This window comes from Mustela putorius, unplaced genomic scaffold (assembly GCF_011764305.1).
Source record: "Mustela putorius furo isolate JIRA1106 unplaced genomic scaffold, ASM1176430v1.1 tig00000275_pilon_pilon_pilon, whole genome shotgun sequence".
NCBI lineage: Eukaryota > Metazoa > Chordata > Mammalia > Carnivora > Mustelidae > Mustela > Mustela putorius.
In genome coordinates, this window is record NW_025421341.1 from 28,360,959 (window position 1) to 28,937,674 (window position 576,716).

Below are 576,716 nucleotides of genomic sequence, written 5' to 3' on the forward strand. Positions count from 1 at the left end.
GAAGAAAAACAGTGTATTAAGGGAATGGTGGGAAGTTCTGTGTTGGTGGAAAACAATGTAGGTGTGGTAGGGGAGAGGAGGAGACACAGGAGAATTTGGTTGGAATGGCATCCTTACCTTAAACTGGAAGCAAGTCATGCAAAACTTTTAATGTCATGGTAAGGAGTTTGTATCTATCCCATCAGCACAAAGAAACAATGGAGATTTTGATTGTTTATTTTTTTTAAAAGCAAAACAATTCGTTAGGCAGATTTAAAGACCTAGAAAATTATCCTGGCAGCAGTGTGCAGAATAAATAGAAATGAGAGGATGAGACCACAGAGCCCAACTGAGGGTCCCCATGAAAATTTAGTGAGGAAAGAATTAGAATCAGTTAATAAGGCAATGGAAGGGCAGTGGGAGGAAATGAGAGATCTGGAAATCTTGTCTGGTGGGTAAATTGATAGGGCTGTGATCAGTTGAAGATGGGAGAGGCAGAGAAGTAAGACAAATAGGCATTTGGGAAAGACAGTAGGGGACTGGTTTGATGGTAATTTTAGAAGTTGCCCATTTTTGTTATTGAAATTACTATCCTACTGAGACTATTTTATCCTGGAGTATTTTTCACGACACTCAGAAGAACAATCAGAGCTCTTCTTGGCTTTTCGCTGGCCTGCAATTCTCATAGGGATAGAATAGAATGAGGAGGAAAGAGGGAAAAGACTGCATGGCTGAGGATTTGAGCATGTCTCATTTCCTATTGCCAGTGTCTTGACCTCTGCTTACTAATTTCCTGGCCCACTTCAGTGGAGGTTGGGAGAGGCTGAGCTTCAATGGTGCAGGGGCACTAGCTATGGCGGCTGCTGACTAGTAATTTTCTGCTTACTGCAGAGATGAAACAGTTGTTTTTTAAGGCATTTGTCAGAGATAGTGAAGATCTGTTGCCCTCCAAAGGGGAAAATTGTGCATATGGTTCTTCACATACTTACATTTTGTCTTGACATTTTGCAAAAGATGGTTGCCAAATGGATTGTAACTGAATGAGTTGCATAAGTGTTAGTTTAAAAGCTGGATCTTACATTAACTTGAGTTCAGGATAATTTACAGCTACATTTTTAACCTGTTTAATTCTGAGAACACCAAGGTGATTTACTCTCCTTGGAATCTTCATTAATTGGTTTAGATAGTGAAGTTTGCATGTGACTATAATTTTTTTTTTCCAGACAGAGATATTCAATGCTACTTTTAGTCTGCAGTAATTTTAAATATGTTTCCTGATTCTCAAATATAAGAACTCAAAAAGGAAACTCTGACAAATGTCTAACTATCTAGCTAGTTAGCTATATAAAGAATTAACCAAAGAATAGGAATTTGGATAAGTTTTTAGATTTTTTGAAATTATGAGAAATACTATACTATTTATATGTACAACTGTAAAAAAAATAAGTGTAAGGAAACCTGAAAAAAATAAAGAGCAGTTTTTTAAAACAAAAAAAAGTAAGTATATAAAATGTACACAGAATAAAATGAAGAAAAGAAAACACCAAAATATTAATAGCATTTAATTGTAATTCAATTTAAATGATAGAATTCTGGATGACAGTCTTCCCCTCTTTTCCTCTAATTTTGTTTTCCTAATAATTCTTATTACTTCTGGAATATAAACAAAATGGAAATATATAGAGACCAAATTAACCAACCAAAAGACAAATAAGAACAATTTTCAGTGATTGCATAACCTTAGATGCCATTTATTAACAATCATGAATATGATGAGAAAGAAGAGAGGGGGAGGAAGATGTGAATGAGGGGTGGATATATAATATTTACTCACATTTACTATATGCCAACATTGTATTTATGCTTTCATGATTTACCTCACTTTACAACACTATGTGTAAGAATTTTTGTCATTCTTATTTTAGACAAAGCTATAACTTTATCGTGGTGATGGTGAAGGAGACAATTTGTTGTTATGTTTTATAGCTATAATTTTATCAAGTATTTGTAGGCTAGCCAATGCAGACTGAATAAATCATGATTCTTTTGTTTTGTTTTGTTTTAGATTTTATTTATTTATTTGTCATAGAGAGAGAAGCGAGAGTGAGCACAGGCAGACAGAGTGGCAGGCAGAGGCAGAGGGAGAAGCAGCTCCCTGACAAGCAAGGAGCCCGATGTAGGACTCCATCCCAGGACACTGGGATCATGACCTGAGCCAAAGGCAGCCGCTTAACCAACTGAGCCACCCAGGCGTCCCAAGCATAATTCTTATCCTAGAAATCTTTTTTCTTTTCTTTTCTCTTTTTTCCTTTTCTTTTTTTTTTTTTTTGAGGAAATAGGAAAAATTAAAAAAAAAAAACCTGCTATTTTCTTTTCATTTTGCTTTTCAATGCATCATTCCATCCTTCCTTTTTTAAATAGATCTTTTTACATTCCATACTTAATTAAGTAAGTCATGGTAATACTGAGTGATTGTATACTGATTCCTGCTTTTCCTACAATATTATGTAGTCCTGAGTCATTATAAATGATCCTTTGTGCCTTAAGGCTAATAAAGAGCCAGCCATGGCTAATGTGTACTGAGAGACCATGTTGTATGTCACTTACCCACTCATTCACTCATCCGTGATAGAGACCCACTTTTATTTCGTATCCCTTGAAACACTTAACCTAGTGGTGTGGTCACCCTATAGTGGACATTTGCCTCTTTTTTAGAAGACCAGCATTGGTTATCCCTCTTTAGGTAGGAACAATATGAGTTTTGGTAAAAATTACCTGCTTCCAATTTCTGGTGATATGTTTTAGATAGGATTCCACCCCAGACTCCAGAAAGGGAAATGAAAGGGCTAATCGTGAGCCTTAAATACCCCTCTCTTTCACAATAGGTTCAGAGGGTGTTTAAGACTACAGGGTCCAAATTAGCCAACTAGAATGACTGCTAGAGCTGAAACCCGACTTGTCTAAAGAGACTTATTCTGCTGTTTAACTTGTGCTTGGGATAATGTTAGCCTGGAATTGAAAAGGGTCCCAAATAATAGGATCTAGAATGAAGCCAGCACAACAGAAAACAGAGCCAAGAGATGAAGAGAAACCAAGCCCTGGTGACATCATTAAGCCACCCATTGACTTAGTCTTATCTCAAGAATATTTCAGTTACATGACTCAGGAAGTTTGCTCTTTTCCTCAGTTTAGTTTCTTTTGGGTTTCTATCACTTGCAACAGAAAATAAAGTGACATCCCACTCACAAGCTCACTCTTCCTCTATCTTACTCCTCTAGGATTCAAAATAGAGTTAAGATGATTTGAAGAAATTGGATAGACCATAATATCATAAAATACCCTGCAAATTGGAAGCTTGTGATAATGTTCCAATTCAACTTCCAGGCAGAGAAGGCCAGAGAGTCTGGTTTAATTAGTCTGAGGGAGGGCTTGGGCATTGAGTTGTAACTAAGCTCCCCAGGTGACTTTAATGGGTTGAGAACAACTGCTTTAAAAAGATGGATGTAGAGTAAGAAAAAGCTGCAGATGAGGTGTTCACAGTGATTATTCATATACCAAAAACACCTCTTCAGGAATCCAAGACTTCATAAATCTGCAAAAAATCCTTTCCTAATGATTAACAGCATGGCCACCATGTTCCTTTTAAATGAATGGTAATTGTGTATTTAAGAGGCAGGATTAGTGAGAGAGAGAGCAACAATCCAAAGGTCAAATTTAATACTCAACGGGACAAATTGGCCTGCCCTGGCCTTTCAAAAGAGCATTTAACCAAATAGGCTGGAGAGGTACTCTCCATATTAATAAAGCAATATTTAAAAAGTTGGTCGAAATCCTTGGTCTGTAACTTCTACTTGAACAGTGCTTTCAAGTCAGAGTGCTAAGCAATGAACTTCTCTAATAAAGTTAGGAAACTTTAAACATTGATCTTGGTAACTGCTGGAGAAGAGCTCAGAGGTGGACCTATTAGGAAGCCATAATAGTTAGAAGAGCTGACTTTTTATATAATTGTCAAAGCAAAATGACTTAGGTGAATCTAACCAAGCCTATCTTGTCAGCTGGGTGTTGAATGAAGCTAACATGTGCGAAAAAATCATTTTAATTGGTCTTTGAATTCTTAGAGACTGCAGGAATGACAGGAGGAAGCTCGCTCACCTGTAACTATCTTGATAATTTTGTCCTTTTAAGATGCTGGCCAGAAGCAACCTAACACCTAATTTTCTGTACTCTATTTCCTCCATAGGGTCTTCTGTTGGGTCTTCTGTACTCTGTTTCCTCCATAGGGTCTCCATCTGTTGTTTATTTGTATTACACTTATAGTATGAGTTATAGCAAAGTGTAGGTATGAAGTCAGGATTTCTAAATTTGTGTCCTCTGTTAATAACTTAAGACTCACAATGATAACCATGTCAAAAAAAATAGAATCATTGCATGATAAATGCATTGTGTGTATTTATAAGGGGCTAAGTTTATCCGGTGATTGATTTAAGGAGTTAAAAATTGCTATTGTTTATGGAAACTTTTAAAAAATTTAAATAATACGACACAATTTACGTAACACAGTCTTTCAAAGTCTTCTCATATATAGAACAGACCAGCATGGGCTTTCCTAGAAACTCCACTTTCCTGGTCTAACCAGACACCTCCAGGGCCCTCTCCTCCTTCCCCTCCTCCTTCTTCTTCTTCTTCTTCTTCTTCTCCTCCTCCTCCTCCTCCTCCTCCTCCTTCTTCTCCTCCTTCTCCTTCTCCTCCTCCTCCTCCTCCTTCTTCTTCTTCCTCTTCTTCTTCTCCTCCTCCTTCTCCTTCTTCCTCTTTTTCCTCTTCCTCTTCTTCCTCTTCCTCCTCCTCCTTCTCCTTCTTCTCTTCTTCTTCTTTTTTAAGATTTTTATTTATTTGAGACAGAGAGAGAGAGAGAGACAGAGCACAAGCAAGGAGAACAGCAGACAGAGGGAGAAGCAGAGTGCCTGCTGAACAATGAGTCTGATGCGGGACTGGATCCCAGAATCCTGGGACCATGACCTGAGCCAAAGGCAGATGCTTAACTGACTGAGCCATCTAGGCGTTCTATCCAGGGCCCTTCTATGCATACATTTACAGTCCTATACCTCACTGAAAACACCTTCCTACTGTATCAAGTCCAAATGCCTTGCAATTAGCTTCTAAAACATCTTGCCATTTTAGTTACCTGACAATATTCCTTATTCTCCTTCAGACTACTCATACAAATAGCCCAATATGTTTCTTCTAATCTCCTTTTTTCATGTTATTATTTTTACTTGTAATAATATTCCATAACCAAGTCTTTCTATGTAAAATCTATTCATTCTTGAAAGTTGCTTTAAGTCCTATCTCCTTAATGGAACCTCCCAGGATTTACTTCTATCTTTTGGCTTTTAATCCCCTGCTACTTGTATTTAATGATTATATTCTGCCTATAATATCCACTGTAGTTTCATATGTATTCCTTTTAGACATGAAAACTCTTTGCTTCTTGAGTAGGGATTTTGTTTCATGTCTTTGTGCCCCATAAGGCCTCATGCAATGCCCAAACTTGAGAAGGCCTTGATAATTACTTGAGTAATAAATGTAAATCATATCAACAAGGAAGAAAACTCTGAAATTTTTCAAATCCATTGAATATAGTACTAAATATATTGATCATGTTAGGGCTATCTATATTTTTTATTATTCCATAGTTTCTTATATAAAACATTCATATGGTCCAAATGATTTGCCATTTTCAAATAAAATATTTTTTACATATATAAAAAAGTGCTCTCCACAGTCAGTAATGATTAATGAACATTCTGGATACAAACCTTGGTCTGTTGTAAAATATCTTGAAGTTTATATTAATAATACAGTGTCAATTCATTAATTATAAATGCAGAGCCATTTGTTGGTGAAAGGAAAACAGGATGTTAAGGGTAAATGAAGAATTCATTGGTGAAATAGTATCTTTGACAGGAACTTCTATTTGTCTAATGCTCTATGTAACTTTAATAGTACTCAGCAGTTGGTGGTCTATAGTGGTTCTAGGCAATGAGTGGATTGCCTTTCCTTTGTTTGCTTTGTAACTGAAGGATGTTTGCAATACATACATACACACCATAACAAAACACCTGCCCCAAGGATACCATATGGCAGGGGTCCTGCACCTGAAACCCAAACAAAGCCAATAACAACAGATTCAGTGTTTGTCTTTGGCTGAGAATTTGAGCTAACATCAATTATACTTTTGAGCCTAGACTGAATTCAGTGTCAGCTTGTCAGTTGGCACTTTAGAAGAATGAATTAAGCTAAGCCTGTGTTTCCTTATCACTGAGTAAACGAGCCAAACTGTTTTGTGCCTGCTTTTCACATTTTATTTGGAGGAACTAGGGGCACTTTTTTCGAAGTTCTTCTAGAACAGGTAAACAAAAATGCATATTGTTTCCTGGGTATATGATTCGGATAGCTCAAAGCATTTTGCCAAGAGATCAGTGCTACATAATGAAGATCAGCTAGGAAAAAAAAAAAGAAAGAAAGAAAGAAAGAAAAAGGCTATAAAAACTTCAGTTAACCATTTAGAATTACAAATATTTTTGTGGCTGTTTTGTTTTATTTTTGTTTTGTTTTAAATTAGGTCCAAAAGTATTTTAGGAAACAGTTGGATAAGCTATTTTGCCAAATTTAGAATAACCACAGGCTTACAGACATTTTTTTTAATGAAATTAAATTTTAGAATATTATGGTAAATTGGTTAAATTGGTTCTCAACTAAATATCCACTTCAGCTTTATAAGATGACTTTCGGATACATTTCTAATTGTTAACTAACTCTTTACAAATTTACAAAGCCAGCAACATATATTTTTAAATTAATGACAACAAAATCAGCAGTAATATTGGGTATTTTTATAAATATTGAGGAGGTAAAACTTCATTCAAATACTCATTTATTGACCACCATAATTGTAATCATTTCTAATATTTAATCTCTTCCTCTAGCTAAGTCATGTTTGAAATTCCTATTGTGAAAGAAAATTATTCTTTGAAAAGTTTTGAAATTGTGAACCAATAAATTTATTGTAAGCATATATAGTTTCTTTCCATTTTGTCACTATTAGTGATAAAACAGTTTTTAAAATTCATGAACAATTTTTTTTTCCAAAATGCCATATTTGTCACTACATGTGACAGAATTGTTGGCCAACTATTGATTTTGCTGATGATGAAGAAATAAACATTGGTGGTATTGGTCCCCATTTCAACTCAAAGCATTCCTAATGTTTGTATTACTTAGTCATAATCTTCTAAAAAGAAGAGTGTAAAATAATATCCTTGTTTGAGAAGTAAACTCTGAGGTGCTGAATAGGTTGTGTGAGTTCTCACAAAGTCTCATGAAAGATTAAGGGATAAAATAAATGTACAGATACATGAACATAGAAGATATATCATCTCAAAAGTAAATGTCTTATCTTAATTATACGGGAACAATATACATGTTGAATAGTTTCAGATTTATCTAAAATAACTAGCATTGTTATGCATACTATAACTTATCTGAAATCCTGATCATAGACCAAAACAAAACAAAACAAAATTATTGGGTACCAATGATGAGCCATGGTTGGTTCCACCACTTAACCCTGGACTTCCCAGGGACAATAAATTAATATAGTTCATCAAATGTTTTGAAATTTAGCTTCCTTTCTGTGCTTTTCCATAGTCAATTTTTTCAATCACAACTGTGAATCAGAAATACAACTTCTCTCTTAATCTCTATAATTCTACCTCCCATCCCTACTCAATTTCATGTGGTTAGATATACCAAGAAAATGGAGGTTAACACATTTTTAAATTAGTATGTTGGAAGGAATCTGTATTGTTTTGGAAGAACTGATGGTTAACATCTCTAGCCAAATCTGCAATTAGTGATATCACATTGGCGGCTGGAAATCATCCACAATGAGAGCAATTACATCATGGAAATCTGCAAATGCTACAGATCTGAGCACCCCACTTTTGATATCTGACTTTTAAGCATTAATAAGAAAATATTAGTGACTTTGAAGTTATGGAGAAACTTCCTACAAGCAACAGATCTACTTTTCTACTGTGCTTCTTTACTCTGTCTGCCAAAGGTACCTCCAGTGGTTTTGGCAGAAATCCTGAGTGAAAGATAACGTAAAGACAACAATCAGGAAATGCCAAATCATAAAAATTATTACTAGGTCTCTTTTAGCAAGTGGTGTGACAAATGGAGAGAGATATAAAAATTTATTTCTATTAACCCAGGAATCGAGGTGGTGAAGGTTCATGTTAACTTTATGATCAAGATTTTAGCATAATGTGGCAGATCAAACAAGGACTCCCAATCACCTATGTATTTAGCTGTTACCTATGGAGCCACTTTGTGTATATATATATATATATAAAGATTAACATAAACCCACAATAGCTAATTGGTACCCACCAGGCATTAATGAAAATCTTAAGATAGACTTCATCATTGTGCGTGCCAAAAACAGGTTTGTGAGGGCAAGAAGCAAAATGAACATGGAGATACACATCCTTGGTTTGAATGGCTAATGTATAGATCGATTTCATTAAACAGAATCCTATAATTTCCTTAAAAATCTCTGTCTTACCCTAATCTTGCAGAATTAGATGGAAAGACATACTTATTTTTATAATCAATGATATAATGCAAAGTATGTTTTAGTAACCTTAGTCTTTGATTGTCTCCAGCATGTCTGGCTTATACATATTAGGAATATCTTTTTTTTTTTAAGATTTTATTTATTTATTTGACAGAGAGAAATCACAAGTAAGCAGAGAGGCAGGCAAAGAGAGGAGGAAGCAGGCTCCCCGCGGAGCAGGGAGCCTGATGCGGGGCTCGATCCCAGGACCCTGGGATCATGATCTGAGCCGAAGGCAGAGGCTTTGACCCCCTGAGCCACCCAGGTGCCCCCATACTAGGAATATCTAAAAACTTACAATAGAGTTGCTTGGGTGGTTTAGTCAGGTAAGCATCTGCCTTCAGCTCAGGTCATGGTCTCAGGGTCCTGAGATCGATCCCTGTGTCAGGCTAACCACTCATAGGGGAATCTGCTTGTCCCTCTCCATTTGACTCCAACCCCACACCACACTCAGTTTCTCTCTCTCTTAAGTAAGTAAATAAATAAATAAATTCTTTAAAGTGAAAACTTAAAATAAAGCCCAACTTCTATATTATTGGTTATTACAAAACTTCCACAGATGAAGATACTGATAATCAAGAGAACAACTATTATATTAATACATCAGTTTACCTCTATGCTGAAGCACACAAAAGTGCATCTTGCAGAATGAGCAATTGGATGTCATTACACATTCATGTACAACAGCTGATTTCAAAGATACAGTATATGATTGGAGACATTACAGGGAAGAGTCATGTAACCTGGTGGCCCTGATACTTTCCTGGGATATTTGTGAGCCCTGACTCTGCTTAAAGCAGTTCGCTAATGCTGGCCACAGTTTAAGGAGAACACATTGTGTGCTGGTATGTTATAGTCCACTAACCAGAAATAACTATAAAATTTAAAATAATTCACATTATCATTAGAAACTGAAAACAGGTTTAACTTTTATGTTATTTACACCCTTGTTCTGATTTGTAAGAAATGGAAATCATGTGCTTAAATTTATAAAATTGTAATAACAGTTTACATGTTAAAATTATTCATATTTTTCTATATCATCTTAATACAGACCAAGTTTTGTTTTGGACTCTGTGACGAACTTTGCAGTAGAAAAAAAATCACAGGAATAAATCAGAGCTGTCCTAGATGTAGCATTTTTCATATGCAAGAGATACAGGACTACAGAAATTTATTTAACGAAACTACTCAAGCCACCAAATGGATCTTAGTGGACTCAGAATTATCACTGGATCCCAGATTGGTTAAATTTTTCAAACTGGTCAAAATCTTGCCAAGTAAAAACAGGAATTACAGTGATCTCTTTTGAGAATCAGCCTTATTTTAAAATATTGTATAATTATACTTGAAGCTTAAGGATATTAAAAGTAGACATTGAAAGACAAGAGGAACAAAAATCTAAAGAATTTCTCCCATAGGAATAAATGCATCAATATCTAAGAATATACTTAGGAAGATCTCCATTTAAGCATCGTTTGAAGTGACTAAAGCTGGAAATAATCTAAATACTTATCGATAAGGAATAGTTGACAGGATTTTCAACACATCCATTTGGTGAAATAGCATTCAGCTATCAAAAAGAATGAGTTAGACCTAAGCTATTCTTCTGGAAAAATAGCAATTACATGTCATTAAGACAAGCAAGTTGCTTATAAAGATATATTGGATGATTTTATTTATATAAAGTGGATGACAAAAAAAAACATACATGAAGCTTATCCATTCCCTCCATAAAATAAGCAAATGGCACATGGATTGCTCCCAGAAAGTTGATTCCTATATAATCTTAGCCATATCATCCTGTTCCTACCTTAAAATATTCACTTGCTAAGGGTCAGTTGTGTTTGTTACTAAACTCCTTTGCACCATGTGTTATTCCTAGTGCAACTTTGACATTTAATAAAATGTTACATAAAGTGCTTATAATTATGTCATAAAAGGGGCACCTGGATGGCTCAGTCAGTTAAGGATCTTCCTTCAGCTCAGGTCATGATCCTGGTGTCCAGGGATCCAGCCCCACCTGGATCCTGGGGACTCAGTGAGCAATCTGCTTCTCCCTCTTCCTTTGCCCATGCCCCCTCCTTGTGTGTGTCTCTCTCTCTTTTTCTTTTGCTCTAAAAAAATATCTTTAATAAGAAAAATTATTTTAAATTTTTAAAAATAAATAAATAAATAAATGTCATAAAAAAGAGTTGTTGCTTCGTGAAGACAAACTTAAAAATTTTGAAAAAGCTCCATCAATAAAAGCCTTTGAAAATGAGAATTCAGGTGTGGGCAAGAACACCGTGAAAAGAGTAGAGAAGAAAATTATAAAAATATAGAAAAATCACATATTAAATTGCTCAGCAAGTATCTTCAAAAGCTTGATTCACTGTAGAGAAAATCAAATTGGAAGTCTGGGTGTGATTTATGCAAGAGAATTTAAAATCAGCTGACTCCACATACTGAAAAGTATCTATAAGGTATAAAGTGTATAAATGTGTTTAAATGTATATGTATAATGTGTTTAAAAGTATATAATTAAGAAAATATTCAAGTTATGCATCAATCAGTTTTTGCTCTCCACTCACTAACCATTTACCAGTTCTGAGTAATGAGATAGAAGATCTTTGACCAGGGCGCCTGGGTGGCTCAGTGGGTTAAAGCCTCTGCCTTTCGGCTCAGGTCATGATCTCAGGGTCCTGGGATCCAGCCCTGAGTCAGGCTCTCTGCTCCGCAGAGAGTCCGCATCCTTCTCTCTCTGCCTGCCTTTCTGCCTACTTGTGATTTCTTTCTGTCGAATAAATAAATAAAATCTTAAAAAAAAACTTTGTCATGTATGTTTGTATGTATTAACTATTCAAGAAGATGTGAGGGGATATATGTCAATCTGTTACTATTGGGTGCCATGAGTGGAAGGCTAAAGAATGATAAAGAAAAGAACAGAAAGGAGACCAAAAAAAAAAAAAAAAGGAATATTATGGCAAAATAGCAATATGGATGGAGTTATACACAGAATAGCATTCTATCTAGAGTTTTGTTACTTACATATAAAAATAGAAATTGCATGTAGACAATTTCATGGGGCACCATGAATAAAGACATTGATTTATTACTGACGGAACAGTGGGTAATTTTTTTTTCTGGCTTTTAGTTATTCTCGTGCAGGGTTCTGACTCAAGTAAAAGAAGTTAAATTTTCTTTAAAATGAAAGTGGAAATAATAAAATGTACACGTCTGTATGTTTATTTCACTAGAGATTTTGGAGATTATATTTTTATATGATACAAATTTTACTTTAAGGAGCAGTACACCACCATTTTTAAGACATATAACTGGGCAGTAGTGGGGGAAGGAACCTATTTTAAAATTTCTTGAGAAGGAGTACCTGGATGGCTCAGTTGATTAATGTCTGCTTCCAGCTCAGGTCATGATCTTGGGGTCCTGGGATAAGTCTCCCAAGTTGGGCAATCAGCTCAGTGGAGAGTCTGCTTGTCTCTCTCCTTCTGCCCCTCCCCCCATTCATGCTCTTTCTCTCAACTAAAATCTTCAAAATAAATAAATAAATATGTAAATTTAAAAAATTTCTTCAGGAAACAAATTAACTAGTAAGGAATTAAAAATACTACCTATATAAAAAAACACCACCTATATGTATTTCTATTTTCCTGCTTCAGAGCTAATGATATCAATGGACCAAGAAAGGTGACAATGTCAGTTGCTCAATGAGAACTGGTTGCTGAAATTAGTAAATGAGTTGGTGATATATATGTATTCACTTTTCCTTTAAAACTTCCTTTAAAACTAAAATGAAGAAATGAATAATTTAGTCTCCAATAACCTAGATCTAGAGAGTAGATATTAGGCTGGGAAGCCTTCCCTTTGACACTTGTTTACAAAATTTATTTCATGGTGGAGTCCTGAGAGATTTTCAAATACAATTTTGATCAAAACAAAAAGAATTTTTGATGTTGATCTATTAAAATGGATAAGGAGTTGTTCATACAGAAAAATTGTTGAATCTAATATTTCATACTGAAAAATAACTTGCATATGGTTCTTAATTGTTCCTTTGTGAGATGTTAAAAGCAGTCCTTCCATTTCTTTGCTCCTAAACTCTTTGATTCTTAGAAAACAAACAACAAAATAGAACAACCTTCTTCTCATCCTTTCATTAAAAGTGAATTATTCACTGTGGAATTCAACATTTTAATAACTTTTTTTATGTAATTACAAACACAGAAAAAGTCATAGCAATCAGATAAGAGCTCACAAGATGTTCCTTACCTAAGTTTGTGAGTGTTTGACACTTGACATCAGTTACTTTACAGTAACTTTAGCCCTCTATCTCTCTCACCTTCCTCATCTATTCTATATCTATATTTCAGAATTATTGGGGAGAAAACTGTAGATACCAAATCACCAGTGAGGGTGTCTGATGAACAAGGCCCTGCTCCTACATAACCACAGTACCATTATCAAAAACAGAAAATTAAACATTGCTTCTATACTGTCATCTAATCTGTAATCTATGTTCAGATTTTGCCATTAGTCTCCTTAATTTTTGTTTTTTTTAAAATTGAGGTATAATTGATATGTCATATTCTCTTAGTTTCAAGGCTACAACACAATGATGCAATATGTGTATATATTGTGAAATATGTGCATATATTGTGCAATATGTGTATATATTGTGCAATATGTGTATATATTGTGAAGTGATCACAATAATTCTACTGAACATCTGTGGGGTTCAGTAAGTTGTTGTGTTTTGTTATTGTCATTTGGAGATTAACACTCTCACATAATGTGCTTTCCCACAAATTTTCCCCTGGGTTCAAAATCCAGTCCAGTATCCTATGTTGCACTCAGTTATCAAATTACCTTTGTTCCTTTAAATCTAGAATGATTCTCAGACTTACTTTATCTTTTATTGCCTTAATATTTTTGAAGAGAACAGGCTCCCTATTTTGTAGGCTGTACCTCAATTTAAGTTACTCTGATGTTTCTTCATGATTAGATGATTCAAGCAATGCATGTTCTCCCCTGCAGTACCTCAGGGATGATTCTCAGTGTATCATATCAACAGGCCCTTGATGTCTGTCCATTTCATTACTAGTGATGTTAGTGTTGGTTACTTGCCCAGGTAATCATCTGGTACTGGCCCCGGAAGGAAAAGAAAGAGAAAAAGATACCCGCTTACTGATATTGATGGATTTTTTTTTTTTTTTAGATGAGTTCTCTCAGTTGAAAAACATGGGCCAATGAGCTAACAGCCACCATCAGATTTTCTCACTTCATTGACCAAGAGGATGGAGGAAGAAAGAACCTAAGAATATGTACAAGAAACCTCTCCTTCCCATAAAAACTGTCCTTTTCATAGGAAGAGTTTAGTTCCTCCCACCGGACTGTGATACCAAGTTTTACCTCAGGAGCAGGGTCGTTTTCTTGATTAACAACACTGCTGGTCCTTGATCTTACTCCCATAAAATCCCAAACTCCAGTCTCATAGGTTACAAATCTTATTCCCTTTGTTCCCATTTCTCCAGCCTCTGTTCCACTTCTAGAATCTGGCAAACTGACTGGAAGGAAATTCCTTGACTTTTAATTTCGATAGAACCCACTTTCTAGGAATCCCTTTTCCGTTCTTTTTTAAAGGAATTTTTTTTTTAAGATTATATTTATTTATTTGACAGAGATCACAAGTAGGCAGAGGCAGGCAGAGAGAGAGGAGAAAGCAGGCTCCCCGCTGATCATGACCTGAGCCAAAGGCAGAGGCCTTAACCCAGTGAGCCACCTAGGCGCCCCCTTTTCGGTTCTTAACCCCCTCTCCTAACCCTGCATTTGCTGTATACCTTATCTTTAAAATGTGGGTCTTGTCCTGTCCTTGGAAGACATTTTTCCCTAAACCTTCTCCACCCCCACCCACTAAACCCCACCAACCTTGGCTCACTCTTTCTTTTCTTTTAGGAATTATCAGCTTATTCCATCAGAGCAGTTCCATATTACTGTGAGTGACTTGTGGAAATCAATGTTATCATCATTAAACCACCATTACCACTATCATTAAAGTACAAAGAACTTAATCCCTATGCCCAAGGACCTCAACTAGCACTCAAAAAAAAAAAAAAATACTGACAAAACAAAGCCTTACACAATTAATTGATAAATTAGCTATGTAAACTCCATGTTCTGTAGTAATTCAGAGAGGAATGGAAGTTCGTAGAAATTTTAATCAGCCAGAGGAGATTATATGAAGAAATTGGGGTTTTTAAATTGACCCCCAAGTAAAATATTTGATTTGCAGATATATAGAGGTGTCAGACAAAGAATCGCAAACAGTGTGAGCAAGCAAGTCTTTTGTACCCAGGACTAATATGAATAAACAATGATTAAGGGAGATCAAGTGGGAATTACACCTGCTGCTAATTCAAAGAGGCCCACTCTAAAATTGGGGAGAAGGGAGAAGTCAGCCAGAGACTTAGAATGATTCAGGAAAAGGAGTATTAAGGTGTTGTACTTTGCTGTGTAAATGCAAAGGATTATGTGAATATACAACAACTTAAGGGAAAAAAATCAATCAGTCTTAGTGACTGGATAGATACAGGAAATGAAGGAAAACCATGATTCAAAACGACCCTGGCATGTTGAGCTGAGGAAGTTGAGAACATGGTAATAGCCTCTGACAAAAGACAGCAGTTTGGGTGGAGAGGTTTTTGGGAATCAACATCTGCAGAGGGTTCAGTTGTGGACATGGTGCTTTCAAAGAATCTAAATAAAAGTACCATTTTTAAGCATTTTGAATTTTTTTATTTTTTTAAAAGACTTCTTAAATGTATTCCTTTGACACACAGGGATCCCAAGTAGGCAGAGAGGCAGGCAAAGAGAGAGGGGGAAGCAAGCTCCCTGCTGGGCAGAGAGCCCGATGCGGGGCTCCTTCCCAAGACTCTGGGATCATGACCTGAGCCGAAGGCAGAGGCTTTAACCCACTGAGCTACCCAGGCACCCCAAGCATTTTTAATTCTTGACACTTGAGCGGAAGAACCACATTTGAGATGGGGATTTGTAGTCTCCATAAAGGTGTTAGATGAAGAGATGAGAAGGATGGACTAGAAAAGGAATGAGATTTGATGATTCAGGCAGTTACCAGTAATAAACCACTACATGATCAATTACCAGGAAATAAATGAGGGGTGAAGTTTTAACAATTTTTAGCAATCCTTTCTGACTATTGTTAGTTATACTGTATCATTCTTCCAAGTTGTTAAGAGAGTACATCTTAAGAGTAAGAGTTCTTATCACAAGGAAAATATTTTTTGTAACTGTGTGTGGTGCTAGATGTTAAGTAGACATTGTGGTGTGTGCCATGCAATATATACAAATAGTGAATCAGTATGTTATACATCTGAAATTGATAAAAGTTACATGCAAATTATAGCTTAATTAGACAAACACACACACACAATCCCTCCTGGTTTCAGATAAAGATTAATCCTAAGGGTTAGTCCCAAGTATGAAGGTCTAGTTTGGGAATCCTTTGGATCACTCAATTTTCTGTACTGAGCCCTTAAGGTATAATCTGGATTAATTTTAGAACCTCAAATTGTGGTAGCCAAGTAGCTGTATGTCCTTTGCATCTTTTTGTTTTTTCTCTCCTCTGATCCTTTATTTCTTTCTCTAGAATTATTATATAATTTGAAGTTATTTGGCCTGTTTTTACTTTGTTATGATTTTACATTTACCTCTTTTACAACCTATTATATATTTTTTTGTCTTGTGGGAAAGGATGAAAGCAAGCAAATCATAAAACACATACATTTTCAATGACTTACTTAGGAATAATGTAATACATTTTAAAGTAGCTTTTATGTAGTTATAATGGACTAAAAGAAAAAGGCCCTGTGGAACAGTAGTTCTTTGAAAACAACTCAGTCACTCTCTCCAAGCCTAACACTCCTCTAGTATCATAACCTGTTTGACAACTATTTTGAGGCAAGATGAAGGATAAAGGAACACTGTCAATAGCCCTCCTGCACAGACTAGAGCTAAAGCATAACAAAGAAGCAATCCTCCCAGATAGAGAATGAAGGCAACAACTACATGTTTTGTCTGCATTTTGGGTAATTGAATGCAGCTGTTGTATTTTTAAATGTTGTATCTCAATAAAGCATGCACGTTATGTAATATTTGATTCAGACTCTTAAAAGCTTAGCTTTCAAAGCCTTTTTTTTTTTCTTTTTTTTTCTTTTATGTTGGCTGGGGGAAATAATTTAACTGAGTTTTGTAAAGTCAAGTCCAGTGCTCAATGATCAATCAAGAGAGGAGTGAGAATGCTGGTCGTGGCTATTATGTGACATAAAGTCCACAGGTGTGGACAGGGAATTATTTTTTATCAGCCTCACCCAGATATAACACACATAATACAAGTCACCCATTTAAAAGGCACTTTCTTGGGTATATCCATAGAGTTGTATCACTGCAGTCAGTTTTAGAACATTTTTGTCACCTCAAAAATAAATCTTATCCCTGTTCCTTAGTCATTATCCCCCCCTTAACCCACATCTACCTTGTCCCATGTGGGAATGCCATACAATAAATAATGAATGTTTCTTCTCTAAAACTCTCCAAGTTTCTTATTAAAGTTAACTACTAAAAGAAGAAAAAGCCCTAAACATGTTTTTAACTTTAATGCACTGGCTCTTATCAAAAGAATAGTATACTATTTCTCTTGTGTATACAGTGATTTTTTTTTTTTTAATTCCAAAAGGCGTTGTTTTCATCGTTTTCCCCCTAGAATTATTCCTGCTCTATGCAGGAGTGTTGAACCAGCAGCTGAATTATAAAGTGATGTCATGGGCAATCCCATCAGCACCTTAGTGCCAGCTCAGAGGTACAAGAGTAAAGTTCACTGGAAAATTTCTGGCAGGAACAGATCTCCTTTATGTAGTCACAGATTCATCTTGGAATTGATTACTGTCTCTTACTCTGAGAGCCCCTGATGGTCAGGGCTTCTGTAGGAACTTCAGTACCTTTGTGATATTCTGAAGTTGCCAGAGCAGTGCTCTCCATGCATACTGGGGCTCAATAAAGGTTACCGCCTGAGTGACAGTCTTTCCCTGGATGCCCAGACAGAAAGATTTGCAACGTGTTTGAGTTTGTAGCTGTCACAGTGATCAAAAGATAGAGAAGGACAGTTTTTTTTTTTTCTTTGAGGTCAGCTTTCAGCTGCTATAAATTAGTCATGGATCACAATAGGAAAGATAAACAGACTTCTATGTATTGAGAAAGTGGGGAAGGTCCAAGGATTCTATATATTCCTCATGACTGGTATCTTCTTGGTTATGTTTTATCCAACAGATTAAATCAATGGGAAGTGCCAATGTAACAGACAACACTGTCATCCGTTAGTATAGATAAATCTGGGACTAGACTTGTAGTCATAATTAATAGAAGCATTTAGCTAAAACTTGTTTTGTGGCCAACACTGGGAAATTAAATATCCTTTATAGTGTATAATCATTTTGTTCTCTATATTATTTTGAGTAACTATAATTAAACCATTGTTAAGTATCAGAAATACCCAAGGAAAGGGGAACTGATAATATGGTTGGGAGATGGCCTAAGACAGATGAATAATGAAGCTTGGCAGATAAGAAGTAATCACGTCTCTTTCACTTTTTTATTACTGTTTTTGCATGGACAGAAAATTCACCTCTCATACCATATTCTCTGGGAATTACAATGGTAATTGAAATTCTGATTGATAAAGGAGACTTGTGAACGTGGTTTCTTAGATTTCTATGAACGAAATGAAACATCATGCATTTCATTTCTAAAATGGTTTGGTTGCCAAAATACTGTAAAAATTTCTGGGTGGAGAAGTTAATACAAATTACACCTGGAAAATGTAATAAAAAAAGATTGTTCAGATTTTTTTTAGCTGCTTTCTTTCAGAAATAAGGCTTTCCTATAATTTCTTGATTATAGAGTTTTAATAAAAAATGCCACATCACTCCTTATTTTACAATTATGTTAATAGCAATACCAATTTTAAAAACAATTTAGAGCATTTGCTGAAGAATCTGATGCCATCTTGCAAGGTCTCCTTTCATTTCCTTACGTGTATTACTCTTAATTTTATTAGCTCTGATATTTTTGAACTAAGCCTCCCAACTCCCATCATTGTAACCTTTATTGCACATCAAAGCTGGAAATTTATAAATCATAATTCTAAGGTTTTCTGGAGGGCAGAATCATGCAAGCTCCTCACTTAAGTCTGTCCCATCCAATGGCCCTAACATACATGGAATATTTCCACATTACTTCCAATAGCATTCCAAGGTTTCACACTGATAAGACTAGGTGGTAAAACTGATTAGCTTTGTGAAATGAATACATGAATGCAAGCGTGTCAACATTAAAAAAAAAAAAAAGTATCTAGGTCAAACCTAAGGAAACTACAAATAATGAGATTTTTTTTTTTTTTTACTCCCCAAATTTACCTAGGACCCAAACTATGGAATTCCACTGCCTTTTATTTTTCTAATTTTCTTAACAGTTATGACATTTGTAATGATCTGTCTAATGCCACCCTTGTCTGAGAGAACATGACAGGATATAAATCCCACAAGGGCAGAAAACACATTGGTCTTATCTATCTGGCCTTCAGAGGTATCTGCCACCTAACATAGGGCCAGGCACAGAGACTATGGGCTCAAGGAACATAGGAGTGGGATTGCCTTTCTATCTTGCTGTGACAGGCTTAATGTACAAAGAGGGAGGGTGATGTCTTACTAGAAAGTAAACCTCTATGAGGCAGGGAGATTTAATGCACTGGGTGTGTTCAGTGCCTAAATCTTTGTGAATGCTCAATAAAAATTGACAACAGCAGGTTGTAAGCCTTAGGGGAATGGTGAACAGCTGTCAGTAAAATGGATAATGGTCATATATTTAATCAATTTACATTACAAGTGGTTTAACTGAAGATCCATTCATTCATTGAGCAAATGTACCTCTAAAATTTAATATATTGATGGCATTGAGCTCAGCCCATTAGTGAGTGTAAAGCCTTGTTAACTTTTTTACTTTCTTCTCAGGAGTAAAGAAACAAAACATGTTCTCACATATTAAGTTAAAAAAAAAAGTTTTGAAGTTTTTAAAATACTTTCTTGAGGTCACTGTAATTCTTTTTATCTCATCTGTATTCAGATGTTTGCTAATATATAAAAAAGGGAACTGTTTCTCAGGTTTTAACTTTAATTAACTGCAAAATTGTGTGTCATCATAGTAATTATCATGTTAATTAGATTTACTGGGGTAGGAAAGTATATTGAAATGAGTTAGAAATGCTTTTTTAATAACAAAGCTTGGAATTCTAACAAAGACTGTTAGTGATTTCCAAAATCACTAGAAAACTGGGCAAATATATTAGATAAATATAAATATATAACTAGGCATATGTTAATTAGCAAGGCTTTTAAAAAGTCTTGTTAAGTATAACATAACTAGAAAATTAAAGAAAAGTAGATACTATCCTGAGCATTTAAGCCACTCCTGTTTTTACCATATAATACCTCATTTTGGAGGAAAATGAACTTTATGTAATGACAATAAACTTCTCAGGGTGGGGGTGCCTGGGTGGCTCAGTGGGGTAAGGTCTCTGCCTTCGGCTCAGGTCATGATCCCAGGGTCCTCGGATTGAGCCCCACATCAGGCTCTCTGCTCAGCGGGGAGCCTGCTTCTCTCTCCCTCTCTCTCTCTCTGCCTGCCTCTCTGCCTACTTGTGATCTCTCTCTCTCTCTGTCAAATAAATAAATAAAATCTTAAAAAAAAATAAAAAATAAATAATAAATAAACTTCTCAGGGATGGAGGAGAAATCAATAGCAGAATTCAGATACCCATCTGTATTTTGTGGTATTTCTGCTTGCATGCTTGCTCTCTACAACTGAAGAAGGTAAGTACTGTTGGAATGGCTTGAAAGGCATAAATACCGAAACTGGATTGAAATTTCCTCAGGCATCAGTCCAGTGATCAATACTGACATAAACTGACCATGTTAATTCCCAACTTGAAATTCTAGGCTGTTTCCAACTCTACCCAATTGCCTAGAGAGTAAACTTCAAACCCTTCACAAGATATTCCTGATGCAATCTTTTTTTAAAAATTTAATTTAATTTTAGTTTTTCCTTTAATTTTTTAAAAAATTTTTATTAACATATAATGTATTATTAGCCCCAGAGGTACAGGTCTGTGAATCACCAGGTTTACACACTTCACAGCATTCACCATAGCACACACCTTCCCCAATGTCCATAACCCAACCACCCTCTCCCTACCCACCTCCCTCCTGATCCTATCTTGTTAGTTTTCTCTTCTGCCATTCCCACTTGTCCTCATTTACTCTGATCACACAAACCAATTCCCCAGCCTTAGAGAATGCCTCATTCCAAATATCCTTGCACACATACATGGGTCCTTTCCACTAGTTTCTTCCCATGCTCCATTTCTCAAATTCTTACTGAAAAACTCAATTAAAATATCTTCTCTGAGTTTCTTCCATACCACCCAGTTCACTCTCTCATCTATGCCTCTTGGTTCATCTGACACTTCTTATTTTGGTTTAAAGCAGATTGGACTTCCGTGTCTCTAATACAGTGTGGACTCCCTAAAATCAGGGTTAATGTCATAGAAGTTTTGCAGATACTCCAGTGCCAAGCACAGCGCCCATTAGTTCTTCAGTCCCTACTAGATATGATAATTATTAACTTTTGACCATCTAGTGGTTCCAAGGGGGAAGGAGCTCAGAGAGTGTTCCTGAACTGATATAGAGTCGCATTCCTAATGCTGACCTCAAGGAATTAAAAAAATTAGTTTGCTCACCCCATTGCTTCTGATATTCTGACTAAATTCTTTGATCTTCCACCTGAAATATAATAGTGAGAATGTCCTATCTCATGTTTTCCCAATACTGCTACCTTCTACTCCCATTTGGACCTTTTACGGCAGAGACCGACACATCTGCTCTCTTACATGGGCAGTTGTTTCAAAAAGAAGATTGACTTTGCTGTCATTATGGTAACACAGGGTTTTTGTTTAACATCATTATTAAGTGTCTGAAAGAAATATGTTAATTAAACTCTGTAATGATGCTAAATTGGATAGTTTTGAATTCACAAGTGAAGGTGAAAAGACAAAATAATATGATCTAAAGAGGTTGGAAATATGGCCAGAAAAGAAAACAAACAAACAAACATGGAAATATAAAAACTAATATCAGGGGGCAAAATAAGCAGAAACTCAGTTGTTCTGTGTTGGTAAAAATGGAGTATAAGTTTGTAACTCTCTAAGGTACTATGTAAATATCAAGGCATTAATTTTCAACAAAGTAACAATGTTTTCTATTAATGCAGGATTTTTTATAGCCAGATCTCAGAACATATAATGTATCCTGAGACATCATTGTCTGAGGTCAGTAAATAGAAATGGTATTAACTCTGTTTTATGGACTGGGAAAATTTTTAAAGAACTATACAATTTGTTCAAGGTCACTGGTCGAGCTACTGACTCCTACTCTTAACAGATAATTACTAAGATTGAGTTTAAATATATCCACTAATTGCAATTGCACATTTGCCTGCCTGGTTTACTTCTTCCATTTACCTGGCATTCTATTTAGATACTAGGGATATCTTTGTCTAAGATCTAATTAAAATTTAGCATCACTACAGCTTAATCTACTCTTTCTAACTTGTTTGCTGGACATTCCTAAACTGGCAATCCATTTCATGGAGTCATGGAGACAAAGGAATTAAAGGGAAGTCTAGGTTTGAGATACTGGCATTAGAGACTATATCATGTCCTTATTCATAAAAAGTACTAGTAGTTCCTGGTGAGGGAAGAGCACCCTGTCATTACATACTATTTAAGGTCATTGGACTATTCAGAAATGCTTAAATGCAAAGGGATATGGTTAGAAAGAAATGTGGGTCTGAGATACCTCACATACACACACACCTGCCTTGTATAAAACTGGCCTCTGGGAACAGCATATGGGAAACACATCTAAGCCAACTGACACCATGGTATCAGTTCATGGATACCAATGAACAAGCCAAGCCAAAGAGGAGTAGGAAAGAGTTTGGCCATGAGCATAGCTAAAATGGGAAAGTAGGAAGGCTCTAGATTTTTCCTCAAGAGGAAGGGAGATGTAATGAATCAAAGTCTTTGGAGTAGAGAAACAGCTGAGAATTGAATAAAACAGGTGAAGCTGAGCCGTTCAGGAAACTCAGTCCACAGACCTTTAGGATGTGTCCGAGGGAGAGGTATAATGGAAAGAAGAGAGCACGTTCTTCTTGTGAAATCTTCCAGAGTTTGTATAATTTCCAAAAGAAAAATATCCTATGTGTTAGACAGAAAGGGATTAAATTTAGTCATGCACAACTATTTTCTATTTCCAGAATTTTCTAGAGACCATGAGGGTGCTACCTTCATCTTTTCTGATCTCACAAGTTAGAGCACACTATCATCCTCCCACTATCTCTATTAGACATTTCATAGTACTTTATTTTTCCCATAATGCCTCTCACAACCTATACTGGGATTGTTCACTCATTCCTTTGTTTTTTGCCTTCCTCAATTAAAACAGAATGTAATTCCTACTAAACTAGAGTGCTCAGCCATGTGTTCATTACTGTATTTCCAGTGACTATCATGGAAATACATATATATATATATATATATATATATATATATATATATATATATATATCCCTGTGACGGCTGGGTCCTTCTACCCTTATCCTCTCACCCTAGCCTACTTTGCCTTTTTTCCTTTACACCACCAAAGAGGGAGATGTTAAGGCATAAATGATGGCCGACCTACTCTGACATATTTGGAGCAGGAGAAATCTCTCCACTATTGATTATATTATTTCTTGCTTTTTCCCCAGGAGTGTTTTTGGCTTGTTTTGTTTCTATGAGGTGACCCAGAATTTCAAAGTAACTATCTTAAAATATGGCCTGTGAGCATTTATGTCACGTCTTGGTTTTGAAACAATCCATGCTATGAGGTTAAAATAAGAGAAGTTAACCATTCATTCACTCATTCATTCAACACATGATCTTCTCTAAGAGCCAGGCACTGTTCTAGACATCGAAGATGTAATGAGCTCATGTTGCAAAAATAAAACAGAATTTCAGGTTAAAAAGAGAACCACTAAATTATGAGAAGCTTCCCTAAAAAGGTGACATGTGAAGTGAGGGGTCAAGATCTTGCGGTCAGGGCATTCTGAATGGTTGCTTCCACAAAAGTCTGAAGTAGAATCAAGTGCAAAGCATAGGAAGAAGAGGTGTGGTTGGAAGCAGGAGGAGATGCTCAATATTGAGATTGCTTAGATACTCATAACTTGAGAGCTTAGCTAGTGAAAGTCTAGTGAGTTCCAATTTGTCCTATTACTGATACAAAGGTAGTTGATCTTATGCCTATCCAACCTATTATGCAGAATATTCAGCCTAATAGAGACACACATGGTTTCACAATGAATTACTTCAAGAGACTACTTTGTTCCAGTACTTTATGCTTTTAATATTACCAGTGTTTTTTCATTTAGGCTTTTTTTTTCAATTAAGTCTTTCTCTTTACTCCCTGTTAGTAGTGTGATGATATATTTATAGTAGCTATTTGCAGGAGTACTATTAACAAGTATTACAATGTGGGTTCACAGGAAATAAAAACTTTATTAATAAAATAAGAGATTTTACAAATTCAACAAACCAAACTCCCTTTCTATATATTTTGCCAACTATTATAACAACCCCCTTGAGCATATTAATTCTTTGTATCTCTCTAGGGACTCACCCGCATATACCTCTGTCTGTGGAGTAAAGATTCACAAGCAATGGTATGCCATTAGAAGGAAAGAATGTCTTTGTGATATAAGGGTACTAATTTCTCTGTGCCTAAGTTACCTTTTTCCAGATAAAGCATAAGCAAGAGCTCATTCTTCCCACGGGAAGCTGTGTTAAAGAAGCCAGTGCTTTTGAGGCTGGGACTGCACTGTGCCCAGAATACAAGGTTCCATTATTTCCTTACATGTGTTTATAGAGTTTTATTCATAGTCATGCGAGGCTAATAGCAAGACCATGAAGCTCAGGTAACTCACCTATTCAAGGAAGGTGGGTGTGGTGGGTAGAAAATGAACATTAAATCACACCTACACCCCCAGCAATACCATGCCAGTTTCACAGCTGACACAGGTGCTGAGTGGGGACTTGTCCAGGGTCACTCAGCTAGTCATTGTTGGAGTCAAGATTGCAATCAGCCAGAATATCGTGTTATGTATTCTATATCTTCGGAATATACTCCTTCTGCTAAGTGTGTTGCCATTTTTATCCTAGAATAGGAAGTGCTTGCGAATGATATTATTTAACAATTGAACATTTAAAAATTCTTTAAATACTCTTCCCGGACAAAGAATTCAGGACCTTGACATCCTGAGGGCCAGTTTGAAGAAACATGAATATTACCTTTCCTTATGGGACTTCTGGTCCCCATTCTTTATCCTATTCTTCTCCTTTCCTCCATCCAGCTCTGAAAAAAACCTGATGCTAGTACTTTGTTTATATTTATGTCACTCCACTGTTGTCGCAACAGCATTTGTGTTTCAGTCTTGTCTTTAAGGACGAATAAGAGGCTTTGAATCTTTCAATGGATTTCTATACTGCTTTGCTAAGTTTGTGGGCTTCTTTCACTTTTAATATTACGCCATACTGGTAAGGATAATAAAAACCTCTTTGAATTGAATTTAATTAAAAAAAAAACTTCACAAATGCTATTTCATCATCAAAAATTTATGTGATATTATAATCACTGGCTTTACTTATCAGATCAAAGCACTGGGGGAAGATCATGTATTTAAATAAAAAGAAACAAACAAACCCTAAACCTCAAATTAAGAGGCTTTACATTCAGGATGTATTCTTGGATCTTCATTCATTCAGCATTAATTGTTCAGACATGCACTGAACAGCCACCATCTCCAGAGCTCTAGGGATTTATCCTAAGACACGCTGCTTGCACCAGTGGAGCTTGCCATCCAGAGGGAGATGCTGTCATGTAAACATAATTATTATGTGATGTGTTAAGGACACATAAGTATAATAACAAAATATGGATAAGTATAATAACAAAATATGGATACCCATTGTTTTTTACATGTAGGCTTCCCAGACATTGCATTTTGTCTGGGAAATTGTCAGGAGAGAGTTATCAGAGATTTTAGTACATGGATATCTTAAGAAGCCAGAATCAACCACTTCTTCAATTTCCAAGTAGATTATAGTACAGATTTTATCAATATGTGGGTAGAACCAAAAAAATTTTTTTAAATGAAGACTGTTTTCCTTCACTAAGTGTGGGTTTTTCCTTCATCAGAGATGGGAACATTGAAAGGGAAAAGACGTTGAAATTATTATCCAGGCAATACCAAGGACTAAAATTGGCCTTAGTTGAGGAATGAGCCCTGAGGGGAGGATTTATATTCCTAGATTTTTATTTTTCCTTTAGTGGGCAGTCAATAATTCAGGGTTCACCATTTTTTTTAAAGCATATACATAACCATTCTAGTCATTGGCACTTCGCTAAGATAACTCAGAACATCTGCTGTTTGATTTTTTTGGGGGATTCAAAAATTTGCTTCGGTAATTGCTGCTCTAATAAAATGCTTTATAATAAGAATTTCAGGGTTGAAATTAATATTTTGATTTTATCTCTCCTCAATGAAAGATAGCTGAAATGTACTGATTTTATACACTTCAATGGTCACTGAATTCATATACCCTAGGAATATCAAGACCATTTAATTCATAAGGTTTCACAGACTTCTCTTTAAATTTGAAAAGAAACTTCAAAAACATCACATCCAGACTCTTCATTTTTCAGATCAGAGAACTGAACCCCAAAGAATCAGAATGAATTGCCACAGACATTGGCGAAAAATCCAGAAATACAACTTTGTTGTATTCCAGTCCAATATTCCTTTCTCTATGAATACTACCTCATTTGTAGCTTTTCATGGGTAATTTTGGATTACTTACTTATGTTTTGAATTTCTGGATTCGTTGTCAGCGTCCAAAATAATGTGTGAAATAAAAAGCTAACCAAATCTTCCACAATAAAGCAACTGAATTTATTTTGAAATGCCATTCAGTAAAGCCAAGTCTCAAAGGGTTTTCAAGACTACCGCATTCCAAGTTATTTTTAGACAAGAAGAGAATAGAATCCTGGAAACATGGACTTTCTTATTAAACAATTTGATACCAGTCTCCCCAGAAACCAATTTAGGTTGTGAAGTTGATTCTCCAAGGACATATTAAGAGTGCCAGTTTTGTCTTTCCTCGTGACCTTTAGAATTAACCTTCCCTTCTATCACCCCCCAAAAATACCAGATTGGAACTCTGTCTTCTATCTGGACATTTTTTAAGAGAAAATAAATATGAAAACATGAGAGTTTTAGACACTATAGACACAAATCTCGAGGGAAGAAATGTTATGCTACTTTTATTTTCTTAAAATTTAAACATAAAATTTTGTAAGAATTTACTTAAACGATCATTGAAATAGGTATGTTAGATACATCTTTATTTGAAAATCATTATTCTACTTTCTTAAGAACACCTAAAACTAGTATTACAGTGTATGTTAACTAGAATTTAAATAAAAATGTAAAAATAAGTAAAAATAAAAATTTAAAAAAGAATTCCTTTTTCTTATTTTATGTGTTCTGTTACTAAACATATAATAACACGTGCTTATATTAGGGGATCATTCATAAGGCTACCACCCAGAAAGGGCTTCCATTAATCATTTGGTATACTTTACATCTGGTATTTATTTCAGTGCATCTATCCATGTATCCGTTTGTTTCTCCCTCTCTCTTAATAAAATTTGTACCACCTTCCTTATATAATTTTCATGTTGTTTTACTCCAACATTTGCCTTTTTTTTTTAATGTCCTTAAATATCATTCAAATATTTGAGTTTAATTTTGGAATAGTGATCTCCTTGAAGGTATCATAATTAAATCAGCCAATTCTTTTTTTTTTTTTTTTGATAATCAGATGATTTTTTTTGTTGGGCAATTTTAATGTAACAAAAATTAGCATCTGTTAAGCACTTACTATGAGAGAAATGTGATACTAAGTTTTCTATATATATAGTTTTATATATATAAATATATATTCATATAAATTATATGCATAATTTATATAGTTTTACATATAATTTTAATATTTATAAATACATACATATAAACTATACATATAATTTTATATAGTTTTATATATATGTATGTGTGTGTATATATATAATTTTATTAACTCGCCAAAACACTTTATGATATAAGTACAAGTCCTAAAGTGCAGAGAAAGCTTAAGGGGATTTTAGGAGATAAATATCTTGCCCATGGTCACACTATTAGTAAATGGAGGAATCTGAGTTTGATCTAAAGTGAGAAGTCCATATCCTTTTTTTTAAAGATTTTATTTATTTATTTGACAGAGATCACAAGTAGGCAGAGAGGCAGGCATAGAGAGAGGGGGAAGCAGGCTCCCCGCTCAGCAGAAAGCCCGATGTGGGGCTCCATCCCAGAACCCTGAGATCATGACCTTAGCCGAAGGCAGAGGCTTAACACACTGAGCCACCCAGGTGCCCCAAAATCCATATTCTTAATCATGCTATAATGCTATGACATGGAGATTTCTTTTTCAATACTATCAAGTTGTTTACCTACTTTTTAACTGATGCAATAATCTTGCTTATTCGCTTAGTAAGAATACTACAGATTTCATACTGCTTTTCTCTTTGATTAGCCATAACATCTTTTTTTTTTTTTTTTACTAAATCCAGAGCACGTTGACTAGATTTTTAATTTGTCAATATTTTGATAATTATAGTTTAGTTTAATATCAGTGAAGCCAGATTGTCCCCCTGCTTTTTTTTTTTTTTCCCCAACACCTTGGGCTGTTTTCACCCATTTAGATGCATTAGAGGTTTATTTTGTTACGTCTCAAATCATGTCCAGCTAGGAACTGCATCAGCCCTAGCAGTTAACTGGAGAAGAGTGAGTATACTCACCTTCACTCAGCCACCGGATACTGAGGGATTCCTACCATGTGCCATGCACTGCTCCCTGAGTCTTCTCTCCAACAGTGAGCAGTACAGATAAAAATCCCAGCAATCACAGTCAAGTTGGGAGATACTGAAAACAAACCAGTAAGCAGCTAAAATGTCTGGTTTGTCGGGAGGTAATGAGTCTTATTGGCAAGAGCTAGTGGTAGGGTACAACCTCTGAAACATTGTCCACTGTTTCAGATCCTTTTGACTCTTATGAAATCTATTTTTATACTGAAATCTATTTATTTTTATACCGAAACCTTGAAATTCTATTCTTAGATGCTTTTATTACTATTAAAAATAGGATCTTTTATATTATGACAGTTAATCCAAAAATATATTCATTCATTTAAATGTACTTTGTTTCTGGCTGTGTTACTACTTGCTCTTATTGAACTGTGATTCCATTTATTCCCCAAGAGTTCAAATTATTCTGTCATCTGGAAATAATACTTTTATTTCTCTTCTCTGGTAAGTATATTTATTTGTACATTTCTTGTCTTCAATTACTGTCTAAATTCTAGAATCTAAAAAAAGAAAAAAAAAAGTTGGCAAATGATTGTCTAGGGCCAAATCCAGTCTTTGACTTGTTTTCATAAAATGTTTTATTGGAATATAGTCACACCCACTTGTTTAAAAATTATGTGTCTGTTTAGTACTATATTGGCAGAGTTGAATAGTTGTGATATAGACCACATGCCTGCATAGACTTTGCTTACTCCTTTTCTGGACTATTATCTAGAACTAACTTCAAATAGGCATTAGAGGGGCTCCTGGGTGGCTCAGTTAAGTGGCTGACTCTTGACTTTGGCTCAGGTCATGATCTCGGGAACCTGGGATCGAGCCCCGAGTCAGGCTCCATGTTCAGTGTGGAGTCTGTATATCCCTCATCATTCCCCCCTGCCCCTCCACTCCTGGCCTTCCCATCTCTCTCAAATAAAGATATAAAAAAAATACAAACACGCATCAGAATCACCTACAGGGTTTCTTAACACACAAAGTGCTGCCTCCACACACTCTCTCAATTATTTGCATTTCTAAGATGTTCCCAGGAGATGCTGATACCACTGGCTCTTGGAACACATCTTGAGAACCATCGGTCTAAAAGTTCTAAGAGAAAATTAAGTAGTAGTGACTGTGGGTATTCGTATCTCGTATCTGACTTTATTAACGTCTCTTGTTAAAGCTTAAGAGAATGTTCATTGTTGTTCAAAGAGATGTTTTAATTGTGGGAAGAAGTACTGTATTCTACTTCTATTTTACGCAGTGTTTTTTCTGTTTGTTTTGATTGGTATTGGAAAATCAAGAATGGGCATTTCATTTTTATCAAGAATTTTAGGGCATTTATCAAACAATTTTGGATTATATTTCTATATTAATGTTTTCAAATCATCAACAACCACTGAATTTGTGGAATAAAACCTATTTATGTAGAGTGTATCATCCTTCATATACATACACATACACTGTAGGGGGGGTGTGTTTATGTGTGTGTGTGGGCATGTGTTGTCTTAGATGACCTTAATTTTTGCCTCAGCTTGATTAATTCAAACAGTATTTTTTTTCCTGACTGTGCATCCCTGACCACCCTGTTTTTACACACTAACATTAGAAAAGTTGCAATTATAAATTTTTCTCTACTGTTTTTCTTGCCAGAGTTGCAACCCAAGAATGTCTTTCTCAAGGGCCCATGAACCATCTCTTTGAAATACAGTCATCAAGCAAGATAATGCTCCAGTCTCCCAAACTCTGGGGGAGAGCAGGAACCTAACTTTGGTAAGTGCTAATTACCAACACGGATGACCCGATCACACTGACCTACAATTGCCTCTGCCCCACATGTCTTCTGGCACCATTTCACTAGGTCATTCCAGCTCTTAAACTCTCCCACCATTTGTTTCAATGGAGTCCTCTCTCTCTCTGCTGTTGCAATAGTCTTGAATAAAGTCTTCCCTGCCTGCTTAATTCTGTCCATAGTTTTTTGGCAATATGCACATATGTAAGTTTTAACATGTGTTTTTCACTTTGGTATTTATGCATCAAGCTACATTGGCAAGAATACCCTAATGCCATTTTTATGGTATAGTTCTCAAGTTAAAATATTAGGTCTTTGGGGTGCCTGGGTGGCTCAGTGGGTTAAGGCCTCTGCCTTCGGCTCAGGTCATGATCTCAGGGTCCTGGGATCAAGCCCCATATCGGGCTCTCTGCTCAGGGGGAGCCTGCTTCCCTTACTCTCTCTCTCTGCCTGCCTCTCTGCCTACTTGTGATCTCTGTCAAATAAATAAAATCTTAAAAATATATATATTATTAGGTTTTTGATATCCTCATCATAGGAAGTGGGAAATTTTGAATTTTTTAATTGTATTCTTTTCTTTTTAAGACTTATTTTATTTGTCAGAGAGAGAGATAGCTCAATCAAGAGGAGTGGCAGGCAGAGGGAGAAGTGGGCTCCCCACTGAGCAAGGAGCCTAATGCTGGACTCAATCCCAGGGTCCCAGGATCATGATCTGAACCAAAGGCAGATGCTTAACTGACTGAGCCATCCAGACATCCCTTCTTATTGCATTCTGATCTGGGTTATATGATACAGAAACAAGTTTCTTTTAAAAGCTTAGGAAATTTCACCTGAAAATACATGTGCTTCCCAACTTTAATGGAGAACAATCCTTTATAAAATTAAAAAATGAATCTAAGGGTATAAATCTCTTTAATTTTTTCCTAGCATTTGGCATAGACATCAATTTTGATAATTTAAAATTTCCCCAGATGTGCATTATTTTATTAGAATAGTAACCATTATTTACTTAGAGGACTTAAAAATGGTTTCTTCCTATTTTAACCCAAATTGTATATGTATGTATTTCTTATCTTTGCAATTTTTTTGGACATGACACAGGGTTATCTAATTGATTACACTGTGTGTTTATTAGCTCCCTCCTCTTTTGCAAAGAACCAGCATTTATTTTTCCTAATACATTATTTTTTGTACCTACTTTATTTCTTCATTTTCCTCTATTTTTTATTTATTTTCACGGATCATCTTTAAGTTGACAATGTTTGAGTACATTTTAAAAAGGATCGGATTTATTTGGCTTTTACTGGGATGCAGCCATAACTCACAGAGATTTACAAGATGTTCTTTTAATCACTTTACACCAAGAATGCTATTTTCATTTTGTAAATCTGTACAATCCAATAGAAATTTGAAACAGGCTTTTTTCTTCAGATGTTACTATTATTTATAGAATGACTACTATAACCTTGTATGCTTAACGGAAACTATATACTTTGCTTTTTCAACATGTAGCCTATATTTTGCACCATTTTGAAGTAATTTTACACGGAGCAATTCATATTTAAACACTTTGCAGGCTAGAATGCATTAATTTCACAAGAGTTGCCTGAATTTTGAAACTTCATAATATTGCACCTCAAGCTACAATAGATGCTGTTAGAAGCCAGAATGGAGAAGTAGGAGTAATTTGCCTGTTTCAGCTAATGTTTCAAAGAGTATATTTGCTAATAAACAATGCCCCAAACTGGGAGAAATATGGCCTCCCCTTATTTCCTCTCCATTTTTTTTTCTCCCCACTTCAGTGTGACAATTACTACAGTTATCTTCATTATTAGTCTTTAACTTTTACTTCTTTAGGCTACCAGGGAAATTAAGGGCAATAAGAAAACAAATGTCTTCTTTAATGAGAGTGAGCCAATTTGCAGGGAACTTTCATTATGAAGTCTATTTTCTGAGTCCCATTTGAAGCTAATAGGCATGTTCTAGCGCTCAAGGAAGAGCAAGCTTAATTTGTGGCACAAGTACTTCTCCTCTTGGGTTCAACTGCACTTATCCCCTACTCTTAGGGGAACAAAAACAGGACTGAAATCCTGTGAAGAAGAACAATAGGTAACTACCACCTCCTTCCCATTTGCTTAAATCATTTTGTTATGTTTGGGAAAATGTGTGCTTCCTATATTACTCTGTTTCATGACGTTCCCAAGTGAGGCTCTTTTTACTGTGAAGTCATTTGAATTGGAAGGAATTCCTTGTTACCAGCTTGCCTTTCACTCAGGAGGAAGGGGGGGAGGATGTCCCTTATCCCTAAACTGTGGTTAATCAATAACCCTGTGACAGAACTTAACTGATGGCAAATGTACCATTCCCGAGGGATATTTGATGTAGCACCTCAGAGGTAGATCAAGTTTATATTTTCGAGCTAGTCAAATGTGATTTTGTCTCCATGCCCCACTGACACGAAGGATCCTTGGCATGAGCCTTTCTCCTGGCATTGTAGAAGTTGATATAATACCAGCAACTCTTGAAAGATCACAACTGCCTGCTAATTAAATCAAACACAATGTATATTACAATTCACATTCCAAAAGTATCAGGTCATACAGTACTCCTTATTTTCTGTGGATTGGAGCATAATTACTAAAATTCTGAAACAAAAAAATTCATGAGTAGACCCCAACTTACATAAACTAAAGCAGCCTTTATGAAAACATTAAACAGAGTCATGTGTTATCCTGCTAGCTCTTTCAGGCCTATAAGCATCTAAATTATATTACTCACTTTTGCATTGCAACATAGCATCCGTACCTCTACATACTTGATATTTTAGCAAAAACTGGCTGGTTTATGTACATATAAATGTACATAAAAAATCACATCTTTAGTACTTCTTTAAGTTGAAACTACCATAATTTGGCACATATAGTTGTCAATGGTACAGCTGAAGATAAGGAGACCACAAAAATATTATGGACTGTTAGCTAGGTCCTGGTGCTCACTTAAGGTTCTGAGTGAAGCTAGTTCTCCTTCATTAAAAGTGAATGTTAGAAATATATACCAGGTCCAAATTCAGGTTCTTCTGGCTACTTAATGAGAAAGCATGTAGAGAATACTTTTTAGGCCCACGGAGATTCACCTAGCACTACCAATAGTAGAGAAGCACTGATTAGGTGCAATCCTTTGAGTGTTGTCAGAAAGAAGAGGGCAAAAGCTGTTGATTGGCACATCCCACTGCTGGAGAGAAAGAAAAAAAAATGAGTGAACAAGGATGCCTGGGTGGCTCAGTTGGTTAAGCAGCTGCCTTCAGCTCAGGTCATGATCCCAGCGTCCTGGGATCAAGTCTCCCGTCAGGCTCCTTGCTCAGGAGGGAGCCTGCTTCTTCCTCTGCCTCTGCCTACCTCTCTGTCTGCCTGTGCTCACTCTCTCTGACAAATAAATAAATAAAATCTTAAAAAAAAAATGAGTGAACAAACCTGGACCTAAGTCACATGGTTAATAGGTAAGCAATAGCAGATTAGCACTGGGATAAGGTTGATTGTAATAAACTATAATGCCTCTTAGGAGGGTTAAAAGAACATGTCGATAAGTACAGCACTTGCTTTCACTCTCCTATATGAAATAGCCACTTGCAGTTTTGAAGACAATAATGAAGTAAGCAGTGGCATCATAATTTCTACCACAGAGAAAATAAACATGTATAATGAATCAGTTTGTTCGTATTATATCAGGAAGATCATGACATTGAAAAGTGGCCAACGAGGAGATACTTGTTTTAGTCTTCCCAAATTTGCAGGGAACTTCTTTATCAATGTCTGTTTTCCCTCATCAAATAAGGACATCTCAGTTTCCTTTGGGATATTACTGCTCAACACTCAGTCCACATGGAACAGGCAGGGCTAACCCTAGTCCTGGATCCAGGACTAAATGTGGACAATCAGAACATTACACAGGCACTCCCCATCACATAGTCTACACTGGAATTGTGTATACTGGCACAAAAACTGGCTCACCTGGACTTCTGCTGGCCCAATCAGGAAAACAGGATCTCTTTCCATGAGGGTCAGGGATAGCCAGCCCCAGTCATCCTACAACTGCTGGATCACCACATAGAGGGAACTTTCCAGGAGCAAGGTGAACATGGGGAGGAGGTGGTGGCTCAGTTGGTTAAGCATCTGCCTTCGACTCAGGTCGTTATCTCAGGATCCTGGGACCCAGTCCTGCACTGGGTTCCTTTTTTGGTGGAGTGTCTGCCTCTCCCCTTGCCTCTCCCCTGATTGTGCTTCCTCTCTCTCTTTCTCTCTCTCTCTCAAATAGCTATAGAAGCCAAAATATCTTTCCTTTGCTCATGCTGCTTTGAGTCGGGATTTTGTCACTTGCAAGCAAAATACTCCTGAGTTATTGGGAAATATTGACAAAAGTTTGAGAGGATTGTGATATACTTAGTAGCACTTCTATCTCCTCCTAGACTTCAGTCATTCATTCACTGGCTTGAGCCATGTTGTCACTCTTTCTCTTTCTCATGCATTTATTATTCCTCTCTCTCTCTCTCTCTCTCTTTAAAAATTAACCCATTAATTTACTTTTTATAGAAACCAGGTATCACACATTGTGTTTATGTTTTGAGCCCCGAAAACATAGTTTAATAAGACATGAGTTTGCCCTCCTGCAGTTCAAAATTTAGTGAAAAAACAGAAATATAAACATGTAATTAGGAAAAAGAGAGGTAAACAAAATACTCTGAGAGCGTGCAAGAAAGCGTGCCCATGCCCAGAAGAGTCAGGCAGGTTTTGTAGAGGTGAATGTGATGGAGAGGAGAGAAGAGGAGTCTCCCTCATGAAGAAAGATTTTCAGGGTGTGGTAGAGGCAGCGGATAACAGATGCAAAGATCAGAAAGAGACGAGGTCCTGAGAGTGGCGTGGTGAGAGATAGGGTAGTGCAGGTGTGCAGAAGCATAGGGTGTACAATGGGCCTAGAGAAGGAGTTGGACAGCTCTGGCATCTCTCCAAAAGAGCTGTGCTAGGGGTGCCTGGGTGGCTCAATCTGTTAAGAGTCTAACTCTTGGTTTCAGCTCAGGTCATGATCTCAGGATGCTGAGACTGAGCCCTGAGTTGGGCTCCATGGTCAGCAGGAAGTCTGCTTCTCCCTCTCCTTCTGCCCCACTCCTGGCTTGTGCTCTTTCTCTTGCCCCCCCCCTCAAATAAATAGAAAGAGAAAGAGAGAGAGAGAGATGTACCAATTTCCACCTTTTTTTACTTTAGATCACTTCATTTTTTTTCCCAAGTGAAATTTTTGTCTATGTTGTTGGTCATATGGGTCTACTATTCTTTTCCTTTCAAGGTCTACCTCCTGTGTAAACTGATGATCATTCTCTCATTCTGCACTGTTCTCTCCCCCAGATGAATTCCTTCCTGGGTCCTCATCCATGAACACATGCAGGTTTAGGCAGGCACCCAGGTATCATCAGTGCAGTACCTGCTGTGATAATGACAACCAATGAATCAGCTTCTGTTCCAGATGCCCTCTGACTGACAGTGAAATAAGCACAGTTAAGAATGGACTTTCTTCATCCAGGCTTGGGGGTGGTATCATGCAAAAAAGAGAGCCTTTGTAAACCTGGAAACTGGACAGGAGCAGAAGAGTTTCACCTGTTGGCTGATGTGAACTCAAAAATGTTCTTCTTGTCAGAGGGGCACCTGGGTCACTCAGTCAGTTAAGTGGCTGACTTAATTTTTGGCTCAGGTCATGATCTCAGGATCCTGGAATCAAGTCCCTCACCAGGCTCCCTGCTAGGTGTGGAGTCTGTTCAAGGATTCGCTTTCTGCCCCTCTCTTCGCTTGCCCTCACTCACCCTTTCTCTTTTAAAAAATAAATAAATAAATAAGGGAAACCTCCTAGCCATATGTCTATTGAGTACTTAAAATGTGGCTAGTGTGATAAAGGGATTAATTTCCATTTTCCATTAATGAATTTAATTTTAATGAATTCTATATAAATGTAAATAGCCCCACCTGGTTATGACTACCATATTGTTAGAATTTAATGATGTTATTAGGAATGAATGAAAATAGATTTGCCTCAAATAGCCCTCCTTCCAACTGACGTTGTTTAAATATATATGTTTAGGCAGATGTAACCACCTGAAACCATTTTAGGAGTATGCGTTAGTTAGGATTCTCCAGAGAAACAGAACCAATAAGATGCAGATGAAAGTATTTGTCATAAAGAATAGCCTCACACAATGACAGAGGCTGAGAAGTCCCAAGATCTACAGTCAGCAAGCTAGAGACTCAGAACTGCGGGTGTGTAGTTCCAGCCCGAGTCCAAAGGCTCAGGAAAGCTGATGGTGTGAATTCTAGTCTAAAGCCCAGCTGACTGGAGACCCAGGAAGAGCTGATGTTTTCGTGGGAGTCTGAAGGCTGGGAAAGAACTATGTTCTAGTTCAACAGTCAGGCAGAAAGAATTACTCAGTGTTTACGTTCTTTTCGTCTTCAAGTGAGTGCGTGAGGCCCACCCACGTTAGAAAGGGCAATTTGCTTTACTCATTTCATTGATTCGAATGTTAATCTCATCCAGGAACACCCTCTCATATATGTCCTCAGAATAATGTTTAGCCAAACTAAATAATAATGTTCACAACCTGCAGCTCAGTCAAGTGAACACAAAATTATCCACCACAGAATATTTCTAATTTAACCTGACAGAAACAGCTTACTCTGGGAAACTGAGGCAATAGGCAAGGCAACAAGTTAAAATGCATTTCCACTTCCTGACTCTATACATGGAAAGCAGGGTAGAGAGATTACACACAGATCAGATCATGCTTTCTCATCATTCAGGCTTTCTCGTCTTTTCGTTTCTTACTTTATTAACCCTTCACCCAACCACCCCTTATTTTGTTGACCTGGAAAAAATGGCTAAGACCTTATACATTTGTACCACTTAGAAACAAAATATTTTCCCAGAGATTTATTATTTACAATTATGTACTTTCCTGAAAGATTTATTTCATCCACTTTCCCATTTCAGCACGGCGTCAATTAAACATTACCTCTAATATTCCATACAGTCCTGTCTCTGCATGGGAAATGGTAGTTAAAAAAAAAAATATATATATATATATATATATATGTGTGTGTGTGTGTCTGTGTGTGTGTGTGTGTGTGTGTGTGATTGAGGGTGACAGCAATTTACATTTAGTATCTCAAAACCATTAAGTGTGTGGGGGTAGAGTTTCATTTTATTTTTGAGAGTTTCATTATTAATTCATGGCAAACTATCTTAAAATTCCACTTTGTGCATCTCTACCAAGATCAACATCCACATGTAATACAGTTGCTTCTTATAAAACTATCTTGCCCATTCCCAAAGCCCAGCCATGCAGGCCCTCTTCAGGACCGGCCCACTCCTTTTTTCTCCCTCTGTCTTTGACATGGTTTATGCAAGAGAGTCTGTGACCACCAGTAGTGGCCAATCAGATGTCTCTGCACTAATTTGCTTGTTTATCTATATATATATATATATAGATATAGATATCTATATCTCTTATATAGATATATATAGGTATCTATATATATAGATATATATATCTCTCTATATAGAGATATAGATATCTCTATATCTATATATAACCAGGGACTGGTCAACAGATTGTGAGGAGTGCCTCCTGGAAAATTTTTCTTGCTTTTTAAAATCACAGGTAGATGCATCATCCTGCCTTTTTCGCTAGGATTGTCATATGTTTATGCTTCTAGAACTTGTTGGAGGAAGTCTTCAAGAGCATCTGAGTGCCATTTAACTTAAAAGCCAGATCCAGGAAATGGGAGGTTCACCGTCCCCTTCCCTGCCCTGGTAACGTACATTCTGTTCACCATTCCCACAATGGGAACCATTCTCACATACATAGCCTTGAGGGAATCAAGTGTTGTTGAGACCATCTGGAAAGTATATGTGCCTGAACCCAGTTAAGGTCTCTGTATATGTATAAACTTTGAAGATTCGGGTGGGCACTTATGGAATTCTACTTGCCCTGCAGCTGCTCAAGACAAGCCTTGTCTGAATGTTCCCTTGCTAATTAAAACTGCTGCCTCCTAACCTGGAGCAGCCTCATTCTTCCATCTCCTCTTCTCCTCACTGTGTGGGGCCAGATTGCTAAGCAACACTCCCATAGCCGTTTCACTACGAGCCTGAGATTGGAGCCAACTCACAGAAGAGGGCAATGCAAGATGAATCACAGAGCAGGGTTAGGGTCCTGGTGCATGCGTGAAGTCTACCTCATCATGAGTCTTTTTTTTTTTTTTTTTTTGGAGAGAGAGAGAGAGCATGCACATGTAAGTAGGGAGAAGGGCAGAAGGAGAGATTCTTTAAGCAAACTCTCTGCTGGATGCAGGGCTGAATCTCTGGACACTGAGATCATGACCTTAGCTGAAAACCAAGTGGGAGTTTTAACTGATGGAACCACACAGGGACCCCAACCCTATCGTTTTCTTGTTATATGATTGTCAGGGTCTGAGAAGCATCTGAAAACTTACTCCTCTTGCAAGTCAACAAGTTGTTCTGCCAGTTCCATGGATGTTGGCAGAAGACATGAGACTCTTGGGTAGGGAACAGAGGATGATTTGTGGCAGCAAGGGTATCAGCATGGACTCTGGTTCTCTTTATAAGGAGAAGAGCTTATGGCTGGGTAAAAAAAAAAAAAAAAAAAAATGGAATGGGGAAAATAAAAGTAATACCTAGTTTATTTTCCTTAACTTGATTCAAACTTTGCCAGATATTTCTATGTCAAAATGAAATGGGGGGACAAAACTTTGAGCTGATTATATCAATTCACTCAACCAAGTTTTGTTTTTCATTTTTCTTTTTAAGCAAATGATGCTCTTTAGTTCTTTGCAGTGAAAAAAACAATGAAGTCCCAGTTCTCACAAAACTTATCTTCTGAAGATGAACATCCAACAACTCAAATCCAAAGTGCCATTCAAGTTTTTTTTTTTGATGCAGTCCCTTAAAATAAAAATCACCTTCATGAATTGGTAAATGAAACATCATGGCGATCACTTGAGATATGAGATATTGATATATTTCCTTTCCTCTACTTCTTGGACAACCTGACATGCAAAAAGAAAACCTGAAAACATCAACACTCACTTCTCTAAAATTCTTTAAATCATCTTTATAACCTGAAAACATCAACACTCACTTCTCTAAAATTCTTTAAATCTTCTTTTCTCTCCCCCAAATTTATACTATCTACCTGACCCCCCCAGATTCACACCAAGTTGCAAAAGAAGAGACTTGATTTTTTGAGTTTTGCCTTGGCAGGGAAGAAATTACTCTTCCCTGCAGTAACCAGACTGGCTAAACTTCCTGTCTTTGATGACAGAGAACAACCAGAACTCTGGGTCAATCTGGAAGATCTGCTAGAGGGTTGAGGTTGAGAATCTCTTATGGGCTCTACCTTGGTATTAGGGAAGGCAAAGACAGGTTATGTGAGTGGCATGCTTAGGGAGGAGAGAGTTTCACCATGGGCTTGTATGTAGACCATAGATGTGACTGGGGAATATTTTATGTTTCGTTATCCTCCCAAAGACGTTGATGACAGAGACCCCTCTCAGAGGCTATGAATTAGATTACGGGGAAGCGGCCAGTTCTCTGCAGTTTCAGCCAGCTACTGTGGAGAAGGCTATTTGGACACCCAAGACCCTTCAATCTGTCAAAATACAGAAGTAGCAAACATCAGAGATAATTTGAGAGAGCTACAACAGGACAAGAGTAGCTAGACCAGCCAGCATCATGAGGACTCTAATAGTAGATGTGGGCAAAGAAGAGCTATGCAGAACCAAACGTGGACCCTCTTGACCCCGAGACAATCACACAAGCAGAAAATCAGTCCCTCCTTTACTTGCTAGAAAAGGGTCCCATGAAAGTTATGTTTCATTACAAGCTGAACCAGAGGAACAGGGAGAGATCTTTGCCAGTTGGGAGAAGTGCCCAGGTGCTAGAGATACAGTAACATCATTTGACCACCCACATTATTCAGTTGCATAGAGCTTGCCAGAGTGGTCTAGAATAAACTGTCATTAAACATACTTGGAGGAGAGGTGTTGGACTATATTAATTCTGGCTAATAAACCCCACCAGGTGCAGCAACACCCACCTATGACTCTATGGGTCACCTGGAAAGGGTCTGCATGTCGGCTGGACTTGTTCCAGTTGGTTCTCCCACACGTGAGAAGAGGCAGTAGTTTTCTGGGGTCTGTTTTATTCATGTCCTTCTTAAGAGTGTATAAAGACAAGCCAAATTGCATGTTTTTATTTAATTTTCTGCTCTCATCACATCTGTTCACTGTCCAAAGGTCAAATAGGTCCCAAAGCACAAACGGAAAGTCCCTGGGACAGGGAAGTACTGCACCTCAGTGGAAGAGTGGGGACTGAACACTGAACATTTCTTGACAGTTGCAGACCATTCAGAACCCAATCCTCCCATATTTAATGATTAAATGCCATTTTAAACACAATTATATTTATTTATGTTTATACCTGTTTCACATGTCTTATATCTACTCTTATCCATTTTTACGAATTTACTATGGTATGCCTCCCTCAATAGTCTGGTGGCTCTCTGCTTTCAACTTCTTGGGGAAAATTTTGTTGTACACTGCAGATTCATCAGAATGCAGTTTTATCTTAATTAGGAGGCATGTAGCTGTCAATGGGTGCTAGGGAAAAAGGCTAATGAAACACTGATAGACTGTTAACTATAGTCCTGCTTATGAGTGGTATAAAGTGCTTTTTAAGATTTTAAAATTTTCTTTTTTAATTTTAAAGGTAAATTTGTACTCCAAATCTTTGATATGGTTATGATAGCTTTAGAATTGTGCTAATAGACAAATGATTACAGAAGGGACTTAAAAGTCTACTATTTTTTTTACTGCTCTTCCCAAAGTGGTAAGCAAAGCCTTAAAATGTATGTTCTTCATTTGGTGAAGAATACCCATTCTCGTTTTTATTTTAAGATATCTCGGTGTACTTATAATAAGAATTTTAATGATAAAAAAATAGATTAGAGCTGCTTGCTAACTGTACTTCCACCACTCAGAATAGGTCAGAGATCTTTCACACACTATTTTAGGAGAGCATTTCAGTAAAGCTTACTGAAAGTATTACTGTTATGCTGAGCTCCCAATCATCCCTACCATTGCTCAATCAGGCCCTGGGCTTTGTCAGAAAACCATGTGCTTCCTTCTCTCCAAGTGTGCTGGCCACCGAGGTAGGGAATCTTGGATGTTTGCAATGTAGCTTTGCAAAGTTTCCTAGGAGTCTGAAAGCTGAAATCTCTTGGTTTCAGGTCATGAACCAAAGCGCAAACATTTTTGGAAATAGTTGTATTGTGAAATGTTTGTTTTTAAAAAAATAGAAGTGGTTAATACCATGGACTTAGGCTTTTTTGTTTCTGGTTTCCCATGCTGCTTCTCCCCATTTACATAATGGTGTGGTGCTGGACAACCGAATTCGTTGCCTGCACAATTGGGATGGCTCAAAGCTACTCTTCAGAGTTGTTTGAGATTTGAGAAGATGCACATAAAATATTTCACACAAGTCTTGGCACATTATAAATGCTCGATGTATTACAATCATTATTGGTAGAGGGCCACTTCCCCCATTAATCTGGTAATAAATCTCTCCCCAAACTCTGATTCATTAGCATTGCAATTGTAAGATTGGACACGTGAGGATTTTGACAGGCCAGGCTTGTGAAAATGCATCATTAAGCATTTTTATGGTATGTTTGAATTGTAACAGAGCCAATTCTACCCTCGAGTACAGACAACCTTGCTTTCTCCTTGAAGGTGATTTTGATATGCATATTAATTTCAACTCCACTCTGTCTACAGGGCTCTGCTGTCTTTGCTAGAATGTGTAATAAAAATCACGTAGGCTCCTGTTTGGTATCTTGAATCAGAGCTGCGCGGGCTGCAAAGTCATTGTTATAACTAAACTTTCTTTTTCATTGTTATTTAAATTCAATTAGCCAACATATAGTTCATCATTAATTTCAGATGTAGATTTCAGTTATTCATCGTTGCTGATAATACCCAGTGCTCATCATACCTAAACTCTCTGTTCGCTAATTGCATCCCTGTTTTGTAAGGCATAGACATAGGCCTCTGGATTAAAAACATAGTCCTTATCTACCCATGACTTCTGTCCAACTTCCCAGAAGAGAAAAATAGGAAGCAGAATTAGCATGTGTATATTCTTCTAAAGAAAATTAAATTGATCTGAAGTAGTTTAAGAAAGCGTTATCACTAGAGATGAGTGAGAATTTAAAGCTCCAATTACCCAATAGCAATGGCTCTTAGAGAACAGTGTATCCAAGAATAGAAACACTCCATTAACTGAAAACTTTTTCATTTATTTTTTTGTTGTTCTGCAGAAGTTCTCAAAACTTTTAAAATCTTTGTGTGCATTTGGGCCCGTGACCCATTTGTTAAGAAGCTTGTTTTGTTTTTTTTTTTGTTTTTTTTTTTTTTTTGTGTTTGTTTTGTTTTTGTTTCTTTGTTTTCTTGTCTCCTGTGTCTATTTCAACCATCCCTCACCCACCATCTCTCATCTTTACTGGGTCAATGTCACTTCGGGAAACACTGAGTTCCTGGGTATAGTCCAGAAAATGCTCATAATCTAACTTCTCCTTCTCTCTTCAACCACATATCAAGATATGACTCACTCTTCTTGCTTCGCTAATGTCCTGAGCTGCACTTTCCCCAAGCAGCCTAGCATCTCTCCTGTTTTGCTTCTTTGTATTTATTGCCAGTTATGTCGGGAGATGACATTTTAGGAACCATCAACATGATGACACCATGAAACCTCTTTAGCAGTGAAGTTCTCTCTTGAAGCTTTAGATCCTCTATGAAGTTTGTCTGATCATCTTATATGATCTTGTGGCCTCAGCTACCCCCTAAGGTAATTTTGTGACAGCACCTTTCCAAACTTTAATTTTGTGACATAAACTTCTTTGTGCCTGTCAACTTTCTGAGGTTTGGCTCACTCTGGATTTCTAGTCTCAAGCTCAGCAGTGAGCACAGTATTAGTGGCCATTAAACATTCCATGTTTGGTTGAATAAATTAAGAAATGGAATTAACAAAATAATGTAAGCTATAGATGTTTTCTTCTAGTTTTCTCCCCAGGGAGCTGAGATAGCCAGCAGGGCCTAGGGAATGCCTGATTCAAATCCTTGTCTTCCCTGCTCTAGCAAAAACTTTAAACAAGCTATAAAACCTAAAAGTCTCTTTTCTTCATCTTTAAAACCTGATTAATTAAAGTCCCTATCCTCACAGAACTATAGTACAGACGACATGGGGAAACACTTGAAAATAGCTGAGTGTTCTTGGTTCTCTGAATGGTGCACTGAGGTGCCCTGAGTGTTGTTGCAAACTCCAAAGGGGGATTTTTTTTAGTTTTTAAGAGAGAATGGACATCACAAAAACTGCTTGCCTTCTGGTTTCCACATCAGGTTGCATTTCATTACTTTTGATGGTTTCATATCTTTGCAAAGAGGGGTCTGATGGTGGCTGTGAAAAAAGCAGCTCTCATGCAGAAATCCATGTGGAACCAAAAAGGAGGGTGGAGATTCTGAAACCAGTTTTAAGTGTTGAGAAATTACATGCTGCCCAACAGCTGCATGTGACATGTTAGTAAATAGTTGTGCATCTTTTAGAATGAAGTACAAATGCTATCTTTTGTTTAATATATGTATCAATTTTCCAAATCACTGGTAAGTTGTTACAATGTAAATAGTTATTTAGGTGTTCAGACTTAACCATTTAATAAATGGAACTCTTAGGGTTTTTTGGTTTGGGTTTCGGTTTTGGCCTGTAGGTACCATGAAAAAGTTACCAAAAGATTCCACGAGTGAGAAAGTGTGAGGACTTTTGCTTTGCATAGTGACCGTTTTGACAACTCAGTGACTACTAGCTTTCTTGAAGGGGCAATATATTGAGATATTAATTTTTGTTTCATACGTCCTGTATTTTTTCCTCTTATATCATTCCGTTTCCAAGAATGTATCCTGCACCTGGCGTTTTATTACTCTGGGGAAACTGCATAGCAGAGGGAAAAGCTTTTATGCAGAGGACTTCCTTGCATGGCTTTGAAGGTCCAAGCTTATTATGCCAGCTTTCTCAGAGAGAAGAGACAGATATGCCCTTTGAGGGACAAGGTATAGGGAGGATTGCCACAATCATAGAACAAAGATGGAAATCTACTGGTCCCTTGAATAGCAGGACCTATCCTTCCCTCCCGCAGTGCTCCAGAGAGGTCAGTATGAGAGTGGATAATCTTTCTGAACCTATTAAAAGTCAACTAGTGTTTCTCGGGTTAAGTGAAACTCAAGGAATAATAATAGCTCAGAAGAATAGAATATTAGCAATTGAACTATCCCTGTTCTCTGTATACCTGCATACACCCATTTATTTTAAAGAGAGATCTCTACAAATCTTTAGCAAATAACAAATACCATGTATTAAGCTCATCTCTCACTCCAAGCACTTGGAAAAGACATGCACTGCCTCACATGATGCTAACAAAACTGTGAGTTAAGGGGCCATTACTAGGCTCATTTTGAAAACAAAGAACCTGAAGCTCAGAGAAGGTATATAACTTGCCCTATGTCACACAGCTGATTTATGGCAGAAAGCAGATGCAAATTCCAAAACTCACGCTCATGTTGAATACTGGTGGGGAACCTTCTCATTCCAAATGGCAGAAACCCAATTCAAATTAATTTAAATTTAAAACACACTCAAAAAAAATCTATCTAAAGTTTGGAGATAGTGTGTCTGTTCCAGCTGGACCCAGTTGTTCAAATGAGGCAGTTGGCAATCTATCTTGTATCTTTTGGCTCTGTATCCTTCTGTGCTCCTTCTGTCTGAGGAACTTATGTCCACAGGAGGCAAGGTGGTCACCGACCACCTCTGGTGGACCCCCAGCAGACTAAGCCCAGGAGAGAGAGAGTTGCTCTTTCCCAAACATTGCAAAAGGAGACCCAGAATTAATCTCATTCTCCTGTCCTTGTCACATGCCTACTGCTGAGCCAATCTCAGGGAAAAGAAATGTGCCAGTTGGCTAGTTCTGGGTCACCTGTTTATTTTAGCATCAGTGTGGATTTAGTCCCATCTGAACTACCTGGATTAGAGTGAGGGCAAGGTAGCTTCTCAAAAGAAGATAGGGCCGTATAAATCATTAAAAAAACAGAAGGGGTTCTGGCAGGCAAAGCATAGCATCTACCCAATGAGAAGTATGTACATTTTTGTTTTTTAGCAAAAGAAGAACCTTGAGCTAGCCAGCCCATTCTAGAGGTTAGTTAAGTCCATTTACATTTCTAGAATCATCTGGGGTTGGCACCAGCTGCTGCTGTGGATTTCCCACTGTTGCTGCCACTTTCTGAAGTGCATGCCTGTTTTTTTTTTTTTTTTTTTTTTTTACATCCTTTCACAATGAAAAAAAGGGACTAGGCATTTATCAAACAAAACACCCTTCACTGGTATAGGAGTGAGGCTCTGTGCAGGGAAGCAAAAACCATATCCCCATCTTGAATTCCATTCAATTCCCCCAAGAAGAAAATGTCCTGAGGCAACAGGTGGGTGTTTACCTGCTTGTGGTCTAGGTGCCGCCTCAGCGGGGCAGCTTCTGAAGCACTTGTAATAACTCCTCTGCGTGGTAACGAACTCCACTAGGATTCAGTTGCCATGCAACTGCGTGGTATTTCTCCATAATACTGCCTTTCCTATGATTACAGAGTGAGGAGCTTTTATAGTCATAATAATACCTTACACTCGTGCCAGCCCTTTTACATAAGAGGATCCCGATAGGGTGAATAGAGGGGCTCTTTATGTAAGTCCTTTCACCAAGCACTAAAAATACCCTTGCTTCCAATTTAGCTATGTGGCAGCCATCCTCTTCCAGTTAAAATACACAATAGCTATTTTGGCAGGAGGTGATACGGAGGATTACACATCAGATTTAAAATGTGAACGATATTTAGGTGGACATAATAGAAACATCTCCGCAGAGAGTATCTTGGGCGACACGTCAGGGATGTTCCTAGACTGAGCTATTTTGGGGGTCTCTCTGATTTGGGTAGCTGGGAAACGTTTGATCCTTTTTCTATGGAACAAGAGGAGCAATTGAAAAGTGCATGGGGTCAGACTCCACGGAGTGACTCAGCTTCTCCCAGGTCTGAAATAACTTCTTAGAACAGAACAGTCAGTGTGCCTTCACTGGAGGGCCATTTACCACTTTTTTTTTTTTTTTTTTTTTTTTTGGAGAAAATTACTCTACGTCTCTAAGGTCCTACTTTTCATCGAGTGAGTAGTTACTCACCTGGCAGGATCCAGCACATTATTTTTAATCCCCTCATCAGAAGCTTTCAGAAATTTAGGTGTTATCAAGGAAACAATATTGTCCCTGGAAACAAACAGGTCATTGAGTTCCCAGACAAACATACCCATTAACCTTTTAAATGAGACTACTGTAACACACCAGAGGAAACCAAACCAAACTAGCTCCGTCTTAACTTTAGATGGCTCACAGTGTGATGAAAATAATTTGACAGCAAGACCTTCATTTGCAGTAAGAAATAATTTTTTTTTTAAGAATGCCTTCAAAAATCCCCTGCCTTTTTTGGGAGAACACCCACTTTTGGTCCATCTCTGTTTCTACCTCAGTTACATTGCCTGCACAATATGTGTATTATTTTACTGCATCTTCTCTGCCATGATGGTTCAGTGTGAGTTGTCCTCCAGTATTTATACCATTCTTTTCCCTTTAATATATTCCTTAAAATTTATATGGACACATGGCTTCCTTGGTTAAGACATGTTTTTCCTGTCTTTCTCACAGCTAAGTTTGGGGGTGAATATAAATCCTGACTTGTAGGATATGAGTACAAGTGATTTGTGCATCTTTCTGGTCATGCCCTTAGAGGGAAGAGGTCAGTCCTCTTCTCTACCCCACTCCTGCCCTTCTTTCGTGGAATTTCAAATATGGATCATTACTCTTGGTGTTAAGAACTGGGGACTGAGTCTTGGGAGGTGTTGGCAGCCAATTTCCTCTACTATGTAGGAAAGTCCAGTTGATAGTTGAAAAACTCAAGCCAAGACACAGGGGAAAGAAAGAGAAAAGGAGAAATAGAGAGAGAGAGAGAGAGAGAGAGAGAGAGACTCTTCTTTAAACATTGGATCCTGTGTGTCTCTCTCTTTCTAATGCTCAGCCATTCTTAGTCCTCTCACCATTGGTCATTCAGATCCTCAGTGGGGATGGAATATACCATACTATTTTCCCAATAGCTGTCTTCTTCTTTTTTTTTTTTTTCCAGGTTAATTTAAGTGTGGTTTCCGTTTCAAAAAAAAAAACAATGATTCATAAAGCAAGACAGACTCTCCTGTATTGTTCTCTAAATTTACCTAAAAAGAAAGACATCAATGCGTTTAAGAGATACACATTTTTCGTATATGCAAAATCTCCTAATCAGTTAAGTACTTGTTTAGGCTGTATAAATTATTTACTGTGTACAATGACCAATTACAGTTTTTAGGTCCTGCGTGTAAAGAGAGTAACTGTAGCTTATAATCAGTGTAAGACAACATTCCTACAGTGCAATGTTTCCATTAAAAACATATAACTAATTTTATTTTATTTTCTAAAGATTTTTTTAAAAAAATTATTCATTCAAGAGAGAGAGTGAGCAGGAGGGAGGGTCAAATGGAGAGGGAGAAAGCAGACTCCTCGCTGAGCAGGGAGGTCTGGGCTCAACCCCAGGACCCTGAGATCATGACCTGAGCCAAAGACTGATACTTAACTGGCTAAGCTACCCAGGTACCCCAACATAAAACTAATTTTAAATATACAACTAATTTAAATGGCTGGGAAACAGACAAGCTCAAGATATTCTAAGTAGTTAAAAAAAATTTTTTTGATAATTTTAGATGACTCTACATGTATTTCTTTAAAAATAAAATAAATGCTAAGGCTCATTTAATATTTCACAAAGGACTCAAATTAAAACAGACCATGAGTATTCACTGCCTCAGGTTTTGGTTTTGCTTTACTATAGCACCCCTTTAGTTGTGTATTTTCTCTTACCATAAATAGATAATTTAATTTAATCATTATAGATAATGCTCTGAATATTTTAAATGGGATAAGAGTCTCCATTCAAAATAAACATGCTACTAAAAACCACTGGTAATTACCCCGGACTTTTACTACCTTTTAATGGTGTAGCCAGACTCAACAATTTCTCCTACTCTAATTCTATTTAATTAAATACAATTTAGAAAATCTACTAAAATCTAATTTATGTCAAATCCTTTACCTTGTAATTATTAAAATTTTATGATAACATTCAAACAGGTAGAATTTAAAACTATGGCAGTACATTGACTTTAAGAAATATATATGAGATTTCCTATATATTTCGTATTTATAAATCATATATTTCATATATATGAGATTTTGTAAATATATGATATATACATAAATATTTACACATTGTACTTAAGAGTTTACTAAAATTAGATCTTTTCAATATACATTTTTATATTCTTCTGACTTTTGTTTTTCTTCTATTGCTTTTAACAAGGTCAAAAAGTTGAAAAAAATCATGATGCTATGTCAATAAGCAGAAATTCAAGGGAACAAAAATGCTACAAAATTTATTTTCCCTCATATCCGTTACATATACTTTTCAGTGAGCTGTTCACTACATGATTTCCCAGGTGCATTCACCTGAGAAATACACCTGAGCATAAAATATTATTTCCTAGATGAAGAATTATAAGTCTGGTCACATTTACTCCAGATCGTCCATCTAGGTCTTCTCTCTGGGGAAGAGAGCACTGAACTGGGAGACAAAATATTAGTTTATTTTTATTAGCTATGTTATTACTAATTTTTGGAGCTGTATTGAAGTATGATCGACAAAAATTGCATACATTTAGATTGTGAATTTTTAATGTACACAATGTAACGATTTAATATATATATACACACAAAACGAAATAATTACCACAACGAAGTTAATTAACACATCCATTACTTCACATATTTTTTGTTGTGGTGAGAATATTTATGATCTATTTTCAGAAAATTTCAAGCACACAATACTCTATTGTTAATTATAGTCATCTTGCTGTGCATTAGATATTCAGAACTTACTCATAACGAAGTTTATATCCTTTGACCAAAGTCTCCCTTTTCCTTCTCCATTCAGTCTCTGGCAACCACTATTATATTATACTCTGCTTCTGTGATGTTGACTTTTTAAAATTCTACATGTAAGTGGAATATACATATACGTATATGTATATATATATATAACATTGTCTTTATCTATTCATTCATTGACAGACAACTTAGGTGGTTTCCATATTTTTCTTGGTTATTCTGAATAATGCTGCAGTGAACATGGAAGTGAAGATTTATCTTTAAGATCCTTATTTCATTTCCTTTAGATGTATACCCAGAAGTGGGATTGTTGAGTCATATGGTAGATCTATTTTTAATTTATGAGGAAACTTGATATTTTCCATAATGATTGTACCAGAACATTAGATTGTACCACAGATTTATCATTGTTGGGCCTTGCACAAATCATACATTTTTCTGGCTATATGTTCTTAATTTATTAAATAAAGGTTTTGGAGAAAATGAATTTTATCTAACTATTTTATACTATATGGTTTAATTTAATATGGTTTTCTTATAATAACATCCTATAATTTTGATATGGTTGCATTTTGTTTTATAGACAAGATAGTTATAAATCTTATTTTATTATCAAGGAATAAAAACAGTTTACTGAAATGACTCATCTAAACATAAGCATGTAAGTGAAAATTTAATAGAGATCTCTGGATTATACCAGACTCTAATTTAAACTCTAAAATAAATGGACCATGCTGTTATTCCCTTCTGACTTTTACATTCTTTCCCCTCCCTATCTCAAAACTTCTTCATTAGCTGCTCAAGTAGAATTCATTCACAAACATTTTAAATTAATTGTTTACTTAATTAATTGTTTACTTATTAATTGTAAATGTTTGTATACTTAAAACCATTCTTGATACCCATGGGAAATATAATAGTGACAGTGATAAAGAAGGTGGAGGAGGAGAAGGAGGAGGAAAGGCAAGTTAGAACTTGTTCATCGTGCTCTTTCTATATAGTCATTTTTCAATGAGTAGCATTTATTGGGTGCCTGTTGAATATAGTCCCTGGGTTAGGGAGCATTTGGGTATCTAAGTCATCAAAAGTTTTTCACTTCTAAAATTAGCTATCTACATTTTCTTAACTCTGGTGATTTTGTGTGGCTGGTCTGGTTCTCTGTAGTTCCTTCGAGTATTTTTGTTAATCTCTTTTTTTTTTCCCCAAAGATTTTATTTATTTATTTGACAGAGAGGGATCACAAGTAGGCAGAGAGGCAGGCAGAGAGAGAGGAAGGGAAGCAGGCTCCCTGCTGAGCAGAGAGCCCGATGCGGGACTCGATCCCAGGACCCTGAGATCATGACCCGAGCCGAAGGCAGCGGCTTAACCCACTGAGCCACCCAGGCGCCCATTTTTGTTAATCTCTTAAGCCTTAGATCAAATGTGATGTAAACTTGGGAAGTAATTGGTTTACTTTAATTCTTCACTTTTTTTTTTTTTTCTAAACCTAGTGTATTTCATTTCCCAAGGCATGGTTTTCTGTAGATTCTTTTGTTACCTGAAATTCTATTCATTCATTTCCCCTTGACCCAAGAATGAAGAGAAAACTAAAATGTAAAGAAATTCATAAAAATATGAAGATTTAATAACAACAAATTGATGAACTGAAATGCTCTGTGTTTCATTTCTATCATTTAGTCAGTATTGTCACCTCTTTATTTTCAAAAGCATTGGCCAAAATAATTAGAGGATTATGAGCACAAGTGTTCCTTTTGTTGTCAGAGGCCTATTTATGATGAGAAAAAAATATTAAACTAGGTGATAACCCCCAAATTAGAACGCACTTGTATGTGAACACAAATTCCTCAGAGTGGGTATTTGGGAATCTTTAGATAAAGGCAAAATTTAAGTGGAAAAACAAAGAATAGAATTGCAGAAATAATTGTGGTTCACTTGGGAAAATCATTTGGAAAAGGGACTTCTCTCAATGCTCACAGGTGACTCATGGAGACAGAATTGGAGCCACCAGTCCATGGGTGCCCTTCACGACCCTCTTTATGAAGCTTGAAACACTGTCATTCAGAGCAGAGCTTCATTCAGTGGTTAGAAATAAGCCTGAGACTAGAGGAGCCCAAGGCCATACACTGAGGTGTCCCCAAATGTGAACAACTACCTGCTACTTAACAAAATGTTTATTTATTAAGAACCATCTGTTCTCCAAGAAACTTTCCAAAAACTTGGGATGTGAGATGAAAAAGAAAATCATTCCCTCTTCTAGAATTTTTTTTACAACAGTAGAGACAAATAATAAATAAATGAGTTAATAAGTTAATATATTATTAAGATAATAACATATAATAAAAACACATGCAAGGAAATAAAATAGGGCAATCAGAGTTACTGTTTTGCATTTTGCAAATGGGAAGTCATTTCATCATCACAACTCTTTTTGACGTGGGTCCTGTTACCATTTTTTTCAATGAGAAAGTTGAACTACCTGGAAGTTAAATATTCTTTGTGATATCTAATGAACTAAGACTAAAGCTGAACTGCAAACTCAAGAGAGCTCCAAAGCCAACCAGGGGGCATCTTAATAACTGAGAGAGGTTATTCCGGAAGGAGGTTAGAGGGGTTACCAACAAAGGCCATGTAGGTATCTGGGAAAGGGCTTTTTAAGTTGAGTGAAGCAAGCATGCAAATTGGAGCTAAGAGCAGGTTCTCTCTTCAGTGAAGTTTTCAGGAGTCAGGGAGAGTGCAGTAGGCTCTTGGTTGAGGGTGCAGAAAGAGATGGGGTGGGGAAAGATGAAGGGGATTCCTGAGATCACCAGGGCCTGCTGATATTTCTCAGATCCCTGTGGATATTTCATTGTCTTACTTCACCACTCTACCAACTTTGTTTTACTCCTGGATTGCATTTGAAATATGTGACTTTATTCTTCCTAAGTTCCAAGGTAATGAGCTAAAATAAAATTAAAAAAATTAAAAAATATATGAATGAAAATAAAGTGCTATAAGCCAGAAAGAGAACTGCCTAGTCCTGAACAGCCGAAGAAGCAGCTACCTTTTCTTGGCTACTCTGTTTAACATTCTGCCTTCAATTTCCTGATCTGTTTAATGAAGGGATTACACTGGTTTGTGAACAAGGTTCTATTTCAGTATTTAAATTTGACCTCAGAAAAATGACCAGCCACCCAGAGAGTGAACTACAGCACAATTAAGTCAAAACTTTATCCCCAGCACCTTAAATTTAATTCATAGTTCATCTAGAGTTAGAAGATCAAATGTTGAGGAATGAGAACATTGAATTTATCATTCTCGTGGATTATTATGTTTTGAAGGGATGTAGGTACATCGTGCCTTACTTTAGTGATCAATTTCCCTGTTCTCCTTTATCTGCCTTAAAATTCCCTCAAAGAACTTTATTTGGATTAACTAAATGAGGTGAAGAAATAGGCTTGGAGGAGAATATATTGTAGGCTACAGCTTTCATTTGTTTCTTCCACTGTTCTCGCTAATTACTGATGGGTATTTTCAAATACTTATTAACTCTGTGTGAGCTTAAATAAGACTACAATGTCTCCATTCAGGAAATACTGTAGCATTTTAAGTGGCAGAAGCTGAAAAAGAGGGCCAGGCTTGTCTCAGTGTCAACTAAAGCAGTCACAGATAACCAACTGACCCCCAATCCTGAAGGACACAATCTTCTTAACCCTGTTTTAAATATTTTCATTAGACAGGTTGTTTCCACCTGCAATTCCTTCTTGCTTTATAATATAACCCTTCCCTAAATCCTATTGGCCAATACACTACTCATACCTACTTTTGAATTTTTATCTCCTGGTTGCAGATATTGCCCACTTGGTAATGCATTGGCCACATTTCCATTTCACAAATCCTCCTGACCCAGGCTTCTCATTTTAAAAATAAATGGAAACTCACAGATTCCAAAGGCTTCTCTTTCAGGGGGAACTTTGTGAAGATAGAATTTTACATTTTCCTCAAAATTACCATATAAAATTATTATATAAATAGCATATGCTTATTTGAGAAAACTAAGCAACACATATATCTACTTTCTAAAGAGTAAAAAAAAAATCATTATCTAGATATGAACACAATAATGCTATTTTTTCTGTACTAGAAATTTCCCTCTGAATATAATAATTGTGTAGCCTTAGATAAATCCTTTCAACTCTGCCTCAATATTCTAATTTAAAATGAGGAATATTTTCTTGTTCTTAAGATTGATGTGGTGATTGAATGGTTGAATTAATTTAAGTTGAGCACATAATAAACATCATGTATGTGTTTACTGTTACTGTTGTTATTATATTGTGTTTATGTATGAGTATTATTATATGTGTTCATGTATCATGGTATATTATGTTATTTTCTATGCAGTATAACTATTTAATAAGTTTTAGTTCAGAATGTCCTATACCTGAACCACTTCTTTATTTGCTGGGACCCAGAGATGAGGCACATTGAAGGTACTTTCTCGTAAGGCTTGTATCTTAGTAAGAAAAAACTGGCAAAATAAAAACAGTAGCAAAAATATATCCAATATATGCATGTGTGTATACATGTATGCATCAAAAAGATAATATCAAATGGAGACAAGTATTTGCAGAGAAAGTGGTCTGATTGACGGGATGATGAGTGACTGGTTGGTTTTCTTTTATAGATTGGGGATCAGGAAAAAAAAAAAAAGGAAGTCTGGGGCATTCCAATGTTCAGAACCTAGCAGAGGAGGACCAGCAAAGGAGACAAGGGAGAATTCCCCCAAATAAGAGGGAAAATAGAAGAATATAGTGTCATGGAAGATAAGAAAATAATTCTGCAAGTGGGATGGTGAAGAGAATGGCCACTGGATTTGAAAACATGAGTGAACTGGTTTCAGGCGTAGTATTGGTTATCTTTCCAAGCACTGTATACTATATTGTGATTACAACTAAGGGTAGCTAGAATTTGTTGGTGCACACTAAATCCTAGACACAGGTTTTTATTTTACACAGACTTTTACATGGACTACTTGACTCTTCACAATAAATTTATGACTTACACTAATATTATTGTCACTTCAGAACAATACACTGAGATAGAGAAAAGTTACATAACTTGCCCACTGCCATGCAGTTAAGATGTAGGGTAAGCAATATACCAACCTGACAATTCCTGCCCAGAAACAGTGCCATTGCCCTCCTTACAGTACTCGTTCACATCAATGAGTATAGATCTAGATCATAATTGTAATACTTGCCTAATAATTTATTTTTCAATTTCCTATTGTTGAATATGCAGGGAATTTTCAAATTTCTGTTATTACTAACTGTAAGTGGCCTCAAACATACAGTTTTGTATGCTTATCATGTCCCTAAAGTAGAATTATTACTTCAAAGACTGTGTGCTCATTAAAAAAAAAATTAAAACACTATCAGATTTCCCTTCATTTGGTTGCATACATCTATAGAACTATCGATTTCTCCACATACTTGCCAGCATGAGAAAATTTTTAAAAAATGAACTATTTGTGAATTTATTTACATTTTATTACTACTGGGGTTGAACTTTTGAAAAAAACAAACTGAGGGTTGCTGGGGGAAGGGGATTTGGGAGAAGGGGGTGGGATTATGGACATTGGGGAGGGTATGTGCTTTGGTGAGTGCTGTGAAGTGTGTAAACCTGGGGATTCACACACCTGTACCCCTGGGGATAAAAATATATGTTTATAAAAAATAAAAAATTAATTTAAAAAAATTTATTTTTTCAAATTCTTATTTTATGAATATCTCACTCCTATCTTTTGTCCTTGTTTAGTACTATGGTGTTTCGTTCTTGCTCATTTATAAGAATTTTTCTTTTTGTTAATAACACAGGACTGTATAAATGCTTAGCTCTCATATATGTTGCAAATAATTTTGCACTTTTATGTTTAAGTAACTTTATCATCTTTTCCCATTTAAATATTTTGCGCTTTATGTATTCAATTTTCTTGTGTCTCACTTAGTTGGTTTCAGCTTTTGTTGTTATCTTCTTTAGATGGCCATCTCTACCCCAAATCATATTAAAGTTTCTTTCAGTAGATTTCTTTTTATGCACGAGTATTTCAAAGAAAGGTTTGGAGCTGCGTTGTCCAATAAGACAGTACTATCTATATGTAAATTTTAAATTAGAATTAATTAAAATAAATTAAAATGTAAAATTTACTTCCTTATTTTCACTGACCACAATTCAAGTGCTCAACAGCACTTAACAGTGTGTCAAGTGACTATCATTTTCAACAGTGAAGATATTGACCATTACCATCACCACTTGAATTGTCATTGGATAGTGTTTCTTGAATGTTACTACAAACACCACTCGCTGAGGCATATGCTAAATTGTAGTTCCTTACTCAGATGGTCTGAGGGGACACTGAGCTTCCCATACTAAACAAGACCCCAGATGATGCTGATGCTGAAGCTTCTTGGACCACACTTTGAGTAGCAAACCTCTAGATTTATTTTTATGCAAGGAATTGTAAAAATCCTGTATTTGTATTTTTGTATATTTCAGTTCACTTGTATTACTTATTGATATGCAATAGCATATCTGTCACGTGTTAAATACCCATATAGGTTGTTCCTGGACTGAATTCTTCTATTGATTGACAGTCAACTGTCCTATGCTACTGGAAAATCACTTCAGCTTTGCAACATGCTTTAGTATTTAGTCAAGACAATATCTATCAATAGCTTTTCAAGTTCTACCAAAAGTCAGATTTTATGTAAATCAAAAATATGTTCACCTTGAAGCCAACTTAGTAAGAAGGGATCATTTCCAAAATTGATTCTTTCTATTCCAGAAGAAGGCTTTTTTAAAAAATTTTCTCCTATCTTATTTTATGTCTCTGTTATGTACTGAATGTTTGTCTCCCCCAACATACAATGTTTGTATATTGAAATTCTACCCCCAATGTGATGATAATTGGAGGTGGGGTCTTTGGGAAGTACTTAGATTTTGATGTAATCAGGAATGTCTTAATCACCATGATGAGAGTAGGATCTTTTAAGAAGAGGTAAAGAGACCAGAGCTTCCTCTCTCGATCCTGTAAGGACTCAGCAAGAAGGCTGAAAACCAAGAGAGGAACTTCACTAGAAACTGAATCCACCAGCACCTTGATTTTGGACTTTCCAGGCTCTGAAACTGTGAAAAATACCTGTCTGTTTTTTAAGCCACCTAGTTCATGGTATTTTGTTATGGTAGTGTGAGCTCCAAGACAGTGTCTCTGAGAAAAAAAAAAAAAAAAAAAAAAGTATTATTTTCTCTAAACATGATCTCAAATTTTGTGTATTCAGTTGATCTTCCTGTGGCATTCTGATCATTTCTAGTCCGTATAAAACTGATTGTTTTGGATTTTTCATGTGGAAAATATGAGGTCCTTTTGGAAAGTTTTTTCCCCCTTCAAATGTTTGAGTTTGAAGGAGCATTTTTAATCCTGATTTAGAATTTCATTTTTTAAAATATATGAGTCTTTTTGAGAGCCTGGGTGGCTCAGTGAGTTAAGCCTCTGCCTTTGGCACAGGTCATGATCTCAGGGTCCTGGGATCAAGCTCCACATCAGGTTATCTGCTCAGCAGGGAGCCTGCTTTCCCCCCCATCTCTGCCTGTCTCTCCGCCTACTTGTTCTCTCTCTCTCTCTCTATCAAATAAATAAATAAGTAAATAAAATCTTTAAAAAAATATATGAGGCTTTTTGAATTTTCTACTTGGCCAGGCCATGTCATTAACTGAGATCTGGAGTCATGCATTCTTTCAACAAATCCCTGCCACTGGCAGGGTGCAAACTATATGCTGGGGCCCTGGGAATAGACAGAAAAGATCCTACTTTTTCAGGAGTCTTCACACTTGGAGGATGAAATAGGTGTGCTAGGAAGAGAATGAAAAAGCTCTCAAGAATTTATCCTTAAAAAAAAAAAAAGAATTTATCCTTTACTGGTGGCAGAGTTACTGATGGGGTAGTTCATAATACAGAGAATACATACCAAGGCTTGACAGTGGTAACTCAGGACAGACAACCAGGGTAAAGTATCCCTGATTATAAACTCGAGTAGACATCATCCATTCAAAGAAGGGAGATTTGTTGAAGTGCTAGTATCTTGTTTGCTAGAACACACGATTGTTTTGTAACAATATTTTTATTACTTTTGAGTATAGAGACAAATATAATTTTATTATAAATGTAAACTTTTCTGAAACATTCATGAGGAAATATCTGCTGGACAAAAGAAAAGAGGGATCAATTCTTATGTTTGGGTCGATTGGTATGTTTCCTGTCTTGAAATATTCCATTTATTGCCAGTTTGCTCTCTTGAGAGTAAAAATTTAGCTTTCGTGTATATTATCAGACTATAAACCTCCCCCTCCCCCCAGTTTCTCTGTATTCTGGATCCTGGAGCACTGTATCATTATCCATTGCTTGACAGTCCTTGAGTCATGCACAACTGTCAACATCTACATTGTTGTATAGGCAAAAATCATGAGGAACATATGGTTCCCATTCTACCAAGACTTTGATTTCATGCTGTTACCAGAATGCTTAGAAATCCTGATTGGATGGGAAGATTAGCTTTTTCCCTAGTGGAATAATTTCATTATAACAGAGGTGTCATCTCCCTAAGCTAAAAGTGGAAAGAATAATAGAAAGATTACAGATCATGAAAAAAAAAAAACTAGAAAGGCTTTATTATAAATTATGACATGACTTCAGAGAGTACATCTTGATATATTTGAATAAACCCCTTAAGTTTAGGTAACTAGATTACTTTGTTTCAATTCTCATTTTCTCCTTTGCATCACTTATACAGAAAGCACTCCTCGCCATCTGGCTGATTTATAGGCTAAGAAGAACTTTCAAGGCTTCAGTGCCCCTTGTCTATCTGAGTTCATGGAAGGGACCTACTTAACCCCAAGAACATCAACTCTGTTAGTATAGCACAACAGAAAGCCCAACTTTATCTTGACTTCAGAACTTTGAAAGAGATAAGTCATGAGGTATTTCAATGACTGGTTTCTATGACATCAGAAACACCTGTGTATTTTATAAAGATGTTCAAGAAATAAACCAAACATATAGTTATAATCTGAGCTTTGCTGGTATCTATATTCCTTTATTCTTAATATAAAAAAAATTCAACTTTAATTTTGCACTTTGAATTTTTTCTCTGAATATTAATGAAATTATTAGAGATGAATTCTACATTTGGTTCTAAGTTTATTTGAAAGTACGGGACTTTTTCTGTTTCATTCAGTGAGACCTAAAGAACTAGTTCTGGGGACCTTCTAGACACTAATCCCCAAAGGTGCCATAAGCTTCTAGACACTAATATATCTGCAGAGAAGACATTGTTTAATCAGTGTATACTGTGGTTTGGAATAAGAAGGGCATGGGGTTGAAAAGATAAGGTTGATACAATGTGATGGCTCCCAAACTCTATTCTGTGAAAAGAAGAGAAAAAAGTAAGGAATAACAAAAGAAAGAAACATAATAATCATAAATTTTCCTGAAGCTGAAAATATGAAATGTAAAGAACTACATGTTATGCTTTCCCTCTTCTCCTTTTTACTCGAGATTTTGGTTGGGGGAGAGGATAATGGTGTTTTTGTCTTTGTGCGTGTTTTGTTTTTGTTTTGTTTTGTTTTATCTCAATCGTTAACAACCTCACTTTGTTTGAAATTATCCTAATGCATATGAATGTGACTGAGAACCACTGTGTTTTCAAGGGTGATGAGAGCACAGCAGCCCAGTGACCTCTCATCCTTATCCCAATGAGCCTATGAGTGAGTCCTGAAGCAAGTCAGTATGCTTCTCTGGATATTAATTTTCTCCTATGTAGAAATGGACTTTATAGTAGTGTTTATTCACCTTCTCTATAGTTAAAACATGTAGTTCCTCCAAACCTGATAGAGTTATCAGTCATGATTAAATTATTTCCACTTTCTAAAGTATCTGTCACAGAATATCTTTAGGAGAAATTTTTCCTGGTTTTGGTCACATACTGAAAGATAACTCCTATGAGAACACTTGACCACCAAAAATAACCTCTTGATGACAGTGTGGTGACTGTTACTAGTTTCTAAGTGGTACTTGAAGCACCTTTTCCCCCCACACTCTTTGAGAAAGTGGGGGCAGAATTGTAAAGAGAGGGAAAGAGAGAAATGTGACCTCTTCTCTTTCCTAATTAAATTCCCCTTCCTTCTTTCTTCTATCTAATCTTCCACAGTGTATGAAACAGATGTTCCGTTCTATCCAAAAAGTAGAAATAAGTGATATATGTGATTTGTTTTAGGAATGCACATTTGGATATATGAAAACTGAAACTCTTATAGCAATGCACAATGTTAATTTTATTTCTCCCCGGATATTCCAAATTAAAAAAAAATTGCAAGACTGTAGTACAGTTTCAGATAGCATTAAGAATCAGGAAGATAAACTTAAGTTTATTATTTTTAGGGTCTGTTGGTGCATGAAAAATTACATTCAGATATCATATTGTTCTAAGAAATTAGTTATGAATTTAGACTTTGGGGACAATCCTTGGGAAAAATCAGTTTGTAAGTGAAAGTAATTAACAAAAAGAGTTACTGGGAAAAAAATGTAGTGAAAAAAATCTACTGGTCACTATTGGATAAAATAATAAAGTCATTCCCCCACCAAAAGCTTGTTTCCTCCCTTATTTGAGTCCCATTTAAGCAGAAACTCCTTTGTATTGTTACAATTGCCATAATACCAACTTACACAATAAAACATCCATATTATACTTCACTATACTTCTTACTCTGAGGAAAAATAGGTCAGATAAAAACTTAGAGCTTATGCGTGTATGTATAGAAACACATATTTTTGCATACATATATAAATATATTCATATAAGTTATATTATATAACATGGCATATACGCATATATTCAGCAGGCTTTTAAGAATGGAATGAGGAGAGTCCTCAGTAAATGTAGGAAATAGGATGACTTTAAATAATTTCAACAGTGTGTCTATAGGAGTCAGTGAGACACACACCAGAGTTAATCCACATCTTATTTTTATTTAAAAAAAAAAAATAGCTCCCTCTCCGCCTGCAATCTTTATTCAACATACGTGTGTGCCATGCATGTTCTTTCTAAGTGGGTTAGTTTTGTTCTCATGCCATGGGAGCAGGTGGCATGAAGCTGTTTTGATGAGGTTAAAAGGCTCCTCCCCTCTTTCCCCAAGCAGCAGCCCGAAGTACGTCAGCAGTAATTGTGTGCCTGGCTCAGCTATGCAGGGAGGGTGGAGGCAAAATTGATATCAAATAAGGGTATCAAACTGAGATCCCGATGTTCCATTTAAGTTGTTGCTCATTTTTATTAGCCATGCCAGGGGTGAAAAGCTTATCACTGAAACACCCTCTGTAGTAGGAACATTTATTTTGGATGGATTTCTATTTTTCTTCTCCATAAAGATTGAATTTGTGTTGTAGTGGATATCAATGAAGGGGTTTCTTTATCCTTTTTTTGTTTTATTATTTACTAATCAGGCTTCAGTTCAGACAGATAAAAGAGAGAGATTCTGTTGCCTTAGATGTGAGGACTTTAATGAGGATGGGAGGCCCCAGGGAGGCGAAATCCGAAGTAGAACGATGCTGCTTTCGGGTTTCTTGTCATTTCTTCAGTTCCTTCTTCTCCTCCCGTTTCCAATGGGCCTAGTGAGCAGGAACTATCCAAGGTGCTAGAATGCTGGCAGCTTTGCCGTTCAATGCAGACGGATTGCAGAAACAGAGAAGAAAGATTACTGCTTATTTCAGAAGGTAGGTTCTTTGTTTCAGAATCCCTGATTAATCAGCAGCAGCATCAACAGACTAAGGCAGCTGGAGAGGAGAGAGAGAAGCAGGAAGGGAGGGAGTCAGGGGCAGGGAGGGAGGGAGGGAGGGGAAAGAGAGAGAATGAGAGAGAGAGCTGGTTGTCACGGGGGAGGGACGATGCCACAAGCTAGGCTGCTCCAAACCTTCTGTATGTAAGTGGCAATGAGAAAGAGCATCTTTTTGGCTGAAAGGAGACATTTAGAGAGGATGCTTCTGATTTTTTGTTTTCATTTATTTTTGTCTTCACAGAATATAATCAAATGAGGCACCTTAGCCAGCCTGGGTGATTGCTTCGAGTCTTGTAATCATCTGTGTAGCAAAGTGGGTAAAATCATTCAATTTCTTTCCTGCTGGACCTGGAAGGAGAGGGGCTGTGTATTCATCCCCACCCATTAGCTATGCCCTCTTTTCTCTGAATGTCGATTTAAGGAAGCAAGCACCTGTCTTCTGCCACCGTATCTTCCTAGCAAACTTTAAAGGCCATTTTATCTGATAGGAAGAACATCAAGAATGATCTGATCTCTAGTGATGAAGAATCTGGGAATGGACACTTTTCCCATCCAGATACAATGCACTTTAATTGAAGAAAAACTGAGCTGAACTACAAGTCTGTTTCTTATGGTGCTGGATTACTCCTACAGAACTGCCCTGAGATCAACCGCGAGAGAGGGCTCTGACAGACACAAGTCACCTTCTGATTATTGCACTTAGCTCTCCCTGGAGACTTAAATTTTGGTATGTATCTCATTTTTCAGATTCTCTAAGCATGCTAATTGAATCCAGCACTAAATAGACCAAGCAATCTAGCTATGAAATGGAATGAATTTTATCTGGGGATACTTAATGCTGAAGTTTGCATGTCTTATTAGGTGGAACAGAAATAAAGCCACAGCGAAGGCATCCAAGGCTTTAATAAGCCTCAGGCTATTTTGTACCCTCTTACTCACTTAGTTACATTATCACAGAAATGGTTAAACTAAATTTTCATTGGTAAAATAAGCCATGTTAAATTATTAAATGCATTGAAAATATTTTCCAGGTTGTTAATTGGTATTCACGTTGTGCATGCTAGCTATTTATCTGCTATTCCATACCATAAATATTTTATAACAGTCTCTCAGCACATTTGTGTCAGTCTAATTTTGCATTTTAAACAAACAAACAAACAAACAAACAAACAAAAAACCCAACTATCAGACATACACCAAAGCTTCTTCCTAACTGAGTAGACATAAACCTCTTTGAGAAACATGTATTTTAATATCACTCGATATCAGGAAGGTTTCCTTAGTCTCATCACAACAAATATTTTCTGTAGAACTTTAAGAAGACTTGTTTCACTTGGGACACACACTTATTTTGTTGGGTGTCTCCATTTTAATTTTTCCAAGAACCAGAAATATTTTAAATACAAGAAATTTGTCTTCCCTAGCTGGAAGAACTATTACATGAAATAATGTTTTCCTTCTTATTAGTAAATTCTAAAGTTGTTTTGGTACCATAGGACTATATCTTTTTTTTTAAACATAGCCCCCAAAAAAGGAATCCAGTGTAAGAAGTTACACAGTGTAGTCTTAGTCATTTTAACATGCAAAAATTTATAACCAAGTAGTATGAAAGAATTACTTTAGAGCAAGAGTGAAAATTAACTCCTGTCTTAATTCTTCACATGTTAAATAATGTTCCAAGTTCTTTTCTATATTGTCAATTGGTAAACAGATTAACATGAGAATACATGAGCCAGAAATACCAAAATTATTTTACTTCTCTGTGGAAATTGCACCATATGTTTGCCAACTCAGCAAAGAAGGGGACTCTGAAGGACATTGACAGTTTAGGAAATCAGTGAAAACTGACCTGAAAGAAAATACCATAACTTCACAAGGAACTATTGAGAAGCCCAAGGACTTGAGGCATTTGCAAAGTTTAGAAAGAGAAGTGCAAAAATCCTAAAGAAAAGAAGGCTGCCTATTGTTACCAAAAAAAAAAAAAAAAAAAAAAAAAAAAAGTCATAACCTCTCAATTCAATTAGATGGTTTCCATTGCAGCTCCAGTCAGCAATTTATCATACTGACTATATCTACTTTGCAAATACTGCCTTGTAAGCGTCTGGAAACATTTGGCCAAAGGCTCAGAAAAGTACCTCAGCCATTGACATTTTGTATGAGTCCTTAATATTACTGGAAATGTGCTATCTCTTTAGAACACAGACAAATAGCACCATGACAACCTGGGAGTTGGGGGCCAGTGTCCGATTTATAATGCTACTCCATTAACATAATCTATGCCTATTTTACTCATTTTGGGAAGGGAGAGAGTCGAGAAAAACTCAACAAAGTAATCTGCTTTCTGAGAAAAAAGCAATCAGTGTCTTTGTAGTCACTTGAACAAGCTCTCGTGGTTTTAACTCTAACATTTCCCATTTTGGGCAGAACAGCTGCATTTTGATGAAAGTGAGAATAAGAAAATGAGTGTGACCATTTGTGGGGTTGAGCGTAGGATTTTAAGCATAATCAAAGTGAAATGATTATTTATTTTTGACACATTATCAGAAGAAACAATTGTGATGGGGTTTGCACAGGTTACGAATTATAACCAGGCAATCTTGTGTTGATTTGATCCTATGTGAAGTCAGCAAATTTTAGAAATTAATTTGCATACATATTTTACATATGCATATGAAGCCTGATTATTTAAATACTTATATTTTGTCACAATGTGTTTTCAAATTGGTCTGAGTACATGCAGAAAATGGAAGAGATCTTTTTCCTCCTCTTGAACAACAACAGCAAAATAGTTCAAATTTCCTTGGGAAACTTACCTGAATAAGTTGATCCTGCTGGACAAAATAGAATTCTCTAACTTGGGGAAGATGCAATGTCTGGAGTAGAAGGGAAAATCAAATTTTAATAGTTCCAATTCTAATAACTTCCTCACAGCGTTGAGACAGGTGTGGTGTGAAAAACCTCAGAAATAACTAAAGAAAGGAGCCTGGAACAGTTTTCCTTGTGCAAATGAAATGAAATACATAAATGTGAAAAGAAAGTAAAATGCCTAATCTATCTACCAGAAAATTTATTCCCTTATATGTATTTTTTCAGTCAAAAAAAACCCCCACAATTATAATAATAACAAAAGATAAACATTACATTATTCTAGCTATAACATTATCTTATAGGGTTAACTGTTACCTAAAATGTAAGCTTCTTAACTTCAAGAACTGGAGAACAGTTCTATCCCAAACAGCTGCTTTTTCTTCCTCTATCAGTCAGTAGATATGGCCAATATATGGATTAAAGGAGTTTTCACAACTTTAAATCTTAGAAAACCAAAGTTTTAGATGGAAAACAGTTCTATCTCAGGAATTCTGAATAAACAGTTTAAGAAGAGAAAGAGGAGGCACACACAAGGGCCAGTGGGCTAATTCATTCAGATGATACTAACAGAGTAGAACCCTACTTTTGGTAAATGGTGGCCAATGATCCATCAGAAAGCTCTGCCTGGTAAGTAAGTGAACACACCCACTTGAGCCAGTCCTTGTAGAATCAGAGTGACCGATGTCTCAGCACATGAAGTTACACTAAAAAAGGAATTTGTTTGGGGATTTTAAGAAAAGAGAAATACTTTAGCATGTATAATAAGATGGCATGCTTAATTTTTATCTGACCCTTCAACAACAGCCTATAATTAATTAAATACCTTCTATACCATGGGAACCCAATCTTAACACCAGTCAGTATAGTGTCACATTAAATATCTTCTGGTAAACTGAGGCTACAAAAAAATTGATTCCTTAATTTACAAGGTAAATCTACATAAATACATGTTCTTAAAGTTTTTGCAAACACTTAATTCTCAAAAATGTGCTCTATTTTTTTTTTTTTTCACTTTAACGTTGAAAGTCATGTAGTGTCTCAGCTTCTTGGGTTCCTTGGATGCAAGTAATGGTGACAGAAAGAAAAAAAAAGAAGTGGGTTTTTATGTTTCTATGGATTCCATTTGGATACCTTTGTATGTGTAATATATAGTTTTATTTCAGTGGAAACATTGTAAAGAAGTGTAATGCTATTTTCAGCTCTGGGCTCAGCATGGATAAGGTACAGTGATGGTTTTACACAAAAGAAAATAAAGACATGGTTAATTCAATACAAAGTGAAATGCTTGTATTTTAAATATGGACCACAATCTCACCAGTTTAAATTGGTTCATCTTAGCTGAATAGAGTGAAATTTTAGGAAACATCACAATATTATATAAAATAGTCTTTGTGAAGGGTGTGGTCTACAGGGAATAAGTTACAAGAGTGAAAGAATAAAATAAAGATGAACAATTAACTATCCAGTTGTTTTTAAGCCAACATCTGTAGCTTTTATTAGAATGGCAATGATTTTAAATATAGTAATCAAAAAATCAAACAAAAGGAGGGTTTTATGAATGCACAATACAGCAGTAGAAGAAAGACATAAAGTGAAGATGTGAAGATGTGAAGCTGTCTGATTTGTATGGGGATTCTGATTTCAGGTCATTTTAAGTGCTTTCCCAGGACAGTCCTAACACAGATTTTCAATATTAGCCACAACTTCCAAGAGAAAGAACACACATACAAATCTTACACTCTTTGAGTCCATCTCATACATTCTTATTAAAACCTATCTACCTTGTAAATGAAGACCAAATATGTCAGTTTTCAACTAATGCTCTAAATTGTTAGGAGCAAAAATGGCTGTAGACATATACTAATTCAAATAAAGGGGATAACTAGAAAAATGCAAAACCAAAAGCTCCCTTCAACCTTGGTCACTTTGTTGTCACAAATGTACCATGCAGTCATTTGAGGTCTAATAAGAATCTCTTACTTATCACAGTAGGGCTACATATGCTACCTAAAGGAGAAGTGCTCTTTTGCTTTTTAACTGTGGTCTCCCTAAGATGCCAACATTAGGAATTAGGTGCTCAAGACAAGCCTTTACAAAATACTTGCATACAGGATTGTCGTTCAGGGACCAGAAATGAATTTGATTTAATACCCAGCAGTCAAAATGAAGCCAAGTTTTTAGTGGTATAGAGCATACCTTATTCAATATCTATCTTAGCCATAACTATAAATTTCTGAAAGACAAACAGATTTATGATCATACCTGACTGTGGGTTCTCACTACACAGAAATTGTAGCAGGTGCAATAAGACAGACACTTCACATCAAGTTCCCTTTTCTTTAGTGAGGCCTAACCTTCCTTTAGTGAGGAGTGAAAGAATGAATCCCTTCATTCAGAGTTCAGGGGACTGAGAAACATCCTTTGGCTTGGAAGGGTGGAGACAGAGTGCTCGAGCTTCATGTTTCTTCTGTGCCAATTCCCTTATTTCCTAGGTGTAGAAAATGGGACAAAATGGATAAGCCATCTGTTTGCACGCATTTCGGTAGAGGCAAGTCTATGAATGACTTCCATGACTCCATTTGCACATCTGTGACTAAGAACATTGAACTGCACTGAACATTCTATTCACTTATGTTCCAAAGTAAAAAAAAAAAAAAAAAAAAAAAATTGTTTATCAAGGAATCAAGGAGTGATTACTAAACATCATCTTGGTCATGGTTAAGAATTGTAAAAACTATCTAATAGCAATGTTAGGTACTAATGATTATGCTCACATTTCTTGAATGTGAATTTTCTGACTTAAATTCCAACAGTGTAAGTATCATTCCAACCACCATTGCAGAAACATGGAAACTAAAGCTTTAGAGGATTTCATTAAATTACACAAAGTCAGAGACCTAGGGTTCCTTTCATTGGGATTTTCAGGACATACTGCTCAGTTATGTTATGCTCTTCAGGACTACCTAACTGTCCTCTGCCCTGCCCCCTATTACAAACTACCTTTTGGACAAGAGAGCAGAAAAGTGTGATGCTTAAATAGGAGTAGGGTTCAAGCCCATTGTTTATATTTATTTTTGAAGGCTAGATATAATTGTCATATGATTGTCAAAAAATGTTCTGTGTTCATCCTCAAAAATGGTGACCATAAATCATGATGAACCAATGAAAGCTACCACTGCCATCTGAATCAGTGCCCTTGTCACACTGCATTGTGATTTTTTATTTATCATGCTTACGTACTGCAATGTGATTGTCTAGAAGGACACAGTTTTGCCATATCAATGCCTGGTTCATAATAGCTGCTCAAGAAATATTTGAATAGGGGTGCCTGGATGGCTCAGTCAGTTAAGGGTCTGCCTTTGGCTCATGGCATGATCCCAGAGTCCTGGGGTCCAGCACCCCACACTGAGCAAGGAGCCCAGAGGAGAGTCTTCATCTCCCTCTGCCTTCCATTCCCCCTGTACGTGCTCTTTCTCTCTCTCTCAAATAAATAAATAAAATAAAATTTTATTTTATTTTACTTGAATAAGTGAACAATTGTAAAGTCAAATCCTTCCCTAGAACTAGATGACAAACATGATTATCATATTCATCGGGTTTCATCATCTGTAAGTTTTACTAGGTTTTATGGTTGATTTTTGTTCCTTAAATTTTTACCTCAACTTTAAAAAAATATCTTATGGTACAACTTTCCATAGTATAAATATTTTATGATATTATTGTTTAAAACTGTCTTGGAATAAACACAACTTAAACTCTAGCTGATTGGAAAAGACCACTTAGAGAAATAATTAATTTTCGAAAGGACCCAATTAACCTTGTTAATATTTGGAATACATAAGCTGTATAAAGAATGTCTGGTGTCATTTGTATGGGAGGAACATTTAAGGGAAGAAACACGAATTTGGGGGTAGTACCTGTCATAATGAGATATATTCAGTTTTGCTCAAGGGCAAAGTGGGAATGTTCCTCTTCCACCCTGAGGCATTATCTCTGGAATCCTTGTAAGACTGACTTGGCTCACTTAACTATGATAGAATTAATTGCCATAAAGTTATACAGATCTTTTTTTTTTTTTTTAAACCCAGGTACCCCTAGTGCTGAAGTCTTTGGTAGAAATAAATTCTCAATAATGGTAACACTTCAGCCTTCTGAGAGTCATGCCCCTTTATTATTTTTTTTCCAGAAAATTGTAGTTGTTTGTCACAGTAATTTCTTATTTCTATATATGTCCACCACGTGAGCATCTACACTCATGGACTGATATTATAATACAATTCAATTATGCTAGATAATTGGAATTATAAGATCATTTCATTTGCCATCCCATTATGGCTTAAAACCAAACCAAACATAATAAAACCTAACATAACAAAAAGGAAATCATGAGTCAACAAACAACTCCTATCTTCTAGTTTCAACAATTTCTTACAGATTGGATAATAAATCTTTAAATTCAGAGTGGGACTCAAATAACATATGAATTGACTGACAGCTGAAATGCTAATAAACTCTGATAAGAATTAAAGTTTCTATAGCTACCATCCAGGTATGGAACATGATTATACTTGTGAAAAAATCAAAATGAAAATGAATTATAATGGCAAAAATGAAAGTCTAGGATATTTACTTTAGATAGTTTGGCTGATATTTTAAAAATGTCTTTCTGAGCCTTTTAAAGAAGATAAAAGATATAAATGTAATTTATAATTTTAAATGGCCGACATTTTTTCTTTTTGCTTTTGATTTTACAATCTGACACAATTATACAAGTTTTTTATACAACAGTGAAGATGCAATTGAGGACAGTAAGCCTTATCAAGCTAAAAGGGTAAAGTACTTATCTTGTATGCAATTAATTAATTGAACTTCAGTTCTATTTTTGATTGATTAAGACACCATTTCTTTATCCCCTGGTTTCATTGATTTCTATGATTCATTGGATTCTTCTACTTCAGGGCACCCTGATTTTCATTGCCTGATGGTTTTCCATCACCCATCTATCTATGCACATACACACATTTGACATTACCACTGCTGCCAATCTTCTACCTGTACTTTTATCATGATAATGTTAACTAACATTATTATATGCTTATTGTTATTAAACTCTACACTGATTTTTTTTATAGCATCACCTCTCTAAATCATTCCATCAGCAGGAGGTAGAAGTTATTATTTCCATCATTTTGTAAGGGAGCATCATATATGTGTTGGTTGGAATTCTTATGCTTTGTTGTATTTTGATATGATTTTGGTTTTTCAGTAATTTGTCCTATGGTTTGGGTTTTTAAACCTTCATGCAGCAGTGATAATTGTAGTTGTCACTGCTTGAATTACCAGACTGGTGAGAATTAATGTGATCTTGGTGACCTATGATATTTGAGTTATTAAGTAAGAAGTCATGATGGAGCACCATTTTGGGAAATACTGTTGGATCACAAAGGGATTATTTCCAAAACATATTATATTAGAAATGTGTATTTCCTTGATTGCTGCTTATGTTTTGCACAAATGGATTAGGTTTGTAGATCTTAATTTAAAATTATAAGGAAAACACACACAATAAGAAAGTTCATTTCAAATAATTCTATCGTTCTATTTGAAATTGAGCAGAGAAGTCTTTATAGCAATTAGAAATAAATGAAGCTTGGATCTGATATATCTTATTGATATAAGAACACATTTCTGAGAAACAAAATCATGACGCTAAATACATAAACCAAGCATTGATGTTGGCACACTGTATTTGTATGCTCATATTACCTTTGAGAGATTTGGCTTTTGATGTGCTAATTTTATTGGTTTGAGGAGAGTATTTACTACTCCACCAATATTCATTTAATATTTACTTCAAATACACTTGTTGGTTTGTAATTTCTAATGAGACATTTTCTCTAAATGGATTCTACCATAATTATTGGAGCTTTGGACTGACAAGATATTAGGATGAATATATAGTGCCTTGATTTTTATCTTCACCTTTGATAAAGGTAAAATGTGTTCTCATCTTACAGGAAGTGTTCCTTTTTACATGATACCCTCCAAGATGATGAGTTCTAATCCTGAGGAAGACCCTTTGGACACATTTCTCCAATATATTGAGGATATGGGGATGAAGGCCTATGATGGCTTGGTTATTCAGAATGCATCAGACATTGCTCGAGAGAATGACCGCTTGAGAAATGAAACCAACCTGGCCTACTTGAAGGAGAAGAATGAAAAACGCCAAAGACAAGAAGAAGCAATAAAACGGTAAATATAAACAAAATATTCTGAATCTTGCATACACAAGGAAATCGGTCAGTTCTGCAAAGCCTATGATATTGTCACCTGGTCAGGAAGTGTATTTACCACAATTAGGCTGGGTGAGACCATGAAATTGGCACCTGAACTATAACAGAAACACAATTCACCCGACTCACAGGACTCTTGCCTTAGTTAACAAAAGTTATTTACTGGTGTGCTGTGCATATGGAAGTACATCTGGGACTGGGAAAGAATTCAGTTTTCTTTAATATAAGCTCATACAAAACAACCTCTTGATAAAAGCCCAAGGGAACATATAAACATTTTCAGAGTCGATGTTCGATGAAAGACTCCACCTTAGTTAATGGTCTTTGTTTATAGTTCTTACTTTATAATAGTACATTTTCTTAGATTATAAAAAGACTCATCGATAATTAGAATCAAATGAGTCTCTGAAGGCAGGGGGAACCCTCAGTGTGCTCTCTATGCAGTTTTATGACTATTACATATCTTTTCTGGTACCAAGTGCCCCAGGTTTGTTGAAATGCAATGACTTTTATACTGCAAAACCTACAGCTACAAGCAAATAAGTGCCAGATTACAGCTTCCAAATTGAGGCTAAATTTCCTGGGGCACTGAAACCCAAAGAAGGATATACATCTTTTGATTTTCCAAAGAACGTCATAGTGTTTCTGGCATATGTGTTTGTGTGTGTGTGTTTGTGTGTGTGTGTGTGTGCACACGCTCAATAGGGGGACTGGTAGAGGCATATTGTGTTATACAAAGTCTTATTTCTTCAGTAATGTCTATTTACTAAATGTGATGATTCAAAATTTGGAAAATTAATCCATATTAATTAGCTGGATACTAAATAATATTAGTTAAGCTATTTGGATATTTGGTGGATTTTTCATCTAATCAGACATTAATACTTTGCTTACTCCTGTGAACAAACAATATGATATTTGGGAAAACAAATTATTATTTTAATGAACTATTTATTCTTATAATGAAACTAGAGAAGGATGCACTACTTTAATCATTTAATGACAAATAACTTTATATGAGAGGTTTGAGAGAGAGAGAGAATTGGAAACCCAAAAAGGAATTGTTATAGACAATTATTTTGAAAGAGTGTTATCTTTTTATTTTGGACTATTAAAATGGAAATCTATGCATCACCAGGTATAAAGAGGTTTGTGAAGTTACATATTTGATAAACATTGTCATGACTGCATACATTTAAGCCAATACATTGTTGGCGACTATGTTATTTTTTTATTTCTATCCAATTTTATTTGGTATCGATGATTCCCCTCTAGAATATACTAAATACCCTTTCTTCAGGAAAATTTTTCCCCTTGGGAAGTAATTCAGATGGACTTCTGTGTGTATGCAAGCATTTTGCTTTTATGAGACTGGGTTTTCTAAAATTCTTAACAAAAATGATAACCTACATTGTCTTCTAAAACTCAATCATTCATTCTTTCCTTTAAACTTAAAAATAGAATTATCTGCAGAAGTTTCATTAGACTTTTCAAAGTACTTAAGTGTGCTTATCACTGTGCTATTAACTTCTGTCTTTCATCAACAACCTTTAGAAGGGTTCTATCTAAAGATATTAAGACAGTGGACTGATCTTCAAATTGAATTCTGACTCCTCCCTGAAATAAGGATTAGACAAAGAGATTTAATCCTGGTCATAAGAAATGACACTGATCCTGGTCAGATAGATAGGACTCCTCACATCTGAGGTCAAGATGATTCAAGGCCAGAGGCAAACAATGAATGTAATAGGCACCATGACTCCTGATATCCAAACTACAGTGTAAGTTTCATGAGCAGAATGATCCCATTTTTCTATACAGTTCTTCTAGCAGGATCTAAAGCAGGTCTATTTTTCAATAAACATTTGCTCTTAAGTGTATTAATTGATTGGAGAAATACATCTTAAAATTTTGCTAAGTGCCAGGCAGTGTTCAAGACCTTGAGGAGACAGCAATGAATAGAACAAAGTTCCTGATATAAGGAAGCTACATTCTAAGAGAAGCGACAACACTAAACATAATTATATATAAATAAATATAAAAGGTGGTAAAACAAACTTGGTAAAGGAGATAAAAAAGAGCCCAGGGAAGGCTCCTTAAATGATGTTTGAGACATTGGAAAAGTGCTGCCAAAAATGTGAGGTATATGGCTATTGGCAGGAAGAGAATTCTAGGCAGAGGGAATAGCAAGTTTGATGTGCTCCAAGCAGAGGACAGGGTGTCACACAGTGACCAAGGCAAGGAGTGGGGGGATGTAAGTCTAGACTGGTAGAAAGCCACCAGATAATGGAAAGCTTTATAAGCTTTTGTGTTTTATTCTGAAGTAGAAAACAAAATTTGCTGAAGATTTTTGAGCAGAGGTGTGACCTGTTTTAACTGAGCATTTTTATTGGGGTTACTCTTGCTTCTGTGTTGAATAGATGTTTGGGGTATGGCTAAGTGTAGGAAGTCCAGAGAGACAGCCTTTGCAGTAAAGTAATTCAGGTGAGAAATGATGGTGACTTTGACTTGGGTGGTTATAGAAAAGGTGGCATAAAATGATCAAATTATCAGCACCGTCAAAATTTTCTAATTGATGAGATAGAAGAGTTAAGTTAAGAGAAAAATAAAAACAAACAAAAAGATGGCTTTCAACTTTGTTTTGCTGTTGTTTTATGTGCATGTGTGCATATGTGTTTTGCTTTGTCTTTTGCCTGAAACATGAGAAGAATGATGTTTTCATTCAATGAAATGGCAAAGACAAGATGAGAAGTTTGAGCTAACTGTTGAAGGAATAAAAGCTCAGCTTTGGTATCCCAGTTTTGTGAGCCTTTTTGGATGCTCAAGTGGAGAATCTGGATCCAGGATTTATGGTAAGATCGAAGCTAGAGGTATAAATATGAGGGTCATCATAGTCTATAGATTTCAAGGCATGAGTCTAGTTGAGTACACTTAGAATCTAAAATTAGGGAGGGTTGGAAGAAGCACCCCTGACCCTTCCCTGGGGCACCTGACTGCTTACATGATAGGAACAGTAGAAGAATCCAGGAAGAACAGCCATGAGAGAGGGCGGAAACCATGAAGGAAGGTGATAACTCAGAGTGAAGTCAGAAAGGTGGTTAAAGAAGATAGATTTTTATGAATGGATCAGCTAAGTTCAAATCTGAGAGATGATGCCTCTTCCCACATTGGTGTTATTGATAAGAACAGTTTTGGTGAAGGGCTAGGGACAAAACCCAATGAGATTATATTCATGAGAGAGTGGGAAGAAAGGAAGTGAAGCAAAATATAGAGAACTATTTTGAGGGCTTTAAAGCCTAAAGAAATTCAAAAATATGGAGAGTGGTTGCAGTGGAAAGTGGGGTCTTTGGTACTTTGTTTTTCTATATATTTCCTTTAAGAAGAGAGAAAACTAGCTTATTTAAACGGCTCATATGAATGGTTACAATAGAACGGGAGATGCTAATGGCTTAGGAACAAAAAGGAAAAATTACTGTGATTATGGACTTGAGTAGGCAGGAAGGGTTAGGATGTAAGGCATCTTAGAAAAAAACAGACTGTTCAGCCATCATAGGAGAAAAGATGGCCCAAGGTAAGGATGGCTGAATGAGACTGAATGAATGACTAACCATCAGGACACGGTCCTGAACCTGGTTCATCTTATTCCGAACACTGCTGTGTTACTGCTTCTCTAGCTGTTCATGTGATAGGATTTGAAGATGTGTTATGTGTCCCTCTATCGGTAACTCTACGCACTCTTTCCCAGGCCCACGCTTCCACATGTTTTTCTGGAATCCTAATTTAAAGTGTAAATATCTTTGGAAGGACAAAATGCTAGCAAAACCTCCTAAATTGTTAAGACTTCTAAATGTCTTTCTTCCCCAAAAGCATGGCCCATGTACAACATGAGGATATACAGATCTCTGGATATTGTTGGGGGTTGGGGTTTGAGAGACAAATAGCAGAGCCAAAAATTCAATGATCAGACAGGAAGAGGGGCCCAAAGATCTCACATGACTCTGTGCCAGGGCTGACTGTGGGTCTCTTAAGTTATCCCCTCTCAGTGTCCATTGTAATATCTAATCAACCTTATTTTGTTCATATGGTGACCAGTATTTTGGGATTCTGACAATTGAAAGCACAGTGATCTTTTACTTTTCTTGTAGTACATTTTTGGAATTACTTCAATTTTCTTAATAGAAAATATGCTTTTAATATTTTTTAAAACCTCCTAGCAAGATTCTGGTCATGCAAGCATTTTGGGGTTTCAGGGTTGGCAGCAAAAGCAAAATACTCACATCTAAATTTAACACATATTTTAATATTTTTAACATGTAATTTATGTCTAGTTGTAAACAAAATTCTATATGACATTAGTTAACACAGCTTAATCAATTAAAATTCTTTAACATGTCTGCTGAATGACTTCTTAAATATATGCTATGATTTAATATATGGGATATAAATGCTGAAAATCTAAAGATGGGGCATGTTTGACCTTGAAAAGGCATTGATGATAATTCTCTGTGAAATATGCCAGTTGCAATTTCAGAAATGTGCAGACTGCCAAGGATTGCTTAAAAAATGGAAATAGGATTTCATATGATTGACCTTCTGGATCACATATGTGCCGAAATGCCTTTTGTGCTGAAGCTGGGAGGCTTAAAACACTGAGCTCTCAGAAAAAGAATATCCTCATCACTTTCTCAGTGTTGTAAGTCACTTAAGCTTTCTGAGTCCAATTCCTTATTTTTAAACTAGCTTGAGCCCCCTGTCACTCTTAACTTTCTGGTATCTTTACTTCCGTTTCTCAAATGGGATTTTATTAAAAGGCTTGTGGGGAAAATTCTAAATAAATAAAAACAGTGATCCTGTTAGTGCATTTTTTTTTTTTTTAGCAGCCCCAAATAACATTTGATGAGAAAGAATGGGAAAGAAAGACCGAAAGGAGAAAAGTTAATGGAGAATGAAAAAATTATTTCAGTAGCTCATCGTTTCTGCTATTTTAAATCCTAATGGCTTTGTGCAGGCACTGTTAAATGAGATTTACTTTTTATTAAAAAGCCTGTAAGAAAACAAACACTCAAACCCTACAGCTTCCAACAAGTGAGCTCACTTGAGGGGGGTTACAGAAATCTAGTGTGTCATGTGCAGGGGTGAAAAGAGATGTTTAAGAAACAGGGATGATGGGGATGTTGAACCGCTGATGCAGCACAGGACCAGACATTAAGGGAGGCAACTTACCAAAGAGAACAGAATCTGGCCACAGACATGTTGGAAAGGCAGTGCCTGAGTGTGCCTGTGAACATAAGGCCAGTTTCGGAAGTTCACTATGTATAGGTAAAGACTTATTTAGGATTCACTGAGGAGGAGAGGCGATCAAAAGAGCATCTGGTATACCAAGACCACATTGAGGTTTGAGGCTTCCTTTCAAGTGAATTTTTCTCTCTGGATTCTGGAGCTTGTCCCAACACTGTCTACTTTTACTATTAGCCACAGAATTTTGAAAACAATATAGACAACCTCCTTTTAATAAAAAGCAACAAGAAAATGTGTTCTCAGTACGTGTTTCTCTGAGTGTGTTTTCTGTTATCCGACTGGGTTGGATTTCTTTTATTTTTTTTTCCTCTAATGAAACAAATGTTACATTAGTGAAATTCTCCCAAACATTGCAAGTCTGGAAGACAGCTCTCCACTAGAGCAAAGTGATTCTGTCACAAAGGACTACTTAGGCTGATTAGGAACATCTCTGTTCCCTGTGGATGCCCTCAAGGGACCTATACGAGGTTATATTTCCTCTTTAAAAGTGACAGTAAGAAATGGAATTAGATTACTTAGAGCTCCTTTAAAAAAAATCCATGCAATTGCATATTAGTATGTATACATGGAAGCTATTTATATTTGAAGGTTTCAGTATTTCTGTTAGTCAAAGAGAAACAAAAGGCCTTTAAACCATGGAGGAAAAACAAATAAAAATAAAAATAAAGAAAGTATTTATTCTTCTTTTTTAAAAACATTGTTATCTAAAAGCAAATGATTCTAATACCAGGGTTTTGAATTGCTTAATATTTTAAATGATTAATCAAGACATAATTACTCTTACTATAAGTGAAATGTTAACATTACATAAATCCTCTCTAGGTAGTTATGGCTTCTGAAATCATACTCATGATTTGTGGCAAGACTATATGGAAGTAGAGAGCATTTGCTGAAGTGCATTTTTGTGAGTGATCTATCCATTCATTGCCATATGAATACCTACTTTGGTCATGAATAGATAATCTCATTGGGTTTATTTAAATTGGAGGCATGTAGAAAAATGAAATACCCTCTTTGTATATCAAAACAGAGGTTGAAACACCATTGCTCAGGTGAGTTAAGGACAGTTAGATGAACCAGGGTTCAGAAACCGAACTATGTCAACTCTTAAAAAGACTAAATGTAAAATATTCTACATCTAGCCTTAAAATATTTAGAAAGACTCTATAGCTAGTGTAGAAATACTCTACAGTTAGCGAAAGCTCCTATGCTTAGAGCCCAGGAAACAAACTCAAAAAGTCCTCAGCCATAATCCTATCTAGAATGAAATTCAAATCTGCAGCATGACAGGGTCTTGCTGGACTGTGTCAGCTGATCTGATCTGATTTGAATTTCTGACCTAATTTTGCTGTAGGACTCAGTGCTCAGGCAGAGAAAACAAGGCTAATGTGTTGATAAGGGGGTGAGATTAAACAGCAGACAGTATCTTAATAACCCTCTCTAATTTCAGCTTCCTCTTGTGCTTGTGATTAATTCCAATCACTTTTGTATTAATCATTTCAAGAAACCTCAAGCTGCTTTGGCTTGTTTTTATGTTAAAATCATGCATCCAGATTTTCTCTCTCTCTCTCTTTTTTTTCAAAGATAAACAAGATATCCAGATAATGGAGTAATTTTGGTTAAACACCAAATGTATGGGGAGATTTTTATTCATTGAACCATACAACCAGAAGACAGAATTCAATAATTCGCCTTCTCCACCCCTCACTGGTTGCTCTTTATTGAGCCAGAAGTCAAATCTACAAGGCTGATCCTAAAGAAATTGATTTATTGAAAGTGTTCCATGTTTTGTTTTGTTTTGTTTTTCAGTGCTGGTGGGGAAAGTTAATATTAATGAGCTTATATCTAGGGACAACACTTATGCCCATTAATATTAACTCTCTCCCCTTAGCCTAAGGACATTGGTCCATTCTGGCCCTTGTGCCTGTTCACTGTGTCAATCAAAGTGCTATCTGTTCTTCTAGCCTGCCATCTTCAGGAAGGGTCACCACAGTCCTAATATGATTAACACAAATATTAGTAGCATTCATCTATTTACAATTTATATTGCCTCCATATTTGTAATGAAGACGATTTTAAGTTTTTCATTCAGTCACCTGCTGAGACAGATTAGAAGCCACAGAAAGAGGGGCCTTTTATGGCGCATTTAAGATAAGCCTCCTTCTCCTCCTCACCTATCTTCTTGGGAGCTATTTATGCTTGTGGTTGTTTCCGTCTGAATTAGATTCCGGACCTGGCGCTGACTGTAGATTTTAAGAATCTTAGTATGTATTCTGTATCTGAAATAAATAGACAGATGTTGGCAAAAGGAGGGCTTTCAGAACATAACCCCACATGGGCCAGTTGGCATGAGGATTAAGCTTTCCTAATGCTGAGGAAATTGCAGCAAAGAGTAGACCTTCCAAACATCCAAACCTACGGCCACCCGAATGATCGAAAAGATACCGTTTGGAAAATTTCAGGTAATCTTTTTTTTTAGAAGTAATGCTAAATATTTAGAGATGGTTATAGATTAATTAGGCAATAGCTTTCAGCCCAGGGCTGTTTTTTTATACTCTTCTGGCCCTCAGAGGATAGTCTCAATCTTTAACTAAACATGGCCTTTGTGAAATGTTCAAAAACCCAGATAAGGGAAAGAAATTATTACAGAGCAAGGCTATGAGTCAGAGGATTTTTTAGCTACTAAAAATGCATTATGGCTAAGAGAACATGTCTAATGTAGCAAATGAAACTGCTAGAGACTGAGTATGCTAATAAAATAGCTCCAAGGCTCTGTCCAACTCTGACTTAGCCTGAAGAAAACATCTTCATTATGAATTTATAGGTCACCTTGAAATTAATTTTAATCATGATTTGATAGAAGGAAAATCAAGCCCCCCTCCCAAAATGGATTTTCACTTCAAATACATGTCTCTAGTTAAAAGCTGTTCTCAATAACGCTTATATTTAGAAATACATGAGAAATATCCATGTCCGTCCTAGAATATGACTATAACTAGCCAGCCAGGAAGCAGGGCGGGGGGGGGGAAGCAGACTACTTTTTTTTTTTTAAGACACCACTTTCAATAGGATATACAAGGAAGATGCTTTAAATATAAAGACCAGCATTTAAAATTCATTATTTTAATTAGTAAATTGCATTTTAGTCTTTGATTTGAGGCTAAGTATACCACTCAGCATAACGTGATGGTTGAATAAGAAATGAGGTTGTTCAGCAATGAAGAGCATTACCAAGGAGACGTCTTAATTTCCTATCAGGGTGACGTGTATGTGTGTTGCTTAGCTATTTTGTTTCCACGGGAATTTTTTTGAAAAGCATTTATTGAACATCTATTTCATGGCATGCATTGTTCTAGATGCTTGGGATAAAGCGGCGAAGTCATAAAAATATTTGCCTTTGTGGGATTTACAATCTTGTGGGGGTAGAATGAGGGAGATAGACAATAAGCTAATGAAGTATAGAGTAACTTAAAATGTGATGTGTCTATGAAGAAAAGTAAATCAGGGCATTGGAGGCCAGGGGTCTGGGGAGAAGGCAATTTTACAGATTGGCCAGGGAAAGGCTCACAGAGCAAGTCACATTTGAGGGAAAAAGCTGTGTTCTAGGATGAGGAAACACCCAGAGAAGATGTCTTGGGTGGGAGCCTTTCTGGCACATTGGAGGAACTGACCGGAGGTGAGTGTGATTGGAACGGGGCAAGTGAGGTCAAAAGGAATGAGGTTGGATCTCGACAGAATATGGATGTCACTGTCAGGACTCTGGTTTTTACTTAAATGAAGTGAGATGAGAAATCATAGCGTTTTGGGAGGAAAAATGCCCTATCTGACTTCTGTAATTAAAAGGAGGGTCATGCTAGAGGCAGAAGCTGGAGCATCAGTTGGGAGGCTATGAAAACAGAACATTTATGAGGAGGGAGATGTTGGTGTGGACCAGATGTGGTGGAGATGTGGTGGAATTGGACATACATTGTGAAGGCAGAGTGGATGGAATGTGGTGACAGGTTCCATGTGGGGTTGAGAACCAGGTGGAAGCATGGCATTCCCATGAACTAGGGTGGAAGGAGAGCAGATGAAGGGTTTTGGTGAGAAGGATTTGGGATGTACTGAGTTTAGTATGTCCATTAGGCTTCCAATGATTTGTTGATTTTGTATGAATTAATGTTTCCTTTTGGATCATTTGTAGGTGAGAGATAGCATAATTTTATAGAAGTTTGAAATACTTTTATAAGACTCTAAAAGTTATACAGACACAAGCATTTAAGTTTGAGGACAGATTTTTTTTTTTTTTTTTTTTTTAGTGTTTATTCAGAGGAGAGCAAGTGCCACAGATTAACCACAGTGAATGAACAATTGCCTTGAGGTCTCTCTATTGTGCAGTTAGTGGAGTTAGTGATCTTGATTCTGAGAGCGACATGATCCACTCTCGGACACTTTGCAGTTTAGTGCAGAGTTAACAAGCTCTAGTCCTATCATTTAAGAATCAAAACAAAAAGCATGTAGGTGTAGGCCTGCCTAATACTTGGTAATTTGAAAGAGAAAAAAAATGCCCCGAGGATGGGTTGATTCAATTATTAACATTGGTAATATCCACTTACTACCTTACTACAATGACAGAGACATAGATAATTAGTTTGTTAAGTGATGCACACTAGGCACTTTTTCTGTTCTTGGGTATGACAACAAACCAGCAGATGGTTATCTCATTGTAAAAAGACAAATTAGAGTAACACTGTGTTTGGGGGTGGGGTATAGGGGAGCATAATTGAGTAGTGGAAAAATCCTGGGACATAGACAAAAGTGGGAGGGGTAACTATCTTTCCCAGCTTCAGTGAGACCCGTAAGAAAGTTCCTTAATTCTCTTCTTTTCTTTCTTTTTTTCTTTATTTTTTTTAAAGTTTTTTTTATTTGAGAGAAAGAGAGAGTGAGAGAGAGCATGAGAAGGGAGAAGGTCTGAGGGAGAAGCAGACTCCCTGTGGCGCTGAGAGCCCAATGTGGGACTCGATCCCTAGACTCCAGAATCAGGACCTGAGCTGAAAGCAGTCGCTTAAACCACTGAACCACCCAGGTGCCCAAAAAAGTCCCTTAACTCTTAAGGTTAAGTTTATTCATTTGGTAATTAGAAATAACAACATTCATCTTTTTGTATTGATCAGAGGAGTAAAGATACAATACACATGAAGCAGCTAGTGGAGTAGCCAACATATTTTTGCTGCTTAGAACTGATAATTGATATTGTAAGGGCCTATTTAGCCAGAGCAGCCCCACCCCGTTGAACTGCCATTTTGTTGTAAAACTTAAATTGACTCTGCCCCCTACCCCCAGGGGAACTTAATAAAAACAAGTCCAGGAAACCAGTCCCAGGTAACAAAGTCCAAATACAAGGGTGGGTCAGGCCAGGTGGAGGTATTCAATCAGTTGGGGGCACACACGGTCTCCTAGCTACCAAGGAGTATGGGCCCCGCCCTTTGGGATCCTTTTGGCACCAATCCTAACCAAGGTGTGATAGGCTAAATCAAATGTCTACTAGGGTAAATTGTAATTCAATTGGTCACCTAGTATCACTGTAGAGTTTCCTGTGTGTGTTACAATTTCATTGGCCGCCTCTGTGTGGCCAGGCCCAACCACATGGCCTTTGCTCTATGAAAGTTAGTCTGGAAAGCAGGGAGGAGTCGTCCTCTGTTAGGGGCAGCCCCGACTGGTTTGTCTGACGGTCGGTCTGATTCTTGATGCTTGGCGTGAAATAAAGCTTTGCTTGACCTTCGCTTTGTATCAGTCTCACTCCTTTAATCACAGACCCATTATTGGGGCCCCATTTTTGGGAGGACCTAACAATATTGTTGTTAGAATTAGTATTATTATTACTATTACTGCTTTTACCATCATCATTATCACCTTCATCTTTATTACATAATATGCTTATATTAATAGTGACATGACATCATGTCCAAAAAGGTTCTGCCTCCCTTTAGGGTAGAAAGCAAAACAGGGAAAGAAACAAGTTAGCTTTGTTGTTAGCTTTGAGAAAGTTGTTAGCTTTGAGCATTTGCAAATGACAAGTGTACTCAGGCCCCCAAATGTGAATTTCCTACTTTATCAATCTGTTTCATCTTCTTGATGTGCACACATTTTTGTTCTTTCTCCTAAAGTTGTTAAAGTTATATGAGGGCTGATAGAATTTTGACATTCAAATAGATTCAAAAGGTTGCAATAACTGGTGATTTTAGTTTTAATTATTAAACCGGCTTCTAAGAGCAGAGAAACTGTCCCTTGAGCATAGCAGGTTTTGAAACATTTGTAAATCAAATTGCTTTGAACTCACTTGGTGTGCTGACAATGGATTTCCCAAGGGAATAGTAAATAAACTGGTATAGCATGTTAGTTTTTTAAAGTAATTGACTAATGAATTTCCAGATATTTTCAGGGAACTACCCTCAAAGTTTTTTCTCTTGGCAAAGGAGCTACTACATTTTTACTCTTTTCATGGAAATGCACTCTTTCTGCGAAACTGCCATAACTTTTAGTTTAAAGGTAAACGGAAAAAGAAATCATGAATCATGAAGATAAAATGATAACTACTTGATGTCAACAAGAGCTACATTCTAAAATATTTTTTGTTCTTTTTGTTATTGTTCTAAGATGGTTTGATTTCTTCTCTAGAGAACAATCTTACTTTCGACATTGCATTTACATGCTAAAAGGTTTCAGCTTCTTATTGGTTTGAGGATTCTGGGGAAGGTTAGCCCAACAATAGTGCTTAACTGCCCTATGCATAGAGAAAGAGCTCTTCTTTTCATGCTAGTTGACGTGGTAATTATAACTCTGATCTCTCCAGCTCTTTTTGAAGAGAACCAGGATTGCATCGAGAGACGTGAGACTTTAAGAATTTTCTTACTGGGATTCTTGACCCCCTAGGATGCTTGTTGTTACATTGTCACATATAATTTTTTAAAATGCCTGTTCTGATGCACAACTGAAATAGTATTTGTTTTGGGGAGAAATGACAAACAGAACTAAAAATGACTTGTCAAGTTATTTTATAGATCTTTTTTAAGGAAATGTTGCTTTTCCAGCAGCTGGTATTTTATTTTATTTTGGGAAGAGATGTCATTTTGTGATTAACAAAAAAATGAACAGTGATGGGGGTTGTTGGTTTGTTTGTTTTTTTTTTTTTTTTAGTGATGGGGAGATATCTTTATAGTGATCAGAGTACCTACAGAGTCTTCCCTCAAGAGATAGGGGACGGCTTCCTTTTTTATCATTCTTCCATACTTGGTATGAAATTATATAGAAGGCAAAGGTATGAAATTGTGGAGAAGGCAAACTCTAAAGTGTTTTAGAAAAAATTCATTGCAATTAGTGTAATTTATTCTCCTCTGCCTACTAGACTCTGGATAATGAAACAAAGGGTTAAGAGATGAGTAGATTGTGACTTTTCTCTGGATTTTTATTGAGCTTTGTTTGAATCCCAAAACCTCAGCAGCGCCCAACCCTCAGCTTACAGAGATCAATACAAATATCACGTCTTATTTAGGAAGAAATTCCATGCGCTTTAAACCCCAGTTAATGCAGACACATTCATTTCTAGAAACCAGTTCTTCGAAATACCAAGTTTTATTCTCAGATTCTTTTTTCCCATATAATTTTCCTTATATTTATTCTTAGTAACTTCTTAGGATTTAGATTTATCTCCTTACTTCCTGTGTTTCATAATACTTTTCAATTCTAATCTGGTTTGTATATGTGTATATGTGTGTACTCTGTTCGGTTTGCGCACCATTATTTAAAAAGCCTAGGTGTTTCAAATAAAAGTAGAGAGGAGAAACAGTTTCAAAACATGGTACATGGTTCAACAGATTAAATGGGATAAAGAGAGATGGGGGAGGAGCAGAAAATGACTGCCCAGTAAAAGCCTTTTTAGCAAATCATGCTGAATCTCATTAATAAAGAATACGTCCACTAAAGCTGTACAATCAATCTGCCATGTGCATTAGTGATGTCTAGTCCAATTCAGGTAGATAAATTGTTCTCTAAGTGTTGGTCGGCTGCCACTCAAATCACAATACCAATAATACATTCCATGCTGAATTTCTCCTGACTCATGACGAATATTTTCCACAGGGTTAGACTAGACTAAACAGGTGAAGGAGAAGAATGATGTCTGTCCGAATGAACACCACCACCCACAGGGGAAAAGGACAGACAACTAGAGAGATAAGCAATAGACAACTATACTGCCAACCCATCTACCAAAAACCAGCAGGGAGCAAGCCAACTAAACCCCATTGCCAAAAGTGTCAGCTAAAAATACTACCAGGAAGGGATAGTCAATACAGAGTTTGCAAAGTCAGATGAGGACATTAGTGTAGCACAGACATATCCGTCATGGGAAAACAGGCACAAGACAAAGAGGATAAAAAGGAAGGGAAAACGGAGTAACTAAATACCTCCAGGAATATTTTAATTCCAGCATCTTAGTCTGGGTTCCACCCATGAACAATTCTATTTAATGATAGCTACCATGACTAATATCCTTCCCCATGGCTCACTATCAGAAGCCTTCATCATTATCAACAGATACTTTTTTTTTTATTGCATTTCTTTTTTTTTTAATTAAATGTATTTATTTTCAGCATAACAGTATTCATTATTTTTGCACCACACCCAGTGCTCCATGCAATCTGTGCCCTCTATAATACCCACCACCTGGTACTCCAACCTCCCACCCCCCCACCACTTCATTCCCCTCAGATTGTTTTTCAGAGTCCATACTTTTTAAAGGCACGATATAGTATGTCTTCGTGAGGTTCTTTGGTTTGAGCCGACATTACATAATTATTCTGAAGAAGTCCATTGGCTTCTTATGCAGCCTGAAAATAAAAGCACCTGCTTTTGAATCCATAGTGTAAGGGAAAACATTCTACCCACTTCTTACAAGATTAAAAGTCTCTGAGGACATACCATGCATGGAAGGGAGCATTTTGAAACGAAGTGGAAATCCTAAGCCTGAGCTGTTGTCTGATTACAGTAAGGTGGAGAAATGAAAGACTATGATGGTATTGGGTTTTAGAGAAGAAGGTCGCTTGTGGATTTATCATTAATTCTGTGACCCTATCTGCCCAGGCCTTTCTGTTTCAATGTGACTTAGAATTCTAAAAGGAAGTCAGCTTCCACAGTCCCCCATGTAAGTTGCCTTCAACAAAGAACCTCTATCCTTAATTTAACACAATTGGCAATCTTGATTTGGAACAGACTGTAGTTTAGTTAACATGAAAACAGACTAACCTCTGTCACCCCAGAGTTGAATGAGAAACTCAGTTCAGGTTTGATGACATGTGTGAGCTCTTGGAAGATAAGCTAGGGGAAAAACCGAAATGGCCTCAGTGAACATGTAGAGGATTGGTAAAATCCCTCATATCCTGGCCAGATTTTCTCCTAGACAAATGCATGCATGTTTATTTTTTAATGATGTTCTTTAATAATTCTGCATGTTATATGACCCCAGTCACACAGATGAACCCCTATTTTAATGAACAGGCTCGAAATGGTCAACCTGATGCAATAAAAACTATTTCCATGTGCCAACTAGCATAATTTGTTAGTTCCTTTTGAAAGCATGCTTGGGGGGGTGGGGTGTGGAGGGAGAAAGAGAACTTTAAGCAAGCTTCATTTCCAGCTCGGGCCAGAGATAGGGCTTGATCTCACAACCCTGAGATGATGACCTGAGCTGAAACCAAGAGTGAGATGCTTAAACAACTGAGCCACTCAGGCACCCCTGTTAGTTCCTGAAAAGGATGCAATGTATTCTGCAATCTATTCATACAAGAAATAGTATGTAGAAGATACACCTGCTAACTTCCAGCACCTTGAACAGTCAAATGTATTTAAGATCAGACCTGATAGATCTCAAAATCAACATTTCTTTTTCATTTTTGTTTGCATTCATATCTGAACTTTGGAGAAAAAGAGTTTCCTTCACCCTTTTCAAATTCATTAGGAGTGACTGAAGAAATGAACTAAGGAAATGTTACTTTGTATTAAACAATGAAAGGGAGACAATGAACTAATTAAAGTTTTCATTAAATTATTTTTTCTCAAGTATAAGTACTTCAGATTAATCAAACATCCCATTTGTATACTTTCCCTAAACGTTCTCAGCCTCAATTTGTATTATTCAAACCCTAATTATAATTCCTGGGCAAAGCAAATAACCACATAAATAACACAACTCAAATTCATGTAGACAGTAGGAAGAGTCCTCTGTTGTACATGGCTTATATATTAGCATATGAAGATTTTAAATTTTTGAATAATGACCTTTGAGAACAAGAGTTATGCTCGCCTGATATTTTATTAGAAACATAGAATAAATATAAAATGAGGCCAAAAAAAAGGAGGAAATCATAATTTGAGGGAATTCTAAAGCCCTCAGGTTTGACTTTTATAGTTTAGACAGGTAAATATAAATAATTGCATTGACTACCATTGCACTAATGATATTTATACTGCATATATTTATATGTGGCCAGGTCAGGACTTGGTCTTTCTAAAACCAAAGCATTAGGTAGAAATAAATTAGATATAAAGTAAGGACAAAAATGAAAGGGAGAGTAGAGGTCAACAAAATTTTAGCCAAGTCACTGAAATGCCAGACTTTTTTTCCTTCTTCTTCAGTCTCTCAATTTATAAGTAAGTTTGCAAAATGCTTAAGAGTCATTTAAATAATCCTTGCAGTTTTTAATAAAATAAACCAAAAACAATTGGAAGCTATTTCCATCATACGACAAGTTGCTTGTCTCACTGGCACTTAATTGGTATGGTAACATTGCTTTTCTAGAAACCAAACTTTTGGCAACGTCAACAATAGTTTTCATGGAGAAAACTTTCATGAAAGGGAGAGAGAAACACACAGGTGCTTGGCAAGTTCATGTCAATGGAGTGACCATGTTCCTCCCACTATGGAGACAATGAAGCAGAACCCTACGCAGTCTTAGGAGGAGGCAACAGGTGCATTCATACTAATGCACATCTCCCCAGTGGTTTATTTCCAGCTAGTCAGTTTGGCATATCGGAATTTTTTTTTTATTTTAGTTGTTTCCTTGTCTGTGAATATGGTGCTTGTGAAGGTATGTGCTTCATCTACTGATGTTTTGATGGATTATGCACTGAGCATTTCTCATCAGGAATTTATCCAGCAAGTAAGGGCACTTTGCTTATTAAATTGAGGTCTCATGTTAGAGGCCATTAAGCAAATTATTTAGTGCCTTCTGCTTTGGAAGGCAAGGGCACAAGTACAGTATTTTATAACTGGTTAATTTCATGCTGCAATTAAATTCTTGACACACAGTTGGAATGGCAAACTTAATGTGAAGGGGAAATTAAAAAGGGTTTCCATCATCAAGTTTCTGTTTGAAACGGATGTTTAAAAAGAATTCTTTCTAATACATTTAAGAATTTGCATCTTTTGTGTTGTGGTAGGATGGAAACTACCTGTTAGGTAGAGAATAATCTGAGCAGAACTAAATTTTGGGTTTTAAGTTTTTTTTTTTTTTGGATTGTATACAACCAATAGGAGTTGTATTATAACCTATTTTACCTTAATGAAGGCAATTTTGGATGATAAAACTGGACTAAATCAATATGCATGTTATATAAATGTCTAATTTTCAATTTGATGACTAGATTAAGAGAAAGTGGAATTATTTGTGCGTGTGTGTGAGAGAGAGAGGGAGACAATATTGAAATGCAAACTCAAGTTTATATTCATTATAGTGGGAAGCATACAGATAAAGAAAAAAAGAGGTAATTTGTCACAAATAAATTCTTGATAATTGAAGTCAAAAGAAAATTGTAATGTGTTAGTTCCACATTATACCTACCTGCTGGCTTTTTTTTTTCTTTTCCTTTTTTTTTTTTTAAACTTATTTAGTATTTTCATTTGAATCCATTGTAAGGTTAGCAGTTAACAGTGTAATCTACAATGTCAGACTTTCTTCCAGGCCATATTTTGTCCCTAACTTCTGGCTGTGTGATCATGGACGAATTATTCAAACTCTCTGGGCTACAGTTCTCTCCAGGATAAAGGGGGGAGTGATAATAATAGTACCTATAGCTTAGGATGTTATGAAAGAAATCAATGACATCAGGCACTCACAGTAAGCACTAACTGAGTGTTAACTTTTATTCACTAAAATATACACAACACAAGGCAAGGGCTTTGCTTTGCTTAGTACTACATTCTTAGCCCCTATAACAATAGATGCTCAATAAGTATATTTGAATGATTGATTGAATGAATGTTTGATATTATGAGACCTTACTCACGAATTAATAGGAAGTTAATAATATCCTGTCATTTCAGGGGATGCTAATTTAACCCTTATCCTGTGAAAATACTTCCTTCGATATAACCATAAATCTCAAAATTATAAAAAATTTTTTTGGCTTCCATGTTGGCTCACTCTTTATAAAGTAAATGAAGAGAGAACACATTAGTATAGTCATACTAGTATCAGTCAATTTTGCTTTTCTTTGAATGATTTATTACATCCATTCTCAATAAAAGACTTTGTGCTTTCGGTGGGTCTCTATGATTATTTCAAGACTAAGTTCAAGAGTCATCTCTCTGAAAACTTCTCTTGTCTTCACATACATTAGTTGTTTCCTCTTATTTTCTCTAAAGTACTCTATAATTCTATTCTAATATAGTACTCTATAATTCTATTACATCTCCTTTTAAGGGGATACCTAAGTGAAATAGAGATGTGAACTGAATGTGGGAATAAGCTGGCAACAAACCCCTATTTTACATTTTTTCCTTAGATTTTGATTAATATGTAACATCATCTAGCAGGAAAGTGGGTATCCTGGAGTCATATAGCAATGTTGCTGAATTTAGATTGAGAAACAAGACAAGTTTCCTGTAAAACTGGCCAAAATTATTTCATTTAGTTTAGATTTTAGATAGAAAACAGTTGGGCCATAAAATGTGGAATCTTAGGATTAAATAGTTAAAAAATCTGTTAAAGATCTTGAAACAGAAAGGTTGTCTCTCATCCCTAAGATTCTCTCCACAAAACTCTAAAAAACGTAGATGAATATTAAAGAATATCCAGACTGTCTGCATTTTTAGTGTTGCCCAGATAATCACCATTCAGTAATTAACACCTAGGAAACTGCTAACAAATGGATCATTTTTTATACAATACTAATGGGCTACAAATAATGGCACTCCATCAAACTGTGTAATTTTTGTCAAATCTATTTATCCTCAAAGCATCTTAGTGTCCTCATCCATGAAAGTCACAATCACAATGCCCACCTTGCCAGATGGTAGTGAGGGTTCAATGGAATGTCAGTATTTCTAGAGGGGCCACTATTCTTCAACTATAGAGGACGTGTGTTTCCCCTCAAGTCCTGCCCCAGCTCAGGCATGTGTATTTCACACCATTTATGACTTTGTGCTTTTGGTGGGTCTCTATGATTATTTCAAGACTAAGTTCAAGAGTCATCTCTCTGAAAACTTCTCTTGTCTTCACATACATTAGTTGTTTCCTCTTATTTTCTCTAAAGTACTCTATAATTCTATTCTAAGCTTTAATGCATCTTCTATAATGATATCTATACGTAAAATTAAAAGTGAGTAAAAAATGGCCATATGTGGGGCACCTGGGTGGCTAAGTCTGTTAAGTGGCTGCCTTTGGCTGGGGTTATGATCCCGGGGTCCTGGGATTGAGTCTCATGTTGGGCTTCCTGCTCAGAGGGGAGTCTGCTTCTACTTCTCCCTCTGCCCTTCACTCCTCACCACCCTAACTTGTGTGCTCTTTCCCTCTCACAAATAAGTAAAATTAAAAAAAAAAAATACTCTGACACAGAATGGCATTCAAACCAAAAAAAGGGGAAAAACCTGGAATATTTGTAAATTGATCTATACTTTTGCTGGACTGTCTCAAATAGCCAAAGGGTTGTTTCATCCTGGAAACCAGTGACTCTTCTTCTTACCTATAAACAACTAATAGACCCCATACCATGCAATCCAGTTTCTCCTCTCTCTACTCTCTTCTCTGACTTTAAACTCTTAATTGCATAGATCATCTAACTGTCAGGATTTGGGGGATCCGGCAGGGAAGCAAGAGAGGTTGATTTCTTCTCCTTCAGTCATTGGACAGTACCTGAATCCTGCATAAGAGAGCAGGTCCCTGGGCTGGGGTATAGCATTCTTCTTCCTTGTGAAGTGAAAAAAAGAACAATGTACACAATCATTTATAATTTAAAATCTTCATTTTTCTCCCATCCAGAGTTGCCTGTTCCTTTCTCTTTAGTGTTAGATAGATTCCTTCTCCATATAGGTGTCAAGATGGAGCTTGGAATAATAAATAGGAGTTCTGAAGATAATTTGGGAGCTCTGTTTCTTTTTAAGAACCTCCTCCCTTTGTCTGTACTTCCCCAATCAGATACCCTTTGGTCTACATTTGTAGGTCATGGTTTGTGGACCATAAACACATGGTGGCAACCACTCAACTTTGGTATTGTAGCATGAAAGCAACTTAACAGTATTTAAACTATGAACATTAAAGTGTTCTAATAAAACTTTATTTTTTAAAAAAAAAGTTTAGTTATTTATTTGAGAGAGAGAGAACATGAGTGGAGAGGAAAGTCAGAGGGAGAGAATCTGAAACAGACTCCCAATGAGTGTGGGGCCTGACCTGGGGCTTGATCTCACAACCCATGTGATCCTGTGTTGTGATCTAAGCTAAGCTAAGCTGAGCTAAAACCAAGAGTTGGATGCTCAACCAACTGAGCCACCCAGGCACCCCAATAAAACTTTATTTATAAAAACAGGAGGAAGGACAGATTTAGCCCATGGGCCATAGCTTTCCAAGTCTTGTTACTCTGTTTACTGGTTTTGTTGATCTGATTGTCACCTTCCAAGTCAATTCTTCCAAAGGGAACTTCACTGGTATTCTGTCCTCCCCAAACATGAGATTTGAAAGCATCAAGAAATGGAAATTAGAATTGTACTCTCTGTGGAATTCTCTAGCTGGATTATTGATCCAGATGCATACTAAAACTTCAGTAGAACACCGAGAGCATTTTTGAAGTTCTAGAATAGCTAGTTTTCAAGAATGTGCTTAACATAAACAATAAAGATGTATATAATTTTAAAGAAATGGTAATAGCTGCTGACATTGGTTTTGTGTTTATTTCATACCAGGTCCTGTCTTTTTTACATGCTATGTCCAGCTATCCAGATTATATTCCTATGAGTTAGATCCTATCATTTACTCCATTTTATAGATGAAGAGGCTGAGTCTCAAACACCGGGGAATTTCCCAAGATCACATGGTGAGTGGCCGAATTGGGGTAGAGCTCAGGTATACTTGATTTCAAAGAATAGTTCTGGAAAAGAAGAGAATAAGGAGGGTCGGAAATTACGCATTATCCTGGGAAGGGGATTAGAGATGAGAAATTGTCTTCCTATCAGTTGATTCTACTTGAGCCAATCTGGCAGGTCACCTGGGTGATGTCAGCTGGATTCCAAATCCATCATCCGACTAAGCTTGCCTTTTACATGGTGATACTGTGGAGAGTCAAGAGTACCTCTGAGCACTCAAGAGGGACCCTGGAGTCTCCAAAGCCATTATCTAGTTCTCAGGGCAGCTGTTACATAAAATTTGTAACAATGTTTTCAGATTTTTCACAAGTTTCAACACACCTGGAATTTCTTGCAGTGTCTGTGACATTTTGAAGAACAACAAAAGGAATCCTTTTCTTTTGAAATGAACGTAATCAAGGAGCTACAGATTCCTCTATAATATAAGCCTCAACATAGGAAAAGAGGAAACTGATCTATGGTTAATATATGTTTTTGAATTGTATGCTGATAATCCATTGACCATTTCATGATAAACTCTTCACATTTGAGAACAAATAATAAATGAGGCAGCACATTTGCTTACAGAATTTAGTGTAAGTGCTGAATGTTTAACCAAAGCCTCTTAAATCTTCCTCATCCAGTGATTTTTCTTATAGAATTAATTTGAATTCTGGTGTATCTATGCTAGAGCAGCATATCAGAAAGAAAGGGAAAAAAAAAAAAAAACCTCCATTGCACGCTATGTACTTACCATGGCAACCCCAGCATCACATGGTGCACATGCTAGTCTGAAGGCAGAGAGCTTCACAGGCTCTTGGGCAGACACACACACCAGCCTCTCAGCCATGTGACTTTGCCTACAGTCAGCAGCCTTTGCCAAGAAAATGTGTCAGCATAAACTGATAAACTCCGGGTTATTCTGACTCCTGCAATTCTCTTGCCTTCTTTAGATCTGCTCACTCATCTTCTCTCTTTTTCTTCTTCCCTCCCTCCCTCTTCTCTTCCTTCCTTTTGCTTATCTTCAGTGCAGAATGCAACCGTTAAATATTTATTTACCATCTTAGATTTTTTCCAAATAATTCTTTGCATTGAAATCTCTGTGATTGGACAAAAAATATTTGCTGTGTGCAGGACCTTACTAATGTTCCCATCAGTGTCTTTGAAATTGAATAACATACAACCTTTCCAAAGACGGAGAAAAAAAAAAACCCAGAAATGTCCATAGCAGAAATGATTGAAATTGGCACAAACTAGTGAAATTCTCTTCTTCAGTTGAATGAAGGAATATTATTTGCTTCACCGTTATTAGCATCAACGTTATTTATTAAGTAAAAAGTGATTTGTTCATTTGATTAAAACCAAAACCAAGACTAAAACAAGGTTAAGTAGAAAAAAACGAAGTAAACAAAACAAAATTTTAGACCATGTGATGGATTTCACTTCTATGTCTTGAAAACCGTGATGGATATATGGGCTCAACCTTTTTCAAAAATTATTTGAAATCCCAGGAGACCACTTTAACCCACCTGGATTAAACACATCATAGTTACACGCTCTCCATATGCTACTGCCAGAGAAGAATCAAACCACCAGCAAACTTTTATACTTTTATACTTTTTTATACTATTTTTTATACTTTTATACATTTATACAGCTAACTGTATACTCTTGACATCCTTTCAGAGTTCCAGTTTATATAGTGACTTAATTAACAAAATTCTATGTTTTAATTCCTTGCTGAGACTCTGCCTCTCTAGTTTAGCTTCAAGAACCTGAAGACAGCAGATTTTACAAACAGACAACTCCCAAGATCCTATGTACGGTAGTTAATGAATCTTGTGATTTGTGGTAAAGCTTTTGAACTGCAAAGGAGTCCATTTTCAGTTTCCAATGCCAGTCAATCAGACTCCAATGCTATTTCCTAAGTAATCACGTTTATGAGCAAATGTTTTTAGTTAACAGCCATTGAATAATTGTCTGCCTCTAAGCTCTCTCTCTCTTTCTCTCTCTCTCTTAAAAATGAGCTTGTTTGCTTGTGACCATTTTGGAAATGATCCAGAACAAAATATCATTAGCATGTTCCAGGAACTCATTTGCAAATGCATTTATGCATTAAAAGCAGGGCCATGTTGCATCTTCTGTGAAAACAGAAAGGGGTTGAGGAATTGAATATAGGAAGGGTTGACCAAAAGTTTCCACCAATGAGAAAAATCTCATGTTCATTAAAATTAACAAACAAAAAAAAGAATCTAATGTAAGACAGTCATAAACGATATTTCCAGCTAAAATACATACTGCAAAGATGCATGCAGGGCCATATAAAATTTATGATGATAATAGTTTTTAAAGGTCTTATCTGCAGAGGCTGATCATTGATCTTGTACACACATATTTGTACTTGCTATGCATATATATTCACGTTTGGTTAATAAGAAAGATAATATAACATCATCTTGATACCTATGTTAAGGTATCTTTTTATGTTGGGCTGCCTGGGTGGCTCAGTGGGTTATAGCCTCTGCTTTTGGCTCAGGTCATGATCCCAGGGTCCTGGGATTGAGCCCCCACATCAGGTTCTCTGCTTGGTGGGGAGCCTGCTTCCCCCTCTCTCTCTGTCTGCCGCTCTGCCTACTTGTAATTTCTTTTTCTCTCTGTGTCAAATAAATAAATAAAATCTTTTAAAAAAAGATATCTCTCTATATCTATATCTGTATCTTTATCTATATCTGTCTCTTCTCTACCAGACCATCTTTTTTTTTTTTTTTTTTTTTTTAAGAGAGAGAGAGAGAGCGAGTGAGCACAGGTAGGCAGAGGGAGAGAGAGAGAGAAGCAGGCTCTCCAATGAGCAGGGAGCCTGATGTGGGGTTCGATCCCAGGATGCTGGGATCATGACCAGAGCCAAAGGCAGTCGCTTAACTGACTGAGCCATCCAGGTGCCCTTCTATCAGACCATCTTCTTGAGAGCTGAGCCACCTCTGATTCAGTCCTGCTTCTTCCAAAACCCTACTTCACCAGTTCATCTTTTTTTTTTTTCATTTATTTTATTTTAAATTTTTAATTTTTTATAAACATATATTTTTATCCCCAGGGTACAGGTCTGTGAATCGCCAGGTTTACACACTTCACAGCACTCACCAAAGCACATACCCTCCCCAATGTCCATAATCCCAAAACCCTTCTCCCAACCCCCCTTCCCCCAGCAACCCTCAGTTTGTTTTGTGAGATTAAGAGTCACTTATGGTTTGTCTCCCTCCCAATCCCATCTTGTTTCATGATCTCCCTGATATGAGGAAGTGGTGATGCAACATGGGGGCTTAAGTGGGTAGGAGAAGAATAAATGAACCAGTTCATCTTTTTAAACAAAGAATGAAGTAGCCTTGATTTAAGTAAGGTAGAAGACTATTTCCCTCCCATATTATCTTTTTGAGAATCCAAGCGTAAATAGTCTGGGGCTCATATGACATCTCCACCATGTTTTATTTCTAGACTTCTTCATGTTTTTGTGGTTTGTTCATCTTTCTTCTCCTTGCAAATTCCTTCTTGTGATCTAAGACCCGTATCTACTCCATCTTGCCCTGCCATTTTGCATTTTAACCACCAGAAAGGGAAAAGGGTAGTCAGATTCCTTTACTTAAAGCATGACCCAAAATTGCACACTGTACTCATTACCCATGACCTAGTCCCATAATGACACCTACATGCTACAAGGCATGCAAGGAAGTGTAGTTTTTAGCTGAGCAAGAAAACACACACTGAGGGAGCATACTGGAGTTTCAACCACAGCCATATTCTGAGGTAAGCATTTTGTACAGAGTGCATAGAACATGTAAGTTACTTAAGGCCTAATGAATATTTGAAATTTTAAAAAGCTTATTGGCCCCAAAATATCAAAAAAAAAAAGGCAAACCCACTACAAAATATAATTTAATGAATATCTGGTAACATATTTATGATCTCTAATTAGACCAAATTCATCAAGTGTTTAATTCAGTATTCATAAAAGGCCATTTATTTTAAAATAATATTTACATTAAATTGCCTTCTTCTGCCAAAACTTTAGAATATACACACTTGTTGAAAAATTATAGTCAATCGTAAATTAAATAAGAAATGTATGGCCAAATATTTTCAAAGAGGAATTTTTTAAATATTCAAAAATTTTATAGCAAACGTTATATGAAATGTAGTATGTGTATACATTTTAGTTTGTTCCAGAAAAGCTGATTAGGAAGGTCCCAAAGGAAGTGACTTCATGGTCTTCAAGTCGTTTTTCAAATGGTCCTCAATAAATGATTTTTTTAAAATGTTACAGTCAAACTGTATAAGTCATAAAATGTCGGCTGTTTCATTAAACTGCATTTTATGGGATACAGAACTGGCTGCAAATAAAATGAGTGAGAATAATATGTCTCTCTGTAATTATCAAACCATGGTCTAATATAATATTTTAATAAAAGAATAACTATCATCCAACCACCTGTGAGTTTCTCCTGTTCCGTGGAAAGGGAGGGTCTTTGTGAATACTGAAGAGAAGCCCTCTTTGTGCCACCTTCAGAAAAAAGGAGGAGAATGTGGTCAGGTCTTCTGTGATATGAAGGATGCTACAAAAAGGCAGATAAGTATCCTGTCAGGATGCTGTAAGGGATGGCATGGGCAACAGCTTGAGTCGCCTTAGGGACTGCTGTCACTTTACCCTCTGCAACTTTACCCTCTGGACCTTTGTAGGAGGCTTGAAATCTGCTTAGGAATTTCTATCCACCGACAGCCACCAGAGCACCAATCCTTCCACACATAAATTAGGGGAGTAAACCTATTTCTTTCTTGGAATTCTAGCAGAACTTTGAGTATTTGGGAGCAAGAAGGGGCTGTTCATTGAGTTAGCAAGTGTGCTATTGTGTAATTACAAGGAGAGATTTAGGGGAAAATATAATGCTTTAGATTCCCATGATGGGAGAAGCAATTCCTTTATTTGGAAAATGTTCATGCATTCAACCGATACTGATTGATTGATCACTTTGCACCTGCGTTACTAAGCATTGAAATGTACAACATGAACTTGGAGGTGCTCTATTAAACCAGCTGCTACTTCCTGATGATGAATTTTCTTTGTAAACTTTCTCCTCTGAAAACTGCATATCATGTCATTTCATAATTGAGAAATATATGGATAGTTCCATTGTTAAAGATGGGTACAGCTATATATTATAATTTCACATATTTGTTATGTTTTCTAAACCAAAACGCTACTCTCTCTCTCTCTGTGTGTGTGTGTGTGTGTGTGTGTGTGTGTGTGTACTGATACTGGTATGACTAAGCAACTTAAGACCCTTCCAATATGATCAGACTTCCCTATCTATCCCAGACATCAAGGTTGAATGAACCTTCTTTGGGCGGAACACTATTGTTCTCCAGAGCCTTTGTACTACTGGCTGACAATGTTTTCTGAGGGAAGCCTGAAAAGTATTGTAGAATACGAAAAGGGTCTGTTATCTCATGATATTGCCATAGCTGCATCCTGACCCACGGTTTGTGACTTCTTTAGTAGCCTTTTATGTGCAAGATATTTCTTGTTTCTCTCTCTCTTTTTAATTTTTTTGTGACTTTTTCCTCTGAATATATAGTCCTGAGAATGGATATGTGCCCTCAGATCTCCAGTAATCAAGTAAACATTGAAAGTAAATGAAACAGACACATTATAGAGCGAAGGTATTGTTTTATTTCCCATATACTGTCCAAATATATGACAGTAAAGGATTAGGGAAGAAAGGGAAAGTGATTTATGTAAGGAGATAAGAAAACAGAAGTCTACTGAAATTCAATGGTACTGGTATTATAAATACAAATAAGGGTGAATTAAGGTAGAGACAAGATGAGAGTTGAATGATGTGCTATGCATCAGTTCAAGCACCAACCCTAACAGTCAAATTGGAAGTTAAGCGAGCTTAATTTTTTAATTTGATTGGACTGGTCAAATACTCAAATCTCAAATCTCCTTATGCCCATAGCTACAATCTGCCTATTGATTTAGTTTTATGTCAGCAGAATAAATTTTATATCATTCCCAATTATTAAAATGCTTAGAAGTTTCTACACATTGGTATTCCTTTACTAATTAATTTCCCTGTGAAGTATCCACTTCAGTTAGTCAAAGGGATGAATTTATATTATGGTAGTTATCCTTCTTGGCTTTATTTCTTAGTCATTGTTATGCACATGCATACAAACACAAGCATATACACACATTCTTTTAGTTATTAACCGTAGTGTGATTATAGGGCTATATACCATAGTGGTAAAGAATTTGGATGCTGGAAATAGAACTGGGTTTAATTTTTGGCTCTACCATTCATTCCCTTTGAGTGTGAGTTTACTCATTTGTAAAAGGGAGGTACTGATACCATTTCTCTCATGGGATAGTCGTGACAGTTCAGTGAGGCGATGCAGGTGATGTGCCAGGTATTACATACTAATAAATGTAAGATGTCATTATTTATTGATCACCTACTAGGTGCCAGGCAATGTGATTTGCAGTTGTGCTGTGCACATCTCACCGAACTCCCGGTCTTTACCTCCTATACCCCGCATTTAGTCAATTTAACACGTGACGACGAAGTTAATTGTTCAGATTGTTTCTTTCCTGATATTTTCTGTGCTTTCCTTTGGCTCTAAAATTAAGACCAAACAATCATTTGTCCAACATTCAAAATATATTCGTTTCCTTGGCGGCTGTAACAAACTACCATAGACAGAGTGGCTTAAAAAACAGAAATGTAATGCTCCAGTTCTGGAGACTAAAGTTCAAGGTCAAGATATTGCTGTGGATTTTTCCTTCTGAGGCTGTGATGGGGCAATCTGTCCCAGGCCTCTCCCTTGCTTCTGCTGGGTTTACTGACCATCTTTGGACTCATTTGCATAGAAGCATCACTCCAATCTATGTCTTTATCTTCACATGGTGTTCTCCCTGCGTGTGTGCCTATGTCCAGTGCCCCCCCTTTTTTTGTTAAAGATTTATTTATTTATTTGACAGAGAGAGATCACAAGTAGGCAGAGAGGCAGGCAGAGAGAGAGAGGAGGAAGCAGGCTCCCTGCTGAGCAGAGAGCCCGATGCGGGACTCGATCCCAGGACCCTGAGATCATGACCCGAGCCGAAGGCAGCGGCTTAACCCACTGAGCCACCCAGGCGCCCCAGTGCCCCCCCTTTTTAAAGATCTTATTTATTTGAGAGAGAGAAAGAGAGAGAGAACACAAGCAGGAGGAGGGGCAAAGGGAGAGGGAGAAGCAGACTCCCCACTGAGCAGGAAGCCTGAGGTGGGACTCCATCCCAGGATCCTAAGATCATGACCTGAGCTGAAGGCAGGTACTTAACTGACTGAACCACCCAGGTGCTCCCCGTTTTCCCCTTTGGAAAAGGAACCCCACTCATACTGGATTAGGAGGCCATCTGACTCCAATATTCACCCATCTTAACTAATTACATCTGCTAAGACCCTATAACATTTGAATTTGGAGGGAGGACAAAAATGATTTAATGTATAACATAAAATATGCCATAATCTAGCCTAAACCTGACTCTCTAACCTAACTCTAATTGTCTCCCTACAAACTGAGAAAGAAAGAAAAAAAGGAAGGAAGGAAGGAAGGAAGGAAAGAAAGAAAGAAAAAGGAAAGGAAAATAAGGAAAGAAGAAGAAGAAAAAAAGAACAGCAAAAATATGCTTGCTGGCCTCTACATGTAATATACCTTCTGTATGTCTGCCTTGATAGGCATGGCGGAGTGCCCTTTCCTGTACTCTTAGTTCTCAGGTCAAATTCTGCCAGCTTTGTGTGCATTCTTTGCCTTTTCTGCACTACCTCTGCCTTTCCTGCCATCTTCTTCCTGCTTAACAGACTCTTCTTCTTTGAGCTTCTGCCTTATTAGACCCTCCTTCCGTCTGCTGGGGTCTGGTGCTGGACCTTAGGGAGCAGATACCCACAGGGGCAACAGATGGCTTGAGTAACCACCGAAGCTACCCTAATGAATTATCAAAATGGCTCTACAGAGGAAGAGATGAGCTGAGCTATGAAATGGAAAATAGAATTCGGCTAGCTCTGTTGCACCCAAGGAATATAAATTAGAATAATCTTATTATTTGGTGTCTCGCTTTTAAAGCCAAGCATCTGTGACTTCTGAAAAGGTGCTATGCTGTGCTGGAACATGAGTTTTCATGTGTCCTCCCCCGAAGCTACTTGGAACGATTTAATGACAATCACAAAGTTTTTTTATGTTTACAGAGGTCAGTATGGGACAAGTGCCAAAATATTTCCTGCCCCTTTGTGTTCTAATCATCTAAAGATAAGGGCGTGTATAAAACACCATTATTGCCGTATTTTGGAGTAGGTTTGTGTCAGCGTAAGCTAAAAGGCAGACAGGCTGTGCCTCTCTACTAGTAAAGATCATCACATCTGGCTCTAACACCTGGTGTTACTAGGTTCTCTGCTCTCAGAATACACTACTAGTAGATCACAACTGTTATAGTTTTCCCCTTCGTCTTGCTAAATAGAACAAAGTTAATGCTATTTGGATAATGCTGTTGGGGCTTCTCTCAGGAAAGAAGGGCACTTCTCCACTATGTTAAATAAACTCAAGTCAACATGTCTGCAAGTCTAAATGAGGTCTTCCTTACTGGACACAGATGCTGGGTTGTATACTTCATACACATCAGCAGATTTAATCAACCTTTCAGAAGAGGCTTAGCAAGGTTAAGAAAGGGGCCCAATGCCACTGAGCTAATAGAAATTCTACCACATCTAGACCTGTCTTTCTCCAAAGCCTGCTTTTAATAATTGCAGTGCCCTAGCTGTCTCTCTACAACTAATTTAAGGATGAAGATTTCAATTCAAACTGCCACAGATGAAATGGTGGTGATTCTTTTTCTTTCTTTCTCTTAACTACTGTGGAACATACATAGAGTTGAAATAAGCAGCTTAGCCCATAACTGTTTCCTTGCTATTATTTGTGCACCTCGTTAGATCTTGAGTATGCTTCTAATCGCAAATCTCACACCAACTCTTAGGGCATGCTTCCTACACCCTTTGCTAGGCCAACTCCAGTACTGAGTACCTGGTAGTTGTGTCCACTCTCTATTGGTTGGTTCTGAACATTCAGCTTTATTAAGGGTAAGTGAATTTAATTGGGTATAGATGAGTTTCATCTGAAAACCACCACATTAAATAATGTGTTGGCTAAACATGAGTACATAGGCAGTGTTGTTACAATGGTTTTAAGAGCCCGCTACAGAACAAAAGAGTCTGGCTTTATCAAAGGCAGACACATGCTCTCATTCTTCACTGTGCACCACCTCTGTTATGGCACTACAGTGACAGTCTTGTCTACCAAGCTCTGCTATGGGAATTCAAGACCCTATTTAACAAATATTGCAAAGTCATTGACAAATGCCTGATGCTTTTATATGGGCCTTTTCATTGATTTAATTTCTAGAGATAAATATATCAAGATGTTTCAGTAGATAATAATTCACATATTTTTCTCTATCTCCAAATTTAAAAAAATGAAGAATTTAAGGTGTTGGGTATCTTTAAAATCATATCATTATAAGGCCAAGGGTAAAAAAGGAAGACTATCTAAATGATTTGTCCATTCATTTGCTCATTCACTCAACACCTATTTATATAACACTGACCATTTTATTATTTTGGCACTGAGAGTTCTAATAGAGGATGCACTTGTGTTGGAAGTACATAGCCTTCACACCCAAGCCAGAATTTAAGCATCAGGTAAGCTTCCTAGGGGAAGGAATAAGTGAGTGAAGACCTATATAATGAATAGAAGTTAACCAGGGTAAGACAAGGAAAAAGCTATTTTAGGACAAAAAGAGAAACAAGTTAAGAACTCCCAAGCATAATGGGCTTAAGAAACTCGAAATAGTTCAGTGTGACTGAAAGTAAATGTACTGGGCGGCGTATGCTGGAGAAGCAGAGGCAGGTGATATGTGGGTGGGTCTGAGTGAATCCATGTGTTGGAGGGAGGGGGAAGAGAGGGTAAAACCCTGAGATTAGGTTGGAGATCACGGACATGTAATGTCAACGAATTTCCCCATGGGTAATCAGTTTTCTAATAATGCCCAGGATCTGGAACCAGGTTAAGGAGGAGACAAATCTATATGAGTTGGGTTTTTGCAAGTTGGATTTGAAGGATATACTTGGGACAAGGAAGTTGAAGATGCAGGAAAAGAGTATAATTAAAGAGCTAGATTGTGGAATCTGAGCCAAATAGGGAAGAACATTAAATCAGGAATGGTCTCATAATTAGAGAGAAAGTAGAAAGGCTAAAATTTGGATTTTCTCCAAGGTTAAAGCAAAAAGGAGTAGAACATGACTAAGAGAAAGAATAATAGAGAGAACTGAAATGATGGAAAGTGTGATCACAGAATAGGTGTCTGGATTTATTATTTTGGTGGTGGAGATTTCTGGTGGTTCATAACAAATTGTCAGCTGCAGCCATGGAGGTGGATTCTGAAGTTAAATAGAAATTAAAATTTGCTGGAAATGAGGACACCAAGGAAATGAGAAACAAGGAAGAGTCAGTTTTGGTTGGATATTGAAGAATCAGAATGATGGCAAGACACAAAGTAGATAAGGACACAGTGACCTATGGGCCACGGCAATTAATGTGGAAGAGTGAGGAGGACACAGTGACCCATGGGCCATATCAATTAATGTGGAAGAGTGAGTAAAAAGGAGGAAAACATAAGCAAATAATACAAAACTCAAGGAACCAGTGACTTCTTACAAGAAGATTACAGGCTAAATGTCCGGAAACAGCACTGTGCCCACAGAGGGCTATTGGTTCCATCAGGATTCATACTGGTTCCATTGACTAGTTTCCATACTGGTTCTATCTACTGGTTCCATGGGGCCCATCAGGTGGAATGCATGAAGAGGTCCCATTTGACACTAATAGTTGATAAGATATTGAGAAAATGACACTCTTAGCTGATAACTTCAGGCAATGCTACAAAATACAGTTTGGACCACATGATGTAAGTTTAAGTATGTGGACTCATGGACATGAAGATTTTGGATCAAATCTCAGAATAAAGAAACAAAACAAAAATACTCATCCAGCTTCCTCCAAGAAGAGCTATTGTTCTTTTCAGCTAAGAAACAATAAGAAACACTCAGAAAAGACTTCTTAATGCATAGAGAATTTTATCAATGTGGAGCATGGGTTACAGAGTATAGGGTAGAATGACTCCCAATCTGTAAGAATGTTGAGTAGCTAGGACAAGATCAAGTAGAGAGTGGTGAGGGAGGCCAAGATGCATGATGTAAGACACAGGCTTAATAAGAGACAAAAAGTTTGGAAAATAGGAGGGAAAAGATTATGACTGAGGAAAATGTCAGATCTGGGGCAGTGTCTGAGGGTAACAGCTATAAGGCATACTAGGTAGATTTTATCTGACCTCAATTTTCCAAAAGATTTACTTCTCCTGGTGGATAGAGACAAACTTGCCTAGAATTCTAAGAACGCTCAACTTGGGTGAATTGTATTTCTGATAGATAAGAGATTCCTTATGTGTAAAATAATGGGAAATTCCCATTTTCCATTGTTTTATACATCAACCTATGGAATTTGGTTAACTGGAGTCCATCATTAAGGAACAATTCCTACTCCTTGTGCACAAACAGATCAAGTGCTGAGTCTGGAAGGCTGGGAGTGTGCCGCAGGGACACACGGCACCCAAGTATGTAGGGAGTAGCAAAGGAAGGGTTTGAATTGCAGCTACATTACCAGTACTTGAGCGTCACTTGAAGCCTAAGCTTCAAGCCAAAAAGCTGGATTTGCTTACTGGAGAGAGCTGGATACAGAGGATTCTTGCATTGTGACTGTGGGGGATTTACCAGACACTACCATGCCTCCTCATGAGCATGTGTCTGAGCAATCGGCAGGATTTCTGGGATGATACCTGTCTAGGTTGTTATGTGTTCACCAGGAATTTTCAGCTTTGAAATACCTACAGATGTAATCTATATGAACGTAGAGATGTACCCGGCTTTTGCAGTAATGTTTAGGTTAAAAATATAAGTGGTTGATGCTTATGACTTTATATACTGTAAGATGCCTTTCCCCATGGCCTGTTTCCTGTCTCTGTTCAAATTGGCATGAGAGTGGGTTATTCCTGACAGGGAGGCAGTTAAAAGAGAAACAATAATTTGTTTGAGTAGGTTTAAGTCAGTGTCCTTCTGAAAAGGGTAATATTATGTCACACAGATGCTTAGCATCATACAGAGGGACGAGGTTTATATTCAAAAGGCAATCCTTGTAGAAGGTATTTAATTCTTCCTTAAGACCAGGACTGCACCTCCAGCAGCTGCCACAGGTAAATAATGCCATGTCCTAATAATTGATGTAATTGCTTTTTCTCAGACATGGTAATTTAAAAGTACCTATAGCTTTTATAGTACATATTAATTTTAATAGATAAACAATTTAAATATTCCATTTACTGATAAAATACTAAATTCTGATGAAAATACCTCAATTAGTGAAAGTTATAAAAAGCACGTACATGATGTCCATGTAAAGATTATGTGACATGTGGATTAAAGGCACAGGACGGGGGCTAGGATCAGAAAATAAAGCTAAGGTTAAAAATGGAGTAGGGAATGAATAGGGAGCTAGGAGGACTAGCCAGAGCTGATCAGAAATCCAGGCAGAGTATGTCAAAAGTCATCTCAGGCCAAGAGATTGAAGAAAGGGAGCCCTTCATAACCTAGGTCAAACAAGATGATTGTTTGATATAGGTAAGAATCCAAAAGACACAAATATTAAGAAGCATCAGAATAAATTTTAGAAAAATTTAGAAATTAGATTATAGAAATTAGAAATAGATTACTATTTAGAAAAATAGTCAGGAACCAGGAAGTAAAGGGCATCAAAGGGCAGGATTGGAACAAAGAAACTTAAATGACAGTAAGTCACCTTAAACCAGGACTGCGATTTCAATGGGAAAGCTGGGTAGTTTTGTACACCTATAGGAAGTCCATGAATCAAGGAACAAATTATGAAGACTGGCTAAGGCAAAAAATTAACATGAAGGAACTCAGAACCCAAGAAGGAAAGGAACAAGCTTACACAGTGAGGCAAGTGAGCACCAGGCAGAAGAATATAGGCTAGTGACTGCGTTACAGAGACACATAGTGATAATATGGTTTATACTGACCCAAGGGCAGTGGAAACCTAGGATGTCCAGTGTCATATCTTCTCCATAAAAGAATTTACATAGGTCTAGTCTCTCAAAGAGGTTCACCTGAATGATGCACCAAGAAAAGATGGCATTTCCCAAAGTGTGTTCTGTAGGGCACTAGCCTTTTGGAGATGCTCCTTGCTTATAAAGTTTTCTGATTTTATAGTTGGGATTGTGGTAGATACTCTCCCATTTTTTTTTTGTATACATAATGCACAGTCTCATATTAGGCATTCTGACAAAATGTACAGGAAACCAATCTTCTATTTTTATTCTGCATTCCTAGTATGCCCCATACTTAACTGATGGAGCCCATGGTGGCCAACAAGCATCCCAACATTGCCGCTTCTAGAAAGTCTTCAGAGACAGAAGAGCTAGGTCTCAAATCACACGTCTGTCACTGAACCTAGGCAAATCACTAATTTGGGGGGTTTAGTTTCTATACCCCTTATGAAACAGGGGTAATTCCCAATCTGACAGAGTTTAGTAGGCTTAAATGAAAAAACAAATTGGAGTCTCTGCCAAGCATACTTAAATATTAGTTCTTCCCCTTCCTGTCTTTCCTAATGCATTCTCAGACAGCATTTTAAGACCCCAGACACACAGCTCTGGGAGTAGAGATAAGTGCCAAGTAAAGGTCACTCTGATATTCATGCAAATAGATTTCTTTAAACATCACTTCCTTCTTGAGCAGAACCAATCCCTGAATGTGGTATAAAATGATGGTTCTGATACATATATGATTCCATGGCAAAAAAAAAAAAAAAAGAGAGAGATGGAAATATAGCATATTCACATTAAAAATAGAACCACATCACTTGGGTGTCTCAGTCAGTTCAGCAGCTGACTCTTGATTTCAGCTCAGGTCATGATCAGAGGTTAGGGGATTGAGCCCTGTTTTCACACTCAGGAGGGTGTCTGCTTGAGATTCTCTCCTTCTCCCTCTCACTCTGCCAGTCCCCTTTCACTCTATCAAATAAATAAATAAATCTTAAGAAAAAAAAAATAGAACTACACCTGTAAGAAACTGCCTGTAAAATAAGAAAAAAGCCCAATAATCACTAAACCAACTATTTTTTTCTTAGAATTATATGCAAATATTATGCACAGAATTTTGAGTTTTCTTTTAAGGAATAGATACATAGTAATTGTCCCACACAGCTTTGATCCCTTTCACTTTGGACTAATTATGTATCTTTAGGATAAAGTATCTTTAGGAGATACAGGCTCAGACTGAAAAACAATACTCACAGACCATCAATTCTAGTGAGTTAACAAATTTTTACAAACATTATTGGCCTTGTGTGAGCTATCAGCTCTCAAGAAGTTTTACACATTCCTTTGTATGATCTTGTGCCAAGCCAAGATGGCAGCTGCTGGCTGGGTTCGGATTATCTTAATGGGTAGTTCCATACTGAATGAGTGAAGCATTTAGTAGTAATCATGTGCTCATGTCACAATTTTTTCAAATAAACTCGGAATTATTTTAAAAGGCTGAAACTATATATATTCAAATGACAGCCAGCTACTCAGGAGGAATTACTGTGCAAGTTACTGATAACCAGAGAGCTTTGTTTCCTCTCTTTATAATGGTACAGACACTTCCTATAGAAATTCAACATGTGTGATCTAATATATTCTCTACCAACACAACCAGAACCAATATGAATTAAATTATGTGCACTGGTAACTATGTCTTCCTTGAGTTCAGTATTTCTTTCTCCTAGCACACATGCCATCTGTGTCCCATGCCATCTGTGGTATTTTAAAGTGATGTGAACATACGTGAATATAAAATTGTGATACAGAGGGAAATGGTTCTAAAAAGTGAAATCTTACCAAAAAGATTTATATAGAAACCTACACACACCTGAGTTATTTGATTTATTGGTTCTATACACACACACACACACACACACACACACGGGAACACGGGATATGGCAATGTACGATGTAGGAATCAAAATTAAGAGAGTAGTAAATGTTCAAGTAATTTACTTGGAGTAAACTTCTTGAGGGATGTGATTTGTTGTTTTGGTAATAAAGAATCTATAGAATTTATTTTGTGATGAGGAAGGGAAAGTGGATTTTCGAGTTGGCTCCAATCATCATTGGGCAGGTGTTACTGGAACAATATCACCTTCCCATCATTTTATTGCCAACTTACTATGCCATACTGAAACAACAAGGAGTTTTAGAAACACTGAAAATTTTCCAGTCTACTTTGGAAATGTTAATAATATACATAATAACATATTAGAAGATGATACTGCTTATGTTATTCATCTGCTTTTTTCATAAATTGCCGAAAGAAATACTGAAAATCTGGTACCTTTTCCTCCTCTCTCCCCTTACCAGCAGGAAACACATGGAATGAAAAAGTTAGTCCATGTTTTTTGTTATTGACCTGTTAAGTACATGGCACTTTAATTATGTTTATTTACTCTAATTTATAAAAACTGTTGTATTTTGCAAAAGAAATGTTGTACAGGTATATCGCTGACATTTTCTGTTGCAAACATTATGAACATGTTTGGGTTACTCATAACATCTTCAAATGTTTCAACTACTCTAACTAGAAAATGTTGACTTACTTTCTGTACACAGTTTTGCCAAAATACTACCTTCCTTGGATTGCTAAAGGGCATCAAAATTTTGTTCTTTTAATATTTGAAAAAATAATAAAAACTGTATCAATTGAGCATAAAATCACTCTCAGAATGCCTGGGTGGCTCAGTCATTTAAGTGTCCCACTCTTGATCTCAGCGCAGGTTTTAATCTCAGGGTCGTGGGATCTAGCCCTGAGTCAGGCTTTCTGCTGGGCATGGAACCTGTCTGAGATTCTCTCTCCTCCTCCCTCTGCGCCTCCTTCCATGTCTCCCTCTTTAAAAAAAAAAAAAAAGAAAAGAAAAAAGAAAAAAAATCACTCTCATTCCCTGATATTTCTGGTGCTTAATTTGAGTTTGAATTTCTGTGAAGCGAATAAGCAGATCTTAGAAACATAGAATAACAAAGTTTTCAGGGCACCATCTGGAAAAGACAGTGTTTCCCTTACTTCACCACATTCTGACGTTGGATGTACATATATTTATAAACTTTAATCTACTGAGTCATGTGTATATTGGGATTTGCTCTAATTGAGTTCTCATGTGAATGGCCAAAAGATGATTTATATGACCTGTGATAACTTTTGAGATGGTACTTTAAATATATATATACAAGACTTAAAATCTGAGCAATTTAGTACTATACTACAACAAAAATGAAGTAGACTAAAAATGTTATATTACAAAGAAGATATTAAGGATAGGGTGTTTTAATTAAAGAAGTCTATGAAATATGAATGCAAGTCAAAAAAAATTTCCCTAGTTTTTTTTATAAAATATTTTGTTTACTTTTTTATTAGTGATAACATTCAGTCTTATCTTGGGCTAATCACATTTCTTGTTCATTCATTCATTCAATTACACTCTGCTGAATCTGGGAAACAGAAATAAATGATTCTCTCCAATGTGAATAACTAATTACACTGTGTAGGCAGAGATGTGAAAAAAAATTACATCACCAATTAAGTTAAGAGAAAATATGAAGTTACACAGTACAGATGAAGGAAGTCACAACTAAAAAGGGGCCAGAAATGAGAAGACCCAAAACTGTGGTACCTACAAGTATGAACAATGTGTAATGGTTAACCATTCACTGTGAGATCCAATTATGTAATATTGATTTATTAAAAACAGTATATACTGCAAGGCAATTGAAATCTCCATGCTAAGTGGTAAAGCAGTTCATACACAGCAGCCTGATGATTAACAAGGCCACCAGGATTGCTACTACAGCTGTTACATTTGGCCGGTAAAGAGACAATGATTCTGACAGTTTATCACTTACACACAGAAGGCAAAGTCGAGGTCGGTGTGGTGTTTTCTCTCCAGGTCCCTGGTCCAACAGGATGACTGTGAACTGAAGAGGCCATATGAGGATCAGCATGAGCAGGGTCTCTTGCATTGAGAAGCCAACACTGCACTGTAGCCAACCAGTTTTGCCGACTTACATGGAACTCTGCATTTCCAGCCTGAGGTGAGGGGTGAGGCAGCCACTCGCTAGCCTGCTTACCTCCACTGGCTGCAACAGAAATAGCAGGGAGATGTGCCAAGGCTCCAGGAAGACTGTGCTCGAGCCTAGTGCATGTAGCCTAGATCTAGGGAGGCATGCAATGCCTCCTGTTACAACTGTTCCTTTCACCTGAGTTTGGACCCCATTGTTCCTTCATTTCCATAACAGATCATTTAACCTCCCTCAGGTTTGACTAAAAACATGTTTGTTTGTCACTGTAATTTCTATTTATAAAACTGTATATTAAAACTATTAATCTTGGGGCACCTGGGTGGCTAAGTCGGTTAAGTGTCCAACTCTTGATTTTGGCTCAGGTCATGATCATAGGGTCAGGAGATCTAGGCCAAGTTGGGCTCTGCTTCTCTCTCTCTTTCCTTCTTCTGTCCCCCCCCCCGCCCCGCTTGTGCTTTGTCTCCCTAAAATCAATCAATCAATCAATCTTTAAAAAACAAAATAAAACCTGTTAGTCTTAAAATATCCTAACATATTTGATACCAGTATCAAATAAAGGCCAAACTCTATTACACAGACCTTGAGAGTGTGATATTAAAACAATATACATTGTCTATGAATAAAATAAATTTGAGTCACAACCCCGATAACTGGGGTAAGATGCTAGCCCTTAAGAGATACTATAAATAAGAAAATATAAGAATACATTGAGTACATTCTAAACTTGAATCTACAAAAATTCTTTAATATAGAATGGATGAAAGAATCAGACAAAATGATTAGATAAAAGAGGTTGAAAGATCAAATACAATAAATCTATGAAACTCAGAGCACTAAACTGGAAGGAACTTGGAAATGGCCAGGGAATGGTAAAATCGATGTCTTCTACATTCCACTGCATCATTTATGCTTAATTCAATATTAGCCATTTGAACTTGTAGCTCTCTGACCAAGAGATTAGAAAAGAGTCTGAATACACTCAGGGCAGTTCCAAACAGCTGTTCAAACAAATGTAATTTCTATGAATGTTCCTGTTGTTCTTGGGTCTGATCTGTAGTTTAGCAAGAACTCAGGTGGGGATTCCATTTGAAGTGGAATTCAGGAAGACTAAACTTGTGATGGAAAAGCAAATGAACCTGGGAAGCTGTCCCAGTTTGTTGCCACCTGAGATCAGCCTTTTCAGCTTTGCTGGCAAAATACAAACATGGGGCTATGTCTGGTTAGTGACCGATCCAGCTCTGTGGAAGCAGAGTAAAAAAAAAAGCATTTTGGTAGAAAAGCAAAAAAGAGAGAGAGAGCAGGCCACGTGGAGGAGTTGGAATCTTTTCAGGCAATTAACACTCCACCTCCTGCTTTTGAGGACACAAGCTGCAATCCAGCAACAGTCATCAATAATCGTTGAAGATCAGAAGACAGTGACATGGCTCTGATGGTGGAGCATGAAGGAAAGCAGAGGAATTGTGGGAACAGAGGGAAATAAATTTACAAGTGAATATATAGAAGCCAAAATATTCAGGGGACAAGGTGGTGGAGAGGATGCTAGGTTACTTAAGTGAATGCCTCTCTTTAAATGAAATCCTTGAATTAATGTGCCCATTCTTTACTTACCAGCTTATTTTCTTTAAAGATTTATTTACTTATTTTAGAGAGTGGGGAGGGGCAGAAGGAAAAGGAGAAGGAGAGAGAGTGACTCTCAAGTGGACTTTACACTGACCTGGGGTTCAATCTCATACTCTGAGATCACGACCTAAGACGCAACCAAGAGTTGGATGTTGAACTGATGGAGCCACCCAGGTGCCCTATTTCCTTACCAGTTTAAAAAAGAAGTATAAGAATGAATTAGCCCTTAAAGAAAACCTCTTTGACTAAAGTTATGAGTCATGAATGCTTCTGAATTATTGATTCCTGGAACTCAGTTAATTTATGTGCTTATGATTCTTGTCGATGCACCTCGATGCAGCCAGTTCTACATCCCAGTGTGCCAGTTGTCCTCCCCTCTGAGAGAGAACTCACGCTTTAAGTTACATCTTCCAAGCTTTGAAATTATCATCACTATTTAGAAACACTGAATGGGGCAAGTCCTCATCTTTGCTGTGCTCCAGAATCAAAATCAGCCAGCAATTTCAGCCAGCAGGAATTCAATGAGCAATTTCTAAGGTTAGGTTGTTAACTTTAAAGTTAGTTTGCAAACTGTGAGCTTGGTTTCCAGTCATTGTCCTTGTGGTTAGTATACGTTGAGATCTGCACCAACTCTGGTGAGTCAAAAGGACACATATGTGTTTATAATAGGTCACTTCCGTACAGACTGACTGCTGAATTCATTGGGGACCATAGAAATGTCTGTGATAGCATCTCATTATGTCTTGTAGTATTCAACATAACACACTAAATATTCTTAAAGATTTAAGAATAGGGGCGCCTGAGTAGCTCTGTGGGTTAAGCCTCTGCCTTCAGCTCAGGTCATGGTCTCAGCATCCTGGGATCGAGACCCACGTCTCTGCTGAGCAGAGAACCTGCTTCCCCACCGCCCCTCCGCCTGCCTCTCTGCCTATTTGTGATCTCTCTCTCTCTCTCAAATAAATAAAATCTTAAAAAAAAAAAAAGAATGAAGAAAGATAAGAGCCAGTGAAACAAATACATATTTGTTGAGCACTAACTATGTGATAGCTACTTTGCTGGCCACAAAATAATGAAATAGAAGAATAGAATGAATTCAGGTATATGTGTAAGGGTTTACATTATAATGGTAGATGTCCACACACTGGCAGTCATGTATCCTTGAATCTAATATTCCTTGAATATATTAGAAAAGTGATAGTACTGACCTCACAATGTTGTTGTGAGGATCAGATGGAACAATAGTCTACCTAGTGTAAACACTAGCATGTTCTGCAAATATGAAGAACTCTTGCAATGCTGTAGAGGTGAGCTGTAGTCCACTAAGAAGAAAGATTTATCTAATTTTTGAGGACATGAGAATTGATTCTTGATAGAGCAAAAACTTTGCAGTAATTACAATATTACCAGATCATTAGATGTATATAATGCAAAAGCAAAATAAAAGTTAGAATAGTTCATTATAAAATGCATTTGCATTTTAACATGCCCAATACATATTCCCTACACCAAGCACATATTTGTTAGGTACGAATGTTGTAGGATTTTCCTGGAAGAATCAAGAGAAAAATAATACATGGTCTTGGCTTTTACCTTAAGGACATACATTTTATATGGGAGAAAAATGATAGAGATGTGAGAAGAATCAAAAAAATTCAATAGTGTTAAGGAGATAACCAGCAACTCTACCTTGATGAGTTTTATAAGTGTAAAGTAGGGAGCAGTCCTGTAGACTAGAGCAGGCAAGGAAGGGCTTCATGCTCAAAATGGGACTGAGTCAAAAACACTCAGCTAGAAAGAATAGATTCAGTGGAGTATTTCCAAAGTTGGTAAATAGGAAGAGGGACACTCATAAGACATTTGGTTTCGAAGAGATGGGCCTGGATTTTTGCAGTGATGGCAAACCCAAGTCAAAGTCTCTTAGTGGGATTTTCTAAGTTCAGTGAAATAAAATCCACATCGATCCAACTGGCTTCAACTCAGATATGGTGCCTGAAGAGGCTAGAGAAGGTAGTGGTTAAAGTGGGCCACCTTCTCAGATCCAAACCCTGGCTCTGCGTCTCGACAACTGTGTGTTCTTCGGCACCCCTAGAAAATGTACCTCAGTTTCCTTGACTGTAAAATGAGAATATGATTGTTGCAACAACAAAATGATGTATTTTACACGTGTGTAGTGCTCAGAACAATGCCTGCCGCATTGTAAATGCTTCACAAGTGTTAATCTTGTATTAGGACTCTGTCTATAGATTTCTGTTACCTCTCAGGAACAATGGGGTGTCTAAAACCTTCCAGTTAAAGACGAGTAGAAAGAGCATGCCTTCTTCCAGGTCCTTTAAGGATTGTTACCCTTAAACTATCACAATGGCCAGAAGATACCTGAACGCTTTGTACGAGAATATCCTTGGAATAGGTGAGAAAATACCATGTAAAGGAGGGGAGGGGAAGTCCAAAAAAGCAAAATAGGGAGGATGACTAACCATGAGGTAGAAAAGCAATAGATTGCTTTTCCAAATGCTAAAGGAAATAATGAAATTAATTAGGTAAATTAAAAAGGAAGGTTGGAAACAGGTGATGGAAGGATATGACTTTTTAGCATTGGAGAGAATGGGGGAGCAAAATGAGGAAACATGAGAGACAGAAAATCTAACCACAACTGCCAGTCACCAGAAAGATAGTCATTGGGATCCATTTGGAACTCTTCTCACCATCTGTTTCTTTCCATGGTGACTAAGAAAAGCCTTTATTTTTCTTCAAATGCCCTAGATCTTACAATATTAACAGTTTCCCTCTTTTAATAATTACGTATATAGAAACATAAAATGTACCTGTTTTTATAGAGAGGCTTCACTGCACTTAAATGAAGCTGAGGGTTTTTGTGTGTGTGTGTGTGTTTTAATACTATGAAGATTTAGATCTGGCAAAACTCCATCAGTGTCTGTAAGAGTAATTTAAAGACTGGAAATTATTGCTTTGCCTTTTTTTAAATTATAATACAGGGTGAATGCATTTACCAGACTGAACAGATGATGTAGACTTTAAGGAAACCATTACCAAGACTGTAATTTAAAGTAACAGGTGGAACACTTTATAGCTGATAGGAACTGCTGGCTAATTCTAGTTCAAATTGATTACAAAACCTCACACAACCCACATTTCTCATTTTACTCAGCTGCAAATTTCTGTGGCATTTAATAAATGTAACATAAAATAATGTAATTTTTTGCTTTGGTTTCAAATTCTGTTTCATGATACATTATATATGGAAAGTTTATTCATTTGTATATTCACTCAACAAACATTTTGTGAATTCCTTCCAGACCACCTGTTTTTGAGTTGTTTTTCATGAACCTGTTTAATCCTCTCCATCACTGTGCAGTAGGTAGGCCAACCCCCCACTTTCTCAGATATCTATTATCTGTATCTATAGATACACATATACACACCTATGTTGACAAATCATGTTTAGAAATATTAAATGATTTACTCATGTCAAATAACTTGGAAGCAGTAAAATATAAAGTGTCATTCTTAAAAGTTAGAGTAAGAATAATCCTGTGCTTTTTTTTAGCACAACTTAGCAAGAAGGATTGTTCTGGTTGAGGGACAAGGAGGGTTCAAGTCTGGGCCACTCCATTCTAAGTATCTATATCTGAGGGACTCAGATTCAAATTCTGTCCCTGCCACTCATGACTTGCACAATTTAGATGAAGTCCTTTCACTTCTCTGGGCTTCCATTTAAAATTGGGGAAACAGTGACACGCATCTAAGGGATTTGTGAGTAAGCAAACTGAGGTTGTAAGTTGCATCCGCCTTGTGCCAGACTCTTAGAAAGGGCACAATAAATGTTAGCCATTGATATTAATCACCCAAAGGAAACTGAAATCCCTTCTGCAGTGCTCATTTCAAAGTCTCATTCTGCCTAAAACAAAACACCTTCGCCAGAAGATAATTCACTGGGTCCCAAGGCGGTCTATCTCATCCTTGGACAGCTTTCTTGGGTCGTTGGAAAATTATTTCTTTTCTTTTCTTTTTTTTTTTTTTTAAGGTTTTTATTTATTTATTTGACAGAAAGACATGGTGGGAGAGAAAACACAGCAGGTCACGTGGGACGGGGAGAACATCCCCCGCACACCCCACACCCCCACACCCCCCCTCCCCTGGTGAGCAGGAAGCCTGATGATGCAGGGCTCAATCCCAGGACCCTGGGATCATGACCGAGCCGAAGGCAGCCACTTAACGACTGAGCCACCCCAGCGTCCCTAGGAAATTATTTCTTAAGATGAATGAAATCCTTCTTCCTGTAACTTCTTCACATTGGTCCCTGTTTTACCCCGAGGGCTTTACCATACATTTCTCATCCCTCTTTCATTTGACAGCTTCTCAGATATGTAAGGACAACATCAGAGTTTCCTACTGAATTTGATTTGTTCTCCAAAAAGCAGCCAAAGAGGGCCTGGGGTGTTAAGTTGATTAATCTTTTGTTATTGTTTATTTTGATTTGTTTCCTTTCCAAATCAGATTTAAAGGACAAGAAAAGCTATGAATACGCACACATGCACACACAGCACAAACACTCAGTTTTAGCTTCAGCTTCAGTGTTCTGCTAAAATCTACTGTAGTCTTGGTTCTATCCTTAGCCTTTGGAAGGTGAAGTTAGCAGATACCTGTTTCAATGTAATTCCCAGAATTTTAAAATTCATGTGTAATCAACCTGAGACTTTGTAGGATACCTTCAGTGATAAAACAAGGCCTACCATTCAACTCTCTGGTATACCTAACTCTGAACAGTCACCTTTAGATATAGGTGAGCATTCTAGATGTAACTTAGATTATTAGTCCTCTCTGTCTCTAGAGATTGAAAATTGTATCAATGATGTGAAGTAGAAATGTTTATTTTTTATTGTACAAATAAAACTATGATTATAAAAGCTGTTAATTTTATGCACAAAATATTAATGAAAGCCTTTTAAATAGTTAAGTAAATAGGGAAACATACTGGCAACTAATGTAAATGTTTACATTAAATAAGAGACTCTGCTATAGCAGTGCTATTCATACTTCAATCTGCTTGCAGATCAGCCAGGGATCTTGTAAACATTTAGATTCTGATTCACTTGGGTAGGCCCTAACATTCTGTTACTTCTAGAAAGTTTCCACATGAAGCCTGTCTTGAAGAATACTAAATCCTACTTGTGATAATTACTGCTTATAACAATAAATACAAATGTGTTATAGAAAAACCAAGTGAGATATCATAATTCCAAGAGAAGTATTTTAACATTAGAGCCAATAAAATAACTTTTAATTACTGTTTTAGAATTTTAGGTATGTAATTTCTTTCAGGTCACAGAAGACACTTTCCAGGAAAAGTGCCAATCTGTTAATTTTTTTAAACAAAGAAATGGATGCTTTTGTGTTATAATGTAAAACTTTAAAATTTTTGCCAGTGGACTTTTAGAAATAAATCTCAATAATTTTTTTTCATAAAATTACAGATTTTTTTTTCCTAATGCCCAGGTGTTAAATTTCAGCGGTGATGTTGGCTCAAACTTCTGCATGGCAGGCAGAATAATGGCTCCCCAAAGAAGTCCATGTCTTAATCACAGGGATCTGTAAATATGTTATATTATATAGCAAAATGGAATTGAGGTTACTGGTAGAACTAGGGTTGCTAACAGCTGATTGTAAAATAAAGAGATTGTCCTGGATTATCTGGATAAGCACAATGCAATCACAGGGTCCTTTAATGGAGAAGAGGGAGGCAGAAGAGTGAGAGGGATGGGGTCTAGGCAAAACTCCAACTGTCTGTTGATGGCTTTGGAGATAGAGGAAAGGGCCTTATATGAAGTAATATGGACAGGTGGAGAAGTTGGAAAGAGTGAAAAAGCAGGTTCTTCCCTCAAGCTTCTAAAGACTTGCAGATACCTCAATTTTGACGAGCAAGACCTATTTCACAGTTCTGAATCCCAGAAGGAAAGAAAATAAATTTGGGTTGTTTTAGCCATTAAGTTGGTGGGCATTGGTTATAGGAGCCATAGGTTACTGATACACTTGTCTTTGCTGCAGAAGTATTTTAATACTTGGCCATGCAGTGCACATCCAAATCATGAACCTCTGACATAAGTCCATATCTGTATTCATATCCTCAGCTATATATTATCTGTGAAAGACACCATTTAATATTAAAAAACCTGAGAAATGATGAATGACATACCCCTTTCAATATATATGGCAAGGAAGTTTTCCTCATAATTGATTATGTGGTTTTATCAGCTATGGGCCAGGTCGGAATTGGCTTTCTCTGAAACTGAGGTATAAATGTCCTTGATTTTACACACAAGTGCTACTATCATATATAAAGTGAGAATAACATGGTGTCTCCTCCTAAAGCCTTTATTACTTTTATATTTTCAAGTGGATAGGTTCTGAAGAAAATGAACATAGGAGTTAAGGGGGAAATCGAGAAAACACTGATAGTTTATAGGGTCTCCTCAGAAACCTCTTTCTCCTCTAGGATCAAACTTTCACACTCCTCAAGTTTTAGGATTATGTGGTGGAAATGTTTGAGAAGCTTGTTGCTTTTGAAGGAGTTGAGAGCATATCTTCCCAAATATGCCATTTTGGTATATTGGTTATTTTGAACCAAAGGTGCTTGAGAAAGTACAGTAGGTACAGCCAGGGTGCTCTGACTTTTCCTGAAAGCCAGAGATAGAATTCTGATGTTCAAGGCACCCTTCTGTATTGGGAGGAATGAAGACACTTCTCTTCAAGCATAAGATGTTGGGGCTGTGAGAATTTTATATGAACAGACCTTGTTCATGTATTATATTTTCTTTTACCTTCCCCACAGAGTTAGGCACAGTTCCACAATTGCCTTACTTTGTTCAACCTAATATAAAAACAAGTAGGTGTTGTCATTTCTTTAGGTCATTATTTCCTCAGGGAGGCTCCCAAGTCATGTAAAACTTAAAATAAATTTGGGTGCTTTTCTCTCACTAATCTGTCAGTTTAATTTTCATGCTCTGTTATGGCTCCTAAGAGGGTTGAGGAAAACTTTTTTCCTATTCTACACTTAGGTGAGAGGCTCAGCATTCGTTAAACTAATTCAACTTTATCAAGTTCTTAAAATGTCTGTGTTCATCAATTGATGCATAAACGTATCATTAGAAAATAATGCTCAAGAGTCTTGTGGTGGGTCTGCTCCCTTCATCAGGAACCGCGTGAGTAGCCCTCAGATTTTCAGAAACACTAGTCAATAAGAGAATGAACATATTTATTTACCAGAAGGGTTGGCCTCCTAGAATCCAAGCATACAGAAACAACCACTTTAATTACTTTGTTGGTGGAGTTTTCAGATGAAAGACATTTACCATACATTACATTTTCATGAGTGTCTACCGCTTAATTAGCAATGGGCTTACCCAGCTCCCTTAAATAAACAAGCCAACCAACAAAAAATAGCTTGAGACCAAGCAGACATGGCTCAGTGAATTGAGTCACTCCCGCCCAGACTTGCTTTATGAGATCACATCTCCTGATGAACCATTTGTCACTGAGAGTTTCTCGTATTGGCTCCAGTTCATAGCCCACGATCTGATACTTGTTGGAATTTCATCCTGGCATCTTCTACTCAGAGACTGAGAACATAATTTTGGCTTGATTTTCTGTGTCTGCCCCTGCCTGCCATTCTCTCCGTCCTTATTGATTCTGTACGTATTTATCAAGACACTGGTGTGTGCATGGCACGGGTCCAACACTGGTCCAGAGTGAATGCTTATACATTCTTTGCTTTTCTTGTACCAATCACTGTCATGTGCCTCGTGTTGGTCTCTACTCAGCTCTCAAATTAATGTAGAACAGTATTTTACTATATAGATTTAATGTCAATTGTTAACATTCTTTTAAAGAGGATCTTAGGTTTGTTGCTAAAGATATGCTAATGTTTATTAGTAGAGAAGAGCCCATCAGTCTTTCGATAACCACTCCTTTATTGATAAAAGAAAAATAAATCACTTTGAATTAATCCCACTTTCATTCTTATGGTGGTTATTTTTGAAAAATCAAATAGAGAAACATAAACTCAAACACTGTACTACAGAAACTGCTGAAGCATCTACTATTAGGAAAATAAGAAAAACTGAATGTTATTAAACCTAAACCAAGGAACAGAACAACAGCATAAACCCTGAGTCCAAAGAATAACGGATTTTTGTCAACTTCCACCAAGCTGAATATATTTAGCTAATAATAATTATGATTGAACAGATGACTCAATTAAGCCATATGCCATTTATTGGTCTCAAGAGTGTATTTGTGAATACACAGAGATAAATGGGATTCATTTATTATGTTAACCAAGACCAAAGGTCATGTGGCAGACAGGTAGGAAAAAGGATAGTGCCTAATGAAACATTTGCTTTTCTCTACCAAACATCATGAGAGGAAAACAACAGTCTTAATGCCCAAATGAGTCTACAAGGACATCAGTATCCACATATGATGTTTTCTAGAACAAGTGTTTGATCAGGCAGAAATAATGTGGAATCATTTCTAAGGTGTTCTTCTGGCAAGTAATTCTTTGAGCTTTAGTTCTCCCTCCTTTTTCTTTAGTTACCTGATTAAATGTTACAACTGAGCTAATTTCCGCTGGTGCTTAAGAAAAAAAAATAATATTCAGAGCACAAAGGAGATTCACTTAAGGGATCATTAAAGAAAATGTACATAGTTAAGGCATTCTTTGTAGCTTTGTTAAAGATTTCAAAATATAACTCGGAATCTATAGGTAAGATCTGGTTGCAAGTTTTTTGGTCAAATGAATGTCGGTATAGCCTTAGTCTTTTCATTTAGAAAGGAAGAGCATTTTAAATTTTTTTCTTCTAATAGAATATAACAAAGGCTTAGATTTATCTGAATGCCAGACAAAGTAATGCTGCTTTGTACTGAGGAAACATGTCACTGAACTTTGATTCACACTAAAGAAGAAATTTCCACAGGAGCCTCTGCTTCTTTTCTCTATTTTTCACACACCTCTGTCAAAGCTCTGGTAAGAAGGTGCTCAGTTAAATGTTTTGACTCAGTATGTCCCACCTTTAGCAACTGCAAATTTCAACTTACAAATTCTATGTCTACTGGAAATATAAATATTTCTTTCTTACCAATTAGTCAAGAAGTTACAATCACATTCTAAACTAATTCTTTTTTTTTTTTTTAAAGATTTTATTTATTTATTTGACAGAGAGAAATCACAAGTAGGCAGAGAGGCAGGCAGAGAGAGAGAGAGGAGGAAGCAGGCTCCCCGCTGAGCAGAGAGCCCGATGCGGGACTCGATCCGAGGACCCTGAGATCATGACCTGAGCCGAAGGCAGCGGCTTAACCACTGAGCCACCCAGGCGCCCCAACATTCTAAACTAATTCTTGAGAATGTCTCTGCAGAACCCTATAGAGAACATGAAACATTATCTTTTTCTTAGATACAAATAACACACTTCACTTTAATACCATTATTCCTGTTTTCATTGGCCATCTCTGCTTCCAGTTTTGTAACCTCATATTTAGTCTCTTTCTAGTTTCTTTGTAGCCTTTTAGAAACTGAAAGATCCATCTTCACTCATATTTTCAAGGAGGAGAACCAGAGAAGAGTGACATTTGTTACTAATTGCTGTAGTGTATCATTCCTCTTAAAAGGAAAGATTCATCTAATATAGCTGAACGATTTAACTTGTTGATAGAAATGATTTTAAATTATGTGTATTTTTTAATATTTCTTTTTTATTTACATTTTACACTGTGCTATTGTTAATTGTATATGTTTCCTTCCTCACCAGAATTTGGGTACAATATAGTGTTGAGATTAAGATGTGGGTTAAGGTAGAGTTAGAATGTCCTGTTCATCATGTATCCCATGATGACTAATGTAGCACCCATCCCCCATACCAGATGCTCACATAGTACTATTTTTTAGGCACACTGAATATCAGTTGAGCTAAAGTAAGTGCCTCCTTCTACAAGTGGATGAACTGTGTCTGCAGACTCACACAAACTGCAATTTAACTATTTTAAAACACTGAAATTTAAATTGAATAACTAAGCATATATACACGTGAAAGTGAAAAACACATGCCTTAATTAAGTTTGGATCAGAGTAAATTCATGTTGGTACTTTGATGTCCTGGAAACTCAATCTGAGGAGTGTGGTTGCATTTAAAGAGTATTAGCAATTGAGGTGGATGAAAAGATTCAAGAAGGCATTGTCCTCCTCATTCTTCCTTAGGTGAGGAAGAATGAATGCTGATCAATCAATTAATGAATCAATCAATTAACAATATGTTTTGTATAGGCATTATTTAGCACTCATTATATTAGCTTTTAAGAGATTCCAAGAGGATTACCAACCTCCCTTACAGATAATCTATAATTAATAAGGTAGCAATGTCTTATTAATTAAATATTAGCTATGTTTTAGATGACAGTTTCTGCTAATATCGTTAGTGGTGGATAATTTTCATTGATGATTTACTTTGACAACATCATGATAAAAAAACAAAAACAAAACAAAACAAAAAAACTCCTTAGAATCTACTGACCTTAAAAAATCTTTCTGACTTCATTCCATTAAAAGATTTAGTAAGTTATATAGTGAACCCACATTTGGTTATATATTTGTGGTTCCATGATGGGAGTTGGGTGATAATTCTCTGATCTTGATAGTTCTCTTCACGAGGAGGGAGATTTCTGAGTCTAACATTTCTAGGCTCTCTCTGAACATAAGAGAGGTGGGGCTACACTCTGATACATCCATTGGGAAGGAATAGTCTGGGCTCATTTCAGCCCTTCCTCTTTTTTTTTCTAGTAGAGAAGGTGGGCTTTGCTAGATCTTCACTGTGGAATTTAAAATTGGCATTTGAAAGACCAAGGGTGAGCATGTTGCTCAATGAATTCATTGTACGTAGCGATAAGTGACCAAAACCCTTCCCAGTGATTTAAGGAGAAATGAGCTACCTTATCCACAGAGTGGATCCAGTTTCTCTTCAAAGAAAACATGAGTAATCATTTGCACACTGGCATGGTGGGAGCTGTTCGTATACTCTACCAAAGTCATTTCTCCCCATGTAAATACTTCTTAAAGCTGATGATGAATTCTTCTAAATAAATGCCAACTACACCTGATCCATGTGTTCTATGTGAGGGAGTGTCTCACTAGGTAATCTTAGATTCTGGCCCAGAGAAGTCTGCCTCACTCTTTCAGGGACTTGAGAACATGTCAAGGTTTCTTCCCATACACAGTAGCACTGAAATTCTCACCCAGGCTGTTGTGCACAATCCTCCATCTATCTTTTCTCATTGTCCTTGTAAAGTGGTGTTTGAACACTTAGTTGAAAATTTACACAAGCTTTATAAAAAAAGAATTAACTACAGGATATGCTAGGAATGGATCAGTAGAGAAAAAAAAAAAAATCTATTCCTGTAATAAACTTTGGGCACTAGAGGCTGAGTGAATTTGAAAGAGAAATTAATCTCTTTCTGTGCTTGTGGAGATTCAGGGCTTGCAACTTCCACCTTTCATTTTCCTCATGGTGTCCTAGAAGTCTCTGTCCTGCTTTTTGCTTTATATTTTCTACCATGTTTTTATTCTGAGAGGCAGAATAGGACAGGAAGGGGATCTATTTAAGACACTTGTAAAATTCCATTACTCTACGTGGTTTGGACATGGGAGAAGGTTCATTGACAAAAACAACCAAAGCATCATGCTTTCTGTTGATAGCTAACAGTGAGTAGATCTGCTAGTGAAAATTGACAAGGTTCTGAATTATTGATGCTAATAGCCATTATTACAGACTTAAAAGAAAATTCAAGCTAGTGTCACTGTTAACTTAGGAAAGACAATAATTTATGTACCTTTGTTGTATGATTTATTTGAGTCAAAACATGTATCTTCTGGCACAGATTGCAGTATAATTAAATGTGGGTGTCTCAACATCAACACTAATTAGTTAGAAATGTAAATTTCCAAAACGCTTGATCCTAATTAGAAAGTGATTTCCCCCCTGAAGTCTACATGTGCGTCCTATAAAAATATAATATCTGATTAAATATACTCAAACATATAAATGTATATTGTGTGTATATATGCTGCACATTTGCATAGGTTTAGTTAACGAATATGGAGGTTTAATTAATTAGATTTGTTCATCTACACATATTTCTCCAGAGATTTCTAAATCAATGTACATGGCAGTGATTGTTACCAAACTTGAATTTAGAAAGTCTGAAGTCATAAAAACTACTACAATTTGGATTTAAAGAATGAAACAAAGGATACTTTTCCCTCCTTTCCCTCTGTGCCCTCTCCATTGCCCTCATCATCATTTCAGCAAGACCCAACTTCACCTTTTTTTGGTGTGTCTTGATAAGTTATGCCTCTTTTCCTGACCAAATGCATCCACCCAGACTAGAAGACTCCAGTTTCCAATTCTTCCATCCCGATGAATGGCTTTCTAACTTTGATGATATTATATTTGGGTCAGAGGAGAAACATGTCTGCTATTCATCTTCTTGATCTTATTAGATCATATATTTCCAGGCCAGCTCCAAAGAAATGTGATTCTCCCTAAACTACACTGAAATCCCTGGCTTTGTAAATGTGGACGACGAAACAGAATGTAAGATATTAGAAGCAATTTTAGTAATTCTGAGTTCTAGTCAGATCAGAAGATTAGAATAGGCTCTAAATACTAAAGTGACCCATTTCATGTTCCAGTGGCATATGTATGTACATGCCAAGAGCTATTTATTTGTTTATTTAAGATTTTTTTTTTAAGTAATCTCTACACCCAATGTAGGACTTGAACTTACGACCCTGAGATCAAGAGTCACATATTCCACCAACTGAGCCAGCCAGGCACCCCCAAGAACACTCTAAAATGTTGATTCAGATTGTTTATCCATTCAGTTTTAGTGATTCATATTTTTTTAAGTGGTCCTGATCCACTGATAGTATAGATTAATGACTTTTATAGCAGGAGATTCAGACTCAAATAACCTCCTGGGACCAGATGTATAATCTACATAATGAAAGAGTCCAGGTAAATGAGTAGATAAGAGACTGGGGATCTAGAAATTTGCCTCTGTCTTACTTGTGTGTGAGAGAGATCATTCAGCACTCTAAATCCAGATAAACATTGTTAAGGGCAAACTTAAGCCTGTACCTCACCAACTTTGGACGTGATTTTGGCTACTGGTGCCGGGCTCTGGGATAAAGACAGGCCCAGTTCCATCTCTGGCATTTGGAATGATTTGCAGCAAATTATTGAATGGCAAACAAATTTACAGAAATAATCTTGTCAAACCAAATAGGTCATCAGTCAATCAATCATCCTTTTTAAAAATGTATTTTTAACTTCGATAGATCTTTGACTAGCATGTTATTTGCAAATAATTTGGCCCATTATTCAGTGTTCTTCTTACACTTCAAAAACGTGTTGTCTGTCTTAATTTGTAATAGTGAACACATCAATGTGGGGAACCTGCCCCCAGTGTACTCTAGAGTCACTGACAAGTGATTAAACCAAAGCTTAATTATGGCATTTGGACAAATCGTTTTCAGTCAAATCACTGGTTACTTCCTATATCACCTTGTCCTCTCCTTTGCTCCCACCCAGAAAACCCCTCTTCTGGTCTTTCCCAGGAGACTCAGAAAACATTCAGGTGTTAGAGTGGCAGGCAGATGCAGGGTAAGCACAACAGTTTACGTGGCTGTGGATTATAAGCAGTGCACATTTCAAGAAGCCTGGAGGACCCTGCTAATGGGGAGGGACCGCCAGAAAGGCCATCCTGGTGACTCTTCAGATTATAGAGAAGCTTGAGTCCTCAGAGAAGTTGTCCTAATACAGCAAAGACCTGTCAATAACCTTCCATGCTAGATCAGATAGGAGGGACTGGGGGTTGAGGAGGGAGGAACCTGGCTTCTTAGGATGCATGGAACCCTGCACAGGGGGACTTCAAGGGGAAACTTGTCCTATCAGCTGTTGGAAGTGCATCAGGAGCAAGGAAACCCTCATTCAGCAACTGCCAGAGGCAAGGGTGTAAAACCCACATTCAGGACAATTCTGACAGCCCTTTGAGCTCTGGAGGAGCCAATGGGAGGCCAGGCTGTTTCAGGACCACATCTCAGCTGGACCACCCCTTCTCCCCATTTTAGCTCTTCCCCCTCCACTTCTCTTCCCCTAGTGTTGGCCTGAAGGGTACTGCCTGGGAAATCCTGTGCTCCATCCTGCAACATTTCAAAATCGGCTTCATGACCTAATCCTCCATCATCATGATGTAGGAAAGATGTTAAGGTTTGAAGCCGACAGCTAAGAAAGAATTCTTGAGATGACTTTGGTGCCAAAAGGTGGTTTTATTAAAGCACAGGGACAAGAATTGTGGGCAGAAAGAGCTGCACCAGGGCCATTATATACTTTCCAATTGGGATGGGGTTAGGGATAGGGTAAGTCTCAAGAGAATTTTGGAAAAGGTTTTCTAGGACCTTGAGGGGGCTAGCTATTATTGGGAAAGGTCATTTATTACTGTCTAATAAAACTGAGTCATAAGACCCTTCAGGTGTATGTAGGTGGGTCCTATGCTTGGGGAATAATTGCCAACATGTATCTTGGTGGGGAGAGATAAAGGAAGTTTCTAAAGGAAACTTTTATGTTTTTATATGTTGAAGTAGACTTACAGAATCCTGGGGGTTGAGCTAATATTGTCTTCTGGCCTTAGCAAAGCACCAACATTGAGGCATTTGAATCCCTAGAAGAATGTCACTCTGCCTGTTTCAAGAATTTGTCGCTGGACTGTGGGTGATAAGGACATTTAATAATTTTTCTTCTGCCTTTGTTCCTACATCAATGACACTGGGGAAGAAAAGAGAGGCAGACCTGTAGAGAAGATGCAGAAAAGTTGGTAGATATCAGAAGTTTCAGAAGACATCAGAAGAACACAAAACAAACAAACAAAAAAGACCTTGAGAAGCCAGGAAAATGGCATAGATATGGATGCGTTCTGCTTCTAACCTAATAAGGAGGGACACTGTTTGCACTCAACTGGAGAGCACTCACACCCTGAAGGGGCAGCACCAAATTCATCTCTAGCCTATTTCTGCATCAGGACTGTTGATCCCATTGATGCCAGGTCTTTTGGAATCAGAAAAAGCCAAAATCTTATTAATGTAGTATTTTCTAGATCTTATAAATGTACCGGCTATGAGAGAGCCATCAATTTTAGTCTTCCTTTTTTGTGTTTCTCCAACTCATTGGTTTTTGGGGGATGGTAAGAGCATGGCAGTGAGGCACAGATGTGCCCTTTTCTTGCAAAGGGCGAGAGACAATCACTGATTGAGTGTGTACAAGGAGCAGTAGAGTCTGATTTGCCCGTAATGCATACTTATTTTTCTCTTTGCTGCTAGCTTTTTGAAATGCTCTAGCTCATTTTGGGATAGCATTTGTGCAGCAAACTCGGCATGAGATGAGCTATTTAGAGAATTTTAATCCGATTACTGGCAAAAGTTATGAGTATTTCCATATCAGCCTTGGATGGGGTACGGACTTGGGAATCCAATATGCAGAAGGCAATGAAATATACCATTTTAAGTACATAAAAGAGCTGTTTTAAGGGAAATGGTGAATTCACTTAGTTTTCCCCATAAAATTAAGAGCAAAGAGATGAGAACTGGGGATTGGATTTTCTTCAATAGTGGGAGAAAAGGAGTCTCCTTTGCCTGAACTATCTAAAAGTAGGTTTCTACATATGCATGAACCTGGCTCTGGTGAAGATAGGCCCATTTGCATGCTCTGTCCTCCTCTGGGCACCTAGCTATTACCTCTGGGTCAGACTCCTGAATAAATTTATACTGCTGGGGTTTTCCTATACCAACACCCATGCTAAAACTACTTGCCCTGACCTTGAGGGCTTTGTTGAAAAGCACACCTGACATCTTGGATGGACTACTTCTTCAATCACACTCTCTGCTTACTCTTCTTTTTCACACTCAATAACTTCTGCCCGTTGTGGGGGTTCTTATGAAATGCACAGCTCTCCAACCATTCAGAAATCCTTAAGCAAGAAAATAACTGCACTCTTAAGAAGCAATCAGCAGGCTTATTAAGGTTCACCTACAATGGAAGGCACCATGTAGTTTGTTAATTTACATTGCAAATATGGGCCTGGTGGTGTTTACCAGCCACTTTAAGGGCAAGAGCTTTGATAACATGGGGAGGAGCCTGCCCTCTTTATGTGTTATCACACACCACTGAACTGACCAAAAATAACACATGCACAATGTTTTCTGAATATACCATTTCTTCACAACATTTTTCTTTCAAACATTTGAAAAAGCTTCACGCCCTCTTGACAAACCAAGTTTTCCATTTCATCATCTGTGACTTAGGGAATTTTGTACCCTCTCTTATAATTTGCTTATTTTCTGTGAGTGTCCTGGTTACCTGTAAGATTGTGCAGACATCTTTCACGGTTAAGAAAATGAGCATTTGGACCTACTTTGGGGATAAAGGGACTACTTAAGTACAAACATTAATACAAAGAGGGAAAATTATTTTAATTCTCGATTTCAAGTATTCTTTGTCATATTTAAGACCCCAGGTGTGAGCCTTGCTCTGCTCCCCGTTGTGAAACTGATTAGGAGTTATGAAAAGTTAATAGGCAAGGCTGCAGGAGTTGTTCTTATGATTTTCCACCTTAAAATACTGTTTTTCAGTAAACTGGGTAGGTATCTAAACAGACAAGTATCCTTTTTCTGATAAAACACACAAATTTTTCTGATAAAACACACAAACACCAAAACACCCACATTTTCTGATAAAACACACAAAACACACTCTCTCTCTGGAGAGAAAGACATAATACCAAAAAATCAAAACTCCGAGTCTGGAAAGATATGCCCAGTTGACATCTAAAAGATTCTAATCAGCTAGCTATCTGGAGCCTTTTATAATACTGGGAGAGGTTGTATTTGGTCTAAATAAAACCTCATTCACCAATCTATTTGTCTATGTTTTCACCTTAGCTGTTTCTTTTTCTGCCTGAAACAGACTTCAGCTTTTTCCTTAAAGCCTCTGAATAGACTACTGATGTCTTACTGCCTTTCAACCAGATTTCTCTAGAACAATCAATTAGCAAAGCCTTTATCAGATTATCAGCCACGGGGGAATCCCAGACTGAACTCTTGTGCCTCTGAGATACAAAACAGATAAAATAATGTCCTTCAGATTTTAGAAAAACAGTTAATTTAAATAAAGCAAGTAACACAGTACCATTGCATTAAAAAAACAAACAACAAAAACAAAAACTTAATTATATGGTATAAATTCATTCACTTGTTGAATATAAGCATTCATTCAACAAATACTCACTGAGTTCTTACTCTGTACCAGTTTCTGTTCCAGGTTACTGGGATAGAGATGAGCCAAGCCCTCACAGTTAATGCCTACAGTGAATCATTCAGTCTGTTAAAATTTAGAGAAGTATGAGCTAAAGAAATGAGAAAAATCTTGTGGAGTTGGGGCATGTGTCAAGCATTGAGAGATGAATATTTTGTTACAGGTTGAATTGTGTCCCTCCAAAAGATATGTTGAAGTCCTAGTCCCCTGATACCTATGAATGTGACCTTTGAAAATAAGGTCTTTGCAGATATAATCAAGTTAAGATGAGGTCATACCAAATTAGGGTGAACACTGAATCCAATATGACTCGTGTCCCTGTCAGAAGAGAAGAAATACAGAAATAAGATCATTTAAACCACAGGTTCAACTCAAGTGGACAAAATGTTGGCATTCAGATGAAGGTTGCAATGGAATGATAAATGAAGAAACTCAGACCAGGACAACAGAAAATCCCTGAGAAAAAGGAAGTAGGATAAAAGGACTTAGGAACTTAACAAGAATACATAAACTCATCATCTCTTAAATAAACCAGTCATTCTAGCAACATCCACCAGCCTAATGACAAAAAGGAGAAGACATGAGGACATGACAGAGATGAAAAGGACAAGGCAGAAAGCCGTCTTCTAATTATGATAATGCATGATTTCACATGACTTGTGAATTTAACAGTCTGTATATTTGAATTCTAACTTTGATATTGATAATTCCTTTATCAATTAAGCAAGTGGTACTTCAAAACTCTGATTTTAGTAGCCTTAAGTAAAGGGAAAATAGCTGTTAATTAACAGCTAATAGGCTATTTTTGAAGATTTCACAATGAAATATATTGCAGTTTGTTAGGTCTGTAATCAAAGGAGTGAGACTTAAACAAAGGGAAAGTCAAGCAAAGCTTTATTTCGCACCAAGCATGGAGAACCAAACTGACCGTTTGGGGCCGCCTCTTACAGAGAGGGTGACCACCCCCAGCCTCACAGACTAACTTTTATAGAGCAAAGGCCATGTGGTTGAGCATGGGCACACACAGGTGGCCAATTGAATTACAATTCACCCCATAGTAGCTATTTGAACTAGTCTATCTCCTTGGACAGAACTGGCGCCCAAAAGTCACCGAAAAGGCGGGGCCCACACTCCTTGGTAGCTAGGGAGACAATATGCATACTCCATTGATTGGATGTCTCCACCTGACCAGACTCATCCCTGCATTCGGGCTCTGTTATCTCCACCTGACCTGACCCGCCCTAGTATTTGGGCTCTGTTATCAGGGACTGGTCAACCATATTTTACTGGTTTCCTGGAGTTGCTTTTAAGTAAGTTCCCTTGGGCTGGGGTGGAGGGGGGCACAGGGTCACTTTAAGTTTTACTGCATAAACAACAAAATGGCTGTTCAACCAAGGTGGAGCTGCTCTGGCTGAATAGGCCCTTACACAGCTGCATTTGTTAGGCACTATATAAATTGTAAGAGATTCCATTGTTTTTCTGACTTAGAACCCACATGCAGGTTTAAAACTTGATGTATTTTCCTTATTTCTGATCCAATTTTTTGTGCCTCAGATAATAGATCTGGTAACATTCTTCTTTGAAAATATTACTATACAAAAGCTTTGCCCTTTCTTATTTTCTTCATATCTGCTTACTACATGCAAACACATCACTTTGACCTATTCATTAGAAATTGAAACTCCAAATTTCAGGACAACAGTGCAGTCTTAAAATCTGGTATACATGGTGCAGGCTCTTGAATTTCTGTGAATTTTGCTATTTGTGCCATGCTTGAGGAAAAGTATGCTCAGCATTTCTGGCGGGTAAAAAGCAATTCTAAGAAAAACATCTCATGGGGGAATGCCTGCTGAGAAATTCTCCTTTCCCACAAAATATAGAGCATTGTGTTTTCTGACTTATGTGTATTCTAAAATATTAATAGCCAACTCCTTACTAGGACTGCAGTAAAAGACAAAAGCAAAAACCTAGCACATATGATAGCATTGGACTGTAAAGACTATAAAAATTTTATGTAAGGCTTTACATATATATTTATATATGTATGTAGATACGTTTACATATAATCTCCCATGGATCTTACATAAAACATGCTTTATTTTCAGATGACAATGTCAAATCTTGTTAACATGCATCCATACCTTGGCCCACAGTATATGTTAGAGCAATATTGAGGATCAACCTTCAATTCAGTGTGGAGGGATTTAAACAAATCTCCATTCACTGATCATGGAAATTAACCAGAATCCAACCACTCTGCAGAAAATGTCTGCCAGAAACCAGGTCTGCATTATTGAACATAAAATAAACTTGGTTGTCCCCCAAAAAAGCAACTGTCAGTTTAAAAATCAGGCCTGAAGCTATTTATGCCCTGGTGTGTATGTATCCATGTGTGTAAATGAATGTGTAGGAAGCAGAGCAATTTGGATGAATTTTAATTTTTGGCTGCTTAGAAAACCTGCCTTTGTGACCTTGATCCTTGGATATTGCTGGATGATACATTAAGAAGAATATATCTAAGACTTGTTAAAAGCAATATTATCTCTCAAAGAGTTTTTTCTTTTCTTTTCTCATCTGCTGTCAAAAAGAAAATATTGAGGCATCATTGTATTTAAACATATTTTTTAATAATTTAGCTTACTTTCCTTTGGAGTGGGTCTCTAAACTAGTCATGGAATAACACATTCATAGAAATTTCCTGCAAACCTTCCCATTGAACACTTACATGACTACAGTTGATTTTGGTGAACACTTGCAGCCAGTTTCTACAAGGTTCCAGGTTTTAGGTGAAGGCATATTCTATAGGTATTATCTTATTTAATCTCAAATCAGCCTCTGTGAATCATGCTGCTTTATCTGATACAGGAGAAAAGAAGCTGACCAGGGTATAATTTGCTCACAGAGGAGCACAGCAAATGTCAAGGCTGGAGTTGAACCTGGCTCTTCTCGCCTTCAAAGCCAGACTCAAATGTCTCTCCATGACAGTGGAAAGACTCCATGGAACACATTAAAATCCCACATTGGCCATACCAAATGCAACCTGACATCTCTTACAGATGTTGCTAATTTCAACTTACAGAATGTAGCCCAGAGTTTGCTAAATTCAATTTACAGAATATAACCAAGAGGTCAAAAATAAAGACAAATATCATTTCACAATTGTTTATTATATTCCCTGCTGAGTATGGATACCACAGTTAATCTTCCTACCATCCTTTGAGGAGAACGTCATCCTTGTTTTATGGCTGGAGTAGCTAAGGGTTAAGGAGGTGAAATGATTTGCCTAAAGCCATATGTCCAGTAAGAGGGAGAGCCAGGATTTGGAACTTGAGAACCTGACTGCTAAGAATCTTACCGTCTCCCAAGAAGAGGAAAACTGTTCAAAATCATCCAACTTTGATAGCACACCTATGAGAATCATTCAGGTCTACTTGGTTGTTGAGACCCTCACTAAACTGCTCTTTGCTTTCATTTAGAGATGGGGATCATATCTTTGACAATGGATTTTTAACTGGGAGCAAATAAGAAGTAGATGATTAGAGGAGTGGAGGGTTGGGAGCAGAGCATCTTCAGTGGTGGGCCCTCTGACTCCTGAAGACAGTAACTGGCTGATTGTGAGGGAGGCGCTTGAGTGCCCCTGCAGTAGGAGAGTATTTGGAATAGAGGCAAGAGGTCTTCAGAATTACGTTGTCCCTAAACACATTAGTCTATTTTCAAACATGGTACAAGATTGAAGCTCTTAAATTTGACTAGTAGAAAAGAAGGGGACAAATTATCAACATATGCTCAGTGGGTGCTGTTTAAAAATCCCAGGAAGTTTGTCATTTTTTGAAACATTTATGTCTAAATAGTAATTATTTTTCTTTTAAATTTTGTCTTATAAAAATGTTTTAGTGTAAGTTCTTCAGAAAGAAATCAGATGGCACATCTCTCTCTTTGAGAACATTAGATAAATATGGTATTACTCCTTTGTTTTTCGAAACATCACCCATTTCAGAGAATTGTTACTTTCTGAATGTATATCCAGGTGTGAGGGTCAATACAATGTAAAAATTTTTTCCTCTCAAAGGATTTATAATCTTTGTCAGATATTCCAGTTCTTGGTAAATTAGTATTTGGTGTCTAGAAGAAATCTTTTTTCCCCCTATTTTTTTTCTGAATATTAGATTTGTACATACTTATGGTAGAAATTTTTGAATGTATAGAAAACTATAGCAAAAGCATAAGAAAAAGAAGTTATAAAAGTGAACTACACATATTCACTATTCGCATTTTGAAATATCTCAGTGCGAAGAATATAAACTTACCCAAACTAACAGTTGTTTTATTAGCCAAGTTCTAGACTGTTGCTAAACTAAACCAAACTGACCATTTGCCGTGCAGTGCACTAATGAGGTTCATCCTGCCTCCCAAATGATACCCTCTTCTCTGTTTCTCCCCTGGTGGCACTTAAATTGCTCTTGGTCATGTTAGTCAATGGTAATGTTGATGTTAAAAAATCTATGAAACTAAAGAAAATAACTGCAACTAACTTTCATTTGATTTATACATTAACGGTATAAATTGGGGTAGGGAAAAAATATTCTCCCTGCACCTGGAAGGCAAAAATGATATTTTGGCACTTTTTGGGGTTTGTTTATGTTACTTAGAAAAATCGAGATTGAGAAATCATTATTTAGATATTGAGGTGTGAGGGGTACCATTTGACTGAGAAAATTATGTACCTGAATCATAAAACTGTTTAGACTTCATTCAGCTATTTTGCCAATGAGTACCCAGAGCTAGAGAGTAAATCAATATTTCATTTATAATTAAAATCTCTTGGTCTGGTTTTTTTGGAATTGTTTTTCACAGTACTGAACAGATTTCCCAAGGAGAAACAGAAAAAGACATTTGTCCCAGTCTCTAATAAGGCTACATGTTTAGAATGTTCTCTGGCATTAACGGTCTTGGAGAACATGACACTTTATGAAATATAAACTCCGCATTTTACAGCGAAGGCAAAAGAAGCCTGGAGAGGTTAGGTGTTTTTCTAATAAATATGCAGAACATGTTCTGGAATAATTCAAAATTTTGTGTTAAAGAAGCTCAATATAGGTTCAGAGAAAATTTTGAGTAGAGTCTAAATGAACTGATAAAAACCTATAGGATTGGATATTCTAGTTTCAATAGATGGCTGAAAATGTTTTTATGTAAAAAAAAAGTATGCTAGGTTTCCATTCATTGTAGGAACATTTTATTTCTTTTGTCTTTGCCCAGCGATGCACTGCTAAATGTTTAACAAGCTCCTTAGAAAAAGAAAATATGTTCAAATGTTTATTTTATGACAAACTTTAAGTGTATTGACATTATTATCAATTTCTCCATCACTTTCCTAAATTCAGAAAATCAAAACACTAAAACAGCCCTGATTTGCAGTAGTTGAGGATTTCCGTGGTGTAAATACTATCATCACTACTGATTTCAAGCTACCAACCAGTGGTCACACACTGCTCAGTTGAAAAGAGATAGACATATCCTTCTGTAGTATTAGACTATACAGATATAATAAACCCAGAGGCTTCAAGATGTAAATAATAGTAAAAGGAGTAAAATAATTGGGAAGTGATGAGTTTTGAGTATGTTACTTTTGTTCTTAATAGGATGTATTTGTGAGTTATATATTTAATGTTCAAAAATGCCTGTGTTTAACAACTGTTTCAGAAACTTTCTAAAGTTTTTACAATTGAGTTTTGCTAGCCTTTGTGAACCAAACTAGTTTTAGCTGTCACTGCCTATGTTTTTGGAGAGAGGGGGTTGGGGGGTAGGGGAGGGACAAAAACAAAATACAAAAAAAACAAAACAAAACAAAAAAACAAAAACCAACCACAAAAAACCTATACCATTCATATGTGTCACATACTATATACGTCATATTTAGCATTTGTGAGGTGTCAATATTATATGTGTGTTTTTAGAAGTAAACCACCAAATCAGTGTTTCTCAAATTTTAATGTGCATGTAAATTACTGGGGGATCTTGTTCAAATGCAGATTCTGATTTAGTAGGTCTAAGATCCTGTATTTCTAATGTTACTCTCAGGTGCTGCTGGTCCATAGACCATACTTTGAATAGCAAAGTCCCCGACTAATTTCTTAGAGCCTTACTATAAAAGAGTCAGTATACATCTAAGTCTCTACAGAGAGATATAGATATAGATATAGATATAGATATAGATGATACATAATGTGTGTGTGTGTAATATAATGCAGGCTCCTCCATCTGCTCAAAACAGGAGAGTATGTAATTCTGTAGAGAAGACAGGAAGAAAATAAGAATTAGAGGAATTGGAGATGGCCCTAGTGGAGGAGGTGAACTGCCTCTGAGGATAAGTAGGATACAAAAACTCAGGAAAGAATTAGAAAATCAAATTTAAAGGCTTGAAGTCAAGTATTATCAATCCCAGTATTTAAAAAAAAAAAAAGTTTAAAGAATCTGAAATCGGTTCAAGCCCTATGAGATTTTAGGACATAGGGAGAATACATATACCTTGAATTTCAACCAGGGACATTTAAAATTAATCCTGTAAGCATTTATAGGAACATAAGCCATTATTAAAAAAAAAAAAAAAAATATATATATATATATATATATATATATATATATATATCATGCTCTAGGAAGTTTAATCTGGTGCTATCCAAACTGGAGACAAATCAAGTCGGGTCCAGAGTGGTGGTTTGTCATAAGCCAAGAGTAAAGGATAAATGCTTGTGCCAGGGAGTGGGAGAGTCCAGAGAGAACCCGGTCTTGGGTATGAATAACAAGAATTCTGACATGCTACACCACAGTGATGGAGAGCACAATGGTGCAGTTGATTAACAGTTCTGGGAGAAGAAGCCAGTCTCTTTTCTTTTTCTTTTTTTTTTAAGTTGAGAATAAGGTGGAAGACATTAACTATGCTTATTTATTAATCTATTTTTCTCAAAGGTAAAGTGATTCAAAGGCATACCTCACAATAGGATTAGTAACACAAAAATCGGGAAATTCATAAACTCCTAAACTCTTGAGAAATCTTCTGTATGCTGGCTTTTTGTCTTTGACCACAAGACACAGGGCTTAGAAGCAAACACAGCGATGAGCTGCAGCTTCAGCCTGGAGCTGAGGATACTTACTTCTAATCATTTCATTATTTATATTGTTTTTATTCTTAACAATCAGACCGTAAGTCTTTCCCAAGAGTAATCTGGGGATGAAAACAGATGGTGATAAACTTTCATGAAAAGCAGTCATCCTGAGCGCAAGGTTCAGGAAGGTGTGGCCAGACTAATCCAGGAAAAGGCAACACGAGAACTTACTGGAAGGTGGACAAGAAATGTATGGTTTAAATGCTTATATAAAAAGCATTCTGCAAATAGTGGGAGACGTGGAAGATGACACTTCATGGGCAGTTCCCAAGAAAAGTGTTTGAATTGTGAAGGAAAAGAGTAAAGAACTTCAGCCTGAAGAATTTAAGGTATCATCGGGGAATCTGACCATTGTAAAGAAATTAGAGATCTGGCCTTAGGGTGTTAGGATGATTTAAAATTATGATAGCAACTCTGATTGAATATTGAGGGAGTCTGTGTTCATAGGTGATTCAGCAAACAGACAAAGAAGGGACCCAAAGGAGAAAACATAAGAAATGGTGGAACAATTCATGGGAAGTATGCTGATGGTTGAGTAAGGGTTTGGAGGCAGAGCTTCTCTTTACCCTCTGGCCAGAAGAAGGAATTCAGTTAAATAAATCCACTGTCATCAAATCCATTCCTTTAAATTCAGTCTAATTTGCATGGGAATTTCTAATTCTTGCAAAATCAGGTCAGTTATTCTTAATTTAAAATACAAGTTGTCCTAAATTAATACACTATCTCAGTGCATTAGAAACACGAATGTGCTCTACTTATTAAGTGAATCTCAGAGAGAATACTTAATGAAAAAATTCCAGACAATTTGAATGACCTTAAATGACCCATCGGGATAGTTAAAAGGCCCTATTCCATATGCATATCAAAAGTCCTTCAATAAAACAGCATCACATGCCAGAGGTTTAACTTTCCACGGCTTGAGGCAGTCCAGCCAAAACAATAACCTCTAATAGCTTTTTTGGATTTGTGACAATGCATTATTAAAACATTGAGAATTCCAAAGAACCATTACTTTCATTTCCTTTTTTAATCCACCATCAATGACCAAAGGTTATTTGACTTTATAGTTACTTTGTATATCTTATAGTATGATCAGCATTTCCTTAAGGGCAAACTTCAGAAGATTCAGAGGTTAAATTTAGCCAGGTTGTTAGGATATGAAAAGCATCTCAATTTTCTAGGATATGTAAATTGAATTTCATGAAATTTTCCCCAAAGCCATTTCCTTCCCCCAGTCCTGTTTTCTACAAAGTATCTTTCTTAATGCAGAAACATTATTCTATCTCCATGTTCCTCTCCTCAATTTCCAACCAATCCCCGAAGGTAAACTCTTATTAAGAAATTCTAGTTCTTTACCTGCCTACCGATAATGTTGAACTTCACTAGCCATACAACCTTGATAAAAGTTAAAGCAATCAAAATTTTGCTTATTTTCTAAGGAAATCTATACGGCTCTAAAGATGTAAATTCCTAACTGAGACAACCATTTCTGATAGTCTGAGACATTTTTAAATTTTAGAAAATGATTTTCTGAAAGACATATCCTTTTTAAGACTACTTTTCTTCAACAGACATTATTGAATATCTACTATGTAATAACAATGAAATAGTTTGTCATAAAAACCATATGTAAATACAATATGTAAATATGGTAAAAACCATATGTAAATACCCTATGTAAAACCAATGACAGTGGTTTTTGGGAAGAGTGGGTACAAAAAGTTCTAGAAATTAAATAAATGTAACATCTTTTTTCTAAGGCACAATAAACTCACACTAGGAAAAATAGAAAAGTATATGAAAATTTTAATATAAAACAAATTGTACTGTTAAAATTGGAGGCATAATGAGAACACGGAGTGAGAAAGATGGAGGTCAACCAGGTGAGTCTGAAGAATGTTTTTTTTTCTTCTTCTTTTCCTTTTTCTTTTTCTCCCCTCCCCCCCAGGAATGTTTCTTAAGTGAAAAAGGTCATTTGAGATAGCCCTTGGAGAAATGTATACTTCCACTAGGATGGGTACATTTCATTCAAGATGGACTTGCAGGGGAGAGAGTGTGGAGCAATATTGAGGAAGAATAATGCAGGGTTTATAAAAGGAGAAGTGGTTTGCATGATTGATATAGGATATATTGTGAGGATGTGCATGACAAAGTTGCCTGAGGGAGTATCAAAGAGGATCTTGAATGCAAAACTGAAAAAAAATGGCAGGATAGGTCCCCTGAAGATATTTAAGCAGGAGAATTACATTTACAGGGTTGTGTTTGAGATGACTTAAAACTTGTTCAGTGTAACTAGAATAACAAAAAGACAATTTGTTTTTTGTCTTATATAATTTTTTAAAATTTATTTATTTGACAGACAGAGATCACAAGTAGGCAGAGAGGCAGGCAGAGAGAGGGGGAAGCAGGCTCCCTGTTGAGCAGAGTGCCCGATGCAGGGCTCGATCCCAGGACTCTGGGATCATGACCTGAGCCTAAAGCTGAGGCTTAAACCCACTGAGCCATCCAGATGCCCCTTGTCTTATATAATTAATTGATTTTTTGAATTAGAAAAAAGTTTTTAAAATGTTACTATAATTTATCTCAATACCATGATCTAGGTAATAAGATTCAGCTTTAGCTATCTTAAATTTATAGTAAACAGCCCTGACCCTCCTGCTTGTTTATAACTTCTTTGTTTGACATAAGGCCCGCTACAGTTCAACAAGAGACCCTCGTGTCTTCCTTAATTGGACATCTCTTTGAAATTTCAGAATGACTCTTAATTCAGGTACCCTGAAATCCAAGGGAGACATAACAGAAAAATTGGATGACTACTGATCTCTGGTTTTTCTTTCTTTAACAACGCCTTTTCTCCTGAAAAATAGGTCAATTAAAAGTCTTGCCTTATAAAATCAATCTCTCAAGAAGCAATCAGATTAGCTGTGTACTTTGTTTTTATCAACCATCAAAACTCTTCGTTAAATTGGTAAATTATGATTATTAATTTTTTTCTCTAATTAGTTATTGTCAGTTCATCCAGTACCAGTTTTGGAATGCTAAAGCTGGTGATATCCTAATAAAGAACTGAAAGGATTAAAAACAAGAACAGACAGATTTGTGGGGCCAATTATAACTTTTAAATTTTTCACCCTCACCTGACTGGTTTAAATTAATAGTGTTGACTTATGAGCCACCTCACTCCCTTAAGCAATGATAGGAAGGAGTATTTCTCAACATTTTAAAAATCACTAAATATTGCATGTATTGGAAACCAAATATATAAAATAGACAAGGTTTGTGATCTTCTGGTTCAGATTGACCCTTTGGGAGTCAAGGTATGTTAGACATTTATTTATTATTTCTTCAATAAGTATTTTTCATTCTTACTTTTGTCAAACATCATGCTAAATGCTGGAGACAAGAATGAGGCAAACACAGAGGCGTCGCAGTTTGTGATTTAGTTGGGTGGTGAGACATCAACATGACAACAAATGTACATGCACGCATGTGTACACACACACACAGAGATACAGTGGTAACAGTAGTAATCGATAAAAAGCCCGACACATAGAATTATGAGAGAGTGTAATGAGTGTAAAATTGAATAGAGCAGTTGTATACAAAAATCTCTTACCCTTATAAGGGAAGCATGATGCTAATTCCAATTCCATTGTATTCTATTCCTTTAGAATGAAATTCTGGTAGTGACCTACTAAGTCAAGTTCAAAACTCTAGCATCACTACCTGCAATTTGACAGAAAAAGAGTCATTAAGGTTTTCTTTCTCAATGACAAAGCATCTTTCTATCTGCTTCTGCATATAAAAGTTTTGTTGGGCTGCCTATGAAGTCATTAATTGTGTGTATATGATGGCTGGTCTGAAAAGGAAGGGGGCTGAAACAGAGATCCACACCTGTACTGTGCACACTTGCTCTTCTATGCTCCCTTCTGCAGTGGCTCCTCCAGTCTTGGCCTTTGTTGCTGTCATTCTGTATCATGCCAACTATGAGACCACTTAGTATCTTTTTTCCTGCTTCACTGTGTCAGCCATAGTTAAAAGGGTCTAAAAAGAAGATGTAGCTTGCAATGATAGATAAAAGAGTTGTTTCAATAGATACATGCAGGGAAGTTTTCCTAATGGATCCAGAAAGCACCCATACACCCTTTCCTTATCCCCTTTTACTCAGATGCCAAAGAAAACAGAACCTTCCAGAATGTTGTTTTGTGTACTACACAGCCACTGTGCCTGCTCTCCTGGTTGCTACTCCTCCCCACTTTCTGGGATAGGCAGTTCTGTAGCACTGAAGGTCCCTCCTCCAGGTCTCTGAGCTGGAATCCCTCAGGTGGCTCTTGTCCCCAGCCTGCTCCACCAGAGCAAATGGCTTAGGTAAACAAATATGAAGGCTTGCTACAAATAGGGAGGACAATAGGGTTGAAATGGGAAAGGGAGATGGATGTAAACCTGAACAGAAGAAGTATGAAGGCTGTGGACTCATTATTTCAGGGATCGTCTGGACTGTTCAGGACGTCTTCAGATAGCTGGTAAATATTTCATCTTCGTCTGGAGGAGAGACTGGCTTATGTTTTCCTAACACTGGGTTGCTATGGTGTACCTGTGTGAATCTTCTGCATTGGTAATTTATATGCAGATGAGTATTGTGAAAATCTGTCATTTATTTTTAATTGTTTAAAAATGAAGTTAATCCACCATTATTCAAAATTTATGCCTGATCTGAGCAGAAACTTAAAAAGAAAAAGTGTGGCTTTTATACTTACTTCCAGAACCGTTTGCAGAACTCATAAACACTGGTCAAAATACCTTCCTTTTGTAATTATTTATAATTTTGACAAGAGCCACTCACAGAAAGGGTATGAATTATATGCAGACACACATACACAAACTTGCCATTTTAAATAATAATATAAGGGTAATAGAATACCTAAGGAGAAAATTCTCTCTAAATAAATATTTATTTAACTTAGTGCTCAAACTTTTAATTTTAAGTTTTATATGGAGAATTGAAATAATTTTATTTATGCTTGAGTCACTAAAATTGTTATGTGGAAATAATTTGATAACATAATTGCTAAATGAGGAAAAGTGTTATAGCCATTTGTCTATTTCAGGGATCGTCTGGACTGCATGGGAAAACAACTATCTTGAAAAATGTATTGTAAATTATTTTAAATGCTCACAAGTAGCAAATTCTTTCTTTCACTTAAGGCAACAGATGAATTGCAAATACATGGGGGTTGTTCGGGTTTAAATTTTTAAATAAATATATTTTTATTTTCATTTTTATTTACTTTTTTTCAGCCAATCTTATAAGATTATTATTTTGTTTAACATATAATGTATTATTTATACCAGGGGTACAGGTCTGTGAATCACCAGTCTTACACAATTCACAGCACTCACCATAGCACATTCCTTCCCCAGTGTCCATCATCCAGCCACCCTATCCCTCCCCACCCTCTCCCCTCCAGCAACCCTCGGTTTGTTTCCTGATATTAAGAGTCTCTTATGGTTTGTCTCCCTCTCTGGTTTCATCTTATTGAATGTTATTTTATTTTCCCCAGTGGAATTTTTTTTTCTTTATTTTTTTATTTTTTATTTTTAATAAACATATAATGTATTTTTATCCCTGGGGTACAGGTCTGTGAATCGCCAGGTTTACACACTTCACAACACTCACCATAGCACATACCCTCCCCAATGTCCATAACCCCAACCCCCTCTCCCTACCCACCCCCCCACCCCGGCAACCTTCAGTTTGTTTTGTGAGATTAAGAGTCACTTAGGTTTGTCTCCCTCCCAATCCCACCTTGTTTCATTTATTCTTCTCCTACCCACTTAACCCCCCACGTTGCATCTCCACTTCCTCATATCAGGGAGATCATATGATAGTTGTCTTTCTCCGATTGACTTATTTCACTAAGCATGATACCCTCTAGTTCCATCCACGTCATCGCAAATGGCAAGATTTCATTTCTTTTGATGGCTGCATAGTATTCCATCGTGTGTGTGTGTGTATACACACACACACGCCCCATCTTCTTTATCCATTCATCTGTTGATGGACATTTAGGTTCTTTCCATAGTTTGGCTATTGTAGACATTGCTGCTATAAACATTTGGGTGCACGTGCCCCTTCGTATCACTACGTTTGTATCTTTAGGGTAAATACCCAGTAGTGCAATTCCTGGGTCATAGGGTAGTTCTGTTTTCAACTTTTTGAGGAACCTCCGTGCTGTTTTCCAGAGCTTGCGTTCCCATTGAATGTTATTTTTAAAATCAAAGGGCTCACATCTACCAAGAAGTGTTTTGGGGTTGTGATTTTCAAGGAAAATATCAGAGGCTTGGGATCTCCAACTTAAGAAGCAGTGATGTTTCCTCCACCATCGTAATAAATGATCACTAAGTATTTAGAGAAATCAGCTTTTCAGCAAGGTGCTTTATGGCTGTGCATAGGGGCGGCACTGGGTGCCCACATATTCTGAGAAACTCAGAGTGTGTAAGAAGCAAACAACAATTATATGTATTTGTTCACATTGGTCTTTTTTCTTAGCTCTGTAAATGGGACAGATCCCGGAGATCTATGGAAAGGATGGGGCTCTGGTGTGCAATTTTCCAGGCTATCAGTCTCCACCGAGCAACAGTACAGAACAAGGAGCAGCACCCTTGGCCAAGGGCTCTGCTACTTGCTTCTGGGACTTCAGGCTAGTTGCTGAATAACAAGAATTCTTACATCCACTTGCATCTAGTGTCAAGATACCATTTATCATTTTACAAATCCCCATGACACCATGAAGTGGGTAAGGCAAGTATTTTCTCTCCGTTACAGACAAGGGGCCGGGGATCAGAAACTAAATGATTTACGGTAGACTTCAGCTCAGCCAGCTCCTCGGGGAAGGGGCCCTCAGGCCTAGAAGTTGGATGTACAGGTGTGATTCTCGTTACTGTTTTCTCCTCGACCTTATGTTCCCACTTCATGTTGACAAGCTTAATGTCGAATTTCCTCAGAGTTGCCACTAAGGTTAATCTCTCCTTTGAAATGCTATTTGTGAATCTTAACCGTTTGAACAGGAACTTTGGAATCAAACTTGGGTCAGCCTAGTCCAGTGGTTCTCAATGTGGGGTCCCCAACCAGCTGCTTTAGCATCACCTGGGAGCTGGCTAGAAATGAAAATTCTTGGGGCTCGTGCTAGATCTATCAAACCAGAAATCCTAAGGGTAGGGCCCATTCATTTGGGTTCTAAAAGTCCTCCGGGTGATTTCGAGGCCTTCTCAAGTTTGGGTTTACCGGTTTGGCCTATTCAGACTCAAGCTGACATACTCAGGACAATGAGGTGCTGACCATAACCATTTTAGTGACATCTCTAAGTTGGGTTTGTACCCACTTTGGTCAGCAACCTTTCCCAAAAAGCTGTTAGGTCAAAGTGGGCAAAGTGTGCAAAGGCACAGTGGACGTTTGGACTGCGTATCTCTTTGCTGATGTAGCTGTCCTGGGTCTTGTGGAACATTTAGCAGCATCCCCGACCTTTACTTGTTAGATGCCAGGAGCCATCCCTGCTGGAATGGTGACAGTCAAAAATGTCTGAAGACATTGATCAATGTCTCTCGGGGAGCAAAACTGTCCCCACTTTGGTTGGCAACCAGTGCCCAGGGCATTTGTTCTTCCTCCTCCATCTCACGGTGCCTCCCTTTGAGCAAAGTACGCAGTACCCTGACTGGAAAAGCCACCATCTTCTGAGCCTTCCTTTTGGCTATGATTTCAGGAAAAGTATATAAAGAGGAGACCCAGATTATTGAAAAATTTTGTGGCTGTGCATGAAAAATCAGTCAGGAGTGAGAGTTAGACAGTAAAGCTAAGAAAACATTGACAGCTCTTAGGCTCCTGGCAACAGTCGACTTTGAAAGAATAGCCAAGGATGGGAGCTTTGGTAGTAGATGAGCTGAAAAGAAAACTGCCAGCTATTAGCGTTTCTGTAGGACATAAATGTTCCAAGCTTTGATGCTACAGAGAATTCTCTGAAGGCCTGTGCAAACAGCACTGTGTGTAAGCCCGAACAGCAAGCACACACAGACATTGAGCCCTGCCTACTGCTGAGCTGGGCTTATAGTATTAGGTAGACATGATCTCTGCTTCCAAATGTCACTGATTTCCTCCTTGAAGACATTTGCTTCTTATAAATAACCTTTGAAATAACCTCTGAATTTATTTCTAGGCACTGCTCATTTAAATTCATTATCCTCAGTCAAAGAGATTGCAGTTACATTAAAATACAGATGAAAAAAACCCCATCAGAGCCCACTTTAAGTGAGCTGGCTGGTGACAATGCCCCCCTTCAGTCTCTGCTCTGCTATTTAGTTGCCCCCCGTCCCCTCTTTCCCTTCACCGTTCAATCTCTCTGGGTCCTCCCTTTTGAGAAAACTATATCATATCATCATGACCTCCCACCCCATGCACATGTGAGCTCCAACTTCTTCTCAGAGATCCCCACATGTATGCATTTTTGGTGGGAAGGACCTTATCAGTGATGGGAATGTTAGCCAGCAGTATGAGAGAAAAACCACTCTGGGGTCAGGGAAAACATGACCAGCACTTCTGGAACCATGGATAGACAAATTCCTCTAGTGTCATTTGGTAACTAAGGCCAGCCTCTCACTTCTGTCTCTTATGGTTTCTATGGTCTCCGATAGTCTCTGGGTGCTGAGTGGGTTTTGCCTGGCTCAACTTCCCTCTCTCTCTGGGAGGAAGAATCTTAGCATACTCTCTGCTTTATATCAAAAGTCTGTGGCTTGGCCCTGACTACAAACGTGTATTTGGGGCAGACATGATAGCAGGGGACCATGCACAGAAGTACTGGCCTTGAGGCCACTGAGGGCCCTCACAGATTCCCGTCACCTCTGCTGGATCCAAGAGCCTTTTCTTTGCTTTCTTGTAGGTAACTTTCAAACTGACCAAATACAAATGTTTAATTAGCTTGGATAGACCAGTTTCATCCCACTTTATAAGGTGACCTATAGTATTTCTGGTGATAGTTTTGAGTCGTAGGCATTTATAGATTTTTCTAGAAGTCACTTCCTCTTAGTTTCCCTCACTCTTACAAACACTACCCCACCCCACCATAGCCACACTCACAGGAACAATTCTGTAAGCAGTATTTGCAAAAATCTTTGACCATCTTTCTATATAGTGGCACACCAGGTTGTAGCATTGACAGAAACATAGCTGACATTCGCAGGACGCTTGGTATAAGAGCAAACGAAAATCCCAATGGGACCGGAAAAGAAATTTGGTCTCCACATCTGCAAAGCTATCTTTGTTCTTTCAAGATATTTTTTCTGACCCCTATCGATTGTCCATCAGGGGGTTTAAGTCAAAATTTGTGTATTTACTTTCTATAATCCTGCTGTTACTCAAAACAAAGGAATGGCAGAAAAAAAAATCTGAATTGTTCTCCCACAGAGCTGTAAGAACAAACATGTCTAGCCATCTACACTTAATGAAATCATAAGTGCCATGGAAAAGAATGATAATCCTTGGCCTTTAAAAATATAATAAACAGATTTTGTTTATTTCATTAGAGAAAAAATAATTGGACTGCTCATTTTGTAAGCCTGTCATGTCAACTTAATGGAATTTTCATTTCATCTTTCTGGTATGACTGATTTCCAAAATTTTTTGGATAGGTGGACTGCTTGCTTTGTTCCTCTTATAAGGGATACTTTTTTGGGGGCTGACTTTTGCTGGTTTCCCCAACAGTCTATAGAACTCATGAATTGTTATGAATTGAATTCCCCCATGATGGTTGCTGTGTGTGAGTTTATTAGTAGTATTGAAACAAGGACTTCCCTTAAGAAGCAACTGAAAACCACACAGTAAATAGGGAAATATGCTGCCCAGATAAGGAAATGAATGCTTTGCAGCAGAGCTTTGCTAAGAATCCAGGGGGAAGAGCAGCTCTAACTCCAACTCCAAGACTATTGATGACTAGTGACACCAACACCGAAATAAAAAGTTTCACTCACTCAGCTGCACACTTACATCGAAGTCCACATTGCACTTAAGTTTTTACAGTTGTTTTCCTCATAGATTAGAGTTTCCTCCTTTTCTTTCAAACAGGAGTTGTCTCATTCACCAGTAACCAGTAATGAATCATAAAATAAGACAATAGATTCCTATTTTATTTTCTTATTAAAAGTATGATAAATAATGTATTGCCCATTTTAAAGATGAAATGGGGACCGGTGTTGACCATGTTCTCAAATCCCCAGATTTTGTTGAGGTCAAAAAAGCAGGATGGGGTCATGCAGCCGGTATCTGGGTATGTAGATAAGCAGTTTCCTCACCTCCAAATCATGGGGTTTGAACTCACACGATGCAAAGCTTTTCAACCCTGGCTACCCATTGTAAGACCCTGGAGCACTTTTTAAACACCAGTGCCCAGTAACAAATAATAGATCTCTCTGGGGATGAATCCTGACACAACCATTATTTAAAGCTCTCCAGGTGAATCCAATGTGAAGCCAGGTTTGAAAATTGCCAACTCAGGTCCATTTCCCCAAAGGATGCCCATAGCTCTATGAGATCCTCAGCAACACAGTTTGGGAAACTAAACGGTGAAAGCTTCTTGGATGGTCACAGCACACATTTGCATGCTGTTCATCCTGGTGACCTGCAGGTAAGAAACCTGTTGAACTATCTTTAACTTGACTATTAATAATGACATAAGTTTTCTTAGAACTCTTTTAATTGACATAGTGCTCAATAGAGGGGCTTCTATTTGTCCGTGCACTTTAAGAAAACAGAGAATTAAATTCTCTTGGGACATAGGATAGCTTCTAGCTCTGAGTTTCATTTCCATTCTCTTCTGTTCCTTTCTAAACCATTCAACATGTGATGTTGTCCCAAAGGTATCCCTTTGATGACTTACAACACAAAGATTCTTGTTTGACTCCTTTAACAGCAGCACAGAAAACCTAAAATCAGTATCTTTTGAAGAAAAATGTTCAAAGCATCTCCATGGATAGCGCTTTGGAGCATTGATCTCCGATGCTTGTTGTTAAATGAGGGGAGAGATAAATTTCAAGGAAGACTGGGGATTTACCATGTAGATGTAAATACATCTCCTTGACTTTCTTTGTAAATTAAATTTTGTAAGTAGTACCTACTGTTCTATAGTGAAGTCTGCTGGGTGAAAGAAATGTCAAGTAGACAAAGGAAGGCTTGTTGCTTGGATTTGATAATCCCAAACCAGGATTACCTATCCAGAGACTTAAAGGGGAGTTTATGCAGGGTTTACTCTGTCAGGCCAGTATGGGAGCTGATAGGACACAGGTAACCAATTATGTAAATTAAAATCCTGTTATTCCTTTGTCTTCTCTTAAATTTGTACTTGCCAACCTTTGTCCTAAAGTTCACTGTCAGCTAAAATAACCTTGAATACATCTAAATACTTGCCTAATGAGTCACATGATGTGTTACTGTTAAGAGGTGTGGAGTCTCAAATTTGCCTACCTGGAACAACACTCTTTTGACTGCTTTTATTTGTTTGGTCCATTATTTAACCACTACTTTTTGAAAGTATTCATGTTCTAAGTAATGCACAAGATGCTGGGATCAGAGTGAAGATCAAGATGGACAAGTCTGAGAGTCTTTGAATGTGATCCAGTACATCCAACATCCTTTCTAATGATGCCCAAAGAATTCTTAACACAGAACTTTAAAGACCAAAGAAAGAAGTTTTAAATAAAATTGCTACACTACAGAAGGAATACTGAATAATTTATTGCCTATAGCATAATTATATAAGCAACAGTAACATATTCTATAACATTTAATGAAAAGATCAGATTTCAATCAACTTGCTCTCCAAAGAGCTAGAGAAGTCCTTAGCTAGGCTATGGTCATAGGAAATGTCCCATTGTCAATTATACCCATATCTGCTTCTTTAGGTATCCCGGTCCTACCCTCCTTTACTATGAACACATCTTATTTTGTGTTGAACACCATCACTACACCTGTCCGTATTAAAACATTTTCTTTTTTTTGGTTATGGATTTTAACTCAGTTCCTTAAGTGTCTGAGTTTGTAATTTCTTGAAATTCATACTTAATTATAGAATCAGCACTAAATGTATTTCTATAGTTTTTATTACAATTATTTGTCTTTGGTAGGAACTTAGTAAATTTCTCTGTTGTCCAGTGCATATACTGCAAAGTTGTCTGCTACAGATGGCTTCTCTCCAGTGGTTTGACTGGGGTTCTTTATCATGAAGTTAGTGATGCTTCAAGTCATGAGAGATGCTGATGGCTTCAACTTCTGGCAGGAGACAGTTCCAGTCACGTATGGTCTCAGAAATTCTCCTCTTTTCTATGAAATTCATAGATTCTATGTCACTTCCTCTACAGCAACAAAAGATTTTGCAGGCTACAAAAGTTCATGATTTAACCATTTACTCTATTTTTATTATACATTGTAAGCATATTCTCAAGTAGTAAAAATTGAGAGGGCACCTGGGTGGCTCAGTGGGTTAAGCCGCTGCCTTTGGCTCAGGTCATGATCTCAGGGTCCTGGGATCAAGTCCCACATCAGGCTCTCTGCTCAGCAGGAAGCCTGCTTCCCTCTCTCTCTCTCTCTGCCTGCCTCTCTGCCTGCTTGTGATCTCTGTCTGTCAAATAAATAAATAAAATCTTAAAAAAAAAAATTGGGAAAGCTTGGGATGCCTGGGTGACTCAGTTGGTTAGGCGTTTGTCTTCAACTCAGGTCATGATCCGAGGATCCTGGGATTGAGCCTCGCCTTGGGCTCCCCACTCAGATTGGGGGTGTGCTCCTCCCTCGATCAGTTCATGCTTTCTCTCAATCTCTCTCAAATAAATAAATAAAATCTTTAAAAAAAATTGGGAAAGCTCTAACTTGTCTGGTTGTGGTAAAGGACATGATGGACAGAAATAGTGGAGAAGGTAGTGGTATGGACTAAAAAGATTTGGGTTGACTCTAGGGCCTGTGTGGAGCAGGTAAATGGCAGTGTATGTCCCTGAGTAGTTAAGCCAGGAGAAGGTGCATGTGCCCATCACGTGTTGGCTGGTTCATGGTGCAAAGGCCTGGTGGGTGATAGGAAGAGTAATGTCCCTATGATGCCCACAGGTTACAGTGACTATTCCTCTGCTTATGATTTTGAGAAATACCTATGTCAAGGTCATCAGAGGCAATGCTGTTTTAACCAGGCCATCTTGTCCAGCATATCTATATTCTAAGATTCTGTACTTGGAATTATTTTTTTTTTCCTTAAAAAAAAAAAAAAATCCCCATGTTCCATGAGTTTTAAAACTATGCATAAGGTCTGGGGATAGGCAGGCCTGGTTCAAAACCAACTTAGTTTCCATCTGTGAGGCCTTGGACAAGTAACTTAGACTCCCTACAAGTCATCTTTCCATCTTCAAAACAGGGACAATAATAGTCCCTCATTCATAGGGCTGTTTGTATAGGATAGTGCCTTAAACATAGATAGTTATAATTTTATTATTACTATCACTATTATTATGAGTAACTTAATCCATTCACTATGCCAACTCATTAAGTGAAGTATCTGGGATCTTTAATCCTCAGTTCAACTATAAGCCATGCAGCATGATACAAAGATGCAGACTGTCATAGAAGTGGAACATTCTGGAACTGAGTCTACTGGTCAATTTACCATTCAGGTTGTGTTCTTTTATTCATAAAGTGGGTATAAAGAATCACACTATACAAGGGCATTGTGATGAAGATATCACTTGAAAAATACAGGTATTTTGTATAAGATTCTGATAATTTAGATGTTTACTTCCACAATGCATCCTGTCAACTTCCTTGGTGTGGTGTGAAGTAGGGACTTCCACCATAAGCATATTTTTATAGGAACTTTTCTGTTTTGTTTTGAAGCGTGTTTAAAATCCATTCATCAAATATGTATTGGTAAAGAGTGAGGGCACCAGTGCTGGTGTCAGGAAAAATCACAGGCTGGTGCAGGGCCATGAACGAGGAGCTGCAGAGTGATGACTGCTTATGGTCGTGTTCATCTAACATGTACAGTGTGGGTGACAGAAAAATAATGGGAGATTTATACAAAGATGTGGATTTTCATACTTTCTCAAAACAACAGGTAAGGTTGTTTTCCTGAGAGCAGATTCACTCCAGCGTAAGTCCTCGAGATCTCACTTTGGCTTTAGTGCAGGACACTTCCAACGGGTCTATCCCTCTCTTGTTCCCGTTCCCCAACCGCAAGTGTCATTTTGTTGTTGTTGTTGTTGTTAAAGATTTTATTTATTTATTTGTTAGAGTGAGAGAAAAAGCACAGGCAGGCAGAGTGGCAGGCAGAGGCAGAGGGAGAAGCAGGCTCCCCACGGAGCAAGGAGTCTGATGTGGGACTTGATCCCAGGACTCTGGGATCATGACCTGAGGTGAAGGCAGCTGATTAATGGACTGAGCCACCCAGGTGTCCCCCCAACTCCTTTTATTAACTCAGAACTTAGTTCACACCATATCGTGTAACTCTTCTGTTCACAATGGTGTAGAATTTAAATAACTGCCTTTATTGGGAAAAAAGAAACACCTTCATTTGTGGCATTTGCTGGTTCCCCCCATGTAAATATTTCCACTGTGGCTGACCTCAAGCTATCCCCGTAAAGTCACTTTGGAGTTGGAAAGATATGCATATAGGAGGCTCTGCCAAGCCAGTGTCATTGGGTCCAGCATGAACTAGAAAGCTCCCAATGACTTCCCAAGCCACTCAAAGCAAGCTCATAGTATGGCCATAAATCAAGCTCACATTTCCAGTTGCCTCTCTAATCTTACTTCCAATGCTTCTCTTTAGTTTAATTCCTTGTTATTGTTATTTAATTTGTAAAATGGAGGTGTATTTGCAGCAACACATCACATAAAATGTATGATAACATTCAGTACTCTTCAGAAGAAAAAACAGTTTATAAATCCAAGTTGGTGGGAACACAGGCAGTTCCCCTAATGTGAGGGAATGTGACCCATAGGTCATCGACTTTCATTGAGCTGGACATATTACTCATTGACTGTGTCTCCCCACAAAACTGGATGTGAACCAAAGTTTCTGTCACCTGATTTACTGTGAATAGTCTCTAGCTCTGCAGGGAAATGGGAAGTACTAGTTTGCTTGACTTTGAGAGTGACTTGAAAAGGCAAGAATGAATCAGTTGCCATAATGCATTCGGTCACATCAAATCCTGCCCATCGTGTGAATTCAGTCACTAATGCTTTACTCAGAGGTGACCAGTTCTGCTGGATTTCTCTTCTTGTCCCAATTAGCCATTCCTTTCTGCTTCAGAGCCTGCTTCTGTCTTATGAAGGAAGAGATCAGATATCAAGATATAAAATTCCATTCCTTCCAGAAAACTGGGTCCTACAGAGAGTAAAAGAGGTTTGCAAGAAATGATTTGCAAATAGGCATTCCACATGTATTTGTCAAGGTATGAATTTGTTGTTTTGCTTTATTCTGAAATTGGTGGTATTGTCTAAGGGAATATTATTTTCTATTCCTCTTCATTATGCTTTGAGGAGGTTGAGGTGGAGTGGGAAGAAGGGTGGAATAGTTTGATTTCTGTTTGTAGAGCTTGCGTACACAATGCAATTGCATTTTCACCTCCATCCTTACGGGACAGTCCTCTTTGCCTGGATTTTACAAAGATGTTCAATGTAACACAAAAGAAAACTATGGAACTTATTTACATCTGTATTTCTTATACTATTATTAGTAAAAACTAATAATACCAACCAAAAACAATGCAATAACTTCATCTAAATTCATTAAGGTTGGTCAAAAAAATTCAAAGCACTGTATTGATTATCATGCAGAATTCAAGTGATAGTGTTCATGTAAGCTCTTCATTGTATAATGTTTACATGTGCTTATTTTGATCATCTTTAAGGAAATATTTATAGATCAATTATTCTCTTAAAACAGTCTCCTAAATGTTCAGACTGCATGAGGGCTTATTAAACATAAAACACAACACTGATTCCCTCACCACTCTAGGAACTTTTACTTTGTTTGTGAACAAAAAATTAAAATTATGAAATGAGTTAGAGAAATGAAATCTATTCTGTTTGTACTTCTGTGGATTTAAGAAGTAGAAAAGTTTAGAGAAATCAGCTCTCAGAAACAGTGGGGTTTGAAACTTACTGGAGAATGAATTGGTGCTAGCTTTTAAAAGATAGGTAGGACTGGAAGAAATGAGAAGAGTACATTCTGCCAGAAGAATGAATTACTCACTCAGTCCCATCTGGATGATGTCTTCCCTATTTCTCTCTTCCACATCACTGTTTTCTTCATGGTACCACCTTGATCACATGGCTCCAAGTTTGGGAAAGAGAAATACCATGTTCTCTGTTGAATGACTAGGACCTAGCACTCTGTCTTGACCAAATAGGTCTTCAGTAATTATGAGTTTAACTATTTAATTGGATATTCATTAATTAATCAAGTGTCTGTATTTTTGGTGGAGATCATCAGCAGAGAATGGATATTGGCAAGTGTAGAAGTAGAAAATAAGATGGAATATGTGGGGTGTTGACACATTATAAAATGTTTTTAAATCAAATGCTGTTGTGGCCATTTGAGCAAGGGAATGTCCCCTTAAATGGATCTTAGGGAAACTGACCTGGTGAAGCTAAGGCAAAAAGATGGAGGAGAAGCCACACACCAAACCTTGTTGTTGCTTGGGGTCCCCTTTGCACATGTGGATGACAACATCACCTGCTATGACCTTGAACTGACTGACCATGACTCCTCATCTGAAATGCCTGCGTTCATCATTTTAACACTGCAGTACAAGGACAAAGGTATTGAGGGTATGTGCCAGGGAGTTGTACTAACGATTTGTCCTGGAATATAAGCTGTGTTCAGAAAGACAATATTTACAGCTATTGAGGAGGAACACAGAAAAGATAAGATTGCAAAACCAGTAGATAGGACGTTCCCAAAAAGCGACAAAAGGGGGCTTGAGCTTAACCAAACAGAGGTAGTGAGTCAGAAAGACAGATGCTGATGGTCAATAATGCAGATGTTTAAGCTGAGGTTGTGGGTGAAGGTATTGGGAATCAAAAGACCCAGGTCGGACCATAGGAGCAGTGGCTGAGATAGGAAGAAATAAAATACCTTGGAGGAGAAGTTTTGGAGAAATTGAGTGGCCAGGGAATGTGTGTATATTTAACACTGTATCATATGGATTCTCAATTTAGTCTAAAACTTATAATATTGCATCCTCCATTTTTGTTTAACTAAATGAGTTATAGTGAAATCTCTTTTGGTGATTTCATCTGGATTCAAATCTGATTATTTTCCAAGACAAACTCTTTAAGAAAAAACTGAAACAGGTGCCCAGAAATGATAGTTTTAAAGGGGGTAAAGTGGTGGTAGGGAACTTTACCAAGAAATCTTTAAGTTAATTACACTTCTTAAATTGTAGCAGTCTTCAGTAAATAAGAAACTCCCTTTTCAATAAGGCAGCCATGAAGTCACATTTCCTTGGTCCTCTTGGATGTGCATAAGAAGAGTTTATTTTAACAAGGTAGAGCTTGAATTTAAATGTGCTCTCCAATAAACTGTAAGCCCTGAGGGGTGTGTGTCTTTTACCAGGGTAAGGCATCATCTCATTGTGCTTTCACATTCAACAAATAACAGATGATAAATATTATAATGAGGCCAACTAAGATACTGCATCCATTGTAATGAGGAAATTGTTTCTTTTTATTTTAAGATGCACTGTGGGCATTGAAACTGTTGCTAATATACTGTGATAATAGCTTCTAATTTGTTATGAATAAAGATGTGTAGGAGAGGATGAGGCTTGATCAAAGACAAATTTTTAACACCGGACCCTGAAGCCCCTAAGGACCGCACCATAAAGCAAATAATCCAAGTGCTTGCATTGACACAGAACATTAGATTCAATTATTTCGTCTGAAGGAAACCAATCAGGGAAAGTGAGTCGTTCCCGGAAAGTCACTCCAAGAAAATAGGGAGCCAAGCTTCTGGCCTCTGCTTAGGCCATCAGCAGCATCTATATTTCACTCTATCACATTATTCCATTTGGGTGCATTAAGTGGTTGTTCAGCCTGTTGGGTATAAACACAGCACATCGGCCACTCCATTTAGAGGGACTAATGCATCCATGAATGAGGATTTGGTTCTTAAGTAGTATCTTTAGCGATTCCCATTTACATGTCACTTGGATTATATGAATGAGGGATGGAAGGTTGGGTTTTAGAACTGCAGGCATTTTTTTTTTTACATAGACTTTGAAAATGCCGAGGAGTTCCGTTCTGGGCTTTATCGGTTTGCAAATGTGGTATGTTTAGTAGAAAGATTTGTGAAATGATTTTTGTTGTTATACAGGAAAATATAACCTGACCTTGTTTTACATTCTCATTTGAATCCCACAAACCTCCTGAGGGACCTTGGGTTAAGGTATCACTATCCCATTTCAAAGGCGAATGCCTATATTTATAAAGGAATTCCCTAGTGGCCATAGGATGCTGTAGGAGCAGAGCTAGAAACAGAATCTCCTGGATAGGGGGGAAAAGCGTGTGTATGCACTGTGTTGTGTATCTCTGTATGTCTGTGTGTGATCTCCAGTGTCTTTTTCTGCAGATGCATAGATTATAAATTTTATCCCCACTTTGTAGGTACTTCCTGGGAAAAAGAGGGTTGAGGGTTTGACTCTTCAGTTGTGGATCTTGAGCTCCGTTCTCTTTAGAAGTTGAGAGTCTCTGGACAACATAATGTCCTTGTTCTCTCTGTTTCACTTTTTCTCTTCATTTCCTTCTAAACCAAACTTCTATTAAAAAAAAAAAAACATATTTTTTAGTCTGCCAGATTTATTTTAGTGAAGCAAAATTTCTAGAGAGTTGTAACCCTTTAATATACCTGGGACTAATTTAAAATAGTTCACTACATATTTCTTTTAATTAACATCTTAGTTAAATTTAAATCCCTAGACATTTACACATTACTTTTTATGTTCATAGAGGCATCCCAGATGTTTTAGGAGAAAAAGGAATGCACAAAGTTTGACCCCCATCCTCAAAAACTCTAGAATCTCGTATTTGTGTATAACAGCTGTAATGTAAGACAGAAAGTAACAAATAATACAAAACAAATTCAAGCTAAGAAGTGAGAGTATATTGATGAAAGGTTCAGGAAGATGTAACATTCAATGTTAAACCAGGTGGACTTGATTTTTTTTTTTTTTTTTTCCCAAATGGCCATGTAGTTTGAAGAGGAAGGGCTCCCAGGAGAGAGAACTATGTGAGTGGGTAATATGACAAAACTGGAAAGGAGGCCGTGTCAGATCATGCAAAGCCTGAATTACCTTACAGAGGAACTGGATTCTATTTTGGGTACACCTAAAGGCTCTAAAGAAGGGAAGTAAGGCATTCCTATTTCTTTTCTGGAAATTTTTTTTTTTTTTTTAGGTTAATGATTAGTATAAAGGTAAGTTGAGGTAGAGAATCCAATTAAGAATATCACTTAGTAGTCAAGACTGAAAGTTAATATAAGCCTTCTAGATGGGTTGGAAAACAGGAAATCCAGGGAGAAGAGGAAAGATTTGTTGACCATCTGAACTTACGCATATAAAAAGATACTTGGCGTCAAATCATTTGGAAGGCTTTGTTCTCTATGATTGATAGACTAATGATACTATTGAAGACTAAGTTTCAATAGAGGAACAGAAATGATGCTGAGTTTAACATTGACCTGGAGTATCAAAGGAATTGCCATTTGAAAATATCCAACATTTTAGAGAGAGAGCAAAGATAGTTCTTACAGTGCAGGGGACAGTGGAATATTAGATTTAGAAATCATAGGGGTGCCTCGGTGGCTCCCTTGGTTAAGCATCTGCCTTTGCTTCAGGTCATGATCCCAGAGTCCTGGGCTTGAACCCCACATTGAACTCACTGCTCGGCGGGCCGCCTGCTTCTCCCTCCCCCACCCTCATGCTCTCTCTGTCCCTCTCACTTTTTCTCTCTCAAATAAATAAATAAAATATATTTTTTAAAAGAAATAATATAAATAGGATAGAACATTCAAGACTTTAAAAATGATATTTTTTTATCAGAGAAATGAGAAATGTGCCAACAGAAGCTTGGCCTATACTGAAACATAAGGGGCAAGAAGTCAGTGAGGATACTAAGCAGGAGCAAGGAAAAAAGATGAAAAATAGGGAAGGATGATTTCAGGGAAGCCAAAGAAAATGGGACATTCCAAAAAGAAGCTGTGGTCAAGAGTAGTGAAAACAGTTCTAAGATCAAGGGGAGAGGCTCAGTCAGTTAAGCATTTGCTTTGGGCTCAGGTCATGATCTTGGGGTACATCTGGCTCCCTGCCCAGTAGGGAGTCTGCTTGTCCCTCTCTTTCTGCCTCTCCCCTCACTTGTGATCCCCCCTCAAATAAATAATAAAATCTCTTTTTTAAAGATTTTATTATTTATTTATTTGCCAGGCAGAAAGGGGGAGAGAGAGAGAGAGTGTGTGGGAGTGAGCGCACCAGCAGGGGGAGCGGCAGGCAGAGGGAGAAGCAGGCTCCTTGCTGAGCAGGGAGACTGATGAGGGACTTGATCCCAGGACCCTGGGATCATGACCTGAGCTCAAGGTTGTTGCTTAATTACTGAGGCACCCAGGTATCCCTAAATAAAATCTTTTATAAAACAAGATCAAGAAGAATCTGGATAGAGAAAAAAAAAAATCTTCTCAACTATGGAATTAGAATTTTATATTGAAAATTCTAGTGAGAGATTGAGTCAAGAAACCGAGAAAAGCTGCATACAGCTAAAGATGTGGAAAACTTCAAAGATGGAAAGGGGAAAGGCAAAGGAGCCTCCTGTTGGAGGGCAAAACTTTTCTCCATGAAACAGACCTGGCAGTGTTCTGCTGAGGATCTAGGTGGGAATTTACAAAAACCAGGATGTCTTGAATCTTTGAAAGAGTCACTATGAAGGTGTGTACCATTTGTAAGTAGAGTATCATCTTCATTTTTAACAAGGGTAACTTTCAGTTGCATTCAGATAATTTAAGAATGTTATTTAGAAAGACATTAGATGATTCTTGGCCTGATATGAAAGATGCAAGAACACTGTATTTTATTCATTGATAGATCCTTTCCACAATTATTCTGTAAATGCATATCTAGAATTTCTTGATCTTTCAAGAATTCATTTTCCCCTTTCACTCCATAACTCTACTTAAACTGCAAAATTTTTCTGCAAGTAGCATTTCACTGTGCTCAAATACTTTGCATCTAGAGGTATTTTCTACAAAGTTTTTGAGATCTCTTTTTGCCCCCAAAATTTATAGGATCATTCCATTATAATATTAAGATGCCATATCAAGAGAAGAGCAAGTTACAAAAGTTTGGGAGGGATGGATACCATACATTTGAGATAGAGCTGACATTAAATCTTTTTCATTAGTCTTCCTTTGCTTGGCAAATCTTGTCATCTCTCCTCCAGAGTTAAATGAATAGGTGGCTATGGACTTGGATGTTTTACAGACTCAGGGAAACTCATCTTTCTGTCTGTGAAATTCATGCCTGAAGTAGCTTTGGATTCTATTAAATCCTTTCTGCCAGTATGGTATTTTCCTAGTTTTGTGCACATTATCAGAAGCTTTCAGAAATGGTGTCAGTGTCACAGATGATGCTTTTGGTGATAATGCAGTGTCATACATGATGATCTGGGCTGGGAGAGTAACTAGGTATCCAACTACTGACATGTACCTTCTCAGAAGAAAACATATTGAAATGGTACAGAAGAGCATGGCATCTGCTGCTTTCTTTAGTGGTCTGGCTCTTTCCTCAATGGAGAATATTTCTTTACATACAATTCCACTAGGAAAATGTGTTCTCCTTCCAGGCTCCTTTTCCAAAGTGCTTTAAGAATGCAATGGCTTAAATAGTTTTCTGTAAGTAAATTAACATTCTGCATTTTTTTTTGACCTTATACAATTATACTTCAAGGAAAATTTGATTTTTCTATTGGTCAATGACTATAAAATAACTTCCTCTGAACCAACTATCTTTGAGTCTTGGGTAATTTTGGGGGGAGGTGGGAGGAATGAAACCAACATTTTTTGAGACTTCCCAAGCCTCTCCTATGCACCAGGCTCTATACTTGCTCATTTGTTTATAGGATGTAAATTTTGAAGAACTAATATAATTGAGACTGATTAAGCAGAAAGTAAAAAAAAAAAAAAAATAGAGAAATCTTAAAAAGAGAAATACGTAAGCACCTATAAAACTCTTTTTAAAATTTAAGGTTGCAAATACACATTATTTACCAAATTATGCAATAGAGTCTTTTACTTGTATGCATTTTCCTAATTAGACTTCCATAAAACTTTCATGCTTAAAATGTACCCATTAGTTTCACTTTTTAAATGCAGTTACAATTTCTTCAAAGTGGAGCCAAAATTTAAAAACATATGGAAAAACAAACACAGTTCAGAGTCCTTTTAGATTTAACAGATTTGCCTTAATCTCAGCATATCCAGCTATCCATCTAGACCTTTTTTTTTTTTTTTTTTTTTTTTTTTAGGAAATCTCCTTTTATTGAGCATCTTCAAAGCAATCAACATAGTTTTTCAACAGAGTTCTCAGAGAAAGTCTCACTAATTTTTCACATTCACATTCCTTTGGTTTACATAATATTTACTTATATAATTATGACAAAAACACCGTTGATAAAAGCAGGTTTGACAGCAAACATAACTGATTCTCATAAGTACACAATTACCATTCAGTGTCCAGAACGTAAGTGTGTGGACATGCTGGAGAGTAAGCCTATTGGCTATGGATATTTAGAATACTATGTCTGTTTATCAAGATATTTTACAAGGTTAAAGAAGAATTAGACATAACCCAGGGATTTGTTAAATTAAAATTAGTTTAGAGGCTTTTACTGTGTTATCTCAGGCAACCAAATTATCTACAAACAATATAACAGGAGGCTATTAGTAACCTCCATTTTGTCCTAACAGTGAAAATAATTATTGAATATTCATAGCTGAGTCTCATAGTGTCCTTTCAGCTTTTTTTTTTCTCTCCAGTGATAGTTTGAGAAAAAAAAAAAAAAAAAAAAAGAGAATGCCTAGCTTAAAAAAAAAAAAATTAAAGAAGAGAACGTTTCTGAAAATACTGAGCAATTTTTCATGGGTCATATCTTCCCCTCCCTTCCATTATCCCTATCTGCTTTCTGCTTGCTGCAAATAATTTAGGTTCTATCCTTCAAGGGGCTCACAGACCAATAGAGGAGATCAAGTTACAGAAGACAAGTCCTGAGTGACATAAAGGAGGTGCTGTGATATGGAGAAGCACAGAACCCCGTGACAGCCCACAAGGGAGGCAAAAACAAACAAACAAAACAAAACACTGGCTGATGATGGGAACCTCCCTCAAAGAAACCACATCTGAATTAGGTCTTAAAACATGATTTGACCAAAGGAAGAAGTTCAGAGGGACAGCAGTGTGACTGCTAATTGAGGTCATGATTTAACTTGTCTGTCTCCTCAAGACTCATTGCCACACTTGGCACGTGGTTGATCTTGAACTTTACTTTAGACTTAACAATCCAGAACAAAGTGAAGATGAGAACACATTTTATTAGAATAATCTTAAAATCAAAGGGGGGAAAAGGTTACAGATGAGACTTGGCATGAGATCCAAATCTTGAAAGACCTTGAGTGTTACATGAAAGTTTGTACTTATAATCTGGAGAAATGGAAGAGCTATCAAAAAGTTTTAATTTAGGGAGTGACATAAGCAAATCTGCATTTACAAGGATAATCTGGCAGCACTGTGGAAAAAGATCAGCTAAGAAGCAATTGCATTAATTTAGCCAAGAAATGATGAGCATCTAAACCAAAGCAGGCCAGTGGAGATGGAGAGGAGGGGATTAAGCTGATCCCTGAATTCAAATTATTAACTTTTATAATAAGGACAGGAATTAATAGCGTTTGAGGATCCACAGATTTTTCCTTTTTCCTTCATCATAAATTAAGAAAATGGCCATTCAAGGAAAGGAGGAAATAGTACAGAATATCATTGAAACACACTATCATCCATCCTGATGTTTAAGAAACCTAGGAGTTACTCTCAAACTTTTCCAATCACCTATTTCTCCCTTGATTTTTTTAATAAATATTTACTGGGTGACCTCTTTGGGCTAGACATCGTTCTAGCCTTGGGAAGTAGAAAACAAAGAGTTTTGATCAAGTTCTGCCCAAAGACCTGTTTAATTTTCAGTTTCTCTAGATCCTCAGTCAGCACATACATTATCTTCTCCCTGCTTTTCTCCCTTTTCTGATTAAGTTTGACTCACGCTCTGGGTCAGGAGCAAAGCCACTTCCTCCTATGGGACTTCCCAGCCCCTCAGTTGTGGTTAGGGCCTCACGACCTGTTCTTCCACTCCCAGCTCTGTACTTCCTCTCAAAGCACATTTGACCACATGGTGCTGAACTCATGTTGCTTCTGTAGCCTGTGCTTCCCTGAGGACCCTGACCGCTCTGCTTTGGTCAGTGCCAAAGAGTAGGGGTCCGAATACTTTTTGAATAAATAGCGAGTAGATGAATTGAATGCCTCAACACAGAATTGTTACTTCCTCTGTCAAAATTATCCCAAACCAACTATTATACTTTAAACTGGCACTGAGTTAGCCCCTTCTGCTCAGGAGGTTCAAGGCTATTAAATGTTAACATTTTGTATTTCCAGCTTCCATGCCAAGGTTGAAAAAATGAGCCACATATGGTTAGCTAAACTCATTTGTATAAACTTGGCATGTTCTCAAAGCACATTCAAAGCTTATGTCAGTTTTGAAGACACAAATAAAATATATTTTCTAGAACCTCCCCGTCTTTGGTTGAATTTTTGGAAAAGATCTCCCACGATGTGAAGTTCTGTAAACTATGTTCTAAGTTGAAGCTGAATATCATGATTTGATTTGAATTTTCCATATACCCTCTCTTCTTCAAGCCATGACACTTTAAGGAGTAAAGAAGTCTTATTTATGTACAGGCATAAGAAATATTTTAATTTTAAATTCCAAAGTGCCATAGATAATAACATATGTTAATCTTAAAAGCAGTTGTCATGTCTTAAGTAAAAATAAGTCTCTGAAAGATGTTCCATAGAATGTTCTATGCCTACTTTTTAATAAGCATTATAACTTTGATAAAGGTTAAAAAAATCTCTCTACTCTTGCTCTAACTTCATTTTTATTATTTTTATTTTTAAATTTTATTCATTTATTATTATGTCCTATGCCTTATCATTATGACTAAGCATCAAATTAATAGACAACAATATCAACCTCAAACTTTTGGCAATGAGTACTTTGTGATAAAAATGTTGTATTTGTTTTTCAAGCATATATCCCTAGCCATGATTACCCTAAATCCTAACTTTCATAAGAATCTTAAATTATTATGAAGTTTTATGACAAGTAGCCATAAATTCATTCAATAGATTTGCTGAAATCTCTATTATGCCCAACCAATAATTATGGCAGAAAAAATTAATTATTTTTGGTCTTTTTCCTTCTCTTATGAGCAAATTTCTTTTTTTTTTTCTTCCTAATCTGCATTTGGAGGTATGTATTCTGACAATTACTGTCAAAGCCCACTTAGAGAAATAAGCAAATTGCATTGATGTAGTAAGAGTATGTTTCCCTTTATGGTGCAGTGGAGTGGAAACTCATCATTAAGATGTCTATTTTGTATCTGTGTACAGAAAGATAAAAATTGATACAGAGTTGCCTGGCAAATCAGGAAGGTAGGGAAGGCAAATTAATATTTGTCCAGCTTCTGCTTGTACTGGCCACATTGCTAGGTGACTTTGAAATTTTTATCTTATTTTAATTTCTTATAACAACCTTGTAGAGTACTTCTATCATTTCAAAGATAAAGGTAATTGAGGCTCAGAAAGCATGTGACTCCTACTTCAAAGGACAGAGTTAGTCACTGATTGATTATGTATCTTATATTCTTTCTGAAGTATCAAATTAGGGGTAGAGTTGAAAAAGTTTAGCAAGGAGAAATAACATATTTGATGCTTAAGAATATCAACTTTAAGTATACCATCTGAAGCAATGGTAATTTCACACCATCTCTTTGGGACAGTTTTTTTTTTTTCCCCCTGTTTATTGTGTTTTGTTTTGCTTTGTTTTTCTATAATAATTCATCACAGCAGTTAACAAAAAAGTGTGTAAAGATTCCGTTTTTAACACTTGACCTTGAGATCTAAGAAGAATCAATAAATAGCCAGACACAAGAAATAAATGTCTGAAAAAAAAAATCTCAGAGTTAAGATATTAGGAGCACAAATGTAAAAAATAGATATCACTGAGGATAAGAAGGGCTGAGAATAAATATTTGAGCCCAAGGCAAGAAAGCCATAGATTATGGATTTGAATGAGCAAGCGAGACTCAAAGAAGACATTAAGGGTGTTGGTGAATGAACAATTTGAAAGAATATATGAAAACAATTTTACTGGAACCAAGTTTCCACATCAAAGTATACTGCATGATTAAAAATATATATATATATAATATATATATACATATATTTTATATATATATTTGTGTGTGTGTGTGTGTATATATATATATATATATATATTGCAAACATATAAGGTAGTTAATTACCCCCAGTTACAGTGTGAAATAGGAAGAATATTTTTAAGAATATTTTCAAGCAAGAAAGAAGTAGGATACATTCATCTCTTTCTTTGCAATGACGTCACTGCATTTTCTAACTTAAGTTAGCCAATAGCATTTATGTAGTAACTGCTTCATTCTACTGGTTCACTATGGACTTTTTCCCAAGCAAAGATCGAAAGATCCAACTATTATTGGCTTCAACACCGTGGAAGTTAGTGGTTCATCTAACTGAAGGGTCCTAGGATTGATGTAGCTGCAGAGATAACCAGATCCAGGTCTTCCACAATGTCACAGACCTGGTGCAACCAATCTTCCTTCATGGTGCTAAGAGGGATGAGGCAGGTCTGGGATCACACACAGTGCCCAGGGTTTCCTCTGGTTGGACAGACTTGAGGCATTTGTTAGTCCCTACAGTAGTCTTGGTGCCATAGGGAATCTATCTACTGTTTGATTGGTTGGGTCTGAGTGAAAAGGACCATCTCCACACAGGAATTTCCACTCCCAAGAGGAGGAAGAAATCTCTGAGAAGTACAGATGACAGTTTTGTCTTAGTTAGGGAACTTGGTGGAGTTTTCCACCAAGTTCCCTAACTAAGCCATATCTCTGGCTATCTTCACAGTGGGCTTATTTACTTTATTCGTTTTTCCTTCACAAAAGAAATGTGTTTGAGCTCTTACAATGTGCTAGTGACTGTAGCAGGGAGCAAGAAGGCAGGATACCTGCCCTCATGAAGCTTGAGGTGAGTACATGTGAACAGCTTCTTGTAATCCTAAAGGTGCAGCGGCACCAGGATGAGTTTCATCTGCCAAAACACATAATTAATGATGCCTCTCAAAATCTGATATTTGGCTGAGGTGTTTTACTGTCATAATAGAAAAAAAGATGTAATACACTAACCTCTTGGCTTATTTTATGCCCAACGTTTCTTGTATGTAGATTATTTTAGCTGAAAATCATACCTAGAAGAGACCAGTGTTGAAGGAGAAAAGGATGGAGTTTTGGAGCAAGAGACCCTCTGGTGGGGTAGACAGGATGGTGTCTTCATCATCTGGTCTTGTGTATCTGAAGAGAAGGCAAGAGGGAGGCAGGATCAAACACAAACTTTTTAAGTCATAATTGTAATGAGTCAAGTCTGAATATTAATTTCCTTGTACTCATTCATCATAAAGTGTCTGACATGAAAGATTTAAATAATTAGTGGATGGTTGTAGTCAACTTGCCTACTGGCAAATTTTATTATTTCCTTTAGAGCCATAGCCTTCATCCCTCTTTCAGATTCCCACCCCTCCCCATTTACTTCATGGTTGAATGTCCCCTTTTTCTGATACCCGATAAATATAATTTTTTGAAGAATCAACATCAAAAAATCCAGGTGATTGAGAAGTTTGTGAAGGTAGAAATATGCTAGATTGTGCATCAGTGTTGGAGATGAAGTTTTGAGATCAGGTCCTCAGATTTGTTTCAGAAAAAGTAAAATCCAAGCAACAAACTTCTGGGTGACCCTTCAGTTTGTATTCCAAATTTCTAGACTATATAAATGGTGCTCGCTTGAGCTCTCTTTCTCTCTCTCATCTATCTATATTTATCTATCTGTCTATCTATCTATCATCATCTCTCTATCAATCTCTATCTCCATCTATCTATCTTTCTATCTGGAATCCTTATGGAATGGGATTCTGTTTTTTTTCCCAGTGGTTCCCAAGAAAGTCTCTGTTATGAAATATTGGCATGTTGGCTTCAAAATCACACACAGAAGCAATGCCTCTGTCACTTTGAGAGTTGACATCTCACCTTGCTAGCTTGCCCTTCTCAGGGGTTGTGTTTTTCATCTCTGGAAGGTGACAGTCCTCAGAAGGAGATACAAAACATTAATGTTGACGGATTTTCAAGAAGACAGTGAGACAAGTAACACTCTTTGTTGAATAACAGTGTCATAGCAGTTTTGAAGTTCTCGTTTTATGCCTTTGTCTGTCCCGATCAACAGGTGCTTTAAAAAACTGAAGCAAGTATTGAAGGAAGTCAAGAGAGCATGAAGACTGCATTTGTCTAGTTTATCTTGATACCTTGAGTTGAACGCAGGATTTTGTTTTGACTTTGTGGTCAGTTTCTTGAGGTTATATAACTCCTTATACCATCCTTTAAAAACACAGTATTACCAGGTAAATGAAAATCCCGTAAACAAAATTCAGCAATCCCTGAAGCCAGTACTACTATGTAACAGATAGCGAAATGGTCTCAAGGATCAAAAGCTACTGCTGTTTAGTTTCTGAATGATGGAACAGGGGATGGAGTTCATAATTCAATGATTCCAGAGCACAGATGTCGGACCTGCGCCTGAGCCGATAATTTGTTTGGGAGAGAAGTTCACAAACATTTTATCAATTACTTCTGGGAAATAACCTTCTTTGATTTAAGCAATGCTTTTCGTTGTTTGTTTTATATTGGAAAAACTAATCTACACCCAGATCTTGCAACACCGTCTTCATCGTGTGAGGGAAAAAGCGTACTTGTTTAAATTCAGGATTATGAAACTTATTTTTATTTTTATAACATGAGATGTGTCAGGCTTCATCTATCTTGAGTGTTAGAGTCTTATTGCAAAAAAATTCTGCTTTCTTCAGCCCACGTAACTTTCACTTCCAGCCAAGTATTCCTGCAGTGGAGTTGGTCCTACCTCCCCAACCACCATTTAAATGCTCAGTCTGAAACAAGAGGGTGCCCTATTTTCCCAGGCATTTTTTTAAATTTCTGGGGTCGCACATTTGTTTTTAGGCTTTCTCTTCCCTCTTCTTTGGTTTCTCAGTTTCATTGATTGTGTGATTATTCCCACATGAGTCAGTTCATGCCCTCTAGAAAGCAGACAGCAAGCTGAGTGGGGTTAGAAGTGTGAGAGATTTAGGGGCACCTGGGTGGGTATGGTGGTTAAGTGTCCAACTCTTGATTTTGGCTCGGGTCATGATCTCAGAGTCCTGAGATCCAGCCCCGTGTTGGGCTCCACACTGGGTATGGAGCCTACTTAATATTCTTTCTCTCCCTAACCCTGACACTTCCCCTCCTCGTGTGTGTGCACACATGTTCTCTCTCTCTCCAAAAACACAAACACAAAGAATTAGGATATGTTTATTGAGAAGGATGCCTAGAATTATGGGGAGGGGACAAGAATAGGTAAGACAGGCCTCAGGTCACAATGTGGCATGGCATCTGCTAAAGGAGAAGTAGTGGGATAGGAAGAGCCTCCTATCATGGTGAAGCTGTGGGAAATTCTCTGCTAGCCAAAAGCAGCACTCAGACCCAAGACTGCCCAGAAAGGACTCCCACATTGGGCAGAAATCACCTGGTTCCATTCCACATCATGCTCAGCTATTGGGGAGGAAATTTCTAGGGACAGAGTGACCTTGACTAATATATTGCCACAGATTTGAAGACTTTGTAGTTGGTGGCTATCAGCTACTGTCCTTACAGAAGTTTCTCTTGAGGAAGATGTGAGCCACAGGGCTTCATGGCTATCACAATTCACTCCTTTTCCTCAGCAGACACTCTTCTCTTACAGGTTTGGGGGACAGCTGTTTCATGCTCCCTCAGGACTCTTCCTGAGTGAACCTTATAAAGGAAAAGTTAGAATAATAAACTAAAGCCTTCATCACTGTATCATATAGAGGCTGTAACTGATACTCATTACCCACCACCCCGCCCCCCCCCCCAACCATTTGTTTCAAATTTACCTCACTGTCACCATCAGCTAACACCTCTGTTGGTCTCAGTGGCTTACTTGGTGGTGAGACTAATCTCTCCCATGAAAAGTTGGAACCCCTGGTAACCAAATCCTTTTTGGGCCATGGTTGCTGCATGGGACTGTATTTCAAAATCATAATTGGACAAGGGAGTTTCAAAAAGGGTTCCACACATTTTTCTTTCTACGCCATCATGTGGCAGCAGCCCTGCCTCCTTCAGCTGATTGGATCAAAGAGCTGTCCACAATGGAGACTTGTGTTCTGGCTTGCTGGCCACTACAAAGGGAGTTCAAATTACCCAGGAGACAGATATGGCTTGTTGCTCAATGGAACACTTCCTATGTCTTCTAGAAGGAGTGTGCCCTGCTTTAGAGAATAGGATCTCTAAGTTAGAGCCCAGATTACAGGGACAGAAAATACAAGTTCCCCATAATCACTACTGGATTATTGGTAGTGGGTGAACTTCATTTCTCGTGGCATATTCTTTCTTAATGGGAGATCTCTGTTGCATACATTACAGCTGTTGTACCAGTATTTGTAGAGGATTTGCATCCTCACACACTCTCATGTAACTTGCAATGCTTTCCTGTTGGGAGGAGAATCTATCCCCACTGACATCAAGTTTGGCCATAAGACTGGTTTTAGCCAATGGAGTGTGAATGATAAATTATCTGTCATGTCTGAACAGAAGCTTTAAGAAACACTCTGTGGTTTTAGTGAGTCCTTCTCCCTCTGCCATAAGGACATATCTCAGGAGAGGCTTGATCCTAGAATGAAGAAGATCTATACATGAGAGTCACAGCTAATACATAGTCAACTGAATTAATGAGTGCAAGAAATAAATCTTTGTTGTTGTAAAGCACTAAGGATCAGTGATTGTTTATTACTGCAGGATAACTAACAAGATCTGAATAATAAATTGTATCTTTTTCTATCTGTGATATTTTACTGGTAGCCAGCAAGTCTCCTTTGTCCCACTTTCTAATATTTGTGTTTACTTGGCTGTTTTTTATTTTTCTTTTATTTATTTTTTTTTTTACTTGGCTGTTTCTAAATAACAGATGTCTGCTCATCAATGGCTCTAACTATTGTTCTTAATGTTTCTGCGAGGTCTCTGGATTGGCTACGTCAGAAATGTCTGGATATAGTTTTTAAAAACAGGACTTATTGATTACGCCTACAGAGGTTCTGACTCAACAGATGTGATTCAGTAGTTGTCTTTAGTGGGGGTCCTGGAATCTGCATATTTTTAAAACTCCACATGTTCCTACAATAAATTCAGAAATTAGTTGTCTGCTATGTTCCACAATCTTTGGTTTGCTTTAGACTAATCATCTTCACTGGTCTTGAATTTAGATGTACCACAAACCTTTTATTGCGTACCCTTAACCTTGCCTTGAACAGTGGTCTTTGTATCTTACTTATTTTAGTCCCATTCCTTTACCCTGCATTTAAAATAAGGTCAAATTAAACTGCAACTCAGACCTACTATTGTTTGAAGTATACATTAAATTTCCCTTTGGAAGAAATGTGTGTGTATCTGTGTGTGTGTGTGTGTGTGTGTGTGTGTACACGCATGCATGGACATATATGGACAAAAGCATTCAGAGTTAGAGATGAAATTGTTTAATGCTGAAAAAATGTAATTTTGAAATGAAGCAGCAGAGCTAATTATCTGGCTGAAAAAAGGCACAGGCTCTATTTAGGTCAAAAGTAACAGAAAAATTGCTGATACAATTATTCCTAGTAACTGTCTCATAAATGCCTATGTGCATTAACACACGCATAAATCCTCTCACGTGGCTATGGTCCTCGGAATGAGATGACTGTCTAAATAAATCCTTAAAGCACTTTTTGTTCAGTGATATGACAACAGAAATAAAGGAAACAATGAGGATGCAAAATGATTGAAGGTAAAGTTAAATGAAATCAAGTATCTATGAGAAAAATGAAGGTTATAATTATCACAAATTAAAGAGAAAACTTTCCATTCCACCACACCCATCCCCGTCCTCCACCACTCCTATTCTGTCTTAAATTCTTAATGGGTTTTCATAAACCATTCCATTTGAGGAAGTTCCATTTGGTTTTTGAGGGATGTTCTTGAAGATAGCACAGAAAATAAAATATGTTCTTGAAGATAGCACAGAAAATAAAATATGTGGAAACACTGTCCAGGCTTAGGATGCTTACTATAATGATGTGAAAAGCTCCACCCAGGCAACCCTTTGATTTCATTCATGCTTCTGGATATCCATTGCTCAGGTTAGTGTGCCCCGCTTCCTGTCATCTTTATTTCATCTCCCAAAGATGGCATATCCAGTGTCTGAATATCCACTCAAAATATTCATAAAAAAAAGAAATAAATATAAACAATGTTTTTGACTGATTGGCAAGTTCTCATCCAAATTTAATGCCAGGATCGGTTTCAGGTTCTTGCTGAATACTTTCTGGCTCTGTCTACCCTGGTCATATAATTTGCTAAGTCCTCGAGTGAAGAGGGAAAGAAAATTAAAAAAAAAAAAAAAAGCCACACACACACACACACACACACTAACTCATTTTACATTATTGTTCCTGCTGGAATGTAAAATTTGTGACACTCATTATAATGCTATGAACGATACAATACAGAGAATTACAAAACCTTAGCTTGAATTTCATCATATTACAAGGGCAGAGTCAGCCAAAATTAAGGTTAAAAAAAAAGTTTAAATAACCTTAAGTCTGGAAAAGTAGATTCAACAGCTTTCCAAAATTTATATATTAAGGGCGACTTTTTTTTTTTTTAATGAGAATAGATCTTAAATCATCTCCTCCTCCTCCTCTTCCTCCTTCTTCTTCTTTTTTATCAACATATAATGTATTATTAGCCCCAGGGGTACAGGTCTGTGAATCACCAGGTTTACACACTTCACAGCACTCACCATAGTACATACCCTCCCCAATGTCCATAACCCCACCACCCTCTCCCTGACACCCTTCCCCTGACAACCCTCAGTTTGTTTTGTGAGATTAAGAGTCTTTTATGCTTTGTCTCCCTCCCCATCCCATCTTGTTTCATTTATTCGTTTCTAACCCACCAAACCCCCACATTGCCTCTCAACTTCCTCATATCAGGGAAAGTATATGATAGTTGTCTTTCTCTGACTGACTTATTTCGCTAAGCATAATACCTTCTAGTTCCAATCAGGGTGACTTTTTTATAATTTATTTCTGTATAAGAAAATCAGTGGAATAATTTACAACAATGTTTCTTTTTGTTTACTCTATTGATGGATGAACATAAATGGGGAAATTGGAAAAACTCTAGAAAAAAACCTCTTTAAAAAAAAAAAATTCTCCTTGGGGCACCTGGGTGGCTCAGTGGGTTAAAGCCTCTGCCTTCGGCTCAGGTCATGGTCTTAGGGTCCTGGGATGGAGCCCCACATCTGGCTCTCTGCTCAGCAGGGAGCCTGCTTCCTCCTCTCTCCCTGCCTGCCTCTCTGCCTACTTGTGATCTCTGTCTGTCAAATAAATAAAATCTTTAAAAAAAAAAATTCTCCTTGACATTCATGTCCTTTTTCTTCCTAAAAAAGTCGCCATTACTTAATAACATAGAGAAAAGCCCAAGAGTTATTTCTTTTATAACTTGCTGAGCTTCAAACTGAGAGAGATTTCTTATATTTCAAAACTTTTGTCCAGACTTTCGCACCTAAAACTTAAGAAACTTGTATTGATAAACTTTGCATGTTCTATTTATGAGGTATTTAGATCTATCCCAGGCTCAGTTGATATTTTAACTACACCTCTTTATTTACTAGTATGCTACTTAATTCTGAGATAACTGAGGGTTTACTATTATGCTGCTTAATTCTAGTATAACTGAAGGTTTCTGGAGAACTAACAGAGGTTGGCAATTCCTTCCTTCCTTGCCACATCCACCCTTCCTGCCCCCTTCCTCCTGTCTCTCTCTCTTCCCTGTCTTTGGTAACAGTAAGCCTTCTGCTGTTTTTATTGTTGTTGTTGTTGTTTTGGTTTTTGTTTTTTTATTTGTTTTGTTTTGTTTTATTTTGTTTTGTCTGCTTTGTTTTCTCGCTGTGTTAACCAGGTGACATTAGGGTTGACTTAATGAGGTGGAGAATCGTGTCAGGTGCTGCCCACTTGACCTCAGTCATGTGTCAAAAGACAGTCTGTGAGTCATTGTCATGGATCTCTTGTTTGCTTTATAAGCACCCCCCAACAAGATTTCCCTTAAAGAAAAGCAACTGAAGATCCAATATGCTACTGCAGTATTTTCTTTTCCTTTAGAACACTATTTTGAGAGTATCTGGATGCCAGGGTACTAGGACATCTGGAAATGAGTGTGAGGACTTCTCGATATAATCAGGTTATATCTGCTTTACCGTCATACTTAATGCAAAAGCACAGAACGTTCTTGCGTCAAGGCACATGTTGCTTCACCAGGCTAGAGTTAGCACGTGAGCTCTGCCCTAGGAGAGAGAGGCTCGTGTGCCTCCCTGTGACCTGGCGGGTGCCGGCTGACTTCACCTTCACGGACTTGGCTCTGCTTTGTTTTACAGCATAGGTGGCGAAGTGGGGCGGGGCCACGAAGGAAGTTACGCGGGCAAACATTTCCGCATGGGATTCATGACGATGCCTGCTCCTCAGGACAGACTTCCCCATCCCTGCTCCAGCGGCTTCTCCGTGAGGTCCCAGTCCCTGCACTCGGTCGGGGGCACAGACGAGGACAGCAGCTGTGGCTCCCGCAGGCAGCCGCCGCCCAAGCCCAAGCGGGACCCCAGCACGAAGCTGAGCACGTCGTCGGAGACGGTCAACAGCACGGCGCCCGGCAAGAGCGGGAAGGCCCCCGAGCGCCCCGAAGGTAACACGCGTGTCGCTCCCCGGGGGAGAGCGGCCTCACACGTGTGGGGTCCGCATGCTCCTGCCCTCCTCCCGAGTCTCCCAATCCTGCCTCTGTCTCCCCGGAGCCCCAGGCAGGGGCGGTGCAGACGAGGAGGCCTTTTATGAAGATGTCAACAAAGGGCACCCAGAAAGATGTATTTATATTATCAGAAAGGGAAGGCAGTGTGTGTGTTTTCTTACCCCCTTAGCGCTGCAGATCATTGGGAAATTGTTTGGCCAAAAAAAAAAAAAAAAATCTAAAATTGATATTTTCTTGCTTCGATTAGGATCACTTGGATGCTTCTAGAAGCATGATGTGATTCTTAGGGGAACATGGTCAAGCAGAAGACTATACAGAAGGCAAATTGTAATCATTCTTAGAAATCACGATTTCATACACTGTGGTGGAGTTCCTTCTGGTGAATATGAACACACACACTGTCTATATATTTCAATGCCTACTTCACTCCGGATCTGTAAATTCTACCCATACCTCTGTTTTTCCTCAGCTATGAAATGTGCAAAACCCTCTCCTCCTCCTTGCTGGTCTGTGAGTATGAATTAGGTCAGGTTAATCATAGATGTCACTAGCTCTTTAGTCTTCCTGGAATAAGGAAGTTTCAGCTTTCCTGAGTTTGTCCTGAGAGTTCCTTGGAGAGAGGTCAGTCTCAAGTGTGCTTGCATACAAGTTCATTCAGATTTTGTGGATTAGTTGTAGAAAGCACTTTGGGGTTCCCTGTGCTGTGGGGGGGTCATCTTGAGAAAATGGCTCCTCCGCCAGGTCCATTAGTTGTTCTCTCACACTGTCTGTCCCTGACATTCTCCACAGCAGGCTTCCCCAAGTCCCCAGCATACCTCGTATCACAGTGGTTTGCAACTGGGAGTGGAAGCCAAGGTGGTCTTTTCCTCAACTGGGAAAGTATCTTTGCCATGTGGGCTCCCGAGTCCTTCATAAAGGTTTCCTCGTCTTCTGGTCTAATCTTTCAGCAGAAGATTAAGCCTAGTCCATGAGATGGGGTGCCCATGAGGCATGTCACATCTCTTCCATCAACCTCATTTCTTCTATCCCCTGTATCCGTGCCCTGGTGCCTATTGAGCCAAAAACAGAAGCTTCAGTGCACACTGAGGAATACAAACACATGCTCAGAGGTGGCGCTCATCCATGCATTCTACATGGACAGTCTCCACTGAGGCTGTTTTCCTACTATGCATACACGTAAAAACATGACTCTGTGCATATGCATGCAAGTACATGTGCGAATGACGTGTATGTGTGTGCCTATTTCCCAAACTGAAATCATGATGCATACAGTTTTGTGTTTTATTTTTTGTTTACTCTTGTGACTATTTTCCATGGCATTCAATTTAAGAAACACCATTTTTAAGAAGGTAACTATACATCACAGCACTTTATTTAATCATTTTCTCCTTGATGAATACTTAGGTTGGTCCAGTTTTGCTCTAATGAATGAAACTGACATGAACGTGTGTGTGTGCATGTCTGTGTCTTTGCTGGTGCAACTCTTTTTATTGTTCCTCTACTGCCTTAAGAGTAGATTGGAAGACCCCTTTCTCTCCTGATTCAAAGTCACCAGCATGTCCTTCAACTGGTAACACATCGATGCTTGTAGAAATAAGTTAGGTGTTTCCTTTACTTCTTAATACACTAAAGGGCCCTAGAGATCTGCTTTTGTAAATTTGAAATGTTGTTCTTAGGTTTCCCCTGATGTTGTTACACGGTGTCTTTCATTTCTCCGTATTTTCTCTGATCTTATTTCCAGAAGTACTCCCTCTCCTACCTTTCTTGCCAAAAACTACACAGCCAGTGATATTAGATTGTTTACAAAAGAAGTTTACTGATTTAGAACACCAGTCTCTAACTTATATGGGCCTCAATGTAATCTAGAAATATTGAAGAATCAAGGGGAAATAAATACAAGGACCTCCCAAAGGGGGAGGGAAAGATGAAACAGAGAAGGAAAGTATCCTCGAAGGAATGTGTTATCAAGCACTGTAGTACAGCTGGAAACTTCTGGAAGCAGGATAACATACCTCCAGAATAGCCTCTCTCGCATGAGGGAGGCCTAGGGTCTTCCAAGTGAATGCATGCAGAATACAGGATGGTTGTTCCACAATAGAAACATTTGAGTGGTGATTTAGTTGTCTTAAAAGCAGAGCTGATTACCATTCATTTGAGATGCCTTAGCTACCTAATTCCTGAGGAAGAGCAGCTCTTAATTCTTTCAGATCCCTTCACCATCTGAAGATCTAGGGTTTCAAATAACTACTTATCAAACAGAAGACAGTAGCTCTATTATCTTTATTTCTTTGAGAACAGGAGAGGAGAGAGTGACTGAATTAGAGCTGCACAAAGACTTAAGTGAGGTGTGGAAAACTACTTGATTGGCATGAGGCTTATTAAACACGAGGTCGAAACTCAGCATCTCTTCTCAGAAGAAGTTCTAAGTATGGATTGAAATGTCTTCAGCTGTCTACTGAGTCTGGTCTACTGAGAATGGTCAGATGGGCTACTAGGATCCAGTGCAGAAAAGGTCAATTTCTACAGCGATTCTTGATGTACATTTAAGCTCTTCAGAACACTTAATAAAAAGGCAATAACAGGGGTGCCTAGGTGGCTAAGTCGGTTAAGTGGGTGCCGTTGGCTCAGGTCATGATCCCAGGGTCCTGGGATTAAGCCTCACGACAGGCTCTCTGCTCAGTAGGGAGCCTGCTCCTCTCCCTCTTTCTGCTGCTACCCCTGCTTATGTTCTCTGTCCAAAAAAATAAATAAAATCTTAATTTTAAAAAAGGCAATTGCAAAATTGGATACATTCACATCTCTTCTACCAAGTTATAGCTTCAATAACGAGAGAGAATCAGGGCTCGGTTGAGAGATGGGGAAAAAATCTCGAATCCAAATGCATGTATATGTGTACACTCAAAGCCAAAAGCATATAAATATGTAGATTGTTCTTTTATGAATCCTCAGTTCTTTATAACTGGGAGTTAACTGAAGTTCATTACAGAGCATATGTTTTCTTTACAATTTTCCTAGCTATCAAAATTATAACAAAGATGAAAAGTGACTTCTATGAATCTTAGTCCATCTTGTCTTTTTACATTAAATGTCAGCAAAATCAAAATATTGATTCAGTGGTATTAGAATGATTTCCGTGGTAACTGGCTTCTATTTAAGTAGGGGATTATGACTTCCCTGTGGTTAAAAGTAAAAAAGAACCGGACTTGTAGCAAAATAGCTTTTCAGAGTAGGAAAAAAAATAGCTCAGCGATGAACACACCAAAAAGTACATACCAAGAATGTACAATTTAGTTTTTAAAAATTGTATTTCTATCACACTAGTGATACATATTTATGACTCTATTTCAGGGTCTTCTACAATAGTAACACCTTTAAAAATTATACAGTAGAGAAGATATACTGGCAACAAGTATGTGATAAGTATTTTAATTGCTTTTTTTTTTTTTTTTTTTTTTTGCCTCAGTGTGGTACCTACTTAGTTTGAGGAAAGACTAAACTAAATAAAGGGAATTAACTAGAAAGGATGAGAAGTCCTACCAGATAATGTCTCATGTATGACCCAGAGGAAGCAGATGTGCAAACCCGTGTTCTTTACCCCTCACAGTTCAGGTAGATAGCTATCCTGTTCGTGACACGGTGTGGTGCCGGCAGTAGAACCTACAGGCACTTGACTTTGGACAAGTGACCCAATGAGGCTGTTTTGTTACCTTTAAATGAGTATGAAAAACTGAAAATTGATGGTGCCCTGCCTTCCTCACAGCCTTATGACAACACAGTGGGACAATGCCCATGGTGATGCATGGTAGAAAGAAATTGCTATGCAATTATAAATTAATACTATTTTAAAGGTGTACTTACTGCCTATTAATAGGCTTGAATACATAAAATTTGAGTTTGGTGCAACACATATGTTAAAAACAAATAGGAGAGGGAAAAAAGCTTCTCTTTGACATACACACACTCTACAAGTCAGGCTTAAAATTTTTTACACAACAGTGAATACACAGGGAAGTATTCTCCAGGTGTAATAATCTTTTCATGGTATTATGACATTAGTATAATATTTAGTAAAATGAGGAAAATACAATTCTCTAAACATCAAGAACTTCTATACTTTAGAGTCCTTTAAAAAACAACAGGAAATATTATTTGTAAATTGAGGTATGACTGACATATAACATAGTAGTTTCACGTGTATGACAAAAGGATTCAATATTTGTATATATTGCAAAATGTCCAGCACAAGTCTAGTTAACATCTGTCACCACATATAGTTACAATTTTTTTTCTTGTTTTGAGACCCTTTAAGATCTATTCCTTTAGCAACTTTCAAGTATACAATACAATATTTTTAGCTAAAGTCACAATCATGTACATTGTATCCTAGGACTTGTTTATTTTATAACTGTAAGTTTGTGTCTTTTGACTCCTTTTACCCATAACCCCTATCCCCCAAAACAACATGTGCTTACCTTCCATTTCTTATGAATCTTTTTTTGGGGTCATTATATATATAATATATGTAATATATATATATATATAATATATGTAATATATTATATATATATAATTTTTTTAAAAAATTATAAAATTATAAAATTTAAAATTAAAAAAATTTATAATTTTATAATTTAAAAAAATTATATATAATATATTGCATATATTATATATATATATAATGACCCCAAAAAAAGATTTTTTTAAAAAAATTGTATATATATAATATATGTAATTTTTTTTTTTAATTTGAGACAGAGCACATGATGGTGAGGGAGGGGGAGTCACAGAGGGAAAGGGAGAAAGCAGACCCCTCCCTGAGCAGGGAACGTGACACAGGGCTCTATCCCAGGACTCTGAGAACAGGACCTGAACCAAAGGCAGACGCTTAACCAACTGAACCCCCAGACATGCCTTTTTGGATCATTTTTAGTGCTTCATTTATGACATTATTTCATGATTATCTCTTTACAAGACAACGAGAAAATATTTTTGAATTGAGATAGTTGTCCTGCTTTCTGACTTTCCTTTCTAGAGATGTGTAGTGGAGTCCTATTTGTGAATCAGAAATTGGGGCACCTGAAAAAGTATTTGGAATCATGACTGTCCTTAAAAACTTGAAATGCACAGTTAAGCTAGAACCAATGGCGAAATTCATCATAAGGTCACTATCTTAAAAACAAAACCAACAAAAACCAAATTCCCTTTCTAGGTTACCACAAGAAGAAAGTATCACCCTCTAACAATGTTGTTTTCCATGCCTTCAGCCAATACTATGAGCACTACATTTTACATTGGGATCCAGTGGCGAATAGAACATGGGGGCCTTTCCTTCATGTCGCTCACAGCCAGTTTGTTTCCAACTTGGCAACTCAGCCTTCCTCTATCCCATCACAGAGAAAGCACTGACTAAAAGAAATCCTTTCTAGACACCAGAAAATCTGGCATGACAGCCATGGGGAATTCTTCCATGTAATTAGTTGTTTATCTCTCGAAGTAGCAGTTTAACACATTTTAATAAAGTGTTTGTTCTTACAAAGAATATTTGCTGTTATTTCATTGTTCAGTGCTGACAACTGAAAGGGTGCCCAAATCTGATTTCCTACTGATAAACCTTCAAAAGTAACCTGAGGGCATTTGAGGAGGAGAAGGTTGAGTGTGCTTATTATGTTGGGGAACTTTCAGGTTTCAGAATTCTGGTTTAGGAACCTAAATCAGCATCAGTCAGCCAGCCATACACCCTTTTTGCATTCTCAGTTACTAGCCCAGATCTCAGATGTTCAAAATTTAAGACTATTCCTTTTACAACTCAGCCATATTAGAGAAATGTGAGTGTGAGAAGCAAACATACATGGGTTTTGTATCAGTGCTTACAGCATTTAGCACCGTTTCAGCCTCCCTCTCCTCACGTATAAAATGGGAATAACAATCCTGATTGCATATGGTGGGTAGAATGCCATCCAAGAGGTATCTGAGAGTCCCTCCTTCCTGGTATACTTAGCCCTCATATACCATTGTTGGCTTGAAGATGGAGGCAGCCATGTGGCAAGGAATACAGGTGGCCTCCAAGAACTGAAAGTAGTCTCCAGCTAAAAGCCAGCAAGTAAACAGGGACCTTGGTTCAATAACTGCAATGAACTGAATTCTGTCAGTGACAAAAATGATCTTGGAGGTTGATTTTTCCCCCAGAATCTCCAGAGAAGGACACTATCTGGCTACCATGGTCGTTTCAGCCTGTGGGACCCTGAGACATGGAACACTGGACCCTGGCTGTGCCCAGACTTCTGATCTGTGGAACTATGAGCTAACACAAGGGTATTGATCCTTAAGCTGCTGTGGTTGTGATAACTTGTTATGTGGCGAAGGAACGGTAATCCATCTTACCGAGTTGCTAGGCAGAAAACGTGAGGTGGGGCAAACTGCAGAGAGCTGCCCTTTCTCTCTCAGCACTGGGCTGTTTTCTCCGAAGAGAGTGACCAGACTATACCTCGAAAATAAATGAGATGAAAAAAGCTTGGAAAACACTGACATCTTAGGGTGCTAGAGTATCTTAGATTTTTGTGGATTTGTTTAAATCTTTTCCTGAGAGGGTCCTTTCTTCTCACCAACTGCTTTTGTTCTTTCAAAGTGCTCAGCAGTGGCTTTTCAGGTGGCATTTTGAATGACTCATTTCGATGGCTGCAGCTTTTCTGCTTAAGACCTTTCCCACATAACAAGGGGCACTTGTACCTCACAGACCATGCCCACCATGTGCTCCAAGCCCCATGTAGCACCACACTAATAAAACACAAAGAAAGGCAGAGAATGAGCTCTGGAAATCTTCATAGTTTCCACACTGGATAGCGTCCTGGTGTGTATTCTCCTTTGCTTTCTGGGATGCAATGTGGGAGATGATCATCAGAGTCCCACATTCCTGGATTCCTCTTTCCGGGTTGACAGAATCAGATGCTGCTAGGCTTCCTAGTGGAAAAGCCATCTGTCAAACCAGGCACTGCTCAAATGGAGACAGGGCTGTACATCCACAGCGTGTGTGATCTTTCTCCAAATGTGCCCTGAGGCCTGTGAATGAAACAGTTTGCAAATCAATCATCACACAACACATCTCTCTCTCAGTCCTTGCCCTACTTGTTGATTTGGTCCAACGAACTACCTTGCCTCTAATGGTCTCACCCAGCATCCTTCTATGAAGAGTCTGGATTTGGCCCCAATTGTCCCACTGTCTTAGATTTGTAAGAGGATTTTTGTCCACGTTGTTAGCACAGACTGTGTTTTACCAATAGCCCAAAGTTCCTGAGTGTGGTGATAGGGTATTCATTTGGAGGGTGTTTGCTTCCTGGGCAACAAATTGACATAAACTTCATGGCTGAAAATAATATATCTTTATTATCTTACAGTTTCTGTGAGTCTAGAGTCTTCTCAGGGTCTTCCAACGCTGCAATACAGGGCCAGCTGTGGTTGGGGTCTCATCTGAGCCTCAGGGTCCTTTCCATGGTCATGTGGCTGTTGACAGAATGGATTTTCCTGGGGTTGTGGAATACATGAATACCATGATTGTTCAAGGACAGTAAGAGAGAGACTCTCTCACTTTTATTTTTTTTCCCTTCAAGAGAGGCCTGGATCTTCTTTATAATAGCTCATCCAGGGGCACCTGCACCTTTGGCTCAGGTCATGATCCTTCCATTTTGGGATTGAGCCCCTCATTGGGCTCCCTGATCAGCGGGGAGTCTACTTGCTCCTCCCTTCTGCTCCTGCTCTCTCCCTCTTTCTCTCTCTATCATATAAATAACTAACATTCTTTTAAAAATAAGTAAATAATCTTCCTTTTGATGAAATAATGAGTCCATTGATAAGAAAACTTAATTACAATTGAAAATATCTTTGCCTTTTCCACATACTACAACTTAATCACAAGATTGAAAAACCATCATATTCACAATCCTGAATGCACTTGAGGAGAGAGAATTGTACAGGACATAAGTCAATGAGTGCAGAGCTCTTGGGACCTAGAATTCTCCTTCCCAGAATGATACAAAGGAGAATATGTAGATTTTTTAGAAGCCATCCAACTATCTGGTTGAATACTTCAAAAGTCAATTTGTAGAAAGTTAATTAGAAATATTAGAAGCAAACTATAGTTCACTAGAATAATATAAATATCATTAAATGATCTAAATAATTGGTAAATAAATAGAGCATGATATAACTCCCCTCTTCATTTCTTTCTCTCTTTTCCCATATAATGGAAGCCACCCCAATCCAAAATGTCTGGATTGTTTTACTGAGTTGAAGGTAGAAAAATTTCACTTCAATTTGTAGAAAGTTAATTAGAAATATTAGAAGCAAACTATAGTTCACTAGAATAATATAAATATCATTAAATGATCTAAATAATTGGTAAATAAATAGAGCATGATATAACTCCCCTCTTCATTTCTTTCTCTCTTTTCCCATATAATGGAAGCCACTCCAATCCAAAATGTCTGGATTGTTTTACTGAGTTGAAGGTAGAAAAATTTCACTTGTTTTGAGTTTAGCCTTACCATGTAAGACATGAAAAATGTCCCATAACCCCCATGCTAAAGGACTTCAAGCACATAAAGATCTAAGACACCAAAATAGTGCAAACATTAAAAATTGTGGTGTATATAGATGTCAGTCTATTTGATCTTTGCTGTTGATTTTCCTGGTTGGTGAATTGTCTTGTTGACTCCCTGAGATAGCTTGACCCATCACAGTCTCTGTCCCCTACCACACCATATGGATGTGGAGTAGACAGTACACAGTATCCTTGATATGGCTCTGGTGCTCCCCATAATTTTCACCTGTGGATTTCTCCAGAACCCCAGGACTGTAGGGATTAGTGGGGGTAATTTATGTTGTGTATCTATCTGTCTTCTGCCTGCCTATCGAGTAGCATTTTGATGACAAATAAAAATTAGACTACATGTTCCCGAGTAACGCAACTTTTTAATTAAAACAACTGCATTGATTTCCAATAATGGGTACATGGGCATCCAAAAGCATGTGTCCTCAAAGGAAGTGAAGAAAACTAAATATAACTCACTATCACTTTTCTCATGTCTTTGTTTTTGTCTGGTCTCAAGCTTGGATAGGTATCTATCTCTTCTTTATCATGTGAAGGAGCAATGTAGTAAGTTATTCAATTACTAATGCTTCACCAAAACATGAAGGAGTAATGTAGTAAGTTATTAATTAACTAATTACTAAGATTTTGTTTAAAAAAATGGGAGAAAGGCGTTGATGGCCTGTCTTCCTTAAATAACCTCTACCTCTTTTATTTCCTCCCTTGTCTGCAAAGCACTCATTTTTCTATTTCTTTAGCCTTCAGTATTGTCTCTAAGTCCTGAAGATAACTGAGAGCACCATCAGTTCAGTCTCCTTGCACTTATGTAAGCGTCTTCCCTGTGCATTAGCTCCATTCCAATCTTTCCAACCCTAGGTAGTATCTTTCTGAGAGTATTTCTGATAAAAACATTTCCTTCCATTTGATTACATAAAACATTTGATACTTTGCCAAATGATATATATATATAGAGAGAGAGTGAAAGTGGTATGATCTCCTTTATATCTATATTCTTCATCTCATAGATAAAACAATATAGGAAGGAATCTTTAGTCCAGTAGTGGGCAGACTTCTTCCAAAGCGTCCTGGAAATGGGATTAACTCATTTCAGACCAAGCTAGATTTGACTACTAATCTAACCTGTTTCTGACCTTGACCCATTGGCCTCCTCAAACCACCATCTTACATGTCTCCTTGTTCATCTGTCTTCTAAAAAGCTTTCTGCATGTGCTTGCTCTACTGAGCCAACTCTCATTTATTTGAGATGCATAGCTTACTATCTGGCCTCACAGTCCCTGTGACGCTGAGTCCAGTCTTGGTTCTCATCTCAGTGGCTTTCTTCTGGGCTTTTCCTTTGTTACTTCTCTTCAGCATTTTAGATTATTGGTAACTCCCCTATTGGTAAACCTCCCCCCAACCCCGCCGTTCCTTTGTTGTCCATGTACCACTCGCCACTGGGTTTCTTCCTGACCACTGCTCTCTAAATCTCCTTTAATGATATCTTTTGTTCTGCCTGATTCTTAAATGATGATGCTCTAGATTCTTCCCCTGGCTCTTATCTTCTACTCTGATAGTTGTTGAATAAATAAGTGATGAATCCACATACTCTCCAAATACCTGATTGAATCTCTGGACCCACTTCTATCTGTAGATATCACAGAGTCTTCAAACTCATCATGTCCACACTGAACCAGCCACTTCGTAGGTTTCCTGTCTTGATACTGAGTTTAGATCTTGATACTGAGTTTAGAATGTAAGAGGTTTATCAGATTGTTCTCCTTACCTTACCCCTGACATCTAATCCATCATCAAATGTTGCCAGTTCTGTTCCTCAGATCTCCCATGTCTGCCCCTCTCTATCACTTATGCTTTTACTCTCCCATCTCAGACCATCATCATTTCTCACTTTGACAACTGGTCAGGCACCCGACTTCTCTCTTTTCCTGCTCTCTTCTCAAATCCATCCACCTTACTCCTTCCAGAGAGGATTTCCTCACCTGCACATCCAGTCATATCTCTATCCAGCTCGTGTTTTCATTGGTTCTTCTGTTATCCATTTCACCATTTACCTGAAAAAGCATAACACATGACAATGATCATCATCATCTCGCTCCTGTCAACCCATAGAGTCACATCTCCCACCATGCATGCTCCTTGTAGTGACCCTGAAGCACATAACCTTCTCTGGACAAGCCAAGCTTGTTCTTGCTTCTGAGCCCTTCTCTGCCTGCGGAGATCCTTCTATCTGGAATGTCTTCTCCAAATTTGTCTCCAGAGCAAGTTTCTACTCATCCTTTAAGATCTCAGGACAACCGCTACCCATGCCATCCACCCACCACTCAGTTCCAGCTTGGTTTACAATGTGGTCACCATTCCAAAAGATTTAAACAATGAGATTGTTTTAGGTCTGTAAAGTCTTAAACTTTCTCCATTGTTTTATACTTCTGAATCTTGGTTAGTACACAAATTATGTGTGGTGACAAATTATACTGTTGACAGGTCATCATGTGTTATTGGCACGGTGTAACTTTTAAGTTTTCCTCACCTTATAAGCCAAAGAAGGCTCAGCTTGTGCCATTCAGATAAGGTATAAAAAACGTTTCTCATCTGAGATGCTCTTAATAGAGACTCGAGCTTTCTTTCCCTTCAGTGACTTTTAGAAGTTAGTTTTAACCTTCCCTCTTCATATGCATTTTTGGATTTCCCTTCACTATTTCTGTCATAGTCTTAAAGGCCAGGGATATACTCCAGATTATTTCTGTTTTTCCATTATAAAGGCATCCAGCTTCTGAGCAGTTTCTCACTCTACCTTCAAGAAGAGTGTGTGAAGCCATTTTTTAAGGCAGAGTGACTGCAAGTGTGCATAAATCTTGCCTTTAATTGACCTCAACGAAGCATCCATTTACTGCAGAAAGAGTGTTTTGATTTTATGGCCCTCTGTACTGAGAGTTCCTATAATATGTATTGCTTTCTGTGATTTCTCTTGATAAGTGGGAGGGCAGTGATTTAAGACAAGCTTTTTACATTTCTTTTTTGCTATTAATATGTATTAAATTAAGCTGATTATATGGAGCAGAACATGGGAACACATCACCCTTTGGAACCTCTGCTTTCTGACAACTTCATCTAATGAGAACAGCTGAAAACTAGGAAGAGTGAAAAAAAAAGAGCTTGGGGAAAATAAACTCCTTCTAGCACTGAGAATTGTGAATTTTACTGAATGTCAATTGTAGGGATTTTTTTGCTTGTTTGTTTTGTTTTTAATTTAGTATACATTTGTTTTCAGGTCTTGTTTCCAGACCACTGTAGCAATGAATTATCATGGGGAATTATCATGGGGAAAAGAACAGCAAGGACTATTTTACCTGACACTAGAGAAGAGAAACAAAATTTAGGGAATTTATACAGTTAGTGTCAAGTCAAAGAGTATTACCCGGTCAAAATGCCTTGATTACTCTCAGTCTGTATTACTTTCAGTGTGAATGGTGATGCCCTCAAGGATGTCATTAGTCAACAAATATTTATTGAGTATCTGCTATGTGCCAGGCACTATGCTAGTAATGGAGAAAGAGGAAAATTGTGTTATGTCCCCTAAAACACATTACAACCCAGGGAAGACCACTGGCAGAATCAGTGTATTGCTTGGTGAAGTACAGAGTCTGGCGTGAGTGTAGATCAAGGGCAGCTACCTCAAACTTGAAGAGGCAGAGATGGCTTTTCAGAGGAAGTGTCTTAAAGTGCTGGAAATGAGAATGCAATATATTATTTTATTTTACTTTTAAGTAAACACTATGCCAAACCTGGGGCTTGAACTCATGACCCTGAGATCAAGAGTCATATGCTTTACTGACTGACACAGTCAGGTGCCCTAAAATGCAATATATTTTAGAAATAGTCTGTATAAAAATGCTTACAATGAAAAAGTATATTGCTATCAAATGCTCTTATCTCTGGAAAATGTGTCTAACCAAGCTGAGTTTTATTCTTGTAGTTCTATGTAACCAAAGATTTACTCTCCATATATAATCTTTATTTGAGGAGTTCAGATGTTTATCTTATGGAGTCCTCCACCTTTATGAGATACGAAGGACTGGTTATCTTTACAAGAAAGCTAAGAGTACACAGAGATGAAATTCAAACTAGAGATACTCACTTCCATATAGTAAATCGAATCTGTATTCTTATGTTAAATAGCAATGAGAAATTAAGATTAGATGTCCATTTTTACATATCTCAATTTTATTTATTTTTCTTAACTGTGTCTGGGTAATTTAGCTATCATTAATGATATATAAGTTTTGAAGAAAATAAAGGGAAATATATGTATCTATCTATGTGTGATTAGATCAAGGCCATATAATTCTATTCTTTAGAATAGTATGCTCTCTTAAACTCTCTTAAACTCTTAATCAGAATTTAGGTTTCAGAGTCTATGAAAATCTTTGCTTTAGCAACATGTACAAACCAGCTTGGCAGTGAATACAAGCAGATTAAATATAAAATTAATTGCTGCATTAAAAAATTACCAAATAAGGAGTTACTGATTTGGTTAAAATGGTTAAGTGAATTTGAGGTATTGAGACTATATTGTTCTATAGTATCTTAAAGACTGTATATATAGCAATAAACTACTTCTATAATCTATAATCTAGGACAAGTGGAAGTATTGGCATCTCTCTTAGTCCTCAGAGGATATGGAAATTCAGACAGTAGCAACTGAAGACATGTTAAATTCCCCCCGTTATGGGACATTATACTCAGAGAGATAGCTGCCTGTGATCTGTGTGATCATTCCTACAACAAACATTTCTTGAGCACCTATAATATGCCAGTTGCTATTCTGATTTTGAGATACATCCATGAACAAACATTTGAGAATGGTGCCTAACTTTGAGGTATTTCTATTCTATATATTCTGGCAAGAGTAAGCATTGATAAACAGTAGACATAATAAATTCACAAACTGACTAGTATGCCCAGAGATTATAAGTGCTATGAAGAAAGAAAAATCCAGAGCAAGGCAAAGGGATCCCAAAAGTGGGCACATTTAAGTAGAGAGAGCGGAAGAGACTTCATGTTGATGTTTAAGATTGAGTCAGTCTTAGCCCAGTCAAGAGAAACCACGAAGTAATTTGAAGAAGCAAACATTCACTGTAAAGAATCACTAACTAACAGGATTCGGTTATAGGAGATCAACTAGTAAGAACAGCAGAGAATACAGAAATAGAAATGTGAGAAATAGCCCCTAGCCCCAGGGCTGAGATAGTGCCCTCTGGCTGGTGTTTAGTTCCAGTCTTCGTTGGGAGGCACAGTTATGGATTACTGGATGGTGGAAACGTTCCTGTGGAATAGTGCCCTTGCTGGAAGTTCACCTTCTGGAACTTGCTGGAGAACTTCCCTCTGGTGTGAGGGGGAAAACCTTTCATAGAAGTTTCACATCAGAGTTACTCCACCACAAGAGCCCCTGGAGTTGGGGGATTTTTTTATAGGCAGCTCTTGGCTTTTGGGTGTTTCCAGAGCCAAAGCTAGAGAAGCTGCGTACTCCGCAGGACCTGGACATGAGGAAGCCAGTTGCACTGCAGGAGTTTCACTAGTGAGCTGTTGGAACCAGGAAGCAAAACTCCTTTTTTGCTGCAATGTTTTTCCAGCATCTTCTACTGACAAAGCTTAACATTGTGCCAGCTGGCCCAGGAGAAGATATTTAAAGAGCCTAGATCTCCTGTCAGAAGCAGGAAAAAAGGATGAGTTTAGAAGTGAGAGACTATCAATTGATAACTTGCAGAAACAGGAAGGAGGTGGGAATGTGCCTTATGCGGATAAGGAGAATGTTCCAAGTAGAGAAAACAGTTGCTGCAAAGGCAGGAAGTCCATAGGTAGGAGGTCAGTGTGAGGGGAACATTGTGGGTGAAAAAGACAAAACCAAAGGGTACCTGGCTGGCTCAGTCAGTAGAGCATGCAACTCTTGATCTCAGGGTCATGAGTTCAAGCCCCATGTCGGGCCTAGACTTTCAAAAAAAAAAAAGAAAGAAAGAAAAAAAAAAGACCAAGAATGAGGTCAGAGAGGGAAAAGAAGGTGAGACCCTGTAGAACCTTCTGCCTGGGCCCTCACAGAGTTTTGCACCCAAGGTGACCTTTCAGGGAATAGAACAAAAGAGTCACATGATGTTTGAAAAGGATCATTTTAGGGACCGCAGGGAGGATAGACTCATAGGGCTCAGATATAGAAGTGGAGAGACCCATCGGACTATTGTTTTAATCCAAGTGAGATGATGGGGGTTCAGAGCAAGGTAGATGTGGAACTGATGAGAAATAGTCAGGAAAATGTTACCTATTTTATAAGAGCAGTTGCTCGTAGTCCCCCTCCCTTGCTTCCTTACCAGGGAGATAGCTATAGGCATAGACATTGGTGCAGGTATAGGATAGGTATAGCTGTTGGTGTTGGTATAGATGTAGATGCACAGATGTAGATATATAGATATATTGAAGATATACGAGTCCTATCTGTGAAAACTTTTCTGTGAGACAAGGATCCTAGTGCTCTATATAGATTAAAACTCATTAAATGCATGCTGTTGATTACATTTACATTTTTTTTTCTTGCAATCTGGAAGGTTGTGAGCCAAGAATGAGTGTCTGTAAAAGATCTATAGGTGTTTAAATTATAAACATAGCAGCCACAGTTATTTTATCATTAAATAAATGCAAAAGGCTGTATTTAACTTTCGTGTTTCCAAAACACAACTCTAGTTTAGAATGTTAACTGAGAAAAAGGCCACTTTCTACAAAGACCCCAGGCCTTCTCCAGCTGGCCCTGTAGACCTGCCCAGCTTTGCTTTTCCTGCTCTGCCCACATCCTGGAGCTCAGAGTTCTCTTCTGCTCTCCAAATGCAACTTTCCCTGCCCCTCACCTTACCTCATAGCTTTACCTGGGTTGAAATGCTGGTCTACTTCCCTCCGGCTGTAAGAAAATTTACCACATATTCACATTCTTCTTCCTTTTTTTTTTTTTTTTTGTAAATTTTATTTGAATTCCAGTTGGTTAAGTAACATACAATGTAATGTTACTTCCAGGTGAACAATAGAGTAATTTAGCACTTCCATATATTCTTCACATTCTTTCCCCAGACATTTTCTTTGGGTGGACTTGCCCAGCTAATCTGAGGACTGTATTTTTCAGGAACTAAGTGCTCCCATCCGTTCTGTGTTGCCATGCTTGGCATTGCTGCCATTAACGTTGCTTTATTGTGCATAAAACTGTCCTCTTCTTTAAGCTGTTATTCTTAAAGGTCTTACTCTTTTTCATATCCCTACAAAATTTCCTGAAATTTGATCTATATTTATTAAAGTTGACCCTTATTTATTTGGAAATAAAGTTGCAGAGATTAATATTAAATCTCCTAAGTAGAAATACATTATCTAATAATAGTTGAGTGATCCTTATGAATTATTTTTCACCATTATATATGAATTTATGTCTGTTACCATGAATTTCTTACTCTACTGAACTGGGGAGAAAGTCTTTGCAATATTCAATATTATCTGTGGCATTTCCTCCCCGAGGTATAATAAAATCCATACCTTATTAATATTTTTGGTACTTTTCCTATGAAGCACAATTATTTTCTTTTAACCTTTGCACTTCCACAGACTATCACACTGAAAAATTAAATTGCTCATGATTCTTATCTTTTAGCACTTCCTGAGTAAAATACAATATACTTTTATTTATTCAAGTTCTTGTCAAATATATGCATTTAAATGAAAAATGTCTGTGTATTAAGCAATGTACCTCACTGTTCAATTACATAATGTTCATGTGTCTCTGAGAGTAGGAGGTTTACCAGAGATGTCAAGTTTCCTGCAACTCTAAAATTATGCTGGATCAGAGCAAAACAAGAATGCAGAGAGAAATAAATGAAATGGGATTTATAACCATGTTCTTTTGAAACATTGAGGAGAGAATAACTTGAAGATAATTTTGAGGAAGGGACTAATCCAACTCCAAATCAACAGTAAGAATCTACAGCTTGAAAGAAGTTCTACATTAGGAAAACATTTATTTCAAATCTGAGAACTCTTTATCCTAAGGGATACAGAACTTGGGATCTAAATTGTATGGTTCCTTTCAAGTAATAAGCCAAACAAGAAACTCAACCGTTCCTGTAATGAGAGCAAAAGTTCTCAAAACCTGGGGCTTCATTCATTAAGCATCTGCCAACAGCTTGGATCAGGTTCCTGGGATTGAGCCCTGTATTGGGCTCTCTGCTCAGCTGGGAGCCTACTTCTTCCTCTCCCTTTGTTGCTTCCCCTGCTTGTGCTCACTCACTCTCTCTCAAATAAATAAATAAAAATCTTAAAAATAAAAAAAAAGTTCTCAGGACTTGGTTACTTGAAATGTTTTTTTTTTTTTTTTCCATTTCTCAGAATGGTACTTGAATCCTCTTTGCTTGTAGATATATTTTCTCTGTTCTCCATTATTGCATTTTTTTCAGTTGTATTATACTTATCCATTCATGTCTGTTGTCAGCTCTAAGTGGTGAACATCCTGTAGGACAAGAATCATATTAATCTAGTGCATGTTTGGAGCTAGTGAGTGTTCAATTAAATGTTTGTTGAATGAATAATTTGTAGAATTAAACATTACTCCTATGATTCTAGATTGATCAAGTGAATATATGATGGAGTTATTGCTGAGAAAGGGAAGATTAGGGAAGAACTTGGTTTCAGAGGAATGTGCTTGAAATGCTTGTCAGATATTTAAGTGGAGGTAAACAGTGAACTGTTGGATATCATTCTCTGGAGAATTGGGGTAGAGATACAGATTTCATTGTCATCAGAACGGATATCATTTAGCCACTGAATTAGATAGAATCATGTTGCAAGAGAGCAGAAGAAAATCAGAAGGTCTAGAAACAACCCATGTGCAACTCAGATTCAGTCAGAAAAGAGAAGAGAAGAAAGCAGACACTGTAGCCAGTCAACTAGGAGGAAACCAAGAGCCCAAGAGAAAAGAAAGTACAATGATAGAGTGATAAATGGTGACAAGTCTTTGAGAGCTTACATAGGTAGTGGGCAGAAGGGAGAGTGTTAGATCTCACAATGCAAAGGTGATCAAGACAAAAAAAAAATCAGTTGAGGAATGGCGGAAGCAGAAAATAAATCTGAGGGGCATTAAAGAGGACATGGACTATGAGGAAGTAGAGGGAGGGCAGATGTAATTTTTGAAAGGTTGGCTATGATAAGAAGCAGAGGAATGGGGTGGTAGCTAGAAGAAGATGAGAGAACAGAATGAGATATGTACATACCTATTTGTGTAAACTATGGAAAGAATTAGAACAACGTAGAAAGGTGATGAGAGTGATTCAGTAGAGAGGGAGAGAGATGAACAAAGGAAGAGGAAAGTTCCCATCAAATGACAAAGGCCTTTGATGGGAAGAAGGTTTCTTCCTCTGTCCTCAAAGAAAAGCAAATAAGGAAATGGGTAGGAATTCTGTTTTGTGCTTTGACTTGGTCTTGAAAATAAGAAAAAAAAAAAAATCTCTCTAATGGTACTCCTGTGTTCTATGGCTATGTAACAAAAGATTCATAACTTTGTGGACTAATAATGATTAATTATTTCTCATTATTCTGAGGTTTGACCAACTGCAGTAAGTAACTCTGCTCTCTATAATGTGACTGAGGTCATTTAAGCTATTGTTTTCAGTTGGAAGCTTGGTGGGAAGGTGGTCTTTCAACCTCCAGGGTCTTTCTGCATGTGGGTTCTCACAGTTTGGTAGTATCTATTTACAGCATGGCAGCTGACTTCTATGAGCAAGCATTTCCAAAAGAACACATCTGATATTCAAGTATTTATCAACCATTTGCTTACATCATACTTGCTAATATCCCTGTTGGCTAAGCAAGTCACATGGTCAAAGCCAGAGTCCATGTGGGAGAGGCTGTTCAAGGTCATACACACCAGGAGTTAAAGTTCACTGGGGGCCACTAAGATAACTATCACAGTTGCTTCTGTTTTCTTAAACAGTGCAGTATTATGTCTTAAATGTTGGTTGGGAAGAGATGCAAAAAGTAAGACTATCATTGTGGGAATTGGCAATACATAATAATATTTTAGGTAATGCTGAATGGCTGCATGAACTGTATTTATGAAGATAATAGAAAATAACATCAATCTTCTATTATTGTGGTTTTCTGTGATATTCTTCAGCAGCTCTCCAAAGCACAAAGGAAGCAGATAGATTGGCAAAGTCATTACAAATGTTTGACTCTGGGAGAAAGTATGTAGACAGCAGAAGAATGTCACTGCATGTAATATCTATCCTTTTATCTTTTATAGACTTTCTTGTTCTTTTTCTTTAGGAGTTATTGATCTATTGTTATCAATTTAGATATTTACTATATTCAAGTCAATATGTTCAGCCCTCAAAAGTTCCAAAAGAAAGCTATCAGATACTATCCTTGGCATCAACAAATTTATCTTAATGGTTAAAAAGTTTATGGAATAGTTGAAGCCCTTATTTCTATTACATTTCTATTTATAGAATATAATACATATTCTATTTCTTCCTTCTCTACTTTTCATTCATTACCCATACAGCTTTGCTCCTTTTGTTTTTTTTTTTTTTTTAAGATTTTATGTATTTATTTGAGAGGCAGAGAGTGAGAGCATGGGTGAGAGGGAGAGAGAATCTGAAGGGGACTCCACACTGAGCACAGAACCCAGTGTGGGGCTTGATGCACAATGGGAGATCATGACCTAAGCTTGAAACCAAGAGTCAGAACCTTAACCAACTAAACCACACCCTCCATTTGCCCTTTCCAATGAAAGAAGGATTGTCCAAAATTCCCTCACATATTTAAACTCTTTTACTTGGCTCTTATATTAGTCAGTGTCCAGTTGCAACTATAGAAATTATACTTGCTATTTAAACACAGAATATTACATGTAAGAAACATACATATTTCTTGTTTGAAACTTCCATATCCAACAGATATGGAAGCACTTAAAGAAAAAGAGGATAAGGATATAATCCAGAAGTAGAAATTGCAGGAAACAGCTATTATCTTTTGGAAGCCGAGAATAGAGTTTATTAAACCCCAGAAGCTGGAGGAAGGGCCGTAAGCACCAGTCATCTAAAGTCCTTAGGAGGGATGCCTGGGTGGCTCAGTTGGTTAAGCAGCTGCCTTTGGTTCAGGTCATGATCCCAGCGTCCTGGGATCGAGTCCCACATCGGGCTCCTTGCTCGGCAGGGAGCCTGCTTCTCCCTCTGCCTCTGCCTGCCATTCTGTCTGCCTGTGCTTGCTCTCTCCCCTTCTCTCTCTCTGATAAATAAATAAAATCTTAAAAAAAAATAAAATAAAAAATTAAAAATGTTTAAAAATAAATAAATAAAAAAATTAAAAATAAAGTCCTTAGGAGAAGAAGCTGCTTTGATGAAGCTAGTTCTAGAATTGCTGGAAGAACCTGGAAACTAGAGCCAAATGCCACTCCAGTAGTGAAAAATAAGAGGCAAAACAGAAACGAACAAGCCCTTTCTCCTTCCTTCAGTTGTTCAGGCTTCCTGTGGTACCTCCTTTTGGAAGACTTTATCAGAGAGCATGTGCTAAAGCATAAACAAGGTTTGCAGGCATCTAACCCCATCACCAAACTGACCAGGGAAGAGTATGATTGGAGCTGAGTGATGATATTTTAATGACCAGCACAATTCTTACCCCCAAATTTGTCATCATCTCTTCAGTACTATGACTGGGCAGGGAAAAGGTAAGCACAGCCCAGGGTGGGATGGTGACTTGTTCTGTCTTGATCCTTTGCCTTGGAAAAACTTTATTACATTGACTTCAAAGAATGCTTGGACAAAGGCTCTTTACTCTTCATTTCTGTGAACATAAACCTTATTTTAAAGGCTCTAATATCAAAAGTTTCTTTTGATATACAAGTTTTATGTGTATGCCTTCCATTTTCAGCTTAATAATGAAGTGAAAATTGATCAGATTTTTATCAGGGATAAAAAAAAATAGAAAGCATCTCCTAAAAACAAAAATAACAAATTTTAGGCATTAATGAACCTGTAACAATCCAACTCCTTAGTCTGAATTGTTAATCCTTTTTTGTACCAGAATTTTCATTTTTCAGAGGCAATCAAAACAATGAGTTAAACAATACATGCTCTAAAATTGTACGAATTTTTCTTTCTTGTGTCCTCTTCTGGCCCTAATATAACCTATGTGTATTATAGAAGAATTCCCAATCCAAAAACATCTATAAAAGTGTCATTCAGAAAACATGTATCTTGATAACTGCTAATGCACAGATCATGGGAATTTTGAGCAGCATTTGTGAAGTAATCACAGCTTTCTCAATGCAGTATTATAGCAGCTTACAGAAACTGCAAGTATGTTACAGTTTTCCTTCATATTTTTTTATCTTTATTTATTTTCTATACAAACTATGTTAATGCTTTTGGAATGCGTTTTAGAGGATAATTTGTAGGCTGAAATAAGTATGTTAAAGCTTCATTCCAGAAGGATTTATGTTTTGACCAGCCATTTGGAAGGAGGTGGGAGCCGTCAAAATAAATATAGGACAAGTGGGAGGGGAAAACATGCATTTTCTTTCTTATGTTCTAAAAATACTTTTCCTGCACCTGAGTTGGGTTTTTACTTTACTTCTGCTTTCTTCTCTTTTCCAAATTATATATAGAACATATATTTTATTTCCTTTTTCTTCCTTTATCCAAATGATATGCAGGGTCGGATCTGGATTATTGTTTTCCCTTTCCTGGGCCTGGTCTTTTTAGTGTTGCCATCACAACCAAAGCTTCCATGCTATTAAAAATCTTTTAATCATAGTCTTAGGTTAACACCATCCTTGTCTCTAGGGGTTGTTAGAACCTCCAGACTTAAGGTCTGTCCATCTGGTTATCAATAGTAAATAAGATCATCTACAAGTCTGGTGGGCCTGCCAACGGATGCCACCCTAGGCTTTCTATGGTATAGAAGTATGTCTGATCCTATCCACAGACGACCATTGCCATACGAATCAGTCCAAGCCCAAGTAGTCCCCTCCTCTTTCCCTGCCCAGTAATCATGTCAAAATCATGTAGTGCTGATGTGAGGATAATGGGAACTCCAGAATTTCTAAAATCATGTGGGAGTTGGTGAGGAATACAGATGGTACGGATTGGTTGAGGATGCTTCTTCTTCCCTCCATTTCCACTCATCCTAGCCAAGAATCAGCTAAATATAGTTAACGTGTATTCTCTCATCCCCCCAAATCCTGACACCACACCCTGATAGCCCTTATCCTGCTCTTTGTTTCTATCAGCAATTACTACTTTCCAACATATTATATGACTTATTCATTATGATTCTTGTCTTATTCCTTCTAGTTTATAAACTACCTGAGAACTGGGGATCTTTCCACTCATTCCTTCCTCATCAGCTTAAAGATTTGTCAAGTTTATTCATAGGAATTAAAAATGTTACCACATTGGAAAGTTAGCTTTTGAAAAAAAAACACTGAACATTCTTTTTAAAGAACATTCCCTTAAGCAAAAAAATAAATCTTTTTTGATCCTGAAATAATCCTGTTTATATAGTTTAATAATTTTGTAATACATACAATTTTGTTACATGTCAAACTTATTACATAGGCTAATGTGAGGAGCTTCAAACTAAATTTTGTGTTTAAAGAAATAGAAATTTTCTTCTTGTTCCTGTGATAGTCTAAGTGTGGGTGTTTATCATTTAGAGTTGCCTCCCTTACGTGATTTATCAGGTACCCATACTTCTTCAGTGTTACGGCTTTCTTATTTGTGTGTCTTCTCAGTCATCAGCATGCAGCTGACTGAAAGAGAAAGAGATGGATTCTTAATCATCTTGGCTTTGAAGAGACACACATCACTTCTATTGATTATATTCTGTTGATCAGAACTGTCACATGGCTTCATCTGGGTTCCATATCGTAGGCAGTCTTTAGTTGGACAGTACTTTCTAGAGACAGTTCTGTACTATGCTAGGGGAAGGATAAATGTTGATGAATTATTAACTGTCTTTGCTACCTTGCATGACCAAGCTCTCCTGTAGCATGCATTCTTCTTGACAAATAAGTTTTAGTGAGGTTTTATTGTCATAATAATGAGTAATAATTAGAATATAATGGTTGACATCATTATCACTGGCAGTGTTCAGTTGTAGACTATAACCCACATTCAAATCTCTTCCAAACATCTCTCATGCTGGCACCTGAGATAAGCAGCATCAGCAGAACTTGAAACATGCTTTTCCCATAAGCATAATTGAAAGAGGCCAAGTGAAATCACACATGTCTAAATCTTCACCTTAGACATAGAATACATGAAATCTTCATTGACCAACTCAAGTTACATGGTCAAGCTCAACAAAATGTGGAAGACTGCCCCCCCCATGGTGTGTATGGGGTGGTGGGAGTGTAAATATCTGATGACAAATTAAATTCTTCACCGGCTTATGTTGAACAGATTCAGAGATAGAACTGCAGTTTATTTCTTTTCTCTCTCTCTTTTTTTCTAGATTTTTAATTATTTATTTGACAGAGGGAGAGAGAAAAGAAACAGGGGGAGCAGCAGGCAGAGGAAGAAGGAGACTCCTTCCTAAGCAGGGAGCCCAACATGGAACTTGATCCCAGTACCATATGATCATGACCTGAGTGCAAGGCAGATGCTTAATGACAGAGCCACCCAGGAGTCCCAGACCTGGAATTTAATATGACACCTGAAATGATTTCACCTGAGGATAGAGGTGCCACTGAAGTGAGGATTGCTCAATATTGAGAGGTCACAGTGAAAGAGAACTTACTTTGAAATGCCAGAGTCAACTCTCTTTACCCTATCCCCACTTCCTAGGTGAAGCTGTTGGATCCCAACACACAACAATCCCAACTTTTCTTCTGTCAAACTCTGCCTTTGTACTCCAGTCTTTTCAGACTAGTTAGCTATGTTCTTCATACACCAAAGTTATGCTCCTCTCTGGGTGTTAGAGTTATCATCTGCATGGAGGAGGTCATCTATAATCTTTGCTTCTCTCCGTCTCTCTAATAGCCACCCACTGCAGATTTATGGAAGATCACCCCTTCTTTGAAGATTTCTTTATTTTCTGGGCATTGACTATCTTCCTTCTCTCATCCACCCAACCATCCATCCATCCATCCATTATTCATCTATCCACCCATCATTTCAACAATTACTTAATGGTTGCCCAGTATCAAGCTTTCTTTTACAAAATGGTTATATAGCCTGAATAAGATAGACAAAATCTCCAGTTTCATAGAGCTTTTATTTTAGTGGACAACATATATACATGAACCAAAACATAATTCTGACCACAGCTATTGTGAATAAATGGAAACAGGGAAATATGATTGTTGGGGGAAGGACTGATGATCAATATTAAATAGGTAGTCAAGGGTGGCCTTCTTAATATTTGAGCTGAAAACAAAACATCCCATGTAACTTTGATTAATTGTATAAATCTAATGAAATTATAGCAAAAGAACCTATAAAGCTTCTCCTTTCCCCCACTGCCATTTACTTATTTATGTTTTGGGGTGAATGCAAAAACAAAAAACAAAAAACAAATAGAATAGGCAAGGCTGATTGCCAGGTTCTGTAATTTGCTGTTACTTTAAGATGAGGTGGAATTATGTTGTTTGAAGGGCCTTTATTTTTCTAACAAAGCCACAATTGAACACATATGGTAGGATAATGTTACCTAATGCATTACACTACTAATTTAAAAAGACTCAGGGGAAAAAAAAAATAAGGGTCCTTGAAAATATTTCTTCTTTACTCTGGTTTTCCTATCCTGCTTATCCTGCTTTGTGTACTGACTGGTTTGATCTCACAGCGTGACCCTCCAGAGGGGTGTGTGGTCTGACTCTAGAGGAAGGACTGACTTTATCACACTTACATTTTGGATTATGATTAAGAACTAACACTGGAGGTAAAAAAGTGGGAATTGAGATTTCCACTCCTATTGCTGATGCAAAAAAGTGTCATAGATGATGTGGTTAAAACACAACTTTACGATCTGATAATTCTACTGATAAGAGTCTTACTGGTTGGGATGCCTGGATGGATCAGTTGGTTAAGCATCTGCCTTTTGGCTTAGATCATGATCTCAGGGTCCTGGGATCGAGCCCCACATTGGGCTTCCTGCTCAGTGGGGAGTCTGCTTCTCCCTCTTCCTCTGCACTTCCCCTGTTTGTGCTCTCTGGTTTTCTCTCTCTGTCAAATAAATAGAATCTTAAGGGGGGGGGAGAGTGTTACTGGTCTAAATTGGTCTAAAGTCAACGTGTCAGTGGGGTTGATTTTCTGCTGCTTATTTCTTTCTGTAGTCTATAAGAGAAAATCCCTTTCCTTGACTTTTCCAACTTCTGTAGGCCACATAGAGCCCCTGGTTTTTGACCCCCTCCAATGCCAGCTATAGCTGGTCCGGTCCTTATGCCACATCTCCTTAACACTGCCTCCATCATCACACCTCTTCCTCTGACCACAGCCTGGGGATGAAAATTCACAGAGTTGGATTAGATTCATCTGGATAATTCACCCTAATCTCATCATCTGCAATTTCTCTTTTGTCATGTAAGGTCATGTATTCATAGGTTCCAGGTTTTAGGCATCTTTGGGTCTGCTATGAGTCTTCCTACCAGAGCTTATCTTTAAATTTATTACTGTGACTTCCATAAATTTGGGAAGCCTTACCAAATAGAGCCATTTCTTAATGAGACTACCCTGATTCCAGGGAGCAGATAAGGAAAACAAAAATGTTATCTCAACACTGTGATACCACCAGCTTCTGGCCAAGAATTCAGTATATCTGGGGGCTGAGTACTCTTTATGACACATTACTGGAAAGCTCCAGCTTGTGTGGTTTTTGCAGCTGAAATTTGAGTCTCTTCTTGAGGATATCCTAGGAGGACCTGGAGAAGTTGTTTTTATTATATTGTGAGGTAAAGGCCGGCTTTTATCTACCCCCTTCATCGTTTATGTTTTAGCATCATTCCCTTCTGTCCTTTTGATGGATTCCAAATTGTTCCTGGGAGGAAACTGTGGTGGTAATTCTAATTTCAGCTGCTCTTGCTCTGGGGACTGATTTGGACCTTGTCTTTGATATTGTGCTTCTCTAATCATAATCCTGACTTTCTGAAATATGAGTGTCAGTAGAGAAATGCTTGCCAACTTTGTCGCTCATTTATCACTGAGAGGATGCTTTTAAGGAAGGTCTTAAATGAAGGCATTGTACAAATGCCAAAGAAAAAAAAGAAAAGAAAAAAAAAAACTTGCTGTCTAAGGATTGATGAAAGCTTCCCATTGTCTGACCTCAATTAGAAAAAAAAAGGAGAAATATTTCTAAGGATTGCTTTCACACCCTTAAAGTGTCTTACCAGGTGTTGGAGTTAACGCTTTCCTATGCTGCAGCTCTTAGCCATTAGTGATCTAGTACCCTCATTCCTTTACTTCTTTTTAGGGACTCCCCATGGATTTATGGAGGGTGCTCCCCTCGGCCAATGGTTGGATTTAAACCTGCATTTCCTGGAAGTGAGGAGGAGTCATTGTGTGCAAAGTTAATGGAAGGAAGTTAAAAATCTCCAAAAATATACATAAACATAAGATTAAAATGTTTGGATTAGAATGAAGTTGGGTTTCTCAAACATTTTTTTTTTCATTATTACAGTTATGAGGAGCCTCCTAGGATATATTTTTTCTTAATCACCCTCCCAGGAAATATAATACCGGTGACATACTGTGTATCTGTTGATGCATTGGATGTGTATCTTTCACGTAAAAGAGGTCAATATTTTGCCCTTGACCCAAGAATCAATTTCCACGCCATTTTGGAAAAGATCACCCCATTGTGAATGCATGATATAAATTGAATGAGCAGACTTCATCTTCTCCCCAACTTTATAATATTAAAATTACATATTTTAACAGTGAAACTGGATGATGACAAGAAAATTATAAAATATACATACACACAAAAATGTTAAAGAACAGGGGTGCCTGGGTATCTCAGTCATTAAGCATCTCTTTTCAGCTCAGGTCATGATCCCAGGGCCCTGGGTTCGAGCCCCTCATCAGGTTCCCTGCTCTGTGGGAAACCTGCTTCTCCCACTCCCCCTGCTTGTGTTCTCTCTTTCTCTGTGTCTTTCTTTGTCAAAATAAATAAAATCTTTTAAAAAAAGATAAAGAACAGCTATTCTCTTATAAGTCATAGAAAATAACTATATAAATTACCACATACAAATATATCTTTGTAAATCCTAACCGTCTATGTCAATAGGTATATGATCACAACACTGCTTCTCCATTTACAGAGTACTTCATCATATAGTTATAATGTCTCATAATTCAGGTACATAGCAGTTGTCTCAGATATTTACATTTTTTTTAACTTATTTTGAGAGAAGCAACACTGTGATATAGAGCCTTATACATACCTTTTCATACATGACTAAGTATTTCCTTCGGATCCATACCTACAAGTGCAATCTTCCAGAAGGGAATGTACTTTTCAAGGTTCTTGATAGATGATATTCAATTGTTTACCAAAATAGCATGGTCTCTTTCAAAAAGCCATAATCATAGCAAAATTTGGGTGGGATCTGGGTAACTGAGTGATTTCTTTCCTACCAATAAAATATTGCATTTGTAACCAGATGATCAGGCATATTTACAGAGGCTGTAATTGTTCATTTGGAACAGAAATGCTGAGGAGTAAGCAAGAACTGGGAGATAGGTGATGAGTTCAGAATTTTACATGGTCTCTTGGCTCAGCAAAGCTATATGGGTTTCTGTGGACAAAGGGACAGAAATAATGCTTACCATCCAAGTGATCTTCAGTTTGATTCATTCTAGTCTATTTTCTTACTTTTTATTATTTAAAACCCGTCCACGCATTCCATTCCAGCTTTTGTGAACTGATTTGCTGTAGAGATCTGAGATCGCAAAGACATGGACAACAAAGGAAACACCTCCCAAATACTGCTTCTTGCATCTTCTCATGAATTGTGCAATGTAGCAACTATTTATTGAGCAACTTCTGGATGCAGGCACTGCTGCCAGCCCCAGGGGATACAGTAGTGCCTAGAAGCAAGGTCCTGCTGTCATGGAGTGTAGGGAAGCAGACAACAAGCAAGGAGATGTAAATATGTATTATGGTAGTGGTTTGTGATGGCTGCTATGAGGGTGAAGGAGAGTGAGTGGTAGAGAGGAGGAGAGCCACAGGAATGACTATTTTAGAAAACATGGTAAGACAAAACCCATTGGAGCAGAATTGAAATGAAGTGATAGAGTAAGCCATCCAGATCCTGGGGGCAGAATATGCATTCCAGGCAGAGGGTAGAGCAAGGACTCAGGTCCTGAGATTGGAATATGCTCAGCAGTTAGGCATGGGAAGGAGGCCAGTGTGGCTGGAGAAGACTCAACGAGGAGGAGAAGGATAGGAGAAGAAGTTGGAACGACAGTTAATGCCTTACAGTGACAAGGCACTGTAAGGACTCTGCAACCTCTTCCTTTAGCTTTGAATCATTGTCATCAGCCATTCAGTGTATATATCTTAAAGCTCCTGCTATGTCCCAGAGCTCTGGCTAGATACTGAGACAGAAGGAGGTGAAGACAGGCAGGACTGTCATGGAACCACTGCTCCCAGGAGGACACCAGCAAACACGACTTCCATCAGGGTTTATCTGTGATAGCATTGTCATGGCTGAAGCCATTCGCTTGAACACAGTGACTATTCTTCTGGATAGCTGCAATATTAAAATCAACTTATTTTTAATAAAAAGATATTTTTCTCTTAGTAGCTTGCATATATCCTTCCATTGCTGCACGTATTAAGTTATTTTGAAATTAAGTATTCAATCATCTGCTCGCCCCAATGGATTGGGTCCCAAAATTAGGGGCCACATCTTTCACCTGTCTCCTTCAACTTAGCTCTGTCTAGAGCCAGCTTTCACCAAGTTCATGGCAGTGAACAAATGATTCAAGAGAAATAATTTAGTGAAGGTCCAGTTTCCTGTTTTGAAAAGTTCTGGATCTGACGGGACTTTAGGTGAAAGATTAGAATGTTATAAAAAGCTCACTAGAAATCCAGGAGACAGGGCAGGGCAGGAAGGAGTGGGAGCAGCAATTTGGATTACTGGTGCTTTTCCTACGTGTTTTGTCAGTTGTGAGTCTCACCCACTGGTAAATAGTTAGAAATTATATGTGTTTTGTTTCCCCTGAAATGGTAAATGCACTGGGGGAAAGAACAGTTTCTGTTATTGCTTTGTGTGGGTGTATGACAAATGATACATGAGGGAAACAATTCTTCTCATCAGAATCTGTACACAGAAATGCATAGGCAAATTCAAGAAATCCAGGACGTGTGGCTTCCTGCTCATTCTAAGGGCATTGACCACATGTGTCCAATAGCTCTGTATCTCTATGAGTCAGGAATTTCTGTTATTGTTCCAGACAGCTTCCCAGCATAGCCCATTGGAAAGCTCTTATTCTCTAGTCTAAGTGCTGTGGACTGGAGGGTGATTGTCAGAGGTTTTCAGGACATGGGTTTGATTGCAAAGGATCCTTATCTCCAAGGTAACACCAACATTCCTATTGGTTGAGAACAGTTTGTCTCCCCTGTTTGGATCTTTGTGCTATTTGAAAAGCACTGTAGGGACAAATTTACTTGAGAACGTTCAGAGTCTAAGGAATGAAAGAGTCAGCACGGCTCCCAGTTACCTTCTGTGCTTGTCCTGTACAGTTTATACCTGCTGAGCACTCCAGACAGACTCTGTTCCTGTTCAGATTAACTTCCTGTCCCACGCTCTCCCTACTTATCCATTTTGAGCACCACACTCTTTAGTCGTTGTCTTGTCTCTACCCAAACTACCAGCTTGTCTTGGATAAACATGGGTTGCATCTTTTCTCCTCTTTTAATGGTGATGAGTTTTTGCTGCTTCTCACACTATGATGAATTCTTTGTACATGGATCACGGGTAAGATGTCTAATGCCAAGACCATGTCTACCTGCTTATCTACGTCATTGCAAAGTATTTCTGATAAAATTGGTAAAGGCTGTTTGGAATGAATGAATATTATGAAAGCTTACGTATTTTTATTTGTATCTTTGCAAAAATTCTAATTTTATTCTAAAACAAGCACTGGTTTTGGAGCTGAGGCTTCAGAGGTGAGAAAGACAAACACAAATTTCCCACCCAAGGAGGAAGAAGGAGATTAAGCAATCCGTATTGCAAATAAACATACACTTAGAAATGGGGGCACAAAAACAGAAGAGCTTTCCAGGGGAGATTATTGGTAGATTGAATTTCCAGAGAAGTGACTCCTGAGGGAAAATTAAAACAAGATCTAAAGGTTGAGTAGGAGAGGACAAAGGGAATGAATAATTCTAGGAAGGACATTCTGGGTGTAGAGAGCACATGACAGGAGAACCTTTCTTGGCAGAATCACTTATTTGGTCTGAATCTGGAAGAGGAGTCGCTGGCTGTCGGGAGTTATCACAAGGATGATGAGCACTGTAAGGCGAGACAGAGTAAAATATGCAAGCCATGTTAAGACCTGATTTATCCTAATAATTATGAGAAGGCATTGTCAGGTCTTGAGTAGGAATGGGGGAGTGGGTTCATACCATGGTCAGAGCTAACTGAGTATAATAATTACAACTCATAAAAGATCTGATCAAGCATACTAACCATTTTCATTGATAGAGATGTGAATATATATATAGACATGTTACACACACACATGCAGGTGCATATGAATACACAGAAACTCCAATTTGAGGGTGAAAATATACTTTGGGATTAGGTTTAGAGTCTTTCCCCAAATTCCTATTATTATTATTCAAAACATCTATGAATTGAAGTTTATCTTTTTTTTTTTAATATTTTATTTATTTATTTATTTGTCAGAGAGAGAGAGACAGTGCACAAGCAGGCAGAGGCAGAGAGAGAAGCAGGCTCCCCACCGAGGAGCCCAATGTGGGACTCGATTCCAGGACCCTGGGATTATGACCTGAGCTGAAGGCAGTGGCTTAACCAACTGAGCCACCTAGGTGTCCCAAAGTTTATCTTTTCAATGAAGAGTCCAAGCTGATGTTGAGTTAAATGTTTAAGTTATGACTTGGATGTAGAGTAAGAATCACAGGGAATAACCTGAGAATAATACAGATTGAGTAAACTTTAATGTCCCTTTCTTTCCGTACATTTTAGGTTCAGAATTCATGCAATCCTGAGACTTTAATTATAAAGAAAAGAAAACTAATTTAAATCTAAAAATGAAACCAGATAATAACCTCTGCAGTTGCTGAAACTATTTTAATAGTGGAAAGCTAGATTCACAAATAGCCCCATGACTTCCTTCAAGGTAAGGAAGACAGCCTGTGGTCTCCTCCAGGCTGTTTTTTTTTTTTTTTAAAGATTTTATTTATTTATTTGACAGACAGAGATCACAAGTAGGCAGAGAGGCAGGCAGAGAGAGAGAGAGAGAGGGAAGCAGGCTTCCTGCGGAGCAGAGAGCCCGATCCGGGGCTCGATCCCAGGACCCTGAGATCATGACCCGAGCCGAAGGCAGCAGCCCAAACCACTGAGCCACCCAGGCGCCCCCAGGCTGTTGTTTTGTGACATTCACTGTTGATGCCCACTGTTGGCTTGCCTATTCCAAGGTCCATCTCTGAAATGCCTGTGGATAGAACAGAATCACCAAATAATATGGGAAAGAAAAGAGCAAAGCTGATCTGAGTCCCTGGGTTCCAAAATGAAGGCTTCTGTTCTCTCACGGTGTTGCACTGCTGCAATCTGAGATGTTTGGGCAGTTCCTAAGAACTCAGAACCAGAAAAAAACAGTGTTTATTTCTTGTCATCACTGAGGTTCTGGCTTGAGTCAAACCGCCCAGGGTGGAGGGCATCATTTTCTTCACCTGTATTTAGAGAAAGTAAATGGAAATTATATTAAAAAACCTACTACAGAAGACTTACAGGATCATAGGGCTAAGTAAAAATTGTGCACACACACAAAAGGAAATCCTTTCCCTTTCCAACCCTACTCTGTAAGAATGAAGAGTAGACTATACAGGATAATGGGATATCTATAATATCCCAAAACAAATCACATAAATACAACAAAGTCAACATGTTTATTGCATGCATCTGGCATAAAACTTCAGGATGTCTTTGAGATGAGCCGCCTCAAATTTTGGAAATATTCTCTCTCGCTCGTTCGCTCTCTTTTTTAGAACCTAGTCACACTTTTCCTAAATTGAGAAGCTTGGAGAACAACCCCCCCAAATGTCATTTTGCAAAACCTAAGGGGTATACCTACAGTTCAGAAAAACACAGTGTTTGGTTAAGAGGTGTTAATCTCTTGAATTATCTGTACTGCCATACATATGCTGTGATTTACACCCTCCATTTTCCCTTTTATTTTTATTTTAATTGCATTATTAAATTAAAACTTACTCAAGGTAAATTAACTTTTTTTTTTTCAGCTTAGGCTGATATGCAACTAAGAATGCCAACAGTGAAATGGTAATAGTCCAAAAAATTCCAAAGCCCACATAATTTTAAAGGAAAGATTATATCTTTCAAAGTAAATTTGCTTCTATTATGTGGATATACATAGGATATAAACCTAATGTAGAAGGAAACTGAAATATCGATCTCATACTTCAGTGAACATAAAATCTATATTTATTTAGGCAATGATTCATTTTACAATTTCCCAGAACTGGTTGGCTCTCTGGTATTGACACCATTAATTTTTATGGCTCAGCGCTTAATAAGTGTGAAGTATGTGTGAAATCATATGCTCTCATTACATATCTTCTAAGGTAGTGAGGGAAATTTTTAATGAACACTGATAATAATTGATAGTAATATTGTTTATACTCTTTAAGCCCTTCCTGTGGCAGTCTGCTAACGACTTCTGGCATAGCATCTTTTTAAGCCCTCACAACATCCTGTTAATAAGCATCATTATATCCATTTAAGAGTTGAGCTCAATGAGGTTTAAAGAGGTTATAGTTAACTTGTCCAAGATTATGCAATAACTAAGTTAGAATTAGAATTCAGGCTCATCTGACTCATTGGTAATGTTTTTGTTTGTTTGTTTGTTTTGTTTTAAAAAGGTTAAAAACACACTTACCTATATATTTATAAAGCAAATGTGCACCATCATCTCCAAAGGCAAATTATCTTTTGACAATGTGGCAACTAGAGTCAGATCACCTGCATTCAAAGTCAGTTTCTTTCTCTTGGGCAAGTAATTCAATTTGTCTATGAATAAGTTTCAATGTCTATAAAATGGGATTTATAGTAGTATTACCTCGTAGAGAGGTCATGGAGATTGAATAAATTCATCTTTGTAGAAGCACATTGACTGATACAAATAATACATATGCTACATGGTAGTTATTATTATTACACTTACTACTACTACTACTACTACTACTACTACTACTACTATATAAATTTTTCATTAGAGGTGTTACCACACATCAATGCACCTTCTGTGAAGTTGAATGAAATGTTTTATGGCTCTATAATCCATGTTGCTTTCTCTGTGATCTCAGATACTTAAAAAGATCACAAACATTTCTATCTTTGTATCTCAGCCAGAACAGATTTACAAAAGATCATCCCCAGTAGACTGTAGACATGGAACTGCAGGGATTTATCTTCTATAGACCTGATTTGTCCCAGGGACAAGGGAAATGTTTCATTCGTTAATCGGATTTTTCTCCCAACTTACTTTCCCTGAACATAATATCCTCCTAGGCCGAATCCAAATTAATTGAGCTGCTATTGTGTGCTCAACACCGTGCATTTCCCATGGCTACTTTTTTGTTGTCACACTTGTTTCCCCATCAAAATTCAGGAAATTAACTTATTTGGTAACTTCCTTTCTCTGCGGGTAGAGATGTTGCAAGAGCTAGCTGATAGCCATGAACTTATAAAGCTGATGACTTCAAAATATTTAGGGGAAGTTTTCAATCATCATGCATTAGTAGCTTATTATCCGTTGTACAATTATTTATAGTAATTATTGATCAAATTACTATTGGAAGTAAGTCCCTCTGTTAAGTTTGTTGGGGCTTTTAAAAGATGAGTTGTTTCTGCCTTTGGAAAGCTCATAATCTTAAGAAGAGAGAAGCCAAAATCCAGGTACAAGGTAGGAAATGAAGAAGGTGACAAGGAAAAAATAGTTGAAGCACCAATGGAAAAAAGAATAGGAAAGAGAAAGTAGTGGTGCTTGAATTAGGGCTTAAAGGATGGGAAGGTTTATGTTTAGGTAAGGTAGTAGAAGAGCAGAGGAAAATGTCAGAGCAACATCTGAATACATACACATCTGAAAACTGTAGGCAACGATGGATGTTTTGGTTGGCTTGAGCAAAGAGTATGTGAAGAACACCAAAGGAAAAAAGATGGGAATTACGTTTGGTTCTTAGGGGAGGTCTGGTATGCTGTTATTTAAGTGAAACCATACTTGTGGTCTTAGTAGGAATAATTCTTTACTACCACAGAGAGATCCTAGTATGTGCCAGAGGAAAACTTATAAAGGAGTTTTGGGGTACTTTTGCTTCTTATTTCCCACATTTGTGACATTGTTTCAAATGGAATTGCTGTATTAAGTTTTGTATCAACAAAAAAATTTTTTTTCAGGAAATAATTGTTATAATCCTAACCAAAAGTCATGGTCTAGAATAGTGCTTACAAAGTCATTAGACTTTTCATGTTTATTTTAAAAATTTTTTAAAAGATCTTATTTATCTATTTGAGAGAGGGAGAGAGAGAGAGAGAAAGAGCATGAGGGCCATGAGCAGGGTAGGGTTGGGGGAAAAAGTAGGGGCAGAGGCTCTTAAGCAGATTCCACAGTGAGCACAAGGCCCAAAACAGGGTTCAGTCTCAAGACCCATGAGATCATGACCTGAGCCAAAACCAAGAGTCGGACACTTAACCACTGAGCCACCCAGGAGGCCCACTTTACATGTTTTCACTTTGCAAGATCTAATTTGTGGATTCTGTCTGCCCTTTGTTCTTATGCATACCCCTCTGACCTTTCCTTAGTATAAGGCAACAGAAAAAGGACTGTTTTCATCCCTCAGCTAATTTTTATGTTCTTATTTTTTGGCAGGTGAAACAAATTAATCTGTCTCAATTTCTGTACATGGGTAATGAATATTTTTCCTTTGATCCTTCTCTTCTCTAAATTTTTAGTCTTTTGCCCTTGTTAACTATTCTTCGCATGCCTCATCCTCTTCCTCCCTCTTAATTCAAATAATCCCTAAGGAAATGACAAAGCTTAAAGTTGTTTATGGCTCTTTAGAACCACTGGAAAATACCCAAAATTCTGGATATTGACTCTAAGAATGTCAAAAAAGGTCTGTTGTTCACTGAACAGTGATGAGATATCTACCAAGAACCTCTGATGTTCTACTCACTTTACACAGACAATTTAGCAAAGATCAAGACAGATGGGGAACCGCTGTTCTCCTGGAGATTATACTCAAGTGGAAAAGAGGAAAATATATACACAATCACCTAGAAACTTACATAAACCAATTGAGAAATAAACAAGAGAAATATCCAATGTGGTTGTGTTGATTGAGTGGTTATGGAAGACTTCTCTGAAGAAGGGACTTCATGATGAGATCTGAATGCTATGAAGAAGCCAGACAAGTATAGTTTAGGGGTGTCCAAAAAAGACCAGAGCCGAATCCTAGTTAAAGTGGCAAAAACAAATTTTATTTAGGATTATTACAGTAAGGGAAAAGAGACCTCAATCTCAGAAGTTTCACTTCCATCCAACACACTCTGGGCAAGTGGGAGTTTATAGCTAAAGAGTAGGGTGGGCGTGGGTGGGTGGAAAATCACAAGAGGAAACATCAGGGGTAAGGGGGGGTTACTGGCTGAACTGACCTAATAAGATTCTTGCTGAAGACAGGCTGGGGTGATCAGACATCACCTGAGGGAAGGCAGAGAATGATGAACCCAATCAGATCTCTAGAGTCATTAGATATCGAGGGTGGAAGGTTAACATTAAACCAACTTTAACAGGGTTATATAAACTCGAATTTTACAAAGAAGTGCACAGATAGACTGAGAGAATGGTTCAGGAGGGTGACTACTATTTGGTCATGTGAAAATTTTTGTCACTTATGAAACCTAGTCATTAAGTATGCTGTCCAACTGGGATAATCCCTGCAGAATAGTCCCTCTCCCAGATGGATACGTTGCTTCCAGTTCTTTTCTTTATTTTGTCTAGACTTGTGTAAAGTATGAAGTGTCAGGTGGAATCTTAGAGGCTGTGGTAGTCTACCAAGCGAGTGCCTATAGCCATGCACGATACCTGTTCTTTACAAGTGGAAGTGTATCCCATGCCTGGTGCAGGAGAACAATGATTGAGGAAAAAAGGTACTGCCACAGGTGTGGAAATATCAAGCTAGGCAATTGGGTTGAACATTGTGAATGGAGAGTTGTGGCTCCTTGGAAATGCTGACTATCTGTCTGGACAGATTCCCATGAAATGGTGTTGCTGAGGTGAGATTGCCCGGGTGAAGAACTGGCCTTCAAACTATAAGCTCAGAAACTCCATCATCAGATTCCTAGAATAATCAAGATGTCATAATAACCAAACTCAAGGGATACACATGGGTGTGCCTCAGTTGTTTGAGCTGCAGTATAAAATAGCACAGACTAAGTAGCTTATAAACAATACAAATGTATTTTTCACAGCTTTGGAGGCTGGAAGTCCAAGATCAGGGGACCAGCATGGTCACAGTCTGGTTGGGTTCCAGGTGTTCATATATAGTGGATATGACTAGGGAGTTCTGTGGGATCTCTTTCATAAGAAAATCAATTCCACTTACAAAGGCTCCACACCTATGAACTAATTACCCTCCAAGACCCCATCTTCTAACTCTGTAACACTGGGTGTTAAGATTCCAACACTTGGATTTGGGGTGGGTAGGAGATGCAAGTGTTCAGACCATAGCAGTGTATGAAACCAGAGTGTCATCTTGCTTGTTTTTAATGAGAAACATATACATAATATTTTGGAACACAAAATGATATTAAGAAGTTTCTTGATGAATCTGAAGTTAGAAAAAGAAGAACTCATGAGAATCATATATAGAGGCTTCAGGCTCTACGAGCCTGCCAGGTCCATACCCACAACAGAGATGTAATGGAGGAACCGATACCTATAGCACTGTTGTGGGATGCCACCATGTTTTACTCTATGAGTCTCCTGGTCTGATATTCTCTGTGGCTGGCAAGATCCCCTCTGGTTGCCCTTTCTTTGATATATTAATGCCTTCACTCTGACTTCAATCCAGTCTTTTTAACCAGAAAATGTGTAATCTCTTTTTATATAGCTTCTTTGAATCTTCCTGCAGTGATTTTATAATACTCAGAATACAATCTTACTTCCTGAATTTTTCTATTCTGAAAAGATGGTTTCTGCTTCCTCAGGGTGCATACTGTACCCTAGTTCTATGAAAATAACAATAGCATTTCCTATGAGATATCTACACAAACAGGAAATTAATCTTGGTATTTCTTTCAGTTATCTATTGCTGTGCAATAAACCAACCCAGAATGTTGTGATTCAGAACAGCAACAGGGTATTACTTCTTCTTACTCCGTGAGTTGACTTGGCTTGTATGAGTGACTCTTCTGCCCTGTATGACATTGGTTGGGGTCTTTCATTGGGCTGCATTCAGCTGGCAGTTGGGATGGGTTGAAGTGTTGGAAGGTCCATGAGGTTTCACTCACATGTCTGAACTAACTTCTCTGCATGGCCTCCTTATATCACAAGGTTGAATTTATTCATAGCATGCTGGTCTAAGAGTTCTTCTATGACAGTTGGCTTTTAAGATAGAAGAAGTGAAAGCTCTCAGTTCTCTCAAGTCCAAGATTCAGATTATGACTTCTGTCACAGTCTTATTGTCAAAATAAATCACAAGGCTGGCCCTCTGCCCTGATTTGAGGAGAGGTAGAGAGACACTTAACTACTGATAGGTAGAAAGCACACAAGGTGGGAAGGGACTGAAGACTGCTGTCTTTGAAAACTGTCTACCACAATTTGCCTTTCAGCTGTAATATTCCCAGTAGGCAAAACACTCTCCCCCTCTTCCCCAAATGTTTTCTTGTGTTATAACATCAGCCTGAAATCTCAGACATTCAAATCATGTCCGTGTGTCATGAGGCTCTTAGAGTACATTTCCTCGTATGCAAAGGCCTTCAAGCTAAAAGTGCAATTTATCTGGGCTACAAAATCTGACATGGACTGGCCACCATCTGCTGGCAGAGCTCTGGATTGAACTTCACCTCCAGGACCATTTCTAACCCTGAAAACTTCTTGTTGATCAAAGAAGGCTTCATGGCAGGTCCTGTGTGGAACGGTTTCCTTTCACCTTTGCCTGAGAGTAGAACACTTCCTTCCATAGTGTCTTTCCTTCTCATGCAGCCCTCTACTGTACAAGGCTAAACAAGTCAGCTGACACGTCCACATCCTTTCAGAACTCTGCTTAGTCAGGTCCACAAATTCATTAGGTACATTTTATATTGTCTACATTACCACAGGAAATGGTCTTGTCAACTTGCCACCAATCTATAACATAGCTCTCCTTTTTTATGGCCTCCAATAGCAATTAGCTCACTGACTTTTCAGGCTCCCCATGGTCTCCTCACTGTCCTTCAGGCTTTTGCCACCACCTCAAGGCCAATGCACAAGCTTTAGATTTTTGGTAAGGCAGCACCGTACCTCTGGTACCAGTTTCAGGTATGTACACATGCATGGCAAAATGTCCCTGAGTCGTAGTTGCTCATAATCCTGTGGGTCAAGAATTCAGTAGGGTACAGTGGGGATGGCTGATCCAGTGTCTGCTGTCTTACCCGAGGTGGTTCAAGTAATTAAAGGGGTCACCAGAACAGCTTGACTGGAGTCACATGGCCAGGGTTTCATTTTATTACTGATTGATTTTCTTGGTTCTTTTCCCTTTGGATGGCTTGGGTTTCCTCCCTGTATAGGCATCTCAGAGTAGAATTCTTTCATGGTGCCCAGCTTCCTTTGGGAGAAAGTGAAAGCTGCCATATTCAAGAAGAGAAGACATGCTCTATTTTTCAAAGGCTGGAAAAGTCTGCACATACTGGAAGAGAAAGAATTTATGGAGCCCTTCCTGAAGATAAACAACCAGAGATTGCCGGCTTTAGGACTGTTCCAACATCCCTCATCATAACCTATAAAATATATGTCAGTCTTAGGAAATCTCTGTATACTTACAAGTAAATATTCCTTCAAGAAATAACCTCTATTCTTATCACATGAAATGTACTCATATTTTCTGATCTGTTTTAATTCATTTCTTTCAAAATATTGGTTACAAATTCCAATTTTATTTTATAATTAGTTGCTGAGATGAGTAATTGAAAAAAAAACAAAAATTAAAATCCCTTATTATTTACGATGAACGTGGATATAAACAATAATGTAGTCAAAGTAATTTGCCCAAAGTTATGCAGCTTACCCGAAGCAAAGAAATGATTGGAATCATGTCTTCTAGCTTAAACCAAGACTCAAAGTCCCATTCAACTTTAAAAGCTTGCTGCTGAGCCAGTTCCATATCTTATATCCTTTGTTTCCATCCAAACTTTGATCTGAGTTGTCTGTCTTCCAGAACAATAACACAGGTCCTACAACTCCAAATCTGATCCTTTTTACACATAATCATACTTTTTTGGTCCTACTATTAAACAGACCAAAGGCATTTGCAACCCGATCCCTTAAGAGACACCTTAATTTAAAAAATAAAATAAAATAAACAGGAAGCAATTTTGTGGCTGGAATTGCAAAGCTTGTGACTGTGAAAATAAAAATATCCCTCAAACTCTTGGAATTGTGAGTTGTGAAAGAGAGTTGTTGTAAGCACAGTTCTGCCAAAAGTGGGAAATGTGTCTCTCACCTTTTAGAATCAGCCAGTTTTAGGATCACACAGTATGGACATTACTTCTCTTCACTGGACTCTTGTTTCCCAGTTGAATTACCTGTTTAACAGATCTCTATAAGTACAGAGCTTCAGAGTTATAGTGCCAACATTATAGCATGGGCTGATAAGGCCTTATATTTATATATATATTATTATTTATATATATATTATTTATATTGCATTTCTGAGGAGACATTTTAAAATGACACTCTGTGACATATACAAAATAATAAATTGCAGAACTTTTCTCCCCCTATTGTTTTATTTTGTCTTAAAAGGTATAAAAGATTGAATTGAAATAATGAAATTTCATTTTTTTAAGTAGTTGATGAGGAATTTATGTTTCTTCCTCAGTAAAGTACAGTGTTTGGGCTGGATAATTTCTCTCGTATTTTAAAAGATTTACTTATTATAGAGAGAGAGAGAGGGAGTGTGCACATTGTGGGGGAGGGCAAGGAGAGAGGAGACAGAGAAAAATCTTAAGAATCTTATGCAGGCTCCACACTCAGGTCCATGCCTCACTTGGGGCTCGATTTCAAGACCCTGAGATCAAAACTTGAGTCAAAACCAAGAGGTGGATGCTTAACCAACTGAGCCACCTAGGCACCCCTAGGCTGGATAATTTCTAAGAGCCCTTCAGATTCTGAGATACTGTGGCCAGAGAGACAAGGAAATATTGACCTGTGCTGTGTCACATCTTTCCACTTCTTGGGTCAAGAATATCCACAAATACTAAAAAAATACAAAGCATGGTTTTACGCTATACTTTTTTTAATAAGGAAAAATTATTTCAGAAGGATAGGTTGACAAAGGACATGGTGAATTTCCAAAATTAACTGTGAAAGACAGATCATCTGGGCATGACTGAAAGCCATGCATAACCTTTGTGCTCAGATATTTCATTTCAAAAATGTCACTTTCTGCTTATTCAATGCTACTGTCATTATACTATTTTAAGCATTAAAATTTGTGTTCTGGAGCTGAACAGGAATTATTGCTTCTATCTTTGAGCTTATTAGAAATAACTTAAAATTCATTCAGGAGCAATAAAAAATCACCTTTTTTATTATAGTTGAATTTGGTTTAATATTGAAATTTGCAAGCAATTTTCTTTGTCTTTTATTAGCAGTATTTCAGACTCTCTATATATAGATCAAGACTTTTTAAGTATTCTCTAAAGAAATGACTGTTTAAACATGACTTTTTTCTTTAATTTTTAATTCCCTAGAGTGAGGTAAGAGTAGAATAAATTATGTGACAATGTTGTTTAAAATTTCATTCACTGCCTTATATGGATAAGCTTTTAAAAAAGCATACATGACAGTTGAAAGAAATTTTTATTGCTCGATGAATTATTTACCCAATTGCAAGGGGGATATGGAGTGGGAAGCAGATATTTTCTGGAAAAAAAAGTCTCCTGATATGAAGGAATGAATCTGTTTTTTCATCCCAATCATCTATAATTTATTTAACTCTTTAGTATCTAAATAATCCTCAATGCTCTCGTTTCAAATTTGGATCAATACAAAGGAAGAGGACCAGGAAACAAAATGTGCTTTTATTATACGAATCTGCCTGCACTGGGTTCCTTTCATCACATAGGAAAAGGGAGAGTGGGTAAGCTTGCCCCGAGGATGAAGCAGGCCTTGGGCAAGGCTGGCTGGGGAACTGCTTCAGCCCGGGGCGGGGGGGGGGGGTGGGCAGCAGAACAAAGTGGAAGAGGGAGCCAGCATGCCAAAGCAAACAAGGACAACAACAACAACAAAAAGCATCCAGAAAATGGGTCAGAATAAAAAAAACACAAATCAGAGATTAGAGAGTCAGACCAAGAACAACCAGAATTAGAGGCTATTGGGTGGACAGGTGTCTCTGGGTGGGTACCTGGGTGGAGCATTTCTATATTTAGATGTCCTTGCTCTTTGTGACATGGTTCCAGGGGATACGGAGATATAGGGCAGGGGCAGGTGAAACTTAAATTGAAAAGACTGGGAAAGAGCTGTAGTAATTTTTAAAATAACAAAGCTATTTCAAGTATTTGAATGCCAGAGGATGGAATTAAAGTAGGTGCTTATCATTCAGCTGTATAGTGTCTTTATGCAGGGCTCAATAAATACACTGTTATCTAAGTCAGTTTGGGCTACCATAACAAAATATCATAGATCAGGTGGCTCAAACAACAGACATTTATTTCTTCTCAGTCCTTGAGGCCGGAAGTCCAAGATCAAAGTGTTAGCATCGTTGGTTTCTGCATAGTTGGTTTCTGGTGAGAACTCTCTTCCTGGTATGTAGATGTCTGCCTTCTCATTGGATTAGCACATGATGGTCCTAATCCCACCCACCATGAGGACCCAACCCTCATGACCTCATCCAAACCTAATTATCTCCCAAAGGCTCCATCTCCAAATACCATCACATTGTTGGTTAGTGCTTTAACATATCAATGTGGGAGAAATGCAGTTCAGTCCAGGGCGATGGTGAATTTTTATTATGTAAGTGTTGCCATGTAAGTCACATATTATATTTTCTTCCCCTTGTCAGACACTATCTGTGCTTGGTTTGGCATTGAAGTTGTCTTGACAGTACAAATGGATTATCTATATTCCTTCCTTATAAATATTTGCTCTACTTAATTCTGTGTTATGGACTAGAATAGAACTTTTCTTTTCAAACATTTCATAGGTGTGAAGTACCTTTATTTTTATTATTTTTGTTCCTTTTAGCAAAGAGAATGAGTGTCATTTGTTCACATTTTGAGTGCAACCCGAGCACTGGTCTTGTCCATGCCAAAAAGCACCTTCTAATGTATGTGGGAAGAGGGACACTGGTATCATGTCACAACCAGCTCTACCACTGACCCCTCACTCTCCTGGAATTCTGGGTAATGGTCTTCATTCAGCGTAGTGCCCATACCTAAGCATGGGCTCAGATGCATGAATTCTGCCTGTCTTGTTATTTCTTTCCATACAACTACTCAAGTCTAGGTGGGGACATTGGACTTCAGTAAAGGGTCAAAGAAAATAGAAGTGCACCATAATTTAGAAAGGATAAAAATGCTAATCTTATTCTAGGTATGACCACTCCCATATAATGAAGTCATCATCTCATGGACACACTAATTCCTAGCATTAGGTTTACCCTTCATTCACAGAGCACCTCATTATTCAGACTTCTCTCTTCTAAGGATTTCCCCTAATTCCACACCATTCAATCTCTAGAAACCAGTAATCAATGGCAAACATTTTCCCAGCATGTGAGTTACTTAGCCTAGAATGAGACCCTAAGGTGGAAGATGGCAAGAAACAAGCTTTAGAAGAATAGTCTTTTGTTCTTCTAGGTCCCAACTCAATGTACCCTGGGGGTACTAGGTCAACTTCATTCAGTGATGTGTAATTTTACTTTATACATCAGGCTCAGATTTTTGCATATAATCTGATGAGTTATTTAATTCATGAAAATTAACATACACAGTAGACTTTAAAACCAGTAAAATTTAAGACCAGTAAGATACAGAGAGGAGTTATTGGTCACTTTGCATCTCTCCTAAAGAATTGTCTAGGTAATTTTTGTCCTGTTATGTCTCTAGGCTTTTCATTTTTGGAACTCAAAGACTCCACTGCTATAACCCTCTGGAAAGCAACATCTAGTTTTTTCTTGATATGAATTAAAGGAAAAGTCTAGATACATTAAGAAACTTCCTTTGAAAAAAATATTTGTAGTTGAGTAAAAACATCAACATGGGCACAATAGGACAGAACATTTGAAAGCAGGAATGACCTAGAAAAGTGAGTGACATAGCCCCTTCTCTAGAATATTTGATGAGTCTCCTTTCTGTGAAGTCATGATTGAGCAGCAGACTAACTAATCTCTAAGCACTTGCTTTTCCTTTACTAAGTTTTAGAAAAGCTCATGGGTCATAGTATGCTATTTAAACAAAACAAAAATGACTTCAGGTGTTTTCTGATTTGTGTCTTGAGATCCCACCTTCCCTTCAGGCTGCAAATTATAGAGAAGCCTGTTATTTTCTCTATAGTTTTATACCAATAAGCTATACTGTCACCTTATATCATATGCTACCATTTACCACAAGTAACTGTGTTCTGCCACACTGCATAATAATGATAATCGTTGTAATCATATATCAACACAATGAGATAATGAGATAATAACAAGATGTCAGTACCTTCCCTGCATGCTAAATAATTGATTTCAGTTACAGACATGTTGCCAGCCTTTTCTACCCTACTGTACGGTGTCAGAGTTTATGTTTCATTATTAGGGGTGTTTCCTTCCAGCAAGCTGTTGAGTGCACTGGTACATAGATCTGTTGTGAGTTTCCAAAAGATATTCTTGAAGCTTATACAACATTCTCTGGATTATTTATTTATTTATTTTTGTAAGACGCTTGAGGGTGTTCTGTCGTGTCAGTGCCACATACCTAATAAATTCATTCCAAGATAGCATTTGGGATATCATAAGAGATCTCATGAACAAAACCAGACAAATACACCATAATAAACAATACCTGGAGATTGAGAGATTAACTTGTCTAGCCTCATAAGATTTTCACATCAATTTCCCCTGAAGTATCAGACCCATCGGTATAGAAGCTATTTATCTGAACCAAGACAGAGATTAAGCCTAGCAGGCTGGGACATTTTTATCCTAAATGAAAGCAAGATGTGATCATGTGCAATAGCCACATCATTAAAAGGGTTCAAATCCCATGGTATTTTTGTAACCATTTGTGCTAAGAGAAACTTGATTCTCCTCTCCCTTTTGCTCACATAATTCTGGGAGGTTAATCTTTAGGAATTTTATGGTTGTTTTTATGGAACATGTTTCATCTTAAGGCTTCTATTTAGAAATTCTAAGGCAAAGGGACGAATAGCCCCAGTTAATGCATTTTTCAGTGTCAGATTAGTAATATTAGCTTGAAGAGAAATACTACCATTGTTCTGTCACCAGGTTTTCCTACATATGGAAAGTGTTTGACTTGTTTGATTTTTAATCTTAGCCTCAAACTAGAAGCGAAGCAGATTACCACCGCCCACAAGCCTCCACCAAAAGTCCATAGCAGTAAACCCAAGTGCAAGTCCTGTTTGAAGGCTTTCCTATTGTACTCATCTATTTCACTTTTCTGTTCTTCTCTTTTCTTTTTGTAGTGTCAGCCAAACCCAGACCCCACAGTGATGAATATTCAAAGAAGATCCCTCCTCCCAAACCCAAACGGAACCCGAATACTCAGCTGAGTACATCTTTCGATGAAACGTACATCAAGAAGCACGCACCTCGGAGGACGTCGCTCCCACGGGACCCCTCTCTGTCCCAGGTCAGCAGCCCGGCGGGGGACCCCGAGGAGGAGGAGCCCGTGTACATCGAGATGGTGGGCAACATTCTCAGAGACTTCAGAAAGGAGGATGATGACCAGAGCGAGGCCGTCTACGAAGAGATGAAATACCCCATCTTTGACGACTTGGGCCAAGATTCGAAATGTGACCTTGACCATCACAGTTGCTCTTCGCAGTGTGCTACTCCCACGGTGCCTGACTCGGACTTCGCCAAGTCCTCAGTGCCATGTACTCCAAAGGGTTTGCTTTGTGACATCCCCCCGCCCTTCCCCAACCTGCTTTCTCACCGACCCCCGCTGCTGGTGTTCCCTCCCGCTCCCGTGCAGTGCTCCCCTAATTCCGACGAGTCTCCGCTTACCCCGCTGGAGGTCACCAAACTGCCGGTGTTGGAAAACGTGTCTTACATGAAGCAGCAGGCCGGGGCATCTCCGTCCTCCCTGCCCTCTCACACCTCTGGCCACCCTAAGCTGGACAAAGATCAGGCTGCAGCCCTGGGTCCGGGCCCTGCCACTGCTGCCGCGTCCACGCTGTCCTCGTCCCCGCCCCCGCCATCCACCCTGTACCGCACCCAGTCCCCCCATGGCTATCCGAAGAGCCACTCGGCCTCCCCATCGCCGGTCAGCATGGGGAGGTCCCTGACCCCGCTCAGCCTCAAGCGACCCCCGCCCTACGACGCTGTGCATTCGGGCAGCCTCTCCAGGAGCTCTCCATCAGTGCCTCATTCGACCGGCAGGCCGGTGTCGCAGGATGGGGCCAAGATGGTCAATGCCTCGGTGAACACCTACGGCCCAGCTCCAGGCGCCTCCCGGTCCAGGACTCCTACAAGTCCCTTGGAGGAACTAACCAGCCTCTTTACCTCTGGACGAAGCCTGCTGAGGAAGTCGTCCAGCGGCCGCCGTTCTAAAGACCCTGCAGAGAGTAAGTGTACAGAGTCGATGGGAGCCAGGTTTCCGACTTAAAAATAAAGTGAAGCCAGGGGTGTGCAGATGAAGCGTGGAGTGCAGGGCCTTCAGTTCTTTGAGTTGAAATATCAAAGTGGGTTCTTTCGCTTTGCCATGATGAAGGATAGATTCTGAAAGAACTCAAAGTGACAATTGGCCTAGTGTAACACATGCTATTGAGAGGAAGAATGACTCTTTAAACACTAAAGTGTAGAATCTGAATTGTTACAGGGGATCTAGAAAGTCTATCAGAGTAAACACATCACTATGGAATTTTTAGGTAAATAACTTGATTTTTGAAGCCAAGTGTCTATTGAAACATAATGATAAATGTTAATATTCATCTTTATTTTATATTAAAAATCCGCTTGAGGAAATCTCTATTACAAAGCTTTTGCTGGAAAAACAGAAATTTGGATAGAATTTAGTATTTTTTTTTTAACATGGTGAATGATTCTCCCTGCATTCTTTGTGGGGTTATTATGTTCTTACATTTACCCTAAACTAGAAAAGCCTCCTTGATTCTCTTTTAACACCTTTGGTAATTAGTATCTTATTCCCATGGTATTCTTCCTAGGTCCACTCATATATAAATTACAGAAAAATCAGTAAGTGATAAATGGGCGGTACAGGTTATATTTACATTAAACTTCAAAGAGCAGGAAATGTCTCTATCTGAATGACTAAACCATCTTGTGAATCCCAAATCATTCCATACACATACAGTCAAGTCAAACAGATCCTTGTTTTCTCAGTGTCCATTGTATTAAAAAGCACTGCTTTCCCTTACTTAAAAATGCCTTAGGCACTTAAACTTGTAATTAACCCTTTTTCATCTCAGATTATCCCAATGCAAAATTTTACTTATCCACTTACCCAATCACACTGAGTTCCTTCCTTAAAGGGGGAAAAAAATCAATATTTCTGATGATGAAGATGGTGATGGCACTTTTTTTTCTTAAGATTTATTTATATATTTGATAGAGAGAGAAAAAGTGGGGGGAGGGAAAGAGGGATAGAATCATTCAAGCAGACTCCCCACAGACCGTGGAGCCCAGGAGGGGTTCAGTTTCTGGACCCTGATCATGACCTGAGCCAAAACCAAGTCAGATGCTCAACCAATGGAGCCAACCAGGCACCCAGTGGTGATGGTGCTTCTTAGATAATTAGTATTCATTCATGTTAGAAGCCACATATCCTGCTTTTTTGCTTGTTTTTCCACAGAGATTTATGGAAGTATTACTGCTTAAAAATTCCCCACTGAAACATTTCCTTTACCTGACTGAAAGGCAAAAAATTCTAATCTATTAGACATGTCTAAAGTTAAGTACCTGTGTATGTGCATACATTAAACTATTTTTTGACTTGAAATAAAACTTAGGAACAATATGCTTCTAAAATAGTGGTTCTCAGCCAGGGCATTTTGGCCCCTAGGGAATTCTGGCAATGTCTGGACACATTGTTAGTTATCACAACTGGAGGTACTATTGACATCAACTGTGTACAAGCCGGAAGTACTCCTTAAAAACCGACTAAAAGGGATGCTTGGGTGGTTCATTCTGTTAAGTGTCTACCTTTGGCTCAGGTCATGGTCCCGGGTCATGGGATTGAGCCCCTCGTGGGGGTCCTTGCTCAGCAAGGAGCCTGCTTCTCCCTCTGCCTGCTGCTTTCCCTGCCTGTGCTCTCTCAATCTCCCTGACCAAAACAAAACAAAACAAAACAAAACAAAAAACCCCAAAACCAAAAACAAAAAACAAAAAAACCCCACAAACAAACAAACAAACAAATAAGATGATCTGGTCCACAATGTCCATACTGGCAAGTTCAGTAAACCCTGACTATTATTAAAGACTCAGGTTTCTTCTAGATGATTGATTTGGTTTAAGCGCAGATCATTTAAGGTGTTTGGAGCAAATTGGAGAAACAAAAATGAAAGGATAAGATTTTCTTTCAAAATATGTAATGGTTAGTGTGAAAGTAATGGGTGTTCGATGCAAGATTTGGTGAAATTATTGGATTTTCTCCCTACCTACCAGTTTCTTTGGAGGATCCTTAACAGCTCCAGCTGGCAGCTATACCAATTAGCTAGAAAAAGTATATGTAAAAGAAATGATTAACTAATGAAGTTATTTCAAGAAAAATCCATCTGTTAGAATTTGTCTATGTGTTATATGTCACAGACTTCTTCATTTGAGTCCAAAATGAGCTTTGTGTGCTTCTAAAACAAAGCTTATACATGGAAAAGTGATCCAGGCTCTTTATAGCTTTTAGAGATCTGAGGATTAAATTCCTTCCTGTGTGCTCTTAACTATGTATCAACTCTTCAGAGAAAGGGCATGTCTTGAGTTACATTAACTTCAATATTTTACTTCATATAAAGGGAGAGGAAGAAAAATGCAGATAGTGCAAAGAATAATTTAGTGTTATTTACTTTTGACTCCAAAAGAAAATGCTAAAAAGAATCATAGTGGTGGGATGCCTGGGTGGCTCATTCAGTTAAGCATCTGCATTCAGCTCAGGTTATGATCTCAGGATCCTGGGATCAAGCCCTGCATCAGGCTCCCTGTCCAGTGGGGAATCTGCCTCTCTCTTTCCCTTTGCCCCACCCACTCCCCCCTGCTCATGCTCTCCCTTGCTCTCTCTGTCAAATCATTAAATAAAATCTTAAAAAAAAAAAATCATAAAGGCTCTTAGATTCTTTCTGTAATTCAGAAAGTAGATCCAACAATGTTAGTAATTGGAAGTTATCTTATAATCACTGATACAGTACACTCAGTGATGCAACTCTCCCCTCTATTCTTGCCAGATAAGATTTACAGACACTGCTAATATCATAGGGACAGAATAAGTGCGATGAAGTAATATAACATTCATGACTCCTAAATCTCAAATATCTTTTTTTCTGTCCTTTTCTTTTTTCTTTTCCTTTCCCTTCCTTCCCTGCCCTTCCCTTCCCTTTTTTTTTTTTTTTTTTTTCTTTTCTTTTCTTTTCTTCTTCTTCTTCTCTCCTCCTCCTCCTCCTCCTCCTCCTCCTCCTCCTCCTCCTCCTCCTCCTCCTCTTCTTCTTCTTCTTCTTCTTCTTCTTCTTCTTCTTCTTCTTCTTCTCTTTTTCTTCTACATTTCAGAAATAAAATTAAGGCTGGTATTTCTATTCTCCATACACCCTGGTTTTACTGGAAGTGCCAATTTTGATAATTTTCTAATATTCAACTCAAAGCCAATGTAATATTTCTGGTTTAATTTTAAAATCAATGTCAAATTATATATATGCCTTTGGGGTACCTGGGGGCTCATTGGGTTAAGCCTCTGCCTTCAGCTCAGGTCATGATCTGAGGGTCCTGGGATCAAACCCTGCACTGGGCTCTCTGCTCAGCAGGGAGCCTGCTTCACCTCTCTCTCTCTGTCTGCCTCTCTGTCTATTTGTGATCTCTCTCTGTCAAATAAATAAATAGAATCTTTAAAAATGAATAAATAAATATATGCCTTCAACTCTTACTTTAATAATCTAAAAAGATACATTTAACTTGATTTCATATCTTAAAATCTTACATCAGTTGACAGAGATTGAGCAATAGGAAATAAATATAATAAGACAATTGTGGTAAACTATGAACCAGTTTCATTTCACTGCATCATTTTCTAAACATGGCCTTCAGATTAAGTGTTCTAAGAAGTACTTTTTTCCCTGGTTGATGGAACATTTTTATGTTGCTTAGCTATAGATAAGGACACGTAATAGTCTCTCTCACAATAGTAAATTTTATTTGAATTGGTTATTATTTATATTTCTTAATTTTGTGCAGAGAGATAGTGTACAAGGCATGTAAGAAGTGATCCACTTGTATTTTATTGCTGTAAACTTTTGTCTAAATGAGAAATAGTGAAGTACAAATATGTTTATGGTGAATTTAGAGTATTCACCATAATAGTATTTAAAATATTTTTCTCCTCAAATAAGAAATATTTTTAAAAGAAAGGTTTTGCCTGTATTTAATATAAATGCATGAATATATGCTCCTATAAAAAATACAAGAATATAATTAAATACTATGATATACTCAAGGGAGAGTATAGGATAGAAAAGAAATATGTGGAGAAATGTTAGCAGAAATTTTAAGGAAAAAATAGAAACATGAAACAGTAAAGGGACTAATTCAAAGACTAAGGCAACAAGGGATATACAAATGAAATTCACACACAGGGTGGGATCAGCAGCACATAAGCCCTCATGGACACCAGCACATGAAGCACCTGCAGAGGTCCACATAGAGCTCGCAGAAGGACATAGAGACACAGGGGTGTAAAGAAGGAACAAAGAAAAACAAAGGTGTAGGCTCCCTCATCTGGTGGTGTTATTAAAAGAATGGTGAGTCAGAATTGCTAAAGAGCATCATTATACACATTAATATTCCACAGTAATAGAGATGCCATTTCCTACTGTTACATCTCATCTTTCAGCCTCTTAAAAATACTACCATTTAAGATGTTTAGATGTTGTGCTGTATTTTTACAATTATAAAAGTAAATAGGTCCTATTGTTTTCATGAAATAAACTTAGGAAACAAGATGTAACCTTTGCCTTTCCATTCATTTTCTTAAAACACACCCACTCGCACAGAAACAACAACCCAAAGGAAACATGCAAACAAACCCAAACAAACAAACAAACAAAACCACAAAAATCAAACAAAAAACCAAAATCAACCAAAAAAAACTATCTCCATGCCACTTCCATCACATACCCACAACCCCCCCAACACACACCCTTTCCCCTTTTGTAAGTCATTTGAGATACAGTGATGCTAAAATATTGGGTATTGATGGTGAAGCAACTGATCCAACCTATTCTTACTAGTTTATTTTATTTTATTTTTTTTATTTTATTTATTTGACAGACAGAGATCATAAGTAGGAAGAGAGGCAGGCAGAGAGAGAGAGAGGAGAAAGCAGGCTCCCTGCAGAGCAGAAAGCCCAATGTGGGGCTCGATCCCAGGACCCTGGGATCATGACCTGAGCTGAAGGTCAGAGGCTTTAACCCACTGAGCTACCCAGGTGCCCCTATTCTTACTAGTTTAATTTAAAAAGGAATTTTCAGGTTTTAAAAAAAAGAATGATTTTGGAAGGAAATCATGTTTTTTAAAGATTTTTTAATTTGACAGACAGAGGTCACAAGTAGGCCGAGAGGCCCGTGGAGAGAGAGGAGAAAGCATGCTCCCCGCTGAGCAGAGAGCCCAATGCGGGGCTCAGTCCCACGACCCTGGGACCATGACCTGAGCCAAAGGCAGAGGCTTTAACCCACTGAGCCGCCCATTCACCCCTGGAAGGAAATCTTTTAATGTGTATTTCTGTATTTATATATAACCCCACTTTTAGGACAAAAGGAAGGTTTTACTAACATAATGTAGCCATCTTTATGATTCAGGATCAATGTGATCATCGTTGTGTGCCTACTACGTGTTAGTGCACCTGAAGTGTTCATGGCACCTTGGTGGCACAGTTTGTTAAGCGTTCGGCTCAAGTGTTCATCTCAGGGTCGTGAGATTGAGCCCCATGTTGGGCTTTGCACTCAATGTGGAATCTGCTTAAGATTCTCTCCCCTTCTCCCTCTGCCCCTTCCACTCATGCACATACTCTCTCTTTCTTTCTCTCTCAAATGAATAAATCTTTAAAAAAAAAAAAAACAAAAACGTGTCTAGCATGGTGACTAGAATAGGATACCCCTCAAACAGTGGTGACTGTCATTGTCCCTGGCCATTTATAATAGCAGTGACACAGTGTTGATAGCTAAATTATTATGATACTGGGATGTTGTCAGGGGCTCTTTGAGTTTGCAGCTCTGAGTAGCCCTCTACTGTTATATCATTTAAATTTATTTGTATTCTTGTGTCTGTTTCTTGTGGTTTTCCTGCCTCCTACCTTTCTTTCAGGTAGTTTGATTGATGCAGATAGGTTCTCTTCCCCTCCCCCACTTCTCCTATTCTCCTTCAACTCTTGCCCCCAGTATCTTATCACACCATTAATTAGTTGTGGGCCAAGAAACAGATACACAACCTTGTCTGAGCAGGCTCTCATTTGGTATAAACATGTGACCTTCAGTATAAATATGTGACCTCTGTGACCCTTAACTTCAAAGACCATTTTATTTAACCCACTTACTAAGTCTTGAATGAAGTTCTTGGATTCATGTCTGAGATGGTAAGAATATCAACTTCCCAAGAACTAAGTTATCCTAGGAAACCTGAAATGAATGTTATTTTATTTTTGGATAATCTACACATTTTGTTTGACTTGTTTAAAATACTTTTTTCTGTAAAATTTAGCAAGCAACTTAATTCAGGACTTCATGGCTCTTCCTTTTCACTCCTCTGAAAGCAGGGGCTGAAGAGAGTGGCTAGGACTCTGGCAAATGTTGAGAAGCCAAAGAGGAGGGAAGACAGGAAAATCCACGAGTCTGGGTCTTTCACTTGCCATGGGAATGGGTGAGCCTTCACCCTGGGATGTCAGCCAGAACTTCTGGATGCACAGTAACTTGGAAACACCTAAACAGCATTGGGAGTTGGATCTGGAACTTGTAGAATTCTAGGTATTTGGCACTTGAGTTACACTCCTATGACCTGAAGAGTATCTCAGAGGATTCCAAAGGGCCTGAAAAAACCAAAGCTTACAAGTTTTGTTAAGCATCTTAAATAAAGATGTGACCCTTGTCAGGTCCCTTTCCTGCTGTTTGTTGGTTGTACCCATCCCTCCACTATGAGTCCCATACCATGGCTTCAGGCTAGTTTCCACATTAGAAAGGCTCCTTCTAGCTGTTTAGAGGGAAAATTGAACTCGGACCTGGGTTATAATGATGCACTTGAACCAATACCTTGATGACATGCTCAGGCTTCTGAGAATGTCCTTGAGTGGTTCAAAGTATGTAGGCAAAGACACAGAAAGCTTAGACTTCTGGTCCAAGAACTTATATCATGTTCACCTGGGTGTTGTCAAAAACAGATTCCTGGACCTTATCATAGACCTGTTCAATGAGAAATTCTGGAGGTTGAGGCTGCGATGTTGGCTTTTTAATGCAATCCCCAGTAAAATTTCCTGCTATCTCACGGTAATTCAAGGATATATGACTAAATATTGGGAACACCCTTTACTTGTATAAAAAAGAAAGGTCTAACACATTGTTTTTATCTAACAAAGTCAGAAATGTAATTTATGTAAGAGAAAGGAGAGAAGGGAGAGCTTAAAATGAGTGAGTGTTGCTTTTCTTTCCTTGAGTAAGCTATTGGTTAGTTGGCATCTGGCAAAGAAGACAATCAAGGTCATCTGGATGGATCAATAAGGAAGTCCATTTTGCTCTGTTTGGATTCTCCCAGAGACCTTGGGAGTTCAACAGTGGTGTATCGGTGAAGAATGTCCATTCTGGTTTCTAGTTAGAACCTCCATCTTAGTCATGCCGGGCCTTTGTCATTCTCGCAGGAGAACCCGCAAAGAACCTGCAAGTCGGGCCTGTGGTAGTCCCCACTCCAGAAGTTTATTTCTAGGCTATCTAAGCAGGAGTACTAGCCAGTCCAGAGTGGGGCCCCTAGATGGAGTCATGACCCAGGGCAAGGGTGTGCCTCACTTGGTCACATGGTCTAATCAATATGACAGAATGGGTGTCTTCTTTGGGGGACACCAGAAGGGCAAGGACAGCACACATTGTGAGAGCAATGAGGAGGTCTGGCTGCCATGACTGAGCCAAGGATTCCCGGCATTAGAGCTGATGGCGCTGATAGGGGAATGAAGTAATGAAGTTCTTGGAACATGCTTCTGCCTCCAAAAAGTGTGTCTCAGGAACAATTTCAGGAGCAGATTTCAAGAACATTGCCCAGAATGGGATGCATCAAAATAACTAGGGGTGAGGACCTGGGGAAAGTGTGCAGCAGCCAACATTTTCCTTAAGAATGCTTCCATCAGGGGCACCTGGGTAGCTCAGTGGGTTAAGCCTCTGCCTTCAGCTCAGGTCATGAGATCAGGGTCCTTGGATCAAGCCCCTCATCAGGGGGGACCCTGATCCCCTCAGTGGGGACCCTGCTTCCCACTCTCTCTCTGCCTGCCTCTCTGCATGCTTGTGATCTCTCACTCTCTGTCAAAAAAAAAAATAAATAAATAAAATTTAAAAAAGAAAAATGCTTCCATCATAATGGTAGCATGTACTTTGATATGTTTACTTTATGCCAGACACTTTTCTAGTCGTTTTACATATGTGTATTCCATCTTCATTGCAATGCTTTGAGGTAGGTGATATTAGCATTGCCATTTTAAAGATGGGAGACACTGAGGCACAACTTGCCCAGGTCACATACAGAGTAAATTTAGGATTTGAATCCAGTTTATTTGCCTCTAGAGTTTCTGGCTGTTAATGATACTTTATCTACACTTGACCAGTCTCCCCGATTTCTTACCTCTCCCTGTTGCCATTAAAATATACCAGTTGTCATCAAAACTCTAAAAACTTGTAGTGTTATCACTCCCAACAATATCTGCTTAGTAAGAGAAAGATGACTATGTACCTAATGGAATGGAGTACCTAACAGTGGTCATTACTTTAGGAAGAGGGTGGAAAACTTTTTCAGTACCCTCCAAAATTCACTTTGGAAGAGCCTAGTCTCTGTGATGGACTGTTCTGTACTGTAAGCTTCTGAGCTGTCCCTGAAGGATATGATATGTCCAGGGGGCTTTGAATCACCTAAATGACCTGGGTGAGAAGATGTGAGTGCTCACCTCAGTGCCTCCAAGTTTAACTTAGAAAGTACATGCATATTTCTTTGGTCCATGAGATTTTCAATACTGAGCTACCAACTAACTGATTCTACCTCCATGGATGTAGGGCTTTTTTCTTCAGCTGCTTGCTTCTTGTCTGTAACTATGCAGTAGCTTGATGGCCTGTAGCTACTGCAAGAGAAAACACATATCCGTTGGATCAAAAACCCCAGTCAATGCTCAAAAGCAGTGAGGGACCCAGCATCATTAATCTGGAAACCGATCTAGTAAAACAAACACTCCAGAAGAGCCCTATGCAAAATGTTGCTTAACATCACCTCTTTTCTCTTTAAATTTGTGTTAATGTGTAGTTGACAGAATCAGACACTTATCTTCAAAATTAAAATGAAAAAATGCAGTTCTTCAAGAATATGCTGACCTACTTAATTATTACTATTTTTTTAAAGCTAAAGAAATTTCATTTCAAGATGATGAGGTTAAAAGAGTATAAGTAAAATCCGTTGATTTTGAAAATGCATGTGACTCCTTGGTTAATTGGGACCATGACATTGTCTGTTTCCCTCATTCAGTTTCTTTTTGGATTGCAACACAGAATCACTGAAGAAGACATAATTTCATAAATAATTGCTCACCTTTCTGGGGGTAGACTGCAACCGCCTCTGATTGATGCAGGCAGACGTGTTTATCCCCTGTGTTTATATTCTCCAGCTGCTGAATCTTTAAGTGCAATTTCTTGTCGGCAATTTAATCAGCAATGTTCTGCATTAAGAAGAGCCCTCCCTGCTTTAGATCTATAAAATGCAGAAACATTTCAATTCAGAAATAAAGCTACCCCAGTCAATTTTTTAAAAACCCAAGATTCCCTTATCTTGTATTTAATGTACTAGAACTGATTTTTTTCTCTCCTATTGAATTACCTCAAACAGAAAATCCAATTTCTGATTTGTATTTAATATCCTATGTTTTCAACACTTTAACATCTAGAAGTAATTGAATGTTAGGTATAAGTAAAGGCATTCCTACCGGCCACATCTCACTCTCTGATGTTTGTCCTGCTTCCTAACTGAATATGATCTAGAGGGTTAGGGCAGGAGCTAGATGTCACAAGACATTGTTTCCATCTTAGTTCAGCCATTAAAAAGCTTCAAGACTTTGAATAAGTCCGTTCATCTCTTAGTGTGTTACTTTTCTCACATTTCAAATGAAAATATTAGCTGCTAAAACTGGGAGTCTCTTCTGGCTCTGGTGTTTGATGCATCTCTGGATTACTGAATGATGTGTAAAGCCTTCAAAAAAATGACCCTCTTCCTGCCTCTGAGACTGTCTGATGTTGTTCTCTCTTGCTGGAAGAGCTTCCTCACTAAGTCCATAAAACAAAGCCTAGTCCTTGAATCTCTGCTTAGCATCCACCTACTTTTCATAGAGTTTTTCTTGTGCTATTGTCTTGAAATTCTGTCTCTCAAACTCCAGGAGCACTTTATACTTCTGTAACAGTGTGTGTTATTCTGACTTACTGTGAGGTCTTATTCTTATTCCCATTAAGATGTATGGCTGAGGAGGACAAGGTCCATACTTTCTCATCATTTTTTTTTTTAAGGTAGCCCTCATCCCAATGCAATCTTTCTCAAAGTTGATATAGCATAAATATTTATTGAACTTGTTGAATTAATAGGCATAATGACTTGAGAGGGCTACTGTTCCCAAGGAAATAAAAACCAAATGAGAAATGTTTGACCATTAAGTGAAAAAAAAAAAAAAATCAGATCCTTTGACTTAGAAAATTCCACACTGAAATCAATATAGTCATTTAGCCGAAAATAACCTATGCTGAATGCTGAATTCATTGCTTCTGCTCTTAAGTGTCCTGTTTAAAAGAATGTCTATTCCATTCCAGGCAGATGTATTAGGAGAAAGATATAAAGAATCTAGACATAAAGCATTTAAATGTGGATCATTCTTGTCAAAGCCTCATCAGTTTCTGGATAGATGAATAGTGTGAAATTGATCACTTCTCAACATTTGAAGAGAAAAATGCATTTTTTAAGAAAATAATGGAGATCAACATTTTAAAGAAGGAATTTCAGTCTGCTTAACATTATGCATTATTGAACTTAGGTGGTAGAGAGAATGAAAGCATATTCAACCAGGTCATTTAACCTCTTTGGCAGAAAGGCAGTGCATAAGTCCAGGGACCTATTGTCATGTGACTGGCAGCCTTGTTCATGTATGCTTATAGGCAAAAATGGGTTCGAGTTATAAAATATTTGAAAAGCTTTTATAATTTCTGAAAAACTCAGTTTTTTGGAATTCAGTGAATAGATGGCAATCCCGAATTTAATGAACTGTCTGTAGTGCTGCATGGTATTTCTCGGTTGAAGCAAACTCATTATTGTTGTTAGTCGATGGGAACTAGGTTAGTTAAATGTTCCACTTCTAGTGGAATAACCAATCAACTGGAGAATCTGGGCTATTGCTATTCCCAAATAAAAGAAATAAAAATACTAAATAGAATCTGAGAGGGGGAAGAGAGCATTAGTAGCATGGATTTTGAAGCAGCGTTATCCTGTCTAGCCAGGTCTACCCAGAACAACGGAACCTAAAGGAAAAAATTCAAATCTTGAAATCTGTAACATTCCTCTGACAATTGCAAACTTTCCCCTACATTTTATTCTGGTCAAGGAACAGATTTACTTTCAATAAAAGAGCATTTTAAAAAATATTTACATGTATTTCCTTGTTGTAGATGGAACCAATGTAACTAAATTGGGAAAGAAAAAAGAGTAGAAAAACAAAAGGTGGAAAGATTCAGCACATAAAGATCAGAGGCATCTATGTATCCTCCATCCCTAGATATGGGTGGGTAATTCTAATGTGGTTCTAGTCCCATGATTCAAGCAAGAAATCCAGATTCCCAGAAACTAGAAAACTGAGAAAAAGTTTTGGTATTAGTAGCCCCCAACAGAATGAAGACAGCTGAAATGAGGCATTGTTCTCTCAAAGATCCCACATTCCAAATATCAAAGTTGACTCTAGATCCACAGACTAGCTTCTTTCTTTGATCGATTACTTATTAATCACTTACTAATGATTAATAGCAAGAGAGATGTGTCAAAACGATGAAAGCTTTTTGTCAATGTTGGCCCAAGAGAAATCTCAAACCTAAGAAATTAGATTGCCTGAGAGTGGTCCGTATTTGGTTGACTGATAACGTTTACTCAAGGGCTGAAGAATTTACTTTGGCTTCTAAACCAAGCTATGTTTATGAATTCTCAGGATGAAGTAAAACAAAATTGTTCATTGATGTTTAAGAGAAAAACAGCTTGACTTTCTATCCAGCCATGGTTCTCTATTTCTCTTTCATGGTCAAACCATTCAAGTGAATGTTCTGCCCTTGCTGCCTCTGTTTCTTGTCCCGCAACTGCATTTCCCAAAACCCAGTTCCCGCTTCTGCTCACTCAAGTCACGCAGGGCTAATTCCCAACGGGTCTCTGGCTCTGGCCTCTTTCCTCTTCTGGTTCTCTTAAACCTCACAGAACATCTGACCCTGTTGTTTGTTCCATCTGAAGACATTTCTCTTGATTCTCCTGCAATATGATATCCTCATTAGCAATCCTTTTTGGACTCTGTTTCTTCTGCTTTTTTGGCAAGGTTGGGGGAGGTCTACCCCCCATTAACTAAAAAAGCTCTTCTACAAACCATAAGTGACTCTTAATCTCACAAAACAAACTGAGGGTTGCTGGGGGGAGGGGGTTTGGGAGAAGGGGGTGGTATTATGGACATTGGGGAGGGTATGTGTTTTGGTGAGTGCTGTGAAGTGTGTAAACCTGGTGATTCACAGACCTGTACCCCTGGGGATAAAAATATATGTTTATAAAAAATAAAAAATTATATATAAAAAAAAAAAGCTCTTCTGACACAGTGTCTGATTAGCTTTTGAATGTTTATCATCCTAACTAAACTGTCAGGGCACAATACTGAGTCTTTTATTGCAACAACAGCACATTTGCTGGCACAGAGTACATGTTCGGTATGCGTTCCTTGAATCATCAAATGACTGTTCCACTAAAGTGAATGAATGTATATCTGATCTCCAGAGTTAAATGGTAAATTTTTGAGAGCGAAGACTGTATATTTTAAGTGCCCATGGTTTCTGTGACTATGTTTTGCATAGTCAGTTATTTTATGGATTATTTTTCCAAAGCTAACATTTTTTAAATAGCAAAGCCCAGTTGAATTACCATAAATTATTGCCAATAATCTGAATTTTGCACAGGATGAGGAGATCAAGACTAGTGAAGATATTTCAGAACCAGCTGCTCCAAAAAATATTAATGGAGAACTCAGGTTTAGATAAATTTTTATATGAAATAGTAAGAAGAGAAATCAGTCCTGTTACTGATTGGGGAAACTATACAGTACTCAACAAGAAAAATGTAAGCAAATACTCATAGTGTATATATACTCATAGTGCATCATTTTGTATAATAATTAAAGTAGGATCCATTAAAAATAGCATAGCATAGGTATTTACTGAATGATTCTAGAACCAGTATTAAGATCTTACATAGTAAATAGAAAAACTATCAGCTAGACTGTAGATGGTATTAGTATGGCCCATTTACTATTTAATTCCAGCATTTAAGGAGAATAAAACATATATCCTCATTTCTAAACTTTTGTTTATTGATGCAACATGGAGGCTTAAGTGGGTAGAAGAAGAATAAATGAAACAAGATGGGATTGGGAGGGAGACAAACCATAAGTGACTCTTAATCTCGCAGGACAAACTGAGGGTTGCCGGGGGGAGGGGGTTTGGGAGAAGGGGGTCGGATTATGGACATTGGGGAGGGTATGTGATTTGGTGAGTGCTGTGAAGTGTGTAAACCTGGTGATTCACAGACCTGTACCCCTGGGGATAAAAATATATGTTTATAAAAAATAAAAAATTAAAAAAAAAATTCCTTTGTTCGAACAGCATAAAAAACAATCTCATTATAATGGAAAGTATTTTTGGAGAGTTCCTTGAGAAACACAGGTAACACGTATGGGCAAAGACACAGGAGTCAAATGTCCTGCGGTTGAAAGATGGATTTATCACTTAACATCTGTGCTTTCAGAGCATGTCAAACTCTCCATTTATTGGTTTTTTATATTTACCTCAGAGGATTGTGAAAAATTAAAGAAAATTGGGTTCAAGAAAAGACCTTGTAAAATGTAAATTGCTGTGCAACTATAACTTTTAGCTCTCTGTGGAAAAAATAAATATTTTATTAAAAAACGAAGTAAGGTCAAAAATGAATTAAATTTTCAGAGGTTCTATATTGTTCGTATAACTCTCTTCAGTTAGGCTTAGGTAAAGGATCTGACATCTTAAGTGGCTCATCCAATGCCTGATGTGAGGAGCATAAAGCATTAGGGAAAATGTAAGCCATTCTCTGCTCCCACAGGGGGCAGGCTGCTTTCAGGTTGCTGAATGATATCTCAGTCTTGAATTTGGAAGGACATCACACCTGATGCAGTACAGTTAACCCTATTCTAGAAAGAACAGCTCTGAGAACAAGGAAGCTGTCTTCATTGTACAGAGCTTCAGGTAAGGGATGCCTGAGTGGCTCTGTTAGTTAAGTGTCTGTCTTTGGCTCAGGTCATGATCCCAGGGTCCTGGGGTAGAGTCCCCAGGCACTGGGCTCTGTGCTCAGTGGAGAGTTTGCTTCTCTCTCTTCCTCTGCCTCTCCCCCTGCTCATATGCTTTCTCAAATAAATAAAATCTTTAAAATAAAACAAAACAGAATACAAAGGGTCAGGAGACATGAAACATGTTGGTGAAAGATGTCTCAACAGCAAAAGAAAAAAGTCACTAGAACTGAGGAGGTTGGCATGTTTTTCAAATGTAATAAATATTTTTTCCCTGCTTAAAATTATTTTTTAAATAAAAACTCTGCTTCTCAAAAAGCATAGGTATAAACCAATGAATTAGTTGGAAACCAAGAAGACCCTAAGCGCTTAATATAAAAAATACTTAGTATGTAGGGGGAGGACAGTCAAAGTTGCTGGGTCTAAGCAGATTCAATAGAATTGCCTTTTCTTTTAAAGTGGTCACTTAATAAGCAAACAAACAAACAAACAAAAAACCTTAAAGGTTAGCATTTGAAAATTTCAATGCCATAAGACAACAACAAACACTTAAATTTTGTACAGAATTTTGCATATAGCCACATACACAGAAAGAATGCTAACCTCCTCAGTACAGGTTAACTAGCATAAGTAGGCAATGCGTGGTGTGACCAGCCATAGTATTTCTCATAAATGAGAGGCTATGACACAGAAATAGCTATTGAAATGCGTCATTGTCAATTTTCTCATATTTTATTAACTTCCATGGCTTTCCCAGTTAAAGTCTTTATCGAGATGCTAATTAAGCAGAGGTTTGCTTTGCACATCAATCTTTAATATTCACTCCTCATAGTAAAATGAAACCTGCAGCATGCAGCTTCTCCAGTTAAAAACAGTCCTGACCTACTTCCATGTGAAATCAATGGAAGACTTACAGAAACTTACAAGTAGCTGACATTTAAGGAGCCCAGCGCCCAGTCCATGTTGGTCTAAAAGGTGTATTTCCCTGGGCTTCAGCATCCTCTCTTTATTAATTTTAAAAGTTCTTCTAGGAATAGTCAAGACTATGGAAGCTAGATAATGAAGCCAGACCTGAGTTTTGTGCCCCTCGGGGATTGGGAGCTGCTGTGTCAGCTACATCTGTGGTGTCTTCCAATTAACAGCGACCCCTAGGTCTGGGACTGGGGAAGGGAAAGCAACCCCTAAAGGGCACCCACTTGCCTTCAAATATAATCCACAAACAAGCAGTATCGCCTCTACCAGAGTAAGGTCTTCAGACACGTATGTTCCAAGGTTTTTGAAGTAAGACATATCACACGTAGCAAAATTTTTGGAGACTTTGTATGTTACATATCTGAATTGAAGGCAGTGAAATAGGAATACAAATCATACCCAGCTAGACAGAGGAACAGTACCCATCAGGGCAAGCACCCTGGGCTTCCTACTGGTGAGGGCCTCCTACTGAAGACCAGCCAAGCTCCTTTCAAGAGTTAATGTGCAAACCACATAAAAGGACAGAAAGGGAGAGTCGGCCTCATGGTAAGTTCCAGAATCCTAAGCAAAAACTGATGGAAGAAGTAGTGTTCAGTGTACATGCCTTTTATTCCCTTAATGCTTACGTATTTGGGGAATTTTTGATGCTAGTAACTCATAAACATTTTAACCACATATAGGCATTCATTCAGTCTTTCTTTCATTTGATGCATGTTTATAAAACACCTAGTGTGCGCCAGGCACTATTCCAGGTTCTAGATTCTTTATTTTGAATTGTCAGGCAATAAAACCTGAGAATCCAAATGAAGATGAGAGGTACATTTATCAATGAGGAAGGTGCCTTGTGAGGGAAGATTTGGCAGCCAAAAACATTGTTATAAAGATATATAGCTAAAAGAGAGAGAGAGGAGAGAGAGGGATTTAAAACTGAGTATTTTATTTATTTTTTAAGATTTTGTTTATTTATTTGACAGAGATCACAAGTAGGCAGAGAGGCAGGCAGAGAGAAATGGGGAAGCAGGCTTCTTGCTGAGCAGAGAGCCCAATGCGGGGCTCAATCCCAGGACCCTGAGATCATGACCTGAGCCGAAGGCAGAGTCTTTAAACCACTGAGCCACCCAGGCACCCCTAAAACTCAGTATTTTATTTTATTATTTCTTTATTTTTAGAGAGAAACAGATCACGTACCCATGAGTTGGGGTGGAGAGAGGCAGAGGAGAGAGAGAGAGAATCTTAAGCAGGTTCCCTGCTTAGCGGAGCCTGACACAGGGCTCAATCTCAAGACCCTGAGATCACGACCTGAGCCAAAATCTAGAGTCAGACGCTCAAACAACTGAGCCATCTAGGTGCCCCTAGAATGGAGCATTTTTAAAAAGCATTGTGTCTCTCTGTCCCCTGCATCTACGCTGTGCCATTCTGGCCCTCCTGGCCCATGTTGCCACATCTCCTTAGACTCCGAAGCTCACAAAGGCCTGGACATCCTTGATCCACTCCAGCGGACTGGACTGGGTCCGGTGACCCTCAGCAGACAAGTGGTTTTTGTTTGAGACGTAAACATTAACCCCGCACTACTCTCTCCTTATTCTTCTCCTATTCCTTTGGTTTTTTCCGTTTCCCTTCCTCTTTTTTAATCTATAAGCCTAACCCCATACCATGGATATTGGAACTCTCTTAGGCCTTATTCATCATACAGATGGATTTTGCCCCAAAGAAGTCTGCTCCCAGATAACTTATGAGACAAGGCCTCATGCTAACCAAGCACATTTGTAACATCAGAAATAAAGAGTAATATCTAATGCAGGTCCTGTCTTATTTGCTTTGAATTCATGAAAAGGCAGAAAAGAAATGGCTCTATTCCTGAGGCACTCTGTAATGAAACAGCTCATTCATGCCTCGTGTGTATGTGTGTGTGAGAGACAAAACATGAAGAGAAGCTGATGCGGAGGTAAAACAAGGGGCGGTATCATGCCTCGAACCTGAAAGTAACCTGACAAAGAGAGAAGGAGAGAGAGGGAGGGGAAGAGGAGAGGAGGGAAAGGGGGAGAAACGGAAAGAAGGAGCAAGGAAGGAAGGGAGGGATGGAGGAAAGGAGGGAGGAAGAAAAGAAAGAGAAGTGGAATGGTATCACCATATGACATTTCCAGAGAACTCTTGTATCCTACCTTCCTTTGCTCCAAAGAGAACAAGTGGAGAATAAGATCCTTAACTTGCAGGGCTCCTGGGTGGCTCAGTTGGTTGAGCGTCTGCCTTCGGTTCAGCACATGATCTCAGGCCCTGGGATCGAGCCGTGCAGGGGGCTCCCTGCTCAGTGGGGAACCTGCTCCTCCTTCTCCCTCTGCCCCTACCCCCTCTCATGCTCTCTCTCTCTCTCCTCTCAAATAAATAAAAATTTAAAAAGAGAAAAGATCCTTAACTTGCTACTCTCTGTCCCTTGACCATGAGTCACACAGTGGGCACTCTATAAATATTTGCTGAGCTTTGGAAATAGTCTTATTTAACTTCCTCATGTTAGAGACAAACTGAGATCCAAAGAGGTTCAAATACTAGAGCAAAAAATAGGCCGTTAGGTAAAAGCATATTCTGAAAAGAGTCCCAGCTCTCCTGAATACTCTCGAGATGCTAAGAAATCAACATTTAAATAGATATCTATGAGTTTTGCCTATAGCTTTACTTGATCTTCTTGATTAAGTTCATTTAAAATACCATTTTGGATTAACCTAGTTAATCAGAGACTTTTTATAAACAAGTGCTGGATTTCCGCCCCCTCTTCAAATTTATATGCATAATTTTTCCTAAGAAAACTAAGAAAAATTCCAGATTGGCCAACAATGGTTCCCAGGCACCATTTCTTTATTCTAGCCATATTTATCTAGAGAATTGGTGAATTAAAATCAGCGAGAAATGCTATGCTTTATACATTCAATTCTGTAGTCATCAGTTATATTTCCCTTTAAAGGGTTAACATTTCTGCCTTGTTTTGCTTATGAAACCTTAATAGCTATGACTTTTTTAACCACTCAAACCTGGCCATTAATAACTGTGATTGCAACGATCTAAGTTTTGCATTTGCTTTCATAGAATTTAATTATTCTTTCTACCCTTTGTGATGAAGGGATTATTCTTCTTAACTTTTAGTGTTTGCTTCAGCAACAGTTATGAACGTATGTTCAGAATTACATCTTTCAGGAAGAATGGAAATGATATTTTTCTTCCCATGCATTAATATTTTTAGTGCCTGAATGCCTCTGTTTCTTTTAAAGAAGACTGAAGCATTTCTCCATCTGCCTGTTAAACTGATTTGAGTCTTAATTAATGTTGATTGCACCTGTGCATGTATTCAACTACCCACACACCTCCCATCTACTAGTAGCAAAGCTTGTCTTTTCTTTGAAAATTAAAAGAGAGAACTATGGTTTAAAAAAAAAAATGGGCATAGAAAACAGACAACACTGAGAAGTATGATGTTCTGTGGCTGTCTTAGATCAGTCACTTTGTATCTCCTAATGATTGTTTGGCAGATGATGTAAAGCAGTCATGTTCCTTAAACTGCTGTTTCCTTATCAATTATAAGGCAGCCTAGCTGAAGAAGCAAAGCAAAAGAATCAAAATTCAACAACAAATTCTCACCCACCCACTCACTGATTGTGTATGTTCCAAGTTTTGGCAGCTCAATTTCCCCTTATATGTGAAGATGGGGAACAATCATAATACAAATAAATAAATCATAGTGATTGGTTTAAAATTTGATGTGGTCAAGCATTTTTCTTCTCCACCTATGAAAAATTTTTCAAGGAATTTTAATAAATATAAAATAGATCAGCTGCAATTTTTTTTTTCCTTTCTCTTGGGTAAGGAAAGATAATTAAAAAGCTTTCAGCTAAAATATGGAAAATCAGGGAAATAGAGAACCCAGCCAATCTACAAAAAGAGTAATGAAAAATATATTAAGTGTTGCTAAAAATGTTCCATTAAGTGTAGAACAGTGGTTCTGACCCTGACTTTGCTATAGAAAGTCTTGGGAAGCTTTTAAAAAATTATCAATGTCAATTTTTTTTTTTTTAACCCATGTCAAGGCCCCAGCTTCAGCAATGTAATCTAATTATGACCCAGGCATGGATTTTTTCTTTTTTTTTATAAAGATTTTATTTATTTGACAGAGAGAAATCACAAGTAGACGGAGAGGCAGGCAGAGAGAGAGAGAGGGAAGCAGGCTCCCTGCTGAGCAGAGAGCCAGGCATGGATATTTTTTTAAGGCTCTCCATAAGTTTCTAATATGCGGTTAGGCCTGGGAATCTTTAATATACAGTGTATTCTGGTATTTATCAGTAGAATCCTAAACTTGAAGATCCTTGAGTCCAGATGCCTCATTTAAAGATAAGCAAATGAAGGTTCAGAAGGGGAAAACCATTTGCCCAAAGTCTCCCAGTTAATTAGGGGTTAAGTCTGAATTGACACCCAGGGTCTCATAACCCCAAATCACCTCTGTTTACTCTGTTTATTCTGTGTTGGGGTTGGGACTTCCCAGGTCGTGGCATTCATAGGTATGTACCCTCTGTACTTGACTTCTGAATTTCTAAAGAGAATCCATGCACTGTGTTGTTAACACCAATTTTATATCTTCCAACAACATCTAAGCCATTTCCATAAAACTGTGGCAATAACCCATGCAACAGGAACATCAATTTTGATCCCAAATGCCTAATAGTAATTTCCTGTGCACATTAACTCAGTCTTGAGGATACATAAAAGTGTCCTACATTACCAAAGTCTTCCCAATCTATAAATGTCTAATAGCAAAATATTGTTTTGATCTTTCCAGTGATTCTCTTTCTCTGCTGTTGTTCAAAAGGTTATCCTGACTTTGCTGTTTAAGAAAATAGATGAAGACAGAAATGTTGTAGAGGCATCGGTAGAATTCCACAATTTTTTTCTTGTCAAATAAAAAGTTAATTTGTATTCCTTTCATTTGATAGATAATTGGTCTGCTTTCTCCCAGTGGTCTTAGTCAAGAAGGGATCTGCTCATAAAGCTAAATCCTCTTGAGTATCTTATAAAAAGGGCAATTCAAGTTATAGCCATGTATTTTTTTTTTATATTCTTTTCATAGTATTGTTACTTCTCCTTGGGTTTGGCATCATTTCTTCTGCATTTTGGCTGTGTAATTGCTCATGCTATGAACAACACCTAAGGATAACTTATAGGTAAAACTATCCCTCTTTTGTCCTATGGTAAGGTTTCATTAATTAGTCTGAAAACCTCCTTACACAGGCCAAAGTTGTAATCTTAAGAACATTGGACTTCAGGAGGTGGTACTTTGATCAAATACGATTTCTGTACAGTATTTAAGTCCACATAAGCCCTACTTCACTTTAAACTGAGGAAATAAGTATATGTTTTCAATTTTTGGCACCTTCTTTTAAATTTTTCCCCCATAAAATTTCAGATCCAGAAAAACACCTTAAGGATGCTCTGGTCCAAAGCCCTTATTTGATACATGTGTACACAGAAGCACAGAAAGAAAATGTGCCCAGTGTCACCTAGATGATGACAGGGTCAAGTTTCCCCAAAAACTATATACAGAGATCATTGTTCTATGACAGTCTCTATTCGGCGTGGCTGTGACTGGAGCAATAGGAAGGAGGAAAATGTAAAAATCACATATGTTGGAGTCCCTGTGGCCTCCTTTCTTCAAGAAGATTCTTTTTTAGATTGTTCGCTTTATGTTAATTTTCTTCCTTGTGCCCTACTTAAGAATGACTCTACTGTCAGGTCTTCTCTAACTGTTGGCATATGATTTGGAATTTATCAAAAGACATAGATATCTTAAAACATCCTAAGTCAAAATGTGTGCCTGATTCAGGCTATAAAGATTTTGTAACCCTAAAACTCTCTTTACCAAGTTTTTAGAATTCTATTTGTCCCTCTAAGAGATTTTTATCAGTAGTTTCTCTATCATACTTGTGATGGTACTAGATGTAGAAGGAGCGAGATAAGCTTTAGAATGTCAGATCTTAAATGGGAAGGAAGAACTAAAAGCTCACCATTGGCATTATCAGGGATTGCTAGGAGCTGTGGGCATAAATATTTCATGTGGTAAATTATAAGGAGACATTTCCATTTTTATGCACTATTTTAAAGTAAAAAAGAATTGTTGAACAATAAGGACATTTTCCATAATTATGTTCCGTTTTTAATATGCAGAGAATTGACTCTGAGTTCAGAGTAGTTATTTAATGAGTTCTCCGTATAACCTTGTCTGGTATTTCTCTCTGAATTTTGGCATCAGATTAAGACCAATGAGGTGTTTAAAAATGATTTTCTTGTCATTAAACATATGATGGATTTTTGAAGTTCAAAAAGTGGTCTTCATCTAATAAATAGTCACAAGTTTCTCTACATTAAATGCAAATACTAAACATTGTTTATATAAGGAAACACTACAAAACATTTTCTATTACTGCATCTTTGTATCTATATCTGTACACCCCACTGAAAAGGACATTGAAGAAGTTGATGGCATCATAATGTTAAGATGGTGATACCTGAATTTCTGTGGGTTTCATGTGCCCAGAGATAAGATGGTATTGATAATGAGCCTCTGACCTGGGATAACTCCTCCCACATCTACCTCTTGGTCCTTCTTACATACTTCCTCTGGGAGAATATTCCTTTAACGCTAAGGACACCACATACTTTGCTCCTCAAAAATACAAACTCTAGATTGTCACTCAAAATCCTCCTTAATTTGTTTCTTCTTTTCTATGTTAATTTAGGTCTCCTTCTTTCCTAATACAAAGGCTTTCTTCCAGACAGACTGAACTTCTTATGGAGCCTGAACCACGGTTTCTCTGTACCATTCTTTGTAAAGTATTGGGTTTGCTTTTGCTTTTTTGTCAAGCTGGAAGTTTGTTGTTAGGCAGGATCAGCTTTTGGGAGGACAGACCCAAGGAAAGACCCATGTGGGTTCAACAATTATGAGCAGCCATTCTGGAGAACGGTATGGCAGTTCCTCAAAAATTTAAAAATAGAACTATTCTATGATCCAACGGTTACACTTCTAGGTATTTATCCAAAGGATACAAAAATACACATTAGAAGGAGTACATGTACCCCAATATTTATAGCAGGCTATATATGGCTCTTGTCAACAATAGCTAAACTACAGAAAGGCTCCAAATGCCTACCAACTGATGATTGGATGAAGAAGATACAGCACACACACACACACACACACACGCACACACACAATGGAGTACTACTGAACCATCAAAAAGAATGAAATCTTGCCATTTACAATGATGTGACTAGAGCTAGATTGTGTTATGTTAAAATGAAATAAGTCGATCAGAGAAAGGCAAATACCATATAATTTCACTCATATGTGGAATTGAAGAAACAAAATGAATGAACATTCAGGAGGGGGTAAAGAGAAAGAGAGGGAAACAAATCATGAGAGACTCTTCACTGAGGAGAACAAACTGTGGGTTGTTGGATGGAGGTGGGTTGGGGGGTGAATTAGATGGGTGGTGAGGGTTAAGGAGGGCACTTGTGATGAGCACTGGGTGTTATAGTAAATGACGAACCATTGAAACCAGTATTGAACTGTCTGTCAACTCACTAGAATTTAATAGTAGTATATCATATTATATTAATATTATAACTAGAATTTAAATTATTAAAAAAGCACCTGGGTTACTCAGTCAGTTGAGCATCCAACTCATGATGTCGGCACAGGTCAGATCAAACCCTGTGACTGGGGGGGGGGGTCCCTGCTCAGTGGGGAGTCTGCTTGAGACTATTTCTCTCCCTTTGCCCCTCTCCCTGCTCATGTGCACGTGCCCTCTCAAAATAAATACATAAATCCCTACAAAGGTAATAAAAAAATAAAATGCAGAAAAAAACACAAAACCCCATCTAGTTTCCCCTGGCTGCAAAACTCATCTAACCCACCCTCTCTTTCCTCATGCCATTCTTTGAATCACTACTTAATCAAGGTTTCCTTACCTGTCTACCAGGAAAAACCATCTACTATCCTTTCATTGTCTACCATCTCTTCTTATTGCTGTTATCAGAGCTCTAATATTGTATTAGTTCATGTAAGTTATTTTTTTTCTCCTCTTAGAGAAGGAACCCCATGCTGCTAGAAGTCATGGTGTTTTATTTCACTGCTTAGTGTCTCACTGTCAGGGTGCCTGACCTGAAAAAAAAAAAAAAAAAAAAAAAAAAAAAAAAAAGTCTATACATATGGAGCAAGACATATGCATTTTACTATTGATTGAACATAATAAGAAAATTTTTTTCACTTGCCTTTTTTAATCAAAGCAATCCAAAAAAAGTATGTCAGAGTAAACTGCTAAAAGCAGTCTTTAAAAATGCATGTTCTTTATTTTCTGACTTGTTCCTCTGTTACTGATAAATATCACTTAATAGCTGTGCTTTGGATTACAGTGTGCTGTGGGAATTTAATCCTTTCTGAAAACTGCTATGGACCTCTGTATAACTTGCCTGTTGACGTGTCTTAGAAGCTGAGTTGTGCATAATCATTGCCATGTAGACTGACAACTTATTTCTCCCAAATCTCATTGTATTAATTTTCCTGTTTATACAATCTCCAACTTTTTAAAATTCTTTCTTTTAAGATTTTATATATTTATTTTAGAGAGTGAGCAGGATGAGGGGGAGAGGGAGAGGGAGAGAGAGTGTCTTAAGCAGACTCTGCACTGAACACAAAGCCCAACTCAGGGCTCCATCTCATGATCCAGAGATCGTGACCTGAAATCAGAGTGGGACGCTTAACTGACTTAGCCATCTATGCACCTGGAATCTTCAAATTAAAAAAAAAAAAAAAAGATGGTTTTAAAAGTTTTTCTGATTACCTTTCAAAATGAGGTAAATAATCCTCCTTAAAAGATCCCCAAGGGAAGAGAAGGAAACTAAACAAAAGAGACACTGGTGTGGCTATTTGTTCAGAAAGCCCCAAGTTCAAATTCTGGTTCCTCCAAATACCCACCCTTGACTGACCTTGATGAACTTATTCGCAGCAGGAGCCCAAGTTTCCTGAACAGTGAAGGTTATCACTAGACAAGCCTGGGAAGGCTATGCAAAGATTAGGAATATTATTTATAAAGAGTGTAGTGCAACTTCTGATGCAAAGGAGCCACAGAGTCCGTGGAAATTTTCATCACAGTGCTCCTGCTGCTGGGCATTGTTTAGAGCTGACCTTCTGCTTTTCCACTAGTAACTAGGAAACAGGGAATAACATTGAGGATATATCCTATATATTTTTTAAAACCAGGACTCCTGTTTATTTCAAGTCTCCCCTTCAGGTGGCAGGAAAAAAAGTTGGATGTTACAATTGCCAATGATGCTAAACAATTCATTAATGTTGTTTAAGAGCTCACTTTCTTAATTTATTTTTGAGTTTGTTGTGATTTGACTGGCAGGGGAATTAAATTGAATTACAAAAAAAGTCACCTTGACAAATGTAAAACATTCTGAAATATAAAGTAGAGGTATAATTTGGAACAGAAATAGTAATACTATTGAATCTTCATGAAGGATTTTGCTTTTCGTACTAGCTTTGGGTTTATAGACATATACAATTTTAGACTCAGGAGGATACTTAGAAATAACTTATTTTAATCTACAGTTTTATTTGAGGAAACTAAGTCTCAAGAAAGATGTTTTATTGAACTCACTGAGCGTGGACTCAAGATCATCTTAACCCCCTCTCCAGAATGGTTCTGCAAAATATTTTAATTTATTGTAAATATTTCCTCAATACATCTAATTTATATCAAAATTATTTTTACTTTAAGGAAATAGTCACTACTTTATTTGTGAATATTTTTTAAAGATCTAATTTTAAAAATTGCTTCTTAGAGATTTTGTTCTTTGCTACTATTTTGAATGAAAAACAATTTGGAAAAAATGGGGGTGGTATTATCTTCATTCACATGAATATAAATAAAATATATAAGCTGTTTGAACAATTATTTTAGAGATTCTTCCACTTGTACATTCAGCATACATTTATTGAAGCCATAGTATTTAAAATACTTATTAAATATTCACTAAAAATGTATTTATCAATTTTATAAAGTATTTTTATTAGAACTAGAGTTAAGAAAGAAGCGTTCCCTGCCAAATTCTTACACTGGTATTTGGCAGTTAGACTAATCTCTCTGCCCCTCATTTTTCTGTCAGTATGCCAACAAAAATATTGTCCTCAGTAGAAAGTCAATGAATTTATATTTAAACTATATTTTATAGGAAGGAAAATGAAAACTATTATCAGTTAAAATCTACATTAGTTCAATTGTTATAACAAATAACTACAAAACCTCAGTGGCTTTATACAATACAACCTATCTCTTGTTCATGTCATAAGACACAACAAATGTCCCAGGCCTGGGATAATCCATTAGTGGGTCCAGTGGAAATTGGGAAGTTCTCCCCATAGTTATTAGGAAGTTTCCCTGTGGTCCACCCTCATTTTGATGGCCAGACCTCAGTTATGTGGCTCCCCTCACTGCAAGGAATGCTGGAAAGTATAGTTTAAGTGCATGCCCAGAAAAAGCAAACATATTTGGTCAGCATCTGCCTGGACTCTGCCCACAGATCCTCTTGGCTTCTGCATTACGAGAACAAACAAAACTATACATTGCATTCTCTGAGTAAAGTGCCTCTCATTACCCTGCAGTACTAGAATTTCTTAAAGAAAGTGTCAACATTTGAGCTATGCTTGATGACTTCAGTGAAGGTGTTTTAAGTAGAGTTAATTTGGCAGTATCTCTACAATCCTCATCCACCTTGATAAAAAAAAAAAAAAAAGTGAATAATTAAATCATCTAGATGTTTAATTGAGAGTTTTTAAAGACCAAAGATGATGTTTGAAATTCTGTTTATCATCATACCCTATGATAAGTGTTATTCCCTGCAACCATAATAAAATGAACTGTTGAATATAAGTCAGTATGTGAGTTCTGAAGTCTTATTGTGAGAGATACATGCTGGGCAGTGGCCAGGAAACCTGTGGGTTTATCAGGTCTTTGTTAATTGCCATCTGTGTGACCTTGAGCAAGATGCACAAAGGTTCTGAGCTCTCTTTTTCACCTGTAAAATCATTTAGGATTATTTGGGTATTCTATTCTACTCCAGTGTACCTCATCTATTTTATTATTTTGTTAAGTAATACACCTTATCTATCTTATTAAAATGGAGGTTTTACTCTGTGTAACTTCTTCACAAAAACATGGACTTTCTTTCCAATTTTATTTAAAACCATGTATTCTCCAGTTGCCTGAGCTATGGTTCTTTTTCTATTTATATTTGAAGAGGTGACATCCCTTAGATGTTGGAATTGACAGAACTGACCCAAATGACAGAGTTCACATGAGAGAAGAGCAATAATAAAAAATAAAAAAATTGGTCCTGCTCCCTCATGCCCTTTTGTTATGGAAACATGGGAGCCTGTGCCCTCTTTTCCCTAGAGACTTGGGAGATGGAATAACAGAAGTGTAAGGAAAGGACCCTGGTGCTCATTTGGACTCATAGGAAAACCACATCAGGCTGTTTGGCTCTGACCAGCTCCAGAGACCATAGTTTTAAAAGACTCCATGATGTGCAATTAGCATCCAGGCCAGTGTCCCCGGAAGGGTGAGAGCTCTAGATTTGTACTGGAAAGAAGATGTGAGCAGCAGCAGACAGACTGCCTCATTCTGGATTCTGAAGGGTGTCTGCTTAAAACAGAAATAGACTAGTTCTGAGTTACTCCAGAAACAGGACTACCAACAACCAACTAATGGTGGTGCTTGGAGGGAGGCCGACTCGGGCTATGTATGAGAGTTTTCTAGCAATTAAACATGTTCAAAAGAGAGCCAAACTTTCCCCATGAGGTGAGATGTCCCCTCCCCGGAGCTCTCCTCCCAAAGGCATGGGACCAGCTCAATAATGACATACACACACCTTGCCTTTCATGAGCTGTTACAACTGTGATTTCTAAGGTCTCTCAGTTTTAAATTTGATGATTGAATCTAATACCCATCTGATAATGCAATTTAGTTCAGTGCCTCCTTCAGCACTTCAAATGTGCTGTCTTTTCTGCCTAATTAATCTCCCTTGATCACCTTTCATTATTTCCATTGTTCAGCAGTTGGAATAGAATGGAGGCACTTTGATCCTGCTGATTACGCTGATATGAGGGGACAATTCTGAAGCATTCTTTTTGTCCACAGGAAGCTCAAACGCTCATCACGTACATGGGCTTTGGTCCCTTTGTCACCAGGCACTGAGTCCATATTCTTAACCAAGGAATCCCTGTGTGAGAGGGTGAAATTTTGGGAATAACTACAGTCAGGAACCACAGAGATAAAAGCCTCTTGTGTAAATCATCTGAACCATATGGAAGTGCATTAAAAATAATTAAATGACATGGCAAGTTAATTCTTATATATTGCAAAAAAAGGAAGAAGGGAAGGGAGGAAGGGAGGGAGGAAGGGGAGAGAGAGAAGAAAGGAAGGGACAGGAAGACGGAAAGATCCTGTGTTCCTCCAGGAGCGACTGATCGTATTTCCAAAAAAATACTCGTTTTCCCAGGCAAATAACTTGTTTTTTTGATTGGTCAGCAAGTCAATTAGAAACATATGTGGGTTCACAAAAACAATTTTAGCTCACTCATATTTGTCATTGAGGGTTACTGGTTCATGGCATGGTCCATGTACTGGGTAAGGGTGGAGAGGTGGGAGGAAGAGGTTGTACATCACAGCTTAGGATGGGGTTAGATTCTGGAATGAAGGCTAATTAGCTGACTGACCTGGGTGAAGCATGCCTTCATTCATTCATCTTGTCTATTCTCACTGAGAACTTTGTTAGATACTGAGGACCAACATGAAAGATACAGTCTCTAGTCTTAAGAAGCTGTTACAGTTTGGAGGGCGTACTAGACATATAAATCAACAATTACATGACCTTCCTAGCCAGAAAGGAAGCAAGTCTGGAAAGAGGATAATGCTGTCAGTTTTATGTGTGTGGTCCACCAGATGGCCATATGCACAGGTTCATCAGTATAATAGTGTTTTTTTCTTTGTCTCTAGAGCTTCACAGGGATTTTCCAGTTTTGGAGACATACAAGAATCCTCTCTATCACTTCTCTTTTTTTCAAAGATTTTATTTATTTGTTTGAGAGAGAGAGAGGGAGAGAGCAGGAGAGGAGCAGAAGGAGAGAGATAAGCAAACTCAATGCTGAACATGGAACCCAAAGTGGTCTCAACCCTATGACCCTGAGATCATGATCTGAGCAAAAATCAAGAGTCAGACACTTAAATAACTGGGTCACTGGACTAAGCCACTGAGCCACGTCCCTCCTCCATACACTTCTGTTGAAAGAGTAAATGTTGATGAGGAAGAATGAGTCAAAGAAACTGAGAAAAGTCAGCATCTGGTTGGGGACAGATCTGGTGGTAAAAGTCATCAGACCTGGGAAGCCAAACCCTTCTAGGTGGCTCAGGGCCCCCATGAAGGCATGAAGAATAGGAGGAATATGGTAGAAGCCAAAGAGACAAAGTATAAATCCAGATACAGCATAAAGAAGGGGATTCCTGAGAAGGAACTTCACAATTAGCTGCATGAAGTGTGATAGAATTGGAAACCTGAAGAAAAATATTTTGGTCATGAAAAGGTTGCTCCTAGTCTGTTATCCTTACTTGTCCTTCTTTAACTTGAACACCCTAAGAAATTTAAGACCATAATATGCAAAGCACACATACGTTTCTCCCAGCAACATTTCAGTTCAAGATCAGATTTCAGTGGGAGCGTCAGACTTAAATTTTTTTTTAATTTTGAAAAAGGTTATTTATTTATTTGTTTGTTTTTTGAGAGACAGCTCGCAGGAGCATGAGTGGGGGGAAGGACAGAGCATCAGGTTTTAGATCAATAGATGGCATTCAGTCACTGGAGAACAAAGGACCACCACCTTCCACATAGCTGGCCTTGTGCTACATGATCAGGCTAAGAAATTTAGATCTGAAAGAATTAAGATCCCACCTAGAAATTTACTGCAGTGCCTAAGATTGACCTTGTTCAGGAAAGTTTATGGTACCAACATCAATTTTGTTCTTCAGGCTTTAAGAAAACATTGAAATATATGGAATGGGATAAATTCCTCCTGATCCTCTGAGCAGATTTCTTTGAGGTTTTGATCTGTCTTCTTGTATATATTTCTTAGTCTGATTGTCTGCTCTCCATTTGTTTATTTGCAACAGCTATTTTGAAGATTTTCGTAGGATTTTACTTAGAAAATGCATTTTATAGGAAGCTTTCTCATGAATCTATGTAGGAAACTAGATTTATTCCCAAATAAAATTCTCAATAGTACATTTACGATTTTCTTCCAGATTTTTCAACTTTGTCCTCAGTCTGCGAGGTAGATATTAAGGTATATCCACACACAAGTCCAAGTAGCACGATTTCTTCCATCCTTCTGTTCAAGTTTCTCTAAACAAATCTGCCAAAATTCACTGAAGTCTAACCTCTGGAGCCTGAAAACAAAGAAGGAAAAAAGACTCCTTTTTGTTTCCAAAGCTGAATTGGGCTTTTATTTAGTTGAGGTTGGAGACCTCAGTGACACTTCCCCAGTCTGTGTATGCGAGTAATTTGAATAAGAACAAAGAAACTGATGCTGGTGGAGGTGCTCTGACACACATCCTCAACCTTTCATATTTAAAATGCTACCCAAAGCCGCAGGAAGGAGATTGGATCCAATGTTATGTATAAGCATTTTTTAGTTTGGTTAGTTTCAGTCCCAGTGGGAAAGGACTGGGGGTGTGCACGTCTGTGTTTGTCTGTGTGAGAGAGAGAGAGTAAATGCTTAATATTGGTAGTGGAAAAAAATACAGAAGTTGATAATAAAAGCAAGCATCTCAATGTTTTGTTCGAAATCTGGAAGAGAAGGTAAAGTGAAACAGATGGGTCATTAGGCTTTGAGGCTGTGACATTTGGAAGCCACAGTTACATTTTCCTTGAAACTGTGAACAAACAGCTTGGAAATAGTCTATGATGTTCTTTTCTGATACTGGTTTTATTCCATTTGACTCAGGGCGCTGAAAAGCAAGTGTTAGTTAAATTGTCTTGTTGTAATTATTATGCAGGAATGTATCACTTTTTAAATATTTTTACTTCCTATATTCCATTTTAGTGTAACTGGGATTCAGGCTTATATGAGGCCCACTTAAAGGCCAGGAGTCTTTCTGAGGTTATTATAAGACCACCCTCTTGGTTTAAGTTTTCTCTCATAAAATAATATTCATGACATGTTTACACAACGGTATAGCTTTCTGGAGCTGGAAGGAACCATAGCAATGTGCGCAGAAATGAAGAGCAAACAAATGCGAACAGGCAAAGGCTATTTATGCAGAGCTTGCTATAATAAGGCAGTGAGCCACCATCACTTAGAACTGCAGAGATTTGAAGGCAGGGAGAAAAGTAAGAAATTCTTGGTGGGAAACGGGCTAGACTTCAGATGGGACCCAAACGGAGGCTGTTGGCATGGGAAACTACAAGCAAGGCCAACCCGGGGGTCATCCTATGTGACTGGATGCGAATGCAGATTTGATTCTCATATATGGGGGTCCCATATTGGAAGCAGGAGCAAAAATTAGGGAAGCTATCAGTGATTACGTAAATCCTGGCTGTTTTGGGCCAACTGTCACACGGATTATTGTTTGGCTGTCTGGATTGTTTGTTAGAAATAGTAAGTAGTTTGACTTCTAGAAGTCTGACTCAAGGAAAGTAGACTGGATTTCTGGACTCATTACCCATATAGATAATGGGTTGGAGTTCTATTTTTATATGTGACCTGGCAATTTTCCATTTGCATTTTCAATTTCTCAGCGATTATCTAGTCCAGATGTCGAAAGATTAAATAAATTCATAAAGAACAAATGGCTAGAGTTTATTTAAATTAATAGTATCTTTTACATGTGTAGCACTACCTAGTTTTAAAAATATATTAAAATGGGGCACCTGGGTGGTTCAGTCATTAAGCATCTGCCTTTGGCTCAGGTCATGATCCCAGGGTCCTGGGATCAAGCCCTGTGTCAGGTTCCCTGCTCAGTGAGGGGTCTGCTTCTCCCTCTCCCTCTCTCCCTGCTTGCATTCCCTCTCTTGTTGTTTCTCTCTCTGTGTCAACAAATAAATAAAGTCTTAAAAAAAATTTTTTTTTTAATGTAGAATATCATTAGATCCTTCCAGTTAAATTGGAGAGGTTAGATGGGGCTGGTTTTATCTCTATTTTGTAATTAAGAAAAATGAAGCTTTGAGAGGAGAACCCAGTGCTCAGTGATGTGGGTTACTGGCCCATGACCATGCCAGAGTTGCAAACCTGGGCCACTCAGATGACCTCACCTAGGGTTTCTGACTATATTACAAACCATGTCTGCCTCTGCACCATAGATTCAGGTAATGGGGAACCAAAGTGGGACATTTGTGTTCTCACGCTGCTACAAGTCATTGAGTGTTTGAACTAAAACATAAAGAAAGCAAAATACATATTCTTTGAACCATTTCTGTGATTTTTTTTTTTTCCACTGCAGTCTTTCCCAACGAATTCTCATTTGAATGAAACTTTCAACCTGGTGTATTTTACAACTTGTGATTGTTAGATAATCAGATTTTTGAAAATACTATTAGCTTTGTGTCACTTTAATACATTTACAACACTCGCTTCATTCTCTTGTTTCATTAGGAACATTGTACTTCCCACACACATCGGAAAGATGCCTGAGGTGTTGAGAAAACTACTAAATAAATAAATTAATTAAAAACCTATTGAGCAGTATGCAAGGTGCTAAAGGCACCATGAAACAAAACAAATCTTAGCCCTTGCTTCCAAGAACCCAGGACCTTTTGGGAAGAGCAGATACATGGAATGCAGAGATGAAATCCTAGCATGGGGTGGGGATATGGGTGGAGGATACTTAAACTGAGTGACCATGACTGAGAAGCCTTCCAGGAGGAACAAAGACAAGATACAAAGATCTTCAAAGCAGATGAGTTAGAAGACAGTAGCACAAAAATAGCCTTGTTTGAGTTAGAAGTGGAGTGGGGAGGAAGAAGGTCCAGCCGGTTTGGTAGTGTCCTTGAGCACAGTGTTCATGTGGAAAATTATGCAGTTGGAGAGGAAAGGAAGAATGACAGTGGGAATCTTGTGGGTCGTAATAAGGAGATTAGACGTAATTCTGTGAGTAAAAGGAGGCTTCTGGAAGGATTTTAGTCAAGGCTACATTATAAACAGGTTTGCATTTCGTTTTTGTTTTTGTTTTTAAATACTTCTCTATGTGCATTAGAGAGTGGCTATCACATCCATTCCCTGAGATAACACTGTTTAGAACACAGCAAGCGGTGATCACTCATAAACCATCTTTACTACATGTGTTTTTAAGCACTTCTGTATATGTGTAACAGAATGGCTATTGCAATCATTCGCTGAAAAATACACTTGGTGAGATTTGCATTTTAAACAGATTATTTTGACAGTATATGGAGCTCGTACTTCAGAGAAACAAGGATAGAGAATAGGAGACAAGCTTCAATAATTCAAGGGCAATGATTAGAGTTAGAGCCACACTAATTGAGGTAGATGTGATACAAAGTACAACAGAAGGGAAAGCGAGATATTCACAAATAAAATCTGTAGACTCTGCTGACTGATAGAGTTGGGAAGTAGCAGTTAAAGAAAAGGAAAGACAAGCATCTAGCTTGGGTGATAGGCTAGACAGGAGAGGAGGAACTGCTGGTTTAGGGAGAAGTGGTGTCAGTCCAAGATCTGAAATGTTTAAATTTGTGTTATCCATGGGACATCCAGATGGACTCACCTAGCAGGCCATTGGATAAATGAGTTAAAGCTGAGGATCATGATTCGGGATTGTGATAAACTATTTAGAAATCACTAACAATCCGGGAAGATAAAAATCACAGGAAGAGTGTATATAGAATGAGAAAAATGGTGGCTAAGATCCCATCTTGGGGATGGCACGTAAAGGATGCATGGAGGAAGGAACATAGGAATGGCAAGGAAGTAAGTGTTGGATGTAGAACACAACCCTGGAAGATGGGCCATTATTGAAGCCAAGAGAATTGAAGTTATAAATGAGAGTAATCAAAGAGTTGTCAAATGTCTTAAAAAATGTTTTTTAAATTTGCTAATTAGAAGGCAGTAGGTGAGCTTAGCAAAAGCAGTTTTAGCAGAGTGGTGGGCTGAATTCATGAATTCAGAGTGCGTGGCAGGATGAATGGAAGATGAGACAGTAAAGACAGTGAGTCTAACATGCTCTTTAAGAAGTTTCCTTGGAGTTGAGCACCAGAGTTACTAGAAGACTGAAGACTCATTGAGGTTCTCTTCTTCCAATGAGAAAACTATTTCCCAATGATATTAACTTGCACACCTGTTATATTTAAATGTTGTAATCTCCAACACACTCCCAGTTGACAGAAACATATATATATATATATGCAAATTTTTATTTATTTGACAGGGGAAGAGACAGCAAGAGAAGGAACACAGGCAGAGGGAATGGTAGAAGCATGCTTCCTTTCCACTGAACAGGGATCCCATTGCAGGGCTTGATCTCAGGACCTTGGGACCGTGACCTGAGCCAAAGGCAGATGCTCAACAACTGAGCACCCGGGTGCCCCCCCCCCACCAAATATATTGAAAACATTTGAGAAAAACGCTCTTTAATGTTTTAAAGGAATCTTGGAAGGATTCAACTTTGGTTTAACAGAATGTAATTCTGGTTAATACACAGAATCGACAGAGGAACTGAAAGTCCGAAGCCACAGCACGGAGCCATTACCAAAGTTGGACAGCAAAGAGAGAGCTCATCACGGGGCATCTTCCAGAGAGCCTGTCAAAGCTCAGGAATGGGATGGAACACCAGGACCACCTGTGGTTACCAGTAGACTGGGAAGATGTTCTGTGAGCCCCACTTTGTTAGCAGGAAACCACAGCTCAGGTAAGAGAGATAATGGTCTTTCATTGCCATTATCACTTAGAGGACCATAACCACAGATATGGCTGTCCTTACTCACAGAGACAGCATATAAGCAGCCCTTCACACCAAGGGATGAGACAATGTGTTATACCACTCCAGGGAGCATTATCCACATGGACGGTAGAGAAGTGAACAGTGCTTCTTGGAGTTATACGGTGAAGCAGCAATAACAGCTCAGAACATCTTGTACCACATTTCGTCTAAAGCATCTAGAGGCCTCACTGAAAGCACTTTTAATTTATAAAGTTTAAGTGATTTAGAATTTATGCTTCCTGTGCTTCAGAGATGATTTTAGGCAACTGGGACAAAATGAACAGAAAATGGAAGTGAGGATATATAGGTAACAAAAACTGAAGGCAGGAGAGAGAGTAGATATCATGAAGCATGTAGACAGATGATCTGAATGCTGTAGTGGGACCGTGGGCACGCTGCTGAGTTTCCAGCTCTACTTTAGAAGAGTTAGAACGTTTTAATCAAATACACCTTTAGATTTTACCAGTTGAAATTAAAATCTGCAATGCAGTTTTGCATTGTTAATAGATAAATATCTATATAAGCCTCAGATGTTTAAAAGCAGCGTATGTTTGCTTTGAAGTGATTAGTCTACATAATGGAATCACAGAGAGCTGTCAATTGAAGGAAAAACAAAAAACAAAAAACAAATAATCAAGTGACCTCCTATAGTTTTCAGGTTTCTATCCCTTAAGAATGTTAGGGTTCTGAAGGAAAAACCAATCCTTTAATGTTCTTTTCAACTCTGATACTCATCTTGGAAAGCAATTTACATGCCATTTAGCCTGTGGACTCTTTGGCAGTTATGCACAAGTTAAAATTGGAACAGGATGAATGATCTCGTATTTGGGAAGGGATGTTTCTAGAATAGGACCTGGGCAGAGACAGAGCAGTATCTTTCCCAGACTTAAAATGTAACTTATTTTGTGATGGAGCCATAAAAATCTTGGAGAAGAGACAAGTGAATTTAGCAGAAAGTAAAAATTTATTTTTGTTAGTAAAGTATAAATAGCTATAGGTATATGAGAAGATATGTGCATTTCCTCAAAAAGGAAAAGAAACATAGGAACAGATTATATTTTGTAGAAAAAAGCATCTCTCCCTAAGAAGGTTGACCTCATGATTCAGTTGGGACTAGAATTAACCTTGGCTTATTAGTAGTATTTTTAAAATTATTTAAATTTGTACCAGTTTGATTAAAAATATGAATAATATGTACTCCTATTAGGACTAGAGATATAAAACCAAAAAGCATTACCTGAATTTCTATTAGATAATCGCCACTGTTCTAGTGTCTGAGATCACAGTGTTGAATAAGACATCCTTGCAGGGGCGCCTGGGTGGCTCAGTGGGTTAGGCCGCTGCCTTCGGCTCTGGTCATGATCTCGGGGCCCTGGGATCGAGTCCCGCATCGGGCTCTCTGCTCAGCAGGGAGCCTGCTTCCTCCTTCTCTCTGCCTGCCTCTCTGCCTACTTGTGATCTCTCTCTGTCAAATAAATAAATAAAATCTTTAAAAAAAAAAAAAAAAGACATCCTTGCATTCAGGTGTTCGAAGTCAAATGAAACACAAATATGAAAAAAGGGGAAATCACTTAATGTTTCCTGGGAGTATATGATTGTGGCAAGAACAATCAAGGGGTTTGGGTGGGTAAAGTAGTAACTGCTTGAGGATATAACATTTGAGCTAAAGCTTGAAACCTCGGGAGCGTCTCCCCAGGAGGATGATGGAGAAGAGGTCTGCCTTCTGGAGGGCCACCTAAAATTCTATGAAATGGAGCATAATTGTTTGTTTGGAGTAGAAGGTGGGGGAACACTGACTGAAGAAATTGCAGAGTAGCTTGGTACCAGAAAGCAAGAATGCTGAAATGCTTTCAGCAACAAAATGTCAATTAGCAGTGGCTTAAGTAATAACAGTTTCTGTTAACTCCCCTAGCACTTGATCTGGAGGGAGGAAGCTCTAGGTATTTCCCAACTGTTGAATGATGTCCTTGAGGACAAAGGGACTTTCTGGGTTTTTGCTTTTTGTTTTTGTTTTGAAGATTTTATTTATTTATTTGACAGACAGAGATCACACGTAGGCGGAGAGGCAGGCAGAAAGAGAGAGAGGGGGAAGCAGGCTCTCCACTGAGCAGAGAGCCCGATGCGGGACTCGATCTCAGGACCTTGGGATCATGACCCAAGCCGAAGGCAGAGTCTCTAACCCACCGAGCCACCCAGGTGCCCCTGTTTGTTTGTTTTGTTTGTTTTTTAATTTTGCCCTTCTTCTACCTTTGATGATTTTTTTTTTTTCTTATGATCATGAGCTGACATTTCTGAGCAGCATAACTCCTCGGCCAAGAGTCCCTTCCATCTCACCAGTCTAAACGAGGAGACATGTCCTTCAGACCCATCACTCAGGGAAGAGGAATGGGATTTCCATGAGTTTTTAGAGGACTTCTTTCTCTTATATCAAAGGGCTTCTGCTTCTACTGGGAAATGAAAGCAACAGTCTGTATTCTCAGGGAGAAAGGGAAGATGGCTTTACATGAGCAATGGACAGTATCTGCCACATCATGGTTAGGTTTCAAACATTATGAGATGGATGTTTTATAGCCACTTAAATATTTTTAAGATAGGTATAATACAGTTCAGTTTTTATCAAGAACAATTCTCTATCGCTCCAAGGTTCAAGAAGGGGTCTCTGGGAGGCCATTAACTAAACAAAAGTCGTCGAGATGAACTGTGTACCATGGGTTGGGTGGGAAAGTCAGGACTCAATTTTTGACTATGTTAGGTTGGCAGTGCTCTTGGACATCTAATTAAGAATCTAGTAGACACTTGGAATTAGAGGAGTGTAGGTAAAGAGATTTAGCAGTATTACTGACTGAGGCTAGAGACCTTTGGGGGTGGTTAGAACCCTAAGACTGGCTGACTCTTAAGTAGAAGAGCAGGAAACTGAGATGAGAAGGAAACGGAGATTAGATCCTGGGGAACCCAAACATTTTAAGGTGTGGGCAAAAGAAGAAGAACATGTGAAATAAACAAAAATTAAACAATTAGATGGTCCCCAATTCAACTTTTACTAAACATGTGTAAAGGTGCATACAAATGGGCAAATTGTAATGTTTTTTGACACTGATGTGACTCTTCCAAGAAATTTAGAGTGTAAACAGAATTAATAACATACTTTCACTTTCTTCCACTGCAAACTCCCGCAGCATCTCTTTCGCTTTATGACATCTAAAATCTGCTTTCCTGGGTCTTTCAGCTGTGTTTGTAGGGCAGTAAATTGTCTACTGACCAGAAGAAACAACATAAATATTTTCATTCCCTCACACTCCATCTTAGATGATGAAAGATGTAGAAAAAGGTGGAAGAACAAGATATTTCTGGTACATTTTTTATAAAGACATTTTTGTGTCTCTATTATGTTAAAAGAAACTTGAAATACAGGGGAAATGTGGAATTCCATATATAGCAAAGTCAGGGTTTCTTATGTGCCAGAGAAACTATAAAATGAACACTCAAGGGGCATCTGGGTGGCTTTGTCCATTAAGTTTCTGACTCTTGATTTCGGCTCAGATCATGATCTTGGGGTTGTGGGATGGAACCCCACATTGGGCTCTGTGCTGGGCATGGAGCCTGCTTAAGATTCTCTCTCCTTCTTCCGCTGCCCCTTCCTCCCTCCCCAGTTCATGCTCTTTCTCTCTCTCTTACACACACACACACACACACACACACACACACACTCAAAAGAGCATTATAATTAAACTTTTAGAAGTCAATCATTCCCAAATATGTCACTGCAATTTTATCTACTGAATCTACTGTTGTACCTCTTTTGAGGGAAAGAAGAAAAGGAAAAAGAAGTTTGTTATGTTAGTAGCTTTAATGTTTCTAAAAAGAAAGCACCTAAAATATGCCAATTCTATACTAGAAAATGTCATAACTTCACTAGCAAAAAATATATAAAATGAGAAAGTCTGAAATTTACTCACCTTTGGTCTTTTTACCAAAAGATGCCCTAGCTAAAGGATACTCATCAGTGAGATGGTCTTTGTCCAGAATAGGCAAGTAACTAGCAAAGGGCGCATTTTGGACTTGCTGCTTTGGAATGGAAGTCAGTATTTACTCTTTTCCTTTTCTTCACACTTCCTGTTCATTATTGTCCCCTACCAGAAACACTAGAACTGCAACCAATAATCCTCCTTCCTAAATAACAGAGGTACTCAGGTCCACACCTAACACTACAGAGGAAAGAAGGCTTCACCTGTTATACCTATCCATACCCCGTATCTATCAATACCCTGGTCTGCCAACCTTCTGCTTCTGGTTTCTCCCTCTCTCTGTTACACAAGCACACACACACACACACACACACACACACTCACAAACTGCTACCAGTCACAGGCTATTGCTTTACCAAAAGTAGTTTAGCCACTTGGAATGGCTGCTCTTAACAGCTCTTTTGAGGAATGAAGGAATTGCTGAAGTAAAGCGAAGGAATGTGTCAGGAGATCTCAGTTCTAATTAACATTGCCACTGGTTACGGTGGTACTCTATTAAAGTCACTGTTGTTTAGTAAATCAGAGACTCCTCAGAGGGTGATTCCTGAAGGCGGTAGAGATCTGGGACCCAAATGCTCATGAAAATAAGGGGAAAAAGTGGAAGTTATACAAGTAAATAGAGTATTCACAAAAATTCAGATTTTATTCACTGACTCAATCAACAAATAGTTTCTAAGCGGCTTATATCCAACTCTGTAATGGTTTCTGGGGATAAATACACACACAGGGTATACAAAACACGGTCTCTGCCACTCAAAGATCTTACTATGCTTTTTTATAACGCAAAACTATTGAACATAAATAATATATTGAACATATATTAATTAGTATAACTAAATGCATTTTCATTGTGATCTACTGTTTACTATAGATTACTATTCAGAGAAGAGAAAATCAGTGCAGGGTTGAAAAAAGATGGAAAACTTAGTGGAGACCTAGAGTCTTAAAACTAAGATTATGTCAGATCTTTTTAAAAAATAATTTTTTAAAAGATTTTACTTCCTTATTTCTCCAAGGGAGTGCAAGCAGGAGGATAGGGGTGGGGGAGTCATGCAGGCTCCCAGCTGAACAGGGAGCCCAATGTGGGACTGAATCCCAGGATCCTGGGATCATGACCTGAGCCGAAAGCAGAGGCTTAACCAACTGAGCCACCCAGGCACCCAAAAAATAATATTAATTATTATTAACTGAGCAGAAAGGTGTAGAGAGCTTTCCACATGGGGTGAAGTTGAGCAAAGATGAGGCAAACTTCTGTTGGGTTGGCCTTTCCAGTCTAGACTGAAGAAGCATTTTTAGAAGTAAATTCAGAAGGCCCTTGTCTCAACTTTATGTGGAAAGATCTTAAAAAGATAACCATGTGTGTTTCTGCCCTCTTGAGGAGGTCCAACATGGGATGCGAACTGAGGGGTGAGGCAAGCTGCTGTCACATCAGCAAGTGAGTTAGGAGAGGGGACTCGTTCAAAACAGACATCCTTTGCTTGCACATTGCATACGTGGGAATGCTCCTGACATCCACAAAGGAAAGCATTTTCCCCATTTTTCTGGAAACTTGAAGCCCTTTTGGTGTAAGTTATTTAGGAGCTTAGACATGGAAAAAACATTTCTCCATTGCAGAAAACATCCACTGCATACCAATGAATGTCTGACCGAATGATGGAAAATGCAGGTGACCTGGAAAGCACAGGAGCCTCTCCAGGGCCCAGAAGCTACTCAGTGCCAGCTAATGGTCACCATGAGAGCTGTTTATCCCAAATCTCAAGATTTAATTGCTCTTATGTGAGATCTCCCAATTTTAAATACAGTTCAATTTTCAGTTAAAAAAAAAAAAAAAAGATTCTCATAGTTTAATTCCTCTGACTGGGTAAGACCTAAAGTCTACCAATTTGTCTTTTCTGGCTTATAAAGTCAAGCAGTGACATCCCATTGGGTGGAGGCATAGAAATGACCCTGAAACAGAGAGGCTGGGTTATAGTAGAAACAGCAGGTGTCAATAGACATCCTGCCTTCCTGGCTTTTATTTTTCAGAAGCTGCAGCTCCTTGAGAAAGATGTGCTGTTGGTATGAATGGGGATTAAAGAGTGGTAAATAGCTTTTTATTTTAAAGATTCTATTTGTTTGAGAGGAAGAGGGCATGCACACCAGCAGAGCATGCACACGAACCAGGGAGGCAAAAAGGGGTAGAGGGAGTGGCCTAGGGAGAAGGAGAAGCAGAATCCCCTCTGAGCCAGGAGCCCACAGGGCTTGATCCCAGGACTCTGGGCTCATGACTCAAGTCAAAGGTGGACACTTAGCCGACTGAGCCACTCAGGCGCCCCGAAAGTAGTAAACAGTTTTTGATTATCAAAAAGGGAGGTGTTGGTGTTTTTTGTTTTTTGGTTTTGTTTTTTGTTTGTTTGTTTGTTTGGTTTGTTTTCTTTGTTTGTTTTTAAACTTCAGAAGAGAAACAGAAGTGTGACATTCTGTGAATAGTAAGGACTATCATCTTATCCTTTCATAACATCCTGGTAAAGTGGCCTGGCTTCTGACTGGGAGGTCGGGTGGATAGGCAAGTGTTGACAGGCAGTTTCCAGTGAAGGTGGACTTAATGCTTTATGGTTTCAAATTCCCAAATATAGAAAATTTTATACTTCATGGGGCTTTTAATGCCTGGAGAAGAGACTTCCTCCTGATGACCAGTGTGGTCTGAAGACTAAAAGATCCATCCTATCTAAATCTGCTCTGTAGAACACTTCTGGGCCTTTTCATGACCTGCAGAGAAATATTTTCCACCGCCATTCCTGAGTTAGCCCTTCATGTCCAAGAAGAGTACTGTGCACACAAGTTTAGGGAAGCAAGACCACCTATAGATTTGATTCCATTTAAAGAAAACAAAGGAATGTGCCATTTTTCACAAGCCATGTTTGTAGAGTGAATTTTATATGACTAGTAAAAGCATGCATGATGTATAACTGTGATTTGGGCATCCAGTAGATCTAGATTTAAATTTGAAATCTGTTTTTTTTTTTAAACTGTTGATAATATTAGGTATGTCCCATCATGTCACCGAGCTCCATCATAAAAGATAGATGATAATTATATCTAACTCATAGATGCTATTGAGAATTAAAGGTGAGAATTAAATGAGATAATGTATTAACACACTTGGCATGGTGTCTGGAGCACAACAGATATTAAGTAAATACTAGCTATCATTATGATTCCAGACACCTTTCAAAGTGTCTTTGTGAGAGAGCAGAGAGAATCACTGATTCCAGGTGCTACAGGGAAGGTTTTCATTAAGTAGTGGCATTTGAGCTAGGACATGAACTGAGTTGAATTTAGACAGGGAACAGAGCAAGAGAAGTGTAGGCAAAATGGGGATCATGGGTGGTTTTGCTGGGGATGGTGAGAGTTCGGGTTCCAACCTGACCACGTAGCACACCCATCCCCCAGACTAGGATTCCTAAAACCATCAGTCACAATTCTACTTCACCTTCCGATCACCTCTTTGAAGACTGGGAAGATCACAAAGGTGTTTGGGTGTTAACCAAAGGCTTAAGATTGGATGCCTGCCAAGGAGATGTAGCTGAATGGGGGCCATTTAATATAAGCAACAGAAAACTGGGATCCAGCAAAGGGAACGATGATTGAATTCAAATGTGTAGTCTTTGAATACTGTATTTTTACAAGTTGATTTTTAAGAAAGATGTTTTCCTCTTGAAAATTCTGAAGCATATTTACTGTACTGTACTTGATAATGCTGGAATCAATGACTCATTTTGCTGATAAACCTCCCAGCAGCTATATCTTAAAAACATTCAGGATTCAGTGCTTCATATCCAGGAAGGGTCCCAAACACACAAAATGAGCAACATCAGATTAGGTGGCAGGACTGGGAAATGTGGAACAGTATTTATGATAATAATTCCTGCCAGACCACTAAATCTATGCAGTTCTTCCCTCTCTCCCTCTCTCTTTCTCTGTTTTTTTTTTTTTTTTTTTTTTTTTTTTTTTTAAATGAACTAGGCTTCACAGCCATTGTGGGGTTTACACTCCCTGATACCAAGAGTCCTATGCTCTATGGACTGAGCTAATCATGCCCCATCCCCCTGCCCTGTTATTTTTAGTGCAAGTAAACCACACTTTGCAACAATGTTAGTAAATTAATATTTTGGTGGGAATGATTTGAGGAAATTATGTAATACTGCTGTATCCCAGTTTTTCTATCTTTATGAAAAAGATACAGAAAATCTCACTGTGTGGGTCATTATGAGGATTAAATTTAAAAATGCATAGACAAGCCTGGCATAAAGCTGGCTTATAATAGCTAGTGAGCCCACAGTTTATTCCATTACCATTCGATTTTATTGTAAAGGTTTAAGATTTTTTTTCTAGAACCAAGACTGAATGTTTCCTTTGGAAAGTTCAGCTCAGTGCAAATGTGATACAGGGTTTTCTCTAGATACACATAATGTAACTGGCTCCAGGATCACTATTACTGAAACAGCCCATGCTTCATTTATTTGTGCACTTTCCAACAAAGATTTTAGGCCAGTGCCACGGCTGTTTTGGGGTTCCCCTGAGTCTATATTCATAAAATTTGGAGAAAGGATCAGGTGCAGGCTTTAAGACTAGGTTACTGCATTATACACAGTTATCAAAAAAATCTTAATCTCTCTTACAGCGTTTCTGTTCTGCTTGGTAGCAATGAATGGGATTTAAAATCATGTTGCCAAGGATGTGGGAAACATAAGAAAATACTGATAGCTCCAAATGTACACATATCCTTCCATAAATATCTGACTTGACATTCATTCATCTTTTCATTCATTCATTCCCTTTGCATTTATTTTCTAACATAGTTATTCAGCTCTCCTCTGTGTCATTGCAGGGGCAAGGTGCAGAGGGGTAGAGTGTGCAAGGCAACGGTGGTAGACTAGACCCACACTCCCAGTGCATAGTCTAACAGGGAAGACAGAAAATAAAATAAAAGATTCTAATAAATGTTATGAGGGGGAAATACTAGGCACCGTGACATGATTTATTCTCTGGTGATTCAGACAGGCTTCCTGGAGAAAGTGATATTGAATTTGATGCTGGCATGACAAGTAAGTGCTAGAAAGTAAGAAGGGTAGTGTGTTCCCTAGAGCTCACTCACTGAAGTGTGGCTGAAAAAGATTTGCTTTTAGAACTTGATTAGTATTAAACATTTTGATATGGCTGTGTAATTCCCAAACTATATCCTTTTTTCTTTTTTCCATTTCTTTGTATGGTCTGGCACTTTGGGGATGCATTATGGTCCCAGTACCCTCCTTTCCTTGCAACCACACCCTTTGCAATGTGCTTTCAGAGCTCCTTATCAAGAAGTAAGGTCTACTCCTTGAATCTGGGTTAGCTTTGGGTCTTGTCCTGACCAGTTGAATGAGATGAAAGGAACTGTGTGCCGGTTCTGAGCCTCAGCCTCAAGAATGCTTCTACTTGTTCTCTTCCAATCCTACCACCACCACATAAACACACTAGAGCTAGCCTGTGACAGGAGGAGATACGCAGAGGAAAGCCAAGAGTCTTCAGCCTTCAGCCTGCCAACCCCCAAACACATGAGAAAGTATAACATGACAAAGCGGAAACACCTCCTTGAACCATAGCTGACCACAGATGACAAGTGAGCCCAGCCGAGACCAGAAGACTCCCTCAACCCATTCATGGGCTCATGAACAAAACTAAATGAGTGTTGTTTTCGGTCACTGAGTTTGGGTGTAGCCTAAAATAATTAATTGGATATCACGGTTTGTTTCAGATTTGCTGATTTTTCCCTCAGATGGAGATGCTTTATTGTGATGATTATATCAGTAGAGAATGTTCCCTGAAACACAGAAAGTCAGAGTAAAAAGTGATCTTCACTTTCTGCTTCACCATCCCATGTTTTAAAGCATCATTTTTGACGGCTGTGGTTATGCTGTCGAGCTTTGTGTTGCTAGGAACCATGAGTTCTCTCTCATTTTTACTATGCAGCAAGAACAAACAACCAATCTGTAGAGTTCAGGCCCCCGCCATAATCTGGGCTTTGCTGTAGGATGTTGACTAACTTCCTGCTTGGCTCCCAGCAGTCCTGAGCAGCTGTGGGCTTTAGCGTCTACGACCCTCCAGGCTGTCATTCTGTACCGTGGGCTTAGGCACCAGAAGACAGCTCTCCACATCTGCTCTACTTCTCAGTTATAATTGGGTGCATTGGTTATTTCCTCCGGGAACACCGGCCAGATCCCGTTGCTAGGTTCTGCACAGTATTTTCACACTCTAGAGTTTAACGCTCTTTCTTAATTCTCGTAGTAAACACATAGCAGAATTCTCATTTGGAGAGCCTTCAGAGAGCAATGTAAGTCATATCCCCAACAGCCCACTTTTATTTCTCTGTGGAAAACTGTGACTTCTGCCTGCTAGAATTTGTGATCACCAGAGAAATTGTTTTGTTTGTATCTCTGCTGATACTGGTGATACGGCTTTTAGAAACCAACCAGCAAAGGGGAACGTGGGGCGAGTTAACCTTTTTAAATAGCCAGAATGTGTCTTTACAGGGTTTGAAGGTAAATAAACAGGGTATAACGTGCAAAAGAATCATTTTATTTATTTATTTATTTATTTATTTATTTATTTTTAAGATTTTATTTATTTATTTGACAAAGATCACAAGTAGGCAGAGAGGCAGGCAGAAAGAGAGAGGAGGAAGCAGACTCCCTGCTGAGCAGAAAGCCCGATGTGGGACTCGATCTCAGGACTCTGAGATCATGACCTGAGCCGAAGGCAGCGGCTTAACCCACTGAGCCACCCAGGCACCCCAAAAGAATAATTTTAAAATGGCACAAGGTTATTACTCTCATACTGCAAGGCAGAAAGCTAGACCACAGAAGCAGAACTTGCAAAAAAAAAAAAAAAAATTGATCAAAATGAATTTTGTTGTCCTTAAGTGAACTCTCCTCTCTAGCCTAGGAAAGTGGTCTCAGGCCGAGAGGCTAGACACTAGGTATTAGGGAGACTTGGGGATAGACTGTGTGTGTGTGTGTGTGTTGTGTGTGTGTGTGTGTGTAAGAGAAAGAGAATGAGAGAGAGATGAGTCTCCACTTTTGATAGAAAACTTCCCAGTGGGTAATCAAGAGAGGGAAACTGATGGGACTACCTGGAAATCTCACTACTGGATCCTAGTCATTGAGGAGACACAATAAAATAGAAGTGCAGAAGATTAGCTGAATGGCTGCTGCTCACAGAGCAGAAGGTTATCTGGCTGGTAACTCTCTGGCCACTGATGGTGTGTTAAAGGTGTGCATAAAGTGTATTTCCTGGGGACCAGATTAAGCCACAGAGCCATCTACGGGTGGTTTCGGTCATGTGACTGCTCAGAGTGGCAGGGACTCTGAAGGACATGGCTCAAGGTGCCTGACAGGAAGCACAGAGGGCAGACAGCAAGGGGATCAGTAGGTGCGAGACAACCAGTCAAGGGGGGCCTTCTGGGTGCACTTGAAAACACCCCAAGAAGAAGGATATTCACCACCTTTCCATTCCTATTACCAGAGAGTGAGAAACATTAGCTCATGCTGGTGTCCGTGAAAACCTTTCCTACTCCCTCACCTCAACCCCTTCCTCCTAGCTCAGCCCCTGTGAAGGCAGACATGGGGAAGACCGAGTTAAGGGCAAGTTAGGGGTAGCCACCTGGAGATGAGGTAGAGAGAAATGTGGTCTCCTCTGTGCCAGGAACAGGGCTAAATGGGCCAAGAGAGAAGTGTTCTCTTGAAACAAAGTTCAAAATTGTAATTAATGTAAAAAACAAGGCATTTGAATTATTATTCTAATAAGACTTTTTTTTTTTTTTTTGACTTGAAGAAACTGAAAAAAGTTGAATTATCAAAATAAAAAGGAAATTTCTGGAAGTTGGCCTAGCGTTTAACCAAAAGACAAGAAAGGACTGCCTGCTACCCCACAGCAGGTTAGAACTGGTTTGTGGGGTGAATAGAATAACATTGCTTTCTGATTGCATCTGAGGTCTTCTGTGTTCCAGTTAAGTATACAAGTTTAAAGAAAACAGAACTTGATGTAATTGCAAAGTGTGCTCTGAGATTATTGCAAATTGTATATAAGCTGAATTATGGAATTTGTTTATCCCTTTTACGGATCATTTGTGACCCATTTTAAAGAATGCCTTATATGGGGGCTTCTGGGTGGCTCAGTTGGTTGAGTGTCTGATTCTTGATTTCAGCTCAGGTCATGACTTCAGGGTCATGGGACTAACCCCTGAAATGGGAACCATGCTCACTAGGGAGTCTGCTGGAGATTCTCTCCCTCTCTCTCTCCCCCTCCCTCTGCCCCTCCTCAACTCATGTGTACACATGCACACTCTCTCAAATAAATAAATCTTTAAAAAATAAAATAAATAAAATATTACCTTATATTTATATGCTATGTGTTAGCTTTTAAAATATAAGTGCTATCTCATTTGATCTTCACAAGAACCTATGTATCTGTGACCTGTTGTTATGACCTGATTATCTAGGTGACCAAACCGCTCAAGAAACTCAAGAGAGGGGTTCCTGGGTGGCTCAGCGGGTTAAAGCCTCTGCCTTCGGCTCAGGTCGTGATCCCAGAGTTCTGGGATCGAGCCCCACATCCGACTCTCTGCTCAGCGGGGAGCCTGCTTCCTGCTCTCTCTCTCTCAATCTCTCTCTCTGCCTGCCTCTCCGCCTACTTGTGATTTCTGTCAAATAAATAAATAAAATCTTTAAAAAAAAAAAAAAAAGAAAAAAAAAGAAAGAAACTCAAGAGAAATCAGGTGAATTGCCCAGATCCATTGGTATGTAGCAGATTCAAGCCAAGAAGTAGATTTCAGGCTTCTGACCCTTAGGACTGCTCTCTTCCCATGATTTAATTAGACTGGGTTTCCCTCTTTCCATCTCCGTGCTTGTGAATTCATTAATGTGTTCATCCATTCATTTATTCAGCTAATTGTTTTCGATATGAAGTTATCAAGCATTGAACACGTATGTGGCATTGGGGGAGATTGCCGTTAACAAGAAAAGTTAAAAACGTAATCACAATCTGTAAGCAAAGCCAATGAGAAGTAGAGCGCACTTCCTCTTGCGTGTGTTACACGTGTGTTGCTCCCTGGGTGACACGGGAGCAACGGTGTCGGGTGGATGAGGTATGAGAGCGCGGTGTGGTGCGAGGAAGCCGAGGGCCTGATGGGGGCTTGGCCCGTCTGGACACATCGCTGATTCTGGTCTTACCTAAGAATGACACGAAGCCATTTATGGATTTTAAACATGGGGGTTGTGTGATCAGATTTACCAAGTCAGCTAACGTATCCTCATCCTAAACCAAAGGAAACAGAATTATGAAGATAAGTCCGCTGCCCCAAATAACCTGCCTCATAAATCCGAAGAGGAAATGGTTTCTCTGCTCCGAAGTCCATGAAATTCCTCTGTTCCTATAACTGAGAGGTACTTATAACTGATTGTTTTGAGCTACCTAAAAATTCATTCTCAAACACCTGAGCCAGCATGTCACCCTTCCCCCACCCAGAAAAAAACAAAAAGCAAAAAACAAAAAACGCAGCAATTTATTATGTGTGTTTATTTTTCTTTAGTTCCCTTATCTACTCATTCAGCAAACTTCTCCCAGTGAGAACATCTGTTTAACAGCGTGGTATGTGGTGATGACAGATGACCTCTGTCTCTGAAGACCTTCTATCTGCCTTTGATGGGGTCGATTTCAAAGAGCACAAGGGCATTCTTGCCCCGACCCAGTACGATGGGATGCTGGACTTGGTTCTGCAGCAGTTTGCTGAGTTCTCTCTAAACCATTTATATTCTTTTTCTAATTTTTTTTTCTACCAGTATGGTTGGTTTAAGTTATGGGAGCAGTATGGAGTCAAGGAATTTGATGATACTAATTGGTGCACATCTGTGTGTGTGTGTGTGTGTGTGTGCATGCGCACGTGTGCGTGTAACCACTTACAGCTTTCAAGCTTGGGTCTTATGTGATCCAATTTGCAGAGTCAGCTAACTTATTATCATATGCTATGTATAACTCTCTGTGTGAGTATAAACTGGATTTCTGCTAAATATATGCATAGACCATGATGTTGTACACTATCCAGATACCCTGAAGACTGGTGAGAAAAAATACAACTTGAGAGTAATTTCGTTCTTATTAGAGAAAATTCTGAATTTCTGTGTACTTCCTGATTCTCTTGGGGAAAACTAGTGAACCAGGTATGAACAACTCAGATAGCACAGAAGGTACCATCACCTACTTGCCTCTCAATAGATTAATCCTGTTTGAGAACCACAGTGACAATGCACTGGCTGTACGGTTGACTCTAGTGACAGCTCCTTGTACCTTTCCCTGTGGGGAGCATGGATCCACTCTGTGGCCTTTCTCAGAGGAGTCCGTCCCCTGCCCCCCAACCCCCGCCACATTGCTTCCCAGTTGTCAGCAGTTGACTTTCTTTGGAAAAGCCCTGTGGGTATGCTGCACCAACAGCATCCACAAAGAATGCCCTGTTTCTGTGAAAAGCTTTAGTAGACATTACAAAGAAGAAGGTTCTTTCTGACTTAGGCTGGGCATTGACAGAGACTAGTTCTGGAAGCTTTGTCAGCTTACCAGAATACATACCAAATCAAAGCACTCCCACCTGCTGTCCAAAACAGGCACTACATTTTTCCCCTCCTTAGTTTTGTTAATATTAAATTCCATTGAAGTCTGGTCAATGAATTTTGGTCTTTTTGCTGGAAACTTGGAAAAAGTGAAAAAATGGGAGACTATGCTTTTTTTATTAATGAGAAGTGTATAAATAATTCACCTTTACCCTAGCTTTTTTTTTTTTTTTAAGATTTTATTTATTTGAGAGAAAGCAGGATGGCAGGGGGAGGAGAGGCAGAGGAAGAGGGAGAAGCCAAATTTCTACAGAGCAGGGAGCATAATGCAAGACTGAGATTACTGGTTATGTTGCTCTCCAAAGGAAATTCAAACTGCTATTCCAGAAAAATAAGAGTGAATGGATTCTGGACAGGTGAAAATAGCAGATGGCCGTTACCTCTCCTAAACTGAATTTCGAAATATTTTTTGTCCTGTTTTACCATTTACTGCCAAAACTTTTACCAATAATTTTAGAAAATTTTAGCAAATGACAAACTTGTTATATGCTTAATCCTAACAACACTGTTACAAAAATAAAGTACAGAAAGTAGATCAGAAAGGAGTAAGGGACGTTTGGATAGCTCAGTGGCTTAAATGACTGACTTGATTTCTCAGGGTCCTAGCATCAAGCCCCACACAAGGCTCCATGCTCAGCAGGAGATCTGCTTCTCTGTCCCACCCCCCTTTCCTGCTCTCTACCCACTCTTGCTCCCTGCCTCTCTAAAATAATAAATAAATATTAAAAATAAAAAAAGAAAGAAAGGAGGAATAAAAACAGTGACCTTAGTAAACTAAGCTCATGATCGATCAAGAGCATTTTTGAGAGCATTTCAATTATTATTCCAACAGATTTCATTTGTGAATGTCAAAGAATCAATGGGTGAGTCTTGGAGCTTGCTTCTTATTGTAAGTGATTTAAAAGTGTCCTGAGAATTTGGATGACTTCCCTTGGGTCTCAGAGGCAGGTAATAGCGTTCCTTGGATGTAGCCAAAGAGACCTTCTTAGGGCAGCATTTCAAAACTGGTTGTTCCCAAATCCCTTGAAGTTTTCAAAGGTTTTCCCATGTTTCTGTGCTTCAGCATGGTATTTTCCTCTGTTTCATTTTTTTTTTTTACTACTCCAATGGCATATTAATTGCATAAAAAGTTACCTTTTTATGGGAACTCTTTGGGTACTGGCAGACTTATATAAATAACTGTTCTCAAACTCTTCAGTCTCAGGACCCCTTGTGTTCTTAGAATTTATTGAGAATTCCAAAGAGATCTCCTGGAGTGGAGGTTAAATTTAACATATGGGTTAAGTATAACAATCCTTATCATATTAGAAATTAAAATTTAAAATTTAAAAATGATCCTTTAAAAATAATAAATCCATTATATCTTAGCATAAATAACATTCTTTCATGAAAAAATAGCCATATTTCTTAAACTATAACAAATGGTGAAGAGATTAAAATAATTTTACATGTTTGTAATTTTCTTTAATGTCTGACTTAATAGAGCATAGATTCTTATTTATATCTGCTTTGGATTCAATCTGTTGTGATATGTTGCCTTCGTTAAAACATATGAAGGAAATCTGGCTTTGTATAGATGTGTAACTGAAAAAAGGAGGAATTTATTAATAGCTCTTTCATATAGTTGTGTATATCCTTTAATATTCTACCCAAACTCAAAGGATAACAGTTTCATAAGGGTTAATTACATATCAATAAACTCATCATGTTCTGTTGCATTAAAATCCATTGGTCTATCTTGCAGTTTAAATTGGTCTTTTATCCATGCATGATTTATAACATCATGCTTTTAGGAAGTATCAGTTCACAAAGTCATGCAAATCTTCCATATGTTGACACATTTCATTACAAAAATCAATACAGCACATTAATTAATATTACCACTGATCTCCTAAGAGAAGACTTTAAGTATTAGGATGCTGTCAAACTCACAGTGGTGCATACAAGCTTTACAAAATTTTAGTTCCTGCTTGAAAGCTCAGATTTATCATTGTCCACAAATTCTGTCAGTTGTCTTCCTTAAAGCAATCGACTTACTTCATTCATTTTTGAGAAAATATCTGCCAAATATTCAAGTTTGTGTGGCAGTGAAAAATACCTGATTACTGGAAATTGGTGCTGTTGCTTTGATGTGCTAAGGTAACAGCAGATTTATCCAGCATTGTTTTTAGACTTCCAGTGAATTCGTCAACACACTGAGAAAAGCAACACGCATCTTACTTAGTACTTCTTTGAAAATAGTTTTGACCTCATGTCACCACCTCCTCCCAGGATCTTGGAGATTTCCAGCTGTTTTGCTATAGAGTGAACAAACATGGCCATTACTGGAGATCACATTCTTTATGTTTATAACGGACAGTGGTTCAAGACAGAAGCATAGGTCCATGGCCACTGAAGTAGAACCTGCTCTAAGGAGCAAATGATATTGGACCAAATTTTGTCTCAAGATGCTTGCTCTTAAATAAAGCACAAAAACCAATGGTATAAACAGAAGACGTCATTAGTATTGATTATCATTTGTTACGAATAAAGAATTTTTACATTAATAAGGTGGGTGACATATAAAATTGGATCTTTATTTTCTTCCCTTTTGTTATTTAAAAGTGAAAGATAACATTTTAAAAACAGATTAAATTATTTTTGTTATGTTTTCATTCCTTATATCAGTGATGAGAGGATTTTATTCTATTTTTGCTTTTTTGTTTATTCTTTTTTTGATATCATAACACAAAGTGAAATTTCTATCTCCCTGGTAATATACATTTGATCTTGATACAAATCATGATATGTCTTTTTGAATTTATATCTTGGTAGATGGATTTTCTTTATGTAATGATTTTAAGAGGCATATGTTCCTTATTAAGTATATTGCTTTATACACATATATTGTAATTGTATTTTAATGTGAAATGAAGTATTTTTGAAGACAGAAGCACCTTTTTGTATTCAGCTAAAGTGATGAAGATCTTAAGAGTGTTTCAGAAATTATATATTAAAATAAAAGAGGCTGTCAAAAAAACCCCAAAATGGTTAATGCTACACTGTGCTATGCTTCCCTGTAAGAAACATACCATGCATTGAAGGGTCTAGGGCATTCCTGTGCAATGGACAGTACGATTTATATTCTCTCTATATAAGAAGGTGGAAGGTAGTAAAAAAATCTCAGTTCTTCAGATACTTAGAAGGAATACAACAGGCACATCTTACTCTACCTGCATGTACTCCTTTCTCCTCTATGCAATGGGTCTTGTCATTCTATGTGCACCATTGGATCATAAACTCTACTCATCATGTCTCTACCTCACTTTTCTTTGGATTTTAGATTTTCACCAGAATTTCAATATTTCCAAGAAGAATCAGTTTTATCAACAGTTTTACTCATTGGCCCTGCAGATAACACCAGGATGTTGGTCCATGATTATTGGATACTCATTCAAAGCTACACAAGACTCATTGAGAGGAAAACTGGAGAGAAAATATCTACTCTAAGAGTAGATTTTTGCGGACTGTCAATTTTTTTTTCCCTCCGGTCACAAAACCATCACAGCAATGATCGGACTTTTTCTCAATGATCAGATTTTTTCAATGATTGGATGTTTTCTCTTTTCAGTTTCATACCAACAATGCTGAAGCCTATGAGTTTCTCAAGGACCTACACAAATATTGGATATTAAAAATAAATAGTAGCACCAAAACTCCTAAATAAACCACCAGATTTAATAGTAATGAATATTTAATTAAATCACTACAAAATGTGACATTAGGCCCACTTAATTAATTGTTAAATGTATTTCTAAAACAATTCTATTATATTGGAAAACAATTTCTAGATTAGATGGTGTAATACTGCAAGGATTCCTGAGTGTGCTTGATTACTCTCCAGAAATCATAACCATTCGTGAATCAATTGGATTATTCACAGTCCAATAATTTCTGAACAAAACTGTAAAAAAGCATTTGAATTATATATAGAGCAAATTACATTTAATGTGGGATTTGACGGCACCTTACATGTTTGCTATGATGTACAATAGAAACTTTAAAACAAAGTGGGAGCCATGAAGCTTTTAACATAGCCCTGGGACAACTGTCTTTTATTACTGAGACACCAGTTTATCTCAAATAATATATGTTATTTCCAAGAAAATGCCTTCCCTAGAAATGAAAGTAGAGTTTGTAATAAGCACACTTTGGTGTATTTTTAAAAAGCCTTGACTCTTATGTAGCCTTAAGTTATTGATTAGAAACTTTCAGCAATATGACTGACTTGGGGAAATTATGATATGTCTCTGCTACTACAGAAAGATACAGTGTATTAGAAAATAAATAAGACAGAGGAAAGATATGTCTCTGCATTTGACGGATTTTATTTCTTTGATGCTAGATGAAAGTGTTTTCTTTGGTTGAAATGCACTAATCTCCTGGTTCTGTGTAGATGCAGAGGTGGAGGAGTCATTTGTCTGCTTTCTGAAAGCAAAGAGAACTCTGATACTCCTAATAGCGGGGCCGGCTGGGAGACGATCCTGTAACAATATCAAGGACATGACTTTGAAGAGAAATCCAATTCACCCTAAAGGGAAGATGAGAAATGATTGAGAAATGACTTTCTTTAAAACAAAACAAACCAGTGATAAGTTGTGCCCACTAAGAATAACAAGAGAGAAATATTAAGTCACACAGTCCACTGGGGACTTATTTAATAAAAACTTTAAGATGATCATGAGTTATTACTCTGGAAACATCCCAGGATAGTACTGATGAAGTTCTAGAAAATAGGTGAGGTTCAGTGGGGTGGAGGCTGAAGCCGCAACCAAGAAAGAACTCTTGAGAGGTGCAAAATGGTGGTTTATTAAAGCACAGGGACAGGACCCGTGGGCAGAAAAAGCTCGCGCCCTGGTGTTGTGAGGAGTGGCAGGTTATGTACTATGGAGTTGGGGGAGGTGAGGAAAAAGGGAGGTTTCAGTAGAATTTTCATATGCTAGAAAGGACCTACAAGATACCTGATACCAAAGGCCTTGCCATTATCAAGGTCGCTTTCCCCTTCTTAGCAAGGTATTAATGTTAGATTATTGGAAGATTCCTAAAGAATGTCACGAATGTCCCACCCAGGAGTGGGGGTGGGGGAAGGTTGCAGGGTGTCAGCTTTTATTTTGTCCTTGGCCAGCCTTCTGTTCCCTCATCAATATCTTATGCCAAAAAGTTCAACAAAGTTTTTCTTTTCTTTCTTATTCTCTTTTTCTTTTTCTCTTTCTCTTTCTCTCTTTCCACCCTCTTTCCCTTCCTGCCTCCCCTTTCTTTTTTGTTCTTCCTTTCCCCCTCTGATTCTCTTTCTTAATCCACTACCTTTTTCCTATTCCTTCTTACTCTCTCTATACTTGATCGTCAGGGAAATTTCATATCCAATATCAAGTGTTACTTCTAGGATGATGATAGAGTTTACAAAGCAAGAAGTTTTCCTTGAATGTGATAACAGGTGCCTTTTAGTGCATCATCAATATCTTAATGGAATAGAGTTTTTCTTGGGGAAAAAAGTTCTACCTTAGATCTCTTTTTAGGCACACGTCCATTGTTTTTGAAAAAAAGCCTTGACAATTTTGTTTTTTATTAGCAAAATTCAGGAAGAAAACTTATTGTTTTTAGTGTCATGGTTTTTAAGCGTTCCTGTTTAAGGCTCAAAGCACAGTGTATTTCCAAGGGTAAGTGAGCTGGACGATTTCACGTCTATGTCACAGCCCGAAAGAACCTCAGTGAGGCTTGGCTATAATCAGAATCTTTTCTAGGATTTTTTTGGGACTTCTTTAGACAATTCTTTTAGTCAAAGGAACTTTGGCGGCATCAACATCATAAAGATTCATTTCACCAACTTGGTTACATAAATACCATAATAAACGTGAACTGTGTTTAAGAACCATGAAAAACTGATAGAAGATGCAGAATGAGTGAGATAAAGATAAACCCAACCCTCAGAATTTTAAAAATTAAATTTAAAAATTGTTTAAAAAAACACACCATTTAGCGGCAGTGTTACACAGTGTGTGTGTATGTTTCTGTTTGCCTGTGTAAGCACGTGTACATAATGAACTTAATGGTCGTAGTGTTAGTCTGCTGCTGTAGGTAGAATCATAACCCATAGGAGCCATGTTGGGATTGAACAGTTGACTCCAATGTAACCTCAACGTTAGAGTTAGCCCACAGGGTAGTTGGCTAGTAGAGCAATCTTCTGTGTGTAATGGAGATTTAATGGCTCATACTGGAATACCCAAGAGGGCTTGATGAGCTGGGACATGCTCTGGATTGCTGTCCAACGGAGTAAGGAAAGACCTTTCCAGGTCATAATGAAATGGGGAGTTTGCATGGATTTTGGTACATCTCAGTCTGTTCATTAGAGATATCAGTGTCTATGTTCGAAAGAGGCTGGTTAAGTCAAAATCTGACTGGAAACCTAACAGGAGAAATTAATCCCTAGGTATACTGGATAATGTAAAAGGCCTTCACTCATCAGATAATCTCCTTAACATAAACTTGAAAAGGACTTTAAGTAAAGAAATATTATTTGCCATCCTTTCTTAGGGAAAGATACTGAATTTTCTGACTCCAAGTGACTAAACGTGTTACCACAGTAAGGGGATACATATAGAAACATTGGCCTTATTATAAAAACATGTCAACCAGGATTCTGTTGGATGCTTTACGTGTTGCTTTATATAACAAAAGGTGATATGCTAAGGTATGCAAAATTTATGCTTCCTGGGAAATGAACTTAATTTCTAAATTACAGGGATAGTTTATGTCATTGTATAATACTGTTATATTTAAGCACCTTTCAAGAGTGGGTGAGTGGGGATGCTTGGCTGGCTCAGTCAGTGGAGCTTGTGACTCTTGATGTCAGGGTCACGAGTTCAAGTCCCACATGGGTGTGGAGCCTATTAAATAGATAAATAAAGTAGGTGAGTAGATACTAGAATCATCTACATAAAACCAAGGAAAGGAGAGTTTTCAAACTTCGTGCCTCCTCTAAAATGGATCCTAGAAGGTCACAAGCCTTTGAATGAGAATCACTGCCTTTGCAAGTCGGAGAGCTAGGATTTGAACCCAGGCATTACAGCATATTCCACATTATCTTCATTGACTTCACTTATTTTAAGACTTGCCTTGACCTTTTCTAGGTTAAATTGAGTGTTTTCAGCTAAAGAAAAGTACGTATTAATTGAACACGTATTATGTGGTCCCCACCAACATAAGTGCTCAAAGCTGCAGCGAGCACAACAAACACGGTGTAAGTGGTCAGGTGGTCTCGAAGAGAACCGTGATGCTTGACAATAGGAAGGACATGCTGAAGTTGGTCTTTGGAAACGGGTAAGACTTAGTCTGATGAAAGTCCATACAAGGGCACACCGTGAGGTGACAGACAGAGGCAGGACTGAATGCAGAAGCTGAGAGAGGAGACAGTTGCATGTGTTTTGAACAGCAAAACAGTGCAAAGAGAGTGGATCTTATCAGATGAAGCTACATCACAGGAAGCCTTTGAAAATTAGTCGGGTGTGTTTGAAGTGTTTATCATATGAAATATGGGGTAAAGGGAAAATTTTGAACAAGGTAGAGGGCTTTAAAGTAATCTAGGAAGCTCAGTCCATTGTGTTCAAGTTAGTCTTTTTTAAGATTTTTTTTATTTTTTTTTTATCTGAGAGAGTGCGAGAGAGAACACAAGTTGGGGGAGGGGCAGAGGACAAGCAACTGCCCCACTGAGCTCATAACCTACACAGGACCCTGAGATCATATCCTGAGCTGAACTCAGATGCTTAACCAACTGAGCTACCCAGAGTTTTGAGCAGAGAGATTATGGGGGTTAGCCGGGAAGTTACACACACACACACACACACACACACACACACACACACACACACACATAAACACAGGCAATCTTTATAGCTAATGCTATAACTCTATAGCGTAACCTTAGAATTAGAAATAATTTAAATGTAGTCCAGTTAGAAGATGGAACATACCCAACACTGAAAAAGTAACAGTTAATATTAAACAAAAGCATGGTGTCAATTTTCATTGTATGACTTTTTTCTTCTCTTATCAAATATCTTCAAATATATATGAAAATTAACATCCTCTCTGTACCTTGTTGGATGAAGGGAACTCTTTCCATCCCTGAATTCTAATCTCCAAAGTATCCTGTCCATGCCCTGGACAGCCCATTTGGGCTCCTGAAATGGAAGAAGAGGTAGGGGAAATGCCTTTATAATTTGGGAAAAAAAAAAAAAAAAAACAACCAAACACTGTTATTATGAAAAATGGCAAGAGTCTTAGAAAGTGGTTATAAAATTGAAGGGAATAGTGAATCAGAGAAATGCTCCACTGAAAACATGATAAAAATATTCAGGACAAGCACAGTGATACTGATTTCAAAATTAGAAAAAAAAAAAAAAATAGGAGGGAGGAAGAGAGAGAGTACGGAGGGAAAGAAGTTTTGGAGAAGGTGACAAAGACATTTCAGGACCTAGGGGACCTACAGACCAAATCTAAAAAGAAAGTACCTAGAGTGACTCTGTCACCTGCTTTTTCCCTGAATGGGGCCCTGGCTCTCATAATTACTCTGTAGAAACTAACCCTAAGTGAGGTAAAATGTCCGAAGGAACAAAGAGCTGGACTTCTGTGATTTATTCTTTATTTCTAGAAGCTGACTGCAAATAAAGCTTCTTTTAGACTGCGTGGTGATGACATCATTCCATCCCCCGCCAAAGACTAGCAAGCATCAGAAGCATTTGAGGATTTGAAAGACCATGCAGCAAAGCAGAACGGGGATCGGAGCACTGTTTGTCATGGCCGATGCCCTTCAGCTAATGCTCTGCCTTCTCCCCCTGTTCACAGAACCGAAAGTCAGCTGCAAATTGGGCCGTTCTGCCTCCACGTCAGGTGTGCCCCCGCCATCGGTCACTCCTCTCAGGCAAGCCGGTGACCCGCAACAGAGCCAGGTACCATCATCGTTAGCCAATCGTGATTGACTTCCTGTGATGCAACATGCCAAACGCTTCACCTCTGTCTGTCGTGTGTTGCTGTAGACAACTTTTGCATTTGCTTTTATTTTTCTATGTGTGTATGGGTGGAGGGGCTAGTCATGACAGTCTGTGTTCTCATCCAAAAAGGACAGTCTTTCTTCTCTGTGACTGGTGAAACTTTCTTTGCTGTTTGTTACCAAATCGTTTTTTCTGTCTCTGGTTCCCATCATTCTGTAATATGAATGTAGTAAACTTGTACTGTATGTATTGGCTTCGCGGTTATTTTTTTAACGATTCTTTCTCTCTTCCATGTTTTGTGTACTTTTATACTGTCTCTGAAAATTTATCAACCTTTGATAAATTTACCTACTTTGTTTTGTGTAGATTTCTTTTTAAATGTTTTGTCTACAACACTTGCACAGATGTTGTCAATGAATTTGTACATACCTTTTACCTCTTATCCTATTATACTGTAATATTTGTGGCCATTCTGCTTTTATTTCTATTTAGCTTGGAGCATGATTGTAAGACACTGTGAATCTCGATGTCCTTATAAATATTCATATACCAACTCATCCGGATTGAACACGGCAGCTAGTCTTCTTCCTTAGGCCATAAAGACAAATTGACCAACCAGATAATCTAGATATTTACCAAAAACTATAGACTAATAAGGCGATCTTTAAATAAATGACTTTCCTCTCTTATCTCAACACCAGAAATGTTCTCAGAAAGAGAATGTAAGTGTTCATGCATGGTAAATAAGTTTTCTATTATCACTTGGAGAAAAGAGTAAAGAAATAAAGGCATAAACTAAAATATCATTTAATCTTTTACAGGAACAGTATGTTGCTCTGATGTTCATTTGGGTACATGGTTGTCTATGGGGATTCAGTATGGGGAAAATCATGAAACATAAATGTCTATCTGTAACTCACCCAATAACAATTCAGTACATCTTCTTAATGTGTGAAGCTTAATTGTTGTTACTGTTAAGTATTATGGGTGTTAAATAGGATAATGTCATCCTGGAGTGATTTCTCTCTGCTTCCCAGCTTTAATCTTTGTATTCATAAAACTCTTCTGAAATAGTAAATTATGAAACTAGCGATGGTACCTCCATGGGAACTGTCCATTACTGATTAGCAAATTACATATTCATCAATTATTTAAAATGTCAAGCTATTTTAAAAACATAACTAAGCAGAATAATTGCATTTTTTTTTCTAATGGGGGACATGGTGCTTTTTAGTATTTTGGTCTGGCTTAAATATGCACAGGATTTGATTTATGAATATATGCGACATCTATAAACATGGAGAGATGAGAGGCCTGTCTCAAGGACATCTCAAGTGTCATTTAGAATTCCTTGTGTCTTAATTTAAAATGTTAAATGCTTTCATAACTTGACGTATCCAGCTCGAACACTTTTTGGGCAAAAAAATAAGTAGAAACGATAAGATAATGGATTAATAAATAACACAATTAACCTCACTAAGATAAACTGCCACTTCAGTTGATTTAAAGCCATTTCAAAAATGTTACATTTGCCAAATTTAAAGTTTAAAAAGCTGGATACAGAAAGGAAAGAAATTTAGCTGACTGTCAGAAAATTGCATTCACGTAATCGATTTTCTAAGGACATGTATCTTGCTATTACATTACTCTCAGTATCACAGAGTGGTTTTCTATTCTTTCTTTTGTTTTCCATTATTTTTTTTTCTAGTTATCTTTATAGTTGTTTCATCTTAAGCCCCTTTAACTCTCAATGAAAGGAGGTTCTTGGGGTAAACTTCTGGAATAAAAACAAGACATAATGTTTGTGTCTTTGCATTATCAACTGTTTGCTCACCTGATGAGATACTCTTTATTCTCCCAAATAGAGCAACACGAGAAAGCCCTTTACGTTGCTTGAACTCTGTTAGTTTCCCTACAAGCTGCAGAAACCATGGCATGTACCCATAAAGTAGATGGACCGTCACAGCTCTGAACTAGAAGGCAAGCCTCTGAGACTCTCCTCTGTGGCTTGTGACCTGGTGTAGTGTTTGCCTATCCCTCTAATCTGGAACTAAGGAGGTCAGCACGGCTCAGAAGAACCCTGCTTTGCACCCTGTGACCCAGCTTTGAACTAAAGTCCGTGGCTACTTACTGAAGATCCACCTCTCACCTAATTCCTGGGCTCTTGACTGAGATATGTCTTTAAGTAACAGCCAGGATGACACTGCCCTTTGTTTGGTAATCCATGTCCACTGGCTGACTGTAAGAGTGAATATTCACAAACCAACTTGGATATGGAATGCTTAGCATTATCAGACAATTACCCGCATCACCTCTTAAGCAGTTCTTCTGATACCAGGATTCCCAACAATTATTTAAACACATTCATGCCTGATAGGCGATGAATCTGCTTCTTCCTGGGAAATCATGGAAAAGCCACATGATTTCTTTCAAACAAACGGAAGCAATCGTTAATCCCTAAAATAATTCCAACAGTGCTTATCAGCTGAGGAACTTGGCTTTAGGATGTCTGTGCCATTTTAGCCATGTTAAGGGACATTACCATTCGTAGAGGAGGAATTGTGTTTTCTTTCAGATTGTTTATTCGTATCTTATCGGTTTCCCATTTCCTCAGTGCAAGTTTTTGACATACCCTTACATGCTGTGGTAGGAGCTTTCTAAGAAGTATTATAAGAGGGGCATATGGAAGTGCTTGACATTGGTCCAGTAAAGAAGTACAGAGGTGCCCACAAGAGTCCCCCTCCCACAGCCTAGGCCAATAATGATGGCCACCCCCCCAATCCCTGAAGAATCTAGAGACAGCTGTGACTCACTGAGCCACAGAGGAACCTAATAATAAGAATAAGAATTCTTATTATTATTAACAGTGACTGTCCACCATGAGCATTTGTGTATTAAAAGAGGTCAAGATAATGTTTGCTTGGTTTTGCAATCTTTGGGCCTCAGATAACCACAGTAGACCCAGGATTTGTAGAAATGTGTAATCTTATCTGACTGGATGTTCAAAGTATGTAAGAGAAAATATAATGCTCAGGAAAGAAGTTGTAAAGCATTTATAGTATAATATTATTTGAAACTCAGAGAGATGAAAACAATTTTTTTTTTCTTTCTTCATTCACTCCAGAAGAAGTAGACTAGACATGGGACAAGATATTTCCTTGGAATTTTATTGTAATGTGGCCACATATCTGGGCCTTTTTCTTAAAACAAATCTTCAGAAACTAAACTGAATTTCTGTTCCTGCTAGGAAAATGCCATTTTCTTTCCTTAGTTATAAAAGTAAAATGGCATAAAAGTCATATTGAACTTGGAGCGCATGTAACTTTCTCTTTTTTGCTTCTGTAGTAAAGTAGAAAGCCATGTGTTCAGAATAAAGGGTGTGACCACTTTTATAGATGGTAGAAAATGATGTTCATGTCGTTCCTCTGTACCTGGCCTGGAGCAAGCCTGTCTCTTGGAATGTGACCTCCATTCCATCAGTGATGATGCCATCTGTACTCTTTCTGGAGCAGGTGGTAAGACAGAAGCTGATGCTCATGGTCTTGGGAAAGCCATATTTTCTCTTAGGAATGGAGCAGCTAGAGTGTGTTTCCACAGAAGTGCCAACTTTCCTTGGAAAAATGTTCCCAAAGAGTGTTTGTATTTGTTTTTCAGAGAAGGAAAGAGATAAGCCCTATATCTCCCACCATAGTACACACTCATGTCACCCCTTCCATTTCTAAACACGTAGGCTCCTTCTGACACACAAGCTCTCTCATACTTACACATACATATACATACTTGCTCACACTCCCTCACTCATGAATGTACACACTTTGCATTTGTTAAATGACAGTGGAATCAGGGAATCACAGAGCAGTGATCACATCACATCATATCACAAGTTGCATCACAATAACAGTGACCTAAGCCTTGAAATGAAACTTCACCTTCTCTTTGAGGGTAGTTTATCCTTTGAAACTGGATTATCTCTAATTATTCTTAATCTCGGGGAAGGGTTAGGAAAAGGCCATCTGTAATTTCCTTTGGACACACATTGCGAAGGCTGACAGACCCAAATCTCTTTAGAAATCTCACGGTCACCTCCAAAGCCATTATCTCCTATTTTGTGGACCCCTGACACCATGACAGATACCTCTTCATTACCTAGGGCAGGCCTTATCCCAGCTGCTGGTCAGGCGAGCATGCCCAAGTCCTTTCAACTTGCCCCTTCAGGATGATTTCTCAAATGTTTATTCCTTTCAGTTCCAGTGCTCTGGCCTCTTTCCATACTCCTAACATCCCCCTGTAGTTTGATGACCTTGTTGGAACATAATGAAAGCCAGCCCTGGATTGGCTGCAGAGTAGAGCATGTTCTCTTTTCCCATGGATGCCATAGATGTGTCTGCACACAAGCATCTGGCCTGCTTCTGTAGGTAATAGAAGAAATGTTGGGGTGTCCAAAGCTTGACACATGTCCAGTATGTGTTCTGGCCATGCCTGAATGTCAAAAATTGTTTTTTAGATATCTTGACAGAAGGAAGGTAAAGCATCCAGAAACAGGGATTAAGGATCAGTATATGTGATTTTGTGACAAGGGCTGTGCCCGATTCTGAGGCATACCAATAATAGCCAACAATTTGTGTCAGACTCAGTGATCTTTTGCTGACTGACAAAATTTCTCTCTTGATAAATGTCTCTTTCTATATATCCTTGTTTTTCTCACAATCTAATTTTGTCCTTGTCTTTAGTTTCCTACCTCCAATGCAGTGGGATGTGTTGATTTGCCCCCACAGCCTCAGTAGTGCTTTGTCTTAAAGCTTTAAGAAGACCACTGCTCTTTCTCAGGATCTGGGCTTTGTAAGTTTTGTGAGTTCTGGGCTTTCATTTAGTTTTCTACATAGTCAGAACATTTGCACATAAAACTTCTAGGAGCATAGAAAGCATAAGGAAAATGAAAGACAATGTGAGAGTGAGTATATTGACATAAATGCTCAAACAAGGGCATAGAAAGGAATTGTTTTCATCTTCTCCACGCCTACCTACATCTCTGAATAATGTAACCTTAAATGGTATGTTCTTATTTAACCTCACCTTCCATGCATAGGATCAAGTAGAAAAAGTAAAATAAACCTTAAGAATCTAGAAGTTTCAACAGGGTTTTCTCTTCAGAATTCCCATGCTACCCTTAGCATGGATAGAACTCGTTATTTTGCCAAGACTGTTCATACTTTATTCTAGCCTTAAGTCTTGTAGACCTAGAACCTATGTACTAAGAGGGTTAATATGATCAGTTGTATATACCTTTTCAAGTGCTTTCTGTCTAGGAGCTGAAGTTTTGTGGTGGATGGGAGAGAACGGTGTTAGGAAGGGAGGGAACTGGAGAGGTGGTGGGAGGGCAAGTGCCATCCCAGCTTCACATGATGAAGGGATCCTCCTCTACCGCGCCTTGCTCAGGTGTTAAACAATCTTTTGTTGTTAAGACCCTGAGATTATTCCAGTTCTTCCTATGAGACCTGACCTGAGAGCGTATTCTGTGTTATATTTGTACTTGACATAGCTGACTGGATTATATGCTCCTGATTACAGTGCAGGAAGGAAATGGAGGAAAAGCAGAGACAGAACACACAGCCAAGCACCCAACACTGAACTCACTTCATTAGCACATAGCTGCCCACCACAGAGCTTCCTTCAGGCCATACAATATATTTAAAACGACTCCTATTGTTTGCTTCATTCTGCATACAACTTAATTTGACATATATTTCCAAATAAGTAAAACCCAACAGGGGTACTTGGAAACCCCTGCTATGTTTACAATACAACATCATTACGCTGGAGGAGGGTTTATCTGTATTAACTTCAAATTGTAAAATAAGGTGTTATGTTAACAAAGATTATGTTACAAAGAAATTATAATTGTTAGAATAATGATGTTTACTGAAGAGCCTGGATCTAGCCTTGTGACATGTGGAATAAATTAATATTATAAGTAAGAATGTCAGTGTTTATATTGATCTATTGCCATGTATTACGGCAAAAGTACGTTAAAATAATGCGAGTGCCAAAACACGGAAACAGAAATACATTCTTATGTGTGCTGTCAACAATCCTGTCTGATTGCTTTATATGAATGTTAGCCTTTACTACCCATTGACACTCTCTGTGATTAATTTCATATTTAAAGAAAAAGCAAAATTTTGTGATTGCTTTTAAATAACAGACAAATCCAGTCATATGTGTAATGACACACTGGCATTACTCTCAGATTGCTTTTTACAATACACTGCAGGATAGCTAAGAAATTTGACATATTATTTAGGCATCCCGTGTTAACTTTTGTATATTTCAAGGAGTAGAATATCTGGGAGACACCTTTTAAAGACCAGTAGTTTCATGACCCATCTTTCAATAATACCACTATTGAGTAGAATTAACCTAAACAAATTTATCCCTGTGCTCTTATGCCAATTCCTGCCTCCTCCCCGCCCCCCAAGAATAACTTGTCATTTTTTCCCTTAGGGCAGGAGGCAGGGTATAACAAACAAGAGGTTGTTCTCTAAGAAGTCATGAACCACTTGACACAGGGGGGTGGGGATGGGGGCACAGGGGCTGTGAGTTTCCATCCTCTGACTCAGCTGTAGTCCCTGATCCATGCATGCGTCCTCCTCAGTGTCAGAGTCTATAACCTAATCCATCAGGCCTGCAGGTAAAAAAGCAGCTTACGGATATACTCCAGCATTCTTTAACCCATGGAGAAGATAAAAAAATTGTTTGGATTCCTTAGATGAGGTTTCCATCATAAAAACCATGTGCCATTTATTGTCATCTCTGCTGCGGACTATGCCAGGAGCTTTTCTTTCTACAGTTCTAGCCTGTGGGTACTGTTACCATCCCGCATTCCAACCGTGGGTACTCCGTGGGTACTCGAGTGCCTTGTCCTAGGTCTGTACCTGGTAAATGTCAGTCTGTGATCTTAGGTACTCAGCTACTTAAAGGATGAAGGACTTCTTTTAGAGTCCTGAATCCACCAGTTAGTAACTGGTGAACTTGAATATATTGTTCAACTCTTCAGTATCTGTTTTCTTATCTGTAAAATGGGCGCAGTGTTATCTGCCCTGGATGGTGATTGTCATCATGAGGATTGAAGAGAACATATGTAGGGAAAGCTCTGGATGGACAGACCAAAAGTGCTAGAAAAATACTCATTCTTCTCTTTTCCCTTATAGCTTTTCCTTCTTCCAAAATTCACTCCCCTGCTTGCTAGGAAATGCTAAGTAGGAGAGTTGTCTTAATCAGTGGTGTTCTGAAGGTGGTGGGCATGGAGGGAATGGTCCATCCACCCTGTATCACTGACCTTGTTTAGAACCACTGGTGCATCGTGATAATAAAAAGCACAGACTTTTAGCCACTTTCATTACAGATTTTAAATTCTCTAGACAGTGGATCTCCTCATTACCAGCATCTGAGATGGACTGGTTTCTCCCACCCCCTCCTCAGTACACTTGATACAATTATATTCATTATTCCTTTTCCAAATAGGAAATTAGGTACTCAGTTATTTACCATACGATTGGAGTATCTATCTGGCATTTCTTCTTAACACCTGAGCCACCCAGGTGCCCTGTACTGGCATTTCTTCTTAACTTATAGGTCTCATGTGTGGCTTGGAAGCCAAATGAGTAGAAACCAACTAAGGTTACCATTTCAGAAAGGCCACCTGCCCCCTAATACTATTTACTCTCCTGTTTGAGTGAAAGTATGAATGAACAGAAAGAAAATGTTTAGGCTACAGGGGAAGCCCTTACCAGCTGGGGTCAAGACAAAAGATGGAGATGCAGGATAAATTTGCTACCAACATCAACACTTAAAGCTTCCACAGACCATAGTTGTTTTTTATTTTGTTTTGTTTTGTTTTTTGCTTGTTTGTTTTTTAAAGATTTTATTTATTAATGAGAGACAGACAGGGAGAGAGGCAGAGGCAGGGGGAGAAGCAAACTCCTCCCTGAGCAGGGAGCCCGATGTGGGACTGGATCCAAGGACCCTGGAAGCATGACCTGAGCTGAAAGCAGACACTTAACCAACTGAACAAGCCAGTCACCCAGACTGCAGGTTTAAGTGCCTTGTTCTCCTAGATGCACACGCATTTATCCAAAAGTGTGGATATTTTATTATATTATTTTGTTTTATTATAATATTTTATCCCATCATATTGATCTGACAGTTCTGTATTTTAATTCCTTTTTTTTTCCTTTTAATAAAAAAGCATTCAGGATATCACATTATAAATTGTTATGTACACCCAAGGCCTGAATTTTAACCACATTCTGTCTTGCAGAGTGAATGTGCATCCAGTCTCACCCTGATACATGGGTGTCAGGGGGTACCTCTTTGTATTTCTTAATCAAAGTTAGAGACAATGGAATCTTTATATTTTTTCAGACCTTTGTAGCCTCATTTGTTCCTCTTCAGATGCCAAAGGCATTCTAGTTTCGAAGACTAGCAATAATATGGACATATTCAGGAAAGTAAAGCTAAAGATTTTAAATCCATGAGTTTATTCCTTGTGTTTTCAAGTTGATCTTTCAAGTTTCCAATCCCATGTCAATTTTATTAAATAATTAGATAATAGAGACCCCGGAAGCAGGGGGCAGTCAAAAATATTTAACTGCTAGACTTATTCCAAATGTCCACTTGACACTTGAAAGTGATAACTTTGGCTCAGTCTAAAGACCAATTTCCAGTGTATCACGGTGGAGCTTGTTGGAGTTGAATACAGATAGATAGCCACTGAAGGACCATTAAAGCTTTCCAGGTTGCTAATTTCGTTTGAGATCTAAATGCCACGGTTGTGTTCTGCTGCCAGTTGTTAGCAGAGGTCCACAGAAACGTTTCCCATCACAGGCTGTAACTATTGAAATGATTATCAGGCTGCAGAAGAAGCTGGACCAAGCCAGCTGGGGGAAAAGTAGCATAACATTAGGTGGACCCCTAGCGCCACCTACCATCCAAAGTGTACATTACAGCCAGACCTTGGATTTTAAAAATAATTGAACCAAATAACACTGAGTTATGACAGATAAAATATGTTGTTTGCCAAAATAACCATAATACTTATAGAAACCCGGAATAAACATCTTTTATGATACTTGTTTTGGATAATTTTCATGAATTAGTCTTGCAATTTTAGGTTGTCTAACTTTTAAATATACCTTCCTGTACTTCTAGGGGTGGGAGGGAATAATGAACCACAGACAGGGATTTCTGAATGTTATGCACTATTTATGATGAGATACAACTATTTTCCTCAGGACTTATGACGTCTTCTGTGCATTGTAATTTCCTAAATCCAGTCTGAGCCTCAAGGAAAGGAGGTCATTTTTTCCTGTATTGTATTCTGAAAAGAAAACTGGCAAAGGGAGCTTGTCTGGCTGAATGGAGGATTCCTCTTGACTGCTTTTGTTCATCATGGACATATTTGAAACATATTGCATAAGATTCTTTACAGAAAAGAGAAGTCTCCTTAACTAGTGGGTAAAATTACCTCCAACTCAACTTACATGTGGATCAGGAAGAAATGTGTAGGCTATATTAATGTTGGCTCAGAGTTACACTACATTTGACTCAAAAGAACAAATACCCACATTAAGAGTGCCTTATTCAAGAAGACCTAGAAATCTTTACTTTGTACTCTTAGCTCACCTGCCAGACAAACTGTTATTCTTTGTTCCATGCTGCAAATAAACATTATCTTTCTGGTTGAAAGCATCGTCCTCAAATAAAATAGACTTCCAATATGGCATTTGTTGAGGGCTTACTATGTGCCTGACACGGTGTTCAAGATCTTTTATTTTCTAATTTTATTCCCATAGCCTATAGGTGCAGTAGATAATGTTATCCCCACTTCACTGATGGGAAAACTGAGGCTAGAGAGTGTTTTACCTATTGGAGATCTTATACCTAGTAGTGGCTATATGGACATGAGGTGTAAGCCCAGTGTTCTATCTACTCAGTGTTTGTTTTCTTTTCTACCAGAAATAGCTGCCCTTCTGAACTTGCTCTCTTCATAGAACTCACTTTCTTTCATTTCTGTTAATGCCATTCATTGATTTATTTAACCATTCTTTGATTTTTTTCAGGTCTTGCCTTTGAATGCCTCTAGATTAAAAGCTAATTTAGCAGAGGGTCAAATACAATTTAGACTTTAGCTGAGCAAAGTACCACCTAAGAAGAGTAGGATTTCCAAGAGAGAGGCGGGGCTGGGAAGGCAGCTCCTGGAAGGAAGCTAGAAGTCATTCGTTGATTGTGTCCTTCTCCTATGGACGGTGTGGGTGGTGTGCTGTGTGGGCACGAGTGTGTGTGTGTGCATGAGGAGTACATCTTACTCTTTTCACACGCTGAGAAGAAAACGTATCCTCTCACACACGCACGCCTAAACGCGGCTTCTAGAGCACCCAAGGAGATTTAACCAACAGCACACGAAAGACGAACCATGTATTCACCGGAGATTCATCCAACTTCTCGGCTTGCGTGGGGAACCTGGAAACAGACGGGGTGGGGCGGGGCGAGACCAACCATACCGTCACTTCAAAGCCCTTGTTTTCTAAAGTAAATGCTGCATTAGAGCTTCTTATAGTCCCTCGTCATCAGCTGTTTTGACAGGGATGGAGTCTGGAAGGCGGCAAGTCAGGACTTCGTTCCTGGGAAATGAGGCAGTTAGTTGAAGGACCAGAAAGCCTCAGGAGCCCTCATACCCACCCCGTCAGCTTTGCATAGGAAAGGCTGGAGGCTTTTCAGGAGAAGCCCCATGAGCCAGTCACTGATCATTCAGGATACAGCTAGGCAGGAATGGGGTCTGTGTTGTCCCTAGTTGGATAGTCACCTAAATAATGAAACAAGGAAACTTTGGAGAAGTCTTACGTGGGAAGCACTTCACATCCCATGCTTGCTCTCCCCAGGCCTCATGGAATTGCCAGGTATTTTGATTTTTTTTTTTTTTAACATTTAGCATTGTTTGAGCAAAGATGTACAGGGTGCTTAAGGGTGCGTGGTGCATTAGGGGGAAACAAGAGAAGCTGCAGGACAAGATAGCAGGAGCCACTCCAAGAGCTTCATGTGGTGGCCTCTCTTAGACCCAAAGGTGGCTTGCAGAAGGATCGTGCAGTCTTACGACAGGTTCATGCTTTTCCCACCTTCGGTTCACACTCCCCACCTGTCACCATATCCAACCTCCACACCCACAAGGAGTGCCCTGTGTTTGTTGATTCCTCAATGCAGAACTCTGTAAAGTATGCCCATTGCTTACAGGATGGAATAGTAACTGCTTTGCATGGATTTCAAGGCCTGTATCATGGGGTCCTGGTCTTTCTGTTCAGCTTCATTACCCAACAGCCAGTCTGATACATCTCAGGCTCATCCACTACCTTCCATGGTTTTCTCACAAATGCCCCAGGGATGCCTCCAGGATTTGCCTAACACTGAACTTCTTCTTGGAACACCCTCCCTAATCCTGGGCTCCTGGAAACCATGACTTATCAATAGGTCAAGTCTGGAATCAATTGTGTTCTTGCATTTCATGAGGCTGCCACCACCCTCCCAAGCATATCTTCCTTCTTCTTTATCTCTCCTGTACTTTATACTTAGTGGGCCTTATTTTTGTATAAAGGAGACCGTGGTCTGAAGCATGTAATCTTCTGTTCTGTTACCTAGAAAAGTTGTCTGGGGAAAGGTCAGATAAGATAAATTCCTTTACTATCAGAGTGTTTAATTTGCAGACGTGCATTGGAAATTGCAAAGAGGAGACTATGACATCTCATGCTTATATATGTAATAAATACATGTATTAGAATGTATTAGACCCCCTCTTTTTTTTTTCTTTTTTTCCAAAGAGTATCTCTTTTGATTCCAAAGATATAGATTATAATTGTTTACATTAGATCATAGGCTCTTTCAGGGCTGGGATGTATATGTTCAAGTTAGAAATTGCTAGTTGTCTGAGTACATATTGAATGAATAAATTAATTAATGCTCAAGGCAGAAACAGATAAGCATCCGATTGTAAAGCTGTTGTAATCATTTGCAGAAGCATTTGGGCTCTTGACAGGTGGCTCTACTCATAGTCATCAGACATGCCCACCTCCATTAATTTACTATTTTTACCTGTTGGTGGAGGATGAGAGACAAATGTTAGAGAAGAGAATTAAAATTTGGGTGTCATTGAGAAAGATAACGCAATGCTTGCAATACACAGGAAAAGGGAAATACCTACTCAATTCATTCCTAAAAATTGATTTTTTAATAAAAAGAAAAGCAGCTTCATTGACCCAAAGAGGAAGCGTATGTTATGGGGACCACTTTAGAAAGATAAACATTAATGATACAAGTATATATTTTGGACATACCATATAGTGGGACTGGGGGAAATTAAGACCTTTATGGTCTCTAATAGAAGTGATTAGGAAGCCCTCTCCCAACAAAGAGTTCAATATGAAATTTTAGCTCTTAAAATAACACAAAACTTGTTTTACATTTATACTTCTGACACCTGCTACAATGTATGTTCATCAGTTGTGTTCTGCTATGTGGAATATTTCCCCCCACACCACCAAGCAATTCTCCAATGCCGGCAGGGGGTTCTACAACTTAACTCAACTTGGACATTTTAACTTTAACTTATCTGCAGGTGGCACTGGATCCCACTGGTGGAGGGCTCCATTCTCCAAGATTGCCCCACCTCAGGAGCCATAATGGAAACTCCATTTTATCACTCAGCTATAAATCAGAGGTTCCTATGAACCCCTGCTTGGGTTCAGGGACTTGATTGGAGTGGCCCACAGAACTCAGAGAAACCTTTTACCTACTACATCACTGGTTTCTTATAAAAGAATATGCATCGGGATGGCTAGATGGTGGAGATACCTAGGGCAAGGTCTGGGGAAGGAGCACATTGCTTCCAATGCTTTCAGAGAACCCCCTTCTCTATGAATCTTCACATGGTCACCCAGCTGTGGAAGAAAGCTTTCCTAACTTCCTCCTTTTGGGTTTTCATGGAAGCTTCATTAAGTAGGTCCAATTGATTAAGTCATTGGCTATTGATGATTGAACTCATTCTCCAGGGCCTCTCTCCTCCCAAAAGGTGGGTGGAACTAAAAGTTCCCACCCTCTAATCACGTGGTTGGCTCCACCAGCAACCAGCCTCCATCCTCCTGGCTTTCCAAAAGTCATCTTATTAACATAACGAAAGACACCTTTCCAATTCTGCAGGCAGGTAATTCATTCCAAGGGTTCTAAGGGCAGTGTGTCCGGAATGGAGATGAAGACCAACTATAAATTCCTTATTATAAATCACACTATTACAGTCTATATATATTCTACTTTATTTAAATTTTCTTTTTACAAAATTTTGCATTTTGTTGAGGTTATTGAGGCTGAACTTTCTGCTGTGCATTCTCTCTTTTTTCTGTTGTTTTGCCTCAGATTTGCTGGACAGGTGCCCTAAACACATGAGAGCTCTTCTCCTGGATGATTGAGCACTTGGTACATGCCCACAGAATTTCTAAAGCTACACCTGGAGCCAAATTTAAATACAAAGGCAAAGAATTTAAAAAGCTTTTTTAAAAAACTTTGTGATAACTGTCAGTGACAAAGAGCTATTTGCTACTTTAATATGTTGACTTAAAAGAAAGTCTACCTTCCTGCTATACTGTTTGTCTTCTCAGAGTGAGTCAAGAGAGGGAGACTCTTAACTGTGTAACAAGTTGTGTGCAAACACTTGCTAAAGCTGCCAGGAGGGGCAGCATTTTGACTTTCCTTATTTCCTTTAAAAGTCCGGAGGGATTTTACAGGTCCCCCCAAGGAGTGGTACAGTTTCATATTCATCATGGAGATGGAGAGAAATGACCCACAAGGGTGAGGCCAAGGAAGGGAGGGTCTGGAATAGAGAAGGTCGTGCTTTTTCTTCCTTCCTCTTCCTGTCCATCATCTTTCTTTCCTTTCCCTCTTAGCTGCTCCCAGGGGCAGATTAGTAACTGGACCCTAGGGGAAAAGATTCACTGGAGAATATTGCTGGCTGCAAATTTCCTGATAGTGACTTGATAACCTTACTTGCCACAGCTCTGCCAACAGTCATTTGGGGTCCAGGCAAAAAGATTGTGGATATAATTAATTTGGGGCTATTTTTACCATCCCTTCCTCCTTCTAAAGCCTCCATACTCTAAAATCACCTATCTGCCACAAAATTTTCCAGCCTGTACCTCACAACCACTGTTTAGCTTTTACCATATCTTGTACACCAACTAAATGCTAATAACTGACCTATGTAACTGTCATTACTAGTAACTACCAAGTTTAACTGTCATTGACCCTTTGCTGTAATTAGCATTAGCACTTCAGAGTTTGCAAGTTGCTTTCATACATTCACACAGCAAATGCTCATTGCCCATCTGATAAGCACCAGATGTTCTGATGGATGCTTAGCGGCTGATAAAACTTTTTTGTGTTCAAAGGAACTTGAGCCTAGTAAATGATACACACACACACACACACACACACACACACTTTTAAGCATGGCACTTTATGTCTAAATATTTAAACATGTATCTCCTAAGATTAAGGGCATATGGGCATATTTCTAAACAATCACATTCAGTGAAGCAGTCAAGTAAACTATAATGATTTAATCCTATGGTTTCATAGAAAGCCTATATTCAAGTCTCTACAAGTGCCCCAATACTACGCCCTTCCCCAATCCAGGATCCAATCTAAGATCATAAATTACATTTAGTTCTCAGTCTTTTTACCAGTCTTTTTCCATTATGAATATTTATCAGCCTCAGTGATTTTTCAAGATGCTGAAATTTTTTGTCTAGAAGTTGTTGGGGGTATTGGGTTTTTGTTTATTTTGTTTTGTTTTTCCAAATGACCCTTAGTTTTGATCTGATTGTTCCTTTGGGACTAGATTCAAGCTAAACATTTTGAGCCAGAAGACTGCTTGCAAAGACCTTCTCAGAGAAGCACATGGCACACAATGTCAGTTTGTTTCAGGACTGGGAGCACAGTGTTGATCTATATACTAAATACTTTAGGTACCAGGAGGGAGGGACCAAGCAGGCTGTCTTGTAGTCTGTCCACCACAGGATCAAGTCCACTCATTAAATATATTATGCATCTTATGTCATATATTTTTTAAAAAATCCATTTTTGTATGATCAATTCCTAAATAGACTTGACTTTACATTTTCTTTTGTGACCATCACAACCATCCTGAAAATTGTCATCATTACTCTATATCTGATGAGAAAACTGAAAAACAAAAGGTGAGGTTAAGTCTCAAGTTCACATCTAGCAATGGCAAATCTGGAATTTGAGCCCTGTCCACTCACCTCTTTCCTGTGTAAATCAGTGGCAAATGCCCACCACAGATGTACTGTACCGCTCATCACCACTAGAGGGGGGAAGAGGACCTTCAGAGTTAATATACAGCTCTTGGACTAGAAATCTTTTGATAGTACTGAGTTCCACGCTGGGCAATGCTTAAAGATGAATGAATTAAAAAAAAAAAAAAGACATTGTGTCCACACTGGTACTCCACGTTTTCTGTTTGCTAATTTTAGACTAAAATAGATGGAATATATCTTAACTACAAACGTTGTAGAATAAGATTAAAGACAAGTATAAATACCAACACACTATGAAATGAATATATGGCCTATATTTGATTTACACTCAGGTTTTGGGCAAGAACAGTGGGTTGTTCTTCTACAATATGTATAATCTACCTGTAAGCATAATAAATAGTACATGCACTACACTTATGGAATAGGTGTCAATTACTACTTTCCATGAATCTGTATTTTTCCTTTTTAGAGAAAAGATAAAAAGCCATTATGGAATGTGAATTTGGCATTTATTATATTGTTTCAAAATTAAAGGACCCCAGTTAAATGTCTGCATCTTACCATCTTTACCTACCACAAACAAAATATTCTTTAAAATCTTACTGCTGTGGAAAAATACAAGACAAAGCTAGTCTCCACACTGACTGGATTATTAAAACAGACCTTATCTAGAGATATAAGGAGAAACCTACATTCCTTATTCCCAAAGTAACAACAATAACAAAATAGTAATCAGTGGGAAAAACTAAAAAGAAAGAAAATAGAAAAAAGCTAGCATAGTCCCCATGTCAATCCTATAAAAACAGGTATCCAGAATGTACCGGGCAGGCTTTGAAAAATCATGGGGAAGTGCTGGGTTCAATAACGTTTTTAAAACTCATTAATATTTAAATCAATATTCAAATGAGGGAAATGTAAAGTAGCCTTCAGTTCAGGTATAATTATGCTAGATATTAAAGAGAAAAAAAGAAAAAGATTGAAAGAAAGCAACATGAAAAAATGTGGTTCTGTCACATCATCAGATGATATGCTAAGTATGAAATGGTTAACTGTTAGGTACTGTTATTCCAAAATCTCTCCTTTAAAACCAGTTTGAGCACCTCCTCTGAAGAGCCAGGTTGGTGAAAGTATGCAGAGTCTGGGCACAGGGATTCCCCATGTATAAGGGAAAACTGAAACCCTTTTGAGATGAGGAGCTTTGCTTGGCATTTTCCGGTCCCTTAACACACACCCTCTGCCCTGAACAGTGGACCTGGTATTTGCAGGTCCTACCTTGGAAGGATGTGTAGATAAACCACGATGAGTTCCTATTGCTATGATTCCCTCTCCATGGCCTTAACGTACGATATACACAGCCGCCAAAGAATAAAGGCTAGAAACCATCTGTTTCTCATCTCAACCCAAGAGGCAGGTTTAACTAGAGGAAATGGGCGGATGCTGCTGTATAAAGTATTTTTATGAGGCCTGAGAGTAAAATCCTGGAATGTTTTACCGGGAGAGGTCATGAAATCTTCCCTTTGGAGACCTTTAAAACCATAGCAGGTTCCCAAATCAGCCAGACGATACTAGTGTGGCTCTGCCTGATGGCAGAGGAAAAGATTTGTAGATGGGTCTTCAGGCCTTTATAAATATAATTTTATAGGAAAAAGAATTGTAAAGACCCTTATAAAATAATGGTCTTATTTTTCATTTGTATACCCCTCTATTGCCACAAAGGGGTGCTATTAACTCAGTTTATCTCTTCCTCAGAAAATGATTTCATTATTTTCTCTAAAATTCGCACTGTAGGCTTTGACAATCATTTTGCGAGCATCAAATAATTCCCATTATTTATATGTTTTGGAATGACAGAGATCTGGATTAAAGTCAATTTTCCTAAAATTTATTTGGACTGCTTGTAACATTTTCTTTAGAAAAATAAACACCGTCCTTGGATTATTGCTAAGAATCAATGGCAGACTACATTTTTTCCAGGCAGTGATAGGAGACACAGACACTTGTGAATCAAATTGCCATCCATGCTCTGGTCATGCAACCTTTTTGGTAATAGAATTGGTGCACTGCTTTCCTGATTTTCCTCATCTTGCTATTTGAGATCAGGAAGCTCTCTATGTTTGCAGTTAGTCAGTTCAGACACAGGGGTAGTCAGAAAGCTCAGTTTTTCTTTGAGAAATGAACCTTGGCAAACAAGAACAGTTGGGGACACCAAGCAGCATTATTTTCCATCCATTCTTCCTTGGCAGGGAGGCTGAAATGCCAAAGACATCTTCAGCCAATTCTGTACTTCCTAAGGATAGTCCTCTGTTTCCTCTTAATCTTGGGCGTTAATGACAAAGCAGGTGCTCTGTTGCTGAACTGAACTGAGACTCAGATTCACTGTGTGGTGAGCAAAGGACCCATTTAAGGCTGAGGAAGTCAGGTGAAGCCACAAAGCTTGGGTTCTTAATTTTCCTGAATTGGGTCCTATCTTTGTGCTCTGAATGCCACTGGGTAAAGAGATGCAAAGACAAATGAAAACCTTCCGTTTCTCCTAGCAAGACTTTGATAAGGACACCGATGCCTTTGAGAGACTGTAACTTGCAGAGAATTTGAGGCTTTGAATATATATTAGGTTGTATGGATTTGGAGGTTTAAAAAGCATCCTGATGTGACCGGTTAAGAAGGGTTATATTTTCTGGTGTCTGCAAATGAAATGGGTTGGGAACTTAATGTAAAAGCAGTCCGAGAGATTGTTAATTAATCCTTTATCTAGAATCTCTGGTGGGCAGTGGGGAAGGTTAGTATGCTTGGAATACTTGACAGGAAGTATTGGTGTTCACATCTGCCCCTTGGGGTTATTACTGGTGAGTGCACAAAGGGCAGCAGTGAGTTATGGTGTGATAAGAATTCTTGGAGAAACTATAAATGTGCAGAGTGAATCAACTCAGAGTGTGGGATGGAAACCTACCCTCAGTCCAGAATCTTTGTCCTATGACTATAAATGCTGACTTGTCATTGCTTTCCTGATTTTCCTCATCTTGCTATTTGAGATCAGGAAGCTCTCTATGTTTGCAGTTAGTCAGTTGAGAAGGGGAGCATGTTACATCTCATATCCTGAGTCTGATCTCTTTGCAGATTCTCCTGGGAGTGATATGTGGAGAGAGAACCCGAGATTCTCTTTGGTCCCATTGGGGGTGTCCTGAAGATTTGTTGATGTTTCTCAAGGGCACAGGGGTCATCAGGATTCAGAGAACTGGAAAGGGTTATAAGCTGGAAGTTATATTTGTAATAAAATGCTGATTTTAGAAGAGACCTTGTTTAACAAAGTGAGGGGCACAACTCCATTCTTCCACAACAAGAGAAATGACGTGGAACTATTTTCTATCACGAGACGAATGATTATCCATGACTACTTTCTCCTATCACTTGGCAAGATATGTTTTTTTCACAACACACATAGGTTACATTAACGATTTTCATTAGTCGTTGTTTACTAAGGGTGAAAGAGTTCCCATTGCTCTTCACAAAACTTGGAAAAAATTAATGGCTTCCATATTCAAAGGTCAAGTTCTTTTAGACCTTTTTCTAAAATTTCATGGGAAGAAGGCAACCTTTTATTTAATTTGTAGAATTTTGTTAAATGAGTGCAAATGCAAATAAAGAACATTTGTTTCTTTCCAGAATACTATATATTTTTGAATTGCATGATAGGTATGAAATATAAGCATGGGAGACCCAGAGGAGTCCCTCCCAGAATATACTTATTTATGAAATGCATTGCTCATGAACATGGTATGATTGGATATAAATGTGCAGATGTGCAGACTCTCTGGGTTTAATCCTAGCTCAATTATCCCCTTGCTGAATTCCATGGACAAATTATTTAACCTCTCTGACTCAGATGCCTTATCTGAAAAATGGTAGTAATTAAGATGAGCTGTAATTATAGTTCTAAAGAGTATAGGATAATGGCAATTTATGATAAAATAGATTTGACAACATCACTGGTTTTGTTATCATTGCTCGATCCTCAAAGGACAATGAATAAATTATTTTATTTCTGTCCCAGCTAAGAGAAAGATATTAAATATATTGTATGAGAAACTTGGCAAGTTGTATTCAGGGAAAACTGTAGGCTGCAAGTATGGACACCATTGCAATTGTTTTTGGAGGCATGTTCTCATTTTAGAGGAATGTCTTAAAAAAGCAAGTACTTATTTTAGAAAAAAAAAAGTAGAAAAGAAAATATTAGCAATACTGTATAATTTGAAATCATGACCATAGAAATAAAATCTAACGAATGAGGAGCTGTGCATTAAATGTTGTATATATGATATAGTGAGTGCCTGGGTATTTTTATTTTTTTAATTTTCTTTACAATGTCCATTAAGGCATATGATAATTATATCAAGTTAAGTAATTCCATTGACTATCTAATGTAATTTAAAACAATATTTATATATTGCAAACACGTTGATAATACATTTTTGCTTTCAGACTGGGGTTTCTAATGGTTTAAAATTTTTTTTTTAGAGTTTATTTATTTATTTGACAGAGAAAGAGAGACAGCCAGAAAGGGAATACAAGCAGGGGGAGTAGCAGAGGGAGAGGGAGAAGCAGTTTTCCCACAGAGCAGGGAGACTGATGTGGGGCTTGATTCCAGGACCCTGGGGTCATGACCTGAGCTGAAGGCAGATGCTTAAAGGGTGAGCCACTCAGGCTCCCCTAATTTTTTTTTTCTAATCAATTTTATTATTGAACTTTTCTTCTAATTCTCAAGAATGCTTTGGTGTGGAATTACTCAGCCTTGGCTCAAAACTTTCTGTCTTTCACCACCCAACTCTGCAATCTCCATTTCTACACCTGTAACACGGAGAGATACTCAACACTATTTTAGTGACTATAAATGGAGACATGAGATGAGGTGCTCTACAGAGCAGCTAGCATTGTATTTGATGTATTGCAATGTCCAGTTTACTTCTTAGCTTTTCCCTTGTCTTATAAGTCATGGGTGAGCCTTTGGCTTCAACAGTATAGCCGCTCATGAGCTCCAGTGCTCCAGTCCAAAGGTTATTGGAGGCCTCTAAGATTTGTTATGAAGTTTGACAAAATAAGTCTCTCCCCCATTAACCAAAGATTTCTTTGTCAGAGATTAAAAGGTTGCTCAGAGGGCTATCTGGGTGACTCAGTGGGTTAAGCCTCTGCCTTCAGCTCAGGTCATGATCTCAGGGTCCTGGGATGGAGCCACATATTGGGTTCTCTGCTCAGCAGGGAGCCTGCTCCCCACCCCCCCACCCCCCCTCGCTCTCTCTGCCTGCCTCTCTGCCTGCTTGTAATCTCTGTCAAATAAATAAATAAAATCTTGAAAAAAAAAGTTTGCTCAGATTTAAAAGTATGGGGAAAAAAGGCCCTGCCTTAGAAGATAGTACTAATAGAGTATAAGTGTGTGGGTTGATTCTGGGGTTTTCTTACACTGTCAAGGGGTTGCTAGTCATTCATAGACCTGGTCTTACCACCAATGTCAAATGCGGCACTGCTCCCTGAATTATTCTGCTGACAGTAGTTTATATTTTTCTAGAGCTGTGGGACTCAATTTTCTCAATTTTTTTTTTAAATTCAAGGAAATTTTATGAACATAAATCTTTAAATGACAGAGCTTTAGATGTACTTATATAATTTTATTATAAGAATAGGCTATATTTCATTGACCGAACATAACCAGATTATCATAAACACTAGCATTCTTACTTTTAAAAATAAAAAGCTGAGGCAGTTTATAACTTCCCCCAAATTCCTTCCAGTGCATTTTATTCCCTGAAAACTGAAAATGGACTGTTGGCTCTTAAAAGGTTAGGGTTTATTTTGTAATTCTGATCCTACACATTCATTAAAAGAAAAGTATGTAAAAAGGTCACATCATCTTTATATTGCATGTCATTTCCATAATTAGATACGTCTCCCTCCACAGAAATTTAAAAAAAAATAAGATATAAATTATTGGAGAATATAATTCTGAGTCTTTGGACCCTAGATCTGGCTACAGCTATATGAAAGAATTAGATAAAATACAAGTTGTCCAATACAAATACACTTCTATACACTTTGTGTGCTTTTTTACATTTGTGATTGTGGATTAGGGGAGTAGCTGAGCTCCAAAGCAGAGATAGCCCAAAATGTTAGTATTTTTACCTAAAAAAAAAAAAAAAAGTTTCTCCATCAAACAAATCCATATGGATGTTCCTGGCTGATGGCTCTTCTTAATTTTTGGACAAGGCTGGGCTTTCCCCTCAAATGCGGCTGTGTCATTTCTAAGAACATCTATAACTTTTGCTGAATCTGCTGCCTCAGGAAGAGGGAAGGGAGAAGTTGAGATCATGTTTGAAAGTTCTGTATCTGTCTGGAGAGAGAGACACACACACAGAATTCAGTCCCAAGGTCCTTTGTAACTACAGGAGTAGAGATAGGTCTCCAATAATTATTATAGATATAAGATATAAGTGCATCAATCATGATAATAGCCATGGTGCAAATGCAGGTTGATCCCTGAAGAGTCTAAAGTCTTAGGAATTACTAAGGGGTAGAAGCTGTGGGGCACTCATGATTCCGGAGATAGATTTGGCTATTCTGTTGCCTGGTAGTGTATCTTTGGACAGCTGTATAATGCTTCAGGTACTTAATATGTGAAATAATAAGGGAAAGAAAGTAAACATTTATTGGTCACATTCTATTTTCCAAGAATGGTGAAATATATGTGATATAAAATCTTTATAATTGCACTATAGTCACAGAACTACTCTAAGAACAGAACCACGTGGTATAAGCCTTAAAAGTGGGGGGATGTGGAGTTAGTTCACCTGAATTCAGACTCTACTTCCATGCATTTATTCGCTCAGTGACTTTAAACCTGTTTCTTACCCACAGAGCCTCAGTTATTCATCTATAAAATGGGCATCTGTCAGCTACCTTACAATAGGGCTGATCCAATGAGTAAATCAGAGCATATATAAAGCATTTGGTGCATTAGCTGTGCTTAATGTTTATTAGTGGTTGTTAATATCATTTTTAACAACTCACCTGCTATTAGCACTGGAGAGAAACATTCTCTATTTCTCATTGTTCTTTGAACACTTATTGAAGTAGGCATACCATCCATTCATGGCAGGTGTGGCCTCTGAGTCTGAGCACTCCCTTTTCTGAACCAACTTAGAAAACCATTCAAACAATTTATGTTGACATCAATTTTTAAAAGTTCATCAAATTTTGGTCTTGAGTAAGGCATTCCAAGAAAAATAAAATTACTAAAAGATAGAGGCTCTTTAATATTAGCTATTGTGGTCCTGCCTACACCTGTGAGAAATTCTAAGGTGTTTCATGAGTAACATATGGTTATTCTGCTAGAAGGTAACCGATGCGTTTAGAATTATCTTTATGTCAGCTTGTGTGGAGAACCATAGGTAGAGCAGTTGAAATAGGAAAGAAGAAATGAAAGTAGTAGTAGGGTTTTTAGGCCACCTCAATTCCATTTTAATTTCTTACAAAGCATGTATATCCTTCCACTTCCCCCTTGTCTTTCTGATTTTTATTTTTCCCCTACTCATATTTTATTTCCGAGTGGTTTATGCATCTGACCTGGGGGGTAGGAAAAAAGCTTGTCATTTTAGCTGTTATGAAATATGGATTTCTGAAGCTGTGTTTGCTGCTTCTTCAGGTTCTTCGATCAGAATGTTGAAAAGGATTCCTCTGATTTTCAAAAGTAATAGGCATGTCCTGTCTTCAGATGTCTAACCATCTTGGTTGAGAGAAATCATCTTTGATTTGACTTGGGAATGATGTGGGAGCCCAGAGTTCTTAGGAATGAATTATAAGCCATGAGATCATGAAAACAGATGTGACCATAAGGTCCACATGTTTCAATAGCATCCTAACTTCTGTAGACACAATGCTCTGGCAATAGGAACCCCTCGATGCTTCTAGGCAGATAAATGGCGTGACAAAAGCAATTGCCTAGGGACAACGACTTGCAGTAGTGGTCATCACCCCCTTTTGTGCTCCTCCTGTGCTGTTCCCAGCATTTGTCCTCTGTTGATTCTGTTTCCTTTGAAGCATCCAGCGGAAGGGCATCGTGATGAGAGATGCTATGGTTACTTGTCAGCCAGGGAAGCAGAATACGGCAGAGGGCCAGGGACAGTCCTGGAATAATTTCCAGCAAGGAAGTCACTGCTTAGCTCTGATTCCAATTTTGAACACAAGCTGTCCTTATGTGTAGAAGAGAATGATACTATGGTCCATCCCACGCAAGATTCTCTGAAAAGTCGGTGCTGGGTGGGGGATGGCAGAGTCATTTTCAGGTAATACCTCCAGTCACTCTCAGGGAGAAAGACTATATGTTTCTCACAACGCTGGGCATTTTGTAAATATTGACTTAGAAAAGACGTTTTAAAACTAGCCAGCAATTCTCAATGGTGAAAACTGTAATTATCATTTAATAAACAATTCCTTCCAGTTTTCAAACTTTAGCTGACTGCATCAGATTGCCCTCATGAGAAGTGCATTACTACCAAAGAAGAGTCTTTCATTCTGGAAATTAGATTTCAAGACATTCAATCTGAGACTTGAATGGAAACCCTTGTTTGTTTCACTGCTCAGCGCATCTTACACAGGGCAGTCTGCTCTTAGACAACAGTCAGCTGAGCCCTTTGTTGCCTTGTGGCTGCCCTGAAGGATGTCTTCTTGGGCAGTGAGTATAAACCTCAGGAAGCAGGAGAAAAGCAGGAAGCCAGATGGAAGAAATAAACACAGCAGGAAAAGGGCCTATCTCTTGAGTTCCTGGCTTGGTAGATCATAGGCTATGAGTAAACTCTTTGCACTTAAGCTGATGTGGGGTTTCTCTGTACAAGATGTTGGGTTTTTCCTGCCTTTCCATACGGATCCCATGAAAATTTGAATGAATTTGGCTAAATGGAAATGGCCAACCTCTTCTGTGGAAACGCAATAAGGGTGATTTTGTTGACTTGAGGAGCTAATGTTAGCCATGAGTTAGCATAAAAGGCCTCAAGCTTTAAGTCAGTGTGGCTTGGACCTGGAATCACAAAACAAAAGATTTATTTAAATGGTGCAGTTAGGAAGACACAGCCTGCAGCTGCCCAGGAGGTGTTGAAACTAAGTGCTGGCTCCCTTTGATAGAACCAGCAGTACAGAGAGTATTTTTCTACAATTAAAATTTTCATTACCAGTAAAATGAAAAATGGCGACTGGCTCTTGGCTTCAGTGTTGAATAATGGAGGGGACCAGGAGGAACTGAAAGAGACAAGCCTACAGAAAGACAGCAGAGAAAACTCACCTTCAACCATTTTGCCATGTTTCTCTGATTTCTCAGAAAAAAACAGTGCTCTTACTCTCCCCACTCTCCCCTACTCTGTGTTTCTCTCTCTCTCTCTCTCTTTTAACATGAAATCTATTGTTTCCTTTTTCTGTAGGGTTCAAAAAATGTAAAATATTATGCAATTTATATAAAATACAGCTGTGAGCCTGAAGCTGCCCTGCCTTTCAGTGTGGGCCCTCTGGTTCTTTCTAACCTGAGGAGGAGACTGGCCCACGGCTAGCAAACAGCAAAGCTAGGTTCAAAATTATTTGTGACCGCAAGCGTGTTTTTCCTTTCTAAGAAAGTTAAGCTCATCTTGAGCAATGCGTTCTGGTGGAGAGAAATATACATTTTGTGTTCATACCCAGCTCCATTCAAAGTTGTAAGAATTAAAAATGGTTGTTAGCTATTTCCATGATTATTATTAGGGTCTTTCCTTGAGGATTAGCATATTTGGCTTGCCTATGAACCTGCCTCCCTTTTGCTAGATAAAACAAATATTTACTGAGATGTGATTCTCCCTAATTTATCTGTGGTCAAGTTCATACACACTATTAAAAGACAATATTTTGTAATGAAATTAAATTAATGCTAATGTAAGCGATTAAGAGAATATACTTAGAGAAAAACATCAATACACTTCTTGTAATTGAATTTTATCTTGTAATACTGTTTTCTCCTTAAGGGAATGTTTCTTTAAGGCATTCTACTTATAAACTTCTTGCTCATTTAAAAACATAAATTAATTCTGAAACCTGCTTGGAGGGTTTTTTTTTCCTTTATTACAAACAATTAGCTTAATCAATTAACAGTTGAAATTTTATCTGTAGTCATTATTAGGTTTAATTGCTGAGAAATATGTTGTGTCTTTTTAATTGGAGAAAATGTATCACAATTTTTCTATGGCCTTTTTTCTTTCCAAGAGCAAAGAGTTTTGTAGGTATAAAATAGTAAAAAGCCAAATCAAGAATAATATATATTTTTAGCTAATATTTTACATATTTTATATTATTTTAAATATATAATATTTACATATTATGATTTACATTAATTGTATATTATCTAACATTATAACCCTGTTACTAATTATTATTATATTATATTGTATTGCATTATATGTTTTTTAAGAATATACATAGTCCTCCCTATGGACATAGATGTAATATTTTTTATATGTAACCTAAATCAACTTTTCTCTGAAAAACCTCATCTTGGATTTTGATATATGAATGTCATATATCACATCATGTATCATTTATGTTTAGATTAGGTGTTCTTCAGTACTTTCTACACATTTTAAAACAGCAACACTTTAATTTCAGACATTTGAGAATTAAACAACAAATCAATTCTTTCTCATATAATATTATCATTATTTTTCAGTCATTGAGTTTTTCTGTATCCTTGCACAGGAGAATCCAGTATTACATATATAGATATGCTGTGTATACATGTGTAAAGATGCAGACACCATGTCACTCACATCTAGATGGATGGTGTGTTTTTTGGATAGATAAGTTTCCACTGTATGTTTGACAAGTCTTTCACCAGAACACATGTGCTAAATTACATACAATTGCAAATTTGCATTTTGTATTTCTTCATAAGAGATACAAAGTTAACACCCAATTTTGACAAGTCACTTGTATTTAGTTGTGACCCATTTACAGTGTTTAAAACCTTCACTTTTCTTGATAGTGAATTTTTATTCTCTAAACTTCTGCTACAGCAAGGGATTTGTGAAATGATGGTTTCATGCAATTAGCATCTTCTTTCTTGGTAGTATGAAAAACATCCCTGGCCTTTTTCCTTTATGCAGACTTTTACTTGAGCTTTTTCTCCTACTGCAACTCATTGAATCAGCTAACATTTGTCCAGCTCAGTCAGGAGACACCATATCTCACCATGTTTGTGAATATACTTGGAGAAGCATAAGTATGTGTGAAGGATGACTACATTGCTTGCCGCTATGGAAGTGAGGAAAATGATGTTTATTGAAATGAATTTCAGTTGTGGTTGATGAGGTAACAAGAAAAATATCTTCAGACAGAAGGACTTCAGTGATGTAGTATCCAGAGCACAGAATATATGCTTGGTACACAATTATATGGAAGTACTACCAGTGAGTGAGTGAGTTCTACCGTTTGGAAGTGAGATGAGATAGAGCTATTTTTCTTCAGCAAGAGAGAAATCGTCATTCTTCTTGTTATTGAAATTGCTTATTCAGCACTAGGACACATCTCCTGTCAGGACGCCCCATCCATTAAACATATTAGTAATTGTGTCTTTAAGATAGGAAGTTAAAAGCGAGGTAAAGTGAAGAGCAGAGAAAAAAATACCTTTGCAGTCAAGCCCCGAGATGTTCAAGACAATCAAGTGAAAATATTACAAACCTTTCTGAGTGTATTCTTGTGAGTTAGAGGCAAGGAACCTGCCCCATAAATAGAGGGTCTGACCCAGGGAGGGAGATTGTAGTGCTCTGCTCTATTGTTAATTTCCTTTCACACCCAGTGTGGAATCTGTCTCCATCAGCTGCTAAGTAGTCTTTAACCTCTTCTGAACTTGATTTTCTCATCCAGAAAATGGTGATCACAGGGTTATTGTATGGCCAGAGTGAAATGAAGCAGGTGAGTGTTCACATGACGGGAACTGGTTATTGTGCTCACGATTTTAGTAACGATGATGGGAAGGTGCTGGTGATGACAGTAATGGCAGATGTAACAAATAATGAAGTCACAGTTTCAACTCTCCACTAAAATTTTGATAGTTTATAAATCCTCTAATCTTTTCATCTTTCAGCAACAAGCTTTACCACCTTTATGTAACCCAGTGCACTTTCCAATGTCATTAACTATATGAAGTGAAAGTACCGTAATAACTGTGTGTGTGTGTGTGTCTATGTCTGTGCATGTGCATGGTGTCCAGTTTGGGCCACATTAATCATAATTAGCTGTAAGATAATATAGTGTAATGATAAAGGCATAAGCTTTAACATTTGGTGTATTTAAGTTTTGAATTCCAATTCCAGTTCTGCCTTCTATTGGGAATATGATGTCGTAGATACTAGTTAACCTCTCCAAGCCTCAATTTATCATTTAAAAAATAGCAATAGAACACGCTTATAGAATTATTTAGCTTTAACGGAATTAATATATGCTAAGTGCTCACAGAGTGCCTGGAACATGATTTATACACAATCAGTCACAGTTGTTACTTATCACATTACTGGTGTTATGATTGTTCCTTAGACTGTGACAGTCCTTCACTGCAAAGTCACTCGATCAAAGGTGAATATAACTTCCTCACTTATTTTAGAACCTTTTAAAAATCATTCAAGAATGTTTTGGTATTCCTTGAGATCAATCAATAATCTCAATATGAGATTTTATTAGCTGTAGACCATCATTTTCTCTTCAGTGATATTACTGACACTTAAATTTCTTCAGGAAAACCTTTAGAATTATATTTTTTGGACAACATGATAACCAGGAGATCTCTGAAAATTTTTGATAATTTAATCATAGATGTGAGATATATACATATATACACATATATATACAAATACATATATACACTAATTATGGTATATACTTTTATATACACATGCTTACATATGCTCATGAATATATATGAAATGTGTAAGTATATATTATGTGTGTATGTGTATTTGCTTATGATAGACTTCTAAACAGTCTTCAAAACAGATTTTTATTTTCTTTTAATGAAATATATAATGATTCTTTTAAACATAATTGTTAAATATTTTCCTAAGTGAAACACTAAGGATGACTGTTACAATAAATTGCAAACTGGAAGACAACATTTGTCCAAAATATGCATCATTTGAAGCTGGAAAATGAAACAGCATTTTTTTTATGCAAACGATGGAAGAGAGGTGTATCTGAGTACATATATAGATTAATGCTTCAAGAAGATAATGGTTACGCCAGGGCAATTTCAAGATGGGAAGCAAAATTTTTCACTTAGACATCATTTTCGTTAAAGGAGAACTGATACACATGATTCAAATGATTCCACACCAGCTAACCCCTCATAAAATGAGATTATAGTACAGAATTACTTCTAGAATTTGAAATGTGACTCAACCATGATGATTAACAAACAGTGCTTGAAAGCTGTTGAAATATGTGAAATAAATAAAAGTAGATTCTTACCTCGTGGAGAATTAAGAAGTAAAATCTGTCCTTTCAGTGTTTTACCTTCTGTCTCATTTTTCATATTAAATATATTTTCCCTTCCTAAGCAACATATTTTCAGTGATGAGGAAAAGTACAAACAAATAAAGTTAAAGATGATTTAAACAGTTTGCAAGCCATAAACATTGAAAAATATAAATATGTTTATCAATTATTAAAAAGGCAGGGACTTTAAAGAATAGAAAATGGAGGCATTTAAAAAAAATTGATTTGACTATGTGAAAATTAGGAACATCTGTCTGGAATAACATAAATGTCTATAAAGTGCCAAACATTGGAAATTATTGTGATAAATAAAATATAAATACCCCCAATTTATTTAAAAAGTATAAGTCAGTAGGTAAAACTACCACCTCATTAGGGGAAACAAAAAAGAATAAACTCATACTAAATCAACTGTTCTGTTATTAAACATTTTAGAAACACTCAAGCCTATTCAACTCACTATTAATACAAGTAAATATAGAAATCAGAGGGTTTTTCTAGACATATCATTTATAGGTTTTTTTTTTAAGATTTTATTTATTTATTAGACAGAGATCACAAGTAGGCAGAGAGGCAGGCACATCGAGAGAGGACGAAGCAGGCCCCCCATTGAGCAGATAGCCCAATGTGGGGCTCGATCCCAGGACCCTGGGGTCATGACCTGAGCTGAAGACAGAGGCTTTAACCCACTGTGCCTCCCAGATGCCCCTCATTTATAGGATTTTTGTTTGTTTGCTTGCTTGTGTCTGCTGGTAACACAACCAGTGCTAACACGATATGAATTCCACACTGCTTATGGGAAGAGACAATGGTTTAACTTTTCTGGAAGATAAATAAGGTTTCATCAAAAGTCTACATCAAAAGCCTTAAAATGCTCGATTCTTGACTTGTGTTACTGTGTGAGTGGATTTCTGAAGGAAAAAGGCATAAAGTATTGAGATATTACAGCATTTAAAAAATGAAACCCAACCAAATGTGAGCAATTATACAATGGCAAAGTAGAAAGCATTCATAATGAATAATCTGTTTTTATTATCATGTCTTAGAAAAAGTGTTTAAGACTGTAACTATAACAATAAAGAAAATGCAAGGATATAAAATTTTATATGGCATAATCATAAGTTAAAAAATAATTTGTATATATAGGTACATACACAATGATTACATATATACATAAGTTTTAATTATGTATATATGATTTATATATAAAGAAATACACTGCACTTTTTGTGTGGTGGTTTCACAGTTGATTTTTTGCCTATTATTATATTTCATATTTTATAAAATAGACAAATTATTTTTATAATCAGAAAAAAGTGAAAACATCTGCTCAGACTAGTCACTCTGAAGTTGCATTTCAAAGAAACTTTAACTATTAAGACATTGCGGGATTTCATTGAGGATACTGACTTGGGGTTCTAGGATCAGAAACAATAATATAAAAAGGATTTCTGTTTTCAAGGATTTCAGAATCTATACAAAACTCATAATCAATACAATATTCATGGCATGGTGTGAGAGACATGCTGAGTTAAGGAAGAAAGGAAGGAAGGAAGGAAAAGAATGCTATGCCAGCAATAAGCAAGCATGGCTGTCAGAATTCAGAGAGAACTTCAGAATAGATTCTTGGAGCATTTAGCTGGACTTTAAAAGCATAAGTGGAATTTCCCCTGAAAGACAAGACTTCAAGGAGGAGGAGCATTCCAGAATAGGAAAATAGCTTGACTTAAAGAATGGAAGCAAGTAATGTGCCTATGGTGGGTGATTATGATAACCTGATATGACAGGAGTATGAAGTAAACAGTGGGGTAAAATAATTAGCCAGAAAAGACCACGTTGAAGTTCACTGTGATGGATCTGGAGCATAAATTCTTTTCTGCAAGAAATGGGGAGCCATTGAATACCATGGTTTTATGGGGGCTTCACAACAAGCACTTGGGCAGAGTGTGGCTGGTGGATTACAAGTGGAACATTAGAGGCCATCTCAGCAGTCCAGGAACCGAACCAAGAACATGACACTGCAAATATAAAGGTAGATGACAGATTTGAGAAACATTTGTGAAGGAGAATTAAATGCTTTTTTGGACCATTTGAATGCAGTTGCCTGAGACCCACTTTACCCAGAACCTAGAGTCAGAATCTCAGGGGATGGTGACTAAGAATGTGCATTTTAATAAGCTCCCAAGGGATGTTAAGTGCGTGTTGAGTTTTAGGGATCGTGGGTGTATCACTTAACTTGAACCAAAGGCTCAAGGATTCTGAGACCCCGCAATTCAAAGGATATAAATCCTTGAGACCCCAAAGATTCAGACCTCAGAGTCTGAGAGAGATGCTCTCACCTTTAGAATATCCAGGGTGTGGCTCACATGGAATCCAGGGCTGAATATGAGGTCCGATGCTTCCTAAGGTTCAAAAATTGTAGGAAGTATTTTTTTGACCTTGTACATTCAGGATATTGCTGAATTCAACTGAACCAATGTGTAATAAAACCATTCATTAAGTCAAAAATTTCCAAAGCTCCTTTCCTGAAAGTACTCAGAGAACATCACCCTTCTAGTCATCTGCTTGTTCATTCATCCATCATATGAGCACTTATTACATACGTCCATCGTACTGATGGTAAAGAGCATGAGGATTAACAACAGAGCTCCTGTCTTCAAAGAACTCACAGTCTACTGGGGGTAGAGGAGCTTGTAGATACATAAATTTTAAAGATTTATTTATTTATTTGAGAGAGAGAGAGAGAGAGAGAGAAAGTGGGGGAGGAGGGGCAGTGAGAGGGAGAGAAACAGACTCCCTGCTGAGCATGGAGCCCAACGCAGGCTAGATGCCATGAGCCTGAGATCATGACCTAAACTGAAATCAAAAGTTGGAGATTTAACTGACTGAGCCACCCTGGTGTGCCAGGAGCTTATATTTTTGTGTCCACACTGTAATAGGTGCTAAGTTATTACCTGAATTCCTCCCAACAAACTTGAGGTCTTATTATTTTCATTTCCCATATACAAAAAATAAGGTCTCAGGAAGGTACAGTGACTTGTCCCACATCTCACAACAAATAAGTGGTAAAACCATGTCTTGTTATCCATTTCATCTGTCTTAAACTGTCTCTTAAGAAAATAGGTCTATTCAAAAATAGAACTGTTATTATTTGAAAAAGAGGCAGAGTATATAAGAAGAGATTGGGATCAGTTACACTTGTCACTGTGCAGCACAGTAGTTAAAATCAACTTCTGTCCTTGGATATGACCTGTGATTTGGTCTTGATTAAAGGACATCACTATAAAACTGAAGAGTTGGTTGTTGTCCTCATTTTGCAGGCAGAGAAAATGAGCAATCCACAGTAACTCAAAGCTCTATTTTATCTTTAAAGCCAAGCAACTGTAGGACTTATTAACTTACAATTTTCAAATCTTTTTGATTACTGAATTTTACATAATTGCTCGTGCAGGCAAAGCACTAATATGTAAAAACAAATAGCTTCTCTGGCTTGAAATACCAACATGTGATGTTTTTCATATGCCTAGTAGCTGATCAGAGATTATAAATGAAGAGGGATTTTTAAATCTAGGAAAAGAAGGTGGGGTTAATATATTCGCATAATATTGCATTCAAAAGCAGCTCTGAAATCAAGATGTCACTCTCATTTATCAATATGTTCATATTTTAAAGTGGAATTTAGGCATGCAAAATAAAGTCTACAGTTCCAGTACATGCCTCAGGTGTTAACTTGTCTAATAATTCTTTCATAAAGCATAGGTTCTGAGTCAACATTTTTGATGAATGAGAGAGGAGTACAAGAGAATCATTTAAAAATCACCCAATCACTGTATCAGAATTAAAGATGGGGAAAAAATATATAGGCAAAAAACTATCAAAAAAGCTCAAGGTATACCAAAGATGCTACTGTTTCAAATAATATGATTTAAATATAATGTGAAAAATATTTAATTCCCATAATATCTCAGGCAAGAAAACAAAATAGCTAACTTGGGCAATACCGCCAAAGTGAAATTGAAAGCCTTGGGATCAAATCCAGGCCCATAAAATTGTAAAATGTCCACTGTTTTAGTAGTGCATACTTATGTTATATTTTGTATTGCATATTTAGATTCTCCATTTTTTTGATATGGCACACATATTACATCTTTTTTTAGGAATTGCACACTTTTTTTCTTTGGTATTGTGCACTTATTTTACCTATTTTTGGGTACTGCATACTTTGTTTTTTGCTTGTTTTTTGGTATTGCATGCTTGTATTTTCTGTTCAAATGGCTTCACTTTGGCTTTCATAAAAGAAAGGAAAAAAATCAATTATTGAAGAATCATCTTCCTGACCTTGAATTTACACTTTTCACAGGTGAATGAATGGTGCTTATGAGTAATTATAAGGCCAAATAGATTGACTGTACTATGATGTTAGGTCACGTCTGTATGCTTTCAAAATGTCAACTATTTTATAATAGATACATAGAACAAAACTTTTTAATTCAAAGAAAAACACAGGGTTACCTAAGTGGCTCAGTCTGTTCAGGGTCCAGCTCTTGATTTTGACTCAGGTCCTGATCTTAGGGTCTTGGGATCAATCTCCACCTCAGATTTCATGCTCAGTGGGGAGTCTGCTTGTCCCTCTCCCTCTACTCCTCCCTTCAATCATGCTCATTCTCAATCTCTCTCTCAAATAAATAAGTAAATAAATAATCTTAAAAAAATAAAAAGAAAAAGACATTTATCTGGCAAATGAAAATAATAAAACCTTAAGTTTGTTGGGAGGAATGCAGGTAATAACTTGGCATCTATTACAAAGTGGACACAATATTTTTCTGTGTAAGAATCAAATAACATGGATTCTATCACTCGTTATTTGATAAATAATAAAGCAACTTTATTAGGGAATTTTCTAACAAGTGAAGGTGATTAGAATCCTTTCATCTCTATGTTATGTCACTTTCAGAAGGTTTATTGAGAACCTATGTTGTGTCTATATTATGTAAAGCCAAATACTTCTTCCCAAAATATATTTGGAGAAGACAAAAACAAATATAATTCACTAGAATTACTTTTTTAGGGTTCTCAAAACAGCTTTTAAATTGAAGTCAAATCCCTACAATAACACATCATAGACAAGCAAATGACTCTTCAAGGCTATTAAAACAAGGGGCTGACCTTACATTAAATCTCTTACACCAGAATTTACACCAGATAATCCACTTTATTTAATTCCAACACTCTTTTTATTCCTTCTAATGATGAAATTGTAAAATGTGTAGTTGACGTAATCAAATAATTCCTCTAAACTAATTGTCAGAGCTGATTTCAAATCTAATGGTCCAAACTTGATATGAAAAATTTGTGAGTATGTATGAATCAAAGCTCTTGGCTTGTCTTTAGCCCTTTTTATAGCAAAAATATTAATATTATCCTTTTTGGTCTTCTATTAGACAGTCATAGAATATACATAATTCAAGGGTTAATTGGCCATTTACATAGCTGACTAGCAAACTTTTTCTATATGGGGGCAGACAGTAAATATTTTAGGCTTTATGGGATGTGTGATTTCTGTCCCAGCTATGAAATTCTACAACATGAAAGCAGTCATAGACAATAGGTCCATAAATAGCCATGTCTGTGTGATACTTAAACTTTGTATACACTGACATTTGAATTTCATACAGTTTTCATGTATCACAAAATAGTCTTTTTTTTTTTCCAGCTACTTAAAAATGTAAAACAAAAATTGTTGCTTGTGTGCTATACAAAAACAGGCAGTAGGTTGTATTTGGGAAGTGGGTTGTTATTTTGCCAACTCGTGTCCTTATGTATGTTTTGTTACTATAGAATCAATCTCTTTGCCCATTACATGGGAGAAGAAAAACAGTTTCAATGTTAGTTTCACTAACACCTCTGGATGACCTCGTGACACCTGAGGTTGGGGACTCTACAGATAAATGCAGGGAACTCACTATCTCTCATAATTCCTGAAGAATTAGCTTTCCTTTCTCGAATCTCACCAGCCAGCTTTCATGCTTACTCTTCATTGTTTCCCCACTCATCCTATGAAGGCTCTCCTGGAGAAATATTTTACAGGGTAAAGAGAAAATTCAAGGAAATTTGGTGACTCTGGAAATGATTTCTCATAATGTGGGTTATAGGGTGGAGAAATTCACAGAGAGAGAGCAGCATGGAATTGATTTTGCCCCCACCACAGGACCATCTGAAAATTTGTATTGGGGTCTAGTCTATTGTTTAAGAAATCAAATTTTATTCACAAGAGCTAAATTTAATTCTGAGCCCAACAAGGCACTTGCTCAGCATTGCTTCATCCCCTAAGTCTTTGGTAAATTATTATTATTTTTTTACATGCTAACTCATGAGGCACAAAAATCAAATGGATAGAGATATGACTGCTTGTATCAATTTTATTCTGGTATTTTTTTTTTAGTGTTGAAATGCTAGTGTTGAAGTGCTTATTTTAGGATATTTTTATCTCTTTATGGTTTACTTATTTTGGCAATTAAATATTTTAAAAAATTATATGGAGATATATTACTGAACAGTATTATCATTCTTTTGTTCTTTGGATAAAATATACTCAGTATCAGGAAGTCCTTAGTTTATTTCCTAGAGAAAGTAATGATTGAAGTACCTTAAACTCTCCTTGACATTTATGTTATTCTTCATGTATTAAAGAATTAGTAATTAAGATTATTAGCAGTGTCTCGGGCTTCACAGTATCCCAGTCCATTTGCGAAATTTATTTAGTTCACTGCCTTCTATAACCATGCGAAGTAAGACATAGGTAGCAATACCCATCACGTATACAGAGTATATATAATACACATAAAATATATATGAAGTAATATGCATAATATATACTATGTGTATATGAATTATGTACCAATATATACACAATGTATAGAGGAAGTGCATATGAGTTCAAAGACATCCATGACTTTTCAATGTCATGTAATAATGAAGATCCCAACCAAGTCCTTGAACTCTTTCTATTGTACCATGTTACTTCCATCTAAAGAGTGAAAGATAAGTTACAATTAGCATTTGGAAAGACTGTGGTCTTTTTTGGTGATTTTTTAAAATATATTTTTTGAACTTCAGAATAGTTTTAACTTTACAGAAAGGTTGCAAAGAATGCACAACCTGTCTACCTTGTATACCCCACACCAAGTCTCCCCTTTTGTTCATATCTTACATTGTTGTGGTGCATTTGTCGCAACCAGTGAGTCAATATTGAGACAGTATTTTTAAAGCCCATTTGTTATTTGGATTTTCTTAGTTTTTAATCCATCAGTCAGTTTCAGGATCCCTTCCGGGATACCACATTAGTCCATTTCAGTTATCATGTCTCATTTACTTCACTAGATGGTGATCGTTTCTCAGCCTTTCCTTATTTTGGATGATCTCAGCAGTTTTGAGGATTTCTGGACTGGTGTTTTGTAAAATATTCCTCAATTTGGGTTTGTGTGGTGTTTTTCTCATGGTTACTTTGAGATTATGGGTTTGGGGGAGGAGGAACACAGAGGCAGTGTGCCTTTCTCATCATATATTATTCAGGATCCTTAGAATCGACATCACTTATCACTGTTGATCACTTGGTGTGGTGTCTGCAGTGTTTGCCTGTCTATCCACTGTTAAGTTACTCTCCTCCCCCGACTCCCTTTCCATACTGTATGTACTCTCTGGAAAGAAGTCACTGTGTGTAGCCTGCACGTAAAGAATGGGATTTTATGTTTTTCCTCCTTGAGGAAGAGCTTCACTTGATTTTATCAACATCAACTTTTAGCTAAGAATATTACCTTTGCTGAATCATGTTAATATGAAAATCTTGTCCAACAGATGTAACTGTATTCATATCAGTTGAGCAATTGTCTTACAATTATCTCCCAATGCATACTTATAATAAATCAAATTCCAGAATTCTTTTAACTCCAGGGTGAGGTGAAATGGAATTTTATAGCTAAATTTCAAAAAGCTTTGAAGAATTTGGTGATAAAACAAAACAAAACAAAAACACTGCAAAGTCATGAAATATTTTATGGATAGTGTTCTTAACACGCTTCATATAATTGCTTAATATCCTATTTGTTATGTACAAACTAATAAATTGAAGCACATCCTACTGTCAGAGTGAAATGTGATTTTTAGACTTGGTTTAGGGAGAGAGATTCTGCCATGTAAATGGCCATAGTGGGTAATGTTGGAGATTAATTCTGGGAATTAAAAAGAGCATGCGCCCTCCAGAAAGAAATATTGAAAACCACAGGCTATATAAAAGTAAACACGGGAAGTAGATTTGTCTTCCCCAAAATGAATCACATTCAAAATACATTTATCTCATCTTAATATAGTAATAACTTTCTTGGGTATCTCAAATGAGAAAAGAATGTTCCATAACAGTTTAATGTGAGATGATTCTATAGCAGTCTTCAACAGATTTATTAAAATATTGAAATTTTTAAAATCTTGAATTGGCTGTTTTCTAATAACCTGTATTTAAATTGTCTTGGAATGTCTAGCTGTCATTCATGTATTGACCAATGTTTTCTCACAGAATTTGTATTGACCACCAAAAGAAAATAGTTTAATTTATAGCATTTTTGTAAAAAGGGGTTGATTTTCTTCTATTAATATTTTAAACCATTATATCAATCAAGTGGACATTTAACTACTTTAAAATAAAAATGTAAAGAATATGGAAATCATACTTTATAACTTTTTATTCTTAAACTTTTATTTTTTAGATTTTCTTAAAGAATGGATTATTCTTAAATTGATACACTTATTTAGTGCAAACTTCTAATTGAAAGGAAATACACATTTACAATAATGCAGTTATACATATCTGAACTGTAATGACTACTATGAAATATATTGGAGATATTGTTGTTAGAGCAATCTAGGAGAAGTATTATTTTACAGTGACATGTATTGATTCTCACTCTTAAATATTAAAGAAAATTAAGTAACAAATGATTTTAGGTTTGTGTGGAAAAGCAAATACAATGCAAATATCAAAGTGATGCTGTAAATATCTGAAAGAAGCCTGGAGGTTTTACAGTTTTGTTGGAATGTGTAAACACCAGCGAGATTTTACTAAGAAGAAAATGATCTGGTGAGCTTTCTAAGAGTTAACAAGAGCTGTTCAATGATGGTGGCTTCTATTCATTCATAAAACTTTTATCGAGAGCTTAATGACTCTGTTCTGCATGTTGGGGCTGCTGATGGATAAAATTTGGGGCCTTCCCTCTGGGAATTCTATGTCATAAATCCATTTTAAGAGTTTACAGTTACTTAATAAATTTTGCTTGTATTTCCACCAAAATAGACTTACTGTATTTTTATTGCATGGATTATCAAGTTATAAAATACTAGAAATCCTTTGAAAAACTTCTGAGCCACTTTGGCAATGTTTTGTTGGGACAAAAGCCTATCAGTTGGAAGAATTTAACAAATATCTAAATACCATTTAAAAAGAAAACACCCATGGCCATAAAACAAAGCTCGTTTTGTTTTGTTTTGTTTTTCAAGGAACTTCACATCAAGTTAGACATATACAAGATATTAATCTAAGAGTGCCATCTTCTGGATTCCCCAAGTCCAAGCCACTGATTTGGGTTTATTTGATACACACTATTTATTCTCTCAAAAAGCCATAAATATATTTGCATTTCTTGAGTAGCATCTGGAAATGGTAGTAACTATGACAATAATTATTATTATTATTTCTAGATAATGATCAGGAGATGTAGTAGAAAGAATATTCACTTTGGAATCGAACAGATCTGGGTTTGATAGAGGTCTCTATTATAAGCTGTGACCTTGATCTAGTTTCTGCTTTCACACTTGTACTGTATAGATAAATCTAAGCTTTCAAGGTGGCTAGGAGGACTTAATATAACATATACAGAGCTTTTTGAACATGTGTGACAGAAAGCAGGTATGGAAATCTTCTAGGTATTTGTCAGTATTATAATAATAATGGTTGGGCAGTGGTTCAGTGTTTTGAAAAATGACTTCATTATCCAATTTAATCCTTCTACCAACTTCTAAAGTTGAGATATTACCAATTCAGTTATTCACATAAAGAAACCACGAAGTGCAGTGACTGGGAGAAATCTGACACATCCAGGCTTTGAATTCTTTTCTTCTAGCTCTAGATCCTGCCCACTCCATAATGGATTAGGAATCATGAGAATTTCAGTCTTGCCCTGATCATGCCAGAAACTTACCTGCCTGGCTTTAGGCAACATATGTAATTTCTTGAAGTTTTAGCTTCTTCATCTGTATATTGAGGGTGTTGGACTTATTTATCTTCTCAATCCTTTCTACTTCTACATATACATATACACGGAAAGTCAGTATGGAGTAGTTGTTAAAAGTATAACATTAGAGATGAATTCTTGGGATCCAATCCCAACTTTGCCCTTTGCTGGCTCTGTAAGCTTAAACGAGCTGCTAAATCTCTCTAAATCTCATTTTACTCATCATTATGGGTTAATAAATAGCTCTTTTTTTTCATATTTTTTTAAATTTTTTATTTTTTATAAACATATATTTTTATCCCCAGGGGTACAGGTCTGTGAATAAATAGCTCTTATTTCAGAACGTCATTATTGTGAGGAATGAATGAATTAAACTATGCAAATGTATTAGAATGGGATCTGGTATAGAGTAAATGTAACATAAGTATTTGCTCTGATTTTTTAAATTTTTAAAAAAGATTTTATTTATTTGCCAGAAAGAGAGACAGCGAGAGAGGGACTACAAGCAGATGGAGTGGGAGAGGGAGAAGCAGGCTTCCTGCCGAGCAGGGACCCTGATGTCGGGCTGGATCCCAGGACCCTGGGATCACGACCAAAGCTGGAGGCAGACGTTTAATGACTGAGCCACCCAGGCGCCCCTTTGCTCTGATTTTATACTAAAATTGTATCATCTTATTCAGTGACTCCGAGCTATTTTAATTCTTAAAGTCAAAGAGTAGATTTGCTTAGACAATTAAGGAGAAGCTTCCTCAGGCTGGGTTTGTGGCCCAATCATATTGCTGTCCTTGTGTGACAAACTGAACTCAGTTGCTCTAGTCTAAAGAATGGTTATTAGGGGACATGACCACATATACCTGGGACCAGCATTGATCTGCCCAGAGATATATGTATGAGTGTCAATGTATTATCAGTTCTGAATCATCTTCTGGTACATAATTGACCTGAAGAATCTGTTTCTCTAACGTGCTAGAACTTATTGGGCTCTGGGTTCATATGATGGCCAAGGAGTCTAACTTGGACATTTGCTAAAGCATCAAAAAATATAGAAAAATTTCTTTGCAAAAAATTATTTAAACATTTAAATTCCAAGCATTAGATGTATTTTGGTAGAAGTCATTTTGGTAGAAGAATTATGAAATGTCTAAGTTCCATATGTTTTCTATAAACAAATGAAAGTTTTATTTCAAGAACAAAAATGGTCTTTAAATTTTTCAAACATACCACATTCATCTTAGCTATCACTGAAAAGCAGTTCCGATAACTAAATTTAGACACATTGGGACCTATGAGACAATGGAGTTGGCATAAAAGCAGTAGATAGATACTAGGCAAATTGCTTAAAAAAAAGAAAGGGTTATGTCCATATTGTGAGCTCCTAAAACATATTGGAAAAATATTTTTGCCCAAATAATTGTTTGATTATGTCACAAAGTTTACTTAAGTATTAAATTTATTTATAGTTCCCACACTTTAATTTTGCTTTGTAAGAATTACAAATACATAGAAACAGCTGACATTTCTTGAAATGACTTCTAGCACAGTGCAAAAAAAAAAAAAAAAAAGAGAGAGATTGCTTTCATACCGTTTTTTGCTTCTGTATTCACTCTTTCTTTTTTGCTAGGTGGCATGCATGCAGTGGTTTCATGGAGACCATACAATGCTTGAGATGATTGAGAAAAAGCGTTGCTTGTGCAAGGAAATAAAAGCTAGACAGAAAACGGAAAAGGGGCTTTGCAAACAGGATAGCATGCCTATCCTGCCCAGCTGGAAGAAGAACGCTGGGGCAAAGAAGTACAGCCCCCCACCCTATTCTAAGCAGCAAACGGTGTTCTGGGATACTGCCATATGACTGCGTACAGGATGGCGGGAGCTCCACATCATTTTACATGAAGAGGGAGGTCGACTCAGTCATGCGATAAGTAGCTGTTACGTATCTTCTCTGTCGGAATGGAATGCCAGTGCTTCCCTGGAAAACCCATGGGAAGCTGTGCCTACTCAAGGCAAATTCTCGATAAAATGTATATTAATTGTATCCTTGCAATTAAGACACTTATTTATCCCGGATTATTTTGAATCCAAAAGATATTAAGATGTAAATATTTTACTAGTTTATGGGTGACTCCTGAAATAATACACATTATACGTATATAAATTACAGAAATATCAAGAGTTTTACTATATGATATAATTTCGGTATTAACTGGTTTGTTATCTCTTTTATATGTAATCCCTTGATGCCTTTATTATTAATTTTTGCATTTAAGATGTTATTTTTTTTCTGTCCACATTTGGCTTCTGTATGAGAACTCACAGCTATAAATCATGTTCAATCACATAATATATGATCTGGTGCTAGTAATGTAGAAGTCAAGTATCATATTCGTTAAGAACATCTGTTGTTTTCTAAGGTTTTAAGGATTTGATGGGAAATGGATGCAAATGTGATGCATAATTTGGATGTCCACGTTACATCAACACAAATATTTTTGCTACATTGGCTTTATAAGAATTTCTCTTCAATATTGTCTTGTTTATACCAAGCAATGGTTAGTCAGGCTCCAGAGAGAGTTGTTAGGATATATTTGGATATCTCAGAAGAAAAAAATTCCTTCAGAAATGACTTTCAGGACACCTGTCTTTGCATCATGGATCTAATTGGAGGAGACCAGGGTTCACTGTGACAATGGAAGTAACAAGGAATCGAAAGCTTAAATAGCACGACTGCTTTCAAGAAAGTGGGACCAGTGGCTTTATTGCCACTGCCATCACTATTTTTAAGTAACTTTTCACATGTATGTTTGTTTCCCCTAGAAAATGAGAAATAAACATTCTGACAGATACGTTTACATATTTTAGTACACTAAGCAAAATTTAGGTCCATTAATGAATGAACATTTCTTAAGTTTTTCAAACTAGTTATCACCACATTTTTGGGTCGTAATCTTCTGTGCATGACCATCACATCCATTCTTACTGATTCTGACACCATGACCAAAGAATTATGACCACTTGTTTATTTTATTTTTGTTTCAAGGAAGAAACAGGAAATGCAGGGGATAGGGGATGGATGGGTGGCTTCGATTTTACGTGGTGGTAAAGTTTAAGTTAAACAAATTCCTATATATCTTTTAAGAATACCTTGCTAGTTGCATATAAATATTGCCACAGATGGATAAAAAGGAAACTATCTCATATATTTTGTATATTTAAATTACTATTTATGCTTCCTAAAATTGACAGTATGTGATTCTTCTTTAATAATCAATTTAGTATTATATTTCTGAGAGAAAAGGTATGTGTTCGAAGTTATTGTCATAGTGGTTTTTCTTGTAAGGGTTTTGACAGCAATAGTATAGTGCTGCTCAATAAAACCAAATATAAAGGAGTGAGGGGATTTTTGTAATCTATATTGCTAAAAACCTAGGGATACTTTATCAGTAATAGTTCCTTTCCAGCCTTTGAAATGTTATAAAATAATTTTTTAATCTTTTATAATCAATGTATATTTTGATGTCCAATCAGAATTCTGAAAGATTAAGGAAAAAGGGTAAGTGGGAGCATGTGTATCTGTTGTTTTTGCGTGAATGAGGACTCAGCAGGAGAACTGTATACATAAAACACTTTGCTTGTATAACTAAGGTGGTTAAAAAAAAAAAAAGAAGCAGAAGAAGAAGCAGGATGACAAATACAGGAAATCATGTAGAGATCTTAAGTCGCTTAAATAAATCCTACTGTCATGTTTCACCAGTTAGAGATTATGTTTCAAACCCAACAATCAATGGAGTACCAATCTAAGAGTTTTGAAAATGTTTTAAGATAAAATCGGAATGGAAATAAAATGTGCTTAGGACCCAGGATGTTAGTCTGATTTAACTTCTTATGACCACATACACTTGATCCAGTAGATTGGGTGTAAGACATCAATTCTAGCATCTTTATGATGATCTGGGCATGTATATGTATGTTCAGGCTCAGTATGTTAATGATTGGATAATTCCTTTGAAATTTATATGTAGGTAACATATCCAAGTGTGTTTTTCAGATGCCAATCTTTTCCCGTATCTCTCTGAATGAGGCAGAAGATATTTTTTAATGCTGGCCACTTGTCAAGAAGGAAACAGAGGTACTGAAATGATTTGTGTTGGATTCAGTCATTCCCATTTGTTCTGCCAAACCCATGTTGCTGCCAGGTTTCATGCACTCTTTTTTTTCAAGCAAGTTATTTTCTGAGAAGGCAGCTTGTTTGAAACTCTGACCTTAGGCAACCGTTTCTGTTTAATTTCTTCAAATTTTCCTTCCAATGGGAAGTCACTGAAAGATCTGGGAAAGCATGCTCAGTGATGTTTGACTCAAGAACGTTTATTGGGTGCCTAACCCACTGTCCGTTTCGGCTTCGCCAACGTGGCGAGAACCATCCTATAATTCATTTTCTTTTTGTGCCGTGTTTCTTTATATGGAGAGGAGGTCATTAGGATAGGAAGAAAAATCAGCTTATTCTCTGGTGGCAGTCAATCAGGACACGTCAGATGATAAAACATTCTGTTGACAGCCAGAACACTCTGGAAAGATAAAGCTCATAGTTTTTAGAGCAGTACCAAAGAACAAATGGTATTGTGGTGTGGTTATCAGGTGGGAAGAGCCCATACGTATGAGAAATGGTCTATTCCCCACAGCTTTTATAGAAACAGAATTTTATCAGCTGTCAACAAGACACTTTTCTATGGGGAAGACTTCTTAGCACATAAGAGACAAATTTCTTTGGAATTAATGGGTGGGAGATCCTGCATTTCTGTTCAGTGCCAGAAGCCAGCATCTTCTGAGCTGTAATGGTAGGTCTTCATTTGAACACTGATGTCCCTTTCCCCGTATTCATCCCGTGGGAGCAAGTTTGGAGTGAGTGATCGATTTGTGTAAGTGAAGGTTAGTGACACCCATACAAAATATTTGGGAAAGTGAAGCAAAACAAAACCTTAAGAGGTCCACACTTGTTGTTTTAAAGAATATACACATTCCACTATCCAGAAATTGTCTGGATACTATGAGATACAACTTCCCTAAGTGATACTGGGACTTCAGAAATGGGGGTTCCAATTCGTTTTCTCGAATGCTTCTAGAGACTAGAGAAACATTTTTCTTACTACACTCTAGCTTAGGCCTTGTTCTTACATATAATTTGATTTGACTCTGAGCAAGTTTAAGAATCAAGTCAATAAAACTAGAAAACCCTTTCAGATTAGTGTTTTAACTAACTATTTTAAATAAGACATCAAAACAATGCACATTAACAATGCAATTTTAATCACTTATATGTTAAGGTGAGTCACTTCCCCAAAATAGAAAAGGGCTTGTAAGCTAATTATGCTACCTATGAAATTAAAAAAAAAAAAAATTTCTGTGATTTAAGCAGTAGGTAATCTGAGATGAGAGAGAGTTTACCCTTGCAAAGGAATAGAAGTACAATAGAATAACAAATCCCACTTCATTGTGCCCCAAATTTAAATAGAACTGAAGAAAAAGTGGTACCTATAATATTTGAGATGAACTCACTACATCTTCCTTCAATGGGAAAATAGCTAATTATAGAATGTGGACAATTTATTATTAACAGTTCATTGTTGAGAAACTTATCTAATAGTTGTTTTTAAAAATTCTGTGAAGCATTGGAATTAAATATTCTAAAAGATATGGTCCCTGCCTTCAAGGAGCTTAATTATGCAATCATTAAAATTTCAAAACAAAGCCAATTATTTCTAAGAAGTTATACAATATCATGTGTTTGACATCTCTTATGTGTTTTTATATATGGTATTCTCTCTTTTTTTCCCCATGAAGTGTACAGTCAAAATAAAATACTAAAACATATTAAAGTTAATGTCTAAGTATAAAATATGTTCATGTATAAGACTCTCTATGTACACGTAGGATATGTACCGCTGTCTATGTAACTCAGTAAAAGGATAACACGTTTGCCATGTTGGACTTGAACATTGTGGCTTGTTGTTTGGATTGATTTAAAACCCTTTGATATTTGGGTTAATTACATTGTAGCAAAATGTGTGTAACCTGAAAAAAATAATGTCTGATTACAATTCCCTTTAAATACTATAGTTTTGAATTTAAGGGGAAACACCTTTACAGAAAGTGTTGGATTTGTCTCAATCAAATATAGATGAAGATCTTTTTGAGGTGTTCAGTTGTTCCCAAATATGACTGGGTTGCCCACCCTAAATGCATCTACATTTACACGTGTGTACATCCACATACAGTATACATACTGTATATAGTATATATGAAAATGTTTAGTATGCACTTTTGTTTGGAACTCCTTGAGTTAACATTTATAGTGTAGCAATTGGTGTAAAGTGCACTGTGATTATAAAAAAAACAAAGCACAGTAAAGTCACAGGTCTTGTTATCTTGCACTAAAAATGTGTTTACGTATTTAGCAATTGTATGTTTACTTTCTTGCTCTTTTCAAGAAATTAAAACAAATAGCTATTGAAGAAATGATATAAAATCATATGTTTTTTAGTGGATAATGGCACTACATTTTTAAAAGACAGGGTTTTTAAAAGAAACCATTTAACATCCATTCCAACATAACATGTTTACCGTATCTAAGAATCTGAATGTCATATTACATTTTTCACAACTCATTAAAAATGTCAGGTATGTGCCTGGAAAATTGTGCAAATAGCATTAGCTAACAGATTTCTCTATTCACGTGTTGTTAGCCATTTCTATATACCTAATAATATAAACACTGATGTTTTAATTTCTCTTAATTTTTGTACTTGATTTTTTTAGGTAACATGTAATTATAAATGTACTTTGATACTACTGAAGTAACCAGATGTTGTTTGAAAACAATTTGTTTTCTTTAGTGAATTGGCAATATTTTACAATCTGCTTATTTATTTGTGCTTATTTATTTGTGCTCCCGTGTAATTATAATAAAAGCAATAGTTTAAATTAGCCAACTTTTGCATCGCTGTATTTATTCACCGAGAAACAAGATAAGTAAGAACTTTTCAAAGAAAAGTACACTTATGTTTCCACTTCAGAAGCCATTTCTGACATGACGTGTTTTGTAACAGATCATCACGGGTGAACGGTGAGGACCTGGATGCTTCAGTTTCATTACGTGACCCTCAGGTGTCTTCAGTCATAACTTGGTTTCTGCCTCAAACAGCTGAGCCACTAAATAAGAGGGAATGTGACACTTTTCTTTCTTCAATAGACACCTAATTCCAATTAAATGACTCAGCAGGAATCTGAAGCCTTCTGGAGGCATTAAAGGAAAGCAAAAAAAATCCAGCCATCTTAGATCTGTGTATGCAGACGACATGCTTATTGGGTGGGTATTTGCCATGTTTATTTATTCAGTCACACCTCTGGAATTGATCTGGTTTAAATAGGGAGCAAGTCGGTGTGGTTACCATTACTGGGGTACCCATAACTAAAACATTGTCGGGCATTTAAAATATATAAAATGAATTTCTGGATCTCAGCAAGCTCACACACACACACACACAAATGCATGTGTAATAGTATAGTCTCTGGTCATAGTTTCTAATGGCTACTTCATCTACCATGTCCAATTTCAGTGTAATTTATTATAATTTTATAATTCCTCAAGTTCTTTTTGTGGGCATTTCTTGAAAGAAATTCAATTTATTCCCCCAGTTTAGCCCCTTCCTCCAGCCACTCTGTATTCCGTGGGCACTCTACTTCTGGACTGAACAAGAAATAATTAATCATATTTCACATCGTCAGTGTTTCATACTTTCATCCATTTCAGCTCACGATAAGAAGGACCCCCCCCCAATCAATAACATCTCTTCTATTCTCCTAATGCCCAGTAAGACTCGCTTTTTTCCAGCTTTGTGATCTCAGAGTCTAATTATGTTAACCCTAAGATGCAAATGACTGATAAAACAATGTCCATCTTCCTATGGCCATTTGCGATTGAGAGGATTCTTACTAACATGTACAAGTGAGTATCTATTAATAGAATGTGACAAACTAGGAGACTGAGAGAAGAGAAGTTTGTGGAAAAATTTGTATAATATCACCACCTAAAATCATGTCTTTAGAGTTGTGCTTCCCCAACTTTGCTGCAGAGAAGAGCCCTGCTGACAATTTCTAAAAACTCCTGTCCACAAAGCTTCCTGGGGTTAGTCACAAGCCTTGTGAGATTTTGCAAGTGCTCAAGTGACTCCAAGTGGCCAAAATTGAGAATCAGAACAGTACTTCTCAAACTTTAATGAACATGTCTATCACCTGCAAATCTTGGTAACAACATACAAATTCTGATTCATCAGAGTCTGAGATTTGGGATCTCTAGAATATCCCAGGAAATGCTGATGCTGCCTGTCCATAGACCATCTACTGAGCAAAAAATATCTCCTAGGTGACTCCCTTTTCTGTCTATTTTCAGGGAGCCTTTGATACCATTCTCTTGAGCACCAATACTCAGATTATACTTCACAGACGGACAACAGAGAATTATCTTGAAACTGGTTAGAAATGAAAAACCTTAAACTCCATCCTAGATGAATCTTTGGAGATGAGACACATGAATCTTTTGGGCTGGGGCTCATAGATCTGGTTCAGCAAGCCATGCGGGTGATTCTTACACTCAGAAAAGTTGGAGAAGCGATGTCCCGGATCGTTGCCTGGTGTGGTTTTCAACCTTGGCAACACATTATTTTCCCCTCAGGATATTTTATTTAATACTGATGCCTGAGCCCCACTCCTAGAGATTTTGATTTTAACAGCCTGGGCTTCAGGACTGGACAGCTTTTCCTTTTCTTCCTTCACAACCTCCTCCTCCTCTTCCTTTTTATCCTTTCTGCTTTCTTCCTCACGACCTCTCAGATGATTAGAATCTGAAGTTGGTAGCAAGAAAGCTATATTAGAGACACACATTGGAAATTGTGTCATGTTCACCAGAAACAATATTTTATCCTCAGGACCTAATGCAGAAATGATTGTTTCATATCTTTACCTATTTATGGATGGATACCTTATGACAAACTGGGCTACTGTGGGAAAAAGTTTCAGCTTTGGTTAAATCAATTCTTTGTGATGAGGGTGTCCATCTATCATCTGAAGTGGTCAGTAATCTATGAGGACAGGGCTGTATTATTTTTATTATTTATTCATTTATTAACTTTTTTTTTTTTTTTTTGAGAGAGAGAGTACATGGGGAATGGAGAAAGGGACGGAGAAGGGGAGAGAGAGAGAGGATCATGACCTGAGCCAAAATCAAGAGTTGGACCCTTAGTGACTGAGACACACAGCTGCCTCAAGATTATGCTAGAGAAGCTCAGGGCTATTACTGTGTGTCTTTATAACTACAGTGCTGACTCTGTACAGTGTTGCTTTGCCCTGGTAGCCCATAATTAAATGAAAAATTATTCTAGACATTGCTTAGAAATCAGTATCTGGGTGCTACTCAGAATCTTCATTGTTGCTAATAGTCCGAGGCATCTATCAGATATCCCTCAGGTTGGAACTGATGTCTGCCACTCAAACACCCATTCCCATCCCCAGAACATACAAACACACTATACTGTGTTTGAATCTTCATTAAAATGTCACTTGTTTATAATATTTATTTATTTATTTTGAGTTTGTTTTTTAATACTATATGGTAAGTTTCAGAAAGGGGACCTAGGTTTGCTTGTTGCAAATCTTTTATTGTCCAAGGTTCTTGGTCCATTGCTCTGCACATGAAAATATTAAATAGTATTGGCTGAGTTTATTTAGATATTTATTCAACATTCATTGAGGTCCTCTTGTATACCTACTACTCTGTAGACAGTAGCAGGGAAAAGACTATGCCCTCTATCTATCCCTTTTCCTTCCTCTCTTCCAGCACCATAAAGTAAGAATTAATGAGATATTGTGACATTTTGTAATTCATAGCCCAAGATTACTGTAAATATGTATATTATTTATATAGTTATAATTCGTATCTATCCATCTACATGTTTATTTACACTCCCTTTTGTTGCAAAAGAAATTAAAACTTTTTATTAATACATAAAATATAGCAAGATAGCATGTGTTAGCAATGTGTGAGAACTATAAGAAGAAAAAAAAGATTAGGACACGAAATTAAAGTAGTCATGAATGATTTTAGGTCACAAAATGCATACAGTGATGCCCTATGTCATTACTAACTTTAACTTTATGATTTATCATAATAGGAGTATCACCAATAACGATACTAATAATGACTGATCTATGTTTTACTCCATGCTAGATACTGAACTGTTTTACTTAATTCTTAACTCTATGTTTACCTTCATTTTCTACTAAAGTAATTGAAATTTATGAAAGTTGTGTATACTTATACAGATAGTAGTTACAGGTCTTGGAAACTCAAGCCAGGTTTCTCTGATTCCAAAACAAATGTAACACAGTCTCCTATTTAAATTACTCTTTTTATATTTAAATTACATTTTGATATTTACCATATACAGAGGTTCGAAGACATTCTGACACTGAGCAAACACTATGCTGGATCATGTACCATGAAAGGAATTAATCCATTTAATTTAGATTCACATTTCATCTGTCCAAAGAGGCAGTATGTTCCCTACAACAGAACAAACGACATAGTTACAGCCCAGTGGAGGAGATTTTAGGTTTTCAGAAATCTTTGTCTTTATTGATCATTTCTTATCAATCTTTTAACTCGTTGCAACAAAGGCCAAATGAATTCACTAAGGTCAAACAGTGAATTGGCTTTTAAATTGATTTTTTTTTTCTGGTACATTTTCCTTAGGATAACCATTATTGCCACGCTATATTGAATTAAGTTTCTTGATAGGTTGCAAAGTACCTTCTCAGCTACGTTTAAAAAAAAAAAGACATATTGGCTTACCAAGGTACTTTGTTTTAGGTAGTACAGCTATCCAAATTTTGTTATTCTTTCTTTAAGGTAGACACTGGCTGATACCATATTTATAATGGAGAGAGAGAAGAGATGGTGGAGACTGAGAGCACAGGAGTGAGAGAGAGGAGAATGTGAGAGAAGTAGGGAGAGAGAGATGATAGAAAAGTACCTGTTCTTAAGTTAAAATGTACCCTCCCACAGCACACTGACATCTCAAGACTTGATTCCCCAGCAATATTTCAGGAAAGGGTCCTTGAAAGGTGTTACTCATGACACTGGGATAGGGAGAAAAAGCATTTTATTATTTTATTTTATTTTATAAAATATTGTATTTTATTTTTAATAGTTAAGAACTTTTTATGTATTTAAAACATGAAGTTAGCATATTAAAATACTTGATTTGATTCACTGAATAAATATTTCCTGAGTGCTTACATGTCAGCCATTATTACACGTGATGGGGATTTGGTTGTGAACAAATGAAACAATGACAATCCTACTCCTTTTAGAGTTGACACAACTGATATGATTAGTCATGTTGAGGTTGAAGTTGGTAACATGGAGTTAAGCCACCTCACTCAGACCTTGAAGATTATAAGGTGTGGTGATACTCAGATGTTGCAAAATTCAGAAGTCTTTGAATGGATGAAGGGAGCTTGTTGAGACTGAAAGTTGTACATTGTTCTGCTAGAAGGTTTTATGCCCGCACTCCTCATTCCCTTGGGATTTGATACCTGTCTGTCAGAGATCACACATATGGACATACTGATTCCTTAGTAAATATACACTTCTCGTGTTACGCTGGAAAGATTCTGAGGAACACCATACAAACCACTGAAACCACCTCAGAGTTGATGAGACATCTCTGATAATATTAAAATAGTCTATTTATCTGAGGATCCTCTAGATTTTATCTGAAACTAAATGTTTGTCCTATTCTAGAAAATTCTTGACTTCTCATAGCTTATAATACCAATTACATTGTCCAAGTTCCAACATCTGTCCAAGTTCTGGAAACTTGGTTCCAGAAACACATTGACCCAGTGTCATACTATGAGCCCCAGCCTTCTCCTAGACTCCAGTGTTATATACCAAAGATCTCAAATTCAAATGATTATATGCATTGAGTGAGAGAGACAAGTGCCTACCTTCAAATATTGAAACAGGCAATAAATAAGGTAGAGCTTGAACAAATGGAGGTTGAAGGGGATGATAGGCCACAATGTCAACTTGGACAAAGGTAAGGAGTTTGCTGGTAAAGACACAAGAACAGGGATATTATAAAGCTCAAAAATAAGCTTAAGACTATTTAGTTTGGGGAAAAGTGCAATTCCTCTCAAAGGCTCCTGGGTGGAAACTTTGAAAAAAATTGACCTCATTTTTACTTAAATGTGTGGCCTTCTTTCAAATTAATATCAGGATTCTGCAGAAGAGCCCAGTGGGGAGCTTGATCAGAGCAATTTAGAAAGGCAAGTAAGACAGCAACTCAAGGCATAAAAATGAATAAGGTCAGTACAGAGAAGCAAGTAAAGCAAAAATTATTGGCCTCAATATTTCCTGATGACTCCTCAGAGCTTTCTCTTTCTGGTTTATAAATGTATTATTCACTAAGTCTGAGGTGGTGATTGGAGATGGAAGCGAATGAGTAGTCAGCTATGCAAAGACCTAGAGGAGGGTTTCAGATGTTTGAGGGATTGTAAAGGCTCTGAGATGGAATGGGCTTTCATGTGTTGAGGAATGCCACTGGCCACAGATACACTAAAGATGAAGTCAAGGAGAAGAGAGGCAGGGGCCACGGTATGGAGGTACAGTGACATTTATATGCCAGACCGTATGAAACATATTACCTGCACTATCTAAAAACCAAAGGCATGGGTAGAATTTAAGAATATATAGATCTAGTACAAAGGATGCCCCTACCACTTCCCTAAACTGATCAACCTACCTCTCAATGAATGTGTGCAGAAAATCAAGAATCCTCGAACATTTAATGAAAACTAATAACATAAATAAAAGGCAATCCAATAGAATCTTTTAGGATCTTGATAAATTATAGTTAGATTGATCATCAGAGGTGGTTTAATGTGAAACTACTGAAGCTTAAATTTTATGCTACACATGTGTAAAAGTTACTCTAGGATGTTCACATACCCTAGTATGTTCACATGGTCATATGATTTTGTAAAATTTGTAAAATGTGGATCATTTTGACTAGTCAGTTCAGAGTAATGCCTTTTCTATTTTAATATCGCTTCCATCCTGCTTTGCCTTAATTTGGAGTCAGTGGAGTGGCTCTGGATCCAGCTAAGAAGATGTTAGGTTAGATGGACATTTACTTTAGGCTTAGTGGTACATTTTCATATGAATTATGGGATTCATAATTTTATATTTTTTCTTAAAGATCACACTTCTCCAATTTGTATGAGCACCAGTCCTCACAGAATTTCATAGATAATAAGATAAGAGCCACTTTATCAACCATTTCAGAAAATTATGATTCAGATTTCCAGAAAACCCTGAGGTTCATAGCCTGTTCCGAGCATTTTATATTTATTGCAAAGTGGCCCTATATCCTGGGTATATTTATACCCATTAGAACATGGTTGTTTTAATATTCATGAGAATCAAATTGGTAAACCTAAACTTTTTGGAAACTTAAGCACTTATTTACACAAAGAAATGAATAGAGAGGAAAAAATAAAACAAGACAAAATCAGAGAGGGAGACAAACCATAAGAGACTCTTCATCATAGGAAATAAACAGGGTTACTGGAGGAGAGGCAGGTAGGGGATGGGATAGCTGGGTGATGGACATTAAGGAGGGTACATGACATAATGAGCCCTGAGTATAAGACTGATGTGATCAATCACTCACCTCTACCTCTGAAACCAATTATATACTCTATGTTAATTAATTGAATTTAAATAAAAAAAAAACTTTAAAAAAAGAAATGACTAGATAATAGACAGTTAAATATAACTGAAAATATTTATAGCCTATGAGCTCCAAATCTACCCCTTATTGCCTGTTTTATGGAAATGGATTTAGGCCCTGTTATTGTTTTTCTCAACAACTTGCATCATGTTAAGATTTGTCAACAGGGGGCGGTAGAGAGATACTATAGGGAAAAAAAAAAAAAAAAGATTTCTCTTCAGGTTCTTTTTCCTCATCTACTTCCTGCCTTATTGTGTTGCTGTCATCAAGATGCCTGTAAGGCCATCCAAATGTTGCTTTCCTCCATCCAGTTTGAATGGTGTCCCAGAGGGATGTTTCTGGCTTAACCAGAGACAATGGACCAGCTCTTGCCCAAAGCAACTCAGCAAAATTCTTTGACATCCAGTGAGCCACAACCATACTGTCTCTAACAAGGTCTGGATATCTTGAAGAAGGGACTCCCATCTTCCATATTTGTTCCTTCCTTGGGTAATCCCCCCAGCTCCAGGGTAATTTTCAGAATTCTATTTACTGCTACATAGAGTTTTCTCTTACAGTTACTGATTCTTTACAACAAACTTTCCCTGTTCAATTGATTGTGTGGTTTCCATCTCCTGATTGGATTTTGACTGATACAACACTTCAGAACAGCTTTTTATTCTACTTTACTATTATTACTAGGTTTTTCATTTTTGCAGACTCTTTTCTGAACTATCACCTAGTTCAATAAAATGAATATATGCTTCATAAACCATGTAACAACCTTTCAATACCGACAGCAAGACAGCAAAACTGGTGATTGACTTTTTGAGTCAAGACCATCTTTGTCAATTTTGGTCCTATCTACTTGTTATAGGTAGCTTAATAAACGCTGTGCATATTTTATTTGGGTGCACTTAATCTCTTGCTATTTAAAGAAAACACTCAATTGAAATTTAGCTTGTCCTTTGATTTCATTCCTCCCAGTTTTATTACTTTTTGTTAATATTATCTGAAATGAAACTTAACATATTTGGTGTTTGAAAAAAAAAAATCAGACACAGATAGAAGGATTGTTCTTGAGATAGAGAAATGTCTTTCAAATGTTGAATCCACAGCAAGCATTCTGACTTGCTCTAAGACATATAATGGGTTTAGGAATTAAAGGCCTTCCTATGGAACAGTGAAATGATGAGTGAAATGATAAAGGGATTACATATGTAATCTATTGTTCTACAGGAAAATAAAGTAGGCATCTTTTATTATACTTTCTATGCATATTGGGAGATAAAAATGAATAAATAAAAAAATTCTGGTAGGGCTTGTATTCTTCTGGAGAAAACAAAATTTTATGATGACACAAAGAATCACAAGATTATTGTTCATTCTTGTGAAATGAATAAAGATAAATATTTTACTATTCTTATTCTTAAATACAGAACATGAAAATCTTCTGTTGTGATACTGCATAGATTTGAAGACACATCATGATTTTCTAAAATATCAATATAATGACACTAATGGGATGCATGGAACTTACCCTCACTTTTTTTTTCTTTTTTAAGATTTTATTTATTTATTTGGCAGAGAGAGAGAGAGCACAAGCAGGGGATCAGTAGGCAGGGGGAGAAGCAGGCTCCCCACAGAGCAGAGAGCCCAATACGGACTCTGGGATCATGACCTGAGCTGAAGGCAGGTGCTTAATGGACTGAGCTACCCAAGCACCCCTTACCCTCATTTTCATGAGTCCCGTCTGTGTGAGGGACACTTGACAGCATCTTGATCTCTCTCTCATTTGCCTCTCCTCTTCCCTGGGGAAGGAGGAAGAACATATCATTTTTAGTTTGGGGCAAAAACCTGCTCTACTTCTTTCCATGTCAAGATATGCATTCTGATCTGCCACCATTCAGAACCTCAAGAACCTGGCAGGAATTTGGCTCTCCTATCTTGTCATCTCGTACCTCATGACTATAAAACCAGCCATATGGTTAAAGGTAAATTGTGGTTTAATACATATTTGAATCAGTAAATATTTTCTTCTCTGCTTCAGAAACATTATCCCCTCTAGAGAAAAAATGGTTGTGAGCATACTTGCACACATTCACAACCAAGCAGCAGGAAACAAAATATATATATGGACCCACAGGTTCTCTTGGGCAAAAACCTGGAAAAGGTTGTCATTTGGGCCCATGTGTCCACATGACCTAAATGGAGTGGAGCAGAGCAGCCATCTACACACAAGGCAGGTCTCCTTCCATTTGTTCTACTCTCTTCTTCTCCCATCATCTCTCCCATCTCTTAGCTGTTAATAGCTTGACACCTATTTGAACTCTCTGCTTGAGATACCTTGGTGGTTTTCCTTCATGACAATGTGCATTCTTACAATGAATAAACAATGTGACCCCCAAGTCATCTCAGAGGACTTGTTTTTATGAAGGTAACAATTGACCATCCTCAAGATCCATATCCATCCATCAGCAACTGAATGCCAGTAATGTCCACATATCAGTTCTTTCCAAATGTTCACAGGTTCAGCCCCTCTAGATACAAATGCTGAAACCTCAAGAATTTGGGGTACAAGATGTTTGTTAGGGATCCACAAAAAAAGCACATTATTCAACAAACCGTGTGGGCAAAATTGCTCCTTTATTTGAACAGAAAAATTCATTGCAGTCAGTACTTCACACCATTCACTGAAATAAATTCTAGTTGGAGTTAAGAGTTAAACATAAAACAACCCGTAAAACTATAATGGCATTTTACAAATAATTTAACTTATAACAAAATATAATATACTTTATAATGTCTTGCTGACTGGGGAAAAAGTTATTAAGCCCACCAAATTCTAGATTCCATATCTGTCAAGAAGACAGAGATTTTACTATATGAAAATGAAAGCTCTGTGCCATAAAAGACACAAGAAATAAAATTTAAAGGCAAAAGATAGACTAGGAGAAAATATCGGCAACTTATCCAGCATATTCAGCATAAGGATGTCTAACATATAAGAGTTCCTAAAAGTCTAGATGGCAAAACAAAATAATCGACATAAGGACAAAAGATATGGATAGGGGATTCCAAATAGAAGGCAAGAGCTCCCACACATTAAAAAATCATAGGAGGGGCACCTGGTGGCTCAGAGGGTTACAGCCTCTGCCTTCGGCTCCGGTCATGATGCCACGGTGCTGGGATTGAGCCCCACATAGTGATCTCTGCTCTGTGGGAAGCCTGCTTCCTCCTCTTTCTCTGCCTGCCTCTCTGCCTACTTGTGATCGCTGTCTGTCAAATAAATAAAAAAAAAATCTTAAAAAAAAAAAGGAAAAACCAATAATCAGAAACTACAAATTAAATTACATTGGTCCATATTTCTTAATTATCAGATCTTACTGATATTAAATGCTTGATAGGTTAATATTGATCAACCAATATTGGCTATAGTGTAAATCAATATGTATCATCATGACTAATTCTGACAGTATAAAGAGTTAGAGCTTTTAAAAGGTAACAATATCTGAGTGACTCCATATACATTGACTCTATATAAAATATACCTTGGGTATGATATAAATGTAAGATTATCTATTGTCACTATGAGCAATTGGAAGTCATACCTATTCTGTTATTAAGAAAACAATTGAATTTAAAAAAAATCATTCATAGATACTATTTGTATGAATCAGAAATGCCATAGTATGCTGGAATATCCCTCCAAAATCTCATTGGTTTAAAACAACAGGTTATTTCTTGCTCATACGTGGCCCTCTCAGGTGCACTGGGGACTCTGTCCTGGATCTTCTCATCCAGGACACAGTGAATGGAGTGGTCGCCAATCTGGGGCATTACACCAGATGCTCCAGCAGAGGAGAGGGTGTGTGGGCTTGCAGAGGGTTCTTAAACCCCCCACCTGAAAATAGTACATTTATATTTTATTCACTTACATATTATTCACAGGGCCACACCTCAACCCACGGGTGCTACAAATTATACTTATGCCTTGGAGGAGTGCTAGAAACTAAGAAACTTCTGTACCATGGAATAAAATCTGTTACAATTATATTGAGGCAGATAAGCATGTTCATATTTTAGTTGAAAAGTCATCCAGTTCCACAGGATCTTTAAATTCCATTGCCATTTTGAAAACATATATATTTGCATATGTACATATGTATTCATGTAAATGAATAGACAGTTTTGAAATCTTAAACCATTAACAAGAGGAAGTGGTACATCCTTGGTCAAGAACAGAGAGGAGGTACTTTTATTTTTACTTTATCTACTGCAACATACTTTTCAAAATGCAGTCATAGGAGTGCTCCAATACATTATTTGATTTAAACACAAATGAAAAGAAGGCAACACAGATTCTTGAAACTTTTCCACTTCTCCAGGAGGGGAAAAAAAAAATTTGTCAAGAAGTACCTGGGACAATAAGCCATTACTATTTACATATTGTATGACCCAAATAATATTTGTGTGGGATTGTTATATGTATCTTGAAGGTCTCAAGAAATATCTTTGTGGATTTGTTATCTACATCTTGTATGTCCCAAGCAGTATTTTTGTGGATTGGTAAAGATGCCACAGTTCTGTCAGCTGTTTGAAGTTGAAGGAGGCATTAACTTTTGGTTTTATCCGACCAAAATGTATTTTATTAGAGAACTTCAGTCCTTAGTCTCTTACCTATGGCTCAGCGCTTCTTTTTTCTTTTATTTATTTATTTTTTTTAAATTTTTTTTATTTGACAGGCAGATCACAAGTAGGCAGAAAGGCAGGCAGAGAGAGAGAGAGAGAGAGGAGGGAGCAGGCTCCCCGCTGAGCAGAGAGCCCAATGTGGGGCTCAATTCCAGGACCCTGAGACCATGACCTGAGCTGAAGGCAAAGGCTTTAAGCCACTGAGCCACCCAGGTGCCCCTGGCTCAGTGCTTCTTAAAACAAAAGTGTTATTTAGGGGGAAAAGTTCTGGCCCATTTTCCTCAATGGCCATCACTTTCTACACACACATATATATACACACACAAACATGCATACACAAAGCTATTAACTGCAGTATCTCTCAATTGTAAGGCAGGCATTAGTAGCTTCCTGCAGTTAGACACAGGTAACAGCCTCTGCTCACCTTACCACTATGTGATCTGTGAGAGATAAAACAAGTGTAGAATTGCACCACACTCTTAGCAAGTGAACTGCAACCTAGTCAAGCACTCAGCCAGACCAGGTCACTGAAGGTCAGCTCTCTGAAGAGCACTTTACACAAAAGTTCTACTCGAGGGAGTTAAGACAATATTCAAGGACAGGTGTCAGCTACTCCCAGTCAGCTAAGGTGACAATTCTGTGAAGATGGCAGGGCCACACGTGGAGGTGGTCTTTAGCTGAGCGTGCACCCTGAAAAGTGTGGATTCTGAAACTGAGTTCATTCAAGGGTGGGGTTGCTGGGTAATGTTCATGGCTTGCACATGACTCCCTTCCCCAGTGAAAAACATTTCTAGAAACCACTCTGTTGCATTAACAGCCTCAGATGCTGAGCAGAGATAAAGAAGGTGGACACAGACAACCTGGAAATATGGGTCCTGGTTAGAGTCTATGTGACCACCTTCTCGTGGACTGCACAAGCTTTATTCAAGTAAATCTAATGGGAATCATCACTGGGATGTGTTCAAACAAGGACAAAGATAGCATTATCTATGCCAAAGTGTTTGCAAGTAAATTATAGACACCATCGCTTTTGGCATGTCAAGACTACAGTGGTGTGATGACCAAAGCAAACAACAAAGAGGGTATCTTCCCTGAACCTGACTTCTAAAGAGCACCACGACTAAGGAATTGGCTTACCTTTTATTAACACCATGTGTTTGGCGTGGGCGGATGGAGGCGTGGGCGGATGGAGGCGAATAAACAGGAGTCATAAATGTCTTCTTTCCTGAAAATATCTCTTGTTGGTCTAAATTCTAAGTCATCCTTGTGGTTATTTTTGGCTACCAGTAATATATATATAAACATCAAATGAACTATTGTTATTAATACTTTTAATAAATGTTGTATTATACATGGAAATTAATTTGGAGGGTTCCCAGTTATAAAACTCACAACAGACAGAGACACACTTACAGATACTTCTTTTGAGAATAGATACATAATGGTTCAGAATCCCTGGAGCTTATTTAGGGCTTGCTTGTATCTCCAATTCCTATGGTACTACCTAGTCTTGTGTTTCAGTAGTTGATTGAAAATAAATAATTTTTGCCCAGTGATTGTAAAAACACCTAAGAGACGTTTTGTTTCTGTAGTTGGTCATTTTAATCTATATGGCAAACAGAGGTGTATGTGTGTGTGTGTGTGTGTGTGTTTAAATATTTATTTATTTATTTTAGGGAGAGAAAGAGTATGAGTGGGAGTGACAGAGAGAGAGAGAGAGAGAGAGAGAATCTTCAAGCTGACTCTGTGCAGAGCCTGATGCAGGGCTTGATCTTAGGACCCTGAGATCACAACATGAGCCAAAACCAAGAGTCAGTTGCTTAAACGACTTGACCACCCAGGTGCCACTGCAAACAGAGTTTGTACTGTGTTTGAAATGTAAAACCATGAAACAGTGTGTGAATTGTAAGGTGTACTATTTTTGTATGGCACAGCAAGTTTTAATTTGCATATAAAATGTTTCCCTGAATGAAAATACTTTGTTACATTTATATGATAGAATGTATATGAATTTTACATACAAAAGAATAAAGATAAAATTTTGTTCTTCTTTCTTAATTATTAATTTCTTTTTCCTAAAGAGAAATAAAATGTTACAACAGTGGTATGGTTTAAGTAATTGCCTAAATTGTCCTTTTTTGCTTACATTCTCAAAAAGAGTACATTTCATTAATATTACATTAGTGTAATGAAGTTAGTGTACATGTCACTAAATGTACATGAGTGCATATTTCACTAATGTTAACTAATAAAGTTAATGGACAATTATTTCTATAGTTTATATAGAACTATTCCCTAAAGATCGAAGTTCAACTGCTTAGTTGGATATAAAAACTGATTAAGTAGTTGTGCTTATTTAAATATAGTTGACACACAACGTTACGATGGTTTCAGGTGTACAACACAGTGATTCTACAACTCTATAATAAATGCTGTGCTCACCACAAGTGTAGTTGCCATCTGTCACTAAAAAGTAACACCACTGACTATATTCCCAATGCTGTACTCTTCATCCCTGGGACTTATTCATTACATAACTGGAAGCCTGTGCCTCCCACTCCCCTTCATACATGTTTCCCATCCCCTTACACCCTCCTCCCCAAACTTTTTAATTTTTATACTGAAAAACTACTTTATTTTGTTTTACTTCACTTTTACTAATATAATTATGTAGCAAAGTTCAATAAAAACTTTTCATTGTCTGTACTTCTTTTCTGGCTATTATTTTATTAGTTTTATTTCTTAATGAGTATTGAGAACAATGTTTTTCCTTTAGAGGAAGGGGTATTAAAAAGTGACCCACTCGGGCACCTGGACGGTTCAGTGGTTAAAGCCTTTGCCTTCAGCTCAGGTCATGATCTCTGGGTCCTGGGATCGAGCCCCACATCAGGCTCTCTGCTGGGCAGGGAGCCTGCTTCTCCCCTCTCTCTCTCTCTGCCTGCCTCTCTGCCTACTTGTGGTCTCTGTCAAATAAGTAAAATCTTAAAAAAAAAAAAAGTGACCCACTCCAGATAAAAAGTACATTAAGTACTGACTGTAACACACACATCCAGACACACAGTTCTCACATGCACCAACTCACTTACCATTCTGGATGTTTCTCTGCCCTTTAAACTTACTGCCAACAGAGGAGCTCAATAACACACACCCCACTGCTCCTGGGACTTTTCCCAAGACTTTCTCTTGAACATCCTCCCCTTATCTCAGGGACCAGCCATGGACAAAAGGAGACAGAAGACAAGTAAGCCTGTGGTTACCTCGTGTGTGACAGATATGGAAAATTTTATCTTTTCTTTAGTTCAGGCTTTCTATTTTCACCAAGAGAATGTACAGAACACTATAAGGACATACTCTTTAACATGGAGCTCTTGGGTGTAGTCTCATCTGCCTCCAAGTCAGAGTTCCTTGGCATCGCAAGTATAACAAATGCAGAAAGGCAGTAAAATTTGGGGCCAAATTAATCTCCATAAATCTTTGTCATATTTTCTCTTTGGTGGCTCAAGCTAGACTTTTGGTCAGGTGCTACGCTGGAACAGGACCCAGAGAACTATCCTACCTTACCCTCCCCGATGAAACATGAAAGTTACTTTCTGCCGTCATAGATACATATATTGTCCACATAAGCCACACAACTTGAAGGGTTTTTCTTTTCTTTTTCTTTTTCTTTTTTTAATTAAAAATTTTTTTTCATAAATAAAGAAGCACACTCCTCAGAGTGGTAGACTAATCTGCCCAGAACCACTCATCTAGTTAGCGACAGATCAAGAATCTGACTTTAAGTCTGGTTTTAAAAACCCATTCACTCTCCACCATTTAGCTGTTACCCATAGTGCATATTAATTTAGCAAATGCCACATGGCACTGAACATTATTTTATAATCATTAGAGTATAAATTTTCACAGGGCCAGTACTTGGGAATGTGAACTGTATTAGTCAGGTACTCCAGAAGAACAGAACAGTAGGGATTTAATATAGGGGTTTAGCTCATTTAATCATGGAGGCTGACAGGTCCCAAGATCTGCAAGAAAAAAGGAAGGATCATTCTTTTTTTTTTTTTTTTTTTTTTTTAAGATTTTTATTCACTTATTTGTCAGAGAGAGAAAGAGCACAGCAGGCAGACAGAGAAGTAGGCTCCCCACTGAGCAGGGAGCCCAATGTCAGCAGGCTAGCAGGAAGAACTGATGTTTAATTCTAAAGGCAGGGAAAAAGCTGATGCCCCTGTCTGAAAGCCATGAGGCAAGAGGTATTCTCTCTTACTTGTGCAGAGCAGGTGGTGAGGGGTGGTCTTGTTTTTGAGTTTAGTTTCATTCAGGCCTTCAGCTGATTGATGAGGCCCACCACCTTAAAGAGGGCAGTTTCTTTTACTCAGTCCACTGATTCCAATGTTAGTCTTACCAGAAAACACCCTCACAGAAATACCCAGAGCAAGGTCTGATCAAATTTCTAGGAACCCTGTGGTCTAGTCAAGTTGATAGATAAAATTAACCATAAAAAACTCAGTACAACAAACTTGCTTCTGGAACTGCCAGTTTTTCTAGATATTAACTTTCTAGAAAGTAGACTGTGGAAGAGCATAATAAACCATCACTATTTTTTTTTTTTAAGATTTTATTCATTGAGAGAGAGAGAGTGCAAGTACCAGCAGCAGAGGGAGAGAGAGGCAGCCTCCCAGCTGAGCAGGGAGCCTGACACAGGGGGCCTGGATTTTAGGACCACAGAATCACAACCTGAGTGGAAAGTATATATTTAACTGACAGAGCCACTGAGGTGCCCCATAAACCATCATTCTTATCTTTTCAAAAATATATTATATATATACTTTTCAAGAATATTTTTTTTTATATTACAACAAATCTGTTTGCAATACATTTCATTTATCTTCTTCTCTGTGCAGTGATTAACCTGATTTTTAAATAAAATGTGAAAATCTTTAAGAACCTTTTTTTGGAATTCCTTTGGGTGGCATTAAGCATTAAGTATGTTAATTGAATCCTTAAATTTTCATTTAAGTCAGGTTATTTTTACCCACAGGCTATCTAGTTATCGAATGCATATTTATCAAAATAGATTTGCCCTCTTACTTTTTAAACTTCATTCTCATTTTTGGGGGAATAAATGATCTCTATTGATTTTTCTTTGTAAGCTTCTATTTTACAAGTCATGCTAAGAAACTTTGCTCATTGTCTAGTTAATTCTTTATCCTATACTACAGAAGAAATGGGGAAACCTCTAAAAATATAATTCTAAGTATATTGGATGTGGTATATTGTGTGCAGAAAACACTTTTGTTCAATGATCATGAAAACTGTCAGAATTTTTTATGGATGCACTTAGTTAAAAATCATCAAGGTAATAATTTTATGGCACTTAATATTTTCAAATGGAATTACATTTATTAAACCTGATTAGTAGTCAATGGACCCATGAAGCTTGAAGCAAAGTGATATCAGACTCATCAATCAAAGCATTAAAAGGTTAGAGGGTTTTGCAAGATTATGTAGCCAGCACCCTTCCTGTATTTAGATCTTAATGATTCCAGATTATAAGAATCCATTTTATTTTAAAATCCCTCAGAATTCCCTAAGGATTTATTATGAAGCAGGCTATTGTATGGTAGTGTGTAGCAATAATAAAATATGTTCTTGATATTTTTAAGCATAAAACTGAGATACTTCAAAGTTTCATCTTTCTCTTCAAAAATTTATGTAATACCTGCTAATAAGTATTTTCTTATTTCAAGAAGAATCTTTAAATTTTAAGGAGGACTATTAGAACATCAATTTGAATACAACCACAGTTCCTACTTAACCCATTTAAAGGGTTTTCCAGTGACAGAAGAAAACAAATGAGAGAAAACAAACAAAAAAGCCTGATACTGGCAGGCCCTGGAGGGTTAATCTGAAAGGCCTTTAGGAGCCACTGGACTAGGGAGTGAGCAGGTCACAGGAATTTAGCTGCCCAGATGGCCAAAACTGGTCCTAGGTAATCTGCTAGAAGATTTTTTCCTTTAGCAGATCCCTTAGGGGCTGAGAAGAAGGTCAAGGCAGGAACACAGTGGGTCTCCAGGTGCCCAGAGAACATTTGAGGGAGACCTGAATTTATTAATAAGCATCTTCACCTAAGGTTGAAATTCAAAATAATTTTGTTTGTTTGTTAGTTTGTTTGTCTCCTGGGATGGAACCAGAAGGATGTATCAGTTCGAGTCAGGTTCAATTCTGAGATTTTTTTTTTTTTGGAAGTATGTAAGTTTCATGTCTGGTAAGACTCACTTACTGGTGAAGCCTAGTCCATATAACTACTTTCCAGCTTATGTTTGAACTGTGATTCAGACATTCCTGGAGTGTGGTATATAGATCATCTGGGACTAACTGGAAGAATCAGCTGTCAAGAGGGGTTTGTTCTAAAGGATGTTTTGCACCGTGGGTGGGGTTAAAAAAGAGCAATGCAAAGGGAAACAAAAGAAGCTATTTATTGAAGTACTGGCCCAAATGAAAGACTGGGGAGAACCTTTGAGAATGGGGTTTCTTAGCTGTGCGGATGATTAGAATGCTTTGGGCTGGGGGAAAAGTGTAAGAGTTCATTTATTTAAAAAAAAAGAAAAAAAAAGGGCACATAGTAAATCTCTAATACTGGTCTCTGATAAAGAGACTTGTGCCCTCCATGCTCTCCTGAAACCCAATTCCTGAGTGGCAATGGGGAGGAGGTATTAAGATAGATTTTTCCATAGAGTGTGGTAAACTCAGAAGCTGGAGAGATTTTTATAGTATTTCTATCTAAATCCCTGGAATCTGGCAAGGCCTATGGAGTCCCTCATGTGTGACCCAGAAATAGAAGAGTCTGATGGAGTTGTGAGGATATTTCAAGACATACTTCAATAATACTGCCAAGTTTTCCTGACCACCGAGGGGAGCAGGGCTGAGTGTTGTGGATACTCAAGATGGAGACCAGCTGAGGAGCGGCTGAAACAGGACCAGATGGGGCCATGTCCTCTCAGTGGAAGTCCACATGGGCAGATGTAGAGAGACGACCAGCACACTTCCTCCATCCTACCCTTTTAGAATTCTGAAGTTTCCAGATTGTTCATGCTCTCTTGAAAAAGGAGTGAGTAGGAAAGCACAAACTGCCCAGGAGAGTCTTGAAGTAATTGATATTTCTCTGACGGAGAAGTTTGGGAAATCATAGGTTGCTATCAAAATGCATAATTTGAAGAGACAGGATGCAGGAGAATGAATGGAGGGAGGAAGGGAAATAAAAGAGAAAGAGAAAGGAATAAAAGAAGGAAGGAAGAGAAAAGAATAGAAAAGGGAAGGAAAACAAAATAAATGGGCAATTGGAAATGATTAAAAAAAAAAAAAAAGAATGCACCAAAAAGTCAGAGCCCACATAGAAGTGAATGAAAATATGGTAGATTTGATATCATAAAATAAAACCAGCTTGACCCTGATACTTGGAACATCTCTTTCAGCTTTCATAAAGTTTCCAACACTAAACCTGAGATGAAAATGCTGTTCTAATAAAATCACCAACACTGTCCTAATGGGGCAGCTATTTATGTGCTCTAGAGGTTGGCAAGTCAGTATATCAGGAAAAAAAAAAAGCATGGCCAGCTTGGTTTTGGGTGCAGAACAGGGTGTAAAATTGACGAAATTAATTACTTAAAAAGGAAAAATTTCACTGGTCGGGTGGGAGATGAGAGGGTAAATGCAGGCAAGGAAATGTAAGGTAAGTAGAAGGGTAGTGACAACTGCCTTTAAAGAAGCAGAGAAGGAGTAATGGTCACCATAAAAATTCTATAGAAAAAGAACTAGAAATGCATGTACAATACTAATATTATAAAAGATCGGTATACAAAATAAGAGCAACAATGCAACTATCAAGGGATCCTCAGGTCATGATCTGGGGATCCTGGGATCCAGCCCCAAGTGGGGCTTCTGGCTCAGGCAGGGAGTCTGCTTCTTCCTCTGTCTGCACCACCCAACCCCCGCCACCCGCAACTTGTGCACTTTCACACACACTCTCTCTCTCAAATGAATAAATAAAATCTTAAAAAAAATACTACAACTATCAAACACCAGGGCTAGGGATAAAAAATGGGGGTCAAAATCATTAAGCTAACTCATTAGTCATAGTAAGGAGAAAATAGATACTGTTTTTATTAAAGAACACCAATAAGCATATTATCTAAAATTGTGGAGGGAAACCCATAAGTTATAAAAAATCCAAAACTGAAAGAGAACTGCAGAGCATGGGATTAGAAAAGAAAGAATTCCAGAACTGTCTAATTCTTCTGTACAATTTGATGTTACTTACACTAGGGGTCCCTGGGTAGCTCAGTGGGTTAAGTGTCTGCCTTCAGCTCAGGTCATGATCCCAGGATCTAGAGATCCAGCCCCAAGTCATGTCTGTGCTCAGAGGGAAGCCTGCTTCTCCCTCTGCTTCTGCTGCTGCTCCCCCTGCTTTAGCTCTCTCTCTCTCTCTCTCTTATTTATTTTTATTTATTTATTTTTAAAGATTTTATTTATTTATTTGACAGAGAGATATCACAAGTAGGCAGAGAGGCAGGCAGAGAAAGAGGGGGAAGCAGGCTTCCCTGCTGAGCAGAGGCAGCCTGATGTGGAGCTCGATCCCAGGACCCTAGGATTATGATCTGAGCTGAAGACAGAGGCTTTAACCCACTGAGCCACCCAGATGCTCCGTCTCTCTCTCTTTTAATCAGTCTCTCTCTGACAAAAAAATAATAATAATAATAAGTTAAGTCAAAAAAAAAAAGAATTGTTACACTAAAGATTCTGTGACAGTAACAACATCATTTAGTGTGGTGGTTTGAATAGCTGGATTTTAAGTTTATCAATATTTCAATATTTAGCAGCTCAAGGCTTGAGAAATTTTCTTTAGCCTTTCCTGTCTTAGTTTCTTCATCTGTAAAATGGGAGAGAATTATAGCATTTTTGCAAGGATTAATCTGTGAATTTAATCTCTAAGAACTCTTCTGTGTATTCAGACATGTGGGAAGTACTTTTATGAATATTGGGTTTTAATTCTTAGCATCTCTGACCCTTAGCAGATTTATATTTGCCTACAAACTGTTGACTCTTAAATCTACATAAATAGCTTATATTTAGGCTTTTGATCTGGATGTTGATGGGGGCACAAAATCTCTACTGAATGGGTTACATCCTCTTCATCCTCCAGCCTCAGGGTTCCTGGTAGAAATTCTATCATCTCTTTTAGGGCTCACAGGGAAGACTTCTTGGCTTTTCCCCTCTCTCCAGGCTTCTAGTCCCCAACCCACCTTCCACCATCGCTCAGCAAGATATTTTTAACCCAACCAAATCGTTTTCCTCCTTAAAAGTCTTCAGTGTTTCTCAACTGCCTTGGGAGAAAGTTTCCACTACTAGACAAAGCAACAAATCTATTCCGTTTCCCTGTTAAAGATCTTGTGAGCAAGCCATGCTAGATTCTTATATTTACCAAAATAATCTATTGAGATAATTATTCCTTTCTGTAGGAAATGAGATTCATCCAGTATAGATGGTAGGATTTTAATGCATATTTACCAAATGAATACATGAATAAAAGAATAAATGAATAAACGAGATTATAAAACCATAATAACCCTGTTGTTTGATTCCAGAAATAGATGATATTTATTCTACTTCTAAAGAGCTCAAAAAAAAAAAAAATAATACATTATACAATCTTTTTCTCTGCCCTATAAATCCAATATAAGAAAATACAACCCAATCTTTTCCCACATGTTTAGGGTTCTGATAAGAACAGAATCTTACTGACAGTTGATTCGAAATACATATTTGTTGAATGAGTTAATACATGAATGGCTAAATGGATGAATGAATTAATATGTGTTCATTCCAAACTCAAGCACTCCTATTTAACGCAGTTAATTGAATTTAACTGCCGGCTGTATTTGAGTTTCCTCATTTTAGAATTAAAAAGTTCAATCCCTAGTATAGTTAAATGTCTAGGTATTCTCAAAATAGGTGATATGTAAATGCAAAAATTAGAGCCCAAACTGGGATATTCAATGTTTTATCTATGCTAATTCACTGTATAAAAACTTCTTTTCTGTTAAAAGCCTCCCCTCCCCCAACATTAGTCTTTTTTTCAGCCCTTATATGTTCTCGCTATGATAATGATAGAGAGGATCCCAGCTCACCAGGAGTTGAGAAGCGCCTTAGTCCCATTACCTGTGAACATGGAAGGATGGTAAATAGGAATGGCCATCATCCAACAGCGACAGGAGACCAAGGAGTGGGAACTCAGTGGGAAGACCCAACTGTGTATACCAGGCAGATAGATAAAGGACTCAATAAGTTATTAGGGCAGTAGTTACTGCAGCTTGCAAATATTTCTATTTATTTATTTATTTATTTATTTATTTATTTATTTTTGATGGAATTGAATTCAATTTTATTTTTTAAAGATTTTATTTATTTGACACAGAGAGGTCACAAGTAGGCAGAGGGAAAGGTGGAGGGAGAGGCAGTGGTAGACGCAGGCTCCCCACTGAGCAGAGAGCTCTGTGCAGGGCTCAGTCCTAAGACCCAGGGATCATGACCTGAGCTAGAGGCAAATGCCTAACTGACTGAGCCAACAAGCACCCCACAAATATTTTTAATACCGAAGCCAACGAATCAGGAGAATTGGACCAGAGCTTGATGGATATGAACCAGCTCTCAGCTTCTAGGTTTCTCTTATTCCCCCTCCCCCTCTCAATGTGAAAACCATGTTGGTGGTAATTCACCAAAGGGCAGAACTTTCTGTTTGAGGCTCCCGGTGTTGGGAGTTGGCATGATGAAAACAGCTTTTTCTTCAGGTAACCAAATAAATTCATCTCATTTCAATTACAGGATTTATGTTTCCCATTTAGTTATAAGAAGAAGCTATAAAATTCTAATTGTCCAGAGGCAGAAAACTGTGACAAACTTGATTCTTATCATTTATGTCATTTTTATTTTTGGATGTTGACAGCAGAGGCTCAAAGTATAATTTCCAAGTCAAATAAACAACAATGCTGAAAAGTCAGTGGTGAAATTCATCAGTGATAACCAATAGAAACAAAGTCTGGTGAGTCAGATCATGATGGCAAGAAAGAACTCAAAATTTATTTCTCATTCCCAGATGGAGATAAAAGGTCTATGCCTGAGCATGACCGTGGGTTTATGGGGACTTTAGGGCCCTCCTACAAGTTGGTTTAGAAACCTGACCAACTATGTCACTGATTCTCCAAGATAAAACACCCTAAGATTTCTATAGGTCTCTCTGGGGTTCTTTTGTTTGGGGATGATTCTGAATTTAACCTTGCCAACCAAGTCATGGCTATACATGGCATTCTTTGCAGTAATCATGTTTATTTTCATTTATGGTTCTCTATTTATGTCCCTCTCTAGGAAACTTTCAGTTTTATAAGGAAAGGGCCAATCTGTCTTGTCTATTGTAATCCCCTGACTCATCACAGGGCTTTTGTCATGGTTGGCGCTTAATTAATGGGTGTTGAATAAAAGGGCCATGATATAAATTTGAAATCTAAATGTCATCATTTGTTGAAATCTAACAAATCATCAGAAGGTGGCAGAACAAATGCTAATAGTTGGCTTTTTCACAAAGAAAATATTTTGGATAAATTCAAGCAAAAACTATGTTTTTTCAAAAATTGAATACAATTCTTTGTGAAGTATTGCGTTCCCTTTCATCTAGTAAAAACTCTGCACTTGGCTTGTGGTAAGAGTCAAGGAGCAATGCTCAGTGTCTACAAAATCTTTTATGACAAGACCTCCCACTGTCACTTGGGCTTCTCTCCTCAATAAAGGTTTCTGGTGGTTCCTCAGTCCATTTTCTTTCCTTTCTGATGCAAGGCATTTCTTTAGACCAGGCACTTCCTCTCTCTGTGAAGCTTATCTCCTCTTTGTAGATAATCTCAGTGCCATTCTCTAAAATTTAGAGTTAAGACTCCTACTACTCCTAGTTTCAATCCATTCTCTTTAGTAACTATCTCATGGCATTTTGATTATGTATGTCTACATTTTCCTGGTTCCCAAGGCCACTGAAGCCAGAGGCTTTTTTTTCTTTTTTTTTCTTTTTAAGAGAAAGAGTGAGAGAGAGCATATGGAAGGTGTGGTGGGGGGGAGAGGCAGAAGGAATAGAAGAAAGAAAATCTTAAGCAGGGTCCATGTCCCCCCACAGAACCTGATGCAAGACTTGGTCTCACAGCCCTGAGATTATGACCTGAGCCAAAATCAAGTCAGACGCTTAACAAACTGAGACACCCAGGGGCCCCAAAGTCAGAAGTTATTTGTTAGACACACAGGATCCCTAGAACCCAGAATGGACCTTATCAAGGAATCAGTAAACGTTGGTATGATGAATGGATAAATTAATTCCTGCCTAAACTTTAAAAATTACCTTACCACTTACAATGGTCAATTTTATAGTTAAACTTAACTGGATCCCAGAATGCCCAGATATTCTGTCAAGCATTATTCTGGGTATTTCTGTGAGGATTAACATTTAAATTGGATAGACTGAGTAAAGCAGATTATCCTCCCTAGTGTGGATGGGCTCATTCAATAAGTTGAAGACCTGAATGTAACAAAATGGCTGACTATCCCTCAAGTAAGAGAGAATCCCTCCTGTCTGCCTTTGAGCTGGGACATCAGTTTTTTCTGTCTTCAGACATGAATTGAAAACTTGACTCTTCTGGGTCTTTAGCTTACTAACTATATCTTGGAATTTGTCAGCCTCCATAATCATGTGAGCTGACTCCTTTAAAGAAATCTCTTTTTATATATTTATATACCCCATTGGTTTTGTTTCTTTGGAGAACACTGATTAATATATCACTTGTTAGTCAAAATGAAATAACCTGAAACATTTTTCTCTTTGACCTCTAAGTCTTTTGATATTTTCTTTTGTGTTACAGGATATAGTCATCTGAGTGACTGAGGTTTTAAGATAAACATCTTTGATTTCCTATTTTCTTTTTTCTTCTATACCTGTAGCATTTCCTAGCTTTTCCTTACTTCTAATAACAAGTTTGAAGTATTTCTTTAATTAAAAACAGACAAATACAGAGAAAGAATAGTATCTTCTACTTCTGAACCTTGCACACATTTTTCAACAAGAACTAATATTTAATAATTGTTTTTTATATCAGTATATAACCTATTGCCCTGTCAATTACTTTTCATTGATTCAAATTTATTGTTTTGTATGAGCTCTGGAGACTTGCAAGGTTAACCCTGTATCTTCAGTGCTCGATCATTATTAAAGGAGCTTGTAAAACTGTAAATATTTTATTTTACCTTGAATACAGCTGTATTTGTATAAAAAGTACTTTCCATTGATAGGGGAATAAGTGTCATATATAGAATTAAAATATTAAGGATATTAAGGTCTATATTCTAGGGCGACTAAAGTATAGTAAAGCTTCGGTTCTTTAGAAGACAGCGTTTGGGGGCACCTGGGTGGCTCAGTCTAAGCCCCTGCTTTCGGCTCAGGTCATGATCCCATGGTCCTGAAATCGAGCCCCGCATCATGCTCCCTGCTCAGTGGAGAGCCTGCTTCTCCTTCTCCCCCTGCCTGCTGCTCTGCTAACTTGTGCTCTCTGTCGAATAAATAAATAAAATCTTAAAAAAAAAAAAAAAGATCACAGTTTTTGGAAGCATAGAAGGTATGTCCTAATAATTATAGATGGCATTAATGTTTATGGTGATGACTGAAAATAAAAATAAAATACAAAGACAGTCTTTAAAAACAAAATCCCAATTAAAGCTGCTATTTACTCTTAATGTGCTATAGGTTAGCAGATTAGCCAGCCAGAAATGTAAAGAACATTACTGCTATGGGTATTCTGTTTAAACCTTAACACTGGCAGGAAGAGAGATCTTTCAAAATTAGTAAGATCATGCCATTCTATGGCTTAAAACTTACCAATGGCATCTTGCCTTTGGCATAAAATCCCATTTCCTTTTTTAATCTCTAAGTCCCTACGTGTCCTGGCCCATCTGCTCTTGATCACTAAGATTGGGTCCTGTTTCTGTTGATTTCTTCTTCTCTGAGTTTCTACTTGCTGTTTCTTCTTCTTCAACTGCTTTTCAGCAAATGTTGTTTTGCTTTCATCTTTCAGATCAGATCTGAGCTCAGAAGCTTCTTGGCCTTCTCTGGGAATCTCATTTGATAACTGTTTTTTCCGCTGTGCTCCAGCTAACACTTTATGTATCAGGGTGTGTGTTTACTTCAGTGCACCCAGAAATGGTTTTCATTTGTTTCTCCGACTCTCCATGTTAGAATTTAGACTTCGTGGGAGCAAGGACCCTGTGTGTCTTGCTCAATGCTGCATTCTCAGTTCCCAGGAAAGTGCCCATGCAGGGTAAGAGGGAGGCTTGCATGGACAAGTGGGTCGTAAATCCTAATGCCCTCAAGGCCTTTCAGATAAACTATCAAAGCTGGCATTTGAGAATCAATGCTGAGTGGGTGATCAACAACTTTGTTTTCCTTTTACTCAGCTATCACTGCTGAATATCACTCAGGGAATTCTCCCTTGGAGCTCCCTTCTGATGTTTTAAATTAAGTATCTGTTTCTTAATTTATAAATATGCAAATTATGTGAGAGTGGATTATATAGGTACTTTGCTCAGGTCATGGATTCATGATCTCATCCTTCAACCTACAATAAATCAGTTGATTATTTGTTATAAGATTGGATTAAGTAACTTTCACATTATAGGTGATATTTACTAAAGATGTATGAAAACATAATTTAATATATTTGATACATTTTTTAAAAGAGTTTTATTTATTTATTTGAGAGAGAGAGAGAACACAAACAGGGTGAGGGGCAGAAGGAGAGGGAGAAGCAGGCTCCCTGCTGGGAGCCTGACTTGGGGCTCAATCCCAGGACTCTGGGATCATGACCTGATCATGACCACGAGCCAAAGGCAGATGCTTAATTTATTGAACCACCCAGGTGCCCCTGATATATTTGATATTTTAATGGCTATTTTAATAACTGTGCATGGGCCCATGATATAAATTAGAACAATTTTTAGTTTCAGGACTCTGTTTTAAGAAAGTTCAAAAAAGACTGAGATAAAAATCACTATTACTAAAGACTACAATTTTAATTTTTTACATAAATAATAACTTGGTTGTCCTGTGATTAATAGTTGTCAGAGCAAAGATATTGCCTTTAGATGTTTGGAAATAAATGCTTCCTTGAAGTCACCCAGATGCACTTTTTGTGAGGTCATTTACACTTGACTGCTAGTAAATCAGAAAATTTAAGTCATACCCAAGAAACCAGATGAAGCAGGTGTGGCAAAAATCCGGTTTTGGGTGTGCTTCTGGCAGGTGTCCAACAGTGTATGAACATTCCTGGCCTCAGAGAGAGAATTAGTGTCATGTGAAGAGCTCTTGAAGTTGCTGTAATTAGTCTCATCATCAATAGATTTGTGCTGAGGGGACTTCAGCAGTGTATGAAAAACTTCCCTGCTATGACACCATAAAAATCAACAGTGTATAAGGAAAAGAAACTTTGTTAGTTTATACCAAGAAAAACAAAACAAAACAACCCAAAGTGCATATAGCTCATATTTCTTTCTTCACTAAATATTCATTGGGTATCCTCTGGGTAATAGAGGAGACACCTAGACGAGGAATAGGATATAGCTATTTGAGCAACTCACAACTTAGTGGATGGGATACATTTATCTTTTGGCAATTATAATAAATTACAATATGTGTACTTATTGAGATATGATGATTATAGAACACAAACTCAACTTGAGACAAATGTGAAATAAGTATGTGTGTCAGCCGGGTCTTGAAAGATGAGTATGGTTTAGCAGTACAGCACAGAGTGGGGAAAATAAAGGACATTTCATGCAAAGGGATACACTTCAATCTTTCGTGTCTAATACAGTGAGAAGAGGATACCACCTGGAGCCCCATAACCATGAAGATGGAGCCAACAGTGACAAGTCCAGCAGTTACCCTTTGTGGTGGGGTTGTGGCTTCAGTCTGGGCTAGGTACTGCCTCACACACAGAGAGTGCCCCATGTAGCAGACCCAGGCTAGTTAGCTCAGTGGTTCTCAACATGGGGGGATTCCCCACCCACTCTCCCAACCACGAGGCATTTGGCAATGTCTAAAGACATTTGGGTTGTCGTAATGGGGAAGAGGTGCATTGGCATCAAATAAGTAGAGACTAAAGATGCTGCTAAACATCCTGTAAGAAGTAGGAGAGTCTCCACAACAGAGAATTACCTAGTTTCAGTGTCAATAGTCCTAGGGTTAAAAGCCCCGGATTAGACCTACTCATTTTCAATTACAGCAGGATACAATGTAAATTTCTGGCATTCAGCTTAGAGCTATAGAAACGTTGCTTTCCACGCCCTAAAAGATACTGTGTCCTGTGGTTTGGGAAGCTCCTCTTTCGTAATGTCTCTCACTTAGCCCAGCTCTCTCCTCTAAACTTTGCCTTCCACCTCAAACACTGATGAGCCTGACTGATGTATAACTAGGACTCTGACATGAAAAAGAGGCTATATTTCAGAAAAGGACTCAAGGACTATTAATATTAATGAACAATCGTTAAATAATCTGGAAGTTCCATCTCAGGTTGATTGTAAAAACTTGGTCTTTTTACCTACTTAATGGGTTCTTGATCCAAGTTTTTCTTGCCTTGTTTTCCCCACATGGACTTTAAAGAAGATTTATACCCCCAGAGGAATGGATCCCTGGAAGGCAGAATTCACAGATCATATAGTAGCAGTGGTCACAAGCTAACCAGTAAAAGCCTTTTTTGTAAGCACTGCTTTTCCTTCTAGATGTAAATAGAATTGTGTCACTCTGATTCTCTGTCAGTACTTGTTACTATATCATTTAGTTCTTCAGAGATTGTAAAGATTAGAGTTGATATTCAAGAAGGTGAAGTCTGAGTTATGATTTTAAATTTAAGATGTTGAGAAAATTAGATCATCCTGAGAGATCCATAAAAGAGCAAATATATCAGACGTTTGCATCTGCTCATCTTGAAATATACATAATCTAATACCTGCCCCTTGACATGGGATGTTACAAAATAGCAGAAATTCTGCCAAGTAATTCATAAGACAAGGAAGAAGGAGAGGACAAATCATTTAAAATATAGGCAGAAACTTTAGTCCGATAAACTGATGGGATTGCTGCCCAAACAAAAACAAAATGGAAAACAAAACAAAAAACCCTCACAGTTGGGCCACCCTCATAGATTTCTCCAGCAAACACAGCCAAATATTCCTGTACTTAGTGATTTGATTCTGTGGTCCTGAATTATCAGCACCTGTCACTTATTTGCTTCAGAGAAGAATCATTTGAGAGAAAATGTTATTTCAAGGCGAATCATGGAAAGAGAAAGAAAGTGGTATTCATTTCTCTGGCAGTATTTACCTTGTATACTGGAAATAAGAAAAGGATAAATTCAAGCTATTCGGGAACCTGAGTTAGGATTTCTAGACCAGAGGGCAAGCTTTGCCATCCATAACAGTTGCCCAAAATACATGTTAAAAGTGCATATTCTCCACATCCCCCCGCCCATGAATTTTGACTCAACAGGCATTTCTTTCATTGCTCTAAGGGTATTTCTGGGCAAGCACTGTGGTCTCAGCTGTACAAAAAAATCTGTCAAAGATGTTCAGCACAAGGTAGGTGGGCAGTAGGAAAATAGTGGGATAAGGATACAGGCTCAATAAGTGTTTGTTGAATGAATTATTTCTAGCTCTTTTCCTAGAAACAGAAATTTCTCACTGCTTTTGCTATGAGTAGACTCCCAATGATCTTACTTAGATATATAATATTTTAGAGAAACTCAACTCTTTCCTATTTATTCTGTGCTCTAGGTTAGATGAATTTTAGTCTCTGGTGTCAGAAAACTCAAGTGATGTTAACTCTTTCCTTTCCTAATGATGGGCATTAACCTTGGGCACTTCTTTTGACATCCCTTGACCTTAGTTTTCAAATTTCTAACTTGAGAAATTGAATAACTACTTCTCAAAATGTCATGTAATACTGAAAAGTACAAAAGGAAATAATATATGTGTCACAGTATAAAGTGTGCAATGAATGTTATTTATTTTACGATTCCTAGAAACCAGTTATAAACTGGAATTCAGAACTGTGTCACAGAGGCAGTGGCAGTGAGATACTTTTAATCAATCCTCTGCTCTAGGAAAATATGTCTTTCTCCATGGCTGGGAGATTTAAAGTAAATACAAGTTAAATATCATTGACAAGTTCAATTGGCACTTTCCCTACATCTTTTTTTTTATATAAAAGATTTTATTTATTTATTTGAGAGAGAGAGCCAGTGAGAGAGAGCATGAGCGAGGAGAAGGTCAGAGGGAGAAGCAGACTCCCCATGGAGCTGGGAGCCCGATGTGGGACTCGATCCTGGGACTCCAGGATCATAACCTGAGCCGAAGGCAGTCGTCCTACCAACTGAGCCACCCAGGCGTCCCTCCCTACATCTTTTTACTTTGTTGTTTGAAGAACCAACATCATTGGGGCATTAGCTACCTTCATGTTAGCTTAATTCTGAAGACCATGGTCATGCAGCTCCCACAGAGGTCAATTGATCTCAGAAGAGTGGATGATCTGTGGATGGAGAAGACAAGTTAAGATAACCAGCCCACTGCTGAGCCTCCCACATTGGAAAAGCACCTTTTACTATACATACACGCAAACTCACACACACAAGTAGACACATGTGCCATTCCCTTAATCTTCATCCTGTAAAAGATGAGTCAGATGTGTTCTTCTTACCTCCCCTTCAGCTGCGCTATATGAGATGTAGGTGTCGGTGAAGGGTAATTCTTTCAGGGTTGGCGAGCAATTAAATGTCAGAGTGGAGAAGGAAGTGAGTGTCTAAATGTAATTCCAAAGCTTTTTTTTATCTTTTTTCTTTCCTACTTCTTCTTCTTCTTCTTCTTTTTTTTTTTTCCTGATTAAAAAAGAAAAGGCATAAACATCTCTGGAAATGAATCATCCTGTGAATTGCATGAGAAAAGCAGGCACTTTCCTGTTTAAACTAAGCATGTTAAAATAAAATAAAGGGGGGAAAAAAAAGCATGGAGGTAAAAGACAACACAGTAGGAATTAATCATACTGGCACAAGTCAGCCAGACGTAACAAAGCCCAGACAAGTATCAGGCAGGTGCTGCCTAACTTGAAGGGCACAATGACCCACCAGGATCCAGCTTACTCCTACCTGGGATGATGTTAGATATTAGTCAGTTCCCTGTACTCCATGCATCAGAAGCTCTATATGAATTAGCGGGGGAAGAGAAAGGAAGTTTCCTGTCACCACGGGAAGAAAGTTGGGTTTGAGGCGAACTATCAGATCATCCATTCTGGTCTCTGCTTCTCCTGGAACATGGGCTTCTTTCTAATGGATGAACCTCCCTAAGATGATGAGGAGTACAGTAAATTTATGCTTCTAAATCTGTATCTTCCAACTTCAGCATCCAGAGGAAACAAAAATGATAAAGTAGGTTAGATTTGAGAGACAGACATGAAGTAAAGTCACAGAGACTTGGCACATGTGTGTGCAGGCACGCGTGAGTGTGTGTGTCTAGGGATAATCTGTGGTGGACACAATGACGTGACACACAGCCCAGGCTTCTTCATGAATCAAAGCCTCATGATCCAAATTTTGGAAGTGGTACTGGCATGCTCTACTGCAGCTACTTTTGGAGATTCCCTCATTGGAGAGACCCACTTCTCCCAAGATCATAATCCCTTCTCAGAGTAGTTGGCATCAGCGTCTGATTACAGACTGACCACAAAAGCCTGTCCTTCCCACTCCAATTTGGGGAAGTTTTGAAGGCCTCTCTTCCCACTTCTGCCCCCTTCCATCCTCAGGCTTTGCGTCCAAGATCATGCCCTAATGAAGCCCAGGCGTGCTCGACTCCATCTCAGAACTGGCTTCTCAGGGAAGCCACTCAGTGACAGTTGAGAAGAAAGAAAGAGAACAGAACTCTGTAAATCCCCACCCTTTAAAATGCAGAAAGAGAAGCAGCATCTGGTTAAGAAAGGAAAAAGAGACTGAGGAGAAGGAGTTTAGTCCAGAGAGAGTAGTATTACAAGGTTCAATGACTTTCCCCTGATAGGTTCCATTTATTTATTCAGGTGAGTACATTGACTTAGAGTGGGAAGAGAGGATCCGGCAGCATGTTTGAGGTTTATAGTAAATTTTTAATAGCAGGAAGAGGGACTAGTCATTGCAACAAAACGCAAGACTGACAAGTGGTGTTGAGGATCCAGATTAGATAGAAACCATGACAGATCAGCTTAGAACTGGACAGCAATGCTATCTGCTTTTGCCTCGCTTAGTGAAGACAATGGCTGAAGGACTGATATATACTTGGGGATGTATATGGAGAGTTAGAATAATTGCATAAAAACTAGAAGCCAACAGAGTTGAAGTAGGAATTAGAAATAAAAATACACACACACACACACACACACAATTATTGCTTCTTCTTTATCAATTATATTTGTATTTTCATATTTTATTTCCAAGGAATGGTTACAAGGTAACATTCCACTTTTTCTTGATGACTTTAAGTGGGTATTCATTTGCAATAATGTTTTATACTGTTATTAATATGATTATGTATTAATGAAGCTATCATTCCATTTGTCTTTTCTGGGTCCCATGTGTACAGTGATGAACAACAACAACAAAACGCAATATGGATATGCGATTACATAAACAAAATATAAGTTAGGGGTTAAGTCTTCTTGAGCTTTTGGCCAGCTAGAAATTTCACAATACATACATATGAGAAAGATGCTTTAAATTGATTTTTTGTTGGCATGACTTCATCCTTGGAGTGAGGGAGTGGGGATACAGGATGAGAATTTGGAGAATGACTAGAGTCCCATCTTATAGCACGGTTGCTTTGATCTGCTTAGCAAGAAGAGCCATACTGAAATGGGAGGGTAGTCATCTGAATGAAGGAGGGCCACTGATTCCCAAAGAGACAAGTAGGTAGTGAGAACAAAGACAGTGGAGGCCCACCAGGTTCAGAGAGGGCATGCAGTCTCCTCCTCTGTGCCTCATGGTACTCAACACCAACCACAATCTTCTTTTTGATTTCCTATTTGTTTACAAGTCTGTCTCTACTCTTAGTGAGAAGCCCCTGAAGGGCAAGTTCTGTGTGTCATTTGTCTTTTCATCTCAAGAAACTTTCAGAGAGCTAGCTTTTGATGTGGTGTGCAAGAAATGTAGGCTGAATGAAGGAACTCAGTAGATCAATCTGACAATGATTTTGTAGGTATTGAACTCAAGTGTCCCAAAGCACAATCATACTATAATGAGATTTCTTACATTGATGTTACCAGGATCTTTAGTAATTCATGCCATGAAAACTTCATGTCTTGCAATTCAGGGCAAGGAATGGGCTGTATTCTCTCTGCCCAGGATGATGCTTCACATTTCACCCAATATAAAGTTATTATACAGCGACTCTTTATTCTGGATGCTGGGAAAGCTCCTAGCAGTTCACTAGGGAGGGTGGGGGTACCTACTCCTGTGTTTAGATTCTCAAACTGTTTTCAATTAGGAAATGACTTCTGTGTTTCTCCCACTCAGGTGCCTTTGATTAGCAAGAAGCAGAAATATGCAGTCATGCAAAAATGTGCTCCCTGGGTCAGACCCTACAAAAGCTAATCAACTGCCCAGCTGGTTTACATTTCTATACATTCCTTGACACACAGAGATGTATCTTGAACCTGGCTGGCCTATCCTTGTGCACTGTTGCCAAACTCCACGAGGCTAACTAAAGAATGCTCAGAGTTGTTTTTCTTTCTTGTGCCGGGGTCCCTGGCCTATAGGGTAGAGCCATGTAACGAGGCAGCTGTGTGACCTTACAGAGTCCTGACCCTGCTGTCCCTGGAGTTCCTTTAATATTGTAGGTGTGGATATTTTTCACTACTGACAAGGGATTTTGGATCTTTAGAACGGAAGGCTGAATAATTTATAATAATGACACATGTGTGCATGCATGCATGTGTGTGTGTGTGTGTCTTACAGCATCCAATGTTGAGCCTTTCACTATCTATTATATTCGGACTTGGAATTCATATGAGGACCACCAAGAGGAGCAGGGAATGGTGGAGGAGATTTTCATGCCCTCTTTTCTCCGGTCTTTCCCCATTTGCAGCCAGATGGACTTACCAGGTCTGATCAGCTAACTCTGTGGCTACAAGGCAAGGGCTTTCTGTGACGTTTGCATAAAGGCAGAATTTTTTTTTTTTTTTTTTTTTTTATGTTCTGCTGGTTCATGCTTCCTTCTGCAAGGAGTCCCTGCCTCAGTCTAATGCTAACTCTTACACCTGTCCTTCTCTGTCCCTGCCGTCCCCTTTCTCTGGTACCCATCGATTTTTGTCTCATCTGATCTCATCCACTGGTCCTAACACTGGCTTTCCTCTTATTGTATAACTCTTCTTCCTGACATCCTTCTCAGGTACAACTTTACATGGAACTACATGATTGTTCAATACAAATGTAGACGCTCACAGAAAAGAACACTCTGCAGTGTTCTCCAGAGTCCGTCCCTGCACCTGCGCACAGCTCACTTATCAGCTATGTTGAGATCAGATAATGCCCAGGGACTCTCCTTCATACCCACGCCCTGCCAACACATAAGCTTTTCCTGCATCTTTGGCTGCTACCCTTTCTTTCTCCTAACCCACAGATTCTCTCTTAAAGGAGGATTTTTTTTAAACATTTTTAAGGAAATCAGCTATGATGACAAGATATTATTTAAGATCAATTTCATTAGGGAATATCTTAGTTGAGCAAAAGAGTTTACAAATTCACAATCTGTCCCCCAAATGAATGTCTGCTTTCCTAAACCCACAAAACACATAGTCTCTTCTCCAGGCTTCCAGAACTTAGTATCTCATTCATAATATGTGCTCAATACAATGTACCATCCATATCAATACCCATATATATATTTCTCTTCAGTTTTATTTAACCCCCACACTTGTAATTTTTCTCTGTTTTACACCAATACACCCTAATAATTAACGTATGTTTATAAGTCCCATTTCAATTGTTTTATGTTGCCCAGACAATGTGATCTCAATTACATCATTCACAGTCAACTATAAAATAAACATCTTCCGTCACCTGGTCCAGTAGATGCAAAACTGCAGGGACATATAAACAAATATTTTGATTTTGTTTACATGTGTGCCACCAGCTGCTTCAGAAAATCTACTTGGGAAAAAAAAACAAACCCAAATTACAGAAGAACCCCAGATCGTAAACACCTGGATTTAAATCTTCAGCAAAAAGCCAGGAAGTAAACACCACAATATTAAACTCATTCATCTGGGGAAAACCTCCTCCCAAGTGCATTTGAGATATTGTTTAATTTTACGTAAGAGAAACTGAGTCGGCGGCAGCCAAAGAGAGTAGAGCAGACGGAAAGGAGAGGTTCACTGCAGTGGGGATTCACTGCAGTTGTGTCTCAGAATGGGCTTTGGTGGATTGTTGGAAAGTTCAGGGCACCCAAATACACGGAGCTTCTCCTTTGCTTACACCCGTCTGAGCTTATAAAGAGGATAATTTGACCACACATTCATTTTTCATCAGCAGGAAGCCCATTTGCTAAGTAAGTGCCAGCAGCTTAATTCAGTTAAACACTTACTGAGAGCCAGTGACGTGCTGAGCGCTGTGCCGAGTGTCAGGAATACAGAGATTCATAAATGGAGTTCTTTCCTTTAGGGATCTACAATTTAGTGAGGGCTGAAATATGCGTGAATAATTGTGTAATATTCGTGATACATGCTGGAATAGGGGTTAGTGCTGGACTGGTGCTGGCTCTGAGGAGGAAATAATGAACTCTTGCAAATCAGGGAAGCCTTCGTGTGACAAATGATGGTTTCCTTGAGTCTTGGAGCCTGTGTAGGAGCTTCTCCAATGTTTAGGTAATGGAAGGTGAATTGGTAATATGAAGTAAAACTTACAAATGTGCCGTTCCAGGCAGAGAAACATCACTGCAAAAACAATGGGAGCTCTCCAGGACTGCCCCATTGCCTGCGGGGCACGTGGGACCAGGGGCTATTTGCTCCTGTTCCCCCAATCTCCCCAACGCCCCCACTGATGGATGTGGACGCAAGGGTACACACACTGCCCCCAGGGGATTGCCTGTACTCATCTGCATGCTCTATTGTTCTGTGGCAGATCCTTTCCAAGTCACTAGGTCAAAGATAAAATTATTAATTAACATGATGAGGAATTTCCAGATGGCAGCAAGAGAACATGAAACCAAGAGTGGGCTGTCTCTCAGCCTTCTGCGGGTGAGGGGGGGTCTGTGCTACCTGGCAGATTTCATGCCATGAAGTCAACTCTGCCTTAGCACGATTCTTAGCCCAGAGTACCATAATATATGGTCAACAAACATTGTTTCCCTTCTCTTTAGTATTAACTGGATTTAGAACTCAAACATGTTGGGGAAGGCTGTAGGGGAAAGCCAGCAATGGTGGGATAAAGCTGGGGCCAGAGGCAGGGCCCAGAGCCTGCAAACCTTTATACAGCAGGTGGAATTTGTTGTGATTCCTCTGGTTGTTGATATACTGTTGAATGATTTCAGGCAGGGGTGTAAGAGGTCAGATTTATTGACTAAGACATTCAATCTGGTATTCAGGTAGTGGATAGATTTGATGTGGGAGAAACAGGAGGTAGGGAAAGCAGGTCTGAGCACTGCAGGTGGGGGAAATATTTTATCTCTCCTGCCTGTAGAGATTAAGGTGTCAGCTGATGCCTAGCAAATATTCTAGTTCTAAAGGTGTATGCATGCCCTATATCCCCCACTAGAGAGAAAATTCCTTAGGTTTTGTGGTACCTTTTATATATAGATGCTTAATATTTATTTCCTATTAAACTGAGGTTTCTTTAGCTATTTGAGGAATCACATCAAAATCTTGACTCACATAGAAGTCTTCATCTGAATTTAATTTTTTATTTTTTATAAACATATATTTTTATCCCCAGGGGTACAGGTCTGTGAATCACCAGGTTTACACACTTCACAGCACTCACCAAAGCACATAATCCCACGCACTTCTCCCAAACCCCCTCCCCCCAGCAACCCTCAGTTTGTTTTGTGAGATTAAGAGTCACTTATGGTTTGTCTCCCTCCCAATCCCATCTTGTTTCGTTTATTCTTCTCCTACCCACTTAAGCCCCCATGTTGCATCACCACTTCCTCATATCAGGGAGATCATATGATAGTTGTCTTTCTCTGCTTGACTTATTTCGCTAAGCATGATACGCTCTAGTTCCATCCATGTTGTCGCAAATCTTCATCTGAATTTAAACAAAAATAGGTATTGTCGTAGGCAAATGGATTTTTGAGGTAAAGTTTTATCTTATACGGGGGTTACAAGTGTTCATCAGTGATCTCGAATGGAGTTAAATAGCTGAATGTGATCTTCACAGAGCAAAACATAAACATACCACTGTACCATCTTAAAGTCATTATAAATCAATCAACTGATGTTCACTGATAAGGGCAATTGCATTATAGTTTTCTTTGTAGAGAAGAGGTGAAACTTGTACTGTAAATACTTTAGGTAGTTGCCCTTGATTATGTAAAATTAGGATATTACAATCCAAGGGGTCTGGGGCTTCTGATATAAACACAGTGGAGTGGATTTCAACCCCTCCTTTAGTTTCATCTGGAGATTTTTTTTTAAAGATTTTATTTATTTATTTGACACATGGAGATCACAAGTAGGCAGAGAAGCAGGCAGAGAGAGAGGAGGAAGCAGGCTCCTTGCTGAGCAGAGAGCTCAATGCTGGCTCAATCTCAGGATCCTGGGATCATGACTTGAGCCCAAGGCAGAGACTTTAACCCACTGAGCCACTCAGGCCCCTCCCTAGTCTGGGCGATTTTTTTTTTTTTTTAATTCCCCTTGCCTGCATCCCACAACTGAATTACAATCTCTGGGAGTAAGACTTGGGTATCTGATTTTTCCCCAGCTTTGTGGAGTTACAATCTACATGCACTAAAATTCACTCATTCAAAGTGATTTCTATCCCTATAGTTGTTTGTGTCTTTTCCAGAAGGTCATATAAATATCATCAGAGTATTTAGTTTTGATATCTGGTTTCTTCACATAGCATGGTATTATTAGATTCATTAGATTGTTAAATGTGATAGTAGTTTATTCTTTTTTACTGTGTAGAGAATACTGAGCCATGTTCTAGAGTATGGTCATACCACAATTTATTTCTCCATTCATTAGTTGATGGGGACAGCTGAACTTTTTAAAAGCTTTCCAGTTGATCATAAAGCACAACAAAAATTGAGAATAACGGGGACGCCTGGGTGGCTCAGTTGGTTAAGCGACTGCCTTCGGCTCAGGTCATGATCCCAGCGTCCTGGGATCGAGACCCACACTGGGCTCCTTGCTTGGTGGGCAGCCTGCTTCTCCCTCTGCCTCTGCCTGCCACTCTGTCTGCCTGTGCTTGCTCTCACTTCTCTCTCTATGACAAATAAATAAATTAAAAAAAAAATTGAGAATCACTATCACAGAGAACTTAATGCATATATATATATATATATATATATATATATATATATATATATATATTTTTTTTACCAAACACTCTCCACATCCCTCAGTTAACATACTTGTACTTGTACTTATTGTTTAACATGATGTATGTGGAAGAAGTTAGAATGACTACAGCTGTTCTGGAGGCCATACTGTCTGATACACATGGAAACTTTGGGTCATGTCTGCTGAACAATTATTTTCTACTTTACACTACTAAAAATATATGTACTTTTCAAAGGCGTAGTGAATTAGTACCACACACATCCAACTATCCCTGTTATCAATGAGGTCTGATATGCTGGTGGAAGATTTCAGAGAAACAAATTATTCACATTCCAACTCATCTTCTTTTACCATAAATGGAAAATTCTTGCTTAAAGAAAGACAAGTTTTAGGATGCATGATTTTGAAGTTAACATGGACATATTTCTGGATACTTGGAAAACATTTTGAGAATCTTCCAGTATCCAAGTCTATAAATTATGATTAAAAACAATTTATAAGTGCATAGCCATTTTCTCAAAAAATGCTTCATTGTGACAGTTACTCAGTGCCTCTCCAGCCCTTTAAAGGCAACATTTAGAAGCCTCAGAATATCCTGGAAACCTCAACATCACAACGACAAAGTTTCTTTGTCAGTGCATCTTACAAAACAAAAACAAAAACAAAAATCAAAGATGGGTTTCTGGGGTAGTTTCTAAATTGCTGCGATATAATTGATTATGGTGTTGTTTGGATACATAATTCAACTGATTCATAGAGAGATGGCTGTGGCCCCTCGCCCCACTGCAGTCTCCACAGAAACTTTCACAAGACATCAGCTGCCTGAGAAAAAAGGACTGAATCTGGCTTAGAGAAATTAAAACACCATTTGAGGGAGTGTCTCTGAGTTAAATAAACCTTGAACTTTACACTTCAAAAGAACTGAAGTGCACAAGGTCCTGTGCTGTGAAGGCAACACCAAATACAACCTGAAGTTGAGTCATTTTTATGGATGTTCTTGTATGTTATGACCTCTTTCCACCCAAACAATGCTACCTACCATTGAGATCTGAGCTTTTGGGGGCTGACACTCCCCATGAATATTGTAATCTTTGGGCCTCAGGAAGTAAAATTGTTGCCTAGAATTTCTGGACTCTCTCTGGTCTGCCTATTTCTATCATCACCACAATCATCATCATCATCATCATCATCATCACCACCACCACCACCATCATCATCATCATCACCACCACCACCACCACCAGTACCATCATCATCATCATCCTCACCACCACCACCATCATCATCATCATCATCATCACCACCACCACCACCATCATCATCATCATCACCACCACCACCACCACCAGTACCATCATCATCATCATCCTCACCACCACCACCATCATCATCATCACCACCACCACCACCACCAGTACCGTCATCATCATCATCATCACCACCACCATCACCATCATCATGATCATCAACATCACCTCTTTCAGGATTGTTATGAATCAACTTGCTTTTTAAAAGATAATGGGTGGTTCTCATCAGATTTCAACCTTAGAAAAGGTTAGGGACACTTATTCCTCATCCTTCTGCAGGTTATTCCATTCAGTTCATTGAAAAAAAAAAAAATTCTTTTGGCAAGCAAAGGAAAATGCAGCATTGATTTCCCAGGGGATTTTATTCTGTTCTCCTACATACATGCACACACAGATACATTATGGAAGGAATTCCTAGTTTCTGAGAGTGTGCCAAACCCTGCAAGGACAGCAATGAGGCAATCCTAAAGTAAATGGTACTTGGGTCCTCTGACAAACAGACAGGAGGAAAAGCCTAAAAAAGAATCACAACAGGAGTTAAACAAGAGTCTTAATGAAATTAAATAAAATTGGGAGAGAGTAGGTATTTTCTCATTTGCTTCTGAAGAGCTTAGCATTATTTCAAGGTAATAATAGCTAATTAAGTAGTTTGAGGCTTATGTGCTGAGTGGAATCGTGTCTTTCCGCAAATTCATGTCCTTCCTAGACTTGAGAATGTGATCTTACTTGGAAATAGGGTCATTGCCAACATAAATAGTTAAGATAAGGTCACACTGGAGTAGGGCAGGCCTGCAGTCCAACACAACTTGTGTCCTCATTAAGAGGAGAAGGGACACAGAGACACAGACACAGAATGAAAACAGTCATGTGATTATTGAAACAGAGATGACAGTGACAGGACCACAGGCCAAGAACTGTCAGGTGTTCCCAGAAGCTGGAAGAGGCAGAGGCAGGGACGGATTTTCCCCTGGAGGCTTAGGAGGGAGCATGGTTCTGCCAACACCCTGAATTGGGACTTTTTTTTTTTTTTTAAGATTTTATTTATTTGACAGAGAGAGACACAGCCAGAAAGAGAGAACACAAGGAGAGGGAGTGGAGGAGGGAGAAGCAGGCTTCCTGCCAAGCAAGGAGCCCAAGGCAGGGCTTCATCCCTGCACACTGGGATCATGATCTGTGCAAAAGGCAGAGGCTTAATGACTGAGCCACCCAGGCGCCCCTGGTCTTGAACTTCTAACCTCCAGAGCTGCCAGAGAATAAGTTTCTGCTGTTCTAAGCCACCCATTTTCTGGTACTTTGTCACAGGAGTCCTAGGAAACTAGTACAACTTGCCTCTGGAATTTTATCCAAAGTGAGAGTTTGAGGCTCACCATTGTATTGATGGATTGTCTAGGAGGAGTCAGAAAAAAAGAGGAGAGAAAAACAAAGGGAGCAGTACCTCACTTCTGCTCACTTATCACGTTATGACCACGCCAAATGTTGTGATCTCTGAGCTAACAGTAGCAAGATCACCTGAGGTTCCCAAAATGCAGATTTCCTGCCAGACCCAAGTCTGTCCATTTTAAGTATTTCTGGTAAGACCCAAGAGATCTGCATTGCATTTCACTACGTTCCTCCCGCCTTTCTTATGAATGCTAGAATTTTGGAACCATTTCCATACAGAATATGTCCATTATCATCTTTGAGAGAGAATCAAACAAAACCTAACCAACTTGCTGAGGTCGACAAAGGCTCAGTCTTGGTCTCACGTCTGTATATGGGGCCAAGTGAAAGTCAAACATAGAATCAGGGAGCCAGCCAGGACCATGCAGTCTTAACAGGACACAGAATTTCCTAGCAACATCTATCCAGGTGGCCCTTAATTTTCTTCCTGTTCCCCCAGTTCCTACAGCAAGTAATGGGACAAGTAATGGTCCTCTTACTATCCCCAAACCACGGATACTGGAAGTTGAAAATGAGAGAGGAGAAATATGGAAAGTGTGAAATGTGTAACTTGCTGCCTGTATGGTATTATTTTTTTTTTGAAAGATTTTATTTATTTATTTTAGAGAGAGAGATAGAGACAGAGATAGGACAAGCAGTCGGATGGAGCAGAGAGGGAGAAACTGACTCCCAAATCATGGATGATTTTTCTCTAAATATTCATAATGCTGAGGTATGACAATTTTTAAAATATCATCAATGTTATCTGTTTTTCTTTATATCTTATAACTAGTATTGTTGGTATAAGGACATTACTCATTTTTATATGTTGCTCTTCTTGACCATATGTAACCTTGTTCTTACTAGTTTTAATTGTTTGGTTTGTTTTTGTTTTTTGAAGGCTATTTTGTACTTTTTTTTTTTAAGATTTTATTTATTTATTTAAGAGAGTGCTCTGGGGGGAGGGGGAATAGAGGGAAAGTGAGAAGCAGACTCCCCACTGAATAGGGAACCCGACCTGGGGCTCAGTCCCAGAACTCTGAGATCATGACCTGACCTGAAAAGGCAGACACTTAACCAAATGAATCCCCTCTCCCACCAGGCACCCCATTTTGGCCTTTTTTAAGGCAATCATATCATCAGCATGTAAAAATCATTTTTCTTCTCCTTTCTTTGTATTGCCTATTGAATGACTTGGGGATCTCTAGGCAAGAGTTACCATGTTAGGACTATGGTAGGCATATAGTGTTCCTGACATTAGTAGGTATATATCTGATGTATAAATTAAGAACAGTGATGATGATTTCTTCTAGTAAATAACTGTTATACATATCTTCAGAGCTAGGCCAATAGTAGAAAAATATTGAGAGAGCTTCTAAAAGCTTAATAGGAAAAAAAGAAAAGCCAACACTGCTTGAGAGACAAAGATATAACTCACAGCTCTTCTTCATATAGAAATATTGGTTATGGGGAGCCAGCCAATATTGGTTTTGCGGGGACTGAACCCCACTTCAGGCTCTGCTCAGCGGGGAGCCAGCTTCTCCCTCTGCCTGCCATTTCCCCTGCTTGTGCTTTCATTCTCTCTGTCTCCCTCCCTGTCAGATAAATAAAATCTTTAAAAATAAAGAAATAAAAAAATAAAAAGAAGCATTGGTTATAACATATCCTAGTCAATGACCTGACACATCACTTCCGATGGTGGAACTGGACATACAGATATCATTTTTTTTTTTGCATCACCCCCTTCGATAAACAACAAAAATAATTTATCTAATAATTGTAAAATTAAATGCATAATACTTATGAGAGCAGAAGAAACACAGTGAATGTTTTCTTTTTCTGAATTTCCTATAATAATCATATGAGTAAAAATAGTTAAAATATGAAATAAACTTTACTGAATAAAAAGAAAAAAATAAATTAATACTCATGTTGAAAATATTTCCCTTTATTTCTAGTATGCTGAGTATTGTCCTTATCATAGGTGGGTATTTACAGTACACTTTCTGCATCTAGTGAGATAATCACATGGTTTTTGTACCACAGCCCATAAAGTTGCTCAAATTCCTGACATTGAACACTCTTGTATTCCTGGGATAGGTTTCACTTAATTATAATTTTTATTAATACAACCTGAAAATTAGTGTGATGGGACTTCATATAGGGTGTTTTCATATATATTCACAGGTGTAGTTATTTTATTATTTTTCTTATATCTTCCTAACAAAGTGTTACTATCAAAGCACATTATCATATACACATTACCATATACCATAGAGTGGTGTCTCTCTTGTGTTTCTTCTGATATGATTTGTAGAGGACATGAATTATCTACTCCTTAGAGTTTTGATGTAAGGTTGCCTATAAAATCCTCTAAACCTATTTTCTTTTGGTGTCATGGTGAGGGAGGCTGGGAGATAGGCTAATTTTTTTAATAAGCAACTTATTTACTTTAATGGTTATGGGTTCATGAGAGAATTCTATTTCTTATTTTTAACAGCGTAAGGCACAATTTTCATACCATAAAATCCCACGTAAAATTCAATGACTTTTATTAAATCTGCAGAGTTGTATGATCATTACCACAACCCAACTTTGAAACATGTTCGTTACACCAAAAGCCCCTTAGTGCCCACATGCGGCCATCTACCATTCCCACCACCCAACCCTCCCACCCCCATCCCCAATCCTCCACCTTGAGCAGCCACTAATATACTTTCAGTCTGACAGTGACTTGCATTTTTGGGGCATTTCATATAAATGGTAACATGCAAAATATGTTCATTAGCATTTGCCCTTTCTTCCACTTAACATAAGATGTTTGAGTTTCCTCAATGTGGTAGCAGGTATTAGCAGTTGATTCATTTTTTAATCTTAGTATTTATTATCCATTTTTTCTTATTTGTTTGGAAATCTCTATTTTCTCCAATATTTCTATCACAGTTTAAAATATGTTGATAAATTTGTTGACTGAATTATAAAATTATTTTCTTATAGTCTTCAATTAATCTGATTTAAATCTTCCCTTTGTCATTTGATTCCTATTTTTGGTTTTGAGTATGCTTTTATCTCTGGTCATTCTCTTTATTATTTTTTAAAATATGACAAAAGGTTTATATTTTTAAACTTTTCAAATAATCAGTTCTTCTTTTTATTAATGATCTCTCTACCATTTATTTCATTTTTATTCCTTATTTCTTTGCAATATTTTGCTTTCAGTGGGTTTTATTATCTGTAGATCTTTTCTTAATTTCTTTCATGAAATAATTAATTTATCCCATTTATTTTCAGTCTTTTCTTTTAAGGTTTTTAAGGTTATCATATTTTTCTACTTTAAGCTGTATTTAAGTGTATCTCACAAGTTCTAATATGTGTTACCTTCATTCTCATTTATATATACATACTAAATATTTAAAAAATACATATTCGCCAAAACTTCGTAGTTTCTTTTTTCTCCTGATGCCATAACTGATAAAATTGCTGTGCTAAATTTTATATTTATCAATCTCCTGTGCTTACTTATAATTTTAATACTCATATATTATTTTTCCAAAATCCACAACTATATGCCATTCAATAACATTGATGAACACAATTGATCCATTTCTTTCTTTGAAGAACACTTAGTTTTATTTTTGTTTCATTTTGATTTTAAGGTTTATTTATTTATTTTTGAGAGAGAGAGAGTGCAAGCAGGAGGAGGAGCAGAAAGAGAGGGAGAAAGAGACACCTCCCTGAGTAGGAAGTCCAATGCAGGGCTTGATCCCAGGACCCTGGGATCATGACATGAGCTGAAATCAAGAGTTACCCACTCAACTGACTGAGCCAGCCAGGCACTTCAGGAACACTCAGCTTAAAATAAAAATAGTTTAAAAACTATTTTTATTGTAAGCAATGCCTCTGCACCCATGTTAGTGTATGTCTCCTTGAATGTGCTATGAGAGATTTTTCTAGAAGATAAAAAAAGTTTTCTTTATTAAGGGCATGGGCATCTTCAGCTTCACCAGAGATTTCCAACTTTTATTTCTGATCAGCATTTCAGCCCAAAAGAGGAAAGTATGATAACATGGAAAGGAGAAAGCTTCATAATTTCTTGTCTGAAAGTGAGTCACAAGACTACAAGTAACGGGGCACCTGAGTGGCTCAGTGGATTAAAGCCTCTGCCTTCCGCTCAGGTCATGATCCCAGGGTCCTGGGATAGAGCCCCACATTGGACTCCCTGCTTAGCGGGGAGCGTGCTTCCCCCTACTCTCTGCCTGCCTACTTGTGATCTCTGTCTGTCAAATAAATAAATAAAATCTTAAAAAAAAAAAGACTACAAGTAGCTACAAGGGCAGCTGCAAAATGTTTTTCCAACTTGAGATCATGTGCAACAACAAAACTTAGAGGTATGCAATCAATATTGCCAAAATAATGCAGAGTAGGGGAGAATACATTGTAGGGAACAGTAATATCCCCTGACAAAGTACCAAAAATCCATGTGTCTCTTCCTCCCATAGTAGCATTCACTTACTCATAAAGGGAGCTAAATGTCTCCATGCCCCAGAGGCAGAACCTATTGGATCTCCCTCTTCTCATACCCAATGTATAGTAGAAGAAGAAATAGGCTGACTGTAGAGTGTTCGATACCTCTCATTTCCTGGGAGTAAATATTTTCTAGTTCCCACTGTCTGAGAAAGAAGTATGTATAATTATAGACACCTGGGTATCTCTATGCAAAGATTTATGGCTCGTACCATAAGAAGAGCAATAAATTCTTTGTGTGCGTTAGTATATTGTGTCAAGTGTTATTCTGACACTCATGCCTCTTCATCTTAATGATTCTGGGCATTTATCCAAAACTCTTTTGCCCTCTCTTGCTTTGGAAGGTTAAAAGACAGGCCCATTGATGATATATTGTGTTTTTGTACTCCTCCGTAAAAATGCTCCATGAAATTATGGTCTTGAGTTATATATATCATCATCTTGATATTTCTACTTATGGTATTATAGAAGATGACAATAGTTTAATAAAACAATGACTTTCTTTGAAGCCATTGTAGTTCAATAGACCAGACAGATTTAGCCATATCTTATAAGAACAGGAAAGTTATATAAGTAAAGGCATTTTGCTAAGTGCTAGTGCTTTTAATTGGGTGTAACCATTGCCTTGGGCAGATAATTTGGAAAAATCAATGTATTGATATGTTGTGTGTTAGGTAATTAGCCGTCTAATTCATCTTTAAAATCCATGAAAGTATTACTACTGTAAAAAGGAGTAAAAATGTCAAATATTTTATTAGTATTTTGGAAAGTTGAAACAATAGCAATGAAATACTGTTGAGAGGAATGGAATCTTCACAGATTTCTGGAGGGAGCATAGAATGATATGCTTTTTTGTAGAGTGTATTGACAGTATCAATGAAAACATCCGTGATAAATGTTCAATATAGAATCTTACTATTGAGAATTAACCCTGCAAATACATTTTGATCTATGTACAAAGAGGCGTGTAAAATCAACATGTATTAATAGAGAAAAGTTTAAAAAATTTTAAATTCTATGTGGTCTACACATAGAGGGTAATGCTATGTAGTACGAAAAAATAAGGTAGACCTTTGGATTAGTTCTCTGCATAACAAATTACCACAAACTGAGTAGTTGACAATAATGGATATTTATTATATCAGTTGTTCTGGGTTGGGAGTTAGGTACTGCTTAGTTAGGTCTCCTACTCAGAGTGTCATAAGGCTAATGTAAAGCTTTTTTCTGGGCTGTGTTATCCTATAGGAGCTCCTCTGAGGAAGAATCTGCAGTCCCAGTCGCGCGAGCTGTCCACACATTCATTCCTTGTGGTTGTAGGATTGAGGGACCGGGTTTATGCTGGTTGTTGGCTGAAGGTCACCCTCTGTTCCCAGAGGCCATAATTCCTCGAAGCTGTCAGCAGTTTCTTTCCACATGGTTGCTTACTTCATCAAGCCAGTAAGGAGATTCTCTAAAAAACATCTGCTAAGAAGACAAAATCTTATGTCTTACTAGGGTAAAATAATCACAGGAGTGACATTCCAGAACCTTTGTCATAGTCTATTGATTACTCATGGGTCTGGCTCATACTTGGACTGAGGGGATTATACACAGATGCAAGTATCAGGAAGTAGTTATCAGGGAGGGACGCGGACAGGTCTGTCCACCACATGTCTATGTGCTGATCGGGAATGATTTTTAAAATGTGTTACTGAGTAGAAAAAAAGTATTTATATTGTACTCCTATATATGTGTGCACACACATGCATGTACTTGTTTTTGCCTCTGAAGAAAAACAATGGAGGGATGAAAGCCTTATTTGGAATGTAAAGAGCATTAACAAGTCACTTTCTGTCATTTTTTATATGTTGCTGCTTACATACGGCATACAAATAAATAAACTGTGTTAATAAAAGAGTTAATTTTTTTAAGTTTATGTTTATGGTATTTTATGGCTATGTTTGAAACCAAGAGCAAAAGAACAACAACAACAGCAAAAAAAAAAAGCCCATTTTGCAAATAGTTCGAGAATCTAAGCTCTGACTTTTTCCATCTCTTTGAGCAATGTACAAAATTGCTTACATATTCTGAGCCTCAGTTTTTTTTTTTTAACTTACATTATGGTAAAGTTGGAACAAATATTCTCTTAAATCTTTTTTAAATGCTGGATAGGTGTCACCTAAATACTACAATTATTAAAGTGTAACATACTTTTTTAATGATTTATTTATTTTTGCAAAAGAGAGAGAGAGAGAAAGAGAGAGCATGCGCATAAGCACTGGGTTGGGAGAGGGCAGAGGAACAAGTAAGACTCCCTGCTGAGGAAGGATTTCCCCATTCAAGACCTGACCCCAGGACTCTGGAATCATGACCCGAGCCAAAGGCAGATGCTTAATGGAGGGAGCCACCCAGGTGCTGAAAATGTAACACATTTTTAATAAAGAAAAATCTTCTGAACCTGAGTTGGAGTTAGACCAGGAGGGTGGAGGAAACCCATCACACACAAAAGCCTTGATGGATTTGAGGAAGGAAAGGGGGAGAGGGGTATTTTAAAATGAGAACAAAATAATACCAAGTCAAGGGGAGCAGAGCCTCAGAATCAAAGTAAACCTTATGCTGAAGTGGCTTAGAATTCATTGAGAGGAGACGTGTCATCTGCACAACGTTAATGTGCAACTAGAGTATTTTATTTCTACTTTTAAACTTTTTACTTTCATAGGCTTACAGATTCTCATGCACATGTAAGCAATAATACAAAGAGCTTATACAACCTTGATTCAGTTTCTACCAGTGATACTATTTTGCAAAACTAGAGTACAATATCCAAACCAGGATATTTGACATCTATGCAGTCAAGATACAGAACATCGCCATTATCACAAAGATTCCTAAAGTTGTCCCACTGGAATGATACTCCCTTCCTTCCTGCCATACCTGCTCTGAAACTGCTGGAACCAGTCTTGTGTTCTCCAGTTTTAGAGCTTTGTCATTCCAAGAATGGTATAGAAATGGAATCATACTGGATGTAACCTTTTGGGATTTTATCACTAACACCATTCTGGGGATGGTTGTTTATGTTGTAAAATTTATCCATTGTTTGTTCCTTTGTATTTCTGAGTTAGTATCCCATGGTATTGGTCTACCAAATTGTTTCCTTCACCCATTGAAGGACATCTGAGGTTTGGAGTATTATTAATGGAGCAGTTATAAACATTTATGTATAGATTTTTAAGTGACCATAAACCCACATTTCTTTGGGAAACTGCCTATGAGAGCAATTGTTGGGTCTTTTGGTGATTGTATATTTAGTTTTTAAGAAAATGCCCATTTTTTTTCCTATAGTGACTGAACCACTTTACATTCTTACTCTCAATATATAAACAATGTAGATTCTTCATATTCTCACCATCATTTGGTTTTAGCACTACATTTTTTTTTTAGTGATTCTGATTGATTGTTCAGCTTTCATTTGTATTTTCCTAATGATTAATGATGATGGATAACTTCACATGAGCTTACTTGTCATCTGTCTATGTTCCTTGGTGAAATATCTCCTCAGGTCCTTTGCTCATTTCCAATAGGATTGGACTAAAAGAAAATCCAGGGGACTTGCCACCATGGTCTTTCTCTGGTTCAAAGGTCTCTAGAAAAAGTCTGCCCTCTCTTCTTTTAGATTCTTCTTATGCTTACTTTATATGTAATGTCCAGGGTTTATAACTATACTTCATTGAAAAGTATATCTAAACCATTTTTTTCTGGAAGCAGAAGCCAAAGCTCTCTTTCTAAAATATTAATTTATGTCCACCTTATTTCACCAAGGATTTGAAACAGATTGCAGAATGCTGAGATCCAGACTGACATTTTTTTTTAAGAGTTTATTTATTTATTTGACAGACAGAGATCACAAGTAGGCAGAGAGGCAGAGGAGGAAGCAGGCTCCCTGCTGAGCAGAGAGAGAGAGAGAGAAAGAGAGAGCATGCGCATAAGCACAGAGAGCCCGATGCGGGGCTCGATCGCAGGACCCTGGGGTCATGACCTGAGCCGAAGGCAGAGGCTTAACCCACTGAGCCACCCAGGCGCCCCCAGACTGACATTTTTGACAGCATAGATTTCAGTGGATTATCTTTTGTGCAATTTTCAAAAAAGAAAACTCAAACTCAAGTTTCACTACATCTATGACCTCTTTTCTTGTATTCCCATGCTTTAGGAATGTTCTTTATTCTAATAGGGGCCACCACTTGGGGAATTTAGTATTTGTTATTATGTACATAATTGAAAATATAGAGAAAATAGAAATATGTATAGGAATTTTTTTTTCCTTTTGTTAGGATTTAGTCACCAGGAACTGAGCTTTCCTCAAAGTGCAAACCTAAAATGTAGGTGTTCAGAGATGAAAATGTCCCATGTATTGAACACTTCAGTCCTCAGCAAGACTGAGAGGTTCACTGGTAGAAAATATTTTTTTTAATTTAATTTAATTTTTATTTTTTACTTGTAGTGAATTTGATAAGGTCCTGCTATAAAAGCCTCCTCAGTTTTCCTTAATGTGCTAAACAAATGTTATTTTCTGTATGCTATAATGTGTAAATGTTTGGAAATCCCTGCCCTTCTGTGGTGCCCTGGAAAGCTTATGCAAATGTTCTCCAGTAGTAGATATTACAAAATAATTTTCTAAAGTGACTGTGTAAATTTCTTTCTCTTACCAGCAATCTCTGAGGGGTGGGGTTCTTCCACACCCTCATGAACACTTGCTATCAATATTTTAATCACAGTTATTTTGATGCTCATATGTCAGTCTCCCATTATAGCCTAAATTTTCATTACTCACATTTCAAATCAGTTTGAAACCTTTTCAGACATTTCTAGTCAATGTGGCTATCCTCTTTGGCTAAGTGCTCATTTATCTTTAAACAATATTTTTTGTTGGTATGTCTATCTTGTCTTAATTGGCTTTAAGTGTTCTTTATATATATCAAATACAAGCATCTTCCTGCTCTTTCTCTTTTGCCTTGTTTTTTGATATGGGTTCTCAGATAATTCATTTTTAGCCTTTCTTGTTTTCAAAAGTACATGTAAGGCTATAAACTTTTTAAACCATTAGCTACACCTAACAATTTTTTTTTAAAGATTTTGTTTATTTGACAGAGATCACATGTAGGCAGAGAAAGGAGGAAACAGGCTCCCCATTGCGCAAGAAAGCCCGATGCAGGGCTCGACCCCAGGACCCTGGGATCATGACGTAAGCCGAAGACAGAAGCTTTAACCCACTGAGACACCCAGGCGACCTAAACATAACAGTTTTGATAGGTCGTGTTTAAATTACCATTTAGGGAAAAAAAAAGTTGCCATTTAGGTCAAAATATTTTTGATTTCTATCTTAATTTATTTTTCCGCCATGGATTAATTAAAAATGTGTTACTTAATTTCCAAACATTTGATTATTTGTTAGCTCTTTGGTTGTTTTATTTATATGCTAAAGTTTATTGGAATCAGAGACTGTACTCTGCATGATTTTAGGCTTTCAGTTTTGTCGAGCTTGCTTTATGGTTCAGTATATGGTCTTTAGATCTGCTTGATCCTCTTTCTAGAAAGATTGTTATATTCATTTCTTTATTCAGTTATTTAACAATTTCTCTAGAGACTAACGATGTAACAGTAAACATAAAGCAAATATCATTTTAAAGTTCCCCAGACTAAAACATGAAGATAAGCAGGATGGGGCCCTGTGTATGTGTGTGTGTGTGTGTGTATCTAACAAATAATTTGATGTATTTGTGATGTTTTTGTATCTGTGTCTTATATGAATATATATTCACATTAATTTGAGTCAATTTCCTTAACAGTTCTGAATATATTGCTGCTGTTTTTTTTTAAATTGATATTCCCAATTCTCTATCTTTAGCATGATAAAAGAGACATTAATTTTAATTAATTTATTTTTTTGGTGTCGGTCATAAGAGACAGACAAGATCATTTTGTTCTTCACTATACAAAGGGTTAGGCATATCAAGTGTTATTTATTATCGCCATCTTACCAATGACAAAAGGAGATACAGAGACTTCTCTGAGGGATGTAAATCCTGCCGTCTGATGTTATAAGGTCAGTGTCAAGATTAAATGGAACAACATGGTGAGAATGTTTTTGAAATTACAGGCTTTATGGATGTGAATGTTGTGTGGAATACTTAGAAATTCTGGCTTCTTAAAAAAAAAAATTCTGGTACTATTAAAAAACAATAATTCTCATTACCAACATCACTCCTTTTCGAGTTAACTCTAGTTTGTAGAGACACCACTCTTTACTGACAACCCTTTTTCCAAACATGTAATCAGTGAGGATTTTTGAGAATGTTTAAGCCTAACTAAAAAACAGTTATTTCCATGATTTATTTCCCTAAAGGCTTTGAAGAGTTAATGTTTGGGTTTTCAGCCTAAATTTGCCGTGAAGTTTCCTTCATTCTTTGTAGAGGAAGAAGCCAAGGATTCCAAATAATCCTCTGTGGAAGTATATTTAAGACAAACAAACAAACAACAACAACAACAAAAAAGCCCTAGAACTTAGATTTAAGGGCCTTTTTGGGTGGAGACTCTGTGGTGGTTGTAGCTTTAATCTTGACTTAAACTTCCTCTTCTTTTTAAAAATAAACTCTAAGCATTGTTTCATGGATATAATTGTAAGTGATCTTTCCAGAAAAAGAACAGTTCTGTTTTGAAAGAATCTAGTAAGTACTACTGAAACCAATGTGATGGAAGGTTGGTCAGACTCTAAATGACTAAAACCGGAAATTCCACAAGACCATAACATTCTTTAATTGTAGCCAAGTGGTACGCACCACGGGAAGAATCCTTTCTAGTTCGAAACCATTTGGACTAAGATATTTCATAGAATTTAGGTTTTCTTTGAAATGAGTTTAGTAAAACTCTTATTTTAAGAATTGGCATGCAAGTTAGTGCCATTGTAAACAGAGGACTTGTGCTGTTTTTCTCCAAAAATGATGTATTCATTTGAGCATAACTGGAAAATTCGGAATGAGCCCATATTAATTTCATGGCATTCAGGTCCTCTAAACAGGCAAATGTGAAATGAAATGCTTGGTCCCTCATCTCTAACATGGTGGACATGTCCTGGAATTTAAAGAACCTTTGTTTACAAGGAGAAAATAATGGCCTCAGTGCCCTGTAATTGATTTTCAGGGCCCAATACTGAAACAAGTAGTACAGTATCCCATTACAACAGCCAGTTTCATGAATCAATCTAAATAAAATGTGTTTGCTTTGCAGACTTGAATCAATAGAAACAAATTTGCAGAGCTCTTACGTGGTGGGGGGAGAAATGTGCCAGCGATTATACGAGTTTGTGAAGGGTTTTTGTTGTTCTGAAATATCCAATTAAAAATGTTCCCAGATCTTGAATTTTTAAAGTAAAATCCTAAAACTATATTCCTTTACCAAATAACATTATATGCTGGATGCTTTTGGTCATAAAAATATATATATAATTTATCCAAAGTGTTTTCCATTATTGTAATTCAAAGTTGTCTTACTTTTGTAAAATGTAGTGCTTTAAATTAAAACATGCAAAGGCAAAAATAAAATAAGACATGCAAAGACATGAAAGTATTTAGGTTTAGTTAAATACAAAGTTTTTGACAACTTTGTTGATTAGGAAGAATCTTTCTTCTAGTTATCCTTGCATATGTCTACAGACCATAAAGTATATACAAGAGTTCTTAACATCAATACCAGAATATTTATGTATGCCTACCTACTTGTTTATCTTTCTTCTACAAATATTTTTTGACAGGCTATCCCAGGCCAGACAATTTGCTGAAAGCTCATGATATAAAGGTGAGTGAAGTAAGACATCAGTTCGAGTCCATGCAGAAGTGTGCATGGGTCTTAGTTCAGGCTGCTTATAAATAACAGAACGTTATTTCCTACGGTTCTCAGGGAAACCAAGATCAAGGCACTGGCAGATTCAGTGTCTGGTGAGGCCCTGCTTCCTGGTCCATAGACAGCTTCTCACTGTGTCCTTACACAAAAGTAGGGGTGAAGAAATGCTCTGATCTTATTTCATAAAAGAAAGAGTCCTTATGACCTAATCATCTCCTAAAGGCCCCACCTCCAAATACCATCATATTGGGAATTAGGTCCCCACATATGAATTGTAGAGAGGATACATACCCTCAGTCTATAGCAACATGTAAGCAAAAAAGTTATATAGGTTATGTTATACAGAGTTTTAATCAAAGTACTGCTGATCACTAATGGATAGAATAATTTTAGAGGTAAGAATCATAAATGACTTCAGAGAGGAGGCATAATTTAAGCAGGGGTTGAATAAATACTAAACAAAATGAAGAGAATTCCTGTAAATATTAAGAGTACATGCTAATTGTTAATTCAGAACAATAATCTAAGTAATATTTTGATGGGCATTCGAATCAACTCTGAGATTCTTTCATATGATATTTACCCTTCTTCCTCTTCACTCCAAGATTATCTTGGGCTTGACAACCCTTGTTTAAGAGTTACTGCAGAAAGGGATACAAGAGTATTATGACTTTGAGGGGCATGGGAGACAGAAGAATTTAGAACCACTGGTTAGTACAAAACTACCTTTGATATCTGAATGAACTGCTTAAACTTTAAGAGTCAGCTCGTTCAGCCGGAAGATTCTATATGCAATGACTAATGAATGGCAAGTGTGCCTGCCCCAGGAATAGAACAGTCACACAAAATTTCTCTAAGAGGCTTCTGGGTGGCTCAGTTGGTTAGGCATGTGGCTCTTGGTTTTGGCTCAGGTCATGATCTCAGGGTCTTGAGAGCAAGCCCTGTGTTGGGCTCTCTGCTCAGTGAGGAATCTGCCTGAGATTCTCTCCTTCTGCTCCTCCCCCCTTTCACGCTCTCTCTCTCAAATAAATAAATAAATCTTAAAAAAAAATTAACAGATTGAGGTAAAAATAAGCCTGATAACAGCAGTCTTAGTGCTACCACTAAAAGTATCTGGACCTCCATGTCTTTGTCTTTAAATCTAGTTATTAACCATTGAACTAAATGGTTTTTAAATCACTCAGTTATTCATGGTTTAATCCAGATAATATATATATTTCTCTGGTACCTTCTGTGTGCTCAACACTGCTGTATGGGGACCATAAACAAAAACATTTTCTTGGAGAATCTTGCTTTAAAGACTATGTTCAGTTATGAGATGAAGGGTACTAGGATGTGGGTGCTCTACATTGGGCTACAATTCTCAGAAAGGCTATTCTTCTCAGTAAGGCTATTTTTCTTTTCTGAGTAAGCCTTGAGAATTAAATTTTCTCTATGCTGAAAGCTGTGTCTAGGCAGATTTACAATAATTGCCCTTTGGTGCTTTGGGGGAACTCTTACTCTCAGAGAGCCTTAATGGATACAAGAGGGTTTATTACTCAATTCTTGAGGGCACAGCGGTCAATTCCTTGAATTAATTTTTAGTATAGTTCAGACAGTTAAAAAGCAAAATTCCCTTCTGGGACTTAGACTGGGTAACTTTTGGACAGATAGTAAACCTCCAGGGAATCCAGGAGAATATATTATCACAGAAGCCCATGGAATTCTGAAGATAAGGTAGATTGTACATTAGGATTTTTCAGGAGCTGAGTAGACATTTTCTTGATTCAGTGAATAAATATTTAGTTTCTTCCTTCCAGAGTTAACTGCCTCCAATGACATTTTGGATGATCATGGAATGCCATGAAGAGATTTGTGTGCCATGAAATGAAAGTAAGTACATTGCTAAAAATCAAAATAATAAAAGGTACATTATAGAAGTCTTCATTCAATAACAGCACTTGTAAGAAATAGTCTTTATGTTTTAGTTATGGTTTGTTTTATTCTTTAGCCACAAGATCTCAAGAAGCATCAACTTAGTCAGTCACAACTAGTGTTACAAGAGGGTTAAACAAAACATATTGAGAATAGAAGATGAAAAGTGGTTTTTGCTTAAAGGAAAGTTTATTTCATGGTTAGGTCCCACAAAGATCTTTTCTGCTTGTACTTTCATTAAAAAATGAGCTTCATTTTCAACAGAGGCTTTTGTTCAATCACAGAACATGAGGTTCTTTGATGGTATTTGTTTGACTTTGCTTCTCCCACATCCAATGCCATTTGTTTTTTTTTTTCTCCTGCCCCTTGAAATCTTTGCAAAATTCTGCCATTCGCTCCAGTTTCTTGATCATGAGCCCTTACCGTTCTCATCTTATTTTTGTTCCGTAATTTCTGCACCCTTTTGGTCTTTGTTTCTATGGCTTCAACTCTCAGTTTTAGGCTGACACTGAATTCTGAGGCTAACAATTCAACTCTCTTAGAGAATCTTCTCCTCTCGTTTTTTTCCTACCCTTGGAACTCCCTATCACTCGGGAGAGGTCCTCTCAAATCTGTGTCTGTGGTGAAGCTCTCGCTCACCCCCTCAAGACCAACTAGTGACTTCTTCCTCTGTGCTGTGTTGGTCCTTTCCACAAAGCTTCACCAGTGTATCACAATTCAGGGTGCATCTTTCTTTCTCCTGCCCCAGATTATGAGGACAATGTTCTTCTGTCATTGAGGGTGTCATGCATAGTAAATAAATAAATGATTATAATGTAAAGATTGGATTAAGAGACCCAGTTTTGACAAAATGGTAGTATTGTCAAAGGCAAGCCTCTAATTTTACAAAAAAAAAGAAAAAATAAACACATGAAAATGCTAGAAAAAGACAGGAAAAATGGCTTTGGTGACTCCAAATGTACATGAATGGAGAAAATAGTATAATTTCATGAGTTGGTAGATACTTATCCAGGGATTGAAATGTTAGTGTCTCTTGCTTCTGGGAACTGAAAGTTCAACCTGTATGAAAGGAAAAGAGATACAATTTTGAACTTGAGGAAGGTGAAGAACCAGAATTGGGAAGCTCTTCTTGAAATAGAATTTCAGAAAGGCGGCTCCTACTGAGCAGCTAAGTCTGTACCATGAGTTGCCATGGAGATTAAATTTACATTAAGGGCTTTAGGAATTGTCGAGTATGTTTTGGATTGCTGAAATCTGTGGATGTTCCTCAGAAACAAACACAATACCATTTGTTAGAGATAATTGCACAATCCTGATTGTGTAGGACTGCCATGGATAGATCAGTTACTCCTAAAATAATTTCACTAACACAATTATCCACCATGAACAAAAGCTAGCAGACAAAACATGTAGAAGGACTACAAAGTGTAAAGATAATAAAATCATATGGAATATCTATAAAATAAAGTGCTTACAGTTATTAAATATGTAAATAAATAATAGAAAACATTAAAGTTTTAGAACAAAATGGGGCACCTGGCTGGCTCAGTTGGAAGAGCATGTGGGTCTTGATCTCAGTGTTGTGAGTTCAAGCCCTTAATTGAGTGTAGAGATTACTTAAAAATGAAATCTTTTTTTTTTTCTAAAGAAAGAAAAAGAACCAAATAGACATTAAGAAAATGGAGAAATAAATAATTAAATCAAACTTTCAGAGGACAGGGGTGCCTGGGTGGCTCAGTCTATTAAGTGTTTGCCTTTGACTCAGGTCATGATCCCAGAGTCCTGGGATAGTCCCACATCAGACCTGCTCAGTGGAGAGTCTACTTTTCTCCCTAACCCTCCCCTCTGCTGTCCCTCTGCTGCCCCTCTGTTGTGGTCTATCTCTTTCTCTCTGTCAAATAAATAAATAAATAAAATCTTCAAGAAAGTTTCAGAGGAAAAGTTTGACAAGTCAAGACTTGGCTGCTGTGAGTTATTTGGGACCTTGAAATAGGATGGACATCAGAGAAAAATAAAGACAAAAAGACTTGAACCTAGCATCCATAGGAAGAGAGAACATGATGGGAAAGCTAGATTTAGAAATATATGGAACAAGAATGTTTAGAATCAATGAAAAACTTGTTTACTTAGAATACAGAAGCATAATAAGTCTGGAATATAGTAAAATAAGGCCATGGCATAGTGTCACAGCAAAACCCTAAATCCAAAGGAAAATCATCCTTAAAATTACCAAAGAAAGAGACTGACTTTGATGTAAAAAACTGACAACTAGACAAACAATAATTTTTGTCTTCTTAGGTGGAATCAGAAAGCAATTTAATTATAAAATTAAAAAGCAAAAGGGTAGGAAAAGGCAAAGTACACCATGCATATTTAACCTAAAGCAAATTGTTACAGCAGATATTGCTATCAGATCAGGGCATCCTTCAGGGCACCTGGGTGGCTCAGTCAGTTAAGCGTCTGCCTTCAGCTCAGGTCATGGTCTTGAGGTCTTGGGATCTTGCCCCATTTTGGCTCCCTACTCTGTGGATAATCTGTTTGTCTCTTTTCCTCTGTACTTTCACCCAAATCGTGCTCTCTCTCTCAATCTCAAAAACAAAACAAAAAAAAACACTTTAAAAAAAATAGAGCATCCTACAAGGCCAAAAACCCTGAGAGGACAAAGAGAATCAATGAATTAAATAAAAGGAAAAATATACTAGGAAATTTACAATCCTAAACTCTATTCTTCCCGTGATAGAGAGCAAAGTATACAAATATATAAAACAATAATTAACTGGAAGATGAAATTGGCAAATTCATAATTGTATTAGAAAATATTAGAGGATTTAAATATATTTATTTTAGAAACTGACAGACCTATTAGAGAAGGAGTTAAGGAAGATAAAGAAGGCTTGAACAAAAATCTTAATAAGCTAGACTTAGTACACATACACACATACACACACATAGACACACAATAAGCTCATTAGAAAGTTATGGAGAGGGGCACCTGGGTTGCTCAGTGGGTTAAGTCTTTGCCTTTGGCTCAGGTCATATCTCAGGGTCCTGGGATCGAGCCCCGCATCAGGCTCTCTGCTCAGCAGGGAGTCTGCTTCCTCCTCTCTCTCTGCCTGCCTCTCTATGTACTTGTGATCTCTATCAAATAATAAATAAAGTCTTAAAAAAAAAGAAAGTTAGGAAGAATTAGGTAATACATATTATTTTCAAAGAAACATGGCACATTTCTAAAAATTAATTGTATTATCCTACACTTCAAAAGAAGTACTAAATAAGATGACCACAACCTCTGTAAAAAAAATGTAACAACATTAGACACCAGTAAGAGAATAACCTAAAAAGACATTTAAAAATTAAAAGAAAAACTTTTTAAGCAATCTAAAAACAATTAACGTGAATCAGAAATCATAATAAGTATAAAGTAATAAGAGTTTAGTGACACTGAACTACCTTTTCAAAAGGTAAGACATAGCAAAGACCAGTGCATACAGGGAAATAATACCGATTAAATCTGTATGACTGAAAAAAGACTGAAAATTATCTTTAAGAAGTTAGAAAAAAGAACACAGGCTAAACCCCCAAAAAGTGGGAAAAAAGAATGAATAAAAAAAAAATACTTCAAGAGATTATGGACATTGGGGAGGGTATGTGCTTTGGTGAGTGCTGTGAAGTGTGTAAACCTGGTGATTCACAGACCTGTACCCCTGGGGATAAAAATATATGTTTATAAAAAATAAAAAATTTAAAAAAAATACTTCAACAATGGAATATTAAACAAAAAATTCTCCCAAAATATTAGAGACTAATCAAATAGGTAGTCCTTTGCCCATATTGGTTCAGTACCATAGAGAAGGCACGGAAATAAATGGGAATAATGACATATAGATACAGAACACTATAGACTTGTACAATAAATTTGAAACCTTAGATGACATGGAGAAATATGAGTGAAAATATTTTACTGTAAGTAACTAAAAAAGTATATAAAAAAACTTAAAAAAACATTCTTTTAGTCTACATAAATAAAAATACTACAGACTGGGTGCTTTTTAAGAATTTATTTATTTATTTGAGAGAGTGCATGAGCAGGGGCAGAGGGAGAGGAAGACAGAGGGAGACAAACAGACTCCCCACTGAGTGTGAAGCCTGATGCAGGACTCCGTCTCATGATCCTGAGATAGTGACCTCTGTCTCATGATCCTGAGATAGTGACCTGAGCTAAGATCCTGAGTCAGAGGCTCAACAGGGGTGCCCCAGACTGGGTGATTTTTAAACAACAGAAATTTATTTCTGACAGTGCTGGAAGCTGGGAAATCCAAGATCATAGCATCACCAGATATAACGTCTGATGAGGGTCCCTTTTCTGGTTCATAGACAGCTGTCTTCTCACTAAGTCCTCCTCACATGGGTCTCTTTTATGAGGGCACTAATCTCATTCCTGAGGACTCCACCCTCACCTAGTCACCAACCAGAAGTTCCACCTCTAAATACCATCATCTTGGAGAGTAAGTTTTGACCCATGAATTTTGTGCGAACACAAACTTTCAGTGTATAGCACTGATCAACTCTGTTTCCATTGGAAGCAAAATATGATTCCCACCCCATGCAGGCATGTAAATTTAAGACAGTTGAATTAATGGTTTAAGTATGAAAATCAGAATTTTTAAGTAATAGAAGAAAATAGAGATAATTTTTTTTTATGATAACAATTGTTGAAATAATAGACTGAGGGGCTCTAAATCCTTGGGAGTCAACACAGGCAGACGGAAACCACTGAAACACGCTCCATCAGAGAAAAGGAAACCTAAGAACCTAAGAACCACTAATCATAGCCACCAATTAGTTTTTCCCAAATAAGGCAACTGTTTAAGCTTTAGCCAATCAAATGATTTCCTGTTTTGCTTTCCTGTCTTCTCTACAGGAAAAAAGAAAAAGAAAAAACTCTCTAGAATTCCTGTTGGTGGATCATTTCTAACCACCTTTGGTTTGGCACTGCCCAAACCATTGATTTATGTATAGTCAAAGAAACTCTTGAAAATTGTAATGTGCCTCACTTTACCTTTCAACACAATGTATAAAAAGACTTACTAATTAAGACTCCGAATGTATAAATAATACAGAAAAAAAGTCATGATTTATATGTGTTCTGACTGTATTTATGAAATATTTTTATTAACCTAGAGGGCAGTGTTGAGGACTAACTAGGGAAGGGGTAGCTTAAAAATTTTTGGCAAGCTTCAGCTTCTGGTGATCATGGGTCCCAGGGTTGCTCTTGGTAGAGGAGATTCCCAAATAGCACTGTTTCTCAGGGACTAGGAGCTTGAGTCACAGTCTTAATTTGGGGTGGAGTTTACTCCATGCTCTGTAGACATTTGGAAATGGGGGTGGGCAAGCATTTTCTGCAGTCCTTAGATTTGGGGTGAGTGCAGCCCCCAGCATTTAGTAAACAGGCACCAGGAGTGCTAAGTGCAAGGCACGGGGCAGTGCAGAACAAAAATGAAATGTCTGGTACAGCTAAATAACAACTCCAGCTTCAAAACAAATCCTTCCTTTGAATGAGCTTGCCATCCCTGAGCATCTTCTTAAATAGAAATGTGGGACCACTACTCATAGAAGAGTGCCTGGGTATTCAGTCTGAAATCCAGGGCTGGGAGAAAGCAAACCAGGACAGGGGATTGGGAGCTCTGGCAGCAGCATATGGGTGGAGAGTTCTATGACCTAGGAGACTGAGAAAAGGTCATGAGGATTGCAGGGCTGCTCAGCAGTTAAATCTGCTAGTACTGGATTTCAATAAGAATATCTTTTCGGGGGCACCTGGATGGCTCAGTGGGTTAAAGCCTCTGCCTTCGGCTCAGGTCATGATCCCAAGGTCGTGGGATCCAGCCCCGCATCAGGCTTTCTGCTCAGTGGGCAGCCTGCTTCCTCCTTTCTCTGTCTCTGCCTGCCTCTCTGCCTCCTTGTCTGTCAAATAAATAAATAAAATCTTAAAAAAAAAAAAAAGAATATCTTTTCAGGGGTGCTTGGGTGGCTCAGTAGGTTAAGCATCTGCCTTTAGCTCAGCTCAGGTCACAATCTCAGGGTCCTGGGATCAAGGCCTTAGTGGACTCCCTGCTCAGTGAGGTGCTTGCTCCTCCCCCTGCTCCTCTTCTCGCTCTCCCTCTCTCTCTCCAATAACTAAATAAAAAATCTTAAAAGAAAAAAAGAAAAAAGAAGAATATCATTTCAAGAAGGCCGTTAGCATCAATGTAGAATTAGAAATGTCAACGTTGCAGCAACAGACAAGCAGAGGGGTGGGCTTGAATTTGTGTGCCAGACCTCATGTTAGAGACTTGTCTCATCACCACCGCAGGAAGCAGACGTGAGAATGAGGCCAAGAGAGGCCAACACCAGGGTTCAGTGGAGGCTTTCTTTACTTTCCAAGATTGTTTCGAAATAGGTGTGATTATGCTCATTTATCCATTGAAGAAGCTAACAGGCAGGGAGCTTCAATAACATTGGTGAGCTCTTGAATCTCAACCTGGAGTTTTCTTTTTATATTCCAATATTCCAAAAACTGGTCTTTATTCTATATTCCCTTTTACTCCAGTCTGTGCTATGTGTATGTGTGTGTGAGAGAGAGAGAGACAGAAACAGACAGAAAAGAAAAAAAAGGAAACATTTGCATCTTGGCATCTTTTGGGTTTGGAATTTTTTATAACATTTTTTTTTTTTTTGGGTTGGAAGAGTTACTAGAATATTATTCTGCTTTCCTACACATTAAGTTTTAACTGAAGTGAAAATGAGTAAAAGCTATCCATACATTACAATGTCAGAAAAACAAGTTGCCTTTTCTTCAGCTGATTGCCTTACGAACCACGGTAAGGGTTGTAAACTCACGGCCAAACACTCTTTCCAATCCAATTGCAAAAATATATGAATGAATCAGGGACACTGCACTAGGTTGAATCCTTTGGTCCCTAAACCCAAAGTTCAGATGACCCGCTCTTGTCAGTTTCATTTTACTATAGAGTGAAGACCTACAGTTCTTTGTGCATCCAACGCTCATCTTTGTTCCTCCGCATTTTTGTTTTTTGTAATTTGAAAAGTCTGCAACTGTGGTTCAGGGTGATTTCTCTGCTAACACTGTTTTCTTTGGATCCCAACAGAGTGACCCAGAAGACATTTGCATCCTTCCCTGAATACGAAGTTAGTAAAGGCATCCCTGTTAACACAAGAGCCTCTTCAACAACAGATCAGATAATCTGGCTGTTTTCTGTGAGCTAATCCTTGCCTGTAATGAGACAATACTTTTAGAGTAACATGGATTTCTCCAGGTTTGCAGCAGAGCTGAAAATCACGTTCCCATATAATTTTATATTTTGACTGGCTGGCTTCATGGTGAAGTCAGGTTAAAAAACAATGGAAAACTGTGGGTGGTTTCTCTCTAACGCATTCTTAGAATGGTCAACTGTTCAATTCTTCCCATGACAGTGACATGTTTCTTTTCATGTGGTGATTTCTTCCTAGTATAAATCCAGAGTTTGATTTGAAAGTCTTTGCACATTGTTTTTCTTTTGGTTAAAATCTTTTTTTGTTCTGAATATGTGTATTTAGGAGAATGAGAGTAAACTGAGTAAGTAGAGACTTTTTTTTTTAATTGTAAATTTTATAAATGATTTCAAGGTTACTCTTTCTTGTTCATTGTATGTGATGAAAATATTCCTGGCAGTCGCTAATCCTTTGGTCTCCTACTATTGGATACCTTAAGAGCTAGTCCTGATATTCAAAGGTCCTATTTATCTACTTCCCAAACAGTTGGCATCTGATGAACTTCATGACACTGTATATAACAAACTAAAACGTCCTAAGCTTTGGATTTTTTTAATCATTATTTAATTTCCTTTTGCTTCATGTTTTGTTTTTGAAACACTTGTAAGAATTAGCATGCATTATTGTTTTCTACTTCATGATCCTGTAAGATATTTCTTTCTGCAGGCTTTGCTACACAAATTAGATTGTCAAAAATAGAAGTAATTATAAAAATGGGTTAAAGTGTTTAAGTTTAGAATTAAAACTCTCCACCTTTAAGTTAACTGACATTGGATATTTGCAATACTTTAAGTAACATTTTGTCTTTTTCTGTGTCTGCTACTAACTTATTGTTAAACAGGTGCCCAGAAGGCTCACCTGCTGTAGTGGAAACTGTTCAGTGCCTTCTGACGTCTAAGCCTATTTTACTTCCTCTGTATCAGTCCTGACATTGGTTGAACTGTCACTGTCTGAAATGCAAATCCATATACCTCAGCATTCCATACATGCTAGATGTGGCATGTGAGCAATTTATAGCCATGAGATAGAGCTGTCATAATTTTGGTGGGGCATTTTTCAAACGGAGGAACAATCCCCTTCTTTGTTCCTTTTTCTGCCCTTTGGTTTGGAATACAAATGTGATAGCTGGAGCTCTGACAGGCATTTTGGACCATGAAGCAAACACAAGCTGGTTGTCCATAGTGTTGGAACTTATCCAGGCTTTACTGACATCAGATAACTCACCTCCAAACTTCTTTTAAAAGAGAGGATCATAAAGTTCCTCTTAATTAAGACAGTTATTTCATTTTTTTAAGATTTTATTTATTTATTTGACAAGCAGAGATCACAAGTAGGCAGAGAGGCAGGCAGAGAGAGAGAAAGCAGGCTCCCTCCTGAGCAGAGAACCCAATGTGGGGGCTTCATCCCAGGATCCCAATATTATGACCTGAGCTGAAGGCAGAGGCCCCAACCCACTGAGCCACCCAACCACCCCTCATTTCATGTTTTAAAGTTGTATGAACACAAGCCTAATCCCAACTGGAAAAAAAAAAAACCTCTCTGTAATAAGTAATGTTAGTTATAATGACGTTATAATAATAACTAACATTTATTCGGTGTTTACTATGCCAGACAATGGGCTAAACAGTTTATATTAGTTAATTTGATCTTCACAACAACCTTAGAAGATAGATAATATTATTATTTCCTTTTTAATAGATGAGAAACTGAAGGTCAGAAGATTAGAGTAGAAGACATAGAGTCCAAGCTCGAAGTAGATGATCTGATTCTCAGGTATTGTTTCCTACCACTGGGACATGTGCGACCCCCCTCCTCAAAAAGTCAGCGCTGGTCACTTGGTAGTCAGCTGTTCAGACTTCCCAAGCACATGGCCTCCTGCCATCCTCATGGTACCTGTGACACTTAGATATATATGCAGACTGAAGAAATAAACATTTTTGGTAAACTACTATGTCTGGTACTGTGATAGATACATGCTGTATATTCTCATTTAATTTTAACCATTGTTCTGTGGGGAAACACAATGAAGCATAAGAGTTAAGAGTATAATTTTTGGAGACATAGTGACTAACCACAGGACTCCTACTTAGTAGGTATGTGACATTTTTCAAATTAGATCATTTCTGTGCCTCAGGTCCTCTCCTGTGTAAAGGGGGAGGATAATAGTGCATCAGAAGATTTTTCGGAATTAAAATAATTCCTGAAAAATGCTTAGAAAAGAGCTTGACGCCTAGTAATCACTCATGCAATTGTGCTATTAATAACCCTCTTATATTGTGCTATTAATACCCCTCTTATATTACAGGGACCTGGGACCCAGAGAAGATGATGAACCAACTGTATGCATACTTCTCTTGGAAACAGACTCCGAGACAGAGGTTGGTTGGTTGGAGAAAGTATATTGGAAAGTTCTTTCAGAACTAACACCTGGGGGTGGGGGAGGGTGAGGATCACAGGTATGGGGGGGATGTTAATTTGTGATGCAAATACAGTTATACCATTGCATTATCCTCTGCCGATGTCATAGGAAACTCTGGACAGGGCTGGACCTTTAAAGCTGTCTCCATCTAAGATGGATCTAGGCTTTGTACCTGCTCTTGGAGTAGTCTGGATGGGATAGACTCCAGTCACCAGGCATCACACAGTGCAAGGCAGCACCCTTTGCTGGAGAGTGATTTCCAGGAAGCCCTCATCAGACAGCCTCCAGGAGCCCACATTAGTCATGTGTCAGTCCTGGGGGTTGCATCTGGGCAGCACAAAAAAAACCCTAAAGTCGTAAGTGATAGAGCTGTGTACAAAACCACATCCATACAGCCTGCCCGCTGCCTCTTTGGGCTGTGTTACAATCTCTCTCCTACAACTTATGGAAGAACAACATATGTTAAGAAGGAACCACAGAACAACATTGGAGGGAACCCATATGAAACAGACCCTCTCCACCCCCGCCGAATGTAACTAACTAGCAGAAAAAATTGGTAGAACTTAGGTCATCATTGACATTATTTAACTTTTTTCTCCTCGTTTCTGGATGGACCTTCAATCTTAGACTGCATTCCCTAGAGATGCCCAAGGAATAAAGGAAGAACTGTAAGCTACCAAAATGAATGGAGAAATTAATTAATTAATTGTGTAACTCCTAGCAGATGTTTCACATTTTATTCTTTCCCAAGCCAGCTCTTCATTACCTGGTTGAGTCTAAGGCAAAACCACTAGTGTTTGCATATAGTATTGTCTAAGATTTCACCAAATCAGCTGTGGAGGTGGTATCTGGCGACAAGAAGCCTGCTACATGGGTCACCACACTGTCTTCTGTCATCCCTACCGCACTGCTGTGCCTGAGGATGTACTTCTGCACAGGCTCTAGGGGATCAACCTTTTATGAGCATTTCACAGCGTAAGAGTTGTGTCTGGGATGTCTGGGTTTCTCAGTCATTTAAGCATCTGCTTTCAGCTTAAGTCATGATTCCAGGGTCTTGGGATCAGAGTCCCACATGGCCCTTCCTTTTGGTCCTTCCAGGAGTCTCACTTAGATCACCATCTAGGACCATCTTGTAATGCACTTGCCTGAGCTGTGTTTGACTTATGCTGGACCACCTATATCCCCTCTTTAGGAGTGGCTAGACAATTCTAGATGACTATATGGATTTCTAGTAGCCTTCTGCTGAAGCAAGATCAGGGGGTTAAAAAGGAACCGTACCTTTAGCTAAAACTACTTCCAGCTTCCGTTTATCCCTTTTTGCTCTACTTTATGCCTGTCCCAGCATGCCTCAGATCAGAGCTTCCCTCTCTTATGGTAGGAGCTAGATGGACAACTCAAGAAGGCGACATTTCACTGACATTTGGGTCATTTTTACTTAATCTGGTCTTAATCCATCATGATGGTGGAAAGTGGTAAGTCACTCAGATACTGGTAGGGGAGCCAATGATAGACATTTTACTAGCACGGCTACATGTAAGTACAGCGAAGGACCCTGGAGATATAAAGAGGAATGAGACAATGCCCAGCCTCCATAGCCTTTGATCTAGCTGGAAAGACAGTACATTATATAGAGTGATCTGTGCTGATAAAATAAAGCACTGCTATGAGGCTGAGTCCTGGGGTCAATAATATCTGCAGTCAGAGGAAGGGTGCACGTTACCTCTGCTTTAATTTGGGAAGGCAGCATGGTAGAGGAAAGCCCTGAATTTGGCTTTGAAAGTATAGGAAACTAGCAGTGAGCTCTATGCTACGAGGCTATTTTTGAGTGACCATTTCCAGGGGTTAGTTTTGGGCTTTGGAGAGATTGGGAAAATAGAACCAAGTTCTTGTTTCCGGAACTTACAGTGTAATTATAGAACTAGAACTAACACGTGTAATATTAGCAGATGATAAATGTAAGGTAAATGCATGGCACAGATTACAAGTACTGCGGATGTGGAGAGATAGGGAAATAGAAGGGAGCTAGAGAGGTCCTGAAAGTATCATTGAGACAGTGGGAATGAAGCAATGTCTTAAAATATGGGTGGTATTTGAGTAGGAGAGGGGTATCTGGAGGGGTGAGTAATAGGCAAAGAAAGAAAAGCTCACACCCCAGCAGCCTACCTGCCTTGGCTGGTCTGGAGGTTGTAACTTCATTATTAATAGCACCGAATTTTGCTCTCCAATATGTCTCCGTTTGGATGATAAATTAGGTGGTCACTGACTTTTGAGGGACTTCTCTATAACTCCTTTCAATGAACGTTTCATTAATGCATCTACTGGAAAGCTCTATTAATACACCTCTATTTGAAGATGCTTGTCTTTTCTGGGTTTCTGTTGTAGGGATTTTAAAAGTTGGCTCATTTTGTGGCATTTCTAATATAACATTTTGAGTGAAAATCAAATAGCACATGCTATTTGTCTCTGGCCCACAAGACTCCATTACATGCATTATATATAACCGGTTTCCTTTGGAGAGTGATAGAGCAGCGAAAGCTGGTTTCTGTGGTTCTGATTTCACTCTCTTTCTCTCTATGGATTCGTTATATTACATGATAGCAGAAAGCTCCATTTCCATTAAGTGGAGTTCTACACTCCAAAAATAAGCTTGAAGAAAAAAGGTGTTCGTTCGGAAAAAAGTGAAAGCGTCTTCAGAAGATGTTCCTTTTTTTAAAAATAGGTTTCTTTCTTTCTCTCTTCCTTCGTTCCTTTTTTATTAGTTTCAGAGGTAGAATTTAGTGTTTCATCAAGTGCATGTAACACCCAGTGTTCATTACATCAAGTGCCCTCCTTAATGCCCATCACCCAATTATCCCTTCTCCTCACCTGCCTCCCCTCCAGCCACCCTCAAAAATACATTCCTTTGTTGCACAGCAAACCTGTTAATCTTTCCTCACAGCTGTATATCTGTGTATCTGCTAAACCGTGATAGGGATTAATAAATATTAATGGTCCAGAAGGGTAGGTATTTCATACCCCTTTGGGGAGTTAAATCTTTTTAGAAATATGTGGTTTTTACAGTTATAGGAAATCTACAACTTTAATCTCTGTTTTTGTTTCAAGGGCACAATAAGTAAGTAATGATACTTAAGAAAATAAGCAATTGAAAAGTTATGTGGAATGTGATGTATTATATTCCAAGCCTCATGACTTACAGGAAACTAAAATAACAGTTATGTCTTCTGGAAGGAAAAAATATTTTTTCCAGATCTTTGAAAATTTTTGAATTTCTTTGAAATCTTTGAATTTCTCATCTTATTTTTTTTATGCATGTCTATTCCCCACTCCCAAATTCCAAAAATAGCTATTTGCTATACAGTAAGATTACCACCCAGTTTGAACCTCAGATCAATATAGAAAAAAAAAATTAGAGCTAGCTAGACAAGACATTTTTTAATATTATTCTGTCTGATCCTTTCTGTCCCTCTCTCCTTTCTCAACTGGTAAACTTGGCTGTGGATCTCAGGAGTGCTGGCTACTTCATGAGCTATCTGGCACTCACATCATCATTTCCACTCCCAGCTGGGAATCCTGAGAAACCAGGCTTCCTTTGACCCTCTGGGTTCTAAACTCAGCCAGAACTTTAAAGTAAAAAATAAAGAGAAAAGCTTGGATGACCTGAGGTGGGAAATATTGTTTGATTTCTAATTTGGTGGTAGATCATTCATTCCTTAAGCCAGATGAACTGCAGAAATATTGAGAACTGCCACTGTATTTGGCCCTTCTGAAACTTCCACTTCTGTGTGTCTGAGAAAGGAAAGCAGGAAGAGTCTTTCAAATGCATGATCTGGAACTGTGCTGTCCAATACAGCCACCACTACCCACATGTGTCTATCTAAATATAAACCAATAGCATAAAATAAAACCAGCCACATTTCAAGTGTTCAATAGCCACACATGGGTAGTCACTACCACACTGGGCAAAAAAGAATATGAACTAAAACATTTTTATTACTGCAGAGTGTTCTTAGGAGAACACTGACCTTTACAATCACCAATTAAAATGTGTAGTAAAGTTTACATTATGTTCAGAGTGACTATAACATCTTCATTTAGCAAAGAGGATACCATGAAGGAGTGTGGCTAATAGGGCGGTAATTTGGGAAAAGGAAATTTTTTGGCTTGAAAAAGAAAAGTAGAACCATATGGCAAGGAGAGAAAGTTTTGTTACTACTACCACCTTGGTTAATACTAAGAAGACTTTAACTTACTTCTTGCTATGAATTTTACAAACATTTTGCCCCAAGATTAATGAAAAATCATACATTTTCAATTCAATTCCAGAAAAATTTAAAATTATAAAATGCTAGATCTGTATGACTTAGGAAACCTTTCATTTATATAAACATTATTACATTTAAATAAAATGTAATAGTTAAAGATAATAATCTCAATTAATACACCAAAAAGCACAAAACTTCCAAAAAGGTCAAAAGTACATAGGTGTGATTCCTATCTCCCTTCCTGATTTTATGTGTAGCTCTAGCAATTTATCTTTCTTCAGTTCATTTTCACTACACCAAAATTTCTAATAACATTCATTAGAGGAATTTTGTGAGAATAAGTATTAAGGCAAAGATGACTGGCATTTGTCCCAATATTCACATTCATATGGAACTAATGTGAATGTAAATTTATATGGTGCTAATTTAGGTAATAATATGAACATAGTGCATGTAAAAAAACAAAGTTTTCTTTTTTTAAAAGATTTTATTTATTTATTTATTTGAGAAAGAGAGAGAGAGCACAAGCAGAGGGAGCAGCAGGCAGAGGGAGAGGGAGAAGCAGGCTTCCTGCTGAGCAGGGAGCCCAAGGATGGGCTTGATCCCAGGACCTGGGGATCATGACCTGAGCCAAAGGCAGATGTTTAACCCATTGAGCTACCCAGGCACCCCCTGTGCAAAGTTTTCTTAAGTGAAGCAAACCTAAATTCAAAATCAAATAAGTCAGTTGCAGTGAAATCAGAATGTTTCATTCATGTTCTGTAATACCTTATACATTATATTAATTAACTAATTAATTAATATTAATTTAGAGAGAGAGTATGAACAGATGGGGTGAAAACAGAGAGAGAGAGAATCATTAGCAGCTTCCACACCCAACACAGAGCCAGACACAGACCTCAATCTCATGACCTGAAGATCATAACCTGAGCCAAAATCAAGAGTCAGATACTTAACCGACAGAGCCATCCAGTCACCCCAACCCTATTCCTTAAATATCATGATTGATATCATGTGGATATAAGATGACTAAACATTCTTTTCAAAAACCTGTCAAATTAAAAAAAAATAAGTTATGAATTCTATTGAATATGATGAATATAAGCACTTATATTGTTTTTTTTAATTTAATAATTCATTTAAAACAAATATATTAGGTTATGGTCTTGGTCTTGGTGCTATATTAGGTTTCAGGGGTAGAACTGTGAATGAAAAAGGCCAGGTCCCTACCCATCTAGACCTTGTGTCTTGTACCCTTTGAGATGAAAACAGGCAATAAACATGTAAATTCAATGATAATAAGTGGTATGAAGACAAGAAAATAATATAATAGAAAATACTTGGAATAGATATAGACAGCAGTGCACAGAGTATTCAGAGAAATCTTTCTGCTGATTGGCGAGATTTCAGATGGAGAAATCTAGTATGAGACCCTTTTAGAAAGAATTTTACTTGTGCTGGCTCTAAAGTATGTCTGTTCCCAGCTTTATCCAAATGTCATTATATCTGGAAGATGAAAAGAAAACAATTAAAAAATAGTTCACAACCAAAGACAAAATCCTAATGGCATTTTTTTATTTATTCAGTGACTATTTGTCAAATGCTTATAATGTTTCCTGCTGTGGGCTAGTGACTGGAAACATAATTCTAACCAAAACAGCCTTCAGTGTTACCTCAGACCAGCCTTTGGGGATTACTGACCCTCCAGAATGGAGAGCATGGTTCAGTACCATTTTTGGGGGGTGGAGGGGAAGTCAGATGTTAAAAACAAACACAAAAATAACAAAAGTGAGAGAGGAGAGTCTTAAAATTACATGACACTCAAGCCCTTCCCTTTTGGTTAGAAATTTCTGTTTCATCACCTGCCCCAACCATCTCTATGATTTATAGCTCCAGGATGAAAAACAAAAAGTCTTCTCTTTAATTAGATGTTTGCAAAAATTGTGAATGGTCAGTGAGAAAGGAGATAGGGCCAGAGACTGATGTTTTAGTTTATCATTCCTCCACCTGCTCTTTAAAGGCTACAGTTTGTTTCCCACTAATTGTCTCTGGCGTGGAGTTGGCAAGATTATCTGCAAGAGACTTTCTCTATTGTGGTCTAGGTCAGCTTCACCCCATGGGAGAAAAGCAGGATCTGGTTCATTGAATCAAAGACCTAAAAAAGTTACTGAGGAAGTTTTCCTATAATCTTGAAGTTTATTTTGTAAACAAGTCCTCTTTAATCATAACTTCCAAGCTATTCTGTCTCACTTCAAAGTATTTCTATGCTAGCCCCAAGTCACATTTTTGGTGCACAGACAAGGAATGTGCCTGTCAAAAGCAGCCATCATTACCACTCACCACCCTGGTTACTCTTTTTAAAAAGCCAAAGACACTCCAGCAAGTTCTCTGAACAATGCCTAAAAACATCCTCTAAGAATGAATCTAATCAGTCCATTTACTTTGATATCTTTTTAAAAATATTTTTTAAAAGATTTTATTTATTTATTTGAGAGAGAGAGTGAATGAGAGAGTGATTGAGTGAGCAAGTTCAAGTGGGGAAAGGAGCTGAGGGAGAGGGAGAAGCAGACTCCCCAGTGAGCATGAAGCCGGGATGGATCCGGGAAGCATGGATCCAGATGCAGGTCTGGATCCAGGGACTCTGGAATCATGATAGGAGCCAAAGGCAGAAGCTTAACTCACTGAGCCACACAGGTGCCCCTGATATCTATCTATCCTTAAAAAGCAGCTAGGGACAGGGTCCTACACTTGAAAGAGAGATGCAAATGAAGAAGAGGTGATCTTTCTTCTCAAAGACTCTTCAATTTCTCAAAGTAGTGTGAGAGCCAAGAGATCAGAGTCTAAGAATGAAAACTCTTAGTAGATACTGATGGCAAAATGAAGTGGTTCCATTCTTGGGGGCATACAACACCATATGATTCCACATCTACTATACTGAGCCCATAGAGGAAGTCTTCTAAAATCACAGATTATGTGAAATAAAAGGTCCATAATGATAGTAGCAACCAGTTCTGATATATGGTATTTTTTGTGCCAGATACGTTTCTAAGCTCTTCACGTATGCTAACACATTTAATCCTCCTTCCCACTTTCTTGAAGGGAAAACTGAGGCAAAGAGAGTTTAAGTAATTTATGCAAGATTACATAGTGAGTGGGTAGTGGAGTAGGGCTTCAATCCTGCTTACTTGGGCTTTGGAGATCATGCTCTTAGCATCTCAGCAAAGATCATCTCTTAGCATCTTAGCATCTCATCATCTTAGCACTTCTCATAGGGAAGTGTTGTAAAAGGGCGCTCTCTGTGGACTAGACACTATTTGTATAAATATTAATTCATTTATTATATCATGCCATTTATTCTGTCAATGATGAACTGAATACTTAATCTTTCTGTGGAGATTTCTATAATGTATTCACTTTGATTAAAGGAAAGAAATAAAAGATATGGTGAAGATACATTCTCAAGTGAAAACATACAATGATTGCTCATAATTTTCTACATGGATGTGAATGTCAAATAGGAATTACTAGAGCAAGCTCCAAATCAGCAAAAAGCAATGACTGCTTTCCCCAACATGACTATCTCCTGAGCATTTGGCAAGGTTCCTGTAAGCTACATACACATTTCCTAAAGAAAGAAACAATGCCAATTTGGAATGTTCTAAGAATGAAAGGCCCTGGTGAATGTAGTTCACATGTACATTGAGCTGGAATAGAAGACCTGTTATAGACTGAATGATGTGCCCTTCCTACCCACCACCCCAGTTGCATATGTTGAAGCCCTAACTCCCAATGTGGTGGTAGTAGGATATGACCATTGAAAAGCAATTCGGTTTGATGAGGTAAGGGGAATGGTCTCTATGTCATTAGTACCTTTATAAAAAGAGAAAGAGAAGACAGAAGTTTTGCTCTCTTCTGTGTGAGATTACTTACAAGGTGGCTGTATCTTGGCTGTCCCCAAGCCAAGAAGAGGACCTTCATTGGGAACCTAATTGATCCGTATTTAGATCTTAGATTTCCAAGCCCCCAAAACTGTGAAAAACAAATGTCTGTTGTTTAACACTCAGTTTATGGTGTTCTGTTACGGCAGCCCAAGCAGACTTAGATGCAACTCATGGACCCGAGAAAGTCACTGTTCTGCAAGGACAGAAATGCATTGGCATCATCACAAGGTGAAATCAGAGAACAAAACCAAGTGTATTAGTTTCTTGTGGTTGCCCTAACAGATGACCACAAACTGGGTGGCTGAGAACAAGAGAAATTTGTTCTCACAGTTCTGGAGGCCAGAAGTCCACATTCCCAGTGTTGCGGGCTGCACTCCCTCTGGAGTCTCTAGGGGAGAATCTATCCTTTGCCTCTTCCAGTTTTTGGTGGTTTTTGGCACTCCTTGACTTGCAGCTGAATCACTCTGATCTCTGTCTGTGGTCACAGTGCCTCCTTCCTCTGTCTATGTCTTCTCCTTTGTGTCTGACTCAAATCTCTCCCTTTCTTTTAAGGACACTGGTAATTTGTTTTAAGACTACCCAGGTAATCCAGAATGCTATCCTCATCTCAAGATCCCTAACTTGATTAGACCTCCAAAAACATTTTTCCAAATAAGATCACATTCACGGGTTCCTAGAATTAGGATGTGGGCACTTCTTTTTTTGGGGGGGGGGCGTGGAGGGAGGCACCATCCAACCTACTACACCAAGTAAAAACAAGATCAGCCAAAGGGGGTGGTCTCTGGGGAAATTCTTCTGGTGAAGCTCTTGGCATTACAAACCTCCCATTCACCTTAACCACAAATTCAGAAAAAGTGTTAACTGTGAAGGACTGTTTGTTAGATTATGAATGCATGCACATAGCATTCAAATGGTATACCCGGTTTGCCTGTAGCAGTAAGTCCTTAAATTGCAACATTATCTGAATTACAGTTAGACCGCAGTAAGTCCTTAAATTGCAACATTATCTGAATTACAGTTAGACCAACTTTCCGCAGTTAGTCTTACAATAAATCCATGCAAAGTGTTGGTGAATGAAGAAAAATTAAATATGGCTGCTGTCCCTGATTAACATGTTAAATGGGAATGTGGTGTTAGATTAACTCAGGGTCAATGCACTGAAGGTTTGACATTTCACATTTGATACTCTTTTTTTTTTTAAAAAATAAAAGATTTTATTTATTTATTTGACAGAGAGAGATCACAAGTAGGCAGAGAGGCAGGCAGAGAGAGAGGAAGGGAAGCAGGCTCCCTGCCAAGCAGAGAGCCCGATGTAGGGCTCGATCCCAGGACCCTGAGATCATGACCTGAGCCAAAGGCAGTGGCTTAGCCCACTGAGCCACCCAGGCGCCCCCACATTGGGTACTCTTATCTGTTAAAGTATTTCTTGTTCTTCAGCTTATGAGTTCCTTGTCTTTGTTAGTTCTGTATCATCATCAGAATCTACCACAGACCTGGAAATATTCATTTAAAGGCAAGCTTGTTGTATGAATGAAAGAATGGTTGCCACAACAGTGTCCTTTGCAGGAATCAGTAGCGGCTAATCCATCAACTCAGAACACAACTCAGAGCCTGGGCGGCACAGTCGGTTGAACGTCCTATTCTTGATTTCAGCTCAGGTTATGATATCGGGGTCATGGGATTGAGGCCCGCAGCAGGCTCAGTGCTCAGGGTGAAGTCTGCTTGTCCCTCTCCCTCTGCTCCTCCCCACTCCCTCTCTCTCTTTCTCGCTCTCAAAGAAATAGAGAACTTAAAAAAAGGAACACAACTCAGAATAAAGTATTTCATTTAAAAACAGCCTCCTAACATCTAAGTCTGATGCTATATTTGAGTGTTCCTATTTGTCTGATTGCCCATGACTTGGCACGCTCCCCAAATTCTATTAATTTCTAGTTTTGTTTTGTTTTTTTAATTTTCAGGTTAAATGGGAAATTATTTTTTCAACCTCACTGAGTTACAATTGTCAAATAAAGTTTTGGTATTTAAAGTATACATTGTGATATTGGAATTAAGCATATATAGTGGAAGACTTTCCCTCAACTAGTTAGTTTAAAAAATCCATCATCGTGTGTGTGTGTGTGTGTAGAGAGAGAGATTGACATTTAAGTCTTGCTTCTTAGCAAATATCAATTATACAATACAGTATTACCAACTACAATCATCATATTATACATTAGAGCCTCAGGCCTTACTTACCTTACAGCTTAAATTTGTCCCATTTTAACAACTCCCTGCATTCCCCCCTGCTCCCACCCCCACCCCTGCCCAGATGTGGTAACCACTTTTCTGCTTTCTGTTTTATGAATTTGACTTTTTTTTTTTTTTTTAAGACTTCACATGTAAGTGATACCATGCAGGATGTGTCTTTTTCTAACTTATTTCACTTAGTGTAATACCTTTGGTGTCCATCCATGTCACCAACAGCAGGATTCCTTTCTTTCTCAAAGCTGAGTAATAGTCCTTATAGACCACATTTCACATATACCTCATACGTATTGAATACATCATATATACCCATAATCTATCACATCTTCTTTATCCATTAATTTGTTGATGGACATTTGAATTGTTTTCATATCTTGGTTATAATAAATAATGCTGCAGTGAACATGAGAGTGCAGATATCTCTTTGATATCCTGTTTTCATTTCCTTTGGTTTGCCTGGAAGTTATATTGCTGGTAATAGTTATGGTAATTCTATCTTTAATTTTTTGAGGAATCACCTACTATTTTCCATAATGCCTGTACCAATTCACATTTCTGCCAGCAGTGCACAAAAGTTCCCTTTTCCTCACATCCTCAATATTACTTGCTATTTGTTGTCTTGTTGCTAACAACCATTCCTGAAGGTCTGATTGTATCTCATTGTGGTTTTGATTGCATTATCCTGGTGATTAGCGATGTTGAGCATTTTTGCATGTACTTGACAGCCATTTGTATGTCTTCTAGTTATTCTAGGAGTATTCTAGAATTCTCATATTCTACTTATCCCATGTCTGCATGTAATTCTAATAATTCTGATTTAAGTTTAAGAAAGCAACTTAGAAATGGACACATGAAGAATAATACAAAATAATAGATATAAGCTTTATAGAAAATAATTAGAATGAGAATATATACTCTGCATAATGTTTGCTAAAGATTTGGTTTCTTCACAACTGCCACATTTGTGTAACAAGTTTTATCTACTTATCTGTGTGTCTGGTTACTTAATAAACTCCTATTAAGGTTTGGCAGATGGACCCTGAAAAGTGCATTCCTGCTGACCACTGGTAACACAAATATATTGTTTTTCATCTGAAAAGAATGTGAGGACCCAGTGTCATAGATATCCACCAGTAATGCAGCTCACAATTATCAAACACACTGTACTTTATGAAATCATTTCGCATTTGATTCTCACAGGAATCATGTCTTAAGTGAATCAGGTGTGATCGCCTCCTGATAAGGAAGGAAGATAAGGAAGATAAGGAAGGTGAGTGGCAGGGAAGGTAAGTGATTTGCCCGAGGTCACACAGCTGGAGAATGGTTGAGATGGATTCTAACTCGGGGGTGTGATGCAACACCCACCCTTCTAGTACTCATTCTTCTTAGACTCACTGTATTTCGATCCTCCACTTCATCCCTGGTGTGTACCCAGCATTTTCCTTCCTCCATTACTGCAGGCACTGAGATGGCTTTGCTCCCCCTCCGACCCGAAACACAGTCTTGTTCTCTGGTCATCTCCTGTCCCCACCCATTTCCGTGTTCCTCTCTCTTGCAGCTCCCCTTCATTTCTTTTTACTTTGGACAATTCACATTCCCTCTTCTCAGAAGCATCCTCCTTTCTTTCTGATCAAGGCAGCTTGTAGGGTTGACACAGCAGCATGCTCCTATAGATTGTGGGGAAATGACACTGAGGTGACAAAGGACGGACAGGGAATTGGAGTCGCTGAAGAGCTGATGAACCATGGTTCCAGAAACAATGTTATTTGTATTATCTCAGTTTGGGGACAGATATATTTGGGGAGTTGTAAGCACATAGAATTTAAAGTCATAAAGCTCAGATTCCAGATCGAGCTCTCTCAGCTGCTGTCTCTGTTTTTGTAGACAAGCCCCCTTGACTTTGAGAGCCTCAAACTCTCATTTATAGAATGATAACACTATCAACACATGCTGTTTTTGAGATGGTGTAAGTGAAAAATATAAGATTATTATAAGATTGCAAAGGCATGCTAGCCATTTCTCTGTATATTCCAAGCACCACCTTGGGTGAATAAATCTCGTCTCTGATCATAGTTTTGTCTTGTAGCAGAGTCTGCTTTGACAGGCTGACAAGCCATCTGTTCATGATGGTGACCTGTATTACCTCCAGGTAATGCAGACTTCCATTAGCCATGGTACAAAAATCTAAACCAGATTAACATACCAAGAGGTGGTACTGGCCTCTGTATCATTCTGTGCCTGTTCTTTCTACCTTTAATTGCTTAGTTCCTGCATAGCCACAGCTGCTTTTGAAGAGAAGATTTCACTCAGGCTTTAATATGGTTTACTTCTGGGTTTCCAGAAGAGACATCCGCTCCCTTTGCTTTTTCTTTTTTTATTGGTTTTATTTAAATTCAAGTTAGTTAACATACAGTGTATTATTGATCTTGGTGTAGAATTAAGTGATTCATGTGTTACATAGAACACCCAGCGCTCATTACCTCATGTGCCCTCCTTAATACCTATCACCCGGTTACCCCCTTCCCCAACCTACCTCCCTTCCAGCAACCCTCAGTTTGTTCCATATAGTTAATCATCTCTTATGGCTTGCTTCCCTCCCTGTTTTTATCTTATTTTATTTTTTTCCCTTCCTTTCCTCTATGTTCATCAGTTTTATTTCTTAAATTCCACATATGCATGAAATCGCCGTTTGCTTTTCTAAGACAGTTGACTGACTTGTGTCCTAACAATCATCCCCCAGTTTATGCTGTTTCTAAATTTCTGCTGTTTATTTTATATATTGGTTCACATCTACTGTACCTGTTTTTTTTTTTTTAATTCTACCTACTTTATGAAATAGATTTTGAGATAACCTATATATACTTTCAGGGAAACAGAAGCAAAACAATTTCTAATGGGAACCACATCTGAGTATGATGCTATTATAGGCCCAGCTTATTAATCTTCAGGACATAAAACAAAACCTGCCTTATTAATTGCCCTGCCAAGAGGAAGAGGCAGTATGAAATATACTGTATTATGTTGCCATCAGTTTGACTAAATATTTTAATGAATGACTTTATTGTGTTGCATACCCTGAGGCTTTTTAAATTTAAGGCCAGATTAAAAAAATAAAAAGAGGGCACCTGGGTGGCTCAGTGGGTTAAGCCTCTGCCTTCAGCTCAGGTCATGATCTCAGGGTCCTGGGATAGAGGCCCGCATCGGGCTTTCTGCTCAGCAGGGAGCCTGGTTCCCCCTCTCTATCTCTGTCTGCCTACTTGTGACCTCTCTCTCTGTCAAATAAATAAATGAAATCTTTAAAAATAAATAAATAAATAAATAAATAAATAAAAAGAAAGAAAAGTAATCTTGTGAATGTGATGACCTGCCCATGGGTGGTGGTAGTTAACCATCACACAGGTCACCCTTACTGGGAAAGGCAGGATCACTCCTGCCTTGAGCACAGCCAGCCTGTGGTCTCGGGGCTAATCTCCAATTCCAGGACCATCCCACTGCTCCTTCTTTCGGAGAAGTTTGTTATACACAGTCACATCAAAGATCCTCTTGCTTTTGAGTATCTTTGAGAGTTTTCAGAAAAATTAACTTTCTCTCTCATACAGACTCTTCTTCCTTCCCTCCTCTCTTCTTTCTTTCCTTCTCTCCATCCCTCCTTCCCTCCTTCTCTCCTTATTTCCTTCTTTCCGGAAGAATAAGTAAGTGACACACACTATACTCACTATCTAGTGTTTCTACTCTATTTAGGATAACCAGACCTTATATTCTTAATTTTCTGAAAGGACAGAAATAAATTCATACACAAGGAAGCAGCTTTACTTATATGACAACAGAAGAATTTTTTTGGTGGGGGGTGGAGAGTGCACAATAAAAACAACATGGTAAACACTTGGTGAATTCAGTCAATACCAATATTACAGGGGAGTTTGAAAAATTACAGATTCAGGAGCAAATTTGAGCTGAAGACATTTTTTATTTGAGCTTTATGGAGTTTTATAAATTTGAATGAGAACTTTGAAATTTAGAGATTAAATGTTCGGATCAAATATTTCAGCTTCTTATGAAAATTTTAGAGAAAGCAGTACTCAGCCTACATTCTGGCATGGCTAAAATTATTTCTCCTTTCCAAATTTGACTATAGTCTGTGATACTCATGACACATAGGCATAAGATCTTAGTCATGGTCACTTTGTTTATCAATGATCCATGCAATGATGTATGTTTTCATTGCTGGTGATCTTCTGTAAGGCACTGAGAACATGGGATCATAGGTAACACAATGCCTAAAGAAAGGAGACTCTGTTCTCATTATAAATGAGTCTTGTATTTAGCTATAAGAAAGCATAAGACGGAAATTTCCTTTCCCAGTACTTAATACAATTAACCAGCTTACCATCATCATTAACTGAGCAGGGTTGTTGGATTGTTGAAAACCAAAACTGCTCTCATAATCAGTGGTCTTCTCTCATTTTCTTTTGTAGAGCTTAGAGCATAATTTATAACTTAAACTGTGGTCTTCATTTTCTGGTGGTTTATTCCTTACATCTAGTGGAAGTGTTCCTTTGTAAGCTCACTGACTCTAATATTAGTAAATGCTCATTGTGAAACCTCAAAGAGTATCTAGAGCCTTAACTTGAAATTACCAAGTACTTTATTACCAGGATATATACACTGGCTGCCAAATCAAAGCCCAGAAAACCACAGTGTCTTTAGATGACTGGATGGGTGAGCTTCTAGCCATGTAGGCATATTTTATATTCTTTATATAAGTGCATTCTCAGTCATTTTATATCAGTCTTTTTGTTGTTGTTGTTCTCTTTTGATCCTCAGTGGTTTTAAAATACCTCATCCACAGTTTCTTCTAGTTAATTTTCCTGCAATATTTCCTTAATCGTCCCAGTCTACCATGATGCTTAGAGAACACTTAATAATGCCTAATTCCATCAATCTTGAATTTCCTAATGATTTCTACATTCTTCTGTTTTTATTAGTCATTTATTTTATTTAATACTCAGATCTTAAGTGTCTTGTGGAATGAGGTTTGTAACTATTACTCAAAGTAGAATTGCATGCTGTTTTTCCTTGTCTTGCTAGCCTTCTGTTTAAATCCACTCAAAATCATTTGTTAAACTTACCAAGATTTAGTTGAGATACACTAAGCTATATATACTGAAAGTGTTGAATTTGTTAAGTTTAATATATAGGTTAAAAATAAATGATCACCATAATTCAGATGAGAGAGTAGTAGAGGATGAATTCGCTGAGAACACATGTGATATTGTAATATTCATAGCACAAAAAGTATAATACAAAGATTAAAATCCTATATAAAAATATTAGAAGATGCAGAAGAATATATAATATGCATGGCCCTGAGAGCTTGCAGTGGCTTAAAGCTTAAGACAGTCCCCACATCTGCCTTTATATACTTATATATCCATACATAAAGACAGACACACATAAACACATACGCATGTATGTATTTAAATGAATATGATGGAATATAAATGTTATTAAGAAAAAGCTTTCAAAGACATTACAAAGCAATGTTGCCTAGAGCAGCATTAAAGGGATATATTTATATTGATTATGATATGTAGGTAATATACTCAGTTAAGTTTGACCGGGAAATTTATATGCTTATCAAACCTTACTTTTCTAACTCTTTTACCACAGACACAGATTCTCATCAAAGCCACAAAGAACCATAAGTACTCTGCTTAGATGGAACATAAAAGTGCATAGAAAATAAACAGAGATACTTTTGATATAAAAGACAGGGAAAATACTGGGGATTTCTTGGGTTTGAAAAGGAAAAAGATACCAGTTAACGCAGAAAGGAAAGTCTGCTGGGAAAAAAGCAGAGATTTATCAAATTAACGTTTATAATTCATCCATTATGATCTAAAAAGAGCACTTTCTGCCACTTGTAATTTCTCATATTTATTTTACTCATCTTTTCTTATGACACAAACGAAATATCCTTATAAAAGAGCTGAATTCCAAAACTTACTCACTTAAATAAGATGAGTAGTTTCTTCAGATATATCCTTCAGAATGATGGGACTATCTCTTCCCACTGTTAAAGAAAAAAAATTATTTTCAGAATTATTTTTGCAGAAAAAAATTATTTTCACTAAAAAATAATAAAGAAAGTGTTATTTGAATCTTTCACAATATATTTTTTTTTTGCTCCTGGAGCTATTTTAGTACCTCCTTATCTGTTTGCCAAAAAATATAAAATGATTTTTTGTTTTGTTTTGTTTTTACTGGCAGTTGAAAAAGAGCTTTAAATGCCCCAATGTGAACAGTTTACAATGATTCATTTTAAGTAGCTATTCTGAGGCACATACTTTCTTATTAGCATAATACAGGCTAGCACTTTGAGACAAAAGACACTACATATATTCTACAATATGCAAATATTCAGCTTTGTTATGATTTCTTTCTCTTTTTCTCTCTCTTTAAAAAGGGATGGAGGAAGCCAAACCAGACAGATGCACATATGTATGGTCTGAAACTTTGGGCTTGGCCATAAATCTCTATGGCCCATAGTAATATAACTTATGGAAGTTTAGTAGAAATAAATTCTGTTTTTAGGTGAAGGAGTCTCATAGTGGTATCTATTATGTTAGTAATTAAAGGTGTGAGTCTTTTTTAGCAATTGGATGTGTTTCAAAAAAAATAATACATTTTTAAGATATAAATTCTTTTCATATGTATATCTAAGATCCATTTAAAAAAAAAGAACAGCTTTCTTTCTTTCTTTCTTTCTTTCTTTCTTTCTTAGTCAATTAGTTTTATTTGGATATGATTGACACACACTGTTACATTAATTTCAGGTACACAACATAGTGATTGAACAATTCTATAGTTCTGCTATTCTCACTTCAGATGTAGCAACCATTTGTCACCATACAACACTATTACAATAATTTGACTAGGTTTCCAGTGCTGTACCTTTAATCCCCATGACTCATTCATCCATAAAGAAATACATTTTAACAAAAAAGAAATACACAGAAACTTATTGTTTTATGAAGCAATTTACAATTTTTCCCCTAAAATCACTAAACTTTGAATAAGTGAAATTGGGGGCGCCTGGGTGGCTCAGTGGGTTAAGCCTCTGCCTTCAGCTCGGGTCATGATCTCAGGGTCCTGGGATCGAGCCCCACATTGGGCTCTCTGCTCAGCAGGGAGCCTGCTTCCACTTCTCTTTCTGCCTGCTTCTCTGCCTACTTGTGATCTTTCTGTCAATTAAATAAATTAATAAATTAATAAATAAATAAATAAGTGAAATTGTAAATGAAATAGGCATAAGCTTTGTATGGATTGTAGACATCCCTTGGGTTTGTAAACATAGAATTTTGTGTTTAAATATTGAATTTTTTATCTAGACAGCCTATTAAGAGTTTGCCCCTTTGTTCATCAGAATATCTTGAAAACCACCCCATTTTCTCCTTCTGTCCTTGAAATTAGCACCTTTCCTTAAATAGAGGTTACTAGATGTTAAAACATCCAGTTAAAGACAAAGTAACATGCAATTATGTCTTTCTTCTGAAAGACATTTATGTCTTTCTTCTGAAGGATTCATAAATGGAAGTACTGTGAGAAGAAGCATAACTACGCATCAACATCAGATTGAATAGAAAACACACTTGATTTGTCTATTGAGTAGCCGCTCATCAGGGCTTTCTCTTTCTTACAAGGGGACAGAAACCCTTTAGTACTATTAAAATATCTAGTAGATGTAATCACTTCCTTTAAAGTTCCATTTTTGATTTTTTTAAATAAACTTTTAATTTTAGATTAGTTTTAGATTTATAGGAAAATCATGAAGACTGAGATAGTTCCCATATAGTTGATTTCTGGCTTTCTCTGTCAACATCTTATATTTTCACAGTACATTCATCACAACTAAGGAACCATTATTAATATATTATTATTAATTAGAATCCAGTTTATTCAAATCTCCTTAGTTCTCATTTAATGTCTTTTTCTGTTCCAGGATGCTATGTAGGATACCACATTACTTATAATACTCATGGCTCCATAGGCCCTTTTTAACTGTGAGCATTTTTAAGATTTTTCTTGTTTTAATTACCAAAATCAAGGTCATGTATATTTTTCACATAATTTTTTAGATGTTTTATATTTTGCATTTTACATTCACACCCTTTGATGGATTTTGAATTAATTTTTATGTAAGGACTCTGTTTAGGTTTGCCTTTCCCCTTTCTTCTCTTTTTTTTCCCCTATGGATGTCCAAAAGTTTCAGCACAATTTCTTGAGAAGAGCATACTTTCTCAATTAAATTGCTTTTGCATTTTGTCAGGATCAGTTAACTATGTAAGTGTAAGTCTATTTCTAGGCTTTCTATTCTGTTTCATTGATCTTTGTTTCTATTTTATCACCAGTTATTCTTCTTGATGTAGCTTAATAGTTGAGAGAGAAAGAGAGAGAGGAGGTTGGCATGTCCCAAGATCTACAGGGTAAGTAGGAAGTTTGGAACCAATGGTCTAGTTCCAATTTGAGTCTGAAGACTTGTGAATCAAAAGAACCAAAGATGTAGTTCTCGTTTGAAATCTGGTAGGATTAAAACCCAGGAAGACCCAATGTTTTAGTTCAGATCAGAAGGCAGGAAAAAGCCAGTGTCCCAATTCAAAAACTATCTGGCAAGGAGAATACACTGAGGGGACGGTCAGCATTTTTCTTCTATTCAGGCCTTTAACTCTTTGGATAAAGCCCACTCACATCATAGAAAGTAATCTGTTTAACTTAGTCTACTAATTTAAATTTTAACCTAATTAAAAACACAAAGAAACAAGCAAAATAGTGTTTGATCAAATATCTGGACTTTGCATGTCTCAGATTAGTTAAAACGAGAAATTAGCCATCACACATTTATTTCCTTTTCTTGTCTTACTGCACTGTCAGGAATTCCCAGTACAATGATGAATGCATGTGAGAAAGGGCATCTTTGTCTTTTTCCCCCTCATAGGGAGAAAGTGGACAGTCATATTATTAAGTATGATATCAGCTATAGGAGTTTTGTAGATGTTCTTTATTATCTGAGAAAGTTCTCTATTCCTAGTTTACAAAGATGGTTTCTTTTTATTGTTGTTTTTTGTCATGAATGGATATTATATTTTGTTGAATTATTTCTCTGCATTTACTAATATAATCATATGATTTTTATTTTTTAACATGTTGATGTAATGGATTACATTGATAGGTTGTTGATTATTGAATCTGTTTTGCGTACCTGTGCACCACTTATTTGGTGTATAATTCTTTTTGCTCTACTTGCTAATATTCTGTTGAGGATTTTGCATCTTCATTCATAAGAGATATTGGTCTATAGTTTTTTGTTTTTGTTTTTGTTTTTTGTAATTTCTTTGGTTTTGATATTATAGGTTTTGTCAGTTTTTACCCCACGTGTTTTGACTCTTTTTGTTAAATACATACACATTTAGGATTATATGTCTTATTGGAGAATTGAAAACCTTATTATTATGTTATGTATCTCTTTATCCCTGATAATTTTTCTTATTTAGAAGTTTCCTTTGTTTAAAGTTAATATAGCAATTCCAGTTTTGTTTAATTAGTTTTATCATGCTATAGCTGTATTCTTTTACAAATAACACATCTGTATCTTTATAAATAGAGTGGGTTTCTCATAGGTAACATAATTGTATCTTGTTAATTAATTTTCAGAGAATTTTTTTAAATTTTAAAACAATTTAACAATATTTAAACTAATAGATTTTCACCTACTAAGATAATGCTTAATGGAATGTAGTTGCAGCCAAAATCCAGGTAAGATTTACTTTGGTTATTAGAATATGTTTAGAAGTGTTGAAAGACTCCTTTGATCTTTTGTAATTAAAATATATATTGTCCAATGTTTAATTCCTCACATGATATTCAATTTTTTATAATTAGTGTTTAATATACTTCCATGGATATTTAGGCATAAAATCAGAATTATAATTGCTTCTGACTGGCATCAAATTAAAAGAATTTATTGAAATGCTTCTTCTGAGGCTATATTAGAAATGTAACTGGAAATATAGAGCATAATTTCATTAACTCTTTTCTACTGGAGATGATCAAATGTCTTTATAGCTGATCAGATGTTGGTGTAATTTAATAGGTACTAGCAATAGGTGTGCAATTGAGTAGGCAAAGCTTCAAATTCTAACTAATCCAAATACCAGATACAGGACTTCGGATATGTTATGTAAACTTTCTGAATTGTAAATATCAACTAATATAAGATTCAAAAACATAAACTATGGACTCTGAAGGACATAATTTCTTGACCATACTTTACCATTTATTAGCTATGTAAAGTAGATTCAGTAACTTAATTTCATTGAATCTATTTTCTCAACTATTAAATGGGGTAGTATAATTTAGTTACAGTGATGTTTTTTGAAAATTAAACAAACTTTATACTACATGTATTAATAAAATTCAAATTAGAAGTCTAAAAGGTGTTAACAACTACATTGTGCTTAACACATTATAATTCCTAAATAAGTCATAAAATATTCTTAATTCTGGAATTAAAAATCAAGTTTGGTATGTTTTTGAATTTTCTCAGTCTTTTTTTTAAAGATTTTATTTATTTATTTGACAGACAGAAATCACAAGTAGGCAGAGAGAGAGGGGGAGGCAGGCTCCCCACCGAGCAGAGAGCTCGATGTGGGGGTTGATCCCAGGACCCTGGCATCATGACCTGAGCCAAAAGCAGAGGTTTTAACCCATTGAGCCACCCAGGTGCCCCTTTCTCAGTCTTCTGTAGTTTTCTGTGTCTTTCTTTACATTTAAGATTTCATCCACTAACATTTCATTGGAAATCCTGTTCTTTGACTTGCTATGAACTGGAAAATGAAATATTGGTGTTCATTGATAGATAAATGAGTATATATATATATATATATATATAGAGAGAGAGAGAGAGAGAGAGAGAGAATATTACTCAGTCATAAACAATGAAATCTTCCAATTTGTGACATCAGTGGATTTGGAAATAAGTCGAACAGCAAGACAAATGCCATAAGATTTCACCTATATGTAGGATCTAAAATAGAACAAATGAACAGCAACAAAACAGAGAGAGACTCGTAAATGCAGAGAGAAAACTGGTGGTTGCCAGAGGGAAGGCAAGTAGAGGGATGGGTGAAATAGGTGAAGGGGATTAAGAGGCAGAAATTTCAAGTTATAAAATAAATGTCATGGAGATGAAAAGGACAGCATAGGGAATAGTCAATAATACTGTAATAACTAGGTGTGGTGACTGATGGTGACTACATTTATTGAGGTGATATCTTGTATTGTACATAATTGCTGAATCATTATGATTTAGACTTGAAACTAATATAATATTGTGTGTCAAGTATACCTTAATAAAATCTAAGTATATTATAAATTAGTAAAGAAGACAAAAGACCTTCTGAATGGGGAACTGAAAAACTCCTATTAAGCTGAGTACATGTACAGTCACATGGGAATTGTGTGACTCTTGCAATGTATGATCGGCTTTGTAGAGACCTGTAAAAACATTTTGCTTCTTGACCATGTTCTATATAAAACTATTTGTCAAAGATTTAACTTTCCTGTCGCTGGGCTATTCTAGTAAATGGTGAGATGGAACTAAGCATCTGCAGTGATGGAAAATGGCATGAAGATGTGACTTTCAAGCCTGCCCTGCTAACTTTCCTGTCTCTGTGTCTATGTCAAATTATGATTTTGTTTGCTTTCATTTATTATACTCTCCATCTTGGCATCATTTGTCAGAGAGAGAGAGGGGGAGCACAAGCAATGGGGTGGGTGGCAGGCAGAGGGAGAAGCAGGCTCTCTGCTGAGCAAGGAGCCCAATGTCGGACTTGATTCCAGGACTCTGGGATCATGACCTGAGCCAAAGGCAGATGCTCAAACAATTGAGCCACCCAGGCGTCCCAGGAATCTGTATTTCAGAGAGTTCTATAGTACTTCCACTTCTGCTCGTGAAGGAATAACTGCTATGGGAATTATCCTTCTACCATAAGCAAATATAAACTAAATGAAATACAAGAAATGATAGTTTTCAGACATTACAAAAAGGATAGTACAGAATTGTGATAACTAAGAGAAGGAAAATCAGTAAGAATAGCCTGTAATTGTTTCAGTGTATAACCTGAAGATAGTTTCCAGGCCACACTGTAGGTTGGGCTAACCAAATACGGCCCGTTGGTCTTAATGTGCTGAGAAGACAGACAGCTGAGCTTTCAAGGGAAAACGTGGCTAGTTTTTGAGGCAGAATATGTAAGAAGAGCTACTCACAGAAAAAGAAAGAGCTCTGGCTCCTTGTCTGAGAAGTAATCTGTGCACAGATGGGAAGAAAATTGCAACTGTCTAGGGTAAGATCCATCAAAGAGAAGCAACCCTAAAACTCTCCCACAGCTCACACAGGCCTGGGATATCTGTTGCTTCTTTCAGACATAGTGGAAACTACTCATAATACACAGGACATTAGGCAGAGTACTCAGAAGCATCTTGCCTGGTAGTGTTAGTGCCAAAATAAAGTTTTCTCTAATAAGAACTAGACTCAAAAGGATCAAACTGATTCATAGTTATTAAATGAAACACCAGAACAAAATCCAACATCCTTCAAAATAATAAGAAGTAAAAAAAAAAAAAAAAAAAAAAAAAGCCTCTGCGATCAACCGTGTAATTAAAAGACAATCAAGAAGAAAGAAAATATGGTCCATAGCTAGGGGAAATTGAATAAGAAGAAACAGAAACCGAAAAAACTGAGTTAGTAGATAAGAAGTTTTAAAAAGTTATTATGAATGCTGCAAGTATACTTAAGGGTATAAAGAAAAATTAATTTGATGAAGAGAAAATGGATTACATTTTCAAAAGATCCATATGGAGCACCTAAAGATGAATGACATGATATCTGAAGTTAAAAATACACTGAATATTACTAATTGAAGATGGGTCATTGCAGAATAAAAAAAAATTAGTGAGTCTAAAAAAATGGAGGAATCAAAACTTTCCAAATGAAGCACAAAAAGAAAAAAGGACTTAACAACACAGAGAAACAACAATAGCAACAAAAAGAATAGAGCCTCAAAAATCTATAAGGAATATCAAATGGTTAAAACACATGTAATATGAATTCCCAAAAAAGGGGTTAAGAAGGATTTGTCAGAAAAATAAATTTGAAAATATAATGGCTGAAAGTTTTCTAAATTTATGAAAATTTAAAACATCTGTAATAATAGTAGGCTTGATAAACACCAAGCAGAATAAATACAAAATCACAAGATCTATAATAATTAAATTGTTGAAAACCAGTGACAAAAAGAAAATCTTAAAAGCTGTCAGAGAAATAAAACACATTGTATTAAGAATAACAAAGATAAGAAGTATGGCTGATCTTTCATCAGAAACTATGAGGCTGGGGAATATTAAGTGATTTATAAAGGGCATAAAAAAATCTATTCACCAGAATCTATACCTAGAAAAAGACATGTTCCAAAAATAATAGAAAAAATTATCTTGGAACACAAATAACTGAGATAATTCCTTGCCAGCAGATCTGTTACTAAGGAAATATTTAAGGTTCCCTAGGTTGTTTAGATCTACAAAGAGAGTAAAGAATGGCAATAACAGTAAATATGTGGGTAAATACAATAGAATTTATTTCTAATTTTTTTAATTGAAAATGTTTTTGAGAAAAATATGAAGTAAGATAGCCAATTTGGGGCAGTGAGTGCACCGCTGTTGTATTTTTCCTTGTACTTATTGTAGTCCTATTTTTTAAATTATTATTAGTTTTCCATTTCAATATAGTTGACATACCATACTACATTAGTTTTAGGTGTGCTACATAGTGATTCAACATCTTTGCACATTATGTTATACTCACCACAAGTGTAGCTACCATCTCTCACCATACCACACTATTATAAATGGACTACACTCTCTGTACTATGTCTTTTATCCCATGACTTATTCATTCCATAACTGGAAGCCTGTAGCTCCCATTTCTCCTCACTTATTTTGCCCATCCCTCTGATTTCCCTCTACTCTGGCAAACACCAGTTTGTTCTCTATAATGATAGGTCTGAATCTCCTTTTTGTTTTGTTTATTCATTTGTTTTGGATATTTTTTTTTAATTCCTCAAATGAGTGAAATAATATATTTGTTTTTCTTAATTTGGTATATTTCATTTAGCATAATACCCTCTGGATCCATCCATGTTTGCTTTTCATTATTTCATCTCTCAAAAGATAATTATTTAAAGGAAATATAATAAAAATGTGTTATGGATTTATAACATTTTGAAGAGGAAGGAGGAACTGGAAGTATACTATTGTAAGGTGTTATACATTAAATGACATTCTATTGTTTAAATATAGGCTTGTAAATTAAACATGTATATAGTAAGCCTAAAGCAACTACAAAATAATAAAACAAACAAGTACTGATGATAATGCTAAAGCAGAGATAAAATCACAGATAATTAATTCATATAAAAGGCAGAGTTAGAGGAAAAAATAACAAGCAATGAATGGAACAAATAGAAAACATAGATATAATATTGGCAATTACAATAAATGTAAATAGTTTAAATACTCCAGTGAAAAAACAGAGGTTGTTCACATAAAATAGCAGGGTACAATTTCATGCTAAGTGAGAGAAGTCAGACACAAAATATTATAAAACCCATGATTTAATTTATAGGAAGTTATAAAAAGGCAAAGTTTTAGTGACAGAAAACAGTAATATTTGCCAGGGGCTGAGATTGAGGGGAGAAAATTGATTTCCAGTGGGTTTGGGGGAACTTTTGAGTTAATGTAAATCTTGATTGTGGGAGTGATTACAAAACTATTTGCACTTGTTAAAATTTACAAACTGAGCACTTAAAATAGGCAAATTTTAGTATATAAAATTTATAATTAAATAAAAATGAATTTTAAAAAGTTTATGGGCATTCATATTTGGAAATCAGGAATGGTTTTCAGGAAACTTAATTTCTGTTAGATTTTTTTGTTTTCAGATTTTTATATTTAGTCATAGGTTTTGCAGAGGAAGAAGGAATTATCAATTATCTACCCTGTGCATACATTCAATAAATTATTCTTAACAAATTGGGCACTCAAAAAAAGGCAAATTTGAGGCGAGTGGTTATTCAGTATTAGTGCAAGTGTATTTTTAAACCTAAAATGCTCTAACATTTGGCCTTTATGATTCTATTTTATTTTTTCAAAATTATGTTCCCTCCTGTGTAGCTGTCATAGTAAAACCAATGACAATTCCATTCCAGATGTTGGTCACAGTGAGATTCAAAACCATTGCTTACTTGAACAGTCTATTTGGAAGAGGACCATCTATATTACACAAGGCAAAAAACATATTTCTTTCCACAACTGTTTGGCTATTGCTTGAGAAATTTCGCAAAGATTTGTCATAATCATCAGATTCTATTCTGATGCTGGTAAGTTAGCATACATCTGTGGTTGGTTATGAACGCTGTACATGCATAAAGGATATTTGAGCAAGCAATGAGAGAGTATTTTAAGAACTTGAATCAAGGATTATAAATGTGTGTAGATGATAAAATTCAGATCCTTTCAGTAAATGAACTTTACATATAGGTGGAGCTATTTAATATCATTTTAGCCATTTGTTGTTTATCATGAAATTAGTAATGATATTTTAATTTAATCCAGAAAGTAATCAGAAACAGAGAATGCAAGCAAATACAGCAAGTGACTAGGTTCTCTTTGGTAATTTAATGTCCTGGAATTCACTTAAACTAAAATAAATTGTTAGAAGTGTCCTCTTGGGTGTCCATTAGAGCTTTATGGCAGATTTAAGGACTTGGAATAGCCTTACTCTGGGCCCAGGAGGCTTGAGTATCTCTTTGATCAATTATTGTACTTTCATTAAAAATTTTAACTTCACTGTGGGGGCATCTTGATCACTCAGCATCTTGCTACAGCTGTCATATCATCTAAGTCTTTTACTTTTAAAGGTTATCACTCCTCTCTGCTAATGTGTCTGATGTTTAAGGAGTCCAAAACTGAGCTGATACAAATCTTCCCTGCTGAACTAGGTATTGACTTTGCCTAGCAGTGAAAGATGTTTTATCATAAAACATCCTAGTGAAATTCATGGGCAATCCTCTTTAACAAGTTGACTAAAAGAGCAACATAAATAGTAGCCTTGATGGCTTGGCCATGTTGAAAACCTTTCCAAAATAGGGGTGTTCTTGATACATGTTTTAATTGTATATCACGACTTTGTAGTCTTTCTTTGCATTTCTATTTTGAAGTGAATGGTCTGCTTGGAAAATGGCTAATAACTGCCACCAAAAAAAAAAGAATAATAAATAATAATAATAATAATAACTATAGATGGCAAATAGCTGTTCTTTGAGTATTTCCTAGACCAGTTATTAAAAAGGCACATCATACAATGAAGTGAATGGTTACTCCTTCTCTGCATTAAAGGGATGTTATGGATTAATTAGAAATCTTTAAAGTATTTTGATCTCCTAAAACCTGATATATATATATATATATATCTATATATATATATATATATATATATATATATAATATGTATGTAGTATTACTATACTCTTGCTATTACATACATATGTATGATATATATAAACATATATATATAACACTTATTAATAATAGTACCGTTAGTGATTTTTAAGTGAAAGTCCTTATTGCTGCTAGGTGTATTCACCTTTATTTCTTATTTCCAGCTCTTTTTAAAAATTTTTAGTAACACTTCTATATAGGCTTTAATATTCAATTCTTGAAACAACTTTAGATTCCTGTCAATATTTATTCATTTGTTCAGAAGCCACATTAGTGAATTATACTCTCATATATAAAGAAGATCTTTATATATTTGTCTTTCAAGTTAGCAACATACAAACATCATAGTCTTGGAGAAAAATTCATGTATCAATCAATGTACAGTTAGCTGGCATAGGTTTAGGTTAGTTAGTCACAGACGTCAAATTTTATGTATACTTGTATTCCATTGTTTTTAATAGCATCAAATACACTCAACAGAAAGTTATAATCATAAAAATGTTACATAGTTGAGGATAATGGTAATGGCAAGAGATTAAATATTCATAAATATTCTTAGGGTAAAAATCAAAAGAAGGAAAAGATAAGTTTTCAACCCAAACTAACTACCATTACTAATTACTAAGAAGACTGAATAATGCTTGAAGAATCATTCAGTTTGATATACAAATATCATCATGCTTTAAATAAAAACTTAGTATTGACATTCATAACAATTTTTTCTCCTGTATACCTTGAGCTTGATATATGTTATTGTATGATCATTTAATTTAAACACTTTGTGAAGCTTTTAACCAACATTGCACAAAATCAATAAAAGGCTAAATGTTTATGGAGAGCATTTGATCTTTCCTCAGTCAATATTATTTCAAGTTAGACCAAAATCTCCAGGGGTGCCTGGGTGGCTCTGTAGGTTAAGACTCTGCCTCAGCTCAAATCATGATCTCAGGGTCCTGGGATCGAGCCCCAAATCATACTTTCTGCCCGGTGGGGAGCCTGTTTCCCTCTCTCTCTGCCTGCCTCTCTGCCTACTTGTGATCTCTGTCTGTCAATAAATAAATAAAATCTTTTTTTAAAAAATTAGACCAAAAATCTCATCCAAAAATGTTTTAGTTCCTAGGTGTATTCTATACTAAAAAGGTGAGGTTAATATGAAGACACAGCAGATGAGCTGGCTTTGTATCTTATTTCTCTGAGAAAGAAAGTTTATTTAAATATTATTTAAAATGGGAGGAGAGAAAAAGAAGATAAGCTTACCCACTCAAAGACAGTGTCATCATAATTAAAATTTGGTAGCAGAGGTAAAGTGAGTGTTTGTATGTGTTTGTGTTTTTAAGTTACTAATTTCAAATGTTTGTATCTATATACATTTATATAAAAGGACTTGATATTTCTTGATATTTCTTTGATATTCTCCAAAATTCTCTCTAATTTCATTTTTCACCATATTTGTCTTTTGTTCTTCTCTGTGTGCTCTCTCCTGTGTTCATATCAAGAAGTAAAAGGACAGGGGTGCCTGGGTGGCTCAATGGGGTAAAGCCTCTGCCTTCAGCTCAGGTCATGATCCTGGGGTCCTGGGATCGAGCCCCATATCGGGCTCTCTGCTCAGCAGGGAGCCTGCTTCCTCCTCTCTCTCTGCCTGCTTCTCTGTCTACTTGTGATCTCTGTCTGTCAAATAAATAAATAAAATCTTAAAAAAAAAAAAAAGAAACGAAATAAAAGGACAGTGTTTAGTTATGTATTAGTTTCTAAGGGTGGCCATAATAATATGACCCAAGAAAATTTTTCTCTCATAGCTATAGAAATCCCAAATCCTAGTATTGGCAGGGTTGTTTTCTTTTGGAGGTTGCATTTATTCTTTGCATCTCGCCTAGCTTGTAGTGATTCCTAGCAATCCTTGGTTTGGTTGGCATGTAGAAACATAGCTCGAATCTCAGCCTCTATCTTCCCATAACATTCTTCCCTGTATCTGTGTCTCTTATCTTCTTACAAGGACATCAATCCTACAGGATTCAAAACTTACCCTAATCCAGTATGACCTCCTCTTAACTTGATTACATTAAAGGCCTTATTTTCAGAGAATATCATATGTAAGCATACTGGGTTAGGACTTCAATATATCTTTTTGCGGGACCCAATTGAACCCACAATAGTTGTTTACAGGACATGTATATATCCATACACATATAGTTTCTGCATCTTCCTTTCTTCATACAATAACACCTCTTGGAAATATTTCAAAAGCAACTGTTATCTCTAATACATTTTTAAATGTCTGGATAACAGTCCAAAGTATGAGATCTGGATAATTTATTCACCTATTCACAACTGCTAGGCATTCACTCCCCCACCCCCCAGGTTCTTGTCATTGCAAACTAAGCTTTCATTAAGTACCTTACTATCTATGGTTTAATCAGTTGGTCCTTCTGTATATGATAGATCCCCATGTGGGATCAAAATGAAGCTATTTTAAGACTTCCTAGTATTACCAAATTGGTTCCCAAAAAGCTATAACAATTTTTCCCCACAGTAAGCGAGCATACCCCCCTTTTTTACACTTCTATTACAATCTATATTGAATCTTAAAGTTTTTTTTTTTTAGTATGATGGATGTAAAATAATATCTTATTGCTTTAATTTACATTTCCTTGCTAGTTTGTTTGACCATATGTTTACCTTTTGAAGACATTTGGATTAGTTTTCTATTGTGGTATATGTCTTTTCCCAAGCAACTCACATGAAATTTTTGGGTAGTAAACATATTTAACTTTTAGGAACATCTTCAGCACAAGGATTTTTCTCAAAATCTGTCATTTGTTAATTGATGTGCCATGCAGAATTTCATAATTTTATATAGTCAGATATAAGCTATCTTTTCTTTTATATGTTCTGGGTTGCCAGTTTTGGTAAACATACTTTCCCCAGGAGCAGCTGATCCCTCAATTTCCTAAAGCAATTGTGGGCAGTACTACTAGCTTTAATATCCTTATAGAGCTTCTTTCTCTTGCTAATAAAACCCTTGCATTGTCATGCTGATAACCTCCCAGACAAGAGTGCACTTGACAAACTTCCTCATAGTCTGGTATGTTCATGTTAGTCAACTCTGCTACATAGGATATGAGAACAAAGTCATGTCTTGAAAAAGAGGTGCATGACCTCATCTTACCTTTCCCCCACTACATTGGCTGGAATGCTTGTGAGTTACTTTGGAGCATGAGGATGTGGATAATACCCAAGGACTACAAAGCAACTAGATGGAAGGGGGTTGTTTCTCGATGTCATGGTGCCTCCCATGTGTGGTCCAGATTCCTGTAGGAGATAAATAAACTATTTTGTTTAAGCTATTGTTATTTGGGGTCTCAATTATGGTAGCTACAACAACACCCTAAACAAAATAACAACCTAAGAACCTCCAGGTGTTCTGCATTTGGAAAAAGTGTCAACTGTCTGGCAAATGGTATTTGAAGACAATAGCCTTACTTGGGATTCCATTCACACCAAAAGATTTGATTTACCTGCATAATTGTCTGTTTAAAAAAATAAAATATTTGCCTCATTATTTTCCAGCATATTATTTAATGATTATTTAATATCTTTGTATTTATTCAGATACCTAGTAATTATTTTTCTTAAGCAATGCTAACAGAAGGCTAAGGAAGTTCAAATAATAATTTTGCAGATATGATTAAAGGCTCAAAATTGAGATTGACATCTTCAATGGTGGGTGTGAGATTTCCTGAAGCAGCAGGGACAACTGTGTATTTAACACTTGTTTGCTTTGTTAAATAACATCATGTACTGCACTTAGCAAGATCAGCAGCTCTCACCCAGGCTCTCTCAGTAAACATATTTTTACACACTCCAAAAAACATTGTTTTGTCTAAATTTTTCTTAAGTAGTAATTTTTATCAATGCCATTCTTATCAATATCTTCATTGTATAATCTGTATACGAAGATTTTATAATCTTCTTTTACATCCCTCATCTTTTACAGAAATTCTGGAAACCTTTCCTCCTTACTTACTCAGAAGATGTAGATTGGCTTATTCATGACCACTTCTAAGACAACACTGGGTAAACCTCTATTCCTTTCTCTGAAGCTCCTTATCTCATGATCAGGTTGGAAGGGCCATTGGTTGCCTCATCTCCAATGACCTACATGAGTCAAAGCGGAGACCCTGGTTTCCAACAGCAGTAAGGGAAATCATGCTCTAAGATGCTCTTTATCTGTTCGCAGCTGGGTTTGTGCACCAGATTATAATTCCTCTTGTGGCTGACAAGGTGTTTGGAACATAGGCATATCCCAATGTCTAGAACTCTTTGGGAGGTAATAGAAAGCTTCAGTTTTATCTCACATCAAAATGTCACCCGGGGAGGAGTCAAGATGGCGGAGAAGTAGCAGGCTGAGGTTACATCAGGTAGCAGGAGATCATCTAGATAGCTTATCTAAACATTGCAAACACCTACAAATCCAATGGGAGATCGAAAAGAAGAAGAACAGCAATTCTAGAAATAGAAAAACAATCACTTTCTGAAAGGTAGGACTGGTGAAGAAGTGAATCCAAAGTGATGGGAAGATAGACAGCGGAGGGAGGGGCCAGCTCCCGGCGAGCGGCAGAGCAACGAAGCACAAAATCGGTACTTTTAAAAGTCTGTTCCACTGAGGGACATCACTCCAGAGGCTAAACCTGGGTAAAGTCCATGCGGGGTCAGCGTGGCCCCATATCCCGCAGGGTCACAGAAGGATCAAGGGTGTCTGAGTGTCACAGAGTTTGCAGGTATTAGAACGGGGAAGCTGGCTACAGAGACAGAGCTGAGGAATGAGCTCAGCTTGGGGTTACCTTGAACCATTTGCAGCCTGGGTGAGCTCGGGCGCAGCTGGAGGCCAGGGAGGTGGGAGTTGTTGGACACTATTCTCTGAGGGCACACTGGGGAGTGGGTTCCTGAGCTCTCGGCTCCTTTGAGCCGGAGACTGGGAGGCCGCCATTTTCATTCCAATCCTCCAGAACTCTATGGAAAGTGTTCAGGGAACAAAAAGCTCCCAGAAGGGAACACAAGCAGATTACTCAGCCCGGGCCCCTGGTAAGGGTGGTGCAATTCCGCCTGGGGCAAAGACACTTGAGAATCACTACAACAGGCCCCTACCCCAGAAGATCAACAAGAAATCCAGCCAGGACCAAGTTCACCTACCATGGAATGCAGGTTCAATACCAAAGAGAGCAGCGGAATTCCAGAGGAGGAGAAAGCAAAGGACTTTACTCATGGCTTTCTCCCCATGATTCATTAGTCTTGCAGTTAATTTATTTTTTTTTCAATTTCTTTTCTTCTTTTGCTAAATTTTTTTAACTTTTACCTTTTCTTTTTTAAAGTTTTTTAAAATAGTTTAATATATATATATATGTTTTCCTTTTTAAAATTTTTATTTGTTTTCTTTTTTTAATTGGTTTTTTTTTTTCTGAACCTCTTTTAATCCCCTTTCTGCCCCCCATTATTTAGGGTCTCTCCTGGTTTGGTTAAAGCATATTTTCCTGCGGTCTTTACCACCCTTTCAGTATTTTACTTGCTCCTTCATATACTCTTATCTGGACAAAATGACAAAGCAGGAAAAATTCACCACAAAAAAAAAAAAAAAAAAAGAACAAAAGGCAGTACCAAAGGCTAGACACCTAATTGATACAGACATTGATAATATGTCAGATATAGAGTTCAGAATGACGATTCTCAAGGTTCTAGCCGGGCTTGAAAAAGGCATGGAAGATATTAGAGAAACCCTCTCAGGAGATATAAAAGCCCTTTCTGGAGAAATAAAAGAACTAAAATCTAACCAAGTTGAAATAAAAAAAGCTATTAATGAGGTGCAATAAAAAATGGAGACTCTTACAGCTAGGATAAATGAGGCAGAAGAAAAAATTAGTGATATAGAAGATCAAATGACAGAGAATAAAGAAGCTGAGCAAAAGAGGGACAAACAGCTACTGGACCCAAGGGGAGAATTTGAGAGATAAGTGACACTATAAGATGAAACAACATTAGAATAATTGGGATTCCAGAAGAAGAAGTAAGAGGGGAGCAGAAGGTATATTGGAGAGAATTATTGGATAGAATTTCCCTAATATGGCAAAGGGAACATGCATCAAAATCCAGGAGGCGCAGAGAACGCCCCTCAAAATCAATAAGAATAGGCCCATACCCCGTCACCTAATAGTAAAATTTACAAGTCTTAGTGACAAAGAGAAAATCCTGAAAGCAGCCCGGGAAAAGAAGTCTGGAACATGCAATGGTAAAAATATTAGATTGGCAACAGACTTACCCACAGAGAACTGGCAGGCCAGAAAGAATTGGCATGATATATTCAGAGCACTAAATGAGAAAAACATGCAGCCAAGAATATGATATCCAGCTAGGCTATCACTGAAAATAGAAGGAGAGATAAAAACTTTCAGGACAAACAAAAACTGAAAGAATTTGCAAACACCAAACCAGCTCTACAGGAAATATTGAAAGGGGTCCTCTAAGCAAAATAGAGCCTTAAAATAGTAGATCAGAAAGGAATAGAGACAATATACAGTAGCAGTCACCTTACAGGCAATACAATGGCACTAAATTCATATCTCTCAAAAGTTACCCTGAAGGTTAATGGGCTAAATACCCCAATCAAAAGACACAGGATATCAGAATGGATAAAAAACCAAAACCTATCTATATGTTGCCTACAAGAAACTCATTTTAAACCTGAAGACACCTCCAGATTTAAAGTGAGGGGGTGGAAAAGAATTCACCATGCTAATGGACATCAAAAGAAAGCCGGAGTGGCAATCCTTATATCAGATCAATTAGATTTTAAGCCAAAGACTATAATAAGAGATGAGGAAGGACACTATATTATACTCAAAGGGTCTGCCCAACAAGAAGATCTAAAAATTTTAAATATCTATGCCCCCAACGTGGGAGCAACCAACTATATAAACCAATTAATAACAAAACCAAAGAAACACATCAACAATAATACAGTAATAGTAGGGAACTTTAACACTCCCATCACTGAAATGGACAGATCATCCTAGCAAAAGATCAACAAGGAAATAAAGGCCTTAAATGATACACTGGACCGGATGGACATCACAGATATATTCAGAACATTTCATCTCAAAGCAACAGAATACACATCCTTCTCTGGTGCACATGGAACATTCTCCAGAATAGATCACATCCTCGGTCCTAAATCAGTTCTCAACTAGTATCAAAAGACTGGGATCATTCCTGCATATTTTCAGACCACAGTGCTCTGAAGCTAGAACTCAATCACAAGAGGAAATTTGGAAAGAACCCAAATTCATGGAGACTAAACAGCATCCTTCTAAAGAATGAATGGGTCAACCAGGAAATTAAAGAAGAATTAAAAAAAAATTCATGGAAACAAATGATAATGAAAACACAACAGTTCAAAATCTGTGGGACACAACAAAGGCAGTCCTGAGAGGAAAATATATAGCAGTACAAGCCTTTCTCAAGAAACAAGAAAGGTCTCAAGTACACAACCTAACCCTACACCTAAAGGAGCTGGAGAAAGAACAAGAAGGAAACCCTAAACCCAGCAGAAGAGAAATCATGAAGATCAGAGCAGAAATCAGTGAAATAGAAACCAAAAAAACAATAGACCAAATCAACGAAACTAGGAGCTGGTTCTTTGAAAGAATTAATAAGATTGATAAACCCCTGGCCAGACTTATCAAAAAGAAAAGAGAAAGGACCAAATAAATAAAATCTGAATGAAAGAGGAGAGATCACAACCAACACCCAAGAAATACAGACAATTATAAGAACATACTGTGAGCAACTCTACGCCAACAAATTTCACAATTTGGAAGAAATAGATGCATTCCTAGAGACATATAAACTACCACAACTGAACCAGGAAGAAATAGAAAGCCTGAACAGACCCATAACCAGTAAGGAGATTGAAACAGTCATCAAAAATCTCCAAACAAACAAAAGCTCAGGGCCAGATGGCTTCCCAGGGGAATTCTACTAAACATTTAAAGAAGAAACAATTCCTATTCTCCTGAAACTGTTCCAAAAAAATAGAAATGGAAGGAAAACTTCCAAACTCATTTTAGAGGCCAGCATCACCTTGATCCCAAAACCAGACAAGGATCCTATCAAAAAAGAGAACTACAGACCAATATCCTTGATGAACACAGATGCAAAAATTCTCACCAAAATACTAGCCAATAGGATTCAACAGTACATTAAAAGGATTCACCATGACCAAGTGGGATTTATTCCAGGGCTGCAAGGTTGGTTCAACATCCGCAAATCAATGTGATACAAAACATTAATAAAAGAAAAAACAAGAACCATATTATACTCTCAATAGATGCTGAAAAAGCATTTAACAAAGTATAGCATCCCTTCCTGATCAAAACTCTTCAAAGTGTAGGGATAGAGGGCACATACCTCAATATTATCAAAGCCATCTATGAAAAACCCACAGCAAATATCATTCTCAATGGAGAAAAACTGAAAGCTTTTCTGCTAAGGTCAGGAACACGGCAGGGATGTACATTATCACCACTGCTATTCAACATAGTATTAGAAGTCCTAACCTCAGCAATCAGACAACAACAAAAAAAATTAAAGGCATCCAAATTGGCAAAGAAAAAGTCAAACTATCACTCTTCGTAGATGATATGATACTATATGTGGAAAACCCAAAAGACTCCACTCCTAAACTGCCAGAACTTGTACAGGAATTCAGTAAAGTGTCAGGATATAAAATCAATGCACAGAAATCAGTTGCATTTCTCTACACCAACAAGACAGAAGAAAGAGAAATCAAGGAATCAATCCCACTTACAATTGCACCCAAAACTATAAGATACCTAGGAATAAACCTAACCAAAGAGGCTAAGAATCTATACTCAGAAAAATATAAAGTACTCATGAAAGAAATTGAGGAAAACACAAAGAAATGGAAAAATGTTCCATGCTCCTGGATTGGAAGAATAAATATTGTGAAAATGTCTTTGCTACCTAAAGCAATCTACACATTTAATGCAATTCCTATCAAAGTACCATCCATCTTTTTCAAAGAAATGGAACAAATAATCCTAAAATTTATATGGAACCAGAAAAGACCTCTAATATCCAAAGAAATATTGAAAAAGAAAGCCAAAGTTGGTGGCATCATAATTCCGGACTCAAGCTCTATTACAAAGCAGTCATCATCAAGACAGCATGGTACTGGCACAAAAACAGACACATAGATCAATGGAACAGAATAGAGAGCCCAGAAAGAGACCCTCAACTCTATGGTCAACTAATCTTCGACAAACAGGAAAGAATGTCCAATGGAAAAAAGACAGCCTCTTCACTAAATGGTGTTGGGAAAATTGGACAGCCACATGCAGAAAAATGAAATTGGATCATTTCCTTACACCACACATGAAAATAGACTCAAAATGGATGAAGGACCTCAATGTGAGAAAGGAATCCATCAAAATCCTTGAGAAGAACACAGGCAGCAACCTCTTCAACCTCAGCCATAGCAGCATCTTCCTAGGAACATCACCAAAGGCAAGGGAATTAAGGACAAAAATGAACTATTGGGATTTCGTCAAGATCAAAAGCTTTTGCACAGCAAAGGAAACAGTTAACAAAACCAAAAGACAACTGACAGAATGGGAGAAGATATTTGCAAACAACATATCAGATAAAGGGCTAGTGTCCAAAATCTATAAAGAATTTAGCAAACTCAACACCCAAAGAACAAATAATCCAATCAAGAAATGGGCAGAAGACATGAGCAGACATTTCTGCAAAGAAGACATCCAGATGGCCAATGGACACATGAAAAAGCGCTCCACATCACTCGGCATCAAGGAAATACAAATCAAAACCACAATGAGATATCACCTCACACCAGTCAGAATGGCTAAAATTAACAAGTCAGGAAATGACAGATGCTGGCGAGGATGTGGAGAAAGGGAACCCTCCTACACTGTTGGTGGGAATGCAAGTTGGTGCAACACTCTGGAAAACAGCATGGAGATTCCTCAAAATGTTGAAAATAGAACTACCCTATGACCCAGCAATAGCACTACTGGGTATTTACCCTAAAGATACAAATGTAGTGATCCGAAGGGGCACATGCACCAGAATGTTTATAGCAGCAATGTCTACAATAGCTAAACTATGGAAAGAACCTAGATGTACATCAACAGATGAATGGATAAAGAAGAAATGGTATATATACACAATGGAATACTATGCAGCCATCAAAAGAAATGAAATCTTGCCATTTGCGACAACGTGTATGAAACTAGAGAGTATCATGCTTAGTGAAATAAGTCAATCGGAGAAAGACAACTATCATATGATCTCCCTGATATGAAGAAGTAGAGATGCAACATGGGGGGTTAATGGGGTAGGAGAAGAATAAATGAAACAAGATGGGATGGGGAGGGAGACAAATCATAAGTGACTCTTAATCTCACAAAACAAACTGAGGGCTGCTGGAGGGAGGGGGTGTGGGAGAGGGTGGTGGGGTTGTGGACACTGGGGAGGGTATGTGCTAAGGTGAGTGCTGTGAAGTGTGTAAACCTGGAAATTCACAGACCTGTACCCCTGGGGATAAAAATACATTATATGTTTATAAGAAATTTTTTAAAAAGTCATCCAAACCCACTCAATATATCACAATTCATATATTTTTCAGTTGATGAATTCCAGGTTGCTAGTGAGAAAGTTATGCTTCCTGACTCCCCATGTATCTACCATTGATTGATTGAAATGATGACAGAGAAGATGATAAACTAGAACTTCCTTTGATACGTCATGATACCCTGAAAAATGGGTCTTATATTTCTTTTCATCTCATGAAACATGATTTTTACCTTTTCGTGTATCATGATTCAGTAGAGATCGAGTATAGAAGTAAAGTGGAAATAAAATGAGACCAAGTGAAGGGAGGATGAGAAACACAGAGGAGAAAAAGGAAGTCAGAATATGAGAATGATAAACTGAATACTTGTTTTAAAGCATGCTTTTAAGCTGGATCTGGAAATCAGAACCCACTTTTAACACCAAGAGTAGAAATCAGTAAGCTGAATTAAAACTGGTTAAACTGGTTAACACCTGAAAAGTAGAAGTAGACAGAATGGAGGTAGCATCAGGGGCACCTGGGTGGCTCAGTGGGTTAAAGCCTCTGCCTTCCGCTCAGGTCATGATCTCAGGGTCCTGGGATCAAGGCCCACATTGAGCTCTCTGCTCAGCGGGGAGCCAGCTTCCTCCTCTCTCTCTGCCTATTTCCCTGTCTACTTATGATTTCTCTGTCAAAAAAATCTTTAAAAAAAATTTTTTTTTTCGTGATGTTGCAAAGAACAGTGACAGGCTAACACAATGAACACGACTCTGTACCAGGTGTCTTTGCAGGAAATCAGGAGTCCCCGTGGTCATATGTCAAAATCAGACTTCAGGCAGGAGCAGTCACGGTCATGAGAGTCCGTATTTGTGTTTGTATCTGTATCCTTATTTATATCTATATCTATCTATATCCATATCTGTATCCATATCCGTGTCTGTATCCAAATCCCCATCTATAGCTGTGTCCCTATCTGTATCTGTATCTATCTATATCCATATCCATGTATGTATCCATAGCTATATCTGTATCTGTATCTATATCTGTATCTGTATCTATCTATATCTGTGTCCATATCTGTATCTGTATCTAAACTTTTTCTCAGTGTTATAGTTTACATGAATTGATGTATTATTCTTTTGAGTAGAATTAAATTATTAGAACTTACTCTGTAATTCTTTAGGAAGGAAATCCATTTTTTTCTTTTTAAAGTTAATTTACTTAATTAATATATATTGTGTTATGTACTTTACCAGATAACCAGGAGTGTGAAGCTGTGAGCATACAGAGTAGTTGTACACTCTTTGAAATTTTCAGTGGGGTAGGGAATGTCACCTTAAAGTTAATTTTTTACATGCAATAAGTGCTAAGGAAGAGAAATGAGATCAAGAGTGGAAGCTCGATTTGTTCTGGGTAAGAAACTAGGGGCAGGTCAGGGATCTTGTGGTTCAACATAAAAGAGATGTATGACAGACATATAAGTGAAAGGACATTCAAGAGAACTTTAGAGGGGCAGAGAGAACAACTAGTTTATGGATCTGAAGGGGATAGATTGTGGTATCTCCACAGAACAGAAAAATCTCATTATTGTTGAAATGGACAAGGGTAAGGCTGGTAAAGATGAATCTTTAAGAGAAAAGTTAGGATCAGATCTTCATCAGGAAAATTGAAGATTTTAAATTTTATTTTAGATAGGTTACACACAGGGACCCCACTTACTTTTAAAAAAGGTTCCCTCAGGAGACAGAGTGCAAAATGGATAGGAGAGAGTCAGAATGAAGGCAGTGGCCTAGGCTGGAGGACACAGCACTGTGCATTGATCTGTGATGGTGAGAATGGGGAGAAGTAAAATAATTCTAAAGGTATTTAAGAGATAGATTTCATGCCGGAGTAAGAAAAATGGAGGACATGGGGACAAATCCTAGATTTCTGGCTGAGCTCCACAGTGAAAGAGGCTATCATTTCTTAATATAAGAAATAATGGATGGCCATAATTTCTGCAATGAAGAAAGTCTCACCCTGCGTATCTAGCCTACCAAACTCCAAGACTCTATCAAAGTCCTATCTCTCTTACAAGACTGTGTTGGTCTCCTAGGACTGCCATAACAGAATACCACAGACTGTGAAGCTTAAATAATATAAAATTATTTTCTCACAGTTCTGGAGGCTGGAAATCCAAAATCAGGGTGTTGTCTAGTTTGGTTTCTCCTGAGGCCTCTCTCCTTGAGTCGTAGATGGCTGCCTTCTTGTTGTGTCCTCATATGACCTCTTCTCTGTGTACATGCATTCCTAGTATCTCTCTTTTCTTAATGAGGGAACAAATCCTATTGGATTAAGGTCCTTAATCTCATCTCTCATTTAATTGCATTTACCTCCTTAAAGGACTTACATCCAAATATATTCACAATGGAGGGTTAGAGCTTCAGCATATGAATTTGGGAAGGGGGACACAATTTAATCTGTAGATTCTCCCATGATGCACTAGATTCTTTCCTCAATAGACTTTAATAATGTAATGTATTAAATGTATTTAATACATGTAAAGCCAAAACCAGTCTTACATATGTTGAAAATAAATATCTAAATATTTTATGAGAAATTTCTTCCATACGTTATTAGAGACATTGTGTTATAAGATTTTCTATGTCTCTTTTGTATAGAAAAAGGCTAAGCCCATAACTATTCAAAAACAAAAACAAAAACAAACTTAATGATTGGAACGACTGTGTGTATTTTAGAGATTTACACGTTTCACTATCAGGTTGTGAGCATCAAAAAGGTAAAACACATTACTCATCTAAGGTATTATTGATCTAGGTATTTGTTCATTAATGAGAAACAGTATTCAGATTTTTAAAGTGAGGTAACAAATTTACACGTCAGTACTATAGTCATCCTGTCTCTAGATTAGCTGGGTTTTTTTTTCCCATTTATTTATTTAGTTGACACAGAGAGACAGTGAGAGAAGGAACACAAGCAGGCAGAATGGGAGAGGTGGAAACAAACTCCCCACTGAACAGGGAGCCCCATGTAGAACTCCATCGCAGGACCTTGGGATCATAATCAGAGCTGAAGGAAGACACTTAACGACTGAGCCGCCCAGGAATCCCTAGCCATTATTTTCATTGTTAACAAATCAAAGCTTTAATTGACAGAAGATTCCCATACCTGTGCATTCCAAACTAATCAAAATTAATACAGCTAAACAGGAATGATAATTAACAGATCAATTGTCATTCTTATTAAGTAGAGGCTGAATTCCTTTTAATGATAGATTTAATAATGTTCTACAATATTGAAACATACTGATTCCTTCAGATCTGTTCTCGTAACCACATCAATGATTATTCACATTATTAGATTAATACACAGTTTTTCTAAGCTACTGGTAAAAATGTAATTTGGGGTTTTGTTGAGATGTTCAAATTTGTTATCCTCATTAAATTTCATATTTCTGTAAAATACCTTAATAACATAGTAGAATGGAATAACGAAAATTCTCAGGAAAGTATGTCTTAAATGTCTCTTTAACTCCTACAGGTCAAAATGTGATTCTCCTACAATCTGAATGTAAAGTTCACTAACATTCTGTGAGAAATAACAGTTCATTTATTGGTTTATCCATTCATTCAGTCAACAAATCTTCATTAAATATTTACCAATAAATCACTATATGTAAGACACAGTCCATTAAAATAAAAAAAAGACAATGCTCAGGCACATAAGAAATTAAAAAAATAAAAAAACATTGAAAATGGAACATATGATTGCCACAGTCTATTCTGCTATACATGCACTAACTTTCAGGAAAATTTGTTTGTTTTAATAAATATGTAACAGAAAGAAATATGAGTCAGTTAACTTTTAAATACAAATAAGCAAGCTAATGCAATTATAATGGAATTTTAGAAAATTAATTTTTATGTACCTTTAAACTGAATATGAAAATGTTGGTGAAAGAAATGAGTTTGTAAATAATAGATGTGAGTGGGTGTTAGAAATGTATAATTGTGTCCATTGGTTAGTTTCTACAAACTTATATTTCTTAATATCTGATGTTTATTGGATACTGTATTACTTCAGCCTATTGATCATAATATAAGATATCCCAAAATAATAAAAACATTTTGTCTCTTTTGAGCATTTTATTGTTCTCATTTTTGCTAAATGTGTTGTCTTAGAAACCTTATGTAGTCTCATGACACCTAAAACATTGATTCGATCAGCCAATATTCTAGGACAGTAATTTTGAAACTACCTAAGGAAAGATTAGTTTGTTTTGTTATTAAAATTCTAAATTTATTGCCAAGTAAAACCATAAAAAATATAATAAAAATGTGAATTACTAAAAAAGCAGTTTAAAAGGATATGCAAATTACAAGCTATTTGGGATTGTTTGTGGTTCTATAAATCTAAGAAAAGATGCTCCACATCACTGATCATCAGGGAAATGCAAATCAAAACCACAATGAAATATCACTTCTCACCTGTTGGAATGACTGTCATCAAAACAACAAAGAGATAATAAATGTTGGCAAGTATGTGAAGAAAAAGAAACCTCTGAACACCATTGGTGAATAGATTGGTACCGGCATTATGGAAAACTTCATGAACTTTCCTCAAAAAAACTAAAAATAAAACTACCATGTGATCTAGCAATCTCACTTGTAGGTATATATCCAAACAAAATGGAAACAGGATCTCAAGGAGCTATCTGTACTCGCATGTTCATTGCCACAGTATTCACAATACCCAAGATATAGAAGCAAGCTAAGTGTCAGTCAACAGATGAATAAAGGAAAAGTGCTCTATGTATGCAATGGAATATTACTTGCCTTAAAAAAATTAATCCTGATTTTTGAGACCACATGGGTGAACTCAGAGAGCATTATGCTAAGTAAAATAAGTCAGACACCGAGAGGCAAATATCACCTGATCTCAGTTAATTGTGGAATCTGAAAGAAAAACTCAAACTCAGGGTAACAGAGAGTATAATGGTGGTTACTAGAGGTGGGGGAGGTGGTGAATAAGTACACAAACTTTCAGTTTTATTCAGTTTTGTATTAAAGTATACAAACTTTCAGTTATAAGAAGGATAATTTCTGGAAGTCTGAGATACATCAGGATGAATATAATTAGTTGCAATGTATGGTAACTTTAAATTTGTTAAGAGAGTCGACCTCAAGTACTGTCACCACACAAACACACACACATAGCCATATGTTTTTATTTGCCTATCATACTTTAATAAAGCTGAAAAAAAGAAATATGGCTCATTATTTATTCTTTCCATGGGTATTTATTGTGTTGGCAAGGATGTGAAGAAAAAGAAACCTCTGAACACCATGGGTTATAACCAAGTGTTTTATTTCTCAAACTGTAACCAGTGGAATATTTTTCCCTACAATCTTTTGTAGACTGATACTTTTGTAAAATACACTGAATATGTGCTTAGTTATTTCAACATTATGAATTTTATTTTTAAAAGATTTTATTTAACCCCCCTCCCTGAGCAGGGAGCCTAATGCAGCCTAATGCAGCCTAATGCAGTCTAATGCCCACAGGCAGATGCTTAACTGACTGAGCCACCCAGATGTCTAACGTTAGCAATTTACTATTAAGTTTTGTAAACACTGATACTCAATTTCTATACTTTTGTTACAGATCAGTAATTAAAAGTTTATAGTGAGTCAAAGACTTCTGTCCACACTGGAAGCAACTGCTCTGCTGAGAGAGACATACACCAGTAATAAAAATGTTCTGAATATCATTTCAGCAGAGAATCCATCAAATAAACAAATATTTAAAGCAAAATATAACACCAATACCATGGGGTATTATGAACCTCTTAAATATATTGAGGAGATGGATTTATATTGTACTGACAGAAACTAATTGTGAAAGGATGGAAAATCTCTGCAGGTCAAAGTCCAGAGTTGGTGGCAATGGTTTCCATCCAAGGATGGAGACTGTATGAAGTGGAGAAAGGATTGGAGAGTTAATTTTGATAATAGTTCTTTTCATTTTAATCTTGTATACCTTTTAGTTTTTTAAAAAATTCTGTATATCTATCATTTAATCAAGTTAGTTCATTTTAAAGTAGAATTTAATAATGTAATAGAGGTATATAGGTCTAGAGGGCTTTTAGAAAAAGTATAGATACTCTGAATTCTTTTTAAAATAGGAATAATTTTAATGATAATATTACTTTTAATGCATTAATAACTCTTCTGCTTCTGTGTGTACATCTAACATGCTATGTCTACACAGTATACACATTCACATGTACACACAATATATATATGATATATGATAATTTTTCTTAGGGTTGTTGTGCCATTAATTTTGTTTATTCATTTTAAAAGAAAGTGGTTTTCATTAGATGTAATTTTTTTTCTTTAATACCATAGGGGAAAATACATCCAACAAATAAAGGATTAAAAGACTCAAGTTTGGCAAGATATGAGCGTGGCTGTTTCTCTTGTTTCAGTCTGATAGCTTAGTCATGTCTGAACCACATGTGAAGGTCTGCTTGTACATGTATGGAAATGTACAGCTTTCTACAGTTGTACATTGAACATATACAATGTACATTGAAATGTACAACTTTGTATAGTTATACATTGAACATGGAAATGTACATGGAAATTGTACATGGAAATGACAAACTTTCAAAGGGAAATCCTAATGCTTATTAATCAACTTTTCCTGTTATGAATATTTTTAGATATTTAAGAATATTTGTCCTGAATGCTACAGTGTGAGAGGCCAAGTAATACGAATAGTAAAGAAATCATAAAAAGACAGTCCATGTCATATGTTGGGTCTTGTTACCAGGAAGATTCACAAAGATAAACCTGGTCAAGTCATATATTGATGCCATTTCTGGACACTTTGAAAATAGATAAAAGTTATGAGAGTTTTGAGACAAATGAAGGCACTGGTCATGGCTGCAGTCACTGATTCATTCAACAAATAACCCTAGTACTGGACTTCTGTCTGCACGATGTGATGATGCAAGGTGCTGCACATGAAGAGTAGAATGATAGATAATCAAGATTAAATTTCTACCTGTAAGTATTGATAGTTCAGGAATAGAAAGATATGAGGTTAATAGATATTAATAACATGAGGTTTAATGTATGAATTTTAGCAGATGTATCAAGAAATCTAAGAAAAATAGAGAGTATGGAAATGTCACCCGAGTTTAGGGCTTCAGGGTGAGTTTTGCTAAGTTCATCCAAACGGCAAGGTCAGACTGTCAAGGAAGTATGCCTGGTTACACCTTCTTCAGAAACATTGGGAATATACTGTGCTAAGTTCTTTCCACAAAGAGTCCCCAGGTTTTTAATTTGAACAGGTTGCTTCAATGAGGATTCCATCAGGAATCATTTGAACACCGTTACAAGGCTATCAGGTACCAAGCAGTCTGGTCCGGTTACAAACTCCTTTTGGTGAGGTCAGTTCAAGGAAGTCCTGAAAGATGAACTCTCTTGTGTTTCCTTGAGCCCATATGTCTGCAGTCAGCAACTTCAACTGACTGTCAACTTTTCAGAATCAGGAGAAAAAGCTCTTAATAATAAAATCTTCTGAAATGATTACCACATTAAGTTATTTCATTTCACAATGTATCTGTATATCAAATCATTATGTAGCATATGTAAAACTAATAGACTTTGTGTCAAAAGAAGATGTTTTATATAAAAAATAATAAAATCTTTTGTTCCTAATTGTTGATAATATTACAAAAGCTTGAGAAGATGAGGTTGGAATAAGACATTCTTAACTGTGGCCCCTACCATGAAATTTACAAACTGCGTGACTTGAGTAACTTACTTTACTCAACTACACTATTGATTATTCACTCATAAAATGAACATTAGATAGCATATGATAGGCAAATTTCTAGCACAGAGTAAGCATCAAATAATGTATACCCACTATCATGATAATAGCATCATTGTTACTTAACTGTCACACAAGACTCTTCCATATTTAAGGCCAGATGTATAGTTCCTTTTGCCTATAAAAATCCCCAATGATTTTCCATTTCCTCAGGTCCACTCCCTTCTTACACCCTGTTTAAATCCAATTTTATAATTCCTACAAAGCATAGTTCTGGCCCTCATTAAAGGGTTATTTGGGCAAATGCAATTTCATGATTTTTAGTCTAATGAGAGAGTTAGTAAGTGGTTAAAAAAAAGAGGATAAGATTAACCCATATCAGTTATTTCTAGCACCATAATTTGAATGTGGTAGAAATACAATCAATATGACTGGAAGAGTGATTAGGCTGCCTACATTAAAATTATGGTACATGAATTTGGGCAATTTATTCCACTTCCCCAAATCTTAGTTTTATCATGTGGAAAAGAGATGTTAAGCATAGTATTTCAAAGAGTAGTACCTTTTGATTTGAGACCAGTTTTCTTCAGCTTTCTGTAAGATCCTGTAGTACCAGTGGTGATAGCACCACCATTATCCACACTGTCCATTGTACAGCAGAGATATACCATGACTAGTTACTTCTGGAACAGAGATTTGATTGGAACATATTCTCACTGAATATTTTAAACTTTATCTGATTTGAATAATATTTATTGATTTTGATATTCACTGGTTCTGCAGTCAGATAACCTCAATTCAAATCTTGACTCTAATAAATCACTATTTCATAATTCTGAGAGTTTTAGTCAAAAGATAGATGATTCCAGAATGGTATCTGATGATGGATTTTTCTCAGGAGTTTCTGAAAAGAATTACTGGCTTTAATGTCAATGTCCACTAAAATTTGCTATTTCTCTTTCCCAGAGACTGGAGATTAAGTATGTTAAAAGGAAAAGAGAAATAATGATAGACAAACAGCATTGTTAATCTAACACTGAGCCAGGAATCTGAACACTTCGATTTAAAAAGCCAAGTCTTACCAGACTGTGTGTGTGTGGGGGGGGTGGTGCATGTCTGAGCAGTTTCCAATCACCACCATCACCTTGGAGTAATACATACTTCAAGGCATTTCATAAACCTAAAATAGATTTGTTATTCCAAATGTTTTCATGAGCATATTGATGAAAATGATATTGACATTTAACTTTTCTTTAAGATATTCTGGAAAACCAACTTATTTCTTGTGAATACATACCACACCACCCCCATCTCCTGCCATAGCAACGATCCTAGAAAAGTACTGTCAGACACTAAATAGAAGGCAGAAGTGAGGTTCTAGGCACCTCAATCAAGCCACTTATCTGCGGCTTTTATTTTATACTGGATTTCATGCTTTTGGAAGCTGTAGGGATGATAGGACCATCTTACAGAGATTGGAGCTTTCCTATCTCTACTTGATCAATCACTTATTTATTTAATAATTAATGTAATCAGTTATGATTTATTGAATGGTTAGTATGGCCAAGGCTCCACACTGTCCATACTATCTCTGTGATAGCTAAGAGACAAACAAATTCTCCTCCTTCTTCCTCTTCTCCTCCTCCTCCTCCTTCTTGTTCTTCTTGTTCTTGTTCTTCTTGTTCTTGTTCTTCTTCTTCTTCTTCTTCTTCTTCTTCTTCCTCTTCCTCCTCCTCCTCCTCCTCCTTCTTCTTCTTCTTCTTCTTCTTCTTCTTCTTCTTCTTCTTCCTCCTCCTCCTCCTCCTCCTCCTCCTCCTTCTTCTTCTTCTTCTTCTTCCTCTTCCTCTTCCTCTTCCTCCTCCTCCTCCTCCTCCTCCTCCTCCTCCTCCTCTTCTTCTTCTTCTTCTTCTTCTTCTCCTTCTTCTCCTTCTTCTCCTTCTTTTTCTTCCTCTTCTTTGTTCCCACAGTAAAATAAAACTTTTTTGAGCAGAGTTTCCAGTCTAGACTGGTAAATTTCACATAAGATGAGTTCTATGCAGGGGCGCCTGGGTGGCTCAGTGGGTTAAAGCCTCTGCCTTCGGCTCAGGTCACGATCTCAGGGTCCTGGGATCGAGCCCTGCATCGGGCTCTTTGCTCAGTGGGGAGCCTGCTTCCTCCTCTCTCTCTGCCTGCCTCTCTGCCTACTTGTGATCTCCCTCTGTCAAATAAAATAAAATAAAATAAAATAAAAATCTTTAAAGATGAGTTCTATGCATAGAAAGGGTTGGAGAATATTTATATGAGGAATACATGAGTAGATGCTCTTAGTACCATAAAATACAAAATTTGGGGAAGAATATAGAATAAAAAGTGAACACTCTTAACTACACTTTCAATGTTCTATCTAAGAATCACATACCCACCTGAGATTTTTTTGTGAATTGAGATTTTTTTTATGATCAAGATTTTTGGGATATACATAGTTTTAAGGAATTATAGGTTTGTTTTAAACATAAATCAGTTTGTGTTATAATTCCAAAATTTGTTTTATTCATATCTATATTTTGGAGATTTTTCTCATGTTGGTATATTTAGCTGTACCGTTCACTCTCAAACAATGGTGGGGGTTAGCAGCCCCAGCCCCCATACAGTGGAAACCTGTGTACAGCTTTTATAATTTTTTTTATTTTTCAGTATAGTTGACACGAAATCTTACATTACTTTCAGGTGTACAAAGTAGTGATTTGACAAGCTTGTACATTATGCTATGTTCACCACAACTGCAGCTACCATCTCTCCTCTTACACTGCTATCACAATATCATTGATTGTTTTGTTCATGCTCAGCCTTTTATTCTCTTGTCTTACTGATTCCACTATCCGAAGCCTGTATCTCTTTCTCCTCTTCACTTATATTGCCCAAACCCAACCCCCTTCTCCTCTGATGACCATCAGTTTGTTTTCTATATTTATAGTTCTGATCATGCTTTTCCTTTATTAACTCATTTTTTACATTCCACTTATGAGTGGAACCATATGGTATTTGTCTTTCTCAGTTTGACTGATTTCACTTAACATAAAACCCTCTCAGACTATCCATGTTGTCTCAAATGGAATGATGTCATCCTTTTTTTTTTTATAGCTGTGTAATGTCCCTGTGTGTGTGTGTGTATGTGTGACATTTTCTTTATTCATTCATGCATTTATGGACACTCAACATGCTTCCATGTCTTGGTTATTGTAACTAATATTGCAATAAACATAAGGGTGCATATATCTTTTCATGTTAGTTTTTTCATTTACCTTGGGTAAATACCCAATGGTGGAATTATACAAATAGTTCAATTTTCAATTTTTTAAGGAAACGCCTTACTGTTTTTCACAGTGAATGTCTATTTTCATTCCCACCAACAGTTCCTCTTTCTCCACATCCTTGACAATACTTGTTGTTTCTTGTCTTCTCAATTTTAGCCATTCCAACAGGCATGAGCTGATATCTCTTTGTGGTTTTTATTTTCATTTCCTTGATGATGAGTGATGTTGAGAATCATTTCATGTGTTTGTTGACCATCTGTACGTCTTTTTTGGGAAAATGTCTATTCAGTTCCTCTGTCCAATTATTTAAAAGATTTTATTTATTTATTTATTTATTTATTTGAGACAGATAAAGAGAGAACACAAGTAGGCAAAGCAGCAGGCAGAGGTAGAGGTAGAAACAGACTTCCCATTGAGCAGGGACCCTGATATGGGACTCAGTCCCAGAACTCTGGGATTATGACCTGAGCTGAATGCTGACTCTTAGTGGACTGAGCCACTCAAGCAACACCCTGTCGATTTTTAAATCATATTTTTGGTGTTGTGTTATATAAGCTCTTTATATATTTTGGATACTAACCCTTTATCAGATATGTCATTTGCATATATCTTTTCACATTCAGTAGGTTGTCTTTTAGTTTCGATGACTGTTTCTTTTGCTCCGCAGAAGCTTTTTATTTTGATGTAGTCCCAGTAGTTTGTATGCTTTTGTTTCTTTGCCTTAGAAGACCTATCTAGAAAAAGGTTGTTATGGCTAATGTCAGAGAAATTATGGCCTGTGCTCTCTTCTAGGGCTTTTATGATTCTAGATCTTACACTTAGGTCTTTAATCCACTTGAATTTATTTTTGTGTATGGAGTAAGAAAGTGACCCTGTTTCATTATTTTGCATGTAGCTGTCCTGTCTTCCCATCACCATTTTTTGAACAGACTATCATTACCTGTTGAATATTCTTACCTCTTTTGTCATAAAATAATTTGACTATACAATCATGGTTTATTTCTGGTGTCTCTATTCTATGTGCTTAACTCTAAAATCCCTTAAAAGTTAACTACCCATAGCTTGCCATTGATCATAAACCAACTCAATAAGGTAAGTAGCTGATTATCACATATTTTGTATGTCATATGTATTATAAATTGTATTCTTACAATAAAGAAATAAATAAAATATTAAGAAAATCATAAAAAAATTCTTTATTTATTTATTCATCCTTTTTGTTTTTCAGATTGCTCATATGAGTCAAATCCTATGGTATTTGTCTTTCTCTGTCTGATTTTAACATAATGCCCAAAAAAGAAGTAAATTTCATTCACAGTACTGCACTCTATGTATCAAAAAAATCAAACTCTGCATAAGTGGACCCATTCAATTGTTCTGGAGTTGTTCTGGAATCAACTGTACTTTTATATATATATTTTTTTTTCTTCTCTTAATTAAAACATGGAAGACTAGTGTAAGGAGGTGTGCTTTAAAGCTAATCCTTAACATTAACCTATAAGATGGATGTCCTACTCACCAATTTATGAAAGAGAAAATAAAGCTAGAGAAATGAAGAACAATTTCTTCATTTCTGAAAGTAGTAAATCCTAGGTCTGTATATAAACTCAACTCTTTTTGTATCTTACTTTATTTAGTTTGTTAGCTTCTAGAATTTTATTCAGTATCTCATTTGTAAATTTGGAGATAAATATAATTTGTGTGTGTGTAAGCTGAGGTGGGCTTACCCAAAAGAAATAAAATTGCTTAAATAATAATGCTCAAATTTGGAGTGTATATCTTTTAAACAGCCTTATTTTGACAATGTGTTTATTTTATGTATTTTTTCTTAAAAAATTCTGAATTTATTATTGAACAATACAGAACTGGGACAGAGGTTGTTGTGAAGAGGATGGATGGGTACAAATGAAACAAAAGGAGACAAAATTAGAGTCCTTACCTTTGGAGTTTCCCTCAGAAATAGGTCCTAAAGAAAATAATCACATCTAGGTCATGGACTTGGGAAGAGATTCCAAAAGGCACTAGTAAGAAGGTGTGGAAGGTGAAACCAGGAAAATAAAGAACCCAATATCCAGTATATCAGTGGTTTCTGGGTAACTGCAGCTCAAACCTTCACTTGACCCTTTGGGTAGTAATGTAGAAACAGCTTCACAAGTGTGGAACTAGCGTGGAACAAAGATGGAGATAGTCTAAAACATTTTGCTACAAAATCCTCTATGTCTACAGTTGAAGTTGTTCCCAGGGGCATTAATTCCTCTCTCTAGTCCTTCAGTTCTAGGTTATGCTGTGTTTGGCTGAATGGCCCTTCAAGGCAGAAAGCAAAAGACAGACTGCCTTAACAGAAAGCTATAAAGTGTAGGGAACTATCCGCCACCACTGTGCTGAAATCAAGTAGACAGAAGGAATATAGTTTAGGACATCACAAATGTCAGCTTCAGTCTTAGCACTTAGTGAACAATGAACATTCAGGCTTTGGTTAGAATTATAAACCAGATGGAAAAATCTCTGTGGGTTTGTCCCTTCTTTTCATTGATGAACTCTCTTCTGTTTTCTCTCCCATCCACTATCCTAACTTCAAACAAGTCCTACTTGTATCTTGCCATCATTAAACATATTATGTGCATCAACAAAAATGTTAAATCGCTATTAACTAATAAGCTATATTTCACAGGCACAATTAAATTTTAATCACATGTCTTCAAAGAAGAGAAAGATTCATTGGACTGAGGAAATATATTACAGCAGCTGGATGGTGAGAACATTATTTTGAGGCTGTTTTTTATTCTACCTAATTGTAATGGGGACCCTGACAATGAGAAAGAACAATAAATATGTTCAGGGAAAATATGTTCACCAATTTATTCATTTGTGTTTTTATTTATTCAATACTTATTTATACAGGGCCCTGTATGAATGAGGCATGATTTAAAATAATACAGAAATTACAAAATACAGCTTAGAACAAGGTAGAAAAAGTCACAGGGCCTTTGAGAAGAGATATGATGAACATGTAACAAATCAATTAATGGGACAATTGTTTATTCTAGTAATGATTACAAAGAAACCAATAAAATGATGAATTAAAGAGTTAATGGATAGGACAGGATGGGTAGAAGGGTTTTAGATATGGTTGAGAGAAAAGACCTCTTTGACAATATGATATAGACGCCAAGTTCCCTGGCATGGAAAAACAGCCTGCTATGTTCTAAAACTCCAGGAAAACCAGTCACATCACAGTCTAATTTAGGGCTGTCCCTGGAGTTGTGCTGTACGCAGTGCATAACCATATGTGATAGAATTGATGCAAAAGAAGATTTGGAAAGGAGCATTCTAGGCCAAACACATAGCAAACATAAATGTTCTAAATTGGACATTCAATTAATTCAATTCTGGAGACTAATTGCCCAATTCTTTAACCACTGTCTCCCCATTTTTTTCATTTTCATGTAAGAAAAAAATGGGGAGATGGTGGTTAAAAGAAACAGACAAGAGCCAATCATGCAGAAACTTATAGACAATGAGAAAGAGGTATGATGATGTTCAGAAAAGAGGAAAAGAAAAGGAAGTGAAGAGGAAGGAAGAGAAGGAAATACAAAAGTGGGAGAAAATCAAACAAGTAAAAACAATACACAGATCTAAAAACTGGTAATCCCACTAAGGGACAAAATTGAGGAGCCTAGTGATTTTGAAGAAATTATGAAGACACAGAAAACAAACACAGTAGAACTTGTTAGCATGTTAGATAAGAGAACACTGTGAAATCATCAGAAGTGTAATAACTGTACTTTCAGATGTGTAAAGAAGTATAATTTGGAAGGGAAAACTGACGAAGAGATAGGAAATGCTTAATCTACCTCAATGAGATTTTAAAACCATGCTCATTCCATCATCCTTATGGAGATAAGTATGGACAGACAGTTTTACAAGATCTGCTAAAAAAAAAAAAATAAAAATAAAAAAATAAAAAAACAATCTGAGGGTTTTGAAGGGGTGGGGGGTGGGAGGTTGGGGGAACCAGGTAGTGAGTATTAGAGAGGGCACAGATTGCATGGAGCACTGGGTGTGGTGCAAAAACAATGAATACTGTTACACTGAAAAGAAATTAAAAAAAAAATCCAAATTGTCTGTGTTATATTTTAGTTATACTTCAGTAATCCCAGGAGACAGATTTTCCCAGCATGTTCTTATGTTGACTTAATTTCAAATGTGTCGAAAAGAAAAAACTGAAGCAGTTATACTTGACAGGCATAAACAGGTTTTGCTCTGCTACCCACATACTCTGTACGATTATCATTCTTTTTGTCTTTCCACTTGGCATTCACAGTATACAGTACCAATTATTTAGTTGTAGAAAAATTCCTGAGTTGTTTTGAAATGAGTTATAATCAGTTATAAAATTTGACATGCATGTAATGTGATGTCCAAAGACATTAGAGCTCTTGGATAGGTTTTCTATTTGTAGTGGTGATGGGACAAGATGAGAATTTAATTTGCAACTTCTTACCCATCTGAGAGGTGCAAACTTTATTCTTCTTTCTTAAGTTTCTCTGTGGAGAGATATGACAAAGTTTGGTCTGTTACCTCACGGTGTGCCTTATCTTTGACTCAGTGAACAGAACACCAGATGTAGGCAGTGTCCAGTACAGTGTGCACAAAAACTCAACAGTCGAAAGCAGATCCATCCCAGAGTCGCTGGGCTTGACAGGGGCCAGGCTGCTTAAAGAGCATTTAATGTCTCCGATCAAGTGTCTAGTATGTAAAGAATTAGGAGAGGGCTGCTTGATCCCATGGATGCCATTTGTATGGACAGAGTGGCTAATGGGTCCTTGTGCCTTCTAGATATGTGGTGCTCTCACATGGTCACTGTAAGAGATCAGACTCTTCTTTCTGAAGGAGCACTGCATGTCTGCTTAAAAATGGAAAATGTGTGAGTGTTAAATTCTGTTGTTGCTTAGCCATACCAGAAAGTAAAGCCCCAAAGTCTAGAGAGCACCATGTCCACATTAGCATATATTTCTTTCTCATTCATTCTATTCAACCGTTTACTCAGCGCATGTTTATTAGGCACACATTTTGTATCTGGTGGTGTGAGAAGGTTGCAGGCAAAGTGGACTTCCCTAAGATCCCCTTTGAAGAGTGTGGTGCTCCATCAAATCAGCCTGTTTCAGAGGCTGCCCTGGTGATATTTCAGATCTTTAATAGTATCATATCCTAGGGATCTCATGAGAGGGTTGAGTGGGATTTCTCATCTCTCCTAATATTAGGAAATAAAATGTACAAAAACTCATAAGACCAAATCATCTACGAAGCCTGAACACCTGCAGTTAGAGGGTGTGAATCTCTAGTTTGTGAACAAGAGAACTTTGGATACCAGATAAGTGGAAAAGCTTAGGCTTTGTTGTCAAGGTGCTTTGGTTCGCTGGGCAACTTTGATGTATTAACTGTTGGATACGAATTCCCTAGCTGGAAATGAATGGTATAAGGAATGTTCTCTGTGATGATGCCTGGGGAAATAATGAGTGATTTGGTCACTTGTTTTTAAGTGTAAAACACGTAGTATCTTTACCTAGAAATGAGCTGTGTAGAGACTGAACTCTATAGGACATGCTGCTTATCTAGTGTACCAGACTCTGAAACTCATCTGATACTCAGGGTGAAATATTCTTGCACTATTACTGATATATCCATTAGCTATAGGTATGCCTACATACTTCTCAGTTTTAGTAACTGTACACATATTGGCAATAGGATGAATTATAAACTTGGGACTTCATATAAAATGTGCTTATTGAAAAAAATATATATACACATGAGTGTGTGTAAAGGCACATACAAGCACATTTACACACACACACACATGCACACACAAACACACACACTGGGACTTAGGTGTTCACTCACCCCACTGCAATGGGGGATGGGTCAGGGGCTCTGTCCCAGGTATTTTGACTTCAGCTTTTAGATTCCTTCATATCCCTACTTTTCCCCACATTATGTAAGATTTAACCCTTATAATAAGTTAATGATTCTTATGATACCCAGGATGGCTGGGCTTGGTGACTGAATTCTGACTAATAAATATGTGAGGTGGATGAAGAAATAATTACTTTTATTTTTAAATGGATGCCCCTGACTGCTGTTCGGAGGATATGTAAGAAAGAATTGATAGGCCTTGATAAAATGTTAAAATACTTTATAAATATCCATTTTCAGATTTCAGAATCTCTTAAAAAATTTAAATCTCTGACAATATTGGCTAATAATGAACTGAGTGGTTGATTCCCTGTAATTGGAACAGGTGGCCTCTGGTTTTTCACTGTTTCCATTGGTCCTTATTATATTATACATTTATCATTCTATTCCTTGACAGTATAGGTCTGGTTCCTGTATGTCAGCCTTTTATGCAGTGTTTAATAAACAATACCCTTTTTTTCCCCATGATGCTGTTATTATTGTTAAGAAGTTTCCTGGAAGAATGGAAAGAATATTGGGCTTTGAGCCAGAATCTCTGAGCACAATTAATGTGTCACTAATTACTCCAGTTACACTGGACCTTTCAGAATCTTCTAATCTGTAACAATGAGGATAAAAACATCTGCTCCATCTCCCCACAGAGCTGCTGTGAGGATCTAATGGGGCAATAACTCTTCTTCTCTGGCTTTAATACTGTGCAGAGCCTGCCTTTCACTTTATTCTGCCTTCTATTTTAATTTCTTGTGTAGTTTGTATGTTGTTTTTCACCACGAGGTCACTAAGTCCTTGAGGACTAGTCACATGTCTGATTCATCTTTGCATCTCCCATGGTTGAGCACAGAGCTTTAAATACTGTGGCACTAGGTAAAATGTTAAGCAATGTATATGAGGGATTTTATAAACTGTGAATGGATCCCAATATATAAAAGTCTAGCACATTACCAAATTAATTTCCTGATTCTCGACTGATTCTGGCCTATAATAGGATCACCAGCAGTATGGGTGAGTCCACCGTCAACCTTAACGTACAGGCAGGTCTGGACTGTAGTAATTAATTGATCTTGGCAAATTTCAAGAGCTCTAACTCAAAGTGACTTAAGCTCTGTGGTACTGAGAAGCTCACAGGTAGGAAATGGTCTAGGTGTGGCTTGATGAGGCTACTATTTGCTCTGTTCTAACTCATATGGCTTGGCTCTGCCCTGTATTGCTTCTTTCACTTTTTTATGCTGGATTCCCCAGTCATGAAATGACATGCTGTACCAGTTTTAGGTCTCATATCTGCTGAAAACACTGTATAGAAGTGAAAACATTTATGCCCCAAATTCCCAGCAAGTGTCCTGGCATCCTTGTTCACTGGACAAATAGAGTTTGGTTAAGGAATGGGTTACCTGGAAATACAGCAAGATGGCCTACATAATCCTGGATGATACTTACCAGGTGTGCTATTGCCTTTCTGAGTGTATCATTTCTTTGTTGAATAGAAACAAGTGTATTTTTGTTTGTTTGCTCTCACTCAGTGCAGTGGGTCCTTTTAGGCTCCAAGATAATTAAAAATGTCTCCCTCTTGTTGATTGCCTCACTGGTTAGGGTTCCCCTAATGAAGGTTCTTTCCTAAAGTTTGTGTGAAATTAAATGCTGTTATATACATTGAAGAAATGGTAGATTAGCTGCTAAGGATTCAGCTACAACATCTGTCGCGGATTGAATGTCCCCCTTCCCCACTTCTGCCCAGTTCATGTGCTGAAGTCCTAATCTCCAGAGTGTTGGTGTTTGGAGGTGAGAATTTTGGCAGGTGATTAGGGTTAGGTGAATTAATGAGGGTGGACCCTATGACGGTTTAAGGACTCACAGAAGAAGGAACACCAGAGTGCATTCTTTCTCTCCCTCTCTCCCTCTCATGCAAATGATGAATCACTGAATTCTATCTCTGAAACTAATAATACAGTATATGTTAATTAAACTGAATTTAAATAAAGAATTTTTGAAAAGGTATTCTTTAGCCTGATATTGGCCTTTTAAATTTTCTAGTGTATGCTTTTGTTTTAAACACAAACATTAAAGGTAGATTTTAGGACAAGTGTTGGTAGCTCCTTTTCTCCCTTCTTTAAGAATTATCCCACACCAACAAAGACAATCAGGAACTGACACTTGTCACTTAGGACCAGCTGGACTTGCTCGTCAACGAATCATCCTGGACCAAGTTCAGGACCAGCCTGAGGCAGAGGCAAGTGAAGCAGCTGCCTGGGGGAGAATCAGTACAAATTTGAACAGGTGCCTGGAGGCCTGAATACTTCAAATATTTAAGATGAGAGGCTTGCCCACAAAATTTTAAACCACATTTGTCTTTTGGTTTTGACTTCAAATCCATTTTTGTAAAAGCACTTCAGTTTCCTTCTGCAGATTCACTCTTCATTTGAGAAAGGTTTCATTTATTTTTCTTTTTTTTTAACATGATAAGTCAATATATTGTCAAACATCCAGCTTAGTGAGCTGGTTTGCACATCCAGTTATATCCAAATATATGAATAAATAGAAATGCAAATCTCCAAACTAAGAAAAAAGTCTGCCTCCTATAAAATCTTTCATTAAAGTATAAGGAACACACATTTTTACCTTTAATATTTCATTGCAATTCAGTTCTGAATTTGAGTTGTATGAACCCACTATATTTATGAGCTACAGCTGTGCTTAGCAAGCCTTTGTCTCCTGAATGCAATTTGAGGTGAAGTTTAGATACTTAAAATACCTGGTAATCACATATGGAAATTTCATTCACTTTCATCTCTCTAGAGTGAAGTGAGCATCTAAATCAGGTGGCTCTGGGAGTTAGTTCTCATGTTTATCTGGATAGGATCACTACTGTTGGAAGAATGTTATTTAAAATAACTTAGTTTATGACGTTGGCTTCTGTTTGCTATTAGTATCATTGTTATTTTGTTTTAAAGATTTATTTATTTATTTGAGAGAGAAAGAATGAGGCATGCATTGGGGGAGGGGAACAGGGAGAGAATCTCCAGCAGACTTCCAGCTGAGTGTAGAGCCTGATGAGATCCTGAAACCCAGAGTTGGAGGCTTAATCAACTACGCCACCCAGGTGCCCCTATCATTGTTATTTTTTAGTTTATTTTTGTTTTATTGGTTGGTGATTCTCATTTCATAACATCATGTAATTCAAAGGAAAAAGACAGTGATTTGGTACCTCAACAACTTAAGAACTTGTTAAATGCCTTTGAACCTTTATTTTATTTTCTTCTTTTGGCAAAATTGTGATTTCACTTGATGTCTTACTTTTGGACCACTTATATTGCTATTATTCCTAGGAAATGCATCATTAATAGCATACCTATTAAAGAAGATGCATTTACTGATGGAAATGTTACAGATAGTAAGAAAACCATTCCCTCGTCCTTTTATGACATTATACTTACTGAATTTCTCCCACATGTTAAACTTTCTGTGGATGCTGAGTTTACAATTTAAAATAAGTCAGACATATTTGCTCACACTGATCCAGCTACCAATCTAATAAAAGTAGTACAAAATAAGTAAGAAATATAAAGATATGTTTTAGAATATAATGTGGTGTATGAAAATGGTATTAAATAGCAACTTTAGGGGCGCCTAGGTGGCTCAGTGGGTTAAAGCCTCTGCCTTCGGCTCAGGTCATGATCCCAGGGGCCTGGGATCGATCCCCACATCGGGCTCTCTGCTCCGCAGGGAGCCTGCTTCCTCCTCTCTCTCTCTCTGCCTGCCTCTCTGCCTACTTGTGATCTGTATGTCAAATAAATAAATAAAATCTTTAAAAAAATTAGCAACTTTAATAATGTTAATTGGACTACCCTTCCCAAATATATATGTGACTGAGTGTGGCACTACCTGGAAAAGGAAAACTTGTTGTGTCTGTCTGTGCTGAAAAGATATTCCTAAGAAATAGGACCATCAGAAAATATTATATGACTACTCATAGCAGTCACTGAATATGGATATGATTCCAGTTTTTCAACTGAAGAAATTGAAGCTTAGAGACGTTAAGTGCCCAAGATGGTCTGGCACTAGGTGGTTAGGCCAATCTCCAAGATTTGGAGAGACAGCTTCATTATACATGGTGGGGGAAGAGCACACACTTATTTGATAGCACTTAGATCTAGCCTCTGTCACTTGCTGGCTTTGTGATTTTGGCATGTTACTTCTTTTTTTTTTTTTTTTTTAAGATTTTATTTATATGAGAGAGAGAGCATGAGCAGAAGAAGGGGCAGAGGGAGAGGGAGAAGCTCAGCAGGGAGTCTGACTCAGGGCTCAATCCCAGGACCCTGCATTCATGACCTGAGCTGCAGGCAGGTGCTTAACCTACCGAGAGACCTACACAGCCCTGGAATGTTGTTTAACCTCTGTGACTCAGTTTCTTTTTCTACAAAATGGGTATAGGAAGTTCCTCCCTCATTTGAATTACTATAAAGATAAGACTGGACAATATTTACAAAGAGCTTAGAATGTGGTTGGAATACAACTAGATCCACATTAAGTGTTTGCCAAACAAAATTAATTTAAAATATGAGTATCAGGACTGTCTGATTCCAGAACCTGCTGTTTTTATACTGCCTTGTGCTGCCTCTAGGGGTACTGCTATGTGTGCTATGTTTATCCCTCTTTTCTTCTCTTTCCCACTAGCTGCAGCCCTATGAGGTCAAAAGATGAAAGCCAGAGGTAGGGTGGAAGTAAGAAAACATGAATTCTCCATTCTGGCATTATGGTCACTATACTTACTTGTTAAAAAAATAAAATTTAATTTAAAAAGGACTAATTGGGGTTTGTTTACAGAGCAGTTCAGACAAACTTACTGTTGCTCCAGGACCTTCCTGGAAAGGGGAAAAAAAAAAAAAGAACAAAAGCTCTCCTTTGGTATAATGCATGACATTTCATTTGGAGAAAAGATTTCTTCATCATCCTCCAATGATGTTTTTAGACAGAACAGTTGAGTTCTTATAAACAATCCTAAGCCTCCTTCCCAGAGGGTGCATTAATCAAGGTAACATGACTGGGTAGAAGTTGAATCATTTAGCAAATTTCAGACAAGAATTGAATAAACCCATGGTTATTTATTTTATTTTACAATATCTATTAAGTTTAAAATAAAAATATTTATCTTCTTTTAATCAGTACAAAATGTCTAACCTTTGGGGCAAAGCAAATGTTGTGACGGCTTTGGATATACCTAGAATTATGTTACATCATAGGGCACAATTATATATTCAATTTATGAAAATTCTGATGGAAAATTGTCTCATTTTATCAACTAGACAAGGGAACTTCCAATAAATATCAGTTTGATCTGCTTAGTTATTTATAACCTTTAATAAAATAAATAAATCAGTTTAACCAGTATATCCTTGAAGTCCAGAAATGTTGTTTTCTAAATTAAAAAAAAAAAAGTTTGCTTATCAACACTCCAGAGAACAAATAAATCTTATGATTAATTCTTCATAAATAGTCTGATTCATAACATTCCCTGGGCACAAAGTAAATTGAGCTGTAAAAATGTCTGGTTTTCAATAAACAGGTTGGTGTTTTATCATATGATGCTAAATATTTAAGAATTGGAAAAATAACAGACTGCATATATTTTATTTTAGTCCTTTTAAGGATGTAACACATCATTAAGATAAGAGTCATCCCTCTAAATCCAATCATTTGAATTTTATAGCAAATTGTTTTCTAAAATCTGTTTATGTGCTGACTTCAATAAAACCATTAACAAGTTAAATGAAAAATTTTAAAAGATATAGGAGCATGTGCTTTTCAGAGAACAACTCAAGTGTCTGGTGTCACCTTTATAAATGAATTAAATCAATTTTAAATTTCATCATCTCTGTTATTTGTCATCTTCTGGAAAAGCTTAACTTCTCTAGCCCTTACACTACGCAACTCCTTGGCTGGGAATACCAGATCCTACAATTACAAGTCTTTGAATGATAATTTAAACTTCTCTTGCAATGGAGAATAACTATATATATTACATGGTGTTGTTAGAACTAAATAAAATTCTATATGGAAAGCTCTTGAAAAAGTATTTGGCAAATATTAAACACTCAAAGAAAGGGCATTACTGTTAAAATTAAAGTTAAAAAAAGTATATTAAAGCACCTGTCTAGGCACGAAGAGAGCCCTTGAGAAATGTTTCTTTCTTCCTTTCCTTTTTTAAATATTTATTTACTTATTGGTAAAGTAAAGTAAGTTTTTATTTGTAAACTCTATTCCAAGAGGGTATTATGCTTAAAAAAAAAATTCAATACATAAATGTAAGACCCTTAGGAAATGAAGTTGATTAATTGATGCATACATTCAGCAAAAATACTAGTGAATCTCTCTGTGACAAAGACTACGCTCATGTTCAGAATATACAAAAAGGGATAATGCATGCACTATACCTCGTAGTCTAAGAACCTCACCTCTTAAAGGGAAAGAGTGTGCAAAATGATATTACAACTTGGCCATTCATGGATGAAGTGTTATAATGGGAGTATTAGATAAGTTTGGTAGAACTCAGAACTCAGTGAGTTCTAAAACCAATGACAAATGTTTCTTAAGCACATTACCAATATCATTTAATTAATATCTGTGTATTGACTGCTTACTTACATCCACTTATTTAAGGACTGAGGGGAGGGAGTTGGTTCCTTGTAGTCCTAACAATCTAATTGTTGAAAGAAAGGCTCACAAACAGTAAGAGTATATAATATTGAGAGTGCAGTAATAACACCGATCAGTAATATAAGTAATGTTAAATAGCAGTGGCATGCAATTTCAAAGGAGGAGATGTCAGTTAGGGTGGGTATTTTCTGGAAAGGACTTTTGGTGGATAAAAAGAGCTTTAACTGTTTTTTGACCCCTAGGCAGGATTTAAATACAGGCTCTATGTGGGAAGTTTCCTAGGTGTAACGTTTTTAGGTTTGTGAGGGTACAGATATGAGAAAGTACAAATGGAGAGTACTTGGATGGCAGGTGCTGTTTTTTGGCTACACAAAGGGAAGTTTTATAGGAGATTCAAGAGACAGCATATGGATTTTGAGGTTTCTTGATTATAACATAAGACAAATATCTCCTGTAAGTGTAGGAGAGAGTTAGAGTACCCTGCTACATATTGGGTAATCAATGAATAATTCAAAATAAAGGAACGTGCACTTGCTTGTGTTCCTGCTCCCACAAATTGCATTTTGGAAACAGGAGGTAAATAAATTAGAGACCCAGTTAGGAATTTAGCTAATAATGCAATAAGAAAGAACTAAAAGTATACTTAATGTATATGGAGTTGAAAAAGTCAAACTCAATAGCTTTATTCTAATAACCAATAAATGCAAAATAGCAAAATTACAGAGGACAGGTTTCAAAGTATCAGCACAATGAATAGAGGTAACCATTGGTCGTTTGTCTCAGATTTTAGACAAGTACTGTGCAAGCAGGAACACCACATAAGACCCAGGACCACAGGGTCTTAGGTTCCGACTATCTACATATAGTTTACTAATAGCATTATTACAATATATCCCTCAGGCTCTGATTTTACCCCAATTCTCACTATTATAATATTCGACTACTTTTGTTTTCTTCCATCTCCGTTGGTCTTTATCCTGTGGAAATCTCTTTTTAAAATCTTCATCATTTTGTAGTCTTTATTTTCAGGAACTCCATTGTATAGATTTTCCACGTTGTTACAGTATTCATAATTATAATTATAATAGTTACTTCATATTTTTTGTCTTAATGACCTATAATTTACTATCTTTCTATTGTTGGGTCCTTAGGTTGTTTCTTTTTTTTCTTTTCGCTGGTAGAGTTAATGCTGTAATTAATAATTGTATGCATACAGTTGTCTTCCTTTTTTGAATTATTTCTTTAGGATGAATTCTCAGGAGAGATATTACTGGGTCAAAGGTATAAAGGTTTTTATAGCTTTTCAGACAGGTTGCCAAATTGCTTTCCAAAAGGATTTTACTGCATCAATTTATAATACCCCAGGTGCCTCTCCTGATAATAACGCATGTATTTCCACTCACTTACTATCTCATGCTATCCATTACAGGATTATCTATGAGTATCCAAGCTGTGGATCATGTGGATTATTCTCATTTCATCTCTTTTCTTCCAGACATAATCATGTCTTCTTTTGTTGCTTTAATACCATGAAGAAACCTCTGTGCCCACCTATGGCACCCTGCAGAATCACTAACATCTAGGATTTTCCTTACAGCAAACAGAGGATAATTGAGACTTTTGCCTCATTGAGAGGTAGTTTTGAAAAGACTTTGCAGAGGGAAGAATAATGGATTAAAGCAGAATCAGTGACATTGAGTATTTGTTGAACTAACTAGGCTTTCTTGGCCTCCCAAGGATGCTAGAATTCAATCTCAATATTTTATCTTTTCAATAAATTATTTATAAATCTGTGATTACTTACGATTTTGTCCAGACCCTTCAGTTCAGGAAAGCATTATCATTGCAGCATTTCCCCTTCAAATGCATTAAAGCACAAGGATTCTAAGTGTGCATGACAGGCCTAAGACCTGGGCTCAGATTCTGATGTCACAACGTACAAACTGTAAGGCTACAGAGAGTAATATGAATTCTCTGACCCTTGAATTCTTCATTCATTAAACGAGGGTGGTATTAACTCCCACTTTTTCTTGCTACAAAGACTAAATGCGATAACTAATGTAGAGTGTTCCATGGAATTCTCAGAACATGATACACCCCCAACCAATATTAACTCCTGGAAGACAGCAGCACAGATTAAAGATGTTTCCTCCATTAAAGTAGTGGAGATATACCAAGCCCAGGGTTACAACAATCTAACATACTGTTTCAAATATCCTGAGAGTATTTCCAAAATATTTTTGAGCCATGGGTATATGAGAACATTTGTTGGAAGTTATCAATCTTCCTTCCCTAGAAAAATACTAACTTTGTATCCAAATTCTCTAAACTGACTCCAGGAACCTCAGGTTAAAGGTTTTATTTATATGTATCCAATTACAAATATGGAGAAACTAAGCCTTTGAGAATTTATATAGTCTATTCAATATTATATTATCTAAAATCACATTTTTGTAGTCTATTCAATATTGCATTATCTAAAATCACAAAGCAGATCAAAATAACTATGCCTGTTATTGTTTTTACAAGTTTATATTTAGAAATGTCCAGTGAGAACTGGATATTCCCCCAAGGGGAAGTAGGTTCCCTGCTGAGCAGAGAGGCCAATGTAGGGCTTGATCCCAGAGTCCTGGATCACTACCTGAGCTAAAGGCAGAGGCGTAACCCACTAGCCACCCAGGTACCCTTAGGAGAAACTTTCTTAATCAAGACTAGAAATTCAAGGGATTAAAAAAACCAGACAGACCTATATTAATATAATTAAAACCCTTCTGTATAAAAACCATTTTTATTTACTCTTTTTTTCCTTTCATTCTTTTTAAAATATTTTCCAAGTGGGATGTTATCACATTACATACTAAGTACTTGATAAATATGTGTTTATTAATGAGTAAGTAAATGGAAAAAGGAGCCAAGTAAATTCTAGAGATAAACATTTGTTTGGGGGTAAAAAAAGCATTTTTGATTCACAATACTTAACTTATAATATCCAAAAGCTCCTAATTTTTTACTAAAAATAAACAGTACGATAGAAACATGTGTAAATGCTGAAGAGCAAAGAAGCAAACAAGCATGTCACAGGCAGTGAAAAAAAAATGCTAAAGCTCAATAAAATTCAAGGAAATGTAAATCCTAATGAAATGAAGTCTTTCTATTCATCACAGTAATTGAAACAAAAGAGAGAGAGAGAGAAGATCTTTGCGGGTGAAAACTTGGAACTGTTAGAGCTTTTGCAAGAATATTCTTGAAATAGCTATAAAATTAAAATACATATTTTTTTTTTGTAAAAAGAAATTTTATCTTGAAACTTTTCTTGACAGATTAAAAAGTATAAGAACCTTGGAACATATGAATCCAAAATAATAAAGTAACTATGGAAAGCAAAACAAAACAAAATGAAACAAAACAAAAAGTGAATGCCCTTCAATAAGAAAATAATTTGATCAATTGTGGGTTATGAGACACATACACATATCCTGGACTATTTTACAGCTATTGAAGATAATGAATTAGAGCCACATGCCCACTGTGGTGTACTAAATAGTTGCGGTAGATATGGCAGAAACAACTTATCTGGATGAAAGCAGTAGGTTGTTCATTGTAATCAATACACCCAACTGGAAGTCCCTCTGCCTTATAGCACTGCTATATCCTGATAATTCTAATAACGTTACTAATATACTCACCCCCACCAGCCAAGATCCCTTTCTCCACTCCCTGCTCTTGCTCTCCCACGGTGTAACTTGAGGAGAGTTCCAAGAAGTACTATGTTGAGTGGCAAAAGAAAAATACAAAATATGTATATCATGTGTTTTATTTTCTTTAAAATAAAGGTCAAGAATCTTCTATCTACGTGCATATTTATGTGAATATACATCACATACATAATGCATCTGTATAAACATTCCAACATGATTAAAATGATGATCTGAGCATGAGAAGAAAGATGGAAGACCACCTACTAGACTGTGAAGATGGGCTCTGAGGGACTGGGCGAGGGTAGTAGAGAAGAAAGAAAAGGGAACAGGATAAGAAAAATATTTTTTAAACTATTGCATTAAAAGTGAATGTATGATTTGACCACATCTGTACATTCACACACGTATGAGGATGGAAATGTGAAATAATTTTTAATAGTTGCAGAAGAAAGCAAAAAATAAATTTTTGTATTTTTTAAGCTGAAACTTGGGGATCCAGATTTTGGAACTCTATATCCTATGAAGATATAAGGATCTGAAATCTTGTGTGAAAATCTGCGCTGATAGACCAGGCTAGGAAGGGAGTTAATGAACTCACACCCATCCCTAAAATCCAAGGTTCACTTCATCAGGGGATCCCACTATTTGTTTACCTTGCACATTGAGAGAACCAACCCCTTTCATGCAGCATGAATGCATACCCAGGATACTCACCCACCATGCCAATGCAAATTAGTATTCAGAACGAAGACAAACTTTTCAACATCATTTTTTTCAGAATGAACATAATCAAACGGTTAACAGAGAGTTCCTAGCACATTGACTTCCTTATTTCCTGGCTTGTTTGCTTATTTGTTTGGTATTCCAGAAAACTGTGACACAAATGACTTAAATTTTTCCTGTAAGCTTTCTAAACCCAAGAGATAAGCCTCTACGAGTTCTAAGAAAGCAGAGCTGGGGTGAGGTTGGGAGTGATAGTTTGTACCTGACACAAGCAAACATTTTAATTATATCTAATCAGAAACAGATTTTGTTTTGAATTCCAACGTCAAATCCAACAGTCTGCATTGAGGAATCTGCACAGAGGCACAAAAGATTTCTCCATTAGTCATTCAGGCTGCTTTGTTCGTGTCACGGTGACCTTGCACAGAACACAGTATCCTTAGAGACTTTAAAATCATGTTCTAGGTGAACCTCATAAAGTACATTAAGGCTATAATTTTACCCCATGTAAAAGACTGTGAATTTACCAAAAGATTAAAAAAAAAAAAAGATTCTTATTTTGTTTTGTTATCTGGATTAGGGGGCATACGAGGATTTGGGGGTTTTATTGTTTGCATCAAAGTCACCGGAGTCATAGCATCAACAACTTACTGCAAACACACGGGAAGAGTTCAGTATTTTTGAAATAATTCTTTTAATTATAGGCAGAAAGACAACATGGAGACTTAAACAGGATGTTGGCAAGTACAACCTTTCATTTCCATGACTACCTTAGTGAATAGGTAGTGTTGAATTCTTTCTAACAAAGAAAAACAAATACCATTTTTTTTTTAAGTGGCTTCATTTTCCATCTCTGCAATAGGCTTATGGCCACACATTGCTTCAATTAAATACTTAAGTCCATGTCATGAGACTACTTCCAAGGTTCCTGAGATTATCAAGCTGCCAAACTCATATGACTACAACAAGATTGGATCGTTTTTTTTAACTTTTTTTTTTTTTTTTTTTTTTTTTTTTTTACTTACTTGAGAGAGAGTGCCAGGAGAGAAACAGAGAAAGAGGGATAAGCAGACTCCATGCTTAGCATGGAACCCCATGCAAGGCTTGATCCCACTACCCTGAGATCATGAGCAGAGCTGAAATCAAGAGCTGGAAATTCAAGCAATTGAACCACCAAGGTTCATGGTTGTATTCCAATTTCTACATCTTAAATAGAATTACATCAAGGTCTATCTTATTTTTGGAAAAATTAAACCTATATTGCACAGACATAGAAGTTCGATTAAGAATTTGGATCTGTCCACCTTGGCACACAGTACCTGTCACTTTGGAGTCTAATTTCTTATATATGTAGGAAAATGGATCATTCAACCCAAGCCAACATTCTGATCAGGCACCCTTCTCTCCAACACTCTTAAATAAGATGGCAAGAAATAAAGCAATTAAATATTTCCTCGGATTATAAGCAAATAGCCTGAAATTTGCAATGACTACTTGACAAAGAATTTTGGCTTGTAATTCTTCTTACCAAGCTGTTCAAGAAAATATTAAAGTCTCTGACTTGGTATCAACTTAGTTTATTTTTTCTCATCTTTTTTTTTTTTTTTTTTAATTCAGTACTCGTGGCCTGAGTTTAAGGAACAAAAGCAACATGACTTATTTTTAACTTTCACATCTATTTCCCTTAATAGTTACATTATTAATCTGTATCTGAGATTTTTAAGGATTTATTACCTATTTTAGAGAGAGAGAGCATGTATGTGTGAGCAAGCTTGAGATGGGGCAGAGGGGGAGGAGAAAGAGAATCTCAAGTAGACTCCCTATTGAGTGTGAAACTCTGCTTGATCCCTGGACCCTGAGATCATGACCTAAGCCAAAACCAGGAGTCAGTCACTCAACCAACAGAGCCACCTAGATGCCCCTGAGTTTTTTTACATTAGATATGGGTATAGGAAAAATAAGATAGGTCTAAAAGAGCTTTTGGAAACACTAGGTTTTAGAGATGAAATATAACACTGGGATATATTTGAGGGAAAAAGAGTATTTCTGTTCAGTTTGATACCACAACTTTTTGACTTATAAAAGATAATTGAAAACTTCAGCACTGACCCTAAATACAAAATTAAAAAAAAAAAATTAGTCAGGTACAAACTTATTTAAATGAATAAATACTAACAATCTTTTGGAAAATAATTGAATATAATTTTTCCCTTCCTACTCAGCTAAGTACAGTTTACCTACTCCTAACAATGAACTTCTACTGCAGGTCTTAGTTTATGGTGGGAACTCTATTGAGCTCTGTATATGCTTTATTTCATTTAAGCCCCTCAACCACCCTATGTGGTATGCATTTGTATTATAAGAAAGGTGAGTGCTATAATAATTAAATCGTATAATTTCAATTTCTTTATTAAAAGACCATTTTTCCCCCTCACTCGTAAAATCCAGAGAAAGTATCTTTCCCACAGTCATTCACAGACTCAGGCTGAAGGATGCAATACCACATATAAAATAAGTGACTTCTGATAATCACCATGGTCAATACAACCCACCAATGAAATGGAGGAAAAGATGTTTGGAAGATCACATGGGATGATTTTATTGGAAAGGCTTGAGAGTGGGACACATAATAGAACCCAGTTATCTGGTCACATGTTACCATGAAGAGGCTGGGACTCAAGGCTTTATTGAGTTTCAGCTCTAGCATATGATGGATTATAAGGCATATGTATTTAATTTTCTTTATTTGTGAATAGCTCAATTTATTAACTGAATAAAGCATTTACATTCTGTGTTTATATGCTGAATTAAAAAAAAAACTATGCTTCTTGATATAACACCTGGTTTACATATAATAGATGTTCAATTAACAGATGGATTAAAAATTTTCCAAGTAAACTTAAATTTTATTTGGCAGTGATTTAAATCCCTGTAGGTTTTCAATAGCCAGATATGTAAAAAATTAAGTGTGTGATAAGACTAGTCAAAACCATCTTGATTGAATAATGTCTTTATTTGGCAAGTTTAAGCTGACTGACAATCAGAAATCAATGAAATGGCAAATTCATGTAGTTAAAAGAAGTGCAGTGTGTGTCCAGAGCTCCACATACTGCCTTCCTGCCATTGTATGCAGGCTCAAAGGACCACCAAGTAAAGGTGCTGAAGAAACAACAAGCTGTGAGTAAACCAGTTCACCATACTCTCTTTCCTGGGCATCTTAATTATTCCCTAAGCAACTCAGGGTTAAAGAAAAAAAAATGGATAAAATGGATTCTTCTAAAAATTGGACCCCTTAAGAGATTGTCCATTAATCTGTACTACCTAGATCTTGGGCAAGAGCCAAGCTATAGTCCTTTCTGAGGCCAAATTGCTTTTTAGCTATTCTTTTGACTCTGTGGACCATATTTTCAACAAGGTTCTCTTTTAAATAATTTCACTAGTATTTCTGTTTTGTTCAATTTAAAACAGTAGCAATAAATATCATATGAATCACCAGGGTATTTTTTTAATAGTACCTTTAGCCTCAATGACAATTGGAGAGTAAGCTGTTCAGAATTTTAAGTCAAACTTTTCATCCTGGGAATAAAGTGTGAGAGAGCTAAAATTGTCCTTTTCCCAAAAAACAATCACACATGTCTTTTTCCATGTCTAGCACAGCCATGGTTTGTGGGCCCAAGAAACATCTGAAGTGTGTAGCAGCTCCAAAGCACTAGATGATGATAAAATAACCAGTGTGTTTGCTCCTTATCCATCTGCTAGTCCCCTTAAGTTGAAAGAATGTCTCCCCTTCATCATTCTTCCAGAGAACAGACTTGAGCATACCCTGACAGATGAAGTAAAGAAGATCTATGTGCAACAGTTTACTAAGATTGATGGCAAGTTCTGAACTGATATAACCCACCATGATGGTTTTATGGATGCCATCAGATTGATGAGACTGTAGAAAATTTCCACTGAACTATGATGCCAAGTGTTACTTTGTTGTGCATCATATTACATTTGAGAAGGCTAAATACAAGTTGTGAAAGGTACAAAGGAGTCCCTCATCTGGTGACTGATTCCCTATTCAGATTGATTTTGAGACTGGCAAAATGACCAGTTTCATCAAGTTTGACATTGGGAACCTGTGTATGATGACTGGCGGTGCTAACCTGGGAAGAACTTGTATGATCTCCAACAGAGAGACATTCTATTCTCTGAATGTGTTTCATGTGAAAGACACCAATGCTCTCCAAAATTTTCATTATTTGTGAATGAAATCAACAAATCATAGATTTCCTTTCCCCAAGGAAAATATATCCACCTCACCATTATTGAAGAGAGAGATAAGAGTGAGTGAAATGATTGGAAAGGTCTTTGTATTTAATTAAAGATAATACAGCATGATTTTTTTAAAGTATATCCAATAAGTATAAAATCTGGCTGTTGTTCAAAGTGATTGTTTTATCAGCCCCAATGACCCAGTAGCCAATGAGAAGAAACACATAGAGCCAATGACTTACTGGCCATCATATGCTCTCTGTCTGTCATCTATCTAATGAACTGAACTTTTTCTGGTGGCAAAATTCATTCTAAATTTTATTGAGCTTCTAGAGCCTGAAACTTCACAAGACAATCCTATTCAATCTTGTTCAGAATATAAATATTCTGACCTAAGGAAAGCAGGAAAGACACATTTTTATGAGGTCTTGGGGACAGACTCTAAAGAGATTTTTGTTAATATAAAACCTCTGGGCCTTGTATTCTAATTTTATAATCAATATAGATTTTTGTATTCATCCCTACAAAATGGTCATGTTTGTTGTTTATTGTTCTTATGACTTTTACATGACTTTGGACAATGTTTCTGCCCTAGAACATGTATATTGCCTGCCATATGGCACCGAGAAGTCCTAGCATATTACCATGTTCTCTTGAGGGCACTGATGACATGTTTGTGAAGCAATCCCTAATGTTGTCACCCATGATATAACCTTTAACGTTTCACTTTTTTGTTTGTTTGTTTGTTTTTTGTTTTTTTTTAATTTTTTATTTTTTATAAACATATATTTTTATCCCCAGGGGCACAGGTCTGTGAATCGCCAGGTTTACACACTTCACAGCACTCACCAAAGCACATACCCTCCCCAATGTAATGTTTCACTTTTTGGGATAGATTATTACCATTAACTCTTTGCCATCATCAGTTGTGCCACTAACACATTTAAGCCATATTTCAACACATCTGCATACTTCATTCTGATACATAGACTGGATCTCACCTAGAGATCACCAGACATCATCTACGTGTTGAAATCAAATCAAGTACATGAGTTTGCTCACTTAATAAAGAATTGAAGAGTGCCTTTTAAGGGAGGCTGTAATTAAAAGTGGAACCTCTTCAGGACTTGACATAAGTTCAAGAATGAGATTGGTGCTAATCCATAATTTAACAACACTACAGGTTCTATCCCACGTTCCCATGTCATCTCCACAAAGATAGCCAGTGACAATATGTGCTACTTTTGCTTTGCACGTGCCGTCATTCCTATCATTCTGATCTATGATCATTATCAGCTTCTCTATTGAGAAAAGATGTAGGGTTGGGACTCCTGCACCTAGATGTCAAGATCTAGTTATGATATGAAGATATGTCAAAGAGACTAATAAAGGACAAAGTTCTTTTTCCCTGAGGATGTGGGAAAGCACCAAAAAATGTTGGGATGGAGAAAGAATTTGATTTCTTTATATGTAACCTGCTGTTGCTACTTCCCTCTTCTCTTCCACCTCATCTTTCTCCTACTCCTCCTCCCTTTTCCTGTCCTTTTTTTTTTCTTTTTCTTTCTCCTCCATTTTTTTCTAAGTAATTACAAAAAGCTATTTCTAGAGCCTACCTTCCATGTGGCCCAGCTAGGCAAAATAAAAACAAAACAAAACAAAACAGCTAACTTGGTTAGAGGTAGAGTGGATCCTGTTACAACTTAACCTAACCCAGGATCCTAAATAGCAACAGTTACTGGAAAAAGTGGTGTTGGCATCTGCTAATCTTTCTTTTGTTACATAGAGGTGATGTTTTCAATTTTGTATTTCCATCCCAAACTCACATATGTGAACTTATACCTGGTGTGCTCAAACTGAGTTTGCACTAGGCTTGTCCCACAATCACTGCTTGCTCTCCAAGTTTTCTTCCCTTTCCTTTGTCAATGATAACATCATTTCTACCATTTTTACTTAACACCCTCGCAGCTGCCTAGACTCTTCTGTTCCCACATCCTCCTGCTACATTGAAACAGTTCTGAATCTTCTACTTCTCTCCCCTCAATCTCTATCCTGTTGTGTCCTTTATCCATTCCCCATGTATCCCCTTCCTTCCCTAATACTCCATTACTTCCAGCAATTACCATTTCTAGACAAGAGTATTGAAATAAATTGCAAAGTGGTTTTCTTGGTCTTAGACTTCATACTTTTCCTAATGGTTTTCCATTCTGTTCTCAGAACAGAACTTCTGGGGTAAATATGATCATGATGATTTTTACCAAAATCATCATAATTCCCCATCTCTTACAAATAAAGTTCTTGCTTTTTATGCCCATCTCTGAAACCTCATTTGGAGATTCCTTTTCAATGTCCTGACCTTGAGTCATACTCAGCCACTTTTAATTCTACCAATATGGACATATTGAGGTTAAAATGCCCATAAGAAGTGTAACCTGGAACTATAGTTCAGAGCTTGTATTTGCACAACTATGCATCATGCAAATTAGGAACTCGATACTGTAACCACTTATCATCTTTCACACTTTTTTGCCTGGGTACTGGCTGTTACTTAGGTGTGCCCTTAGAATATTCTTCTTTGGCCACAGGGCAGATATCTACTTACCCTTCAGCATGCATCAGGTGCCACATCTGAGCTCATGAAGGATATGATGTTTTTTTCCTTTCTCCATAACTTACACCTCTTTCTATTATAGAATATCCTCCCACATGCTTGCACTGTTATACTTTATACATCAATCACCTATAAAACATAGTGAGACAATGGAAGACTGAAATCTTATCTTTTTTTTTTTTTTAGATTTATTTTACATATTTGAGAGAGAGAGAAAGCATGAGCAGGGGAGTAGGGGCAGAAGAAAAGGGAGAAGCAGACTCCCCACTGAGTAGGGCTCGGTCCCAGGAAGCTGAGATCATGACCTGAGCCAAAGGCAGACACTTAACTGACTGAGCCACCCAGGAGTCCTCTGATGTCTAACTTATTCATTCATCTGTATTTACTGAAGAAATACCAGTTTCTACGAAATAAAATATGCTCCAGGGGCATCTGGGTGGTTCAGTCAGTTAAATATCTGACTTTGGCTCGGGTCATGATCCCAGGGTCCTGGGTTTGAGTCCTGAATCAGGCTCCCTGCTCAGTGGGAAGTTTGCTTCTCCTTCTCTCTCTAACCATTCCTTCTACTCATGCTCTCTCTCTTTCTCAAATAAATAAAATCTTAAAAAAATAAAATTAAATATGCTCTCCATATATATATATATATAATGAATGAATGAATGAATTAAAGTAGATATTATATATATGGAGTATGTTGTTTTCTGAATGAATGAATCTGTAGAGACTAAAACTATTTATGCACCACAATATTTTTGTGAATAAACTATCTACCAAATATCTTAAATATAGATGATCTTGACATTTGACAAGAGATAAACAATTCTAATAATTCTGGTGTTTCTAAGTCTCTGGAAAATCAAATTTCTGTAGTTTCATCACAAAAGATGAGGTATATTTGTGGGTGGCAGGTTTTTCCTTGGGTTATACCATCCATCCAAGCCTTTCTACAGTCTAGTAAATAAAACCATCATAATACTCTTTAATGTTAAATTTTAATTGTCTTAATTTTCTTTAGTTTTAATCTATATTGCACTTTTCTCAAAAATTTTCAAGGGGTTTCCAGGTTAGTGTAAAATCCAAAATTCTTACCAGCTATACAACATTTGGCCACTTGTTACTTTGATTCCAATTCCTTCCAATCTTTTACTGTTCATAGCTCAGCCATATAAGCTCCTTGGGCTTCACTGAACATGCCAATCTTACTCTACTTAGGGTCTTGATGTCATCTCTGCTTAGAACAATGACTCCAGATAGCCTCCTAACTAATGCCTTTACTTAAGTTCATGTCCTGGAACCCCATCAGAGGCTTCCTTTGATCACTATGGATAAAACTGTGCTCCCCATTCCTCATCATTAACGGTCACTTGCCCTGTTGTCACCACTTGACACAACACCTGCAGATTAAATGTCTTATTTTATGTAACCCCCCCTCTCCCCAACTAGAATGGAAGGCCCATGGGAATGGAAACTGCTTTACTCACTGGTGAATTTCCATCACTTGAAATAGTACAGGTAGATGAGGTAATTAATAATATTTGTTGAATTAATGAATAAATACTTATGTAAAATTTAAGTCATGAAAATACAACAACTTAAACTTTCATGTTAAAATTATAATATAAAAAAGCTGCAAAAGTAGTACAGAGATATCCCACATATTCTCACCCATTCTCTCCCTATCAAATATTGCTTCTTAAATAATTGTAATACAAGATCAAAAGCAGAGTATTGACATTTATATAATATGTATGCATAGTTCTCTTTTTTTTAAATTTTATTTATTTATTTGAAAGACAGAGATCACAAGCAGGCAGAGAAGCAGGCAGAGAGAGAGAGTGGAGGAAGCAGGCTGTCTGCGGAGCAGAGAGCCCAATGCGGGGCTCGATCCCAGGACCCTGGGATCATGACCTGAGCCGAAGGCAGAGGCCTCAACCCACTGAGCCACCCAGGCACCCTCCTGTATGCATAGTTTTATATCATTTTATCAAATGTATATATTCACTGCAATCATCCCAATCAACATATGGGATTATTGCATCACCACAAAGACTTTCTTTATGCTACCCTTAATAGTTCACACCTCCCTCCACCTCTCTTTATTTCTAACCCCCAGAAAACAGTAATCTGCTTTGCATCTGCATAACTTTTATAATACAGAGAATATTATAGAAATTAAATCATAGATCATGTGACCCTTTGAGACTGGCCTTTTTCATTGAGCTTAATGTCCATGAGAGTCATCCAAGTTGTTGTGTGTATCAATATTTCATTTCTTTTTTATTGCTAAGTAATAGTCCATAGATACAGATGTACCATAGTTTAACCATTTGCCTACTGGGGAATGTTTTGGATGTTTCTGGTTTTAGCTATTAATAAAGAAAGGTCATTTTTGAAACTGAGAGTACAGAGTTTTGTGTGGGCGTAAGTTTTTGGGTTTTGGATAAAAGTCTAGAAGTCCAATGACTGAGTTTATTTTATTTTATTTTCATTCTTACTGGCAGTGAATGAATATAGATTCAGTTTTCCTGTATTGTCCTCAGTATTTGTCTGGTAAAAATTGTGCATTGTCACCAGAATCTATATGTTTTAATAGTTGTGTGATAATATCTCTTTTCCCTAATGATTAGTGATGTTGAACATATTTTCATATAATTATTTGTCATTTTGTTAACTATCTATTTTCTAATTGGGGGGGTTTTGTTTTCTTTCTAATTGTTGGATTTGGGGAGTTACTTACATATTTTAGATATGAGTCCTTTCCCATCTACGTGGTTGACAAATATTTTCTTCCCAGTTTGTCTGTTAATTCACATAACAGGATTTTTTCACAGTTATGATAAGCTATTAATTGATTTTTTTCTTTAACAGATTTAGCTTTTGGTGACAGGTCTAAGAACATTTCATCATGCCTTAAGGCCTGAAAACTTCCTATTTAAGTTCTTAAAGTTTTATAATTTTATATTTTACATTTAAGTTTATAATATATTTTAAATTAATTTTATATAAGATATGAATTTAGGCATTGTATAAGGTGTGAGGTCCACTTTTTTGTTTGCTTATTTATAGAAGCTCAGTTTTTCCAGCACTGCTTGTTGGAAAGGCTATCCATCTTTTCTGATGAATTGTCTTTGTTCCACCATGAAAAATTTATTGGGTATTTTTGTATGACTCTGTTTCTGGATTCTTCTGTTCTATTCTTCTATGTGTCCATCCCTTCAAAAATGGCACATAGTTTGAAAATTATAGCTATACAGTAAGTCTTGAATTCAATTAGAATAATTCCTCCCACTTTATTCTTCTTTTTTAGAATTATTTTAATTGTTCTAGTTATTTTGCCTTTCCATACAATTTTTTTTTAATTTTTTATTTCTTTTCAGTGTAACAGTAGTCATTGTTTTTGCACCACACCCAGTGCTCCATGCAATCCGTGCCCTCCCTAATACCACCACCTGGTTCCCCCAACCTCACACCCCCCCCCCCGCCCCTTCAAAATCCTCAGGTTGTTTTTCAGAGTCCATAGTCTCTCATGGTTCACCTCCCCTTCCAATTTACCGCAACTCCCTTTTCCTCTTCTTCTCCCCTTGTCTTCCATGTTATTGCCTTTCCATACAATTTTAAAATAATCTCATTTATATTTACAAAAACCCTTATAGAGATTTGATAGGCGCTGCATCAAATATGCTTATCACTTTGGAGAGAATTGGCTATATTCAGCCTTCCAAGCTGTGGAAATCAAATGTCCCTCATTTATTTGAATTTTATATTGATTTTTTCCATCAGTATGTTTTTGCCTTGCTGCATAAGAATCCTGTACATGTTTTATTAGATTTACACCTGGGCATTTCAGTTTTTTAAACTATTGTAAATGGTAGTATTTTTTAAATTTGGGTTTCTATATATTTGTTGCTGTGATATAGAAATGTAACTGATTTTTTTGTTGTTGTTTATAGTTTCTTGTGAAGTTTCTGAACTCATTGAGTCCTGGAATTATTTATAGATTCTTTTGGATGTTCTACATAAACTATCAAATCATCTATATAGACAGAGAGAATTAATAATTAATCAATTAATTTCTTCACTGCATGCTTTGCATGTTCTGTTGCTGTTGTTTTGGCCTTTTAATTTGTTGGCCAGAACTGGTACAATAGTGAATAGAAGTGGTGAGAGCAGATATACTTGTCTTGTTCCTGATTTTATGGGGAATACATTCAGTAATTGGAAATTAAGTGTGGTATGACCTGTGGCTATTTTTTGAGAAGTATTTATCAAGTTGAGGAAATATTTTAGTCAATATCATACCGGAAGCCAAGTGCTAAAAATCTATACTGATTTGAAAGTAAAACAAACAGATTTAAAGGGAAGAAATAAAATTGCTTTTATTCACCAAGGGAAACAAATGTGTATGTAGAAAACTCCAGTGAATTCATGTAAGTACTCTTTGAATTAATCAGTGAGTATAACAAAGTTGCAGGATAAAGGACATTATACAAAACTCCATTGTTTTCCTGTACACAGGTATTGAACAAATGAAATTTGAAATAAAAAACATTTAGAATAATGCCAAAATTGAAATACTTAGGCATAAATATATCAAAATTTATATATGCTACATTTGCATATAACTACAAAACTGATAAAGCTATCATAGATGATGTCTATAAATGGAGAAATATTCCATATTCATAGATTGGAGGAGTTAGTATTGATAAAATTCTTTCACTTTGATCTATAGAATAGGTGAAATCTCAAAAAAATTCCTATAAGATATTTTTTATATATAAACAAGCTGAATCTGAAATTTATATGGAAAGGCAAAGAACCCAGATTAGCAAGCACAATGCTGGAAAAGAAGACAGTTGAAGGACTTACAGTAACCAATGTCAAGACATACTATAACACTACAGTAATCGAGATAGAGTGGTACTGTTGAAATAATACACACTTAAATTAATGGAATCTAATAAACAGCCCCAAACAAATATATTAAAATGATTTTTACACAGGTAGCAAAGGCAATTTAGGGGAGAAAAGATAGTCATTTTCAAATGGTGCTGGAACTACCAGAGATCCACATGCAAAAAAAAAAAAAAAAAGAACAAGAAGAAAAAGAAAAAAAACTTAGACACAGCTTTGGCACACTTTACAAAAAATAACTGAAAATGGATTACAGATATAAATGTAAAATATGTAAAATTACATATTTTAGAAAAAACTTAAAATCTAGATGACTTTGGATGTGGTAGTGAGTTGTTAGATAGAATAAAAAATCACTATTCATTAAATAAGGAATTGCTGATTTGGACTTTATTGGATTTAAAAATTCATATCCTTCTAAGACACTGTTATGAGAATAAGAAGATAAGTCACAGCCTAGGAGAAAGTATTAGCAAAATATACACTTAAAACAGTAACTGAAATATATAACAACCTCTTAAACCCAACAGGAAGAAAACATGCATTCCAGTTCATAAATGGGCAAAATATCTAAACAGACACTTCACCAAAGATGATATGCACATGCCAAGCATTTGAAAACAATGCTCAATATCATTTGTCATTAGGGAAATACACATTGAAAGAACAATGAGATACCATAATATGCTTATTGGAATGGCTTAAATCTCACATTTGGCAATAATAGTTGCTGGCAAAGATCTAGAACAAAGAGAATTTTCATTCCTAGTGGAACTCTTATTTCTGGTAAAATGCAAAATAGGACAACCACTTTGGCAGTTTCTTACATGATGAAACATGGTTATAAACCAGAAATTGTGCTCTTATGTTTCTACCTAATTGGTCTGAAAATGTATGCTCATACCAATATCTTATAGACAACTGTTTACAGTAGTTTTATTCAACATCATTTTCAGAATACAAAACAAAACAAAATTGAAATGGTTTTCAGTGACTAAATGGGTAAACAACCTGGGATAGAATACATTTTATTGATGTATTAGAATACATTTTAGTAATAAAAAGAAATAAGCTGCCAAGCCATTCAAAAACACAGATGAAACCTGAAAGCATATTGCTAAAGAAATCAGAAAGAAAAGCCTTATAATACATACTTTATATAATATAGTATGTACAGTATGTAATACCTTGTGTTTACTGTATGATTTCATTTATGTAACATTCTCAGAGAAATAAAACCATAGAAACAAACATATCGGTGGTTTCCAGGGCTTTGGGGAGGAAGGAGAGCTGAAGAGATGAGACATAAGAAACTTTCTAAGTTATCGACGCTATTTTGTATGGTAACATACCACAGGGCACACGACCCTAGGCATTTGTCAGAACTTATAGAACTTCACAGCAAAAATAATGAACTTTAGTATATGCATATTTAAAACGCCACTTAGCCAGAGATTCCAGAATGAAAGTCACGTGACAAAAATATGGACTTATATTACAAAAGCATCAAATAACTTCCCTGAAGAGGTTAGGAGGAAAGATACTAAGTGATTTTGGAGATGAATGGAGACTGAAACCAAGACTGAAGAAAACATATATATGGCACTGAACTTAATTTCGTAAAGGTGTTTCCCATGGGGTTATCAGTTAACATTTTTGAAAACGTGTGTGTGTGTGTGTGTGTGTGTGTGTGTGTGTATTACTGGAAATGAACAATTAACTTAATGGAAGTCAAATGGTGGGAATCAATTTTCTCATGCTAGAGTAGAAGTTACAGATGAAGCTAGAATGAGCCATGTGTTAATGAGTTAGAGTTGGAGATATCAGCATTAATATGTTTAGTTTAGGGGCGCCTTGGTGGTTCAGTGGGTTAAAGTCTCTGCCTTTGGCTCAGGTCATGATCTCAAGGTCTTGGGATCGAGCCTCACATCGGGCTCTCTGCTCAGCAGGGAGCCAGCTTCCTCCTCTCTCTCTGCCTCCCTCTCTGCCTACTTGTGATCTCTGTCTGTTAAATGAGTGAAATCTTTAAAAAAAAGTTTAAAAAAATATAAATAAAGGTACATACATATAGAAATACTTATAGATTTGCAAATTACATGAAGTAGTATGAACACATATATTCCCTTGCCCTTCCGGCTAAAAGGGCCTAATAGCAATTATAACTCAGGAGCAATGAACATACCTGGTGTCCGCATCTTTGTTTCTCATGCCATTCTCAACAAAACAAACTGGGAATTTGGAGAAATAGCTGCTTCTAGGGCTAAGTCAGAGAATCTACAGGATGAGCCTGTTCATACTGCAGTGCCCAAAAAATGAGGTGCTTAAAAAATAATTGAATGGCAATATGTCAAAGGAACATAGGAGCTGAAGGAAAGAGCTTCCAATGGCCAAAATTGGAACAATTTTAGCAACAAAATAAATAATTTAGTGTTGGATTATAGCCATACAAAAATAAATAGCAGTGAGTTTAGACCAATTATTTAATTATTTGGAAAAGTAAAATAAATTATTTAATTATTTGGAAAAGTAAATAAAAGGGAGAAAATAAATCTCCTATGCAGAAGAATTCTGAATAATTTATGTGGATACTCTGCCCTCAAGGAGACCCCCTCACTTACTCCCTATAGCTTAAGAGTAGGCTTCACATAGTGACTATTTTTCTAAAGAGTGCAGTATAGAAAGGAATAAAAGAGTAACTTTACTACAGAGAGATCTGACAAACTATACATCATTCAGGAGATCAAGATTAACTCAACAAGGGTAAGTCAAGTCAATATTACATACCCTTGATATGTCATCATGAGAATGACACTTTATCTTTGTGGTCTTATTCCTCCAAATACTGTAGCCTAATCATGAGAACAACACAGACTAATGCTAATTGAGGGACATTCTACAAAATATCCAATCAGTATTTCTCAAAACTGTCGAGGCCATCAAAAATAAGGAAAATCCTAGAATTGTATGAGGACTGATGGTAGCTACACCTGTGGGGAGCATAGCATGACATACAGAGAAGGTGAATCACTATTTGTGTCTCTGAAATTAATGTAACATTGTATGTCAACTATACCTAAAGTTAAAAATATTAAAAATAAAATAAGTCAAATTTAAAAAACAAGGAAAGCATAAGGAGGCATGATTATGATGAGCAAACATGATGAACATTATGTAACAGAAGAGGATATAAAGTAAAATACTAGGGAAATAGGAATAAAGAATAGACTTTAGTGAGTAAAAATGCATCAATATTGGTTCATAATTTATGACCAACATCTAACGCTAATGTAACGCTAATGTGTTAATAATAGGGAAAACTGGATGTAATTTTGTGAGAACTTTATATTCTCTTTGCAAGTTTTATGGAAATCTGAAACAATGACTCAAAATTGTATTTTAAAAATTATCTTCCAAAAACCTTAAATAAATGAGGCTTTTAAAAAAGTACTTATGTGTCTTGTAGGCAACACAATAATTAAGAATTGAACTTTTTATCTTTGAATTGTATATTCATATTTTTTCCATCAACATGTGACTTAGAGCTCCCTGTCCATTCAGCCAACTCATTTGCTTATGCAAATTGTGTTCACCTTCAAATTGTATTTATAACTAATGGAAAAGTAAATTGAAATGCCTGAGCCAAAAATTTCTAGTAGGAATATAAACAGAAATAGAAAAAATCTATAAATTTTAGGATACCAAACTATAACCAGTTTCTTTAGATGGTAATCAACTTCCAAGGTAGTAATATTTCCCAAGTGTTGAAATTTGAAGATAAAATCTACAACAGTAAATTTTACAGATTAATGTTAAATATATATTAGGGAAAAAAAAGCTTTTTGAAATATTGGTGTTTTCAACCATGTTAGATAAGTAAGTACAAAAAAGCTATCTTCAACTCTGTTGTCAGTATATACGCTGTGAGATCACCATATTTGTGAAATGATTGTTAATCAGAACAACCCTGATGTGATATTTTAGAAGACTGTTTCATGCTGTCAGTAATCGAAGATGGATTCACTGCAACAAAGTGCATTGTGCACCATAGTTAGATCCAATTTCTAAGCTTTAACGATGTGTTCATAGATCAGAAGCTGTATGATAAGTCTCTAAAGATGATGGCACTGTAGTCAGTCTGATGGTTTTAGTCTTCTTAATGTAGTGAAGGCCGAGGTCAAGAAAACATTGCTCTCAGTTTGAAACCAGTAAAATTAAATAGCAAATGGTTAGGATTCACCATTTGCAGGAAGAATTCTCCTTAAACAGCGATGTGTATATCTGTTGTTAAGGAGAGGGGGGACAACCAAATCCAATCTTTATGATGACAGCCTGTGATATATAGTAAAATGAAACTAAAGGAAGGTACAACCTAATCCATTCACCCATCACAGTCCAGTTTGGAGTTAGGAGGTATGAATTTTTTTTGGACCATGTAGCATTGATGGTATTTGACAATTTTGATGGAAAAAGGGGAAATTTGGGGTAGTTCAACCTAACGTAGTTAAACTTCAAGAGTGGTGGGGGACCAAAGAATAAGAACGTTATAGCTAATTTTCTTAGGAAAACCGATACTCTGGGTTTTGCTGACTATAGCAGTGATTTCTATAGCAATGTTCCTAAATAGGAGAAGACTGTGCATTAGAATACCACACAACTTCTTGGAACTGTTCTAGAAAATTCCATCTTCTTTGTAATTTGGTGCTCAGTGGTAATATTTGGATCTATAATTTGGCCTCCTCAGGAGACTTGCCCTTTACAAATGGCTTGAGAAGTTACCACCTCTGTTTTTTAAACCAGATGTGATTGTTATGTTGAAATGTTAACTTGGGATCCTGGATTATTTACAAGTTCCTTGAGAATTTGTTTACATGGGTCAGTACTTCTGAAACTAATCAATTATATGCATATTGAGCTGCCTTGTTTTCAAGAAACTGTGTTGGGCATGACGAATAAAAAATGTGAACTCATAAAACCCAAAGGGCTCATGATACAGAGATATAAATATGTAAGCAAATAAGTTTAATACAAATTCAAGAATTATGGGAGTCTAGAAGAGAAGGTGATTAATTCTGAATGTTGGACCTGGAAACAATTTCCCAGAAAAAATGAGAGTTGAACTAGACTTTATGCTCATAGAGATTTTTCATGTAGAGAATGGCTAATGGAATTGGTAAAATAGAAAATGGACATAGCAGTAGCACATAACAAGATAGTAGATGATGTGTTTGGAGGAGGGCATGCCTTTGGTGTCAGGATCTATTAAGACCTATGATCAGAGGATAGAAAGGTAACTTTTAGGTAGAAGAAGCAGGGTCTTTAACAGCTTGCCTACTATTTCTATAGATCTACTGATCTACCACCTTTTTTCCTCCAAACAAAACCCATGAATAACATTCTCTCATCAGTGTTATTTGCCTTTCATTATTGACACTGATCTTCATTGTGGGAAAGAGAAGTTACTGGGATGGGGGTGGGGGACTATAACCCATAACTGGTGAAGTGTGTTGTACAATGGTTCAATGAACAAAGTCCCCTAGGAGCATTCCTGGAGCCCAGGAAAGTCAGATTTATTCATTGTACTGCAACAGTAGGGAGCATGTTCAGAGCAAACTTGGGGGTCACCATGAAGGGGGTTAAGGATAGACTTTTTATGGCATTTGGACTTATGTCTTGTGAATTTAGGGAGAAGTTAGGGTAGCCATAGTCAGTTCTGAACAGGATGCTGTAAGTACCAGGGACTAGTTTGTGACTCAGGATCCCTAGGTGGGAAGATGGAATCTGGGTTAGAGTTGTAATGAAAGAGAAGCAGTGATCACTGCCACTGGTCAGAGGAGGGGAACGTATGGTCATGTTATAGTACTGGCATGGTCTGTGTAGTTGGAGCATTGTTTGTGCTCTCAGGAGAATGTTGCAGTCAGATCTTCAGGAGGCCTTATCCTTATTCTTGCTGATTATCTGCAGGGCTGGCTTTCACTTTCAGTTCATTGTGTCCCCAGCTTCTCACCATCTTCATACTTGATTGAATATCTGCTTAGGGCACATCAAAATTTTCTTGTTTGTTGTCGTTGAGCAAGAACATGATATGTCTAGATATTAAAAACACTTGTGGTTACTTTGCAAGGGATGTGTTGGAAAGGCGATGCTCTGAAGACATGGAAACTAGTTAGAAGGCTCTTCCTACAAAAATGTAGATAAAAATTATGGGAGTCTTAGACAATGAAATTAGAAAAACTAGAGTCATGAGACACACAGTGCAATCCATGACTCACTAGCCAATTGATGTGGGCCATGCAGGGTAGGTTTGAAAGCATTCTGCAGGAAGTGTATTAAGTACACATATATAACTAGTTCCTAATTTCAAAATACTCATGATATTACATGCTTTTGTATATGCATTGTGGTTATTATATAGTGATTGAAGATGAGTAAATATAATCTTTGCTTTTGTGCAATTCACTATCAAGACTGGTGTATGGATACCTACAATAGACAATGAAAATAAATGATGTCAAGAAGGATTATGCAAACCTACAAACAGTGGGGAATTAGGAATTACTCTAAGGAAGTAATCTGTCATTTGGGACCTGAAGTATAAAGAGGAGAGGATAGAAGATGAAACAATATTGTGAAGTAGTAGGTGGCAGTTGGTTAAGCAGTGGATTCTCAGTTTTGGCTTTAGTCATGATCTCAGGGTTCTGGGATCCAGCTGCACATTGAGCACTCCACTCAGCAGGGAATCTGCTTTTCTCCCTCTCCATCTGCCCCTTCCCCTGCTCACTCTCTCTCTCCCCCTTCTCATTAAATAAACAAATAAATAAATCTATCTTTTAAAAAATACTGTGAAGGTGTAAGTGAGTAGCTAATGCCACCAAGATTCACATATGAGTATATAAATATGAGGAACTAATGGTAGGTAACTAGGAATGTTAGTGTAGCGGGAACAGGTCTAGCCAGGTCTTGGGAAAAATGGGTTAGGATGTGAGTCCATGCTAAGGAAATGTAAGGGTAAATTCTAAGCAACTGAGAGCCATAAGCAAGAGCAATACAATGAGCGAAAGTGTCTCATTAATTTATGTTTTTATATTATCAGTAATTAAATATAAATTGGCCATGGGAAAAACCCATAATAGTCAATTAATTTATAGTTTAACTTATGCAGAGCCACACCTCTAGTCTTCTGGGTATACTAAGTGCTGTTTCGTTTTTGTTTATAAAGACCTCCACTGGAACAGATTATAATCATTTAAAATCTGGTTCCGGTGTTAACAACCTTCCTTGCCAGGATCCTTTTTTTTTTTTTCTCCCCTCTTTCCTTCCTAGAAAGGTAGTGCTTTCTTCTCAGGCTTGCTGGTTCCTGCATTGTGTTAATCGTGGCACCCTGATCATTGTTCTCCAAATCCACAATCATCACCACAATCTTAGCCTCACTGGAGGCCAACAGTTTCATTTTCTTTAAACAAACCAGGAAACTACACTCTGGGAATCCATTCCCTGCCACCAAAATATCGTGCGCCCTCCGTTTTGGTTTTTCTGAAAAGCTCCTTGTCAGATTCTTCGAGACTAGACAGATGATAAATAAGTTCCCTACGTCCTGATATGCTACATGTAGAGCTGAGGAATATTTCCCCTTTGGTATTTTAGAATCCCAACGAAAGGCTCACAAGGAACAAAGACCAGGTAGGACTCATTGCCTGAGAATGTTGACAGATAAAGAAGGGCATGTTAATGATCAAATCCAGATGCGGTGCTCAGCTGGAAGAAATGCCACTGGCACCCGACATTCACTTGGAAAGGTCATCATGTTCAGAGTATTCCAGCAAACACAGATCAAGCGGACTTCATGGTTTCACTCTGTGGTCAAGACCCTGTAGAGGCTGTGTGTAGTCAGTTTCAGTGACTTGTTTTGTGACATTTAACATCTCTGTTCTTTCTTTCCCCTTTCCTCCCCACAGCCCTCCCTTCACACCCGCCTTAAGCCCCTCCACTACCCTGATTCCTGAAACTACACTCTGTCTTTCAGAGGTAATCTGGTTAAGAAATCCTCCACGCCCATTCCCCGAGTCTCTTTCATCCAGGAGCTTCCTTTACTTCAGACTGCTGATGTAAAAAAGAATCCTTTCTAGTTTTTGTTTAGTTTTTTACGTAATCAACTTTATTATTGTCTTATTAATTGTTCTAGAGTCACCTGACTTTTCTACCAAATATCATCTTAATCTCACAATGTCTTTAGTTTATACCTTACATTACAGACATTGTATGAATGCATGTATATTTGTGTCTATATATGGCATAAATATGTACTACTGTAAATATATAGTTATATGTATAAAGTTAGCGTTCCTTATTCAGTGATTCCTCCTTCAAACATTTTAGCATCATGGATTTCAAAGTGAAACAGATCTGAATTTGCTACTGGGGTTTACATGTGTACGCTGCTCGTACAGAGGACTCTCAGGTTATGAATCTCTAACATTGTGATAATCTAATAACTATTCTAATTTGTGAAAAATACCTAATATAATGTTTTGCATGTAGAAGTCCTCAGCAAACATTTGTCCCCTTCCTGTCATCTTAAACACACACACACACACACACACACACACACACACACACACCCCAGAAGGAGAGAGAAGTAGGAGGTAGGGGAGGGAGGGAGGAGAAAAGAATGATCTTACAAGTTAAATATGTTTTTGGAACAAAACTGCAAAAGCAGAAATAAATCACCATATCCTCAAGAAACAGGTGTAGAAGAAATTTAGACAAGCATTGATGGCACTAATAAAAAGAAAATTACCTAGATTAACTTGTACTGTTGTTGCCCTCCACCAAGACAGTTCATCAGGAATTACACACACAGTCTCAACACACATCTCCTCCATCACCCCTTTCAGGTCCTGGGACTCTTTCTCTGCTCTAGCCACACTTTTGGTCTTCCTCACAGCCCTTCAAACTTTCCAGGTAGATTCTTTCTTCAGGAATTTGCATTGTTTTCTTCTTTCTAACCGAATTCCCTTCCCCAGGGAGCAGACGAATATAACTCCTCACCTGTTTCAGGTCTGTGCTCAAATGTTTTCTTTCTAGTTAGGCTCTTGAACACATGGAAGTTACGAGGCACCTTCCAACCATTATCACTCTTGGAAACCCTCATCATGGGAAATAGTTTCCCATAATTCTTACTGCAATCTGACTCTACTTATCTATATGCCTACTCCATCCTCTCAACCCAAACTAGAATGTCGTCTCCATGGGTTCAGTAGATGAATTGAAAAATATTGATGGAATAAATGAATGAATGATTTTTCACGTATATGATAATACTAAATGGTTTAAGAGTAAAATCTTGAGAAGTTATAGGCTTGGAAGATACTTACCAATTTAACTCAGGAAATCACCCAACTGCCCATTATTTCCCCCAGTGGGAGATAGATCCTAGAGATTATTCCCTCTACCAAAATGGATAGACTCAGTATGAAGCCTGATATAATCATTCTTCACTTTCCTTCTTATGGTGACCATCTCATCCCAGGTTGGCAGGGACTTTCTTGGTTTTAGCACCAAAAGCACTTCATCTAATCTGGCATCAACAGACTTTATTAGTTCTACACAAACTGGAATGGTTGGTTATCAGACATCCAACTCAGCATCAAACGTATAAATACTGCCCAGTAAATGCCCCTTGAATCTATACCCCTTTGTCCATCTCTTTGTTTCTGTACTAGTTATACCTATGTTCTACTATGTCTCACTTGCCTCCTAACTGTTCTAAGTAGAGTCACCTTGAATGTCCTCTGCTTGTCCACTGCCCAGCACAAAACTATTTCCAGTCATAGTACTTCTCCTGCTTATAATTCTTCAATGTCTCCTAATGCTCCCAGTAAGATGGTGGAATATAATATGCCTTGCATGATCCAGTCCCTAACTTCTTTGCCAGTCTCATTCTACACAGATCTTTCAACTCCACTAAACAGGGGTTTTCTCGGGCCCTAATCTTTGTTATGCTCCCTTCTACCATAGAGTTTTAGTACATGCAGTGCCCTTCATGTAGACTGTTCTTCTCCCTCTGCTTAGCCTCATCCCTCCGTCTCATATTCCAAACCTACTTCAAGCATCCCTAACTCAGGGAAACATGGCAGACTTGCATGAGTTGGTCAGGTCATTCGCATATGAAACGATGTTTTTTTTTTTTTTTTCTGATAGCCATTGTAACAGACACAGTTTATTTATTTGCATGTGATCATTTGACTAATATCTGTCTTCCCTACTGGTCTGTATGCACCACTGTTGAATCTGTATACTTCTTTCATCTCCTCCCTTGACACATAGTAGGATCTCAAAATATGAGGCACCTGCCTGGCTCAGTTGGTGAAGTATGTGATCTCAGAGTCATGAGTTTGAGCCTCATGTTGGACATAGAAATTCCTTAAAAAAAAAAAAAAAAAAGGAAATATTCTTGAATAAATAAATGAATTAAGAAATCCAGAATACCAAGGCAATTTGGATAAAATACAAAGCCCCATGATCATGTAATACAAAATATCTCTGAACATAAGAAAGTAGTCCCAGGTATTTAGCAGAAGGTATACTGGCAAAAGTAACATATCTCAAACATATCTCAACAATAAAATTGATACAGACTTTACAATAATGAATAATAAATGAGAATGGTCTACAATTAATAAAATTGTGTAAGGGAAAATCTGCTGCTCAGAATTTACAAACTAAGATAAATAGTACCTAGACAGTGAAAAAAAAAAAAAAAGATACAGAGAAAGAAACAGAGTGATAGAGAGACTTTGACTTTGTAGATAAAAAATTACAAACCATTTTCTTAGCCACATCTTATTAAAAAATTCACAAATTCATATGTGAGATGAGAGTAATTTAAAATTATGATACACACTCTTGTTTAATTCCCTTTCCTTGAGTGTGGACCTGTAACTTGCTTTTAACCAACATAACATGGCAAAAGAGAAGAGATTTTGCAGATTTAATTAAGACCCCTAGTTAGTTAACTTTTAGTCTACCAAAAGGGAATTTACCTTAGGTATCCCTAGTCAGGCAATTCTTTAAAAAAGAATTTTGAGGTTGGATATAGAAGTAGTCAGAGATTCTCCTATTAGAAACAAAACTACCACATGAACTACCTATGAGAGGTCATGCGGCGGGCAACTGCAGATGACCCCTACCGGCTGAGAGTCTCAGTCGTATAACCACAAAAAATTAAGTAATCTAAATAAGGACTCATTGAACTCCATGAAATGGCCCTTATTTCATATATCAAAAATGGTCAAATCCCAGAAATTTCACATTGTTCAACCTATATACACAATGTATTTTAAATAATATGGTTGGTCATCTATATTAGTTATTTGTTGTTGCATAATTAATTACAACCAATTAGTGGCTTAGGCACCCATTTACGAGCTCAGGATTTCTGTAGGTCAGAAATCAAGGAACAACCTAGCTGGGTTCTCTGCTCAGAGTCTCACAGGCTGACATCCATATATTAAGGGGCCTCAGTTCCTGAACTGGAGCTCAGGGCTCTCCTCCAACTCCCCTGAATTTATATATGATTACTACCCCAGAGATTTCTAACATATTATTTTCTTCATTATAAATTACTTTGAGGAGCCAGTTTAGACAGATGCATGAGTTAGGAGGACTTTATCTGATTATAATAGATGATATATTATTTCGCCTACATAGGGAAAGTAAATAGCATCCATTGATGAAGACATACTCCAGTAGAAATGAATTATTTGTTATTTACTGACATTAGGTATTCAATAAAGATATTGAAACAATGAACTGAGTCATTTCATAAAGTATTTGAATTTCTCTTGGTAAAAGAACTAGCTAAATATATTTAGTATTATCTGGAAGACATTCTGATGCATAAATCTCAACAATTTAACTCTCTCTACATAAAAATTCATGTTTACCATAGTTTATAGATAGCTAAAAAACTAAATTGGAGGCTACCTGCCTAATACCATGCTTCAATGATCCTTTATATGGAGGCAATGTGTTTTTATATAAACTTATATGCCATGAACACAACTACCCTTGAATATATGAGGATAAGGGAATCCATTAAAAAAGGGTGTTTTAGCCCCTTCTTAAACATCTGGCAGAAAAAAAAAAACATGATTATAGTGTTCCAAGTTAATTTACTTTTGGAAATATTCTTTGACATTATATATGAAATACATAAAAAGAAACTGATTGCTTAGTAAGGGTAGCTATACCTGAACTAAAGAAGTAATTTAGTTTTGATTTCTTTTTAGGTGAGTATTCAAAAAGATATTCAAATGTAAAACAAATTTAATTGTTTAAAAAAAAGCATGATAAAATACTATAGAAATATAGGGATCATTTTATGTGGAAGCATGACATTTCCTTTTGTTCCAAGGAGACATGTAAAAATAAGATTTATCATATTCATTCATTTTGTTTCATTTCCTTTTCCGTCCTCCCTCCTTCCCTCTCTTCCTTCTTTCCAAGTAATTATTGAGCCTCTACTCTGTGCTAGTGTGCTGGGGGAATAGTGAGCAAAACAGACACAATCCCTGCCCTTACAAAATATGTGTTTGATATAAGAAAGACAATTGAAAACAGTAAATATATAATATAACGCTGGAAATAAGTAATAGGAACTTAAACAGTTAGGGGGTTTGGGATGGTGAGGGTTGCTATTTTAGACACTGAAAGCATTACCTGTTGGAACATTTGGGGGATGAAGGGAAGGGAACTTTGTTTCTGTTTTCTTTTGTTTTCTAATATACTGAGCTAGGAAGGGTGAGGTCCCTCTCTGGGCTACACCACGGATGTTGTATTCTCTCTTCTCAGCTCTTCAGGTTTTCTTTGTACCTTCTCTTGTGGGTAAGGAGCCTTGAAGTTCCTGAGATCCAAAAGCAGTACAGTACCTTTGGCCAACATAGCTCTACCAGTCTCACCAGGACTGCATGTGCTGAAGAGAGCAAAACATTAGAATGTTTCTTCATGGAGTGAGGGCAAAGGGGAGAATGCAGTAATGTTGCTAAAGGTGCACCTTGAGACAGTCAAGGAGTGCCTGGTGACAGGGAGAGGAGGGGAGGCCATTTGGAGGGGTCATTAGAGGACTCAGGGGAAGAAATATGAAAGGACCGCAAAGACTAATTTTTCCTACCTTGCACTAGAGCCTACTAGTGATGATAGTCCTTTCAATATCTGAAAGTTATCACAGGTCGCTGGATTCACTACACACAAAGCCTTAAGATGGTGCATCCGTGCATTCACGTGAATGTATATCATTTCCAGGTGTCACACTCACCATATTTTGAAAACCTGATTAGCATGGAAAGAATATTAGGTTTTAAGATTTTTATTTATTAATTTGAGAGAGAGAGAGAGAGAATGAGCAGAAGAGGAGGAGATGGAGAAGCAGGCTCCCCACTGAGCAGGTAGCCTGACATGGGGCTTGATCCTAGGACTCTGGGATCATAACCTGAGCCAAAGGCAGATGCTCAACTGACTGAGCCACCCAGCTGCCCCAAGAACACTAGGTTTTAACTACAGGAAATGTGGTTTGATTTCTTGTCCCATAATTTATACACTTTGTGATCTAGGACAGGTCACATAAACCTCTCGTTTTGATTTTATATTACCAGACAATAAATGGTCATGGCTATGTGCTTTTTGTGAGTAATAGCAAACACATTTGGGGATTGAACATTTTCTCTGTCTAATTTCTCTCATGGTCCTTTTATTTTTTCCTACCTTTCTGATCCTGTTGTGTCTTATTTACTTTATCTTTGTGTTTTTGGGGGGCCACTTTGGACTAGCCATATTTTTAATAAACGGTAATTGAGGGTTTTGCTTTATGATTGAATTTGTGTGTTCTAAACTTTTAACGTGATGTTTAAGCCAAATAGTTACAATATTTTAAAATCACTGATAAACATAATCATCTGTTTTTCTCATTCAATTTTTCTTTTGTTTTCTTGTAACTTACTTATCATCCTTTTCTCTCTTTCTGTTTCTGCATCACTCAATTTCTTTTTTTTTTTTAAAGATTTTATTTATTCATTTGACAGACAGAGATCACAAGTAGGCAGAGGGGCAGGCAGAGAGAGAGGAAGGGAAGCAGGCTCCCTGCTGAGCAGAGAGCCTGCTGCAGGGCTTGATCCCAAGACCCTGGGATCATGACCTGAGCCAAAGGCAGAGGCTTAACCCACTGAACCACCCAGGCGCCCCATGCATCACTCAATTTCTAACTTTTGCTTTATTACCATGCTGGCTCAAATATAATCTATCTTTTTATCCTTATGTAGTGTGAATAGTATGATTTTTATATGAAATACATTATTTCTAATTTGCATTTTTAGAGAAGTTTTACTTCATATTTAAAAAAAGAAAAAAGGATGTCTTTAGATGTTGTTTCATTCCCAGAAAAACAAAGTGTAGTATTGAAAATTTTGAACTTAAATATTTAAAGATGAATGAGATACATTTTACATTTGTTTGTTTTTATGAAGTCTTGTGTGGCAATCTTTGATAAATATGAAAATGAGTACGATAATATAAATTCCCATTTTACCACCTTCTTTTAGAGCTTCTTAGACACTGTCTCCTTTATAATGCACACATATTTTTCTCGCACATTATTTATTATAATTTTTCATTGTCCTGGGAATTATTAAATGCGGTGTCTGTCTTTTTACCCTTAAAATCTGCCTTATTTTTCATGCCCTTCCTCACAAATATGTTTTATTCTTCATATACTTCTCAGACCTGTATTGTTAATTTATATGACCTTTTGGTAACCGTAAATAGACAACACAAGACAAGCATTAACAAGATGACGAATTAGGTATAGTTTAGTGTGGATATGTTCCTTGCCTCTTAACAGCTCAAAGGCATGAAAACAATTTTCTGAGGCTAAAAAAAATGGGTCCATTTACAATTGGAGTTGTGTTCATCATTGGTGTCGCAGTTGGAAATGAAGTGTGACAGGTGGCTGTTAACTCTGGCAACTTGTCATGTACCAGCTGTTTTGTCACAACTCAAAGGGCCCACAGGCAAATTCTAAGATGAAACAATTAAATGATAAAGAAATAGAATCACATAAAAATAACACCAAATACCAAAAGACCTTCAAGTTTCAGCAATCAATAAACAAGGTGAGTCCCCATGGGGAAGTGTCCATCAAGGGAGAAATGGAGATTTATTTACCTTTAATATCTTCAAGGAACAAAATCAAATGCTGTGATTCTTCATGGCAGCCTCTAGATTTTATTTTGACAAAATCCTTAGGCTAAAAAATGAATTGTTCTCTTAAAATTCTAATCAGACTGCTATAGTCCAACAAGATTATTGCAAGGATATTCCTTAAAATAAAATTTCCCCAAAGAAAAACATAAATTATAGCCATAATATGTAATCTCTATTCTTTAAGGATTTTATTGTTAGCACATGAAAACCCTGGGCAGAACTTTAAGACATCACACTTTCAATGGAATTCATGTTCTAACACGTGTCCTATCACTTCAGAGAATATGGTGATTTTTTTTTTTCTAGTTCCTCCCTTTAACTTAAGCGTTGAAACTGATGGAATCACCATCATTCAGTGGGATGTTCACTGCTAGTTAACTCTTACTTAATTCACCGGTTTTGAGTGAAAGATATGCTTAGCAGCTATAGGTAAGAGGTTCAACGAGCAGAGGTTACCTGTCATGCATGGAATAAATGTCTTACCTGCAATGGTCTTCCAGGGGCTCTGGGACCACTCTAGGCCCTGTAATACCTTAGTCCTCGTTGGGTCACCACCACTTCATCAGCAGCACTGTCAGCATAATACAGCCCTTTTTTGACTGTTGGAGTGGTGTCCTTAGAGCAGAGTAAGCCAGACTGGGTTCCTTTCTTTGGCAATCCTAAATGCAGACCAGGGTGAGTGTGGGACACATAGAGAAGGAAGAAGCATCAGACCAAGACATGGAGACAGGACACTGGTGAATGCTTAAGTTCTGGAGTAAGATAAATCTGGGTCTGAATCCTGACTCCTCCACTACCGGCTGTGTGGCCATAGACACATCATTGAAGCTGTAGCTGTGTTTGGCCTTAAACTGAGGAGAGCATAACTTCTTTTAATGTAATTGAGGTTTAAGTTGCATGACCTTTAGAAGATTGTTAACAGAATCTGTAATGCCTTACTAAACATTTGTATTGTTTGGTCTGTTTCTGCTTTTGTTCTATTTATCATCATCATCATTATCATTTTTAATTTTATGACTTCAAAATACACAAAATCTGCTTCAATTTTTATTTCCTCCAGGAAATATTTTTTCATCTCTTCCCTTTTTCATGTGAGACCTATTCTACTCGAAAGCCCTTCCATATGTACCTATGTTTGCCTTATCTGAGACAGCACCAACTCACAGAGTATAAAGATTTGATTTCATCGGTTTATGTGTCCCTATCATATTAGCAGGGTACTTTATATGTATTAAGAGCTCAGTATTGTTTGTGGATTTGAATTGGTACCAGATTTGTGTATAATCTGTTATGGAACTTTAGTGGTTCCTCATGTAGTTGCAAAACCACTACTTGAAATTTGAAGTCTTTCATTACCACTTTATAACATTGTTTATGGACCTATCAATGTGTCATTATGACTTAGATTTTGTTTTGGAATCAAGATGACCAAGCTTCCCCTTATGGAATCTCAGAATGCCTAAATCTAATTTTTCCCCTAGAAAACTGAAAACATTCCTCTGTGAATTACAGATTGTGTTGTTATGAAGTTGAAAATAAGTTCTTGATAAAATATGCTTGGAGAGACATCACAGGGTAATTTTTTAGGCATTCTATGAGCAATCATAAATGCTTTTATTTGGCCAATCTCTGATAACACAGTAATATATTTGATAGTTAGAATGGTGAAGGCTCTAAGAGCTTTGTTTCTCTGTTCATGATCCTGTTTTCAAGGATTTGGAGGGTCTTGACATGACTTCACAGAGAAGAAAACAACTCGGAAGGTTGAGCTTGACCTGTGGGACGTATCTGGAACAATTCTGATTTCTAATTTGGAGTGAAAAATTGGTAAGTGATTCTTTATTTTTACCACATGTTATCAAGTTTTCCAGAATTAAGACAAACAGTTGAAAAAAAAAAACCCTGAACTTTATGGAAAGTAAAAGATTCCAGTAGATCACTCCCAAGGTACCTAAACTAAAATGACAATGTTAAGAATATCAGAAAGAGTTTTGAGCATTTGCTGCTTGAAACTTTAGTAAGAAACTAAAGAATAACCCAAAGACAGCTGAAACAGTCTTGATGGGGGACAAAAATCACATGGACCCTACTAGGGGAAGAGGCAAGCTTTGAAGGGCCTGGATCCTGGGACCTTTTAGAATAATGCTTCGAAGATGGGAGTTACATCTGCAGATTTATTTTGTGAGTCCTAAAGGGGTATCTGTAGATTGTCTATGCCAAAGAATAAAATTGCAGTGCCATGAAATGAGACCAGTTCTGATTAGTGATGTATATTCATCACTAAGACAAGTGATGAATATACAATCTCAATTAGATACAGATTTATTGCTCTTCTGCTAAGGACTCAAATATGGCACCCAGTGTGTTAAATTATGAATCATAGAATGTGAATCTGGATACCATCTAATCAACTCTTTCCTTTTCTTTCTTTCTTTCCTTCTTCCTTCCTTCCTTCCTTTCCTTCCTTCTTTCTTTTTAAGAGGAGGAAGCATTGATTCAGATGGAGTAAGGTGCTTGAAATATTTATTACTATATTTCCAAGTATTGAAAGCCCAGAACAAATTAGTTGTAAGACAGTTAAAATGATCTCAATAACAGAAAACTATCTCAATAGCTGGGGGCCATCTTCATGAATAGCTTTGTTCAGGAGCTCAAACACTGTCACAAGGAATTTGACCATCTAACAAATCTGAGATCATTTGCCTCCTCCCCAAGTGGGCTTTACTCCAAGGTTGAAGTATGAACAGAGTGATATGGCAGGTTCTGCTTCACTCCTTTTAGGTTTGAGTCTAGCAGGAAATAAACTTACCTTCCACATGACCCCCCCACCTCTGACCTCCACAGAAGCATGGTGCTTTGCTTTAATTAGGCCATCTAGAGAATCCTTACTTGTAACCTAATCACTGTGGGCAGGAAGATATAAAGCAGTAATTGGCTTAGATCTGACATGGAGTAGTGTTTAATGCAAACTGGTGTAACTACTCTGGAAAACAGTATGGAGGTTCCTTGAAAAGTTAAACATAGAACTACCTACCACCCAGCAATTACACTACTAGGTGTTTATCTAAAAGATACAAACATAGTGATTCAAAGGAGCATATGCTCTCAAAGTTTATAGCAACACTATCCACAATAGCCAAAATATGGAAAGAGCCTGGATATCCACTGACAGAATGGATAAAGAAGGCATGTATATGCAATGGAACGTTACTCAGCTATCAAAAAGAATGAATTCTTGCCATTTGCTATGATGTGGATGGAACTAGATGGTATTAAGCTAAGTGAAATAAGTCAGTCAGAGAAAGACAAATATCATATGATTTCACTCCTATGTGGAATTTAAGAAACAAAGCAGATGAACATAGGGGAAGGAAAAGAAAAATAAAATAAGATGAAAACAGAGAGGAAGGCAAACCATAAAAGACTCTTTGCTCTAGAAAATAAACAGGGCTGCTGGAGGGTATGAGGTAGAAGGATCAGGTAACTGGGTGATGGGCATTAAAGAGGGCATGTAATATAATGAGCACTGGGTGTTATATGCAACTGATGAATCACTAAATTCCACCTCTGAAACTAGTAATACATTATATAGTAACTAAACTAAATTTAAATAAAAAACTTTAAAAAAAAAATGGAGGTGGGTGTCAGATGCCATGGACTGAGAGTAGAGGAGGAGGGTGCCCCACTAAAAAAGAAAATATTTCCAGGAGAAAGCAGATACAAGCTGAGGGAGTAAGCAACTGTTAAATCAAGACTTAATCCAAATAAATTGTCAGGATTGTCACTAAAATATTGCATCTCTTAGAGTCTTTATATGAAAAACATACATAATCATGGTAGGCTATATTTATTACTCACCTGCATTTGGTGCTCCTCCTAGGGGAAGGACTGTACTCGGAAGAAACCTGGACCTTTCTTGTGAGCAGAGACAATGTGCAACACTTCTGAGTGGGAGCTTCAAGAGCCAGGACATGTTTCAACAAATTTGCTCTTCCTTCTGCCATCACAATTAGCTAGAAGTCTTCTCCATGGAGTACCTGGGTGGCTCAGTCAGTTAAGTGTCTGCCTTCAGCTCAGGTCATGATCCCAGGGTTCTGGGATCCAGCCCCATGTCTGGCTCTCTGCTCAGCAGGGAGCCTGCTTCCCCCTTTCTCCCCACCCTCCTGATCATTCGTTCTTTCTTTCTCTCTCTCTCTCTCTCTGTGCATATTTCTCTCAAATGAATAAATAAAATCTTAAAGAAAAAGTCCTCTTCTCCATTAGTCTCATTCCCAGAAGTGAAGATGAATTGGAGCAGAGCCGCAGGCAAGCACAAAGTACACAGAACATGAGAAAGAATACATCTTTCTTGCTGTAACACACTAAAACTGAAGATTGCTTGTCATCATCATATAACTTAGCCTGACTGAAACAACATCCTAAAACAATCACCAATTTCATTTCTTCTTCAGTTTTTGTAAACCAAGAATCTTCTCTACTGCTTTTTAAAAATTTCATCACTTCCAGCAAAGCTAGGGAAATCATTTAAATTTGCTGTCATGTTATTTTGGTTAGTAAAATTAACCAGTTTAAATTTTCTTTGTATCTAATCTGAAATATCCCACATACTAGCTGTAAGACCTTGGACAAACTTCTTTATCCATTAGACATTTTATTCTTTAACTCTGAAATATTGTGTTTGATCACTAGATGATGTCCAAAGTTACCTCCACCAATGAGTTTCTATGGTGCCATGAGTTCATACTTCTTATTCCTTTACAGGATGTACTATAATTTGTAGTTATTATGCATCCTTTTGTTGTTGAGGTCAGGGACTATTTCTGCCCTTCTTACCACTGCACACCCCATGCCTAGCAGAGTGCCTCATACATAGAACGAATAATGTAGTTCTTGTTTTCTTATAAATGTTATATGGGTCTTTTGGCTTAAATAAAACATTATTTAGATTAATAGCTTTGAACAGGCATTATTTTATATTTGTCTATGCTAAATGTCATTAATGTGTCATGTCCAGATAATACATAGCATGTCTTATATAAATATGTATCTTTACAAAATCAGAAATATACATCTCCTTTGGTGTTGACAGTGGAAAAAAAAAACAAAACAACAACAACAACAAAACACAACTGTACAAATCATTGCAAATCAAAGAAAACAGTTAACCTCATAGATCTAGCTTGCTGTAAATTAATGTATGTGAATGTTTATGAGTTAATATTCAATGGTAGGCACACAGACTGCTAGGGTTTTATTTATTTATTTATTTGTTTGTTTTTAACTCACCCATTTTTTTTTTAATTCAACATTGATAAGAAGCAAAATACTAATAATGGTTGCATTCTTAAGCAATTCCCCCTTTTGCCTCTAGATGTCCCACCTGGAATTCTCATGGTAGATCTGATGCACTATCCCACGCAGGCTTTGCGGAAATATCACTTGGGAACTGAAACAGTAAACCATGTGAATTTAACTGCAGTTGGGTCAAAACATTCCAGCAGTACTTTTTTTTTTTTTAATTTTCTAAAAAAATCCAAATAACAGATGATGGGAGAATAGGCAGATTTATGAGAAAAATGACTTTGTATTAGTCATTCTGATGAGCCACATCCCAAGGAAGCCTTGCCTTTTTGGCTATGATGAACAGTTTCCAGGTGTAACCCTTGATGTTGGGAAAGTGAGATTTAAGACGATGGTCATTAGCTTATCTTAGCAGCTTTTTTCCCCCCGCTACTTCAAAAGTAATTCATACCACCTACATCCCAGTAGTAAGGCATGGAATACAACATATTAATATATGCCTTTAGGATATGGCTTATAAAAATAATGGTGATGTTAGCTTAGGAGCACTGATTCTACAAGTTCAACCAGAAGCAAGAGTAATAGTTTAATTTGAGAAGGTAAGAAACACTTTTGCAATAGGCCAATAAAGTTTATTTTTTTATTTTTTTTCAATAAAGTTTATTTATTAGAATTTTGAACATAGGTAATCAGAAATATATCTCCTGCAAATATTCCTATTAGTAAAAATGCTTTCTCAATACCATATGTTATACAGATTAATATATATTATGTTTTCAAATCCTATGAAAATATTTAGTATATAAGGGAAATGTGAAAAGACAGATGACTTAAAATGGTTTAGAAATAATATTGCATTTCAGATGATATTCAAACGACTTCAAAGTAGTTTAGCAAAGTAGCAAAAGAACATAGTCACATGGGTATATTTATATATGCTCAGCCTCTACAAGAAAAGCTAGATTTCTCTAATGTGAGAGAAGGGTATAGTCTTCCTGTTCCTGAAATAGGCTGGCAAAAGCAGACAATCAATATTTGTTTATTGAAAAAAAAGTTATTAATGAATGGTGAGCACAATCTGATTATTTTCTTGACTACCTGCCAAAGAAATGTTTTCTTTCTTTGTGTATTTTCATCGTACTTGGCTTAAATTTCTAGTCTTAAATTTGTTGTTTGTTTTATTTTGGGCCTTGCAGATCTAAATAAGAGTTTAGAATGACTTTTGCCAATCATTTTGATTTGGGTTTAAATCAGACACCAATAAAGCTAGCATAATGTATGGTTCTCAAATTATTTGGCATAACTACTCATTTTGGCAGAACCAAAAATAATAATAATCCCAGCATGTCCTATGTTCCATATGCTTCTGTTCCATTTTGATAAATTAACATTTTTCCCAGTTGATTCTGCTCTGTTTGGATCATTTAAGTTATAGCTACAATACATCACTTCCACATTTAAAAGTATTTTCAAAATCATTACAAACTACATGATTATCTATAAATTTTTGCTGGGCTCTCCCCAGGCTAGTCCCATCACCCTTTTCAGCCTTTTATTCCTCTAATAATTATAAAACAGTCTAAGATCTTTTCCTGTCTTTACCTATTGTGGTGAATTGTTATTTAACTCAAATACTGCCTACTTCAAGATTCCTATTCTGGTTTACTCAGGTAGACATGATCAAATCCATTCCCACTTGAATTGAAGAGCAATTGTTTGCTTACTTGTCTCAAGTTGTTAGCTCATCACCTCAAGAATTCCTGATGAAATCTGAAACCTGCTCCTGGACAGTGAATGTAGGGAGAAATGGAAGAAACAAGCAGACCCTTCCAGGGTGGTAGGTGGTAGTTTCAATAGGCAGGCAATTGACACCTGAGGCTTGATTTGGGCAGCTGTAAGACAGGGAAATCTCTGCATCTGCCCATCAGAATCTCAAAAGTTTATACAGAGGCCTTAACAGGGTTTAGTCATGTGCACTGTCCAGATGGCCCAAATAGCACTTTTCTCTCTCAAGGCTACATCCTTGAAATGGTTCCTCATGTGGGAATAGATGGTGGGATGTTCATTTCAAAGACAGGGACGGTGGTGAGGAGCCTTCCATGACCAGAGTCTACCTCTCAAGTCAACTGGCACTCACGTCCTCCTGATGATCTCCTCCAACATAAGCCTTTGTCTAGATTTTAAGGTCATTGACATCAATAACTAACTTACTCCTCAGAAAATTACTTGATCTTCAACAAAAACTGGTTGAAAAAATTGAATTATATTTGTCAATTTACCAAGTAAAGAAACTGATGCAGTCAACATTGTTGTTGGGAGGAAGAATGGGACAGTTCTGATAAGTTACTAGAAGGAAGTAAAACACCAGTAAGAAGAAAGAAAGAGAGGGACTAAGACAAGTTAGTAAAAAATACAGAGATTAGGGAATATAAATAAAAAGGAGGAACAAGAAAAGGTCAAATAGAATGAGCAGCAATAAAGATAAGCCTTTCTTTAACTCCTGAATAATATTATTTCTGGGATCTTCTGTCTTAGCTCCATCTTTTCTTCAAACCCCACCTTAGTGGACAGCTGTTCACCTGGATTTGACCAGCCTTTAAAGTTGAGAACCCAGCTAGGAACCAGCCAACAATCAGTCAGTGCTCTGCAGGTCCTTAGAAGTGAGGATGTCAAGCCAACTCCTGCTCCCTTGTCCCTTTCCCTGCAGAAGATGGTAAGCTAGTAGCTGACCCAACTGGAACCTACTTTTCAGGGTGTACTGAGTTCTTAGTCTGTGGGGCAGCTGGAATTTTCTGGGAGATCCATATCGAAATCCAGGAGCATACCTTTACTTTAAAACTGGTAAGTATTTAAATTTCAAAACAGTTGTGAATGATTCACTCAGATTTACCTTGGTCTCAGTTTTCAAATTCTAATGATGTCTATTAGGCTAGAATTCTCATAGAACTCTTCCAGGTATAAGCTTCTATATTCTATTCTGGAAATTAAAGTAGGGGTATGAAATCTAATCTCTTAATCATAACAACTCAACTAAATTTTTTGTCTGTTACTAATGTAATAATAATTATAGATACATATTTATATCTCGGATATAATTTAATTTTATAAGAAACACTAAAGAACTTGAAGTAGTTGTCAGACTTTAAACTTGTAGCTTATTTTCAGTAATATCAGAAAATGAAGTAAGCTCTGATTTCTTCATAAATTCAACTCATAAAAATTTATTGAAAATCTACCATGAGCCAACCCCCACTAGGTACTTAGAATGTAGTGATGAAGGAAACACTCTGCCCACCACCTCAAGCAGTTGCTTGGATTGACTTTAAGGCTAGCAGGTCTAATCCAATCATGTATTTTGGAAGTAATTGGACACCAATGCTTCTACAACACTAATCCACAGTCATTTAACTTTTTTCTTTCATCAAAGCAATAAAATCTGCTTTTTAAAACCATTATAAGGATGCTTACAATAGGAAATACATTTTCATTAGAACATTAAATGGTTCACTTATAAATGCAGCTAAGGTTTAAGAAATATAGGAGCTTGTTGAGAATACAGAAAAAGTAAATTGGAGCTGATACAACATTTATGATTTATTTTTAGAACTCTGTAAGAAGCCTTCTTGGACTTAATTCTAATAGGCCCTACATGTGTCATGTTAGGGTTTTGACAGAAACAGATGCTTCTTTCAAATGATATAATTGAAGACTTTTCAAGAAATATATTCTTTTCTTCACGAGTGGTGTGGACAAAGAGAGGATGGACCATCACACAAGGGATAAATAGCTCTGGGGAGCTGTTACAACCCCTTCTCCTGAGTAGAGAGATAGGTTCCTTGAACATGGAGAATGTGTATGGATAGGACTGCCTGGGAACACTAGGGCCTTTGGCAGAGTGATGCGGCCAATCTGTGGCTACTTGGGAAGGGAAACAGCCAAAAAGAGATACCCTAGCCACATTCTCCTCCTTTGACTCAGTCTACTACCAGCGCTTCCCATTGACCCAACCCACAGAAAGCCAGAGAGCAAGGTGGTTCACTGATGTTTGCCATAGAGTTTCAGCTTCTGCACCATAGAGCGATGTGGAGAAAGCTGGTATGGGGATCTGGACAAGAATATGGAGGACATCCTGGGCAATATGGTCATTAGAAGTTATTAAAATGATGTCTTGGTGCTCTTTTTAGTTTAACATTGAAAAATGACTTCCATAACACAAGTTTATGAATTTCTATTTTATTTTGAAGGCAATCTTCAAAATTCCAATTGTTATTGTAATCACTCATTTTATATACTGTGAAAATATCTGAACCCATCTTTCCAGATGTTATTTATATACCACAGGGAAGATAGTGTTTTCTCAAATATTAGTGAAAAATGTCACCTTTGGAATTATTTAATAATTATGGAAGTGTTTCTCGGTCTTGGCATTGCAGCATGACATACAGTAAGCACTTTAAAACTGAGTAGAAAGCATGAAAAGAGAAAAAGTGTATATTCGCATACAAGGGTCATCACAAGTTTTCCAGGGTGGTTTATTTTAAATCATAGAAATAATTTTGCTTTCTATAATATTAAATGTATTACACAATAATAATAAAGTAATACCAAAAAACACCAAAGCAAATCATAGTACACGGGATATTATTAACATCTCATGAATATTAGCAGAAAACATGGCCTTAATTTCTTTTCAAAAACAGATCTTTATGATTATGTTTATTTTACTTATTTTGCTCTGCTTTGTACCTTCCCTATCCCCAAATTAAAATGAAGAAAAACTCTGTGTTCTGTAAATCTTGAAAGTAATACACTTGGTGATGATACTAATAACTGCTCATTTTTAATGAATAAATTGCTTTGTTTTGCTTTGCTCCTGTTAACATTTCTTAATCAACACACACCCTTTATGCATGATCTGGTTTGGATCAAACTGCAGGCTCTATAGAGGGCAATGTATTTGGCAAAGTAATTCCTTGCAGTTCCACATAACATATATTAAATATGTATCAAATATTTTGATATGACTTGGCCAGTTCAGCACCACTAGCAAACCCTTTATAAGAAGGGCCACAATGTCACGTTGGCATGAAAATAGAATCTGGGCTGAGACATGGAGAGAAAAATACAGTTCTCTTAAGGTCAAGGGCAACAGCTGAGCAGTGCTGGGCTACCTGCTTCAAAGGATACAGTGTCTTGTGTTTATAGATTAAATGTTGGTTTCTAAGTGGGGGAGGGTGGACATAGGAGCAAATATCCCTGACACCCAAACAAAATAATCCCAAATAAAATGGATGATGTAGCCCATAGTAAAAAGGGAGTTAACTATTCATGGGAAAAAATGCATGACCTCACCCTTTCAGAATACACTGTGATTCATCAGCATTTGCCAGCTTTCTTGCCTGCTTGCTGTGAGTTTCACATCTCCGCCCCCTTCCCTTTTGCTCCCAAGGTTAGATAACTTCTTTGTAGCTGCTAGGAGTTTGAGAAGGAAGGTTAAATTTTTGGAAAGCCCTTGGTTTATGGAAATAGATTTCCTGTCAATAATTTAGAGACACCCTCTCTAGGGAGAACAGTCCTCTCTCAAGAGTTAAGTACTAGACTTGTTTATTTTATTTATTTATTTGTCTCAGAAGAGCTGTGTATTGTCTTGGTTGAAAAAGTAGCCTCTGTGTTCGTGAGGGAAACATAATAGGACTAATATAAAGAAATGTATTTAAAAGCTGAAGGAATCAACTAAAAATATCATTACAAGCAGGCTGTTATAATTTTAAATTGTCACACTTGCAAAAACCTTGAAGGGCTATCAGTCCATCTCCTTCTTAGGAAAAGCCACCATAGTTTAATCAAGTAACTATGAAACCACTGCATGGAAATTGTAACCAAATTGTTTGTGCGGTGTTATGTATCTAAGGAAACAAATGTGGACTTCTAGAATTACATTATTAGTTTCTTTTGAGCCCTGTGCACTTCAAAGATTTTTCAGAAACTAGTAATACCATGTTACACTCTGTGGGTGGAAGCATCAGATCTTTGCTAGTCCTCTTCTCGTCTATGGACCTCCTGGTTAGTTCATGAGTTCTGGATTCTGCCATGTGGGTGTGGGGGAAGAGCACATCACCGATTTGTTTCACCAGACCTCTACAGCTTTATGCAGAGGGTGATAAAATCCTCATGGTGAAATGAAGGTTTTTGACCAATCCACTGCTTTCAGCTACACACTGTGGGTGATAATAGCATAAAGGACACCCTGGTGCCTGAGATCCAGCAGTGATAGGACTGGGATCCATCGGTATTTTTTGTTGGGAATCCCTGGGCCCTGAGGGCTATACTTTGAGAAACATGGCACTCCATGTTTTTGTGTTGAAAGACTGACTTTTTAAAATCAAATCAAGCCAATAGATTCCATCTATGCTAATGGAATCCTTTCTCCAAGAGTCATTTCACTGCTGCTCAGAAGTGAGTGGTTCAATCCCATCCAAGCACCTGGGATAACCCTGGCCCTCAGGAACTCCAGGCACTCTCCCTAAAAGCCAATTAACAAGTAGTGATCTGAAGAGGGTGGTGAGAGATAGCTTACCAATTCCGTATTAGCATTGTCTCCTCATCCAGCTGGTTTAATGGCTCCCCTGTAGATGAAATGCTCATAATGAGCATCCCTCACCCCTACTCTGGGACCTGGGTAACTCATAAACCTCATGATCTGATGTCATGCCTTTGGAACAGCAGTAAGTATGTGGAGAGGTGAAAGCTGGGGCAGGATTTTCCATAGCCCCTCTCTTATTTCAGAGGTGTCTGTGCATATGTCTATGGTCTGTGGGTCTCCCATGACCTGTACCCACCCACATTTCTACTTGGCTCTTGGCCATGGTGTTGCTGGCTGGGCAGATAAAACATTTGTTTTCCCTTTGAGAGCTCTTTTCTGCTTTATTTGCATTTCTATCATCTGCTCCCTAGTGATAAACCCCATCTGATTCAGGCTGGCCACTTACACTCTCCACTGTCAGCACTATATTCATTGATACAAGTGGGCTGAGTGAGTATAACTATCCCTAGGTCTTTTCCTGAGGTTCTCTGACCAACCAAATTACACATTATCTCCAGGAGTCTGTTATTTTCTTAGGGAACTCAAATCCCTGATCACTCCAATAGGCTTATTAGCATAGTCAATTCATTACCTAAGAGTTAAAGCAATGGTGCTTACTTTTTGTAGTCAACAGTATTTGAGGTATAGCTTATGTACAATGAAATTCCCATGTAAAATATGAAAGCTGGTGACTTTTGGAACTTTTTTACTTTGAAATAATTATAGATACACAGAAAGGTGCAAAAAGAGTACAGTGTCCCATATACTCTCGACGCAGAGTCCCTCAATAGTTACATCTTACAGAATTACAGCCTAATTCTAAGACCAAGAAAGTGATGTCAGCATAAAGTGTGTGTACAATTCTGTCATTTTATCATATGCAGATTCATCCTATCACCACAAAGATTTAGCTCATGTTACCCTTTATTGTTAAAATCATTAATTTCATTTAACCACCCTAATCCCTGATAACCACAAATCCATTGTTTGTCTTGTAGTTTTTTCATTTCCAGAATGTCCTATAAATGGAATCATACTGAATGTGACCTTTTGAGACCAGTTTCTATGACTCAACATAACGCCTGTCAGATTCATCCACCCTATTGTATGTTAATTTTTCTTTTAATTGCTGAGTAGTGTTCTAGTCTAGGCCTATTTACATATTGAACTTTTCTATATACTTTTCTATATATTTTCTATATATATAATGGCTTTGAGGTGGCTTATATTGAGTTATATATCAAAGCTAAGGAAACACAAACACAAAATGGTGAGTGTTGAAAACAGAAAGCCCTACTAAGTTAACCTTAGTGGATGATAACATTGTCACTATGCTGAAGTTTCAGAATGAGCTTGGAAATTCCTGGCATCCAGGTTAAAAAACAAACAAACAAACAAAAAACCATAATAAATGGCAAAGCTGTCATTATAAAAACAAGGAAACCTGCCAGTTCTTTGATGGAGAGAACTTTTCTAAATCTGAAATAAATAACTAGGGAGCAGTTTTACATAGACCAGATTGATATAATGGATGACATTCTCAGTAATATTTCTACAACAAATGCAAACATGGATTTTGCTCAGCTGGCTACATTTCCCTGTGACTTGGTCACAAGGCCAAAAGCAAAGCATTCAGGGGCATTTCTATAAAGCCAAAACAAGATATATTACATGTCTAGCCCTTCAATATGACCTCCAGAAAGCTAGAGTGGAGCTTCTCTGGTCCCATATGAGGAAATATGCCATATTAGACAGTCAATGCCAGTGCATCATCTGTTTCACCAGAGACAGAAATGTGTAACTTTGGGTGTAGAGCCAAGTGTACCCCAGATGTCAGATAGTCCTACATAGCCATCAGAGCCTGATGTTATTAAGCTTTGACCTTCTTTGCACTAATTCCAAGCTTATCAAGGCAACTTTGCAATTCAACTTGCAGTGTAGATATGCTTACAGGAGAAATGTGCTGGCCATGTCAACAAACATACATACCCCAGTGCTCTTGGCATTATTTTTCTCATTGTAAAATTTGTGTTCTTGTGTAAATACATTTCCGGAGAGTTTGATTACTGGCGTATCCCTCCCTGGTTTCTTGCTAGAGATGTATCCCTTCTTTACTTGCTAAACAAATTAAGCTTCCAAGATGAAAGAGTTTCAGACCCTGAAACTTGGAGAAATCATCAAAGCCAATGGCACTTTGTTCCTCTGATGACACTTCTGATCCCACAGCATGTCCTTTTTCAGACATTTACAGTTACATGTTATTAGCATTAATATTTTACTCATAGTTCTCAATTTGAGGTCGTGATTAAAGTTAGTGGACTCCTAGAGCATCCCTGTTTAAGACAGTGAAGTTGGCTCCTTACCTCTCTCTATACTAGCCCCATCTCAACCATGGCGACCAGATCCAGTCCTCTTTCCTGTCACCATGAACCATCCCTTCCAGCAAACTCACCTACAAGCAATACAAATTGTAGCAAAGATTTTGTGGGGAATACCAGGAGAGTCTATGTGCAAACCATATAGAAACTTTTGACTTGTTCATTATTTATGCAACCCTCAAACTCCCACTTCGACAGCTGCCACATCCTTGGAAACATGAGTCCAGTCTTCTGTTCACCCTTCAGACCCATCAGGTCTGTGTTCCATAGATTAAATATCCTTGTGGTGAATAAAACCCTCTCTTTCTTGTGTTGCTATGTGTTCTCTCTCTCACTCCCTGGTTTTGCTTGTATGACTATGGGTACTTCTAATTTATAATCTACCTTCTATACAACTCCTGCCAAGAAAGGCATTTTAATCGTTTTCTATTACTGCACAATAAATGGTCACATATCTGGCACTGTAAAATAACACAAATTTGTTATCTCACTGTTTCTCTAAATGTGAGGCATGGCATGGCTGGAGTCTCCACTCAGAGTCTGGGATGAAATTAAGGTGTTACTTGAGGCTGCAGTCTCATCTGGGCTCATGGTCCTGCTCCAGGATCACTGACATGAATCAAAGCAGAATTTATTTCACTGAAGTGGCAGGTTGGAGGTCCCATCTTCCTTCCAGCTGATGGCTAGAGATAGCTCTCAGCAACTGGAGGCTGCCTGAAGTTCCTAGCCGCATGACTCCCATAGTTTACAACCTATGTCACTTGCTTCCAGGCTAACTAGAACTTGTCTCTCTGACTTATTCTTCCACAACATGCCAGAGAAAATTCTCTGCTGTTACAGGAAGCATGGAACGAGATCAGGCCCACCCAGATAATCTCTCTGTCTCAAGCTCTACTGATTTGTCAAATCCCTTAACTGTAGTGCCTGGATGAGTGTACTAATAAACTGTGAAAAGTGTGTACATGATGCATCTGGGACTCTTGGAGGGACCATCTTAGAATTCTGCCTACCAATCAGGTTCATAGTGAAATGAATAATGAATAAATTTAGGGGTCCTTCATTTGAAAAGTTTTTGCCAGGTCTCTTTTCCCAGGTCCTAGCTGGGTGTTCACATGGTCATATGTTTCTTTCTTTCTTTATTTGTGAAGGTGATATATTTTACCCATATTAAATTGATGCAACTCTAATCCACTCTAAAGTCCCTCTGTTTTTAATTTCATCATCGTATTTTGGGGATCTACCTAAGAAGAAGTTGCGGATACTTTCAATTTCTGTGTAGTGGGCATTTTTCTGAGGTGCCCAATTACTCTTCCGCACTAGCTAGGAATAGCTTCCAGGAGTGCTCTTGCTGTTCAGAAGGTTCACCCACGACATTTGACATAACACAAAGCTGTATATCCAAGGTTGCATTGCAATATGAATGAAACTCACGGGAAATACGTGAAAAGAGAAAGAGGAAAAATAGTTTACAATGTGTGGAGCTGGAACCTAGTCCACAGAAAATAATTCAAAAATCAGAAATGTAAAATTCCAAGTAGAGATTTTGCTTCTTATCAAAGTCTAGATGAGAGCAAAGTTTTCTACTTTCAGGAATATCCTTAGTAAGAGAGCATATTGAGTTATAAATTCATAATATATTTTGGAAATGTAATATTTAATAAAGATTGAATACACCATTTTTACTTCTAACTGAAAAGATGTTTAAGAGAATTTTATGGAGAAATTAGAGACAGAGACCTTGAATATGTATGATGTGTATCTTCTTTATCAAATTTAAATTTATTGATTAAAGAGTTGAAATAAGGAAATATGAAATAAAAGTGATAAAGATGAGCAACACAATAGAAATGATTTCACAGATTGAGAACCGAATTATAGCCAAAATGTATACAGCTTATTCAAAAAATAGTAATTCACTTAAAGGAAGAGATAAATTTTAATGGACTTAGTTAACAGTTTCTTGGAATTTTTGATAACCTAACTAATGAAAAAGGGTGAGTCATATATAAATACTGAGAGAAGACTTAAACTTCTTGTGGATTGTACACAAATTACTGGCATGGATAAACAAAAATGTATCAAGCACAGGACTAATTAACTTGGGACACTACAGAGGGAAACTTGAAAATCCATGAAGTTTTATGGCTATGACAAGAACTTGAAAGAGGTCACCTAAATCTGATAACAATTTTAAAACTTGCATGACCTTGGGCACTTGGGTGGCTCAGTAGTAAAGTGTCTGCCTTTGGCTCAGGTCATGCATCCTGGGCTAGAGCCCCTCATCGAGCCATGCATGGGGCTCCTTGCTCAGGGAGAGCCTGCTTCTCCCTCTCCCTCTGCTGCTCCTCCTGCTTGTGCTCCCCATCTGTAAAAATACATTTTTAAAAAATCTTAAGGAAAAAATACTTGCATGACCTTAACAATTAAATATAAAAAGAAGTTGACTATCCATAAGAATTACTGTATTTTTTTCCATTTTTAATAGAAAATATTTCAAATCTGTCGTATGAAGAGATGCTCAAAGAATATGCAGACAAATCAGCAAAGCACTGAACAACAACTCTATTAGACATTTTGATTTACCTTTTTCCTTCTGACAACTGGAGATCTCTTTGGAACGTTTTTGATAGCTTTGTAGGTCTGTGCTCATGTTCAGCTCCCTACTCATATCTGTACTTGAAGTGGGCAGTCCTCATCCTTTTGCCCTGGAAAGAGTGGTCATTTGGACTCTTCGATCTGCCTTCTTCTCCCCTTTGGGGATCAGTGCCAACTGGCTGACTCTTTTCCCCAAACTTTCTAGAATTTCCAGTACATTGTATATTTTCTATATTGTTCAATGTGTATCTAGAGAAAATGTCAGTTTAGTTACTGCTCCAAATGCACTAAAATCCTTAATTTCATCTTACTAATTTCATCTTATTTTCCCCACAAGAAAAGATGAAAAGAAAAAAAAAAGGCAGAAAAAGAGAGTGAGATATCTGAAATTATTATACCTATACTAATTCTTTCTAGGAGCAACAAATTGTTCTCTTCTGTATTATCTTGGATAAAATTAAATGTCTGTATATCTTAGGAAGCTTTGTAACATCACTGAATTTTAAACAGGCTATTCTTGACCACTTACCTAATAACCATGGGCTGAGATACTAAATTCAACTTTGTATGGGAGCTTCCTTATACAAAAATGTAAGTAGATAAATGCATCTGAAGGTATTTATCTATACCTTTCATTTCTCTAGAGAACAAAGTTATTTAAAGAATGATTTTTCATCTCAACTAACATGTAATCAAGATGTGTCTTATGTGTCTTAAGGTGAGCACAGAAAGAGGACAAGAGAACAAGAATGGTGAAGAAAAAAATAATTAATTATATCTGGCATTTAAGATTCTTTATCTATCTATCTATTTATTCATTTCTAACTAAAATTTACCTTCCCCCTTTTTGTTTTGAAATGGCATTGCTACTTGTGATAGTTTGCCATGAGATCAAGAATCAGAACACTGTTTGGCTAAGCCATCAATACCTGTCTTGGTTTGCCACCATCCAGAATCAGAACACTGTGAAAGTGTGTGGACTTCCCACTGTTTACTGAAACAACTTTCTTGTTAACCATGGCAAAATGTCCAGCTCTGAAAATACTCTTCTGAGAACCCCCATGAACTCACCGCAACTCCAGCATAATGCACACTTAGAAGGATTTCTGTGGGTCTTTGAAAATTTGTGGTTTATTATAAATTGCCAAAAACTTGCCTGCAGTACTGTTTATCAGCACTAAATTATTTCAAGCGCTCTTCCTGTTAAAGCTTTTAATGTTCAGTGTGACTCCTTATGCTAATGTTATATTTATCACTGGTATTTCTGCTCCCACAAAACAAAGCACATTCATAAAACCTGGATTTTGCACAAAGGTTGCTTTTTCTTAACCATTGCATTTAAATCGATTCATTCTAAGTATTTCCTCTGTATTCCTATAAATCTGATACGGAGACTGTTTGAATGGATCAGTCACTGAAATAAATCAGATAATGCGTTACACATTAAGGCAAAGTAAATTTAACCTCCCGCTAGTAAAAATGGATTTGGATGTGTGTGGTTTTTGCATAACATGCAATCTGTTGTGTTTGATCTCCTCTTTGGGGGTAGGGGTAGCAGAGGTAGTCTACACACAAATACGCCAACTGAATATATGTTTATGCAGGCAAACAAATGATTCTTTTTTCTTCCAGCAGGCTTCTAACCCCCCCTCTGATTCCAAGCAAGGCCACAATCTCTGGGTGGAGTTCACCTACATGACTAGGCACAACATTTCTACATATAATTCTGGAAGAGGGATTTACTGTATAATTTTATTTGGAAAAAAAAAACATAGTTGATGTCTATTCTTACTAAGGTCCATCATGTATGGAGATTGTGTTTTCAAATAAATGATTGTGGATACTTTCAAAAACTAAATGCAGAGTTCTTCCACATTTTAAGTTATACCCTTCATAGAAGCTATATTATCATGGATGGAAGTTTTAATAAATAGAGAATTGTAGAATCTTGTCTAGATTAACATGCATAGATGGTTCGACCAGTTGGAATGACTGAAGAGGTTTGTTCAGTTCAATAGTTGAACTAGTCAAAGCAAAATTCCAGGAGAAGGAATTGTTGACAGTGAAGTGAGTTAAAGTAGTTGAATTGTTTATGTATGAGAACATGAACTATTCATGAAGCAAAAGTCAAAATTACCTTGAAATTAGATCTCAACATCTTGATTGTATAGATTTTGGCATTTTTAATTACATACTCCATAAAATTCTTCCATAAATTATCATTTGTTAATCTCATGGGAAGGTATTATCAGCTGTCTTTGCCATTTATTGTTGCAGCCCATTAGGTCAAGAGAAAGAAATCCAGCACTGAATTTCTAAATTATTGGTGCCATTCTGAGAATGTTCTTAGGAAAGCTGATGACCTCATTTAAAAAGATAAACACTGTTATTATGTAACTTGTTAAGGACTGGAGAGGAATACCATATAACATAGAGTTACTACTAATACTTGTGCTAGTCATAAATATAATAACCTACAAGGTCATGCAAATAAAATTCGTATTAATCATATGAGTGAAGAAAATACATTTAAAATTCAATTCAATCTGTAAATGCATACTGAATATTTATTTTTATCAAAAAACATTTTGAAAAATTTAACAACAATAAAACTAAGATCCTGTCTCTCTTTCTAAGGTCATCGAAATCTAATGGTAAAGTCCTAGGAAGGTAACTTTCCCAGTTTAGGTCCAGTAGACCAAACAAAAGGTTTGCTTTTGGGAGATTTGAATGTGAACAAAAGGCATTTCTATTTTTCAATAGCCCTAAAAACTTACCTATTTCTTTCTTTCTTTTTTTTAAAGATTTTATTCATTTATTTTATTTGAGAGAGAGAGAGGGAGAAAGAGCAAGAGGAGGAACAGAGGGAGAGGGAGAAGGAGAATCTCAAGAAGACTCCATACTGAGCGTAGACCTCAATGCAGGACTTGATTACATACCCTAAGATCATGACCTGAGTCAAAATCAAGAGTTGAGTGCTCAATTGACTGAACCACCCAGACACCCCAAGAAGACTCCATACTGAACGTAGACCTCAATGCAGGACTTGATTACATACCCTAAGATCATGACCTGAGTCAAAATCAAGAGTTGAGTGCTCAATTGACTGAACCACCCAGACACCTATTTCTAACAACAGAATTCTAATATAATTTATTTAACTTAAAAATTTTGTTTTTTGTGTTAAGACCCACAATAGTCATTTTGTTTTGTTTGTTTTTTGTGTTTTTTTGCCTAATGTGATCTACTTTATTTTCCAGGTATAGGAATTTACCTGTGGTTTATAGGATATGAACATTGTTTCACATCTGTTTGATGTGAACATCAAAGATGTTTGAACATCTTTCACAGCTTGTTTGATAATGTTAAAGAGAAAAAGTGGCAAAGAAGTGGTTCACTTTCAGTGTCAAGAAAGTGGAATTTAATATTTTATTTATATTAGTTATTTTAATTATATTCTAATAGTTTACTCTTCTTTAAAAATATTTTATTTATTTACTTTGGAAAGAGAACATGGGGAGGGGTAGAAAGAGGGGGAGAGAATTTCAACCAGACTCTGTGCTGAGTATAAAGGCCCATGCAGTTTCGGATCCCACGACCTTGAGATCATGACTTGAGCCAAAATCCAGAGTCAGACACTTAACTGACTGAGCCACCCAGACATCCCTGTATTTTATTCTTAAGTAATATTTTCTTATTTTCTTACTTTTGATTATGGTAAAATTTGAGCAGTTCTATTCTCTATGAATAATTTTCTGTCTGGTAGAATGCCTTATTCAATGGTGTTAAATTTCTGGAAACAATACAGTAATCCTCATAAACAATCATATTTTCTGTAAGTATGTTATAGTGCTATCAAATATTTTGTCCACAGTTTTTAAAAGTAGGTTGCCTTTGACTTGATGTAAGAGATATTTGGTGTAAGAGATGTTACATGGTACAGAATGAAGTGTACATCTGCAATGAATGGGTACTTTATACAGAATGTGGGGTTTTATCTGTGAAATAGAGATCTCAGGTGCAATAAATCATTTGCAAACTATGACTTCAGTGTGTTAGTATAAGGTCATTTCATTCTTACTTTTTTTGGTTTTTGTTTTGTATTGTTTTGGTTTATGTGTGTGTGCACATTTGGCTTATCTAGGTAACTAGTTGCACTTTTTAAGAAAAAACACTAACATATCCAAGACAACTTGCTTTTACATTCCTCCAATATTATGTCTCTTTGGGTAGAAACTGCTTTCTCCCTTGCTCTTGTTCTTATCAAGCTATCTGTTTTAAGTGCATAGTCAGATAAATCATCAGCTATAAAAAACCTACAAAACACAGACTATAATCATAATGTGGCCAGAGTCCAGAAAACTGGCAAACTAAATGATGTCCAATACAGTCATCTATGAATTTGAACCCATTACTTTAATCAGATTAGTTTGGTATCACTGTATTTGTTTTCTCCCAAGATATGAGCTAAACTCCTGAAAATGGTCTACAATTTCTGAGTTCATGGACAAAAAATAGGTTCAGTAATACATGGTCAGTATCTTAAAAATAATTAAAGTTGGGCTTTCTCTAACCACTGTCTCAACCTCCAAAAGACTATATTTCATACTGAAGACTTACTGATAACAGTTTCAAAAGACATACATTTATTTTTCACTAACTATTGCAAAATACTGAAAATGTGGCAGGGAATGAGAGAAAATACAATGCCCTCTATCATGCAGCTTTGAGTTTAAAGGAAGACAGTATGAAACCAATTTATGAGAAAGAAAAGGCAAGAGGAGAGTAGCTGGTCAACACTTGTAGTGTTGTGAATGCCTTCAAAATTGTTTTCATGGCTCAATATAAACCAGGCAAAATACAAAGACATTTAACATTAACAATCAGCTCAATCTCACTACATTTAGCCTGGTGCACAACCTACGTGTGTGTAGGCAGGGAAGAATAGAGTAACGTGGGAAAATACAAATTAGTGGAAATGTTTTGTTTTGTTTTGCACAAAATATTATTAAAGTTGCCACTATTTGTGCAATATGAATGCTTAAAGATACATATTTTTATACAACCAACATACAGAACTGCAAGCCAACTACTTAATCTCTTCTCATCTAATATATCTATCCAAACTCCTGGATTTAAGGAAAAAAGAACAAAAGAAAAAAAGAAAGAAATGGGGGCAACTGGGCACCTCAGTCAGTTAAGTGTCTGCCTTCCACTCAGGTAATGATTTCAGGGTCTTGGGATTGAGGCCCATTTTGGGCTCCCTGCTCAGCGGGGATTCTGCTTCTACTTTTGCCTCTACCAGCCCACACCCTCTGCTAATGCGCTCTCTCTTCTCTCTCTTTTTCAAATAAAATAAATTTGAAACAATCTTTAAAAAAATATATTAAATAAATTTAAAAAAAGAACTATAAACTTAGAGAGACCTTAAGACAGTCTGAAAGAAAGAATAGTCCTGAATAATTTTCAATAGTGATTTGACCACACTCCATGTTTGCCTTATACTCTGTCTTTAAAACCTAACTTTGGGTTACATGAGACTCCACTGCATTTCTTTATGGTGTCTGACTTGAAGAATACTGCTAATTTTTTAGAAAATTTATTTTAATGAACTACTTATAGTTACATTAACCTTAAAAAACAGAGAGAGATAAAGCACTATTTCTTGGCTATAAAAAGGGAAAATATTAAGTATTCTCAGTATTACACAGAAAGCCATTATTAAAGATATGACCCAGATCTACTTATTGAATTTTTAATCTTTTTTTTTTTTTGGAAGCACACTGCTTCTAGCAATAGGACTGATCATTCAAAAACAAAACAAACAAACAAACAAACAAAAACCTTAATAGAATGTATACATCAAAATGAATTATATTTGTTTTAAGAAATCTTGCTTATCTGTGTATCCAAGTTTGCTGCTAATATGAAAAACCTTTCAGAACATATTTTTGGGATGGTGTCCAGAATCTGCAACATGCTCTTTGGAGGAGCCTTGACAATGGCAAGTGAAAGCAGCTGCCTGCATTGGTGAGACAGGCAGAGCTCGGATTTGGTGAATTCAAGATGAACTCTGGCAGTTACCACACGGGCAAGAGTATTGAGGGCTCATTGTGTGTCTGTCTCTCTCCATGGACTCTGGCTCATGAAGTGAAGGTACCATATTTTATTAATTTCAGTGTTCCTGGCACCGTTCTTGGTACATAGCGGGCATACCATGAGTGATTTTCAACTCAATGTTTTTAATTAAAATCATGGTTAATGGTCCTAATGATTTGAAGTGACCCAAAATGGTTCTCTGGCCATTTGCAAAGAAGCATGATTTTTTTTTTCCTCATGCATGCATGCCATTTCCATATGTAATATATATGCATAATGTACTATAAATTTTGACAGAATGCTATCCTCTGACCCCATCCTCTCCTTGCCGTGTAATAGTCTTACAGGGATTATTCATGATTGATAGTCGGATTCATTTTCCAACTAGATACCTGGATCCAAATGAATGCTTTAATATTTCAACCCCTTAAAAATGTAATGAAAAACCTGTCACGGGTAATAAGTTGCAATGAAGTGTCTGAGCACCTTAAGTGACAGGCTCTCTGGGATTTCAGACTCTAGTTGTCCTGGAGTTGAGTTATATAGCTAACTAAGCTAGGAGTGGTGTGTATTAAGAAAAATATAATAATTTTAATAAAGATCACAATCAGCCTCACCAACTAAAATCATCATTGTGTTTTCAGTTAAAATTTGAAAATAATTATTTTTTCAAGACTATTGCGCCAGAAACCATGAGTCCTTCAGTGGACTTCCCATTTTCTTTTGTCAGTTTCTTTGCTTTATTTGGTCATGAGTCAGCTTTTCATCTACTTTTTTACCTATCACCCCAAATAAATATAATACTTTGGAAAAATCTGGATTCTTAGCAGAAAATAACGCAACAGGCTTTATTATCAATTTACTATTATTATTTGTTGATTTAAAGCATGGAAAATTAACAATCCTAAAAGTTGTTTGCCTTTCTTTAACATGTTCAAGATTTGCAGTTAAAGAATCAAAATGCTTTCCTAGATGAACCCCAGAATCAAGAGTTCTATTACACTGATATATGTGATTTTCCACTTCAAGAAAGTTCCTTTCTCCAGTCTGTGTTTTTTATGTGGCTGTTTGTTACTGAGACAAACAGAATGGCTAAATCAATACAAAGGGCCCTCCAGGCCCAGTGAGACCACAAGAAAGTGTAGCATCATTAAACTAAATTACAGACAAGCACTTCAGGAGACGAAAAAGTATTTCATTGCCATACGTCCTCTTTTTTTTATGGTGAGGACTGAAAATGTTTACAGGAAATGCATGGTACCATGACCAGGGCTTCTGTGGAGGGGTCCCCTAATAAGTATACCTTAGTTATTGTGGTTGTTTTAACTAGATAGGAAAATACAATCAAGGTAGGGGCAGAACTCATAGTGTTCTTCTAAGCTCCTGTCTCTGTCTGGTATCAGGAAAAAATGTGATATAATAGAACTCAAGAGACTTAATAATCAGTGAGATGAGAAAAGTAGTGAAGACTACCTAGAAAGTATGAGTATAACCCTATTACTCAATAGACATGGAGCCTAGGGTGAGCGAGGATAGACACAGGAAGGAGGAACACTGAAACAATTCTAGAACACAGTTGTAGCTGGGTTTTCCCTTCCTGTTCTCTAGAAAGATGCTCCCAGATGCCCATCAACTCCTCTCCAGTTGGTTAAAGCAGAGATAGAGGGATGAAAGTCAATATTCTAGAAACTGAATAATGGCACCCCCCACAAAAAAAAAAAAAAGAATCCAGGAAATAAACTTAAAAATAAAAAGTTTTGGGGGAAACATCTCAGTATAAAGAAGAAGAAATTGCCTAGGTTATTTTAAACTCAGTACTCAGGGTGTAAATGACCCATGCACCTGAGCAATGCCTCTTTCAGGACATGCCCTCTGTGAGTGGCAGTTTAGAGCAGTGGTCACTAAACAATGGGTTGCAACTGTCCCTTGAAAGCAAACTGAATAAATGAATCTTGTATGAGATATTCAAGTTTAATAGTAGAAAATAATTTATTCACATTATAAAATAATGATTAAGTTTGAGGTCCTCCACTCAGTTTCCTTTTCTTTATAGGAGTAATTTTAAACCTAAATATAAGAGATGTTCATACAAAATGTTTCATGCAAATTATTTTCATGACACATACAAAGGTTTGGATTTTAACATGAAACTTCTCTGCGAAGTTTAAAATCTTTATAGTCCTTATCAAAAACAGTATTCAGCAAAAGTTAGGCTTGTTGCCTCCACTGGCTACTAGACTCATGAATTTGGAGGAATCATTTTATATATATCCTTATCAATGCCAATTGTTATTTTGACCGATTAAATGGGAATTGACTAGACAATTTTTGTCTCACTAAATCAAAAGCATTTTTTGTTGGTTATAAATAACATTGAGCTACTCTTCTGCAAAGCGTAAGAGTGGTTTACGACTTTTCCAGGAAAAAATATTATATTCAACGGGTTTCCTGAAAGTTTGTCTTCCACATCGCAATTCTATTATATGTGAAAAAACATAAAATTTAAAGAAACTAAAACAGAGATGAGTTATTTTTATTTGTGCTCTGATAGCTGTGGAAGAGATGTCTTATGTGCATTTCTCCCTTTTTCAGGTCCCTGGAAGGATCTGTGTTTGTTGTCTTTGCACTAAGCTTCACTGTGCAACTGGTTCTAGCCCAGGTGTGGTGAGCAGAAGTAACCTGGATCACCTCTGGACTAAAGTATTTAATTACTGGCATGAATTCCCCAGCACACTATCCCTCTCCTATGACAATCATGGAGGAAGACTCACACTCCAAAAGTAGAACCATGGTTTGAATGATCATGGAACTGTATATTTCTAGTTAGAGGATAGTTACTTAAGAGAGTTACCCAGATGCATAGGAGTACAAACTGTAGCAAATATAGCTTTAACACAGCACTTTTTGCTTCATGCTCTTTCCATGGAGATTCAAACATAAAAGTATTTGTGTTGTGACATGCTTTTAAATTTAATTCACCAAGATGATTAGAAGCTGAGACGAAACTAAATAACAAAGGTGAACAGTGTGACCAAGCTAGATCTCATCTCGATGCCATAATTTAGACTATAAAAAGATGGTGCCAGGGAGCTAATACATCAAATATTGTCTTGGCAGCTATCTTTCTCTTAGAAAATAATCTGTTACCCATATAAACAGAACTTTTGTGAGCATTACACTTTACTATGTCAATATTCTATAGCAGCCAACATCTCTGATTTACAGGGTACTACAGTTGGCAGAGGGATATGAAGAGAAACCTGGAGGGTAATGTTTGGGTGTCTTATTTCTGGAGGGCAGGAAGTGACAAATACAGCCAAGGGAAACCCACCTCATGCCAGCAATTCTTGGGCACTTTAGTGGAATGCGTTTTATTAAAGTTAATGTTACTTTTTAGTGCATTTAAAATAGCAAATTTTGGGAAAAATAATTTTTCTGTCCAGAGAATGATAAGCTTTTCAGACAAAAGTTTGTGTGGTTGTTTTTTGTTTTTTGTTTCTTTTTGTTTGTTTGTTTGTTTTTCTGGATTTGAGAGCATCTACACTTGAGAACTATAGGGAGCTTTGGAAGTTACAAAAGCCATAAGAGATATAAATTTTAAATACTAAACTTGCTTGTTAATTTAGATTATTTTGCCCGAAACATATTTGGTTGATTCTCATAATATCTTGTGAAAACTTGCTTGTTGAAAAGTTTTGAGATGATGACATTAATTGAGAATCTCTGTGTAGCATCACATGATGAGTGCAGAGATCTACTCATTTGTGACCACCCAAGACAAGCCTTGTACATAAGTTTTGTTGCTCATTAAACCTGACACCTACTGATTTGGACTGGTCTTCCTCTTTCTTCAGTCCCTCCCAGCCCTTTGTATACAGAGGTCAGTTACTCGATTATACCAGGGAAGCTCCCAGGGAGGCTGCAAATCATCAAAGAGGAACAAAGATTTTCAGTCATTTGTTGTGGTAGGCAGAATAACGCTCCTCTAAAAGGGATCCACATCCTAAACCTTAAAACTGAATACATTATGCTACATGGCAAAGGGGAATGAAAGTTGTCCATGGATTTGAGGTTGTTAATCATATGACTTTACAAAGGGCAAGATCATCCTGGATTTTCCAAATGGTCCTAAAATATTCACAAAAGTCCTTAAATATGGAGGAGGGGTCCAGGAGACAGTCACTGTCAGAATGCTACAATATGAGACTGGACTGTAATGACTTTGAAGATAGAATATGGGAACCATAAGACAAGGAATATGAATGGAGTTTAGAATCTGAAAAAGGCAAGGAGATGGATTTACTGTTTGAGGCTCCAGAAAGTCCTGCAGTCCTATTGACACCAAGATTTAGTAGGGTAATACCCAAGTCACTTCTCACTTACATATTCTAAGATAATAAATTTGTGTTTTAAACTACTATGTTTGTGGTCATTTGCTACAGCCACAATAGAAAACTAATTAATATGTCTGTAGTGATGTATTAGAATTAAATACTCTGAAAACCACTGTTTTTTTAATCTTTGAGAAAGCATTTACGAGAAACGCTATAATCAACTGTTTTTAATTTCAACCAACTACCAAAAACAAGGAAACAAAGTCTATAAACAAATCTAGATAAAAGCACATGGGAGTTTTATTGAAAATGATTCTCATTCTCTAGAATGTGAGTGTTTGGGGAAAAAAGATTTAATTCCTAAAAGAAAAACAGCCTCAATGTCCTCTGTTCCTGGGCTTCCTCAGATGCAGTATTCCAGGGAAACAGAAATGAACTGGATTCTCTTGTGAAGTCCTTCTATGCCTACAAGTCTATGATTCAATAATAAATCACAAGAAGCCAGGATCTTGAAAGGTCAAGCTAAAGTTTGACACTGAGTTGGACTGGGTCACAAGCTAAGAATGTTATTTAATACTGAAGCAGATTGTAAGCTTGCCAATCCAATCAGACTCTACTCTGATGTTATACTTCTTGCCTTGTAGGCTCTGTTTTATGGCAGTTTATGTTTATTTTCACATATATTTTCCTGGCTTCCTACTTAATAAATTCTTGAGATTGTTTCTTCTGCATCATGCTTAAGTAAGGTTTTACTTCTAGCCAATCTGTAAGCTTCCACCTTCACTTGGCTCCAATTTCAGCCCCATTATTGTATAAAATTTCATGTTTACAACATTCTAACTCTGTGTTAAGAATAACAGCGTCGGTCACCAAGGCTTATGGGGCCTTCAACATTTCCAAGTATGATAAGCAGTCATGAAAAGGATGTGACCATTTAAAAATTTATTTCGTGGAGTTGTTAACAATTGTGTAAATGATGTTGGGGACTTTTTATTCAGCACAAAGGTGACTGCAGTGATTCTAAATACTTAGGATGGACAATGAAGACAGACCCTTTCCAAATCACTTAAAAGACTGGTGGGGAAAAAAAAATTAATTGTGGCAAAATATCCACTACTTCAGTCTCAAAATCTTATCAGAAAAGAGAATCGGGATGCCTCAGTGGCTCAGTTGGTTGAGCCTCTGCCTTCAGCTCAGGTCATGATCCCAGGGTCCTGGGATGAAGTCCTGCATTGGGGGGAGGGGAGGGTCCCTGCTCAGCAGGGAGTCTGCTTCTCCCTCTATCCCTCCCCTCTGCTCCTGATCCCTTTATCTAATAAATAAATAAAATCTTTAAAAATCAGGGGCGCCTGGGTGGCTCAGTGGGTTAAGCCGCTGCCTTCGGCTCAGGTCATGATCTCAGGATCGAGTCCCGCATCGTGCTCTCTGCTCAGCACGGAGCCTGCTCCCTTCTCTCTCTCTGCCTGCCTCTCAGTGTACTTGTAATTTCTCTCTGTCAAATAAATAAATAAAATCTTTAAAAAAAAATCTTTAAAAATCAAATCAAATCTTAACCCAGGTGAAAAGAGGCAGCTTTGAAGGGAGAACTGGGTTGAGAATCAAAACATCTAAAACATCATTACTACTTTATCACTAAGGAGTGTTACCTTATGTAAGGTTAATTACCTCCTGGTCCTCAGTTTCCACAAATATATAATAAAATATGGGACTAAATTCATCCAGTTATAAAAGAGAAATAATTTGAAAGTCTTCTATAGCCTTTTGTGTAGGAAACTGGGATACATACATAAACAGAGTAAATGCACAGAATTTATAATCTGATTTCCCTTCCTGCATTAATTGCATTAATCTACCAGGTATAAATTATTACAATAGAAAGTTAAAGCAGTTTAATATTGGCAATTATAGGTCCTATTCCTACAAGTATAGGGTTTTGAGGATTTCAGAGTTGAAGTTCTCATGATAAAAAGTCAGAACTTATTTCTGAAACAATATACATCTAATTAAAATTTCTAAGAAGCAATTTTAATATGAAAATACTCTTTGGTAGATCAACACATGAAACTAATAAAACATTGTGTGTGAACTATGCTCAAATTTTAAAAATTTAAAAATAAATAAAAAATAAATCATAAGACATCCAGAATTGAAAAAATAATTATGTAAAATGTATTTATTAAATTAATACCAGACTCCTACTTGCGGAGGACTCTAGACATTTGCATGGAACCTCTAGTTTATGGGACAAGGTTTAAAGCAAAAGGAAACTCATTTTAAAAAGTGTTTATGGACCTGAAATCTTTTGTTGTTCTTTTCTTTTTTTTTTCTAAGTGCTGGTATAGAGCAAGACATAATTACACCTAGATGACAGCTAAGTAGAGAGAATAGTTTTACAAGTTCCACAAATGTTCAGAGTGCAAGTATTTGTTTAAGAAGTGCAAATGCGACTTTGTCAGAACAACTTTCATTTTATTCTCATTCTCTTTCTCTCTTTCTTCTCCCTGCACCCCACCACTTCTCTTCTTTTAGTTGTTTCATTACTTTTTTGTCTATAGGTATTATTATCTTCCATCCCACAATCTCCCTTCAAATCCTCTTTTCTTTTGTATGCCTCCTTCTCTCACTCATTCTCTCTCCCATCAAACTACACTCCCATTTTCCTTTTAGTTATTAATCATATTTCTGGTCTAATACCCTACAAACACTCAACTACAGAAAAGACTGTCCTATTCCATTACTCCTTGGTAAAGTTTGGAAGAATATTGATGAGATGTTCATGGGTCCTCCCACTCTCTTCTCGATGGTTCAATTGCCAGTCTCTTTCCTTTCCCCTTCAATTGTCACTATTGATTTTCTTGCTTCAGAGTCATCATCAGACCTTGATCACTCACTCTTGAATGGAATAATCCATCAGTCCCATGTCACATCCCCAAAGAGTCTTGTCCCAACTCCTCAGAATCTACTGGGTCTTACTTGTTAACCTCTCTAAAGTGGCCTGAGGGTAGTTTTGACTATTTTTTCAACAACTGATAAACACAGACCCTGGTTGAGAAATAAACCTTTACTCATTGCTTCCTTCTTTTAGTAAAAACTGATATATTCCTCTTCAGCTTTGGAAATTATCTCTAATAAATTTTTCAGTTTGTTTTCTGTTGTCCTGTTTTAGTCAAGACTTTTTTCCATTAAAAGTGAAAAATCCAAATCTCAGACAAGTCAAACCTTAAGAAAGGAAACGTGTTGCCTCAAATAACCAACAGCTGAAGGAAATATCATCTTCAGATTCAAGGTTAACTAAAGCATCAGTGATACAATCATGTTGCCTACTCTCTCTTTTTTTCCATAATTTCTCAGTTCTGCATCCTTTACATGTTAGCCCAATTATCTGATCCCCAACTACATAGAATGGACTTCTGCACAGTAATAATTCCAAGGCATTATTTTATAAACTTTAACTCCAGAAGTTGATCTTTTCCAGCTCCAAAAGAAGTTGGAGGACAGAAAGCCTCCCTTGGGCATATGCCAATCTCTTAAAAAATCCAGGAAGCATTGGTACTCTGTGTGACACAGTTCAAATAATATAAATATCTGTTCAGTGGAAGAAGTGAGGGGGTTGGAAGATTATGCTATAGTGCCTTGATTAAAATCACAACTAAAACTATATGAAAGTGGAGGAAGCACTCCCAAAGGAAGATAGGAAATGATTTTAAACAGACAAAATGTATTTAGTGCAGTCCAATCTGCATGGACTCCTCCAAAATAATATAGCTCTGGGGAATAACCTCATAAACTCTGGAACAAGTAAGCTATGTAGGTATCAGAAGATTACAGAAAACCAGTTAAATTTCAACAAATAGCAAAGGTAAGTATAGATTGCATAATTCACTTAATCTATCTGGGATGTGTGAGTTACTTGACAAGAAAGATTGATTTGTGCATTGCTATATTTCAGCACCACGACAGAATCTGAACATTGTTGGTGTACAATAAATATTTACTAAATAAGTTCCTGAAGGGAGAAAGAATGAATAAATGGTCCCATCAGCCAGATACAAATGTAGATTCATGACCCAGGTTTATCTGTTCAGACTATTGTATCTCCTGGCTGGAGTGAATTCTTCAGGAATGACCATGAGACCTATACCAAATGAGTGATAGTTTTCAGAGTAAATCTGTGACACTACAGAAAAAAATAATACAATCAAAACAATGAGATCCATGAAGAGTTCAACTTGAGCAATAAACCAACATAAATACAATGAGCAGCATGATGACTCTAGTAACCTTTCCTCTTTTTTCCTTATCATGGCTGGAGCTGGTTTTCTTTTTTCCTAAAATTGAAAGAATTCTGAAATCCCTGATATTTCTTTCCAACAGAGATCTAGTGCCTATACTTCAATCAGAAATTGATAAGTATGCTAATTTTTGAAACTATAATTTGTTATTAATTTTATAAATTTTGCCAATTTAGAAAATGATACTATATTACTGTTTTTAGTGTATGTGAATTCTAGTTATTTTCCATAGCTTACTTTTTTTAAGATTTATTTACTTAATTTAAAGGAAGAGAGAGAGAGCAGGGGGGACAGACAGAGGGAGAGGGAAACAGAATCTCAAGCAGTCTCCACATTGAGTGTGGAGCCTAAAGTGGGGCTTGATCTCACAACCCTGAGATCATGACCTGAGCTGAAATCAAGAATCAGAGGCTTAACTGACTGAGCCACCCAGGCAACCCCTTGTGTGAGTTAATTTATGTCATTTAGTGATGGATCAACTAAGTCATTAGTAATGTGTTGAAAATTTGAGGTGATGTCACAATGTGACCAAATAAGATGTTCTTGCTTGTATCCCCCTTGCAACGACAGCAATTTGGCATCCATCCATAGATAAAAGTGACTTTGTGGGATTTGTGGGCACCAGCACTGCATGCCTACAGACTTGGGAGGAGCCTCTCCTACTCACACATCAGGTAATACGCATACAGATCTCAATCTTGACTACTGCTGCAGTGGCCTATGAACCAGGTCCATCACCTCCTGGCCACAATATGAGAGCCCTTGGAAAACACTATCTTAGATAATCAGCAACATATGAGAAAACCATTGTGGTAATCCAGATTTCCAGTAGAGAGGTTCTGACACAATGTTAGAGGGATAAAAAATGAATTTGGATGCACTGAAGAGGGAAGAGGAATAGTTTGGCTTTATTCATATCACCCCTCCCATGAGCTCAGGGTCATGAGAACTTCTCAGCCCATGATTTCTCCCAAGGGGGAAAGTGAGAGTGTGTGAGTGAGTGCCTGGTTTCCCCTGCTGTTTGGGATATTGTCAAAGAGGTCCATTTTTATCTCACCCTCTTCAGACTACTGAGTCATGAGCTGTGTGTATGACGAGCAGAAGAGAGAGGCTAAATGAGTGGCAGATAAGACTCGTGGAGGGTGAAAGAGACAAGGATCCTACTATGTTGCAGACACATTCAAGAGGCCTGTCCTTGAAATAAGTAAGTCAGACAGAAAGAAAAAATACCAAATAATTTCATTTATGTGTGAAATCTAATAAACAAAACAAATAAACAAAAAGCAGAAACAGATCCATAAAAACAGATAACAATCTGTTGATTGTCAGAGGGGAACAGAATGGAGGGCTAGGCAAAATGGGTGAAGGGCAGTGGCAGATATAGTTCTCTAGTTATTAAGTAAATAAGTCATGGAGATAAAAATATAGTCAATGATCTTATAAGAAGACAGATGGTAGCTACACTTGTGGTGAGCATAGCATAACAAATAGACTTATTCAACTACTATATTGTAGACCTGAAATTAATATAACATTGTATGTCACCTACACTTTAATAATTTAAAAAAGCCCACTCACGAACCACTGGGAATGCACTGCATACAGATTCACCAACTGGCCCACAGGCACTCCCAGTGCTTTGCACAACTGACCTATACACCCTGTCCATCTTGTGACTGATTCTCTTTGTGCCTTCCCAATGGTAGTTAGGGTGAGTGCTGATAGACAACTAGTAAGAACACAAAGAGAGCTAGAGCTAGAATCTGTGGGTCAGTGAAAGACCACACTTGAACATTACCCCACTGTTTTTTTTTTGTTGTTTTGTGTGTGTGTGTGTGTGTGTGTGTGTTTAAAGATATATTTATTCATTTGAGAGAAAGAGTGAGAGTGAGAGTGGAGGAATGGGCAAAGGGAGAGGAAGAGAGAATCTCAAGCTGATCCCCCGCTGAGCACAATGCCCAATTACAGGGCTTGATGTTAAGGCCCTGAGGTCATGACCTGAGCCCAAATCAAGAATTGGATGCTTAGCTGACTGAGTCACCCAGGGGCCCCTACTGCACCTTTGTAAAAACATAAAGTAGGCTGTCAGCACCCTCACTGATATTGTTGCAGGACTGAGAAAAGGCATACAAGCTTAGGACTTTGACCACAAGAGGGAGCAAGCAGCATGGAGCAGGAATAATCATAGGCAGCCTGAGAAAGTCTCAGAACCCTTGACAGGGCTGATAGAAGGCATATCTCTCCCAAAGCCAGTGAAGACTAGAAGAGGTGACTGCTACTTGAGTTGTGAAGACAGCAATACAAGACTTGAAGAAACATGAAAAAATCTAGAAAAAAACACTACCACTATGGGATCACAATAATTATCCAGTAATCAACCCCAAAGACATGGAGATCTGTGACTTATCCAGTAAAAATTCAAAATAGTTATTTTAAGGAATTTCTATGAACTACAAGAAAATGCAGAAAGAAAATTCATTGAAACCAGAAAAACAATACACACACACACACACACACACACAAATGAGTTTAAAAGGAGGTAAAAATCATAAGAGAATCAAATGCTAATTATGGAGCTGAAGCAGAAAATAAATGAAGTGAAAATTCAATAGGCAGCATCAGTAATAGAATGGATCAAGCAGAAGAAAGAATCTGTGAATCAGAAGACAGGACCTTTTAAATTACCCACTCAGGGGAAAAAAAAAAAAAGAAAGAAAGAAAAAGAAAAAGAGCAAAGGCACACTACATGAGCTATGGAATATCATCAAAAGAAACTAACCTGCAAATTATTGAGGTCCCAGAAGAAGAGAAGGAAAGAAGGCAGAATTCTCCTTTAAAAAACATATGACCAGGACAACCAGGTGACTCAACTGGGTAAGCATCTGTCCTCCGCCCAGGTCATGATTCTGGGGTCCTAGTGATGAGGGAGCAGGAGGCTGGCTGAGGACAAAGCAAAAGCTGGCACCTTACACCCCCTCTCCACCTGCTCCCCTCGGGAATATGTGTGACATTCCTCAGCCCCTGGCTGCCCTAAAGGAAAAGCAAATCATTAACTTGCAGAGACCACAATCCTGCAACACAGGAGTCTCCCTTGGTTTACAAATGTCCTAGAGCTCTACAAACAAAGAAGTTACCTTATCAATAGCACAATTTCCAGAGGCAAACAACTCAGTTCCTCAAGCCCTAACATCACCCTCCCTCCATAAAACTGAAGGAGGCTGAGGGAGAAGGAAATGTAAATAAAGTTAAAACTCTTCTGAACATAATTTCACTAACAAAGACACTCAATAGCTGGATTGTGACATTTCACCAGGAATCTCCTAACTATCTTGATGTTAATGGCTTGCCAAAAGACAAAATAGATCAAGCTGCAAGACCTCTGGTATCCAGGCAACTTGTAGGCCCTCTTTAGCATATGAAAGCTCCATTGAAACCTTCCTTTTCCCTCACCTTCCCCCAACCACAGGGTACATAAACTGCCATCCCTCACAACCCCAGGCAGCAGCTCTTTCTGCCCACGGGTCCTGTCCCCATGCTTTAATAAACCACCATTTGGCACCAAAGATGTCTCAAGAATTCTTTCTTGGTCATCAGCTTCAGACCTCAGCCCACTGAACCTCACCTAGGTTCTAGAACTTCATCACTAGGAACAAACCCCATATCAAACATCCTTCTCAGTGGAGAACCTGCTTCTCCCTCACCCTCTGCCCCTCTCCCCTGCTCATGCTCTCTCACTCACTCTCTCTCTTTATCTCAAATAAATAAATAATATCTTAAAAAGAAATGACGAGTAAGTTCCTAAATCTGGGGAGGAATTTAAATTCAAATTCATGAAACTTACAAGTCACCAAGCAAACTCAGTTTAAAGAGATCCTCTCTAAGATACATTATAATAAAATTGTCGCAGATCAAGACAAAGAGGGAATCTTAAAAGCAACAAAAGAAAATAAGTTCATAACTTACAAGGGAACCCCAATAAAAGTTCAAACAGATTCTTCAGCAGAAACCTGACAGCCCAGGTGAGAGTGAGGTGATCTATTCCAAGTACTGAAAGGAAAATAAAAACATGCCAAACAAGAATACTCTATCCAGAGATGTCTTTTAGAAATGAACGAGAGAGAAGGACTTCCCTAGACAAAGAAAACCTGAGGGAATTCATCATTCCTGGTTCGGTGAAATGAGTCCTTCAAGCTGGAAGGAAAAGAACACTAATTCGTAATATTAAAAAATACAGCATATTAGTGAACACAAGCATAAAGTCAAATTCAGAATACTATAATATTGTACTATAGTGGGATATGAAACATTTAACTCTAGTATAAAGATTAAAAATCAAACTATTAAAATAACTGTAAAAATAAAAATTTGTTAACAAATACCCAAAATTAAAATAGGCATACTGTGACATCAAAAACTTTAAAGGAGGGGAAATGAAAGAGTAGTTTTTGTACATAATAAAAATTAGTTTATTAGCATAAAATAGATTGTAATATCTATAAGATGTTTGATGTAAGCCTCATAGTAACTACAAAGCAAAAACTTATAGTAGGTACACAAAAAGACAGAAGGTAATCAAAGCATTGCCATATGGAAAATCATTACTTTACAAAAGAATGCAACAAGAGAGGAAGAAAGGAAGAAGGGAACTACAAAACAACCAGAAAGGGATTAATAAGATGGCATTGGTAAGTCCTTATCTATCAATAATTACTCTGAACATAAATGAATTGAATTCTCCCATCAAAAGGCATAGAATGACTAGATGGATAAAGAAAAACAAGACCCAACTATAAGCTGCTACAGTGATTCATTTCAGCTCTAAGGACATACATAGGCTTAATGTGAAGGGATGTGGGGAAAGAAAGTACAAACCAAAAGAGAGCAGGAATAGCTGTACTTCTTTCAAACAAAATACTTTTACTTTTTGGGTTACACTTTAACCCAAAAGTGACCTTGCCAGAGGTCACTATCTGATGATAAAGGGACCAACTCATGAGCAACAGAAACAGTAGTAAATATATATACACCCAACTTTGGTACACCTAAATGTATTAAGCAAACACAGATTTAAAATGAGAAATAGATAGCAATACAATAATAGTAGGGGATTTCAATACCCCATTTACAATAAAAGATATATCCAAACAGAAAATCAAGAAGAAAGCATTAGACTTTTAATAGCTTTAGACCAAGTGGATCTAACTGACACATACAGAACATTCCAACCATTAGCAGCAGAACACACATTCTTCTCAAGCCTACATGGAATAGTCTCCAGAATAGATCATATGTTAAGTCATAAAACAAATTTTAGCAAATTTAAGGAGATTGAGATCACAGTAAGTATTTTTTCCAACCACAATTGTATGAAACTAGAAATTAATAACAGGAGGAATATTGGACAATTGACAATTTCATGGAAATTAATCAACAAACTCCTAAACAACCAGTGGGTCAAAGAAGAAACAAATGAACAAACAAAAAAAAAGTTAAAAATAACATAATGAAACAAATAAAAATGGGAGCAGAACATATCAAAATTCAGGAGATGCAACAAGAGCAGATGTAAGAGGAAAGTGTATAATAACAAACAGGATAAGAAAAAAAAACAGATCTGAAACAAGCAAACTAATTCTACACCTCTAGAAATTAGAAAAAGAACAAACAAAGTTAATAGAAGTCGGGAAATAACAAAGAACAAAGCAGAAATAAATGAAATAGAGACTGGGAAAAAGTAGAGAATAAATCAACAACACTAAGAGCTTTTTTTTTTTTTAAAGACAAAATTGACAAAACTTTAGCTAGACTAAGAATAAAACAGATGATTCAATTAAATAAAATCAGAAATGGAAAAGGAAATTTACAACTGAACAACTGATACCACAGAAATACAAAGGATCATGAGTCTATTATGAACAATTACACACCAAGAAATGGAGAAACCTAGAAGAAATGGATAAATTCCAGTAAAACAAAACCCACTAAGACTGAATTAAGAAGAATTAGAAAATATTAAAAGACCAACAACAGTTAACAAAATGCATTAGTAAGCAAAAAAACCTCCCAACATAAAAAAGCCAGATGGTTTCACTGGTGAATTCTACCAAACTTTTAAAGAAGAACTAATACTAATCTTTTTTAAAGTTTTCAAAAAAAAAAAAAAATTAGGAGGGAGAAAACATTTCATAACTCATTTTATAAGATCAACATTAAACTGATACTAAAGAAGATAATGACACCATAAGCAAAGGAAACTATAGGTCAATATTCCTGATAAATAGAAATGCAAAAATTATTAAACCAAATATATTAGCAAGCTAAGTTCAACGGTACACTTAAAGGATCATATACCAAATCAAGTAAGATTTATTCCCAGGATGCAGAAATGGTTCAACAAACACAAATAAATGTTATATACTACATTAATAGAATGAAAGATAAAAATTATATGATCATCTCAATAGGTCCAGAAATGGCATTTGACAAAATTAAATATATCTGTATCTACTTATATTGTCATAAAAACTCTCAACAAATTGAGTATAGAAGGACAATACCTCAACATAATAAAGGCCAAATAAGACAATCCCCACAGCTAACATCATACTCAACAGTGAAATGTTGAAACTTTTTCTTGAAGATTAAGAAGCAGAGAGTGGTGCCCACTCACTCTCATCACTCCTATTCAACACAGTATTGGAAATCCCAGTCAGAAAAATTATGCCAAGGAGAAGGAGAGGGGGGAGAAAAGGAGGAGAAATAAGAAAGGAGAAAAAAAAAAAGAGCATCTCAATCACAAAGGAAGAAGTAAAATTGTATTTAGAGATTATATGGTCTTATATGTAGAAAATCTTAACAATTTCTCCAAAAAAAAAGTTAGAACTCATCAACAAATTAAATAAAGTTGCAGGATACAAAGTCAACATACAGAATATAGTTGCATTTCTATGCACTAACAACAAAATATCAGAAAAAAAGATAAAGAAAATCCCATTCAGAACAGCATCAAAACTAATAAAATGCATAGGAATAAATTAAACCAAAGCAGTGAAAGATTTGAACACTGAAAATTCACAGATTTTTATAAAAGAAATTGAAGACACAGTAAATGGAAAGATATCCTGTGCTCATGGACTGGAAAATTAATATTGTTAAAATGTTTACACTACCAAAGCCATCTATAGATTTAATGTAATCCCTATCAAAATTCCAATAGCATTTTTCACAGAAATGGGAAAAAACAATCCTAAAATTTGTATGAAACTGTAAAAAAAAAAATAATAACTCTGAATATCCAAGGTAATCCTTAAAAAGAACAAAGTATAAAAGCATCACTCTTCAAACTACATTACAAAGCTATAATAATCAAAGCAGTATGGCACTGGCATTTATATATATATATATATATATATATATATATATATATATATATACACAGTAATATCAAGAGCCCAGAAATAAACTCTCATATATATGGTCAACTAATATTTAACAAAGGAGTTAAGAATATCCAGTGTGGAAAAAATAGTTTCCTCAATAAATGGGTCTGGGAAAAATGGACAATCATTTGCAGAAGAATGAAACTGGACCCTTATATTATACCACCACAAAAGTTATCTTGAAATGGTTTAAATACTTAATCTTAAGACCTGAAACTGTAAAACTAAAAGAAAGCAAGGAAAAAGCTCCTTGACCTTGCCTTAGCAACAGTGTTTTGGCTATAACATAAGCACAGGCAACAAAAGTAAAAATTAGTAAGTGGGATTGCATTAAGCTAAAGGCTTCTGCACAGGAAAAGAAATAATCAACAAAATAAAACCATAGAATGGGAGGAAATATTTGCAAACCGGATATCTGATAAGAGGTTAATATCCAAAATATATAAGGAACTTATACAAGTCACTTGCAAAACAAAAACAAAAACTGACTACAAAATAGAAGAATAGAGGAACCAATTAGACATTTTCCCCAAGATTTACAAATAACCAACTGAGACATGAAAAGGTGTTCAATATCATTAATCATCAGACAAATGCATCTAAAAACCACAATGATATATCACCTCACCCCTGCTAGAATGTCTACCATCAAATAAACGAGAGATAAAAACTGGGCCTGGATGTGGAGGAAAGAAAAATCTTGTGCACTGTTGATAGGAATGTCAGTTGGTGCAGTCATTGTGGGAAACAGTATGGAAGTTTCTCAAAAAATTAAAAATAGAACTACTTTATGATCCAGCAATTCCACTTATGGGTACCTAGCCAAAGGCAATGAAATCAGGATCTCAAAGAGATATCTGCTCTCCCATGTTCATTGCAGCATTATTCATTATAGTCAAGACATAGAAACAACCTTAGTTTCATGGTGACAAGGTGAATGGATAAAGAAGATGTGGTATATACAAACAATGGAATATTATTCAGCCATGAGAAAGAAGGAATCCTGTCTTTTACAACAACATAAATGAAACTTGAGGGCATTGTGGTAAATGAAATAAGTCAATGGAAAAAAGCAAATACTGTATGACACAGTTTATAAATGGGATCTAGAAAAATTTATAGGAAAGGGATAGATTGGTGATTACAGATACTGGAGGTGTGGGAAAATACGGAGATGTGATTCAAGGGTACAAATTTTCAGTTATAAGATAAGTAAGTTCTAATGTACAGCATGATAATTAGAGTTCACAATACTCTTTTTTTTAATTTTTTTTATAAACATATAATGTATTTTCAGCCCCAGGGGTACAGGTCTGTGAATCACCAGGTTTACACACTTCACAGCACTCACCACAGCACACCCCCCTGAATGTCCATAACCCCACCACCCTCTCCCAACCCCCCTCCTCCCAGAAACCCTTAGTTTGTTATGTGAGATTAAGTCTTTTATTGTTTTTCTCCCTTCCGATCCCATCTTGTTTCATTTATTCTTTTCAGACTCCCCAAACCCCCCATGTTGCATCTCCACTTCCTCATATCAGGGAGATCATATGATAGTTGTCTTTCTCCAACTGACTTATTTTGCTAAGCATAATACCTTCTAGTTCCATCCACGTCGTTGCAAATGGCAAGATTTCATTTCTTTTGATGGCTGCATAGTACTCCATTGTATATATACCACATCTTCTTTATCCATTCATCTGTTGATGGACATCTAGGTTCTTACCATAGTTTGGCTATTGTGGACATTGCTGCTATAAACATTCGGATGCACATGCCCCTTTGGATCACTACATTTGTATCTTTAGGGTAAATACCCAGTAGTGCAATTGCTGGGTCATAGGGTAGCTCTATTTTCAACTTCTTGAGGAACCTCCATGCTGTTTTCCAGAGTGGTTGCACCAGCTTGCATTCCCACCAACAATGTAGAAGGGTTCCCCTTTCTCTGCATCCTCGCCAGCATCTGTCATTTCCTGGCTTATAAATTTTAGCCATTCTGACTGGTGTGAAGTGGTTTCTCATTGTGGTTTTGATTTGTATTTCCCTGATGCCGAGTGATGTGGAGCATTTTTTCATGTGTCTGTTGGCCATCTGGACATCTTCTTTGCAGAAATGTCTGTTCATGTCTTCTGCCCATTTCTTGATTAGATTATTTGTTCTTTGGGTGTTGAGTTTGCTAAACTCTTTATAGATTTTGGATACTAGCCCTTTATCTAATATGTCATTTGCAAATATCTTCTCCCATTCTGTCAGTTGTCTTTTGGTTTTGTTGACTGTTTCCTTTGCTGTGCAAAAGCTTTTGATCTTGATGAATTCCCAATAGTTCATTTTTGCCCTTGCTTCCCTTGCCTTTGGTGATGTTCCTAGGAAGAAGTTGCTGTGGCTGAGGTCGAAGAGGTTGCTGCCTGTGTTCTCCTCAAGGATTTTGATGGATTCCTTTCTCACATTGAGGTCCTTCATCCATTTTGAGTATATTTTCATGTGTGGTGTAAAGAAATGGTCCAATTTCATTTTTCTGTATGTGGCTGTCCAATTTTCCCAACACCATTTGTTGAGGCTGTCTTTTTTCCATTGGACATTCTTTCCTGCTTTGTCAAAGATTAGTTGACCTTAATGTTGAGGGTCTATTTCTGGGCTCTCTATTCTGTTCCATTGATCTATGTGCCTGAGTTAACAATACTCTTAATACTTAAAAGTTGTTAAGAGAGTAAACTGAACTGTTTCACCACAAAAGGAAATGACAATTATGTGAGGTGATGGTAAGGTGATGAAGGTGTTAACTAAGCCTACTGTGGTAATAATTTTGCAATATATAAATTTATCTAGTTTAAGAAAGAAAAGAAAATTTGAATATAATCTTTATATACTATTTCTGTCACCAATCTGTCATTTATGCCTGTAACTAATGCATTCCCCCATTTCTTAATAGATCAGAGAATTTCAGATGGGAAAGATCTAAGTGTCAAGTCATACCCAATTATTTTACAGATTAGGACACTAAGATCAGAGAAATCTAATATTCCAGGTAGTAAATTAAAAGTCTTACATGGTTCATCTTATGTAAGCCTTCTCAAGAGCCAAAATGAATTTTAGTATTTGCATACTCACAAATAGAAATTTAGCTGTGAAACAGAAACCAAATTAGCAGTCAGTGATGACTAAATATTTCATAGCAGGTGCAACCCTTAAATTTATCTTGTCTCACATTCCAAATGATGCAACAAGTGCAGTGTCTCCAGCTATATCCAATCAACACAACCTAATACAAGTGAATGCAAATACCCAATGTGAAAGGTTAATATTAATACCAGGAAATCAGTGGTATGATTACTGTTAAGACATTGACCTAAGTGACAATAATAGCGTCCAATCATAATAGAGATAAGGCTTGACTTACTCATCTTTGTTGATTTGGTTCAACGTTTAAAATGTGACCTAGCTTCTCCCCTTAGTGTCTATTTATGTGATCTTTCTGTTGCATGATTATATCACAGGCCCAAAACGGTACTTATAAACACAAGCTGTTAATTACCAACCCAGCATTCATAAAATTAGAGCACAAACTATCATCTCAACTAATTCATTTACAAACAATGATTTAGAAAGAGACCCAAAAAATGAGTGTTCCATGTATTATTTTAATCCATGAATAGTTATGAATAGTTATAGCATCTTTATAGGTTCTAATATCATTCCTAGGAAGGTTATCTATTGTTAAATCTTAAATATATTAAGTTAGTTAACTCTCACAAAAGCTCTATGAGGCAGATACAATAATTACCTCTGTTTCACAGTTAGGTAAACTGAAGTAAAGAAAAATAGTTCAAGTTTGTTAATCACCGAACTCCTAAGAATTACTATAGATTTGCTAACTTTTAGTATGATTAGAATTTACTATTTGCATTTAAAATTATTACTTATTCATTTACAAAGTACATGTTAACCCTCTGCTATTCCAGATACTGCCGTGGGACAAATATGCAGGTATAAACAACAACAAAATACAGAGATATGATTCAAACACTCACAATCTTATTACCAAGGGCAGGAAGACAATTAAAAAAAAAAAAAGATTTGTTTTTGGTCTTGAAGTTCTTTTTAAGAATTATTTTTTAATTTTCTAAGTTTTTACTTTCAAGTTAACATGTAGTGTTATATTAGTTTCAAATGTACAATAGAGTAATTCAGCAGTTCCATACATCGCCCTGAGCTCAATCAGAGAAGTGCATTTCTTTATCCCCACATATATTTAATCCATACCCCCTTCATCCTGTAATCAACAGTTCGTTCTCTGTAGTTGAGTCTGCTTCTTGATTTCTCTCTCTCTCTTTCTCTCCATCTCTCTCTTTTATGTTTTGTTTCTTAAACTTCACATATGAAATTATATGGTATGTATCTTTCTTTCTCTTATTTCATTGAACGTTATACTCTCATGTTCTATCCATGTCATTGCAAATGGCAAGATTTCATTCTTTTTTATGGATGAATAATATTCCATTATATATAATGGAATTATATATAAAATGATATATATATATCAAATATATATCAATCGATGGACACTTAGGCTGCTTCCATATTTTGGCTATCATAGATAATGCAGCTATAAACCTATGGGTACGTCTGTCCCTTTGAATTAGTGTTCTTGTACTCTTTGGGTAAATACCAGTAGTGTGATTCCTGGATCATAAGGTAGTTCTATTCTTAACATTCCAAGGAAATTCCATACTGTTTCCAGAGGGGCTGCAACAGTTTGTATTCCCACCAATAATGCACAAGTGTTCTTTTTTCTTCACATCTGTGCCAATACTTGTTGTTTCCTGTGTTATTGATTTTCCCATTCTGATAAGTATAAGATGATATCTCATTGTACTTTTGATTTGCATTTCCCTAAAGATAAGTGATGTTGAGCATCTTTTCATGTGTCTGTTGACCAACTGCATATGTTCTTTTGGAGAAATGTCTGTTCACGTCTTCTGCCCATTTACTTTTATTGGATTATATGTTTTTTAGGTGATGAGTTGTATAACTCAACACCTTTTTTTTTTTGTAATGCAAAACCAAATTTATTTCCATGCATAACAGTGAAGATTGGGAGACTAGATTAAAAGGAAAGCAGTCTTCTGTCAAACAGATCAAGATTCTTAAGTAGCTGCCTTCGAGAGCTACTGCTATGGATGACTTGATGGGCGGCCTTCAGATGTTGAAGCCTCTTTGCCCCAAAAACCGTTCAGGTGTGCTTTCCCTCCCAGACAGCCTTTCTAATTCCTCCTGATAGCTAAGCTGATATTGCAGATATCTTATGTTCCTTTTCTGTTTATTCAAGAAAATTTTCACGAATTCTAAGAGATCAATTTCATGATTTTTAGAAGCCGAATTCTTCAGCTCTTTCAGGTGCTTGTATAAGTTCCTTTCCACCTCCAGAGCAATCACGGTAGCTTCCCGGTCAGTTCCCCAGTACTCTGCATCAGGCCTCTTAGTCACCGGAAGGCAGACTCTACTTTGACGGTTTTTTAGATATTTTATGAACTGCTTTGCATGTTCTCGCTTCACCACTGCTTGGTCTTGGGAAAAGGGCACATAAACAGGCACATCAGAATCTTCATTCTTTATATATTTTATATACTAACCCTTTATTGCTTATGTCATTTGCAAATATCTTCTCTCATTATATAGTTTGCCTTCTACTTTTATAGATTGTTTCCATTGTTGTGCAGAGCTTTTCATCTTGATGTAGTTCCAATAGTTTATTTTTGATTGTTTCCCTTGACTCAAGAGTCATATCTAGAAAGAAGTTGTTACAGCCAATGTCAGAGAGGTTATTGCTTGTGTTTTCCTCTAGTATTTGGATGGTTTACTGTCTCACATTTAGGACTTTCATCCAATTTGAATTTATTTTTGTGTATGTTGTAAGAAAGTGGTCCAGTTCTCTGATGAAGCAACATTTTAGTTGATACTTCAAGGTGGTAAACACCCAGCCATACCAAAATACAAAGGAGGAACATTTTAAATAGAGTGTATGATAAGTGAAAATTTTCTTATTTGGACACGAGTTTGTCATGATCAAAGGACAAAAGGAAATCAAAGAGCCTGAAATGGACAAAAGAGGGGATGAGATTGGAAAACTAGATGGGAGCCAGGTTCTGGAGGGCCTCAGAGACCAAGATTAAGAGTTCTAACTTCAAAAATAAGTGCTATGGAATTTTAAACATTTTCATGGTACTTGCATGATCTTATTTACATTTTAAAAGATGATTTGGCTTGCATTGTAGAGAATGAACTCTAGGACAAACGGACAGAAGTAAAAGCAAGATAACTAGTGGAGAGATGTTGTAGTAATGCAGATAAAAATGGTAGAATTAAGATTTGTCAGTAATGAGAACCTTCAAACTACTTAGTTACTGTTAACTCTCCGTAGCCCCTATGATGCTGATTCCAGCCTCCTGTTTCCTCCCCCCCCCCTTCAGATTTATTTGCTTATTTGAGAGAAAGAGAGAGACACAGACAGTGACAGCACTAGTAGGGGGAGGGGCAGAGGGAAACTCAAGCAGACTCCCTGCTTAGCATGGAGCTGGACAGGGAGCGTAATCTCATGACCCATGAGATCATGACTTGAACTAAAACCAAGAGCTGAATGTTTAACAAACTAAGCCACCCAGATGCCCCCAGCCTTCTATCAGCCAATGTTTGAGATTCTTATCTAAACTTAAAGGTCCATCAGAAATCAACAACTTGCCTAGATTTAAGGATGGAAATTGTTATGACTTTACTACCCTATTCTACCCCCAACATAAACTGGAAATATGTTACATAGATTCTTATCTATTAGACAACATAAAATTGAATTTACGGCCACAAGTTATTCTGAAAAATCTTCAGTTGAGTCAGTACACGAACGTGTCACCAATAATCCCAGATTTCTTTCATTCTTACTACCCCAAAAGAAGAACTCCTGACATGCCACATCTATTTATGTGATGTCCTTCCACCAAAATGAGAAGTAGCACACCCAGACTCACAGAGGTGATAATTCCGTTAGATTCCTCATCTGCTTTACATCTCACCACAGATTCCATTCCTGATACTATAGAATTTGTTTTTATTGGGATACAGATACATGAGAGAACATTCAGAAAAGAGCAAGTAGAATGCCATGGAAGCTAAAATCCACCCTTAGAGGACCCATTAAAGGAAATCTAACTCTTTAGCCAGGAGAATGTGAGGCATTAACAAGTATTAAATAGTTTTTAAATATTGGTGAGAGCTCCAGAACTCTGTATGGGTTTCAGAGTTTGTAAGTGCACCTGGAAGATATATTTTATTTCAAATTGAAAAACTGCCTTTTTGGCCAAAGACCATAATCATTCCTCAATAGACATTTATTTTTTGCATGCCTAGAAAAATCTTCCTTCCAAATTTCAGCAATGGCATCTTGTTGGTATTTAGGAAAAAAGGAAAAAACAAATCATCCCAAGTATATCTGATTTGAGTAAATACAAAACGCAATTCATTTCCATCTCATGGCCATAGAGATGGACATGGTACTGATGGATATATGATCAATCAGATCATCCTGCCCTCCAAATGACAGTGATTGCATTGGAGATTGGCACAGTATCCAAGATATTCAAAGATGACTCAATTCCAAGATGGTTTTTTGAACTGAGCTCTCTTTCCTCTAGAGTTCTGAATTAGGAAAACAAACACTTAAAAATTCCAAAGGGCCCAATGTGGAGAGAGATTGTGTTTAAGAATAAATAAGGCAAATATTGAAGAAAAGAGTATGTTATATGAGTCATTAATTTCCTTGTTACTTCAGCCATTTTGAATTGAATTTTTGTTACTGGCAAACAAAAGTGACCTCATTAACTCAGGACAGTGCCTATATGCAATAGATATAGAATAAATATATACAATTTGCTTCTTTCCAAAAGATTACAGTACATTCAGGAAAACGTAACTAGTTTGCATGAAAAATAAAAATATGATGGTGAAGTATATAATTAATGACTGAACTGGTGGCTTATAACATGCTTTCTATAACTATTAATACATTTAATAAGCCATTAGAAACAAGCTCTTACATGTTCTTATAAGTAGTAACTTTGGTATGTTACATAATCTTCTGGTTTTCAGTTTCCCCATCAATGAAATGAGTAACAAGAGAGCATCTATCTTTTAAATTGCTCAAGGGTTAACTGAATAATATATAAAGCATATGACACCATGCTGGCAAATAATTAGTGCTCAATAAGGATAGAAATACAATTGTAATTGTTGTTGCAGCTGTTTTGTCATTATTATCATTATCCCTGTGGTAGGCAGCTTGTGACATGGCTTCTAATGATTCCCATGTCTTGGTATTCATGTCTTTGTATAATTTCCTCCTCTTGAGTATTGACTCTATCTAGTGGCTTGCTTCTAATGAATAGAAAACAGAAAAAAATGATGGAATATGATGGGATACACAAAACCATGACTTCTATCTTGCTAACATTCTCTCTGTGTTGCTGCTACTTTCTTCCCTCCCACTTACTTGCTCTGAAGAAAAATGCTACCATGCTTTAAGATGCTCTGTAAAGAGACCTAGGTGGCAAGGTGACCAAAAGCCTATAAGGAAGCAAATTTTACCAGTAACTATGACAGTAAGCTTGAAAGCTGGTCCTCCCCAGTCAAGCCATTAGAAGAGAATGCAAGCTTAGCTGTCTGCTTTGATTGCAAACTGTGCCTGCATTTCTGATCCACAGAGATTGTGATATAACAAATTTATTTTGTTTTAAGTGATTAAGTTCATGTAATTTCTTATGAAAAAAGAGATAACTTGTATAGTCAGCACTATAAACAAGAGATACTCACTAGGGATCCCACATTCTTGAAATGTCTTCTGAAGTTTAAGGACTTCAAAAAAAGGTGGGAGTGGGATAAACCTAAGAGGTGACCACAGAGTGTGAGGTTATTTAAGGTGACAGAATAACATGGGCTAAAGCCTCAACAATAGAATACTGAGTATCTAAGAATCATTGAGATAAGGACAAATAGGATTGAAATAGGAGGTTTGGAGTAAGTTCAATTAGATGGATGGAGGAAAAAATATCAAGGTCACTAAAATTCAGACTTTCCACTAGACTTATTAGATATTTGATAGCAGCATAAGGTTTTACATTAATGTTCTTTTTCTAAAGTGCCTAAAATCATGCCTGTCAGAAAATTATTCAATAAAAAATTTTGCATGACAAATAAGTGGTAACAAAATGACTTACTTGGCATCAGGAATCTCTGGAGGATTTCAAACTCCGAAGTAGAAAGGTGAAAACAATGTTTACAGAAAGTTATTTGAGTGGACCTCTCTACCTTGGAATCTAGAAAGAAAAACTGCTGTCATTGAGGCCAGTGCTAGCCCACATGTGAAGACATATGAACACAGACTAGAAAGAAGGAGAGCAGTAGGGATAGAAGATACACAGAGGCAAGAACAGGTCTCCCAGAAAGTCACAGGTAACCAAGCTGTGTTCAGAATGCCAAATCTTTAAGGTTATCAGTACAGATAATCGTTTAATTGATCTATGATGTCTTCTACTTCACTAGGAATGAACTGAACTAGGAATTCTTTACCCATTACACATTATATCCTTATATACATTATGTACCATAATGTATAGTGGTAAAATTTTCCACTACTTTCCATCTGCCTATCTGTGCAACTATTGTCCATCTATAACTGAAAGAGCTAGAAATCTATAGGAAAAGGTACCTTTTAGAGGTATATAAGGTCACATGCCAAAAGCAGTATTTGCAGAGAGGACAATCATGAAAATGAATTCCAAATGCTCATGTTTCTTATTGTTCAACCCGACATCCTATTTGATTGTTGAAGTATATAAAATTAAGCCTCATAAATCCAGTGAAAAAGTGAGGCAAATCAAAATTACTGAATCTAAGAACCAGTCTACTATTTTTTTTTGTTGCTGTATAACACAGTGTTAAGTTCTGAGTAAATTAAAAATAAATTAAACTTTCACTTACACACAGTATCTTACCCAAATAAACTTCACAATCTAACTGAGCTTAAAAAATAAAAATACTTAATTAGTCATATAAAAGAGTAAATGAAGAGCCATTATATGATGGAGACACTCTTACTGTGTAGAATAAAATAATGAGTGATTTTATTGTGTCAATATTTAATGGAATATTGATTTATATGTATAAACCCTACCTATTCACATATTAAAATAAAATTAAAATATTTGAGAGACTTTTTCCTAAGACACCCACATTTCTTTCTCACCTGTTTCCTGTTTCCAGTTTTATTGATTGTTATACCTTTTTGGTCTTTTTTGTTACTAGAAACTATTTTAATAGTCTGTAAAAAAAATGAATAAATTATTTTTTAAACATAATAGAAAGCACATGGAAAAATAATTAATAGCAATGTGACAATGAAATAAAAATTAGTTGATCTACAAGGAAGTAAACTGTCTATATGATATTCTTAAGAAAGCTGAATCCAATAACATTTGGGATTTATGTCCATGTGAGACATCATCTTTAGGTAAGAGAACAACAGGCCTTTTCTGATTTTACCTTTTCTTTTCTTTCTTTTCTTTTTTCTTCTGGGTACACTTCTCATTCAAATACAAAATGCTTACAGAAAAGTACATACACGGTAAGTGTAGAGTTCAATAATTTTTTTTTAAGATTTTATTTGTTTATTTGACAGAAAGGCAGGCAGAGAGAGAGGAAGGGAAGCAGGCTCCCTGCTGAGCAGAGAGCCTGATGCGGGACTTGATCCCAGGATCCTGGGATCATTATCCGAGCCAAAGGCAGAGGCTTTAACCCACTGAGCCACCCAGGTGCCTGAGTTCAATAAATTTTATAAATTGAACCCAACTGTGCTGTCAAAACCCAGATCAAAAGCAGAATATTGCTAGCACCCCATAAAGACCCCTAATAGCCTCCAAGGCACTTCTGCTCTTCTGAGGGATAAACTTTCCATTCATTTCTGAAACCATTAACAACATATGCCTATTTTTTACGCAGTAGTTAAATGTTAATTGAAATAATTTTATTTTTTTCTATGTTGTTTGAAGTTGTAGTCATTTATTTAAGTAATAGTATTACAATAAATGTATTAATATAATAAAATGTGTTTATTCATTTGATTCTAGATGGCATTTGGGTTGATTTCCCATTTTGGGCTATCAAAAACAATGTTGCTGTAAGCCAAATGCTATCAAATGCAAAAAATATATATATATATGTCTATATATATATCTCAACAGAGAGAGAATTGAACAAGGCACTGTGTATTGTGTGGAATTCTTTAGATGAATGCTTTCATGTCATATTTAACAAAAGAGGATTTGATAGTTACTATTATTATACCCATTCTTGATTTGTAGGAATTTAGGTTTGGAAAAGTTCGATAACTTGTCCAAAAAGACAGTTAAAAAGGAGGTGAGGTAGAATTTATGACTCATCAAATAAAATCTCTACTATGTGCCAGAATTTCTCGTAGAAGCAATAGAAATAGCAATAAACAAAACAGGTCATAATTCCTGTCAACCATTTTAGTTGCTTTTGAGGGAGCAGATAATAAGACATGTCAAATGTTAGTTGGTGAGGTGATAAGTGTGAAGAGGAAGATAAAGTAGTAAGGAAAATAAGGAGTGGGAATGCTTCCTTATTGCAGAGTGCTAGTGTTTATGCCATATTAAAGCAATAAATACACATTTAGTCTTCTAATAGCAATTTCCTAAAAATACTATGCCTGACTTTTCCTTCCATCCTTTTTTCTTTCTTTCTTGTAAACAGTCTGCTGGCCACATATTAATGAATAGATCATTTACAAAAATGAAACAAAAGAAAGCAAACAAACGAAAGCCTGGATTTAACTGCACTGGATTTAGCTGCAAGATCTTCAAAGACTGATTATGAGTAACTAGCAAAGTATTTGCACTGCTTACTTATGAGCAGTGGTTGAAAAATCATACCTAGATAAATATTCTCAGTTAATGACAAAATTAGAAATAACATACTAAAAGGATCCAGTTATTAGCACCTGCCAACTTTATTTAACCTTTATTCTAAGGAACAATTTATTTATAGGGTCAAACATTAAATGATATAAAGCAAATTTAAATATTTTATATACAATATTGAGGTTAGTGGGTCATTAGATCATTATTGCTATTTCTGTTCTTCATTACCTTAAAGGAACTGGGTAAAACAGTCTAACAAAAGATTTTTTCCTCTGATGTGATGCATAGTTCTTGTAAGATTCTACCAGGACACATATAATGACTATATATTTTGAAAAATTATAAACAAGGAAACCTAGAAATATAACAGCAACAATAACAAGAAAACAAAAAACAAAAAGCAAACAAACAAATGAAAAAAAATCATAGTGACCCAAAGACATTGGAGAGTGAAACAAAGCACACCATTTCTAGATGGAAGTTGACATTCAGAAGAGCAAGTGGCATAATTGAGTTACTAGTTTTTATGACTTTTAACCCAGGGGCAGATAAAATGTACATATGCATAATCTAAAATCCTGATAGAAAATTCAAGATCTTCTAGCCTGACAAACTGTAGGCAAAAAAGATTTGGTAAGTTATAGGTATTGGTAAGTTGTTGAAGAGTTCAAGAAAGAACTGAGGCAAAGAACTTCAGATGTTGTATATAAACTCTTCCCAATTTCAGGCTGACCTCTAAACCCTCAAATATGGGACATATTCTAAAATATACAATAACTCTGAGACTGAGTTACCAGCCAAGATAGATAATTTACAGTTTGAATTCAACTAAGTTAATTTTATGTTAAAGAAAACAAACAAATCACATGTATCTAATTACATCCAGAAAACACCTAATATAACATTTGCAATGACTATTATCACTATCTACTGGAATGATATTGTTTTTAAAAACTGTTCTGCTATTGCAATGGATTATATAGTTCCTATTGTTATAATATACATACTTTTTCTATATTGCTGAATTTATTTTTATAATATTGTACTATAGAATATTATATTCATGTTTTTGAGATAGATTGTCCTGTAATTTTTTGCTTTGAAAATTTTTTGGATGTCAGATACTGTTATTAAGGTTATACTGACCTTATAAAATGAGTTTGAAACTATTCCATCTATTTCTATTCTTTGGAAGAATTTGTATGTGTTTGTTGTCATTTCTTTCTGATGTATTTGTCAGAATACCCTGGCAAATTCTTTTCAATCTGGGTAATTCGTGTTTTTCTAGGAATTTGCTATTTTGTCAAGATTTTCACTTTTATTGCTTGAAATTCATCATAATAGCTTTGTATATCTTTTAAATGTCTGCGATATGAATAGCAAAGTTACTCTTTTCAGTCTCGATGTCACTCTCTCTGATGATTGATATTGGAAGTATCATATCAATTACATTAGTCTTTTTGAAGTACTAAGTCTTTGGTTTTTTTGATTCACTATATAGTACTAATTCTTTATTTCACTTTTTCCACATTATATTATTTTCCCTTCTACTTTATTTGGACTTAATGTAATGTTGATATTATAATTTCTTAAAAGGGATTATGAAATAATTGGGTTATTTTCTTCTTTTGTACCTAATAAGCTAATTTAAGGCAAAGTTTTTTTCTATAAGCACAACTATGTAGCATCTCACATGTTGACATACATAATAGTCTTATTCATATTAAGTTCAGTATATTTTCTAATTTTCAGTGGAACTGATTTTATGAAGTATTGTTTCTCTATTTAAAATGTCTTCCTTAATTTCCAAAGATGCAGAGACTTTTATAGTATATTTTGTTTTGATTTCCAAATTAATTCTGCTCTGATTTAGGAATTAACTATGCATTATTTGAATCTTATGACATGTTGAGACCAACTTTATTGCTAGTAAGTGATCAAATTTGTTAAATATTTCATTGACAGCTCTTTTAAAAAGTTGTTCTGTAAGTATTGGGTTCAGTACTTTTTTTAAAAGATTTTATATATTTGAGAGAGAAAGAGAGTACAAGTAGGGGGAGCAGCAGAGGAAGAAGGAGAAGCAGACTCCTCACTGAACAGGGAACTTGCCATTGGGCTCAATCACAGGACCCTGAGATCTTGACCTGAGCTGAAGTCAGATGCTTAAGCAACTGAGACACCCAGGCGCCCAAGGTTCAATATTTTATGTTAATTAAACCACGTCTGGAACTCTGTTTTTCAGATCATCTATATGCTTCCTACCTTTTTAATCTGCTTCTTCTATCAATTACTAAAAGATTGTTAAAATTTCCCAATTTTTGAAAGCTTGATGATTCTTTTCTTTTAGCTCTGTCAACTCTTTCTTTATGTAGGTCTAAGTTATATGTGTGTATACATTTAATTACTGTTTTGACAGATGACCATTTATTATTATAAAATATGCCTTTTATTTCTATTAACTACCCTTAAAGTATTTGTTTGACATGCATATTGCACAATTTCAAAAGATTCATCCACACTTTTACTTTCACTTTCACCATTTTGATTTTTATATAACTAAAGAAATGGAATGTGATGTTGAAAAAATATATATACGAAATGGGTGATCAATTCTTCCTACTAATACATTCAAATTTTTTACTTTAATATAGTTGACTGATTATGATCAATTAATCCATGAATCTCTGGGTTCTTTTTTACAGCAGAAGTGCTCTGTTGGCAAATGCCCAACTTACACAAGCAGAATCAGTGATCCAAGCATTTCATGAGTAAATCCTTTTTTTTTTTTTTTTTTTTTTGACAGAGAGACACAGTGAGAGAGGGAACACAGCAGGGGGAGTGGGAGAGGGAGAAGCAGGCCTTGCTGAGCAAGGAGCCTGATGCAGGGTTCGATCCCAGGACCCTAGGATCATGACCTGAGCTGAAGGCCAATGCTTAAGGACTAGCCACCCAGGCGCCCCAAGAGTAAATCTTTATTGCTGAAGTCTCTCTCACACACACACACACACACACACACACACAGTAGCATAACCTGATTAAAGAAATTAGATATTTAAATTTTGAAGAATATAAAAAACTTACATTAAATGAGATAAATGTTAAATGTTACACTTTATGTACAAGAAGCCTCAGCTGGTCTCTTTTCTAAATGAAAATGATGCAGAGATGGAAATTTTAAAAGTTGAGACATTCATCAAAGAAGAAATATAAAGAAAAAACAAAGATACATAAAATGAGCATAAGAAGCTGTAAGTAAAATAAAACAATTCAATCAGTGAATGGAGGAAAAAGAGGAAGACTTTAGTAAGTTTCTACTTTCAAAAGAAAAGAAAGAAGAAATAAAAATAATGAACAAAAAAATGGTAATGGAAAATAGAGAACAGAATTTAAGTGTTAATAGTTCATTGCTCTTCATAAAGAAGAAACTAGAAGTAAGAATATAAGAGCAATATGTAATAGAAAAATACTTTTCTTGAATGGACAAAAGTATTTTCTGAATATTTGAAGACTTCCTTGAGGATCAGACAAAATTAATGAAAATTATATCAATATATGGTAGATTTTGGAGATTCTTTTAGTTTATAGGACAAAGAAAGAACATTATACATATTCATCTAGAAGAAAAATATATTAGATGTATTTTTTTACAAGGAGCAGAGTTTAGATCTTTAGATCATTAAACACCAAATGGTGGTAACCCTGGTGAGGGAGGGAGGAATTTCCTCTGAATTCTTAAAAGTGTCTGAGATGTTCTTAAATGTGAGAGCAATAGGAAGGTATTTAAAAGGGTAGGGGTACACAGAGCTTACCTTTACACACACATATTCTCTGGAAAAAAAAGAACTGAATACCTATCCCTCAAACCAAGAGATGTATCAAATTAATATTGATATCAATTAGACCTCCAGAATGGTCAAATTTTACTATAGAAAGAATGGAGGTAATCAACTGAAAAAAGGACACCCATAATGAATTGTTTGTTTTGTTTTTTTCAAGCTTTTCTTTAAATATTAGTTAACACATAGTGTAATAGTAGTTTCAGGAGTAGACCTTAATGATTCATCACTTACGTGTAACACTGAGTGCTCATCACATATAATACCTAGTGCCCTCCTTAACACCAATCACCCATTTAAATAATCCCCTTTCCCATCTCCCCTTCAGCAACCCTCAATTTGTTCACTATAGTTAAGAGACTGTTTTATAATTTATCTCTCTCTTTCTCTTTCTCCCCCTTATGTTCATCTATTTTGTTTCATAAATTTCACATGAGTGAAATCATATGGTATTTGTCTTCCTCTGACTGACTTATTTCACTTAGCATAATACACTCCTTCCACATCATTATAAATGGCAAGATTTCGTACTTTTCATGGTTGAGTAATATTCCATTGTATATATACACCACAACTTTTTATCCATTCATCAGTTGGTGGAGATTTAGGCTCTTTCCATAATTTGACCATTGTTGATAATGCTGCTATAAATATCAGGATGCACATATCCCTTCGAGTCAGTATTTTTGTATCCTTGGGTAAATACCAAGTAGTGAAATTGCTGGATCTTAGGTTAATTCTATTTTTAACATTTTGAGGAAACTCCATACTATTTTCCAGAGTGGCTGACCACTTTGCATTTCCACCAGCAGTGTAAGACACCCAGAATAGTTTTAGGTGACAACAGCAAATGTTCACAATGCTATATATAAATGTCAAATTGAGTTCATGCTAAAAAATATGAAATTGTTAAAAATATTACTATAATAGTTAATAATAACAATATATATTTCAAGCCTGAAAATGTGGAGAAGACAAGATGTCAATTTTCTGAATATATATAGGGGCATAACATTCACTTGTGACATTTAAATCAATATAATATCAGCTATTGACTTTACTATCTTGGAGATAAATATTAGGAAATATAAAAATAAGTTCTCAAATGATGAGATGAGACCATCCAGAGAGGGTACGTACAGTGAAATGTGAAGAGGTTTGGTAAAAGAGCCATGGAATCAATTGCCCATGATATTCAGACATATAGGAAAATCATGAGAGTTCTGAGACACAGGCAATGAGCAGAGTCTATGGGGTTAGATATTCTAAGGAGTTTGCAGAAGGTAGTTGGTGGGAATTGGGAAACTGAAGCAATAGTAATGTAGGAGATTGTTAAAATAGCTTGGAAACTTGAATTTTGGATTTTGACCTCATGATGAGGACCAGGGTTTATATCAAGAAATGTGTTGCTCAAGTGTTGTAGAAGTGAAGATCACTGGACTAAATGCACACTTCAAAGAACTGTGGATATAGAAAGCAATGAGGGTAATGTGTTAACATGAGAAAGAGGATTCGTACTTGACTTTAATATTATAGTAATCTTCCCTTTCTTTCTCCAACTCAAAGTGGGTAAAACCAATGTTCTCTTACATTCTTGTGGGAATTAGACAGTTTGTTACATTTAAAATTACATGTAATATGTAACAAGTATTTAATAAATGCTAGGGGTTTTTTTTTACTACTATTTGCTGAATAGAATAGCTGATGAATGCTTGTTTTTCTCCCAATGCCCTTGCATAATGGATTTCCTCTCATTTGCAGCTCTAGAGTATGAGATTTTAACTAGGCAGAGCCAGAAATAAAGAAGCTGAGTGATCATGTACTATAATGCAAATAACAGTGGAGGGACAAAAAGGAGCGATGTAAGGGGAAATTTTTGAACATACTGCACTTCCATTGGTTTTTGTTGTCTCTCTCCTCTTCCACTTACTGAAACACATTTCTCTTCTGTTTTTCATAAATTAGGAGTCTCCCAGGCTCTAGGGTTACTTTTTTGTTATCGTCCAACATCTTCTTTTTGGGTGACCTCATCCATTTGCATGGCTTTAATTATCATCTCTGTGTTGTTGACTCAAAATGTGTATTTTAGGCCAAATTTCTTTCCAGTGGTTGAAACCTTATCATCTCAAGGCCAACTTGATATCTCCACCTCCATACCCCCCAAAATTATCTCCATCTTCAATTTTGTTTCTCTCTTGTTTCTAAGTCAGATGTCTGGGAATAATCCAAAAGTCATCTCCTCCACCCATAACTACCTATAAATACAAGGAAATGTACTTTTTTAGATTAAAAAATTATTATGAATGTAAGCTTATAATTAAAATTCAAACGGTAGTAGGACATAATATAACAAGAGACATTGCATTTAGCCCAGTTCTTCTAGGGTGTCAAGGAGAGGAGGCTGGAAAACCCTTCCAATGGTTATTATCATTTCCTTCTTTTCTATAGCTATGAATATCAAAATTATAGCTCCATGTCTTTTATGTTAAAATGAGTACATATTCTATTGCTTTGTAATACAATAGATTGGGATTTAACAATTTACACAACTAGCATCTTTCCTTTCCTTTATGATGTAAGTATAAACATTATTATTGATTTTCCCACTTGTCACTTCAGTTACTAAAGAGTAAAATTAATTCTCCTTTTCTCATTCAATCGAACTTACTCAGTTTTTCTAAGACTAAGGCTTTAACATACTTTTCACCTCTTTTCATCTTCCAATCTCAAATGTTATAGCCCCATCTTTACTTTTACATAATAAGGCTAATAATATTTACATCATTAATTGTTGTTGGTAATTTTATTAATGTTATTGATAATAAAACAATTACATTATTAATTTATTGTTAATATTTACATTATGTTCAGTACACATAATTAGGTTTTATGAGATTTATCTTCAAGTTGATTCTTTTTTTTTTAAGATTTTTATTTATTTATTTGATAGACAGAGAGAGATCACAAGTAGGCAGTAGGCAGGCAGAGAGAGGGGGGGGAAGCAGGCTCCCCGCTGAGCAGAGAGCCCAATGCGGGGCTCGATCCCAGGACCCTGAGATCATGACCTGAGCCAAAGGCAGAGTCTTAAACCACTGAGCCACCCAGGTGCCCTCTTCAAGCTGAAGATTCTAAAAGTCAAGAACAATTCCATAATTATTATGATCTCCTGTTTATTGTACAGCAAAGCAGATCCCAAGGTCATAACCTTGTGCCACTCAAAACATTGAACTACTAGAGTCAATAGAAAGGACTCACATTTTTTATACTCCATCAATTATTTTGATAATACTCTCATATCTCTTTTAAGGTCTCCATAATGCATCTGCCATCAACTTCCCTTATGTTTCCAAATTCTCCCTCCTAGAATTCTCTAGTCTCACACTCCCATGTTGACTTGTTGCTTTCCAAATTTACTATTCTATTTTCCTCCTGAGGGGATTTCACTGTTCTCCTAAAACACTGTTACATGGATCCCATGACTTTTTTCTCAATTTTCTCTTGCTTTTAGAGTATATCCTTAATTAGTTTCCTAAAGAAGGCAGCAAGAAAGATAAAATTTTTGAAATTTTGTATATCTGAGAAACATATATTCTAATCCTTTATTTGTTTATTTATTTACTTATTTATTTATTTAGTTTTATAGTCTGGGAGATATTTTTGACAATATTTTCTGCTTTTTTGATTTTTTAATGAAAATCATAGCTCAACTTCAAAGAACTTGTTTTTATTCTTTGCTCATTTTTCATACTTCATCCTTTTTATATTATCAATACAATATCTTCTTGAATCTGATAACACAAATGAGAAATTTTAATAATTATTTTCTATTCCTTGATGTATCACTATTTACTTTGCCATTTATTTTGCCCTTCTTTTTCATATTGTTAGTATTCTTTAAAAGTCTGGTAGTCATTGGTTTTCTTCTCCTATCTAAGAAAATTGCCATAAAAATATTATTGAAGATGAGTATAGGTATGGAATTGTAGTCTGGTATGCCTTGCTTTGCAATATCTGGGCAATGAGCTAGACTTTACATTAGGTAACCTAGATTTAACCATGCCAAAATTTAACCTGTGGATATCTCTGTCTGCAATAGAGGCTCAGGAACTAAAAAACAGAGCTTCGCAGACTCTGTAGCAAAAAAAATTGTAGAAGAGAGAACAGATGACAATAGCCAGTTATCAGCCAGTTACTTCAGTCTGTTATAGTGACTTCTCTCCTCAAATTTATTCAATAACTCCCATCACCTAAAGGTCTTGATTCTTATTTTTTGAAACTCTGCAATTAATATTTTCTGGTGAATGAAAAACAATAAAAATGACAACAAACATTCATTGAGTGCTGTCCTAGGTACTTTTGGTGCATTGATTAATTTCACCTTGACAAAAACTTATGAGAAAAGTACTCAGGCACAAAGAGGTGAAAAATGGAACTTGAATATGACCCTAGGCAGGCTGGCACCAGACTCAAAGCTTAGATCTACATGGTAAATTAATGAATAAAACGGTGTCTTGGAAATCTCTCTTCTTTTGGCTTCTAAATTATTCTCCTTTGAGGTTTTTTTCACATCATTGACCTTTCCCTCTACCTAATTTCTAAAAGTTGAAGTGCCTCATGTCTTGCAAATGAGGCTTCTTCTATTCTCACTTCAAACTGGCTCCATTGCCATAGCTTTTAGTACCAACAATATTCTGATGTCTCCCAGATGTAATCCTCCTTTCTCCTCTTTTCCAAATTTGAATGTTCCACATTTCCTCTCCATCTATGACTTAACATTTAAAATGAACAATTGCTCTATTTCTCAATTTATGTTCCTTGCCTGTTCATCCTCATTTCAATTGTATATTGTTCTCCTTCCAGTGTTCAAGCCTAAGATCCAGGAGTCAATTTTAACACATCCATTCTCTTACCTATCACATCCATTCACTGATTAACAGGTCTAGCTTACCCTAACTATGAAGCCCATCCCATATATGTCCACATTACTCCAAATCCACTACCCATCCTAGTCTCTACATTCATCCATCAATACTAGGACTTCTGAACCTCCTGACAGGTCTCCTTGGTTCTGAGGGATGTAACCATAATATCTTTTTCACATCCTAAAGATGGTTTTAAAGTAAAAATTAGATTATTGTTTCTTTGTTCGCAACCTTCAACTGACAAGTTAAATAAAGTATCTGGAATAAAGCTACTTATCATGGTTCTAGAGTCCTGCATGATTGTGCTTCTGAAGCTGTGCAACTTTTCCTCCTCTTTTATGAGCCGAACAACACTCAGATTGTTCTCCTTGTAGTTCCATGTAATTCATTTACTCCTTACAAGTCTACTCTGTAGGCTGTTTCCCCAACCTGCAATTTCTTTTCCAGACCCCACTCCCTTATTTCAGCTTCATCAGTCGGGTTTAATCTTATACTTACACAATCAGCTTAAATGTACTCCCCTTAGAAGGACCTTCTTCTACTACATGGTCTTACGTAAGTATCTATAATACTTTCTTCAACCAAATTCTATTTCTTTCATAGCATTTATGAAAATTTGCTTAGAGTTAGAAGAAAGAGATAAATAATGGTTTATTTCTACTTTACAGGAACTTAATGTTTAACTGAGAAAATAGACATAGATGCACAAGAATACTGTATAGACAATGTTATAAAAGGGGTATTTACAGAGTTCCATGGTAAGAAAGGGTGTAGATATATTAATTTAGCTTTTAGTGGGATGGGAAGAAAAAGCTTCATAGTGTAACAGTTTAGTTGCAGAGTAAGTGACTACATCTGAGAGATATGTTTTGATATCTGAAAGAATTATCATTCAAAATTGCAAGCCTCTACTTCCCTCTTGAAAAGACATATTGTTTTCCTTCATCATAATATAAAGGGTATATGTATTTCTTCACATGTATATTTAGATTGAGAAGAAATGTACCTGATTGGTCCAAGCACCATGATGTCAATGTAATACTAGGACAATGGAGTTGAAAGAAAGATCATGGTATGTTATAGCTTCTGCTTGCAGTCCTGTTAATGCCCATTTGTGTCCACATATCTAAATATTTCTTTCCATTAGCAGTTCAGTTTACATTGTATCTCACTGTTTTGTGAGCAATCTCTTTTGTGGTTAGCCATTTAGAATACTCTTTTTCAGAGAAAATTAAAAGCTGCTGAAGGATACAATTTACTACTAAAATAACAAAATTACAAGATTAGGTGGAGATAAGTAACATAGTTGCATATAATTTAAAGCTTATGTTCTTTTCCTCCTCATTCCACAGTTATTTCTAAACCTATTTTGTCCCTAAATAATAAAACTAAATAAAGTATTAGTAGTAGTTTCCATTCTACTGTGAAGCTCTGTTGACAATGTGAGTTTGGTTTAAAAGAAATCCTGGAGATTTTCAATCATTACTGTAACACTAGTTTTGAGGTCCAAATTACTTGTAGCTAAAGCCTCCCTATAGTAATGTCCTTTGGATATTTTTTAAATATTTTCAAATATATAGACCTATTTTACATTATAGCTCATAAAATAGTAAGTAGCACTAGACAATTTTCAATATTTATGTCAAAAAAATTTGTATCATATAAACACTAAAGTTAAGCACTAGAAACAGATATATACCTAACTTTTGATTAAATACAATAATTTGGGAGAGCTATATCTATATAGATATAGCTATAGAGCTATATCTATATCTAGATAGCTAATATCTAACAGCTATAATGTAAACACTGACTTTTTTTAACTTTGATGACCCTTGAATTATTAATGATTACAGTAATATGATATGATTATGTGCCACAATACATAAAATGTCATCAGATGTTAATGGATATGAGAGAGTAAAGACTTCCAAAAGTACCTCCCTCCATAAAAACAAAACAAAACAAAAAGGCAAAATTTACCAGATTCTTCTCCCCCCACCCCAAGAAATTGGAATTAACCAAAGTCTTGTAGCAACCAGGGGAGCATTTACTCAAGATAAACTGCTGAATCTCAGCCAGAACAGTAAGCTCTGTGGTATTTTAGTTTACCTTAGTTCCATTCCCTTCTCTCCAATTCAGTGGTAGTCTTGAAAAATAACATGCCATATTCCTGGTTAAGAAAGAATGGAACTCGGGGTGCCCAGGGGCTCAGTCATTTAAACATCTGCCTTCAGTTTAGGTCTTAGTTGGAGGGTCCTAGGATTGAGCCCCACATCAGGCTCCCTGCTCAGCAGGAAGCCTGTTTCTCCCTCTTCTACCCCTCCCCTTGTATTCTCTCTCTCTGTGTCTCTCTCTGTTAAACAAATAAATAAAATCTCGAAAGGAAAGAAAGAGAGAGAGAAAGAAAGAAAGACCAACCTCATCTCAACAATTGTCATTACTGGACCTGTTGGGTGGTTCCCTGGAAACCCTCACTCAAAAGGTTTGTATTAATTCAAATTCACTTGATCTCACCCAGCTCTAAGTGTCTTGAGGGATGAAGCATTTGTCTAATGCTGTAACATTAAAGCTAACATCTGAGACAATGGATGAAAGATGGGGCAAATAATAGATTAGCCAAAAAGTTTAAAATGAAAAGCTACAGAATGAGATGCCCATAGGGGATTTGAAAAACTCAACTTGTTTCTGGAAACCTAACGAGCAGTCCATTTGCACAGACTGCGTGTTGTTGTGTGCCTACTCACAAAAGACATGAGCGACCCCAGGATCTCACCTCTGACTGACCTTGAGGCTAAAAGGACACAAGACAGTAACACAAACCCACAAAAAGAAATAAAAAGTACTGGTACATATAAATATATAGGTAAATATAAAAGTAAGTGCATCTCCTTTTTTCTTACCTAACTGATTTAAATGATAATTGCATAATGCAATAATTATAAATCTAAATTACTGGGCACACAACATTTAAGGATGTAGTTATGATAATAATAACATAAAAGTGGGGAGATGGAGTTATACAGGAGCAGAATTTTTGTATACTATTGAAAGTAAGTTGGTATTAATCTAGATGTTAATGATAATCCCCAGCACAACCACTAATAACTCAAAAATATAGAGTAAAACAACCAACAAGAGAATTAAAATGACACACAAGAAAATATTTAACACAAAATCAGGTAGTAATGGCCCACTAAGACCTGAAACATATGAAAAATAACAAAATGTTTGATAAAAATTTTAGTTTATCACCAATCACATTAAATGTAAATGGATTAAACACTCCAACTAAAAGATAGAAGTTATTAAATTATTATTAAATTTAAATGCAGATGGATAAAAAATATCCAATTATGTGCTGTATACAAGAGACACAGTTTAGATGCAAATACACAAATAGGTAGAGGGCACCTGGGTGGCTCATTTGTTTAAGCGTCTGCTTTCAGCTCAGGTCATGATTATAGGGTCCTGGGATCAAGTCCCACATTGGGCTCTCTGCTCAGCAGGGAGCCTGCTTCTCCCTTTCCCTCTGCCTGCTACCCCCCCTCATTGTACTCTCTCTTTCTGTCAAACAAATAAATAAACATTTCAAATACCTAGATACATGGAATGTAAAAAGATATACCATATAAATAATAACCAAGAGTGTTGGGGTGGGTATAGAAATATTATATAAAATAGACTTTAAAACACAAATTATTATGAGAGACAAAGAAGGATATTTTATAATGATAAAGGGACAATCTTCCAAGAATATATGACTATTATAAACATATATACACATGACAACAAAGACCAAAAATACTTGGAGCAGAAAGGGAAAAATTTAAAGGAGAAAATAGACAATTCAACAATAATAGTTAATTTTACATTCAATTTTTAATAATGGATAGAACATCCAGACAGAAGATCAAAAAATGAGTAGAAACATTGGACAACACTATAATAAGTAAATTTAACATGTATCTACAGAACACTTTACCCAATAGCAGCATGATTTTTACACATAGTTTTCAAATACAGGTGGAAGATTCTCTGGGATAAATCCTTTTTTTTTTTTTTTAAGATTTTATTTATTTATTTGACAGAGAGAGAATGAGATCACAACCAGGCAGAGAGGCAGGCAGAGAGAGAGGGGGAAGCAGGTTCTCTACCAAGCAGAGAGCCCTATGTGGGGCTCAATCCCAGGACCCTGAGATCATGACCTGAGCCAATGAAAGAGGTTTACCCCACTGAATCACTCAGGCACACCCTCTTTAGGATAAATCCTATGTTAGGCTGTAAGGTAAGTTAGATAAATTTAAAAGAATTTAAATCATACACAGCATGTTCCCCAGCCTTAATGAAATGAAATTAAAAATCAATAACAGAAGAAAATTTAGGAAATTTATAAAAATGTTGAAATTAAATAACACATTGTTAAATAACCTATCAACCGAAGAAGAAAACACAAGAGAAATTAGAAAATACTTTTTGATAAGTAAAACTGAAAATAGAATGTTCCAAAACTTATGAGATGCAACCAAATGGTGCTCAAAGAGAAATTTATAGCTCTAAATGTATACATTATGATCTCACTGATATGAGGAATTTAAGAAACAAGACAGAGGATCATGGAGAAAGGGAGGGAAAAATGAAACAAGAAGAAACCAAAGAGGGAGACAAACCATAAGAGACTCTTAATCTCAGGAACAAACGGAGGGTTGCTAGAGGGGTGGGGGAGTGGGAGGAATGGGGTGACTGGGTGATAGACATTAGGGAGGGTATGTGCTATCGTGAGTGCTGTGAATTGTGTAAGACTGATGAATCAGTCCTGTACCCCTGAGACAAATATGTTATTTGTTAACATATTATTCAGATCTGTACCCCTGAAACAAATATGTTATTATGTTATATGTTAATTTAAAAAAAGAAACATAAATTAAAAATACATTGAATTTTAAGTAGATTTTTTAAAATATGTAAACTAAAACTAATCAACAACTGTTATTACTTAGTATTTCTAATATAATTAATTCAATGTAACCACAATATTGTTAATCTAAAAAACTTAGTTAGTCTTAAAACTCCAAAGTTTTAATAAGTTCATGAATTTTAACAATTGAAAATATCTACAGAGAGAAAAATGAGTTCTAAGCCTTTCCTAATTAGATTTCAATTTCATTAAATACATTGGTAAGTAATAAACAGAAGAAAGCTAACTATATATGTATATTACCATTATTATGTCATATTTTTATCATCTATTCATAAATACAGCTTTTTTTCACTATGTGGTATCAGAAAACAAAAGAATATGTTATATGTCCAAACAAAAATAATATGCTGGGTTTTTTTATTTGACATTTTGCTACGATAACACAACACAACTTCCTATTTTATTAAATGTGTTCTCCACTTCCCTGAAACAAATTCTTAAATTTCTAGTGTTAAAAAAAAAGGCAGAAAATATCAAATAAATAACTTAAACTTCCACCTTAAAAAAACTTAAAAGAAGAGGAAAAGAAGCCCAAAATAAGCAGAAGGAAGAAAATAATAGAGATCCAGTGGAAATAAAGAACTTGGGAGTAGAAAAATAATAAAGAGAATTTTAAAAAAGGAAGTTATTTCCATGAAAAGATGGGCAAAATTGGCAATTCTTTACGGAGGTTGACCAAGAGGGAAAAAAGGAAGAAGACTCAAAATTATTAAAATCAGAAATGCTATAGGAGAAATTATAACTGACATGACATAAATAATAAGAGGATTTAAGGGACTATGAATAATAATACATTCACAAACTTGATAACCTAGATGAATTGAACAAATTCTTAGGAGGCTCAAATGATCAAAACTGATTTGTGTAAAAAAAAAAAATTCAAAACCTGAATAAGTTTATAACAAGTAAAGAAGAAGAACAACAACCACAACCACCACCACCACCACCACCTTCCCAAAAGACACACCCATGATCAGATTGGAATTACTGGTGTATTTTATCAAAGGTTTAAAGGAGAATTAGGGACACCTGGGTAGCTCAGTCAGTTAAGCAGCTGCCTTCAGTTTAGGTCATGATCCCAGGATCCTGGCATAGATTCCCACATAGGAAATCCTTGCTCAGCAGGGAGCCTGCTTTCCACCTCTGCCTGCTGTTCTCTCTGCTTGTGCCTAATCTCTTGTTCTTTCTCTCTGACAAATAAATAAATAAAATATGAAAAAAAGAATTTATGTTAATTCTTCATAAAGAGTTCTTAAAATTTTTTAAAAATTCTTTTAATAAAATGGAAGAGAAGGAAAAATTTCCTAACTCATCTTTTGAAGTCAGTATAATACTACCAGTGTAATACTTGATACCAAAACCAAACACATCACAAGAAAACTTCTGACCAACATCTTTGAATAAAATCTTAAGAAAAAAAAAAAAAAAAAAACAACCTCAACAAAGTATCAGCACACTAAGTCCAGCACATATTGCATGGAGCACTGGATGTGGTGCATAAACAATGAATTCTGTTATGCTGAAAATAAATTTAAAAAAAAATGTAAAAAGGATTATACCTATGACCAAATGGCATATATCTCAGGTGTACATAGTTGGTTTAACATTTAAAAATCAATATGTATAATAAACATTGGTATATACATATATGCTCTAAAGAATCCACACACTCAAAAATGTTAGAACTAGAAAATGAGTTCAGCAGTGTTGCAGAATACATGATCTATGTGTAATCTACACATTACCACTGAACAATCTAACAATGAAATCAAAGTAATTCCATTTATTGCATTATGAAGCAAAAAGAAACTACTTAGGAATAAATTTAAAAAGTACAAGACTTGTACACTAGAAACTTCAAACTATTGCTGAAATTAATTGAAGGAGATCTAAATAAAAGGAAATAAGAACAAAGACGTTGACTTTCATGGATTGGAAGGCATAATTGTTGGAATGGCAATACACTTCAAATTGATCTGCAGATTCAACAAAATCCCCATTAAAATACGGTCTTAAAAATAAAATAAATAAAATGAAATAAAATAGAATTCTCACTGCCTTATTAAAAGAAATAGCAACAGACAAAGAATAACCAAAATAGTCCCAGAAAAGATGAACAAATTTAGAGAACATGGGCTTCCTGATTTCAAAACTACTATACTGATTACTACACTGTAATCAAAACAATGTAATACTAAGGATAGACATATAGATAGATATAATAGAATTGAAACTTCAGAAATGAACCCATACATTTAGTGTTAATTGATTTTTGTAAGGGTGCTATATCAGTTTCCAAGAGCTGCCATTACAAAGTACCACAAACTAGTTGGCTTAAAGCAATTAAAGCTATTGTCTCACAGTTCTAGGGGAAAAAAGTATGAAATCAAGGTATCAGCAGGGCCATGATCTTTTTGAAAACTTTTCTGCCTCTTTTTAGCTTCTGTTGTTTTTTCTGGGAATCTTCAGTGTTCCTTGGCTTGCAGCTTCCTAACTCCAGTATCTGCCTTTAGTATCACATGGCATTTTCCCTGTGTGTTTCTATCTTCCCTTGAATGGCCATCTTCCTATAAAGACACTCATTATGTAGGATTAGGGATGCACCCTATCCCAATCTGACCTATCTTAATTACACCTGCAACCCTGTATTCAAGTAAGGTTACATCCTAAGGTACAAGGTGTTGGAATTTCAATATATCCTTTATAAGGGAGGCACAAGTCAACCTATAACAGATACCAAGACAATTCAAGGGGAAAAGACTATTGTTTTTCAACAAATGGTGCTAGTACAAGTAGATATCTATAAGCTTGAGAATGTATTTAGACCATTTCATCCATACACAAAATAAACTCAGCATTGATCAAATACTTGTGTAAGATCTAAAACTCTAAATTTCTTAGAAGGAGACATAGCTATACATCTTAATGACATGGATTAGACAATAATTTCTTTAAATATAACACCAAAAGTACACAACGAAAAGCAAAATAAATTGAACTTCACCTTATTGGAACCCTTTGTGCAAAAGAGGACCTTATCCCATAATTAAAGAGACAAATTATGGAAGGGAAGAAAATATTTTCAAGCCACATATCTTATAATAGTTTAGTATCCAGAATAAATAAAGAGCTCTTAAAACCCAACAATAAAAGACAAATGACCCAAATTTAAAAAAAAAAAAAGGATAGGTTAAAAAAACATAAATAGACATTTCTCTTAAAAGTATATAAAAATGACCTGTTGTCATGGAATTCACATTCTAGTTGGAGGAAAACAAAAAGGAAGCAAATACATTATGTAAACAGAACACATATCAAGTGATGAGTGCTATGCAAAGGAATGGAATATGGTAGTATGAAAGTGGGTAAAAGAGTAGATACATTACATGAAGAGCTGTATTTGTTATTAGGGTAGTGCTAATGACTGTGACAAATAAACACAAATTCAGCGGCTTTACAGTTCTATAACAATCCAATGGGGTTGCAGTATAGAGAGAGGGCCCCATGAAGTCATTCAGAGACATAAGCTGGTGTCAGTTCTGCCATATTCAATACTTGGCTTCCAAGCTTGCTCTGGATGATCACATAGAAGGAAGAGAACATGGAAAATGGCAAATTGGATTTTTTGCATTTCTAACCTGTGAGTCACATGCATCACTTCTTCTGATACTCTATTGAATCATACTCAGTCACATGGTTACCTCAGCTTCCACAACTATAAGACAGTTTAGGAAATATAGCTTATCTATGTGCCAGGAAGAATGGAAAACCGGATTTTTGATGGAGAGCTGTAGTCTTCCCACAAATTATCAGATTATATAGACTATGATGAGAAACCAAGAGAAAATCTTGAGAATAGAATCGCCATTCTATTGTACTTCATTTGCATGCTTCAAAGAGCCTCCTGACTATAAATAATGGATCAGAGAAGGTCAAGAATGGGAGAATGGTGGCTCATTAGAAAGTTCTTACAGTAAGATGATGGTGACTTCATGGTGGCCTGAAATTAGAGTACAATTCTAGTGGAAATGGAGAGATATAGCAATACATTCAGGATGAGCTCGAAGTTCTTCAAAAAAGAGACACAAACTACACACAGTTCATGAATATAAGTCTTCCCCACATATCTCTTTAGATGTTTCTTCTTCTTAGATTGTTTCTTATCAGAGATATGTACTTTCACTTTAAAAATGTTTAATTAATTCTGTACCCAACTAAGCTCAATGGCTGGCTTTAGTTTTATTCTACAGTGTTAAACGAGTATGGCTTTTTCCTTAGTTTGTCATTACTGGATGCTTGGATGATGTCCCCTTCTCCAAACAAAAATGATCCAAGGATTTCAAAGAAGAGCTCATATAAGTTAAATTCTCTCTCCAGTTCTGCAATAAGGTTGGAGCTAAATCCAGGGGTGAGAATCTCCAGCAGCTGGGGGAAGGCAGAGGGAAATGAGGCCTATTTCAAGCACATGTGACTGTCATGATTCATAATGGGAATCTGGGTCAGAATTTGCAGCTGGGGAAGCACCAGGAAAAGATTACTTTTATTATAAAAGCATGTACTTAATTACAGCTCAAAGCTGGAGTGGGGAGGGGGGATTGCACAGCTGGAAGGGAAAAGCAAATTAATTTGTTGACTTTTAAAGCCCTCTTATAGTGAAATATGCCCCCTCTTGTTTTAGCATTGGGTTACAACTGAAAAATTTTCAGAGTAGCCTCAAAGCAAAGAGTAGCCAAGATGCAATGTAAAAATAGATAATTTACATTAGGTATTTCCTCAGCCTGGTGAACTGTAAAAGCTGTGGACTATGGTTACTTTTTGTAAAATAAACAAAGCCTGGCCTGCAGTCATATTGCTTTCCTTAACAGGCAAAATCACCCCCACAGAAGACAATATTCTTGTAAAAAATATCTTTGATTTTATGCTTCAGAGTCAGTATTGATCACTGGACCCCCTCACGAGACCCAATTGACAGAAACTGGGATCCTAGAAGGAGGAAATAAAGACATTCAAATACACATCAGGTTGATATGTTAAAATGGTGGTACTTGAATTGAAGTTTTCAAGCCGTAACTTGTTAGTTATAAAATAACCCTGGTGACATAAAAATCTTTGCAAATTTCACAGTAACTAGACTGTATCTCTTTTGGCCATGCATTGAACAAGCAATGAAGTGCAAAATAAAAGCCCAGCAATCTAGGCAGAGGCAAAAGATATGGATACATTAACCAATAATTAATAATTAAGTTCATTTCTGGGAATGAGTCAGAGAAGGTAAGAGTTCATAAGCATCTCAAGAAGAGTAGTATCAGATAAGCAGAGGCCAAGAGTTTGCAGTCATAAACAAGACATCAATTAAGAACAACAGCACAGAAGTGGTTTACATAAGGCTATCAGTAATCAATTTTTTAAATAGCAATGTTCAGAGTATTTGATAATTTTTAAAAAGTATGAATCAGAATATAGTAATTAAATTTATCTAGAGATTCAGAAAGCATTTCAAGGAAAAAGAAAATATTTAATTGGTTTATTTAAAGCCAGTATAAATGCCATTTTATGCTCTCTGAAATACATTTTGAATATCTCTTTAAAATTTTTAACAATTACAACAGAGAAGATTAACACATTAAACAATCTATATGTTGTTGAGTTGTACTAATTTTATCTTATTTTATATTAGGACACTAAGATAATCTTCAAATTTTAAATTTTCTTTAAAAAAGATATATTGAGAACTTGGTGTGCAAAATACACTATGCTTAATAATGTCACTGAATTTATATATGCTAGTGATTTTATGTAAGTGTATTATATATATAGCCACTTTGATGGCATAACATCTTAATATAAATCCTAAGTAATTTCCAGCTATTTATATTTTGATTATCTGATGATTGATTCTGATATCATAGATTTCTTACATTTTTAAACATTTTAATTAGTGCAAATTATGTACAAATATTTACAACATTGAGACTCCCTTTGGTGTTAATTTGAAGTATGGAATAATAGAAACAATAGTGATCAGGCAGGCAGCTAACATCACTCTAGACCTGGTTCTCCCATTAAACTAACTACATAAACTTTCACAAATAACTGAGCTTCTGGGCCTTTCTAGTCTAGAGAATAGACCAGTGGACTAGATAATATTTATTCTTCTTTCTATCTCTAAAAGCTTTTTTACATGTTTCAAAATGGTAGCTATGTATAATGTATGTAAGCAATTGCAGCCTGTACACTTATTCTTCCTGCAAATAGAATATCATAATCCTGACTTCTATATGTGAACAGTGATGACACGGAGCTGTCATACTGTCTTTGAGGTAGGCCTAGCTTTCACTTTTAACAGGCACCCAAGGATAGATTTCTACCAAAGAATGAAGAAAGCAATAAATCCACCAGTAATTCTAATACCACCACATATGACCATTATCATCCCTAGACCAAAGCATAGGGCTTGAAAAAAGAGTACAAATATGAAGACCCTCCACATACTAGATAAAATTAATTTCCAATTTGGTTCCCTTCAACTAAACTAGAAGAAGCAAAGCCAATTAACCAAATAAGTATCCAATTTATCCAGGATTCAAATCTAATTTTGAAATCTATACTTAAGTTTCATCAAGAAGGTGTGTTTTAAAACATTGGGGCAAGGAAATAGTCTAAAAGCACCATAGACCTCAAAGACCATAATAAATAAATGACAATAGTAATTAGAACTAATAGTACGTAGCCCTTACTATTCATAGCCCTGGTTCTAAGCACTTTAAATAGCTTAACTCATTTAATTTATATAATCCTAACAAAAAAAACTTTGAGTAACATACTATTGTTTTCCATATTTTATAGATGATAAAATGGAGTAAGAGATGTTCAATAACTCTCTTGGGATCATATAGTTGATAAAAAAACAAAGATGAGATCCCTTCCATCAAAGATATTGCAGTCAAGTGTTGATGATAATATGGGTATAGAGAGGAAAACTCTTGGCCCAGCATAGTGGACATGAGCCTGAGCTGGACAGAAAAAATTAATGCAGGGTAGAAGGAGGACATTAGCTCAACTGTCTTCATGATTGTTCCTGAGAGGATGCTTACAAACCTCAAACTCTTCGTCTTTGACTAAAGACACTGCATGAGAATGCAAATGTCATAAAAGGATTATATTGCATTAAATTATTATTATAAGTTAAACAGCTCATTTTGGAAAATAATTTTCCTTAATTGTCATATTACCAGACCTGGTGCTTCCATGGAGGACCTTACCAACACAGGTGAGTCTTCTTGAACAAAGGAGCACAAAAAAGCACAGGTATGAGGCCATAATGCTGAGCACAGCCATAAGGAAGTCAAAGAGGACTAAAAATGCTGATAGGTTTATGATTCTACATAGCACTCTCCTGATAAATAATCAGGAAAAGAATATTTGGGAATGAAATATTCCCATATTTCATAAGAAGAAGTGTTACATTTAGATTTGTTGATTGTAAAAAACACATGAAACTCTTACCTAATTCCTCTTTACTGACCACTAAATGAAAAATAAAATTTCCTATTTCAGGCAAGAACAAAATCTCTGTTTCTTTTTTTCTCCTCTTTCAGTGAAATACATTCTAGATCTTTAAGACCCCTTATGAAATATTCCAAACAGATTCACTGATCTTGTCCACACTGTCACCACAATTTCTGGGACTTAATGCCTGATAAAAGCTGCTTGAATCCTAATGAACTGTGTTAGAATCTATGTTGCTATCCATTTCTGTTTTCTTCTGTCATGTCCATAGTTACTCTAAACAGTTTGACTTCAAGAAGCCAAATGGATGAAGTCTTAGAGAATAAAGGTTCTTTGCCTAAGTAAATAACTTAGGGGCCTATTGTGCTTTGCATTAACACTTTGCCTACAAACTGCTTTTGTGGGATCATTTTTACTTTTCCCATATGAGTTAATAAATGTGTGAATTTTAGGAAGCGTAGGAGGTGAAATGTTGCCTATTGAAATAATCATTTGGGAAAAATTGGTTTCTATGTTTCAAATGAAACTCCTCTGTTTAGAATTGCAGCTTTAGGGGCTCCTAGGTGGCTCAGTGGGTTAAGCCTCTGCCTTTGGCCTCAGGTCATGGTCTTAGGGTCCTGGGATCAAGCCCTGCATCAAACTCTCTGCTCAGCAGGGAGCCTGCCTCCCACACTCTCTCTGCCTGCCTCTCTGCCTGTTTGTGATCTCTGTCTGTCAAATAAACAAGTAAAATCTTAAGAAAAAAAAAAAAGAATTGCAGCTTTAACAAAATTAAAAAGTGTGTGCACATAAATATATAAATATATTATATTGGCTTTTATATTATTTGTTACATTGCATTTTATTTGTCCCTTAGTTTTACCCAAGTTATTTTATTATTTCTTTACTTATTATTTATTTATTACCCAAGTTATTATAAATATAATTGCTATTTTATATTAATCTCAACAAATAGATATTCTGGTCAAAATCAGGAATGTGGTTTGAGTATCTTTCCCCTTATAAAGTCCAGACAACAGAATGTTAGAATGCTTGCAAAATTTGCACAGTGTACAATTTCAGGATAGGTACTTCAGAATATGTGGTGAAATCTATGAGTTACCAGAGAGGCTCCTGAGTAAAATTATCTGTAGAGAATTAATAGTGGAAAGCTTTTTATTATTATCATTATTTTTGTTAACATATAAAGTATTATTTGCCCCAGGGGTACAGGTCTGTGAATCATTAGGCTTACACATTTCACAGCACTTACCATAGCACATACCCTCCCCAATGTCCATAACCCAACCACCTTATCCCTACCCTCCCAACCACCAGCAACCCTCAGTTTGTTTTGTGAGATTAAGAGTCTTTTATGGTTTTGCTCCCTCCCAATCCCATCTTGTTTCATTGTCTTCTTCCCTAACCCCACAATCCCTCTGCCCTGCCTCTCAAATTCTTCATATCAGAGAGATCATATGATAATTGTCTTTCTCTAATTGACTCATTTCCCTCAGGATAACACCCTCTAGTTCCATCCATATCATTGCAAATGGCAAGATTTCATTTTTCTTGATGGCTGCATAGCATTCCATTCCTCCGTGCTGAGCACACTGTGATATATAGATATCACATCTTATACACATATATATATCTATATAGCTATAGATATATAAATATCTATCTATATAGATAGATGTGTATATATCATAAGATATTATATATGGATATATGGATATCTATATCACTTATATGTATCTATATAACTATATATCTATATAAATATGTAGATATCTCTATCACATCTTCTTTATCCATTCATCTACTGATGGACGTCTAGGTTCTTTCCATAGTTTGACTATTGTGGACATTGCTGCTATAAACAGTCAGGTGCACATGCCCCTTTGGATCACTACATTTGTATCTTTAGGGTAAATACCCAGTAATGCAAATGCTGGTCATAGGGTAGCTCTATTTTCAACATTATGAGGAACCTCCATGCTGTTTTCCAGAGTGGTTGCACCAGCTTGCATTCCCACCAACAATGTAGGAGGGTTCCCCTTTCTCCGCATCCTCGCTAGCATCTATCATTTCCTGACTTGTTAATTTTAGTCATTCTGACTGATGTGAGGTGATAGCTCATTGTGGTTTTGATTTGTATTTCCCTGATGCCGAGTGATATGGAGCACTTTTTCATGTGTCTGTTGGCCATCTGGACATCTTTGCAGAAATGTCTGTTCATGTTTTCTGTCCATTTCTTAGTTAATTTATTTATGCTTTGGGTGTTGAGTTTGTTAAGTTCTTTTTTTTTTTTAAGATTTTATTTATTTATTTGACAGAGATCACAAGCAGGCATTGAGGCAGGCAGAGAGAGAAAGGAGGAAATGGGCTCCGTGCTGAGCACAGTCCAATGTAGGGCTCAATCCCAGGAACCTGAGATAGTGACCTGAGCCAAAAGCAGAGGCTTAGCCCACTGAGCCACCCAGGTGCCCCGATTTTGTTAAGTTCTTTATAGATTTTGGATACTAGCCCTTTATCTAATATATCATTTGCAAATATCTTCTCCCATTCTGTCAGTTGCCTTTTGGTTTTGTTAACTGTTTCCTTTGCTGTGCAAAAGCTTTTGATCTTGATGAAGTCCTAATAGTTCACTTTTGCCCTTGCTTCCCTTGCCTTTGGCGATGTTTCTAGGAAGAAGTTGCTGCCTGTGTTCTCCTCAAGGATTTTGATGGATTCCTGTCTCACATTGAGGTCCTTCATCCATTTTGAGTCTGTTTTTTATGTGTGGTGTAAGGAAATGGTCCAGTTTCATTTTTCTGCATGTGGCTGTCCAATTTTCCCAACACCATTTGTTGAAGAGATTGTCTTTTTTCCACTGGACATTCTCTCCTGCTTTGTCGAAGATTAGTTGATCATAGAGTTGAGGGTCTATTTCTGGGCTCTCTATTCTGTTCCATTGATCTATGTGTCTGTTTTTGTGCCAGTACCATATTGTCTTGATGATTACAACTTTGTAATAAATCTTGAAGTCTGGAATTGTGATGCTATCAACTTTGGCTTTTTTTCAACTTTCCTCTGGCTATTCGGGGTCTTTTCTGGTTCCATATAAATTTTAGGATTATTTGTTCCATTTCTTTGAAAAAAAATATTGATGGTATTTTGATAAGAATTGCATTAAATGTGTAGATTACTTTAAGTAGCATAGACATTTTCACAATATTTTTTTTTCCAATCCATGAGCATGGAACATTTTTCCATTTCTTTGTGTCTTCCTCAGTTTCTTTTATGAGTACTTTATAGTTTTCTGGGTACAGGTTCTTTGCCTCTTTGGTTGGGTTTATTCCTAGGTATCTTATGGTTTGGAGTGCAATTGTAAATGGGATTGACTCTTTAATTACTCTTTCTTCTGTCTTGCTGTTGGTGTACAGAAATGCAATTGGTTTCTGAGCATTGATTTTATATTCCGACACTTTTACTGAATTCCTGTATGAGTTCTAGAGTTTTGGAGCAGAGTCTTTTGGGTTTTCCATGTAAAGTATCATATCTACAAAGAGTGATAGTTTGACTTCTTCTTTGCGGATTTGGATGCCTTTAATTTCCTTTTGTTGTCTGATTGCTGAGGCTAGGACTTCTAGTACTATGCTGAATAACAGTGGTGATAGTGGACATTCCTGCAGTGTTCCTGACCTTAGGGGAAAAGCTCTCAGTTTTTCCCCATTGAGAATGATATTCACTGTGGATTTTTCATAGGTGGCTTTGATGGTATTGAGGTATGTACCCTCTATCCCTACACTTTGAAGACTTTTGATCAAGAAAGGTTGCTGTACTTTGTTAAATGCTTTTTCAGCATCTATTGAGAGTATCATATGGTTCTTGTTCTTTCTTTTATTAAGCATTGTATCACATTGATTGATTTGTGGATGTTGAACCATCCTTGAAGCCCAAGAATAAATCCTACTCGTAGTAGTGAATAATCCTTTTAATGAACTGTTGGATTCTATTGGCTAGTATTTTGGTGAGAATTTTTGCATCCATGTCCATCAAGGATATTGGTCTGTAATTCTCCTTTTTGATGGGGTCTTGTCTGGTTTTGGGTTCAAGGTAATGCTGGCCTCATCATATGAGTTTGGCAGTTTTCCTTCCATTTCTATTTTTTGGAACAGTTTCAGAAGAATAAGTATTAATTCTTCTTTAAATGTTTGGTAGAATTCCTGGGAAGCCATCTGGCCCTGGGCTCTTTCTTGTTTTTTGGGAGATTTTTGATGACTGCTTCAATCTCCTAACTGGTTATGGGTCTGTTCAGGTTTTCTATTTCTTCCTGGTTCAGTTTTGGTAGTTTATAGGTCTCTAGGAATGCATCTATTTCTTCCAGATTGTCAAATTTGCTGACGTAGGGTTGCTCATAATATGTTCTTGTAATTGTTTGTATTTCTTTGGTATTCATTGTGATCTCTCCTCCTTCATTCATGATTTTATCAATTGGGGTACTTTCTCTTTTCTTTTGATAAATCTGTCCAGAGGTTTATCAATCTTACTAATTCTTTCCAAGAACCAGCTCCTAGTTTCTTTGATTTGTTCTACTGTTCTCTTGGTTTCTATTTCATTGTCTTCTGCTCTGATCTTTGTGATTTCTCTTCTCCTGCTGGCTTTAGATTGTCTTTGCTTTTCTTTCTCCAGCTCCTTTAGGTGTAGGGTTAGGGTGTGTACTTGAGATCTTTCTTGTTTCTTGAGAAAGGCTTGTATCGCTATGTACTTTCCTCTCAGGATCACCTTTGCTGTGTCCCAAATATTTTGAACAGTTGTGTTTTCATTTTTATTTGTTTCCATTGATTTTTTTCAATTCTTCCTTAATTTCCTGGTTGACCCATTCATTCTTTAGTAGGATACTTTTTAGTCTACATGTATTTGAGTTCTTTCTAATTTCTTCTTGTGATTGAGTTCTAGCTTCAGAGCATTGTGATCTGAAAATATGCAGGGAATGATCCCAATCTTTTGGTACTGGTTAAGACCTGATTTGTGACCCAGGATGTGATCTATTCTGGAGAATGTCCCATGTGCACTAGAGAAGAATGTATATTCTGTTGTTTTGGGATGGAATGTTCTGAATATATCTGTGATGTCCATCTGGTCCTGTGTGTCATTTAAAGCTTTTATTTCCTTATTGATGTTTTGCTTAGATGATCTATGATCATCTAAATGAGGGGGTTGTTGACATCTCCTACTATTATTGTGTTATTGTCGATGTGTCTCTTTGATTTTGTTATTAATTGGTTTATATAACTGGCTGCTCCCATGTTAGGGGCATAGATATTTAAAATTGTTGCATATTCTTTTTGGAAAGATATTTTAAGCATGATATCATGTCCTTCCTCATCTCTTACTACAGTCTTTGGCTTATAATCTACTTTATATGATATAAGGATTGCCACCGCTTTATTTTGATGTCCATTAGCATGGTAAATTGTTTTCCACACCCACTTTAAATTTGGAGGTGTCTTTGGGTCTAAAATGTTGTTCTCATAGACAGCATATTGATAGGTCTTGTTTTTTTTTTTTTTTTTTAAATCCATTCTGATAAACTGTGTCTTTTGATTGGGGCATTTTGTCCATTTGCATGCAGGATAATTATTGAAAGATATTAATTTATTGCCATTGTATTGCCTGTAATGTGACTGCTATTGTATATTGTCTCTGTTCCTTTCTGCTCTATTACTTTTAGGCTCTCTCTTTGCTTAGAGGAGCCCTTTCAGTATTTCCTGTAGGGCTGTTTTGGTGTTTGCAAATTCTTTTAATTTTTGTTTGTACTGGAAGTTTTTATCTCTCCTTCTATTTTGAATGACAGTCTAGCTGGATATAATATTCTTCACTTTTTAAAAAACAATTATTTTCTTGGATACAGAATAAAATGAACTTGGAGTCACTATTGAAATTCTATATTTTCTTTCTTTTTAGTTCATAGGTGAAATACTCCCTCTCAGAAACTTTCAATGAATGGACATATCTTTTGTCATTTGATATGATGGATCATTAGCCATCTGTGGAAGTAAATCAAGAAGTTGCTTGCAAATGTGTGACTTAAAAATCAGTTATGGGTAAGGTTATAACATGGTTCTACTGAGATTTGTGATAGCAACCATATGCTTGTTCTCCGTATCAGAGCACTAAGCTGCAGAAGGGAGTTTCAGAGAGCTAAGGGCTAGCTTACGGAGTAGATCAGATGACTGTGCATACAAGCCTGAAGTACATGTCTCATTTATAAAGCCTGACATGAGAACATGTCTTAAAGTAGATCTCTTTTTCCAAAACTTTGTCAAAGCTATGAGGAGAGATGGTTCTGAAAAATAAATTTCCTCACCCTCCAGCCAGTATTTTGGAGAATCACAGACGTGTCTCACACCTTTATCAAAAAGATCAATATGATGAAAATCAATTGAAAAACTATTTTTTCAAATGAGCAATTCACCCAAACACAAATGGCACTGTTATGCTTGCTTGTTTTACCATGATCTTCTTACAGCCAATCAATAACATGCCCCCTTTAGAGGACAAACCCTTGCCTCTGCCCCCCCCACCAATCACAACTTTCTTATGCTAGATGAAAAATCCAAAAAATTTCTGGTAGAGAAGGATAGTGTGTGGTTTCCCCAAAATTATTTTACAGAAATCCTTTTCTATAGGACACTTAAGGAAATTATTATGATGTAGAATACACTAAAGAAGATAATGTAGAACATAGGAAAAAGAAATCCCCAAAAGAAGAAATTTTAACAGAACCCATTCTGACACCATCTAAGGAAAGGGTGTCCTGGCACTCAAACTCTGAACACTGGTCTTTTGGGAGGATTATGCTTTTTGAGTCATTCAGTTATTTTCTATGAGTTTGACTCTCTGCTTACAGAGCAATTACCTGATTAAAGTTTGGCTCCCCAATCAGATTTGCCTGCAAAGAAAGAATGTGCTTGATGGGTCAATAATTCTCTACAGCCTTATGTTTGACTTCACTGGAACTTCCAGTTCTTCCAATCCCTCAATATTTTCCTTTTATTGTTTTGGTCCTCATCCAACTTGAAATTCATGAATTATTCCAAAATTATGGTTTGCCAGTTGCCAATGTTCTGAAGTCCCTTGTCTCTCTGTCTTTTCTTCTTCTCCACACGATGAAATCACATCTCTAGATAAATTTTAACTACATTTCTACATTTGTACCCACACTGCTGATTTCTGGTGGACAATGTCTTCAGATATTTGCTGAATTGATTACTTCAAACCTCAAGGAGGCCCTCAGTGTGGCCTAAAAACCATACATTATATATTCCCATTCCACCCAATTTCCAAAACCCCACAGTGACATTTTCTAATTTTCTCTACTGCAGTAGGATCTCCAATTACCTGTCTCTTGCTTTCTCTCTGTAAAGAACATGAAAGACATCTAGAGAGAATGTCTTCATCTTTCTACCAAAATGCAAACAATTGTATTTACATTTATATGAATCTTTTCTTTCTTCCCTACTGTTACAATGAGAAATGGAACCACATTCCTCTTAAGGCAATCCAATAACCATGTTTTGGATTGCTACCTTCACTTTTTTTTGGCATTTAATTATCATTGCCTCCCTTACATGTGCATAAACATCAATAACACGTACTCATATACAAAAACACATATGCAGTATGTCCACTTTGGAGAACTCCACCTGCTTCACAGCTATGAGTCTATACCTTCCTTCTGCAAAACATTTCTGAAAATGTCTCTATATTCAGTGTGTGCTTCCTTTAATTCTTTTTCATTGTATCCTATCCCTCTTTGAGGAGAGTTGACTTAAACTAGCTTTTTAAATTTCTTCTTTTCTGCTTAACTGTATTGTTTATTCAATTTTGAACATTTATATTTACCTAGAATTCTCCATTTAACCTTAGATGTCCAAATGGATCTACATAACAATGTAGAATTGATCTCTTGTTTTTATGTATCTTTTCCATAGCTTTAGCTAAGTTTCCTTTCTCATTCATAATGTAATTTTCCCCAATTGTTTGATCAGACTTTTTAAAGATTTATCTAATTAATTGAAATTTTCAGTGAACTACTTTTGGATTCATAATAAATTCTTGTTCATATTTGTATTGATTAATTTCTGCTTTCATCTTCATTAATTATACCAACTTGAAGTTTACTTTGTAGCTTATTCTTTGACTTCATTGTTTCATTTTATATATATTTTAAAGCAAATGTATTTATTTATTTATTTAAGATTTTATTTATTTATTTGAGAGAGAGAGATCACAAGTAGACAGAGAGACAGGTAGAGAGAGAGAGAGAAGAGGAAGCAGGCTCCCTGCTGAGCAGAGAGCCTGAATGCAGGACTTGATCCTAGGACCCTGAGATCATGACCTGAGCCGAAGGCAGTGGCTTAACCCACTGAGCCACCCAGGCACCCAAAGCAAATGTATTTAAAGATATCAACATCCCACTTAATATCATTCCTGTCCACATTCCATTAGTTTCATTACATTACATTTCATTACATTCAATGAGCATTACATTCTCATCGCCACTTATTTATAAATAATCTCTAAAAATAAGTAATCTCTAATTTTGGTTTTAACTTTTGCTTTAACCCCAAAATTATGTAAGGGTATATGGCTCTCCATATAATATACCCTATTTGATGTGCATTTTAGGGAATTGCTTAAATTTTTTCTGTAGGCTAGGACCCTGGCCAGTTTTTATTATATTCATGAATATTTGCAAAATTATCTCTCTTAGAAACAAATCTCTTTTTGGAGCAAAGATCTATATTTCTACAAAATTATAATTTTTCTTCTATAAAATATCTCATTCTAACATAGGGTTGTATGTATCTGTGTTTTTCTGTTTGTGCACGGTTCCTAAAATTTCATACCTAGAAGTGTTCACTAAAGGCAATTAAGCCAAACATTCAAAACAGCTACATTATTTATGAGGAAATATAGGGATACCTTCTCACATGAGTTTTTCTTATAATTCTGTCCACAATATCTTATTTTATTTCATTAAAGATTTTATTTATTTATTTGACAGAGAGTGAGACAGTTAGAGAGGGAACACGAGCGGGAGGAGTGGGAGAGGAAGAAGGCTTCTGACTGAGCAGGGAGCCTGATGATGGGCTCTGTTCCAGGACCCTGGGATCATGACCTGAGATGAAGGCAGACACTTAATGACTGAGCCACCCAGGCACCACCACAATATTTTAAATTGAACTGTTTAATTTATTTCAAACTCTCTGGTGTGCCTTTCTTTTTTTTTTTTTTTTCAATTTACTAAGTCAGTATGTGGGGGGTTTTTTGTTTTGTTCTGTTTTGTTTTTTAAGCAAATTAAATAGTGCACAGATATAAATAAATAAAATGTTGTAGGCTGAATATTTTTGATCCTCTCCCTCCAAATTCATATACTGAAGCTCTAATCCCCAGTGTGGTAGGATTTGGAGGTGTGGCATTTAGGTGTTTAGGTCATGAGAATGAATCTCTCATAAATGTGATTATTGTCCATATGAGAGACACTAAAGAAAGAATCCCTCTCATAGCTATATGAAGATAGCCAAGGAGGTAACTATGTCCAAACTAGGAAGCCAACTTTCTTCAGACTTTGAATCATTGATCCCTTGATCTTGGAATTCTTAGCTTCTAGGACTGTGGGATATAAATGTTTATTGTTTAAGCTACTTATTCTATGATGTTTTTATTATAACACCCCAAACAGGGTAACGCAGTGTCCCATTTGTTAATGAGCATTATGTATCAATCTTATGCCTCATATATATTATTATACATATAAATTTATTAAAAAATCTGGATATTCTATTACATAGCTTCAGTAATCAAGACAATATAGTAGTGGCAAAAGAATGGGTTAATAGATCAATGGAACAAAATAGAAAGCCCAAAAATAGACCATATAAATATAGTCAATTGATAATTGACAAAGAAAAAAGATGATACAATGGAGCAAAGATAGACTATTTTACAAGTGGTGCTAGGACAACTGGACATCTACATCCAAAAAATGAATCTATGTATCTTACGCCCTGCACAAAATCAACTCATAGATCTAAATCCAAAACAGAAAACTATAAAATGCCTAAAAAATATATAAAACAAAACTTAGATTACCTTGAATATGACAATGACTTTTAGATACAATATCATAAGCATGATTCGTGATAGAAAAAACAGTAAGTTGGATTTTACTAAAATTAAAAAAAAATCTGTTCTGAGAAAACCAATATCAAGAGAATGAGAAGACAAACCACACACTGGGAAAGAATGTTTGGAAAAATACATATCAGGTAAAGGAGTAGTATCCAAAAGAAAGGAATTCCTAAAATTCAACAATAGGGAAACAAACAACTCAATTTAAAAATGGGCCAAAGGCCTGAACAGACACTTCACCATGGAGATATACAAATGACAAATAAGCATATGAAAAGATACTCTCCATCATATGTCATCAAGGAAGTGCAAACTAAAACAACAAGATACCACTATATACCTATTAGAATGGCCAAAATCTAAAGCACTGACAGCACTAAATGGCAGTGAGAATGTGAGGGAATGGGAACTCTCATTCATTGCTGCTAGGAATGCAAGATGGTATAGCGCTTTGGAAGACAGTTTGAAGGTTTCCTACAAACTAAATAGTCCTACCATATGATCCAGCGATCCTGTTTATTGGTATTGACTCAAAAGAGTTGAAAACTTTTGTCTACACAAAAACTTGAATATGGATGTTTATAGCAGCTTTATTCACAATTGTCAAAATTGAAAACAACAAGATATTCTTCAGTAGGTGAATGGATAAATAAACTGTTGTATATTCAGACAATGTAATATTATTTGGTGCTAAAAAGAAATGAGCTAACAAGGCATGAAGAGACATGAAGAAAACTTAAATGCATATTATTAAGAGAAAGAAGCCAATCTGAAAATACAGTACTGTATGATTCCAACAGTATGAATTTCTGGAAAAGGCAAAACTGATAGTAAAAAGGTCAGTGTTTGCCTGGGGATGGGTTTGGGGAGGGGAGGTTGAATGGGCAGAGCACAGCGGATTTTTAGGGCAGTGAAAATATTCTGTATGATATTATAATGATGGGTACTTCTCATTATGCTTTTATCCAAACCCACAGAGTGTATAACACCAAGAGTAAACACTTCTGTAAACTATGGACTTTGGGTAACTTAGACGGGTCAATGTAGGTTTGTCAATTGTAATGACGTATACTCTGGGGTGGGATATTGAATACCTAAATGAGTTAGTTAAATCCAACTCCAAGGGATGATATCCATTTTTAAAACAGAACCATTAGATTGTCATGCTTGAAACTTAGTTCCTCTCAATGTCTTAGAAATCAAGAGTGTGAAAAATCTGTCCATTTTGATCTGTTCTTTTCACATGGAAGAAAATAATTAAAAAATGAGACCATACAAAAGAAAAAAAGAGAAAGAATTTCAAATGTTGTCCAAAGGCTTGTATCACACTTTGATGTGCTACACTTGCATTTGGCTTACAGATCACTCTACTTAGTGTCTTAATGTTCTGGATATGCAAAAGATTCTGTGAACCTAAAGAAAAGTCAATTATTCAGTTTCCTCCATTTGTCAGAAAGGTAAAGAAAGGACCCTTAGGAAGGTCAGGATTATTTCAGTTCTAAATAAACTGAGGAACATCTGCATCAAAGAAACCTTCAAGTGACCTTGGCCATGCCCTGCTTACTAACCAGTCCTGAGTTAACTTGATGACATATATCATTTTCAAGAGAAAACTTCAAAGAAATCAGGGTTCTGGACGCCTATGATGGATGCTAAGTGATGAAATCCCAACTCTGATGCTAATTATTTGTTTTGAAGTTATTGACACACATTACACAATCTGTTTCTTAAGAGATTTTGATGAAAAAAAGCAATGCAGCAATAAGGTTTCAATTTTTAAAAAGCCACATTTGCAAGCATATTATACACACTTTCCAACACCAAAGCACTGAAAATTTTAAACGTATTTTACATATTCTATTTTTCTCAAAAGAAAGGACAAAACTTTAAAATAATGTGAAAGAGCAATATGGGATTATATAAATACATTTTATAGCTAAGTAATAGACTAATAATGCAGCCATGATAGTAGATATATGGTTTTGTGTTTATGTTTAGTGTTATGGGGGAATATTCATATCATATTAAGAATTAAATTAATTTGCAAGATATTTGTACATGGTGATTATATTTGGTTGATTATCTATCTATCTATATATAATCTATATATAATCATATATAGATAGATAGATAGATAGATAGATAGATATTTGGCAATATGCATGCATGTATACAAACAGACTTGAAACTCTTTGCTTTCATCATCTTTCCTCACATTTCCTTGCAGGTCAGAATTATTTTCTTCTTCTTTCATCTAGTTTATGGATGTGTGTGATGAAAGAGTTTTCTCCAGGTTGATTTCTGATTTTTTCCCAGGGTAGGATTTCTGGCCATTGCTGTGCTTTCTCTGTGGCTCCAGTTCTAACTCCTCCTCTTCCCTTTCTTCCTTCAGCATAAGGTTGGTGATGACTTTGTCTAGTTGCCATTTTGCCTACATTTGGGTTCCCAGTTCTTCTACCACCAGGGTAAACAATACTAAACTCCTTTGGTTTTATTTCCTGAATGTTCCTATATTGCTGGTTGTGCCCTAATGAACACTAGTCTCCTACATACTGACGCACAAAGAAACAGTGCTGGAACCTGTGATGGCCCCCAGGTAAGCTTATTCCAGAACCCACTCTCTTGAGCCTCATACTGAATTTCTCCCTTGATCAAATTACCTGAGCCTGGAATATTTAAATGAATTTGGCATAACTCACTTTGTCCGTACTCTGACAATATCAGTGTGCTTCAGGAAGTTTCTGATTCTTTATAGAATCTAATAGTTTTGTGTCTTCGTGTTTTGAGTTTCTGCTCTCACCGGATTTAATCTCATTTATTTTTCTACTCTAATTTATGCAGAATTGTTTAGTTTCTTTATCTCCTTTCTTGAGATTATGTCTTCTGGGCCTTCCTTTCTCATTCAGAGTGGGTATGATACCTAAGTGCCCTTAGGGTATTTTCCTAAACAAAGACAGTTCCTTCCCTAGAAGTTCCTACTTCTTTCCCTAAGAACTCTGGTACCAGTTGCCAAATTAGTAATTTCTTACCCAACCATAGAGATTACTTCTGGTTGGTGAGATTATGGATGACCTTCTTTATATCAATTTGTTATTTAAAATTATTTTTATAATGAGCACTTATTACTTATGTGATTAACTTTGCCAACCACAGTAACTATTTGCCTGTTTATAAAGAAATAAATTTGCTATGAGTTCAGAATATTTAAACTAAGTTCACCACTGCCCCAAACTAGAGAGACATTATTTCAGGAAAGGAGTAAACGACTTAACACATAGAGTTTGAGAAGAGCACTTACCTCATTTTCACACAGAGAGAAATGATTACTGTTACAGAATAATTACTTGGGCTCTGCATAGTTGTGTTCTGTCACAGGCTTTGCCTTAAACACTAGTTCTTAATTTTTAATAGCACCGTAAAGTGATAAGAAAAGTAAAAAGAAAAAAGAAAAAAAAGAAAGAAAGAAAGAAAGAAAGAAAGAAACTGTTGTGGATTATTCATCCAACCATTCATTCATGCATATCTCATTATTCACTCCCACAAATCTCTAAGACACTGAAAATCTATTGTAATTATATAAACTATTATTTACAGTAAGTAGACCATTGAAAGTGGCGTATATATGTATATATAGAATTCAGTGATTTCTGCATAATGGCATTTGTTGTAATGAGATTTGGCCTATATTGATCTCTCCGCAAGACAAATACATACAGCAATAAAATGAGAGCATAGAAAATGAATAATACTGAGTCTCATCCAAGTGGGTAAAACCCACGTGAAAAGGACTTAACCTAAATATCAAAGATACTTTACTAAGGACAAAATGGTCCCTGGAGGAAAATGGAAAAGGTGATAATTTAACATTTTCCTTTCAATTCATATACAACTCTTAATTAACAGACATTGATAAACATCTACAAGAAAATTAATATGCAAGATACCAGATCACCCAGGGATAAGAGAAGAAATTTTCTGTCTCAGAGAGCTCTCACACTAGAGGAAGGGCTAACAAATGCTCATAATACAAGACAATGTGACAGTTGGATTACAGATATACTCAATGTGCTATGGATGCCTTGGAAATTGCAGAAAGGAGTGGAGAGCTAACTCTATCTGGTGCTTAAGGAAGGAACAAAGTCTCTCTTCACTAAGTGGTTGCCTCCTCTGAGCCCTCTTCTCTACATTGGCTCCTTTTGGATGTTGGTCTGCTCAACCCAATCTTAGCAAAGAATCCTATGAAGTTATCACTGACCCTTGGTATCTGGTCAGGTTCCTCTTCTACATTAGATGTCGAAGTCATTGGCCTGCCTTTAGCAAGAATCTTGTTAGGTCAGTTTAGCAAGAGTTGCCCTACCCTTGATGTCTCCCTCTTTTTAGTTAACTGTCCATCCACCAGTGCTTTCACTCTGCCCATTAACTATAAATCCCCATTGGTCCTTATTGTATTTAGAGTTGAGCCTGATTTCTTTTAGCTATTGCAGTACCCCTATTGCAATAATCTTGATGCTTATTGCATCAAGTCTTCCTTACCATTTAACAAGTGTCAGAATAATTTTTTTTCTTTAGTGGAGGGATTCCTGGAAAGGCTTGTAATGGAAGAAAAGAACAGACTGTAAAAGAAAAAAAAAAAAAGCAGTGAAGAATGTTCTTCACTCTGTCCTCTTTTTCACAGGCAGAGGAAAGGACTTTGCAAAAGCAGATAGCTTTAAGAGTCTGATATGTCTGGAGCAGCATGGATTTGATGTGGTTGAAGACTAAGTACAACTGATATGGTGATGGGAGATGAGGCTGCAGACATTGACTAGGGACTGCTCCTGCATGAAGGATCTTAAATATCTAATCAAGGAATTTGTATTTACTCTAAATAACAATTGTATTTTATCCACTGAAGTATCTGAAGCAGAAATATGGCACTATTGTATTTTCCTTTTAGAGAGACCATTGTGGCAGCTCTGCTGAGCATGAATTGAGGAATGTGTGTTTGGTGGGCTACATGCCTAGCCAAGGAAGCTCAGAGGTTAATGAGTAATGAGGGTCTCAGTGAAGAGCAGATGACAGAGGAAATGGGGGGAGGAACTGGGGTGACTTACCTAGACATCTGTCAGAGATAAAATTCTATGGCTATGGGTGTGGTGGTAATGAGTGGAGGAAAGGGGCTGGGGTGACTACAGGGTTTCCCAGATTGGGGTGATGGCAGATCATTTATTGAAATAGAATATGCAAGAAGAGGGAGGAGGTTTGAGGAAAAGATGATGATTTCACTTTTTTTTTTCCCTTAAATCCCATTATGAGAAATTTAGAGAATGGAAATTGCTAAGCGGCTGTGCAGTGTTTGGAATTAGCTGTGTAAGACCAAATTACAGTCATTCATAACTATAATCATTCTAAATCCATTTGATTTTAATATGTTTCAAATATTTTTTACTGTATAATTTACAAGAAAATTGTTCTATATTAAAATGGTCATTTTCTCTAATTGCATATTACCAAATCAGGGTAGACTATGAAACAGAAATGTGTTTGGGTAAATTTGCAAGGCAGGATGAGCTAGAATTGCTGAAGTAGCTTATTGCTGAGCTCCTCTGCATAGAACAGCATGGAAGATACCAAGGATGTCTTATGTCTGATGGGAATTTTTTTTTTTCTGACAAACACAGTAAATTTAAATTATCATTAATATTGAGGGTTTTTCTCTCTCTCTCTTTCTGTCTCTTAAGGTATTAAATTTAAATCCTTCATAGACTTAAACTGATTTAAAAGAATGTTCTCAACTTTTGACAATTTTAACTGGAAAGCAGAGAGTGAAGGGTTTCCCAAAGAAAAATTTACTTAACTATAGATAGAAAATGCATTTAGAAATGATAATACTAAGATGCCTGGATGGCTCAAGTTTCTGACCCTTGATTCTGGCGCAGGTCATGATCTTAGGGTTGTGAGATAATGTCCCATATCCGGCTCTGCGCTCAGCATGGAGTCTGCTTGGAATTCCCTCTTCTACCTTTGCCCTTCCCCTGCTCACTTGCTCTCTCTCTCTCTGTTTCTGAAAAAAGAAAAAAAAAAAAGAAAGAAAAAGAAATGACAATATTTATTAATCCACTGGAAAATGTTCCAATATGTATATAAATGTCAACATTTCCTGCAAATATCACTGGACAGAATATATGGACATCTGAAGATAATTTTATTTCTAGCAGCTTTCAAATGTTCCTTATAAAAAGATAATTCAGACAACAACACTGAATGAACTGTGTATGCATCTCCATTACCTTCTCAAAGAACTAAATAACAATATGCTCTTATCCTTTAAATATACTAGGCAACACAATATAAAACATATTGTTTTATAATGAAATTGTGAAATTGTGAATACGTTCAGGTGGCAAAAAGAGCCACTAAATAAATATATTGCTGGTAACATCAGTCTTCGGAGAAAAGGACTCTATAGATGGGCAAATAGAAAAAAATCAGTAAATATTAGTTGTAGAAATTATACAAGGATAAGAAGAAGGGGTTAAATATGTGGAGGTAAATTACCACACACACAGCATAATTTCCTGTTAATCTACCATTGCAAGGCAATATTATATTGGTCTTAATTTTAGTCAGAAAAAATGGGTAAGTGGTGTGAAAATCACTGGGTCACTAAGAAAAGTCACTTTGAATAAAAGAAAATACTTATGCGGCACCTGGGTGGCTCAGTTGGCTAAGCATACAGCTCTGGATTTTGGCTTAGGTCACCATCTTAGGGTTGTGAGATCGAGTCCCCCATCAGGTCCACACTTGGTGGTAGTCTGCTTGAGATTCTCTTCCTTTCCCTTTGCCGCTCTCCACACTCTCTCTCTCAAAAAAATAAATAAATATTTTTTAAAAATAAGAAAATATTTATTATTGAGTCAATGAAACAGTACCATTATAGTAAAAGCTTGGATTTCACATCCTAATCCTACAATGATGCGAAACAGCAACAGGACGTTTTCTTTCCCGGTCCTGGCGGAAACATACCAAAGATGATATAAATGGAACTCTCTTTTTTAAAAATAATTTCAGGTGGCTTTTTCTTTTTTGAATAGGTTGAAGTAGTTTAGTTTCTCCCATCTGATAAAATTGAGAATACCTATGTTCATTTTCAGATTTGAAAAAAAAAGGGAAAACCAAATTTTTCTATCACAAGTATCATGCGATAACAGACACAGGAACCTCCAAGCTGTACTAACAACCAGCTATTACTGAATTTGATAGTGTATAAATTTCCTTTTAGTCCTTAACAAGGAGACATATGATCTATTTGGGGATTAAATTTAGCCTGATATTCTGATTTGTGTGTGTGTGTGTGTGTGTGTCCTGGACAACTGCTAGTGGATTGGATTAGGTTTAATAATTTCTTTGTAAGGCTAAAGGATGACACAGATTATTTCTAGTTTTATCAACTAATGCAATCATGTAAAAAAAAAAAAAAACATGCCATAGAGCACAGGATTGAGAAAAGTCAGATGGCACAGGAAGTAATCTCAGCATTTACTAATACACTCAGCCAAGAACATAATTGCTAAAATAACCTTGAAAGGGGTGAAAGTACTGAATACTGCAGTGGTGATTACCCTGATTTCAATTACTCTGGTTTAAATGGAATGAAATAGGGCTCTAACTCTGTTAATTAACAAGCCTATCCACAGGTGATCTCTAAATGCTCCGTGTATAGCTCCCATTAATGCAGAAAACGTACATGCCTAGAAATGGCAAGTCTGCATATTAAACCCAATTATGCAGTTTACAAGAGAACTGGCGTTCCTTGATTTTTCCACAAGAAAATTATAGTGAAGGGTGATGGGAGAAAGCAGAAAGAGTGGGGCAGAGGGAATGTTGCATACATTAATGGATAATGATCCAGAGGCAGTGCCTTGCTTGAATTGGTTCATTTTTAAGGAGAACAAAGGGGCTGTCCTGCTGGGTATATTTTCAGCAGGATGCCTGACTGGCTTATTTTTTATCTGACCATGATGTGGTTTCAATTAGCAGTAGCATTTACAAAACTAGTAGCAGTCATTGTACCAGAAAATATGAGTCTAAAGGGGTTGAAAGATACTTTAGATGTGTACAGGAGATGTATAAGAACACACTGCTTTAACTTCTCCCTGGACAGCCACCTTGTCCTTAATAGTCTCTGCAGGTTTTGAAATTCAAGGTGGGTGTCTTACCACATCCACATGTGTCTTCTAGAACGTCTTCTTCTTCTTCTTCTTTCTTCTTTTATTTCCCTTGCCTAAGTCTGCTTTGGGCAAAGTCGAGAGCACAGTTCTACTTTTTATCAGTAATATAAGCTTGGATGTTTTCACCATTAGGAAAACTACAACACATATAAATTCAACTCAAATCCACTGCTGATTTTTTTTTTAAAGATTTTATATATTTATTTGACAGAGAGAGAGAGAGATCACAAGTAGGCAGAGAGGCAGGCAGAGAGAGAGGAGGAAGCAGGTTCCCTGCCAAGTAGAGAGCCGGATGCAGGACTCGATCCCAGGACCCTGAGATCATGACCTGAGCCAAAGGCAGAGGCTTAACCCACTGAGCCACCCAGGCACCCCTGATTTTTTTTTTTTTAAATAAAATATTCCTAAATACAAAAAAGGGCTAAGTTTGAAAGAAGAGATCTGTGGGGCAACTGGTCTCCCAGGAAATGGGAAGAAATACATTGACAAACACAAATCCAGAAGAATGACAAGGTCTGTTTGCAGTACTAGTATCTTCTTAAAACATTCCAAATCACTGAGTAGGAAAACTCTCAACACAAAAGAACCCCTAACTGAAACAGACACTCAGCTTGCTTATGTCTTTCAAGATGCCAGGTGATTTTTTTAATATTTAAGTGTACCAAGGATCAGTACCTTAGGGATGGATGATTTCTTCTTGAGTGTTCCCTCTTTTTTAGGATATTGCCTGCCACCAGTTGTGCACTTGTAACTTGCTTATAACCTTCAGATCCAAAAGGTTTTCCACATATCATGGGAGAGTAATTGAATCAAAGAGAAAAACCACCATTTTCTTATTCAGTTCTACACAGAAAAGATCTTTGTTAAAAGAGTGAGGTATGTACTATAAAAAAACATATTTCATAATAGAGAGCATAATTTAAATAAATTCAAATACCTATGCCAAAATTATTTACCACCACCAAAACTATAGTTCATGGGTCAGCAAATTATTGTTTATGGGCCAAATTCAGACCTCCTACTAGAACAGAATCTTACCATTTGTGTACGTACCAGTGAAGGTACTGGTTTAGGTGCCTTCAGTTCAGCAACGAGAAAAACAGAAGTCTGCGGCTTCATAGACAGAACAATTTAACACAGGAGACAGACAACTAGTGGCCAGACTTGGTGGCTCTACTTTCAAGTGCATTTCCTGATCTAACCAATTCTCCCCCACTCCACCACTACAGTGTTAGCCATGCATTGACATCATCTCTCCTCTGGGTAAGTTCATTTAATATCCTGATTGTTTTCCCTGCTTCTGTCCTCATCCCCAAGTTATATTCTCCAGATAGAAGTAGAGTAATTCCATTAAAACCTAATAATAATGGATCTTTGCTCTTGAAAGCCTTCCGGTGGTTTTCCACTTCATGGGAATAAAGTGAAAAGTTCTACTGTTACCCCCACGTGTCTACTCTTAGCCTCTTGTTCGATCTCACTCCTACAGCTCTTCTACACCAGACCCATGTGCCTCTCTGCTACTCCTTGAAAATACCAGGCATAAGAAAACACCTGCCTCAGGAGTGCTGAACTTGTTGCTCCCTCCAAAGATACTTTTTTTCTGCTGGAAATCCATATGCCTTGCTTTTTCCATTCATTCCTGTTTCTCCCCATATGCCTCCTTATCAGACAGAACATTCCTGCTGCTCCATCAAAAAAAAAAAAAAGCTTCATCTGTCATGACCATCCCCTTCCTCAGCGTCATTGCTATTCTTGGTGTTTATAACTATCTGACATTATGGATATGGTAAGCACAATTGGCATTAAATAGTAAAGTGCTTACACTTTGCAAACTCCATCACCCCATGTTTGCTGGTTTTCCTTTAGGTCTTTTGCTCTCACCTTCTTTCTTATTATAAATACAGCTGCTTATTTTTTTTTTCACTTTCACATTTTCTGACTCCTAGTATTTTTTTAGTTCTTTGGTTTGTTTTTGTTATTGTTTGTTTGTTTGTTTATTTTAAAGAGTAGGCTCCATGCCCAAAATAGAGCTCAAACTCACCAAGGCTAGATCAAGAGTCACATGCTCTACTAACTGAGCCAGCCAGGTGTTCCCGGATCCTGACATATTTGTATATATCCTGAATATTGAGTGCATTGTTCAGTGAGACTAAATGTCTTCATGAATTGGTTTTGACTTTTACACAATCTGAAATCTGAGTACACTGAAATAATAGAAACAGAAAAGTAGAATATCCTAAAATCTTTGTAAAATAGATATCATAGTTTTTAAGTGTACAGTTGATTCAAAATAAGGAATAATCAATTTTGAGTCTTTTCTAATGATCTAAGATACTTATTTTTAACACTTTACATTGAAATAATTAATGAAAATTATTGAGTGTTAGATATGCAATCCTTTTATTTTTCTCATTTTTTGTATTCTCAGATAATACATATCCCATAGTAAGAAACACATACATAGATATAGCTGTATAAAGAATGAAAATGCTTTACTTTCGAAGGAAGAAGAGCTCAGACTTCATCTAAATTTGTCAAATGTAATACAAATAAATGAACACTAATATTTAGTATCAGATTTTCCAGTTTCATCACAAGAGGATTGTTGTACATGCACTTTCATCTTGTCTGTATGTACACTCTAATTTTCAGATACGCAGCCCCAGGTAAAGTAAAACCAGTATGAATTCTATTGGTTTTTATAGCTTCTGAGTCAGTTACATCATCATTTGACTCATTACCATTTTTATATTCAGAAAAAGTGCATTTTTACTCAACAAAAAAGCAGTAAATTTAATTTTAATGACTTAAATTTCATTTTAAACTATGTTTAAAGAAATACCCAGGTCACTTCTTTAATTTAGCTAATGATATTAAATTATGAAAAACAAAGAAGCTAGGTGAAAAATTATAAGAGATGTAAAAACACACTGATTAAACATTCTGTTTTATTCTTGTTCTTGCCTTCACAGTGAAAGACATATAATTCTGGGCTTACCCATCCTGAAAGAAAACAGACACACAAACAAACAAGCAAACAAACTTCATCCTCTGTCCCAAAGGAGAAAAGTGTAACTGGGAGACATTAGGAGCTTGCCAATACCACAGGGATTTTGCACAGGCCAATATCCTCTCTCTGATATCGACTTCAGGAAATGGCCTTCAGAAGCTGTACCTTCCAGGTCAAGAGCGCAAACTCAGGAAGCAGCATAATCTAGGATTAATCCTGAATATTTTATCTACTAGTTGTTAATTTGCTTAATCTTTTTAAACTATGTAGCCTCATTTATATGTGAGTATTATAAAAATAGAACCTACTGCACAAGGTTATCATGAAGAATAGCCAATGCAATGTACTTGCCCTAGTACCAGGCATTTCTTTATATTTACCAACATCACTGTAATGGGGACTTCACCCTCTCCCTACAATAGGATACTATCTGGTATCAGGACTCTTCTAATCTCCTACATTCTTGCCTAACCAATATTCTCTAAATACTGCCTCTACCATGATGGTCCTCCATTGTAAAACCTTCAATGGTACCCTCTGTATCATCACAATAAGACTATACTTATGACTCTGGCTTTCAAGCTACCCATAGTCAGAACTAATCACTTCAGAACTAATTCAAGCTCTCATTGTCAACTCTGTCCCTAGCCATGTTCCCTCAAGTCATGATGACAGTATGGTGTAGCAATTAAGCATGACGTCTCTGAAATCAAGGACAGAACATTGAATTCAAATCTTAACTTCCCCAATATCTGCAGTAGGCAAGCTACTCAATCTCACCAAACTTGTTTCCTCCTGTAGAAAATTAAGATATTAATAGTAAAAGTAGGTTTTATTGGGACCAACCTAGAAGAAGCATGGGGTCTACACCATAGTCAGCTCTCTGTAAACCTCTGATGGATAACATATCTGTTCTTCTTTTTTTACTCTTCGGCCTAGCCGGAACCACTCATCCTTTATGCCCTGTCTCTTGTATTCTCTACTTCTTGGGCAACTTTCTCTAAGAAGCTGTAAACCATTGCCTAATTCCTTACTGATCATGCTTTACTTTACCTTTGAAATAGATTGTAAGCCTTTTTTTGAGGGCAGGAAGTATATTTCATTGTCTGGTAGTCTCCGTGGTGCCTGATGTGGCACTGCATAGTCTGCAGAGTCTTCCAAAACTGCCTACCAATCAAACTTCCTGAGGAGCTATGAGACCAACATAAGATGGACACTGTCACTGGCAAATGTGACAGCCTTAAATCCTTTGGACTCCCTGCACTTTTTAAATCAATAACAAAGAAGTGATTAGGTAGCTCATCATGCTTCTCTGATTCATTTGTCATTTGGCACTATTTATCCCCACAGGTAGATTTTAGATGACAAACAACCATGGATCAAACCTGGAATTATAGTAAAAGTAGAGTTAAGAGCTAGCAGAACATCAGCATCATCCATACAGAACGTGGTCAAGATTTTCTTATGACCTCTGGCAAAAATATATCTCCATGTCTGAGCCTAAATCTCTGCTCTCCAAGTATCACGTGTAGATCTCAACAGGCTGTTTCCACAAAAAATTATATTATGTCTTTTCAAATTGCAAACAGAACCATATTTTGTCAAGATAAAGGGCAAAGGAAAGTTGATCCTATTGTACAAAATCTAGTAGTTCTATGAAGAAAACATGACATTTTGTGGGTTGTAACAGATGACACTTCTCTCCTTAAGTATGCTCACTCTAGGAATAGAGATAGTAATCTAAGTTGGCCCTGACATGGCTACTCACAAGAAATGAGTTAAAGCTGATGTTTAACAAAATCAACCATTAAAAGAGACATTATATTGTTTTAACATTAAATATAAAAGCTGTATTCTTCCAAAGTTTACTAAAGGTCAAATAAGCTCATGTTATCTCTGTCGTAATTTGTCAGCAAATGATGATTTAAACTCATGGATAATTTTGTCTGTCTCATAAAAGTTTTCATAGACAATTGTTAATTTTTTTAAAATTTTTATTTATTTATTATTTTATTTAGTGATTCATCACTTACATGTAACACCCAGTGAAGAAAAAGTGTATTATGAAATAATACTAAGGCAGCACCTGTCTGGCTCAGTTGGTGGAGCATGGTTGTGAGTTCAAACCCCCAGGTTGGGTGTGGAGATTGCTTAAAAATAAAATCAAAAGAGAGAAAGAAAGAAAGAAAAAAAAAGAGAGAGAGAAAAAGGAAGGAAGAAAGGAAGGATACTATGAAATATCATTCCTTTTACCTTTTTAATACTGATGAAATAATTAATGCCTTTAGAGCCAGTGACATAAACCTGCCCTCAAATTAGTTTGTCTGTATATGCTTCTGTTACATAAAATTTAATATAGGAAATGCTGTTCTTCCAGTTATGGACTGAAAAAGTCCTGAGGTTAAAAGATACAGCATAGGGAATATAGACAATGGTATTCTAATAGTGTTACATGGTGATGGACAGTAACTACACTTGTGGTAATCTTAGCATGATGTATAGACTTGTGGAACCACTATGTTGTACACTTGACACTAATGTGACAGTGTGCATCAACTGTACTAAAGTTAAAAATTATTACTACAAAGAAATGTTTGCAGAGAGACCTAATATAAAGTCAGATTAGAACTGAAAATATGTTATATGTGTGATGACTTCTAGCCTAGGAGACAGATATATGCATAATATGTATTATATATATATATCTATGTAATATACATTAAATATATGTTGCAAATATTATGAATTATCAAATTAATGTGATACATAAAAAGAGTTGTTTAAACCAAAAATATTTTTAAGGACATGTACAGTGAAATTTATGTAAAAAAGTATATATGTTTTGGGTCTATATTTTTTTTTTGTTGTATACACTTAATTTGAGATATTTAGCTTTTACCTGATGCATGACGCCACTCGCCTAAGATAGACTTCCTTGATGGGAGGAGCAAAGTTCTTTCAGATATTAGTAGCATTGAGTTATCTCTCTTAGTAAAGGGAATATTAGTAGCATTGAGTCATCTCTCTTAGTAAAGGGAATAAATCCACTGTCAAGATTTGTGGGAGGGATAGAGTCTTTGTAATGCAATTCCCCCTTACACACATACTCATACACACATACATACATGTCACCCAGCCACTGGATATGGGATGCTCCATGTAGGTGGCATGACCCGGGGCAAGGTGACTCTTGTTACCTGAGGGAAAGTCTGGAGAAGTATTCAGCTGAGGGAAGTCAGCCTCCCCAAATCCAGTAGATGATGATATGAGGGCCTAAATCCTGAGGGATGATGAACATCTGGGAGACACACCACAAAATCCACTATACTGGCCTTGTGAGGTGACGTCCAGAGAAGTAAACCTCTGGGTTCTCTTCTTCCGTATGTTTACAAACATTTTACTGTATACTTCTCCTTCCATAATGCAGCTACTGCTGCCCCTTTCCTCCATAAACTTCCCAACATCCTTGAGACTCTGCACAAGAATTCTCTGCCTTGTTTCTTGCTTAAACAGAAATTTGACCCACTTATATGGATGCAGCTTTGTTCTCTAATGATAACCATTTATTTTCCTTCTTCCAGCTAGCATATGTCAATTCAAATGAGCCTACATTCTACTCCATCTTCACTGCCAGATTTTTTTTTCTACACTCCTTTGAAACTCAGAAAAACTGGATATTTTATCTTCTACTCTTCCTCCTTGATACTATCTCACATTTTCAAAGATGCTGACACTGGTCTCACAGTATTATTCTACACCCCATATCTTGGCACCATTCAGGATGACCTCATATTCACAAGCACAACTTGTGAAACACCCTAATCTCTTTATACTCAAAGTGTGGTTCACAGACCTGCAACCCTGGTGTCCCCAGGACGCTTTGTAGAAATTCAGAAATTCAGGCTCCTGCAGAACTATTTACTTAGAATTCAATTTTTTAGTAAGTTCTTGGGATGTTTGGTGTACATACTGAAGTTTGAGAAACTCTGCCCTGGTCTTTTGATGTTTTGACTTTCTCACCTATAACTTTGTGTGCCCTCTGCTCTAGGAAACCTATTCTTTGACTTTATTAAGACCTCCAGATCCCTAATTTTCCTCCACAATTGGCTATGTCTTGCTACTGTTCTTCCTGACATTCTTGGAAGGACTTCTAATTGTTGTGCCAGGTGAGATGATCTCTAAATTGCCAAAGAGCATCTATGTTACTACCAGTGCTGTAGAAAATTACCAGTGAGCCAAGTAGAGGTGGGAGGGATGAGGTATACAGGGTCTGGACTTGCCCCATCTCCACCTTTGACTTTAGTTTTTGAATTAAATTGAAATCAGTGATTCATAATTATATTACTAATCATTTATAAAGCAATTTTGCATATATTACCTTGTTTAATAATAAAAATATAGTAGAAAAAATACTCTATGTTATAAATTAGGTGATTCATGATGAAAATAAAAGGTATCTCAGCTATTCAAATCTCATAAAAAACCAATCAGGAAGTCAACCCAAGTTTTCTGGTTCCAAAGGTAGCATGTAGTGTACAGCACTTAGAACATTGCTTTTAATTCTGGAATTTCATAGCC

General features: G+C 36.9%; 1 protein-coding gene across 2 annotated transcripts; it reads left to right on the forward strand.

Annotated features, from left to right (window-relative positions):
* Positions 1–61,094: 61,094 nt before the first annotated feature.
* On the forward strand, positions 61,095–317,527 carry NYAP2 (neuronal tyrosine-phosphorylated phosphoinositide-3-kinase adaptor 2). 2 transcript variants are annotated; one of them, XM_004776583.2, is made up of 8 exons: positions 61,095–61,623; positions 61,927–62,412; positions 70,571–70,808; positions 170,048–170,349; positions 215,179–216,282; positions 250,466–250,672; positions 274,329–274,432; positions 315,292–317,527. In XM_004776583.2, exons 3-8 carry the CDS (start codon positions 70,588–70,590, stop codon positions 315,517–315,519), a joined length of 2,166 nt encoding a protein of 721 aa, XP_004776640.1. In that variant the 5' UTR covers positions 61,095–61,623; positions 61,927–62,412; positions 70,571–70,587; the 3' UTR covers positions 315,520–317,527. The 2 variants fall into 2 exon arrangements, with proteins under 2 accessions (XP_004776640.1, XP_044934731.1); XM_045078796.1 differs by lacking the exons at positions 61,095–61,623; positions 61,927–62,412; positions 70,571–70,808 and adding an exon at positions 150,263–150,517.
* The last annotated feature ends 259,189 nt before the right edge of the window (positions 317,528–576,716 follow it).

Bases quoted from the DNA above. Each gene is read 5' to 3' on its own strand.
- NYAP2 (XM_004776583.2), top strand. From the start codon at position 70,588: ATGATACCCTCCAAGATGATGAGTTCTAATCCTGAGGAAGACCCTTTG. The intron at 170,350-215,178 runs GTAACACGCGTG...TTCTTTTTGTAG, and splicing joins GGCCCCCGAGCGCCCCGAAG to TGTCAGCCAAACCCAGACCC. The intron at 250,673-274,328 runs GTAAGAGAGATA...CCCTGTTCACAG, and splicing joins AGCAGGAAACCACAGCTCAG to AACCGAAAGTCAGCTGCAAA.